A 541,885-nucleotide genomic window follows, 5' to 3' on the forward strand; every position below is an offset into this window, starting at 1 on the left:
TAGGAGTTGGAGGTATTTTGTAGATGTGATTAAAGCCCATAATCAGCTGACTTTAAGTAAGGGAGATTATCTTAGATACTTAGATACTGATTGAATCAGTCAAAAGGCCTTAAGAGCAGAACCAAGTCTTCCTTGGGTATTGTAGCTGCAGCTTGTACCTGAAGGTTCCAGCCTGCCCTTCCTGACAGCCTGCCCTACAGATTAGTGATGCTGGGTACCTTTTCATGTATGCTGATCTTCTTTATCTCATTGAATGGTATCACTATCCACCTAATTGCTGAATCTAGAAATCTGATCCTTGACGATTCCTCACTGGCTTCACAGCCAGTCAATGATTAACTTCTTTTGAAACCAGCTCCTAATTCAGGCCAGCTAGGCTTCCCTTTTCCCAGCCCCAGTGCCATCTCTCTCGTTCAGGTCACCACCAATCTCTATTCCATATTGCTGCACAAATCTTCTAATTATGCTTCCTCACTCTGTGTTTGCTTCTCTTCTATCTGTTCTCCATTCTGCAACTTAACTGGCTTTTCTAAAAATAGCAAACAAATTAAGAATAGAACTACCATATGATCCAGCAGTTCCCCTTCTGGGCATTTATCTGAAGGAAACAAAAACGCTAACTCAAAAAGATATATGCCCCCTATATAAAAGATGCAACATTTCGCATCTCTTCTTTGCTGAAAATTCTTCAATGGTTCCTTTTCCCTTCAGTATAATAAAGACTGGACGCTTGACAGTGTGGACAAAACTTTCCTATCTCTCTAGCCTCATTTCTTCTAATTTTCCCTGGGCATTCAGTACTCCGCTATTCTAATTTTACATTATTTGACTCACCAGGTCTCTCCTGACACTGATGCTACCCTCATATGATTTGCTCTGCCTTCTTTCCTCTTTTCTCCTCCTTCAACTCATATTCTAGGTTTCAGCTTAGATATTGTCCCCTTGAAAGCCTTTCCCAACTCAAACCCAGCTTTGTGGCTTCCTAGCACCCTCTCTTTATCTCAGTTTGTGTCACACAATTTCATAGCAATTACGGTAATAGCATTTACTTTCCTGCAGAACAGTGGTTGTCCTCTGTAAGCTCTATGTGGGCAGAGAGTATTCCTTACTTGGGATGTATCCCAAACACACTGACTGAATTTCACCATATTTTCCTTTTCAAAGGGAAGAGAAAGGATGATCTAGCTAATTATCTACTGGGTAGATTGTTTTATGCCAGACCACCTCACTGATTAGGAATCAGCCAATAGATTGGCCAACCTTGGACCAGGTGCCTATTTCTGGTTCAATTAAAGGCTATCCCTTGCTCAAGGAACATCTTCCATCATTTGAGGACTATGGATAGTCTCCTTAAAAATTGCTGTTGGTCTTGTTAAGCATTCTGAATGACATATCGAGTAGAAATAGCAGCTTTGGAACAAGGAGCTTAGCTGGATTAGCACACTTTTTATTTATTTCATAGCATTTACTCATCCCCAAAGAGAGTGTTGGTTGGATCAAGTTGCTACCACTCAAGTGAGAGCACTTCCACTGAGCAGTGTTTACCTATCAATCCTTCCCAGAGGTCCTTGACTCTCCTCAAGCCTAGAGAATGGGTTGGTTGCCTGTTGTTTGCATTGATCTCTGGTTCCATGTGGCCCATGTGGGTTAACTGAGAACACACATGCAAGAGTAAGGCAACATATGTAGGAGGAAAAACCCTCTTGGGGCTTACTTCTCCCCACTCAAAAGGAGTTAGTATAAATGGCAGAATTCTTAAAATTCTGGAGCTCTCTGGTACACTTATTTATCCGGCATCATTAGAAAATGGGGATTCTGCATCAGTGAATCTTCCAGACAGCTAAATGTATTCTACTTTAAATGTAAACTTAGGGGGAAAATTTAAAGCATCTTATGAGAATATAGTCGTACTTCAGTATCTGGGGGTTTTGGTTCCAGTGGGCCCCCAGCCCCCCAGTCTTCAGATGCTTAAGTCCCTTATATAAAATGGCACAGTATTTGCATATAGCCTACCACATCCTCCTGTATACTTAATTTTTTTAAAATTTATTTTACTGAAGTATAGTTGATTTACTGTGTTGTGTTAATTTCTGCTGTATAGCAAAATGATTCAGTTATACATATATATATATATACATTCTTTTTCGTATTCTTTTCCATTATGGTTTATCACAGGATATTGAATATAGTCCCTGTGCTATAAAGTAGGACCTTGTTGTTTATCCATTCTCTATATAATAGTTTGCATCTGCTAATCCCAAACTCCCAATCTATTCTTCCCCAACCCCCCCACCCCCTTGGCAACCACAAATCTGTTCTCTATGTCTCTGAGTCTGTTTCTGCCTCATAGATAGGTTCATTCGTGTCATAATTTAGATTCCACATATAAGTGATATCATATGATATTTGTCTTTCTCTGTCTGACTTACTTCACTTACTATGATAATATCTAGGTCCATCCATGTTGCTGCAAATGGCATTATCGCATGATATTTATGGGTGAGTAGTATTCCATTGTATATATGTACCACATCTTCTTTATCCATTCATCTGTCGATGGACATTTAGGTTGCTTCCATGTCTTGGCAATTGTAAACAGTGCTGCAATAAACACTGGGGTGCATGTATCCGCCTGTATACTTTAAGTCATCTCTAGATTACTTTTAATACCTCATACAATGTAAATGCTATGTAAATAGTTGCTGGGTATGCAGCAAACTCAAGTTTTGCTTTTTGGAACTTTCTGGAATTTTTTTTCTGAATATTTTCCATCTGCAGTTGGTTGAATGCATGATGTAGAATACGCAGATATGGAGGGCCGACTATATTTCTAAAGTGTATTTGATACTTTTCTTCTTTCATTAATTAAGAACACTGAATGTTATTTAACTGTTATAATGATGTCTTGATGTCTTTACTATGTGCATCAGTCACTGTTCTAGGCCCTCAGGGCCTACTGAGCTGTGAAGAGCTGTTTGCTCCAACACTAAATGGCCTCAGTCTGTTGACTTTTATTAGTTTTGTATATGCTCTTAATCATTATTCAATATCTTTTCTAGACTCAGTGTCTTTCCCTAATATCTCTTCCCTGACACATCGTCCTCTCTTCGGATGTGCTACTCAGAATCTATTGTTGGCTGAGAATCCAGAACACCAAGGCTTCAGTGTTGGTAAATTTCTGAGTGAGGACATTCTCTTGTCCATGAGAACTATGACTTTCCAGCTTAGATGTATTTCTCACCTACTTTGGCATCATGTCTCAGATTCCTGTAGCCTGTTACCATATTATCTATGTGCTGATTCTTAGACATTCTCATTGAAAATCACAGAGTCATATCTATTTGAAAAAAATCTTTTCCCATTTTTTTTTCTTGTGCTAAAATACACTTAACATAAAATTTACTATGGTAACCATTTTAAAGTGTACAGTTCAGTGTTATTAAATACACTCACATTCTTGTACAGCTGTCATCCCATCCATCTGCAGAACTCTTCATCTTCTCAATCTGAAACTCTATACCCATTAAACAATAACTCCCCATGACTCCATACCCCTGGCAATCACTACCATTCTTCTTCGTCCCTCCCTTCTCCTTCCTCCCTCCTCCTCCCTTGCTCCTTCCCCTTTATTTTTCTTTCTTTCTTTCTTTCTTTCTTTCTTTCTTTCTTTCTTTCTTTCTTTCTTTCTTTCTTTCTTTCTTTCTTTCTTTCTTTCTTCTTTCTTTCTTTCTTTTTCTTTCTTTCTTTCTTTCTTTCTTTTTCTTTCTTTCTTTCTTTCTCTCCAATTAGATTTGAAAAGATATCTTATTGTCACCTCGTTTCACTTCCCATCCACATGTTTTAGGTTCCATCTACAGCATGCTCTGAGACTAGTCAATTATTCAATATTCTTTATCTTGGCTTGTTTCATTATCTGTTAAAGGAAGTACCTTCCAGCATTGACATCGTAAGTTTTCAGGAAATAGAGATGATAACAATAACACTTAAAATAATTATACCTTCCCTGTCTGAAGGCAACTGAGCCAGATCTTCCTCTTCCATGTGAAAGATGTGTGGGTTTGGACAGAGACTGGTAGTGATGCAGACAGGACACTCATCTGGGAAGGGTGGTCCAGAGGCATGGGAGAGAGTTGGGGAGTCACCTTGAGGCTGTTTAGCTGGAGAAACAGGTCCAGGATGGAAAGAGTCCCAGAAATGGAATGGCCGTGGGCTGACACAGGAAAATGGATGAGCCTACTCAGCTTCTTCTACATTATCACTCCCTCCTTTCTCTGTTCCCTTTCTTATCATGGGATGAGAAGGAGCCAATCAGGTCATTGTGTGGGTTTCAATGACTGAGTAAGCAAGGCCCCCTCCACCAGGCTTGGCCACAGTGTCCTGGAATGGTTCCCATCTGTGACAAGGAAAGCTTGGGAGGGAAACTGACCTGCTGTCCAGAGTCTGATAACAGGATGGGATTGAAGTCATATTTCAAAGGACCCAAGGGAGCTAGGGTGGGGGCAAGGATTGTCACAAATGGTGAGGAGAATTTTGGAGACCAGATATTTACCAGCTGTATCTTCAAAGAAGGATTAATCTTGGTCTTCCCCAATTTCCCTCTGCCTGGCCTTGCAAACTTAAAAAAAGAGGCCATATATCTTCTCTATAATATATTCTTGGAATAGTAGACAAGGAAAATTAGGAAAAAATAGCCCAAGTTAAAATCAGATATATAGTTATAAAATCATAGACCTAGGGTGTAAAGGGCTTTGAATATTTTCTAGTTAACTACATACGAGATCATGCATTTTGACTGCAACAATACCGTCTCTTTTTGAGCACTTCTAGCAACAGGGAACTCAAAACTTCCGAAAATAGCCTGGGCCAGTCTTGGACAGTTCTAGTTGTTAGAGATTGTTGTAAGAAATCTGATTTTCTGTAGTTTTTACCCATCATGCTTGCTTTGTCTGGTAGAATAACTCCAATCCTTCTTCACTTGCCAGACCCAAAACTTGGCTTCTATTATGGTCTTTTCAAAGTTAACATCCAAAGTTTTCAACTTTTGTCTTATTTAGTCAGTTTCAAGCCTCTTAACTCTGCTAGATATTCTTCTCCAAGGAAGTTTCCATTTGTTAATGTTTCTCCATGTGGTACCCATCATGGTCTAATTAGCACAAGGGGGAGAAAGATGTTCACTTCTCTTATGATGGACTCATTATCTCTGATAGCAGAGCTTGGAATCACACTGGCTTTTGGGCTCATCATCAACTGAGCACAAGCTACTGTGCCCCTTGTAAAACTGGTTTTTGAACACAACCAACTTCAATTGTCCATCATATGTCACAGTGGCTGTAGTCCCAAAGTGTTAGGGGGCAAAGCAGTGTTGGCTGGAGCTTTTAGATGACATCAGAGATCAAGCAGAACCTTCTGGACAGAGAATAGTGCAGCTTTGCACAACAAGCCCAGGATGGTCACTCTCTGGACAGAAGTCCCATCACAAGGCAAATTGCAAGAGTTGGCTTTGCAAGTTCCTCACCAGGAAGAGAAACCAAGCACCGGGGGCCATAACTGTTGGTTGAAACTTGGAAATTTCTTCCTGGAGAGCAAGGCGCCAAGACAAGAGACTGAGGAGTCATTCCAGGGATCAGTCCTAACAAGAGCCAAGGGATGAGATAAGAGATGTTGTGCCTGTTATACTGACCACAAAACAAAACAGACCAAAAGACTGGAAGGCAAATTGTTTCCGGTGGTCTGATCATGGAAGATGGTGGAAGCTGAGTTCTTAATCACTCAGGCAAGGTTTTCATGGCTTCACCCCTTCTGGTCTTTCAAGAAGCCAGAGGGGGTGTTTGTCAGTGTGAATGAACTAGGGCAGGTCCTCACACTGGAAATTTATTAAAGTTGGCCCATTGTCTGTCTCAGACCGAGAAGATTTGGGGCCTGAAATCTGTTCTCTCTCCCTCCTAGTTTCCTGTCATCTGCTGATTTAATAAACATACCATCACTGTCCTCATCTAAGTCATGCAAATGTTTAGCAGAGCAGGCCAAGGACAAATAGTTCTATGGCACAGTATAAAGACCTCCCTTCAGGTGACAACCATCTATTAAACACAACTCTGTGAGGCTAACCATCCAAGTGCTTATTAATCTATCTAACAATTCCAATATTTAGCTGACATTTCTCCATCGTGTCCATAAGGTTCTAATGAGAGACACTGTCAAATGCCTTGCTGAAGTGTGATTGATATGTCTTGCAGTTCTCTGTGGCAAAAGCAGAATGAAGGTTAGACTGGCATGATTTATTCTGAGTGAACCTGTACTGACTCTTGGTGGTCACTGCTGTCCTTTCAAAGTATGTCCACAAAGCATTTCTGTTAAAACCCACTTTGAAATTGCTCTCGAGATGATCATCAAGTCTATTTGGTCTTGAGTTTATAGAACCTTTTTTCTTCCCTTTCTTGAAAACTGGGAAAACATTCAATCCTCTCCAGCCTACCGAGACTTCTCTCATTCTTCATAGTTGTTCAGAAAGTATCCATAGCATTTCAGCTTTCACTATTTCTACAAGACCCTGGTGGTATAATTTGTGCAGATCTGGAGACCTGAACTTGCTGAGAGCAATGGGGTGTATTATAACCAACTCTGGTTTCCCTCTTGAAATGTTTGCATTACCTCTTCTAATATGAAGATCAATCTTCTTGAGATAAGCTAGTAGGAAAAAAATAAACTGGACCCAAGTAGTTCTATTTCTATCCATGATCAATTAATAGCAACCTCTGTCCCAAGCATGAAGACTTACTTATCTTTCTTGTTCTTGATATACTCTTTAAAAGGCTTTTTTGTTGTTATTATCATTGGCACTTAACAGAGCTAAAACCCAGAAATGTGCTTATACAGTATTTATAGGTGTCTGACATCATGCTATTTTTTTTTTTCATAATGGTTGAAATTCCAGAGCCACCCAATCATCATGAGACCTAGCTCTATTTAGCTCCTGATTTTGGAGGTCTGAAAGATCCTAACCCCTGTGTAGAACAAGTACAGTTTTTCTACAGTTATTGCCATCATTTGCTTAAGCTAATGTGGGTGAGTCTCCTTTCTTTATAATAACCAAACAAGCCTGACCAGAACCATTCATCCATCCAATGAAGTTTTGGAGAGCTACTATGTACCAGGGACACCTGAAACTGCCCAAGAGTAAGAGCCCTCTCTTCTCCTTGTTTTGGCATTTTTCCTCCTAACAATCCCATGATTCAGGATTTGATTACCCTTAATCTCCTCATCATCTTATACAATATTACCTGACTTCCATTTTACATAGTTTGCTGTATCCTGTCTAGGAGACCTATGTCCTTTCATATGTGTCTAATGTTCTATATCTGAGCTGCCCCGTGTGGTCACCACTAGTCACATGTGGCTATCTCAATTTAAATACTTAAAATAGAACAAAATTTAAAATCTAGTTCCTCAGTCACACTAGTGACATTTCCAGTGCTCAATTACCATGTGGCTAGTGGCTTCCATATCAGACAGTGCAGATACAGAATATTTCCCTGATCATAAAAGCTCTCTTGGACAATGCTGGTCTAGCTATTCCTCAAGCCCTTTGAAGTTCTTCTCAAGCAGCAAGGCTGGATGCATTCGACAGAGTTGGCACTTACTGACTGTCCTTGTCCGGAGGGCTTTATGGCAGTGGACTCCTGAGGCTGCCCCTTTAACGTAGTCTAGGTGCTTGGTTTAGACACTCCTGTAAAGACAAGTGATTACAATGCACATCAGTTCCTTTGCTCTTCAAGGAACCACAGTTTGCAAATGAATGTGAGTGAATATTTCCCAGATCCCATTGAGGGTCATTGTAATATCATGCCCCACAAAATGCTGGCACTTGCAGACACTCAAAATGTTTGCTTGAATGAGGAAATGAACGAAGAGTGGTCTCTTTAGTCCCTGAAACATTTTCTTGAAAAGTCAAAGAAAGGTACCATGGCATCAGGAAGGAAGGAAAGAAAGAAAAGAAAGAGAGCGAGAGAGAAAGAAAGAAGAGAGGAAAGAAAGAAAAAGAAAGGAAGAAAGATTCCAGACATACCTACCGAATCTCTCTCCTCCATCTTTATTTCTCTGCTTCCGGGTCAGAGAGAGACTTAGAGGTGGGCTGGAATGCAGGTACCAGAGGAAGGAAGTAGGAAGGGAAGGAAGGAAGTAAAAAAAGGAGCATCACGTAAGAGGGAGAGAGTCACAGCATTTTAAAATGCGAAAGGATCTAGGGTCCATTTAGCCTAGCTCCTCATGTCACCAATGAAATATGGACATTTCACTTGGCATTTAATACAAATCTGCTGAAAAAAAAAATGAAGCAATTGAGGTCAAAAGACATAGGTTAAGCGAAGTGTCTAGAGTTACAGAGCTAGTGAGTGTCGGAGCAGGGGCTAGAAGCCAGCCCACCTATCCCGTGATTTCCCACCGCAGGCTCGGACCACCCCTCCCCCAGCCCCAGGGAGAAGAGCAAGGAGGGGAATGCAGGGTGGGAAGCAAGCCAGGGGGAAGGAGAGAAAGTAAATTTGTGTATCAGCTGTCAGCCTCCCTTGTGATTTTCTTTCTTTAAGCAGAAAAAGGTTTCCTGGCCGCGTCACCTACTCAGTCTGAACCTCGTGTTTTCCCCATCCCCAGGGCGAGCTCTAATCAGCAGGGACCTTGCCTAGACTGTACAATGCCACAACTAGCTGGTGACCCCGAGCGAGGTACTGGTTGACTAACTTACTCAGGTTGCACTTAGTTTAGTTAATCGCTTGTCCCTCATAATCTTGGTCCAGATCCAAAATGATTTCTGAAGCAGCTTGGCGTTCCTAAAATTTCACCTACACTAGAGCAGAAACACACTTTGAAACAGAATTTGATGAGGATTTTAAATAGAATATTCGAGTGACTTTATCAAAGCACCTCCCCTGTTGATCCTAGATAATTAAGACCTGGAGTAGGTTTTTGAAATTGTTTCACATTCCCTTTATTCTCATCTCTAGAAAACTCTCCAGGTCAAGAACTTTGGCATCTTGAGTATAGAGTTGGAGGTCATACAGATCTGATTTCAAGTGAAAGCTGTCACACAGTTGTTACCACGCGGAGGGAACTTATTCTCTCTGTTCCAACTTAGATCATAATAGGAGTGTATGAGCACTGGGAAGAAGGTCCTTATTATTCTGTGGGACCACACTGCCTGGGAAACATCACATGGTCAATGCATGTTGATTACATGTTGATTACATGTGTGGCTCTGGGTGACAAGACCCAGGTTTGAACCCTGGCACCCTTGCTTTGCAGTAGTATGACCTTGAGGCAAGTCCCTTGATTTCTTTCTATCTTAGTTTTCTTATCTGTGTCATAGGGTTCTCATTGTGTCCCCAGAGAAATGAGGACAAATTGAGGTCATGTGTGTAGAAGGCTTAGCAGAGAAACCTGGCACTTGATCAACATTAGCTATCATTATTATTTCCTACTGTCGTACAATCTCTTTATGTACATTTCATTGTCCTTGGGGGCACCAAGCAAGCTGGTTGCAAGTTCTCAGTCAGAAACATCTGCCAAGTGGCAGCATTCACACCACACTTGCGATAAATGTCCTAACTCCCCCACAGCTTGAGCTGGGCCAAGTGAGGTGAGCGTCGGGTTTTATGGGTCTGACGAAGACGTTTGAAATATTGTAGGAGACTGTCAAAGAATACTTAGACCCACTCCAAAAGAGGGCCGTTCTTAATTTTCATCTTTCCTGCAAGTCAGAAAGATATATACTCTCCAAATAATGGCAGTTTCCTCGTCCTGAAGTTATGGCAGCTTGGTGATACAATAAACAGCACCCTGTCATAAGGACCGCATAAAACATGGTCTGACATTTCTTTAAAAGTAGAAAGAAACATGACTGCAGCAGATGACCTTTCCTCCGAGGGCACAGCTGTTTTGTGTGGTTAGAGGGACCCGTGGTTTCATACTTAGGGGCTACGATATATGACTGGCTTTTCACAAAGTGTCTCCATGAGAAATTACAGTACGTTCTAAAGGAGAGTGCCAATTCTGCTGCATTCACATTAGGTAGGAGGACTTTTTCCTCCTCTCTTGATGTTTTCCAAATGATACTGTGCTGAATACTTGTGACTAGAAACTTCTTTAGTGTTTGAAGCATAAGTGGTATCAAGATTACTGAGGCATCTTCTATTTCCTGGGAAATTTAAACGATGGGCCTTTTGTGGGGTTGGTGGGTCGGCATCTTTGAGGACTCAGCATTTAGGAGAAGTCACTCCAAACACAGTGCTTCTGTGGGTGAGCACTGAGCATCTACGGGAAAATTTTCAACAGTCACCTTGTTAACAGATAGTAGGTAATTTCCATTTTCTCGAAAAATGTTTGTTCCTCCTATAAAGTGTTATTTGTGTAATGCCTTAAAATGGTGATGAAAAAGTAAAACAATGGGTCTAAAGTTTCTAATTGTATATGTGTTATGTTGGCGAGACTGGATGTTTTCCTCCCTTGCTTGTTTTCCAAATTATCTTTAACATGTTTTACTTACTTCCTAATGAAATTAAAAAGAAAGGTTATATCTTCATTTAGTTTTCGACTGAGTTTCCCCTAGGCATCCACGGTTACTGCAAACAATCCCATTAAAGCGCCGGACTCACCGCCACCTCCCCAAACTCTATTCTCTAAATTAGAATAGTAAGTCCTTGGAGAGGGGAGTTTGGCAGCCTTTCTGCAGGATGGGGCGGGGTGGATTAGATGCCAATCACTGACGGCTGTGGTGCCAATAGAAAAATGCGCTCCAATTGCTTGTCTCCAAAACCCTGCTACTGACCTGCCAACAGCAGGGCATCGAGTGCACGTCCCAGTATGATGGGAGATTTGTTCTGATTTATCTCTGCTCTCTCACCTTGTCCCCTGTATGTCCAAACCTGGGACTATGCAGAAGTGGCTGGCTTGGTTTAGAAGTACAAGCTGAGACGCTGAAACAGTTGACTTACTGGTAATTAGACCACACTGGTATTGAACCCGTGACCTCAGCCTCATTAGAGCTGCGTTCGGGCCAACTGAATTGACCAGAAACAGATTCAAAACAGTGAGTGATAGAGGTCTCTGGTGCAGGGTCAAAGGCCTATTTACACTACCCAGTATCATAAGTGGCTTCTTACTGTAGCATGTTAAAGGGGCAGCGGCTGAGGAGAACGGCCATGTGGATGGGCCACAGCTCTCTGCTTCATATATGTGGACTGTAAAGCACGGCTACTCTGGCCAACTCCTACCTGACTTTAACTGGATCCCCATGTAATTCAAGGGTTAATAAAGGGAGCAACAAGTGTTTTAACAGGACTTTTTTTTTTTTTTGGTCTCTTTCACTTGCTAATGGCTAATAGTAACAAAAACACTAGGAGTAAAGCCCATTACTTTAGGAATGATTTCCTTCCAATGACACTCTTTGATTTAAAGCTATCCATGGCTAATCATTATTTTCCCTCTTTGCTTTTCAAGGAAGTCTAAAAACAGATGCCTAGTGTTCATTCTGTGTAGAAAAGGAATCAGTTTCTCAGTGGTAGAGCAGGATACATGGAAAAGGCAGGACACAGAATGAGGAGAGTCACTCTGGGCTAAATCAATGAAATGGAACGGAAATCGACTCAAAATAACAGAATTTTTTTTTTAATGTGATAAGACTGGCATTTCAACTCAGAAGAGAAAGGATTACCTAATAATGGCTAGCCATTTAATAAAGGTAGATTTCTCCTTCAGACCACACCCAAAGTAAAGACTTCCCTGTGAAAACAAAACTTTATAGTTCTAAAAGATAATGAAGTAATTAAAAAATAACAATCTTGGAAAGCCTTTCTAACAATGCATGAAAATATAAAAACTATAAAGAAAAAGATGAAATAATTTGACTCCATAAAAATTTATCATGAAAACTTAGGTATACCAAATACTAAATATATTAAAAGGCAAACTGGGAGACATTATTTTTGGTCCTTATGGAAGAGTTAATCACAAGATATTTATCGTGCTTATGGAATACTTAATAATAAAGCATTTAGAAATCGACACAAAAAAGAGGAATAAATTCAAAGACACAGAAGAAATGAACATCACTTTACATAAGAAGAAGTGTAAATGGCCAGTAAACCCATGAAAAATATATTTAGCCTCCCTGGTAAATGTCAAGAATTGCACATTTTAAACAAATGAAAGTTAATTTTTCTTCCAAAAAATCAGCAAAGATAAAAGTAAAAATGCTGGCAGTGCTGCAGGGGAATTAGTACTTTTTTATACTACTTGTGGCCGTTAAAGTGCTCTAACTTACTTAGAGGGACATTTGGTACAACAGAAGCAAACCTTTAAAATTTGACATGCGCTATGACCCCAAAATTCTACTTGTAAGAACCAATCCAAAAGAAATAATCATGGTTACGTGCAAAGATTTTGCTACTAGAATGTTGATCAAAGCATTTTTATGATAACTAAAAATTGGAAACAGCTTAAATCTCCCACAACAGGGAATCCATTAAATATATCATGGTGTGTGGTGTATGATGGAAATTTATGTAACTTTAACATGTTGTAGAAAAAAATTACATTTCATGTCATGGAATAAAATTCACTATTATCTTGTTCAGAAAAAATGTAAAAATTGTAATATTATAAATTATATGTTATATATGCACAGGGAAAGATGGTAGAATAATATATATCATACATGTCAAAATGTTAAAATACTTTTCTTTAGGCATGGGAATTACGGATGATTTTAAAATGTCCCTTTTTATCAGATTTTTTTCTTTTAGAGTGAACATGTGTTACTTGGAGAACAAAAGATAAAGTACATATATTTTTTCAAATATCATAGCTAGCACAGTTTCATCGTGGAGATTAAGTGGGATAATACATAAGAAAGTCCCTAACACAGGATTAGAAAGACGAGGGGGCCTTGGTACCTAGGGTTTGAATTTGAATCTAAAAAGTTACCACGTGGTCTGGAACCTTGTAGCACTCTGGATTAAAGAAGACCGACTCACCTAGTTGGTGGGTTGTCTGAGTCCCAACTCACTCTCTCTTTCTTTTGTTTTGTAGTTTGACTTTCGATTTTAATGGCTCATACATCTCTCCATAAGATGTCAGGCAAGGTATGGTCAACTAATCTATGACAAAGGAGGCAAGGGTATACAATGGAGAAAAGACAGTCTCTCCAAAAGTGGTGCTGGGAAAACTGGACAGCTACATGTAAAAGAATGAAATTAGAACACTCCCTAACACCATACACAAAAATAAACTCAAAATGGATTAAAGACCTAAATGTAAGACCGGACACTATAAAACTCTTAGAGGAAAACATAGGAAGAACACTCTTTGACATAAATCACAGCAAGATCTTTTTTGACCCACCTCCTAGAGTAATGGAAATAAAAACAAAAATAAACAAATGGGCCCTAATGAAACTTGAAAGCTTTTGCACAGCAAAGGAAACTATAAACAAGACGAAAAGACAACCCTCAGAATGGGAGAAAATATTTGCAAAAGAATCAACAGACAAAGGATTAATCTCCAAAATATACAAACTGCTCATGCAGCTCAATATTAAAAAAACAAACAACCCAATCAAAAAATGGGCAGAAGACCTAAATAGACATTTTTCCAAGACATACAGATGGCCAAGAGGCACATGAAAAGCTGCTCAACATCACTATTAGAGAAATGCAAATCAAAACTACAATGAGGTATCACCTCACACAGGTTAGAATGGGCATCATCAGAAAATCTACAAACAACAAATGCTGGAAAGGGTGTGGAGAAAAGGGAACCCTCTTGCACTGTTGGTGGAATGTAAACTGATACAGACACTATGGAGAACAGTATGGAGGTTCCTTAAAAAACTAAAAATAGAATTACCATAGGACCCAGCAATCCCACTACTGGGCATATACCCAGAGAAAACCATAATTCAAGAAGACACATGTACCCCAATGTTCACTGCAGCACTATTTACATAGCTAGGTCATGGAAGCAACCTAAATGCCCATCGACAGATGGATGGATAAAGAAGTTGTGGTACATATATACAATGGAATATTACTCAGCCATAAAAAGGAACGAAATTGGGTCATTTGTAGAGACGTGGATGGACCTAGAGACTGTCATACAGAGTGAAGTAAGTCAGAAAGAGAAAAACACATATCGTATATTAACGCATATATGTGGAATCTAGAAAAATGGTACAGATGAACTGGTTTGCAAGGCAGAAATAGAGTCACAGATGTAAAGAACAAACGTATGGACACCAAGGGGGGAAAGCGGGGGTGGGGGGATGGTGAGATGAATTGGGAGATTGGGATTGACATATATACACTAATATGTGTAAAATAGATAACTAATAAGAACCTGCTATATAAAATAAATTAAAAAAAGAAAAAAAAGATGTCAGGCAAGGAACAGAGAGAAAAATAAATCCCGGCCTGTCATTTTCAGATGATCCTGGTCACATTCGTCTTCTTCACTATACCGTGAAGCACACTACAGCGAGACGCCCCTTCTTTGAGGCGAAGCTGGGGGGCGAGCCTTCCTTCTCAGGATTCCTGGATTCAACAGCAACCGCTGTATGATCTATTACGTGACACAGAAGTAGAAATTATGCACGTGCAACAAAACATCCAAGTGAAGCACAAGGATTGGTTATGGAACCCCAGGATGCTTTGGATGACAGGAATAAGTGCTTGGGCACTGGGAAGCTCTGGCTGGAGGATAGCTTTGGAGTTGCCTTGGAGGCTGGCTCCCTGTCGGCATCCTGGATTCACATCTGGGGCCATGGGAAATGAAAAGAAAAGAATGGGAATGGAAAAGGGTGCTTTGTACAACACATCCTTTTAAGATTTGGGGTATAACACACCATTTCTTTGGGATCATTGTGGTAGACCTTGTCACTAAGGGTTTTGTGTGTGTGTGTGTGTGTGTGTGTGTGTGTGTGTGTGCGCGCGCTCACAGGGTGCAATGCTTGTGGGTGGTGGTTCTTATAGGTGGGCATTAAGAATTAGAAGAGAATTTTTCCTTATGTCAGTGCAATATGGTGTTGGTGCATTGCTGGTATCTGAAGGACACAATGGCAGTCCTTTTTCGGTGACAGTAAAGGGGCAGAGAAAGAGAGGATGGTAAAAAGAGTATGGAAGTGGAGACCATACTGTGATTGTCAGGGCTTTTTGTGTGTGTGCATTGTAGACTCCCCACCTAACCCCGAGGTTGCAAGACGTAATTTGGGCGAACTTGTTAGGGGGGTTGGCTATTCCATGACAGCAAGCAGGGTGGAAAAACTCAGCAAAATATGGATTGCTACCATAAATGTAACTTCCCTTTAAACCCAGAGCTTAATTGCCCTGGGAATACATGTGCTACATAGACAAGTGTTCGTTTCTATGATTAATTCAGCTGGCTACAGCTTGGTACTAATGAGACCAAGGCCAAGGCTATTGGCTCTATCCCCAAAGGAGCTGTTAGCATCTCATGGCTCCAAAACCGAGGTGACACCCTTCACCCTTGCACACAGTGGGATTGGGTGAGAGAGTATGATGTCTGACTCCACTTTCAATGCTTTTCCAACACCCCTGCTTTCCCCTCTAACACAATGCCTCTGCTCTGAGGGCACTGGCAGTTGGAATTTTGTAAGATGACAATCTAATCAATGACATTGTCTCCAGAGCCACACTGTACTTAAAAAGTAGAGGCCCCCTGCATTAGAGACAGCATAGGCTGCTCTGTTAGTCCTTTCAATGGGTACAGGTTGTGCCACCAATTGACTTTCACAGACAAATACAGCTTGAAAGAAAGCATGCCCAGGATACCCTGTTGCCTAAGAGTCTGACTAGGATCTTGCAAAAAACAAGCCTCTGTTCTTTCTCCACTTTCTAAGGAGTAGTTGGCAATCTCCAGCATGTACATTTGGAAAGGAATCGAGTTGGATGTTCTACCTGCGTCCCCTGGATTCTCTGCCTTGAAGAGTCCCATCACCTTAGCCCAAAGCCCTTTGTTCTGTGCCCCGTCGTGTAGGGCTTGTTTTCATTACCTCCACACCGTCCCTGTATTTATCAGGATTGTTCGAGTTGCACGTAATTGAAACTCAACTCAAAGCCGCTCTTTTCGCGCATTCACATACCTGGGAAGGGTACTAGGTTTGCTCACAGAATGTAAATAGCTGCAGGGATCAGAGTCTGAGAAACTGGAACGGGAACATGGCCCTCCCAGAGACCTCGCCCTCTCTCCCTTCCCCCTCTCCTTGTCTTGGCTTCATCCTGCATAAAGCTTTTCTCCACGTGGTGGCCAGAATTCCCCAACGCACATCCTCCTAGCTGAGCAAAACCCGAGGACCACTACCTTCTCCAGAATCTTTACGATAATTGAAGAGAAGGGCTCTCTTATGTCTCAAAGATTGTTTTCGGAGGATTAAAGCACTGAGATCGGCCAGGTCTAGCTCACGTGTCCACTCTTGCAGTTGGTGTGTCAGGGAAGCAGGAGGCAGAGGCCGGGGGGGGGGGCGACGCCCGCTGCGTGGTGCTGAGCGCCGAGCTGGCTCAGGTGCCGCTGGCCGACGTAGACACGCTGCTGGCCGACGGCGACGGCGCGCTCGGGCGCAGCGAGACTGCGGTGTCCTGCGCCGCCGAGCCTCCTGACGGCGCTGCAGGCGGGCGAGCGTCTCGGCTTCATCACCAACAACAGCAGCGAGACCCGCGAGGCCTGCGCCGCGGAGCTGCGGCGCCTGGGCTTCGGCCTCCCTGCGGGCCTGGCACCAGCCGCAAGGTCCTCGGCCCGGCCTACTGCACCGCGCTCCACCCGCTCCAGCGCCGGGCCGGCGCGCCGGGACGAAGGCCTGCATGCTGGGCAGCGCGGCCCTGGGCTCGGAGCTGGAGGCCGAGGGCGTGGGGCCCGAGCCGCTGCAGGGTGAACCGCCCCGCTGCCTGGCTGTACGCGCCGCCCGAGCCCAAGGTGTGTGCCGTCGAGATGGGCTTCGACCAGCCCTTCAGCTCCATGAAGCTCCCCAAGGCCGTACGCTTCCTGCAGCAGCCCGGCCGCCTGCTCGTGAGCACCGACATGGACCACCGGCTCCCACTTGAGAACGGCCGCTTCCTCGCGGGTACCGGCTGGGCTGCCTCGTCCGAGCCGTGGAGACGCCGCCCAGCACCAAGCCCGGCCTCTTCTTCCGCCACTACGGGTCCCAGGAGTACGGCATCCACCGGCAGCGCACCGTCATGGTAGGTGGTCGCCTGGACACACACATCCTCCTGGGCGTCACTTGTGGTCTGAAGACCATCCTGACCCTCATCGGGAAGTCTCCACTCTAGGGGATGTGATAAAAGATTAAAAAAAAAAAAAAAAAAAAAGGGAAACGTGCTAAGAATAATAGTTACTGCAGTTCTCCTTAACCTTCCCTAAAGCTTAATTGGCTTGCTTAGAGCCCAACATAACAGTGGGCTCTTCTGACGAAGCCCAGAGTAATACAAATGCACATCAGAGAAAAGAAGTCTCTCTCTGATCATTTGGAATTTCATTTTTATATTGTCGTAAGAATATCATTTAGATTCTTCTTTAATAGATAAGAAAACGGATTCACAGATAACTGAAGTGAATTGCCCAACACAGATTGTCCAGTTGGTGAATAACTGGACAAAAAGCTCAAATCTCGAACACCCAGGTTTACTGGTTTTTCCTGTGTTAGTCTACCTTCAACAGATTTGTTATCAAACTCATCACTGGTTTTGATGGTGGGAAGTTCAAGCAATGAATGAAGGTCCTCCCTGATGGTCTTCAAATCCCATTGCTAGGGCAGCCTCTTCTCTTGCCTCCAGGTCAGTAGGCATATCTGCTCTTAGGGGGTTAATGGAATAGGTGGGTCCAGTCAGCTGCAGACCTGGGACTCAAAGAATAAATCCAGGCCTCCTTGTCTTGGTCATGTGGGCTTTCTGGAGCCTGTGTCACAGTATCTGATCAGAAGGAAAGGAAGAGAGAGATCAAAATTCAAACCCAGTCTGGGATTCCACTTCTACTCAAGACGTAGAAAACCACAAGAGAACACTGCTTCTGCCCTAACAATGGGAAAAAGCTGGGTAACCTCTAAAGTCATAACTTTTTTTTTCAGCCCATGAGAGAGCTAAGGTCACAAGGCAACCCAAATGGAATTCCAGGGTAGGAAGGGTAGTAAGGCCCTTCCAGGAAGGAAGGGCACAGAGGAACTGCTGTGCTTTTTGCAGAGCATGGGAAGAAGAGGTAACGGCCAGAAGCAACTGCCATTTTAGCAAATTTTTAGAGGTCAAGTGTGGGCTGATGTTAATTGTTAGTTACTTGGCCATTGACAGTGTGTTGGGCACTGAGCAGAGGAGGGGCTTTTCCGAAGTGGTCAGCCTGATCTTGGCTCTCTTTCTTCTGGAGTACTGGAAGATGGGTGTATTGGTTATCTATTGCTGCATAACACATTATCCCTGTAAGCAGCTTAAAACATCAAACATTTATCATCTCGAAGTTTCTGTGAGTCAGGAATCCTGGTGCAGCTTAGCTGGGGACCTCTGACTCGGGGTCTGTCAGAAGGCTGCAGTGAATCTATTGGTCATGGCTGTGGTCATCAAGGCTTGCCTGGGGAAGGGTCTGCGTCCAAGCTCGTGTCCATGGCTGTTGGCAGGGCTCGGGTCCCCACTGTCTGCTGCCAGAGGCACAAGTTCCTTGTCACATGGTCTCTATTCGGCAATTCTCAACATGGCAGCTCACCTCCCTCAGAATGAGTGGGTAAATGAGAGAGCCAGAGCGGATGCCACAGGCTTTTTGTCATGTCATCTCAGAAGTGACATCCCATCGTTTCTGCTGTATTCCGTTCATTAGGAGTGAGTCACTAGGGCCATTAAAACTCAAGGGGAGGAAACTGCACAAGGACGTGAATACCAGGAGGCGGGGATCATTGGTGGCCATCTTAGTGCCAGCCTACCACACAGGGGAAGACTATATTTAGGGACCCAAAGTTAACTATTATACCCATAGGGTAGGAGGTAGTAAGTAAGTGTGAGGGGTGTTATGTGCCAAGTTTTGCAAGTCCTGGAGCCTTGACAAGAAAGTTGGGGCCGGCAGGCAACAAGGATTTGAGACTCAGTTGGGTTAGGGTGGAAGGGCACCAAGTCTTAAGAATGATCAAAGAAGGAAGAAAACAAACACACGTGCCCAATGTTTTTGTTGTGTCATTAAATTCTTGAAACACAGCCATGCAAAAGGTATTAGCCCCATTTTACAGATGAAGAAATTAAGGCCCAGAGAGGTTAGCTCTCTTTCTCATGATTACACACGTATTGTGGTGATGGTTGCACAACTCTGTAAATATACTAAACGGTCATTGAATTGTATACTTAGACACATTCTAGGATGTGAAAATTATATTTCTATAAGTTTTTTTTTTTTTTTTTAAAGACCACACAGGTAGTATGTGGTAGAATGGGAAATTTCAGACCTAATTGTTTTAGACTCTGTATTAGTTTGCTGGGGCTGCCATAACAAAATACCACAGACTGGGTATTAAACAATAGGTGTTTATCTTCTCACGGATGTGGAGGTTAGAAGTCTGAGATCAAGGTGTTGGCAGGTTTGGTTTCTTCTGAGGCCTCTCTCCTTGGCATGTAGATGGCTGCTTTCTCTTGTGGCTGTTTTAACACCGACTCTCCTCTGTCCATACACATCCCTGGTGTCTCCTTGTGTGTCCAAATCCCCTCTTCTTAGAGAGTCACAGGTTCGATTGGATTAAGACCTACCTTAATCATCTCATTTTAATTTAATCACTCCTTTAGAGACTTTATCTCCAGATATGGTTATAGCCTAAGCTACTGGGTATTATGACTTCAACATGTAAATTTTGGGGAATATAATTCAGCCCATAACAGACTCCAAAGCTTATGTTCTTTTGTATACACTTTTTAGACAATAGAAGTCTACTGTTGTATTTGTTAATGAAATCTGCTGATAAATGTTATCCTGGCTTTATTAATATAATATTTGTTTTATTCGGGTAGAACAGTAATGGGAAAATTCTAATTCATACAGATAAGTATTTGCAAATGGTAACAGTTTTAAATGATATCATACTGCAGTCTCTAGATACTCTTCAAACAAATTGATTCAAAGCCCAAAAGAGGAATAGTTGGATTCTTTAAAAAAAAAAAAAAAAAAAAAAAAAAAGGTTGAATGACTACCAATATTTAACATCTGTTAATATCATTTATCACAAAGAGATGTTAAGTAAAAAGCATCCAAAATGTAGGATAAATGCTGAAACTGTTTGTAATGTGCTGTTATCACGTCTCGTCATCTCTTTACTGGTTACTATACAACTGACCACACACTGGGAAAGCTCATCCTCCCAGCAGATGTGCGTGAGCCCGGCCCGACTTGGCCTGAGCCCGGCCCGACTTGGCCTGAGCCGGCCAACGCATGCAAAAGGAACATTTGTGCACAATCGTACATGAGGAGATGCGCATGGGCCTAGGTTTTGTAAAAAGTCCAGACACACAAGTTAACTTATTGGTGTCCTGATGTGTTAACATTTAATATTGAGGCATTTGACAGTGTATTTTACTGTTTTTTTTAGGTAAAAGTAATTTTTAAAGATACTTGAATCAAACATTTGTGGGACCCCAGTGAAACCTAGCGTTCAGGTATGCAGTTTGAAACTACCTGAAATATATACTGAGGCTCTCACGCCTCCAGGGGACCCGTCGGTTTAGAAAGACAGACCCCTGCCCCCTGGGCTTGTACCAGCTGTATCAGAGCATAAACTGGAGGATGGGAGACCCACTGAGGGAAAAACCAGGTATGTGTTTGAAACAAAAATTCCAGCACAATTTGAACTAAACACTTCATTCCGGGTTTAAAGAGTGACTTGAGAATCCCTATTATCTTCTCTCCAGATCAATGACAAACCTTAGCATTCCTCAGGAAGAATCGAATGTCACTTAAAACTGCCTTTTTGTCTGCTTCCTCCCTCAATTAGAAGCCTTTGTAGGGCTGAGACCAAATGAGTCCATAAAAGGGCTTATTTACCATTTGGCGCTCAGCTGAAGCCAGTCTCACACTTTCTCCCTGGTTCTCGTTTATTCTCTCTCCACACTCCTCTTTCCCATCTTTTAAACCAATTAGGGGAACTGCAGATTTGGTTCAAGTGCCACAAAAGCTGTTTTTTTTTTTTTTTTTTTTGAGTATTGAGTTTTTCAGTCAACAAGGAGAGGCCAGCCAAGATCCCTTTATCTCAAAGATAAACAAAGGCAGCTAATGAGGGAGGTGGGAGGACTGGAGGAAGGAGAGCGACATTCTGGAAGCTTTAGTAATTTTTTGGAGGAGATAACATGATCTCACGCAGGCTGAAGTTTCTGCACTGGTTCAGCGGAGTCTCCAGATCACGCAGGGCTTATCCACTGGATGGCAACAGAGAGCTGTCTATGCCTTTGTCCCGGCTCCTGGCTGAACTTCACCTCCATGCTGCTGAAGTTTAAAATCCCCTCTCTTTATTGCATGGAACAACACCAAGAACTTTGCTTAAGAGCTGTCTGATTGTTGGCTGTTTAGACCGTACCTTCTCACCCTTTGCCCTTATCCTATATCTTCAAGTCCAACTGTATTTTTCCTTATAAGGAGCAGAGATTTGGATATATACTGTCACTCATGTTTTAGCCTCTGGGGAAAACTGCCAAGCAACATTTTCCCCTTTCTCTTTTATGTGAGAGGGTTTGCTGCTCTTTGAAAGTCTTTTTTTGTTGGTTTGCTTCAAATTGAGAAGAACTAAGTAGCCAGCCTTGCTGGGTATGAAATTGTTCACCACCTACTTGCAAACAACAGTTTGACCTGGTCCCCTAGCCTTGGCAAAGTCACTGCCTCCTGGCTTGGTTTGACCAGCAAGGGGGCCGTGTGAGGTTTTGTGGGAGGTGTGAGAGAAGAGTGAGGAAGGTCAAGGGGCTTCCTGCTCATGGGAGACGGAGCCTCGGTTATACAGGGCCAGCACCAAGGCCTGTGGGGGTTGATGCGCTCCTGGGACTTAATCGATGGCGGTGTTGTAAGAACAAAAAAATTGCCGAGGAGGAGTTGTAATGGGGTGTGGGGAAGAGAGAAAACAGCAGCTTCTTGCTGTAGCCATATAGCAAGTTTGAAATAGTCAGAAAGCTCTTTGGCTGTGAGTGCAATGGGTATGTGTAGATGCCACTGGCTTGCCTGTCACTTAGGGAAAGGAAAGAAGGGAAAAGAGAATTAAGTTAGAAGAAGAAGACAAGAAAGAAGAGGGAGAAAGACTGAGTGGAAGAATGATGGAACATTCTCATGATGTAGGTCGCCGTTTAAGACAACCCCGGCTGGAACCCCCAGAGCCTTGCTGCTTTGGGGTCAGCAGCCACTCACCCGGCTCTCTGTCCAGGTCGTGTGTAGGGGGCACACCAGGATCCAGATTCCGACCCCTGGGAAATCAAGGTGGCCACAGGCTGGGTGGCCGATGGATGCACAGCTGGCAAATCCCCTGGGCTGTGGCTCAGAGTGGGAGTCAGAGAAAGCACGCCCCAGGGCAGTGTCTGTTTAGCGGAGAACTTGAGCAGGATAGTGCAAGTTCCCAAGGGGCTGGGCCAGCAGGAGAAGGCAGCGTGGCCAAAGAGGCCTGTGTGAAGGACAGAGAAAAGGAGAAAGAAGACGCTAAGGGAGGCTGCCTGACCACCGGAGTGTGAATATTCAGGAGACCCTTAGGTGGGGATGCCCAGATTCTTCAAGGCTGGGACTTGTCTGTGACATCTGTTGAATCACATTGAATATAATCTCCTACTGAATCAAACAACACTACGTTGTACTGATACAGCCTTATATAGTATACAAAAGAGGATGGTTCTTGGCTAACAGGACATTGGAGAGAGGGGAGAGGGACCTTCTCTTGAGAGGTGACAGCATTTGGTTCTGCTCTTGTCTAAACCAAGAAACCATTTTTCTACTTCAGAGCCTGTGTACGCCCATCTATCATGTTTGCAGCATTTTAGATTTCCTGAATGTTTAGCTGCCAAACATCTTCATTTCATGTCTAGCAACATTGAGGTCAGGGTATGGATGTACACTGAGTTTCTCAGACCAATTGAAAGTTCTGACTTGATTGTTGAATTATTTTTGTTGGCTTCAACCCCTGGGAAAAATAAAACTATATATACATACAAGACGTCACATATTTCAAAGCACGGTCATGTCCACTACCTGCTTTGCTCCACGTAGCAATTGTGAGGTAGGGAGGGCATGATTAGTAGTCCTAACCTACCAGGTGCAGATATTTTAGCCCAGAAAGAATTAAGTGACTTATCTATGGCCACCTGTAAGGTGCTAAAAGCATGGGGTGCAAGTCAGGTTTCTGGTCTCCCAATCTAGTGTTTGTTTTACTTTTTCGCTTGACAGTTATTTTTCTTTTAAAATATTTTACAAGATATCATAGTTACATTTATAGGATGCTCTATTAAGTATATCTTTATTTTTAGTTTCTTTGTTAGCTTCATCGTTATTCTCAACTTTCTTTATAAAGCGACAACAGAACATATGACATCAGAAGAAGCATCATAATGTCTCATTACCTTCCTTGGCTGTGTGCGTGGCAGGGGATAGGTAGAGAGTGGGAGAGATTTTAGGGCTGGAGTTTGGCAAAGGGAAACTGTAGGGTGACTCCATCCTCTCAGTTCCGGAACAAGCCCTTTAACATTTACAGTCCTTGCCAGTGTGTATTTGCTATTTTCCTTCTACTAGGACAATTGTTTATTTCTCTTGGATACAGCTTTTGTGTATCTTAAAATGACTCAAGAACTCAAAGAACTTCTGCTCAAGCGAAGGAATCTGATTTCTCCTAGTAAGAGGTTTTTACCTGATGGTTAGAAGAGGGAATACTTTTTTAAGGGGAAAATATATAAGGTATTATCATTCTGAAGGATTCTTTGATTACGTCTTGATAATTTTCAGTGTAATGAGTTTGGGAAATCTCCCAAGCCATAGAACTACACTGGCAGACAGTGAAATGGTTTTAAAACTCTTCTTCAAGTTCGCCACTTTTGGTTGCTCTCTGTATTCTAAATCACCCAGACATCCAGCGGGATTTGGAACTGGCCGTAATGGAACCTCCAGCAGTAAGACTTCATTACACTATCCGTCATTTAATCTTCTCCTGTAAGATATTCCTAACACTGGGTCCCTTGGCAAACACCCTAAGGAAGTTTCATTTCAATATTGGCTTTGTATTTATATAACGTCTATATCTGAGGAGCTTAAAAACACTTATGGCCCATGCTTCATTACTTAGTTTAACCAAAAAGAAAGTCAACCCACTTCATATTAACAAATTTAAGTGCTCCCTTTGAGATAGGTAATAAGAATAGCACTTTGTCTGCATGACACATTTCTGTTCCAAGAAGCTTGAAGTAATTTGAGCAACTGAACTACCAGAGAAAATAAAGAACAGGGAAGGCAAGTGCTTGGTCTTAAGTAACCCAGTAAAATGGGGGCAGAGTGGGAATCAGAGATAGAATATCTGACTCGCCTGTTACCCTTCCGTTAACGCTGGTGACAAGTATGGTGACGGTAAATCTTTAAAAAGTGGAAGGGGACTTTCTTTTGTTATTCCTTGTTACAAATCTTGGGCCGTTTCGTTTTTTTCTTGACTAAAAATCCGTATCTACTTGGAAGAATCTCCCACTCTTGCCTCTGCCTCTGGGTGTGAGGTTGAAATCTTTATGTCCTGGCTGATTCTCCTAAGATGTTGGCAGACAGGGCAAAACATGATATGTGGTGAAGTCCCAGTTAACGCAGTACTTGGGGCGGCGGCAGTGGTGGGGAGTGAGGCGTCTTAGTTCTTTGAATCAAGTAGCTAAGTGAATGTTACGTTGTAAACCCTTCCCTTTTCAATGCTTGTTATCCCTTCTTCTAAAGCCGGGAGCCCCTGGTTGAGTCTCCCCTTGACGACACAGGCTCTCAGGGTTCTCCGTCCAGACGGTGGCTCTTCATTGGCAGACTTGCTGATACATCAAACCTGAGAAGCAGGAACAACCGTGTTCTGATCTCCATCATGCACCCCTGGGCTGTATCGTCACCAAATGTTGGAGAACCGTTGTGCGTTTGATATTTACCTGTCCCTTGACCCCTCTTCTCTCTTCCCCTGAATCCAGTTCTTCCAGAGGCTTGGCTGGGTGACTCCTCATCCCACAAGGGTTCAGCATAGTGAAGAGGCACATGGGGGGTGGGGACTGTGTCTGAGAGTGTGGTGGGTGCTGCAGAAATCTGGGATTTCTGTCCTTCCTGTATCCCCCTCTGTTCTCCTCTTGCGAAAACTCAGAATGCAGTTCGGGAAAGGTAGAACTTTGCCTTGCTCTTTCTCCATTTCTTTTTTAATTGAAATATATTTGACATATAACATTGCGTAAGCTTAGGGCATACAACATGTTGATTTGACACATTCACGTATTGCAGCGTGATTGCCGTTGGAGCGTTAGCTAACACCTCTATCACATCACATAATTATCAGTTCTTTTTTGTGGTGGGAAGAATTAAGATCTAGTCTCTTAGCAAGTTGGATGTTTATATCCATATTTTATTTTTTAAACTGATTCTGATGCCTGATCTCATAGCCTGTGCCCTGCACTATTCCTTTATTTGTCATTGAAGTTGGGGGGGAAAATAATAACATTTTCAGTCTCCTAAAAAGAACACTCTGGTGCCTCCTAAGAGAAATCTGACTTCCCAGTTCCCTTCAACAGCATGAGCTGGTTCCTCAAACACAGCCCAACAGGGAGCTCCTCAGGGAAAGCACGGCGTAACTGGCCGTTCCTGTGCTCTTAGGGTAGGTTTCCTTGCTCCAAAGAAGTCTGATTTAAGCTAAAGGGATATAGAAGCTGAGGGATCAATTGTCCAGAGACTCCAGGCTTCTTAGAGCACATTTTCCATAGCAGAGACCTCTGGGCTGCTTGGTGCAGACTTGGCAACCTGAACTTGGCCCCCATCTCAGAGCACATATGGCGTTCCACGTCAGGATCACACACAGCAATATACCATACTGCGCATGGGGAGAATATTTATGGGATAATAAATGTGAGCAAACCACGTTTGTGCTCGGTGCATAATTGCCAGTAGAATATGTAGATGAACTGATTTCTTATTTTCCCGTTTAAGGAGCTGTGGCCAGATGCCCCTTGAGACACACCTAGGAGCACAAACAGTTTTCAGCTCCGGGGCAAGGGATGAGGCTGGGGGAATAGGACAGCGTTAACTGGCTTAGGACTAATGCTTGTAAAGGACACCGGGACTTGCATGTGTGGTCTGGCTGAACAATGAACGCAGATTTTTTTTTTCCTTTAAAAATGGATTATATATTTTTTATATATATGGAGTGTGGATCAACCCTGTGAAACAGACTTTATGTAGACCCTTGCAAGCACCAAGAAGAAAGCTAAGGTGATAGACCATTGTTTTGGCAAACATGACAAAAATCCAGGGGAAGTTACCTAATTCAGATAAACTTGTCTGTTTGCGGTGCAGATCTCACTGTTCAGGGATTTTGAGTCAATTCAGAAAGTACGTTTTCAACCACAAACTGCATTGGACACCATGTGAACATCCGAACATCACTGCAATGTTACCGAGTAATTATTGTGCCTTGATTTGTAAAGAGCCCAGAGAAGAATTTAAAAATCTCAAAAAATAAATTCCAAAGGTTAGATTATTTTAAATTCCACGTTTAGTAACTGTTGTACAAGTATCTTAGCAGAGGGGCAGATTCATTGAATAAAGGAAATAATTAGTGTTCAAGTATCATTTGCACAGTCGTGTAAATTTTTAAACAACGTTGAAAACTGAGGTTGCGTTTCTTTTTGTGGAAGAAATCTCTTGTAGTTTTCCTGCATGCCTGCCATTGTTATGCAGTGGGTAGATTTTCCTTCACATTCTTTCTCCATTATTGTAACAGACAAGTCTAAGACACTGTCTAATGTTAATGCTACACACTGCTGCCAATTATAATCAGAGCTAGTCAAAATAAACAAATTAAACAAATAAACATGTCAAAACAGCTCTGAGTTAGCGAAAATAAGCCAAGTCTGAACTCTCCCAGCGTTTCGGCATAAATGATGGGCTGTGGGTTGTAAAACGCTCCATAACATTTTTTCACCTTTGCTAGGGGGAAGGTGGGTCAGTTTAGAATTACAGTGCCGCTCGACTTTGAGAAAGGGGTCTGCGGCTGAAACCAAATCAAACCCAAATGTTGCTGGCTTCACTGAGGGTAGTAATGATCTGCCGCATGCTCTAAATGCCTTAAAAAAGAAAGAAGGGAAGAAAGGAAAAGCAGTTGATTCTTTGCTGACGTGATGCCAGAACCCCTAAATCACTGGAGAGGTTGAACACAACGCAGGTGAAACTATACCAAAGGCGGATGTACATTTCAATGCGAAACATACTGTCACTGTGACATTTCCCAATCAGCACATTTAAAATACTAGGCAATTAAGTTAGAAAGCTCTCTTGGCTTCAAGAAGGAATATAAAAGATGACTTTGCTACCCAAGTAGGATATCTTGGCCAGAGCTTGTAATAAAGTGAGGGGTATGAGGTAGAAGTTGCGTGTGTGTGTGTTTAGTGGTATGTTAACCTATAAAAATATGGAGAGAGGTTAGGGGAGAAGGCTGTCTCTCTGGCAGGTGGTTCTCGTAAAAAGGTGATCTCTGGAAGTTCAAGAAATTTAAAAATAGCTACACCCACTCCTAGGAAGCTTGCCACAAAGCAGGTGATTCGTGCAGCCCCCTGAGTATTCTTCATTCAACAAATACCGACCTAGCACCAACCCCTTGCCAGGCACAGGGCAGCCAAGGTGAGCAGGGCTCAGTCCATGCCTTAGAGGAATCTCCCTGGGTCCCCACTGGGAGGTTGAGATGCCGGGTGTCAGAGGGAAGTGGGTGATGGGCAGCAAGGAAGACCAAGGGAGGCTGACATCCCTTCCTATTCCAGTTTCACCTTTCACTTGTCAGGGAAGAGGCTTTGGGTGCAGTTATACTCCAAGGAGAGGGGCTTTGCAAACTCCAGAAGACGGAGCGCTTGATTACTTCTCTAGTCTCCCATGGCTTTTATTTTTAATGTGCACTGCGTTTGGAAGGAAAGGGGCTGGGGGTGGAAATCATTGTGCCTTTGAAATGTTGTTTTCTGAGGACAGTATATAGAATCTTGGTTATTAACAACCTCTCACAAGACAGTTATTTTTGGAGTGGCCTCTTAGGAGGCAACCTCTTGGAAGTGAACTCATTTATTTTGCGTCTCACTGTCCTGCCATTTCCTGCAGAGAGAGGGGAAAAGTGAAACCACATGTTTTGAGGAGCGAACGGAGGAAATCCCTCCGAAGACAAATGACGACTCCTCTCCCCTGGCAATTAGTCAAACCTGGGCTTCAGGCCAGCCCAGGTGTTCCCGACTGTGTATAAATTTGCCAAAGAACAATGAAAATAGCAGCTGATTGTGCTGACAGATTCTTCTGGTAATTTCCTGTTGTTTGGCATCTTCGGGTTACTTTCCCACAATTATGGCTGCTGATGAAGTCGGGGGCCCTTCGAAGTCATTTTCTAACTCTCTCCTTGCCCTTTTCTGCCATCCCACCAGCAAGCAGCCTCTTAGCCACAACCTAAAAGAAACGAGACAATCAAAATCTAAAAAAAAAAGTAAAAAAAGTATTTCAAGAGTTGTGGATATTCTTTTCCCCCTTTCCCAGATGTTTGAATTTAATCCCCTTGCAAAATACATATTTTAATGAGTCTGAATTTAAAAGAGGGGGAAAAATGATTTGCACCTGCATCATATAGAGTTTCTTGGCAACCATGAGCTAGGATTCTGGTTCCTTCTGATTCTCCAACGTGCAAGTTGGAAGGTTTCCTTGTGTTGTCCAGATATATCTAATCTCAATGAAGCTGGGTCAGCTGGTGTTCCTGCTGAGCGAGATCGGACTGCAGTTGAGCAGTGACCAAGAGAGGCAGCCCCAAAAAAGATTGGGCGTCACTGTGATGTCCCCTGCCTTAAAGAAAGTGCCCCTGGTCGACTACTGCTCCCTGACCCCACTTGTCAGTTTAAGAAAATGAAACTACTATTATGTGTGGATGGAAGTTGTACTTGCACCCAAAGCATTTAGGGGTGAAATGAAAATAAGGGGAATTGCACAATTTTCTCAAATCTCCACATTATCCAATCTGTCAGGAAGCTGTGCATATTTTCTTGGTTAGAGCAACTATGTAAAAGATTTTTTTTTGGAGGGGATGGGGAGCTGGAGCTATTGTTGAGAAACTGCCAAGAAACTGGTTTCTTTCTCTTCACGTCCCCCGCCTCCTGGCCCCTCAAACCCTCAGAGGAGAGAGTCAATGTGAACACTACAATGTGGGTTTGCAAAAGAGTTGCTCAGGAGGTATTAGACTAGAGCATAATGTATTGAATTTTTCTAAACAGGGCTTCATGTTCCCTATTAATCAGGACTTGCAGTCAGGAGAACTGCAAACCAAATAAAAAATTCCAGGATAATCCACAGCATTTGAGAAGAGGGTAGAGCTCAGAACCTATCACATCTGACAAATGTTCTTGAGATTGGCTTTGAAGTAACTGTCAGTGTAGTCTGTGCTGGATATACTTTTGCTAGAAAGACTGCATTTCTTTTTGTTTTAAGGCGAGAGTTGTGGAAAAAAACTCATCGAACGTATGCAGTTAAAGTCCAAAGGCAACTGGAAGACATTTTTCTAGATTCCTGGACCTCTTAAAAATAATAACAAAACATCCAGGTGGAGTAGGGTTGGAGGATGTCAAAAATGACTTGGGACATGGCAAGTGCTGGTTATTTGTGACCTCTTGATAACTCTTCCACCTCCATTCACATACTCTGTTACTGTATGTTTGGAGATGTTGATAAGGGGCACTAGTTTCATGTTTTCAGAAAAACACTTTAATTCATGTTATTTTTTGTTCCGTTCATCAAGACAGCCATTTGTTTACTCATTTTTTTAACTCATTAGTTGACAATTAGTTGAACACCCTCCAGGTGTTGGATATAGTTCAAAGTAGTTCACCTATACTATTGACCATAATTTAATCTCCTTTCTCCCTGTCCAAAATCCTATGCACCCATAAGGTCCAAGTTAAGCAGTACCTTTTCCGTGCCATCTTCCTTTCTTTGCATTCTGGTCCTTATTAATTTTCATTTTCTCTAACTATCAATGGCACACGTTCATTCGTTCAAACATACTGAATGAACACTTAAAATGTGCATTCTTTCTTTTTTATTTATTTTTTGGCCGTGCCACGCGGCATGCGGGATCTTAGTTCCCCGACCAGCGATTGAACCCGCACCCCCTGCAGTAGAAGCGCGGAGTCTTAACCACTGGACCGCCAGGGACGTCCTAAAATGTGCATTGTGCTAAGAGGAGGGATTACCGTGTTGATTAAGACAATCATGGTTCCTGGCCTTGTAGATCTTAAAGCAGAATGGTGGCAATAGCCAGTTTAACAAATACAATATGGCACACTAAATCCTGTGCTGTAGGAAGATCGGAGGCTGTGGGAACAGTGGGAGGGACCCCAATGGGTAAGTGACGTTTGAGCTAAGACTTGCAGGACGGGCAGTGGTCAGCAAGATGGGGGTGTGTGTACATATTCCAGGCAGAGGGAGCAGCGTGAGCGGAGAGGCGTGCTGGGAAAGGAACAAAGGATGGGGAGTGACGTCTAATCCCCGAATGTTTTGGGAGCCGTGCAAACTTCCAGGCACGGATGGAGGACCAGGGAGGAAGGGGAGTGGTGAGAAACGAGACCTCAAGGGTAGGCAGAGGCCCAATCCTGAATGGCCTCTAAAACCAAGGTGAGGAATATGGACTTCATCTGGAGGAGGTGCTGTTGAAATGCTTTAAACAGGAAGTAACACGGTTAGACTTAGGATTTGGAACAGTGACTGTGCCCGAGATGTGGAGAATAGATGAGGGGGCAGGCGGTGAAAGCGAAGGTTGTCTTCGATGGAAGTCACCTAATTTTGTGCTCAATCGTGTACCATTTCTCTCTTCCATTGTTCTGTATTCATTAGCCTTTACTCTTCGGCCCAGTTACAAGCATCTTGATTCCAGGAACTGTATTTTTTCCCTCTGTGCACAGTTGATAGTAGATGCCCAGTAATAAATGCTTGTGGTCGTTTGATTTTATTTTTATGCTGCTTCCTTTTTAGTTTGCCATTTCAACACCTTATGGCAGTGCAATAGCCCTGCAGTGGGCAATAAACAGAGGGAGAATTTTTCTGGTTGGGTCTCATGAAAGCAATATCGAAACCTCAGTTTACCAAGACGAAAGTCCATCCTTTGCCTTCCTGCTTTCTTAATTCCCAAGAGAGAAGCGTTATGATTTTTTTGTGCCTTGTGCACCTCCTAACATTACAAGTCGGAGTACTTTTGCCAAGAGGCTATAGTAAGTGGTAAATTCCAGTTGAAGGAAAGTGGGACTTGTCCAGTCCGGCCAGAAGAGAGTGTTGGTATTGTTTGAAAGGCCACGGAGGTATAGGTGGGTGGGGGATCCTCCTGAACTTCCCTGGAAAAGTGGCTCCCCTCCACCACCCACCAGGCGCATTCCTCAGTGTCCACCAGGGAATCCGACACCGTTAGCACTGAGTATTTATGACCGACATTTGCCAGTGATTATATTAACAGTCAAATGATTATAACTCTAAATGTGATTGTGTGTGTGTGTGTACACGCATCAGGGGGAGGTTGGGGAAGAGAGAGTATTCTCAAAGCCAATATATTGTCTCTTTTAAATGGTGTCCCCTGATACCAGATTGGAAATGTTGGTCGTGTACTTATGGAAGGACACAGAGACAGAGGATGGAGACACTGGCGGGGGTGGGAATATTTCACAGGTGAAGATACTGAGGCCCAGAAAGGGGGTCTGCCTTGGCCACACAGTTAGAGACAGCATGGTTGGAACTAAAACGAGTCCTCTTGGTTCCCAGTTTAGTGGTCTTGCGATGGTGCCCTGGGGCTTTTCTTCCTCTGTGTGTTTATTACCTTCACACCGCGCTTGTCTGAAACTGAGCCCCCGGGTTTTTATACTTCTCGAGACATTTGATCTCTCCCCCACTTCCCTGCCATCTCTTGGGGCACCTGAAGCTCTTGTCTCCCCCGAGGATTGCAGGTAATGCTCACACTCTGTAGTTGTCCCTCCTTGTAATCACTTGACCCAGGAGCCCAGATTTCACCTGCAGGAGGTTAGGGCAATTGTTTATGTCACTAATCCTCCAAGCTTGGGCGCTGGCTTCCCCATCTCTTCCTCCACGCTCCATAGCTCCTTGGGTCGCCTGGATTAACATCTTCTGTCTTCACAAGCTGTTGGCTGTGATTCCCCATCTTCATTCATTAATTTGCCACTTTCACATTTTTTCCCCATAGCTATATACAGCTATATTTTCTTTAAATCAACTAATTTTTTAAACTTAAGTACATTTATTTAAAACCTGTATAGCACTACCATATATTGGTAACCAGTATCATTGGCCAACATAGAAGGTAACTATTAACAAAAAGAACAATGTTATTAAATTCTTGCCAGATTCACTTGAGTGCTGAAAGCTCTAAAGTTGAGCCCTGCTGTTTTTCTATTTTATTTATTTTTTAAAAAAAAAGTTGATTAACAAGTGGTGGAGAAGTTGTAAAAGCAGATTTCCCACTTGATTTAATCAGAATTATTAAAAGGCAACCAAGGAGATGAGAATTTTCCTATCATGTGCATCTGTGTTTTTATTTTTTTTATTTTTTATTTTTTATTTTTTTAAAGGAAAACGGAGCCGTGGGTTTTTTTGGTTTTTTTTTAATAGTAATCTTTTTATTTATTTATTTATTTTTGGCTGTGTTGGGTCTTCGTTTCTGTGCGAGGGCTTTCTCTAGTTGCGGCAAGTGGGGGCCACTCTTCATCGCGGTGCGCGGACCTCTCACCATCGCGGCCTCTCTTGTTGCGGAGCACAGGCTCCGGACGCGCAGGCTCAGTAGTTGTGGCTCACGGGCCCAGTTGTTCCGCGGCATGTGGGATCCTCCCAGACCAGGGCTCGAACCCGTGTCCCCTGCATTGGCAGGCGGATTCTCAACCACTGCGCCACCAGGGAAGTCCCGTTTTTTGTTTTCTGCAGTACATCTTCATCAAGTGTCTTCTGCGTGCAAAGCATTGAGATATAAAAGATATACACAACACCACTGCTTACTTCCAGAAATCTAAATGTTCCTGTTTGGTAGCGGGGATGAGTCTGGGCCAGAGTGCACTGAAGAGGGCTTGGGAAATGGTTCCGGCTTGAAATGGCGAGAGACAAATGGCTCCTGGTTCTAGCAGGCTCCTTTGTATTGCAGTCTTTGTGAAGGGCACCGCCTGGGGTTGTGCAGGGCGCGGCCAGTGTAGTTGTATGCAGTGGTCCTAGATGGTGATTTGTGCATGCGAAGTCTTTTAGTGGAGGCCTCCGAATGTGCTTTTGGAATTCGATTTTCCAGTCACCTACTCAGCACCTTTTAATTCTCAGAGCTATTGTAGGAAGTATGGGGAAGCAAATTTGGTGGAAGGTGCACCCTTGGTCCTCGAGATGCTTGTACCCTGGGAATATGCACCAGACAAGGGTGAAGAGTCTGTGCCCTGGAATCAGACTGTCTGGATTCAAATCTTCGCTGTGCCACTGTTAGCCGTGTGACGCTGGACAAGCTGCTTAACCTTTCTGGGTCTCGGTCCTTACCCTTGAAATGAGCATAATGATAGCACTGATTTAGAGGATTGCTGTGACAATGAAATGATACAGTGATGCCTGGCACAGAGTAAGTGCTCAATAAATGGTAACCATTATAATTGTTAAGAGAACGATTTCAAGGTAGAGAGAGAATCGTTCCAAGGCGTTTGATAATTCATTCAGTAATGATGTTGTGCAGATTGTAAACCCAACGCTAAAGGAATTCAAATCAAGGAAAAGATCACCAAAGACTGATGTTAGGAAAAGAAGTGTCATACGTCCTTGCATTTCCAGCATGCTTTATTTCCCCCTCAGTTTGTGAGATTATATTCTATTTACTGTTTGGGGAAATATGAGCAGAATTCGTCACCAGCAGAAGAAACATTGGAAGACTCCTAGCATCTCCATCTTGTTGAATTATTTATCGTTTCTTGCTGGGGAGCAGACTCATTGCTTCTTGCCCTGCTGTAGGTGGATTGGATTTGATTCTGTCCCCATGCAGTCTGGTGAGCTTATTTTAATAAGAACAACTTAACATTGTAACTATACAGTGAGGCTTTCATGTCCCTCTAGGATATTCTGCACTACACACTCTGAGCTAGCACGGCTCTTCTGATTATTTCGGGTGAGGAAACTGAGTTATCTTCCCTAGGAGGGCTTATGCGAATAATCTTAGAATTGACATTTAAATTCAATCAGCACTTTTTTTTTTTTAATGCATTTGTCAAGTGCCAGACACTGTGCTAGATGCCTTCGTGTTCATTATTACACTGAATGCTCAAAATAATCTTATGAGGTAGGCATTATTATTATAAACCTATTTTAAAGAGAAGAAAGACAAAGAGAAGGTAAGTACCTTGCCCAAGGTCACCAAGGTATTGTGTGTTAGGAAACAAGATTTCCAGCTCTGTTTTTGTACTCCACACCCAGTCCTAGCATGCTTTGCTGCTCCAGGCTGTACTGGTTGGCAGCTTTCTCCCTCCTTCCCTCCCTCCATTCTTTCCTTCTTCCCTTCCTCACTCCTTCCCTCCCTTCTTTCCTTACCCTTTCCTCCCTCCTTCCCTCCCTCCCTCCCTCCTCCCCTCCTTCCCTCCTTCCTTCCTTCCATTCTTCCTCCCTTCCTTCCTTCTTTCCTTCCTTCCATCCTTCCGTCCTTTTCTGTAATTTTGTTTCTGTAGAATACTGTTTCTTAGCTGTTAACAAGATAAAGTATCAGGGACATTGGATAAAATTAATCATGTTTGATTTTTCAATGCAAGCTAGAAAATAAAAAGGAACTCTGAGTCCCTGGACTGTGCCAGGCATGGGTAGCCCCTGTACACACGCCGTTCAGCCTTTCTTCTGTAGGGCGGTTTTCTGTGCTAGGCATCGCTATCCCCACGTGGCAGACAGGGAAGGGAGTCTTTGAGAGTTCCCGTGACTTGCCCTCTAGTTGTATAGCTACAGTGAGTGGTGGAATCAGAATTTGCAGACAGGTCTGCCTGACTCCAAATCCTATCTTTTCTTGGTTGCATTCTTCCCCCCCCCCCCCCAATTAAGCATTAGCTTTGGCCAGAATTTGGAATATAGGAGATAGGTATTTAAGAGGAGGCATAGGGGAGTTTGCCCGATGGCAAAAATGAGGAACAGTTAAAGACTTGGGATCTGAGCAACACCTCCCTCGTTGGTACCAGGAGATGACCTGGAGAATGGAGATAATGTAAAGATCAGTCAGAGCATCTCAGACCAGAGCCCTAGACTGTGTCCTGCAGCCCCATCGGCGAGAGCCCCTGCATTCAGCCCGCCTCACGCTGGCCGGTTCACGACAGCGGTTTCCCTCTCCGCTGACCTCCCGTCTCCCCTTCTGAGGATAAGATGCTGTTTACTTTCCATCGTAAATGATCGTGGTTCTGCAAGCCGTTACGAAGTCAGCATGTTCCAGGCTCCCATGTTAATGGCGTGGGGATTAAAACTAAAAGCCAGTGAGCGTTTGACAATAAATGAGTCGATTGGAAGGGAGTAGTGAGTGCAGAAGGGTGTGTGCGTCTCTCGATTGTTTATTGACTCCGATATTTTGGGCAAGTCTTTAAACTGTGGTTTGCCTCTGTTGTGCCTGCTATAAAATGGGAGATAACGGTAGCACGTGTCTCTAAACACTCAAAGGTGCTGAGAGGTTAATGATTTAATGCCTCAAAAATTCTTCAGGCTCCATGGCCAGGACCAGACATTGGAAAGGTTTTCTTCCCAAACCTTATCAGACTTCCCTCCTGGCTCTGAGGCTCAAATCTTAGAGGGGAATTGGGAGAAGAGTAGAAGAAAAACTGAAAAAGGAGAGGGAAAAAGAAAAAGAATCGTGAAGAGAGGAGGTAAGCAGCAGGCTGCCTTCAGGAGTGCTTGGCATTGCCTTGGATAAAGAGAAGTTGCCAAGAGAAGAAGCCAGGAGCCTGTTCACGCTTATTTTGCAAACCTCTGTGCGTGCATTACTGCTGTTTGGTGAGAAGTAGCTAAATTGCATCAGTTTTCTAACTGAGAGCCCTTGCACGATCTGGGGTGGACAGTGGATTTATTTTTGGAAATCTGTGAGTCCTCAGATTAGACCCTGGTGCTTTCCATGTGTCTCGTTGCCTCCCTCTTCTCTCATGTCATTTTTGGCCAGAGCGATGCTTTAGGGTCACACCTGAGGGTAGAACATTATCCGTCCAGGGGACAGATGTCTAAGGACGACAGGGAGAATTTGACCTTGTTCTGTGGGACAGTTTTTCCCTTTAAGACAAAGTCAGATCTCCTTCCACAGACTCCTGAAGCCCAGGTCCAGCTCTGCCTGGCCCCCGCTTTGTCCCCAGATCCCCACCCTGCCTGGAGGCTATAGGGTGAGGCAGAAGAGGGAGCTGGACGCATTATCTTTTCTAATCAGAGGGAAACATTTTCGGCTCTTAAGTTTAACAGTTTTTCAGACAGAATCAACGGCATTTTTATCACAGGACCCTGGGAAGTCCCTTTTATTTTGTTTTATTTTTCCCCCCATGTTAATCTCTTTCACACAAAGGACTCTATAATCAATCTTTGCTTTCTAATGGAATACCAGACAGCACAGTAAGGACACTTAGAGACCTTCCCTCCCTGCCATTTTGCCAAGATGCCGAATATCTTAACGGATTAAGGACATTTCGGCACCATAATTTTGTCTCAGTTATTTGTATCGTATGAAAACTGGGTTCTCCTGTGCCAGATTTTTCCCTCATGACCGAGAGCATTTCTTACACGTCCCTCTGTGCTCCACGGGCCGTGCACGATTGGGGTGAATGAGTATGATGTGTGGGCACCGTGGGAACGTGGGAGTCCCTGGGGCCGACCCAGCATCACCTTCCTGGGTCCCCACCGTACGCTTGAAATAGGGCTTCTCTCTGACTGCTATGGAGCAGAAGGTTTTTCTCCCCGACAGAAGGGTAAATAGATTTATGAAGCTGTTTTTTTTTTTTTTTAGTTTTATTTTAGGTAACAGAGAAACCTTCTTAAACCACCCCCTTGTGCAGAGTCAAAGATGGCTGCTCACAGGGTCCACCGCAGAAGTCTCCCGCGCATCCAAAGCCTTGCGGGTAAGTGCCGGCCAAGAGAGTCTGTGTGCTGAGGTCGCCAGAGGAAGAAGCAGTTGACCTCTGGCGTTTGCTTTGCAACTAACAAAGAACCAGAGGGAACTTTTCTGAAATGTTTGCTTCAGGGTACCGCTTTTGGGTTCTCTTAGAACATCTGTTCAACCTGAGAGCAGAAAAATACCTCCTTTAGATTATTACAAAAAAAAAAAAAGGAAGACTTTCATAATGTCACATGTAGGCAAGGTCATGTCCTTCTGCTTCCTCACCTGCAGGAGGTGGCAGCTCCCCTGGCAGGAAGGGCAGGGCCCATCCTGACTCCCAGGCAAAACTGACTTTCTCCAACAGCTGAGCGGGTAGTGGGGGGACCGTGGGTGAGGCAGAGAACACCTCGAACAGTAGCCACCATGCACCACATAGGGCTTTGGTGCCAAATAGCTTGATACATTCCTTTCCTAGAAATGGTTTCATTAGAAGAGGACATTTTATGGTGAGACAGGAAATAAGCGTTTTAATGGAAACGGAAGATAAATTAAGGTTAGATTAAATCACCAAGAATGCTTAAGGAAGTGTGAAAAGGAGCCAAATTATACCTGGGTGGTTATCACTTTATGCATTTAAGTCCTTTTACAGCAAATTATTCCTCAGCGTGGCTACACTGGAGAGCTCTAGTAACAGCTGGAAAGTGGGACCATTGAGTGGACCTGTATGTTCATATTTTCATGTCGGGTGTAACATGCTTAAAGTAAGTCTGCTATTCAGATTGCGGGGTAACAAAAGGAATCCCCACTCACTTGGTGGCACACAGCCTAACTGCAGGCAGTACATCAAGGAGGAAATACATAGCTTCTTTAATTCCAAATCCAAAGTGGTGATTCGGAAGCAATGTCATAGACCCAGGACTTGAGCTTATTGCCGTGCTGAAGACCAGCAACACGACATCTAAAATTAGAGTGATAAGGTGGCAATAAAGTACTTGGGCATTTTCTCAAGGCTGCAGCTGGGGCCTGCCTCTAACCTGGGGAGACGAGGGTGTCGGGGCCTGCTCTGTAGAGCTGTCCCAGCCTGGGTAGGTGTAGGACGTGGGGCCTGCTCTGTAGAACTGTCCCAGCCTGGGTAGGTGTAGGACGTGGGGTAGGCAGAAGTAGCCATGCCTCGCTGGAAATGCTTCGTAAGTCGGTGTGTGGTATGAGTATCCCCACCAAGGAAGGAAGGGTGAAATCATTGGATATGCGGCTTTTTCCCAGATGCTTCCAGGAAGCTTTGCTGTTTTCACCTTGGGACACAGGTTAATGCAGTTTCCAACCAGCTGCTCAGTGCAACCCAAACCCCGGCTTTTTTTTAAGTACTCAGTACTCACATAGGCAATAGATATTGGCACCTCGGGAAATACCTCGAGGTAATAGACCTCATTTAGGAAAAAATTGAGAGAACGTCTAACTATCTCTGAAGTGTTGATATGGAAATCCCAGCGTAATGCTCTATTACCTTTTTTTTTTTTCCTCTTGATTCTTATTTGGAGAGACTCCAATGACAGGCAGCAGGAGTGCAGTCCTACTTGATACTCATTAGAGACGTTAGGAGCTCAAAAGACAAATAGTCCCTACTTAGGGACCACGTCTTTTGGGTGGCCCATTGGATTGAGGTCAGCTGTCGTGAAGGGGGCCAGGGAGGTAGAGTGGGCTGCTTTGCTGCTTGAAAGTAAAGTGAATCACTCTGTTGCATTGAATGACATGTGTTCTTGTTTCTGGGTCTGTGTGTGTGTATTTATACATATCTCTTTAACATAGGAAAATAGCGACTGCAACTTGAGCTAGGAAGTCCCCACATCTTGGGTTCTGTTTCCAGCTCTTTTTGACTTTATAGAAGGACCTCGGGCTGGACATTGACACATGCTGTTCGCCGGCTGTTTCAGCCTGTTATGAGGAAAGCTAATAAACTATAATCACAGCGTCCTAAAAATGTCAAGCTGTTGTCCCTCGGGCCTCCCGTAACTATTCTCATCTGCAAAATGGAGCTGGTAACTCTGCACCCTGCCTTCCTTACACAGATGTTGGGAAGCTAGGCAAAGAACATCTGTAAAGCAGTTTTAGATTTTGGAACATGGGAACAATAAATGATCATAACAGCTATTTATCATGAGAGAGGAGATGACGATCTATTCTATATTTCAAGCCCCGCTTCTCTCGTCTACCTGAAAATAGTTTTGAGCCATGATTTAAGGAGGAAGAGGGTATGCAGTGCAGAGTGAGGGAGGGGATTGTGACCTAAAAGGATGCCATCCTGGGTGAAAAGTAACTGAAAGAATGTGGACGTGTGTACCAGTGTAAGTATCGATGTAGCTTATAAAGAAAAAGGGAGTGCTGTTGAGTCTGACACAGTATATGTGAGGGATGGCAGGTGCCAGAAATCCAGGGACTTGTCTTGCCTGTGACCTGAGGCAGTCTGAGTGGGTTCTGCTTTGATACCTTTACTAGGTCAGGGATGACTTTGCAGGGAAGGTTTTAAAAAAATGAAAATTATGTCCTGGGTAAGCACCAGAGAATTCTATGAAGGTTAAATCCTAGAGGATCATGGAAAATATCAGTGTAGACCAACTAGCTAATATTTTGATTAAACACTTTTTCTTTTGGTGCTCATCCAAGGAGATGCCCAACAGTCACTTTCAAGCAAGTGGACAAGTTTTGGGAGAGCCCATGCTAAAAATGGTTAAGTAAGTCAGTTGTTTCATCTCTCTGGGGTTCACGGTCTCATTTATTTGGTCTTCAAATATATGCAAAGTAAACATATTTTTATTTAATGTACTCAACTCAGTGCCTTGTGGTACCCAGAGCACTGAGATGAAAATGGTGTCTGTCCTCAAGGAGCTTGCAGTTTAGTAGGGGACTTAAGACTCTCCCATCATCTGTTAATGTCTCCAATTATATTAAAATTGTCTCTTGCCCTTTCCCTCCATTCCCCACTGACATTCTCCAGTATCATCCTCTGAAGGGTCCCACTGTCCCCTGAAAGCATCGAAAACTACTCCAACGAAGGAGGCCCTCCTGACAACCTGCTGCACATAGTAGCTAAGACCCCCGGGTCTGTTTGTGGTCTGCCACTGTTCCTGCCCCTGCCATGGCTCCTCGCTGCCACATGGTGCCACTGTTGAATGCTGGCAGAGGCCAGAGTGGCTTTTTTCAGGAGGGTCATTCCCAGATGATTCCACTTCTCAAGCGTTATGTCTTGTGGCCTCTTCTCCTCATTGGGTTTCTAGCTGACAGGCCTCACTGCCCAGGCCTTTGGGTTTCTTACACGGTCCTCCTCCCCACCTGAGAGGACCTTTGCCAGGAAAGTTCAGGACTCAGATACTGCTGGGCTCATAGACCCTTCCTTTTTCCAGTCCTGGGGACTCACTCCACTTGCTTTTCTTTTCAACCCCCAAAACACGAGAGGTTCTTAATCTCTCCATCCACTCCCCATTGCCCTTTAATCGATGACTTGCCTCTCAGATGTTCCTAGACCTCAGAACCACAAAGCCACTGCTCCCCTTCACTTGAGGGAAATGCCTTCCCTATCCCAGGATGAGTCACTCTCCAAAGAATGAGCAGGAATAATCTCTAGGTCCCCTCTTGCTAAAGTAGTGAAAAGCAAAACATAGGTTATATCTTCAGCAGGACGCTCTGCTACACATATTAAAAAATAATTAAAACTAGGCAGAATGCAATAACTGATGAGAGAATTACAGAGAAAGCGTGATGGGAACACAGATTAGGGCATGTAATCTGGAGTAATCTGGGAAGACCAGATGGGGGAGGCGATATTTGTGCTGGCCCTTGACGTGCAACAGGATTTTGACAGGTGAATGTGGCGGAGAATGGTGTTACAAGCAGAGAGGGTAGAATGAGCCAATGCACAGGGGTAGAGAAAACGTCTGCCATATTTGCTGACCAGTGGTGGGTTGGTGCTGATGGTGGGGTTTGTATGGGGGCCACGACGGAGAGATACGGGGGATTGACGATTGATGTTTGGGGCTTAGAATGTCCTGCTAAGGAATACAAACCTTAAAAAGACCTGGTCAAAGCCCTATTTTCCTTTCACGTTGCCATATCTCTTCTTGATCAGCTCAAGTCACATGCTAATCAAGTCATAAACAAGGAAACCAGAACAGCCAAAAACAAAAGTTGAAATTGGGTTGTCTTGATGTAGCCCAATCCTACATTTTTATTAAAAACAACCACAAAGTTCCCAAAGAAAAAAGTTAAACTTGTAGATTTCGGTAAGGTGAAATAGAATGTTTGAGGAATTTCAATAAGCCACTGAATTAATAAGTCTACTTTTCTCCATCTTCAAACAATTTTTGAATTGTGTAAACAGTCAATACTTCACTGTTATGTCCTTGAACTGAGTCCTTTCAGTTTCAGAAAGAGACATTTAGAAGAAACTGACACAAAAATTTCTTCCTTAAATCACCTTGTTGAAGTTTCTCCAGGGACCAAAGTCGATGATTTGTTAATTCCTTTACTCTTAAAAGAAAAGGCATTTTCATAAAAGAGAAGGTGATGGACACACCTACACCTACTCAGGAGGTAAAATAGTCACAGGTAAAATGTCATTTATTCTCTTCTTCACGGTGCGACACAGTCTTACATTCAAAAGCATCCTGAGAGGAAGATGACGTCCACAGGGATAAAAATAAGAGCCCTTTTACAACATTTTTTAAGAGTGGGAGGTATCAAGAATCTCACAGTGATAATGTTACCGTCTTCTATTTGTATAGCTCTGTAAGCTTTTTTCAGGTGACTCAGAATCTCATTTGCACCCCTGTCAGAGTCCCATGAAAGGAGGTAGGGTATAGATTCTCAGTTCTGTTTTACAGCTGACAAAACCAAGGCCTTGAGTGGTAACAGAACTGGACCAGTGTGAGTGGGAGGGGAGGCAGATGTGGAGATGGGGGTCTCTGCAAGCTCACGGAGCCACACTCTTCCCTCTACGCCCCAGTGGTCCTACCAGACTGTTGCCCTACTGGACAGCAAAATTCCTGGAGGGTGGGGATTGTGTCTTAACCATCTTTTGATCCTTCCACAGTGCCCTCTGCCTAATAGGTGTCCAATAAATGTTAATTAAATAAGTGCTATAAAGCCTGAAGTCTAAATGGCTTTAAATTAGATTTTCAAAGCTTTCTGTGCCCTCACAGATTTTTATTAAAAAAAAAAAAGAAAACCCTTCGATTTCTTAATCTGGCAATGAAGAAAGAGACTATTAGTTCATTTTGTTCCCTGGGATATTCAGAAACAAATACTGAGAGCTACAAGGAGGCTGAGGGTTACTCTTAAGATAAACAGCAATAATGAATGAATCTAGAATACAATTCAGTCTCTTGTTTACATACGCCTGTTCCTTCTGGCTCATGGGTTTTCAAATGACCTTTCCTAGCAAAATCTGGAAATGAATAGTCTTTTCTTCTTTTCAACCAGTTCCTGTATTTCCTGAAGTCAGTTACCATGTGTCCTTTGACAAATGAGTTGCAGGAGTGTTGACCTTACCTTGAAGAACACTTTCTCCTGTATTTTTACTCTCGCCCATATGACCACTTTTTCGTCTTTGCCAAGTTGGATGTAGATAAGACCCATCCCCTCAATAACTGTGAAGCGGACAGTTTTTTTTGTGGGATAGATGTATATTTTTTCTTTAAGTGTTTGTGGGGAAGGGGGAGGGGAAGGGGGGATTTGGTGAGGAAGGAGCTTGTCCCAGTGGATGAGATAAGCTGTGTCTGAGCTGCAAGACACCAGGAGGCTGGTTTTGGGGGAACAACAGTTGAGGGACATTGCAAGGCTGTCACTGTTGAGACTCTCATTAGCTGTACCCTTTTATAGCTGCCCTGGACATCCATCTACTGCTATAGCCTAAAACCAAGCATCAACAGCGATTCTACAATTTTCATGTTCCTTCATGTATTCTTTAAAAATAGAATCTATCATGCATATTATCAATAATTTGAGAAAAGCATAAAGAAGAAAACATCTATGCCAGCCTCACCACCCCAAACAACCATCTGTAAACACTTTCTGTTCTCATTTTTCCCCCTAGGCATAGATATTGAAGGGTTTCATCCAAGGTTGTTATCATACTGTGTAAATAATTTAGTTAACTGCTAATAGATACCTGCATCTGGAGATAGAGTCCCAAACAAAATAAAGTCTTTGCTCTCTCTGCCTCTCTTGGAATAGATTCATAGGAAGCAAGCGAGGAGGTCAAAGGGTATGTTTTAAAGGAGATGGAAATTTAAGCTGGGGTGTGGAGGGGAAGATTCTTCTTTGTACCCACCTACCCTCCATATTAGTTTATCAATTCATTCATTCCTTTGTGGTGCGGGCAACCACCATGCAACGAACTCCTATGGAAAGCCTGGGTGTGTAGCCTGGAGCGGCTGTGGGGAGCAGGGTCGACTCGGACCAGAGGAGCCCCAGGCTTGCAGAGCTGGATTGCAGTCAATTCACCTGGAATCTCTGCTCACCCTGATGAGAGCCACCCAGGAGCCCAGATGGGATGAGAGGCACATGGGCAGCCCTGGGGTTCATGGTCTCATTTACTGATTTGGAGATTGTACATATCTGACCTTGGGAACTCTTCCCCATAAAGAAGCCCAGCGTGATTCCTTTCGTTACTTTGGCTTGGGCAGACGTGGGTCAGCAAGAGAATCGGATTCCTCCAACTGCCTATACCATAGTCGACCAAGGGCTTACTCTTTTTGTCCCTGTTCTTGAGAGCTTATTGTCTGGAGGGGAAGCCATACGTGAAACAATCACAAACAAATCAATTGATTTCTCTAAGCTGTTATTACAGTTTAGGTGTTAGGGAGGAAAAGTACAGGGAAGTCCTGAAAACATATCGTAAGGAAAATCATTCCGCCGGGGGTGGAGTGGGCTGGAAAAGTTACTTCAAGGAAGTTATCACTGAATTGTATTCCAAAGAATGTGGAGGAACTAGTAGGTGAAAGTAGTGTGGGAAGGAGGGTGTGGAGATGTCCCTGGCAGGTCCAGCAGCAGGTGTGAGCGCCAGACCACAAAGAAGCAGGTCTTTACCTCTGCTGGTCACTCAGGCACGACTGGCTTCGTCAGTGGACAGAGTGTCGGTCAGGAAAGTGGGGGGACCAACTCGTCCCGGTTTCAGTGTTGAAAGCCCCGTGTGCTGGGAATCTCCTCAGTCCCATGTAAATTCGGATGGCTGGTCGCCCTGAAGGTACCCTCTGCCTCAAACTAACAAAGCCTTTGAGTGTCGAAGGTTGTTTGTTCAGCACTGTCCTGGTCTGCATTCCTTTATTAGGATGCAGATACTTCTGGAAAACGGCAATGCAGTTAGCCACTCACCTTTTAGTATAAACTGGCATATTTCAATTCTAAATTCTTTCCCAGTTAGTCTGTGGCCAGGGAAGTGACGGTGATACCTGGAAGGGAATGGGAACGTGGAAGAAGAAGTTTTTAACACCCAGAGAAAAAAAATAGGGGCTTGATGAAGACATGCTTGACCTGCATCATTAGTTTACCTGTGACTAGGTTACCTTAGGCCTATATTCTCTGTGTCTTGACTTTTATCTAAGAAATGGGAATAGCAGTAATTCTTGTTCAGGTAAGAAATCACAAAGATGGTGGGCCCGTGGTACTTTTGGTTGATGGCATATGGCAGCAGGGACCTTCATTTTCTGTTCTCAATTCCAGGGAACTCTCTCTCAAAGTTGTCTTGGTATCCACTTGTGAGAAGCAAGTCACAGGTGAAACAGTGACAATAAGGGTCTTCCTGCGTTTTCAAGAACCTGAGGACCAATCACGTGTTAAGGGCCTACATCTGTGCAGTGCTCACAAGGCACTTTCACACATATTATCTTCTTAGAGCTCTACAAAATTTCGAGGAAAAATCACAATAAATCACAACATGTGTTTAGCACTTCCTCTGTGACAGGTTCTACCCTAAGTACTTTCATTGAACCTTGTCATTTAATCCTCACAGTAACCCAGCGAGGCAGGTATTATCATCGTGCACTTTACATATGGCAAAGATAAGGCTGGAAAGCTTGAGCAACTTGTCCAAGGTCAGACACCTAGTCCGTGTTGCAGCCAGGAGTTGAATCCAGTCACAGTGGTGCTGGAAGCAGCTCCAGTGCGGGGACGGTGTTGTTGCCACTCCCATCTTACAGCAAAGGGATCTGAGGCTCAGGGTACTTGGGTCCTGTGGAAACCCTGGTGTTATAGAGAGGCCAGACCTCAGGAAACTCAGAGGCCCTTATATTAAAAGGGAACTCTGATTCCCCCCACCCCCCCACCCCTGGGCCCCAGCCTTTTGTGCAGGATGACATGTGCATTTTGTTTTATATCAAGCAGCCAGCTGCCTTGTGTAGGGGAAATCAATCCAAAGTTCATTAGAAGAGGAAGTGGGGAGGGGACAGAACAGCTCTTGCATTTGTAGTCAGGACACCATCCACCCAAGAGAGGGTGGGCAAAGTGAGGCTGGTCCACAGCTGCATAGCGGAGGGGACGTGCCCTGGGATGGGGGACGATGAACTTGAGGAAAAGTGCCGAGGCACGCTGTTTAATCAGTGGTTTCACTCCATAGCTTGGGTTTAGTTTGGACGGACATAGCTCCCTTTCCTCCCCTTGGTGGATCAGTTGACGAGGGAAAGATCGTGGTAGAACGTTGAGTTAGAAAGGAGCTGGATTCTGGAACACTGGAGTCCACGAGCACACCTGAGTGACTCTTTTCCTGAGCTTGGCAGGGCTGTAACCTGCAGATCTGGTAGGTCAGTTGCAGGGGACCCCCCCCCACCACCACCACCCAGTGAAGTCTCCCTGTTAATTCACAATCCAGACACAGCCTCCCTGTTACAGTAAAGCTCTCAGTTACCCTTCCTAGCCTCCTGGCCTGAGCATTTGGCGGCGGGTTAGATTTGACAGTGTTTAATATTAGCCGACCTAAATTTTATTAAGGAGATAAACCTTGAGAAAGAGAAGGAGAAGCTGCTTTGGGATAAATTCTATAATATGCCAGGTATAATTTGGAGGCTAGCTACTGTCATGAATCATCCGGACCATTTCCATGGAAGATTGACAGTTGGGTGTGTAGCCCTTTAGAGAATCCTGATGGATAAATATTTGGTTCGCTTTCTATGGCTATCTTCTGGTTTCCGACTTCTGTTAATAACGGATATGTGAGTGAAGGAATGCCTGACCTCTGCTCAGTTTAGTCATGTGTAGACTGGATACTACAACACTGTGTTTTTCAGGTGAATTCAACCCCCCTCCCCCCATGGAGTTAACTTGTCCAAAGTAAACTCTCAGAAGCATAATAAAAGGCTGTGTTCCAGGTTTACAGACTCTAGGTCCTAAGGACTTCAGAGAGCGTTTGATTACTGCCGGGAGACGCCTACTAAGAGTCCCCCAAGTGTCCTCTAGGAAGAGATGCCTCATCATTCAGGGAGATGCCCCATTAGACCCTTTGCCCTTTGCTCCTTTCATTAGTTTTTCTTTCTCTCTTTTCTGAAAAGAAGCTAAGTGAAGTTTTTCACATTCCTCCCCAGTGTTGGGTACCTGCATGCGAGTGGAGCAAGGGTAAGGGGGTAGGTTAAGTGGAAACAAATGTGAAGGTGACTGTTTGCCGGTTCCATGGAATGAAATTCCCAGGAGGCAGGCAGGCAGGCAGCCCGTCCAGGGACAGTGGAATCCGCTGAGAAAGAGCATCAGCTTGGATGTCTGGATAAAGAATTGTCAGGATGTGATCTTCTATTTTTTACCCCTCTGCCAGAATTGTGTTCGTACTTTTATTCTCCAGTAAGCCCTTAATTTCTAAACACCTACTGTGTACATCACAGGGCAGTGTTCTGGGCCCTGTGGGGGGCACCTTGGTTCTACCCCACAGAAGCTTTAATAGAGTTCAGGGTTTTATTTTCGCTTTTAAAAATAGTGTTGTGTGGTCTTGAGACGGAGTGAATAGTTCAGCTAATAAATTCCTGAGACCCTTCAGCACAGAGGTGAGGGCCCCATCTCTCACACGTGTCTCCGACTCTTGACCTGTGTAGCCCTTTGCCACACTGTAGCAGAGCCTCTTCATATTAATACCAATTTATCATTATTCCATTTAAATGTTCTTTTTTTTCGTCCAAGAGAAAGAGACAGAAAGCATCTGCATATCGAGTAATATTAGCTACAGTTGGTGTCTCAAGTGAGAATCAGTCTGACAGCCCCATTTATTATATCTGGGTAGGTTTTATTATGGAGACTCTCACATTTGAACTTTCCCTCTGTAAGATATGAAAGAGTCTCTCATGTATTCCTATCTTGCTTTAAAAACAACATTTTGAAATACAGGGGAGATAGCAGCTATAGATAACATTTCAGTTATAATAAGAGAGGCCAAATGTTAGCCAGATTTAAAACAATAACAACAATAAAGACACTTGGAAGTGTTATTCGTTATTAAGCCATATGGTCCACGTTACAGCGCTGTTCTTTGTTCCCTGCCTGTGTTGTCAGCATTCATGAGATTGTTGTGATGTGTCGTGTCTAGTGCATCACACTTTTCAATACATTAGGCTGATAACTCTGGTCCTTTTAAGAGGAGTGTCATGATCCGTTTCCCTCTGGGTGGGGCTGGCCATCGATGTTAAAACGGGTCACTGTTTAAACAAACCAAATTAATACTGCCACTGAAACCACACCCCCGACACGCACTCCTCTCCGTCGATTTACAAGTCAGCCATGTGAGGCTAAGTAATACATTGGGGTAATAACTACATCGGGGTAGTTATGGGAAACAGTCAAAGAATTGACCTATCAGTTAGCTTTGTTCACTGTAAGTGAATGAAGACTTACATGTAGCACATGTTAGTGTGCGTGTTGCACGTGTCTCAAACAGCAGTGATGCTTAGTAACTATTGTTTCTCCATCTCTAGTTCTTTGACGAATAAGAGAATGACTCTGTTCCCTCCTAACTTCACTGGATCTGGGGGCTCAGCAGGTGCTGTCTGTCATCCCGAATCCCGGGACACAAGCCCTCAGCTGAGGCCTGGCAGCCAAGCAAGGGTCACACTGGGTATTTTCTCCTTGCCTTCCCTCCTTACTTGCCCTATTTTTTAAATGAGTCCCAGTACTCAACACCAGGAAACAGGAGCTAAAACAGGGCTCCCGTTCAGCAGACTGGTGGTCAGCATGCAATTGTTTATGTAAATCTGGGCAAATCCAGTATGTTTATTTTTTTATGTCAATGTGTCTTAACATTTCCTGTGTGAGAATTTTTTTTAAAGCAAACCATTTGCATGCTATAAACTTGATTTTTAAGACATTCTAAAACTGCAGGCCTCATATTTCTATGTAAATTAAAATAAAAATGTGTAGAGAACATTTATGAGCATTCCAATACTCATGGGCCTCTGTTAGTTGCAAATTAAGGTGGTATTCTTTTCCTGCTCCTTTATGGGTCTCTGTCAGATTTCTCTGGGTCTTCAGTCACCTTCACCTAGCTCCCTCTGACTTACACATTCCTGATCACCATCTCCTTTATTCTTTGGTTTATGGTCTTTGTGTGCCTGGAGTACCTACTTTTCCCCAATCCACTACTGTCCTTGACTTTTATTATTTGAAGACCTTTCACATTGTTAATTTCAATTTTTTTTTTTTTTTGCCCCCTCAGTTAAAACATACTTACAACACACACACACACACACACACACACACACACACAGAGAGTTCAGGATACCCCTTAGCCTAGAGGAGAGATTCAACATATGTTGAGTCAAAGATAATTATAAAGTAAAATGTGATAAACATTGTGGGAAAGATCAAAGCCCAGTGCATGTAAAGGTGGAGAGATTTAATGGAGAAAGGCTTCTTTTAGAAAATGTATTTTATTCTTCCTATAAAAATAACACACGTTTAGAGTGATGTCAGCAAGAGGGCTGATAAGGAAGCATCAGAGCCGTGTTCTTCCACAGAGACACATAGTTAACAATGATATACAGACCAGAATATGTTTGCAAGAACTCTAAAGACCAGTTGAGAAGTTTCAACACCTAGACCACCATAAAACCAAGAAGGGATCCCAGTGAAAGAGTTAGGAAAGTTCACTGCGTTTTACAAACTTGTTCATGCCCCTCCCTCTGTCTGGCCTGGTGTGGTGTCTCACGTACCAGGGATCATTCCTTGGGACAGAAACAAAAGAGGGGAATGTGCAGCCAAATTTTGACTAGTCTGGGGGCTGTCTGAGGGACTGGTATCTGTCTCTCCTGAGTCAGAGTGCTGATGGCACCAGCATCCTCGTTTGGAAAACAAATAGAATCACAGCAACACATTAGTGCTGCAGTTCTGCAGGCAGGTGCCAGGGGGAGCAAGAGATTACAGCCTTCTGAGAAGAACCAGGGACAAGCTGTCTAGGGAGTTTGAGAGGACTCTGCACATGCCCAGAGAAGATACATCCTCAGAAAAGGTTTGAGAGATCCTAGAATCTCTAGCTGAGCTGATTGGTGAAAGTCTTCCCCTACATGAAGCCAATCCATGAAGTTTGGAAGCGGAGGTTGTTTCTGCAAATGCCTAAGCCTCAACAACAACAACAACAGAAAATAAGGCACACAAAGATAAAAGGAAACACGGCCAAATCAAAGAAACAAAACTCCAGAAACTGACCCTAAAGAAACACAGATCTATGAGCTACCTAACAAAGAACTTAAAATAACTGCGCTAAAGATGCTCAGTGAACCAAAAGAGAACACAGACAATTAAATAAAATCGGGTAAACAATACATGAACAAAATGAGAATACCAACAAAAATAGAGACACTATTAAAAAGAACCAAACAGATTCTGGAACTGAAAAATAAAATAACAGCTAAAAGAATTCATTAGAGGGATTCAACAATTGACTTGATGAGGCAGAAGAAAGAAATTGAAGACAAGCCATTTAAAGTCATTGAGTCAGAGGAGCAAAAAGAAAAAAGAATGAAGAAAAGTTAACAGAACCTAAGCAACTTATGGGACACTACCAAGAAGCCCAATATATACATTATGCAAGAAACTCAAAGTCTCCAACCAGGATAGATCCAAAGAGGCCCACACGAAGACCCACACAAGATGGGAAGTTCAGCACAGACAGCATTGGCTCTTTATCTCTTGGTGAAGAAGTGTTCCATTCTTATGAACCTCAGTGGGAATTGAAAGATGGCATGCATGACACTGCCTTTCCCAACAATATATAAAGATGTAATTTGTGACATCAATAATATAAAGTGAAGGAAGGACTTTACAAGAATAGAGTTTTTGTATACTATTGAAATTAAGTTGTGATCAGATTAGAATAATATAACTTTAATATGTTTTATCAAATTGGAATGGCATCTACAAAGAAAATATCTATAGAATATACACAAAAGGAAGTCAGAAGTATGTCACACCACACACACACAATCAATGGATCACAAAGGAAACTAGTAAGAGACGAAAGGAGGGACAAAAAGGTACAAGACATACAGAAAACAATTAAGAAAATGGCAATAGTAAGTCCTTCCAAATAAGTAATTGCCTTAAATGTAAATGGAATAAACTCCCCAATGAAAAGACATAGATTGGCTAAATCAGTTTTTTAAAAAGGATTCAACTATATGTTGTCTACAAGAAATTCACTTTACATTTCAGGACGCACATAGTTGGAAAGTGAAATGATGGGAAAAAACGTTGCATGCAAGTGGTAACCAAGAGAGGTCAGAAGTAAAGGATACTTCACAATACTAATATCAGACAAAATAGACTTTAAGTCTATTACAAGAGAAAAAGGAAGACTTTATATAATGATAAAAGGGTCAATTCACCAAGACATTACAATTATAAACATATATGCATCAAACATCAGAACTCCTAAATATATGAAGAAAACATTGACAGATGAAGGAAGAGATATGTAGACCTAGAGTAATACTAGGAAACTTAAATATCTCACTATCACTAATGGGTAGAACAACCAGACCGAAGATCAATATAGAAATAGAGGACTTAAACAAACTTATAGACCAATTGGACATAACAGACATGTAAAGTACACTCTAGACAAAACTAGCAGAATACATAATTTTTTCAAGTGCAAATGGAACAATTTCCAGGATAGACCATATGTTAGGCCACAAAACAAGTCTTAATAAATTGTAAAATACTGAAATCATACAGGGTATCTTTTCCAATCACAATGGAATGAAACAAGAAATTAATAGGAGAAGGAAAACTGAAAAATCCACAAATATGTGGATATTAAATAACCAGTGGTTCAAAGAAGAAATCACATGGGAAGTTAGAAATTATCTTGAGATGAACACATGTAAAAACAAAATACAGCAACATTTATGGAATGCAATGAAAGTAGTGCTAAGAGGAAAATTTATAGCTGTAAATGCTTACATTAAAAAAGAAAAAAGAGACACACAGTGGTGTGTGCATTGGGACCCAGGGGAAGGAGCAGTGACCCCATAGGAGACTGAACCAAACCTACCTGCTGGTGTTGGAGGGTCTCCTGCAGAGGCAGGGGGTGGCTCTGTCTCACCGTGAGGACAGGGACACTGGCAGCAGAAGTTCTGGGAGGTACTCCATGGCGTGAGCCCTCCTGGAGTCTGCCATTAGCCCCACCAAAGAGCCCGGGGTAGGCTCCAGTGTTGGGTCGCCTCAGGCCAAACAACCAACAGGGAGGGAACCCAGCCCCACCCATCAACAGTCAAGCGGATTAAAGTTTTACTGAGCTCTGCCCACCAGAGCAACACCCAGCTCTACCCACCACCAGTCCATCCCATCAGGAAACTTGCACAAGTCTCTTAGATAGCCTCATCCACCAGAGGGCAGACAGCAGAAGCAAGAAGAACTACAATCCTGCAGCCTGTGGAACAGAAACCACATTCACAGAAAGATAGACAAGATGAAAAGGCAGAGGGCTATGTATCAGATGAAGGAACAAGATGAAACCCCAGAAAAAGAACTAAATGAAGTGGAGCTAGGCAACCTTCCAGAAAAAGAATTCAGAATAATGAGAGTGAAGATGATCCAGGACCTCGGAGAAAGAATGGAGCCAAAGATCGAGAAGATGCAAAAATGTTTAACAAAGACCTAGCAAAATTAAAGAACAAACAAACAGAGATGAACAATACAATAACTGAAATGGAAAATACACTAGGAGGAATCAATAGCAGCATAACTGAGGCAGAAGAACGGGTAACTGACCTGGAAGACAGAATGGTGGAGTTCACTGCTGCAGAACAGAATAAAGAAAAAAAGAATGAAAAGAAATGAAAACAGCCTAAGAGACCTCTGGGACAACATTAAATGCGACAACATTCGCATTACAGGGGTCCCAGAAGGAGAAGAGAGAGAGAAAGAACCCGAGAAAATATTTGAAGAGATTATAGTAGTAAACTTCCCTAACATGGGAAAGGAAATAGCCACCCAAGTCCAGGAAGTGCAGAGAGTCCCATACAAGATAAACCCAAGGAGAAACACACCGAGACACATAGTAGTCAAATTGGCAAAAATTAAAGACAAAGAAAAATTATTGAAAGCAACAAGGGAAAAACAACAAATAACATACAAGGGAACTCCCATAAGGTTAACAACTGATTTCTCAGCAGAAACTGTACAAGCCAGAAGGGAGTGGCATGATATACTTAAAGTGATGAAAAGGAAGAACCTACAACCAAGATTACTCTACCTGGCAAGGATCTCATTCAGATTCGATGGAAAAATCAAAAGCTTTACAGACAAGCAAAAGCTAAGAGAATTCAGCACCACCAAACCAGCTCTACAACAAATGCTAAAGGAACTTCTCTAAGTGGGAAACACGAGAAGAGAAGGATCTACAAAAACAAACCAAAAACAATTAACAAAATGGTAATAGGAACATACATATCGATCATTACCTTAAACGTGAATGGATTAAATGCTCCAAGCAAAAGACACAGGCTTGCTGAATGGATACAAAAACAAGACCCATATATATGCTGTCTACAAGAGACCCACTTCAGACCTAGGGACACATTCAGACTGAAAGTGAGGGGATGGAAAAAGATATTCTATGCAAATGGAAATCAAAAGAAAGCTGGAGTAGTAATACTCATATCAGATAAAATAGACTTTAAAATAAAGAATGTTACAAGAGACAAAGAAGGACACTACATAATGATCAAGGAGTCAATCCAAGAAGAAGATATAACAATTATAAATATATATGCACCCAACATAGGAGGACCTCAATACGTAAGGCAACTGCTAACAGCTATAAAAGAGGAAATCGAGAGTAACACAATAATAGTGGGGGACTTTAACACCTCACTTACACCAATGGACAGATCATCCAAGCAGAAAATTAATAAGGAAACACAAACTTTAAATGACACAATACAACAGATAGATTTAATTGATATTTATAGGACATTCCATCCAAAAACAGCAGATTACACTTTCTTCTCAAGTGTGCACGGAACATTCTCCAGGATAGATCACATCTTGGGTCACAAATCAAGCCTCAGTAAATTTAAGAAAACTGAAATCATATCAAGCATCTTTTCTGACCACAATGCTATGAGATTAGAAATCAACTACAGAGAAAAAAACGTAAAAAACACAAACACATGGAGGCTAAACAACACGTTACTAAATAACGAAGCGATCACTGAAGAAATCAAAGAGGAAATCAAAAAGTACCTAGAGACAAATGACAATGAAAACACGATGATCCAAAGCCTATGGGATGCAGCAAAGGCAGTTTTAAGCGGGAAGTTTATAGCTATACAAGCCTACCTCAAGAAATAAGAAAAATCTCAAATAAACAATCTAACCTTACACCTAAAGGAACCAGAGAAAGAAGAACAAACAAAACCCAAAGTTAGCAGAAGGAAAGAAATCATAAAGATCAGAGCAGAAATAAATGAAACAGAAACAAAGAATACAATAGCAAAGATCAATAAAACTAAAAGCTGGTTCTTTGAGAAGATAAAGTGATAAACAATTAGCCCCTCTCATCAAGAAAAAGAGGGAGAGGACTCAAATCAATAAAATTAGAAATGCAAAAGGAGAAGTTACAACAGACACCACAGAAATACAGAGCAACCTAAGAGACTACTACAAGCAACTCTATGCCAATGAAATGGACAACCTGAAAGAAAAGGACAAATTCTTAGAAAGGTATAACCTCCCAAGATTGAACCAGGAAGAAACAGAAAATATGAAGAGACCAATCACAAGTAATGAAGTTGAAACTGTGATTAAAAATCTTCAAACAAACAAAAGTCCAGGATCAGATGGCTTCACAGGTGAATTCTATCAAACATTTAGAGAAGAGCTAACACCCATCCTCCTCAAGCTCTTCCAAAAAATTGCAGAGGAGGGAACACTCCCAAACTCATTCTATGAGGCCACCATCAGCCTGATATCAAAACCAGAGAAAGATACTTCAAAAAAAGAAAATTACAGACCAATATCACTGATGAATATAGATGGAAAAATCCTCAACAAAATACTAGCAGACAGAATCCAACAACACATTAAAAGGATCATACACCATGACCAAGTGTGATTTATCCCAGAGATGCAAGGATTCTTCAATATATGCAAATCAATCAATGTGATACACCATATTAACAAATGGAAGAATAAAAACCATATGATCATCTCAATAGATGCAGAAAAACTTTTGACAAAATTCAACACCCATTTATGATAAAAACTCTCCAGAAAGTGGGCATAGAGCGAACCTACCTCAACATAATAAAGGCCATATATGACAAACCCACAGCAAACATCATTCTCAACAGTGAAAAACTGAAAGCATATCCTCTAAGATCAGGAACAAGACAAGGATGTCCACTGTCACCACTATTATTCAGCATAGTTTTGGAAGTCCTAGCCATGGCAATCAGAGAAGAAAAAGAAATAAAAGAAATACAAATTGGAAAAGAAGAAGTAAAACTTTCACTGTTTGCAGCTGACATGATACTATGCCTAGAGAATCCTAAAGATGCCACCAGAAAACTACTAGAGGTAATTAATGAATTTGGTAAATTTGTAGGATACAAAATTAATGCACAGAAATCTCTTGCATTCCTATACACTAATGATGAAATATCTGAAAGAGAAATTAAGGAAACACCCCCATTTACCATTGCAACAAAAAGAATAAAATACCTAGGAATAAACCTACCTAAGGAGACAAAAGACCTGTATACAGAAAACTGTAAGACACAGATGAAAGAAATTAAAGATGATACCAACAGATGGAGAGATACACCATGTTCTTGGATTGGAAAAATCAATATTGTGAAAATGATATACTACCCAAAGCAATCTACAGATTCAATGCAACCCCTATCGAATTACCAATGGCATTTTTTTATAGAACTAGAACAAAAAATCTTAAAATTTGTGTGGAGACGCAAAAGACCCCGAATAGCCAAAGCAGTCTTGAGGGAAAAAAACGGAGCTGGAGGAATCAGACTCCCTGACTTCAGACTATACTACAAAGGTACAGTAATCAAGACAATATGGTACTGGCACAAAAACAGAAATATAGATCAATGGAACAGGATAGAAAGGCCAGAGATAAACCCACGGACCTATGGTCAACTAAGCTATGACAAAGGAGGCAGGGATATACAATGGAGAAAAGACAGCCTCTTCAATAAGTGGTGCTGGGAAAACTGGACAGCTACATGTAGAAGAATGAAATTAGAACACTGCCTAACACCATACACAAAAATAAACTCAAAATGGATTAAAGACCTAAATGTAAGACCAGACACTATAAAACTCTTATAGGAAAACATAGGAAGAACACTCTTTGACATAAATCACAGTAAGATCTTTTTTGATCCACCTCCTAGAGTAATGGAAATAAAAACAAAAATAAACAAATGGGACCTAATGAAACTTAAAAGCTTTTGCACAGCAAAGGAAACCATAAACAAGACGAAAAGACAACCCTCAGAATGGGAGAAAATATTTGCAAACGAATCAGCAGACAAAGGATTGATCTCCACAATATATAAACAGCTCATGCAGCTCAATATTAAAAAAACAAACAACCCAATCCAAAAATGGGCAGAAAACCTAAATGGACATTTCTCCAAAGAAGACATATGGATGGCCAAGAAGCACATAAAAAGCTGCTCCACATCACTAATTATTAGAGAAATGCAAATCAAAACTGCAATGAGGTATCACCTCACCCTGGTCAGGCTGGCCATCATCAAAAAATCTACAAACAATACATGCTGGAGAGGGTGTGGAGAAAAGGGAACCCTCTTGCACTGTTGGTAGGAATGTAAATTGATATGGAGAACAGTATGGAGGTTCCTTAAAAACTAAAAATAGAATTACCATATGACCCAGCAATCCCACTACTGGGCATATACCCAGAGAAAACCATAATTCATAAAGACACATGCACCCCAATGTTCATCGCAGCACTATTTACAATAGCCAGGTCATGGAAGCAACCTAAATGCCCATGGACAGATGAATGGATAAAGAAGATGTGGTACATATATACAATGGAATATTACCCAGCCATGAAAAGGAACAAAATTGGGTCATTCGTAGAGACGTGGATGCATCTAGAGACTGTCATATAGAGTGAAGTAAGTCAGAAAGAGAAAAACAAATATCGTATATTAACGCATATATGTGGATCCTAGGAAAATGGTACAGATGAACCGGTTTGCAGGACAGAAATTGAGACACAGATGTAGAGAAGAAACGTATGGACACCAAGGGGGGAAAGCGGCGGGGAGGTGGTGGTGGTGGTGTAATGAATTGGGAGATTGGCATTGACTTGTATACAGTGATGTGTATAAAATGGATGACTAACAAGAACCTGCTGTATAAAAAAATAAATAAAATAAAAATAAAAAATTCAAAAAAAATAAGAAAAATCTCAAACTACAACCTCTCTTTACGCCTCAAAGAACTAGAAAAAGAAGAACAAATTAAATCTAAAACTAACAGAATTAGGGAAGTAACAACGATTAGAGCAGTGATTAATTAAACAGAAAGTAGAGAAACAATAAAAACAACAAACCTAAGAGTTAGTTTTTAAAAAAGGCAAACAAAATTGACAAATCCTTTGGTAGATTAACTAAGAAAAAAAAAAGAGAAAATTCAAATAACTGAAATCATAAATGAAAGAGGGTTTATTACAACAAATGCCACAGAAATGAAAAGGATTATAAGAGGATACTATGAACAATGTGTGCCAACAAATTGGATAACCTAGAGGAATGGATAAATTCCTAGAAACACACAACTTATCAAGACTAAGTCATGAAGAAATAGAAAATCTGAACGAATCAATAACTAGTAAGGAGATTGAATCGGTAATCAAAATCCTCCCAACACCGAAAAAGCCTACGGCCAGATGATTACACTGGGGAGTTCCACCAAACATTTAGAGAACTAAGATCAGTCTTCCTCAAACTATTCCAAAAAGTTGAAAAAGAAGGAACATGTCCTAGCTCATTCTATGAGGCCAGGATTATCTTGATACCAAAGCCAGACAAAGATGCTGCAAAAAAGAAAATTACAGACCAATATCCCTGATGAATATTGATGAAAAATCCTCAACAAAATACTAGCTAACTGAATTCAACAACACATTAAAAGGATTATATACCACGACCAAATGAAATTTACTCCTGGAATGCAAGGATGGTTCAACACACAAAAATCAATGTGATACACCACGTTAACACAATAAGGGGCAAAAATCACACAGTCATCTCAACTGATGAAGAAAAAGCACTTGACAAGATTCAACAATATTTCATGATAAAAATACTTCACAAACCAAGAATAGAAGGAAACCACTTCAACCTAATAAGGCCGTATACAAAAAGTCCCCAGCTAACATCATACAAAATGGTAAAAGACTGAAAGCTTTTCCTTTAAGATCAGGAACAAGGCAAGGAGGTCTGCTCTTTCACTTCTATTCAACATAATATTAGGAGTTCTAGCCAGAGCAGTTAGGCAAGGAAAATAAATAAAAAGCATCTAAATTGGAAAGGAAGAAATAAAGTTTTCTGTTTGCAGGTGACATGATATTATATGTAGAAAACCCCAAAGATTCCACACGCAAGCAAAACCTGTTAGAACTAATTCAACAAAGTTGCAGGATACAGAATCAATGCAAAAAATTAGTTGTGTTTGTATACACGAAAAGTGAACTATCTGAAAAGGAAATCAAGAAGACATCCTGTCTATTTAAAAGGGACTTGATGATACTGACTTTCTTTAGCATGAGCAAAAGCACTGTTACTAATGCAAAGCTGTATGCAAAGAATGATGGCCTAGTGGGCTAACACGGTGGGTATATTAGTTTTCTGCACTGCTGTAGCAAATTGCCACAAATATAGTGGTTCAAAAAATACAAATTTAGGGACTTTCCTGGTGGTGCAGTGGTTAAGCATCTGCCTGCCAATGCAGGGGACACAGGTTCGATCCCTTGTCCCAGAAGATCCCACATGCTGCAGAGCAACTAAGCCCGTGCACCACAACTACTGAGCCTGTGCTCTAGAGCCCGGGAGCCACAACTACTGAAGCGCGTGTGCCTAGAGCCCATGCTCCAGAACAAGAGAAGCCACAGCAATGAGAAGCCCGTGCACCACAACAAAGAGTAGCCCCTGCTTGCTGCAACTAGAGAAAGCCCATGAGCAGCAACGAAGATCCAATGCAGCCAAAAATAAATAAATAAATAAATAAATTTATTTTAAAAATACAAATTTATTATCTTACCGTTCTGTTGTTTGGAAGTCTGACATGTGTCTCACTGTCAGGGCTAAAACTAAAGTGTCATCAAGGCTGTGTTCCTTTCTGGAGGCTCTGAGGGAGAATACATCCCCTTGACTCCTGCAGGTTCTAGACGCCACTTGTCTTCTTTGGCTTGTGACCGTTTTCTCCATGTGCACACTAGCAGTGGAAGGTTGTGTCCTCACTTTGCATCACACTGACCTGTTCTGCAGTCACATCTCCCTCTCTGACCCTCTCCTCTGCTTCCCTCTTCCACTTTTATTTATTAAGAGAAAAAATGTTCCACTTTATAAATAATGCAAGTAAAAACAATGGCATTATTTTCACCTATCAAACTGTCAAGGATCTTTTTAAAAAATAATACCCAAGTTGACATGAAATCTTTTATGAACTAGATAGGCCTTCTCACACATTGAGTAGATAATAAATTAGTATTTGTAGAATAGTTTGACAATATGTGTTCAAGTCACTAAAAATGTTGATACATTTTTATCCTTTTATTGTTTATTGAGGTACAAATAACATACAATATTATATGTGTACAACATAGTGATTCAACATTTATATGCATTATGAATTGATTGGCATGATAAGTCTAGTAAACATCTGTCCACCATACAAAATTACTGTTATATTTTTGACTATATTTCCTATAGTGTACATTACATGCCTGTGACTTACTTATTTTGTAACTGCAAGTTTGTACCTCTTGATGTCCTTCATTTGCTTCGCCCAATCCCCCATCCCCATCCCTTAGGCAACCAGCAATTTGTTCTCTGTACCTATGCATCTGTTTTTGTTTTGTTTGTTTGTTTGTTTTAGATGCCATAGGTAGCTGAAATCATGGAATTTGTCTTTCTTTGTCTGACTTATTTCACTTAGCATAATCCCTTCCATCCATGTTTTGGCAAATGGCAATATTTCATTCTTTTTTTATGGCTGAGCAATATTCCATTGTACATGTATACCACATCTTCTTTATCCATTCATCTGTCAATGGATACTTAGGTTGCCTCTGTAACTTAAATTGTAAATAATGTTGCATTGAACATAGGGGTGCATAAAGCTTTTCAAATTAGTTTTTCATTTTCTTCAGATAAATACCCAGAAGTGGAATTGTTGGATTGTATGGTAGTTCTTTTTTTTTTTTTTTGAATTTTATTTTATTTTTTAATACAGCAGGTTCTTATTTGTTATCTATTTTATACGTATGCATATTGACGTATATATGTCAATCCCAATCTCCCAAGTCATCCCACTACCACCACCCCATCCCCCACTTTCCCCACTTGGTGTCCATACATTTCTTCTCCACATCTGTGTCTCTATTTCTGCCTTACAAACTGGTTCATCTGTACCAGTTTTCTAGATTCCACATACATGCATTAATATATATTTTTCTCTTTCTGACTTACTTCACTCTGTATGACAGTCTCTAGGTCCATCCACGTCTCTACAAATGACCCAGTTTCATTCCTTTTTATGGCTGAGTAATATTCCATTGTATATATGTACAACATCTTCTTTATCCATTCATCTGTCGATGGGCATTTAGGTTGCTTCCATGACCTGGCTATTGTAAATAGTGCTGCAATGAACATTGGGGTGCATGTGTCTTTTTGAATTATGGTTTTCTCTGGGTATACGCCCAGTAGTATGATTGCTGGGTCATATGGTAGTTCCATTTTTAATTTTTTGAGGTACCTCTGTACTGTTTTCCATAGTGGCTGTACTAATTTACATTCTCACTAACACATTGTGCTATTTTCTGTATCATCACCAATGCTTGTTATTTCTTGTCTTTTTGAAAACAGCCATTCTGACAGGTGTGAGGTAGTATCTCATTGTGGTTTTGATTTGCATTTCCCTGATTTTTCGTGGTGTTCCACATCTTTTCATGCCTTTGTTAGCCATCTGATGTCTTCCTTGGGAAAATGTCTATTCACGTTCTCTGCCCATTTTTTAACTGGATTTTTAAAAGTATTGAGTTGTGTGAGTTCTTCATATTTTTGGATATTAACCTCTTATCAGATATATCATTTGCAAATATCCTCTCCCATTCAATAGGTTGCCTTTTTGTTTTGTTGATGGTTTCTTTTGCTGTGCAAAAGCTTTTTAGTTTGATGTAGTCTCATTTTTTAATTTTTGCTTTTGTTGCCCTTGCCTGAGGAGACAAAAAATTTGCTAAGGACAATGTTTTCTTCCAGGAGTTTTATGCTTTCAGGTTTTACAGTTAAGACTTTAATCAGTTTGTGGGTTTTTTTACATCTTTATTGGAGTATAATTGCTTTACATTGTTAGTTTCTGCTGTATAACAAAGTGAATCAGCTATATGTATGCATATATCCCCATATCCCCTCCCTCTTGTGCCTCGCTCCCACCCTCCCTATCCCACCCCTCTAGGTGGTCACAAAGCACCGAGCTGATCTCTCTGTGCTACGCAGCTGCTTCCCACTAGCCATCCATTTTACATTTGGTAATGTATATATGTCAATGCTACTCTCTCACTTTGTCCCAACTTCCCATTCCCACCCTGTGTCCTCAAGTCCATTCTCTACATCTGCATCTTTATTCCTACCCTGCCACTAGGTTCATCAGTACCGTTTTTATAGATTCCATATATGTGCATTAGCATATGGTATTTGTTTTTCTCTTTCTGACTTACTTCACTCTGTATGACAGACTCTATGTCCATCCACCTCATTACAAATAACACAATTTCATTCCTTTTTATGGCTGAGTAATATTCCATTGTATACATGTGCCATATCTTCTTTATCCATTCAAATGTCGATAGACATTTAGATTGCTTCCATGTCCTGGCTGTTGTAAATAGTGCTGCAATGAACATTGTGGTACATGTCTCTTTTTGAATTATGGTTTTCTCAGGGTATATGCCCAGTAGTGGGATTGCTGGGTCGTATGGTAGTTCTGTTTTTAGTTTTTTAAGGAACCTCCATACTGTTCTCCATAGGGGCTGTATCAGTTTACATTCCCACCAACAGTACAAGAGGGTTCCCTTTTCTCCACACCCTCTCCAGCATGTATTGTTTGTAGATTTTTTGATGATGGCCAGCCTGACCAGTGTGAGGTGATACCTCATTGTAGTTTTGAGTTGCGTTTCTCTAATGATTAGTGATGTTGAGCATCTTTTCATATGTTTGTTGGCAATCTGTATATCTTCTTTGGAGAAATGTCTGTTTAGGTCTTCTGCCCATTTTTGGGTTGGGTTCTTTGTTTTTTTTGATATTGAGCTGCATGAGCTGCTTGTATATTTTGGAGATTAATCCTTTGTCAGTTGCTTCATTTGCAAATATTTTCTGCCATCCTGAGGGTTGTCTTTTCATCTTGTTTATGGTTTCCTTTGTTGTGCAAAAGCTTTTAAGTTTCATTAGGTCCCATTTGTTTCTTTTTGTTTTTATTTGCATTACTCTAGGAGGTGAGTCAAAAAGGATCTTGCTGTGATTTATGTCATAGAATGTTCTGCCTATGTTTTCCCCTAAGAGTTTGATAGTGTCTGGCCTTACATTTAGGTCTTTAATCCATTTTGAGTTTATTTTTGTGTATGGTGTTAGGAAGTGTTATAATTTCATTCTTTTACAGGTAGCTGCCCAGTTTTCCCAACAGCACGTATTGAAGAGACTGTTTTTCTTCATTGTATGTTCTTGCCTCCTTTGTCAAAGATAAGGTGACCATAGGTGCATGGGTTTATCTCTGGGCTTTCTCTCTATAGTTCCATCGATCTATATTTCTGTTTTTGTGCCAGTACCATACTGTCTTGATTACTGTAGCTGTGTAGTATAGTATGAAGTCAGGGAGCCTGATTCCTCCAACTCCGTTTTTCTTTCTGAAGATTGCTTTGGCTATTTAGGGTCTTTTGTGTTTCCATACAAATTGTAAAAATTTTTCTTCTAGTTATGTGAAAAATGCCATTGGTAGTTTGATAGGGGTTGCATTGATTCTGTAGATTGCTTTGGGTAGTATAGTCATTTTCACAATATTGATTCTTCCAATCCAAGAACATGGTATATCTCTCCATCTGTTTATATCGTCTTTGATTTCTTTCACCAGTGTCTTACAGTTTTCTGCATACAGGTCTTTTGTCTCCTTAGGTAGGTTATTCCTAGATATTGTATTCTTTTTGTTGCAGTGGTAAATGAGAGTGTTTCCTTAATTTCTCTTTCAGATTTTTCATCATTAGTGTATAGGAATGCAAGAGATTTCTGTGCATTAATTTTGTATCCTGCTACTTTACCAAATTCATTGATTAGCTCTAGTAGTTTTATGGTAGCATCTTTAGGATTCTCTTTGTGTGGTATCGTGTCATCTGCAAACAGTGACAGTTTTACTTCTTCTTTTCTGATTTGGATTCCTTTTATTTCTTTTTCTTCTCTGATTGCCATGGCTAGGACTTCCAAAACTATGTTGAATAATATTGGTGAGAGTGGGCACCCTTGTCTTGTTCCTGATCTTAGAGGGATTGGTTTCAGTTTTTTGCCATTGAGAATGATGTTTGCTGTGGGTTTGTCATACATGGCATTTATTATGTTGAGGTAGGTTCCCTCGATGTCCACTTTCTGGAGAGTTTTTAAAGTAAATGGGTGTTGAATTTTGTTGAAAGCTTTTTCTGCATCTATTGAGATTATCATATGGTTTTTATCCTTCAGTTTGTTAATATGGTGTATCAGATTGATTTGCGTTTATTGAAGAATCCTTGCATTCCTGGATTAAACTCCACTTGATCATGGTGTATGATCCTTTGAATGTGCTGTTGGATTCTGTTTGCTAGTATTTTGTTGAGGATTTTTGCATCTATGTTCATCAGTGATATTGGCCTGTAGTTTTCTTTTTTTGTGACGTGTTTGTTTGGTTTTTGTATCAGGGTGATGGTGGCCTTGTAGAATGAGTTTAGGAGTGTTCCTCCCTCTGCTATATTTTGGAAGATTTTGAGAAAGATAGGTGTTAGCTCTTCTCTAAATGTTTGATAGAATTCACCTGTGAAGCCATCTGATCCTGGACCTTTGTTTGTTGGAAGATTTTTAGTCACAGTTTTAATTTTTTTTTTTTTTTTAATTTTTTTATAGACTTTTACTTTTTTTTTTTAAGTATTTATTTATGGCTGTGTTGGGTCTTCGTTTCTGTGCGAGGGCTTTCTCTAGTTGTGGCAAGCGGGGGCCACTCTTCATCGCGGTGCGCGGGCCTCTCACTATCGCTGCCCCTCTTGTTGCGGAGCACAGGCTCCAGACGCGCAGGCTCAGTAGTTGTGGTTCACGGGCCCAGCTGCTCCACGGCACGTGGGATCTTCCCAGACCAGGGCTCGAACCCGTGTCCCCTGCATTGGCAGGCAAACTCTCAACCACTGCGCCACCAGGGAAGCCCCACAGTTTTAATTTTAGTGCTTGTGATTGGTCTGTTCATATTTTCTCTTTTTTCCTGGTTCAGTCTTGGAAGGTTGTACTTGTCTGAGAAATGGAAATTTCTTCCAGGTTGTCCATTTTATTCGCACATAGTTGCTTGTAGTAATCTCTCATGATCCTTTGTATTCTGCAGTGTCAGTTGTTACTTCTCCTTTTTCATTTCTAGTTCTGTTGATTTGAGTCTTCTCTCTTTTTTTCTTGATGAGTGTGGCTAATGCTTTACCAATTTTGTTTATGTTCTCAAAGAACTAGCTTTTAGTTTTATTGGTCTTTGCTATTGTTTCCTTCATTTCTTTTTCATTTATTTCTGATCTGATTTTATGATTTCTTTCCTTCTGCTAACTTTGGGGTTTTTTTGTTCTTCTTTCTCTAATTGCTTTAGGTGTAAGGTTAGGCTGTTTATTTGAGATTTTTCTTGTTTCTTGAGGTAGGATTGTGTTGCTATAAACTTCCCTTTATACCCAGTTTTTTGAGAGTTTTTATAATGAATGGATGTTGAATTTTTCAAATGCCTTTTTTCTGCATTTATTGAGGTGATCATTTGATTTTTACCCTTCAGTTTTTAAATGTGATGTATTACATTGATTTGTAGATATTGAACCATCCTTTCATCCCTTGAATAAATCCCACTTGATCATGGTGTGTGATACTTTAGGTATTGTTGAATATGGTTTGGTAATATTTTTTTGACGAACTTTGCATCTATGTTCATCAGTGATATTGGCCTGTAATTTTCTTTTTTGTAGTGTCTTTTTCTGGTTTTGGTATCAGGGTGATGGTGGCCTCATAGAATGAGTTTGGAAGTGTTCCTTTTCTGCAGTTTTTAGAATAGTGTTAGAAGAATAGGCATTAACTCTTTCTCTAAATGTTTGATAGAATTCAGCTGTGAAGACTTCTGTTTGTTGGGAGATTTTTGATTATTGATTCAATTTCATTACTAGTGATCATTCTGCTCAGATTTTTCTATTTATTCCTGATCAGTGTTGGAAGATTGTATGTTTCTAGGAATTTATCCATTTCTTCTTGGTTGTCCAATTTGTTGATGTATAATTAGTCATAGTAATCTCTTATGATTCTTTGTATTTCTGTGGTGTTAGTTGTAACTCCTCTTCTTTAATTTCTGATTTTATATGTTGGGCCCTTTCTCTTTTTTTCTTGATGAGCGTGGCTAAAGTTTTTTCAGTTTTGTTTATCTTTTCAAAGAACCAGCTCTTAGTTTTATTGATTTTTTTCTGTTGTCTTTTTAGTCTCTATTTCATTTATTTCTACTCTGATCTTTATTATTTCCTTCCTTTTACTAACTTTGGGCTTTTTTTGTTCTTATTTTTCTAGTTCCTTTAGGTGTAACGTTAGATTGTTTATTTCACATGGTTCTTGTTTCCTGAGGTAGGCCTGTATTCCTATAAACTTACCTCTTAAAACCAATTTTGCTGCATCCTATACATTTTGTAGTGTCTTGTTTCCATTTTTTGTCTTAAAGTATTTTTTGATTTCCTCTTTGATTTCTTCAGAAATCCATTGGTTGTTTGGTAGCATGCTGTTTAGCCTCCATGTGTTTGTGTTTTTTGCCAGTTTTTTTTAGTTGATTTCTATTCTTACACCATTGTGGTTTAAAAGATGCTTGATATGATTCCAATCTTAAATTTACTGAGACTTGTTTTGAGATCACCTAACATTTGATGTACCTTGAAGAATATTCCATTGCTCTTGAAAAGAATATGTACTCTGCTGTTTTATGGAACGGATGTTCTGTATATACCTATTAAGTCCATGGATGGCATAATGCATTGTGCAAAAGGCCAGTGTTTCCTTCTTGATTTTCTGTCTGATGATCTGTCCATTGATGTAAGTGGGGTATTGAAGTCCCCTACTATTATTGTATTACTGTCAATATCTCCCTTTATGTCTCTTAATATTTACTTAATGTACTCCTATTTACTTATAGGTGCTCCTATTTTGGGTACATAAATATTTACAAGTGTTATATCCTCTTGTTGGATTGATTCCTTTATCACTATGTAATCCTTTTTTTGTGTTTTTATTATTATAGTCTTTGTTTTAAAGCCTGTTTTGTATGACATAAGTATTGCTATCCCAGCTTTCTTTTTCTTGCCATTTGCATGGAATATCTTTTTCCATCCTTTTACTTTCAGTCTGTGTGTGTCTTTAGGTCTGAAGCGAGTCTTTTGTAGGCAACGTATATATGGGTTTTTTCTTTTTTAATCCATTCAGCCCTCTATGTCTTTTCATTGGATCATTTAGTCTATTTACATTTAAAGTAATTTTGATAGTTATGTGCTTCTTGCCATTTTAAAACTGTTTTATGGTTTATTTTGTAGTTCTTCTTTGTTTCTTCTTCTCTTGTTCTTTTGTCTTGTAATTTGATGTCTTTCTTTAGTGTTACGTTTGTATTCCTTTCTCTTAATTTTTTTGTATCTGTTACAGGTTCTGGTTTGTGTTTCCCGTGAGGTTCATATATGAAAGCCTATGTATATAGTCTACTTTAAATTCATGGTCACTTAAGTTCGAGTGTATTCTAAAATCACTGCATTTTTATTTCCCCCTCCCTATGTTTTATGTTTTTGACATTATATTTTACATCATTTAATTTTGTGTATCGCTTAACTAATTATTTTAGATATAGATGATTTTACTACTTTTGCCTTTTAACTTTCATACTAACTGTTTCTATTTATGGCTTTTTGTTTCTATTTAAAGAAGTCCCTTTAACATTTCTTGTAAGGATGCTTTAGTAGTGATGAACTCCTTTAGCATTTGTTTGTCTGGGAAACTTTTTATCTCTCCTCCAATTCTGAATGATAACCTTGCCAGTTTGAGTATTTTGGTTGAAAGTTTTTTTCCTTTTAGCCCTTTGAATATATTGTGCTAGTGACTTCTGGCGTGAAAATCTCTGCTGAAAGATCAGCTGATAGTCTTATGGGGTCTTCCTTGTTTTTCTCTTGCCGCTTTTAAGATTCTCTTTTTATGTTTAACTTTTGACATTTTAATTATGTTTCTTAGTGTGGATCTTATTTGGTTCATCTTATTTGGGACTCTGTGCTTCCTGAAATTGGATGTCTGTGTCCTTCACCAGTTTAGTGAAGTTCAGGCATTTTTTCCTCAGATAGGTTTTCTGTTCCTTTTTCTGTCTTCTTCCCTTCTGGGACCCCTATAACGTTAATGTTAGTACACTCGATGTTGTCTTAGAGGTCCTTTAATCTATCCTCATTAAAAAAATTTTTTTTCTTCTTTTTGTTGTTCCAGTTGGGTGATTTCCACTACCCTATCTTCCAATTTGCTGGCCTGTTCTTCTGCATTCTTCAATCTGCTATTCCCTCTAGTACGTTTTTTATTTAAGTGATTGTATTCTTCATTTCTGATTGGTTCTTTCTAATATTGTCTGTCTCTTTTTTGAAGTTCTCACTGTGTTCATCCATTATCCTCCTGAGTTTGGTGAGCATTTTTATGACTATTACTTTGAACTCTTTATCTGGTAAATTGCTTATCTCCATTTTCGTTTAGTTCTTTTCCTGAGGCTTTGTCTTGTTCTTTCATTTAGAATATACTCCCTTGCCTCATTTTGCTTAATTCTCTGTGTTTGTTTCTATTGTTAGGTATATCAACTATATGTAGATATATATAGTGGCTTTATGTAGAAAGTGTCCTGTGGGGCCCAGTCTCCCAGTTTCCCAGAGCCAGGTGGTTCAGGAGTATCCCCTGTGTGGGCTGTGTGCACCCTCCGGTTGTGCTTGGGCTACAATTGCTGCAAGTGTATTGGTGGGTGGGGTTGGCCCCAGGCCATCTGTGAACGTACTCATGAAGGGGGCTGGCCCTCCGGAGTGGGAGCCATTTTGGAGATGCACTGGTGCTGGCCAGGGCTGCCTGCTAGGTGATGTGGGGTTAGAGTTGCTTTGGAGGAACCAGCTGGGGTGGGTCCTCAGGAAAATGACAAGGTGGGGTGCACAGTGTTAGCTAGGTTGACTCAGAGTGACAGAAATGGTGCCCACCAGTGCCAGCCCAGCTAGGTGGAAGGAGAGTAAAAAAAAAAAAATGGTGTACACCAGCACTTCCATCCCTGGAGAAAGTTCTACCAGATCTCTGCCCCTCCAACACACACCCTAATGTTAGTCAATGAATGTCCTTTTTGTATGCCCCAGGTGCTTTTCAGGCTGCTACCTCTGCCCTGGGGCTCAGAACAAGTGAGTTTGTATGTGAGCCCTTCAAGAACAGAGTCATGGGGGTGGGGGAGGGTGGTAATTAGGGAGTTTGGGATTGACATGTATACACTGCTATATTTAAAATAGATAACCAGGGCTTCCCCGGTGGTGCAGTGGTTAAGAATCCGCCTGCCAATGCAGGGGACACGGGTTCGAGCCCTGGGCTGGGAAGATCCCATGTGCCATGGAGCAACTAAGCCCGTGCGCTACAACTACTGAGCCTGCACTCTAGAGCCGGTGAGCCACAACTAATGAAGCCCGCCTAGAGCCCACGCTCTGCAACAAGAGAAGCCACTGCAATGAAAAGCCTGCACACTGCAGTGAAGAGTAACCCCCGCTCGCCACAACTAGAGAAAGCCCGTGTGCAGCAACAAAGACCCAATGCAGCCAAAAATAAATAAATAAAATAAATAAGTTTATTAAAAGATAAAAATAAAATAGATAACCAACAGAGACCTACTGTATAGTACAAGGAAGTCTGCTCAATTTTATGTAACAACCTAAATGGGAAAAGAATTTGAAAAAGAGCAGATACATGTATATGTATAACTGAATCACTTTGCTGTACACCTGAAACTAACACAGCATTGTTAATCACCTATACTCCAATATAAATAAAAAGTTAAAAAAAAAAGAATAAAATGGCTATACAAAAAAAAAAAAAAAGAGTAGAGTCATGGTTTCTCATACCAGAATGACTTCCACCTCTCCTGAATGTAAGCGGAGTTGGTTTTCAAAGTGGCTCAGTATCAGAAAGATTATGGTTATGTTACACAGGGGCAATATAATGTGAAGGTTGAGAGTATGGGCTTTAGGCCCAGGGTACCTGAGTTTGAATCCGTATGCCCCTGCTTGCTATGCAGAATCTTAAGTAAGCTCCTTACCCTCTCTGTGTCTCAGTTTCCTTATCTGCAAAATGGAAATGATAAAGATAGTACCCAAATTGCTATGAGGAACAAACAAGTTAATTCTGGGCATATATTATTAGCACTCAGTAAGTCTAGCTGCTATTACAGAGGTATGCCTGGTTATTAGCAAAAAGAATTAGTGGTTGAAATTCAAGGGTTGGCATTTGTTTAAAATGAAGAATTAAGTATGGCAAAATGATAATTGCAGAAAGGCATCACCTATACAGAAGGTGATGTCTGGGCTTGAATTGTGTCAAAGTGGCTGTGGGTTGGAGGGCTTCATGGTAAACACTGGGCTCCTTGGCGGCACTCGTGGGCCACCTCCACCTGGCTTTCCATTTGTCTCTGTCTTCTCCATCTTGTAGGAACTCCTCCCCTTGAACCCACCCTGGAAACAAAGGCCGTAACAGACGTGAAGGAGGGGAAATGATTTAGTATCCCTCAGCCTGTGTTTTGGACATCAAGAGGAATGGTAGCCTGTTAGGAAGTCAGCCTGCATCTGCGTGAAACAGAGCCAGGAAAGCCATTGGCTCACACTTACAAATGTTAAAACTCTAAGAAATGGGGTGAGCAGAAGATACTCACCTGCACGCATTAAGGAAACAGGGTTGCGATATAGAATCTTGGAACATTTGGGCTAGAAAGAACCTCGGAAGTCATTTAATCTAATTCCTTTATTTTACACGTCTAGAAACTCAATCCAAAAGATCACTAAGCTCATGAGGAGTGGGCCCAGATCTTGCCCTTAAAAGTGCTCTCCTGAGCTGCCACCATATTTGGCTTTGAAGAGCATCATAGGATTATTTTTCAGAAGTTGATTTATCTGTTTAATTCTGTTTAATATGGGCTGATGTGATGTTGTGACTTATAATGAGAAATCTATATTTGGTCTTTATCCCTGTTCCTGACACAGAGCTCCTGAAACTCTTGGAATTTCCTAAGTGATGAGAACAGCAAAGGTGTTTTTTGTTACGTTAATGAGATGACTTTTGGACCCCACCTAAGGATGGGAGCTGATTTTCGGGGGAGCCACCCATGTGATTACAAGGTTGGAACTTTCCCAACCCCCTGATCCCCAGGGAGAAGAGAGGGGCTGGAGGTTGAATCAATTGCTGATGGGTAGTGACTTAATCAGTCATGCCTATGTGATGAAGCCTCCATAAAAACCCAAAAGGACAGGTTTCAGAGAGCTTCCAATTTGGCGAACACATGGGGATTTGGGCACATTCAGGAAACTCTGTTCCCTTCCCCCACTTCTTGCCCTGTGCATCTCTCCCATCTGGCTGTTCTGAGTTATATCCTTTTATAATAAACCAGTGAGCTAGTGAGTCAGTAAGTTTCCTGAGTTATTGAACCCAAGGAGGAGGTCATGGGAACGTCTGATTTACAGCCAGTCAGTCCAAAGTACAGGTAGCTACGTGGTCTTGCAACTGGAGTCTGAAGTTCAAGGAGGGGGTAGTCCATAGCCAGTTTGTCAGAAGCACAGAGATAACTTGGGCTTGCAATTGGCCTCTGAAGTGTGTGGGACAGTCTTGTAGGACTGAACCCTTGATCTGTGGAATCTGATGCTATCTTTGGGTAGACACTGTCAGAACGGAGTTGAATTCTTGGACATCCTGCTAGTGTTTAAGAACGCTTGTTGCTGTGGGGAAGGCCCTCCCTGCTCCGTGGAATTTGATCAGGACACCAAAAGAGCCGGTATTAAAATTTCTTTGTGCTTCTGTACACCAACATTCACAGCAGCATTATTCACAATAGCCAAAGGGCAGAAATAACCTAAATGTCCATCAACAGGTAAATGGATAAGTGAAATGTGGATTATACATACAATGTGATATTACTCAGCCTTAAAAAGGAATGAGATTCTGACACATGCTACATGGATGAACCTTGAAATCGTCATGCCAAGTGAAATAAGACAGACATAAAAGGTCAAATATTGTATGATTCTACTTATATGAGGTACCTAGAAGAGGTAAACTTATAGAGACAGAAAATAGAATAGAGTTTTCTATGGGCTGGAGGCGGGGGTAGTTATTGTTTAATAGGTATAGAGTTTCTGTTTGGGTTTATGAAAAAGTTCTAGAGATGGATGATGGTGATGGTTACACAACATTGTGAATGTTGTTAATGCCTCTGAAATATACACTTAAAAATGGCTAAAATGGTAACTTTTTTCAATGAATATTTTACTGCAATTAAAAAAACTGTCTTTCTTCATCACAAACCAGTTGAGGCTGCAGTAAGCAAAAGTATGGGAATGTAGGATAGTGAGCTAGCCGGAGCTGAATGTCATATCATGTCATTTCACCACACAACAAACAGATGCACTTGATTTTCTCTTTCAAACACTGTCTACAAGAAGGTTATCCCAAAGATGAAACAATCAAGGATCCCAAGTGTGCTAAGCTCCTACTGTAGGCCTCCTGCATATACACAAAAGAGGGTGGGAAGATACAGAAGGTAGATGGGCAGACTGTGCAGCCAGTTATCCAAGGTCGAATCCTTAATCCATCACAGACTAGCTTTTTGACTCTGTGTGAGTTGCTGCCTTTCTCCTTTCCTCATTTATAAAACTTAGATAATATTAAAACGCATCTCATAATTTGTGTAGAGCATTTGTTATAGTGCTGGCAGTGTGATTACATGCTGAGCGATGTGGAAATATGAGTGGCCTCTGCCTGAATCAAGGAGCTTATTTCCTTTTTGTTAATAAATTTATTTATTTTATTTATTTATTTTTTGACTGCTTTGGGTCTTTGTTGCTGCACGCGGGCTTTCTCTAGTTGCGGCGAGCGGGGGCTACTCTTCGTTGCGGTGAGGGGGCTTCCCATTGTGGTGGCTTCTCTTGTTGTGGAGCATGGGCTCTAGGCACGCGGGCTTCAGTAGTTGTGGCACGCGGGCTCAGTAGTTGTGGCTCACGGGCTCTAGAGCGCAGGCTGAGTAGTTGTGGCGCGTGGGCTTAGTTGCTTCGCGGCATGTGGGATCCTCCTGGACCAGGGCTCAAACCCGTGTCCCCTGCCTTGGCAGGCGGATTCTTAACAACTGCGCCACCAGGGAAGCCCAAGGAACTTATTTCTTACGGGGAAGACCAGACTTAGACTGAGCAACAATTAGCAAACACCATAAAAGAGTATTTAATTTGCTGGGGTGGCGATAACAAGTATCCCAGAGCACTTTATGCTTCATTGAGTTCCTCCATGTGCATGGGTTTGTTTGATCCTCCCCACATCTCCACTGTTTTTACATGTTCGAAAGCAGAGACTTTACATATTCCTGTAGAAAGCAGAGACTCAGAATGATTACCTTGCTGAAGGATTCACAGCTTGTAAGTAGTACAAAGAATAAGAATCTTAGGAACTCAGAGAAAGGAGAAAACTGTGTGTTCTAAACCCAACAAGGAAGGCTTTGTGAAAGTGTGACTTGAAAATAACCTTGACTAAGAAGAGAATAATGAGAAGACCATCTGGGGCTGACACGTGGATTAAAGTGTGAACACGTTTTTTCAGAGTTGTGCAGTGCACAACCTGTGTGGCCAGACAAGGCAGCCCTGCCTGTAAGGGGAATCACAGGAGCAGGAATGAGCAAATTGTCTTTGTGGTACAGGAAGGAGTCCACGTTTGACTACCGTAGGAGAAACATTTGGTGGAGTGAGAAGTCCAGTGTGATAATAGTCTGATTGTTTTAATGTTCGGATTATGTTTCTTTTTTAAAAAAAATTTATTTTGTATTGGACTAGAGTTGATTAACAATGTTGTGTTAGTTTCAGGTGTACAGCAAAGTGATTCAGTTATACATATGTTTCTAGATGCTGAGAATTCCTACAGTGGAAGGAGCTTCGGAACAAGAGACCTGTGGCTTCACTCCTGACTTGCCCCCAGTCAACTGTGTGACCCTGGGTAAGTCATTCAAACTCTCTGGGCTTCAAAGTGCCCATCTGTACACTGAAAGGAGTTGACATGTTTCCTCCAACATTCTGTATTTATGTCTGTTAAGAAACCAAAAATATTTTGTCACATGGCTCTCCTGTTTCTCTTACTGAAAGAAGGAGGGGCGTAGGAAGGGCTCCTTTCCCAATTTTCTTCTACTCTAAATACAAGCACTCATTAACAGGGAGGGAAGCCCTAATCTCTGAAGTGTTTTAGAGGAGTTAGTGTAAAAATGACATCCTTCTGGCATTTTTATTTTTTAGAAAACAGGATGGGATAGACTCATGCTTTTCTTCTCCGGCTAATCAGCCTCTCTCCTTTCTTTCCCCTGTATGGGGGCAGCAGCCCCCAAAAACTCAGACCTTCAGAGCTGAGTTTTCTACTGACATTGTTACCCAGCCTCTCTTTGGAATCAATCTGAAATGATAGGAGCTCTTCCGTGCTTATTCTGCAGCCCCCAACCATTTGACAGCCCAAAGTAGGTGCGAAACAGTGTATCCTTGAATTGGATTCAGTCAAATATGTAAAGAGCCAAGGTACTTTTCATCATTTTACAGTTGGAGGAACCAAGGCAAAGAATGAGAGAGTGACTTAACTGATGTGTAGACTAAAGGTCAGGTATGCTAGGAATGAAAGCCTTCCACGGTAGTACAGCCTGCTCTGCTAACCAGGTGAGGATGACGAGAGTCCCTTGTGCAGGGAGTGAGGCTCAGGCTTTGCCAGGGCCACCAGATGGGTTTGGAAGCCAAGGAGAAGAGAAGCATTTTACTCTGCACACGTAATCAGCATTTACCACCACTCGCTTACAACAAGAAGCATTAAACAATTTTCCACATTTCCTCTAAATGAATGGGACTCCAAAGGAAAACCCTAAAGGGAAGTGTTGAGAAATCGGTGGCAGAGGAATTCAACTATGAGGAGAATGAGCCAGTTTGTTGTGTTTGCTTATTAATAGGTTCTGTGTCGCCAGCTCCAGGGGGAGTGGGCTCTTGAATAGCTGGCAGGGAAACGCATTCAAGGGCTCTGCTTGATGGAAATAGGGAATAACGGGAAGGGAAAGGAAGGGAAATAACTTCAGAAAAGATTGGAGAGCTTGTCCTCTGGAATGAAAACAAGCGGCTGCTAATTTGACTGCCTTTCTGCTGAGGCTGGTGAGAGCTGAGCGCAGGGCTGAGTCACGCAGAAAGTTGGAGCCTTGCTTCTCACGCGCTGCATTTGCAACTTACACGTAGCATAGATTCCGTCTCATTCTTTGAGATAAGGCTGCATTTAAAATCTAGCAGATTTCGAAAGACGGTCTGCTAAGGCTGGGGTGTGTATACAACCCAATCAGTTGTTGTGGATTAATAAATACACGAGAAGGCTGTTTCTCTTAGTGAGGCGTTATCCAGATGCAATATAGAGCAATGTCATCTTCCTGCAGGAGCGTTCATTTGATCACCTAGTCAACAAATGTTTATTTATGTCTGAATTAGGCTTTGCTCTGTGCTGAGGATATGAAGCCAATTGAGTGGTGCACCCTATTCTCAAAGATGCTTGTGGGAAAGAGAGAAAACAGACAATCACCATACAAAGTGATATAGCATCAGGGTACGGATTTGTATAGGGTCTTAAGGAAGGGGTACCTATACCAGGCTGGGTAGGATGGAGAGGTCAGGGCACAGCAAAAGCTGCCTGGAGGAAGAGGCATTTGGAGGAGAATTAGGAATTAGTTGGCAGGTTTTTCTTCCCTAATAAAACATCTGTATCTTAAGTACTCCGGGACCTGTTGGCATTGTCTGCAAATTATTTTCTGTATTATGTGCATCTGCCTTTCTTCAGAGGGTACATAATTTTCATCGGGTTCTTAGGGGCCTAAGACCATCTCTTTCTCCAGTGAATTATTTAGATTAACTGCACAATACTTTTGAATATTATGTTCAACTAATAGACATTCTATTTCACCGTGAATATTTATGTATGTGTATATATTATATTTGCGCGTGTATGTAAGGAACTATAGCAAACATCAGTGTACTTAAATCTTTGTGCACACACAAGTATTTTCCCAGAAGAGTTATTGCTTCACCAAAAAATGTGAATGTTTTAAAACTTTTGCTACATATTGTCAAAATTCCCTCTTCAAATTTGTACAGGTTTACATGCTTATCAGCAGAGGGCTAGGGCCATTTTCCTGAACTCTTGGCAACACTATTTTTATTGCCTTTTAATTAAGAAAAATTTTAAACGTAAAATGGTATGAAGTATAGACACCTAAAAACTTCTTTGCTCAGATTTAATAGATGTTAACAATTTGCCGTGGCGTTTCTGATCATCTAATGAAGAAATAGTGCAATAGATACAGCAGAAACCAACTCTCCCACTTCAGCCTCCCGTTCAGCTCCTTCCTGCCCCCAGTATTTTTTTGTTTTGTTTTGTTTTGTTTTTTTAAGGAACTTCTTTATTTATTTATTTATGGCTGTGTTGGGTCTTCGTTTCTGTGCGAGGGCTTTCTCTAGTTGCGGCAAGCGGGGGCCACTCCTCATCGCGGTGCGCGGGCCTCTCACTATCGTGGCCTCTCTTGTTGCGGCGCACAGGCTCCAGACGCGCAGGCTCAGTAGTTGTGGCTCACGGGCCCAGTTGCTCCGCGGCATGTGGGATCTTCCCAGACCAGGGCTCGAACCCGTGTCCCCTGCATTGGCAGGCAGATTCTCAACCGCTGCGCCACCAGGGAAGCCCCCCTCCAGTATTTTTTAAGTGCGTGTTTTTATACTTTTACTTCTCACAGATAACTCCAACGATAAATGATAATGTTTGTGCCTTAAAAATACATATTCATCGTATCATGCCGAACATAGTTATTTTAATTTCTTTAAAAAATTTATTTATGCCCTCTGTACCTCTTCACTTTTCATTCACTTCTTTCCCCTCCTTTCCCGCCATCCCTTGACTTGAACAGTTTTTTTTTAGTCCCCACCTTACCTCTACTGGCCTAGAAATTATATGGATATTCTACTCTCGTAGGGGTCACCCTTAACAATGTTTTAAACAGCATTAGTGAGATATAATTCACAAGCTATACAATTCATTCATTTAACACATGCAATTCAGTGGTTTCTAATATATTCACAGAGTGGTGCAACCATCGCCACAACCTAACTTTACAACATTTTTATCAACCCAGAAAGAAATCCCATACCTGCTGTCAGTCACGGTATCAGTCATTCTCCCTTCCCCTCTGCCTTTGGCAACCACTAATCTATTTACAGTCTCTATGGATTTGTCTATTCTGGATGTTTTATATAAATGGAGTCATACAATATGTGGTCTTTTGTAACTGGCTTCTTGCACTTAAAATAATGTTTTTAAGGTTCATCCATGCTGTTCTATGTATCAGTACTTCATTCCTTTTTTTTTTTTTTTCTTCATTCCTTTTTATGGCTGAATAATAATCCATTGTATGTGTCACCTATATTTATTTTTCCATCCATCAGTTGGTGAACATTTGGGTTGTTTCCACTTTCTGGTGATTATAAATAATGGTGAAATGAACATTCATGTACAAGTTTTTGTGTAGACATATGTTTTCAACTGCACCATTTTACATTCCCACTGACAATGTATGAGGGTTCCAATTTCTCCACTTCCTCACTAACACTTGGGATGACATTTTTTTTTTATAACCATCCTAGTGGATGTGAAGTGGTACTTCATTGTGGTTTTAATTTGCATGTCCCTAATGGCTAATAATGTGGAGCATTTTTCATGTGCTTTTCAGTCATTTCTATATCTTTTTTGGAGAAACGTGTATTCAGTCCTTTGCCCATTGTTAAAGTGGGTGGGTTATTTATCTTTTTGTTATTGACTTGTAAGAGTTCTTTATATATTTTGGATATCATAGATCACGTATATGATTGCAAATATTTTTCCCATTCTGTGGATTGTCTCTTACTCTCTTGATGGTATCATTTATGGCACAAAAGCTTTTAATTTTGGTGAAGTCCAATTTATCTAATTTTCTTTTGTCACTTGTATATTTGGTATTGTGTCTAAGAAGACTTTGCCTAACCCACATTCAATATGATTTATTTTTGTGTTTTTTTCTGTGTTTCATTGTTTCAGCTCTTACATTTATACCTATCATCGATTTTTGAGTGAATTTTTGTGCCTTGTCTAAGGAAGGGGTCCAAACTCACTCTTCTCCATGTAGATATTCAGTTGTACCAGCACTGATTCTTAAATTTGTAACATGCATATTTGACTTAAGAAAACCTTAGGTTTACCATTATGCCTACTCTCCTTCCAAAATAAATCAGGATTTATACCACTTTCATCCTGATTGTTCCTCCCTCTTATGTGGTATTGAGACCTAGCATTTTATGTCTACCTTGTTTTTAAAGCTCCAAGAATTCTTACTATTAATGCTTATTTAATGTCCTTGCTCACTGTTGTTTTTGTCTTCCACTTCTTCCTCCCTGGTTCTTTTTCGTTCTTAAGAGAAGTCAGCCATTGGTGGCTATTACAGCCTAGGTGAGTCTTTACCTAAAAATGTCAGTAGTTGGCCCTTATTCAGGATGACAGTTTAATTGGGTATCTCACTTTGAGGATACCTCATTGTCATCTGGCTTCTAACGTTGCTGCTGAAAGTTGAATAACAAGAAATGGTCTTTTCTTTTTATATTGCTTTTTAAGAAGATTTTTTTTTTTTTACTTTGCATTTTCACTGTAAAATATCTCAGGTGGATTTCTTTTCATTGTCCTGCTTAAGGAGTCATTGTTTTGTGAAAATAGAAACAAACAATCAGAAGCAGCCTTCTCCAAATTCTCATGACCACATCTACCTGCTTACCTGCATCTCTGTCCACACACACTACCTTCTCTTTTGTTACTTTGGAAGAACTGGCTGAGAGCCACCCCTCCACTTATACACTTGATGTAATCTCTTCCTGTCTACTCAAAGGCACCATTCCAGGAACCCTACCCTCTGTCTCCTACATATCCATTTTCGTCTCTCTACTGGACTTTCCCATCAGCACACAAATATGATTTTATTTATCCCATCTTAAAAGTAGACTCTTTCTTGATTTCGCTTCCCCTCTGGCTTCACCCCATTCTCTTTTCTCCCTTCCAAATAAAACTCCTTGAAAGACGTGTCTATATTTGCTGGCATCGGTAACTCTTTTCCCATTTCTCCATGTGCGCATGCTAATCAGGAGGTCCCGAATGACTCCCATGTTGTTAAGTCAAATGGTCAGTTCTTAGTCCCCAACTGACTTGAACCCTTAGTGGCATTTGACACAGCTGTTCCTGATTGAAAGCCATCCTTCGCCAGCCTTTCAGGCCACCACGCCCTCCTGGCTTTCCCCCGCTTCGCTGCTCGCCCCTTCTCGGTCCATTTGTTGGCTCCTCACCGTCTCCTTAACCCTCTAGCTTTGGAGTGTTCCTGATTCAGTACACGGACACTTTCTCTTTTCTGTTTGCACTCACCCCCTTAGCGATCTCATCCATACTCATGGTCTTACAAGTCCTCTGTAGCAAGGTCTGCAGATCTGCAGTCCGGGGGCCAAATCCAGCTTGCTGCCATGAGCTAAAGATGCCTTTTACATAAGAGCATGCAAGGGAGATCACACGTGGCTTGCCAAACCAAAGATATCTACTGTCTGGCCTTCTATAGAAAAAGTTTGTCATCTCTTGATCTATATAGCATGATGATGACTTCCAAATTTATATCTGTGGGCTGAACCTCTCCCCCAAATTCCAGGTGAGTTTATTCAGCCGCTCACTGGATATCTCCACATGAATGTCTTCAGCGTACCTCAATATTGACTCATACAGAGCTTTCGTGTTCTGCCCATCTCTTCATGGCTACAGGCTTCCTTCTCATAGTCAGTAGCGACACAATCCTTCCAGTTGCCCAGGCCAAGCCCCCGAGCATCACTGTTGACTCTTCTCTTTCACTTGTGCCTCATGTCCAATCATGTTGAAGACGTGTTCAGATTCTAACCGCTTTTACTACCTTCACCCGGACCCCATTCTCCCTTACCTAGGTATTACCACAGTCTACTGACTGGTCTCGCTGGCTCCCCATCAGCCCATTCCCTACACACTGGTCCAGGTAAAAGAGAAGCCAGATGATGTCATTCCTCTGCTCAAAGCCCTCCAATGGCTTTCCATCTCAGGCCAAGTGAAAACCAAGCCCTGCCGTGGCCTCTGTTACCTTTCTGACCCCTTCCCCTACCACTGTCCCTCCCCTTCACTTTATGACAGTCACAGCGGCCTCCTTGCTGCTCCCCAAACACATCAGGCTCGCTTCTGACTCAGAGCCTTTGCATTTGCCGTTCCTCTGCCTGAAACATTCTTCCCCAGGGTATCTGCATGGTCCATTCCCTGACAGCCTTCAGATCAAAATCAGATATTACATCTTTTGTGCCCTCTGCAACCTTTCTATTTAAAATTGCAACCTCCGTAATCATTCCTGTCCCCATTCCCTGTTTTAGTTTGCTCCCTACCAGTCCCCACCATTGAACATGTATGGTAGCTTATGTTTTTGCTCACGATTATTTATTTCCTCCCCTGTCAGAGGATTACACACACCTTCCCTTGCCATGCTTGTCTCTAGTGCAGAAAACGTCCTCATTCCTGCCTTCAGTTTGGGTAGGTGACTTGCTTTTACCAGTAGAATGTGAGCGAACATGCCACATGCCACTTGTAAGCAGAAGGTTTACATACGACAGCGTGATGAGCTTGGTGTTTTATGTTTTTGTCCTCTGCCACTATAATTGAGTGTCCCAGATAGGGGCTCCTCCTTCAGTGTGTGTCCTGGAATGAAAGGACACATTGGATTCGACCTACAGTCAACCCACAGCCTGGAGCCGAGCCACAGGCAATATGCAGTGCCCATAACCTTAATGATATACACGTGTCATTGCAAACCACTGAGGTTATGGGATTGTTTGTTACTCTGGCAAAAGCTTAGTCATACACATACTCCACATTGTACTCAAGAAAAATGATTTCTCTTTTCCTCTTGAAAGTATATGCCGTGAAAGCAAGGATTTTGGGGTTTTGTTCTCTGTTCTCTCCCTAGTATCTAAGAGCCCCTGGCACATGGTAGAGTTTCATGAATATATATGATTTGAATTAATAAATGCTGGAAGATTCTTTTAAATATCGCTTCTTCCCATTCTCCCTAGTTTATTTTCCTGGAACTCCTATGAAATGTATGTTGGACATTCTCATTTCATCTTCCACATCTCTTAACCACTCTTTTATTTTCCATTTCTTTACATCTCCATGCTTCATCATGGGTAATTACCTCAGAACTCTCCTCCAACTCTTTAATACTCTTTTTATCTGGTACTCACCTGCTGCTTAATTTATTCTTTGAAGTTTTAGCCTAATGAAAATGTTTTTTATTTCTTTAAGTTCTGTTTTATTCTTTTTTCAAATGTACCTATTCTGTTTTCATAACACCCTTGTCTTTCGATATGGTTTTTATACTTTCTTGAATCATTTTGATAATTTAAAACATATTAACTTTATGTTCTTCAGTTGAAAAAACTCCTATAATCTGAAGTTTTAAAGGATGGTAAATATCCACCTTTTTTGAGTTTGTGATTTTGCTCATGGAAGATTATTTCCTCTTGTGGTTTGTAATATTTTGGAAGCTCATAACCAGTGAGCAGTTAAAAACATTCTTGTCAGATCCACATATGTTCTTTAGAAAAATCACTGGCTTGGGATTTCTTTTACCAAGAAGATAGTACTAATTTGTACTCCATACCTGCATATAGCATAGACTTGGGTTTATACCTTCTTTCAGGAGGTTTTTTTTTCCCCCCCAGAAACCTAGCCAGATGCTTTTTCTTCCCTTAGCTACTGGATGGAGTTTTTTAGTCCCCTCTTTACGGAGGGGGCAGCCTTTTCAGGGTCTATCTCTGGTATGTTCAGGGGTCTTCATCAGTGTGAAGCCCCCCTTAACTCTTAGGTCTATATCCTTGTTTGAGACTCCCTGACCCTTTACCCCAGCGCCATCCCCAGCTCTGAGGAATCAGCTTTCAAGCTTCCTTTTCTAGCTTTAATTTTTCTGTTCTCCAGAGAATATGTAAAAAGGTCTTTCTTGCCATGAGATCCCTTAAAATATCCACCTGTATTTTTTCTATATTTTTATTACTTCAGTTCCTTTACATAAAATATTTTACTCACATGAAATTTATTTTGGTATGTGTTGTAAGGTAGATAGCTAATTTTACTTCTCTCCCAAATGGTTAACCAATTGTCTAAACATAACTTATTGAATAATTCGTTCTTACTCTGCTTTTACCTTTATCATAAATTCTTATGTGAGCTTCAAGGCTTTCTGTTTCACTTTAATGATCTGTCTGTCATTACCTGTGCTATTATCATATTCTTTCAAGTAGTGTGTCTTTCTAATACATTTTAATACCGGGTAACTCAAGACAATTTGTAGTCCTGTTTTTTCTTTACTAGTGACAGGTGTTTATTCTTTTCAGTGAACTGGAGAACTATTTTATTCAGTCACAAAATATATATTTAAGATTTGATTGGAATGAATCACATTTATAAATTAATTTAAAGATAATGGCATCTTTATGATATTGAGCCATCTCATGAAGGAACAGTTCATCTTTTTTCATTCCAGAAGATTTTCTCTTATGTAATTCAATACAGATTTCAATAGTTCCTCATATAACATTTCCTGTAAAATGTATTATGAGTATTTTTTGTTTTTCTTTCAAATGGCTTTAAAATTTTTAATTGTGGTAAAATATACATAACATAAAATTGACAATCTTAACCACTTTTTAAGTGTACAGTTCAGTAGCATTAAGTGTATTCACATTGCTGTACAATCAATATCCAGAACTCTTTTCATCTTGCAAAATGGAAACTCTTTACCTGTTAAACAACAACTCTCTGCTCCCCCATCCCCTGACAACCATCCCTCCACTTTCTATGTCTAGTTTTCCTACTCCAGGTACCTCATGTAAGTGGAATCGTATGGTATTTGTATTTTTGTGACTGATTTATTTCACTTAGCATAATGTCTTCAAGTTTCATCCATGTGGTAGCATACATCATAATTTCCTTCTTTTTAAAGGCTGAATAATATTCCATTGTACATCCATACGACATTTTGTTCATCTCTTAATGGACACTTACATTGCTTCCACCTTTTGGCTATTGTGAATAATGCTGCTATGAACATGGGTGTGCAAATATCTCTTTAGACCTCACTTTCAATTCTTTTTTATTTATCTTTATTTCTATTAGAGTATAGTTGATTTACAATATTGTGTTACTTTCAGGTGTACAGCGTAGTGATTCAGTATTTTTGCAGATTATATTCCATTATAGGTTATTACAAGATAATGGGTATAATTACCTGTGCTATACAGTATATCCTTGTTTATCTGTTTTATATTAAGTAGTTTATATCTGTTAATCTCATCTGAGTAATATTCCATTTTATATATATATGTATACGTATATTTATATTAAAATCTTCTTAATCCAGTCATATGTTGATGAGCACTTGGGTTCCTTCCACAGCTTGGCTATGGTAAATAGTGCTACTGTGAACATTGGGGTGTATGTGTCTTTTTGAATTAGTGTTTCCATTTTTTCTAGATATATACCCAGGAGTGGAATTGCTGGATCATATTGTAGCTCTATTTTTATTTTTTTAGGGACTCTCCATACTGTTTTCCATAGTGGCTGCACCAATTTACATTCCCACCAACAGTGCACAAGGGTTCCTTTTTCTTTACATCCTCTCTAGCATTTGTTATTTGTAGACTTTTTGATGATAGCCATTCTGACAGGTGTGAGGTGATATCTCAGTGTGGTTTTAATTTGCATTTCACTAATAATTAGCGATATTGAGCATTTTTTCATGTGTGTGTTAGCAATCTGTGTGTCTTCTTTGGAAAAATGTCTATTTTAGTGCCCATTTTTGGTTGCATTTTTTTTGATATTGAGTTGTATGAGCTTTTTGTATATTTGGGTTATTAATCCCTTGTTGATTGCATCATTTGCAAATATTTTCTCCCATTCCATAGGTTGTCTTTTCATTTTGTCGATGATTTCCTTTGCTGTGCAAAATTTTTTAAGTTTAATTAGGTCCCATTTGTTTATATTTGCTTTTATTTCTTTTGCCATGGGAGACTGATTGAAGAAAATATTGCTATGATTTATGTGAAAGAGTGTTTCACTTATGTTCTCTTCTAAGAGTTTTATGGTTTCAGGTTTTACATTTAGGTCTTTAAACGATTTTGAGTTTATTTTTGTATATGGTACGAGGGAATGTTCCAATCTCATTGTTTTATATGTGGCTGTCCAGTTTTCCCAGCACTACTTGTTGAAGAGATTGTCTTTTCTGCATTGTACATTCTTGCCTCCTTTGTTGTAGATTAATTGACCATAGGTGCGTGGGATTATTTCCGGGCTCTCTATTCTGTTCCATTGATCTATGTGTCTATTTTTCTGCCAAGACCATGCTGTTTTAATTACTGTAGCTTTGTACTATAGTCTGAAGTCTGACAGGGTTATACCTCCAGCTTTCTTCCTTTTTCTCAACATTGCTTTGGCAATTCTGGGTCTTTTGTGGTTTCATATAAATTTTAGGATTATTTGTTCTAGTTTTGTGAAAAATGGCCATTTTAATAACGTAAATTCTTCCAACCCAACGGCCCAGATGTCTTTCCATTTCCTTGAATCATCTTCAGTTTCCTTCATTAATGTTTTATAATTTTCAGAGTATAGGTCTTTCACCTCCTTGGTTAAGTTTATCCCTAGGTATTTTATTTTTTTAATGTGATTTTAAATGGGATTGATTTTATTTCTTTTTCTGATATTTCATTTTTAGTGTATCAAAATGCAACAGATTTCTGTATATTAATCTTGTATCCTACAACCTTGCTGAATTCATTTATTAGTTCTAATAGTTTTTGGGTGAAGACTTCGGGTTCTCTATATAGAGTATCACGCCATCTACAAATAGTGACAGTTTTACCTCTTCCCTTTCAATTTGGATACCTTTTACTTCTTTTTCTTATCTGATTGCTGTGGCTAGGACTTCCAATACTGTGTTAAGTAGAAATGGTGAGAGTGAGCATCCAGGCCTTGTTCCTAAATTTAGTGGGAAGGCTTTCAGTTTTTCGCTGTTGAGTGTTATGTTGGCTGTGGGTTTGCTGTAAATGGCCTTTATTATGTTGAGATAGGTTCCCTCTATACCTACTTTGATAAGACTTTTTTATCATGAATGGATATTGAATTTTGTCAAATTCTTTTTCTGTATCTTTTGAGATGGTCACGTGGTTTTTGTTTTTCCTTTTGTTAGTGTGGTGTATTCAGTTCTTTTGATTATATGCCCAGAAGTGGAATTACTGGGTCATATTGTAATCCTATTACTATGAATATTTTATATTCTTGTTGTTATTAGTAAGATTTTCTTTGCATCCTATTCTGTGATTGGTTCTTGAGGGCATGAAGCGAAATCTATTGAGTTTTGTGTATTTCTGATATCTATATCAGTGATTCTCAAGCGTACATGCACATTAGAATCATCTGGGGAGCTTTTATTTTTTTATTATTTTTTTAAAGATTTTTTGATGTGGACCATTTTTTAAGTCTTTATTGAATGTTACAGTATTGCTTCTGTTTTATGTTTTGGTCCTTTGGCCCCGAGGCATATGGGATCCTAGCTCCCCAACCAGGGATTGAACCCGCACCCCCTGCATTGGAAGGCGAAGTCCCAACCAGTGGAATGCCAGGGAAGTCCCCGGGGAGCTTTTAAAACATACACAGAGCCAGGCCTCCCTCAAGAACAACTAAATCAGAATTTCTGGAATGAGCCTCTAGTATTGGTAGTTTTTAAAAGCTTTCTAGGTGTTTCTAAAGTGAAACAAAGTTGAGAAACACTGGTCTAAACTAACTTATTGAAGTCTTATTAGATCTAATCATTGTTTAGTTGATTCACATGGATATTTTAGTAGACAATAATGTCACCTGCAAAGAATGACAATTTTCTAGTCTTCCCTATGTTTATACCTCTCATTAAAGTGTTTTTTGACTTACTGAATTGACCAAAACTTCCTCAACAATGCTTAATGAACCTTGTTTTTATTCCTTATTATAAAAGAATAATATAGCTTTCTTTGCTTTAAGTATGATATTAGATGCTGTTTCAAAGAGGTATTCTTTTTCTTATGAGCATTTCTGGAGTAAGATATAAAAGTAGAGAGGATTTGAAGAGTTTACATATTATCCATACCTGCATCTTTTGATATTTTAGTATATATTTTCCTGAAGCAAGCACAGACAATTTTTTTAAAAAGAAGTCAAATTATGAACTTGTTTTCTATTCACTTTACTAATAAATTTAGCAAAAATAGATGTTGACTTATCAATGTATATTGAATTTTCCTTCATTTCCTCTCCCTCCCTCTCTCCCTCCCTCCCTTCCTTCCTTCTTTCCTTCCTTTTATGATGTTTATCACATGGTTCATCTTATTGGCCCAATTGATTTTTTGAAGCATATTAATGGATGTGCTAATATTGAAGCCATGGGTTAGGGCTACTTTATAAAGATGCTGTTTTCTTCCCCTTCACTTGGATCTGTAACCCTCTGAACTGATGGTGTACACAGCTGCTTTGCTCCTGAAAGTCTCGGCCACCTTGTTTCTCTTTACCTCTGCCCCTGCCTACAGGGCCTTGTTTGCTGGGACTTGCCCTTCTAAGGTGTAATGTGTTACCACCTTTCTCCATATTTTGTTTCCAGATGTTTTTCTGGGAGTTGCTATATCTGAATGATTGTAAAACAAATATTGGGTGAGAGTGTGTGACAGGAGAATGGTATTCTGCCAAGACTAAAAAGCAGCACCCTCCTGATAGAGGGCTAGCCCCCAGTTTTCTGGGTCTCTGAGTCAGGAGGCGATGGTGAGGGAGGAATGACTTATCTTCCTTGCCCTTCCCTCCTTCCCTCCTTCCTTCCTTCCCTCCTTCCTTCATCCCTCCCTTCCTTTCTTCCTTCCTCCCTCCCTCCCTCTCTTCCTTCCTTTCTTCCTTCCTCTCTTTTTCTTTCTCTCTTTCTTTCGTCCAAATAATTGCCTTTTTATGAGGCAAAGACTGATATTCATGAGGCAATAATTGGGCAGATTATACTCAATAAAACTCCATTTGTCTGTAGGTCTGAGGATTCCTTCCAATTTTGACATTATTTTGTCTGGCAGATTTTCTTTTCTTTCTGTCTTGTTGTGAATTTTCATCTCTTTTCCCCTCCAGAAGAGACTGGGAAACAAAGATCCAGATTCAGATACTACTTTAAACCAGAAATCTAATTATCATTTTATCTTCATTGTGCATTTTAATCAGGAGAGTGATGTGCAGATTTGGATTAAAGGGGAGACAGGAGAGGAAGCACAGAGACTCGCAAGGAAGTTATGCTGGCATATTAAACTCTTTGAGCACACTTTAATGCAGCATAAAGTAAGGTACCAATGTGAATGTAATTTGGATATAACCAACCCCATGTAGTAAAGAGATCACTGGATATGCTATCAGGAGCTCTGAGCTTTAATCATAGTTCTAACTAACCCTAACTACCTGTACAAACTGGAAGAACTCTCTGAACTTCTTTAAGTCTCAGTTTCCTCATGTGAGAAGATCAAAGTAAGATTCCTGGCACTGTCACAACATTCTAGGTTTTGCTATTCCACGCGTAGAAATGAATGGGGGTAGACTCTGAGTACAAAGATTGCCTGGAGATTGGCTGGAAGCAGGTGGGACTTGTGATGGGGAGAGCAGCGCAGCCCCCGAGGGATTCCTGTAGGGTATTGGTGTGTGCCATTTCTGGCTCACATGCCAAGGTTGACAAAATAGTTTGTTTCCAGAGGAAGGAGTAAAGGAGGAGACATTATTAGAATGGATTTTAAATTTGGATCTGGTATATTATTATGTGTATGTGGACTATCTTTGCAGTAATTCATTGGTCTTTTCTACATAAAACATGATCTTCTCAGTGGGGTGGTGCCAGCACTTTACATACATTAAGTCATACAGTTTTCACAGTAACTCAACTGGGTAGACACCACGGTGACTTGGTGAGGTTATGTAATGCGGACAAACCTGCCCAGATTGTGAATGGACAGACTTCGGATTCTGCATGAGTCCAGAGCTTGTGGTTTCCCCACTAAGCCGAGCCGCCCTAACCCTCGGGTCCTGTAGGCGTAGTCGTGTTGTTGATAGCAGAACCAAAGAAATGTGATCCGTTCTGTGGGCTGGTAAGACGCTATGCAATCCTTGAGGTCAGCGGCTGTGTTTTATCAACTTTCCGAACCCAGTGACTAGCACAATTACCATAGCCTATAGTAGACACGTAATAAATATACTTGAGTGGAATTGAGTTACACACAATACCAAACGGGGATCCGAGGATGCTCACTCTGTCTTTCTGGATTCTCTGTCTGAATTTGCCCGGGAGTCTTGGCCTGAATTCCTCTGTCCAGGTGCTTGTCAGGAAGGGAAGGGCACGGACTTGAAGGATTTGCTTACAAGTTAATTTGGAGATCAGCAAGACCGAGCCTCAGCACTGAGGGGAAGGAGAGTGATGCCTTTAGGCTGGCGTTTTGGAACCGAACAATGAAGTTCATTAACAGTAATGGAACGTGGAACGGGCGCAGCAGGAAAAAGCACAAGTGTACAATGAGTGATAGCTCCTCCTTCCCCTTCTCCCTCCCTCCTCTCTCTCCCCCTCTCCTCCGCTCAGAGTGAAAGTCGCTGACCCGCTGGGCTTTGTTTACCCCTGTGAACTGTGAAACTACTGCGTTCCTGAATAATAGCAACTATTCATGGGAAAAAGACCTTTAAAAAAAGGCCTAATTTAAAGCAGCTTGGTACAAAAGGGCAGATCTTGCATTTTGAAAATGTAACTGGATCAATGCAGACTCTTAAGATCTCTGAGGACCAGGAGCAAATCATATTTTGTGTGTGTGTGTGTGTGTGTGTGTGTGTATTTCTAGTGCAGTGCAGTGCTTGGCACAGAACAGGTGGCCAAATTATGTGTGTGGAGTCGCATTGGAGACACAAGTCTTGAGCTGCAGTGTGAACTGACCTCTGTGTTGAAGCTCCCATTCTGATCGCTGTTGTCAGCTGGGGTTGGCTTGGCAGAATGGAGGGGCTGGACAGAAAGCACCCCACCTCTCTCAACCAAAACAGATTCATGGAAGATTCACCAGCAACGCAAATGCAGAGCCAGGGACGGGACCGGAGAGTGGGAGGGAGGGGCCAAGAGGAAGGTAAGCCAGTCCTGTATGACTGGTGTGCACGGGGACATGCTTCTAATAGGCGAAATAAAATTGTAGTCACCCCTGTAAAAGATTTCTGCTGCAATTTATTAATCAGGGTCTGGGGAGATCGATGACACTGAATGATTATGTAGCATTAGGCTAACCCCCTGGTCCTTTGGCAGAGCGGCTCTCTGGATGGGGTACAGATGCTCACATCTGCTTTTGTTAGAGACCCAAACTCCTGCGTCCTGGTGTGAAGTTAATGAAGTCCCCTGCCTTATTCTCCACATTCCTTCAGCAAAGTAAATCCTATCTGGCCAACCTGGAAATCCAATGAGTTAATTAAGGGAGAATAGTCTATGATTTCCTTTTGCGTTATAACTGCCCCCTCAACCCTTACCCCCCCCCACGTGGACCTGGTCCCCCTCCTCTCTGCAAACCTAAGCAGTGAAACTGCCTCTTGCCCCATGTGCCAGAATGATTAATGGAGGGACTACAATGAGGTCAATTAGCCAGGGTCGGCTTGAAGCTGAAAGGTGGAACGTGTTTCTTTATTGAACACTGCATTCACACTCTAAACAGTGACCCGCGCTGCAGTGATTTATTACGAGGGCAGTCCTCTGATCACTTACCTTCAGTGCTTATACCTTGGCTTTGAAAACCGGGCTTTCACTGTCAATTAACGCCAGGCAAGGAGATCCATTCAAAATCTGAAATGCATACCTAATAACAGGGTGGGGGAGGGCGGTGCAGGGGAGGGCATGGAGGGAGGTGGCCGGGATGTCGGCTCTACTGCTTGCAGGACACCCAGCCTGCGGAGGGTGTGGGCACGTCCAGTTGGGCTTTCCTATGGGGACAGAAATGCTTGGGTTTGAAAGCAGGTTACCCTGCTTAGCAACGGAGTCCCAGAGGGTAGCTTACGCCCCAAAGGGCACACTCTTCCACTCGATTTTGTAGACATCACAGCGCTGCCGGAAAAACTTGGCAGTTCCTGGGTATTATTAAAGCAATGTTTGTTTCTTGTATGAGCCTTTGAAATGGGATTCCAACCGGAGTCATTTGCATTTGGGGGTTTTTCAGACAAAGACTATTAGCCTCTCTGGGTAACATGATGGGTTGATATCTGTATTAAGAATGCTAGGGCAAGAAAAAAACCCCAGATTTTTCAGGTGTGGTCCACGCTTTTTAGGGGACAAACTGTGTTTCTTCCCACTACCACACTCAGCATCCTCAGAACATGCCAGCAGTGTGGTCACCCTCGGGACTGTCCCAGGACATTAAGTGAACTGGGAAGAGTCGGGTCCTCATCCTTAGGTCTGAAGCGTCCCCAGAAGGCTCTCCCCCAGTGTCAGCACAGATCACACCTTGTCTCCTCCAAGGTGACAGAGTGTGACACCTTCTTAGTGAGACCTTCCCTGACCGCGTATTCAGTTTGCAATTCCCCTCTCCCCTTTCCCACTGTGTTTTTCTCCTTAGCTTTTGTCATCCTCTGACATACTCTGTTTTTCACTAATGTATTTGTTCATTGTCTGTGTCTACCCCAGGAATGTAAGCTCCATACGGGCAGAGAGTTTGGGGCCTGTTTTGTTCATTATCGTGTCCCAGTGCCAAGAATAAAAGAACAAATTCAGGAAACCTCCCTTAACTCTGCAGTATTTCCCCAAAGACCATGTGTTTTATTGGTTCCCCAGACTGGTTTAATTTATGTTTTAAAACTACGTTTTATTCTAGATTTAATTTGTATTTTTCAGACCCATCTAGAATCGACAGAGCTAATGATAATAATAATAATAATAATAGTGTTATATTTGATTACAGTTCCTTATACCTGTCAAAGCACTTTGGCATGCCTTAATAATAGTGTTATATTTGATTACAGTTCCTTATACCTATCAAAGCACTTTGGCATGCCTGTTTTTCTCTCCAAGCCTCAGTTTCCTTCTGTAGGATGGGGATAATAACTCCTTCCCGGTAGCACCTTTGTGTGGATTAACTGAGTTGATGTATGTTTTGCATTAACTAGTCGCAGGGGCCTAATAACACTAGCTCTTGTTACTTTGCATCTGAAAATCAGAGCAATCCTCCCCATAACATACACAGAGGTGGATAATAAATGATCCACACCTTGGATGTGAAATACCTACAGTCAGAGGCAGTAAATGACTTGCCCAGAGTCACCCCATGAATCCATGTGGGAAGTGAGTCGAAACTATTGCCTTTAAGCCTTTATGTTTCTTGGTCATAAGTGGAAACTCCTACTCTTGGTTTTTATTTATTTAGAAATAAAGAAGTTACATTAAAAAGTAAATTATATTCAGCCTCAGAGAACTAAAGAGAGGCCGCTGATGGCATTGAGGAAAGAGGCGGTTTTAAGGATATGTAGGAACTCAAATGTTTTCCCATCTGGATAGAAGTGATACATTCACAGTCCCAACACAGGGCCATGGGCAGCTCCCACGTCACTGACCTTGACGTCACTCCTTTCTGTCCTTCCCGTGAAGGCATATTGGAATGAGAATGACAGAAAAATTTTGAGTTCCCGGATTTACAGGAAAAATTGTTTGCAAACCTGTGTATACATTAACAGAAACAAATTGCCCTTCCCATCCACCAAGGGGGACTAACCCTCTTTCCCTTCTCTGGGCTTGAAAGTCATCCTCACCTTGAATTTCCTCTCCAAATTTGACTTGTGGAAGGGGCAGCACAGCAGTGAACAAGTTCCTCTCTTGGCAATTAACAGTGGTGTCTCTCCACTGATTTAGAACTAGACAGCTTCTATAATGAGGAAATAAAAAGGATTAGACCGACCTTTCCCCAAATCTGTCCTGGTTTCTCTGCCCCCTTCCCCCAGGAGAAACTTAACAACAGACGTGTGAGTTTGGAAAGACCATTTTGGTTGTTCCTTTCTTTCCCAGTTACAGATTTGTTCCTGTGGAATGTTTCTGGAAGCTTCATCGGCACTGCATCCCCACTCCCATACGAGTGGGGTCCCAGGGATCCTGAGAGTGAGGAGGGAGGGTTGGCCTTTGCCTACTGGGTATCATCCGAGAAGAAATGGAATATGCATCCTAAATCGATCAGGATAGAACAGAGAGGTCTAGAGCATCACGTCGCAGCAAGGAGGCTGGGATTCAGGGGAACCCATAAAAGGTCCACGAGAAGGAATGGGACCACGAAGGCCATTGGTTGGCTCACAGGACTGATGCCGAAAGCTCGGCCTCTGTGCACCAGTGCTGAATCAGATCTTGGAGACAAAGTTTTGGGTGAAGTAGAAAAGAATAGCTATATTGCTTTGCCAGGCAAAGGGGGACACACAGTGAGCTCCAGCCCCGAAAAAGTATGTGTCCCAACCCAGGAGGATTTGATGAGGAGTTTTATAGCAACAGTTCAAGGGTGGGGTTGCTGATAAGATTAGGGTGTGTGCAGGGCCTGCACTCCTCTAATCTGGTCTCAGGTAATCTTCTTGATGAGCTTTTCTGGTTCCTCTAATGTAGCCTCAGGTGGTCTTTCTCTGGTGTGAAGAATGCTGACCTCTTAAAGAGCTTAAAGACATTGTTCTGTGTATCCCTTGAGGTGGAACCAGGACCCTCCCCCAAGACTGCACTGTTGTTTCCTGGCTGCTCCTCCCTTGTCTTTACATCCCTTCCCTTCCCGGATTAGCAACTGTTGAAATCTGCCCTGTGGAACTCAGGGTATGTCATGGAGGCTGGAGTCAAGAAACGGGAATAGAAAGGCTTCTGTGCCCAGGAGCCCCACTGGGTCCTGCTCAATTTCAGGACTAATGGGATTAGAAGTAGAGCTGGACAGGGCATTTCTGCTCTTTGATTCCTCCACCCCCACTACTCTCTTCTTCCATCCTGCAGTTGCAGCAATTTAGGTCTAGGGGCAACTTCTGTTGGCAAAATGTCCCTGTTCTTAGAAAGCCAAGTGACAACATAGATGGAGTATAGGGCAGCTTTTCTCCATTTATGTGCCTAAAATATTCAGTAAAAAAGGTTCTGTGTTCAAATAATTTGGAGAAATGTTGGGTTCCACAAAGTTAGGTACATTTCTTTATGGGCAGATTTCTCAGGCTCTTGTAGGTGCTGCATTGAAGGCTATCATATCTCTTAGACCTTTCCTGAGTTCCAAAGAGTGGATTCAAGCAGTTACTAATTAGGGAAGTAAGGGAATACAGTAACAAAGGAAAAGCAGTCAAGAAACAATAGTTCAATGATAAAACAGAGTCCTAGTTCCTCTTGAAGGGGATATACATAACAACCTGATACATATCTCTGAGTTCTGCAGGAACTAAGGCCCCCATCCAGGTGGAGGGCAGTAACTACATGCTGAGACCCAGACTGGTCCGAACCAGAGGCTGATGATTGAGATTCCTGGAACACCTTGTTACTTTACCACCAACCAATCACAAGAAGTCATACACCATGCAGCCTTCCCCCCAAGTTTTGCCTTTAAACCGAAAACCATTGGGGAGTTCAGGTCTTCTAAGAATGAGTCACCTATTCTTCTTACTTGGCTCTGCAGTAAAACTTTCTGCGCTCCAAACTCCAATGTTCTGGATTGTTTGGCCTCACTGTGTGTTGGACACACAAACTTGAGTTCAACAACATATACACAGCTGTGTCTTCACCCAGGTACACAAGGTGACTATGCACGTGCACACATAGACGTCTGCATCCCAACTTCCTAAAGTCACGGAGACGTGAAACATTAACACGTGGTCGTAGATATAGAATAGCCTATAATGAGAGTTAAAAGCAATCCTACCGACAATTGGAACATATTCTCTACCCAGTTGTATAAAATGAAGTGGAATGATCACAGACAAAAAGTGATCTAGTCTCAGAATCAAAGTCTATGTCAGCGAGAGGAGAAAAATCTACCACTCATCATGGGATTGGTCGTAGATTGCTTCTTTCCTAATTTAAACCTAACTCTTAAAAGTTAAAAATGAGAAGTATGTGGAGGGAAGAGAAGTGGATTAAGAGTCAAGAGACCTGGGTTTTCATCCCAGCTCTGTGGCTAATTAGCTGTGTGACCTTGTCAAGTGATTTCATGTCTCTGGATCACCGTTTGTAAAAAGAAGGGAGACGCGGCAGATAATCTCTAAGGTCCTTTTCAGTTCTGAAAGGCTGCAAGTTTAATAACTAAATGAGCTCTTTAAGAGAACTTGATGGCTTCTAGAAATCTACAGTTTTATCTTTACTGTTATCACAAGCACCTATCAAGAGTCTGTTTGCATATGCCATCATACACATTAGCACATGCACCTCCTGGGGGCAGGCTTGCTGGCCTCTTCCAGGTTCCGGCCTCTCCTTGCTTTTGCTAACTCCTTCCTCTCTCAGGACTGGAGTCCCGCCTGGAACCTCAGGCCTGAAGCTAGGGGGTCCACACCCTCCTGGAACTCCACCTCCGGTTACTCCCAGATGCCCCGTGGCCATGTTTTTCCCTGGCTAAGGGCCTCTTGGTCACATATTCTCAGCTCTTGCCTGATTAGATATCCCTCCATTGGTAGCACCTGCTCTGTGCTCTTCTTGGCCTTGGCCTTCCCACCTAACCAGCTTCCTGAGCACCTAGTTTCTATTTTGACAACAGTTGCAGTTGTTCTGGGCGGCATATATAAGTCAGGGTGGCGAGAAGCATTAGATAACAGAGAGGAAACCCCTTGTCTTGCTGTTGTCAGGAAATAGGACTTGTCCAGTCGTCATGGGATACTAGTAAATGATTACGCTTTAGCAGGACTTGGCTTTACTGCCTCTGTACCCGACTGACACAATGCTTCCATCACCCATTCTTTTCTACATCCACCCATCCTCCAAGATCTGCCTTGAATCTCATCTCAGACTTCCAGGACTACAGGATGAAGTCATCCCCCCTCCTCTGATGGTGTATCCCACCTATTATCCAGCCTCCCCACTTTCAGCAGAGCTGACTTAACTCCTGCTTCTTCAGATCTCAGCTGAAGGGTCATTTTTCCTCCAGAAAGCCCTCCCTGACCACCCAGACCGATCAGATCCCCCTGCCATATATGCGCAGGGCTGCCTGGACTTTTCTCTCATCTTCCTTAGCAGGCTGATAATTACATATTTACTTGAGTGAAGATTTGATTCACGATGCTCTCTCCCACAAGGACAGGCTCTGGCCCTTCCTACTCACCACTCTTCCCCAGGGTCCAGCGGAGTACACCTGGATACGCACTGTGACCTTGCTCACTCCCTCACACTTCTCTATAAATCCCAGCTACTTAAGGTCTTTTCTCTTCAGCTAGTCTGCAGCCAAGCAGATGATTGGTCAGAGACAACCTGGAAAGCTAACCACATTACCATAAGGCTTGAGACTGTGAGCCGCATGGCAGAGCAGTTCTCCTGGGTTCCCTTACCCTGCTGCTCTCTGCCCGGGCGCCCCTTCCCAATAAAGTCTCTTGCTTTGTCAGCACATGTGTCTCCTCAGACAATTCGTTTCCGAGTGTTAGACAAGAGCCCACTCTCGGGCCCTGGAAGGGGTCCCCCTTCCTGCAACAGGTAGAAGAAGGTTTGGTCTTGGGCCCGATTCCACACAGTCTGCATTCCAAGGAGGGTCGCTCAACTTCCCCGAGCTTTAAGTCCTTTACCAACTATTTAATATTTATTTCTTTAAAATTTAAGATTTATTTTTGTTACTTTTAATTGTAGTAAAATAACAAAATTTACTGTCTCTCCATTTTTAAGCATTCAGTTCAGTGGCATTAAAGTACATTCACATTGTTGGGTAACCATCACCCCCATCCATCTGCAGAGGTCTTTCATCTTCCCAAACGAAAACTCTGTACCCACTAAACACTAACTCTCCATTCCCTCCTCCTCCAAGCCCTGGGCAATCATCCTTCTACTTTGTGTCTGTATGAATTTGACTGTTCTAGGTACCTTATGTAAGTGGAATTACACAGTATTTGTCTTTTTTTGTGACTGGCTTATTTCACTTAGCGTGATGTCCTCAAGGTTCATCCATGTTGTAGCATGTATCAGAATTTCCTTCCTCTTTTAAGGCTGAGTAATATTCCATTGTATATAGACACCATATTTTATTCGTTCATCTGTCCACGGACACTTGGGTTGCCTGTTCTTCGTTAACTGTGAGTAATGCTGCTATGAACACAGGTGTACATATATCTCTTCCAGATTCTCCCTCCGGTTCTTTTGGGTATGTACACCCAGAAGTGGAATTGTTGGATCATACGGTGGTTCTGTTTTTCATTTTTTGAGGAACAGCATAATATTTTCCACAGCAGCCGTGCCGTCTTACATTCCTACTAATAAACAGTGCACAAGGGTTCCTGTTTTCCGCACCCTCGCCAACGCTTTTTAGTTCCTGGCGTTTTTTTGACGGCAGCCATCCTAGTGAGTGCGAGGCGGTGGTCCTTTTCCTTTAACATAATGCAGTGGCTGTAGCAGTGCCTGGTAAACAGGAGAACAGTAGACACAGGTAGAAGGTGATCGTTTCGGAGGACTCACAGGATATTCAGTCCTTTCCAGGACCCTGGACCCAGGCTTCCATTCCTTTCTGGATTTTGACCAAATAGCAAAATCTCTTTTTGTCTCTGTTTTCTCTGAAAAAGATGGTGGTGGGGCGGGAGTAGAGGCGAATAAAAATAGCTGCCTTCTCTCCGCAGGGTTGATGAAACATCAACTGGGATAATATATGTGAAAACACTATGAAATGAAAACATCTATTTAAATCCAAGAGGTTGTTATTTAGTGTCTTAGACTCTTATTTGCCCTGCTCTAGCTGCCTGCCTTTAGCACACTCCACAGGAACCATGGGGGCTAGAAGAACCACAGAATGTGATGATTAAATTCAGAAACCCAATCTGACCCGACCTGTTTTGGTTGGCAATCTCCTGGTGCCGTTGTCTCCTTTTGGGCTGAAGAAGCTTTATGGATGGGCTGTGAGGAGGAAGTCTGTTAGAGGCTGGTGGCAGGCTGTGCCTTCAGAGAGGGAAGCCTAGCTTTTGTTAAATCTGCTGACTGATTCCTTGTCAGTTTCAGATGATTTAATGGCCATGCACTTGAACTGCCCCCAACCAAACATCGATCTGGGACTGTGTAGGAGAGAAACAGTGAACTGTATATGGCCAGATGGAAGGGAGCAGGGCAGACAGCAAAGAAATGTCTACCAAAGGCCATGGACTCATTCTTAAGCATCAGTGCAACCTATCTATTGATGTATCTTATGGGAAGCCCTAAGCGTAGGAGTTAAACATGTGGACTCTGTAGTCAAGCAGACTTGAGTTCAAATCCCAGCTCTTCTCAGGAGCCAGGGGAAGTTCCTTTTCCTCTCTGTGACTCACTTTCCTCATCTGTGCAGGGATAATAAAGTACCTACCTCCAGTGATTATTGTGAGGATCAAATGAAACGTACATTAGTGTTCAGTAAATGTAGGTTATTATTATTAGTAGTAGTAGATACATAGCATCTCCTGAATCCGTTCAGCTCTTTTAGTTGTTTGATATTATAGGCACTTGTAATCTCCGTGTTCTCTGAAGCAGCATGGTGAAATGGCAGTAGGTCATGAAGGTAGGTAGGGGTACTGGATTCTGGTGGATCTGTCCCTAAACAGCGCTGGGACCTTAGGCAGAGTCACTTCTCTGGCCTTGCTTTGCTGGTCTGTAAAGTGAGGGTTGTGTGTGTGTTCGTGACATGTAGATGGTACAAAGAAGTGGCAGCTGTGGGAGAGCCAGAGTCGGGGAGGGCTGGTGGGAGGGCTGGCAGAGGCAGGGGACTTCGCGTGTGTCAAACCCTAGTGACGGGCAGTATGGCGGTGGGGCGGGGTGAGAGCTGTGGGCAGCCTCCTTGGGCGTGCAGGAGGAAACGGGAGACGCAGGGCAATAGCACTTGGTAAAGGTCGTTGAAAAAATGAACCCCTGAATGACTGAGTCGATTATAAAATAGATGTTGCGAGCCAGGGTCTGGACCAGGTGGGTTCTGCAGATGGTTCCGGGCACAAGGTGGACACAAGGGTTACTCCTCTTCAATCCTTGGGCCTCCCGGCACCTCCAGCTCGGGGAAGAAGAGGAGAGAGGGAGAGAAGACCAGGCAGCAGCTCTGCAGTGACGGGGGTGGGGGGGGGAGCCCCAGGACACCCAAATCAAGTAGGTTGGGGGCACCACCCCACCCGCTAGGGGGATGCCAGGCCCAGGTTGGAAGGGCGTCCGTGGTACTCGCTGATTGACCGGTGGCGGGCCAGGGGTGCGACTCCGGGTCCCGTCGCCAGGGCGCTAGTTCCAGCTCAGGCTAATTTCCTTAGCGGAGAGCTGATTTTGATGGGCCCCAAACCTCACACTGAGGCGGACTCCAGCTCTTGAATTTCTGGCTGGGAGTCAGCGATTAGACAAACGCTTCCCATAAACTCGTTTTCTGGATGGGCCGTTGCTGGGTATGCTGTCACCACCCCACTCCCCCGACCCCCTATGCCTCCCCCTTCTCCCTTTCCTGCTTTACACCCTGGCCCCCCTCCCCTCCCCTCCCCCCCTCCCCCCTTGGCCATCCTTTCCCCTCTCATTTTGCCCCGTTCCCTCCCTGCCAGCTCCACCCTGGTTTTGAAAGAGGCGTCCTCTTAGGTTGAAATCCTGGCATGAAGAGGCAGCGTGTGACCTTCCCTGATTACCACGCTGTCAGTGCTGCTGGGGGCGGCGGGAAGGCTCTCTCACACTCTCTCCTCCTTCTGTCTCTTAAAATAAAAAAAAAAAAGAATTGCCCACCTCCCCTTCCAAATTAAAAAAAAAAACAGACGAAGAGAGAGAGAGAGAGAGAAAGAGACAGAGTGAGAGGAATTTGACATTATTGTATAATTTAAAATTGCACAGCCTAGAGCCCACAAAACCGAGCATGTAATTACACACTTACTAGAGGTAACAGCAGTGCTGATAATTATTCTTTACACAGGAGAGACCCTGCTGATATCCCACAGTCAGAAAGTGGGAACTACAATATCTTTAATACCATCCTCAGAGACCCTCATAAGCAGAAGAGAAGTATGAGAAGGCTCACAGGGTCCAGAGCAATATCTTCATCGCGCCAGAATGTCAGGGGCTTTAGCACAACAGAAATCAATAGTTTCTAGTACATTTTTTGGTACAATTTTTTTTTTCTTTTTTTTATGACCCAACCTGAGAAAGTACAAGGAAGGCAGAGGTACCGAACAGTAGGAAACAAAACCTTGGTAAGGGAAGGCCTGTCTGTTTAGATAGGTCACGCCACGTCAGTTTCTGAGACACATATTCTTTATCAGACCAACAGAACAGTGCAGCTGGCGCAGGGCCTTCCTCCTGGAATGCATTTGGTCATCTTTTCATTTAAATCATAAACTATTCGCCTCTCCCCCTGTCCCCCGATTAAGGCAGCATCTTTGCTTATTATTGCTATAAACTTACACCGTCTTACATCTCAAAAGAGAAGAGATAAATATTTGGGTACTTGTTTCTGGGCACTCGACCCTTTTCTTCCCCTTTCTCCCTCTATACAGGAAAGGAGTTGGTTACATTTTAAAAACAAGGAAAGACCAAGCATTAGTGGAAACATTAAGACGATTTAAAGCAATAGTCCGTGAACTCAGCACAGTGGGGTGAAAGGTTTTCGGGTGGAGAAATCAAAGTGCAAGTCTAACACTGTACGTGCTTTCACAAGGAGACTACTTTGATTTTAGCATCTCTGTACTAACCACAGAAGCTGTGACACGTGGCTACCTATTTCTACTCTACGACCACCACCAAGTCTCTAAGTATGTTGTTTGCTCTTTAGAACATGTTGCTTTGATTGCTTGCACGTTGTGCTGACATTCTGACTTGACAATGTGCATGATTTCAGTTGGGCTAATAAACCGTTTTAATTGAGTCCATTGCTCAGTAGGAATGACAGCCAATTTTTGCTGGAGGCTTAGGGGAAGAGCCGTCTTGATTACTCACTGTGTGCCAGACATTGGGTTAGATGCACTTATGTACATTAATCATTTAAGACACACTCACTCTGTGGGCTATGTAGTGGCCTCCCATTTTACAGGTGAAAAGACTGAGACTCAAGCAAGTGAACTTGACCAAGGTCACACAACTAATAAAGACTGAAGAGCTAAGACTCAAATCTATTCAGAGGTGTGGTATGCCATTTCATTTTGTAGTTCAGGTGATAATGGCCAGTGAGTCTGAAAGGGTGTGCAGCTCAGAGCAGGGAGCCCCTTGGAGATGACTTTATAAAATGTCTTTTAGTGAGGACAACACAACAACAAACAAAGAAACACAGTGGCAGAGGACCCTTTGGTAACTACCCAGGGGTACAGTTACAGATTCTAGGGGAGGTCAACTCCAGGATGGTCTGCACCTGGTGCCCAAAGAAAGCAGCAGGTAAGTGTTGGGTGACCTGAAGATGGGGAGTTAGAGAACAGGCTAGATGTTTGCAGTGACTGAGCAGAAAGAAAGATATTGGTGGAAGTCCAAGAATCTGCAGCGATGAACTGAGCTCCATCCACTGGAGGTCTTTAGGTTTTGGATATGCAAGACCATTCGGGCCATTTCAGGTGAACAGTTGGCAAGCCAGCCAGCTGTGTTTCCTGGCTTTTCTGTAAGATCGGAATGAGGGTAGGGTGTGGTTAAAGGGCCCGAGGTAGGTTCCTGACACTGCTGATTAAAGGGGCTGTACTGGCGGAGGCAGGGAAGAGGTGTGTGAAGGCCTTGCCAGTGGCGACCACAGACCACTGGCTTTGTGCTTCCCACAGTGACTGGCTCTGGATCCTCCGAGATGCCTGCTGGTAGGCAAAGGGCATGGGATACCAATTAGGGCTTGTGCCAGAACCTCAGGACTGCCTCTGAACACGCCTGTGAGGAAATCAGAATTTGTCTTCTGGTTGGAATCTCTGCTTTCAGCTACTTCAGGAACCCCAGCTCGATCCTGGCGAACCAAGAGCCTGGATGAAAACTACAGCTGTGATCCGTCTCACAGCTGTAGTTTTCCTGGGATAAAGGGACCGTGGATGCTACTGAAGGCTTCTAGTCTCAAACCAATGGCATGATGAGGGGGACGTGATAGTGTGATCGTTGTTTCGGGACAGGGACAGGGGCCTTGTCCAGCGTCCTCTCCACTCAAATGATTGGTGTGCATTATGCAGCTGGCCCTCGGTAAATCCATCCCTATCTGTACTTTGAGGGCACAGTTTTCTGGGGAAGAAATGCAAGAGGGTTGCATGGTTGGTAAGGGAGGGAGCGTATGTTAGGGTCTGGTACCTGCTAAAGATCTGGGGCCCAGAAGCTCAGCAGAGCAGGAAGGTTGACCCTTCCAAGGAGAACAGTTCTGGATGTGGCTGCTCTAGAAGCCCTGGCCATTTGGGTCTTAACTCTTGTATGTTCTGCCCAGATAGGCAGTGGCCTTGGGAGCCAGGACAGCGGCAGGAGTTAAAGAAACGGGGCAAGATGAGTTCCTCTTGGGGACCTGTGCTAGGAATGTCTTCAGGTCTCCGTGGGAGAGCGCTATTTGGAGACAAGGCCTTTTAGGATCCCCAACTTAGGCCACTGGCTCATAGACCAAATCCTTTCTCTTAAACCATATTCATGGATATCTATGAGAATTATCAGAGCAGAAGCACAGTCTTAGGAGTCAGACAGCTCTGGCTCTGAGTTCCAGCTGGGTGATTTATCAGCTGTGTGACTTTGGGTAAGTTATCCTTTCTGAGCCTGTTTCTTTATTTGTAAAATGAGAATAAAACTCTTTCCTTTGGAGTTGCTATGGGGAATAAACAATAAGTGCCACTGCCCCCAGCACAGTCACTTGTACACCGTAGAGACTCAATAATGGTTAGTTCCTTTCCCCTCTTCTTCCTCCACCCAAATTCTGAAGCGGCAAAAATTCGGGGAAAAGAATAGTGAAATCACACATCCTATGAAACCCCACTTGGGGATGAGTCTCAACTTCCCAGAGCATCCAGGACGACTGCTCACCTCACGGGCAGGATCTTTCAATCCCACAGGGGTCCCTGTTGCCATGCTTGTTTCATTTCCAAACCCGCTGGCAAATGAAAGCCATCACGAATGTGAGAAAACAGTGTGGAACGGTAACATGCATTCAAAGAAATCAAACTGCTAAAATATCTCTTTGCCTACCTCCAAGATAGAGAAGGCATATGGGGAGGAGTTATCTTAGAATCCCTCATTGTTTCTGTCGTTGTTATTGGGTGTTGGTGCCCAAGTCTTTAGATTGTCTGAAGCTGCAAGCCACTCATTCATCATAAAGTGGAGGAAGTGAAGGTTATTCATAAGCAGAACTACCCTGGGTGAAGGGCTCCTTTCTCCATTCATCGTTCAAAAAAGGTGGCGCTTCTCCCAGCCCCCTTGCAGCCTCCTTTTGCTTCCCTATGGCAGTGGGCAGATTAGAGAACATTGTAAAACACTTGACTTTGCTACGTCTCAGGTCTTTTTATCCTCTGTCCATCTCCTGCCCCCGCCTACCCCCAAACCCTCTCTCCTTTGTGCAAATCTGTCTTCACCACAGGAGCACATGCTGTGTCTTCTAGCTACAACACTACTTGCTAATTCAACGATTCATCTTTAATGAGGCCCCCTGCCAATGTTTAAATAGCATTCAGAACAAAGAGAAGGCAATATTTCCAAAACAGCTGCTTCTATTGCGTCCTTGTAGCTCATCTCTTCAGGAAATCAAGAAAGGTACGTTGACAGAGATAGATGATGGAAAAATAGTTATTAAAGATAGAGCTATATATGTATCTACAGATGGATATAGATATAGATAAAATACTTGCCTCTGTGATGCTGGAAATTTTAAATATAAGCACTCTAAAAAAGTTTTGTTGGCCTCAGATAGTACTGCTCTAGGCAGGTTTTTCTTATATGGCTTTATTGTTTGTTTGTTTTTTCCACAACTATTTGGAAAATATATGCAATAGTGGAAAGAGGATGGAATTTGGAGTTAAATACAGGCCCATCTTTTTCCTTTGTCACTTCCTAGCTGTGTAAGTGGGCAGATCCCTTAAGCTCTCTGCCCATGTATTGTTTTACTGATAAAATGGAGATAATATTATCTTCCTTTCAGGATATATATCAAAGTGAGTAGTTCAATGTTTGGCAAATAGAAGCCACGAGATAAATACTAGTGTCATTTTCTTGTTTAAATTTAGGCCCTTCTAGAACCGTAAGGAGGGGTCAGAGTCTGAAGGCTCTGTCTGTGTTTACAGACACTGCTTCGGTGGCCCCTCACCAATAAGTCTTCACATTCGCCACCCCTCAGATGCACCTCTTCCATCCCATGTCAGAGTCATCCTTTGAGTAAGGAAGTGGAGGGTGGAACATCATCTAAAGAAAGTGCCTGGTAAAAAGTTCACATGTGCCTTTCACTTTTTTTAAAACAAAGATTGAAAACAACTGAGAATAGAAAACAAATAACCAAATGGACTCAAGGAAACCAGAAGGAAGGAATGAATAAATTCTAATAAATGAACTCTAAAACAGGGAAATAGTAGAATTTATTTAAAACAATCCGAGAAATGGTTCTCTGAATGGGGGAAAAGGGCAAAGTTTGAAAAAAAAAAAAAAACCTGAGTCAAGAAAATAGAACTACTCGACCTTAGGCCTGAGATAGGAGATATAAACACAAATAAAGAAACTTTTTAATTATTAGCAAAGGGTGGAGCAGGTATTCACAGAGAAGTGTGGAAAGGTCCCAAGAAGGCAAAGAAAGGGATGTCTCCCATACTGGCCGCCCTGCTGTTAAAATCTTCCAGTTTTCCATCTGATGCTTTATCTTCCCTTTTTCCTTTAGCGGTTTTGAAGCTGATTTCTACTACTTGCAATTAAAAGAGCATTACTAACATAACTATGAAAATAGCAAGTTACAAAGTAGTTTGTGTAGCATGATCCTGTTTTTGTTAAGTAAAATATGTGTAAATATCTACAAAATAGAGCCTGGAAGTACATACCCTAAAAATGGTAACAATGGATAAATTTGGGTAATGGGATGATGGGTGCATTTTATTGTCTGCTTTTTGCGTGTATAATTAATGACCTGTGGGCTGCTCCGTTCAGCCTTCAGTAGCAGATTAGTATGGTCCAGCCAATCAGATTAGCTGGATATCAATGATCTCCTTGGGAGTTCAGAGCCTGGCCCTTGAGGGAGGGGACACAGGGCAATGATGTTTCAACAGCAGGAGGACAGTGTGGCTGCAGAAAGGACCCGGAGTGAGGTTGGACAGAGACCAGTGGGTGATGTAAACAGACAAGAGGTTAAGGGGCAAGAGGGAGGAGCTAAGCAGGTGAATCCAGTGTTCACTGAGAAATCTCGAGAGAACAGAGTCTGATTGCCAAGAAAAAGGCAATGCCGCCACAGCTGTTGTGATCAAGAATCATTTAGTTGCAAGGAACAGAAATTCCTTTATGCTTAAACTTTAAAAAGAAGGTTTCCTAAAAGGATATAGGGACATCTCATTGACCTCCAGTACACGAATACAGCCTGCTATCCTCTCCATGTCTGTCCGTCTGCCTGTCTCTCTCTGTTTGTTGACCTCTCCTCACTTCCCTCTGCTCTTCTGTCTATCATAGCCCAGATGTCTCTGCAAGCTTTAAAACCACCTCTAACAGAAAGCAGAGCGAGCCGGCCTCTCCCATTCTGAGCTTCCAGAGCGCATTCCACTGTGTGGCTGCTTTCTGTTTTTGTTTTTTCCTACCCTGTGAGTTCATTGATGGTAGGAAGAAACTTTTTTCCTTTCTCTTTTGTCCATCACCAGGAAGCTGCTCGATGGATAAACATTTGTTTTGAGTAACAAATATGACGGTGTAAGTCTTATATAAACTGAAGTGCCACCTAATTGTAAGATATTTTGTTATGTTCATTTAAGGCAGCCTTTATTGTATTCATTCATTCATTCATTCATTCATTTATTTATTTATGGCTGTGTTGGGTCTTCGTTTCTGTGCGAGGGCTTTCTCTAGTTGCGGCAAGCGGGGGCCACTCTTCATCGCGGTGCGCGGGCCTCTCACTGTCGCGGCCTCTCTTGTTGCGGAGCACAGGCTCCAGATGCGCAGTCTCAGTAATTGTGGCTAACGGGTCTAGCTGCTCTGTGGCATGTGGGATCTTCCCAGACCAGGGCTCGAACCCGTGTCCCCTGCATTGGCAGGCAGATTCTCAACCACTGTGCCACCAGGGAAGCCCCCTGTATTCTTATTTTAGGCCTGTTCCTAGTAGAATGTTCAGGCAGGCCAGTAGCAGAACTAAAATTAGTTTTACCCACTGATCTCCTGAGAAATGTGAAAGTGCCTATCAACATTCCTGGCACATAGTAGCCTCTTAAATTTTGTTAAATCCCTGAAGAGGGTCTGCTGTCCCAAGAGAGGCAGGGGGAGGGTGCACCAAAGAGAAGCAGTGCTCACAGTGTTTCTCCACGGCCCCAGGGTCTCCAATGAAGAGACTCTCCCAGTAGCTTGACCTTAATGACCACATCAGCCTCCATCACATGGCTTCGTTGTACTTATTGGACCTTTCTCATCTTCTTCCATGATCACAACCCTTTATGCCCAAAAACTACAGCTCTAAGTACCCCTCTTTGATGCCTGACCTTCCACTTGGCAGGGCTCATACTCAGAATTTTCTACACTAGCTTGTAACATGATTGCTCTTCTCCCATGCTGTTCTTAGATGATTCTACCTTGTTTTTATCCGGAGTTGCTTTATTTTGGATTGTTTTAATTATGTAATACGACCTCAGTCCTTTTAGAAGTCAGGTTAGGTGAAAATAAATCCCCATTTAAATAGCTATCCCACTACAGCCTTGCTCAGTGGCTTTTAGGAACATTTCCTGTTGAGCAGGACTCATCCTGGCTATCACCTCTCACCTTTAAGGCCCTATTCCCCATCATTTTCTTCAGTGAGACATTAATTCAACACATATTGATATTTGTTCCATAGTAACATATGCCAGGTCTCTGGTGTTGCTTGTTTGTTTGGAGATTATTAAACCAGTGCTTTCAGGGAGCTCAGAATGTAGATGAAAGACAGAGTAAAATGTTTCAGTTCAGCTGTGGCAGGTATGGAAACTCATGTCCAGCCCCTTTTCCTTTGCCTTTCTCTGATAGGGAGTTTGGAACACTGCAGATGAATCGTCCACGTTCCCTTGCAGCCAGGAGTGACCATGTTCTGGCTACAGTTGTGGCCAATGAAACATGAACAGAAGTGAGGCGTCCTCACCGTCCTTCCCCTGCCTGGAACGAGCGTGGGGCCCGAGGCGTCTCTAAGGCTGGCGGAAAGGGAGAGGGGAGAGCTTGGTTCCTTGATGGCACAGAGTAGCCCTGGACTGCCTATGCCGATGTGTTGTTTTGTGAAAGAGATCAACTCCTTACCGTTTAAGCCATTGTTTGTTGGTTTATGGGAGCTTGCAGGCAAGAGCAATCCCAGCGCACACATCTACCTTCTCACAAGAGCTTGGTTCCGGATATCTCCCTCCCTGGAGGGAGTCTGGACTGTCCACTTTAACGCAGATCGTGCCAGATGGGCTAATCCTAAATGAAGTGAGATATCTGGAACCTAGACTCCTTACTGTCCTAGACCATTCAGAGTCCCTCAGACACACCACCCACATGTATTTGGATGCATTACCTCCTCCACTTGGAACTTACTTCTTCTCTACTTTGTCTGGGAAAACAATCCTCTCTCTACCCTCCACATTTCAATGTAAACATTAAATTCAATTTGTTCTAAAGCTTTTTCCAACCCAACACCCTCACCCCCAGGGACAAGTCATTACTCCTTAATTCTGTTTTCCTGCACTTGATCCACATTTCTGCACAAGTGTAGCATCTTGCATCTTATTTTTAGTTAACTATGTGATCCAGGTAGTATAAGTAGAGCCACAGGACCACCACCAGGGAGACAGTTCACTAAGACCTGTGCTTCAGGACTAGTAAAGGGTTTCTTCCAGAAGCAGGCGAGGAGGCCCGGAAGAGGAAGCACAGGAAATGGTGAGAGGGCACCTGAGCACGAGGCTGGAAAGGGATGTTTGGACCAGAGTCTGGAGAAATGGAGAAGTTTTGAATATTTTTAGAGGTGAATAGTAGCCAATCAAGGACAGAGAAAGAAAACTAGACAGTATATTAAGCAGGGAAGAGGATCTATATTTAGTAAATACCAGCAGCTTGGCAGTACTACCCTCTTTAAGTTAGTAAATTTTTTTCTTACGATCAACCTAGGCAGTAGGTATTATAGTCCCCATTTTATAGCTAAATGAAGAAAGACCAGTCAGGTAGCTAAGGCAATAACCTACGCAGAGATAACTGGGAGCCTGAACCAGGGCAGGAACAAAGAGAATGGAGAAGAAGAGACAGATGTGAGAGATGTTTCAGGAACAGAGCCAATAACAGAGGGTCAATAGGTATACAAGTGGAGTAGAAAAGAAAGTTAGGAGAACACGAGAAATGTTTCAGTGATAGAATCAATAGGACAGAGATGTTTTATAGATAGAACTAGTAGGACCTGGAGAGAACCAACAGGGCATGGAATCAGTCACATTAGATAGAGTGGTTCCTGTTGTCAAATGTTGTCTAGGTCAAGGAGAAGCCAAATTGATAGAAATTGAGTGAAGAGGTCACGGGACCTGGAAGAGACACTTTTCTCTAATAGTGGCGGCAGAAGCTAAATAAAAGTGTTATGATGAGTGAATGGAAGATAAGAATGGGGACCAGGAAGACATGCAGCCTTGTTTCCAGGAAATCTGGTGGTCAACAAAGAAGAGGCTGTGTGGAAAATTAAGTGGGAGGTGGGCGTTAAAGTTGAAGAAACATCCTTTGAAGGATGAGAGACTTGAGCTTGTTCAGAAGGGAAAGGGAAGGAGAGGGAGAGACCCTTGGGATAAGAGGGAAGGGAGAATAATAATCCCTCCCATTTGTAGAGAATTTTATAATTTTATACAGTGCTTTGCATTCAGTATCTCATATGGGGCAGATAGAAACGACATCACCATCTATTAGAGGCTCAGAGACATCAAGGGACTTTATCAAGAGAAAAGAATGAGGATGTGAGATCAGGACACGTGAAACTGGTTCAGCTTTTGTTTTTTTGTTTCTGTTTTTATTCGTTGCTTTCCACATGAGGGGGAAGATGACTTTAAAAGTACTATTGAGTAACAAGGAAATGTTTTGTGGAGAAACACATTCATTGCCTAATTTAACCACCAGAATAATCATGTGAGGCTCATCAAACCAGCATTCTCCTCATTACGTTGTTGAGCAAACTGAGGGTTGAGGAGGCCAGGTGACTTCCATAAGGCCACACAGCTAAGAAATGGTCCAGAAGAGCCTCAAACCCCTTGACTTCTGACCCCTAGTCCAGTGCTCTTTGCCCTGAGCCTTCTCGTTGACAGTGCAACTTCCTCCTGCACTTGTGGATAAGAAAGCCTATGTGGGAGATCAACAGTGCTTCTCCCCCGTGTTTCTGATTCTCCTCTCCTTCTTGGGACATTGGACGAGTGTACATCTGCATCCCCTTGGATTAGCCATGCCCACGTGACTTGTTTGGGACAGTGTGGTATGAACGAGTGTGTAGTTCTCCACACTAGCTACCTTGGCAACCTTGGAAGAGAGAGGACTGTAAGACGGAAGCTGCCTGAATGTTGAGTCGACCCTTGGAGGAGAATTGTCTAGAGAATCGCCTGAACCCAGAGCAGACTTACAGTGACTGAGAAATCAACTTAAGTGCCTGATATTTGGGGATTGTTACAGCAGCATAATCTAGTCTATACAACTGAAGACCAACAAAATCTTCCCAGTGGAAAAAGAATACCCTGGTGTCTCATAGGTAGTCCAGTCCCAAAGAGGCAAGAGGCAAGCATCTTCCCCGAATAACTAGGAAATAAACATCACTAAGTCCCTCTAGTAGTTAAAATGCCGCCAGAACTTTTTTAAATAAAGGCTATATTGGATGGCGAGTTTTTATTATGAGGTTCAGTTGTAGGCTTGAGGAGAAATTGTTTTTACAGATGTTCAGGGTGTGTTATAAGGAAATGGCCTTTTACAGTGGTTCAGATTGATGGGATCTCTAGGGATCTCCTCTGACTACACGCACAGAGGAAGTAGGGAGGGGTCTGGATAGGCACAAAAGGACACAATGGAGTTTGAGGAAAACCGTGAAAGGGAGGCAGCTGAGTCCACGGAACAGAACAAGATTTGGAGTCACACAGACTTGGGCTTGAGTCTTGGCCCTGCCGCTCATGAGCCAAATTACTTACCCTGCCTGTCAGAACGGTGCTGTATAAAATGAGACTAATGTTACTTGCCTCACAGAGCTATAATGAAGCTTGATAGATTCAGTTAGTCACAATCGTTATCATTACTTCTGTTATTATTGTTACTACCTTACAGTGGGGACCCACTGGTTCAGTTGTTTACTTTTTCTTCAGAGGCTTCACAGGCTCTGGGCAAAGGATGGATGGAGCTGGGAGAGAGGATTAGAAACTTCTACATCCCGTCTACTTTTATTTCTTCCTTTGTGACAATACTTTGGGGTGGTGAGATCTTGGGAAGTGCATTTTGGGGCTGGAGATGCCTTTTTATAGAAGTTGCTTTTGGGTCTTAAAAGCTAAGAAGAGCTGGGTGAGGCTGAGGGGAAAGGAGCCGAGGGCTGGCTGCTTAGAACTGGCGCCACGATAATGGTTCTAAGTGGGATGACAAAGAGCCCTTGCAACAGACTGGCCTCCTGCATTGGTCCAGCCTAGTTGGCAGGAGAACCCATCCAGGGTAGGATCCTGGTCAGTATTAAATAGGACTCAATGACTGAGGGTCCTGTCTGACCCAGCTCTCGGGAACCTCAGCCAAGTGCTGGGCTGGGCATTGGATACCATCAAAGAGACACGAAGGAAACCCCCAATGCACTGACTGGCCAAAATGGAGAATTGGTCTGGTGGGTCCCTATCTTGTACTCCATCACGTCAAGAATTTTTTTTTTCCTCCTGCTTGGAAAGTTCTCCAGTCTTGAGAGAGAACATTGGAATCCTTCCTTTAACTCGGATTTCCCAAACTTTATTTACTGACATACAGTTTTCATGGTTGTGTGTGTGTGTGTCATGCAATAGCTATCCTATTATTTACTTGATCATTCCTTAAAATCGACTCACATTTTTTGTAAACACCTACTTTCATTTGATGCTGAGCAATCATATCCATGAAATCACAGCTTTCGCATGTTTTCTTTTCTAACACACATGACAGTAAACGTGTGACACATTTTTTCAAGAATATTCATTCAGGCCATACCTCCAATCATCTGGCAGACCTCTAGGAGTGCCCAGGCCACGTTCTGGGGTCCCCGCTCTCGAAGGCGAGGGGAGCAAGGGTGGGGAGGGCTCCCCGCGGGGGTGGCTGGAAGGGGGACCCGCACGGGGCGCCGATGTCCCGGAGGTTCGCCGCCCTGGGGCGGCCTCCGTCTTGGTTCCTGCTCCGAGCGAGCAGCCTTTTGTGAAAAGCTGTGGGAGGATCAGCGTGGCTGATTGGCTGGAGCCGTGCCCAGAGTGCCCAGATGTACACGCGCCCCTGAAGAGGGGGCACAGCTGGGGTTCGCTGCCTCCCCGGAGGCCGGGCTTTGCTGGGGAGGCCGGGCTGTGCCTCCCGCTCGGCTGCGGGGCCTCGTGCCGGGCGGGCAGGCGGCGCGGGGCAGGCCCACCCCATGCGCTGCGGCTCCCGCGCCGCCGCCTGCCTGCCCTGTGCTGCCCCTGGGGACCCGCGAGTGCTTCCATGGCAACAGAACCGTGGACTGTGCTTCCAGAAAACGTCTCAGGCTCTTTTGCGTGGAGTTGGGCTGCGGGTGTGGAGCGTGTCACAGAGGAGGGGCGAGAAGAGGGAAAGGGAGGATTTGCATGGAACCCCCCATTTTCCTCGAATCCCAGGGACTTCATTATTTCAGGCTCGTGAAGGGCATCTTGGAGACTGGGTCTCACTGAGGGGCAGTGTAAGGAAGGGGTTCCCATTACATCTGACGAGGGTTCGCGCAAAGAGCTGAATTCCGTTTGGTCTGGGCGGTTCTCCTTCTCGGAGGTCTCCCTCAAAGCAGGGAGGTGCACCAGGGACGCAAAGAAAGGTAATGGAAGGGTGTGTGTGCGTGTAGCGTTTCCCCCAGGCCTCCGTGTAGGACCCGTCACTAGGCTCAATCTCCCTCACAGCCCTTTATCCTCTATCAGGCGGGGCAACGTAGCCTCCAGGATAAATACATTTTGTGAACTCCTCTATGTTTCTTTCAACATCCAGACATGAATCTTGGATTCTCTGTCTGCAGTGGAACAACACGTTGGACTCCCAGCCAAAAGGAGCCAAAGAGCCAGGGTAGGTGCCTCAGTGGGGAGAGTGGAGTTGGCATATGTTGCCCTTCCAACGCCTAGCTGGTGACATGGTGACAGACAGAGAGGGAGAGAGAGAAACATCCAATGGGGAGAGAAAATAGGAGGTTAGAGCTGCTCAAAGCAGCTCAGGGATTCTTACTACCCTGGCTTAGTGGAAGGAAGTGAGAAAAGAAGAAAAGATGTCAGGACCCTGAACCCGGGACACCTCACATAAGTGTTGCACTGGGATTAAGATACAACGTTTACGTGCCCTGTGACCTTTTGTTCCATTAGGTGTTCCACCCAGTAGAATGGTGGTCCAAAAGGATGTTCTGGGATTTAAGCAATCTAGGCCATGACTTCTCCTCCTTGGGGATGGACTGTCTTGCCTCCTCCAAAGAGAAGAGAGAGGTCTTATCCAGCCTACCCCTCTTCCGCTTAAGGAAGGGAGATGCAAAACTTCTACCATAGAGTTGTTTGGCTTCCTTCTAGTATGTCTTTCTTCTTTCCTCTTTGGACAATGACTTTGGGTTTGCCCGGTATATAAAGGTTAGTCATGGTGCATCTGGGGATCCGTGGGTACTAATAAAAATAACTTCAGTTGACTAGTATGCGATGCCTGGAACCTTGCCCGTGGCTCTTGCTGTTCATTTAGAAGAACCGTGCCAGCACACATCTGTGCTCTAAAGTAGTTATAGTTGGGTAGGTGTCTCAGACTCCGGTTCTATGTCACCTCTTACGAAACTAGAATGTGTCACCATGTGGCAGGAGGCTGAGCTCTTAGCAGTGTGCCAGGCCTTGGGGTGCTTGGCCCAAAGCAAGCTAAGCAAATAATTGTTGAATGACCAAATAGCTATTTTTCCTTATTATATTCTAGGATTAGAATTCCTCTAGGAGTAAAAAGGATTTGGACAACAACTTTACAATACCAACTTTTAAAATTTGGGATTATCACAATATCTTCAAAGAAAACTAAATAATGAGTGGTCGGCATACCATCTAACAGATCCAGGCCACCCTTTCTCATTTTGTACCTTGTTCCAGCAGCCCTCTTCACTTGGAAAGTTCTTCTTCCTCTTCACCCTTCAAATCATGTTTTCTTTCAAGACATTCTCAACACTAACTTTTGTATATCTTCCCGTCCCCTGAAGTCCTGATTGATCCCTCTCTCTATATTCACACAGCTCTGCCTTTCTGCACTACCCATTTGACACTTACCATTTGCTGGATTATGTCATCTTTGACTTTGTGAAGTTTGCTTTCCCGACTAGATTATAAATCAAGACTGTAATCTTACAATTCTTTGTACCTTTCTTCGTGTTTTAGATGAATGTTTTGCATAGAGTAGGGCTCAATTCATATTTTGGCATTAAAAATCAACTGTAGGAAATTTCCTCCCCAGTAAGGTGAGGATCATATCTGCTTCCAAATGATACTGTGAGGACCAGATGAGATGCTGTTGTGAAGCACCTAGACCCTGGCACATAGTAGCTCCTCAATCAATGTTCTTCTTTCCCCTGTCCTTACAGGCAAGGAGTCTAGCTTTGACTTACTAATGACTTGTAAACAAGTCATTTATTAACCCTTGTGAAAGAAAAAAATGGTATTCCCTTCCTCATTTTACTGTGTTTTTGGGGAAACTCAAAAGACCTGTGTTTTGCTTTCCATTCTCTATGCACTGAATTTCCTGTCTTTTCAGAGCTGTGGTTCTTTATTCTCTCCTTTTGCCTCCTCCACCCTCCCCCTCCCCTCCAATGCTGCATGGCATGCATTTACTTCCGAAATGAAGCACATTTCAATTCTGTTTCAAGACTTTCAGCATATCCCTGCACGTCTCTGGAGAGCCATAGGATGGCTCCTAGCCCCAGATTGCAGCTATCACAGTGTAACATCAACCATCATTCAAGCCCGGCTCCATGGAGCTGCCTGCTTCTATCACGTCTGTGCTCCCATTGGCATTGCCCGCTTGGCACTCACCCAATCCGGTCTGACACTTGCTGCTGAGGGTGGGGAGGGGACCCAGGCAGGCTTCCAGTTCTTTCATGAGCTGGGTGCTGCCTGTAGCCAGCAAACTGTTCAGCCCTGTTCTGAAGGCATCAGAGGTCCCCAGCATGGTGGACGGGGGTGCTGAGCCACGGGAAGTGTATAAGCAGAGAGTGACGTGGAAAGTAAATTAGCTCCTGGCATTGAGTCCTGCTGATAGAAGCTCTTGATTTTTTTCACCCCTCGAGTACCACTTACGTCCCTGAGCTTGCTTCCTCACAAACAATGGAGACGATTGTTCATTTGTTTGCTTGGGCTTTTCCCCCCTCTCAGTTCCAAAGGCTAGAAGTGCTCAGCTGTCCTCTCTCCAGAAGCCTGCCCCCCTTGGCTTTAGTGTCTTCTGTGTTTAATTGCAAATTATTGATTTGAAGGGAATTAATTTTTAGCTCTTGCCAGATTCAGTTGCTCCTGGGTTGGACTCCCCGGCAGGACACCCTAGGGATCCCAGCTGGGGAGGGGGGAGGACGGAGGCTCATCAAGGAGCTGTGCTGGGCGGGAGACCACACGCCTCTACTTACAGACTGATCGGATGCCAGGGCTGACGTTGTCTAGCCCAACATTTTCCTCTATTTTACCGGAGAGGAAACCGAGGCCCAGTGATTGGCAAAGCTTTTATAGCCAAAGAGAGTGGAGCTCCTGATTCCTAGGTTGGCACTTCCACAGCAGTCTGTGACATGTATGGGTTCATTTACTCCTCACAAAAAAACACAAGTGGTGGGGATCTTGTCCTAATGCAGATTCTGATTCAGTAGATCTGGGGTGACACCCAGGAGTTTGCATTTCTAACAAACACCTTCCAGGAGATGCTGACGTTACCTGCCCCAGAAGCAAGGATCTAAACCACATCATCGGGTCCTAACCTTGTCAGTGGAATCACCTGGGAGTTTAAAAAATTCCTAATGTTTGTATCCCACCCCCAGGAATTCTGATTTACTTGTGGAGTGCCCCGGACAGTGGGACTTTAAGAACCTCCCCAGGTGCTTCTCCTGTTTAGCACATCAGCTTCATCAGGGAATAACGAACCCCCTGAGCCTTCCTAGATTGTGTACAAATATGCATTCATTTGCAGAGGTGTCCTCATACATAAACGTGTGCCTGATTTTCACAACATCAGTGATCTTAGAACCGAAGGAATAAAATAATAATTACAAGAATATAATGAGTTTTCCCTGAACACCTATTCTGCACCTGGCACTTTACATGCATTACCTCAATTAGTATATCACAAAAACCCTACAAGAAGGTGACGCTCTAACCCCTAGGAAAGGTCAGCTGTCTCCAGTCCCCATTCTCCTGTCAGGTTTGGCATAAACATGCCCACTCTATTCATGAGGCATCTGAGACTTAAAGGTCATCATTCCCGTGTGTCATGTGGGGCGACTGCCCACCCAGGTGGGTGAGGAGGTGCTGGGTTCATTTTGTGATTGTCAAGATGGGGCTTCTTTCTGAGAAGCGGTGGCAGCAGGAGCCAAAACATCGACGACCAGAGGAAGCAGCTGCAGAAACACAGAGCGGGAAAGCATTAGGCAAGTCAGGGCCCGATTTCATTGAGCTGGTTCATGGGTGTGAACTTCACAGTTGTGCAAAGTAGAACCTTTTTCTCCGTAGTCATTTGGACATCGTGTGCGCGCACGTGTGCGGGCGCCTGCGTACCTTGGTCCTGTGCTGTGTCCCCTGCAACTCCTCCCACCCCTGCAGGTTCCTGCAGGTGTCATCCTTCTCTCATCTGTGAGGTTCTGTAAGTCCCCCCACCACTCGGAAGCAAATATTGCTAGAGGAAGCATTTCCTGTGTACTGGGCTCCATTATGAGCACTTCACATATGTGAACTTACTTACTTCTCATAAAATCTTAAAAGGCAGACATTATTATCACCCCTCATTTTACCGAGACAGAGAGAGGTTAAGTTACTTGCCCAAAGTCACGTGGTAGGAGCGGTGATTCAGTGTCACTCTGGCTCCAGAACCCACACTTTTACTGATCTCACTAATTTGAGATCCTGAGTGTCAAGGAGGACTACTGCACTCATGAAGGGATTTGATTAGATGATTTATTAACACTTTTCAACTCTGACTTTGTCTCCTCCCATCGTGTGGACCAGTAGCATCGTGAATAAATCTTCCACTATCCGTGGTCTGTACTTCCTCATTTCTTGCACCACTGGGGCCATGGATCTGTTCATACCTGTGACACGTGCCTGTTTTTCCCTTACTACATCCTCTATGAGGACAGAATACTGTCTTCCCCTGTGTAGATCTCCAGTGCCTCACATATCGTAGCTGCTCAGCCAGTCTTAAGAAACTTGAATGTCACTGAAGTGAATAGTAGCCCAAAGACTAAGTTTTCTTGATGAAAGGAAAGGGAGGAGGAAAAATGGGAGGGAGGCGACAGGCTGCATGGAAGACAATTCCAGGATCAAGTTCAGCGTTTTCCTTAAATTTGATTCATGTTAACCTTCTGATCTGTAGTGCTTTGGAAGCAGATCTCCAAAAGGGCATACTTTAAATTTCTCCATCATCATAACGGCTAAGGCTCTCTAAGCCAAGCTGCCACCCTGTATCCTTCTCCTTCTCTTTCAATTTCCCAAAGCAGTGGAAGGGGCTATGGACTCAGCATGTCCTGAGCAACAGAACGACTCCTTTTACATGGGGCTCTGTCTCCAGTCCCTCTCTGCCACAATTAACACCTCAGGGAGGGAATTTAAAATCAAGTGCTTCTTTTTTCAATTACCAGTTAGAAAACTGTGTAATAAAACACCACGCCAAACCTGCTTGCTCTTTTAGAAAGTCTAATTAATTCATTCACAGAGGTTGCATCTTGCCTGGCACTGTGTCACTGGCTCATTTAAAAAGGTGCTAAGGCTTGGAATCTGTGGGTTACCACTTGAACAAAATCCATTTTCATGTCCCATTTTTGGAGGCTGACAGAAGAGCAGTGGAGGCTGAGATAGCCTGGGGACAACACAAATGTCCTACGATCCAACAAGAGAGTCTGCTTTTGGCTTCTCAAAGAATCCACCATCCACCATTCTGTCTTCCATATTAATGCATATATGTGGAATATAGAAAAATAGTACAGATGCACCTATTTCCAAAGCAGAAATAAAGACACAGTTGTAGAGAACTAACGTATGGACACCAAGGGAGGAAAGGGGGAGTGGGATGAATTGGGAGATTGGGACTGACATATATACACTATTGATACTATGTATAGGGTAGATAGCTAATGAGAACCTACTGTATAGCACAGGGAACTCTACTCAGTGCTCTGTGGTCACCTAAATGGGGAGGAAATCCAAAAAAGAGGGGATATAAGTATATGTATAGCTGATTCACTTTGCTGTACAGTAGAAACTAACACAGCATTGAGGAGCAACTATACTCCAATAAAAACTAATAAAAAAGAAAAAAAAAAAGAATCCATCATCAACCTCCCCCTCTACCCTGGGAAGCAGGAGGCCTGGGTCTAGGCCCGTCTTGGCCAGTGAATGGTTGTGTGACTTTCAGCAGTCACCACCCTTCCCTTTTTAAAAATTAAATCATAATTGACATGTAATATTATATTAGTTGCAGGTGTACAATGTAATGATGCGATATTTGTATATATTGTGAAATTATCACCACAGTAAGTCTGGTTGACATCCGTCACCACACACAGTTAAATTTTTTCTCTTGTGGTGAGAAATTTTAAGATCTACTCTCTTAGCAGCTTTTTAAAAAAATAATTTTTATTGGAGTATAGTTGATTTACAGTGTTCTTAGCAACTTTCAAATGCAGTTGTCCCTCGGTATCTGTGGGGCATTGGTTCCAGGACCCACCAAGGATACTGAAATCTGGGGATGCCCAAGTCCCATAGTCAGCCCTCTGTGTCCCCTGTATCCGTGGATTCTGTGGGAACCATGGATCGTAAACATAGTATAGGATCTGAGGTTGGTTGAATCCACAAATGTGGAACCCATGGATGTGGAGGGCCGACTGTACTTACTGAAAAAGATCTGCATACGAGTGGGCCTGCGCAGTTCAAACCTTGTTGTTCAAGGGTTAACTGTATACAATACAGTATTATTAGCCACCATGCTTACCCTTTGGTTTTTTGAGCCTTCAGTTTCTTGAGTCTTTCCCCCTAAACTCTAATATTCTAAGTTAGACCCATCTCCAGCTATCACTTTGCTCACCAAATGTGCTGTTATCTCTAGCTGATTAACCTAAAACTAATTGGTTTCATGGCATTTCATTTATAATGTACCTCCTTGACAAATTTTTGGTGAAAGAATTTGTAGGGAGGACAAAGATTAAAACAAGTCAGTTGGTTCGCAAAATTTGGCATCTCCTTGCTTCCCCAAATAGTTTATGTGTATTGAGAGAATTCTAGCCCACAAGGTGTTAATCTGGACGGGTTTCCTCTAGGGCTTTGATTTCTCTAACCTGGCCCTCATATTGCAATAAGAAACTAATGTGTATATTGTTTAATTGTTTAATTCCCTGTAATATCTTCTCATTAAAAATCTTCCCACATTGCCAATCAAGTGCTTCTAAGTAGTTTTTTCCTACTCAAGGGCACAGGATATTATAGTCACGTGCTGGGACTCACTGAGCCCCTGGAGTGGGGGCATGGCTGGCCCATGCCTGAGCACGTGAGTCCGCACGTGAGGAAGAGAAAGCAAAAGCCTGAGGGAGTCCATGTGAGCTGGAAAAAGCACATGTGCAAGGCAAGTCTAGAGCCTGGCGAGAGGCAGTGAAGGTGAAACAAATTGCTGTGAGCCCAGATAAGCATGGGGATCAGGAAGCTGGGAACCAGAGTCAAGGCCAAGTGTGGATCTGAACAATAGAAATAAGGAGAGTGCAGGGTTTATAAGGGGCTAAACAGCTGCCAAACAGGTGCCTTCTGTTTCAGGATGGATACTTGTTCCTTTGTCTCCTTTTGCTCTCGGCACAGTAAGTGTGGCTTTGGACATCTACACCTTTTTCTCTCCATCCCTTGAGAAGAACAATTGATCTGAGGCTTTCAGTGTCTAAATCACATCAAAACAGGACTTGAGGCAAAGCTTATGTGGTCATGCCTTATTGAGCAAGGGGGAGTAGGGTGTGCAACCGAAGGGCTGGGAGGGTGAGGGAAGTAGAGAGGTGAGGCAGGAAAAGAGAGGAAGAATCCAAACCAGTCATGCAGTCACGTGGCTGTCTTTGAACCGTCTGTCCCAAATGCTGTGCCTTGGAACCTTTTGTTAGAGGGAGGTAAGGAGAGAAATTTATCTGCCAGATATATTCTCATTCTGTCTCTTGTTGGTGAAAGTTCATCGCCTACACTTCAGGGCTTTTGCTATTTGGCCTCATCGAGTGACAGCTGAGGAAGAGAATCCCATGCCCAGTGGTACAGCACTTTCTCTGAATCTGGACGTGGTGGGAGGAGGCAAAGTCTCTGTAGGTATAGGCAGGCCCCAGCTGGGCACTTGGAGCTTCTGTGGCCCCTACCACGCAGGCATGATGGCGGCCACGCTAGAGCCCAACACTCACCTGGGGAGGTCTAGGCAGTGGGTGGTACCATGTGAAGAGGCAACAGTGACCGGATCTGGGCTTTTACATTGGCAAGTGTCAAAGGACTGGGGTCAGAAGAGGCTGAGTGAATATGAAGAAGAAATAAATTAGGTACCATGTTCTTAGATAGTTAGGAATTTGGGGACCATGGTGGTGGGTTGGCAGTGGAAGGAAGAGATATGTCTTTGACTAGGAGAACTGACCTGATCTTACAGGTGGCCCTAAGGGTATTCAGTCTCCCAAATGACAGTGTTCAAGGAGTGGTGGAATTCTGAGTACTGACTAGTTTCACTTCATTGTCCATGGGGTCCTACAGACCCTCTGCTGGCACTGGCCCAATTCGCTGCCAGGAGGCTGGGAGTGGTTTGGTCTCAGTGAAGCTCATTTCGACGGAAGCAATATCATCTGGAAAAATCTATTGTACACTCATGAGAAAACGAGAATGAAGAAGGCAAATGTCATCTTTGTATTATTCTAAAAATAGTTTTGACATTATGGACCTCCTGGGAGAGTCTCAGGAACCCCCCAGAGGTCCCTGGGCTATACTTTGAGAACTGTTGACTTATAAATAGGGTGAACGCATGTCCCGGTTTGCCTAGGATATTCCCAGTTTATGTTTGTTTTCCTGTTAATATAATTATTACAAGCATCCCTCTTTACTCTTAAAAGTTTGGATAAAAACTATACAGACACTATCTACAAGTGACAGGTGTAGAATATCTGTTTAGGCAGTTTTCCTATGCAGATCATAAGGAGGATGTTTTTCGAGAAGAACAGAGTCTAGACTGAATCACTGATGTGTTTTCTAGGGACAAAAACCCAATAGCCTTGCTCTGAGTTGAGCTCCATTGGGATGGATAAAAAAATTCACATTTTTTGATGGGTACAGAGTTTCATTTTGGGGTGACAAAAAAGTTCTGGAGATGGATGAAGGTGATGGTTGTACAGCAATGTGAATGTACTTAATGCCAATGAACTGTACACTTAAAAATAGTTAAAATGGTAAACTTTATTTGGTGTGTATATTACCACAATAAAAAGTGCAATAAATTTGGGGGTGTTGCTCAAGGAGACTGTCAACCTTATCCAACTTTATCCTGAGTCCAACACAGTAAGAGAACAATGGACCATCAATTGCTGAGAAAGGCAGAGGGACCTGAGATGGATAGAGGACAAGCAGAGGCCTCTCAGTATCATTGAGAGGATTTGTCAGTGTCCAGACATGGGCTGTATCAGCCATTAAGTCTTGTTGGGAGTACTGACCTCAGCTGGATGCAGCGGGTCTAGAGGCTGCCCAAGAAAGACCACGTGGGATGATGGCCATCTGCATGAATGCTTGAGGAGAACAGAGGACAGCTGTACCAGATGAGCCCCTTACTCTGAATGTTGTGCACACTTAGCCCACCTGGAGCTGGCCCCTAGGGAAGGGGAAGAGCAGACTCTTGAATAGCCTGGCAAAATCCTGACTTGACCAGGGCAATGCTATCCAATAGAAATACAAGGCAAGGCACATAAGGACTTTTACATTTTCTAATAGTTTCATTAAATAAAGTAAAAAGAAACAGGTGAAATTAATTTTAGTAATATGTTTTATGTATCCAATATATCTAATATATTATCATTTCAACATGAAACCAATATTAAAAATGATTGAGATAGTTTACATTCTTATTTGTACTGAGTCTAGGAAACCCAGTGTGTTTGTACTTCTGGCATATCTGAATTTGGACCAGCACATTTCAAGAGCTCCTTAGCCACATGTGGTTAGTGATTGATATATTGGACAGTGCAGGAGTAGAGGTTAAGCCAGAAATAGCCAAACAAACAAACAAACAAAATCACTAATATGACAGGATTTACTTGGATGTGGTTACATTATGTTTTTATTTTTCGGCTGCACTGCACGACTTGTGAGATCTTAGTTCCCCGACCAGGGGTCAAACCTGGGCCCACGGCAGTGAAAGCACCGAGTCTTAACCACTGGAGTGCCAGGGAATTCCCTACTTACTTTATGTTCTTTATCAATGAAATGGAAGTGGAAGTGATGTGTGTTTTTGCTAAGGGGAGAAGCATTTAGTTGCCAGTGATTATAGTGCAGCTCTCTACAATCGCCCATGTGGTGAGTGTGAAAACATTTACCTCCATCAGATTGAGTCCCTGAGTAATTAAATGGTAGAGCCACCTAACTACTCATGTTGGACAGGTAATAGGAGAAAGCAATAAACTGTCTAAGATTCAGGAGATGTTTGTTACTGTAGCATACTTTAGCTTGTCCTGACTGATACATGTGCTTCCATACTGTTTTGACTGATTAAAATTCTAAATATAAGCTTATAGTAAAAGGGCATGTCTTCTATTTTAAATATTTACAGCATTTCTAGTTAAAAGGTAGGGGAAATATGCCACTTATGAATGCTGTGAACTTATTTACCTAGGTATTTTAATGAAGAATGTATGAAGGGAGATATTACACAAACAAGTAGAATAAGTGTAATTGTTAAAGACAGCTCCAAAAGAGAATTTTATCTGTCAGTGTCTGTTGAGAGATATAGGCAGGCAAACTAAAAATTTAATCCTGGAGTAGCAATGCCAAAAAATTATTTCTCTTTCCAACAATAATCATGATCTATGAAAGAAAAAAACCTGGCATTGGTGAGTGCTTTTCTCTACAGAGTTTGAAACATTTTCTACTTATTTAGAAACTGATGCTTTAAACATAAGAGGTTGTAGAGTCATGGACAATCTGAATGTTCTACCCATTCTTAAATAAATGGAAATAATAAAGCCCAATTTTTACCAACTTCCTCAGAATTTGTACTTGTCAGCATTACTCATTTATGGAACATGTATGAGCTCATGTAAATCTGTTTAAAGTGTTTTAAAACTATATATAGAATCTTAACATTGCAAAGACTTGTCATTATAAAACACAATTAGAATTTTTCATAATGAGTACTAAAAGAGTTCTCAATTCCTAAACCTTCTTTCCACGGGTCAAACTTTTAAATTATCTATCTCATTTTCTTTGAAACTCCCTCTGCATGAGTACACTTCTTTTAGGGCAAAGAATTACCTTCAATTCTTTCTTAGTATTCAGATAGATACAAAGAAATTAGCTCATTCCTGAAAACTTTACTTTCTCTATACTGAGAACCGTTTTTCAGTTGGCTTTGGGGTAAATTCCATTTTGTTGAGTATTTTTCAAATACTCACTATGTATATAGTGTGCTTGGGTGCTGTGAAGAAATGATGGATATATTTAGGATGCCATAGGATGTTACGGAAAAACATGAATGAACTTTTTGGCCAACCCAATAGAAGATGTATTACCTACCTCGAAGAAACTTACAGTCTTGCCGAGACTCAGACACACAGACAGGGAGTGACCAAATGACTAATAAGGTAGCAAAAGAATGAAGGGACAGAAGGAATGGAAGACAGGAGAGTGTAGAAAGCAAGAACTGGCAGGGAGCCTGGGCACTTGAGTTTTAGCCCTCATTCTCCATATGTAATAATAGTACATTTGTATGAAATAATACACTTCATAAAGTGTTTTCACATATTGCCTCATTTAATCCTCAGAACAAGACTGAGAAGCTGATATTATTATGACCCTCATTTACCACATGAGGGAACACCGATGACCTCAGACTTTCCTTAATAACTGAAGGAAGTGGCCAGCATCCCCAGAACTGAGGGAACAGAAGGGAAAAGGTGGTGTTAGGTTAAAATGGTGACTAGGTAGCAATAATAACAGTAAGGAAATTTCATTCAGCCCAATAATCAGTCATGGGCAGGAATCTTTGACATAAAGTGTGATATAGCAAATCCTGAAAACTCAGGACCCACACTGGCGTTGTTTGGAATTAGTGAACAGATGAAATGGCAAAAGATGTCTTCTAAAGGCTCTAGACCTGAGAGCCTTTAGAATGCTCAGGCAGCAAGTGGCTGGGGCATGCTATGCTGCTCTACCAGGAATACTTACTAATTCATAATAGAGGTTAGTTGTATGGTTTATTATTTGTGCAAGATCTTATGCTTTGATTTCTGTAGTTATCATATATGGATTATAAACTCCTGCTTATAAACCCCACCCCATATCCACCCTTACAGAAGTGACTTTGTGACTTGTAGTGAAACATATGTTGAGAGGTGAAGTATAATAGCTCATTACTGAACTCTGTGAGAAAATGGGCTTGCCTAGGAACTGATGATAAATGCCCAAGTCTAATTTCAGGTTCAGTTGCTGATGTGTCTGTTGAACAAAAGCAAATTGTTATTAGCACATCTCAAGATTTCAGAGGTGGAATGTTAGGATTTTAAGGAATAAGTGGAAGACTCCTGAGTATTGATATTTTGCATCTAGAGCTATGTATGTTTTCACAGTAAAGAAATACCACCAGAGTTTATGTGAGATATTTCTGACATAGTATAAATACCCACTGCTGTAGAGGAACATGTGTTGTTTCAGTTCATGCTGTGCTAAGGGCTCTTGACTGACAACTCATGTTGCAGTATACTCCTCACAGTGGAACAGGGGATGCAGAAGTACCTGTGGATGCTGATGGGCATATCTTGCCTGTTCCTTGCTAAATTACTAACCTGGTTACTCTCCGCTAGTGAATGAGTCCACATTTAATTCTAGTTGTCTGACCTAATAGTTTTTGTACCAAGAGTGAGGGTCAAGTGTTAGAGGGTTATATGGTTAAATAACAGCAAGATCAAAGAAATCTCTCCATTTGGAACCATGAAGTATGTAGCCCATAGTTGCTGATGCCCTGCAATTCATGAGATGATCATTGCACCGCTGTGGGAGGTTAAGGATTGCCTCTGTCAATGGCAGCTCCTTAGAGAGATGTGAAAACGTTAAGGAGTTAATGCATTAAGGCCAGGACAGCATCTCCTCATTGACTTAGATAAGACAGTGAAGAAAGAGGTGGTTCTAATAGAGGGAATCAACAACTTTGAGCTTAAAAGAAAGCTAAATTGGTGAATGTGATCCTTCAGCAAGAAAGTGTTCTTAGGTAAATGAGCTAAACTGAGAGGACTCCAGGTACAGCAACTTGATGAGTTGGTCCAGCAGGTTAATATGTAGCCAATAAAGTCTCATGGTCAAGACCAAGTAATCTATAACACTAACCACAAGGGAGAAAATGGATAGAACTACTCAGCTGCTACTATGCTCTCATTTTCTCCGTCAAGGAGAAAATGGAATGGACAATATCCACAAAAGCAAAGTAAAGACAAAGAGAGAAGAAAACTAGCCAAGTCAACTTCTACATTTTGGAGCTTTCATGCAGAAATGATTTTCAATGTCTGTCAGGGGAAAAACCATCCCTGGAATCTTATTCCTTGGATGGAAGGAAGGAAGGAAGGAAGGAAAGAAAGAAAGAAAGAAAGCAGGGAGGGAAGATAGAAAGAGTGCTTTGATATAGTATATACCAGGAACTGATACCAGATAGATTCACGTAGGTTAACTCACATTTACATTTCACAAAAACCTGAAGAGTTAGCTTTTGTTTTTTCCATTTTTAAGATGAACAATGACATATATTGTTATGCTTAAAGTAAACCAGCTAATAAGTTACAGAGCTGGGATTTAACCTGAGTCTATGTGACTTCAAAACCTATGTTTATTCTACCTAATTTTGATAGAGAGCTGTAAAACTGAACGTATGGCCGTGGACTAGCATGGGAAGGTTCATAAAGGAATGGAATAAAACTTCATAAAGGAAGGAAATTTTGACCTGAGGCTTCAAAGGTGTTGGATATGATTAGGCTAAACAAAAAGGGAATTCATCAAAAGTGGTGCTTCAAGAGAACTGTATAGCCTTACATAATTTCATGGAAATAAAGATAGCTTCAAAATTAATGACCTAAGTATCCATCTTCAGAAGCTATATAAATGAACAACAAGAATAAACTCAAAGTAGAAAGTAATAAAGTAAGAGTAGAAATGAATGCAATAGACATCAATAACAAAAAGTCAAAGATAGTTAACAAAGCCAAAAGTTGATCCTTTAAAACTAAAAAACTAGACAAATCTTTGGAAAAACTTTTCAAGAGAGTAAGAGAGAATACAAATAAATAACGTTATCAATTGCAAAAGAGTACATAACCACATATATAGTAAAATTCCTGTAAACACCTATGTGGCAACATTTTGAAACTTACCAAGACCGTATGAAGAACTCCTACAAATCAATAAGAAAAACACAAACAATCCAGTATAAAAATGGGCAAAAGACATGAAGGAGCATTTGAGGATAGGAAGCCCATGTAAGCAGTAAACACTTGAAGGTATGTTCAACACCATTAGCAATCTAGGAAATGTGAATCAAGGCCACAATGAGATACCATTTTACCCCTATTTAATTGTCTACAAATGACAATGCCAAGTGCTGTGAAGGATGTGAGCCCATAGGGTCTCCCCTGCATTGCCTGCTCGAGTGAAATGGCAAAGCCACTTTGGAAGAGTTTGTCGTCATCTTCTGAAGTCAAACATTCACATATCTTACGACCAGTAATTCTACTCTCTGGTATATACCCAAGAGAAACGCCTGCACATTTACAGCAGGAAATATGTATGAGAATGTTCATAGGAGCAGTCTTCACAATAGCAAAAGCCTGGAGTAATGCAAAAACCCATCAACAGGAGAGTGAATAAAAAACCTGTGGTATAGTCACCCAATGCATAGCATATTACGTATCAGAAAAAACAAATGATTACACCATCTACAATGTTATGCTAAATTTTAAAAAGTCTTCCAAAATTACATTTAACCTATTTTTCTAAAAGCTAAAACCACAAAATCATACACATACAAATATGAAAAGGAAATACATGAAGGATAGGAAAAGGAAAAGCAAGGTCATGAATCCACATAGGAATCCCAACGATGGTAATTTCAGGTGGGAGGAGACAGCAGAATGGTATGTGGAGGGGGACACATGATTATACATAAGTTATTTTCGAGCTCCTGACTTTAATTTTGAATTGTGGTTTCATGTATAGTTACTACAGAATTAAAACAAACAAACAAATGTTGGGTCATGCATAGATCAACGATGAAAATGTGTTATGAAATAAGATTCTGATTGGTCCATTTAATCATAATTAGGGAAGAGCAAGGAACACTTCATAGGTGTCCGGAGGAGTTCCATCCATAGAACTCTCTGAGATGTTGGAAATGTTCTTTGTCTATATTGTCTAACACAGTAGCCACTAGCCTACATTGAATACTTGAAACGTGGCTAACGCAGCTAAGGAACTCAGTTTTCAGTATTAATTTGAATTAATTTATATTTCAATTTAAGTGGCCACACAGTACAGTTTTCAGTGGTGGGAAAAAATAAGCTCAAATATCAATGAGCAAGATGGCGTGCCTTAAGAAAATGGTTCTCAATAGAAAGTAGCCCAGAATAAGGTTGACCAAAGACTTTAAGTTACCTGCCTTGTGGAAAATCCAGTTCAACATCTCCAAAGGGTAGATTATGTACTTTTCTTTCCTCTTCTTGTCTTTTCTACTTAGAGTAGTGTGAAAAGCCTTTTTTAATACCACAAAACTCAGCTACCTGTTACGGTATTCATTTTTCATTCATCAATTTTTCTTTCTCCCTTCTCAAGCCTCCTGTTTCAGTAAACAAACAAGACTCCTGAAGACATAAACCAGTTATTATTTGAGTAAAGTCTAAGGCTGCGTGTTTAAATGTATTTACCTCTTTCTTGTTAATGGCATCATTCAATCACAGTTTAGTAGCTTCCAAGTGAGAGGATTAGAAGTGTCATGGGAATTGCTCACTCAAACCAGGAAATGTGAGGTTTTTAGTTCAAACAGTATCTGAAGGAAGCTGGTAAGCAACAGCTGAGAAGATGAAAGATCAGATCAACGCCTCCCTTTGAAGTAAAGACTGCTCAGACTGTGGGTATAATATAATGTTCATTACTGCCAGAACTCCAAGTGGTTGTTCCTGACGCATGCTTTAGAATGTATCATAAAATCTATAAAAATATCAACAAGATGCTTTCAAGTGACACGAAACAGCTAGAGTGCCCTATTTGCAGGGACACTGCTGTTTAAAGGCAATTTGCTGGATTGCTTTCCATCTGGGACCAAGGCAAGTGCCTTCCAATCTCTCATTCTCCCCACTCCCCCCTTCCTTCCTTGCTCCCTCCTCCCATCCCCAGTTAGAAGCTAAGATTCTTAAAGTTTCAATTCGGCTTCCTTTGAGGGCCAGGGGGAGAAAATGAAGCTTTTCTTGGCTGGCTTCTCAACTCTCCTAAGAGATTCAGAGACAAAAAGATTGCTTTGGGAAAATAATAATGCCAAATGAGCATTAAAATAATAAATGGGTTTTCTGGAAATTAGGTTCTCAGAGGTCATGCAATTAAAAGTTAGGAGGAAAACACACCTCAGGCTTGATTGGAGGAGACAGCTGAGAGCCAGGGCAAATACTTCCTCCATACTTAAAGTTCCATTCAAGGTTTTAAGCACGGGGAGCTGGTTGATTAATCTATTTGCATACTTCCAGGACTTGATAACAAGCCAGAGTGTAGTATACTTTCGTAGGCACTGATTATTAATAATAATGAGGAGTGTGATCAGGGCCCTGAATATCGAGAGGTCACAGCAGGGCACAAGGCAAACATGAGTCAGCAGCGCAGCATTTTTTGAAAAACAACAAACAAAGGCCCTGAACTGCCTGAGGAGATGCATGGATGCCTTTCCTTTTATGAATGTTGATATATTAGACTCTGTCACGGCTCAACTAAAATCAAGGAACTTATTTCACATGTACTGTCCTCAGAAAAGCTTTATGGAAATCCAGGAACTCTTGGCAACTTGGGTTTATTCAATACATGTGCTTCCCTTGTGACTAGTGGGTCTCTCAGTAAGCAGGATCTGTTGTGATCTGTCACCTCCTCCCAGCAACCTGGTTGATACAGCCTGTAAGTACAGGAACGGGTCACCAACCCAAATCTGACTTCACTTTTGCTCTGTGTCGCGTCTCTGCATCTTGTCGTTCTTGAAGATTCATCCTCTATGGCTTTATCACCTGTCTGAAAACGATGCCTACGTTTGTTCTGACAGTTCTGACTTCTCAGAAACTCCCATCACATCTCTGTAAGAGCATAGGTAAATGTCTCCTTGGATCCTCCACCTCTGTGCTACCTCTAAACCTTGCAGTTCTTACCTGCAATGCGTTTGTTTGCCACTCCCTCCCTTCTGGGCTATGAGGGTCCCACCGGAAATGGACTAGGTCTTACTCGTCTCAATATCTTTAGTGTCTGGCATGTAGTCAACTGCATACGAGTGTGTTTAACTGCATTCTTTTCCTGCTTCCACCTCAAACTCATTATGTCCCAAACCAAGCCATCATCATTTCCATCTTAGCTGACTAGCTTCTCCTTTTCTCTTCTGTGTTCCATTAAAGACTTCACCATTCTCACAGTCCTGCAAACTTTGTAGCACTTGACACCTGCTTCTCTTTCAGGCACTGAGTCCTGTCTCTCACCTGTTCATTATATTCCCTAGTCCTCACTCCCATTACACTATATGTGGACTATTGTACTTTTCCTAGAACTGGTATTCTTGCTTCCTCCTCTTCTCTTCCAATCCATTTTGAACATTTCTTCACAATTGCCAGTTGTGTCTTTTTAATACATTGCCTTTATTTCATCACTGCCGTCTCAAAATTCTTCAGTGGCTGGTAACCCCAGGATCACTTCTCACTATTTAGTTTTGTGAATCGGGTGGGGTGCTTTCAACAGCAAGTAAAACGACCCTTGTCCTGGTTTAAAGGGTCTGGAAAGCCCTCCTGGAAATCTGGAGTTCAGAAGTAGGATCCAGTGGCTCAGGATATTAAGGATCTAGTTTTTTTTCCATCTCTCCAGCATTGGTTTCATGCCAGGCCTGATCTCTCTCATGATTTAGGTTGCCTGGTGATGGCATCAGGGGCCACATGTGCCCTCAGTAACTCCCAATAGGAGATTTACTCCTTGTGACTCTTTTTTAAGGGTAAAGAAAAACGTTTTCCAAAAGCATCCAGCAGATCTTCCCTTTCATCTCCTTGTCATGTGAAATTGGCCGTGGCTTACAGCAAGGGTTTATTTCTTGCTCGTGTCCGATGCGGTTTGAGTGCAGCTCTGCTTCCGATCATCCTCGCTTTGGGATCCAGATTGAGGAGCAGCCCTCATCTGGGACGTTGCCAGAACCACACCTGGGCTCACTTTTATTCGTCAAAATGAGCCTCATGACCAAGCATAACATCAGTGGAGCCAGGGAGTCAGTGGGGTCCACAGAGAAGGGAGTATTACAAGTAATAATAGATCTACCACAAGTTCTCTAACCTAAACTGGGTCACATACTGCTTCTTGAGCCTGTCAACAGCAAATGGGTGGAGACTGATTATCCTTATGCCAAGGCACACCCCTTGCACTGAGGTCTAGTCCCCGAGAAGTTTTAGTGCAGCCCAACTGGGGAAAAGAAGTGTGGGACTTACCGTTATATGTATATATATTCAAGTCTTTAATCCACTTTGTCTTGATTTTTGTGTATGATGTAAGATAGTGGTCCAGTTTTATTCTTTGACATGTGGCTGTCCAGTTTTCCCAACACCATTTATTGAAGACACTGTCTTTTCCCCATTGTTTATTCTTGGCTCCTCTGTCTTAATTAATTGACGTACAAGTGTGGGTTTCTATCTTGGCTCTCTATTCTGTTCCATTGACCTCTGTGTCTGTTTTTATGCCAATACTCTTTACATTTCTTTTTAAGTTTATTCCTTAAATGTTTTACATTTCTGTTACTAGTCTGGATAGAATCTACTCTTTAAAGTTTAAAAAAAAATCTTTTTCTATTAATTAAAAAAGTCATACATATTCATCATCAAAAATACAAAACCGTGCTAAATTAAAGAAAAATAAAACATTCGTAATCTCAGCACTCAGAGATAATTCCTGAGAGTTTCTGTGTGTGTTTCTTTCTAGATAATTTCTTCTATGTGCATATTTCTACACGCTTTTATGCCCCACACAGTGGTTTCATGCTCTGTGTAAATTTTTGTGATTCTGTTGGTTTTACTTAACAATCTATAGCCAATATTTCTCCATGGGAAAACAATACTCAACTACAACATTATTCTTTTTTTTTTTTTTGAATTTCCTATTTTTTTTAACATCTTTATTGGAGTATAATTGCTTTAAACTGGTGTGTTAGTTTCTGCTGTACAACAAAGTGAATCAGCTATACATATACATATATCCCCATATCTCCTCCCTCTTGCGTTTCCCTCCCACCCTCCCTATCCCACCCCTCTAGGTGGACGCAAAGCACTGAGCTGATCTCCCTGTGCTATGCGGCTGCTTCCCACTAGCTATCTATTTTACATTTGGTAGTATATATATGTCCATGCCACTCTCTCACTTCGTCCCAGCTTACCACTCCCCCTCCCCATGTCCTCAAGTCCATTCTCTACGTCTGTGTCTTTATTCCTGTCCTGCCCCTAAGTTCTTCAGAAGCATTTTGTTTTTTTTTAGATTCCATATATATGTGTTAGCATACGGTATTTGTTTTTCTCTTTCTGACTTACTTCACTCTGAATGACAGTCTCTAGGTCCATCCACCTCACTGCAAATAACTCAATTTCGTTTCTTTTTATGGCTGAGTAATATTCCATTGTATATATGTGCCACATCTTTTTTATCCATTCATCTGTCGATGGACACTTAGGTTGCTTCCATGTCCTGGCTATTGTAAATAGAGCTGCAATAAACATTGTGGTACATGACTCTTTTTGAATTATGGTTTTCTCAGGGCATAACCCAGTAGTGCGATTGCTGGGTTGTATGGTAGTTCTATTTTTAGTTTTTTAAGGAACTCCATACTGTTCTCCATAGTGGCTGTATCAATTTACATTCCCACCAACAGTGCAAGAGGGTTCCCTTTTCTCCACACCCTCTCCAGCATTTATTGTTTGTAGATTTTTTGATAATGGCCATTCTGACTGATATGAAGTGATGCCTCATTGTAGTTTTGATTTGCATTTCTCTAATGATTAGTGATGTTGAACATCCTTTCATGTGTTTGTTGGCCATCTGTATATCTTCTTTGGAGAAATGTCTATTAAGGTCTTCTGCCCATTTTTGGATTGGGTTCTTTGTTTTTTTTGATATTGAGCTGCATGAGCTGCTTGTATATTTTGGAGATTAATCCTTTGTCAGTTGCTTCGTTTGCAAATATTTTCTCCCATTCTGAGGGTTGTCTTTTCGTCTTGTTTATGGTTTCCTTTGCTGTACAAAAGCTTTTAAGTTTCATTAGGTCCCATTTGTTTATTTTTATTTCCATTTCTCTAGTAGGTGAGTCAAAAAGGATCTTGCTGTGATTTATGTCATAGAGTGTTCTACCTATGTTTTCCTCTAAAAGTTTTATAGTGTCTGGCCTTACATGTAGGTCTTTAATCCATTTTGAGTTTATTTTTGTGTATGATGTTAGGGAGTGTTCTAATTTCATTCTTTTACATGTAGCTGTCCAGTTTTCCCAGCACCACTTATTGAAGAGGCTGTCTTTTCTCCACTGTATATTCTTGCCTCCTTTATCAAAGGTAAGGTGACCATAGGTGCATGGGTTTATCTCTGGGCTTTCTATCCTGTTCCATTGATCTATGTTTCTGTTTTTGTGCCAGTACCATACTGTCTTGATTACTGTAGCTTTGTAGTATAGTCTGAAATCAGGGAGCCTGATTCCTCCAGCTTTGTTTTTCTTTCTCAAGATTGCTTTGGCTATTCGGGGTGTTTTGTGTCTCCATACAAATTTTAAGATTTTTTGTTCTAGTTCCGTAAAAAATGCCATTGGTAATTTGATAGGGATTGCATTGAATCTGTAGATTGCTTTGGGTGGTATAGTCATTTTCACAATATTGATTCTTCCAATCCAAGAACATGGTATATCTCTCCATCTGTTGGTATCATCTTTAATTTCTTTCATCAGTGTCTTATAGTTTTCTGCATACAGGTCTTTTGTCTCCCTAGGTAGGTTTATTCCTAGGTATTTTATTCTTTTTATTGCAATGGTAAATGGGAGTGTTTCCTTAATTTCTCTTTCAGATTTTTCATCATTAGTGTATAGGAATGCAAGAGATTTCTGTGCATTAATTTTGTATCCTGCTACTTTACCAAATTCATTGATTAGCTCTAGTAGTTTTCTGGTAGCATCTTTAGGATTCTCTATGTATAGTATCATGTCATCTGCAAACAGTGACAGTTTTACTTCTTCTTTTCTGATTTGGATTCCTTTTATTTCTTTTTCTTCTCTGATTGCCATGGCTAAAACTTCCAAAACTATGTTGAATAATAGTGGTGAGAGTGGACAACCTTGTCTTCTTCCTGATCTTAGTGGAAATGGTTTCAGTTTTCACCATTGAGAATGATGTTGGCTGTGGGTTTGTCATATATGGCCATTATTATGTTGAGGTAAGTTCCCTCTGTGCCTACTTTCTGGAGGGTTTTTTATCATAAATGGGTGTTGAATTTTGTTGAAAGCTTTTTCTGCATCTATTGAGATGATCATATGGTTTTTCTCTTTCAATTTGTTAATATGGTTTATCACTTTGATTGATTTGCATATATAGAAGAATCCTTGCATTCCTGGATTAAACCCCACTTGATCATGGTGTATGATCCTTTGAATGTGCTGTTGGATTCTGTTTGCTAGTATTTTGTTGAGGATTTTTGCATCTATGTTCATCAGTGATATTGGCTTGAAGTTTTCTTTTTTGTGACGTCTTTGGTTTTGGTATCAGGACGATGGTGGCCTTGTAGAATGAGTTTGGGAGTGTTCCTTCCTCTGCTATATTTTGGAAGAGTTTGAGAAGGATAGATGTTATCTTTTCTGTAGATGTTTGATAGAATTTGCCTGTGAAGCCGTCTGGTCCTGGGCTTTTGTTTGTTGGAAGATTTTTAATCACAGCTTCAATTTCAGTGCTTGTGATTGGTCTGTTCATATTTTCTATTTCTTCCTGGTTCAGTCTCGGAAGGTTGTTCATTTCTAAGAATTTGTCCATTTCTTCCAGGTTGTCCATTTTATTGGCATAGAGTTGCTTGTAGTAATCTCTCATGATCCTTTGTATTTCTGCAGTGTCGGTTGTTACTTCTCCTTTTTCATTTCTAATTCTATTGATTTGAGTCTTCTCCCTTTTTTTCTTGATGAGTCTGGCTAATGGTTTATCAATTTTGTTTATCTTGTCAAAGAACCAGCTTTTAGTTTTATTGATCTTTGCTATCGTTTCCTTCATTTCTTTTTCATTTATTTCTGATCTGATCTTTATGATTTCTTTTCTTCTGCTAACTTTGGGGTTTTTTTGTTCTTCTTTCTCTAATTGCTTTAGGTGTAAGGTTAGGTTGTTTATTTGAGATGCTTCTTGTTTCTTAAGGTAGGATTGTATTGCTATAAACTTCCCTCTTAGAACAGCTTTTGCTGCATCCCATAGGTTTTGGGTCATCGTTTTTTTGTTGTCATTTGTCTCTAGGTATTTTTTGATTTCCTCTTTGATTTCTTCAGTGATCTCTTGGTTATTTAGTAGTGTATTGTTTAGCCTCCATGTGTTTATATTTTTTACAGATTTTTTCCTGTAATTGATATCTAGTCTCATAGCATTGTGGTCAGAAAAGATACTTGATACGATTTCAATGTTCTTAAATTTACTGAGGCTTGATTTGTGACTGAAGATATGATCTATCCTGGAGAATGTTCCATGAGCACTTTAGAAGAAAATGTATTCTGTTGTTTTTGGATGGAATGTCCTATAAATATCAATTAAGTCCATCTTGTTTAATGTATCTTTGAAAGCTTGTGTTTCCTTATTTATTTTCATTTTGGGTGATCTGTCCATTGGTGAAAGTGAGATGTTAAATTCCCCTACAACATTATTCTTAAAAGGCTGTATTTTATCAACTTGCAATTGCTCACATTTTTTCTTTTACTATCATAAACAATATTGTGATTAATATTCTTGTAACAAAAATCTTTGTACACATTTTTAATACTTTTCTTAGGAAAGATTCCCAGAAATTGAATTGCCGGTTATAGGGTATATTATGCATTTAAGGTTTAATATACAGTCTTGCTAAATTGTCATTTATATACAGATTGTTAAATTGCCCTAAGGAAAGTTGAACCAAATTTACATTTGCATGAGAATAGCCAGTTGCCTTCACCATTATCGGTCATTGGGTATTGTTCTTAAAGAAAAGAAAATTAGCCAGTTTATAGAACAAAGGTATATAGGTTTATTTAGGATTTATTACTTACAAAAAAGGTCAAAGATTTACAATAATTTTATTTACCATCCATGTTCCTTTCTGTGAACCACTCTTTCATGTCCTTTGACTTTGAAAATTAGGTTCTTATCTTTTTTTCCCTCTTATTCATAGAAGTATTTTGTGCTTTAAGGACATTAATCTGCATGTATCATGTATATTAGAAATATATTTCTAGTATTTTTTGTTATTTTATTTGTCTTAATTTTGTAATTCAGAAATTTCACACTTTATTCCTAGCTTTATTGAGATATCATTGACAAATCACATTGTGTAAGGTTAAGGTGTGTAACATGATGATTTGTTATATATACGTATTATGAAATGATTACCATCATAAGGTTAGTTAACACATCCATCACCTCAGATAGTTACCTTTTGCATGTGTGTGTTGACACACACAACATATAAGATCTCCTCTCCACTTACCAAGTAATCTAGCCTTTCTCACTGATTTGAAATACCACTTCTGAACTTTTGATTAAACATGGCAAATTGAACACACATGGTTATCTCCTCTTTCTCCTAAAAGCCCAATTAAAATGGCAGTAAAAGAATACAAAGGCTTAAACCCACAAAAATTAGGAGGGGAAATTTATAGGAGTTGAGACATGTCAACCAGAGAAGCTCACAATTTACACATGCACATGGAGCTTCCAGTTAGCATTTCTGAAAAATCAGGTTCATTGAAGTATAATTTACACACAATAAAATACACTCTTTTAAATATACAGTTCTGTGCATTTTGAAAATACACTTGTGTAACTACCCTCACAGTCAAAATATATGAACAATTTAATCAAGCATGAAAATTATTTTTTGACTCTTGGATAGCCAACCTCCCAGGCCCTGGCAGCCACTGATCTGTTTTTTTGTCTCTAAAGTTTTGCCTTTAGATGTAATGTCATGTAAATGTAATTAATGTCATGTAAATGTAGATTTTTGATCTGGCTTCTTTGAGACTCATGCATGTTGTTGGGTACGTCATTATCCATTCTTACCTTCTTATTGCAGAGTAGAGTTCCAATATTTGGATGCACTACAGTTAATTTTATCCATTTATTAGTTGATGAATATTTGGGTTGTTTCCCATTTCCTCTCAATCTGTTGCTTTTGTTTTCATTTTCTTAACAGTGCCTTTCAAAGAGCAAAGGTTTTTATTTTCTATGAAGTCCAGTTTATCAATATGTAATTTTGGGATCATACTTTTGGTATCATAACTGAGAAATCCTTGTCTAATCCCAAATCACAAAGACTTTCTTCCATATTTTGTTCTAGAAGTTTTATATCTGTATGTTTTACATTTAAGTCTATAGTTTTTAAACATTAATATTTGTGTATGAGGCAGGGTATGGGTTGAGGTTCCTTTTTTTCCATGTAAATTTCCAGTTGTTCCAGCATTATTTGTTGAAAAGACTATCCATTCTTCATTGGCTTGTGTTTGCACCTTTGTTGAAAATGGACTACATTTACGTTGATTGGGAGGGGAGCTGTTTTAGGACTCTATTCTGTTCCATTCTATTTACCTACCTATCTGCTTTTTCATTAATAACATGCCGTGCTAGTTTTTATAGCTTTATAGTAAGTCTTAAAGTAGTGTGAGTCCTCTAACTTTATTCTTTTTTTTCAAAATTATTTTGGCTATCTTAGTTCATTGTCTTTCCATATAAGTTTTGGAACTAGCTTGTTGTTTTCTACAAAAAAAAAAATTCGTCCTGGGATTTTGACTGAGACTGCATTGTGTCCACAGATCAATTTGGAGAGAAATAACATCTTAACAATAGTGAGTCTTCCAATCCATGAATGATGGTATATCTATTAGGTTAGGTCTTCTTTGATTTCTTTCATTAGTTCAAGAGTAAACCTGTTGTTAATGCTATTCACGTCTTCTATATCCTTACCAATTTTCTATCTACATATTCTATCTGTTACTTATAGAACAATGTGGAAGTCTCTACCAACAATCATGGATTTGTCGATTTTTTCCTTTCAGTTCTATCGATTTTTGTTTCAGGTATTATGAAGCTCTGTGTTTTTGGTGCATACACAATTATCTTATATGTTCTTGGTGAATTTACCCCTTTATCTTTATGTAATGTCTTTCTTTATTCTAAGTAATATTCCTTGTTATGAAGTCTATTTTGTCTGATATTAATATAGCTATTTTAGCATTTTTCAAAATTAAAATTTTTTATGATATATCCTTTTTCTTCCTTTTAATGTCTATATGTATAAAGTGTGTTTCCTGTAGAAAAAGTATAGCTGGATCTTGCCTTTTTAAAAATTCCAATTTGACAAGCTCTATGTTTTAATTTATGTGCTTAGACCATTTGCATTTAATGTAATTATTTATATGTTTGAATTAAAATCTAGCATCTTGCTAATTTTTTTCCTGTGGATAGTCAATTTTCTTTAGAGCAATTAAAATAAGAAAATGTCTTTTCTGAAGATTGTCCTTTCTTTGCTCAGAAGCAAGTTTTTTTTCTCTTTTTTTCTTTGTTCAGCTATAAGTTCTCTCTGAATAATTTCCTTTAACATTTTTTTGTTGGACAAGTCTGCTTGTAATTTATTCTCTCAATTTTTGTTTGTTGGAAAAGTCTTTACTTCACTTTTATTTCCACTAGGTATAGAGTTCTGGGTTGACAGTTGTTTTGTTTTGTTTTTTCTTGTAGCACTTTAAATATGCTACTCTTGTTTTCTGGCTTGTATATTTTCTAACAAGAAGTTTGCTGTGATTCTAACCTTTGTGTAAGTATGTAATATGTCTTTTTTTTCACTGCTGCTCTCATGATTTTCTTTTTAAATTTGGTTTTTAGCAGTTTGAATATAATCTGTCTTTGGGAAATGAGGAGGGAGAATTTACCCTGCTTGAGGTTCTCTGAGCTTCTTGGATCTGTGAAGATGTCATTTATTATTCTTGGATAATTCTTGTTTATTATCTTTTAAAATATTTTTTCTTTCTTTTCTCCTTCTGGGATTAAAATTTTAAATCTTTGGATATTGTCCCATAGTTACTTGATAGTCTTTTTTGTTTTGTTTTGTTTTTTTTCACTTCCTTTCACTCTGATTTTTCTTTTGTATTTCAGTTTGGGTAATTCCTTTTGACCTGCTTTCAAGTTCACTTATTTTTTACTCACCTGTATTGAGTCTACTGATGAGTCTGTCAAAGACATTGTTCATCTCTAGTACTCTGTGTGTTTGTGTGTGTTATTTCTAGCATTTATATTTGACTCTTATGGTTCCTATCTCTCTGCTAAAATTCCTCATCTGTTCATTCATGTCGTTCATCTTTTCCATGGGAATCTTTAACATATTAATCATAGTTATTTTTAATTCTTTATCTTATGGTTCTGATATCTGTTCATATTTGAACCTGATTCTCTTGATTGCTTTGTCTCTTTTCAGTGGGTTGTTTTTTCTTGTTTTATTGTGTCTAGAACAGTAAAGTCTCAGGTAAACAGTATTTGTGTCTGGAAATAGGCACACTGTTTTACAAGGTCAATATACAGGGAGCTGTGTCAATCTAAACAGTAACTGAGCTAGTTCTGCATTTTATTGTTGTTGTCATCTTCAGTGAATCAAGCCTTCAAATTTTTCTAGTATTACCTTATGTTTAGGGTGGAGGCTCATTTGTCGTTTCTTTTTTTTTTCTCTCTCTCAATATTTCTGCTGTATCCTCAGCTTTAAGCCTTCTTTATGTGTCTGTGCCTCTGAGAAGATCTCTCATCTTTCTTCTTTCCAGGTGTATTAGTTTCCTAGGGCTATAATAAAGAATCACATGACTTAAAACTACAGAAATTTATTTTCTCACAGTTCCAGAGGCTATAAATGTGAAATCAGTGTGTCAGCTGGTTTGGCTCCTTCTGAGGGCTCTGAGGGAGAATCTGTTCCATGCCTCTTTTCTAATTTCTGATAGTTTTCTGGCAATCCTTGGTGTTCCTTGGCTTTTAGATGCATCGTTCATTCCAATCTCTGTCTTCATTTTCACATGGTGTTCTCCCAGTGTCTCTGTCTGTGTCCATATTTCAGTCTTTTTATAAGGACACCAGTTATACTGGATTAAGTTCCCACCATACTTCAGTACTCATGTTAACTAATACTAATATATAATATTGCTGCTAGTATTATAATACCAGTATAATATAGTACTATATTAGTATATAGTACCATATAATATACACTATAATACACTGATATAATACTAAGAACTAATACATCTTAACATAATTAGTTACACCTACAGTGACCTTATTTCCAAACAAGGTCACATTCTGAGTTACTTGAGGGGGGCGCCTAGGGTTTCAACATATCTTTTGGGGGACACAATTCTCAGTGATCATTGCCCTTCTCCAGTGGTTGACCTCTTATGGAGCCCAGGATAGCCTCCTGCCTCATCCTAGGGATAGACTTTTTTTATTTTATTTTTCTCCCAGTGCAGTGGGTTTTCTACTGGATCCTGGGGTAACAGGGTTTCCTGCCCTGCCTCCAAAGACTTAAGGCTCTTCTTCCTTGGAGAGAAGTGTCTGGAAAGGGCTTTGTACTTTTTCTGCAGTGCACCCACTACCCTACTCCAGTCTTCCATCACCAAGGGAGGTTTTCTCCAATCTCCACCTTTCCTCCAATCTTTTCCAGATAAGCCATGAGCAAGTCCATGGAGAAGAATGTGGGACTGAGTGCAGACTCCTGTTTTATCTATAGCATCCAGGGGTTCTAGTCTCTCTTGCTAGCCTTTAGCATTTCATTAAAAAATTTTAGCTGAATTCTTCTTACTCACTTGTATGGTAGTGCTCTTTGCCCCCTGTGCTCTGCTATAGGTGAATCAGTACTCATGTCCCACCTCTCCTTGGAAGTGCTTGCATTTCCTTCAATTTCAGGCCAGTTAGTTGCTATGTGATCTCAGAACTCTGATGCCTTCAAGACTAGTTGCAATTTTTGAGGATTATCCTGGGTTTTTTTTCTTGTGTTTAAGGCTTTAAATGCCACACTTTCAAATAAGAACACAGGCCAAGTTTCAACAAACATATGAAAAATGTCTTTAACATGAAAAAGAGACATCAATAGACAAACAGAAAAAGGGAACTCAGAGGAAGCCAAGACAAACAGAAGAAAACTTCAAAACAAAATAAAAGCAATATCTTTAAAAAGAATATATTGTATTAACAAAATGGGAATATAATAAGTATATATGTATGTATAGATAGAATATATGTATACATATGTATATATAAAACATTTAGAGAACAAAACATAACTCTATTATAAACATCATATTAAAATGTGATAGTAGAAATAAATCATGTTGGTAGAAAACAAGGAAGGTAACATTGAGGAAATCTCTCAGAAAGACATCAAAATACAAAAAAGGAAGGAGAGGATATTAGATGACCGACACAGAATGCCCAACATCTGACTAACAGAAGTTCTAAGAAGGGAGAATAAAGAAAATATAACCAGGAAATCATCAAAGAAATAGTATAAGAAAATTACTCAAACCTGAGGACATGAATTCCCTGTTTGAAACTTCTCATCAAATGCCCGGAAATGGAATAAAAAATAGCCACACCAAAATACAGAACTGTGAAATTTCAAAACACTATAGTTAAAAAGAAGAACCTAAAAGTTTCCATTGAGGAAAAAACAAACAAGTCACATATAAAAGATCAGGAATCAGAATTCATTTGGGCATCTCCACAGCAACACTGGAAGCTAGAAGCAATGTCCTCAAATTTCTTAGGTAAAATTATTTGCAACCTGGAATTTCATACTCATCCAAACTATCCTTTACTTAATTGTGAGAGTAGAATAAGGACATTTCAGAGGAAGCAAGTTTTTAAACTTGTACATCCCTTATACACTTTCTCAGGAAGCCACTTGAGGATATGTGTCACCAACATGAGGGGGTTATTTTAAAAAAAAGAAAAGAAAGAAAGAAAAACACAAGATCCAGGAAGAAGAAACTCAACACAAGAGAGAATTGGAATTACGGTGGTTTAGCCAGATGGCATCTGTGAAGGTTATCTAGAGACCATTCTTTCTGGATAGAAGCAGGAAGGTGGCACACATCAAGATATTTCCAAGGAAAAAACAAAATGAAACTAATAGAATTGATTGATGTGTTTGATTTATATCAAGAGGACATTTATAATTATAGAGGAGATTTGGGGGATTTAATTAGTGATAGGTACATGGAAGACAAAACAACTAAGAAAATGGGACAACAGTTAAATCCAAGAAGTGGTGGGGCATTGTTACAAGAAGGAAAATATGATCATGGTCCACACCTGACTTTGTGAATAATATTTATATTATTATAATGTAACAGTAAATATTGTTTTAACCAACTATTGTTTAATTACCATAAGGTGAGGATAGGAAACTATTGTGCCAAAGAGAGATAAATTCTCATCTTTCTGACCTGGAAGTCAATAGATAAGGTCTAAAATTGAAAATATCAAGAAATAGCAATGTAAGCTTTACACTTAGAAATATAAGGTTAGATAGTAATAGCAACACTAAAATAATTGAAAGTGGCAGCCCCTGGGGTGTGGGAATTTGGTGTATGAGTGAGACATTGGGTTTCATTTGAAGCTTTGAGGTATTATTTGACATTTTAAGTTATATACATGATTAAAACTTTATCATATATTAAGTTCTAAAACATCTTTTACAAGCTCTGGGGATGGGAAGCCTAGATTTGAATATAGTCCTACATTTACCAGCTGTGTGAATGGGGATGGTTGTTACTTAAGCTGACTGCTCTGCTTTCTTCTTGGGTGGAGATAAAAATAGTACCTACCTCACAGCAATGTTATGTATGAGATAAAATTAGTTAATGCATGTAAAGCACTTAACAGTTGTGCCTTGTATTCCAGTTAGTACAGCTTTATATTTTATTTAATACAGGTTGGGCAAATTAACTCTCATTGCTCTTCTATTTTTTTGTGTGTGTGCTAAATTTCATGAGGTTTTTTTCTTCTAAATAAATTTAAGAATCATTTTATCTTCCCCACAAGAAATATATTTTATTTCTGAACTTACTTAAGCCTTTTGTCCAAGAGCAAAGACTATGACTTTCTTTATCAAAGTCTACACACTTCTTATTTAGTTTATTCCTTAGATATCATGAGTGTATCAGTATATCTACATCTTTCTCTCTCACTCTTATTCTTGCTCTAAATCTAGTTTTATTTTATACACTATTGTGTATGAGATTTTATTTCTTTACATGTTGTTTATATCTCTTTGTATAGAGAAACAATCTTGATTTTTGACATCTTATTTTTCAACTTATGTTTCTGAACTTTCTTATCAGTTTTAATAATATCTCAGTTGATACTCTCGTGTTTTCCTATCATAGAATCATAGTATCAGCAAATTATATTTTCTCCCCATTTCTAACATGATATTATTTTCTTTCCTTGTTTCACTTTCTGTTTTTAGTTTGTGATATATAGCTATATTGTATGAAAGTTGAACTTTTGTCTAACTTAACGTTACTTTGATCTTGTTTTGTGCTTTCCCATTGTCTCCTTGTTTTCTGTCTTTTCATTTATGGTATGTTTTCTTCATTAATGTTTTAGTTAGGTTTATGTCCCATTTTTATTCAAATAGTAATAACAGTAGTAACAATAACTCTATTATTGTCATAATAGTCATTTATTAAAAACTTACATGCATCTGGCAATGTTCGGCACTTTACACACTTTTCAATAATACTAATATTATTACTAACAACATCAACAACAATGACAATGATTGCTAACAATATTCAACGTTTTCTATGTGCTGGACATGCTTTTAGCACTTTACATGCATTAACTCACTTAATTCTGTCAACACTTTATGAAATAATTGATATTATTAATCTGACAAAACCATGAAAGGATTGTGTACATTTACCTTCATTTTATAAATGAGAAAATGTGATTCTCAGGTATGACACCAACGCCTAACAATAATCCATGGTCTCTCATACTTACCTTTAAGGTTTTCAAAAATATTTTTCTGTTTTTACCTTTTTTTCTGAATCCTGTTGCTGCTTCTCCTTCTTCCTCCCCCTCTTCCTCTTTCTCTTCTTCTTCTTTTTCTTCTCCTCCTCCTCCATATTTCTCATCTACGGTCACTTTTCTCATCTTCTTTCCCCTCTATCACAGGCAGTTCCACTCTGCATTTCCTTTTCCTTTTCCTTCTTTGAAGAACAGTAGTACAACATCTATTACTCTTACACCATTTAAAAAAGAAAAGAAGAAAAAGAAGAGACAAGGAAAAGAAAAGAAAGCACTCGTTAGAGAAGAGAACCTTTCCAAGACAGTGACTTCAGGTTATTCCCAGTAATAATCTTCCTTATTCCAAGATCAGGGCTCCTTACTCTTGCAAGGGGTCTGCCCAGGCAGTGAAGACAGCACACACTCAATAGCCAGTGTGTGATGGTTCCTACAGAGGGTGGATCCTCCTGGGTTCAGGTGCCTGAAAACAGCCACAGATGGTGCAGGCCATTACTCACTACCCTGAGGCAGCACAGCCCAACCCTCGTTGTTCATGGATATAACAAATTACTTAGATCAAGCCGGTGACAAAGGCATTCTCTCTGAGCACTAATTAGCCTCTGAGTAATTTCTAATCTAACTCCAATTTCAACCATATGTATATACAGATGCAGTTTACTTTACACTTCTTGTCTTCTTTTTTCCATCATTCTTAGATCCTCTTGCCATCTTCCTCCCCCAATTCCTGCATCCTTTTAATTCTGTTCACCAATTTCCTTCCATAAGATATTTTAACATTTAACTTGGGACTCGAAGGCCGGTGACTTTGGGGATCCTACATAGTCTCCCACACAACTGTGTGGGGCTCTTAGGAACCAATCACTAGAGAATCCTTTTTTTTCCCAGAATGACAATACAGCTGTAAATGCAACTAAGGCAGGTGTTGTGTCTGCTGACTGTTACCTTATTATTATTTATTTTTTATACTTCATATTCTTTATATTTTATTTTTTTAATGTTTACCCAAAGTTAACTACAAAAGGATCATTTTGTTATTTTGAGTATCTTTTTTTTTAATCAGTGAAAACATGCCCTAGGTTCTCAGAGAGACTTTCCCCTCATTTGTTCCTATTCTTTTAATATCAGAGACCTTCCTGGGTTATGGATTTCTTTAGATTATTGAACTTATATTTCTATCTGACATTAGGTATGACTGTATTGTCACAACTTTACTTTAGAAACTTGTAGTTCTTCTTTTTCTCTGTCCCATGGGTTGACTCCTTTTTTCCCTTCTTTTTTTTTTTTTTTCATTTTCAAAAATCTGTTCCTCAAATTGCATGGCACATACCATGCCTATCATTTGCTTCCTAATTGGCATGAATTCCAAGAATACAGTGGCATTCTCCTGTGGGTTCTTCTTGCTTCCACATCCACTACCAATTTGTCTTAATTAAGGTCAGCGTGGTCATTAACTCTGCCAGGAGATTGCATGGTGCTATGAAAAGAGATGGCTTTGGAAACAGGTAAGCCAAGGTTAAAATCTTGGCTCTCTACCTCTTCCTAGCCATGTGGACTTGAGAAAGTTTCTTGGCCTACCTAAACCTCAGTCTCCTGATGTTTAAAAATGAAGAGAACAACACCTACCTTGTAATATTGTTGTGAGCATTAGAGATCATTATGTAAATTACCTGGCATGTGATAGGGATACAATAAATGAAAATTACTTTTATTTTGAGTCAGTCAAATATGGGATTCAGATCCCAGTTCTTCCACTTCCTAGGACTTTTTAAAATGAAGCTTACTTAACCAATTTTGAGCCTAAATTTTCTTATCTGTAAAATGGGGACAAAGGTCCCTATCTTGTAAGGTCATGGGAAGACTACAGCCTCAGACAGGGTATAAGACAGTTGCACATGCTCTCAACAAACGTTCTTTCTTTTCTGCCTTCTGGACAAAGACATACTCTGCTGGACATGTCTGAATTTTACCTGATGTGTTGCTTTTTCACAGAACAAACTTCCAATCGGTATTACCCTAGTGTGAAGGGCTCACTTTAGCTCAAAAGAATGCTTGTTTTGGTCTCAGAAGGGGAGAGCATCCATTTTCCCCTTCTGATCAATGGAAGTGTTTTCATAAAAGTATTACTTTTGATTTTCTGTCTTTACAAGTAGGTACATCTTTTAACCCCCAGGTACCCTTCGAATAAAAAGAAAGAAAGAAATGAGAGAGAGAAGAACCACCACTTAGTGAAGGTGATAGGTTCAGATAATATGTAAAACAAAAGACTTAGCGAAAATGCCATTGTAATCAAGAAACATTCGTGCATTTTGATGAACTCATTTTTCACAGTCAACTAGAAGAAACATTCTTATCCTTATTCATTTTTTCAAGGATTTGGAAAATGCTAAATAAAAGGGAACCAATAAATTGGGGAAAATATTCCTCTCATTAGAGTACACACAGAGATTCTTTGCTTCTCACAGGATTCTGAAAAAGAAATGCTCTTAAAATGCAGGTTGCTTCCCATCCTTTATAATCCCTAAGGAATACCTCCATCTCTGATGAACTGGAGGATGTGGGCTTTGAAATCTGACATGCCCTGATTTTAATCCACGCTCTGCTACTTACCATTGGCAATGCATTTAACTTCTGCAAGCCTCAGTTGCCTTAGGTGTTAATAAAATGGGCAGCCTAGTTCTTCCTTCATACAGTTTTTAGTAGGAACAAATAACATAATTGATGTGTGCTAAAGCATGTAGCCCAATGCCTTGTATAGAGTAGAAAATAAATGTTAAGGCCCCTTCTCTTTTTCCCTTAGATCTATCCAAGAGTGTGAACTTGATGATCATAGATGATCAATATAAGTAAATAATGGAACCTGTTGGAAGAATGTATCTGTGGAATTAATCTCATTTTCAGTAGTATAAATCAATTTGAAGAAACTATCATTTGTTGACTTAGTATGAACCAGGTGCATGTCCCTTAAGGAAGGCAATATACATCTTACATATGAGGAAACTCTGGCTCAGATTTGAGAGGATATTTCCTTAAGGTTACACAACTAATGAGTAGAAGAGGCAGCATTTGAACCCAGTTCCTCCCTCGCCACAAATATTTGTCATTTTCGTATCTTATGGTGACAGAAATAGACTATTGCTGCAAATAGGCATATTATTTGGTTCACAATATAACTGAATCCATGATCAAATTTTAAAAATTCTTATTTTCATATATTCTCTGGAAAAACTTCAACACCCTTGGGGTGTAATTTCATTTTTGTCCAGTTTTGGCATCTAAATCTATTTTATTGAGTTTATCTATGTAAATGATTGGAATGTTCTACCATTAGATATAAGATATCGTCTTATTAGCAAATGAGGCCAGCCCATGGCTGAGGCATCAATACAACATATTTACCAACAGGTCAGGGAGGTAAGAGATATATATTTTTTCCTTTGGAGTTTCGACACTTTCAGAGTTTAGGGAAGTGAACTAACATTCAAAGTGTATTTACAATGTGGCAGGAACTATAGGTAGTGGCATTGCATGTATTGTTTCATTTAATACTCAAAACAATGGGTGAGACAAACGTTATTATCTCCATCTTATAGCTGAGGAATGGAGGTTTTGTGAGCTTAAGTAACTTATGTAAAGTAGGAAATATAGCTAGGTTTTGAGCCCTGGAAAATGCACTTGTATTGAGGATCTCATTCCATGATGATGCTAGTAAATGAAGTGTTAGAGTTCTTTGCCCTAATTCTCTGTTGACCTTGACAAGAAAAGCATCCATTACTTTCCCTGTGGTGCCCTGGCTCATGCCAGGGTCAGGCTGTCTTTCAACTAAATGATGTACAATTTGAGAAGCACACATGACTGGAACATCTTCTGCAGAACCCTCAGTCTGCAAGCTCGGAGGGGTGGGGGCGGGGAGGAGAGAAGATGGATGGAAATAACGGAAAATGATGTGATGTTGTGGAAATTTAGATTTGGAAATGATTTTTAATCAAGTTCAGCCAGGAGAGCCTCTCTCCAGGTGTAACCTAGAGGTAATCAATAACTGACATTCCCAGCCCTCTTGCCTCCCATGTGATTTTACTGAACACAGGTTTAATTGACCTGAGAAAGAACTTACTTGTTTGAAAAGCTGTGTGCACTGCCAGCAAAATAAACTTTCCTCAGTTCTTGCCATGTGGGGAACGTTGCTGGACTGTTTTACATGGTCATTTCTGAGTAGAAAACTGTCAGGTCACCAGGCTTTAAATGCTTGGGAAACAAGTCTATGAGGTCACTTTGATAATGAGAGACACTATAAAATGTGGTAAGGATTTACTTTCGCTGGGCTTGCTCATTCCAGAAATTGAATTGGATCAGTTACCGTGGAAGGATTCCATTGCAGCCGTGCTCAAGAGGGGCAAAGTGACACAGGACCAGATTCATACAGAAAAAACCTAACCTCCCTTATAGTGTATAATCCATGAGGACCCTACCTTGAAGGAGTAGACTAGGAGTGATTGCTCAAAGAAATATTCCATTTCTTTGTAGAATCAGACTATGCACTTTGTCTCGATGAGCCCCAGTTTCCTCATCTGTAAGATAAAACTAAGTCCTACCTTGTCAGAATGATACAAAGACTTCTGGACCTTAGCAACTGAAGAAAATTTAAGCTATGCTTTCTACTGATCAAATTCTTCTGCCATACACTTAATATTTTGGTGGCCTGAAAAATCTTTTTTGAGTCTCACATTTCTTATATGTACAATGAGAGGGTTGAGCTAAATTATCTCCAAAGTCCTTCGCATCTGTAACGCCAAATTACTGCACTTCCACAAATATCCTGGGAATAAGGCAGCCTTGCATTTACAAAATATCCCAGGCTCAGAGAGCTGCTTTAGAAAGCAGCCATGGCACAGAGGAAGGACCTAGAGTCAGAAGACCTGCAGTCCAGTCTCACTTCGGCCACATCCTTGCTGTGTGGACTTTGGCAAGGCATTTAACATCCCTAAACTTGAAGTTCTTCATCTATAAAAGGATGAAAATAATAACGTACCACAGAGAAAGGTTGGTAGAATTTTATTAGATTGTGAATGTGGAAGTAAAACTTTTTACACTGTGAAACCCTGTATACATTTAAATATTTTGACTATCATCTAGTAAAGCCCATTCACTTATTTTTTCCCCCAAATAAGAGCTTTTTAAAAAATCCAGATTTTTAAAAAATGTCGTTTTAATCAAAGTTATGTACGTTCATAGTTTAAAGCATCAACTACCTATACAGAACTTGTTATGTAGCACATGGTTCTATGCCCCTTCTCCCTACTATCACTGATGTCCTGTCCCCAGAGGCAACCACTTTCAACTCTAAGTTTTTGTTTTTTAAATATTTACCTCCATGTATCTAAATAGTCTGTGCATAGTGTCATTTTTTTGATTTGTCAGTTTTAGGCATTTATAATGACCTACCAATCATGGGAGATGAGGATTTTCATCCCTATCACTCTATCACCAGAAAATACATGCACAGTATTAATATTTCCGTTCTCTCAATACAAACATATCGTAATATAATTTTGGTTAGCTCTATCATCAGTCCTTAAGTTAAAGTGAGTACATAAATCCTATTCATAGCTGAGCCACATAGAGTACTATAATTTTTTTCTTTCCTCTCACAAGTATTTTTTCCCCCAAGATTTAACAGTTGTTTTGTTTTGTTTATCTGCTGCATTTTCTGTGGTCTTATTACTAACTCAGCCCCAAATTCTCTCTCACTATGTCTCAATGTAGTAAATATTTTTTACCAATTTTATCTTTTTGGAGACATCACTGAGAGAACCTTCTGATCAAAAGATCTGGTTTTGTGGGTCGCTAAGTCCTACTGCCTGATACCATCCTGGGATTACTCTGTCATCATTCTGGGGGATTTCCTTGACCTCTCTCTTATTGAATTCCCTATTACTTGGGCCCTACGTCTACATCCATATAGGCTTATTCGCTTGTTTTTAAAATGGAGCACCTTCTCCAGTAACTTTCTCTGAAATATGTATATCTTAAGAATGTACCTGTCTGGAAATATATTTAGTCTCTCCTTATACTATGTTAATAGTTTGACCAGTTTTGGAATTTAAGTTGAAAATAATTTTTCATAACTTTATAATTTTGATGACATTGCTCTAGTATTACATTAAAATGATTGGGGCTATTCTGATCCTCTGTATCTTCCTGATTTTTCTTTTGAGATACTTTTATAATCTTCTCTTTCCTTTTGTGTTCCAGAATTTCATGGTGATGTGCCTGGGTCTATTTTCATTTGTTGTGCTAGTGCTGGGCAGTAGACTAGATGGTCCTTACGTTTCTCCAGTCCTGAGGTTTAGTGAGCCTCTTCTTCTTGGCTGTTTTTAACTGAGTACTTTAATGTTCCTCTTTTACAGCTCTACAGACATATTTCTGTGACAGCTCTTACTATATTGTTTTATAGTTAGTTGTGTATATCCCTAGCATAAGCATAATATGTCCCATTATGGAAGCTCAACTGATTTTTGTTGTATGAATGAAAACAAAATTTACTTGTGATCTTCTGGCAGCATGGACATAGAAACATAGTATGTAATATGGATCTGAAAAATTAATGGCAGCTAGAATTGTACTAGATTTCTGAAAATATACCTCTACTTTAGAGATTTTACAATTTTCCATACATTTTTTAACTCTTTGTAGTGAATGATTTTGCTATTAACCTGAACAAATTCTAGACTGCTATCCACACCACTTGAAACTTAAAAGGAGAGAAACAAAAATAGTTTGAGGTTCTTGAGGTTTCTAAAGACCTTTAAACATCCATTGTTATTTATAGCCAGCATGTTTATAATCAAGGAAAAGGAAATGTTGTGGAGACAGGCCCTCCTTTAACATTTGTGGGGCCCAAAACAAGCATATAAATGGTGACCCACATACATATGTCTAAATATTTAAAATTTATAACTCAACCTTTAAAAATGTTGAATAAAATATGCTCTAGCCACATACCTTAACAAGTGTACTTTCATCGGGACCTGGAAAGCTAGACTGCATTTGAATTCTGGGATTCCTTAGCAGCTCAGGAGGAGTCAGTCTTCAGCTTTTCTCTCATCTTCTTACCTTTAACCAGATCTGTTTCGTCTTTGAGACATTCAGCTGGCACACATGTAGGTACATAGACACCACAGCCCCATGACCAAGCTCCGCTCATGTGCTCTGAATGCAGGTGCCCTTTGGCCAGTGGTTGGGAAAATGGTAAGCATATTTGTGGCCCAGTCAACATTTTGGAGGACAGTCTTGGAACAGAACTCTGTGTAAGACCTGAAAGTGGTCTAAGGGGGCATTTGTGCAAGGAATTCCAGGGTTCCATGGAGAAATGTCTAGAGGGCAGGCATGGGTTCCAGGTGGGCATATCCCCTTGACCCTGTGTCCTCCTCCACAGGAGGAGAGCCAGAACATGTCCCTCTAAGTGCAGAGGCCAGGGCAGAGTTTCCTCCTGACTGGGGCTGAAGGTTGGACTCCCAGAGAGTAAGAGGAATCTGGCTGTGATCATTTGATCAAATGATGGCAAATCTGAGAAGGAACACAAGTTGGTCTGTTCTATTCCTTTGACCTGTAACTATCTCTGCCAACTCCCCAATCAATTCCATTAACCAAGCAGGAAGGAACTGAGCAAGTTCAGTCCTTTTACTTCTACTTTACATTAAAAAAAATAACGGTGGAACATGAGATTTCTTGATAGCTTGTGCTGGTCCAGCCTAAATCATAAATCAGAATTTAAATGTCTCGTGGTTTGTGGTAAGTCCTAAGCTGACGTTATCCTCCAATTTTATGAAGCCTTGGAGGCTTACAAACCCAGATTCAGACTTGGTGGTTTGGATATTAAAAACTGGTTCCTTTCCCTGGGTTTTATGTTACTACTTCAAATTCCACTAGACAAGGAATAAGGGATACAGTAGGAAAGCTCAGAGGACAAAGAATGCCCACCGAGGGCTCCGGGAATGACCCTCAATGAGAATTTGGAAACTCAAAATATCTTTGTTCCTAATTAGACTGACTAAGGAAAATGGAAGAAGCTACATCTTGAATTTCAAATCTTTATAAGTAACTGATGTCTTAAAAACAAGTCTTTTCCACCTCACCCCATCCCCACCTCCCACCAGCTGCCTTTGTTGTGCTCCAATATTTATAAAGCACCTGTAATCGTTTTCATTTCTTCTACTCTTTTTGCCAGGCTACAGGAATGCAAAGGAAAGATAACCCAAAATAGCTAAGCCATGGGGTAATTTTCAAACAGGAATTAAAATTTTAAATTCCTTAAAATTTAGGAAAGAAATATATATATTTTTAAAGGAAATATAATAATAACATTATGGATTTGTAAAGTATCAAAAGAGAAAAATATATTACAACACTATTAAAAAGGAGGATGGTATACATTTAAAATTATATTGTATAATTCTTGTATTATAAGGGAAGTAGAATGTCATTAATTCAAAATAGATTGTGACAAGTTAAGGATGCATAGTATAATCTTTAAAACAGCAACTCTAAAAAAAATACAAAGGAGTATAGCTGAAAAGCCAGTAGAAATGATAGAATGGAATACTAACTGATTGGGCTAACACTCGTTAGCCCAAAAGAAGACAGGAAAGGAGGAGAAAAGGAACAAAGAACAGAAGGGACAAATAAAACAAATTAGAATAATTGTAGAATTAAACCTAGCCACATTCATAAATACATTAAATGAAACACTCCAATTAAAAGGAAAATATTTTCAGACTGCTTGAAGAAGTAAGGCCCAACTATATTGTTTACATAAGAGGTACTTTAAATGTAAAGACACAGAGAGGCTGAAAGGAAAGGTTGAGAAAAGATATACCATGCAAATACTAAGAAAGTCGGTTTGGCTATATGAATATCAGATAAATAGACTTAAACACAAGGAGTATTACCAGAGATAGAGAGGGCAATTTTATAGAGAGAAAAACCCCACAATCCTGGCACAACTATGTGAATATACTAAAACCCATTAAATTGTATACTTTAAATGTGAGAGTTATATGGTAGATAAATTATATCTCAATAAAGCTATTAAAAAGAAGTTTATTGAAATGATTTTCATTGATTAATATATTATATCACAGTCCCATTGGTTCAGCCATTTTTTTCTGTTAGTCATGGAATGTGTTGAATTAAATTAGTCAAAAGCTCATATATATAGTCAAATGTTTATTTCTAGAGGCATCAGTCTTTAAGAGATGACCATGCTGATGTTATGTGTCTATTCATCTATTCATTTTTTTATTCATCTCTTTATCTAAGTTATACTATGTATGGTATTTTAAATAGTTTTGTTCATATAATATCATTTTCATCTTTATAATATGTTTGAAAAGTAACAAAATATGCTCACCTTTATATTTTGTCATATTATTATCTTGATTAAATGAAAAGTTCTTACCATAGGAGAAAAAAATGACATAACAATCCTAGCATGTACACACTTAATAACAAAGTTTCAAAATATAAGAAACAAAAATTGACAGAACTAAAAGAAAAAATACAAAACGTTACAATTACGTGTAAATATTTTAATATCCCTCTATTTAGTAATTGCTAGAACAAGTAGAAACAATCAGTGAGGGTATGGGAAATTTGAACAACATCATCAACCATGTTGACCTAATTGAAATTTATAGATCATTATATCCAATAACCACATAATACACATTCTTTTCAAGTGCAGATGGAATTTTCAATAGTATAACGTATACAGGGCCATAAAATGTCCAATACATTTTAAAGGATTAAAATCATGCAGAGTATGTTTCTAGAACATGACATAATTAAACTAGAACTCCATAACAATAAACTACCTAGAAAATTCATCAAAATTTTGAAATGAAACATTTCATTTCATAAATTCTTAAAACCCATTTTTAAAAGAAAAAATTAAAAGAGAATTTGGAAAATATTTTGAACCAAATAATAATGAAAACGTATCAAAATGTGTGACTGCAACGAAAATAATTCTTAAGGGAAATAAATAGCTTGAATACATACTCATATTAGAAATGAATGAGATAAAATCAATTACCTAAGCCTCTCCATGAGTAATTGGATAAAAAAGAACAAATTAAATCCAAAATGAGTTAGAAAAAAGTAATTAAGATGAAAACAGATATAAATATAATGGGAAAAAATAATAGAGTAAATAAACAAAACCAAAGTTGTGGTTTTGAAAAAATTGATAAAATTGATAAACTTTTAGCTACACTGATGAAGAAAAAATACCAGGAATTTTAAAAATGGGATAGCTTTACAGACCCTCAGATTTCAAAATAAAGGGATACTATATACAACTGTGTGTCAAAAACTGTGATGACTTAGATGAAATTTATAAATTCCTTAGAACCAGAATTTTACACAAAGATGCTTCAGGGACAGATGGTTTCATTGGTAAATTCTAGGAACATTTGAGAAAACTAGTATCAATCCTATTCAAACTCTTTCCAAAAATAGAGATGGAGAGAACAATTTTCAACTTATTTATTGAGTCCAGGATTATCTTAATATCAAATCCAAACAAGACGCAAGAGAGAAAATTGCAGGCCAGTGTGCCCCATGACCATTGACGGACAAGTCCTAAAAAAAAAAGTTAGCAAATCTAATCCGTCAATATATAAAAATGATAAGGCCATATGTAACAGTGGGAATTACCTCACAAATGTTACTTTGGTTCAGTTTTTTAAAAATCGATTGATGTACAATTTACATTAGCAGAATATGGGAGAAAATTCTGTAATAATTTAAGTTGACGCAGAAGAGCACCCATTCATGATAAATACTATCAGAAAGCTGGAGAGGGAGAGAAATTTTCTCAACCTGATCAAGGGCACCTATGACATCTATGAAAAGCCTATAGCTATCACATACTTGATGCTGTATTGAAGGTTTTTTCCCCTCAGACGGGAAACATAGCCAGGATGTATGGTCTCACTACTTCTATTCAAAATTGTTCTGGAGGTCATAGCCAATGCACTAAGATATGAAGTAGAAATAAATAGCATGCACATTAGAACAGAAGAGACAAAACTGTATGTATTTGTCTATGAAGAAAATAAACCGTATTTGTGTAGGAAATTCTAAAAAAGCTACATAAATTGAATATAATTAATAAGTGAGCTTATTAGCACATTCTCAGGATACAAATGAATATGCAAAAATTAATTGTCTTTTTCATATATGAGCAACAAACAATTAGAAGATGAAATATTTTAAAAGTCACTTTCAATAGCATGGAAGAAAACATAAAATACTTAGGAATAAATTTAATGCAGAGGGTGCAAGACCTCCTTGCTGAAAATAAAACAAAACAAAAAATTTGCAGAGAGAAACAAAAAGAAATCTAAATTAATGGGGAGATATACTACATTTGTAAACTGGAAGATTCAGTTTTGGTACAATTTCAGTTCTTTCAAAATTGATCATACAGATTTATTAGCACACTTCCAATGAAGTCTTAATGGTATTTTTATGTAGAACTAGGCAATATAAATCTAAATTTTATATGGACATGTAAAGGATCTAAATATGCCAAAAAAAAAACTAAAAAAAAACAGAAGTTGGAAGATTTACTCTACCTGATTTTAAGACCTACTATAAAGCTACACAAATGAAGACAGTGTGGTATTGGCAGGAGGACAGATAAATAGATCAATGGAAATAAATAGAGAGTCCAGAAATAGGTCCATACATGTACAGGCAATTGATTTCTGACAAAGTTGCCAGGTTAATTGAACGAGGAAAGGATAGTCTTTTCAACAAATTGTGTTGGATCAATTGGATACCCACATGAAAAAATTGAACTCTGATCTCTTCTTCACACAGTACACAAAAATTAATTCAAGGTAGTTCATAGACCTGAACATAAAACTGAAACCTACAAAACTTTTATTAAAAAAAATCTTTTGGCCTGGGGACAGGTGGAGTATTTTTGACATAACACAAAAAGCATTCACCAGGGATAAAAATAAATAAATCGGACTTTATCCAAATTCAAAATTTTTGTTTTTCAAAAATGTGGTTGACTGTTTTCCTCTCATCCTAATATGCCTACCCCTTTGCAGTGTGATTTTGCCATTCCTCACATCCAGAGCCAGAGCCTTTTTCTCAGTCCCTTGAATAAAGCCTGGTCTTGTGACTTGCTCAGACCAAGAGAATGTGGCAGAAGTGATGTTTGCAAGTACCAGAGCCAACTTCCACACATGTGCGTGAGGACATTTTGAACCTCCCAGCCCAGTCAACCCTCCAGCTGAATCAAGCCTTATGAATAATCCCGGACTAAACCAAAGAGGAGATGCTCAGACAAACCATGCAGTTGTGAGAAGGAATAAATCATCATTGTTTTACTCCATGAACTTCTGGGGTGCTTTGTAATACAGCAAAGGCTAAATGAAAGACAAGTTGCTACCTGCAGGTGGGTGCTGTATAACAAAAACCTTAAACACGTGCCAGTAGCTTAGGGACCAGATGGCAGATGGAGGCAGGAAGGATGTAGAAAGGAACAGATAATGGAGACAGAACGATCACAGGGAAGTTCTGTCGGAGGCTGCAGAAAGACTCACGTTAGGTAGTGGTGGAAAGACTGGCAAATTTCATACCTGTAGCAATTTAGAAGCTAGGAATATATTTAATTAACTTGTGGGTGTGAACAAGGAGATTTCCAGACAGAATGTTGAAAGTATCAATGCCAGTGTTTAGCTATGCATAAGATACATGGAGTGATAAATGAACTGAGGAAGGAACTGCTTGGCTTTCAAGGAGAAATTAGGACATGTAATGGAAAATTAGGCTCAGTAATGGAAAAGAAAACTAACTTGGAAAAAAACTAACTTAGAAAATAAAAGTATTTCTTATTCTCTGTCTTTCCCAGCAAGGAGTCTTGAAATAGGAAATTGGGTAAAGATCAAACCATTGGTGTGGCTATAAGATAGTTTTTTAAGAGCTCAGGACAATTTAAAGTGGTGCCTAGAAGACCCTCTCACCTTGACAAAGGATGTTTAAGAACCGTGAGAGCCTTGTCCCCAAAGCAACCCAGCAATGGCCCAAAATACAGAGAGGACTCTCAAAATTACAGATGTAGCTTTGGGAGCATTGAATGAATTCCAGTCAAATTCATAGGAAAGCCATAATTTTTTTAAAGAGTTGTATTAGAAAGAACACAACCAGCTTCACAGACATGTGGCTCTTCTGCTTCCTCATATTCATCATTTTGTCCCCTCCAACATGACTTCTGCAGCTGTTGCTGTCGAGAAACTGCTGTCTTGGTGGGTGACAGTCAATGCCCTCCTAATCGCACATTGAATGAACTTTTTTTTATTATTTCCTTGTTCTCGTTAACTTCTTGGGAGTATTTCACACTGTTGCTTGTTTCTCTTTTCTTGATGCTCTTCTCTCAGTCCAGCACTACACAACCTAGTTCTTTTGTTTCTCCAGTTAGTTCTTCTCTGACCCCCTTATGATTTCGCTTCCTCTTGCTCACTAAGTAAATCCAGTTCTTGGCCATCTTCTCTTCTTTCCGTATATTCATTTCCAGGCTAATATCATATATAATCCCCTAACCTAAACTATCATTTCTTTTTTTTTTTTTTTTTTTTAAATTTTATTTATTTATTTTATTTATGGCTGTGTTGGGTCTTCGTTTCTGTGCGAGGGCTTTCTCCAGTTGTGGCAAGTGGGGGCCACTCTTCATCGCAGTGCGCAGGCCTCTCACCATCGCGGCCTCTCTTGTTGCGGAGCAGAGGCTCCAGACGCGCAGGCTCAGTAATTGTGGCTCACGGGCTGAGTTGCTCCGCGGCATGTGGGATCTTCCCAGACCAGGGCTCGAACCCGTGTCCCCTGCATTGGCAGGCGGATTCTTAACCACTGCGCCACCAGGGAAGCCCCTAAACTATCATTTCTATATGGAAAGTTAAATCTACATCTTCACACCTTACCCTCATTCTAGAACTCTAATCCTGCCATTTCAACTGCTTTTAGATCAGTAAGTCTGCCCTTGAAGCCCAACTCATTTAAAGGCAATAAACTTTACCATTGTATCTCCAAGAGCCTAGCACAGTGCCAAGCATGGTGTCTGATATATGATGGGTGTGAAATTTGGTGATTTATTGGATGTTATTGGTGGGTAGGTGATAAGTACAAGGATGACCCGTAACATTATTTTGGCTGCTGCAGAGATGATGGTTGTTAACTGAGATAGGGAATGGAGAAAGAAGAGGATGTACAAGAGGAGGAAGAAGAAAAAGAATACTACATACAATTTTAAGCATGTTGAGTTTGAAATCCCAGCTGTATACAGATACCGGAGTAAACTTCCTAAAACACACTTTGATCATGACATGACTTCCTTGTTCAAAAACCTTCAAGAGTTCATCACTGTTGACCAAATCTGTATCAGTCTATCCTGGAATTTAAGATCCTCCACAATCTGGCCACTACTAGCTTTCCAAAATGATCTCACATCCTTCCCTTTTACCAAACATCTGCTATTCATCTCCTGGGCATGCGTCAGACAGCCCCACCTATTGAGCCATTCCTTCCATCTGGAGTGTACTCCTTCTCCAGTCTACAGGTGAAAATCCCATCCATGCTTTAAGACTCAACTCAAATAGCATTTTATACAATTAGAATTGTTTTTCCGATTACCCAGACAGAAAGACCTATACCTCTGAGGACAGATCAATCTCATTATATGTACTGATCATATAACATTCCTTCTTAACTCGTGTTGTAGCTATTCACATATATGTTTTATTACACCTATGAGAGTTAAAGTGTTAAGAGGGTAGAGATTGTGTTTCACTTATATTTTCAATCCTTCCATGTTCCAAGCCCATCATATGACATATAATAATGCTTAATAAATTATTATAAAATGAAACAATAGAATAGAGATGAATGAATAACTGAAGGCAAGAATGAATGAATGGATGAAGTAGTTGAGAATAACTCTTCTCCAGTTGCTTTTACATAATACCCTTCAGTAAATCCTTAATAACTATACCGAATGTGCCAACACTGAATGAAGCATGTGTTGAAGGAAGAGGCCAAGAAATCGGCTTGTCCAGAGGACTTTCAAAGTTTGGGTTAATTAATCCATAGCTTGGAGTTTGTGGCTGTTGGTCCCATGTGGAACTTCTGTGCCAATTAGTAGAATAGACAATAAAAATAGCCAAGTAAAATGTTTATACTTCTCCAGGTTCACTACATAATAAATTATTAATGCTTCCTGATACTACATTTTCCCTGAATCTATTTAAATGTGAATACATTGATGGAAGCAGAAAATACATTTATATTTCCATTGCTCCACTGTTATTTATAAAACTAACATTTATTACATATTTCTGATTGCAAAACAAATACGTGTTCATGCTAGAAAATTTGCACAAGAGAAGCACAGAGGTGAAGCACAAAGAGAAGCCCAAAGGTGAAATTAAAAGCACCTATAAGCTTCCTTCCATAGTATAAATCTGTTAATATATTGGTATATATTCTTATGGGTTCTTTTTCCTAACTGTGGGATAATACCATCTTTAATCTGGTTTCTTTCGCTTAATATGCTTAGAGTATTTTCTATGTAATTAAGCATTCTTAACAGAACATAACTTTTGATGGTGGTACATCTTCTATCATATCGACATATCATGTCAGTTTGTTATTGTTGGACATTTAGCTTGTTTTGAACATTTCATAATTACACATGACTCTGTGATAAACAGCCCTGTAGCCAAAGCTTTAGCATCTCTCTCATTATATCAATAGTTTGGTAAATTCTAGCCATGGAATTACTGGGTCAAAGAGTGTGTACAGTCTTATGATTTTTAAACACATATTACCAGAAGGTTTTTTGTTCTGTTTTTTAAGAAATTTATACCCTCATCAACACTGTGAAAATTTCTGTTTACCCCTACTCTTTTCACCAGTTCTATAGGTAAAAAGTTACACTTCATTGTTTAATTTACATTTATCTGAGAATGTTTGTTCAATTTTCTTCTATCTTATAAAAGCCACCCCCCCCCCCAGCCTGTGCCCTTCCTGCTGAGAAAATGCTTCAGCTCTGTGTTGTCTCTATCTCTGCCCCGCTCAGCTTTTTCAGGAACTGTAATCACCTAGCTGCTGAGATGGGGATGAGTATGGGGCAAGAACACTCAGGGACAAACCTTAGTTGTTTCTGGTTTTCAGCTTTATTGAGGTGTAATTGACAAATACAGATTGTATATATTTAAGGTATACAACGTGATGTTTTGATATATATATACAGTGTGAGATGATTACCACAATCAAGTTAATTAACACATCCATCACCTCACATAGTTTGGATTTTGGGCTCTGGGTGTGTGGGGAGAACACTTAGGATCAACCCTCTTAGCAGATTTCAACGGAATATTATTCAGCCGTAGAAAAGAAGGAAATCCTTCCATTTGCTACAACATGGATGAACCTGGAGGACATTATGTTAAACAAAGTAAGCCAGATGCAGAAGGACAAATACTGCATGATCGCACTTATATGTGGAATCTACAAAAGTCAAATTCAAAAGCAGAGAGTAGAATGGTGTTTGGCAGCGACTGGGAAGCAGGGAAACAGGGAAATGTTGGTTAAAGAGTACAAAAGTTCAGTCATTCAGGATGAATCAGTTTTGGAGATCTAATTCTAATGTACAACAAGCCCTAGTTGTTAGCTGCACTCCACTCCTGACAGGTAGATGCACTACCTTGATTTTAATCTCTCCCCTTTGCTGGAGCTGGTGCTTGACTGATGCTGCTGTATTTGTTGTTAAATATGACATCATATATGACATTCTGCCTTGAAGAAGTTAAGAGACTAATGCTGGAGAGAAAAAAATAGAGAGAGAGAAGCTAAAAAAACCCTTTCCCTAATCCTACCTGTGGTCCCCAGCTCTCTTTTCATGTTAATTGCTTATTCTCATACTACCACGACCCAATTACATACTGTTGCCCAGAAGGGTTTTTTGGTTTGCTTTGTTTCTGTCCTTGTTTGTTTGTTTTTAATGTTAACTACATTGATTCATGAATCTCCTCCTAGCTTCTATGGCATATGCATTCACAAGGGGAGGCCAGAAACACTTCCTAGTGCTGTTATCCTGTCTGCTGTGATTTTTATATGTTGGTCTTTTACCTAGTGTTCATGGCGAATCTTGATTATTTGTAGATTAGATGTTCTATGTGGAGAATTATGTCTATGTAGAAATAACGTCAGTGATGTATCTCCCTTTGCAATTATTAAACTCTTTTTTTCTTGTCCTATTGTATTTTTTAGATTCTCTAATAGAATATTAAGAGTAAAACTGATATTGAGAATTATTGTCTTGCTCTTGACGTTAATATAAATAATATTTGCTTTAGGTTTGGGATAGATGTCTTTTATCAGCTTAAGAAAGTTTCCTTCTATCCTTAGTTTTAAAACTTGGAGAGTTTTTAGTTTTTGTTTAAATCATAAATGTTGTTGAGTGCTTTTTCTGCATTTATTGCTAAGATCATATGGTTTGCCTTCTTTTTTCTCCTTCTTTCCTTTTGTTTTTCTCATTTCCTTTTTTTGGTTTTCTTTCTTTAATCTGTTGATTTATGTGGCAGGAATACATAAGTGGATTTTCTAATATTGAATCATCCTTATGTTCTTGGAATAATATATACTTGGATTTGACTTGCTAATAGTTCAGAATTTTTGTATCTGTGCTCATAAATGAGATTGTGTTATATGTTCTTTTCTTCTTTTATTTTTGCCCAGTTTGGGTCAATTTTATATTAATCTTAAAAAATGAGTTGGATTACCTTCCCCGATGAAACTATTTATTGGGTTTTTGGCCAACCCAATATGTAAGATAGGGAATACCTATTCCTTCAAACTAGAAAAACTAGGCAGTAAAACTATTAAGACTGGTAATATTTTGTGAGGTGGAAGAAATAGTTTACTGGTTAAATTACTTTAAAAGATATTAACAGGTTTTTAAAAAATTTCTTCTTGAGATAATTTTGAGAATTTAGATTTTTCTAGAAAATTTTCATTTCATCTGTTTCACCATTTATTGGTTAAAGTCGTTCATAATGTTCTCATGATTTTTTAAATCTCTATTATATATGTAGTTATGCCCTGTTTATACATTACTAACCTTTCTTTTTTTTTTTTTAAGGATTTTGTATTTTATTTTATTTATGTATTTATTCATTTATTTATTTGGCTGCGTTGGGTCTTCATTGCTGCACACGGACTTTCTCTAGTTCTGGCGAGCAGGGGCCACTCTTCGTTGCGATGCGCGGGCCCCCCATTGCGGTGCCCTCTCTTGCTGTGGAGCACGGGCTCTAGGCGTGCGGGCCTCAGCAGCTGTGGCACACGGGCTCAGCAGTTGTGGCTCGTGGGCTACAGAGCACAGGCTCAGCAGTTGTGGCGCACGGGCCCAGCCACTCCGTGGCATGTGGGATCCTCCCGGACCAGGGCCCGAACCTGTGTCTCCTGCACCGGCAGGCGGACTCCCAACCACTGCGCCACCAGCGAAGTCCCTAACCTTTCTTTATAACTTTTTTCTTGGCCATTATATATTCTCTTCCTCTAGCCCCAACTCCTTTCTGACTCAGAGTTATAATTTTTATATATAACCTTTTAGTACTTATTCTTTTAAATATGTATACCTATTCATCTTCTAATAAAAACTCTTCAGGAATCCTTAGCCAAAAGTTTTTAGATTGCTGGAGTTATCCACTCTGCACACCTTCCCCACTCTCTCCTTTATTATTGACTGTCTGCGATTTTAGTTTCACCTTTAAAAAATACTAAAAATTAATTACGTTAAGTCAACTGTTTTATTAAATTTATAAACATACTTCATCAATTTCTGGGCTCACCACTGTTCTTTATAACTCACTTCATTTCTCTAGGGTCACTTGTCACTCTTTGGTGGTTCCTTCAACATGGGTTGAGAGATGAGGACAGTTTGAGTGTCTGTATGACTGGAAATGTCTTATTTCCTCCTCACTTTTCTCTGGAAGCTTTCTACTCTTTTTTTTTTTTCTCCTTTTGGATCTCTGGGATAGAGATTTGGAGTGATCGTCATTCATGGTTCATGACCACTAAGTACTGTATATTTTTGTCTGTCTATCTATCTATCTATCTATCTATCTATCTATCTATCTATCTATCTATCTGTTTTTTCCATCTCTATAAAGATAAATATCAGTATATATCAATATAAGTTCAGAAACAGATATATAGATATAGTTGATATAGATATATAGTATTTAATATCTAACATTTGAGGAATCTTTAAGAATGAAAAACTAAATTATTACAAAAAACATACATCTTTTAATGGGCTCTTTCCCTATCCCATCCCTCCGTCTCCCTCCCTCCCAGAAATAATCCCTAATATGAATTTTGTGTTTACTTTTCCCTTGCTTTAATACATGTTTTGTCATCTGTTTATCTAGGCCTTTACAACATATTATTTGATGTAGCTTGATTTTAAATTTTATAAAAAGGGTATCTTACTAGATACAGTTCTCTGGAACTTGTTTTTTTCATGTAATATTTTAAGATTCATCCAGGCCATTGTATGTGGTTGTAGTTTTTTCATTTTCTTTGCTATGAAATATTCCATGGTATAAATTTACACAGTTTAACTTTCCCTTGTCAATGGACATTTAGGATGCTTTAATTTTTTGATATTATGAATAGTGCTGCTATGACATTTTTGTACAAATTCTTGAGACACATATACTAAAGTTTTTTCTTGGATATATATCTGGGGGTAGAATTGCTGAGTTGCAGAGTATAAGGATGTTCAATTTTACACGATAATGTCAAATTGATTTTTAAAATAACTATCAATTTACACTCCCCAAAATTACACATGGGGATGCCATTGATACTCTTGCCAAAACTCAATATAATCAGATTTCTTTAATTTTTAAAGATCAGATTAGTAAAAAATGGCATCTCAGTTTGTCTTAATTTGCATTTCCCTGATTACTAGTGGGGTTGGACATCTCTTTACTTTTTTTACTAGCCATATGATTTCCTTTTTGATGGAATTCAGAAAATCTTTTTCCCCCTAGTGAGTTGTTTGTTTGTTTCTTATTAACTTGTAGAACTTTAAAAATATATTCTCAGTTGGAATATTTTGTTGGTTGTATTTTCTACCAGTTCATAGTTTGATTTTTCACTTTTTTGAAGTCTCTTTTTCTGAGCAGAAGTTTTAACAATCTTAATATAGTTGAATCTATCAATCTTTTCTTTTTAAAGTTGATGCTTTTAGTGTATTATTTAAGAAATCCTACGCTACCACAAGGCCAGAAAGACATTCATCTACACTTTTTTTCTAGAAGTTTTAAAGGTTCACTTTTGACATTTATATTCTTAGAAATTTTATTTTTGGACTCTCCAGTTTTGCTGGTTTTATTTTCTTTATTTTGCTCAGTATTGGTGCATACTTATAATCCAGGGACCCATGTCTTTCTTCATTGCTGGAAAACTCTCAGCGATTGTTTTTTTGAATATTGCTTCTCCATCTATACCTCTAATTTCTCCTTACAGAGCTCCTAGTTAATGGAAGTTGAGAATTCTCAATATATTATCTATCTTTCAACAGTTCTTTCTTTCTTAAAATTTCTCTATTTCTCTATGTGTATTTGGAGAAAACATTTTTGTACTTTATTCTAATTCACTGAGTCTTCATTTAACTATATCTAGTCAAGAGATTATCCCATTATTGAATTTATTTGACAACTGTATTTTTCAACTTAATGATTTCATTTTTAAAAAATATACACTTACATTTCATAATTTTATTCTTATTTGTAGATATTATTTCTTCATTTATCTCTTTGAAAACCCTAAACATACTTACTTTGAAGTCTATTTCAGATTTTTCTGTTATTTATTTCTATCTGTTGTGAATTCATATTCTGATAGTTAATTTTGTTGACTTTTTTCCTATATTTTGTGGACTTTTTTGGAATTTATATATTTAGGCTCATCTTGAATGGGTGGATATTTCGCTCATTCTTTTTCTTTGGGCTTATTCTCCATTTAGTGGCCTTGAAATAATTGTCCCTAGGCCATCCAGAACCATGTCTTATATTGGAGGCCTAGAACTCCTGCTCTGCAATGAAATTGGAGATGTCAGCCTGGCTTGGTTCTTTTCTTTGTCTTAAAGCTCTGCTTTATCTTACCTTCCTTAGCCCAGGAAACATTTGGCAACAGCAGTTAGGAGGCATGAAAGTCAACCCAAAAGTATATTTTATTTTATATTTCCTTAATTGTTAAAGTCAGAAGTGAAATATTATCACTTGTCTTCTCCCACTTTAGATGAGGAATTTAGCATATAAATTCCTCCTTCTCTTTTACTTCTTGGTTTTGCTGATATGATTTGGGAATTTAGATCAGGATTATTGCTCTCAATTTATTATTTTTAAATAGCCAGTTCCCTCTTAAATGGGAATGCTCCAATGTAATACAATAGGAACACCCATGATTTTCTATACCTCCGTAAGTGGAGCATTGGTAATCATGAAGAAAATAATTTTTGGGACGACTGCCAATTTTCTTCTATCTAAGTGACAATTTCAAAAGAAATGAAAACAAAAGTAGCATAACAAAAATAGGCATTCTTTGTAGGTCATTCTAACAGTTAACTTCTTTTTTCAGAGCAGCTTTTAGCTTATATCCTTACTGTAAATAGATTACCCAGTAAGGATTGGAAAAACTCCATTAGCCTTTCACCATATTTTACTTGGCAACATTCAAGAGAGTTAACTACCTATCTTTCTAAAAATCACTGTTCTCTCTTAGTCTTTTTTTAAAAAATTTTATTTATTTTTTTATACAGCAGGTTCTTATTAGTTATCTATTTTGTACATATTAGTGTATATATGTCAATCCCAATCTTCCAATTCATCACACCACCACCAACCCCATCACTTTCCTCCCTTGGTGTCCATACGTTTGTTCTCTATGTCTGTGTCTCTATTTCTGCCTTGCAAACAGGTCCTCTGTACCATTTTTCTAGATTCCACATATATGTGTTAATATATGATATTTGTTTTTCTCTTTCTGACTTACTTCACTCTGTATGACAGTCTCTCAGTCCATCCACGTCTCTACAAATGACCCAATTTTGTTCCTTTTTATGGCTGAGTAATATTCCATTGTATATATGTACCATGTCCTCTTTATCCATTCGTCTGTTGATGGGTATTTAGGTTGCTTCCATGACCTGGCTATTGTAAATACTGCTGCAATGAACATTGGGGTGCATGTGTCTTTTTGAATTATGGTTTTCTCAGGGTACATGCCCCATAGTGGGATTGCTGGGTCATATGGTAATTCTATTTTTAGTTTTTTAAGGAACCTCCATACTGTTCTCCATATTGGTTGTATCAATTTACATTCCCACCAGCAGTGCAAGAGGGTTCCCTTTTCTCCACACCCTCTCCAGCATTTGTTGTTTGTAGATTTTCTGATGACGCCCATTCTAACTGATGTGAGGTGATACCTCATTGTAGTTTTGATTTGCATTTCTCTAATAATTAGTGATGTTGAGCAGCTCTTCATGTGCCTCTGGGCCATCTGTATGTCTTCTTTGGAGAAATGTCTATTTAGGTCTTCTGTCCATTTCTTGATTGGGTTGTTTGTTTTTTTAATATTGAGCTGCATGAGCTGTTTATATATTTTGGAGATTAATTCTTTGTCCGTTGATTCCTTTGCAAATGTTTTCTCCCATTCTGAGGGCTGTCTTTTCATCTTGTTTATAGTTTCCTTTGCTGTGCAAAAGCTTTTAAGTTTCATTAGGTCCCATTTGTTTATTTTTGTTTTTATTTCCATTACTCTAGGAGGTGGGTCAAAAAAAATCTTACTGTGATTTATGTCAAAGAGTGTTCTTCCTATGTTTTCCTCTGAGTTTTATAGTACCCGGTCTTACATTTAGGTCTTTAATCCATTTTGAGTTTATTTTTGTGTATGGTGTTAGGGAGTGTTCTAATTGCATTCTTTTACATGTAGCTGTCCAGTTTTCCCAACACCACATATTGAAGAGACTGTCTTTTCTCCATTGTGTGTTCTTGCCTCCTTTGTCATAGATTAGTTGCCCACAGTTGCGTGGGTTTATCTCTGGGCTTTCTGTCCTGTTCCATTGATCTATATTTCTGTTTTTGTGCCAGTACCATATTGTCTTGATTACTGTAGCTTTCTTTCCATACGAATTGTAAAAATTTTTGTTCTAATTCTGTGGAGAATGCCATTGGTAGTTTGATAGGGATTGCATTGAATCTGTAGATTGCTTCAAGTAGTACAGTCATTTTCACAATATTGATTTTTCCAATCCAAGAACATGGTATGTCTCTCCATCTGTTTGTGTCATCTTTGATTTCTTTCATCAGTGTCTTATAGTTTTCTGAGTACAGGTCTTTTACCTCCTTAGGTAGGTTTATTCTTAGGTATTTTATTCTTTTTGTTGCAATGCTGAATGGGATTGTTTCATTAATTTCTCTTTCTAATCTTTTGTTGTTAGTGTATAGGAATGCAAGAGATTTCTGTTCATTAATTTTGTATCCTGCAACTTTACCAAATTCATTGATTAGCTCTAGTAGTTTTATGGGGGCATCTTTAAGATTATCTATGTATAGTATCATGTCATCTGCAAACAGTGAAAGTTTTACTTCTTCTTTTCCAATTTGTATTCTTTTTATTTCTTTTTCTTCTCTGATTGCTATGGCTAGGACTTCCAAAACTGTGTTGAATAATAGTGGTCAGAGTGGACATCCTTGTCTTGTTCCTGATCTTAGAGGAAATGCTTTCAGTTTTTCACCATTGAGAATGATGTTTGCTGTGGGTTTGTCATATATGGCCTTTATTATGTTGAGGTAGGTTCCTTCTATGCCCACTTTCTGGAGAGTTTTTATCATAAATGGGTATTGAATTTTGTCAAAAGCTTTTTCTGCATCTATTGAGATGATCACATGGTTTTTATTCTTCAATTTATTGATATGATGTATCACATTGATTGATTTGTGTATACTGAAGAATCCTTGAATCCCTGGGATAAATCCCACTTGATCATGGTGTATGATCCTTTTAATGTGTTGTTGGATTCTGTTTGCTAGTATTTTATTGGGGACTTTTGCATCTATATTCATCAGTGATATTGGTCTGTAATTTTCTTTTTTGTAGTATCTTTGTCTGGTTTTGGTATCAGGGTGATGGTGGCCTCATAGAATGAGTTTGGGAGTGTTCCTTCCTTGGCAATTTTTTGGAAGAGTTTGAGAAGGATGGGTGTTAGCTCTTCTCTAAATGTTTGATAGAATTCACCTGTGAAGCCGTCTGATCCTGGACTTTTGTTTGTTGGAAGATGTGTAATCACAGTTTCAGTTTCATTACTTGTGATTGGTCTGTTCATATTTTCTATTTCTTCCTGGTTCAGTCTTGGAAGGTTATACCTTTCTAAGAATTTGTTCTTTTTCTTCCAGGTTGTCCATTTTATTGGCATAGAGTTGCTTGTAGTAGTCTCTTATGATGCTTTGTATTTCTGCGGTGTCTGTTGTAACTTCTCCTTTTTTTTTTTTTTTTTTAACTTTGGGTTTATTTTATTTATTTATTTATTTATTTATTTATGGCTGTGTTGGGTCTTCGTTTCTGTGCGAGGGCTTTCTCTAGTTGTGGCAAATGGGGGCCACTCTTCATCGTGGTGTGCGGGCCTCTCACCGTCGCGGCCTCTCTTGTTGCGGAGCACAGGCTCCAGACGCGCAGGCTCAGTAATTGTGGCTCACGGGCCTAGTTGCTCCGCGGCATGTGGGATCTTCCCAGACCAGGGCTCGAACCCGTGTCCCCTGCATTGGCAGGCAGATTCTCAACCACTGCGCCACCCGGGAAGCCCCCTGTAACTTCTCCTTTTGCATTTCTAATTTTATTGATTTGAGTCCTCTCCCTCTTTTTCTTGATAAGTCTGGCTAAAGGTTTATCAATTTTGTTTATCTTCTCAAAGAACCAGCTTTTAGTTGAATTGATCTTTGCTATTGTTTTCTTTGTTTCTATTTCATTTATTTCTGCTCTGATCTTTATGATTTCTTTCCTTCTGCTAACTTTGGGATTTGTTTGTTCTTCTTTCTCTAGTTCCTTTAGGTGTAAGGTTAGATTGCTTATTTGAGATTTTTCTTGTTTCTTAAGGTGGGATTGTATTCCTGCAAACTTCCCTCTTAGAACTGCTTCTGCTGCCTCCCATAGGTTTTGGATTGTCGTGTTCTCATTGTTATTTGTCTCTTGGTATTTTTTTATTTCCTCTTTGATTTCTTCAGTGATCTCTTGGTTATTTAGTAAGTATTGTTTAGCCTCCATGTGTCTGTGTTTTTTTCGCTTTGTCCCCTGTAATTGATTTCTAATCTCATAGCATTGTGGTCGGAAAAGATGCTTGATATGATTTCAATTTTCTTAAATTTACCAAGGCTTGATTTGTAATGCAAGATGTGATCTGTCTTGGAGAATGTTCTGTGTGCACTTGAGAAGAAAGTGTAATCTGCTGTTTTCGAATGGAATGTCCTATAAATTTAATATCAATTAAATCTGTCTGGTCTATTGTGTCATATAAAGCTTGTGTTTCCTTAGTAATTTTCTGTCTGGATGATCTGTCCATTGGTGTAAGTGAGGTGTTAAAGTCCCCCTCTATTATTGTGTTATTGTTGATTTCCTCTTTTACGGCTGTGAGAATTTGCCTTATGTATTGAGGTGCTCCTATGTTGGGTGCATATATATTTATAATTGTTATATCTTCTTCTTGGATTGATCCCTTGATCATTATGTAGTGTCCTTCCTTGTCTCTTGTAATATTCTTTATTTTAAAGTCTATTTTATCTGAAATGAGTATTGCTACTCCAGCTTTCTTTTGATTTCCATTTGCATGGAATATCTTCTTCTATCCCCTCACCTTCAGTCTGTTTGTGTCCGTAGCTCTGAAGTGGGTCTCTTGTAGACAACATATATATGGGTCTCATTTTTGTATACATTCAGCAAGCCTGTGTCTTTTGGTTGGAGCATTTAATCCATTCACATTTAAGGTAATTATCGATATGTATGTTCCTATTACCATTTTCTTAATTGTTTTGTGTTTGTTTTTGTAGGTCCTTTTCTTCTCTTGTGTTTCCCACTTAGAGGAGTTCCTTTAGCATTTGTTGTAGAGCTGGCATGGTGGTGCTGAATTTTCTTAGCTTTTGCTTGTCTGTAAAGCTTTTGATTTCTCTGTCAAATCTGAATGAGATCCTTGCTGGGTAGAGTAATATTGGTTGTAGGTTCTTCCCTTTCATGACTTTAAATATATCATGCCACTCCCTTCTGGCTTGTAGAGTTTCTGCTGAGAAATCAGCTGTTAACCTTATGGGAGTTCCCTTGTATGTTATTTGTCATTTTTCCCTTGTTGCTTTTAGTAATTTTTCTTTGTCTTTAATTTTTGTCAGTTTGATTGCTGTGTGTCTCAACGTGTTTCTCCTTGCATTTATTCTGCCTGGGACTCTCTGCACTTCCTGGACTTGGGTGGCTATTTCCTTTCCCATGTTAGGGAAGTTTTCGACTATAATCTCTTCAAATATTTTCTCGGGTTCTTTCTCTCTCTCTTCTCCTTCTGGGGCCCCTATAATGCAAATGTTGGTGCATTTAATGTTGTCCCAGAGGTCCCTTAGGCTGTCTTCATTTCTTTTCATTCTTTTTCCCTTATTCTGTTCCGCGGCAGTGAATTCCACCATTTTGTCTTCCAGGTCACTTGTCCGTTCTGCCTCAGTTATTCTGCTGTTGATTCCTTCTAGTGTATTTTTCATTTCAGTTATTGTATTGTTCATCTCTTGTTTGTTTCTTCTTTAATTCTTCTTGGTGTTTGTTCTTTAATTCTTCTAGGTCATTGTTAAACATTTCTTGCACCTTCTCGATCTTTGCCTCCATTCTTTTTCCGAGGTCCTGGATCATCTTACCTATCATTATTCTGAATTCTTTTTCTGGAAGGTTGCCTAGCTCCACTTCATTTAGTTCTTTTTCTGGGGTTTCATCTTGTTCCCTCATCTGGTACATAGCCCTCTGCCTTTTCATCTTGTCTATCTTTCTGTGAATGTGGTTTTTGTTCCACAGGCTGCAGGATTGTAGTTCTTCTTGCTTCTGCTGTCTGCCCTCTGGTGGATGAGGCTATCTAAGAGGCTTGTGCAAGTTTCCTGATGGGAGGGACTGGTGGTGGGTAGAGCTGGGTGTTGCTCTGGTGGGCAGAGCTCTGTAAAACTTTAATCTGCTTGTCTGCTGATGGGTGGGGCTGAGTTCCCTCCCTGTTGGTTGTTTGGCCTGAGGCAGCCCAGCACTGGAGCATAGGGGCTCTTTGTTGGGGGTAATGGTGGAGTCTGGGAGGGCTCATGCCAAGGAGTACTTCCCAGAACTTCTGCTGCCAGTGTCCTTGTCCCTGTGGTGAGCCACAGCTGCCCCCCGCCTCTGCAGGAGACCCTCCAACACTAGCAGGTAGTTCTGGTTTAGTCTACTATGGGGTCACTGCTCCTTACCCCTGGGTCCTGATGGGCACACCACTTTATGTGTGCCCTCCAAGAGTGGAGTCTCTTTTTCCCCCAGTCCTGTCAAAGTCCTGCAATCAAATCCCACTAGCCTTCAAAGTCTGATTCTCTAAGAATTCCTCCTCCTGTTTCCGGACCCCCAGGTTGGGAAGCCTGACGTGGGGCTCAGAACCTTCACTCCAGCGGGTGGACTTCTGTGGTATAAGTGTTCTCCAATTTGTGAGTCACCCACCCAGCAGTTATAGGATTTGATTTTATTGTGATTACGCCCGTCCTACCATCTCATTGCAGCTTCTCCTTTGTCTTTGGATGTGGGGTGTCTTTTTTCGTGAGTTCCAGTGTCTTCCTGTCAATGATTGTTCAGCAGTTAGTTGTGATTCCAATGCTCTTGCAGGAGGGAGTGAGCGCATGTCCTGCTACTCTGCCATCTTGAAGCAATTTCTCCTCTCTCTTCGGTTTGATGAAACCAAACTCCTGGTTTTCCTCCTGTTTTCCTGGCTGCTCCTCTGTAGTCTGACTAATAAATATTGGAGTTCCCAGGGCTTGTTCCTGAATCTCCATTTCTTCTAGTACTCTCTCCTTATGAAATCTTATTCAGTCCCATAGCTTTAAATAATGTACAGTGAGGATTCTCAAAGCTAATCCTCAGCTCTGAATCCTCTTTTAAGCTCCAAACTCATAGGTCTAATTGCCTACTTGACATCATATCCACTTGATATGGACATGTAATAGACAACTCAAACAAACCATGAACTGTTGCCCACCAAACTGTCCCTTCTCAATTATTCCCTTACCTTACCTCAGTAAATGATTCTACCAGCCAGTTGCTAAGCTACAAGTCTACGAATATTTCCTCCCTTTTCCTTAACTCCAATGTCCAATCCATCCACTTTTCTCCATTCCCACTGCCACCACTGAAGTCTCAGCCACCATCACCTCTTGCCTTTACCACAGCATATTCTCACTGGTTTTCAGGATTTCGTGCCTGCTTCACTCCAGTCTCTTCTTCACATGGCAGACAAAGTGATCTTTTAGAATATGAATCACATCATGTGGCTTAAGACCCATCATCACTTCCCAGTGCCTTTAGAAAAAAGCACGTAACATAGCTCCTCTTAAAATGGCTTATTTCACCAACTTCATCGTATTCCATTCTCCCCCAGTTTTTTTCTAGTCCTTAAACGTGGCAGGTTTTTTCTGCCTGAGATCCTTTGTATTTGCTGTTCCCTCTGCCTGGGAGGTTCTTTCCCTGGCTCTTTGCAAGGTCTTGACTCAACTATACCATTGTCAAAGATGTTTTCTCTGACCACACTATGTAAAGTATCCCCCAGATTGTTCTGTAAATATTTTCCTTTTTCCCTTCATAATATTGTATGACATTATCTTATTTATTTACTGTTTGTCTCCACCCGTTAGAATATAAGTTCCTCAGGGTGGAGAGTTTGTGTTGTTCATTGACATATTCTCATAACCTAGAACTAGGGTGACAATTAATTTATTTTCCAACCTGGGACACTTGTTTTGCGCTAAAATACTAAGATGGATTGGATACAGGGATAACAGGTGTAAACATGGATTACCCGAGGCGAACTATGAATGTGTGGTCAGTCTGGCAAGAGCATTAGCTGATACCTAGATGGCCCTCAATGATGAACAAACGATTATAGAATAACATAGTGCTAAGTGAAAGAAGCTGGTATGAAAAGGTTCACTACTGTATTATTTCACTGATATGATAGTCTAGAAAAAACAAAAGTAGAGAGAGGGTAAGCACATCAGTGGTTGCCAGTGACTTGGGGAAGGGGGAAGGTTGAATAGGCAAAGCACGGGGGGAGATTCTTTAGGATGTGAAACTGTGCGACGTGATACTGTAATGGTGAACATGTGGCAGTATGCATTTGTTAAAACCCATAGAGCTTTACAGAACAAACAGTGAACCTTAATGTATGCAAATTTAGAAAAATTACTTAGGAGGTCAAGGTGTCCTAGGATCGAATGCAAGTTCGAACAGAAGGGTCTAACTGTATTATAAATGTATAAAATAACCTCACTGAGGGAAGTTGGATGGGGAGGTGCTGACCTAAGTAACTTTGGAAGAGAGTAGGGACCGTAAGACTAAGGAACAGCACATAAGCACCGTCATCTGTTTGGTAAAGTTGTTTCCCACAAGGGTATGGGTTAGTAATTCTGAAACCACTATGCATTGTACACTAGAATTGAACAGTTAAGTGAATGAACGGCAGGTAGTGTGATCCAGGTTCTCATTGTTGGAAGGTTCAGATAAGCGAGGAAGGAGAAGAGACTAGAATGAGCCATGTGGTACTGAATTCGAGTTGGAGACATCAGTGCAAACTCATGTTAGTTCATATAGGTAGGAGTGGGTGTCTGTAAAGATAGAAATATTTATAGCTATATGTATATCCATGGGTTAGTGTGCACATGTATATTTCCTTGCTCTATAAGCAATGAACACATTCGGCACACAGACCATGGGATCTAATACCTTCTCAAACAAGAAGAATCAGAGCTCTTTGGAGAAACGGCTGATTCTAGGACTTAGGCGGGGAATATGTAGCCTAAAGTATGTAGTAGTGCCAGTAAATAATGAAATACACACACACACACACACACACAAAAGGATAAGGACATGTCAGAGGAACACAGCAGCCAACCTGAAAGGGTTCTCTTGGGCCAAAACTGGAACAATCTGAGCAACAAAATAAATAACATAGTATTAGATTATAACGTAAAGCATAAGATAAATATTCATGAGTTCATACGGATATAAATAAATGATTGAATAAATTAATAAATGGAGTAGAAGAGACAATTCTCTCGTGCAAAAGATTTCCAAATAATTTATGTAGAAATTCACCTCTCGAGGAGGTAGAACATAGCTCCTCAGTCCTTAAGTGTGGGCTGCACATGGTGACTTCGTTCCAAAGAGTGAAGTCTGGAAAGGGGGGAAACAGCTTTACACTGGAAAAATCTGACAGAGACTACTGCAGCCAGGTGATCAGGGTCAACCTCAAGAGTGATAAGTCATATTGGGCTTCCCTGGTGGCGCATTGGTTGAGAATCTGCCTGCCAATGCAGGGGACACGGGTTCGAGCCCTGGTCTGGGAAGATCCCACATGCCGCGGAGCAACTAGGCCCGTGAGCCACAACTACTGAGCCTGCGCGTCTGGAGCCTGTGCTCCGCAACAAGAGAGGCCGCGACAGTGAGAGGCCCGCGCACCGCGATGAAGAGTGGCCCCCGCTTGCCGCAGCTAGAGAAAGCCCTCGCACAGAAACGAAGACCCAACACAGCCATAAATAAATAAATAATAAAAATAAAGGAATTCCTTTAAAAAAAAAAAGAGTGATAAGTAATATTGATAGCATGTACCCTTGAGAAGATGTGATGAGAATTCCTCCCCAAACCCATAACCCCAGTCTAGCCATGATTAAAACATCAGGCACACTCAGATTAAAGAAAAGTTTTAAAAATAGCTAACCAGTACTCCTCAAAGCTGTCAAGGTCATGAATAGCAAGGAAAGTCTGAGAAACCATCACAGTCCAGAGAAGCCTAAGGAAATATGACGACCAAATGTAATATGGTTTCCCAGATGGGATTCTGGGACAGAAAAAGGGCATAAGGTGAAAACTAAGGAAATCTGAATAAAATACAGAATATGTAGATTACTCTAGGAATAGAACAGGAGATACCTGACTTAGTCTGGTGAGTGGGGGAGAAGAGGCTTCTTTGAAAAAGCAATATATAAACTGAAGCCTGAAAGGTGACTAAAAGTCAGCACAAGAGTGGGTTCTGAGTTGGGAGCAAGCTGAGAACATTCTAGACAAAGGGGTAGCATATGAGATGATCCACATGCTACCAGAGAAAAGCATGTTACATTGAAGAATAGTAAACAGGCCCAATATCGTACGTCTTATCATCCCACTCTTTCTCCAGAGCAGCTCTTGAGGAGGCTGTGATTAATCCCACTTTACGGATGAGGAAATGAAGACCATGTTGCCAATGGCACATGGATGAGGAAATAGGAATCATGCTCCCAGTGGCACACAACTGATTGGTGATTAAAGCAGAATTGGGATCCCAGCCCAACAGACTCTAAAAGCTAAATCCTTTCCTCTTGTGCTACTTTCCATTTGCCTATAAAAGTGGCTGGGATCAGGCAGTTTCTCACTTCTGAAAAGGAGAACACATGGAGTTAACACGCAGATCAGCAGGAATTCTGGGAATGGTCCGCCACAACACCACGCATTCTCACTCAGTTGCTCTCACAAGAAGCGTTCTCGTACTTGCCAGGAACCAGAGCCCTCTGAATCCAGAGGTCAAATTCCAACCTATGAACCCAAGGGGAATTATGTATCATGAAAATATGGCCTGAGAGCTGGAACCAAAAAAAAAAAAAAGCCTGTTATGGGAACAAGAATTAGAGCAGTGGAAAGAAGGATGGGGCTGGAGGCAGGCTGTACTTGGGTGGAGGGGAGGTGCACAAGGTGAAGTGTTCAGTCTTGACTTGGAAGGCGCCACCCAGAAGGGTCACGAGTCAGCCCAGTGTCATTAATTTAAAGGGCTCTGCCTCCACTTTCACCTCCAGCTTTGTCCCTCCCCCACCCTTTAACCATCTGTTGAACAGCTAGGAGGAACCGTCCAAACCTAGCACCCACGTGAAAACCATCACGGGCGTCCTCACTGGCAGAGCCTGGGAACAGGGCGCCTTCTCTGGGGCAGGGTAGGGAAAGGGAGATACCCTGCACAGAAAACAAACTCAAGTGCTGGACTGAAGCTTTACAGCACTGGTAACAAATGGAGTGATATAAAGTCCTTAAAATGCCAAAAAGAAAAGATGGCCAAAAAATTTTCTGGAACATCCGTACCAATGTAAAAAACACTCAGAGGGGGTGGACTAATAAGCAAGCTGGTTATAATGGATCATTAGATCAACTGCTTTTAAGTTAAAGGTCTGGGGATACGTTTACTAATGAAAAAGGATGGAAATATAACGCTGTTCAATATTATTTGGCCAAACGAAAGTGGGGCTGGGAAGAGAACAGGGAAAAGCTGGTATTCTTTTTTTTTGTCTTTGTCACAGTTCCTAGGTAAAGCCCTTATGTGAGCAACCCCTAAGTTCAGCAGAGTGGCATCTTTTGTGTGCCTTGGAGCCCACCTAGTCAGACCCCGGGACTAAGTCTGATCTGTCCTGGGTCCTGCCCACCTAGAGGATGGCCTTTTCAGAGGCTGACCTGTTGTTTGTGTGGTCATTTGATAGATGGCCAAAATTTTCTCTAGGGTGCATTATATGGCAGGGATCCAGGTTTGGGGCACGCCTAGTACCTCCTAACAACTTAGCTAGAGAGACTCAGTTTTGCCACACAGATGGAGTCAGGCATGTTGTTCACTTTCCAAGCAGGCTTGAATCAAAGGGAGGTGTGGTAGAAATTCAGAACTTTGAAGCTGGAAGCAATTGACATTTGGATCCTGGAGGAGGAAGGGGAAGTATTTGTGGCTGGGTGTTTACATTGGCTCAGATAACAGGGCTCAAACAGTTGTGGTCTTACGTTCTCATCATCACGCCCTTCTGCATCAGTGCACTGAGCTGGCTAAGTGGGGTCCTAGGGACATTCTTCACTCGCTGACCTTTGTCCTGGCTGTTTCTAACACAAGCACCATTAGCTATCCTGTAGCTCAGGATATTAAATGTCGAGGAGCTGGGGGAGGGTGGGAGTTCACCAGGTCAGCCTGAGGCTCTGACTCTGAGTATAGCATACTGTTGATCGTTTGCCAAGAAGTTTGGTACAAGAAGGTGGCACGACTCTGAATTACTAACGGGGCTATGTGGGGACGTATGTGAGGTGTGTATGTTAAGTACTATGAATTCTTTTCACAAAATGAAATAACAGAAGATTTTGGATGACTACCACTGACTTCAATGTACTTACTCACTGAAGCCAGCTGTATGCTGGCGCCATCTTGATCTTAACAGTGTCCGTGCTTCTGTTGGAACTCATCTTTGGCAATGGTCTTGGGGAATTTGTCACATTCCTTTGCATATCATCAATGGTGAGTCTTCATTCTTGGAGGATGTATTGGGTTTGAGGAAAGAGCCAAAAGTCATAATGACCTCAATCTTGAATGGTAGGTGATTTGGCAGATAATTATAGTTTTTGGAGAAAATAATTATAAAACCTCCCCCCACCCCCACCATAGCATGATCTCTCTGACTTACATCATAGAATCTAAGAATTTTAGTTTTGGAAGGGTAAGGAGAAATAATGTAAGGCATTCCAAAAGAACTTATGCTAAATGATATTTGGACAATCTAAACTCAGTTCTGAATTTGGAGTATCAATATCATCTTATTCAGGGACTATTAAAAAAGAATGGTATTTCAAGCCAATAAAATTAGTAATACTAACATTTGTGCAATGCTTTTAACTTTTCAGAGAGCCTTTGGAACCCACATGTAGTGGTTACCAAGTTCCAATGAGGCGATATTTGATTGCAGTGATTTTTTTTTTTTAATTTTTATTTATTTATTTACTTATTTATGGCTGTGTTGGGTCTTCGTTGCTGTGCGAGGGCTTTCTCTAGTTGCAGCAAGTGGGGGCCACTCTTCATCGCGGTGCGCGGGCCTCTCACTATCGCGGCCTCTCTTGTTGCGGAGCACAGGCTCCAGACGCGCAGGCTCAGTAGTTGTGGCTCACGGGCCCAGTCGCTCCGCGGCATGTGGGATCCTCCCAGACCAGGGCTCGAACCCGTGTCCCCCGCACTGGCAGGCAGACTCTCAACCACTGCGCCACCAGGGAAGCCCGATTGCAGTGATTTTTAACCCTGTCAGGTAGAGTTAAAGAGAGGGACTTAAACTAATATTTGAGATATTTTCTTGGTGCCTTGATTGCCTGAGAACTGGTCAAGAAACTCTTGATTTTTTAAAAATATACTATCATATTTTATGGTTAATAGTTAAGAACCTGGGCTTGGCAACCAACCTGCCTGCATTCAAATGTCTCCATTGCTTACTTAGCTCAAGTTATCTTCTTAGAATCTGCTTTCTTTATTTGTAAAATGGGGATAATAATACCCATATTATTATGACGTATGTACCTACGTCATAGGATTTTTTTTGAGTATCAAATGAATTTAAGATATATACATTGCACATAGCAAGCACTCAACAAATGTTCATTGTAACCATTATTAGTATTATTATTTCCCAAACCACACTATAAAATAGGTAGGGCAGGTATTCTGAATTTTAATTTTATTTAATTGGCACAAAAATCTTGATTGTGGGCTTCCCTGGTGGTGCAGTGGTTGAGAATCTGCCTGCTAATGCAGGGGACATGGGTTCGAGCCCGTGGTCTGGGAAGATCCCACATGCCACAGAGCAACTGGGCCCGTGAGCCACAATTACTAAGCCTGCACGTCTGGAACCTGTTCTCCGCAACAAGAGAGGCCACGATAGTGAGAGGCCCGCGCACCGCGATGAAGAGTGGCCCCCACTTGCCGCAACTAGAGAAAGCCCTCGCACAGAAATGAAGACCCAACACAGACAAAAAAAAAAAAAAAAAAAAAACTAAATTAAAAAAAAAAGGATAGCATCATGTAATGGCAATTCTATAAAAAAAATCTTGATTGTGAGATATGAAAATGCCCAAAGAACAAAGTGTAAGAGTGTGAAACTTTTAAAACTCCCTATACACAAGCTAGATTATAACAATAATGCCTGTTTTTCTTTTCAGTGATACCAGTTCTCAGTTTTAGAACATCATGATTAAATGATGGAATTTGTAAAGTCCATTTTTGTCTGTTAGCTTTTTCCTAGTCAGAGCATTTCTGAAAAAGTAAAAGGTTTAATATTTATCAATGCTTTAAAAATTATCATAGAGGTAATGCATAAGGTTCATATTGCATGGACCTTCCCCTGTAAGTGCATTCGAAACTGAGCAAATGGTGGCAAATTCCTTTTCCAGAGAACATTCTAGAAAACTTTGTAGGATTTTTGGTCTTGCAGATAAGTGAAAATGTCTTCCTCAACCAATGTTGTTAATTTGGGGTTTACGTGGTAGAATTTAAATATTTGGTTATAAATGACTTCCTCCTTTCAGCCAAAATACTATGATACATTAATGTCTTGTGATCAAGGACAAGTCACTTCTTTTATCTGAGTAACGTTTCGTCAAGTTATTCAATCACTCTAAATTCAAGTGTCTTCATCAATAAAAAGAGGTTAATAAAATACTTAACATTAGGCTGGGAAAGAGGATCTGTGGGTGTTGTGTATAAATAATCTGCAGTTATTTGTCTACCTGTCTCTATTAGGGAGCTAATTATTCTGAGAAATAAGAAATGCTATATTGAAAATACTTAGCACCATGCCTGGCACATTGAAGCTCTCCATAAAGGTGAGCTACTAAGATTAATATTATTATCATTTCTACTACTGTGACAACAACTCCTATGTTGACTACTGTCCTTCAAGATCTCATTCAAATAAGAGCTCTCTCTCCCTCCCCAGCTGCAGCAAGTGCTTTGTTCACGTATCACATGATGCTATACTTTTCTGTATGTGTGCATAACCCAGGAGCTTGACAGGATGCACACCTTTAAGAGGGCTCCTTCTACGCCTCTAAGCATTAAGAGTTGTGCATACTTGTGAGTATAACTAAGAAAGGCTGCTTGAGCTGGAAAAGGGAGTGTGGAGGGGTTACCATGTCTGTGTGACATGGGACATGGCCAGGAGCCATAGAGAAAATTCAAGAGACGGGGGTAATACTGCTGGCAGAGTGCTTAAGATTAAGGTGCTATGAGTAGTGTGGTTGGTGTGGGCAGCCTAACCCCTGCGCTAGGGGTAGTAAAGGCTCTTGCAGAGAGAATGAGGGGTGCACCCCTTTTGTCGAGGGGACCCAAAGCACAGGCGCCAGGTGTTGGAAAAGAAGAGGGGCTCTGACAGACCCATGCAGACTGCCCTGCGCCAGACACCTCAGGGTCTGAGCACTGGCCCTTCTACAGTGCCTCTCTTGCCACCCCAAGCATCCTAAGTAACCCTCGTTTGCAACCTACAGCACGCTGTGCATTACACTATCTTAGTATAATTGGTCAACGAAGTAAATTCTTCCCTTGAGGGGAGACATAACATGATGTTACCTCTTCCCCACTTGTTGCTCTCAAATATTCTGTATTGAATGTCCATGCCTCTTCTCACTGGGAAATGGGTCCTTTAGTGGCATTTTGTCTAAAAATCTCACAATAATCTAGTCATTTTTAGTTATGAAGACGTAGTCTGGTTCCACTTAAAACTTCAGCCTCCTCATATATGGTCCAAAGCTCCTCCCCTCCCTGCCCCACCCCCAACACACAGAGCTGAGGCTTGTGGCTCAGGGACCAAGGGCGGGAACGGGGTTGCACTGCTCTTTACTCGCCCCCTCTGCACTCATCAGCGTGTGTTTTCTCTGACGTCAGGGACAAGGGAGGAGGCGAGAGGGAGCAGACTGAGAGCCTGCTGTCGGCCGCGGTGCAGATGTGTCCCTCGCCTTGGTCTGCTTTGATCTGCTTCAGTCTCCTGCTGCATGCCTCTGCCGAAGTTGTGCTCTTGGAATAGGTGGATGGCAGCATTTCTTGTCTGGGGGATGCTGACCCCAGCCCCCCTCCATGGCTGAAGACTTCCCTGGTGGGGCACCCGTGTTGGCTGTCAGCCCTGCTAGCATTGCACACCTCACCTGTCCTCTGGGTTGGCTCAGTAGAGCCTGGGCTGCCCATCACTTCTGCCTCTCTGCTAAGCTCTCAGCTTCTTCACCTGGAGCTACAGGTACCACTGCGCCCTTTTCCTCACCTTCCAAGTCTCTATGAGAACTGGGAGGAGGAAGAATTTTCTCCATGTTCTTTCTGGGCACATGACATCACATTGCCTTCAAACTCTGATGGCTCAGGTGTCTTGAAGGGACCTCCTTCAAAATTTCAGGATGAGAAGCAGACAGCCCTTCATACATTTCCATATGCTCTACACTTTAGAGACCGCAGATACAGCTCTCTCCATGTTCTGCCCATGTGGCAGCTCCAGAGAGGACGTGCAGGTCCCAAATACCCAGCTGGGATGCAAGAGGCAGGACCCCTTTGCTTTGCAAGCTCTCTCAGCATACACACCTGATACTCTTCAGGATCAGGTAGGTCTAGCCTACAGGAGGGCAAGCACCTCTTTCTTCTCCAAAGGGGAGGGAAGAGCTTCTCTCCACAAGCCCCACCCTCCTCACAAGGCTGACCACTGCTCCCTCCCTCTCCTCAACAGAAGTGGGGTGGGAGGTGATCCACGGGAGTTGTTCTGACACTTCTTTTTTTTTTTTTCTTGTTTGCATGTATTTTTTTTTTCTGACACCTCTTGATTAGCTCCATGGGGTAGTGTCTGGTCCCAGCCACGGGCATCTCCTTGTGGATCTCTTTAGGGTCTGAGATTCCTGGTACCTTTGACTTTGTCTAGGGGGCCTAGTCCACAATCCTAGGACATTAGGAAAAATCCCCTCTTAACAACTTGTTACTCCATTTTATTGGAATTTTCTGTTTTTTCATCTGTCTCCTCTATCATAAGCTTCTCAAGGACACAGCGTATTATATCTTACTTATTGTATTTTTATGAGTATAGCCTTCTTAAAACTTTGTAATTTTGGTAAAATACGCATTACATAAAATTTACCATTTTAAGTGTACATTTCAGTGGCATTAAGTATATTCACATTGTTGTGCAACCTTCACCACCATCCATCTCCAGAACTCTTTTCACCTTCTGAACTGAAACGCTGTACTGTTAAACAACTTTAATTTCCTCTCCCTACAGCCCCTGGCAACCACCATTCTACTTTCTGTCTCTATGAATTTGAGTACTCTAGGGACCTCATATAAGTGGAATCATGCAGTGTTTGTCATTTTGTTATGGGCTTAATTCATTTAGCATAATATCCTCAAGGCTCATCCATGTTGTAGCATGTGTAAGAATTTCCTTCTTTTTAAAGGCAGAATAATATTCCACTGTTTGTATATAGCTCATATTGTTGAACTATTCATCCAGTGATGGATACCTGGGTTGCTTCTACCTTTTGGCTTTTGTTAATAATGCTAATATGAACATAGGTATACAGATATTTCTTCAAGACCCTGCTTTCTATTCTTTTCAATTCTGGTATATACCAGAAGTTGAATTGCTGGATCATATGGTAATTCTATGTTTAATGAATTGAAGAATTGCCGTAGCATTTTCAATAGCAACTGTACCTTTTTACATTTCCACCATCAGTGCGCAAAGATTCCAATTTTTCCAAATCCATTCCAACACTTATTTTCTGTTTGTTTTTTTTTTTTCTGTAGTAGCCATCTTAATGGGTGAGAGGTGGTATCTCATTGTGCTTTTGATTTGCATTTCACTATTAATTAGTGATGTTGAGCATCTTTTCATTTTGCTTATTGGCTATTTGTGTATCTTCTATGGAGAAATGTGTATTCGAGTTCTTTGTCCATTTTTAATCAAATTATTTAAGTTTTCATTGCTGAGTTATATATATATTCTAAATATATATATATTTTATCAAATATATGGTTTGCAAATATTTTCTCCCATTCTAGGTTGCATTTCCATTTGATTGATTGTGTCCATTGTTGCACAAAAGTTTTTGGAGTTTAATATTGTCCCATTTGTCTAGTTTTCTTTGGCTGCCTGTGCTTTTGGTGTTATATCCAAGAAATCATTGCCAAATCCGATGTTATGAAGTTTTCACCTTTGTTTTCTTCCAGGAGTTTTATAGTACTGGGTCTTACAATTAGGTCTGTAACCCATTTTGATTAATTTTGGTGTATGGTGTAGGATAAGCTTCCAACTTCATTCTTTTGCATGTAAATATACTGTGTTCCCAATATCATTTGTTGAAGAGACTGGCCTTTCCCCAGTGAATGGTCTTGGCATCCTTAAAAACACTTGACCATATATGCAAGGGTTTATTTCTGGACTCTCTGCTCTATTCCATTGGTCCATATGTCTGTCTTTATGCCAGTAACATACTGTTTTGATTACTGTAGCTTTGTAATAAGTTTTGAAATCAGGAAGTGTGTGATGTCCAACTTTGCTCTTCTTTTTTCAAGACTGTTTGGGCTATTCAGGGTTCCTTGAAATCCTATGTGAATTTTAGGAAGGATTTTTCTATTTCTGCAAAAACTGCCACTGTGGTTTTGATAGGGATTGCATTAAATCTAGAGATCAGTTTGGGTAGTAGTGACATCTTAACCACACTAATTCTTCCAGTCCATGAATATGTGAGGTCTTTCCATTTATTTGTGTCTTCTTTAATTTTTTTTAACTTTTTATTTTATATTGGAGTATAGTTGATTAACAATGTTGTGTTGGTTTCAGTTGTACAACAAAATGATTCAGTTATACATATACACGTATCTATTCTTTTTCAAATTCTTTTCCCAATTAGGTTGTTACATAATATTGAGCAGAGTTCCCTGTGCTGTACAGTAGTCCTTGTTGGTTATCCATTTTAAATATTTAAAATGTCTTCTTTAATTTTTTAAGCAATGTTTTTTAGTTTTCAGTATATAAGTATTTTGCCTCCTTGGTTAAGTTTATTCCTAAGCACTTTATTCTTTTAATGTTATTGGAAATTTAATTTTCTTTTTGAATTATTCATTGTGAGTGTATAGAAACTGATTTTTGTATGTTGATTTTGTATCCTGCAACTTTGGTGAATTTATTAGTTATAACTGTGTGTGTGTGTATGTATAATGTTTAGAGTTTTCTACATATAAAATTCTGTCATCTGAAAACAGAGATAATTTTATTACTTCCTTTCCAATTTAGATGCTTTTAATTTCTTTTTCTTGTCTAATTGCTCTGGCTAAGACTTATAGTACTATGTGAATAGAAGTGGCAAAAGTAGGCATCCTTGTCTTGTTTCTTATCTTAAAGGGAAAGATTTGAGAATTTCACCACTGAGTATGATATTAGCTGTGGGGTTCTCATATATGATCTTTATTATGTTGACATAATTTGCTTGTGTTCTTCGTGTGTCGAGTATTTTTATCATAAAGGGTGTTGAATTTTGTCAGTTTTTTTTCTGCATTAATTGTGGTGATCAAGTCATTTTTTTCCTTCAGTCTGTTAATTTGGTTGGTATGTTACATTGATTGATTTTCATATGTTGAACCATCCTTGCATCCCAGGAATAAATCTCACTCGGTTCTGGTTATGTTCCTTTTAAGGTGCTATTGAATTCTCTTTTCTAGTATTTTGTTGAATATTTTTGTATCAGTATTCATCTATGGGGATATTGGTCTATAGTTTTCTTGTAGTGCCTTTGTTTGACTTTTGTATGAGGGTAATGCTGACCTCATGGGATGAATGTAGATGTTGATTCTTGCTCTTCAAATTTTTGGAGGAGTTTGGGGAAGATTGATGTTAATTCTTCTTTTAATGATTATTAGGATTCACCAGTGAAGCCATCTGGTACTGGGCTTTTCTTTGTTAGAAGGTTTTTTATTATTGATTCAATCTTACTGATTATTGGTTTGTTTAAATTTTCTAGTTCTTCATGATTCAGTCTTGGTAGGTTGTGCATATCTAGGAATTTGTTCATTTCATCTAGGTGATCCAATTTGTGTGTACTTTTTTTTTTTTAATTTTTATTTATTTATTTATTTTTGGCTGTGTTGGGTCTTCGTTTCTGTGCGAGGGCTTTCTCTAGTTGCGGCAAACGGGGGCCACTCTTCATCGCGGTGCGCGGGCCTCTCAGTATCGCGGCCTCTCTTGTTGCGGAGCACAGGCTCCAGACGCGCAGGCTCACTAGTTATGGCTCACGGACCTAGTTGCTCCGCGGCATGTGGGATCTTCCCAGACCAGGGCTCGAACCTGTGTCCCCTGCATTGGCAGGCGGACTCTCAACCACTGCGCCACCAGGGAAGCCCTGTGTGTACTTTTTAATAGTACTCTCTGATAACCCTTTTTATTTCTGTAAAATTGGTTGTAATGTCCATTACTCATCATATTTTTATATTTAGCCTATCTAGTGCTTGTCCATGTTGAGATAGCCAGAAATTATTTATTGAGCTGAATATAAAAGACAAAAACACTGGACCCTTCCAACCATGTGGAGAACCCATCGTGGGTAAGTTCACTGAGAAGGGATGGACCTGGAGAAGGAGGCAGCCATAGCCAGGCCTTCAGGTCAGAACGTGGGTTACCTGGATGCTAGGTAGTGTGACACCTTGTGAGATGTGGTGGGGTCTTCAGGCATGGTGTGGGTCAGAGAGACACAGTGGTCTTGCCCACTATGCAGCCCAGGACATGCAGAGTGAGTTTAACCTGGCCTAGGGAGCCAGCATACTTCCAGATCCCACCTTGGACAGCTCTTTCCACACTGCTGTGGAGACCAGTGGAGGTGCAGTGTCTTAATCCACATGGGAGGTTGTCTGGCAAAGACAATTGCTCTTGAAAAAGCAGAGTCCAGGCTAGGAGTCATTCAGTGAGCTTCTTCAGGACAGACTGGAGTACCCCCATTTCTTCACTTTTGTAGTTATGACCAGAAAGAGGCTATAGAGAACCATAGGTAGTCCACATATGTGGGTAGGGCGATGGCCAGCTTCCATCTCGCAGTGCGTCCCCTCCCCAGCTTTGATCTGCTCTCACAGAAGCAACCTTATAATCTGAAGGGGCGTGCCTCATCCCCACTCTGGACAGCCAAATTGGGCAGACTGTTGTTTTCACGTAAAGAGCTTTCCTTCTGTTTGCCCAGCATGGTTTCAGACTTTTATTTGCAACTCTGCCATTCCCACCTACCCCCGACCCTACCAAGAATCTCTCTGCACCGGCCAACTTTTGCACAGTTTCCACCATTAGCACAGCGCCTGGCACTTAGGTAGGTGCTGGATTCTTTCTGTTACTCTCGCCTTTCCCGAGTGTCCTAGTTGAGAGATGGAAGAGAGGTGTGTTCTCTGCTGTGACCACAGAGACCAAAGGGAAATGCGTGTGTCAATGTTTTTCCTCTATTTCATTCTCCTCATTTTTATTCAGCTACCAAGAGACCAGCATTCTCATCTGAGGCCTTTCGAGAAGGAAGCAAACACAGCAGATGACAGGCAATGCTGGCTAGCAACTTTTCCCCCTTCAAAGCAGGTTAGCAGGTTCAAATAAAACAGTGAAGAGGAATTACATGAAACCAAAACGGAAACTGTGAAGTGCAAGCTGATATTTTTAGAAGTTTGTATAATGACAGGTCAGATTCCTGAGGATTAGCCAAAGTGGCAAATCTAACACCACTTATTCAAAAAGGGGGCAAAAGATACAGCAGGCAATTATAGTTTAGCAGCAGTAGGGGGGGGTGGAAATCAACTCTACTTGAACTTGCTGAGGGGACAGCTTGAAAAGTGTAATTTGAATATAGATGGCCAACCAGAGGGCTTCTACAAGGAGGCGGGTGGGAAGCTGGTGGAGGGGGAAGAGAAAAGGAGGGAGGTTGCCAGGAGTTTATTATTTTCATATTTTAAAGCCCTGAACAGTTTGAAAAGATGATTGCCAGAGGGGACCAGGAAAATTAGTGGTAGTTTGATTCAGGATCAATTTTCAAATCTGCCCAGTTTATAATTGTGCGACTCTCACTGTCATCACTCATGTGATTCAAGTGCCAGATGTTCAGGTTTGAAATGTCCCCAGGGCTCACCCCCTCCCTGGTATGCCTCCAAGCCTCTTTCTTCCCCCACCAAACAATTTTCCCCGGTACTTATTTATTGATATTCAAAATGCCTGCACAGGGGCTTAAAAATAAAAGAGGTGAAAAAGAAACCCTGAAAATGCAGACTCGGGCTTAATGTGTGTCACCTTTGGAAGAAGTGATGTGGATTAAATCCACACTCAGACATGAAGGAAGGGCCAAGATCCTTCTGTTTTTCAGGAGCAGGTTTTAGTGAGGACAGAGTTCTGAGATCCCTGGGAGTGAGGAAGATACGGGCATTAAGGCGAGGAGGGGAGCAAAGAAGACAAATTTGGATAACCTGAGGGTGAAGGGCTCACCCTAGTTGTCTAGGTTGGTGTTTATCATTCCTGACTTTTAGAATAATGGGGGAGCGTCAGAGTTGGAAAGGATCTTCAAGATCATCTGGTCCAGCTTTACTCAAACTGGGTTCAGCAGACTCCTGGGGGCCACAAACATATAATAGTCTATAAGTTTTTTAGATTTAAAATTTTGTCTTCTCATTTTGATGATGTTATAGATATATTAGCAAAATATTCAGGGCATCTGAATGCAAACCTGGAGCCAGGTGGTCCTAGGACTGTGTTTATGTTTGCAGGATAGGGGCTGAAGGGACAACCCAAAGGGAACTTGCACTTGGTCTTATCTGGCTGGGAGTAGGTTAAGTCCTAGTGTCACAGTGACAGCAACCAAGCCAGGTCCTCTCTGTACTCACACTAAATCCTTTACCAGTAATAAACACAAGGCTTATTTTCCAATGATATCTTACAACTGAATGACACTTTGGTAGACTATGATTTTTGTTCTAAAGTTTTTTAATAAATTAAGACTTTGATTTGACATCGTGGAAATGACATACTAAAATAGATGGCTAATGAAAAAGAACAGAGTCAGGTTTAATAGGTGAATTTATGCATTTCATAAAGTTAAGATGATATACTATCATGGCACACTGAATGAGTAAAAGTTTCCAGTAAATTAAAAAGGGAAAAGTGATATGAGACTTTCATCATCACATAACACACAGAAGTATAGACATCTCAAACTCCAAAGTAAGTGGGTTGTAGCCTTCAACACTCTCTTTGTGTTGGAGATAGCAATTTAGTTTCGGCCAAAGAACATTACTTATTATTTTAAATTAGTGAATTTTATTGCCTTTTGAGTTGTGTGTCTATTCACTTGGTGAATATGACTTTATAGTCGTTTAATATTTATAAGAAGTTATACCTAATTTTATATTCATATAAAACATAATAAAAATATGTTGTCAACACTGTGGGTCTGCAGAAAAACTTTTCCCATTGCAAGGAGTCTGTATACGTAACCCTTGTGTAACACAAATCTAGTCCATTGCCCATTGCCCTTATTTACAGAGGTGATTCTTCAGTGTTTATGGGTCTGTCTCAGTGCTGAAACCTCCACAGTCTTTTCCAAGAAAACGTGACCATCTTGTTCACCTAAATATAGGTTGTAATATCATCTGCTTGGTGTCATTACACTTTCTCATTTCCTACGTTTGCCTCTCCACTCCTCAACTTCCCTCAGTGTTCCTGCATCCACCAGAGCAAATTCCTGCTCCTGTTTCAAGCCCAGCTCGTTGAAGGTTGCCTCTTCTGTGAAGCTCTGATGTGGTTTTCTTTTTTCCCACACCACCAAGCAATTCTCCAATCAGCAGACACTGACTGGGTGTCCCACACATTTAACTCAATTCTGATACTGTTTACCTGGAGACAGAGTCAGATCCCACAGGTGAAGAGCTCAAGTCCAAGACTGTCCTCACTCCAGATGTCATCACAAGTCCAGGATTTCACCTGAGCTTCTGACTGACTGGCTATAGATCTGAGGTTCCCAGACCCTCTCCTCGGGTTTGATTAATTAACCACAGTGATGCACAGAACTCAGAAATCCAGTTTACTTGGTAGATTACCAGTTTATTACGAAGAGTGTTAAAGGATATGAATGGACAGCCAGATGAAGGAGGTACACAGGGTGAGATCTGGAAGGGTCCCCAACACAGGAGTTTTTGTCCACGTGGAGTCTGGGGTACCTCACCCTCCTGGCACATGGATGTGTTCTGGTTCACCAACCTGACAGCTCTCTGAACCAGTCTCTCTGGGTTTTTATGGAGACTTCATTACATAGTCATAATTGATTAAACCTTTGGCTGTTAGTGATTGAACTCAATCTCCAGGGCTTCTTCCCTGCCTAGAGGTCAAGGATGGGGCTGAAAGTTCCAACTCTTGAATCAGTGTTGGCTCCCCTGGCAAGCAGCCCCCATCCTTAGTGACTTTCCAAGAGTCACCTCATCACCATGAACTCAGGTGTGGTTGAAGGGGATTTGTTATCAATAACGACACACTCCTTTCACCTTTATGGCTCTGGAGCTATTTCGAGAACCAAAGACAAAAGACTAAAGCAAGAGATGCTTCCATTGTTCTTATCGCTTAGGCAATCCCAAGGGTGTTAGGAGCTGCGAGGCAGAAAGGGGGGGAAGACCAAATATATATTTCTTATTCTACATCACAACGTCACAGAAGCTTTCCTTCTTTTCCTGATGCAGTGAGTGGCTCTCTCCTTTGTCTCCTACAGCTTGCAGTTTCTACCTCTCATGCAGCTCTCTCCAGGGGACATTGAACATGTCTACTTACTCCCTAGACTTTTGATTTGAGCTTCTCAAAGGCATGGACCTAGCCTAACTCATCTTCTATCTAGTCTGTGGCTCTTTGTTGGTTCTTAATAAAAGTTGATTAAGTAAGTTAGATCTCTCTATATCAAAATAATGCATCCTAATAAAATTAATCATCACACCATGCTTTCTCAGGCATGACCTCTAATGTTATCCTTGCAAGATTCTCAAGAGACATTTATGAAGCTGCTAGAATTTTTTTTTTTTTAACCAAATTAGAGCATGAGAGGAATAACACAGAAACAGAGGGAAAATTCACCAGCAAGACATTATAAAAAATCCCTGGAATTTAGATGCCTAAGTGGGCAGGAGGGCTGTCTCTGGGGTTGGCTTTTGACCTTCCCATTTACGTTTTAGGAGTAAGGGTTGCAAGTTAATTCTTGTGTGAATCCAGCCTTGTGATTGGTTGCAAATGGAAAGACTTCTCTCTGCAGGAAATGAGGCCATCACATTGAGAATTGTTTTGCGGACTGGCAAATGGAAAATGTTCTTAATGAAAACACAGAATAATCAGTCTGAGTGTTGGGGAGAAGCACTGGGAGGCAAAAAGGGAAAGAATACTACATATTAAATAGATGTGTCTACCCGCATGCTGATGAGGAGAGGGATTTAGAGGTTATTGTAGGAGAAAAAAAAAAAACTCTACAAGTTATTATCCTAATGCTTTTCTGTAGCTTAAAAAGTGAATATATGGTATGGGCCACAAGTGGAGGGAAAATGCCAATCCATGGTCCCTAAAACCGGAGGTATGGTTATCATTTTCTGGACCATGATGGAGTCTAATATTCTGGCCTGTCACCCTGTCCAACCCCTCAATTCATCTTTACTTGTCAGGCTGTTTGTCCAAAGCTTTGTTTGGAAAATGTGGTCACTAAGTTATCAGACATACGTCACAATCACCACAGTGGCTCCCATTTATGAGGCCCTGACAGGGCGTTCTAAGGGCTTTAGATGTATTAATGTAATCGTCCCTATAGTACTTTGAGGTAAATACTAATATTTCCCCCATTTTACTCAGGAAATGGAGTCACCAAGCAGGTCCGAAGTATGGCCAAGTCTGCATACGTGGTGGGTCTCACAGCTTAACCCCAGAGCCCTGGATGCCTAGCATTATGCCGTTCTGCCCTCATGGGCTTTGGCATCACACTGGTCTCCGTGCAAATCCTGGTCATTGGCCCTTGGCACAGGACAAATTCTTTAATGTTTAAGAGCCTCCATTTTATCATCTGCAAAATGGGCATTAGCTCACAGAGTTTTGTAGGGATTAAGTAAACTAATGTGCCTAAAGTTCTTGATACAGCAAACAAAGGAGGTAAATAATTTCCCCACACCTACATCATCCTTGCTTTAGGAATCCTTAGAAGCCAGAGGCTTAAGGTCTTTGGAATGAGACATGATGCAAGGGGCTGGCTTTATGGGCTAGAATCACCAAGAATGTGCATCCCACCAGCTTGAGGCCCCAGTGAGATCATGGAAGGGAGCATGGGGGATGCTCAGAATCAGGGACTAATGGGATTGTTCCTCTGTCCGTGTATGTTCTCTTCAAGGGGGATGTGACCTAGGAAAATGAGACTTAAATTGCTTCCACTAATCCTTTATGCTTTCTGCAAACAGAGTAAATAACTCCATACCATGCGCAAGTTTAGCTCTTATGGGATTGGTGATTAGCTCCTGTCCTCTGACCCACTCATAGTCTCCAGTGGAGCTGAAGTTCTGACCCTGGAGTGTGACACAGACGGATGGTATGGAAGCAGGGGGATAAGGCAGCACTAGAAACGGTATGGAACCCCATCTTGGGGTTGGGGGTGGGTGCTTACGTCCTCAGTATTCTCCCAGCCCACACTACCCATATATTGGACAACAGTGCAGACTCTTAACTGGGAGTTCCTGGAATCCTTTCCACTGTCCTAGAAATTCTAGTCTGCAGACCCAGAATCGTCTCCATCAGTAATTAAGCCAGACTGCAGAACAATCATCAAACCACAGCCCACCAGAAAGGACGTGGATTGCATAGCCAGACCCCTGGAATGCCTTTAGAACTTCAGACTGGTCCCATGTACAAAGTCCACATGGTCATTTCATTAACTTTGGACTAAGGAGGGACTATACTTTACACGATAGGATTTTTTAGACATCACTTAGCATGTTATTGTGGGTTTTCTCATAGAGGCTGAATATCAATTATTTGGGGGCATATGTTACGTGCTTGGGATTCAGAAAGAAAAAAGTACGGTTCCTACCTTCTAGGAGCACGTGATTCAGTGGGGAGACAGTCAGATACACAAGCAATTACAATCTAGGGTGACAAGTGCTGCCACAGTGGGAAGCAAAGGGTGCCTTGGGACTGCAGGGGAGAGGCAGGAGAGACATTCTGAACTGTTCCCTGGAGGAGGAACTGGAGGATGGGAAGGGCGTTCAGGCAGAGGCAGCAGCTCATACATCAGCCTGGAGGACTCATGGTTTGTTCCCGGAAGTGAAGAGGAGGGGCACGAGAATGTGATATGAGGCAAGACAAGAAAAGGTAGAGTCATGAAGGACCCTAAATGCCATGACAAGGAGCTTGAACTTTGTGCTTATATGAATAATTCTTAACCTTTCCTGAGATGCAAACTACAGTGGAATTTATGGTCATTTTTTTTTTCTGGGGAAAAAAAAGTACAGTGACACACACAGATACACACACATTTTTATATTTTACATTCAACTTCAAGGATGGTCCTGGGCCCCCTGGTACCCAGTTAAAAACCCCCACCTAAAAGAAGTAGAGATCAGTGAAAGATTTTAGGTTGAGCAGGGCTGTGTCCATCGGGAACACAGAGGATGGATCGGAAGAAATACAGACTGAAGACAGGGAAAACGGGACCACAGTGAGGAGCCTAGCATCAGAGTTTAGAAGACACGGTGGTTTCGTTCAGCCTCCTCTCACTTGTGGAGTGATGGGCAAGATGCAAAGTCTAGTTGTTGGACTCAGCATTGTCTGCCCCTCCCCATCCTTTCTGAGGAAGGTGCCAATGGCCTTACAGCCGGTACGGGAAGGCAAGGGGAGGGTAAGAAGAGAAGTTGTAATCTACAGGTGGTGTCACCAGCCCCTCGGGTACAGATCACATGGGATCGCACCCCGGAAGTTCATCTCTGAGAACGTGTTCCTGGAGCAAACTGTCTACTTCTAAAAGCCACAGTGGTACCGCACCGGGAGCCTCTAGGTAGCAGGACCCTCCTGGTTCTTCTGTGTTTTGGGAGAGGGGCAGGGTCGTGGAGAGGGAAGAACACATTGGTTTAGCAGTGGAGGAGGGATTTAGGGATCTGAACTTAATCCTGACTCTTCCTGTGAGAGCCTGGGAAAGTGTCTCTGTACCCTCTTCCTTCATCTGTTAAATGGGAATAACAGTAAAAATGCTAATGTGCTCTGGGAGGAGTACGGAGGAGGAGATGATAAAGCATTTTGTAAATACCAGAGGAAGGTGATGCCACAGTGATGGGTAACTGCGTTCGGTGGAAAAAACAGCAGGAGGATAGCCATCCTTGACTTGCCGGCAGACTTCTGATTTCTCCCCTCAGAAAAGGCCCTCCCAGAAGCTCTGAGAAGGGAAGGAGCTCCGCAGCCCTTTCTTTTTCTTACTGTGGGAGTCAGAGAAGGGAGAGTGTGAGGAGGCTGGGGGAAGGTTGGAAGGTCCAGTCTGCTTCATCTCTGAAATAGCTGCCTGGGGAAGCCAGGGCTGGCTACATTGTAGATGTTTTTAACAAGCTTGGGTTTGAATTTCATCAAAGCCAAGAGGGCTCATAGAGCTTGCTGTCCCCCCTAAACTGGGCACGAACTGCTCAGAATGGCTTAGGTTCCCCAAAGTCACATTGTGGCAGACCCACATGCCCATCCATCCCATTCCATGCCTGCTGATTTTTCCTTTGGACCAGCCTTACACCTGAAAAATGTGGGAATGACGATCCCGGTCAGAATCCGACATTCCCTTCAGGTCCCCAAATGCTTGCTCCACAGCGTGACGTCGTGTTGGAGTTGAGCTTTTTTTCCCCCCAAGAGCCGGGTTTTGGCACCATCTCCATAGGTTGCACTGGAGTGTAAGAGGAGGGTAAGCTACAGGTAACAGATTATTTTTAATTCTGCCTTGTTATTTGGAACTGATTTCCCATATGTTGTTGTTGTTAAATTCCTTGCATGAATTTTCTCAAATATTTGTAACATATGTCATATCTATATGCAGATTTTAAATTATGGATGCCTTCATCCAATCATTTTTGAAGGGGGAAAAATCCAAGTCTAATACTCTCAAGCAGGGCCACAGTCTCCTGGGCATCAGATATCGTTCAGGTAGACACATCTGGTGAAATGCATCACATCAAATTAGTATCAAGGGTATTGAGACTCTGAGACTACAGGCAGACAGCCCCCTTCTAATGTACTGCTTTTTAGATTGTTGGGGAAACTTGAATCCCAATTCTCTTGTGAAATGAGTGATGCTAACACGCCTGTTCAAATGCTCAAAGTGAAGATCAAAGCAGCAGTGTCCAAACTGCCTTTGCAAACAAAGCAGCCCCTTGCATCCCCCCCGGGGATACCGTGCTAATTTTATCAACTCTCCCTGGCTCTTCTGCTATTAAATAGCAATAAATAAATGTTTTTTTCTGGGTTTGCCAGTGGCTTATTTGTCTGACAAACAAGCTCATTTCCTTTTAAGTATGAGGTTTTAGTCGGACTAATAGAATTAATCTATTTTTAATGAAAATGCGAATGGCTTTTACTTAGAAATCTACCTATCCATCTCCCTCTCTCTGCACCAGCCCCCTCCCCCCGTGCCTCCTCTGAACACATACATCCAGTCATGAATATTTCAATACATCTCAGGCTTCCAGATCAATACAGGCAACTCTCAAGCCCTATTGATTTTCAGAGGTTTGACTCACAAGGGTGATCAAATATTTCTCGACTTATGAAACCTGAGTTAAAGAGGCTTTGCTGGCCCTTCAACTTTTACCAGCCATCTTTGTCTTCTTTTCTTTCCTCCTCCCATGTTCCTTGTGCTGGTTCTCTCTTCCTCCCTCTCCCCATGCCCCACCCGGTTAGTTTCCCGCTCCCACCCCACACTCACAGCCCTGAGATGGAGATTTATGACTAAGCAATAAGTCCTGGAGAAGCAGGCACTATTTTCCCACTGGGTCCACTTGAGGTCAGAGGGAGAAGAGGCCGAGGGAACAGAGCAGCCGTGAGCACGATTCAGCCCCCACCCGTCTCGCCTGCAGGGACTCTGCCAGCTTTCCTCCTGTCTCCCTGATTCATTTATCAGCACAGCTCACTCCTCCTCCTGCACACCTCTGAAGACGTAATCCCAGAAGGCGCCCCTAGCAACATACGAGGAATTCCCCACTGAGACACAGGAGCTGAGTTGCTCCATATGGGTAGGAAATAAGCTAATTATACAGTCAGCCATGTCCAATGCCAGGATGTATGTTATTATAAGTTTATCCACCCTGGTTACAAAGCAGTGAGCCCAAGATTCTTGGACAGTTTTACCGAACCTTTGGTAGTTAATCCACTGTGACGTGCATTGGATTAGGAGTTTGGAGACCTGGGTATGGTTTTTCTCCAGCTAGCCCTGGGATGTTAGTCAAATCACATCACTTCCCTTCTTGGGCCTCTCTTTCCTCATTTGTAAAACATATTTGTTCATTGATTCATTCCTTCATTCATTTAAGAAATCTTTATTGAGTTCCTCCTATGTGCCAGGGACAGAAGATAGAATGGCAAACAAGATAGATACAGGTCCCTGCTCTCTTGAAGCTTAATGTCTAGCCAGGACTAGCCAGGGACATACTAATGTTTTATCCTCCTCTGAACTCCCATAACACGAGCCTCTAGGTTTCACAGTGTACATTGTATATAAATGTATTATTATCATGTTTATAATCTGATCCCTTGCTAAACTGTGCGCTGTTTGTTGGTGTGGATGGTGGCTCGAATTTGGAGTTCTTGTTCCCTGGGCATCAGTTGAATAAATTGGTTCTTTATCGTTTGTGTCCTGCCCGACATCAAGTAGAACTGAGGTAGCAATCCTATGTGTGGAGACTGAGGGGACGCACACTCCGTAGTCATAGATCCTGCCCCAGTGGTTCTTCTTCCCAAGTCTTTGGTAAGGAAAAGCATGCAGAAGGACTTCCAGAAAGCAAGGTATAAAATGTCAGTAAATTGTAGGTGCCCTTGTAATGGAAAGTTAGAGATGACCAAAATGATCCCGTGACCAAAACAGACAGACAGAAAGACAAAAATCTCTCTTGAAGCACCATCACGTTTTGAGTAAAAGTATGGTAGGATATGTTGGTGAGGAGGTAGCTCATTTCTATTTTCTCATGGCAGTGTGATGTATTTTTGCATTTGAACCTTTAAAAAGTTTTAAATTTATTCTTATTTTTAAATTAAAATTTTTCCCAGCTTTATTGAGATAGAATTAACATATAACATTGTGTAAGTTGAAGGTGTACACTGTAATGATTTGATATACATGTATATTGCAAAATGATTACAATAAGTGTCTGTCGGGTGAATGGCTAAAGAAAAGTGGTATATATACATATATACATATATATAGCGGAATATTATTGAGCCATAAAAAAGAAGGAAATCCGGGGGCTTACCTGGTGGTGCAGTGGTTAAGAATCTGCCTACCAATGCAGGGGACACTGGTTCGATCCCTGGTCCAGGAAGATCCCACATGCCACGGAGCAACTAAGCCTGTGCACCACAGCTACTGAGCCCGCGTGTCACAGCTACTGAAGCCTGTGCACCTAGAGCCTGTGCTCCACAACAAAGAGAAGCCACCACAATGAGAAGCCCGCACACCACAATGAAGAGTAGCCGCCACTCTCTGCAACTAGAGAAAGTCCACACGCAGCAATGAACACCCAATGCAGCCAAAAATAAATTTAAAAAAGAAGGAAATCCTGCTGTTTGTGACAACATGGATGAAACTTGAGGGTGTTATGCTAAGTGAAATAAGTCAAACAGAGAAAGGTGAATACATTATGATCTCACTTATATTGGAATCTAAAAATGTAGAACTCATAGAAACAGTGAGTAGATTGGTGGTTACCAGGGGTGGGGGTGGAGGGAGGGAGGGAGGGGGAGAAATGGGTCAAATTGGTCAAAGGGTACAAACTTTGAATCTTTTAATTGAAGTCAAGTTTGCTGCCATGTGACCTTGAGCAACACACAAGCAGGCTCAGTGTCTTGATTTAGAAAAGATGCACAAGGCTCCTTCCAGCATTGACATCGCTTGATCCTACACGGCATTGTCTATCATTTATGTGAGCTCAGAAGTAAGCCCCCTCCCTTTTCTCTCCTGCTCCCCTGTAAGTCACACAGTGTGAGCATCCCTTTCTCCAGGAAGCCCTCCCTGGGAGTTTCCCTCAGCCAAGGCCAAGTGAAGTGCTTCTCCCACACTTACCTCTGTTGCAATGATGCATTTTCTTAATTGTCTCCTCCACAAAACTTGGAGCTTTCTGAGGGCAGAAATTATGTTTCATTCTTTGCTACCTTCCTAACACCTTCCTAGCACATTGCTGGCACAAAATAGACACCAATAAATGTTTATTTACTTTGAATAAAATTGAGGCTCCTAGAAGAAATACTGTACTTAATGTGCTTCATAAATAAATATTAATCACAGGTCTGGAAATGTATAGGGCAGGGAGAGGGGGGGATGTCAGTGTTATTCCTCCTTGCTCTTGAGCCCTCAACAAGCATGGAGGAAAGGAATCAGGAACCATTACCTTCTGTTTCACTGGAAGCAGATGATGACCACTGTGGTATAACAGAAAGATATTTGGTGTTTGTCCTCAGTTCCTGGCACCAACACCCTAAAATCCTTGGAATTTCCTGAGTGATAGGATTGATAAGAGCCTCTTTTGTTCCAATGAGGCAACTCTTTCAGGCCCCTAGATAGCTTCAGGTGGGAGCTGGTCATCAGAAAGAACAAGCCTTGATTAGAAGATTTAAGCTTTCAGCCCCACATCCAACCTCCAGGGAGGGGAGAGGGACTGGAGATTGTGTTAATAACCAGTGGTCAATGATTTCATCAATCGTGCCTACGTTACGAGACCTCCATTAAATGTCTAAACTATGGGGCTCAGAGAGGTTCTGAGTTGGTGAACACATTGAGGTGCTGGGAGGGTGGTGCACCTGGAGAGGCCATGGAACCTCCACACATCCCAGCCCCAATACCTTTCCCTTTGCATCTCTTCCATTTGGCTGTTCCTGAGTTGTATCCTTTATAATAAACTGATAATAGTAGGTGAAGTGCCTTTCTGAGTTCTGTGAGTCATTCTAGCAAATTATCAAACCTGAGGGGGGTCATGGGAACCCCAAATTTGTTTCCAAGTCAGACAGAAGTGTGGATCATCTGGGCACCCCATTTGAGACTGGCAACTGAAGTGAGGGCAGTCTTGTGGGACTGAGCCCTTAAACCTGTGGAGTCTGGTGCTAACACCAGGTAGTTCATGTGAGAATTGAATTGTAGGCTACCCTGTTGGTGTCAGAATTGGTTGATGTTGGGGCAGGGGGGTGGCAGGCAGGGAGGAAGCGACACATTTGGTGTCAGAAGTGTGAGTAAAAATAGTTCAACCATGAAGATTGCCTTTGCTGTTGGCTTTGGTGATGAAGCCACCTTCCTTTATGGGAGAAGGCCCAATCTCCCACCATGTAGACATAAGCTTGCACCTGGGTGGTTATTTCCCGAGGGGTTTTCAGGGAGTGGTGCACAGAGGAGGAGATGTGGTAAAAGAGTTCTTATGAGCAGGAGCTGGTTTTGGGAGACGATGGAATTCTAGAGCCTCTCTTTCGGAGCTCTGAAAGCTCCGAAAGATCTCCAAGACTTTCCCGGGGAACAATCCTGGTACCTCCCACTAGATATAGAAATGCAAACCACATTCGAGAGCACAAAGCTGCTGTCCAGCTTTGAAAACCAACACTGTGATGGGTAGCAGGGCTAGCAGTGGACGTGGAGGTGAGAAAGTGGGACGGTGTGGATGACAGCAGCTACACCTCAGTGTGCCAGGTGCTTTGCTTACATCAGTTGTCTCATTTTATACCTCCCAAAATCCTTTTATAGAATAAGTACAATAAACCTCAATATACCAATCAAAAGTTAATTCTGAAATTCTGAAAAAATTCTGATTTGTCAAACTACAAGTCACAATGAAATTGTGTGTGAGGTTAGGACATGATAAGGTCATGATAAGCAGAGCACTTATGTTGCCTCAATTTTATTCAGAGTGGTTTGGGGGGGGATTTTAATACTTTTAAAAAACGAATGCAAATTTTACTTAAATATGTAAAGATTAAAATCACACCTGCAAAAAAAGCATGCATGTTGACAGGTGTTCAGACCATACTCTCAATACCCCAGTCATGTTGGAGTTCTTTGACAGAAAAATTTGAAACAGAGGTGCATGATTCCCAAGGACTTGCAGCTTGTTATAATGGAGCTACAGCTTTCTAAAGTAGTTGCGAAGAATGTTTCAAAATGTTTTCACGCGTTAACCCTGGACTTTAATTTCTTTATCTTGGAGAAGGAGAGAGGGGGCAGATTGCTTTATTATTAAGTTTGCAAACAACATTTGTTCTTCAGCTTCCCATGCAATGGCATGCCCTCCATTGCCCCCACCTACCTCAGCATCAGTTGGGAGAATCATAGAGTCTCATAAACTGTCATATAAACAAAACCTGGGCCTCACAAAATAGAGTTGCCCATGCAGAAAGTAGCTCACAGTGTATCAATCCAGAGCATCTGCCTTGGAGGCTTCTAACTCGGGACTCATTACTTGAAACTTCCTTTTCTCTTTCCATGGAATCACAACATGTAGATCAGAAGTTACAGAGACGTCTCAAGTGAACTCAGTTTCAGGTGCTCTGGAGGACAGCTGCCCCTCCCTTTGAGGTGCCTCCAAAGGCCCCACACACACAAAGTAAATGTCACAAACTTTACATGGTTTAGATTTCAAACCAGACCATCCTACACATACCCTCAAGATTCAGCAAAAAATTCATCCACGTGTTTATATGTGATGTATTTAGATGCTAACAGACAGCAACTTGATGTTTTATTTTAGATTGACTGTGCTTCCAGACCACACCTTCTTTGGGTGCTGTCCTCCGGTTCACGGCTGTCCTTCAGTGAACTCTGAAACTGAGCTCACTTGAGACATCTCTGTAACTTCTGATCTACATGTTATGATTCCATGGAAAGAGAAAAGGAAGTTTCAAGTAATGAGTCCCGAGTTAGACGCCTCCAAGGCAGATGCTCTGGATTGATACACTGTGAGCTACTTTCTGCATGGGCAACTCTATCTTGAGAGGCCCCGGCTTTACTTATATGACAGTTAATGAGACTGTGATTCTCCCAACTGATGCTGGGGTAGGTGTGGTGACAGCTGGTAACATATACATTTCTCCAGCAGAGCAGTCTCCCTTTTACATCTGCCTCCTTTACACTGAGCTGTTCTCTAATAAACAAGTATTAGTTGACTGTCGCTCTATACCTCAAATAGTGCCAGATATCTACCCTAAAAGGTAAGACACTAGAGATTAGGATTTTAGGGCTCAAAGGCAATTTAAACATCACCTTGTCAAGATCTCTTACTTTAATAGTGAAGAAACCGAGGCCCAGAGTTATGAAGTGATTTGCCGAAAGTCATAATTAGCTAATAGTAAAACTGAAATAGGACAGAGGTCCCTTGACTCCTAGCTTAGTGCTCTGTCTGTTGTTCCAAATACCATCCCATCTTGTCCAGACAATCGTGGTGGAATTTTTTTTTTTGATGTTTTTTAAATGATTAGCATAATAGCACCCCTCGGCTCAGATACGGTCAGTTGCTCACTTTTCCCTGAAAACAGGGAACTCATGACTTATGATACAAACCGAGAAATGGAAAATGATTTCTCATTGGATGTTATTGTTGAACAAATATTCCCTCTCCTCTTCCATTTCCCATGAAAAAAGTAGATGTCCTCACACCATTGGTGGGCTTAGGCATACGATTCGTTTGTCCAGGGAAACATGACCAGATACAAAAATTCCACATCTGAACAGAGGTGTGCTATTGTGGTCTGGGTCCTGTGTGCCTCTCCTTAACATAAGAAGAACACGCTCCAGCTTCCTACTGTTCCTTCATACTGGGTCCTAAAATAGAAAGACATGAGACAGCCCTGAACCCAGCCTGGAGCGGGGCTGTTGAAGTGCTGACCCACCAACCCACAGGCAAGGATATAGGTTTGCTTTTGGAAACCATGGAGATTTGCGGGGGGGGGACTGTTGATCATCGAGCACAAGCTAATGCTCTCAAACAGACCTTTCCTTAGGTATTCACATCTTGCCCTCACTTTTCACGTTGCAGTGCAGAAGTTCAGAGAGTTACTCCATGTTTCAAGATGAGAAAATTGCCTTCCAGTCAGATTAAATGCTTTCTATAAGGGTGCACTGGGAAAACATAGAGGCGTAGCCCAAGTTAAAATCCATGTATCCTTCCTGACTTTCAGAATTCAGTTTCCTGTGGTATTATAGCATGAATCTCTTATTGCTCTTGAGGATGAAAAAAACAAGGCAATTTGGTTTTGTCAATTTAGTATCTCTCTCTCTCTCTCTCTCATTATCGTCTATCTCTATCCATCCATCCGTCTATCGATCCAACTGTATATTTGTTCGAACTGGAAAAAGATGGTCTGAAAGTTCCATTGTGCTTACTGTTGTGAGGTTGACATTTTAGTGACTAAAAAATCAGCTGAGTTGATAATGTTTAGGTTGATCTGTCTGCATCTGATTATGCTTGTTTCCAGATCCAAGCGGTTGTTAATGAAACAGTTGCTGTTTTGTTGACAGAACATTAATTACTTGATCTTAGGACTCAGTAATTGCACCAGCCCCCTCTGTATACATTACTAATTACATTAGCAATTATATGGCATTTTAAGGACAAAGAAATGACTGAAGCAATTGCAGTGTCACAGGTAACCTGCTGTTAGATTTCAATCACATTTCTAATGTGTCCATGATGTGCTGAAACAAGTTCTAGGGCGTTTTGTGACAGCAACTTGAAGAAATGACCTAAGACTTACCCATGAACCCACTGCCCAGTGGTTAGCTCATCATGTAGGCAGAGATAATGTGGGTCAAGTCTTTTTACCTCTCAGAGCCTCATTTTCTTTCTCCAGAATAATTAGAGCGAGAAAGGTTTGGATAAAAAAAAAAATTAATTCACTTGTTCAACAAATATTTATTGAATATTATTATGTTAAATGCTAAGTTACAGACCTCATCCATGACTTTGTGAAGTTTATTATCTCATAGAGGAGACAGATGGTAAGCAATAAACACTAAAATAAATCTGTAATGGTCAGGGTAATGCTTGTTAGCTGCTGTAACAAACAATCCCCAAAGTCTCAGAGACTTAATACAGTAAAATTGTATTTCTTGTTCACATCCTGGTCATCTCTTTCCAACGGGTTACTCAGGGGTCCAGTCTCTTCTGTGGTGTGGCCCCATCATTCCGGATGTCTCAGTTCCCAGCTGTGTGGACAGAAAAGAGAGTTGAGGATCTTGTGGGAGATTTTAGAGAACAGGCCTGGCAGGGTAGCATTATTTTTCCTACATCCTCCAAGGAAGAAATGAGCCCTTACCCAGTGTCTGCTGCAGTTGATAATTACAAATGGTGACTAGCGTTATAAAGGAAAAGCACGTAGAGCAATGGGGACATGTAATGGGAGCAGTCACTGATTCTGCATTCAGTATCCCTTCCTCCTCCTCCTGATAAGAGTGCCCTTATTGCCGAATAAGGGAATTACTCTCCTTCACTGTGCGTAGTTTTTGTGGAGCTGTCAATAAAGTTTCCCTGCCGCCACACCCCATCCCTAGCGGGCTTGTGCACATGGTATGACAGTCAGATTCTCTCCCTGGACCGTAAGCTCATCCACGTGTCCATCACATGCAAGGGGCACACAGACAAGGAAAGATAGGATCTGATTCCCTGCCATGAAAGCACCATAAACTGATAGACCCACTATCAGTTCTTGTCACTTGTAGCCCTGGATCCCTGGCCCCTGTCCTTCTGGAGCCATTTTTTCAGCTTTCCCTTTGAATCTCTGTGTGACCTCATGTTGCAATTAGTTTCCTTTCTTCCTAGATTAACCTGTTGGTTTCTGTGCTTGCACCAAAGAACCCTAATTGATATAGGGGTATAATTTAGATTGTGAGGTTTAGTGAAGGCTTCTCTGAGGAAGCAGCAATTTTGCTGATGAAGTATAAGTTGGAGTTCACCAGGCAATGAGCGGGAACATTGTTTTTAAGGCACTGGAGGAAATCATGTGTGCAAAGGCCCTGAGGTAGAAAAAGCTTGTGGTATTTGAGAATCATAAGTAAGCCTGTCAAGATGGAGGTTGTGGAGTGAAGGAGAAAATGACATAAGATGAAGCTGGAGATGGGGGAAACTAACAGATTTCCAATGCTTTGTAAGCAACGTTAAGGATTTTGGATTTGATCCTAAATGCAATGGGAAGCCACTGAAGGTTTTAAGAAGGAAAGAGATATGGTCTTATTTACACTTGGAAAAACCCACCCAAGCTGATCTATGGGAGATAGATAGGAAGGAGTCAGAGGAGAAGCAGCAGTGTTCTCAAGAGTTCATGGAGTAGACAGATGGGAGGGATGACAGTGGTTTGTCTTGGTGACTGGCAGGGAAAATGAAAAGAGGGAGACAGGCTCCAGACGTGTATTGAGGTAACATTGACATGGCTTGATGATGAGTAATTTTCTGGAGGCAGAGAAAGAGAGGCATCAAGGATGACTTTCAGTTTCTAGAAATTACAATTACTGAAATTAAAAAAAAAAAAGGAGAGCAGGACCAGGTGAGAGTGGCAGAGCTAAGAATTCCTTTTTGGCATGTAAATCTGAATTGCCTTGGAGACTTCAAGCCATCCTGTCAAATGTCAACACATAGGTCTGGCATTCAGGAGAGAAGTCTTGCTTAGAGATATACATTTAGATAGTACAGACTTGGACAGGGTGTTTGCAGCCCTGGAGAGGAGGAGACAAGACGTCTGTAAGGTCTTTCCAATGCTGATAATGCCTAAATCTATTAACCTGGGGGATAGACCTCCAAATTGCACCATCTAAAAACTGTACACCTAACCAGGTTTGGACTGTGTTGTATCCCCCCCAAGCCCTGTGCTTATAAGCGTGCCAGCCCCTCCTGCCCTACTCAGCTAGGACACATTAGAATGGCTCCCTCGGTTCCCTAAACTTGGTCCAAACTCACTCCCAAGTTATTTCCACTCACCCTTCAAATTTCTCCCCTCTTTTCTGTATAAAGCAGCCGTACTCCCGCCTCCCAAGCCTGAAGCCCATTGTGTTTCTCTAGTGGTGACTCTGGTTCTCTCCCTCAGTGGCTCCCACTCGTTCTGTTACTTATTTCTGTGCTTTATTTCTGCTTCCCTACCTGATCCAGGCTGGCCCCTGGATGCTCCCCTGGTTTAGTTCCAACCTCCAAGAAATAACACCAGGTCCCTATACAACTTCATGGCGTCCTGGCCGTTGGCCTGACCACAGCTTTCTGGAGAGCTGAGGCAATGGGTAAAGCAAGGAGAGAGCAGCCGATGCTCGATCCTGGGAAACCAGCCTGGCGACCTGAAACTGGAGAAGTTCCCCAGACGGTGTGAGGGGGATTGTCCCCCTGATCTTTCACCTCCCCCCGCCCCCCCCCGCCATGGCCCTGGGTCACCCTCCTCTGTTTACTGAGAACACGCACATGAGAAAAACAGGGCCTGTCTGGGCCAGCAAGTTGTGTAGGAGAGAATTTGAACTTTATCAGTCCTGACATTTCTGCCTTGGTATGTGCAACTGTTCTTACACATATGGATTGGATCAAATGAAATAATTTATGCGAAAGCACTTTGAAATTTTCAGAGGGCTACCCAAGGTATTGCTTGTTGTTATTATTACCGTTACACAGGAAAGGTTTTCCTCTTTAACTCACCCAAGTATTTGGTTAAAATTAGGTGGCAAATTGGCAAGCCTATAACATGCTTTCTTGGGTAGCTCGTCACCTATACCTAAGGTGACCATACGGTGTATGTTTTCCAAGATGGCCTGGATTTTCACGTAATTTTATTCTTTACAACAGAAGTGATTTGTTAAATTCTTAACTGTCATTTGATTATTAAGCGTCTGTCGGACTTTTCTCAAAAATAAATTCCCTGGAATAAAAACTTTGGTCAGAACATGCGTTGTAACTTCTGGAGAGGTACACACCTCCATCTTAATTAGTCATCCATGTAGAATGGGGGTACTCTGAGAACTCAGAGCACCCCTTTTCTCGTGGGCATCCCACCTGGCAGAAGAGGGAAGTGAGAGGGCAATTAATTCTCGCTCTTTTACAAGTGAGTAGGCTCGAGCCGCAGTGGTCATGAGGACAGCGCCCCAGCATTTAGCTGGATCTCAATGGAAGGTGAGGAGAAGAGCAGGAAGAGCCAACAAGACCTTTGACCCCTGCTAGTTCTCCCTGTTTCCTCTCCCTCTTTGGTCATTCAGTGCTGCCCATCCTGAAGGGTTGGCTCCATCCTGCAGGGCTGGCTGAAGATGCCTGTTCTCAGTCATGTCAAGCTTGACCCCTGCTAGTTCTCCCTCTTTCCTCTCCCTCTTTGGTCATTCAGCGCTGCCCATCCTGAAGGGCTGGCTGAAGATGCCTGTTCTCAGTCATGTCAAGCTGCCGGCTCAGGGCTCCCTTTCACCTGGTGGAGGTGAAGGGGAGGAGGGAGGAAGTAGCTTGTTGCCATGGTGAGGGCAGGAGGCTTGGTGGGGATTCTGCATCAGCGGCGGCAGCCCTTCCGGTTCGCATCGTCCACACATTTTCCATTTCCATAGTTTGGGGAATAAGTCGTGAACAGAAACTAAGAGAGTGCAATGGACAATAGGCAGCCTGCTTGTTGTCTCTAGGTCAAGTCCTTAGGGAAGACAAAGGAGGTTTGTGGGTCCCTTCCCTGAGACGTCGCTTCTTGATCTAGTCTGAAGTAGCTGGCCTCCCGGGCACCCGAGAGATGTTTCACAAATGGTAGCCCCCCCTCACTACTTCCTCTTCCTCTTCGCCATCCAGAACACACTCTCTTTGGACAACCTTCTCCTAAAACCCTACCATGGGGGCTTGGTTGGTATTATCCCACAAGGGATTCAGTGGAAACGGCACTTTTTATCTTCAAGTCAAGAGAATTTCCATGAATAAGAGGCCTAGTTCTAGAAGATTATGTGGCAGGATTTTTATTTGAGCTTCAATTAACTCCAGTCCTGATTCCACCACCACCAAGCCCTGTAAGCCAGGGCAGGTCAATGAACTCATCAGGCCTTCCTTTCCTAAACTGTACTAGGAAGGAATGGGCCTTCCAGTGCCATGGAACAGTTCAAGAACAGATCACCTTTTGTCCAGATAGTCTTCACTGAGTTTCACAGTGTAAGCTTCTGTACTCAGCTCTTCCATCAGGACACACAGCTACCATTTTCCTGCTTGTATGAATCAGGTTTGATAAACGTTGGAACAAATACCTGCTAGGTGGTTGGCACTTTCACATACCTTTTTCTCCTGGAAGCTGCTCTTCCAGACAACAGTATGGAGATGAGATGACATGGACCAAAGCATCCAAGAGACAACGAGGACTCTGCATCTCACAGAGCTCACACTCCTTGCCTGAGGTCACCCAGATGAGAAGCGGCCAAACCGGGATTTCAGCCCTGGTGTTACGGCTCCAAGACCAGTGCTCTTCCCAGTACATCACAGCAGTTGCTTCAAAAATGGATGTTCTTAGGGACTTCCCTGGTTGCGCAGTGGTTGAGAATCCGCCTGCCAATGCAGTGGACACGGGTTCGATCCCTGGTCTGGGAAGATCCCACATGCCGTGGAGCAACTAGGTCCGTGGACCACAGCTACTGAGCCTGTGCTCTAGAGCCTGTGAGCCACAACTACTGAGCCTGTGAGCCACAACTACTGAAGCCCGCGTGCCTAGAGCCTGTGCTCTGCAACAAGAGAAGCCACCGCAATGAGAAGCCCGTGCACTGCAACGAAGAGTAGCCCCCACTCGCCACAACTAGAGAAAGCCCACATGCAGCAGCGAAGACCCAATGTAGCCAGAAATAAATAAATTAATTAATTAATTTTAAAAATTGATGTTCTTTAAAAGGACTCAAAAATTCAAATTCTATAACCTAATACACACCGAATCTCCTAAAATTAAAGAAGGTTAGAGAAAAGTATAAGTCAATTTCAAAAGTAAGTCAACACAGCATTGCCTGGCCAGGAAAACATTTGAAAGGAAACAAATAACCAAGAAATAACTTACCATTCTGACTTTTGATAGTACTATATAGATTATTTTACTTCAAACAAGTGTGCAGTTTATTCTTCAACATTCCATCTGGCTTTGGGGACTCTTCTGGGGTAAACTTACAGAAATTAACTCTGGATTTTTACAAAGGGCCTTAAGTAGGACATTTGGAACAACTCATTCTGGGCCAAAAGTCATATTTCTACTACATGGATCAAAATACAGGAAGGGTCATTGGGATACACAGGGCAGTATTTTGAAGGGTAGAAGGAGAGGGAACTACTATTTTTGATCCTCTGACATATGCCAGAAAGTAAGAGGTGTGCTTTCACCTAAGGTACCTCATTTAATCACCACAGCGCCACTATGAGGCAGGTAATGTGATCCTAGCTTTGCTAGTGAGGAAACTGAGGCTAGTGACTTGCTTATGGTTTATTCAGCTAATGAAGAAAATGGAAGCATCAAGTATGGAGCCCAGCTTTCTGGCTTGAACAAATGGGTGCATGTTATTGCCATTTGCTGATGTGAAAAACTTGGATTGGAGGATAGTTTTGGGGGGAATTCAAAAGTTTATTTTCGACATGGTGAATTGAGCTTTCTGTGAAATATCCAAGTAGGCATCTCTCTGAACCTCAAAAGAGAAAATACAGATGTGAGCGATGTCAACATAGAAGCAGGTACTACAAGCCAGGCTTGGGGTGAGAGTATAAATTGACACAACCTCTACAGATGGGGGAACCGTGTCATTTATCATTCTAAACCCAATACTTAAGAGCAACAGGTATTATTACTAATAAGTACATTCAGGCAATGCCCTTGGCAAACTAGAGCAATCGGACCTTCTCTCTATAGGAGGTAATCTGGCAATTACAAAAGCATATGTTCATTCACCCACTTCTGGGAATTTATCCTTCAGACATACTACAAATATTCTCACATATGTGCAAAACAACAAATTTATTAAATATTAATTACATTATTAATAATAGCAAAAAATAAAAATGTCAATATCAAGAATAGGGAAGTGGTCAAATAAAATATTTGCATTAAAAAATGGAATATGATACAGTGATTAAAAATAGGCTTCTCTTTGTGTGTTATGGTAATCTTCAAACTGTGTAATTATATATTTTTAAAAAACCCACAAGGTCCAAAACATTGTGTAGCATGTGTTACTGTTTGTAGGAAATTTTGGTGTGGGATTTTATATATATATGATTCTATATATATAATATATAGAAAGAGAGAGAAAAAGAGAAATTATAGACAGATAAATAGATAGATAGACTGCCTCTGGGAAAATGCACAAGAAATTGGTAATATTGGTATCCTCCAAAGAAGGAAATTGGGTGGCTATGAGACAGTTGTCTGAGGGAAATTTTTCACTGTACCTTTTGACTATCTTGAATTTTAAACCATGTTAAGATACTACCTCTTCAAGAAAAAAAAAAAAATACACACATTAACTTAAAATTAAAAATAATTCAATAAAATAAAGACAGACTTAACTGTAACCCATAGAAGAAATGTAATGTGAGGCTTGCAGTGTTTTATGCATTGTTTCATACAAGGTAAGAACTACAGATACATTAGATTATGCAGGGAAAAGTATTCTTCTCATGTATGGCAACCAAGACATCTGCTCTCAGACCAATAGACTGACACTAAGCAAAAGATGGCAAAATACCGTGAACTGGTATTCCAGATGAATACCTGGAAAGGAACAGTAATAGCATCCAGATGGATACTGAAGATTAGTAAAGATGCTCTATGCACACTTCTACCCAGCAGACACAGACTAGGAAGGATCCCTTCCTGCTCATGAATGAGTGAATAGAAAATGACCACATGGATCTGTTCTGTGAATGTATAGATAAAGAGTGGAGAGCCCAAGAGTCAGAGAAACAGCATATAGTTTTGAAAAAAGGTTTTTCAAAAGAAATAAAAACAAATTTTATACATCTTCATTATAATCTTAAAACGTAATGAAAACTTGGAGTCAACAAAGCAATATATAAATAAGTTAGAGGAAAAAGAAACCGACTAAAATGTTAGGCTGAAATTTTTTAAATAACAAGAAAAAATGTATATATATAATTGCAGATTGAAAATCAAAATGAAAAGTTCTAAAAAGTTTCAACCTCAATGGATAACTAGTACCAGGTTAATCCTTCCTCCTTAAACAAGAAAACTGGACACAATGTATGAAATAACTCCTTTCAGACATTAGAAGCAAGCAGAGCAGAACTGTGACAATGAGAGAAAGAAAACAAAAATAGTGAACCCTACAGTTGCTGTGGCTTCCTGCCTGGAGGCACTTTCTGGACCTCAGCACCAGGAGGAGGAACCCAAGCAGGGCATGGCAGTCCTGCTGAGTTGAGGAAACAGATTGAAGTTTATGGGGCAAACTACTGGAGACAAAGAAGCAATAGGAAGGGGTGGGGGGAGAGAGAGAGAGAGAATGAGAGAGAAAGAGATGTCCAGAAGTCTGCATAAGAGCCTCCTAGAGTCTGATACTGAATAGTAAGCCATACATATATAGGACGCAATTCCATGAGGCCTTACAGAATCTACTGATGGGAACTGTAAAGCTGAACAATTGTCAGAGTTCCCCAAGAACTGAGAGATGTGCAAGTTCCAACCAGCCAAAGTGGAGAGACATCGTTGAACACTTAAGGCATTCAGGAGACCCCAGAAAGGTCATGTCTTAATGGGAGGACGAAATTAACTCTGGAGTAAAGGCTACTCTAGATTTTCTCCTAATATTTTTTTGGATCTGTCTCCTAAAGCAAAGGAAATAAAAGCAAAAATAAACAAGGGACCTAATTAAACTTAAAAGCTTTGCACAGTAAAGGAAACCATCAACAAAATGAAAAGACAGCCCACTGAATGGGAGAAAATATTTGCAAATGTTATGACCGTTAAGGGATTAATACCCAATATATATAAACAGCTCATACAACTTAACATCAAAAAACCATACAACCCAGTTGAAAAACGGGCAGAAGCACTGAACAGACATTTTTCCAAAGAGGACATGCAGATGGCCAACAAGCACATGAAAAGATGTTTAACATCACTAATCATCAGGGAAATGCAAATCAAAACCACAATGAGATATCACCTCACATTGGTAAGAATGGGTATTATCAAAAATCACACAAATAACAAATTGTTGGTGAGGATGTAGAAAAAAGGGAACCCTCATACGCTGTTGGTGGGAATGTAAATTGGTGCAGTCACTGTGGAAAACAGTATGGAGGTTTCTTTAAAAACTAAAAGTAGAACTGCCATGTGATCCAGCAATCCCAAGATGGGTGGATCTAGAGGGTATTATGCTAAGTGAAATAAATCAGACAGAGAGAGACATATACCATATGATCTCACTTATATGCAGAACCTAAAAAAAAAAAAACAAATGAACAAACAAAGCAAACAGACACAGACTCATAGATACAGAGAACAAATGGGTGATTGCCAGAGGGGACGGGGAGCAAAATAAGTGAAGGGGATTAAGAGGTACAAGCCTCCAGTTATAAAATAAATAAACCACAGTGATGTAATGTACAGCATATGAAATATGGTTAATAATATTTTAATAACTTTGTATGGGAACAGATGGTTACTGGACTTATTGTGGTGATCATTTCATAATATATACAAATGTCAAATCACTATGTAGTACACCTGAAACTAGCATAATATTGTATGTCAATTATATTTCAATTTAAAATAAATAAATGAGAAAATAAGAAATTAATGACTAGGTTATGTAGTAAAAATCCCCATTGCTTAGAAATTAGAAAAGTACACATGAAATAATACTTGGGTCAAAAATGCAAAACCAAAATTAAGAATATTGTCAGCTCCATGGTTAAGCAAAAAAAACCAGAAAACAAAATTGATCACATTAAGCAAAATAGAAAGATGTACTGAAAGGATCCTGATGTAACACAAAGAATTGAACGGCAATATGGGCAAAGAAATCTCAGGAAAGTCCAACCACGGTTGTTCCGGACCTCTCACAGTGGGAGCTAATGGTGCCTCACCTAGGCTGCTGCTAAAACTGGGAGAAATAGGTTCAGTAGATGAAGACAATAGTTATTATGATTCCACAGATGAGAAAAATGACAATTTAAAAAGAGTGGGTTGGGGGCTTCCCTGGTGGCGCAGTGGTTAGGAATCCACCTGCCAAGGCAGGGGACACGGGTTCGTGCCCCGGTCTGGGAAGATCCCACATGCCGCGGAGCAGCTGGGCCCGTGAGCCACAACTACTGAGCCTGCGCGTCTGGAGCCTGTGCTCCGCAACGGGAGAGGCCGCGATAGTGAGAGGCCCGCGCACCGCGATGAAGAGTGGCCCCCGCTTGCCGCAACTGGAGAAAGCCCTTGCACAGAAACGAAGACCCAACACAGCCAAAAATAAATAAATAGATAAATAAATTAAAAAAAAAAAAAAAGAGTGGGTTGGAGTCAAATCTGTATTCAGAGAGAATTTAAATAACATTAAATCGTATTTCTAATAAATAAAAAGGTAAATAAACTTCACTGAAGTTAAAAAAGAAAACATATCACCACACTATTCCCCCAAAGGAAAGAGATAAGAAAAAAAATGATAAAAGTAAACTTTGAAATTTTAATGGAGAATTAGTAATAAATGCAAGAATTGGTTCTTTGAAAAAAAAATAAAGTACCAAATTACTAAAAGTTTAACCCCCCCCAAAAAATAGGCCACAAAAAAATAGGAATTATGCATAATTCTATGCTAATCAATTTGAAATTCTTAATAGTCATCATGTAGAAAAATTTAAAGTAATAAAATTGACACAAGATGAAATAAAAATCCTTAATTATCAGTAATTATGAGTAACACAGAAAAAGCTGTCAGAGAATTATCTCCAACAAAAGCTCCAAGCCCAGAAGTTTTTATGAGCGAGTTCTAAATTTTTTTCAAGAGAAATAATTCTCTCCTGTTATGTAAGCTAAAAAATAATGAAAGTATTCCAATTTATTTTATGATTCTCCATATTACTCAAGAACACAAGCTTGGTACTGCTAAAAATGAAAAATATAAACCAGTCTTACTTTTGACTTGACTACAAATCAAATCCAGCTGCTTATTTAAATGAAGAACACAGCAGAATGTAGAATGCAAAAATGGTTTAATGATAGGAGATCTATTGATATAATTCATCATCTTTATAAATCAAAGGAGTCACATGATTATCTTACTAGATGCCCAAAATACATTTGATAATTTTCAATATCATTCTTGATTTTTATTAAAAAAAATTTAAAAAGAAACTTCTTAGCAACAAAGAATAGAAGACTTCCTTAACCAGATAAAGAATATTTATGTCAAATTGGCCAATATCATATTTAATGAGGAAACCTGGATATTAAAGTCAGACCTAGACATGTGAGCTTGCTATCATCACGACTTTTTAATATTTTCTGGAACTCTTAGTCAACAGTACGTCAACAGAAGGAAATATGAAGTATAAATATTGGATAGGAGAGAAAAATTGTTATTTGCCTCAGAGGTGACTAGAATAATATCCTTCATAGGCTTGGGCTTTTGGAAACCAGATTCTCCTTATTTTCTGCTTTTTGCCCTGTCTCGTTTCTCCCCTGAGGCAATAAGCACGTTGCCTTCCATCTGCTTGAAGTAGGGAGAGAAGGAAAAGGGAAGTATAGTGGGAAGAAAGAACAGAAAAACTGGGAATACCTCAGAAATATTACACATGCACACAATACACACACACACACAGAGAAAACAAATTTGGAGAAAATTATAACAGGGCTTATTTCTCAATGGCAAAATGACAATTGGGTTTTTTTCTTTATGCTTTCCAACCACTTCCAAATTTTCTACAGTGAACATTATTACCCATGTACTAGAAAAAATATCATTATTTTTTCAAAGCAGAAGGCAAATTAGGGGAGGAAAGGTTTGCAAATTGCAACAGAGATGTGACTGGCAGGAAATTGGCAGAACCAAAGGGGTATGAGGCATTGGGATATATTGGAAGAACCATGACTTTGCAACCAGAAGACCTGGATGCATTTCTGGTTGTGTCACTTCTAAGCATGTTAACTCCGGGCAAATCCCTTAACTCTCTGAGCCTTAGTTTCCTTTGGCGGAGACTACTATTCTCCCCTCCTCACGTTCCCACATGGAGGGGCTTCCCTGGAGAAATAGGGCTTTCACCTTGCGTGACATTGGACCTCATGGCTCAAGTAACCATCCGTAACAATTTGCCCGGGACAGTTAATGCTTTTTCTCATAGGATTTATTCATCTCTTGCTTTTCACTCTCAAAACTGTCCTAGTTTAAACAATAAATTGATGTGGTCAGCCCACTCCTGGCGGCTTTGTCCATGGGAAAGTGGCTATTTTTATACCGTTTTAAGTAAAAGTGGACTTTAGCAGACTCTAGCTGCCAGACTTGAACGAGCAGGCTGCTGGGGTCTTAGTGAAGCCCAGTTTCACGTGTGGCGGCTGCAGCTTCCCCTGGAACCACCCAGGCACAGCAGGGCATTGACAAGTATTAGGCACTGGCAGGCAGCACTGTGCTTGCAGCTTTGACTGTGGCTCGTAGTCAAGTCTGCAGGCGAAAAGTTTAAATCATGTAGACAGCACATGATCTGCAGAGCCCGAAGGGGTCTTGTGCTAGGCATAGGTAAGGCAGGGCTAGATCGAGGTTCCAGATGTCTTTGTGTTGCTTTGATCTCTTTTGGCACTGAGGGAGGGAACCATGGAGGAATTCAAAATCCAGTTGGATTCACGTGGCTTGTTCACACATTCCAAAATTCACCCGAATTTGGCTCTGAGTTTCTTTAAACACATAAGCACTGACCATGATTTTAGATTTCAGGACCCAAATTGTGGCTTAACCCACAGATTTTCTCCGTTCCCCCAAATATTACTGGGCCTCTGGTAACACTAAACACTAAATAATTGTGCTCAGATAAGTTCTCTGGTGACTGGAGATTTCTTGTGGTTCCATCTTATGTGTTCTGTTAACTCCTTGAACATGGGGCTCCTGAGAGGATATGAAGGAGCCACACCCATTCCCATGGAAGGCAGCCCGGTCTGCAGCTGCTAAAGGCCAAGACCCTCTGGTTGAGACTGGGCAGGACTGGAAATTGGAAAATGAAATCTGGACATGAATTTCTTTGCATATCAAATCACAGGAAAAACTAAAAATTTGAATTAAATTTCTTGGACTTTTAACTCCACAAGTTGAGGAAATTTAATTTTGGACTTTAATTCTTTTGGACTGAAACGTCTTTGGACTTGCCTTAGACGAGGATTATTTAATTTTTGGATTTCAGTATCTTCCTTGGAATTTCCGAATGGGATGGAGTTTATATTCAAACTCGGTCCCCTCTATGTTGCTTGTTTATATAATTGAGCATCTTTATATTGTTATTTAACCATATTGTCAAACCTCTGAAAAGCATTATATTAGAGAATGTGGCTGAACGGTTTTGGTCTGGGGCCGGGGGAGGAAAACAGAGTGAATTTGTACTTAGTTAAAGTAATGTATTCTTCGCATCCATTCAAGTCTTCTGAGGGCAAATTCTAAACTGTCCACGCGCGATCCCAGAAGGATTCGCTGAAGGAGCTGTGGCTAAGGTTGGGGGGCTGGCCTCCCAAAGTGGGAGCAGCACTGCTAAGAGAAAAAGTTCCCTCAGGAAAAAGACTCCCCTGGGATGACCGTCACGTTGATGGTTAAACCCAATGTGCCAGGAGAACAAAGGAGCGGGGTGCATTGGCAGAAATCGCTTCCCCTCCTCTCCTGATGTTCCCGTGGGTAACACTCCTGGCTCTCCTGACCCCTCATCCACTTGTACCCCACAAGAGGAGGGAGTTCCCTGATCACTAAGTGGCAGCTGTCTGTAGATACTTCTCAGTGGGATGGGGCACATTTTCCAAAAGCCAGTAAGCACGAGAGACGCGTGCTCGTCCCCCTCACCCCAGGTGCTTAGTAAGTGAGTCTCCTGTCAAGACTCAAACCTGTACTTGAATGGGCTGCCTCAAGGTCTGTCCTGACGTGTGCTGTGTGTGCCTGTGGGAATATTAACAGACTTATCGCATGTCTCAGTCACGCTGCCGGATAACTTCTATCGGTAACAAAGCTGACATTTTCCTCTTCACTTGCCTGGCTCCCCTAGGTTCTGAACTTGGGCAAGAAGAGGAGTATTACTTGTTTACTCTCTGGAGCCCCCAAGAAACGTCATCTTTAAAGGGTGAGTAATAAGCACCTCTTCCAGCCAATCTCCAATGCAAAGTCTAAGTAGATAATGGATGTGAAAATATTTTGTAAATTGCTAATCATTACGTACTTGAGCCAGTGATCGTTGTTACTTTCATTAGTTCTCAGATAACCGTCACCTGTTCTGCAACTCAGAATTTAAAAGGGCACCGCTCGCTGTAGTGTATTAAGAGTGAACAGTCACCACTTACCGGCTGTGCTAGGCGCTCAAGACAATTTCCCACGCTGAGCATTTCTTGCTTAACGGACATCACAACTTTCCTCCAAATGTTGGGGAAAAGATGAAGTTCCTGCCGTAGGGGCGGTGGGAGTGGGGACTACAATGTAGAGAAGGATGAATGTGTGCCAACAGGAGGTGCTGGATGTCATTTCTCATAAATACAGAAAAGAGGTGATATTTGATATGGTCACAGCCTTATGCAGGAAGAGTTGTGAACACTCTGTGTTCTTCTTCAAGGTTGGAAAGGGGCATAGGTTACCCACTTCCTCTCGTTTAAGTTGATATCTCTGTGTCAACTTCCCATTAGCTATTCTGTCGACACCCCGTATAGCTCCAGCTGCCCGGGGAACCCTATCCCCCAAGCAGAGATAATGAGACAGTGCTACTTATATAACCTGGTCTGATTAGAGTCTCAGATCTTTGCACCTCAACAGCTGTGTGTTGTCACCAATGGAAATTTTTAACTCGTCTGCCAATTCCCTGGTTGCCCAAATAAGTGGCTGAAAGAGTGGCTGCTGTTTCATCGTTTATTAGAACGGAATTTAGGTTCTGATAAACCCTAATGCTGAAAATTAGCTTCGAGGAGACCGCTGCTGCAGTTCTTGGTCTCTGGCTGATAGGAACAAGTAGAATTTATTCAGGTGGGGTTTTTTTTTATCCTGTAGACAGTTCAGCACACAAATTACTTCAGAGCTGTTCTTAAAAACGTAATAGGACCAATACTTCGGAGAGCCAGACGCGGTGTGAGGAGGGTCAGAAAGCATCTATTATAGGCTTGACATTTGCTCTCCTGCAAAGCCTCGAAAGATATTGAAAAATCTCTTCCCGATCTTCCTGGAGGCTGAGCCAATGTTGCTGGAATTCTCTGGGTGTTGGCAAGACCATGGGTGAAGAAGCCATGTTAGCCTGCAAAGTCATGTTGGAATTAGCCTTTTCTTATGGGAAAAGTCAGGGGCATCCTTCTTTATTCAGACTGTGAGTCACACGGAGAGGTCACCCCACGACTACATTCATTCAAAACTTGGGCAATTGAACATCTTTTCGAGGTCTGCAAAGCAAGAGGTTTTACATCCTTGGCTGGTGTGTTCAAGTGTCTCACACCTATTTCAGATGGAAAAAGATAGTTATTTTTCCAAAGCATTCTAGAACTTTCTTGTTCTGCTGTCATGGAGCATAAACCCTCTGTTCATTACCACTCCCCTCTGATTCTTTTACACATGGTTCTTGGTGGTTGTAATGAGTTCCACCCCCTTGGCTTGTCCTTTTTCAGACTGAAATGATCAATAGATCAACCAGAAAATGCTACGTTCCCAAGTGGGAACCTCAGCGGGACAGGAGGAGGTCACTGAGCGAAGTTATAAGATACAGTTCCTGGTCTCATTAGAACTTAGCATCTCGTGAACAAATTCTTTAATTTTTTTCCCTGTCAGGAAAAGTTTTCTTGTTTCTCTCCCAAGCTTTTGTCCATTTTGGCCATGTCCTTCCCAAACCTTTCCAAGTTCTCCCAATTCCTTCTTTGTTTCCAAGGCCCAGCTTGAATCTTGTACAGGGAAACAATAATCTTATTTTAAAAGATTTTTAAATTCAAAAAAAATGACATCTTGCTTATATTATCTTAAAATTCAGATGGGAAATCAGGGGAATTAGAGGCAGGGTTGGATTCTGGCTCTGCCTGGCTGTCAGACTTCTGGCGAGGGTCCCTAACTTTTCTCAGCCTCCTTTAAGTCACTTCTAAAATGAGGGATGCAATAGTTGATTTCAGGCTTGGTGGGAGTATTAGATACTAGATATAGAACCTTGTACTGATTTCTTAAAGTGAAAAATTAAAAATATCTGAATCCTTTTGCCTTTTAATGAATTCAAACAGGTCCGTGGGTCTCAAAAACAGGAGCAGTTCTCACTGTGATACCTTTCCTTAGACAGAGCTGGACCTTCCTGGCCAGTTCCCACAGCCCATGGTTCATGCTCTCCTACCTAATAGACCATTCTGGAGCTGTGTGTCTATAAACCTGCCCCTTTGTGGGTAGTGAGGTCCTCCGGGAAATGTGGAGCGTCATTTCACCTATGCATCCCCAGCACATTGGTACTTGCCTCCCAGTTTATAAATCACTTTCACATGTATTTTCATCTCATCTCATTTAAATCCTTTCAACAATCCCAAGAGCTAGTTGTTTGGGCCCATTTTACAGTTGATAAAATGTGCTCAGAAAAACCACGTAATTTTTCTACCATCAAAATGCTCAAGAACTGGGAAATTTTTGTTTGATGGGTATAGAGTTTCTGTTTGAAATGATGACAAAGTTCTGGAAATGGAGAGTGGTGATGGTTGCACAATATTGTGAATATACTTAATGCCAGTGAATCGTACATTTGGAAATGGTTAAAATGGTAAAGTTTATGTTATCTATAATGATACATCACATTAAAAAGGGGGGGAAGAGCTGAAAATTATATACATTATATATATGAAATTCATGCTTCTTATAAAAAGTTAAAATATAAAAAAAAATGCTCTTGAACCAAATAACTTGAGCATGAATCTCAGTCTTTTGACAGTTTATTTTGTGTCTCTGCCGCCTCTCTGTCCTATTGCCCTGGCAGTCTCTGTTTCCTGCTTTCCCTGCTGTCCCTTTTACACACATACACTCAACGTGCTTCTCTGGGCCTGGAGGTTAAACCACCCCCAGGTGGGCTGAAGGCTGAGATAATCCCCAGGCTCGTGAATTCCAGGAGCGTACTCAAGTTCCCGGGTACCTCTGATGGAGGGGCGGGCTTTGACGGGGACCCGCCCAAAGAACACCAGGCTGTCCTGGGAGCTTGCTCAGCTCACTCTGTGCACCAGAATCTTGCTTGGAATAGTTCTGTAGTATCTACAAAGACACCCTGAGTGGTTTTAAACTCCAGGCATCATATGGACAAAAAAGGTGTAGCTGAGAATGGTCAAAACCACACAGTTGAGCAGATTCATAGGCAATGGCTATAAATATCTCACTGCGGCTTCTGATCTTAAGTCCAATTAAGTCCTACTTCCTCTTCGCCAAAATGATTAGCAAGTGTACATCAGGTTGGCGGGGGGTGGGGTGGGGTGGTCCTCTGTGCCGATCCTGACCAGATTTCTTTTCCTGGGTTACTGTGTTCACTGTTCCTGTCTTGTCTATCCTGGGATATACGCGATGCTCTTCCTCAGCCTCTGCCAGCGTACTTGCTCAAGGGTCTGTCTGAGCAGAAGCTTGGTCCACTCCCATGTGCTGATCAGAATGCTTGTTGCTTCTTCCTTTCAGGGAGAAGGAAACAGCTCTTTCTGTTTCCTCAACCCTGTAGTTTTACATCTCCGTTGATTCTGGAAGCTCTGCGTCCTCTGACCAGTTGTGCTTGTGCTATAGTGAAGGGAATGGGCGCTCTGTGTTCCTTTTGGACAAACCATGGGTTCCAAGATAAAAATTGATTCCCTAGTGGACAAAAACAAGGACACCAGGACATGTTGTCAACATTCTTTCCGATCAAAACAGACGGAACTTTTACAGTTTTTGTATTTTATCTCCAATCATGGATGGGCTCACCGTGTGTCCAAGGAGCAGATCTTGGCTGTCATCTTCACCTGAATTGGAAGAGGAATGGGATGCCTCTAGAATCCTCGAGGGTGGGGGTGGGGTGTTCCTTGTCATCCCCTGTGTTCTTTGTACAGCCTGAGGCCACCAAGGTGGGGGCAGGATGAAGCTAAACAAAAGAGGCAACATAGACCCCCTCTGCTGTAAGCCTTAGACTTTTTTTTCTCTTGGATTTATCTTTGTGTCTTTTTGTCTCTCTCTTTTTTAAAACCACTTTGCGGAGGCATAATTGACATACAGTAAACTGCACGTATTTAAAGCATAGTCTTTCTAAAAAACTCTTAGAGGAAAACATAGGAAGAACACTCTTTGACATAAATCACAGCAAGATCTTTTTTGACCCACCTCCTAGAGTAATGGAAATAAAAACAAAAATAAACAAATGGGACCTAATGAAACTTAAAAGCTTTTGCATAGCAAAGGAAACCATAAACAAGATGAAAAGACAACCCTCAGAATGGGAGAAAACATTTGCAAATGAATCAACAGACAAAGGGTTAATCTCCAAAATTTACAAGCAGCTCATGCAGCTCAATATCAAAAAAGACAAACAACCCAATCCAAAAATGGGCAGAAGACCTAAACAGACATTTCTCCAAAGAAGACATACAGACGGCCAAGAGGCACATGAAAAGATGCTCAACATCACTAATTATTAGAGAAATGCAAATCAAAACTGCAATGAGGTATCACCTCACACCGGTCAGAATGGCCATCATCAAAAAATCTACAAACAATAGATGCTGGAGAGGGTGTGGAGAAATGGGAACCCTCTTGCACTGCTGGTAGGAATGTAAATTGATATGGAGAACAGTATGAAGGTTCCTTAAAAACTAAAAATAGAATTACCATATGACCCAGCAATCCCACTACTGGGCATATACCCTGAGAAAACCACAATTCAAAAAGACACATGCACCCCAATGTTCATTGCAGCACTATTTACAATAGCCAGGTCATGGAAGCAACCTAAATACCCACTGACAGACAAATGGATAAAGAAGATGTGGTACATATATACAATGGAATATTACTCAGGCATAATTGGAATGAAATTGGGTCATTTGTAGAGAAGTGGATGGACCTAGAGACTGTCATACAGAGTGAAGTAAATCAGAAAGAGAAAAACAAATACCGTATGCTAACACATACATGTGGAATCTAGAAAAATGGTACAGAGGAACCTGTTTGCAAGGCAGAAATAGAGACACAGACAGAGAACAAACGTATGGACACCAAGGCAGGGGAAGGGGGGTGGGATGAATTGGGAGGTTGGGATTGACATGTATACACTAATCTGTATAAAGTAGATAACTAATGAGAACCTGCTGTATAGCACAGGGAACTCCACTTTGCTGTACAGTAGAAACTAACACAACATTGTAAAACAACTATACCCCAATTTAAAAGAAAAAAAAGAAGACAAAGGAAAGCATAGTTTTTGAAAGTTTTGACATATGTAAACCCCCATGAAACCATCGCTAATCAAGCAAGTGAATACACCTAGCCCCCTCCAAAGTTCTCCTATGCCCTTTATAATCTCCTGAGATCCCCAGCAATCACTGATCTGCTTGCTGTCACTGTTAGGTGAGTTTGCAGTTTCTAGAATTTTATAAAAAGGGGATCATAAAAGAATGTCGTTTTAAAAGAAAAACAATTTATTGAGATATCATTTACATACAGTGAAATTCACTGGTTTTAAGTGTAATGTTAGTCAGCGTTCTCCAGAGAAAAAGAATATATACATACATGTCAGAGAGAGAAATTTGTTTTAAGAAATTGGCTCATGTAATTGTGGGACTGGCCAGTCTGAAATCTGTAGGGTAGACCAGTAGACTGGAAACAGGCAGAAGTCGATGTGACAGTCTTAAAGCAGAATTTCTTTTCCTGAAAACCTGCTTTTGCTCTTAAGGCCTTTCAACTGATTGCGTGAGGTCCACTCACATTATCGAGGGTAATCCTCTTTACTTCAAATCAACTGACTGTAGGTGTTAACCACATTTACAGAATACCTTCACAGCAACAGCAGACTAGTGTTTGATTCAATAAATAGATATTTTCACCCAAAACTAACCATCACAGGCTACAACTCGATAGTTTTAGTCTCTTTATTTACTAAAGTTCTGCTCCATCATCAAACCTAATTTTAGAACAGTTCCATCACCCAAGGTCTTCAACACTTTTTCCCTTGGATTTAATCTTTCTATGTCTCTTTTTTGTCATCAAGGTCATCAGTGGAAAAGGGACCAAAGCTACCTCTAGTCTAATTCTTCAGATCTTCTGACCTAACAAAGTTTAGCAAGGCTTTTCCATAATTGCCTACTGATTATCTATGACTTACCAATATATTAGAATTGTAAAACAGTCACTCTCTAATAAGGGCCAATTCCTTGATTCACACTCAAGAGCACTGAATCCCACTGATGGGTATGGACTTCTGCTCTGTGCTGGGAGCATTCACAGGAGTCGTCACGCTTGATTCTAACCACAACCTCACGAGGTAATCAGGGTTCAGCCCATTTGGCAGAACAGAGAATGGAGTCTCATAGAGGCCAAGAGCTGGCACAATGAATCAACAGACACACTGAGATTTGAAGAGGCCTTCTGATTCTGTGTCCTCCCATTGCAGGCCAGCGGCCCACATTAGACATCGCCTGCTCTGTGTTCTTTAAAGAGCCCGATATAGCATCACATGCACATGACTAGACTTCGTCAGGATAAAGAAATACCTTGTGAAGGTCCTGAAGGCAGGAAGCTTGATTAGAACCTGAGAATACAGCTTCACCTGGTATTTCCACGCACGCCCGCAAAGGCCACCACAAAAGGGCACTAGCATATTTACCTAGCTTTCTTTGTTACAACTGTTGAAATTCTTGGTTTTTAGAAAACTAGTTTAGAGCGCGTTGGAGAAAGCATCCTTCCCAGACTGATTCCCTCCGGCCTTTCTATTACCAACGGCGTCCTCTATTAGACAGCAAGGACCAGTGCTCACAGGAGGGACCTGGAGCCTTCTGCCTAAGGCTTTGCGTCTCCTTGCTTCTTCCTTGCCTCCTCCAGCTGCGGCCTCTGCCTCAGGCTCCTTCTCCTTTGTCACTCTGAGGAATGTCAAGGTGAGGCTCCATGTTCTGCTGTCGTTTCCCAGGAATGGATGCCGTCAATCACATCTCCTATGTTCTCACAAAGAAACAGCCCCCTCTTCACTCCCACATCAAAATATGTCCTACAGGACAGAATTCGGGTGTTACTTCCTGTTTCTCTTCTCTTACTTGTGCCTAAGACCTCTGAGAATGTACTGAGCTGAACTTTTCTTCAGCGTGGTGCTCAGTTCCTTGCCAGTATACACCGCCATGCTAGAAAATTCTTCTGTTCTTTGTTTTAAGATCAAATCCATATCCTATTACATATTTGAAAGTTGCTGAGAGAGGAAATCTTAAAAGTTCCCATCACAAGAAAAAGAAATTTTCATAACTATGTAGGTGACGGATGTTAACTAGACTTACCGTTGTGGTGGTCATTTCACAATATATACAAATATTGAATCATTCTGTTGTACACCTGAAACTCACATAATGTTATGTGTCAATTATACCTCCACTTAAAACAAAAAAGATCAAATACATATCATGTCCTCTCTTTGCTTTATCTCTTCCTCTGCTTCCTGACATTCCAACTTAAACAAAACAGAACAGTCAAACAATTAAAAAGGAAAGAGAGGGTAATTAGACTGGAAACTATACACCATGCAAATTAGTGTAGGCTCACAAACTTGGGACCCTTAGCGAGCACGGTATGATTCAACATAGAAGAGAAATCTAGCCTCATACATGAACATTTACCCAGGCTTCCAGGCACACCATTTTCTCTACTCTGTATGCCTACCCTGTGAAGCCTGCAGAAAGGGTCGATTTTTAGAAGGCTTATTATACAGGATGAAATTTCTTTTTCGTTTTCCTGCAAAGCCAGGGTAAGTTTCCCAGAAGAGCTGGTTCAGTTTCTGTTCTCACCTCTTGCACACTCAGTCAACTCCAGAAAGTGATGTATTCTTGGGTCTCAGCCCACACATACATAAAGACTGTGGAGACAAGAACCAGTTGCTTTAAGTTATCAAAAATAAGACAATGAAAGCACCAGGGCATCACTTAGTAGTTGATTTTGTGGCTTATGCCATAGAACTCTGTACATCCTGGATTTTCTAGGACAACCCAGTTTTAGACACATTTATAGCTGTCAAGTCATGCATTCTGATTTTTGGCTTACAAAATATGATCGCTTTGGTTATAGGTGAGCCTGTGCTATGTGAGGTCATTTGGGGAACTAATTTTTCTTGGGTGGTGTCAAAGATGACTCTGAGTTCTACCAAACTATATGCTAAATGAGTCATATTATTGAGAGGATACAGTGCAGTTACCAGGTGGTTCTGCTAATAATTAGAAACACATTTCTATATTTCATAGAACCAAGGAAAGGAAAACATCACCAGGAAAATGTTACATGTGGGGACAATTATTCAATAGGTCCTTGGCTGGGATTTGTGGATATGAACATAATTCAGAAGCAAAAATGAAATACTGGAATAATACATGGAGATTTCTGTTATCAATGCTGAGTTGCAGAAAACAGGAATTAACATTCAGCCAAGTCTTGATTATTCAAGGAATGATGACCCAATCTGTAGTTTACCAAGCCCTTCCCTCCTCTTTCTCGTTGCTATAGTACAGTACTTCTCAAATTCAAGTAATGTATTTAGAAGAAAATCTTTCAAAGGTCACAGTGTTTCTTAAATGATTTATATGATAATTGTATTAAGATTTACACAGAACTGTAAGATCTAATATTACCTTTCTTATGCTAAACTAAAATTTAAGATTAAATTTGTAGATGCTGTTTTAAATAAGAGTAATTCATAAAGTAAAAACAACCAAAATTGTGAAATCAATAAATGGAGTATTAACTCCATTAATTCCCAGTAATGGGTGATGTTGTTCAGCCGAATTCTTTCCTTGTGACCAGAAGCAGACATGCACCAAATATTAGGGATTAGTTTTAGAGATCTGCAACTCCTGCCTCGTCCCATAGGCCATCACACTCCTCCCCCAGGGATTTATAAATCCTAGCTTGAGGAGTACTTCTTTTATCCATGTAGAATTGAGTTTCTTTTTCCATTCCTATTTCCCAAGATCTGCAAGGGCAAAGAAACGATGTGAAACCAAAATGGCTCAGATATCCTTCTTGTTGGTAAAAATTGTCACTAAAGGGAGCATAGAGTGATTTGTAAATTTCAATTAAATAAACTTTTGACCTCTTTTCATTGGTTTCTCATCACCCAGGCTATTAGAGGATCATCTATAATATTGCATCTCCAGAAATGCCTGCCAATTTCACAGAACTGGCTGTAGCATGGCAGGCAGACACACGTCTTTTTCCAAAGACTTCCACATTGATTTTTGAATGACGGGAACACATTTATTAGGACTCACTTACATTGTAAGTAGATCCACTTGAAGGAGCAGCCAACTCATGTATTGTGATGTAAATGGTGCTGTTCCACACCCAGCACTTTCATCTTCTAAGTGTTTCACAAACACTGACTAATTAATAATCCCACTTTCAGGGCTGCCAGGGAGGAGTTGTACAGAAAGAGTGATGGTGGTTTTCCAGATAAACACATGTTAATTTCTACCCCAGGCTAAGGAGAAAGAAGCAAAAATGTATAGAGCTGACACTTTTATATTCATTTTTAAATTTAAACCTCAACCTTGGTGGGAAAATAATCTTGGTGTAAAGGTCTTCTTGTTTTTACAGAGAAAGAAGCTGTAGCTCCTTAAGATAATTTTCTGATAGTTATACAGGTACAGTAAGGGATGGAAGTGGGATTTAAACTCAGGTCTGCTCATTTCCAGCACTCCCACTCTTTTTGCCACTCCACAGTGTCTAGAATGGAAGTTTAGCATTTTCACTGTATAAGTCATTATCATTATTATTGCTAACAACAAGTGTTATTAACATTTGATGACTAATATTTCAAATTTATGTAGTCACAATCTTTGAAGCACTAAAAGCTTTATGCAACTCTTCTGCCCTTGCTCAGTGCAGAAATGGTAGATATTTGGATTTGATATTATAAGTCATTCTGGTCTCCTTCCCGTCTTAAAAGCAATTTTTCCTGGGTTCAAACTCTTGGACTTGCGAAAATCTGGAATTGAAAACAATGCTTGCTTTGTCTTCAAAAGTCAGATTCATGACACACCAGATGTTCTGGTCTATGATAAAAAATTCTTCTTAACTTTTAATGGACGAAAACGTAGACTGGTGATTGGGACACACATCCTTTACTTCTTTTTTTATTATCACTTAAAAAGAACTGGGACTGTGGCTTCTCTTGGGTGTACCACTCCCAAGGATGCAGAGTGCTGGAGAACTATTTCCTGGGCATGGGGCCTATTGTTCTACCCTAATTTTTACTGTTGGCTCAAAGGGTATCCATGACCAAGTAATGGTCTCATTGCTCTTCACTCTTTTATCCCCAAAACGGACTGGAGTGAGCCTTATGCTCTGACTGCTTCCCTTCTTAGCTCCTGTCTGAGAAGCAGCCGGAACCGTGTGAGAGGAAGATGTTAAGTGATTCCAAGGCAGGACCAGGCAGGATAGTTTGGCTCTTTCAAAGGTGATGACCCAGAGAGTGCTGTGTTCCCGTGCGTATTCCATCCTTTTACTGGCAAACGGGAGAACTAGGATGCAAACCTGAGTCTGTGGAACTCGAAAGCCCGTGCTGAAGCTGTGGTTTTGAATTCACTGAGCCTCTACCACATGTAGGCATTTTACATATTCATTTAATTGTTAATTTTTTATTGAGGGCTGCCTGCTCAGTACTAAGTACTATTTTAAGTGCTGGGAATAGAGTAGTAAACAGACCCAAAAACAGAAAATTATCACTCATGGAGCTTACATCCTTTAATGTACATATATGTTTTCTTTTAATCATAATAACAATGATACATATATACATACATAATGATATCGATCCTTAGCTGTGTACGTCCTTAGTTATGTAATCTTGAATAAATTGCTGCATTGGGTCTTAGTCTTCTCAAATGCAAAACAAGGAAAAGAACAACTCTGTGTGTATATATGGGTGTGTGTATAATATACATATGATATCCATGTGTATATACATATACACATATACATATAGATGTATAGTTGTTCTTGATTTATATTTGAAAAGAATAAGACTTAATGTAGTGATTTACTCAAGATTACATAGGTAAGGATAGTAGAATTTGAATTTGAATCAAGATCTCTGAATTCTAGCCATTCCCATTTTATCATACTGCCTTCTATGCATACGATTTATGGAAAATAGAGTTTTACTTTTTAAAGTGGGATCATCTTTGGGGGAATAACCAAGAGCACTGATGGCATGACAGAGTATGTGCCATTTCATCATATTTCCAAGAGTCAAGCTATGGGTCCCTTTTTGTGTTTTATTCATTGTGACAGATTTCAGCTGGACAGTCATTTTAGTAGTTGTTTGGGGAATTACGTGTATCTTATTATTTGTGTTTGGCAGAGTCCAATGGAGAAAGTGAAGAATGTAGCCAGTGAGCTGGGCCCCAAGAGCTAGTTATCAAGGGTAATCTACAAGGTCAAAGGTAGAATGGTGGTAGAATGAAGGAGTTCATAGCCCTGTGCAGCAGTCCCTTTTTTGTGAATTACCAAGATGCAAGGCAGAGAATATGAAGACATCAGATGAAAATGCTATCATAAGACCTTTTCCATCAATTCCCACTCAGAATCACTCAAAAGAAAACAAGGAAAGGAGAAGGAGAGGCATGAATTTCATCTTTGATGAAACTAGGAAAATTGGTTACCCCAAAACACAATTAATGAGGAAGGGATGGCAATGGCAGTGAAAGTCAAACAGGAATGGGTAGAGACTGAGAAAGGATGCTTCAGATGCTAATGTCAGACAAAGCTGGTGGGATAAATGTGGCTATCCTAAGGGTCAAAACCAACAGTCTCTTGTTGAAACAATTGGAACAGACAGAATCTGACTGTAGACATATCTCTGGACCCCATTTGACAGAGGCAGGAAGCACAGAAGGCAAGACTGATGAGGGAATTGCCCAAACAAGCCAGATGTGTAAGAAGCAGCCAGTTGTTGAGGAAGAGTAGTATGTATTGCGAGCAGTTGTGGAAATGCTGACTTATTTTGCCCAAGAAGAAGTAAAAGCTAAAAAACGTCTCCCCAACCCCCCACCCTGCCACTATTCTTGTATACAAACACATGCACATCTCTGAAATAAGAATTCCTGCTGGCCTGGTACATGGTCCTAGACCCTCTGCCCTCAAACTTCTGGCAAATAGCTGATCCAGGAAAAACTCACCTCAATCAAAGACGAATATTCTCAAAGAGGTATCTAAATATGATTTATATACATAGACGATGAAGGGAAAAAAGAAAAAGTAAACAAATGATAGGTAAAGACACTTACCTGAAAAAAATCAATTTTCATGGAGCAGATGGTAATTCTGATCAAGTTCTTTATGATGATGATAATAATAAAATAACAAAATAATTTCTCTAATAAACAATAGCTCAGAGCAGAGATGCAATAGCTCAAAGAAAATAAGCAACACAATAGAAAATGATAGGATATAAGGTGGCACAGCTTATGAAAAAGTGAAAGAGAAAAATAAAACTATCTGAGAAATTAAGGCCACATGAGAAGGAATACAGAGGAGGACAAGAGTGAGAAAAGCAAGCATACAAATGACCTAAGAGTCAAGAGTGGCTGGAGAGAATGTGATAGAGATGAATGGTGGACCCTAGAGATCCAGCAAATGCATAATTTGTGTCTCTAGCAAGAACAGCGGAAATAAAAGGAACAGAGAAAATATTTTAATATTGTATTTAAAGAAAAACTTCCAGAAATAAAAGAAGACTTGAATCTACACATTGAGAGGGAATGCTGCATCCCAGGGGGGAAAAAATTACACAGAACAATCAACACTAAGACATATCCCAATAAAGTTACTGGACTTCAAATACGAAGAAAGACTCCTTTGGGCAGGCAGACAAAAATAAGAAGTCATTTATAAGTAGAGTGACCAAGTGCCAGTTTACTTCTGTTTTCCAGGCATAATTATTGTGGCCTTTTCACTCTCAAAAGTGTCCTGACTTAGAAAACAAATTATAGTATTGCCTTGCTTATATGAGGGCAATAAAAGAAGAGAATGAGAAAAAGAGGCATAAAAAAAAAAAAAAAGAAAAAGAGGCATGCTTCAGACATCATCACAGAAACATTCAACACTAGAAGATAGTTTTTAAAAACTCCTATGAAGTCCTCAAAGAAAGAGAGTGTAACTCAGGAAAATTTTATACCCAACTGAACAGCCAATCAAATAGAAGTAGAGTAGCCATTTGTTTTTGTATGTGTGAACCAGGGAGTATAATTCTCCTGAGTCCTTCCTGAATAAACTGTAGAAAGCAATCATCAAGTAACCATGAAAGAAAAGGAGGAACTGCAACAGATGTGCCCCAAGTTAAAATCATCATATCTTTCAATTCTCTGCAACAGGTTTCTCTCTTTATACCCTACTTCAGCTAATGTTACCACAAAATCCAATAGTCTAACTAGCAAACTGGGAGTTACCCTAGTCACCCCATCTCCTTCATTCTCACATCTAACCAGTTATAAAGTCCCGTCAAACTGCAAAGCTTTCTCTCAAATCTTTCCTCTACTTTCCATCTCTGTCGCCCAGCCGTAGTTCAGGTGTGACTCTCTCTTGTCTGGATTATTGCTAGTCTCCTAACTGCAGAGTAATCTTAAAACATTTATCAACTGGCATGGCACAGACACTGACCAACCAGAATGACACCGGTCGTAGCGATGGCCCAGCACACTGGTCCTTGTCAGCTGTCTTTTATCCCTAGCCTAATTGGTCTCCTCGCCTCCAATATCCACTTGCTCCAATCCATAATCCACACTGTAATTTTTCTATGGCATAAAGTGGATCGTGTCACTCCTTGACTCAAGTTCTTTTAATAGTTTTCCATTACCTACAGCATAGTCCTGTGGATGAAGACTAAACTCTCTGGCATGATGAACAGGGTCCTTTAGGACCTAGTCCCCACTGAGTTCTTAAAGTTTTCAATCTCATCACAGTCTCACATTCAGTGCCCTACAGCCACTCTGAACTTCTTGCAGTTCAGTGAATGCACCGTAAGCTCTTTGAGATTCAGGTCTGCAGTGGACAAGTCAAGTGGCATATCTGGAATAGGAATGGAATGTACATTCCCCCAAAGGACCCCATTTCTGGTTCTGGAATGACATCTGAGCATCAGGAGAATCCACAGAAGTTCCAGGGCCAAGGGACAAAGTGACCTACCCAGCAGGATACCAGCCACAGATCTTTCTTTATTCCTCACTTCCTTCTCATTTTGAGTTTCCTATGTTTATTAAACAGCTAGTCACTTTATATTATAGTCACACTCCATCATTTTTTTTGGATTAGCTGACTGACAAGATAGTCCCTAAAGAGTGGATTCTCAAAGTGATACTGTTTCCTATCATTTGTGACAGATCAGCTACCTCTCCCACATGCCAAGGCAGGGCTGCCTCTAGGGATCCGAATTCAGTCTCTCATTTGCTCATTTAACAAGTATTCGTGGGGCATCTCAGGCACTGCGCTCTGAGCTCCACATCCAGGATTGTGACAGATGTGGGCCCTGTTCTTATGAGCCTTCAATTTAAAGTGGACCGCAAATGAATACAAATTACAAGGACACAAACAGGGTCCAGCTAAAGAGAATAGGTGGGAAATCTGCATGGTCGGAGGTCAGCAAAGTCCTCCGTGAGTAGATGCTACTTAAACTGTGGTCTGGAGGCTGAGAAGGCACCAGACAAAGACCCCGGGGAAGCACAGTCTAGGCAGAGAGCCGGTCAACACGGAAAAAAGCAAAACCACAGTGGCTTTCTCAGAATAGTGCTTAGAAATAGCATCTCATCCACCTATGCAAGGGGCACAATTTATGTGTTCCTTGCAGATCTCTATACCCTTGTAAAAGAAATCAGATAGTCCTATTATGAGTGTGCTTGTGAATAGTCTGGTGGAAAAACCGTGCTCAGAATCACATTCTCCTAAATGTGCTTTGTGAATTTCCCTTTACTTGCCTTTTTCATGATGGCCTTCCCCTCTGCAGTGCTCACTGCCAACCTCTACTGCAACATTTCTACCATCCTTTGAAGGCCCTGTCAAGCCCTGCCTCCCCCACGGAACCTTCTCTGACCACTCCAGCTCTCTGTGATCGCCATCTTCTCTGAGCTCCTACAGTGCTTCCATCTTCCTGTATGAGCTATCTTCTATAGATTATTTCCTTCCAGAGGCATGTGTCTTGTTCTCTTCCTATGATCTAAAAATAAGCATCACGTCTGTGTCCAGCCTCAGTGTCTGATGGATCAGCCTATAACATTTGTTCAATTTTGCAGTTTCAAGTCTAAGTAGACTACCACCTACCCTAAAAAGTCCAACACTGGACGTAGGATCATTGAGTTTTTATGAAGGGATTTGACCAGATGGATACATAAATAAATACATACAGAAAAATGGCCTAAAGTCATACATATTCTCTCCTCCAGGTAAGAACCTCAGAACACTTTCCATGTAAGCAAAAGATATAGTAAGATTTCCTCAACCAGAGTTCAGGGACTCGAAGCTGTGAGAAAATCCCCAAACTTAAGAATAAGTCCCAAACTCAATTTTTTCCACTTCAAAAAAAAAAAAAAGGCCGGGCTTCCCTGGTGGCGCAGTGGTTAAGAATCCGCCTGCCAATGCAGGGGACACGGGTTCGAGCCCTGGTCCAGGAAGATCCCACATGCCACAGAGCAACCAAACCCATGCACCACAACTACTGCGCCTCTGCTCTAGAGCCAGCGAGCCACAACTACTAAGCCTGTGAGCCACAACTACTGAAGCCCACGCCTAGAGCCCATGCTCCGCAACAAGAGAAGCCACCGCAATGAGAAGCCCGCACACCGCAACGAAGAGTAGCCCCGCTCGCCGCAACTAGAGAAAGCCCATGTGCAGCAACAAAGACCCAATGCAGCCAAAAGTAAAATAATTTTTTTTAAAAAAGGCCAAGTTCCAATTATTTTTACAGTACAAAAATTTTATTTTTTGTTAGGATAATTTAAAGTTTAAAACTGAAGTAGACATATTCATTTTACAAACAAGATATTCTTTCATAAGTAAGACCATTAAAAACAGTAAACAAAAAAGCTGTCTTTACAAAAAGCTCTGTGCATAGCAACTTTATACTGTATATAACTGACAAAGCAAAACGATAAAATGAAACTATACAGTTTGAAAATGAGACCTTACTGTACAAAAGGTAGAGAAGGGGATGGTTTTTAAACCATGCATATTGAAATGTGCAAAGAAAAACTGGGGGAAAATACGATGCTATAACAAAAAATGAGATAAATAATGAAGTAAATTGTCCCTTTAAGTGAAAAATCTTAACACAGCTCCTTTTACAAAGATAGGATAGAATTTGTAGTTACCTATAGAAATACTTATTCCAAGTGGCACAAAAATAACCTGGGACCGGAATGATTTAACAGCAATGACTAAAGAGGACAGAGTAGCTTTGTTTTTATTAGTACACTAAAAATCATCCTTACACACATTTGTACACTTAAATAGATCTGTCACTGCTGAGGTTCTAGCTGAATGGTCAAGGATGTCTGGTATTTAGTTATTACACACATTTTTCGGTGTAAAGCTACCAAGAAATTCTACAATCATTTTGAAGACAGTACTGCACTCATCTTCATGCAAGAGCAAACTTCACAGATTCTAAAAGCAATGCTACTTTAAAAAAAACATTTCCTTATGTTGGATTGGCTCAAATCCAGGTCTAAACATGCTTAATTTTGTTCTGCTTTCACTTTTGGATGGTGATGTTTGTCATCCACACTCTTCCTCTCCCATCAGATTTTTCACTGGGGAACGTTCTCTTGTGTGTTTCCCTGTTTTTTTGGTGCTTTAAGCCCTGACTAGGAGGGACTGGGATGGTCAGCAGGAATTACAAGTATGCCAGGTTTCCAAACCCTTGGATTATCATGTGCGTAGAAATAATATTTGGGTCATATTGGGTAGTTCTAGAATAGATTAAAGGCAAATAAGACCATTGGGGGTCGAATAGGTGTGAGCAAACGGAAGGGAGGCTGAATTTATGAAGTTGTCCAAAATTGGCTCAGATGCACTAAACATGTTTTTCCAGCAGAGCTGCATCAATTTCTAATAGAACCCCAACCAAGAAGCCCAAACTGAAGTCTGTATACAGACTATACTGTGGTGCCAATGAGTCAGCAAGGAGAACCCTGGTCTGGAAAAAAATGACATCCTTGTTGGCAGTCCAGATAATTCTGGATACATCTCCAGGATCACACAGGCTTTCAAGACTTTACTTCATGTTAGCAGTTCCTGCAAGGTTTCTCCCCCTAAGAGCTAGTCCCAGAACTTACGAGTGCCTGTCGCAGGCCTGGGGAAATGCGTTTTTGGAACATAGATGCCCCTACTCTCTGACCCTGCTAAGAATCTAGGTTTCCATTTCTTTGAAGATCAGAAGAGAGATTAGGGCTTTTAACAGCATGCCTCTTCTGCACCCCATCACATTCTTGCCTGGAAACTGTGTCAAGTTGAATACGTATTTTTTTCAAGTGAGTTTAATGCCATGAAAGGGGAAACCTGCAGCGAGAAGAAAGGATGTGAACATCCTAAGATTGACGATGAAGAGTCCAAGAAACAGAGTCACCATCTTCAAATCCAGTTTCTGAAGTTCTGTGGGGCTTAAATCTCTGTGCTGAACCAGGTAACCAAAGAGGAGGGAGGGAGGGACTCTGAAAGGGAGATTCCACAGAGGCCACTTGGTTGGGAAAGTCACATGGCTTTGGCTGTCTTTAAGGTGAGACCCGTCTTTCCCTGGGATGCAAAGCCGGGGACACACTAAAACATGGGCATTCTCTGCACTGCTCAAGGGTGAATGTTGAACGCTACTATAAATTTTAAAAATTATGTATTCACAAAGAGTGAATACCTAAAGGGACATGTAGACTATTTAGAAAGCAGACGGAGCTGGGAATGGATTGATGGGTTTGAGCATTTGTGTACGTGCATGGACTTGCATCCTCGTTTCTGCATCGGGTTGTTCTACATAAGATACATGTTCTTGCCTGTGGGTCAGTAAAATGATGGAAAAAGAGGGGGAGGCGGGATGGGGGATAAGAGTCTAGTAAGTAACTGCAGTAATAATCACACACCTTTTAAACTTGTTACTACATGTTTGCATCACTTCCATTTTACATCAGGAAGAGAAATTCCTCTCTCTTCCAAAAAGGTCTTAATTTCTACCTCTACTTACAATAAGTTACACGTTTATTTATTTAAATAATTGTAAAACATTTTAAAATTTTTCCCTTTTTTTGTTTTTTTTTTTGTTTGTTTGTTTTTTAAAGAGATTAAACTATAAGCAAACACACATACAACAACATTTCATCATTCAATTCAGGTTTCATTTTAAGAAAGTCTTCCATGCTGGTACCCTGTTTTGTTCAATTTTTTTTTCTGCATAAACTAAATTGGTATCTGAAAGGCTTCATAGAAAATAGAAACTTTCAACTTTTTTTTCCTACAAAGAAAAACAAATAGTATCCAAAATATTAAGCATGAATCGTTTGCCAATTTTTTTTCTTAAATATTTTACAAACATAGGAAGGTGGTTCTCATAATGTTCATAACAAAGAATTGCATTTCTGCTCTTAGCACTGACTACGTCAATGACATCTTTTGTCCTTGTTCCCGAGAGGGTCAGTTTGTGTAGTTACCATCAGAGCTACACAAGAAACGTGAGACCAGGTAAGAGGCAGCTCCTTGCAAACCCAGATCCGTCCATCATGTTCACTCGGGGCACAACTTTCCCCAGAGAGCTCCTAGTGCTTTCTTCATTATTGGTCCATCAGAGTAAGCAGTTTTGTGCTATAAGAAAGCATTTCTTCCTCTTCTTTACATCGGGGGCACGACAAGTCCGGTCATGGCTGCAAGGGAAGAGTGGCACAGGCATGAGACTTAGAGATTCTTTACATTAAGGTCTAGAAACCAGAGAGAGGGGCGGGGCCTGGGACGGACAGTCTGGTACCATCCAGGGCGATGGTGCCCTCAGCTGATATGGGGACCCATTTTCTCCAGGTCTGGTCTAGCAGACAGCCAATGAGAGGCACCAAAGCCTTACTGAATCACTGAAACATAAACAAAGCTTGTTGAAGTTTTGCTTGGGAGGCCAAAAATTATGTTCTGCTTTACATTAATGGGTTGTATACACGACATAAGAGACATAAACATGTAAACTAAATTGTAATATATGTCTAATATATTTTTCACTATTGGACTGAAATAATTTCTAGATTATATGGTTGGAAGAGGAAAATAAATTCCAGGTGCCAAGCCTATTGAGTTACTTACTAGGTATCATTTGTAACAAATCAGACTTTCTATCCATCCTAGGTTTCTATCCATCCTAGCTGAAATTGGATGAGTTGGTTTTTTTCCTAACTAACTCGTCTTCCTTTGGGGCTCACTGCCGTATGTGATGTCCATTCACTAAGGGGTGCTGATCCGCTTGAACAAAAGACGTAATTTAGTTCCTAATTTGGGAGTCACCCCAATCTCTACTCTTCACCCCCAATCCAAATGCAGTGTCCAGCACCCCTCTATCTGTCAAGAGGATATGGGAAATGCCTGTCTGGGTGGCATCAGGTCCAAGGTTTCCCCTCGATATGAGAAATAAAGCAGCATCAGCACAATGTGGAAAAATCACACAGCAAAATGCAACCCTCTGGCCTTGGCTTTCGGGTGATGAACCCACCGAATTTTCACATTCTTGGAAACTGGCAGAATAGTTTCCTTGTGTCCAAACTTCACACTGCATCTGAAATTTGATCCTTTGAGTTTTATTGTCTAAGCCTCATCTAGAGGGCTTATCAAATATCACAGAAGCATTTTGCTGAATGGTGTTCACTAACCTGATAAGCAAATGGACAGAATTCTTCCTGCTTCTTCCAGCACCTCTCTCTCTCTCTCCCTCCCTCCTTCCCTCCTCTCCCCCCCCACCCCTCTCTTCCCCTATCCCTCTCCTCTTCCCTTCCCTCCCTCTACCTCTTCTCTCCTTGCCAGCCAGTCTTCTCAGGCAAAATTGTCAGCCATCTATCTCCCTGACCATACAGCCTTTATTGAATGTTTGTGAGATCCGGATTAAGGTCTTACACAGCGAGCAAACCCTTAATTATTTTTGCCTGTATTACTATATATTGAATCGATGTAACTTTTCAATAAAGGCAGTTCAATTCTGGACACTCCCCAATGATTTGGAGATACAGCAACCCTGGTAATTATCCCAGAGTGTAGGAGGTATTTTATTTTATTCTATTTTTTTTTTTCCTGGAGGGAGCTGGAAAACGAATCTGGCACATAGTGCATACTATTATCTCGACGATCTATACTCATCAACTGTGAATGCCTGATAAATGAGGTAGAAGGTGGGGAAATTGAACACTGCACGTATAGCTCCCCAGCAGTAGGTTTCGGGCTCACGTTTTCAACTTTAACTTGTCTATTACACTTCAGACTCATCAGCCCCTTCCTTTTCCTGCGTCCTCAGAGTTATCTAAGGAGCTTATTAAAAGGACAGAGCCTCTCCAAGAACAAGATCCACTGCGTGACTGAAGAACAGCAGATTTCATGGATTTTCCTTCTTCCTGGTCTCACACCAGGCACCGCGTGGGCTGCACTCTGCTCCGTGGTGACCCTGACTTTTTGCTTGTAGAAACCGTAGCCAACAGACAGAAAGCAGCAGTTACTTGGGAGAATCCTACACTGCACGTTGTCCAATTTCTTTTTACCTTTGACATTTCATGAGAATGTAATAATCCCTCTTCAGTCCAGGTGGAAAGTTGGTACGGGCGAACGGTGAAGAGAGGACCTATACTACTTCTGTCCCCGGAGAGACAGCGGGCTGTCAGAGCGCAGGCTCTGGGGTCAAAATGTCTGAGTTCAAGTCATCAGTCACTGGCTGTGTGGCCCTGGGCAAGCTCAACTAAAAATGGTGATACCAGTAAGATCGTCACCTTTGGGTCACACGAGAGGCTGGAACAAGATCATTCCTATGAGGCACTCGGTTCAGCATCTTGCACGTGGGATCCAGGCACAGTCAGCGAGTCTCGGAGAGTGTTGGCTGCACAGTCCCTCTGCAGGTGACTAAGACCGCCTCACCTTAGAGCAAGTGGAGAGAAGAAACTCCCTCTCAGCCTGTGGTCAGCCTCCGCCTCAGGCCACATTTACACTCTCCCACTGTCCCTAAAGAGAGGGGGCGTCCTGCCACTCAGCCCCCGTCACCCCAGGATCCCTTCATTCAGTGACTGCAGGCCGTGTATTCAAGCTCAGCATGGCTCTCTCCCTCTCTGCACCAACGGGACACCCGGTGATGCTGGACCTTGAACTGCTAGTCACTGGTCCAAAATGAGGAAGAACCAGAGTGAAGGCTTCTGGAAGGCATCCTTTGTCAGCTCCAGCCTCTCTCTGCTGTATGAAATGTCCTTCACCTTTCCTACTTCTTCGCACACGTTGCTTCTCAAACACCTTGGGGTAGAGCGATCAGTTCTCCTGTTTAACAGGCTAGGAGACCGAGGCTCTCAGATGATGGTGACTGGTACGGGTGCACTGGTACAGCCTGCAATGTCTGCTGAAGTCAAGTTCCATGTTCTTCCCACGGTTGGTAGTCTTCGAGGTTCTCCTCGGAATTCTCTCCTATTTCTCCACACACTACTTTGTATTTTCATAGTTCTTTGTTTTTTAGTCTCCAGCTCCTAATTTCAGTGTTGTTGTCTCCTTCCCCTCCACCTTTTCCTCCTCCATCCCGCCCCCCATCCTCCTCCTCCTCCTTAAGGTTCAAATCACCAGGGAAATTTGGAGGGAGTTGTAGGACCTCAAAGAGGCTCAGGACGTCTCAGTGATTCTATAGAAATGAACTAGAGCCCAGGACCTGTGTCTGTGTGTAACCAACTCAATTGTCACTCCTGCACACGCAGTTACGAATGTGCTGCTCAGACACTGTGTCACTGGTAGTGACAGAAGCTCGCATGGCTGAGGACCCTAGAGGGGGTCTGCTGGCTATTTCAGCTGCTGCTGCCTCCACCAGGAGACCTTGCTGTGACCACACAGACCGTTCCAGCTCTTTGGGACAACTGCACCCTGACCAGGTGACACCACAGGGGCCCTTGGGCATGCAGCCACTAGCAGGGTGGGGATTCCAGGCCATGGCTGCCAGGGAAAACTTTGTCCTGGCCTCCCTGAGGGCTGCAAGCTGGACAGGCCCCACAGATGGGTCTCCCCGGACAGCACAGACCCAGAGGGATCTAAGTCAACCAGCTCTGCTCCCCTGATTCAGTCCCTGCATGAGAGAGGGGGGCTGGGGGAGGGGAGGCAAGTGGCAGTCAAGTTGCACTTTTCTTCCTTAAAGTGAAGCTGAAAATATTTGCAAGAGTTGCCTGGAATGAAGGAAGGGCTGTACCCCTCCTGTCCTCCTGCACCTGCGCTTGCCCTCGCCCTTAAGTCTTTCTTGGGCCTCTCACTCTGCATTTCCCCAACGAAACCTTTGTGGCCCCTGCCAGGTTTGTTTGTGTTTTTTAAAATTTTTCTTGGAGTCTAGTCGATTTACAATGCTGTGTTAGTTTCTGCTGTACAGCAGAGTGAATCAGTTATACATATACATATATCTACTCTTTTTGAGGTTCTTTTCCCATATAGGCCATTACAGAGTATTGAGTAGAGTGCCCTGGGCTATACAATAGGTCCTTATTAGTTATCTATTGTATATATAGTAGTGTGTATATGTCAATCCCAATCCCCCAATTTATCCCTCCTCCCCTTACCCCCTGGTAACCATAAGTTTGTTTTCTACATCTGTAACTCTATTTCTGTTTTGTAGATAGGTACGAGTTCCTTTGTACCCTTTTTTTAGATTCCACATATAAGCCATATCATACGATATTTGTCTTTCTCTTTCTGACTTACTTCACTCAATATGACAATCTCTAGGTCCATCCATGTTGCTGCAGCCCTGCCAGGTTTAAGGGACATGACTAAAACCGTAGTACTTGGAAAGGGGAGTCATATTGCTGAAGGGGAGATAGATAGGGAAGGGGAATATGCAGCAAAAATTCAGCAATTGTTTTCCTTTCCCAGTCTGGAGGTGAAGCCATCGTGGGAAAAGTTCTGAGCATGTCCCCTAATGACAGGCTAGAAACCACTGGTCTTTGTTGGGAGGTGCGGCAGGTGGAGACGCTTAGCTACAGGCGGAGCCTGTTTCTCTCTGGATCTGACATCTGGATAAAAAGCAAATACATATATTTTTTTTTTCCTTCAAATATACAGATGTTTCCAACTACTCCCATGCTGGGCGGCATGTAGACCCAGCTGCTTTGTCTAGTTAGAAGCAAAAGAATTTTTAGGGGCTCTTCTGAGGGCTGGGCTTTCAACTCTTATTTCACAGTTTGTCTGTCAAGTCACTTGACTTCAAGGAGGTACCATCGCTCCAATGGTAGAATGTGTCAGGAACCTGACGTACCTCCCAGAGCTGTGCTTGGCCACAACGGGTGACTGCACCCTCACGGGTGTCCCCAAAGCCTTGGGAACCCCTGCGCCATCAATAAAGCCACTAGGCAGATGCCATTCCAGGGACAGCACAGCCCATTCGAGGCTCTGCTGACCTCAGAGTCTTTGATCCACGAGGGGTTAACCAAACCTCTGCCCTCTTTGGTTTCATCCAACACTGCTTGTCGTGAATGTTTTCATGTCAAGACGCAGGGAGCAGCCTAAAAATAATGTGGGTCGTTAAGCTCCCTGGCGTTCAGCAGTTTCCAATTTGCTCTTTTGCCATCAGCTGCCTCCCATTCACAATGAGATGATTAGATTCTCATGTACTCATCACATTCGTGCTATGTCATGTCATATTATATTTTAGGACATTGCTCAAAAATGGGTTTGACGGGGGATATTAATGTTTGTTCTTAGACCCAGTATGTCTTTTTTTCCTTTCTTCCCTACCCCACCCCTGATCAGGCACCTGCTATCAATTTGACCAGCACGTAACCAGAATTCTCAGAACTTGCTCGTTTCTCCTGATGGATCTCGTCCATTCGTGCCATGGGACTGGGAACGCACTGCAGATGGCAAGCCGATTCGGTAAGCAGTAGTCACCGTGTGGCATCTGCTGTGGTGGCCAGGCACCTTCTGGGCAATAGTGACATGGCCTTGTGAAAAGCAGAGGTCTGGGGAGTCCGATGCTCCTAGAGGGTACATATGACCCCACCACAGTTAATTTGTGTCCTTGCAGAGTGGTCCGACTTCTCTGTTATTCCCCCATCTTGCTCTTGGAGAGAGAACTAGCCCAGGTGTACAAGTCGTTCGGGTCTCATGATGCAAACACCAAAGCATCTCCTTGGAGGTAAATGGCTAGAGATACAGAAGGACGCTGAGCTGTTTGCTCTTACTTTGCTGACCCTGTGGCACATGTATCACGCTGATGCCCAAGGCGCTACTTTGCTTACCTCTGAATCCATTTCCATTGCCACTGGAGCAAGCGGGCGAAGGGGAGCCTTGGGGCCTGATGACAGGGGCAAAGGCACTCTTCTGTTTGACAGCAGGAAAAACTGAAGAGGAAAATGGGAGGATGGAGGACGTGCTGGAAGATCCAACAGTGGGACTTGATGACATGACTGGAAAGCAAATGCACAATCCTTTTTTAGAAAGAGAAAGATCTAGGAGTTAAGTTCTTTCTTCAGTACATACAACCTCTACACATTGATTGAGAAATTACGAATTTATTCCAGGCATTGTTCCTGATTCCAGGGATTCAAAAAGCAGTTGAATGTGACCATGTCCCTGCCCTGTCCCGTGGGAGGAGTAAACAAATAAAACAACTAATAGGGTCATTGTCCTATTGGAGGAATGTACAGGACACTGAGATACAGCGGGCAGAGTGCTTTTCCGCCTGGAAGAGTCAGGAAAGTGTCAGCAGGAGATGAAATTGTGACAGGTCTTAATCCACGAGTAGAAGCTCAACAAGAGAAGGCTAAGACCAACGACTGAAAAATTATCAAGTCTACTAAAAAACAGAAACCTCTTTCTTTACCCTAAAAAGTAGTCCTGTCTGGGAGCCATGTGCTTCGCTGGCAATTCTCAGGGCACCAGAGGTTTGATCTGTAGGGCTGGCATCTTCTGTGAGTGCACCATCTCTATGGGCCACTTCCTCATTAAATGTAAAAGTTTATTAACATTTAAGAGATTACCTCCTTCTTCCTCTACTTTCAGAGCTCCTGGGAAATAAAGCTGCAAGTCAGCCTCCTCTGATGTGATGTGTAGAAAAAAATACCAATATTAACATTAAAGCGACTTAAAGGAAGCCAAAAACTAAGTGTTGTGGATTTCCAGGAAAAATAAAGGCAATTTACACAACGAAGGGCCCCACGTCTTAATGTCAGACTCTCCACCAAGTCACATCATACAAGAAGATAATCTTCTCCTAGGTTCAACTTGCTCGAGAAAGGGGTAAACTTGAGTTCACAAGGGTAGAATTGTTCGAGATAGCATTTTATAGTATAAGGTCAAGTTTCAGGGGCTCATTTTAGCATAATGTCCAGAATTCTGAACCATCCAAGTCACATGACTTGGTAAAAGAATTACTGGAATGTAATGGCAAAGGCCATGACAAAGGCTAAGAGTGCTGACTTCTACTTCATACCATCAGTGGTCCAGATACTCCACAAAGTAAATCTGAAAGTGAGAACATGAGTGCGAGTTATGGTTCAAAGACCAAGTACAAGGTGAATTGAAGGTCCAGTGTTTTGATGTCCTGCGGAAGACTCCATCCCCATTTCCCCCCTCTCCATATAAAGATGATAGACTTTGGGCTGTGTTCACAAATTGCCTATATAAAGCAATCATACAGCGTACCTCCAGTATGATGTCTTTTACAGCCGTACGACAAACCAAAGACTTCAAAAAAAAAAAAAAGAGCTTTATCTAAAAACTTCTTATCCTGAAGTGGTCCTGATTTAAAGGGCAGTGCAGAAGGAAGCATCCAAATACATCTCGGTCTTTCCAAAAGTAATATGAATCAAAAGAAAAAAATGGTGGTATCAATATATACAGAATGAATAAACAAGGTCCTACTGTGTAGCACAGGGAACTACATTCAATATCCTGCGATAAACCATAATGGAAAAGAATATGAAAAAGAATGTATATATATGTATAACTGAGTCACTTTGCTATACAGCAGTAATTAACACAACATTGTAATTCAACTATACGTCAATAAAAAATTAAAAAAGAAAAAATTGGAAAGGAGGAAAAAATCCTTAAAGAGTCTCATGTAATACTTGAAGATGCAAATGAAGAAGAAATCTGGCTAATTCACTATTGTTATGGGAGAGGATACAGGTGTAAGCACTGAGAATGGATCTTATTCATAGTTCTAAGTCAGTCTCCTCTTCTAGCCTTGGTTTTAGCATCAGTGAAATGTGTGTGTGAGAGCAGGGTGGGTGGGCGAGTCCTCTCCTCTCTCTGTAAGGCACAGAATCGGAGGCCAAAGGAAAGCTGAGACTCAGGAGCCCCTGATTCTGACCACCGTCCAATCTCTGCCATACTACGTGATCCATGCGAGCTCCAGAATGGCACCTTGGTCTCTGATTTTGCAATAGCAGAATCCCCCCTCATACACCATGATAGAGGAGGGTTTTTCTAATGTGAATTAGACACACACACACACACTCAGTTCCGTTTATATTCAGCATATGACTCACTTTTACAAATACTTCTTTTCTAGTAACAGATCCAAAAGTAGGCTCATTAGCACGGCCGCCTCTCAGTGGGAAAGGAGTCACTTCAAGCTTCACCAAGTGGCGTAAAAGAATTGTTACAATTCTCTGAATAAGCACAGAGCTGTAACATGCCCATTTAAAATATTTTTAACAGAATTTTTGTAAAATGTCAAATTACATCCAAACTTAAAATTTAATGTGGCTATAATAAAAAGCCTAAAGGAAATTTTAATCTGTGTGTGTCAACAAACATAACTTCTATATTTATCTATTTAAAACAACAACAACACTGTTAGAGCCAGAAAGTTTTGTTAAAAAAATTTTTTTTTAAGGAGGCATTTGTCTTAACAGATATTAAAACTTATGATAAGCCTACACAAATGAAATCAGTGTTATACTAGCATAGAAATAGGCAGACAAGTCCTTGGCGAAAAGGGAGTCCAGAAACAGACCCGAGTATACGTGAGAATTAGAACTTAATAAAGGTGACATTTCAAATTAGTGGGGAAATAAACACATGGGAACAATACGCTAGCCATTTGGAGACAAAATTTAGAGTGCTTCCTCGTGTTAAACACGAAAGTAAATCGAAGTGGATTAAACAGTTATTTGTAAAAACAAAATTATAAAGGAGCTAGTAGAAAAATTAGGAAGTTATGTAATTTACCTAATCCTTTCAACCCCAAAACCTAAACAGAACATCATAAGACATGACAAAAATATTTCTGTAACACATACAGAAAAGGCAAATGACAAATTAGGAAAAATATCTGTCATAATTATTTAGATATATTCAGATTCTCAATAGCTAATAAGTTTTTATAAATTAATCAGAGAACATCCCACTAGAAAAGTGGGCAAGGGAAGTGAAAAGGAATGTCACAGAAGGAAAAATGAAAATGACCAAAAGGCCTTTATAGACCTATAAATGGTCAAACCGATTAGTAATCATATGCAAATTAAAACAGTAATGAGATGTTATTTTTCACTTGCCAAATTGATAAAGATTAAGAAAAAATTAAGAGGGCAGGGAAACAGATACTATTCCTTTTCTAAGGGGAGTACTAACCTCTCTGGAGGGACTTCAATAATATGTATCAAAGTATTTGAAAATGTACATATTTTTAACCCAGTAATTTAATTTCTAGAAATTAATCCCAAGGAGATAATCATAAATGTGCAAAAAATTTAAAAAAATCCAAGGGCTTTTTTATAGTCTTGAAAAACTGGGAAATAAGTGAAGTGACCAGCAATAGGGTAAACTATATTAGGTCCATAAAATGGAACACTATGCAAACATTAAAACTAATATTGGAGAAGAATATTTAATGGCATGGAAAGATACGCCTCCTCAGATGACTAAAGCAGATTACATAATAACGTAGACAATGAGCCCACTTATTTTTTAAAAAATACACAAAGCAAAAGTCTAGCAGGATGTGATACACATCCAAATTTTTAATGACGATATCTGGCTGACAGAATTGTGAAGATTCTTAAATTTCTTTCTCTTACTTGTCTGTATTTTCAAAATTTCCTACAATGAACATGTATTACTTTTGATGTAGCAGAAAGCAGCAAAAGCTGTTAAAAGAAACAAACGGAAAATCTCTATTTCTTTGGGAAAAAATAATATAATCCTGAGCAATAGGCATAATAGCTTTCCTGGATGTTAATGTGCCTCTTTGATCTAAGGCTTAACTGCCTGTAAACAAGGTTGTCTGTTAACTGTTCTGCTAGGAAAAAGCAAAGAGACTGATAAATTTCACAAATTCCTGGGAGAAGCTTGTTGACTGTAGTTAACTTTGCAATGCAAACGCCACTCCTAATATCTGTTCTCCATTCTTAGGACACAGGTCTGCACTGCTGGATTTTATGGAGCCTAGCTTCATATCTGTGACTGAGAATTTTGCCATTTTTCTTCTGCTGTCTTTTTCATTGATCTTATGGCTGAAACCCATTAGCTGTGCATCAGAGCAGATGCCGTAATTTTCAAAATGTATCTATCCATAACTGCAAGGCTATACTTTAAAAGTTAACCATGGTTATCTCTGCATAGAAATAAGGTGTGTCATTTTTCTTTTCTTTTTTACATAGGCGTGCTTTTCAATGCGTCTACAGTGAGAATGTTACAATTGTCATAGGATATTGCTTTTCAAATGCGTCTACAGTGAGAATGTTACAATTGTCATAGGATACTTTTTTTTCCTTTCTGAAGAAAAAGACAATAGAAATACACCAAAATATTAACAAGGTGGTTTTTTACGATGGGAGTGTACTTTCTTTTAAAAACTATTTCCACATGTTCTAAATGTTCTACCATAATCATTTAACACTCTACGACAGAAAATGTCTTGATATTTATTTTTGAAAACATGAAAATACTGAGGCCTGGGACAGACTCTAAGACTATATAACTGAAGTAGGAATCCCTGAAGCCAGGTTGGATTCTGTCTGTGTGCATCTTGTTCCAAACTTTGCATGTGCTTGGTGGCTATTCTACTTTGGAAGAAGTGGTCCCTTGGGTGTTGCAGGCTTGTTGAGTAGAACATCTCTGGGGACACCAGAGTGTACTGTTTTAGGAAAGTTGATCACACATACTTGAAATTGAAAATTTCTCCAGACACCTCTCTCTATGGATAGAGGCCAAAGTAAAGGCAAGCACTTCTAGCCCAGAAATCTCTGTGAACATGGGGAGTTAAGGAAAAACCACTTTTCTTCTTCTAAGGATTGATTGGCTTGCACCGTCCCAGCTGGAACTCACCAGGCACACATCCTCCTTTGCATCAAGCCATTGCATTTGTTGGCACTAAGGGGTCTGTCAGCGTTTCATTATAACCTCCTATTGTCAGGGGTTTAGAATTCAGCCATAAAAACTTGCACTGAGCTGGAACTTGGCACATACTGCTACCGCCAGGAAGTGAAGTTTGTATGTGAAATTGAAAAAACATCTGTTTGGCCATTTTTGAAATGGTGTGAGAGCAAAAACAGTAAAGATGCAGGGTTTTGATACTCTGCACTGGCCGTCATGCAAGTCAACTTGACCGAGAGGTTTGGCTTTATTTCTTTTTAACGTCTCTGGCAAGTGATTGCTCCATGGCATGGCCCGGCCACATCAGACTAGTTTAAAAAATAAAATGAAAAATCAGAGAAGGGTGTTTTCAGACACAAGCAACTGAACTGACGAAATGGTATCCCCCTGAGCTTTTTAATTTTTTTTCATTTTTAAAAATTTTTTGTATTTCCCAGAAAATTTGAGACTTAGCTGGGTAGAAATACAGGTCACGTGCTATTGTAATGAACTCCATGGGGTATTCAGTATTTTTGCAGTAGGGGATTTTATTGTAATAAATGCACTGTTTGGAATTCCATTCCCAGTTTGCAATTCCTTCAGACCATTCCTCAGAAAAGGAAGGTGCAAGGGGTCTCACAGACCCAGTAGGAAACAAGAGGACATTCTCTGCTGTGTTTCCCACTCCCTCTGGGCAGGGCACCTTCCTCTTTCTATTTTGTGTATGCTCTCTTGTTTTAATGGGTGACTTGAAGACAGGGTGTTACTATTTTTCTTGTGGCAGTGAGATTGATCAAGAAAGGATAGTAGTGGAAGGAAGTTGTCACTTGCTGGAGTGGGAAGGGTCCCTTTCTACCGAATGAATTATCTAGTAAGAAACATCAAGCCATCCACACCAGATGGGCAATTTCGTTCATCCATTCACTCTCTCTCTCTCTCTCTTTCTGTCTCTTCACCCACACCCCACCCACCCCTTCCTGTCTTTTTTTCTCTCTCCCTCCCCCATCACCACACTAAACACTATATTGTTATATTAACCATTTTTGATCTACAAAAATGAGAATTTCACATGGTTCAACCATGTATGTATGATTGAACATATGAAATTACACATTTTTGGAAATAAAAAAGAGGTGTTTCATACGGCTCAGCCTAATAATGTGTTATAAAGACACGAAATATTTTTAATATTATTGAATAATTTAAAAACATGATATCCTGAATCTGATGACATATGATCTAGCCACATTTTTACTGTTTATTGGCAATGAACCCTTGAGTAAGTCATTTAATAACCCTTCATGTCTTAGAAGGGAAAATGATGATACTAGTATAATAAATTATATTAATAAATATATAAACATGTAAATTGTATACATGATAAATTATTATGATTATTATATCCATATTATATGGTTGTGAGGATCTGATTGGACTCTATGTGTGAACACGCTTTTTAAGCTCTAAGGTGGAATGTGATTGTAAATTACTCTTACTGTTGTGACCGTTATCATGTGACATTATTTACACAATGGCTCTTTTGCCCTTGTATCACTTGCAGGGGCTATTGAAGATGTGGTCCCTTCTGCACATAGGGTACCCTCTCCACAAGGATGCATGGGAGAAATCTCTCCAAGGTCTCAGCCGCAGAAAAATCAGGTTTCTCTTGAGCGGCTGCTACTACTACTACTACTATTGCTACTAATAATAATGTGTGGACATAAAATTTTATAACAAATAGTGTTTGTCTCTTTGCTTTACCATCTTGTAAGCCTCCGAACCAAATTAATGACTCCCTTGAATAGACCAAACGGCATCCGTACTAACCCTTGGATTCATCTAATTTTCCGATACATATATTTTTCTTTTATCTGTTTCTTATAGTTTCTATTTTACACTTTCATCCTACCCATCTGACTATTAACATTCCCCCAGAACATTTTTGGAACAAGAGAAGGTAAAAACAAGTAAGTAAGTAAATAAATAAATGAAGCAAGCAACAGTTTGTTTTCCTCGGTCCCTCTGATCTCATTGATCTAATTGGCCATCTGACAGGACACCATGAAGGACTCGTGTCTTTGCAGCAACGAGATTTTAGTTGTCCTGGGAGAACCAACCTCTGCTGCTTGGCTACTATATCTTCACCACACTTAGTAGAGCGTTGAGTGTAATGAATTGAACAGATAACCCAGAAGTAACTCCTGGATGTGTGTCCCCAGGGAACCACAGGCCCAGAGGCTGAGAGCAGTGGCCTCCAGACCCTTGGCACCACTTCCCGAGCTGCGGTAGAAATGGCCTTGACTCGCCCTTGTTCCTGGCACGAGGGAACCGCTCTGGGCAGCAGAGCCTTGCAACAAGGTACAGCATTTCAAGGACACTCCACTCAATCACTCAGACTCTCCACGGTGGCTTCTCCCCCAGCCTGGAATATTCCCTAAGTGGCCTCATCTTCTCTGAGGCTCCTGGGCTCACTGTGCAAGGTCCCAGCTTAGCCCCCAAAGCCACCCGAATGAGTTTTCAGAACTTCCTAGAACATCTAGCTTGCTGCTAGCCCACAGATGAGGACTAAGAGCTTCTGTCCCCATATCTTACACTGTCACCGGCAGTCAAGTTCCGTCTCTCTGGAGGTACATAGGGGAGGGGAGAGCCATGTAACAAAGTGAAGAGGGAGATGGTGTGTTACACAGAATAACCCGAAGTCATTAACTCTGCGCCCAGATTCTTGGCCTGCTCCATTCCAGCTGTGTGATCTTGCACAAGTCAGTTAACTGCTGGGTACCTAAACCTCCTTGCCTATACTGACCTCAGAGAATTCCTGTGAAGACCAAATAAAACACTACACCTGAAAGTGCCTAATGAAGAGTATACAGAATGTCAACTGAATTGGAATCTTAATTCCTCGCTCTCATCCACACGAGCCACATCTATTGTTTCCCTGTAAAAAGGGAATCGTTTCACTCCTCTTCTCTCCCTTGAAAGGCTTTGAGTAACCAGATGAGCCCAAGTCCAGTAAAGGAAAAGTACAAAAGGCAGGAAGGACCACTCCTCCGTGAGTCAGTAAGATGTTGGAATGCTACTCTCCCTCAAAAGACTGAAGAGTAAAACCCAGGGATAGAGAGACAGGGAGAGCTGGAGGAATGGACAGGGCACTTACTTCCATAAGGGGAGCCTGTGGGGGAGCCGTTTAGGAATCCTGGAGATCCCGGGACACCCAGGTTGGCCATAGGGACGTTGCTGTAGCCGTTCATACTGTTACTGGAGGTGCTGTAGTTAGACTGCTGAGGGGTGGAGCTGGAAGAGTAGCCCCGCGGAGAGATGCTGCTTGTGTTGCGGATGTATCCTGGATGACAGAGAGAAAGCCCAGGTAAGTGAACCTGTACACACACACACACACACACACGCACACACACGCACACAGCACACACGCACACACACACAGCACACACACACACACACAGAGAAAGCCCAGGTAAGTGAACCTGTATACACACACGCGCACGCACACGCACGCACACACACATGCACACACACACACACACAGAGAAAGCCCAGATAGATGAGCCTGTACACACACACACAGCACACACACACACACAGAGCACACACACGCACACACAGCACACACGCACACATGCACATGCACACACGCACACACACACAGCACACACAGGGAAAGCCCAGGTAAGTGAACCTGTACACACACACACACGCGTGCACACGCACACACAGCACACACATGCATACACACACCCACAAAGCCCAGATAGATGAACCTGTACACACACAGCGCACACACACACACAGCACACACACAGAGAGAAAGCCCAGATAGATGAACCTGTACACACACAGCACACACACACACACAGAGCACACACACGCACACACACAGAGCACACACACACACACCACACACACAGGGAGAAAGCCCAGGTAAATGAACCTGTACACACACACACACACACACACACACGCACACAGCACAGACCAAATATGGTAGCATAGGTCCACATGGCCCCCGGTCTATAGAATTCCAAGTTGACTGTGGGCTCTAGTGGAAAAGTCTGCAGTTTGTCTTCAAACTTTTTATACCTTCCCGTCTCTTCCCCATCTCACACAAAACCATATCCCTGTAATTCCCCCCTTCCTCCTCTTTCCCGTTGGCAGTCAACATCTCCAACTCACACCAAGGAGTGAATGACTAACGGCAGTGTGCCAGTGACATCTCCCAAATCCTATTTCATGTAACGCTAGAGCCCTCTGAGACACTGATGGGTATCACTGAGAAAAGCATTCTGTGGTCAAATAAAGCTTGGCAGATGGTGCGTACCGTAACATATTGAAGATTCGTATATGAAGGGCCCGGAGAATAAATAAACCGGTTTAACTTTGCTAACCTAGTGTTTCCCAAATTTAACATAATATAGCATCTTTTCTGGGTGTGACGGGGAAAAGGCATCCTAATAACATTTGAAGAGGCACTAGCACTCTGAAGATCACAGCTATAGATGTTGGAAGTTGTTACCATGCCCTGCTGTGTGGGGTGGGCAACATTTTCATTTAAAATGCATTGATAAGTTCATCTAAATGGGCTGTTCTTTCGAAATAATGCCATTTGCAGCAACATGGATAAAACCAGAGCTTATCATACTAAGTGAAGTAAGTTGGAAAGAGAAAGACAAATACCATATGATATCACTTACATGTGGAATCTAAAATATGGCACAAATGAACCAATCTGGGAAACAGAAAGAGACTCACAGACATAGAGAACAGACTTGTGGTTACCAAGGTGGAGGGGAGGTAGGGGAAAGGATGGATTGGGAGTTTGGGGATAATAGGCGCAAACTGTTACATTTAGAATGGATAAACAACAAGGTCCTACTGTATAGCACAGGGAACTATGTCCAATCTCCTGGGATAAACCATAATGGAAAAGAATATAAAAAAGAATGTACATATGTGTATAACGGAGTCATTTTTCTGTACAGCAGAAATCAATGCAACATTGTAAATTTTAAAAAATAAGTTAAAAAAATAAATAAATGGGCTGTTCTTTGACCAAAGACTTGGGAGCATCAGCAATCGAATGCACGGAGATCCAATCCAGAGGGATGAGTCCTCCCCATACTGCTGAAACCCCAGCACAGAGACCTCGCCTAATCTATCCTGAAATAACCCACATAGGATAACTGTCTCTAAAGCTATTTAAGAAATGACCCACATTTAGGGGAAAAAAAAAAAGGTAATAATATGTCCCACCCATATTTCTGTAAGAAGAACTCACCCTGAGCGTGAGACTGAGGAATTCCCTTGCAGTGGATGAGAAAATTAGAAATAAAACTATCCCAAGGTTAGGTACATCAGCAGAAACATTTACTCCTTTTTAAAAATGATTTGTGATAAATTTAGCACCTTAATGAAAACCTCAATGACAAAAACCTTTACTCAATATGCTTTACATGTAAAAGCACAGTTAACTGTGTTGCTGTATTTATATATTTGTATACATTTGCATATATATATATATATATATATATATGAGATAATCCACAAATAGAAGTTACCAAACAAATCTAAGCCATTCACCCTTGGCACTAGGAATTTGGGAGTAAGTAACAATAATGGCAATAACTCAGCTTCTTTCCCTTATTCAGTTTGATGATCACAATAGCAGAAGTGTAGATTTTATTCAAATAATACCTGTAAATCTAGTTTTAGTAAGCCTAAACTCTTCTAAATTCACAATACTTAATCTTATTCTTAAATGCTTCCAGTTAAAGGATTCTGCCAGGTAGCTAAAGAGCTCAAAGTCTTAACAATACACCTAATGTTGAGATAATCCAATGATTGCATTGCTTATCTGGGACACACTCTTTTGATGGCATAAGAATCAAGCTTTAACTCCTTCCACTCCAGCAGAACCAACCTTTTAAATGTATAAGATGTTTGACTTTTGACTCTGAGAAAGGTAGTACCTTGATTATTTCCCTGTGTTGACTCTGAGATGCTGACCCCAAGCTGGCCGCCGTAAGAATTGATGCCCATCATGCCACTGTGAGCTGGAGAGCTGGAGAGAGCTGGGATCTGGCTGGGATTCCTGGGGACACTGTACAGGGCTTCAGCAATGTCTGCGGCGCGCTTCAAAATGATGTCCTACAAAGTGGCAGTTTGAGGTGAATGTTTTTATCGAGCAATAAAAGTTAAACTCAAGAGAGTGCAAAATGCGAGCACCTAACCTGGTTATTGTGTGGTGTCCCATAGAGCGCCTCCACCAGATCTGCAGCTCTTTTCAACAGCATTTCCTAGAAAAAGAAAAGAAAGGGTGGAATATATGCAAAGGTAAAACCCAAAATGGCCAACACAAATGAAAATTACGTATAAAAATCGAAAGTCCAGGCATCCCCCTAAAGTGTAAGTAACTAGCCAAGAGGTCCTATATTTGGTTTGACAGGTAGAATATAATCACACATATGAATCCCCCTATAAATGCGTATCTATGTGAAATACTTCTCGATAAAAGGGCTCCATAAATAGCTTGGCTACCAAAACAAAACACAACCAAATTAAGGGTAGAGTTGGCTAAAATTAATAACATCATGGGAGTTCCATTAAAAACTACTTACAGACCATTCCATTAAAAAAATCCGTTATTCTAATTAACCAAATAGTCTCAAAATGATTGATTGACCTGAGTTTAGCTGCTTGCCAAGGAGTTGTCCAGAGTACTGAAATTATCTTGGCAATGCCTTCTGCAAAATTTTACTCTAATAAAGATGAATTCTTTCAGTAATATTTCCCCCTGTTCACTTTAACCAGAAAGAATTAGTAATCAGTAATCCCTTTCCTCTCATTTTGTCTTTTCCACCTTCTGTTTTTAACAGCCTTTTAAATTGCTATTAACCTACTTTCCAGATATCATCTAATTTAATGGTGGGGCTGGGGATTTTTCCAAGAGGAAAATAAAGGTGCGATGCAGAAGCAACTGCAGTACTTGAATTTCACTCACACTACAGAAAAGAGAACATGGCATTTTATAATGTATGTGCTTAAAATGTAAATAAAAATGTTAAAATTTCATAATTTCTCATTAATTAATACCTAATAAATTGATGTATTTTTAAATAAAGCTAAAATAATGGGCCAGATTCGCTATATAATTTTTGTGAGCAAGTTCATTTGAAAGGGATACATTTCATAGAAATTATATATGGATGTGTTTTTCACTTCCTTAAATATCTGTGTACATACTAGGCCTTCAGTGAATACTTGATTGTGGATTAGTATGTCCCTGTAATTACGGGTAAACAAAATTACGTTTAAATACAAAGGAATGGGAACTTATACTTTTAAGCAATTATACAATTATTTATTTTCATAAAGTTGGCAATGTTTTATAAGCTGAATAATTGTAGGGTGTTTGTTTTATAGGCCCAAATTTTCAGATTTCATATTTCCTCAGAGATTGATCATAACATATTTCACAGTTAGTAGATATTTTATGCGCATCTTGTGTCTCCAGCTTAGCCAAATTTCAATGCGTAATTTAATTGTAAAGAGACTTAAGTCGCTAGATTTATCTAAGTTTGCTGAAATTCTCCAAGAAGGTTTTCACATGTCATTTTCCAAAGCATTTTACCTTAGCTAATCTCTCAGGATCTCCAGGATGCCTTGGGATGACTTTCTGTAGTCTCTGAAAGCCATAGTCTATGGTGGGTTCATTTAATGCTGAAAAACAAAAGTCTTCTTTTTGAGTATATAAACTGGCCATAAAGCAAAGCTTCTAATTAAGTCTGCCATGGGTAATAGAAAGGTCTCCAAATTTCAGGATTATTATAATTATTTTATCATTTCTGCCTTAAGTACACACACTTACCATTCTCTGCTCACTCTCAAATAAGCAGAAACATTACACAATCAACCATATCCCATCCCAGTTTCTTACGCAGACGACAAAGTACCTTTACATGCTTTTCCCTTCTTCCTTCTCTGCCTTCTTCCCCAATATACCTTCATCATCTAGTAATTCTTCTCCTAAACATCACTTTTTCTTAATTATGCTCTTAAATATTTACGTTCATACATACATAAACCTTCTGTGAGTTTATTCTCATAAAACCCTCTTCTTATGCATAATACACTTTCAGAATTTTCAATTATGTTTTGTTACACATACGTTCACTTCATGTCAGTCTCCACCAGATACTGCCAAGTTCCATAGGAGCAGAATTCACACCTATTTTGTCTTGCCACTGTGTTCTCATTGTTGGAGACAGAGCCTGGCACATAATAGGCACTTAGTGTCAGCAATTGTAAAATGAATGAGTGGGGGAATGAATGAATGAAGGAAGGACCTATTTTGGCATTTCTACTGTGCTAAAGAGTTTTGGGGGTTGATTCCTTTATCCTTTGTCCTTCTTTCCTCTCCTCCTTTACTTTTTAAAAAATGTGTTGCTTATATTTTATGGTTTTAAAATTAATACACGATCAAAGTAAAGAAAAAAGATATAAAGGATAAAATAATAATCAACTGCACTCCCATTAGGCAGCAGTAAACACAGGAGGGTGTATTTCCTTTTTAATCTTACTTTTTGCATATGTTTTATGAATATTTGTTTCTTTTATTTGAACTCTCAAAGCAACACCTTTTATTTAAAGAAATTATTAAAATTTTTAAATATAGAAGCAAAAATATAATCATCCATAATCTCACCATTTTAGAGATGATCTGGGTTAACATTTTTGCTTATATCCTCCAAGATTTAAACACACACACATACTTAAAATTATTCAGAGCATACTATTCACACCATTACATAACCTACTTTTTATCCACTTAACAATATATCAAATTTTTCCCCAGGTTATTAAATATTCTTTTATAACATTATTTAAAATTCCTGCATATTTTTCCATGACATGGTCTATAATTTATTTAAATGGCTTCCTAATGTTTGGCATTTAACGTGGTCCTAATTTCTCACTATTATGAAAATCAGAGCAAAAATTATCCTTTGTGCATAACTTTAATTATTTCAATTGGAAAATTCTAAGAATTAGAATTACCGGAGCAAAAATTATGATTTATATTTAAGGCCTTTCACACATACTGTCAAACCACTCCTCAGAAGAACATATAAATTTATATTCCCTCCAGCAAGGCATGTGGTCATTTTAACTTACATTTCTTTATTCATCAGCGAGGTTGATGTCTTTTTCTTATACTTGCTGATCATTTTAATTTTTTCTTTTATGAACTGCTTATAGTACTTTCTGCACTCTTTTCTATTGAGAATTAGGCCTTCTTTTTTTACTTGTAAAAACACTTTACATATTAATACTTTTAACACTCTGTCACCATGTTACAACATTATGTCCAAATTTGTCCTTAGGTATTACAGGTAGAAAGACCATCCCAACTCCAAGATCTGGCAAGTACACATTCACACACACACACACACACACACACACACACACGGTGGGGGCGTGTGGCATATACATACATATACATATACGAATTCTTTACGTCCACCAGTAAAATGTGTACTGTTCATCGTACAGGTAATAAGTTTTTTGGTTTTCATTTTTTGCTATGCATGTCACTTTTTGTTGATTTTATTGTGAATATGATTACTCCCTCATCACATTTTCTAAGAGTTTTACTAGCGCCTAGAAACACTTTGGTTTTTATGTGTCTGCACAGACAATGTGTGTGAGGGTAGTGTGTGATAGTGTATGCTATAGTCATTAAGAGAATCAGCTTTAGAGTCAAGTAGATCTTGGGTTTAAATTCCAGCTCCGCCATTAACTTCTGTGAGCTTCTGTTTAAAATCCATCTCATGGGTTTGCTGTCAAAATTAAATGAAACAATGTCTAGCATGCCCCCAGCACAGTTCTTTGCAGGTAAAAGATCTTAACCAATAGCAGTTGTCTCTTATTTTGTAACCAAACCCCTGACAGATGTACTTATTTTTTCTGTTCATTCTTAGGCTTCTACATTCAGAGCATCCATATGTGATGATCATTTTGTCTGCTTTTGATAAGTATTTTAATTCCATTTAGTTCTCTGAATCCCATTCTTGTATTGGCTAAAACTTCCCAAAAAGTGTCTGGAAAGAGGATGATAGTGGATATTCTTGCTTTTTTTTCCTTTAAAGTGGGAATAACACTAACACTTCAGCACCAACTGTGATGTTGGCTATTTGAGATAGATATTAGTTATCATGCTTTGATAAGGGCTTTTATCAGGACTTCTTAGAATTTTAGGAAATTATAGTCATATGAATTTTCTCCCTGGACCAATTTAAATTGTATTTTAGAGTAGATTTCTCAATATTTCACAATTAAACCTTGACTCATGGATGTGGTATATCATTTGCTTAGTATATTTCTGAATACAATTTGTTAATGTTTTCTTATGATTGCTGGTGGGAGGATGAAATCAATTACATTACTGAGACTAGTGCCTGGCACATTTTGAGCCCTCAACAAGCGTCTGTTACTATTATTGTTGCTGGGGATCTGTGTGCCCATGTTAATAACTGGGACAGTGTGCATGGTGTTGTCGGCTTCTGAATTTTTATTTTATACCAGCTTTGAAAAAATAAATTGAGAAGCTTTCTATATTTTATCCTACATACTATAAAACTTATATTGCATGGATAGTATCTCTTGACTCAAAGTTTGAAAGAACCCCAGTGAAACTGCTCTTGTCAAAGTCACCAATAACATCTTAGCCAAACCAAGAGGAAAATTTCCATTCTTATCTTAAACTCAAGTTAGCATTTGACACTGGAAAAACTCTCCTGCTGGAAATACTCCCACTCACTGGCTTTCTTGAATGCACACTACCCTGTTTCACCCCTGCCGCTCCACTCGGGCAACCTCAACCTACTTTGAGGACTGCTCTTCCTCTGTCCATCTGATGCTTCTTGTTGCCAAGGCGGTCTTCTGCTTGCCTATACGTTCTTCCTCAACAGCCTCCTCAGTGCCCCCAGGATTCCCATGTCAGGCTACATACTATCACAAAGCTTTATTTCCAGCTCAGATAGCTTGCCCAAGATTCAGCCTTATTTATCCAAGAATTGGCTGGAAATGTCCACCTGGATGGCCCGTAGACTCCTCCCATTCAAGATTCCCCAACCTCGTGCTACTCACACTGAATAGCCATGAGCCATCAAGAAATCATGCATTTCATTAAGATTTTAAATGTTTTAGCATAGAGTCTAATATAGTATTTGTTTAAAATTTCTAACCTCCTATTTATGACTCTCCACACAGTCCCTCACCCCGCACCAACTTTGTTACAACATTCTGAATAGTTCTGTTTCTAATTTCGTCTTCCTTTAGTTCCAAAGAGAATATCCTAAAATTTCTAGGTGATTGACTATTAAACTCTTAATTATTTATTCTAATTAATTGCACTGGATTCAAATAGGTGGCCTGCAGAATATCTGCCTTTTGAAATTTATTAAGTTTTTTGTGAATTCATATTAGTCTTGTCTGTGTTCCACGGGAAATGCTTTCAATGTATTATTTAATCTATCTTTTTGATCATGTTATTTAACATCTTTTATACATAATTGCTACTATAAATTTATCCTTCCACATGTTCCTTGTACGTCTAATAGGTTTTTAATGTATATGTTTTTCTCTAGTGATTAGGAAGATGCACATCCTATTTTAATTTAAAATAGTCCCTCTGGCTTTCTATAAAAGTATTTTATTTTTCCTAATTGTTTGAGTCTATGGAGCCCCTCCACATATAAAAAAAACTGTTGCTTACCCTTCATTTCCCCACCTCATTCTCTGTACTTCTACATTTTTGGTGATGGTTCATCCTCTTCAGCTAATATTCCTATTATTAGATTTTCTATGATCTGTCCCTTTAAGACATTAATTTTCATGTTTATGTTAAGCTCTGTCATCGTATTAACAATAATTCAGATACTATATGTTTAACCGCTTTTTCTGCTGACCAGTGGTCCTGGGGTACCATCACTTTTCCATTCTTGCATTCCTCACTGATTCAGTTCTCCAGCAGTCAGGTTACCTCAGTAGGAATAAGAACTGATTTCTGTCGGGGCCCTTGAAATAAGAGAATGTCTTTCTGTTTTCCTCACATATTAATGACAACTTCTCTGGACATGGAATTGTTGAGTGTACTCTTTCCATTCAAGATCTAGTTTCTGCTGTGTCACTTGTTCTCACTCTGGGGGAGGGATCTGGGAGGTTTTGTCAGGGTTTCCACCATTATTTCCTGGCCCGGCTCTTCTTTTCCCACGAGCGGAATGTCACACATCCTCCAACACAACCCCTTCTGCACACATCAGCACAATGGCACAAAATTTCTGGCATATTGATGAGACCAGCCTAGCTTCACGCACGAATACCACATTTCCCTTATTTTTATGTTTTCTTGAAAATATTCTCCAGTATATCCTGGGGATGGGGGCCGATTAAACACTTGTACTCAGATTACCATCTTACCCAGAAACACATGTAAGAATAGCTGTGTGTATAATTGGAATCATTCCGTAAACTGTTTTTTTTTTTTCTCCACTTAGCACTATAATGTCAGCAATTTCTGAAGACTTTTTCTTTAATAGTAGGATTTTTAGTGGCTATAATACTCAATAATGAAAATTGTTACGATCTCTGTTAGAATGAAGGTTTTACTATGTTACAGGCATTATGCTAACGCCTTTTACATATATTAGCTCATTCAATCCTCATTACAACCCTAAGACATGGATTTTATCCCCATTTTAAATGAAGCTCCAGGCAGTAAAGGTGGGATCTGTACCCTGGACTCTATAATTTCAAGGCCTGTGCTACCTTCACCTTTTCTGCTGTAGAACCAGATATGTCATTCCAAGCCCCCGCTAGATATGCCAGCAGCCCCCGGGGCCAAAGGCTACCCCTCTGTCCTTCGCTACTGGACTGGAGTTGGCCAAGGGCAGAGTGTTGAAAGTAGCCATGCTACCCTCTGCTTCCACTCACCCACTCCCTGCACCCCCTTCCACCCCTCCCCAGGCTCCCTCTGCAGCTTCTAGCAAAGGGCAGATCAGAGAGTGCAGCCCTGTCCAGAACACTGAGGGTGAGAGAAGCCCCATTTGGTATCCATCAGCAAACACAGACAGCGTCCCAGCGCTGCGGGGTGAGCAGACTTAGTGACAAAATGGTCTAAATCAATCATAGCCTCGTCTTTTTTCAAATATGCACCATTTCATTACCTAAGATGCTGATTTTCTTACATGGAGAAAACGGAAATTTTAAATACGGGTATACTCCCACTGTGCTGAGCCCAAAGTAAGGGGATATCCCATAAGGCAGAGAATCTAGCCACCCTCCCCAAGGTCCCCGCTGTCTCCATGACTGTTCTTGTCCCTTCTCTTCCGTCTGCATGGGTAACAGGTTCTCGCTCCCTCTCACTAGAGCTCTGGCGGTCCACCCTCAGCCGCCACTAACCTTACTCCCGGGGCCTTCCTGCTGCCCACAAAGGAGTCTGCTAAAGCTGTGCTCCCATCGGCACACCTGATGCTTTCTCTCTCATAGACTTTATCACACGGTTGTACCCACTGTTGTCCCTGTGAGGTGAAAACCCCCAGGACACAAGGGTGATGTCTGGTTCATCTTGTCTGCCCTCCCCTCCTCGCTCCCCGCCTAAGTCAGAAACAGCAGACTCTCCTGACCACACTGGGTTAGCAATTCACGTTTTAAACTGAATAAGCAAAGCAGACATAATCATCTATTTCTCATGTTGAGTGTCTTCTGGAGGCCCCTGCCAAACTTCACAGGCATAACCTGTGGGTGGGTTCTGTGTGTATCCAAGATGAGAAAGACAGTGACACACACCGTCGTGTATATCCGTATGGACAGGGAATAATCACACGGATGTGCTTGTGAACACACACACACACACACACCATGCCACTTAAATGCAATTGTGAAGTAAAAATCATGAAGTCCAAACCGTTTACTCAACACCAAACTGTAAGAGGAAAACTCAGTCAGTCCCTCAAGGGTTCAGCCTTCACAACATCAGGATTGCATTGGACAGCTTTTACTCTGGTTCCAAACTCACGTCGCATCAGACCAGTTGTTTGGCCTCCTATCGCTTCAGCCTCACCTTGAGTCCCAACTTCCCCCCTCCCCCCTCCCTGGGTGTTCTCTGACTTTTGAGGCCTGGTGTGAGCCAAGTAAACCTCAATTAGCTAATGAGGTGCCCGAGACCAGCACCAAGACTGTCTCTAAGGGCCAACCAGATCATTAACTGCCATCATCAGTGTGAATTTACAGCCTCTGCTACCACATGGAGTGCGGGGATGGTGTGAAGTCCTGCCAACCCCTTGGCTGACGGGGACATAAGAGAAATGCTGGCAAGGCAAAAACACAGTAAATTAAAAATATGCTTCAGTGTATAGGCTCTATTTATCTATGTCTTTCTTTAGTAACATAACATTAAGGTAAAAGGTCATATCCCCACTGAAATATAATTTATATTTACCTTTTATTAAATAATTATGGCATGGCATGAAGTTAAATATTACAGAAGCTAATCAAGGGGGAATTCAATAGAGAAAACTCAGACATGAGAATTTCGCCTTTGCTATACATAGAATGTCTTAATCCTCCACTGGGAGTCATTCGGGTTTGCTTAAGGAGTTTAATAATACACATTTCAACTGCCACAGAATCTAAATCCCATTTGGATCAGCCTTGGAAAAACTTTCATCAATACCTTGAGATTTCATAATATTTCTCCTGAGAGCTTGGATCTTACGTGTCATTTCTTATTTTGATTGCAGGGATAATATATGAGGTTACTTAACATATCTCGGACCCAACGACTAGATATAAACCATAAGTGATGTGTGAAGGGTTCCTTTTGTAAGTAAATAGTATTTAACTAAAAATATCTACTGGGAACCACTCATTTAAAAAAAAGCTGGCTGTTGCTCAATATTAATTTTCCCAAAGGGTTGGTGAGATGGATAAATTCTATATGATTGTTTTTCCTTAAGTGGAGTCACAGAGAGAAGATCATGCTTCCTCCAGCTTATGCCTCTACTTCTGTTTCCCAGAAATAGAGGGGACACTGGCTAACATGGAAAGGGCACTCCCGGTGAGAGTTCTGGTCAACCCTCAACAAAGACAGTGTTGACTTTGCAGGTAGGTGGTCATTTCTGCCACTGACCAACAGAAGTACTTATCACAAAGGTGGCAATATCAAGGGCGGATTGAGCTCCTTTACAGAAATTTGAGAGGAGACCAAGAAGATGATGGGGTGAGGGAGATCTGAGTGTTCTGTCAGGCTGCCACTCTGGGATGTTGGCCTGGGTTGCAGCTTTCCTCACTAGTAAGTCTTCAGTTGGAGCCTAGGACATTGCGGAGTCTATGGATGGCCATCAAGAGGCCGACAGAAGTCTAGAAAGTCTGAGCCTAGTTGTGTGTCTGCAGCTATGTGCGTTTATCCGCAGCAAAGGATCTTCACGTCTATCACAGAGACCACGCGCCACTAAGTGGTCCAGGCCACAGAACTAGAGGATCTCGCCAGTCCTAACTCTAAATTCCAACCTTCTCCAAGAATAAAGAAAGCAATGGAAAAAGAATCCTGCTCAAGAAAACTAAAATCTATGTAATGCGACCGCCAGATCAGAAGATGGACTTTGACATGCAGGCAGAGGAGAAAACATGCATGAGGGACATCTCTCCACACAGCTCTGGTCAAAGACAGCTACTCTCTATTGACAGGACGGGAAGGAGTACAACAGCCTGGTTTGCCTGGGGAGGAATTTGCATGCACACAGACTAGCTCCTGCCCTCATGCCACCTTTAGGATGTCTCCATTCTGCTCTTCCCTCAGTGTCTATGTCTTCACAGTGCTTTGATCTTAACGTATTGATCCCTGTGAGGTCTGCCTTCTTTGTGCTATGATTTTGGTTCCTCTCTCTCTCTCCCAAACCTTCCAATTTTCTCATCTATTCATCTGCCTTCTGCCATACTCCTCAGGTGTCCAAGATTCAAGGCTATGTTCGATTGGCATTATAATGCTCCCAAGTTAAATAGTTTCATAGCATTTGATGGTGTGGTGGAGATAAAGCTGGCCTTTTCCTGGGATGCCTTAATTCCTAACCCTGACCAACCACACCACCTTCAAGGGCAGGTGGACTTTGGTTTATGTCTCTGCAAAAACAAAAGGTTGAGCTAAATAGCCTCTAAGACCCCTTGTAAGCGCTTGCATTATACAATTCTAAGACTATTACTTATTTGGTGCAGTGAAATTCTTCCTTGAGAAGTGGAGATGGGTGGAGTTGAGACCATGGGCTGTTGAATTAAGTTGTCTTTAACCTTTGCTACACTGAAATCTCTCCCTACATCCATTTGTTTCAATGTAGCAAAGGTTCAGTGTCACCAACGTAAAAAAAAAAAAAGAACAAAGATAATATAGGAACACATTATTAAGAGGTGGTACCTGCCTTTGTGGATACAGGAATGAGAACACGAGGTGAGAAATAGCAATGCACAAGTGAAAGATTAGACGGAAGCCTTGGATATTTAATTTTAAATGAAATATTAATTTAATATTTAATTACGCTTTGGTTTCAAGAAAAACTGCAGCAGCAAGACAGATTGTTTGAAGAAGGGAGTAATATACATGGTTAAGGAGACAACTGTAAAAATTAAAGATAAATTTCAAGGGTAAATCTAAATGCCACCACGGAGCAGTTATGAATATGCTCTGCTCTCTGTAATGTGTATTTAGAATATTATAGCTGAGACCACCAGGCCATTAAGAGGCTGTGATATCTCTAGTGAAACAACAGCCCCCTATTCTGGTGTCTCCCCAACAGAGACATCATTCCTCAGACTCAGCCAAGTGATGGATCCGAATTTTACAGGCAGTGGGAGTTTTAACTTCAGTAAAACTACAGGCTACCAGGAGGGCTCTTCATGCAACCTGTTTCTAGTGCAAACCGGGAACAACTGGTACTTGGGCCCCTTTCTGATATCCGAATTGGGTATTTTTAACTACAAATCAGATTCATTTCTTAAATGAGATTTTTTTTCCAGGATAATGCTATAAGAAAAAAAAAGAAGAGATGTGAAGTGGGTGAGCTATTAACAGTTGCCATCCAGCGTGCACATCTGTGCAGTGCGCCTCAGTGGAAGCAGGGCCCCACGCCCCGTGCCCAGCCTCGGGGAGGAGGCCGTGCAGGGTATGATGTGGGCGGCAGGGCTGTGGAAACATATGGGCCTCCCATTCCTCCTCCCAGCTGCTGCCTGGTTTGGGCCGTTTTCTTGTTGATTAATGCTTTCGCCCAAATAATGAACAGGGAAATCAAATGCATGTGTTTGTGCTAAAGGACTTGAGGACATGGGGAGGGGGAAGGGGAAGCTGGGACGAAGTGAGAGAGTGGCATGGACATATATACTCTACCAAATGTAAAATAGATAGCTAGTGGGAAGCAGCCACATAGCACAGGGAGATCAGCTCAGTGCTTTGTGACCACCTAGAGGAATGTGATAGGGAGGGTGGGAGGGAGGGAGACGCAAGAGGGAGGGGATATGGGGATATATGTATACGTATAGCTGATTGACCTTGTTATACAGCAGAAACTAACACACCGTTGTAAAGCAATTATACTCCAATAAAGATGTTAAAAAAAAAAAAAAAGTAAAACATAAGAATTGTTCTGGGAAGGAGGTGAGTTGATGTGGATTCTTTGGCTTCTACTCGTGTCTCCATAGCCAGGGTGTTTTGTCAGCTTCTAAGTTCACTGCACACCTTGGGAAGCAGCTCCTGAGCCTGCACCTGGGCCAGCTGGGCCCTGTCGGCCTCTCCTTGGAAAACCTGTTTCCCCTTCAACCCACTTGCAAACAGCCCCCATGCTCTCGGGCTGCCTTGGCCTTCTCTGTCACCTAAAAACCCTGATTTCTAATCTCGACCCAGATATGAAAGGCGTGATATGGTGGGTCTTTCAAGAAGAAGCCATCTTTTACAGAAGAGAAGACATGCAAAAAAAAGTCCATCCTTGATCAAACAGCAGTGAGGAAGGACGCTACTGAGAACTCATCCCAGGAACTCTGTACCCCACGGCCAAACACTTAGAATAGTAAATTGTGCTCATATTTGTATATTCCTATACAAAATACATTTGCATATCTACATAATTTCATCCTCCCAGTAAGATAGGTATCTTCCTATTTTTTAGGTTAGAAAACTAAGGTGAACAATAGTTAGGTGATTTGCTGGAAAGTTCAGACTCAAATTCAGACCTCTAAACTCTGTGTCACTGACTGTCTTCCATTCCAATGCTAAGTTTTCTCAAGTTTAATAACAAAGTGGGGTTCATACTTTTTTGCCTTCTGCAATGTCAGTTATTCATGAAGAGGATAATTTCTCTGACTTCTAGGGAATTCAAAGCCCTTCATGGGCTCTAAGCCTACATATCACACTGAAATAGAAATATCCATTTAGCGATCTGGAACACCAGGGCACGGGTGAGGCATCCTCGGAGCCCCCTCCATGCTCACTGGCCAGGCCTGTCTCCCGTGCACTTCCTCAGAGTAACAGCCAGAGAGCCAAGGCCACTGGCATTTGCCAAGTAAAACTCCGGATGAAGCCAAATAATGGCCTTAGCGTAATTTCTTCGAAGAAGCTATTACACTATTGGTAAGTAGCACAGGTCAATGGTTAAGAGCACAACTTTGGGATAAGGCTGCTAGGTTTGGACCTAGCTTGGTGACCTTAGGCAGCAGGATTCTCATCTATAAAGTTGAGATACGAATGGAACCATTAACATGGGAAAAGGTGGTGATTATATGAGCTCAAAAGACAGAGCCTGGCCCTACGTGCTCAATAGATGACAGACGTCATCACTGAAGTACTAGCATCATTTTTTTTTCTCATAAGTTCTGTCCGAACTTAACCAGCAATCAAATGTGAAACCCAGACTCTGCAAAAGATCATAGGAAGATACTGAAAAGCTGTGCACATCTACCCCCATACCCTCAGTGACCTGCCATCCACTCATGCATCATGATTTTTCACTGGTTTCTGTGGATGGTACAGATTTTACAATTGTAGACGGTGGAAATTCTACCCCCAAAAGCCTTGTTCTGGACTTTCTCTCCCTGCATCCTCAAGACAGACAAGAAGTACACTGAACAACCAATAACCATGGTCCCATTGGGTGCCCCTACCAGGATTATATTTCTGCACTGCCAGTTTTTTGTAGAAAAGTCTGCAAGGGGTGTAGGGGATCTCTTCCCCGCTAAGCCTCGGCTGGTACCATCTCTAGGTCTCAGACCAGACAGAGGAAATGGGACCTTTGCTGATGAGCTAGATTCTGGTGTGGATCTCTTGACTCTGCAGCAGCAGGCTGCACTTTAGCAACTCGTGGTTGGAGGAAAATAGACCTGCAAAGTCACAAGTGTGAAGAAAACGTGTTGCTTTTCAGAGCCCTGATGTTGTTTATGCTGTCCTTGGCAGCAACAACTGTGGGAAGCTGATTACTGCATTTTGTCTAATTAAACCAGGTAAGTTCCATCTAACAGGCTTGGGTTTATTGTGGCGGTGCATCCTTGGATACAGGAACCACCAACAGTTGGACCATGAACCATAAGATGTGTGTGGTGGGGCGGCGGCTGAGGGAGGGGAGGTCTTCTGGAGGCTGCCTTCCTACCTCCCGCTTTTTGAGTCTCTTTCTAGAAGATTCCACCTAAGAGTAAATACTATTGTGTGCGTGGTGTAATGACTCAGTCTCAAAAGAACTGCCCCGTGTTGTCGAATACTTTACAAGCCAGGAAGTCACTGCAGCAGCCTGATGAGCAGGACTCAGGTTTCCCAAACTCATTTCTTTGTTTAAAACACAGATTCTCAGACCCTCCCAGAAGAGTACCATTCGATATGTCTGGAGCAGGGCCCAGCATGATTCTTATCCTCAGCCAAATTCGGGAAACATCTATGGGTCATAGTATAATTAGCGCCAGAGCTTTACAGATGAAGAAAATGAGGCTCAGAGAGGTTAGGTGACTTGACGAAAGGACAAACAAGACATGGATGACACAGCCCACATCCAAAAGCAGGTCTGAGTCCGCTGCCCCTCCTCTTAGATTCCATCCCATCCCGGAATCTCATGCTGTCCCCACTAAGACCCTCTAGGTTCAGGGTTTCCCTTTCCTCTGGAATCAATGTGGTATTTTCCACCTCACCACAGAGCTGACTGTTGTCTCAGCCTTCGGTGGTCTCAGAAGCACCTTCCTGCAGTAGCCCTGGTTGGGACTGGAGGGGCTGATTCCCAAGGGGCTCACAACGTGTGGCTCTGAGGCCAGGCTGGCTGGAACGCCTCGCAGGGAGAAGGCCACCACGATCCTGCAGGCTCCCTGGAGGAGGTCCCAGCCCCATCTTCATTCACCTGGGGGAGCCACTGCCTTTCCAGCTGTTGGTCTAAGATTCCCAATGGGTTGTAAATTAGCTTTACATGTTAGTGGCTGCTAGATGGGGTGACCAGAAAAGAGACCACCCATCCATTTCCTGTGGTGTCTGGTCCCCTCTTTGGATAACATCAGCCGCTTGTCTCCACCAACCCGAGTTGCATTTGGCCCAGGAACCTCAAAGTGGAAGTTTGTAGGGAGAGTGACCAGGCTTCTGAGCTATCCTGGACCGTGTTTGTATTTCTGTTTTCTTCTCTGACTGCGAAAGCGTATACTCCTGCATCCCTACTCTTCTCACCCCTAACTGCCTCCCAAGGTCCTTCCTTCTCAAAGGCGAGAAGGATGAAGTTTCACTGCTTCATCTGGAAATACGTTCTTTGTACCTAAAGAATCAAGATTGCCGATGTGTGCTGTTTCAGTATTTAAACGTGTGATGCAAATTTCTTATATATTTTCTTCATTTAACTTTTAGTTTAAAATTACTTCATTTTGTTAGAAAATAATAAATGTAAGTAAAGAAAATGAAAAAAATTAAATAATAATATCAACATCCAGAAGCCACCATTGTTAACACCTTGGTATGCAGGCTTTCATACCTTGGGTTTTTTAATGCAACTACTCTTTTTCATATATATATATATAATTGGACCATACTGTACATAGAGTTTTTAAGCTTTTTTTAAAAAAAATCACCAACATCTTTCATGTAATTAAATATCCATCCACAGCATTACTTTTAATATCTAAAATGTGTTTCAGTGTAAGGATGTTTTATTATTTATTTAATGAGTTCCCTAATGGACACTAAGAATGCTTTTAATTTTTCACGATTATAAACAGTGCTCCAATGAACGACCTTCAGGCAAACTCAATTATTTCCCAAGTATACATTCCTAAAAGTAGAATTGTTGGGTTAAAGGGTACATACACTTTTTTAAGGCTAGTACCATTAGGGTACTCTGCTGGAGCCATCTACCTTCCTATAGTAGGATGTTAGAAAGTCCCCACTTTCTTCTAATTTTGCCATCCTAGGCATTTTCGTTTGTTTAAAAATAATCTTTGCCAACTTGATAAGAAAAAAAAATGTTATCCTGTAGTTGCCTTAATTTGCTTTTATTTGATTATTAATGTGGTTGGGATTTTTAAAAACATGTTTATTGCTTGATTATTTTCCTTCTTGAATTAACTCCTGATGTTCCTTGCTAGCTTTTTAAAATTAATCTTTACTGGCATATAGTTGCTTCACAACGTTGTGTTAGTTTCTGCTGTACAGCAAAGTGAATCAGCTATACGTATACATAGATCCCCTCTTTTTTGGATTTCCTTCCCATTTAGGTCACCACAGAGCACTGAGAAGTGTTACCTGTGCTATACGGTAGGTTCTCATTAGTTACCTATTTTATACATAACAGTGTATATATGTCAATCCCAATCTCCCAGTTCATCCCACCCTCCCTTCCCCCCCCCCACCCCGGTACATTGCTAGCTTTTAATTTGGGATTTTTTTTTCTGCTTAATTTATAAGACATCTAATGTTCACCTGGTTATCCACAATGTATAACATAATGGCTGACAAAGAGTAGGCATAAAATGAAGTTTGCTGAACAAATGAATGAATCTTTTTATATGTAAGATAATATGTCATATGTAACAAATACGTTCCCAGTTTGTCCTTTTCCTTTTGATTTAATGAGGGAAACTTAGACATGCAAAAATTTTCTTTTTATGTAATCACATATTTATGCTTGGTGGTTTCTGTCTTTGGGATCAAGATTAGCAAGGCTCAATTATAATAATTTTTTGAAATGCCTACATTTTTAATTAAAAATATTTAATTCAAATATGTTTCAGTTTATGATATGAAATTAGATATCTAACCTTTTTTTTTTAACGCTTAACTAGTTGGCCCAACACCGTTTGTTAAACATTCCATATTTTCCACATTGACTTGAGATGTCTCCTCACCCATACAAATACTTCTGTATTTATACTATTCGTGTGTACAAAAACTATTTTTAAGTGTTCTCTTCTGTTGCATGACATTTCTATATGTTCCTGCAAAACCCCATATTATTCTAATTATTGAAACTTAAAATAGGTTTTAAAGTCTGGTAGGGCAAGGCCCCTCATTTTTCAAAATGCGGGGTCCTATTTTAGCATCTTTACTTTTACAGGTGAACTTCTGTAAAGTTTCCCCAAACATTTTGTTGGTACTTTGATTGGCATTGTGTTAAATTTATTCATTAATCGACATCTTTACAATATTAAATCTTCCCACCTCTCCGCCAGCTGGAAGTATTTTGTCCTTCCTCTGAACTCCCTTAGCACTTTATACCTTTTTAAAAATCACTTTTCTAAGCTATACCCACCCAATTTTTCAAACCTGAAACCTGAGAGTCGTCCCCTCCCCTTCCTTCCCCAACCTTCACCCCATCCAATCAATCATCAAGTCCCGTCAATGTTACCTCCTAAATTTCATCCACTTCTGCCTGTCCCCACCACCAGCACTCTAGCCCAAGCTGCCATCGTTTCTGGCCAGGGCCACCACACTGGCCTCCAACTGACCTCCCTAGCTTCCAAGCCATTCTCACTGCTGCAGCCAGAATGCTCTTTTAAAAGGCAAATCTGATCATGGCACTCCCAGCTTTAACTATTCCAACAGCTCCCCATGGCACTTGGGATAGAGCCACACAAGCAGGCTCAACCCTCTCTTCCAGCTTGAACCCAACCTCTCTTTAACATTCTTTCTTCCCTGTTCATAGTTGCCATCAAATATATCCCATGTTCTTTCCTACCACAGGGCCTTTGCACATACTGTTTCATGAGTTTGAACTGTCCTTAACCTTCCCTATCGTTTTAAGATTCCTCTGACATATATCCCCAGCATCCTATACAACTCGTCACATTTGTAATTCCTTGTTCAAGTCAGCCTCCGTGATAACACTAATAGCAATAATAGTATTAATAATATACACCTTTTGAATAATAAGATACAGTTGCTCTCTACTGCAAATGCTTTACATGCAGAGGTGCTCTAGACCTGGTGTGTACCAGCTCATGAGAGCAGGTTGTTAAATTTTCAGGAATGCTGTGAGCTAGCTGATGTCGTACTGGTAGCTTGAAATCAGCCATGGTGAGAGTACCTGCACCATGGAAATCAGCAAATGCTGCAAACCAATGCTGACCCGCCCCTTTTCCCTGGAGAGCTGGCTGTTAAACCTTTACCGGCGCACCACTGTTGCCATGCACTGTATTAGTTAGTCCTCATCACAGGTCTGGAAGGTAGGTAGCCCATTTTCTAGATGGGGAAACTAAGAGGTTAAGTCACTCCTGCAAGATTTAAAACTATGTAGAGGCCAGCCAAGCTGTGCGTCCGGCCAGTCTGACCCCAGAGCATGAGCAGTTCACGTTTATTTCGCTATATCATAACGTCGAGGAAGGAAGGTTCCCCCTGGTCTGACTGGTCTGCAGTGTCCCCAGCACAGAGCACAGGGCTGGGCAGAATGGGCACGTTCAACTGATATTTGCTTCAGAAATAAGTCAACGATGTCTCAGCACATCAGGAAAACAGAACTATTTGCCGACACTGCATTGCTAAACAGAAGTCACCAGACAGGATGGCCAGAGCCCTGAGTCCTTGTTCTGACTCCACATTGAATTCAACGGGCAAGTCATTTCTCCCTGGGTCTCAGTTATCTCACCTGCAACAGAGGGAGTTTGACCAGATGCTCTTCGATGTCTCATTATCTCTAAAATTTTTGGATTTACATGTAACATAACATCTATTATTTTTACTGTTATGTGGGCTCCTTTTTTTTTCTTTTTTTTTAAATCTGGCTTATACCCACCTCTCAGGCTGTCATCTGTTCTCTACCTGAGACACTTGCCCCCAATTCATTGACTGCCAGGTGCTATTCTAGCTAACACTGGTGAACCAAACAGAAAACACAGCCCCGAGGAGGTCCAGGGACAGAGGAAATGTGAATGGAGAAGACAGGAGGTCAAAAAGATAAGGACGGAGGCAGACGGATTTCCACACCTGCGATACATGTCTCTGCTCAATGCCCCTTCCTCAGAGAGACCCTCCCTCATTCTCTATCCCGTCCTTGTCACTATCTGAAATTATATCATGTATGTTCTTGTTCTCTGTCTCCCCCTCTAGAATGCAAGCTTTATTAAGATGGGGGGCTTTATCTTGCCCACTTCTATATCCCAGAGCCCAGAGCTGTGCCAGCCCATGGTAGGCATGTAATAAATGCTCATTTAAATGACTCAAAAACTATGTCCCTTTGGAGCTAGAATGGTAAATATTTTATTGCAACTGCAATAGAGTCTTCCATAGATCCACAAAAACAGGTAACCCAACCAAGATGTGCCTATCACAGAGAGAAAACCTCAAAGGCAAAATGTTAAATATATACCTAAAAATCACCCTCTTCCACCTACTCCTAATTGATATCTAACCCGACATTTACGCTTAAACAAGAACAGGAGGTTAAGTCCAAATGAGAAAGAATACACTATAAAATAATATTGTTAGAAATTCATAATATGTCTGATATAGTTTCTTGATTTCTATATTTCTTTCTTTCCCCTTATCTTCTCTTCAAAGTAACAATATTCTAGTTTATCTCCCTGCCCTCAGCTGTTCCCCTGACTAACTCAGTCTTTATATATCAACAGCATTCATTTTTCCTAAGATAACAGTTTTGAGTAACTCTCTCACATAGGAACCTTCAATGTCATCTTAGATCTTGCCAAATTAAGTCCTAGCTCCCATACAAGGCCTTTTTTTCATTTTTTAAAACTGCGGTGAAATATACACAACAAAATTTACCCTTTTAACCCACTTCTAAATGTGCAGTTCAGTAGTGTTAAGTACATTCACTTTGTTGTGCAGCCAACCTCCAGAACTTCTGCATCTTGCAAAACTAAAACTCTGTACCCATTACACAACAATTGCCCCCATCCCCCCAGCCCTGGTAACCACCATGCGACTTTCTGTCTCTATGAACATGAACTTTACATCAGTTCCCCAGGCTTTACTTCATGTGACCCTGCTTTACATCACTCCCGCAGGCTTTTTTTTACGTCTGTTCCCCAGGCTTTTCGTCATGTGACCCTATTTAATGTCACGTGACCCTGTTTTAGGCACCATGCAGAACTTTTGAGCTGTTTTATGGTTTCCTTCCCTGCCATGCCTAGCTCATCTCAGCTAAGTTCTGGCATAAGTTCTACCTAAATGGATCCCCACAGCTGTTGAACCAGCCTTCTCTCCTCCAGATACAAGCACACGTCACCCTTTGCGCCTTTGCACGCAAGAGTCCCATAGTGGAAACTCTCTTCCTTTTTCTCTTTACCGATCCAGATCCTCCCCATCCTTAAAAATGGTCTTCAATTTCATCTCCTCCTTGAAGCCTCATCCCACTGCTGTAGCCCCCATTAAAGTCACTCTTCCTGAAACTCGTATTCCCTTCACTGGAAATACTAAACATTTTGAACACTCTAATTCTCCTGCTGTTCTGTGCAATATACCATTGCCTCTTCCAATAGTTTCTAAATTTCCAAATAGGGACCATGTCTCCTATGTCGTTGTCCCTTTAACCTGGGAAAAAGTAGTAGATACAATGTAGGCATTCAACAAATATTGAACCAATTAGATCATTTCTACTTTCATAAAACTGTAAAATAATTTGAATCACTCTGCAGCACCATTAGGCAACTTTCTTGAATCCTTTTCAAGAAAGTTGAGTTATAGCCAGCAACTTTGTTGAATTTTTTTAATCTGATTTGCTTGGAGAAAAATCTCTTCTAGCGTGGTTCCAGCTGAATTAGATTCGTAAGGACAGACTCCTGAAATGAGGTGCCAAGACCGTCTCCCAGGCTGCAGAAATTGCTTACACAAGATACAAATTTAGAATCAGGTTCACGTGTCCCCGTTCAGCGCCTATCGCCCATTCCACCCTTCCCACACCAGTAGGAAGACCTAGAAGAGTCAGCATGATTCTAAAGCGTAAAGAGTAGGAACCAGAGCAAAGGTGAACCAGGAGCCAGTCTCCCTTGGAATCGTTTTCTCACCCACCTGTGTAAATGAACCTCCCTGGAGCTCCTTTGCAGAACTGTTTGGATTTATAAGATAACGTCACTTCTACTACTCCAGGAATGTGCCGAGGAGGAGTCTGCACTCTGATGGCATGAGGAGTTATCAGCTGAGGAATAAAATACCTGTTATACGAGTTATCGTGCAGATACTGAGCACACGAGCATCTCCTGCTGCTGCCCCCTCCCCCACCCGGGGCAAAGTGGTGCGCTCATGACACCCCAGATGCTTTGAACGCCCTGTCCCTGTGTCTCATGTGTTTCTCTCTCTCACCCTGGAATTTCCTTTCAACCCAACCTGTCTACGCTTCCCTTCCTATCAGCCCAGCTCAAGTCCCTCTCACCTCCCGTGCCCACCCAACCCCCATCCCTGCAATCATTCCCTTCCCTCACTCCTACACTGCCGTGACCTCACAAATTGATTTGGCAATTTCCATTACAAACGTAGCACTGTTACATATCTTTTTGTAACTTGTTTTGCTGTTTTTCTCATTATCACAGTAGAAAAATTGGAAATTACAGAAAAATAAAGAGAAAAATGTTAACATTGCATAACCCAGAGACAACCGTTATTAATCTTTGGCATGTTTCCAGTACTTTTCTATGGTTGTGTGTTATATAACTAGATTTTACATCCATAGATACTGTTGTCCTGGTTTTTTTTTTTTCCACTTAGCATTATAGCATGTGTTCCCTTTTCCTGTGTCATTAAAAATATTTCAAATAAAATTTTTAAATAAATGATGACACTTCATCATTGAACCATTCTCCTATTATCCAACATCTAGCCAGTTTCTAATTTTTCACAATTATAAACAGTACTGCAGTGAATATTTATCTTTTTAAGGGATCCATGCCTGCAGTAAATTGTGGCTTACATGTCTTTTAATCCTGGTGCCCCACTTATAATAGGTACTCAGTAGTGTGTGTTCATGCCGCTGACATTGCAGAATTACTAGTTTCCCCAGATCAAAACAATCTTTGGGGCAAAGAAAGTCAGGGAAGCGAGTTGCCTTTGCCTACCTCGCTCCATACAAGCATAGTCCCAAACACCACTTGGAGGCCATCAAAGAAGTTGTCCCCAATGATGATGACCATGGCTCCTCCGGTGGTCCAGCCTTCACTCGGGCTAATGGCTTTGATGCATGGAGTAGCTAAGAAGATAGGGAAGAAAAAGTCAGGTTTGCCCTTTGGTGGGTGAAGCTTGGAGTTTGGGGGCTGGCTGCGCTTGAAAGCTCTTGGTCATCTAAGAAGTTCAAGTTGAGCTTTGCTGACTTGCCATCATTCCCTAATTGGTTGTTGGTTTTCACCAGGTCATCAAAGCCTAATGAGTTGACCACTATATATGAAAACGGCTAATTGTGCAAAAGGTGCTTTTAAAACTCTGTTGTTTTTCCCCATACTTTTATAAGTTGTTCACACTACAAATGTGTAAATCCCTTTGCTCTCCCCACCTCCTCTGTCCCAAGATGTTAAGATCTACAGGGTCTGTTAATGTGCTAGAGAGAGAAGGAGAAAGCAAAATCTATCATAGTTGAAGGTTTTTTTCAGCTCTATCAAGAGACAATTTCTAATCACTTTCCTAACTTTGTAGGAAGGATTTTCCCTCCTTCTTCCATATGTTCAAGGCCTCTGGACTTTACATCCCAACAGGAACCCAATATGGTTTTCAGGCCATAACTAAAGTCAATCCATCACTCCATTTCCAAAGTTGACAGGGTCAAAGGTGGAGGAGAACTTTGGCAGGACTCCAAAAACACGAGCCCCCTTTGAACAGCCAGTCAATCACATCCAATCAGTCAAAAGAAACTGGATGGGTTCCTAGTTCTGAACCCTGGGATTTTCTTCTCCCCTTTCAGTGCCCACTGTGGGAGAATTAACACCACTCTAAATTCTTTACTGATTCAATCATTTTCTTTCAGTTCATTAATTCCTGTTTGAAATGATACAAGACACATTTTAAGGGCCAAGATGGGGTGGGGTCTGGTGGGCAGTATACAGCAAGACATCACACTAAAATAGGAGCCCCATTTAGCCATTCATTCTATATTACAAGAGTTGAGTTGTACACTAATGAGTTGAGGAGTGGGGAAAAAAGAATGTAGATGGGATTTACTTAGGTTTGTCAGTTATCTTCCTGGATATACTTTATTTTTTTGGACAACTTGAAGTTTAACAGTTACCAGTATTTCTAATTACTTTAACGCACTTGGAAAACTACCCAGAGCAGACCATGATTTCTTCTTGTCCAAGCAAACAAAAATCAATTAGTGTCAGTTTCATTCTGCACATTGTTTTGTTTTGCCCACAATCTGTTTAAGGGCACATCTGACACTTATTCATACATGTCTGGCACGGTAATGTTCCTGTTTAACTAAGATGTCATAGGCCTACATTTGCCTGAAATGCCCCTCTAGCAAGAAAAGAAAAAAAAAGAAAACCCCACAGAACTGAATGAAAGAGCCGGTGAGGCACGGGGGCCTGAACATTGGCTGGGAGATGTGTGGGGCTTACATGAAAGGAGGCAGAAGTCACTGTTTACAGCTTCATTTTTAAATCCACATGGCCTTGCGTACTTTCTCCACTCCTACTCAGAGACATCAGTTTGAAATTCAAACGAGGAAATTTGTGGAGAACATCATTTGTCTGCCAGGCTCAGCCTGGACAGCAGAGAGCCCTACCTTCCGACGGGTCCAGCCTTCTCGCTCTCCGCCCGTGCTTCGAGTTGTTGTGAACAAACATGTTGTCGGAAACAGCCAGCACGTGTCCATCCACGTTCACCGTTGTTGACAACACGACCTGCAGATTTCAAGGATAAAGGCGGGGGGGGGGGCGGGGGTTGAGTTAGTTTCCCAGAAAGTCGTAAAAGGTGCAAAACTCTTTTGCCAGACTTCCCTGTGGCTAACAAGGGACGGACCAGAACTTTGGGATCAGCCATGCTCCCGGCATCTCGACGGGTTAGCCGCCTCCTGTAACAATAGCAGAGCGTCACGGAAAAAGAGGCCGCCTTTCGCCCACGTGCTGTCATGTATTTGTGCTCCAGCTATGCCCAGGTGATGAAGTGTGGCAGCTGGCGATCTGACTGGCTGGTTCTAGGAAACTCATCTCTATCAAAGGACTTGGACGATCATTCCCAGGTGACCCTTCGGGCTGCAGTCGCAACAAGGAGCAGATTGTGTGTGATCAGGAAGCTAAGACGGAAACACCAGCTGGGAGGTCATTTCTCATCTCTCGGGAATGGGTTCTTGAACATCTGACGTGTGCCAGAGTAACGCTGGGGTATGGACATGCTGCCTGATGAACTGTACCTGGTGTCCCGCATGCTGGAGAGCAGCGGCGGAGATGCTCAGACCTTGGGTGAGAAGGTAAGGTTTCGGAATTCGGTGCTGACAATGTAGGACATTTAGCATCTAACCAGACGAAAGGGAAGAGATGGGTGTGGAGTAGTGGAAGGGCATGATTTAAAGTCCAACAAAACGGAACTCAAATCCCATGCCTGCTACTTCCTAACTTAGAACCTTTGAAGAATTATGCTTAACCTTTTCGGATGTCCACTTTTCTTATCTGTAAAACATACACAACAATGCCTATCTTGAGGACTGAATGAGATAAAATGAGGATAAAATGAGAAAATAAATGTAAAGCATTTATGGATGAGCTCCCATCCTAGTTGCCTCGCCCCTGCCTTGTTTGGCCAGTCGATAGGACAGAGGATATTACTCATTGAGCCCCTCCCAGAGTCTAAGCTCTGGAGGGGAGGCTCCAGCAAGGGGGACTCAGGGGCTAGGTAACCACAAAAGTTACAAGGCATAGTCCCTACCCTCAAAGAGCTTACTTTCAGGTTGGAGAAACATGGCAAACAAGCAAAACAAGTAGCACAGAGAATGAGGTCAGATTGAGTTCTATGTGTGTACTGCAGATCAGGGTGCAGGAGCAGTTCAAAGAGGTGGCAATCAGCCAAGGAACAGTGGGAAAGCACAGCAGAAATGCATTGACTTGGGCATATCCACCACCTACTTACTGACCCAGGAAGGTGAGCCATCCTAGATACCAGTCTACCTGTTAGTTACGCATGGCATTTTTTTTTTGAGAAAGGAACTTGTTACGTACATATCCATGTATATGTGTAGACCTGAGGAAAGGCATTGAATAGATACGTAATGAAGAGCTGTATTTAAAAATGGCTCTTCCTGTCCACTCCCAAATTAAATTCACTGATACTCTACTTGGAATTTTTCTGCCATCCCTTCCTTACTTATTAAACGAAGTGGGGACAAACCTTGACCCTGCCTTACCTCTTAATATGAAAGAAGATTCACTCGACAGCACTTAAAGGGTTTTTTTTACTATGAATTATTTCAAGCAAACAAAATAAATATAAGGAACCCCCTTTTTTTTAAAGTGAAATTTACATGCATTGAAATGTACAAATCTTAGCTGCACAATTTTGACAAATGGATACAACTAGGTAATCCACACCATATCGCAACATAGAACGTTTCTATCTCCCCAGAAAGTTATCTGGTGCCCCTTTTCAATCCACCCTACCCTCTACCCCTTGCCAAGGCGACACTCTCCTGCATTTTTTTAACCTTAAATAGGATTTCAGATGGTATCTCTAAAAAAAATTTTTATATATATTGTAATATAATAGGGGTTTGGAGAATCCCTAAAATCATGAGTCCACAAAGTATTTCACCTAGCCTGGCGCCAGGGCATAACAGCGGCACACGGGAATTTTTACATGGACATAAATGGCTGTAGTTATCAACTCAAAAGCATTCACTGAGCTCCTGGTATGTATTGGGTATTATTATGTCAGGCCCTGGAGACTCTAAGACCACAGAACAATGTGTTCCTGGTTGGCTAGTGTCTCTCCCACACTTCAGCTCCTCACTTGTGAAGGCACTACCGATTCGGTGTCCCTGCCTCGCTGTGACACCGGAATGAACTTAAAGGAAACTCCGTTGTCATTCAGAAAATTATATCAGTGTAATTGCTCACAATTCAGGGATGCAGCCTGTCTAGCTCCAGGTCTGTTTTCAATTGTGTCCATGTTAACATGGTAAGAGTCTGGGGAAAGGCTTTCTAGAAAGTTCCTATCGTGCGGTGGCAACCATAAGACAGAGACATCCATCACTCCCTGAAAGGGCACGAGGCACAAGCTCTTATCAGGGCCTCTCAGCAGAGCTCAGGATGGAATCATAGTCAAAGGGAGAGAGGGGCTGAGTCTCCTGGTCCTGGGGTTAAGACGAACACGAAGGCTGAAAGCAATCACCTCTGTTTCTGCTTACCCGCAGAAAATAATAGGACAAAGCGGAGTAAAAAAAAGAGGAATCGGATCACTTTTATAAATTGTGTGCGTGAATGGATTTTCAAAGACATAGCTGTTAAGATGCAGGGGTGGCAAAGAAGGTAGGCTCCAAAATCACTCTTAGTCTTTGGCTTTGTAACTGAAAGGATGCTGATTTCATCACATTATTCAGGGAAGACCAAAGAAAGAGTATGTCTTAGTTTATATGCATAAAATACCACACCCACTCCTCAGCTTAATACTTGCTGTTCCCTTGATCAGGAACACTGTTCCCATCCTTCAACACACAAGTTAAAAAAAAAAAAAAAAAAAAAGACATAGCTGTCATCCCTGGAAAAAAACCAAAAACGAGAGGGTGGTTCAGGCTTTAACTGCTAACGAGCTGTGCTAGGCACAAGGAGGGGAACCTCAACCTGTGTGAAGATTATGGTGGATGTGAAGAGCATTCTCTCCGAGACCACGTTAATTCATTCCACAAGCTCCTTGTTACACTGTACTTGAACGCTCCTCGTGCATTCCTGCCACAAAATATGGGGCTTTCTTGAGCCAGCTGATTTCATCATTGTCCATTTGGGTGGAGTGAGACTTGGTTCCAAAGAGAACATTTCCCGAATGACATACCCTGATGGTTCAGATGCACTTCATTATTTTCTATTAACAATGGAAATAAATTTTAATCTCTTGCTGGCTAGCGCTGGCCTCTCATGACAGCAAGGGAATTAACCTGAATTATTTCAGTGTCTGCAAAATTTATTACAAGATTTTAAATTATGTCCAAATGTATGTGCGTGTGCCTGTATATATATAGATATGAGGCAAGTTCCCGTTTTTAATATTCCAAATATCTTAGACTTTGAGGGATCTAAGAGAGCCTGCCAATTTAACTGAATTTACAAAACGTAAAGGATTTGATACACAAACTCCACCACGTGAAACCAGACATGTTTGGTGGTGGTTCTTTTTTTTAGGAATGGTTGTTTTTCTTATACATGGAGACACACACAAATATTGACTTTTCCATACACTCACTCTCCTTCTGGAAGAGTGAACGACATGATGGAGGTGAAGATACATTTGGTACATTCAAAGCTTCGAATTTAACTTCCTTCACTGTTTTCTGATGAACGATGACAACACTGATATTATTCTATTCGGAGAAGTTAAAGTTTCTGAATGTTTGAAGACTGAAGGAAGTGGATTGTGCATTCCAGCATCGTCTCCCTCCCAGGCCTTCCCCTTCCACAAGCCAACTTCTTTCCCCCAGTGAGTATTTCCTGGGTCACGAAGGCTGACCTTTTCCATCTGGAATCAATCAGTCAACCCCTGACAACTTCCTGAAACACCTCACTCCATTTCCTGTTCTCTCCCCCTTCTCTCTTTCCCCCTGGTTTGCTTCACTCTTCAAAACTGCAGGCCACAGCAGCTTAATGTTAGAGGGTCAGACACAGTTAGACTCCAAAACACTACACAAGGACACCTTTGACCTTCAAAAATCTTTACATCTTAGCTAAACAAATCAAGGTCAACATTTCTTACCATTACCTTGTTAACTATTTGTAGGCATCTTTGCCAACGACCTTCTGATCACAGATTCATCAATACCGCTTGTTCTCCTAAGATCATAAACTGATCTGTTTTAGAAGTAGCAAATTTAGTATTGACAAAATACCATTAGTATTTTAGTTTGAGGTACCTGAAACTAAAAATCTCGAGTGTTATAGTAAACATATGGAGAGGATTCCATCCAAAAGGACTTCTCTGTCTCATCAGTGTCTCCTATCACCTAAACCTGATACCTACTCTTTTATACAGCTGTCAGACTCTCTTGGCACTGCCATTCTGCTGGCACAGCCCGAAAGGATGCCAATTAGGAATACAGATGTCCATAATTTGTGTGGGATGGACCCCCAGCTTTTGCTGTTGACACTGGTGACAGCTTTCATTTGTTTCTCAAAGTTGGTGTATCTGTATTTCAGCTCAAAGCTCCAGTAGGAGAGTCTGCAGATCTGAAAACTAAGCCATTGCAAACTAGAGCTCTCCTCAACTGGTACGCTTCAACTCAACACAAAAGCAACAACCAATTATATTCACGCAAATATCATTTATGACACGGTAGCTTTCATTCAGAGTGTCAAGAAAGAGAAGTAAGGATCTATTGAAATTGCTTGCATTTTTTTAAGCAAAAGTAGTTTTTCACGTTCTGCCATTCCTCATTTTGTTTAGCGCGATCTCTAATTTTGGGTGAGGCCAGATCAATAAACGCAGACCAATTGGTACGTGACAGTGTAGGTTCCATTTTGAATCATCCAGTTAAATGTCAGTTTTAGCTGATTATACAGAAGTAGAAACGCGAATAAAAAGTTTGTATCTCCCCTTGAAAAATACAAGAAAGTTTTAAGAACAAAAGCTACAACTGTGCGAGCCGTCCACTCAAAGTACTCAAGAAAACGGATTGGCTTTCTCAAATTATATTTTCCTTCTCATTACCCAAAAGCACTCCCATGTCCCCCACTCTTAATAATTTACACAAAGCAGGAGCTGAGTTGTAAAGCGCTCTTTCCTGCCTATAAAAGGCCACAGTGGGAGTTACCCTTTAGGTGGACACATCCGTTAACCTGCCTGTACAGCTAATTTTCCAATAGAGAAGCTGTTTCTTTGGCATCAGAATGACAGCATGTGGCAGGAGGACTTCTACCACCCTGATTTATTCCCAGCATTGGGTTATTTTTACGCCTCACTCCAAAATGTCTATGGCTCTTTGGAACATCACGCTTAAAAAAAAAAAATCTATCCTTCTCAGAGCTCTAACTGTATGACTTAGTTGAATCAGAGGAATGACCAGCTTCGATACTACTCCCAGCCAGGCTTTCTCAGCTCATACCCAGGTGTTCCTACAAAGACCCTAAGTCTCATACAGGAGGGTAAAAGAAAAAGAGAAGTCAAAATGAAAAAGGTGTGGAATGACTAAATGATCTGCTCCTTGAAACAGGCAAGAATCCCAGTGTCTGTACTTGCTAGAGAATCATCACATTGGTTGGAAACCTCCCTGTATGAATCAGAGTTCTTGCTTTGAAAACACACCCAATTCTACCATTAGTCAGACACATTTCCCCTCCATTTCAATGAGGATCATGTACCTTCTAACTGAAGATGGGACGTTTGGTAGTTTAATCTCAGTAAAGTTACAATAGGTAGCATTTAGAGCCCACTCGACGTGGAAAACTCTGATACCTACTTACAAACATGCGTACACCAAGCTAAATAAAACGGCCTCGAAAATCCCTGTTATTTTGCCAAGTACAGAAAAAAATTCTTTATGACATTTTACATCTGGAAATGGAATTAAATTCATGATGTGCTTTTCCCTTATAACTGTTCAGTTGCTATATATGTTATTTCAGCTTTCCCAAAGCATAACTATTATGTGGGATTTTATTTTCCACCTGTGGAAGGAGGAAAGAAACACAGAGACCACTAAAGGGACAGAGGAAAATCAAGACAGACTTCTGGTTGTGGTGGGCAATCAGGTTTGGAGTCCATATCGTGAGAAGAAATACTCCACTGATGTTTTTAAACACTGGCGAGTTCTCACATTCGACAAGGGGAATCTGATGAAACAATTTGTCTAAGCCTCCGTAATTCAACCCAGGCAAAGAACAAACAAATTGGCTACTGCAAATTGTTTCTCCCTACCTCTTTATTCTTGGCACACATTACATTTTCAAGCCAGATTTAAAGCCCGGGTTTTTCTTTGTTACTAGACTTCAGAGTCTCCAAAATTACCTTTAAACACCTACCTACCCCTTAAGTATGGATTTTGTCATCCTTTTTTTTTTTTTTAAGGAATTCCCAGCATTCTTAGCAATCGCTGGTGTTTCATATTCCCCAAGGTTACATTTTCTGTTCAGTTGAGTATCAAGTAGCAAACGAGAGAACGCAAAGTTGATTGCTGCTGAGACAGATGTGGGGCGTTCTGGAGTTGCTCACAGCAAGGGAGGGGGCTGTGGCATTAATGACATAAGTCCCGAGAAGATACGTTCATAAGTCACCAGACAGCGCTGTGTTTCAGTGAGTCAGAGGTATTTTGTGATCTTCCGGCCACCGTGCCACATGCAATGGAAGCCTCCAGAAAACACTGTCACTACCTCAAGGCGTTTACCGTGCAACTGATAAAGCAGAACAAACACTACACATAATCAGGAGATATTACTATGTGGTAATACATAATTGAGGGCTGAATTATGTGGCCACTGTATCCTCTAGGAGTCCAAAGGTAAGAAAATTAACCCTAACTGAAGGCAGTAACAAACAGTTTCATCAGGGAAATGAGATTTGAGATAGGGCCTTGAAGAGTTGAAAAACTTTTATTATACAACTCAAGGGTACCAAAACGATTATTCTGGCAATAAAAAAAAAAAAATTCTAACTGGCGTAAGTGGCGCAGTATGCCAAAGGGCATGTCTGCTGGCATATTTTGGCAAGTTTGGCTTAGGATGGACACCTTTTAGAGCTTGTTTTTAAAAAACTACTTGAATAGGTACAGAAATCAAGTGGCAATTTTTTTATCCTGCATTTTAGGTCATCAGGAGGCCCAAAGGTCATTAACCTGCTTTACAACCAAATTTCTCTTCATCTCAAAGGCCAGGCTACATCTACCCTGCATTATTTTATTCCATTGAGGGCGATGCTTGTCCCATCTGAAACGTATGCCAAGAGGGATGGCTATGGTCCAGGGCAGTATTTTACTAGCAAACATTTTGAGGCTCACAGGGGAGCCTTAACACATTCGATGCCATTCTTGATTTGGCTGGGCCATTCTCTTTCACCAAACTCTGTCCCTAGGGACCTCGTGAATCACCTGTCATGCATCAAAACCCAGGAGCACGTAGGACCCATAAGCAGCTTAAGAATCTATGCACTCTTACTGTGAAACTAAGAAAGCTCTGCTTTCCAGGAAGTTCTGCATCTGATGGTCCTGGGAAATGTTCAAGGGTAGGTTTTAGTGCCCAAATTTGAGTCTCTTAAAATGTTGGAGCATTTAGGGTTTGTTTCCACCTAACTGAAATCTGACATATCCTTTCCCAAGGGTTATATAGGCAACTACCTGCTTTTGTGTCTCTCCTTTTCTCCCACAAATAATTCAAAACACAGTTCCTGTGTGAGTTGGTCAAAATTCTTAAACCCTAATTCTTGTCCCCATGTGAGATACCAAAAGTACGGGGTGATGGGGGTGGGCAGAGGGTATACTGTCCAACAGGCAAGAGCTTGAAGTTACCCACAGAAAGCTTTTCCCAAGCTTACAGCATTAGACTGGGCAGAAGATCCTCAGACCTTCAGAGGTTTTTTTTCTGACTCCAAATAGATAATTACTATTTCTTAACTTGGACTTGCTGGCTTGTGCTATCACCAGATAATGGACCCACCTGTTGATCAGAGAAGCCATAAGTCAAGTGCTTTTCATTCTGTGCTTTAAATGCGTGGCTCAGTAGCCCAGCAACCTTCACACGGTGGGTGACATCACAGAGCAGCTGGGGTGGCTCTTGAACTGAGAGACTTGAACTGAAGAAACCTGCAGGCAGCTGGAGCTGTATTAAATTTTTACCATTTGGAGTTAATTTAAACTCTTGTTTCCCTCTTCACGGGTGTGAGAGAAATATTCACCATTTTTTTTATTTAAGGAAAATAGATGGTGATGCCATTAAAACGTTTTATATAAGAGCTGGGGTTTAAGAAGTCATACGGGTTTGTTGGATGGAGCTTGGCCCTGTTCCAAGGCATGAGTAGCCCTGCCCTTTGCTCTCGCATCGTTTAGTCAAATAGATGAATGGCCGCCACCCTGTTGTGTGGACTAAAGGGCCCTGCCATCCACGTGAACTTCCCCGTTGTTTCTGTGCAGTGGTTGCATCCAGCACGTTGCAGTAACAGGCTGTAGGCCTCCCACATTATCCAACTACCCTGATGACGTCAGTCCGTCCTCACACGCCTCACGTCGTTTCTCCATTCTGATGGAGGAGATCTTGGTGTCTTCCCACCAGCGTGCATGTCTGCTTTCTTCCTCAGAGGTCTGCGAGACCTGCTAGGTGTGTCCTTGCAAAGCACCAACCCCTCCCTCACCTCCTCCGGGACCCCCTCAAAAGGCCCTTCTAGCAGGCCCCTCCTGGGGTTGTACACAGATCCCTGTAATCAAACAGGAATCAATTCAGCACTGACGTCTCTCCCAACCTGACCCTGGAAATGACTTTTCTTTCACCTGAAATGTATGTACCCCTCCACACCTCTTGAATTCTTATCTTTTGAAGCAAAGGACGGCAAGAACTGTTGAGGTATCTCCATTCCCTCCCTGACATAGCTATATAACAAAATGATTACTTTGGTGGACCTCATCTAAAAAGGGAATCATTTAGGGGTGAACTTGAGACACCCGAGAGTCACTCAGAAAAGTTCAGCAAACGCTAGGAGGAATCTTTATCCCAATAACAAGAAAGCTACACGCTGGAATGAAGGAATTCGTTTTAAATGATTCTAGGGTTGGAGATTCAAGGCACCTGCTACCAACTCCAGAAAGAGTAATGTAGCAGTTGGTGCTGCCCATGTGATGGGAAATACTGCAGTCTTCTACAGTGGTCAGGTCTGTTTCAAACAGAGTCCTTTTGAGGCAGGGCGGGGTGGGGGAATTGGTAAGGCCTCTAAGCTTCCCAGTGTCAAGTACGTGACCTGCTGACATGTGTCCTATTATAGCTGATGCTGTGGAAAACTCTGGAAGCTATTGGGAAGAGCATCCACACTTGCTATTATGACAATGGCAGGTAGCACTGAGCTCCCATACCATCTGAACTTGACCACACCACTGAGTCCCGGCAGGCGATACAAGGACAGCTGGCACCAGGGCCCCTGTGCTTAGTCAGTTCACTGGAAGACCTCAGAGAAGCAGAGCTAAGCTACGTAAACCACTCATTTATCTCACTTTCCTTATCTCCCCACTAGGATGTAAGTCCCACAAGGGTGAGGAATTTTCTCTGTTTTGCTTGCTGATATATCTGCAGCACCTAGGATAGTGCCTGGCTCACAGAATTTCCTCAGTAGTATTGGTGGGTGAATGAATCAATGAATGAGGGCATCTGTGTTTTCACTCTGACTTGGAGCAGACCCAGCCAGCCTGTCTATGAGAATGAACTGGCAACAAAAGCCCTGATTGTTGTCAACTTCTACTGTGTTTCAGGACTTGAATGTGGGTAATGACAACATGCCTGACTCTTCCAAGAAAGTGGCTTGATTTTCTTCTGGATTTTCCAACTGCCTGCTCTCCACCCACGATGCAGAGAAATAAAGAATGGGGTACATTATGTCTTAACAGGCCTGTCAGCTTAAACTAGACATAAATTTCTTTTCCTTTCCTTCACCGAGCTGTTAATCTGCGTGTTTCAACTAACTGTTCCATTTCAAGGAGGGCAGAAGTGATTTTCTGCCTTAATGGTCCATGGATTCAGATACTTTGGGGGCCCTTTTCTTATTTTCCTTCCTTCATTTCTCCCTCCCTTTCTCCCTCCCTACCTCCCTTTCTTCCTTCCTTCCTATCTTTTTTCTTTCTTTCTCTTAAAAATTCATTTAATAGGGCTTCCCTGGTGGCACAGTGGTTAAGAGTCCACCTGCCAATGCAGGGGACACGGGTTCGAGCCCTGGTCCGGGAAGATCCCACATGCCACGGAGCAACTAAGCCTGCGAGCCACGACTACTGAGCATGCGAGCCACAACTACCGAAGACCGCGCACCTAGAGCCCGTGCTCGGCAACAAGAGAAGCCACCGCAATGGGAAGCCCGCGCACCGCAACGAAGAGTATCCCCTGCTCGCTGCAACTAGAGAAAGCCCACGCGCAGCAACGAAGACCCAACGCAGCCATGAATAAATAAATAAATAAATAAATAAATTCAATAAAAAAAATTCATTTAATAACAATTTTTTGAGCTCCACAGAGTGACTGGCATTGGGGAGAAACACAAAAATAAATAAAACATAGAGATTATCCTCAAGCAGCACACAGGCTATTAGACAAATAATAATTGGAAGACAGTGTGATCAGTGGCATAGTAGAAGCCTGCAGAGAAGTACGTTGGCCAATAGGTCTGCCAGAAAATGCCTCACTAAAGAGGTGACACTCAGCTGTAGGCTTGAAGCATGAGCTGGAGTCACAGGTTGGTGAGCAGTGAAGGGTTCCCAGGCAGAGGGGCGAACATGTGAGAAGGTTCCAAGCAATAGTCCACGGAATAGAAATCAGTGAGGTGTGCCTGGTGTGTGGGGGAACGTATGGGAGCATCAGGAGGGGCGCATGGCAGAAGCCCTGCCTGGTATGAAGCTACTTCTCAGCCATGCCTTGTAAAATCTGAGCTTTTGTCCATGGACAGGAGATATTTATAAGCTACTTTAAGCAGAGGAGTGACATGTTTTAAAAGATCACTTTGGCAGCCGTGCGAGGATGCATTAGACGAGGAAGGAGGAGAGGCAAAGGGCCTATTGCAGTTTTTCGGGAGAGAGAGGTGGATCTCACACATACTTAGGAGGAAGGCGCGGATCAGGGAGGAAGCACTGAGTTCTGCCGTGAGCATGCGCTCACTAGTCATCCACGGGAAGATGCCCAGGAGGAAGGCAGGGCTGGGGGTCTGCAGCTCCAGAGAAGGGGGAGGTCTGAGGCTGTGCAGCCGGGAGTCACCGGGAACAGGTGGTCTTTACAGCCAAGAGAATGGGAAGATCATCAGGATGAGTCCTAAGTGGACAGGTCCCCATCGTAAGGGTTAAATTACATGGAGGGTGCCCATTGGGTGTTAGATGAATTTCATTTCTTTAGATCAAGGGTCCGTGGAATTCTCGGAGATGTCTTAAGAGGTCTCGGGACCCCTGAAATTTTAAGCAAAACTTTGTTGGAATGTAGCTTTTTACTGGGACAAAACTACAGCTTATACCAAATTCTCAAAGGGGTCTGAGCGCCCACCCCCCCGAAAAAGGGTTAAAACCCTTGTGTTTCGATAAATATTTTATATGCCCATGATACTTAGGACTTGAACTGAATGAAAGAGAGGTTTGGTTCAGATTGGAAAATAAGTTTGATATAATGATTTTGTTCTCATTTGATCATTTTTGGAAAAAGAATTTAGGTTCCACCAATGTTTGGGGGATAGTGGAAAGAGAAGGGGTGAGAGAGGAGAGAGAGTTTGGCTGGATTCATGATTTGGTTAGAAATATTTTGTATTTTTATCCTGCTCAGATCAAATCTCCACAAAAAAACAAAACAAAACAAAAAAAACACTTCAGATTAAATCTACGTTTGATCATATAACAAAAGTAGAGAATTGAAGTTATTTGTCCATATGGTTTAAAATTATTACATTTGTAATTCTGAATGATATATATGTATATTCTAGGAATTCCTAAGCTACCATTCCTTTAGATCACTCTCATGATTATCTACCATCTCTGGTTTTGTTTCATATTTTGAACTTGATCCAAGCTCTTCACTTGACCATTACAGCACATAGTCAAGCCTTTCTCCATGTACAAGATCTTTCATGGAAAGCTATACTTGTCATAGAATCTGAGTACAGTATAAAAATTGTCAGTTCTTTTGTGAATCAAAGGATACTGTCAAGAAAGTGAAAAAAGCCAGTGATAGAATGAGAAAAATATTTGCAAATCACTTATCTGATAAGAGCCTAGTATTCCGAATATATAAAGAACTCTTACAACTCAACAATAAAAAGGTAAACCAATTTGAAAATAGGCAAAAGATTTGAATAGAGATTTCTCCAGAGAAGATCCACAAATGGCCAAAAAGTACATGAAAAGATGCTCAAATCGTTAGTCATTAGGGAAAGACAAATCAAAGCCATAATGAGATACCACTTCACACTTACAGGATGGCTAGGATTTTTTCTTTTTAAACAGGAAATAACAAGTAGTGGAAAAGATATGGAGAAATTGGGACCTTCATACATTAGTGATGGGAATGTAAAATGGTGCAGCCACTGTGGAAAATAGCTTGGCATTTCCTCAAAAAGTTAAAGCTGGAGTTAGCATATGACCCAGAAATTCTCCTCTTAGGTATATACTCAAGATATCAAAAACATGTTCACAAAATAACTTGTACATAAATGTTCATAACAGCATTATTTATAAAAGCCAGAAAGTAGAAACAACCCAAATGTCCATCAACTGATGTACAGATAAACAAAATGTGGTATATTCTTACAATGGAATATTATTCAGCCATAAAAAGAAATGAAATACTGACACATGCTACAATATGGATGGACCTTGAAAACATTATGCTAAGTGAAAGAAACCAGACACAAAAGGCCACATATTGTATCATTCCATTTACAGGAAATGTCCAGAATAGACAAATCTGTAGAGACGGAAAGTAGATTAGTGGTTGTCAGTGGGTGGAGAGAAAAGGGAATTGGGAAGTATGGGGTTTCTTTCTGGGATGATGGAATGTTCTGGAATGATATGGTGGTAATTGTTGCACAACACTATGAATATACTAAAAGCCACTGGATCATACACTTTAAAATGGTCTAAATGATGAATATATGTTATATGAATTTTATCTCAATAAAAAAAATGCAAAAAAAATTTTTTCCAGTTGACTTTAGCTCTACCCCAGAAATAAGACAGTCCTAGAATCCACAGACTTAAAAAAAAATCTTTTCCCTTGTCTTTGCAAAAGTCAAGTACATTCACATAGGATGAGAATTCCTCGTATTTTGAGATGAACAATATTTATTCTAACCCTGTTAAAAAATTCAGGCACATTAAAAATTTCACTTAGTAAATAACTGGAGAAGTAGAGGAAATATTAGGTGCATCTGCTTAGTGAGTACATTTCTAAAATTTGGGATAAATAAAATAAATAAAATGACAAGGCATTCGATTTAAAGCCTCCTAGAAGTGTCTTCTCAAATTTAAAACTCTTTGGAAGGGATGATAGAGAATAAGGGGGGATAGGAATCTAAGCTGCTAGCTTCTTTCCCTGCCTCTGTTTCTTCCAGACGTGAAAGCTAAGCTTTGGTCATCTGGGCACTTTGGAATTCTTTTGAATTTCGCTCTTTTTTGGACTGAAATTATTTACGTTTCCATTTGGAACACTGAGTACCATAAACTTCCACTATGCACAATGTACTCCCCCAAGAAAATCAGTTCATTTCTATTTGTCTTCTTATCATGCAGCAGGGGAAGAGTCTGCAGGATGCAGAGCTGAGGTTTAACTTGTTTAGGCGAGGCTCGTATTAGTGCTACACAACGAACAAAAAAAAATGTCCCAGTCACAGCAAGATTGTTTGATACCCATGATGCGGTGAAGAAACATTACAGGAATTTTTGTGTTTCAAGGTCGTGCTCACTGGCCTTGCACGTACCCATCTCTCCTATTAACTCTTTAATGACTCTGCTGCTAAACCACAGAAGCTCTTTGAGCAACAGGCAGGAGCAGCTACATCATTTGTGGGATCCAGTGTAAAATGAATATGTGCGGCCCCTTGTTCAGAAATTATTCAGAATTTAGAAAAAGGCAACAGCAAAGCATAAACCTAGCAGCTGCACACGCTGCAAACCCGGGGTCCGGTGGAAAGAGTTTGATCAGACACATCCGCCTGGCTCTGGGTTCCACCACCTCCTTCCCGTGATTAGAGGCGAGTTACTTAAACTCCCAGAACCTCACTTTCCCCACCTGAAACGTGAGGCTAATAATCCCCATCTCTCATCTCTCACGTTGCTACCAGGATCTTTTTTTTAAGTCTCAAGCCTGAATAATATTGTTTAACATGTTTTCCATTCTTCTATGGGGAAAGGAGCAGGAGGTATTTCAATTGGGCGTGAGTGGCAGGAAAGCCATTTGATGGATTAAATGTGGGTCCTTCAGAGATGAAGGAAGGGGGCCAAGAGGGGCTGCTTTCCTCGCATCTCCAGCCTGACACACTTTGCCTCGCTCTGTGTTTTTATTAGCTTGTATCCCCGGTACATCGGTGGCAGGGGTGATGAAACCGGTGGCAGCTTTAACTGCCAGGCAGCTGGGATACCGTCCCGTGGGTCTCGTTGTCATGCTGAGATCTTAAAGTGACCACGGCTGCTTGATCTGCTGCTCTCCCAGACACTCTGAGAGAGACCACTGAATAGTTAATCGGTGGCAAAGGCAAGGAGAGGCTGTTGCTTGCAGAAAGCACAGAGAAGCTGCTTTGAAAAATCCCAAGGTGGCCGAGTATCAGGAACACTGTTCCTGCTTGTGGGCAGCTGTGTGTGCGAAGGGCAGCCTGAGGGCTTAAAGTCACATCTCCAGCCTGGGTCGGTGCCCCTCCCCTGGGGCTCCCGGCAATGCAGGCAGAAGGCCTTAAACACTACAAAATGAAGAAACCCTTGGTACTGTCTGAAGAGGGCGGTCATTTACAGTTATCTTTTTTGATGTTAGCAGCGTGACATAATGTTTCCGTGAATAATGTTTTCTAAGGGGGAAAAAAAAAAAAAAGAAAGGAAAAGAAGAAAAAGAGTGCTAAGGAGAAAGAAAACAGGATGACTTATTTACCAGGAAAGCACGGCATGGCCCCTTACCTGAAACCTTCTCATGTCCCTTGGGTTTCCTGCTGTTTTCAAACAATTCTGATTGCACTTGAGGAAAAATTTTAAAAAGAATCTGTGAAGAGAAAGCAAGGTGTTACCTTTTTAAGTAAACATGTTTTAGGAGAGAATATATCTGCATTATATTAGATTTGATTGGAAAGTGATTGGATTTCAGGTCTGGGGAATTTCAGCCAGCCCTGCCTGTGGAGGGACGTAGCTGACCCACTGCAGTTCGCAAATTTGGATGTTTTGGGTCCCAAGTTGGCTCCATCACTGTGGAGGGTTGTGAAGTGGTTCACAAGCTGGGTTCTGGTTTGTACATCCGCCCCCGAGTGGCTAGGGCGTGCTCTCTCCAAAAAAGAGAGACAGAGAGAGAGAGAGAGAAAAGAAGAAAAAAAAGCTTCACAAGCAGCAGTGACTCCTGCTGTACAAAATTATCTTGCTCCAGAGGGTTAAAAATGGCATGACTTAGCCCAGAATCCCAGGGTTCGTCATGTATGTGGCTTTCCGCTGGCCACACACATCTTCATGCACACATACCTCACACGTAAACCCTCACACACAAAGGGGGCCTGATATGTTCAACTGATGGATATAAAATCAGAAAATAATGTTACTATCCAGTCAGTCTGTGCAGGTATATGCTGGAGTTTTTATGATTAATAACAAGTGTGAATGTCCTTTCAGACCTTTCTATAGATTATCCAGAAATATACAAAGGCACAGAATAATGGTCTGAGGTTATCATTTGTAACACATATTTTTAAGCCAATATTCTCCCAGATAACCTTTTTGTGCACTTTTAAAATTGGGCTTCTTTGATCAGATGAGTACAGAAACCAAGAAAAATGGCAGAAGTGGTCTTTTCAGCCATTTACCTATTTAATGTTTGGAATGCTGTTTCGAAATACAATAAGTTTTTCATTTATTTCACTTGCAGAGTCCTTTTCCTTAAAAAAAAAAAAAAAAGAAAAAAAATCCAGCTTTTGCAGTGTTAAAGTCCCAGGTGAGCAAGGCCTATTTCCCTTTCTGTTACTATGACAACGAAATTTTACCGCAGTCCCAAAGTCCCTTCAGAACTCTACCACCCATGCCTTGAATTAGAACTTTAAAGGAAAAGAGATACATTTTTTCCCCAGGATTTACCAACAAAAATAAGTAGAAATCAACAATGCTTCCAAAAATTCTATTTTAAAGCAACGGTTGGTGAGATGCTGTCGTGGTGACCTTCTGTTTATTTTTATTTCTTTAACAATCACACGAAAGAATTAGAGAGCGCTCCAATTAATTGTATTTAGCACTTAAAAAAAAAAGAAAACCTGATGGGGAGATAAACAGTAAATGATGAAAGAGGAGAGAAGAGGAATTGCCCTTTCAGAGCATTTTCTCTAGATTTGCTAAAAATATTTGGCCAAGTGTTCCTGACCCCTATCTATAAATAAGGTTGGGTGTGAATTTGGAAAGAATAGCTAAATTTTTTTTTTCATAATTTTATAGCATCTGCTTTTCACTTCTCTCTTTGCATTCTTTCTGGGGCGGGGGCTAAGCATTGCTTTCTGGGCCATGAAGGTGTCCAGGGCCTTTATCCGAGGTACCAGGCAGAGACTAACAAGGCAGAGGAAGCACTCCTTGCTGCTTTATGCGGTGTTCACATTCACAGCCTGCCTCTGCTTTCGAAAGGGCAGTGGGGCGTCTGTCCAGAGCAGCCAGAGTGCGTTAGAAGGGAGAGCTGCTTGTATTTAAAAACAGATTGGTCAAAATTCAAACATTTTCTTTCTTAAGGCAAAGCATTCTTTCACTTGTGCCTTCCTAGCGGGGTCACCTACAGCAACTTAAAATGCCAGGAGATGCTCTCACAAAAGACTTAAAACTGGCCTTTTCCTCACTTGAGTCTCTTTCCAAACAATAACCCCTGCCCTCACACCACCTTTGCCCTCCAACACCCGCCCCTCCCCCATGAGTGATTTACATCTTTTCCCCTACTAAAACCAAATTTTCTTTTTCTCACAAATTCCTTGGTTTTTGGCAAGTTTTAGCACAGCTGGACTCCTTATAATACATTCTGTGTGTTATACTTCCCCTCACCTACCCACCCCCTTCACCTTCTCGAAAATGTATCTGTTGAAAACATTAATGTTCATGAAGGCATTATTATATGAATGGTATGAAAGCGCAAAGGAGATAAATGTTTACATAAAATCAAACTGATTTAGGGAAAGAAGGGGCCCGCTGAAAGGCTTTATTCATTTTAAATTACGACCCTTAACAGTTCTTTGGCTAGAAAACACCCAGTTTTGACTCTTTTGCTGGCCTGGGGTCTGAGTTTGGAACCTACCCAGCCCCCTGCACACTAAGGATATAACATCCTGTTCACAAAGGGGAAGCGAGGGGTGGAGGAGGGAGGGAGGAGGGGGAGAGAGAGAAAATTCTCTTACATTGTATAGTACTTTCTAAAAGAAGGCGTAGCTACTTCTAAATGGCTAGCACCAGAAATTATGACCTGCGTATTTTAGATGTGGACCTAGAAATCAATTTAAAGGAATTCTGGGGCTTACTGACATCTCCATTTTTTTTCTCTTCCTTTTACTGATGTCTCCCACTTTCCTCCCCTTCACCCCCTCCACCCGCTATGCTCAGGGGCTTGGTACAGAACCCTCTACTAGCCATCCCATCCATTAACCATAGGGTAACTTGCAGGGAATAAATCTCCTGGGTCTAGATCCCTCTGAAGCCTGGAAAATGTCAGCTCTCTCCACTCAGCAACGGGAAACCAAAATGAATTACAAGATTCAGACCAAATGTGCAGAGACTCATCAGGATGGAAGTTGTAATTTTCACTTTCTCCAAACAATGTTGACTCCAGAAATATTCTAACCACTTAGCATGGTACACTCTACAAGGCTTCTGATCTCATTCCTTAACAGTGAATGCTAACGGCGACAGGTTTATCCTTGTTTTATTAGAGAAAGAGGAATAGAGAGTGGGATCTAAATCTGAACTCAAGCCCTCAGCTTTCAATCTGGTTCCTGGGTCAAGTGAGGCAATAGAACAGACCCAAAGGCAGTCCTTCACTGCACTGATATCTATTAAATGCTGACAGTGTACTAGTCTTGAACTGCTACCAACTAACTATGTAACCAAGTTACTTTGCTCCTCTAGGCCTCAGTTTCTTTGACTGTTAAAAGGAGGGTTTAACTGGATTATCTCTAGGGTTTCTTCCAACCTTATTATTCTATGATTGCAAAGAAAAATGTGTAGAGTTGACAGCCCTCCAGAAATGGCGACATTGGAAGAAGAAACCACTGGAAACAAAAGTCTGTGACTTATTGAGGTCCAAGTGGGGGTGTGTGCGGGGGTTTTCTGAAAGAGAGAACAAACCCGCTGATCGGAGACTGTGAAAGAAGAATAAGCAAGGACAGCTGCCGGGTGGAAAGTGGGGCATCTTGGCTGATGCCTTGGCCAGAGCTGGTGGGACCCAGAGGTTGATGGGCCGGTTGTTGAGTGAGAGGCACCATTCTCTTAGGATCCTTTCTTTGTGCTTCAGCAGCAGGCGAAGGTAGCTCAGGAATATCACAGATCAGAGCCATCTCTGTCCCTGCTCGCCATCCTGTGTGGTCCAGAAGCTGAAGGGTACAGGGGTCACAGAGGGGGGGAAAGAAGGTTTGCCAAATGTCAGCTCCATGCCACACTCTGAGCTATGTGCTTGATATCCAACGCCTCATTTATTTCTCACAACAACTGTATGAGTGACGAATCATCTCACAGCTAGGAAAAACAAAGGCGCCAAGAATTTAAGAAATTTGGCCCAAGATCACACCGCTTGTCAGTGGCAGAAACAAGGATTTGAACCTGGGTCTTTCCGGCAGCAAGCTCCACCGGGCGTTCTATGTTTCCTGCACCAATTATATTGTGGTGATGGTTGCACAACTCTGTCAGTATAGTAAAAGCCATTGAATGATACGCTTTGAATGGGTGAACTTTATAGTATGTAAACTATATCTCAATATAACTGTTTAAAAAGAAACTTCAGAAAACATAGTCTGAAAAAAATCAAAAACAACCACCAAAAAACCCATGAAGGATTCTGGTTTCTTGGCGAGAGAGAGAGAGGACTATAGTATCCCAAAAGGAAAACATGAGGTCAAAGATAGTTGCGTGGAAGTAAATGCTTACGACTGAAACCCCCTGATGAATTCATTCATTTACTCATTTGGCTGATTATTAAGTGTGGAGTACGCCATAAAGGTTCAGCAGAATGGCAAAGAAGATGGACAAAATCTTGTCCTCATGGAGCACACAACCAAACTATGTGAAAAATTCTTCTTCAGTTTCTGAGATGAGCCTGGAGACCCCTGAATACGGGTCTGAATAAGATCCCAGAGGATTACCTGGTACCCAAGAAATCTCTTCTCCTCCTAATCTCTGGAATATTAGAACACTCGGCATTGTTCAAGAACACAATAAAAGCTCCTAGGTGGCTCTAGACATGTCCTGAGCCCACCCCAAATAAAAACTGAGACTCAGACTAGATGTACAAATAAGGTGCAGAGTTCAGGTCCAGTGGTGGGGTCAGTGGGGAATCTCTAAATCACAGGAAGGGTAACTACTTAATATTCATGCCAGACTTCGAGATTATAGCCAATGATCTAGTACAAAACGCAGCATACTATTTCTCCAGAATTGTGGAAGAGGCCATTCAATTGACCTCCAATTAGAAGCCCAAGATCTAGCGCCTTCTAAAAAATTATAATACAAAAAATCTTTCGGAAAGCACTGTGGAAGGCACAAAGTCTTCTTTCAAGAGAAAAATTAGATAGGAGTGTATATCAAAAGAATGTGAACTTGGCACTAGTAACAGCTACCATTATGCAGAGCCTTACTCTATGCAAAATAACATGTAAAGTACCTTTCACTTTGAAATTTCATTCCTTATTCCCTTAAAAAAAATTCTAATTCCATCTACCCTGGAAACAGCTTCTGTGATGACATGGCCACATCTTATACACCATGGAGATGGGAACATCCCCACACTCTCCAAGGGCCAAGAACGGGGATGCTGTATCTGGTTCTCTCCCTGCCACAATGGCCACATATGCAGGTTGGATCACTAAAGGCTGAGCCATATATACAGTTGATAAACCATGTAGGTGCTTAAAGGTCTATGTCTACTGATTTTTGAGGAAGACACATTTCATCTGGATTAACTGCTAAACCTCCTTTTCCAGAGTCCAATAAATTAAAATATCATTGCCTTCCACTGTTTGTGCACACTTCTGAAAAGAAGATAATCCCTTTCTCTTAGAACACTCTCTCATATCATTCGTGAGAACTACCAAATGTTGGGATGGGCTGAATCATAAAATCATATTTGAAAGAAATGGGCAGTTACCTCTCTTCTCCCAGGATTCTTTCAAGCTTACAGTCTTTACAAGCAGAGGGAGAAGTCGTGTTGGATGGTCACATCCATGGGGCCATTTTCTTACTCTAAGGATAGCCTGCATGGCAGCTCACTCTGCTTTAGATGGTAGGAAAACCCCTAAGTGATTGGTTTCCACTTGAGACCAGTGTAAAACACAAAGATAATGTTCTAGCTTTAATCTAGGTCTAAATTGTAACATCCTCTTTGAACCTTCTGACAATAGAGAGAACACGTTTCCCTCCCCCCAAAGCCTCCAACAGAATCCAAACTCAGGCAGCCCAAATAAGGAGAAGGACAGCAGTGGGCCCCAGCCTTGGCCGGAAGATGACGTGCCCTTGATCAATCTGTTGATTGTTGAGGTGTCAGCCCAAGATTAGAAAGGGCCCTGAAGCTATTAAGGCCTTGTGAAGACTCTCGCTCAAGTCCACAAAAAAGAAGAGACTGTGGGAGGTCAAACTTCCAGTTGGCTCTTGCTACACCCCAAAAAAAAATGTGACAATGGGACATCTGAGAATGCTTGCTACTTACAATCTGCTTGGTAAGATGGCAGTTGGTACAAAGACCCAAGAAGATCATAGAAAGAGGAGATAATTTAAAATTTTTGACTGACTGGCTTATTTAAGCTTAAATCAAATACGCATTTTTATAAGCTGATTTTCCATGCAATCCATTTATTTAAATGACTCCTTAAAATGTAAATATAAGTACACAAACAGAGTAAGTACAGCATCGTTACTCTCCACAGACATTCCTAAAGGGTTGTATTACCACAAAAGCTTATTCACCTGCATGATTCCAGTGAAAGCCCATTTCAGATCTGAAAGATTTAAGTTTACAGAAAATTTTTAAGGAATATATTTTCTTACTTCTGATTACATTCAATCCCTCTAACTTCCCTTGGCTCAAAGTCTAATTATGATAATGATTATGATAATAATAAATAAATAGCCCCTATTCATTGACTTCATATTATTAGCCATGTATGGTTTCATTTAATCGCCCCAACTCTGAGAGTATGAGAAATAACATCCCCATTTTACAGAGGAGATAATCAAGACTCATAAAGGTTAGATTACTTGCCCAAAGTCAAACAGCTAGTAAGTGGAAGAGCCCGGAGTGGACCTCAGGTTTGTCTGACTCAGGAAAACATTGTTAAGGTGGGAGCTTGGCCAAGTTTCTTCTGAAGGAAAAGATGGAACATGTTGCCAAGCAGCTCTTTTTTTCAGGGTACCAGTGAGTGCCTCATGGATCTACACAGGGGATCATGTCGCTGTCTACATCTTACTCTCTGTAAATAAGAATGGGGTCACTCCTCATGTTACAAAACGAAACAAGCAAACCAACAACCATGTCTATCATTCCTATCAGGGACTGTGTTCTCTAGAAATTCTGTGGCTGTATTGGATTCTGCAGAGGAAGATAAGCAAGTCTATCAGATATTAGGAAAACAAGACACCTCAAGAACCCACATGGTCTCCAGAGGGCATGGCCCACATAGCTGTAGTCTCTACAAGAAGAGTGTAAAAGGTTGCTTGAGCGGATGAGGAAGATGCAAGGTCATTCGTCCATCAAGACTATGGAGGAAAAAAAGCTGGAAGTCAAATGTGTAACATAAGAAGTTAAGTCTTGGAAAATTTTTTTGAGAATAAGTCACCAAAGCTAAAATTTGAAAGCATTACCCAGGGGACAGAGGGGAGTCTTCTACATTGGAGATTTTTAAATAGACCAGCAAGCGAATTCCTTTGAAGGCAGATAATTTCAGTCCATGTGGCACCTCACTGGGGTGTCCCTATCAAGCCATTTCCAGATGATGTCAAGGCTTTTGCAGTTATTATTATTGTTGTTGTTGTTGCTTAATATTTCAACAGGGACCTGCAGTTTCATCCTCTGTAACATGACCTCGTAGGCTGATAGTGAGGATTAGTTATCCATGCAAAGTCTTTGGGTAAATGCCTGGTAACGTCACCACTCGCTACGCCCCCCTCCCCCGAATTGCCCCTTCTCCCCCCACCACACTTTAAAATGGCCCATTTTCCAAACAGAACTATACCAGAGGGGAGTTGCCACAAATTCAAACCTGGTTCTCTCTGCACTGTTTATCTCTCCAGTACTGGTATATACTCCACTTGAAGAACTTCCCTTAATTTTTAGGGAGAGGTACTTTTAAAAAAAAAAAAAAAAAAAGAAGGAAAGAAAAAAAACATGTAATTAATCCATTACAACAGATTGTAGGAAAAGCACAACAACAACAAAAAGATGGTAGGTCAAAAATCCTCATCACGGTTTCCAGTAAACTATGGTCAGGCAAAAGAATTCAGAGTCGCGTACACCCGCTAACTGGCAGCGGGCCCCATCGAATCATTTTCTGTTCAGCATTCACTCCAATTACAAGCTCCTGGAAGTGGCATTTCAGTTTGGCAATAGACCCTTCGTTACCAAACACCGACTCCTGAGTGGGATCTGCTGTGCTCATTTAGGTAGCAGAAGGGAGCGACTTCCCCCACTGTGTAATTCTGATTCCATAGCCACAGATTTCATTTCCAAGCCATTTCATGATTTTTTCTGAAGTGAGGGTCTCCCAAGCTCAAGTGGCAAGGACTGTAAACAGCCACCGAGGTGCAAAAACAGGGGCTACTTTGATTCTCCACTTATTTACTTATTTCTGACTAGCGACACACTACAGTTTCTGAGGACCTGGTGTTATATGTTGGGATTTTTTTTCTTCTGTATTCAGACATGTCTTCACTCTCCTGAATTCCATCACTTGGCACCAGGAAGCTTGCAGGGAAAAAAATCTCTAAGGAAAAGTCCTTGTTTTTGCACTCAGATGAAAATCTGACACCACTAAGGAAAATAATAATTGAACTCTTTGGGCTTGAATTGGAATGAAACACAACACTAAGAGCATGTTTGTAATTCCAATTGTTCTCATAAAATGTCTTTGAAGGGCTCTTTGCAACGCACACAGTTCCATCTTTTCCTCTTTTTGTTGTTGTTTTTAACCCGAATCCTCTTCTTTGCCCTATCCTTTCCTCTCCCTTCTCACCAAGAAAGAAAAAAGACTGAGCAAAACTGAACATGCTACAGACTGACTTCAGAAAACATCTTGCAGTTAGACTTCAGAATTAGTTTACGAATCTATTTCCCTTTCTGATTCCATGACTACTCGGGTGAAGGAGAGAAATGAAGTTATTAGCCAGCCATCAGCTTAATGGGTCCTTACTATCCTATTTCCTTAGTGCCCCTTCTCCCCTTCTGCAGCCTTCCCCTCCCCCTCCCGTCTTTCTGCCCTCCCCGTGAAGCTCATCTATGCTAGGCTGAGCAGTGAACACCAATTACACCAAGAGCCCTTTGCTGCTGCCTGGTCCGCTGGTTTTACTGTTTTGCCAGATGGTTGAGGCCAATGTGTAAAACTCTCTACCCTACCATTAATTCATAACTCGGTAATAACTTTCCCACGGCTCTAGGAAATTGAAATGAAGTGCAAATGTGAATATTTGGAAAGGGAATCAGGGTTGGACAACTATTTTACACCTGACAGAATAGATACCAGTCAGACAAAAAGATGCCCCTCTTTACACAGGCTGGAACGTTACTTTCCCGAAACTAAGGCCAACTGACTCCATATGCGATATTGGATAATGTAGCAAACCAAGCTCAGAGTTGGGGTTCCTCCTATTCTCGCCTTCTTTCTGCAGTTTCCAGCTTTATACCTATTGCACCTATGGGTCCATTCACTAATGACCTTGAGTTTGAGCGTCTATGTAATGTTATATTCTGATGACAGAATTATAGATTAGCAGATATGAGTGCATTCTCTTGCTAAGACAGGACACCATCCAATGTTTGTTAGCATCATTAAACTAAAACTGACTTTTCACCTGCTCCCATACCATATGCAGCTGCAAATTTTTAAATTAAACTATGAAGCCATGCATAAATTTACATATATTACAGACTAGCCTCTCCATTTAACATGCAAATGTACTCCAATGTTTCAGAACACCTTCTGTCGCTAATTAATTTGCTGAATTATAATTAGACTAATCCTGCATAATTAATAAGCACAGATTTTTTTTTTAATTTGTAAGCAGCTTGAGGAGATCATTCACTTCCTTCTATAAACTGCTAAGTAAGTGTTAAAAAAAATCTGGAAAGAACATGTGTGAAAAGGTATGTTTGATGTCGCATACAAACTCAAACTAGCATGGAAGATGCAGAAGTCAGTACTGATAAAGGTACATATTTGAAGCCAACATTCAAACAATCAAAAAAAATCACATTCAGAGGATGGGGACTAATTCTCCCTTTGTCTCCTTGTATATAGTGTTTTATTCTTTGCCTTCTATCCATCGGCTCTTCCAAGATCACAGAGGCGGGAGAGGATTAAAGTAACCGTATGTTGTATTAGGAGAGATAATGATATTAACACTCCACTGTATATCAAAACACTCTGTGCATGCTGGGTGCTTATAAGCCCCTTTGATGGTATTTGGAATCATTTTCATTTTGGCTGCCAAAAACACCCGAGATCCATCTAGTGGAAACAATTAAGTTCCATTAGTACTGTATCCATTTGGTAATGATTACAATGAAGGGTCCCTCTTTAATGCTGAAGAGTAGAGTCTCAAAGAAACGTATGCATCTGTGCACTTGAAAACGTGAAACTATACAGTTTTACAACCAAGCATGAAGCTTAATTTTGACCCCTAAAATAAACCAGGATCAGGAGAGCTCAAGGTATGGGTAGATGACCAGTTAGAAAATTCGAAGCAAGGTGGGAATCTAGAAGGCCAAGGTATGCTTAATAGATAGCCACACAAATTGAGATTCTAGAAAGACAAAGTGGGAAATGTGTGTTCTGGCAGGGAAGTTATTAAACCTTCAAAGAGAAATAGAATTTTAGAGAAAATAGAGAGCTCCTTGGCACTTCCACTCAGCGAAATCACTAATATCAGCGGCCAAAAGATTCTTAGGCCAAAAGGATGGAACCATCTGAAATGAGCTTGGCTTTCTATCATTGCAATTTCATTTTTTATAGTGACTCTATAAACAATAGAAATGTCTTCTGAAGAATGGGAAACAATATACACTAATGATGAAAAATGTGGAAGAGAAGTTAAGGAAACACTCCCATTTACCATTGCAACAAATAGCATAAAATACCTAGGAATACACTGACCTAAGGAGACAAAAAACCTGTATGCAGGAAACTATAAGACACTGATGACAGAAATTAAAGACGATACAAACAGATGGAGAAATATACCATGTTCTTGGATTGGAAGAATCAACATTGTGAAAAGGACTATACTACCCAAAGCAAACTACAGAATCAATGCAATCCCTATCAAACTACCAACGGCATTTTTCACAGAACTAGAACAAAAAATTTCACAGTTTGTATGGAAACACAAAAGACCCCGAATAGCCAAAGCAATCTTGAGAAAGAAAAATGGAGCTGGAGGAATCAGGCTCCTGGACTTCAGACTATACTACAAAGCTACAGTAATCAAGACAGTATGGCACTGGCGCAAAAAACAGAAATATAGATCAACGAAACAGGATGGAAAGCCCAGAGATAAACTCACGCACATCTGGTCGCCTTATTTTTGATAAAGGAGGCAAGAATATACAATGGAGAAAAGACAGCCTCTTCAATAAGTGGTGCTGGGAAAACTGGACAGCTACATGGAAAAGAATGAAATTAGAACACTCCCTAACACCATACACAAAAATAAACTCAAAATGGATTAAAGACCTAAATGTAAGGCCAGACACTATCAAACTCTTAGAGGAAAACATAGGCAGAATACTCTATGACATAAAACACAGCAAGATCCTTTTTGACCCACCTCCTAGAGAAATGGAAATAAAAACAAAAAGAAACAAATGGGACCTAATGAAACTTAAAAGCGTTTGCACAGCAAAGGAAAACATAAACAAGATGAAATGACAACCCTTAGAATTGGAGAAAATATTTGCAAATGAAGCAACTGACAAAGGATTAATCTCCAAAATTTACAAGCAGCTCATGCAGCTCAATATCAAAAAAACAAAGAACCGAATCCAAAAATGGGCAGAAGACCTAAACAGACATTTCTCCAAAGAAGATATACAGATTGCCAACAAACACATGAAAGGATGCTCAACATCACTAATCATTAGAGAAATGCAAATCAAAACTACAATGAGGTATCACCTCACACCAGTCAGAATGGCCATCATCAAAAAATCTACAAACAACAAATGCTGGAGAGGGTGTGGAGAAAAGGGAACCCTCTTGCACTGTTGGTGGGAATGTAAACTGATACAGCCACTATGGAGAACAGCATGGAGGTTCCTTAAAAAACTTAAAATAGAACTACCATATGACCCAGCAATCCCACTACTGGGCGTATACCCTGAGAAAAGCATAATTCAAAAAGAGACATGTACCACATTGTTCATGGCAGCATTATTTACAATAGCCAAGACTTGGAACCAACCTAAATGTCCGTTGACAGATGAATGGATAAAGAAGATGTGGCACATATATACAATGGAATATTACTCAGCCATAAAAAGAAACAAAATTGAGTTATTTGTAGTGAGGTGGATGGACCTAGAGTCTGTCATACAGAGTGAAGTAAGTCAGAAAGAGAAAAACAAATACCGTATGCTAACACATATATATGGAATCTGAAAAAAAAAAAAAAAGGTTCTGAAGAACCTAGGGGCAGGACAGGAATAAAGATGCAGATGTAGAGAATGGACTCGAGGACACGGGGAGGGGGAAGGGTAAGCTGGGATGAAGTGAGAGAGTGGCATGGACATATATATATTACCAAATGTAAAATAGATATCTAGTGGGAAGCAGCTGCATAGCACAGAGAGATCAGCTCAGTGCTTTGTGACCACCTAGAGGGGTGGGATAGGGAGGGTGGGAGGGAGACGCAAGAGGGAGTAGATATGGGGATATATGTATATGTATAGCTGATTCACTTTGTTATACAGCAGAAACTAACACACTAGTGTAAAGCAATTATACTCCGATAAAGATGTTTAAAAAAAAAGAAAAAGAATGGGAAACAATTTTCCCAGGTTCATTACCAAACCAAATATATCTTCTCCCTTACTAGCCAGCCAACTTTTTTTTTTTTTTTTTTTTTTTTGACAAAGCTAAGACATAAGCTAGCTTGAGACTTGAGAAGAAAGTTAAAAAGTGTGCTGATCCCTCAGAGGCCTGTGGCCACATCCAGGAGCAGATGCCAGGGGCTAAATGGAGGGGCTGCTTCTGCTTCTGCCCTGAGAGGCATTTATTAGACTCCTCTCCTCCTTATCCGGAAGGAGGACCCAGAACAGCTACCTCCTGGGGCTAGTGCCATGACTAACCAGAGTGAGAAGAATATTTTGAAAGCACCTGGAAAAAGCTGCTGCAATTTTTCTGAGCGAAGCAATGTTATTACTTGGATAGTTTGGACGCATAAGACATTTGGACCGTTCTTCTGATCCAAACCATAGCCTTTGCCGTTGGTCCCCATCTAAAGAGATTAAATGGTTCAGGAAGATTTTTAAAAGCCTAAAAGAAAGGGAGCTTTCTGTGCCTTTCTGAGTTACTCAGAAGGAACATAACAACAGCTTGAATAATAATATTAATAAGAGGCTAAAATTATTTCCTTTCCAAAAAATATACAAATGGCAGTGGAAATCTTTAACAATCTCTTCACCTTTCAAGAAAAATCATTTTAATGTATTGTGCTTGTCTTTCAGACTCCCCATACCCCATTCTGAGTGGTTATAAGAGGAAATCTGATTGCTCGGTAGTCGGGAACGTGTGCAGGTCTATTTTTCTAAAGCCAAAAAGTGTTTAATGGTTAAACTCAGAGTGAAAGGGAGGGTCTCCCCACTTCCTACCATAATGTGTTGGACCGAGCAGCCTACCGACTCTCTGGGGAGCATCTTAGAGATGGAAAGAGCCAGACAGGTCGCCCGGTCAAAATCCCTGTATTGACAGGAAAGTGGTTTGGTTTTGGCGTTTGGGGGGTATTTTCTTCAGCTTTGCCCAGTCAGTTTATAACTATGTACCAGTGGGAGAGAGCAAAGGGGAAACAATTGTGACCCACGTGTAGTTCGCTGTTGAGAAACTCCTGACAAATTCTTAGGGGGAAAGAGAAACGACTTAGGGGCATTTAAACACAAAGGTGTAAAACAGTTAGCTCACAAATCCACATCTCCGGCTGGTGGGTTTTTCCCCTCACAGATATATTCCAGGAAATTTCTCTAAATTAATTTTTTTGGCAGGAGGATTTTCCTCCACGAACATCATTCTGGTTTATGCTTGTGATTCATTCTCTCTCTTTCCCTTTCTCTTCTCTCTCTTCCCAGTTTCCAGATTCAGGATAGTGTGTTATGGTTTTCAAGGGCTTAATCAAAGTTTACGGTGGGGTGGGGGGACAGTTGAGTTGGGAAGAAGGGGTGACTGCAGAAAAGAAACCAAGATGAGAATTACAACAAAGCTCCATTTCATCTGGAAAGTATGAAGGCTCGCCTCCACTCCAGCCATGAAGACCCACGTTCACAGCTAATGTAACCTTCATGCCAAAAAAAGGGGAAAAGAAAGAACGTGTAACCTGACAGGTAGCAGGTGGTACATATGGAATTATCATTGGCTATTAACACCAGGTCGGATATCATATTAGCCACTTTCAGACTGCATTTGCCAAACCCACATAAAAATATAAAACCAGGTATTTCAATATTCTGTCTCTCCCTTAGCAAAACAGATTTCCTTATATTACTCATAGTGGAGTCAGCCGGCTTTCATTAGAATTTTTTTAACTTTTTTTTTCTTAAAGGAAGAACTGAACCTAGTTGACAGAAAAGAGAAACTGGGACAAAAATCAGGTCAAGAATTTGATACAAAAGGCATTCAGATAAAGCTAATAATATTCCAGAGTGTTGTTAGTTGAGCAGACTATGATTACATTCGTCTAATCTCAACCCAACCCCTATATAATCTACGTGAGGTTCCAGGAATCAGACAATATTTCCATTTTTTTTTCATTCAAACTTTGTTGATTCTAAGTCCTCTATTCACTCTGTGGGATGTGACTAACTTTTTGGAGGTTTCCAAATCTTAGTACCAAAAAATGAAACCTTTCTTTTAGCTGCCTTTAAGAGATTTTTACGTGTTCCCCTTTTCTTCATTGTCTGGAATACAATTGCATTTTGTATTAACTCTGGTCATCTCAGAAAGACCACTAACTAATCAGTTTTCATTTTGCCCATGAGTAGAGAACCAGAATCTCTCCTTTCATTTTCTCTTTTAAAAAACTAAGGCTCTGACGAAAAGTCTCATGATGGAACCAGAAACCATCTAGACCCCAGCCTCTCCACGGGGAACAGAAGCAGTCCCTGGGCACTTTTCCTGGGCCATCCCACATTTCTAACCTTTCTCTTCCATACCATAGGATCAGTACGCTGGATTACCAAAACAGGACATGAAACTAAACCACTTTATTTCAAAAATGGAGGCTAGGCATAAAGCCCCATTTGAGCTATTGGGATTTCTCACCCCAGGTTCAGAAGGAGGCTAGATGTGAATGGGGCAGATTCATGTGATGCCCATAAGTCAGCCCCAGTTTGCTTAAAACAAGACCCTGAGTTCATTTTCAGGGTTCAAAAGTCCTTGACTGAGCCTCGCCAAACTCCAGCTGTCCAAAGAAGTCCCAACTGATGAGATTTTATCTTTTTTCTAAACCTGGTTTTATGTTACTTGGTGTTGTACAAGTCCAGACCATTTCTAAAGATTGAAGTTGATTTTTGATACTTATTCCTACCCTTCATTAAATGAGATCTATTCTTAAAGGCTGCTGCACTACATAGTGTATTCACTTGAGACCATATAATCAGGATGACTCGAATAAAGAAAACTGTTCTTGAGAAACCGAGTGTAGGGTATTTGATATCTACAAAGATCCTAAACTTTAAAATAGTTCAACTGCTCATTTCCTCTGTCAGAACAGATAGCATTATTGCGTCAACACTCACACCCATGCGCACAAGAGACAGGGTAGCACAGAAAAATATAAACGTTGCATCTAGTCCCCAAAACTCAGTTGCAACTTTCAGTGCTATTGGCTTTCTCTCCCTCTAAAATGCCTTTGAAAGAAGTGCTCATAAGCTAAAAGAACCACCACAAGTTCTTTTCAGGATGCGGCAGAGAATTAAATAAATGCATAAAATTTTAACATCGTGAGTGGAAAGGAAGACCTGGAAAACAACATGTGCACTATCAAATTATCTGCAAAAACCTGAGACTGGGTTTTACCCAAATGAGCCTTCCCTGCCCTGGACTTTGGAGTTGGGTTCATGGTCTCTCCCCACTCGGTGGATAACGGAACACAGCCATTAACGAAAAAAAAAAAAAAAAGACTTCCCCTGGGGAGTCAAACAGCTGACCTGGAAGTAAAACATCTCAGCCCTTCACTCAGAGGCCACAGAGCCTGTTCAGCTTTCTCAGCGCGCAGCGGGACTGGGTCCAGGAGCATGGGAAAGCGATGGCCACAGCTCCCTGGGGAAGGCGCACAGAAGGTCGCGCGGCCAGGCTGGGAGAAAGGCAGCTCTTGCAGCCCAGTAGTGGCTGACTCGGACACCAGCAATACAATGCCAGCTTCTCCCTGTCGAACCCATGGGCAGGACGGCCACCCCCAGAAACGGTCCAGAAAAGCCTCTGGCCCAGCACAATCCCAGGGAAGTCATCTTGTCCTATGCATGAGTCAGAATGTATTGGCTGTTCATTTGACCTGAATTGAAGTTAAAAGTCCTCCACTCCTCCCGTTAGAATCCTGCCTTGAAATACAGCAGAACCAGAAGAATCAGGCCCATTTCTTTCACCAGCCCTCAGCTTGCCAAGGTGATTACAACAAAGCCACGCTGAACAAACAGCGAGGCATCTAGTCCGCGTCTAAAGTTCTTTACTTTTTAAGAAAAAAAAAAAGAAAAAAGGAGATTTCACCACCCTTGGTGTGACATGCCTGCTTCAAATATTTTTTTAATAATACAGGTTTTGAGCTGATCAGAATGTGTTCCCATCTCTCTGCTTTGTTATCCAAGGTCTTGAGTTGGAGGTGAGGGGGGGCATTTTTAGTTCAAGTTCCATATAAGTCAGAATGAAAGGCCCAGTGAAGTCTAACTCATGGTCCTTCACAGTTTGTCCTCATCTTTTACGATTTTGTTAGGAATATATTCTATCTTGGGGCTGGCCAAGATTATAATAATGCCTTTTTTGGTGAACAAAACTAGGCAGATTGACTTTTATATTACAATTTAGAAAAACAACAACAGCAAAAAAAACAAGAGATAAAGTAGTTCGTGGACCAATTTTGTTCATAACTCTTTTAACCTGGGCTTCACCCTTCTCCGAATGAGATGACTCACTGAAAAGTGAAGATAAATGTCATCTCCGTTCCATGTGATCTATAAAATTAATCCCCCATGCTTATGTTAATACCGATCACGTAACGTAGGATGCAGTCTGACCTACAGGATAAAACGGAAGAGGGAGGAGAACATGTTCAATCACTGTCTATACTGCCGACAATATTTTCACCTCTCTGTGTTTCAGTTGCCTATCTCGCCCCTCGTACACGTTCCCTCACATCTTCCCTGTAAATTGGGCAATACCTCTGAGAGATGCTGGGAGAATTACTGAGGTGCTTTGGGAAACAACTTAAAACACCTTTTAGAACTTTCCTATAAAACAGCAGATATCGTTTCTACCATAGCATCGGTCTTCTGGTGAAGAACCACAACACATTTAGCAAACTGTCCTTTTCCTCAGTAAAAAAAAACGATCCTACGCAGGTGACCCTCCCCCCAAAGTGTTCCGTTTATTTCCTGCGAATAAATTACACGGAAGGAGGGCACGACGTCTAGTAATTAAGTCGCCAAGTGAAGAAGGGATCAACACTTACACTTCAGGGGTTAAACCCAGAGCCGATGACTTCGGGAAGGAATTCATGTTCTGTATTCAGCTGTAAAATAAACTGGGAGTTCTGTGTTTGGTGTCTGAAACATCTTTCGAAACACGAAATCAATTTAATATCAATAATTGCCAGATAGATGCTCGATTAACTGAACCAACGCAGACAGCTTTGTTCACAGAGAAAACAGGGCCAAATGGCTTTCATTAGCATGACTAATCCTGAAGTTGAGTGGTTCGATAATCAGACGTCTAAGCATGAATTTCGACTCTTACAATATAGAGTTTGGCACAAGACATTATAAATCCAGCTATCCTATGCCTTTAACATACAGGCTGGATGTCAGAAAAGCAAGGTGACATTTAAAGCACCCGTGTCAACTACAACGGTGCCCACTGGAGCTCGGTAAAATACCAGATGCATGGAAAATAAGGAACTTGCCCTTCAATGCGGGGCTGAGGCTTTTCCCAGACCTGTTTCTGAGGTGCTCTGGAAACACCTGCTTTGCCCTTGGGGGGACAATCTTAACAGTGGTTTCAAAAACCAGGCCTGTTTTCATAGCTCTCCAGCAGCCCTGTAATGCCGGCATTTTCCTGTTGTGATTACAGGACCCAATGGGGCCCCGTCACGTGGAGAGTTGGTAGTATTTTCACCTCAGCCCCTGAGAATATTTCCGTTTTTTGGAAATTCGGACATATCTCTTCTCCTTGTAACGCTCTCGATTGTGAAAAGTTATGACAAATTTTATCCCTAAACCACCTTGTGAATTTCAGAATCTCTCTCAGGCTTAACTGGAAAAGAATGGGTTTTGCAGGAAAGCAGGGGTGTATAAAATGAGCCAAGGAAGGTCAGCAGAGTGAGTGGTGAGGGTGGAAGCTGGGGGATTGTCAGGGCCTGGGCTCCACCACGGACTCTGGGCCCTGGTACAGGGTGTCATGTGGACATGTGCAGTGTTGGCAGAGCACTTGGGACCTTGCAGAAGGTACCCTGTGCAGGTTGTCATTTGTCTCTAATCCCCAGGTCCACCCACTTGCCCTTGACCCACCATGACATCACTCCAGCTACTCCTTGTGACTACACTTCATCAGTTGTCTTTTGAAGTGTGTGTGTGTGTGTGTGTGTGTGTGTGTGTGTGTGTGTGTGTGTGTGTGGACTGCCAGAAACACAGAATAGCTCTTTGGGGCCTAATCACGGGGCGGCCAAACCTCTGCTCAAGTCTCCTTTGGAGGTCTGTGGGAGCCTTGGGTCTGAGCAGCTGCCTCTGAGTCACGATGGGCCTTGGGGCCCCAAATCCCTTCATAGGCCATCTGGGGAAAGGGAGAGAGAACTCAGCTTTTCATTTCCATGATACAAAAGAAGATTTTTTTTTTTTAAAGCCCTTATAACCTATGCGGGGAATGCACTTAAAAGTCAAGCATGATTATCTCTATATTTTGGGTTGAAATTCACAGACACTGATTAGAAATGTTTCTGAAGCACAACTGATTTCTGCAAGTATCAGCCAGTTTCTTCCGGGCTCTACTCTCTGTTGTTATGTGTGTGCGTGTGTGTGTGCGTTGTTGATCATAATGGTTCTCTTACTTTCCCAGTTTACAGGGCTTCAAACTGTTCCTCAACCCTCCCTAACCCAACAGGAGTTCTCAGGAGTCTGGACTCAGACGTGCCGTCAGCTCAGAGGAGTGAAGAGGTGTCAGGCCCTCTGCTGTGAGGCAGGACCACCAGGTGAGGGCTGCCTGTCCCCAGGTACCGACAGACCACACCACGACGTGTGAAGAGGACCTCTTCGTCCTCTCCCCGTGGTGGCCTGGTTGAGAAATGAAGGGTTTCTGTGAATTCTCTGGGACTGAATCAAAGGCAGGCTGGCTCACCCACTGGAGATGCCGTTGCAAAAGGAAGGTACTTAGGAAACATCCTGTCTGGCCCATGAACTCTCTCCTCCCACCCCCACCTTTCCTGTCTTTCTAATGTTCTTCCCAAGTCTCGCTAAGAAATAATACACGACTGCTTGGATTGGATGGTGATCAAGTCTCTTAGGAAATAGTCTGGAGAGGTGGAGAGGACTCCTGCCTCTGCGAGCTGAGCCTCAGTCTTTATCCCTCGACTTGGACTTTTTCTCCAGCATCACCTTCTCTGATTCAGAGTGCACCCTACTGAGGGTTTTCATTCCGTCAGAAAATCTGCGTGGGTCCCAGTTTCCATAAGGCTCATTGATTCCCTCCCACGTGTTTTACTTTGTAAAGAAGTGAAGGCCAACTCCCAGAGGCCCGAGTCCTGTCCACATTTCCAGGCTATTTCCTATGAGATTTTATCACCCTTCAACCCAGGCAATAGTTTATTATTTCGCAGCAAGACTTGAGAGGTACCCTAGAAAGTTCTATGCGTCACCTTTGAAGCAATCTAAATTCACTAAACTACCTGAAAGGTATGAGAAGAGGATCTCCAACAGTTCAGGTAATCTCTTGGGATCAAGAAGAAAGTCCCTATGATCTCTTGGGGCCAGCAAGAGGATTTTGAAGTCCCAGGATTCAGGAAACAGAAGAGAGTTTCAGGACTCTGATGGTTAGTTTTGAATGTCAACTTGGCTGGGCTAGAGTACCCAGTTATTCAATCAAACACTAATCCAGGTGTTACTGTGAGGGTATTTTGTGCATGTGGTTCACATCTATAATCGGTCGACTTTCAGTAAAGAAGAAGATCCTCATAATGTGGGCGGGCCTCATCCAATCGGTTGGAGGCCTCTAAAGAGCTAAGATGGACATTTAACAGAAATTCTGCCCCAAGATTACAGCATCAATTCCTGCCTGAGTCTCTAGGCTGCCAGGCTGCCCTATGGGGTTTGGACTTGCCAACCCAACTGCGTGAGCCAATTCCTTAAAATAAATAAATTAATATATACACTTTATTTATTTTAAGGCACTTTTTATATATATATAATTCGTTTAATTATATATATTATTTATTTAAAGAATTATATATATGTACACACACACACACACACACACACACACATATATATATATATAATCTCCTATTGGTTCCTCTCCAGAGAGAACTTCCATCATAGACACTTAAAGTCACAAAAGAACCTGACAGTACCAAATAGGGGGCACTTTTTCGCCTGGGTGGATAGCTCCTGGGTGAGCTGCCCTCTTCTTGATGCGCATTTAACCTTCCTTCTGAGTGTTAGAAGATGGGACAGGGGAGAAGAAGAGGGAACATCTCTGTGATTTGTGCTGCCATGGCCTTACAACACTTATTTTTACATCTCAGTTGGAACTTAACTCTGAAACAGAGTGAGTTTACATGATCTTGTTATTATTATGGTCCAGCTATAATTAAAGTGTGTCAAGTATTGTGGTTTTTTTTTTTCTTCTTCTCTGAGAAATCCCCTACGTCTCCAGAAGGGTTACATAACTAATAAGAAAATCTTGTCAGGAATAAAACCTGGCCTGTATGGCCTCAGGAAATGTATTTACTCCATTCAGTGAAAACAGAAATACAAGGAATCAGGCCCATTGTATAAAGAAATAAGGCTTGTCCCCTTTCCTCCACACAACTGTGGCCAAGCTTTCAGAAACGGTCAAAATGGGTTTCCCCTAATTAGTAGGGAAAAGAAACGGTTGAGAATCCGGTAGATGACATGTTTTTCTTTAGGGTGAATTCAGTCGGGGAGGTGGGGCGGGCGGTGGGGAAGGCACAGCTAGCATGGATTCCTAAAACATTTACCCTGCTTTCTTGGGGCTGTTTGGCATTTACAATGCACATGCCAAATTTCCACGTGCTTCAGGAGGAGGAGAACCTCTTAGAAACCTGGTCTTCATGAGCTCAAGTCTTACATGTGTCGACTGCAAAAGAGAGCAAGAAACCCACAGAAACCTTTCATTTGTTCCAGTCCGTGGAGATGGGAATCTATTCCACCATGGAGACGGAGGGTGGAAATGAACCAGAGGACATCCCTTTTCCACCAGGAAGTGGATCAGACTTGGCAAAGCTACAAACCGAGCAGGAAATATTCCCTACCTTCCAAGATGAACCTTCTACGTGGGAGGCCCCTGCCCTACAGGGTTCTTATTGAGATGCCTCCACATCAACACTCCATAAGTGGTAGTTGTTGTTATTATTGTTATCAGTTCAAAAAGAACTGAGCAGAGTCCTACTGCAAATAATGCAACTACCTAATGCTCACTGAGCGCTGACCAACGATCTGCTTGTATGAATTCATTTGCATGCTCACAATGCATTAACTGTATTATATTCATGCGTTGCATTAATTGTAACGTATGAATGCACTGAATGCTTGTGAGATGAGTACCATTCACATCCTCCTTTTACACAGATGGGGAAACTGAGATGTAAAGAGGTAAGGCACTTGCACGAGGTCACACAGCTATTGGACGATGCAGAAGGGATACGAGCCCAGGAATTCTGGCTCCAGAGTTGACGTGTTTAACCACGGCACTCATCCAACTCCCATGAGGGGGAGAAGTGATCACTGCAATTTCTTTTTTCCTCTGAAGCATTTTTATCGGGTGATTTAAAGCACTGAATTCAATGTTTATTGAGAGCAGACACTCAATAAGGCTGTTTATTGTGTGATCATTCTGTTTTGAAGGCAGAGAACGTTTCTGTTTTAAAATTTATTCCCTTTGTTCCTTCATTCCCTTCTATCGGGTACCTTTTTATTTTCTGCTTTTGAAACCTAAGTTCTACCTATCTTTTGGGGCACACACAAAGGTCATCTCCTTTATAAATCTTGATCCTTCGGTCCACAGGGTTGCTCCCTCCTTGGCATACATGCACACATGCATGAGGAAGGTCATACTGGTCCTGGGGGAGCCTTTACAACTCCTTTCTCCACCCCCGCCCCCGCTACCCTATCACTAAGTTGCAGGCCTTAACCAGATGCAGATAACTAGTGGGAAGACGAGTGATGTGGAATTGTGTTAGAAAGGGCTAAGGTTTGCAAGAGACAGACAGACACGGAGAGAGAAGGGCAAAAAGTGAGAGGGTGAGAACTTAAGGATGAGAATGAGGAGAGGGGATACAGATTTCGTGGCAGCTGAGGATGGGAGAAGGATGGAGAACAAAATAACAGTCCAAAATCTTATGAATTGCATTCCCCTCACTTACTTTACTGCTCCTTGAAAGATGCCTAGAAGAAAACTAGAATTATTTTCAATTACTTCTGAAATGCTTGGATGTGACACACGCTGAGACAGGCACACATGGACTTTTGGTTTTGCTCAGCTCACATCCCCAAAGATCATCCAAGATCATGTATACTTCTTGACCGTACTGCTGACTTGGTCCTTAATCTTCCACTGACTTGAGTTGTCCCAAGTAGTATAGAAGAAAAGTTCTGGGAGAGCTGGTTTAGAGCCCATTACTTCACAGCTGTGTGACCTTAGGGAAGTCACTGAACTGCTCTGAGCTTCACTAATATCCACCTATAAGAAGCAAGTAAGACAATCTATGCAGAAGTGTGCTGGGAACCATGAAGTGCTACATAAATGTTACCGCGGCTCACTGCCCGGAAGGGACTCATTGAAATCTTGTTGATTGATTGACTGATTGATTAAATCTGGCCAGCTTCCTTCAAACTTCCCTCATTGAGCTGAGAAGTGGGACAGCTCTGTAAGTCAAGCGACATCCAAGAAAATCCACTTGGCTTTAGAGCTGCCTAGTCCAAGGGGTTTTTAAGTTTATAAATTTACTTACAAACAAACCACTTTCTGTTGTTCAATGAACTGCACTTTGGTTGGGATGATGAGATTCGTCAGAAGAAACGAGAATGTCATTTTGGCTAAAGGCACATTGGAAGTTGGAAGGACCTGGCTTCCCAGAAGCTAATTGGAGAAGACAGAGACGCCAACGCCCTGGACCAGCTCTGGACACACAGTAGGCGTTTCTGGAAACACCAGGGCTTTGATTGGGTCCATCCATTTCTGAGTACGCTAGCCTGCCTGGTAAGGTTATTGTGAAACACCTTAGCACTTCCGTGACCTCATGCAAACAAAAACGACTTGAAGTTGAATAGCGTTGAAGCGAAGGAAACTTCAAACTAAATTTTTATTGAAATTCTCCCCATTGTCAGCCGACATTTTCAATTTTCATTTCCCTGCCTCAGCCCGTTTTGCCATAGAAACTTGGATGTTTTCATTGAACAGCAGCCAGTGAACATTGGACTGAAGGGGTACACTATAAATTTGGAAAAATAAATAAATGCTTCAGAACTTCCACTTGAAAACCACAGCTAAAAATGAAATCAAATCTGACCCACCCCTTTTCTTTTAAATTGTGGGAACAGACTCAGTCTGCCTCAATTTTTAAGCCCATATTAAATTTTATATAAGCACCTTGGAGACCCATGCCTGGCCTGGTCTAAAGCAACTGTGGACCCTTTGACTCATACACAAGGTTTGAACAGCTTGAACGAGAAGGTATCATCCCTCCTACACCATGTTCCTTAATAAACATGTGTGCTTAAAAAATAAAAAGGGAAGAAAAATCGGTTTATGGGCATAGAGAAAATAATTTACTCCAAATTGCTCCTTTGATGAATGTGGACAAAAGAATAAAATTTGTCACCCAGCTAATATTACCATCAATATTTTGTCCAGCTACATTCCTTCCAATTTAAAAACAGTTCAATATCCCTTTTACCTTCAAGTAGCAGCACTTAATAAACAGTGATGGATGGTTTTTATTTTTGTTCGCATTTCAGTCTTCCCTGCTTCTGTTACGAGGGCACTGTCTTGCTTGGGGGAAATGTAGATCTTCCGTCTTTCTTGCATTGACATACATCCCTCAAGGAAAGACGGCCATATTTAATTCATAACCCCCATCGGCTACACAAACATACAACTTCCCATCAATTAGGCAACACAGAGATGCTGTGAAAAATCAATGAGCTTATTATTAAATATATTTTTTTCATGTAGCAATAATAGTTATTGCCGCACTACTGTTGTTACTGCAATGTCAGCTGTTTAGGCAGCTTTTCAGAGAGTTTGATTGGTTTTGATGTTGCTAGCAAGGCATTCTATGACACGAGGGATCCGGGTGAGGCTTTCCTGTTCTGTCTCCTGCCACATTTAGAAGCCGTCAAGAGAAGGGGGAAAATGAATGCTGTAGAGGAAGGAACCTTGGGCTGGAAGCAAAAGACCTGGGTTCTAGACCCAGCTCTGCACATAACTAGCTGTGTGACCTTGGGTAAGTCTCTTCTCCATTCTGAGCCTCAGCTTTCCTCATTTCTAAAAATGAGAGGGTTAGCCCACATAATTGCTGGGGTCCCCTCCATTCTGCAATGTGGGTTTTTCTAATAACTGTTGTTTTACTGGCAACGGAAACAGAGAGAAATTGGTTCAGTTCAGCAACCCTCAATTGTTCTTTTCAAAAGACTCTTGTTTTAAAAAAAAGGAGTGGGTAGAGCAGGGGAAATGCTACCAAATCTGGAACAGACGTTCAATTGATCCGAAAACCAAATACGGCCATATTTGTGTTTTCATCCTCGTTGTGTGTTTATTAAAAATAATTTTGATATTTTGACACATGCCACTACTGTGGGAGCCTCCTGCCTACAAACAGAGATGTTAAAACTGTGCCAGCACATGCAAAGGTTAAAAACAACATTGCACAGATTTTGGCAACTACATCATACGCTGTCTGGCCGCAGCTGATCTGAACTGAGTCCCCTATAATTACAGGAGAAGGTGGAACAGGTTTGCTGCTAATTGGAAAATTCTGCAAATGGCAGCACTGAAGTAAATTGACAGTCGTTAGAATATTAGCAAAATGAGAGTACTGATTAGTAAAAAGCTCAGATGCAGACTTTTTTTTTTTTTACTGCCGGATTCTACTGGCAAATTGATAATAAAAGCTGAACTTAATAATAACAGCTGTTATTTGACCTGGTAATATTTTTTTTAATCTGTTGCTGTTCCCAGACCAAGAACACATAAAGAAGGTCTGTATCCACTGTTGCAAAATTATTTTGAATCCCAAAAGGTATGTTCAGAGTCAGTGAAGGAAAACGGTGCTTAAAGGGGCAGCCCATCAATAACCACGTTCTAATGAAAGCGCATTCACTGCATAGCTGTGAGTTGTCCTGTTCTCACCTGCCACCTTCCAGCCGGCCTGGGTGGACGTGCTGGGTGTTAAGGGGTCCTTTTCGGAACAGGGCCTGAATTTTATTTCCAGTCCACTTTAAATCCGTGACTGGTAACAATGTCAAAGTTAACTTATTTTTCACTCTAAAGTGGATAGGAAGGAAAGTTGGACTTTGCCAGATTCTGAGCCTTCTATCAACACTTAGCTGTTTGTACTTATTATTTTTCAGCCGGAGGGGAGGAGATTTGGGAATGGACATATTCATTAGAAATGCTGCCGTGAATCTATGGAAGAGAGACATAGTTCTCCACATAGTTCTGCACGCATAGTTCTACATTATGCGGACACACACGAATATGCCCAGAAGACTTGCATTTTGGGGTGCCCTGATCCACTATTGGTGGGAGTACAAGTTGGTCCGATCTTTCTAGCTATATGGCGGTATGGATCAAAAAACCTTAAAAATGCATATAGCCTTTGACCCAGCAATTCTTTGTTAAGGGTTTGTCCCAGAGAAAGAGTCACGGATACACCTAAAGCTTTACCTACAAAAGTTGTTCCTTGCAGCATTGTTTATAATAAATATAAGTGCAGAAACCACGTTTGTCCTGAAATGAATAATTGAATATGACATACAAAAGAATACTACATACTTATGTAAAATCTGCTGTAGAATATTTAATGATATGGGAAGATAGTCTAATAAGTGAAAAAAAAAAGACTACAAAGGAATAAACAGGATATTCACTCTTTTTTAACTATACAGACAGAGACAAGACTGGAAGAGGGGTAACCAAGGAGATTAATGGTTCTTCCTGAGTGGTGGGCTAATTAATGGGTAGTTTTCATTTTATTCTCTTTTGCTGATCCATATTTTCTAAATTTCTCAAGTTAGCATGCATTGTTTCAGTCAGAAGAAAATACACAAATTATGTTTAGAATTAAAAAAATCTCTAGAGGGTTCCTATTGTTGTTTTAAATAAAAATTCAATCTATAGCAGCGGGCACAACCATATTCCCAGATAGCAAGTTGGTTCCTTGACTAAAAATCCACATTTGTTCTAGGGAAGGAAAAGGACCAGCTGAAAGCAAATCCTAAAACTCTAGGTGAAGAGCCAGCCTGCTGATTACGGTTAATTTACACACACCCACACACGCGCACGCGCACACACACAGTAACCCTCTTTTTGATATCTCTTCTCTGAAAAGACAGGTCAGCAACCACTTTAGGCCCTTGCAGAAAGGGATTTCCTTTTCTGACTTGGGACCTCATACTCTGGTAATTTTGTCGTTTCCTTTTGCCCTTACTATGATAACACAGACCCTCGTTTGTTTTGAAGCCGTGCAGGAGGGGGTCACTGCAATTTTCAGGGTTTGTCTATCCACTAGTCGACTGGAGGGGAGTGGGGGGTGGGGGGTGCCGCGTGACTCAGACAAATCCAGATCCAACCCACGGCCTCACAGAACACACTCCAAACGTGTATTATCACAAGTAAAGTTCACTCCTAACCAGGCGCAGCCATGCTGCCTAGGCCCCATTGACGGATCTCTGCATATTTAACCTCAGCCACAAAATGTTAGTACTTGAGCTCTCAACACACCCCCTGTACTTGAATATCAGCCAAGAAGTTGAGCCAGGCTGCAGCATTGCAGAGCTGGCCTTAGACTGCGTGTACATCTGCCGGGGCGAAGATGGATGCATTGTCTTTCTTAACAGGTCTGCTTTTAAAAAACCGTGTATTAACATCCTACGGCACCATTGCCAGAAACATAAAATTCCAAAGGCAAATCCCCTCAGTTCCAGCACGGCCAGGACTGGGCTGGCTAGGCTCCGCCCAGGGACTGTAAACGGCCACAGTTGCTCCTAGCAAGGAGCACAAAGCCCACCCCATTAGTTTCAGTCACAGGACCAAGCGACTCTCAAGCTGCTTCTCGCCAGGAGTGTGGGTGGGCAGTGGGCAGGTTCCCAACGCGACAACTAGACTCAATTGACTGTAACCCAGAATTTTTTTTAAGTGGCTTTTTTGGATGATGGTACCCAGCTCCCCCACCCCCCCCACCCCATCCTTCATCCTTTCTAATGGGTCCTGCAGCATCAGGACAACAAAGCGATGGGGAGGGGGAGGGGGGCGTTGCTGCAGTCCGTGTGTGCCAAATACAGTTAAGGGTGGAGAGGGAGGTAGGATTGGAAAGGGGGTAAAAAATCAAGTCACTTTCAATCAAGTGTCACACCTTTAAATAGTGGTTAAATCTTTGCATTATGCAGCTCATCCCTTTACAACATGGGGTTCCCTTAGAGAATTCCCTGTTTACACTGGGAATTCCTCCAGGGCCGCATCAATAAAGCTGAACAGATGTCAGGGTGGAATGCCAGCGGCAATGGCTGTTGTCAGGGGTACTGGGGAGGGAGGTACAGAACAATGAGAGCGGCATCTGCTGCACAAAGCCTCACGCGTGGGTCAGGCTCTGCCAGCGTGTAGAGATTCCACCCTACCCTTTGTCTGGGCACATTGCCTTTCTTGTTTCTCGATGACAAGGGTTGACACATGTCACCCGGCCCTATCAGGAGCGTTATTTGTTTGCCACTTGCATATGCACCAGTGTTCCTGACCTCCCCTGCCTGCCTCTCCACCGAATGCACTGAGCAACACGGAAACTCTCCAGCGCTACCCCAATCCAGGATTTCATTATGCACTTTGAGTCGAAAGTGGGATGTAGATGTCCTTCTTTTTAATTAAAAACATGATTGATGAGACTTAACTGACAGTAGGAAATGCAATTTAAATATCCCTTAAAGAGGCACTAACCCTGTTTGCGTGGCGAGGGTTGCGTCTGTCTCCAAAGTTGCAACCAGCGGGAGGAAGGAAATTAAAATAAAAGCCCGTCAAAAGTCCGCTGGCTGTGGAAGGGTGGTAACATTACACAGCATCTGGAGCCGTGTAACCAGAAACTTACGCGCATTAGGAGCTAATGTGAGGTGTTCCTCGGTAATGGGGCTTTTCACTGTGATGAAAGGCGGCAGATGAGCGGGGAAGAATACGACAGGGGAGCGTGTCCAAGCAAAAACCAACGAACTCACCTTCTTTTTAAGGGACGATTGGCTTCGGAAGACCTTATCCCCACACTCCCCATTTGTCAGCTCTACGGAAGTGGCTTTTCCCCTCGTTGCTGTGTTGCCGGATTTCTCCTTCCTCGGCCCCTCTCTCGAGCTGCTTTCCCTACACCGTCCTTTTAAAGTCCTCAGTATAAGAAAAGTCCTCTGCGCCTGGGACAGTCCATCTGCAGCCTGGTCTGAGGCTGCAGGTCTAAGGCAAACAGGAAAGCGTTCACAATTTTGTTTTAAAGGCCTTCTCAGATTTATTCCCTCGGTGACTGCTAAGGTATCAGGAAAAATTATGCGGACCACGGGATACAGTAACGGGAAGCCTGAAACGCACCAGTCGGAGGCAGGAGCAAGTTTTCCTAATTACGGGACCTTGGCCTGGGTGTTTTCAATCTAGAAATAATAGATGGAGAATCTTGGTCTGTATTAAAGTAGCATAACTTAAATACCAACAATAATAGCAGCTTGAAATTTATTTTCGAAACAAATCTCCCTTTCTCTTTCTCGGTATCATTTACAAAGGGATATTTTTGGTTGTTGTTTCGGGCTGCTTTGTTTTGTTTTCCATGGAAATAGTTATTTTCTGAGAAACTGCAACTTTGAATTAAAAAGAGGATAATACTCTCCTAAAAGTACACACAAGAATAGTCGAGTCCACCCTCTGGAAGCCTACTGACAGCATAATCTTCATATGCTTTTCAGACCTAAAGATTTTATTCTAGGTTTGCAAAATCCCCTAAAGAGCAATAGATACTACACAGTCTTTTCCATTTAAGTCCTAGTTAAAGGCTGAGAAAAAGAAAAGCTTTCATTGAAATGCTTGGATTAAAAGGAAAGGGGGTTACAACTGGAGTTGATTTTTGGTGAGTATTTAACTAGCAAAGGTTAATTAGAATTGTAGCAATGAGATGTAAAATAACAGATTCTGATCAATTGATTAATGAGATGTCAGAAGGTACAAGAATTCACCTTTGGGAGAAACATATTAAAAATGAAATATATTTGCAAAGCCGTAATGGCTTCCCTTTTATTTCGTTTATTAACGCTAGCAGCAGCTGTAGATGGTTTTTCCATCTATGACAATCTGCAGAAAATGATGGCCCCCAAATCCACCAAAAGTACCACCGAAACGTTACCCAATGTGCCCTAACACCCATAAAAGTTCACAAAGTCTCTAGGAAGAGGCCAAAATCTTCAGCAGTTCCTCTCGGTCCTGTCTCTCCGCATTCCTTCTGCATTATAGATTCAGATTCATTTAAAAGATAAGTGGTTTTGAAATTCTGAAACTATTTAAATGGGGCACGTTATGCCCATTCTGGATTTATCGATTCATTAGCCCCATATCGATTTCACAGTTGACGTGGGGATGGGGTAGGGGAAAGAATGTGACAAAACATTTTTCCTTTCTCATGCAGTGGTCCTGGTGGACAAACAGATCCCCCTGTTTGTGGCATAGATGTTCTTTGTCACAATAACCTACAGTATATTATGTTTATATATGTCCTTCAGGCATGTCACAACAGTTTGGCATTCTGAGCTGCTCTACCACAGTGTACATTAAATAGTCATGTAGTTACATTAAACAGTGGGGAGTTCACACTTCACAACCACTCAGTGTTTTAAAACAGATGTGGGCTGTCTGTTGTCAGACTCTAGTGCAAAAGCTCAGAAGGATCTGGGTGGGAACACAATCTCCAAATGACTGAGGGCTCCCTAAATTTTCCACACAAGTGTCTTCATCCCCCCCATACTAGAGGTTGAGCGTGAGAGAGATTTGGGGGAAAGGGAGAGAAAAAATGACGGGGTGGCAGGAAGCAACAACTTTTATGTCTTATAGAACAGAGATCTGAAAAAAAGAATTCAGAATTCAGAATAGTTTGTGGCATGGAATATTTTGAGCGGGGTGGGCTTGCTAGGGTATCGTGGGATTTACTGACAGGAGAATTTTTGACAGTTGATGGACAGATGAATTCCGTCATGGAAGCGTTAGTCGAAAGCGGCAAGGCCAGATGGAAACTCACAGCTTGTCTTTAATATTAATTTTCTTTTTTTTTTCAGGAGATCAGAATTCCCTAATTCCCTAAAATGTTTCAATGCATCTTGAGGTATTATTTTTCAGATGCCTTTCTCCACCTACTCTTAGTAAGAGTGTTCCTTTGTGTTAATGTTTCCTCCCTTACTTTGAAAAAAAAAAGCCTAGTTTGTTCTTTTCCTTCCTTCCTTCCTCTCTCTTTTTCTTTCTTTCCTTTTTTCCTCTAGTTGTACAGCTGTTAACATTTTTCCTTCATTTCCAGCAAACATAGAAAGATAAATATAGTAACCTTGTAAGATACTAAATCTAAATATGAGAAATTCATCGGAAGCAATTGTGACTTAGAGCTCTGATAAAGGAATTAATGATGAGACTATCTTTGTGGCTGAATGAAAGGCATAACTCTTCCTGCTTGCCGAAAGATGGAAGGGGCAATTGTTTTCAGGGTGTCCATCTTCTGGACAGGGAGAATTAAGTCATCTCCTCTGCTCAGTGATGCACTGGGGAGAACTCTGAGCTCAGAATCAAGGGCCAGACCTCCGGTCTTGGCTCTGCATACTTCTCTGCGTGATGTTACCTGAGTCACGACAATTGCCTGGGCCTCAGTTTCCTTATCTGCAAAATACGGTTGGTATTGCAAGAAGGCAGTGAGTCCCCAGTGATCTCCATGGCTCCTTTGAGGGTACCTCGAGACCTCTAAGAGAAAAGCTGACTGTGAGTATCAATAAGTCACGACCACTCCGTTCCTCACCTCACTGCCGAGCTTCTTAGGGACCAGGCAACCCCTCCACGGCAGTTTAGGAACGATGCCCCACCTTTATTCTCAGTCTTTTTTCTGCTGTTCCACACAAAACATAACTACTGTGCCTCCTGTCGTGGTGACTTCATTCCTAAGACAAATATCTAAAAATAAAAAAATGAGTGACCAAGGGTGATAGTCCATATTCCAACAAAACAAAGGTCAAATGCGCCTCACTTTTCAGTTCTGTGATCTTTTTTCCCTAGTTCCTTTATTTTACGTCCCTGGATCCACTCAAGTTGAGAGCAGTACTTTAAAACTAAGAGATCTTTCTTCTGTGTCTGTGTGTTATCTATTTTCCTGATAGCCTTTCAAGTTTAATGTAAAAACATTAACGTGGGACAGCTTTCTCCAGTTTCCTGATGCATCACTTTGGTTATATGTTGATTCCCTGTGTATGTGTGTGTGTGTGTGTTAGTGAGTTTGTCTTGGTTGACCAGAAAAATCTTTTGCAATTAATGTAATGAAAACATTTAGCTAAACCAAGGAATCCAAAACAAAGGAATGGATTGTGGTTTGTTGGAAAAATGACACAGGGGCTTCCCTACATCAGTTGCAAGACCATTTCTCTGTGGCTCAGGGACGGTAAGCGGCAGTGATGAACAGCCCCGGCAACAAGTTCTCATTGTCCTCTGACATGTCCCAGGGATGTGACCAGGGACAAGTCACTTTGTCCTTTATCTATGAAGCAGAGAGAAGATTATTAAGCTAGACAAGAGAAGAGTTTGAGATAGAACTAATATGAATAACTTCAGATCAATTAGGGTTCCAGAAGATGGGAAGCAGGACTAGTGGGTAGGATTTACCAAGGAGCAGATCTGGCTCAATGTGAGAAACACTTGATAAAGTATAACACAGCTCAAAATCAAAATCAGCTCCCAGGCTGGGCAAGATTTCCCCATCATGATAACTGACCCATTGTCAAGGATACTATAAAAAGAATTGCTGTGTGACTTAGCAGGTTTGGATTAGATGACACCTAAGCCCCTTGGAATCAAAAATATATGTATCTTTGATGATTTCAGATGCACAGCTGGTCCATAGGGTGCTTCACAAAATACTTGGAAATATCGTCACAGAATAATAGACTATTAAAACTGGAGAAGACCTTGGGGGGGTGGAAACTTGGGGCAGCCCCTACATTCCTCTGAAGCTGGTGGCAGAGCCAGGGTTAGCAATGACATGTCTGAAGAGTGTTTTGTGAACTAGTTTTTCATATACCTCTATTGAGCCTCACAGCAACCTTCTGAGGTGGGACCTACCAACTGTACATTTTACGTGACTTGCGTTAAGTCTGGGCAGTCAGCAAGCAGAAGAGTCAGGGCTGGGACTGCAGGTGCCATCCCCGAGCTGCTCCCTTGTCTCCTGGGCACTTTTCTTTCCAAGATCTCTGAGCATTTCACTCTGAGTCTCCTTATTCCTGCAGCATCCACGCAGATACGCATGAGTATTATCAGCTGCAGAGACTCATCAGTTACCAGGGATGGAAAGGAAACTCTACAGTCATTTCCCTCCATTCTTTTGTTTTCCAAAAAAGAAAACTGAGGCTTGCAGAAGTCATCATTTAGTGAGCCCTCTGAAATGAAAACCTTGATTTCTGCTTGGTTTCTCAAAGACCCTAAAATAGGCACCCGCCCCCTCAACCAGGCAAGTGATGATTTAAACCAGGTGAGTGCAAGAATGATTTCATTCATTGCGTTTTTCCATGTGCCTCTTGAGGGAAGGCATGTGGAACATGTGTACGTAGAGAGAGACCCCCGACCACCGTCGCCTCCCCCTCCTCCTGCACATGGTAGACTAGTAAATGTTCCAACTATTTGCAAGGCTGACAGTGGGGATTATTTTTCCCATGTGCCAAGCAACTTCATCCTAAAGGAAAGATTTCACTCTGGCAAGATTGAATAACAATTATAATGATACTTTGTACAGCACTCTAGTTCTAAAATATTTTTTCCAAGCATTATTTCATTGGTTAGTTGATAGGGTGCGACACCAAACCTCAAGGGTGTGAAGAGTGAGGTGGCAGTAATAGTAGGGGTAGCGGCCACTCCTCGCTGGTCCTGGGGCCTCCCCACCCCCATGCTTCCACTGCTACTGAGCTGGATGACAACTGGTGTCCCCGAAGTCATTGCTGCTCCCCATCCTTTATGTTCACCTTTCCCGTCTGCCATTTTTTGGGTGGCGGGGATGGGACAAGAGCACTACAGAAGAAGAAAAGGAACCTGGGAAAGGAAGGGGCCTCAGAAACCATGACTCCTCCACCATATGACCCCTTAGTCTGTGCTTTATGCCATGCAGAAGCATTACAGACACCCAGGTTGACCAGAAGGATCCAACTACAGACCTGGACCACTGGCTGTTGTCAGAAGGGCCAGACCCATGTCCACATTGCCCACTGGCCCTGCCCTCTTCCTCCCCTTCTTTACAAAACTTCCCACTGTCACCAAACTATGTTTTGCAACACTGCAATAAGCTTGTTAAAATGTTGTGAGAGTCTCCAAAGTGAACCATGTCCAATCATAAGATGGCCTGGGGTTTTAGACCATTTTAGGCCACACCATGGCTAGATTATGGATGACTTGTTCATTCAACAAATGTTTATTGATTATTTGATAAGTACTGTGCTGGAGGCTGGAAAGAGAAAAGCATGTTCCTGCCCTCAGGGAGCTCGTGATCCAGTGGAAGAGATGGACGCTGGAGAGAAAATTGTGAGATGATGTGTCGGGACGCAGGACAGAGATGAGCCCAGGATGGAAAGTCAGGAAGAACAATGAACCCCATCAGGGGACACAGAATGAGTCTCAAGCATAGTTGCCAGTCTGAAAACTAAACATGTAAAAGCCACCTCCAGCAACCTGTATTCTAATATAACCTTTTCCCAGCTGACTTTGGTGTGTGTCTTAGAGGATGGAGGTGTGGTTGGATGGTAGCCAAAAATCAGGCGCCTTTTTTTTTGAAGAATGTACAATTCAGTCACCCTCAGTATAATATTGCTCCATGTCAGTCCTCAATTTGTGGAGTAAATGAGTCTTCCAAGGAAAGGGGGTGTTTCCAGGGGGTCTGGAAATAGACGGACTGAGCATAAATCCTATTATGTTGTCAAGCATTCAATTTCTTTAACCTTTTTAAGATGTTGTATAATTTATGTTTGGTTCATTTGTAGGATATTTTTTTGGAGGCGTTCATATTTTGCAGTTCTGAAAACTGGTAACAAAGAACATTTTCATTCTGGAAAACAGATAACTGAAAAGCCTTCTGCATGGGCCCAGGGAGTGACCACCAGGTCCTGGAAGGGTGTCTGTTTGTGGATTCACTGCTTTGCAGTCACTCTGGGCCCTCACTCGGGTGTATGTACACGATGCAATCTGACACTACGAATGGCTATCATCGTGTATCTGTCGGTGTGCACTCACTTCGATCATGGGAAATGTTGAGGATTCTTCTGAGGGATTTACTGTGTCCTAGTACTTGATATGAGAAAAAAAATATGTAGACATATTATATATATAAATAAATATTATATAGAACATATGTCATATATAATGAATATTATGTAAGATGTATACATATATTAACCTCCATAAATGTCTGTTGGATTAATATATTTATCAATATATTCATTAATTACAGCAACTCCCTTTCCAACGCCCTGGGATTTGGGCAGCACCTCTGACTTGATAGAAGGATTTTAGAACTGTCTCCTCCCTTTCCTTTCTTTCTTGTATTCTCAATGCTCCCCAAAACCCCTGATCTGAATTCTTCTCCCCCTTCCAGGACCGAGCTCTTTGTTACCCAGAAGTTCCTGCATCCTCAGATGGTCTGAAAATCGGTCCACCTAAGTCTGGTTCAGGATTGAGAGAAGCTGCAAATTCCTCCACCCAGCAAAGAGAAAGTCTTTAGGCTGCAGTGTCCTGGAAATACAGTTTTTCTTTGCTGGGAGCAGCATTCCTCCAGTACTTGGGGGTTTCCGAAGCCTTTTACAGTCATTAGTAAACTGACACACCATCCCTGTGGGGCTTAGCCCCCCTTTTAGAGAGGCTCCAGAGAGATTAACTGCTGTCTAGGGTCACCCAGAGCAGAGTCGAAGCCCAAGCCCCCTGCCCAGGCGCCTGCAGAGATACATATATGGCAAAATCGCTCTGCAGCTGGAAACTGAAAGCCTTCTCTAACTTGACCTAAGCCTAAATTGGAGATTCTACACATATCTCCTTTCCTCGATAATTAAATGAGGAGGTTGGGTCTTTGAGGCCCAGAGCGGCTGTGAAAGCTGGACCGCCCCTCTGTCCCTGCCCCGCCTACCACTTCCAGCCTAGGGGTTGCTTCCTTTTGGGGCCACAGAACGTAATGACTACTGTATATGCTCTTCTATTGGTCAAGGTTGCTTTGTGGACTTGGCACAGATGGGTTGGAGGACGTGTTGTAGATGTGTACGTGGTGCGCTGTATGAGTTCTACCTCAGGGAAGGGGTAAGTTCCTTGAGCACGGGAATTTTCTCCGTGAAACTTGTCTGAAAACTAGAGTTGATCTTCACGAGGAACTTCACAGGGCTCTTTTCTCTTCAAGCTTGAGCACCTTGTCTCAACTGGGTAGGGGCTGAATTGTACTACTAGCCAAATATTTGTTTCTTCTATGGAATAAAATTGTTAAACTAGACTCCAGAGGCCACCTGGTGGAAACATCTTATTTAAAAGTGAGTTTTCCCAACTCCTAGCTCTCTGTTCCTGCCTGTTTCCCATCTTGCTAGTGCAGCATCTTGTACCTGGTTGCCTTCAAAAAACTAGATGGTGACTGCATTAGTCCTGGACACCTGGCTTGTAGATTAGCTGACAACCCTCCACCTATTAAAACAGGACCCTTTGGGTTGAGCTGGAAAGCTGGACAGCCCCAGAAAAATGCAGTCTTCCCAGTATAATTCCCAGCCAAAACACCAAAACACTATGAAAGAGGCCTATTTTGATCTAGAACATTCTTCCCTTCCTCCCCCATTCTTTGTTGGGACTAGAGCGGAGTAAGATACCAGAGAATTCCCACGACTGTCTTGATATCCTGAAGGATCACAAATGTCCTTATCAGCTTTCAGCCAGAGGAAAAAAAAATCCTGGAGGAGAATGGGGCCCCAGTGTGCTCCAGACTCGTGGCCCCCAGCCACACCCCAAACACGCTCTTGTTCGCCCTTGGAAAACACCTGTCTGAACACATGAGCTTAAAAAAGAGGACATTGGGCTTCCCTGGTGGCGCAGTGGTTGAGAATCTGCCTGCCAACGCAGGGGACACGGGTTCGAGCCCTGGTCTGGGAAGATCCCACATGCCGCGGAGCAACTAGGCCCGTGAGCCACAACTACTGAGCCTGCGCGTCTGGAGCCTGTGCTCCGCAACAAGAGAGGCCGCGATAGTGAGAGGCCCGCGCACCGCGATGAAGAGTGGCCCCCGCTTGCCACAACTAGAGAAAGCCCTCGCACAGAAACGAAGACCCAACACAGCCATAAATAAATAAATAAATTAATTAATTAATTAATTAATTTTTAAAAAGGCGGACATCTCCATAAAAAATTCATCTCCTTAAAATTTTTTATTCAAGTTATGTTAATCACTATTGTTTGCTCGGCTTCTATTGGGTACTCTATGGGGATAAGAGAAAAGCATAAGCAGGGTTCCAGCTCTCCAAGGAGCCACAGCTAATATGAGGAAAAGACGTAGATGACAGAACTAGCAAGAAACTTAACAACCTAACGTTTATAGACAACTTTGTAACTCAGATGAAGTAATCTTCCTCATCTCTAAACTCCTAAGTACACCTACGACCCCATCTCTCTTTAGACCTCTAGTATTGCCTGCTTGGCTAGTGCATTCCTTATGGGTGTCAGTCTTCTGTCCCCTGATGAGACTAGGAATTTTTGCAGGCAGAGGTCCAAGTAGGCTGTTTGAATCCCCCTTAGCATCTAGTACAGAACTTTGTACATGGTTAGCCTTCAAAAACTATAGATGGAGGCTCAGTGATTAAGCGCAGTGGCATATCCAGCTAAGGAGCCGGGGCCTTAGAGGTATTCTGACTCAAGGCCTCCGTTTGGTAGGAAAGGATGCAGGTATTCAGCCCTGCTCTTAAGAAAGTTGTTAACTCTTTGGGCTTCAGGTGTCTCAAATGCAAAACAAAATATTGGATTCGATTTTAAGACCCAAGGGTTTGATACATGCCCTTATTCCATGTGATAATCCTTCAAGCGTGTGAAGATTGCTTTGTTGCCCCCCCACCTCCTGCCCCAGACTCTTCTGTTCCAAGCTTCTCCAGCCTCATGACCCGGACTATGGGTCCCATGACCCAGTTTCAGGGCCTGCATGATTCTGATTCTCTCTTTGTCACAGGCCCAGTTTATCAGCGTTGTTCTGCTGTGGCCCCAAAGCTGAACCCAATAACTTTCTATGTCTTATTTCACATGAGTTTCTTTGGGGCCATAACTCCCTCAGTCTATATTTACGTGGTGGTCCAGACCAGGGAATTTCTAACATTTCTTCCCCTCTATAATTCTGTGTGTTGCTAACTTCAGGGCCAGCTAGACTAAGGGAACCCTGCCACCCTCTTCTGTGCTTTTCTTGCATTTTATTCTCATTTTATTCAAGCTCTTGGCCTGAATGAATCTTCTTGCATCCCCTGGTTAGAGGAGCAAAGAGAATCTGCCCAGGTTCACCCAACTCTGAGGGTCTCCTGTCCCAAAAATCAAGATATGGGGAGAGTGGTATAATTTATAAAGAATCGACTATTTCTTTCTTCCCCTACTTTATGTCTTTTCTCAACTTAAGCTGTGTTTAGCTTCAGGGGTACAGTGAAAGCCGGTGGAGTTCGTTTCTGATAATGCATTCCTTTGAGGGCCCCTGAATAATGGGTCTATAACTGAGATTATAGGGAAAAAAATACAGAGAGTTGGAAGGAAGGTGGTTCTGATTCCAGCTCTGTTAAATTTTTAATGCTGCTAGAGGGTAACTAAATTGACTGGGGGAAAGGGAATTTATATTCCTGGTGTTATATAAGAATTCAGGACTCCTAAACCTCCTAAAATGATCTTTCTTTCATACCAAATGCAGGAGAGCTTTTTACTATTAATAAAGAATGCTGAAGTGTGGTCTCAGAATGAACAAGGGGTTGGAACTGGAAGGCTGGTCCAAGGTGAAAGCAGAGCAGCCGCCATCTTTGTGGTTTGCCTGCCGAGGCACCAGGAAGTCCTCGCAGACCAAAAGCTTCTCTTCCACTGTCTGGTATGATGGGGAAATGCCACCATAAGATTAAATCATTTCTGATAAGGAGTTCTTCAACTTCCAGAATCTCCTATCAAAGTGTACCCATTTAGAACAGCCAAATCCCCTAAGCCTTTATCAGCAGTGTATTTGGAATGAGGCAATAGCTAACTAAGAACAAATTCCCTTCGGGAGTGAGACACAGCGAATGTGAGCATTGGATGGTGGGCAGGCCAAAAAGAGTGTATACGAACGAGACCAGTATGTAAACACCTTGGGAATGGGGCCTGTACCTTATTCTCCAAGGCCTAGCATGGTATCTTATATCATATACAAATATGCCTGCTAAGAGAAAAGTGAATGAAAGGAAAATGGAAAAGTACCAAAGACCTCCCAGTTTTCCAAACGGTCATCTGGATGGTGGAGAGGGGACCACAGTCATTAATGGGAAAGATTTATTCTTCTGGATTCTACAGAGATGGAATCCTTTTCACCCTTCTGTGCCCTCCACCCACCCCATCTCCATAACCTAAACCAGGAACTACTCCCAAACTATCCTCAGGTCGACACCCACCTCTATATCCAATCTGTCAACCGAGGTCAAAACACAGAAGGCAGCCCAGACTTCTCCCTCTGACTCACTTTCACATCCAATCAAATCCTGCTGCTTCTGCATCCACCAATAGCTTTCAGGATTGTCCCCTACTCTCTGTACCTACTGCTACGCCTTCGTTCAAGCCTCCATCACTTCTTGCTTAAATTAGCCGATAGTCCCCTAGTTGGTTGCACAGCCTCTGGGCTCTCTCCCCCACGCGCAATCCTGGCTCCACACTCCACCTCTAGTCAAAGGCAAATTCAATCAGATCACACCCCCCCCCCCCAATTTTTTAATTCTTCTCCAACCACCCCCAACACCACCACTGCATTTAGACCAGAGTCCATACTCGGCCTAAGAATGTCTTGATAACTGACACCTCCCTCCCTCCCCAGCCTCACCGTGAGCCCTGCTGGAAGTTTTGCAATGTGCACATACGCCTTCTCTTTTGCACATGCTGCTGTTCCTTCTCCCTGGATGCTGTTCCCTCCTTCCCTACCCTAGTAACCCTGCTTCACTCCTCACCCAGCCTGGGCATCACCCACTCTGGGAAATTATCCATGATTCTGCTTTTTTCCAAGGCAGTAGTGGGTGCCCTTCCTATAAATTTGGCACAGACCTTTGATAAACACTTACATGTTCTGCTGTCATTTTTGGCTTCCTTGTCTTTTCCTCTAGCTGAACTAAGACCCTCTGGAGAACAGGGACCGTGACACTCAACACAGCCCATAGAGCAGAAAGTCTGTTCCACGGAAGATGCATGATAAATGTCTCTTCAGGGCATGAATGATGCCAGAAAGTTCTTCCAAAGAGCGTAGTTGGCCAAGCATTCATTCATTCTTTCATTCATTCATAGAGTCATTCTACGAGCCTCCTCTACTTTGGAGGTAGAATCTGACTAGAGGTTAATCCTAAGGGAACTGGTTCTCTCAGTGATTCGATTTCTCCTTGCCCTGTCTTGAAGAAACCAAAATGACAACGAGTGCAGTGTCTCTCCCGCCGCACACACAGTCGCCCCAGCTCAGGGGTTCTGTGGACGAGTGAAAACTCTTAACGTGTTACTTCTCTGGAGAGCAGGCACTGTTACTCTGGGGAAACAAGCCAATTCTATGACTTTGAACAAGCAACCACACAGAAGAGCCTAGAAGACGATTGGTGAAAAGTCGCTCCTTTTCCGGATACCCCTCTGATCCAGAGGAAGCAAACCAGCTCATTGCTTTACCTTCCCCAGTTACAACGTCTTGTGAGGGATGGGCCCAGAGTCCCACTCTAATTATACCCTGTTTGACTAGGAAACGAAGCTCCTGATCGCACTCCTAAATCTCAAACAGAAGCGACATTTATAACTACATTAAGAAGGAAATGCTCTTTGCTGTGTGCCTTCACTCCAGATAATTGTACAGCAGTAACACTATCGAGGGCCTAAGGCCCTTCCCAAAATGACAGAACAGAACCATGACTCATAAAGTGAAGGAAATAGTAGTTCCCTCCTTGAGCCCTGAACACAAGGGAAATACACAGAGCCTTAACTGAAAGACGAACGCATCTCATGGAACTCCTGAGTCTGGGAACTCGGGAAGTTCCAAAATCTAATCCTGCATTGGTGCTCACTGCTTCGGCCTCTTCTTACCTCTGCAAAAGGAGGCCAGCCAGGGTGTGCCTTAACCCAGACTCCAACTATGGTTGCAGACCCCTGGGCAGCTGGCAGGTTACTGCAAGTGATCTCAGAATCCTAATGCACACCAGATATCATGGCTAAATAAAAAGTAGGTCTTGCACAGATACACTTTCTTGCACAGATATACCTTCTACTTTCAAAAGTTTTCAGTCATCATTATCATCATCATCATCGTTATCATATATTGAGGGCTTACAACATGCCCAGTACCTTCCAACACTATCTATACATGAATTGATTTAATCCTCACAACCACCCAGGGGGGTACGTTACCATTATTGTTCCTACTTCATAGATGAGAAAACAGAGGTACAGAGAGCTCAAGTAACTTTCCCATGGTCACACAGCTAGAAAGAAGTGGAGCTGTAATTCAAACCAGACAATCTGGTTCCAGCATGCCGTACAATTACTATATTATGCTGCCTCCGCCATTTCTCAATTAATAGTTGTTAAAATTACCCCCATAAGCATGTTGGGAATCTGATGATTTCCTTTTATTTTTTTCTGTTTAACAAGGATCCTCACATAGTTTGGAACCATACTGATTGGGCTAAATAAAAATATTGTAAGAGCTTCTCCCTGATAAAAATTCCTCCTGCTAATGTCTAAAGTTGGTTATCAGAGATCTCTTCCGTGGGTTTAAAGGTGACCTTCTTCATGTCCTTTTAAGATGCAAGTACCCTAACAAGGGTAATAAAAGAAGTCACTAGTACTCACGCTAAGGCGTGAGTGAGGTTTCTGGATCATTCCTTCATTAGCAGAAAAGAAAAAAATCAAGGACATTAAAAGGATATTATGGGAAGTAGGGGAAGCGGAGCTTGGGAGTGTTGGAAAAGGAGAAAAGGGAGATGGTCCTGAAAAGGATGGAAAGTGACCACATTCGGAAGCAGTCAGGGAAGTTGAAAATAAACCTGGCCTACTTCACAGTTTTGCCTAGAGCTGGCCTAGGGGCATGCATCAGTACCACACAGGATGACATTTTTGGTGACATGTTTTAAAATCAGTGAAGGGCTAAATCATTATTTCTAGAACTATTAACCTCACCACCTTTCGAAATAAAAATGGTATCAATGAGCAAAAGGCCAAGCAAATCTGAGACTTTACTTGAGGAAGACAACAGGGCATAGCTTCTCAGTCTAGAAATGTATTAACGAATAGCGTCTGATGACCAACTTCGATAAAGGGCGCCGTCCTTTATCAGAACATCTGAAATGAGCCACCCCACTAAGCTGGCTGTTTTCCCCTTTTATCACTGATGAATAGTGGAAAGCTAGGTTCCTCTACTTTTGCAAAGACCCCTCTTCCATTAAGCTCATACAATGGCCTCTCAAATTCCACAGTTTGCTAAAACAAGATGGCTGCCATCACCAATACCCACCCCATATCATATTTGCACACTTTTATTAAAAAGAATAATAGAAATGTATTATGATACAATTGGTCTCATTTTTCAATTACAGTGAAAGGCTGGAAAGCTCATGCAGAGTCTTTGCATAAAGATGCATCTGCAACACGTGGGTCCTCAGACTCTACATGCTCCTGTATTCCAGAAGGCTCCTGAGGGCTGAGGCAGGTAGTCAAGCCACCTTAGACCACTGCCCTGAACATCTCATCTCATTTGGTCAAAGAGGGACAAAAGACACCATTAAGAACACCTTACCAGGGACTTCCCTGGTGGTGCAGTGGTTAAGAATCTGCCTGCCAATGCAGGGGACACGGGTTCGAGCCCTGGTCTGGGAAGATCCCACATGCCGTGGAGCAACTAAGCCCGTGCGCTACAACTACTGAAGCTCGCGTGCCACAACTACTGAAATCCGCACGCCTAGAGCCCGTGCTCCACAACAAGAGAAGCCACCGCCACGAGAAGCCGGCACACCACAACGAAGAGTAGCCCCCGCTCACCACAACTAGAGAAAGCCTGCACGTAGCAACGAAGACCCAACGCAGCCAAAAATAAATAAATAAATTTATTTAAAAAACAAAAAACAAACAAAAAAAACACCTTATCCATTGCTGCATCTTAGTATTAATGCTTGGGAGTAAGAGTTATTACAGCTAAATGAATAATAAAAAGATTGGGTCTTCTTAGGGGTGGAATGGGTTAAAGTCTGTTAAACTGTTGACCCAGGCTCAAAGATGTCACCAGAATTGTTTGTCATCCACCTCAGGCATAGAACCACAATCTTAGGATTTGGGCAACTTTCGGGCAATCATTTTAATGCCTTGGTGCTCCAAATAGTATCAGAAATGCATAAATTGCATAACAGGCCAGTTAACAAAGGAGGTCAATCCTCCACAATTTTAACACAAATAGATATAAAGAATCCAGAATAAAAATAAGTGCAACTCATAAATGAAATGAAAGTAAAAGAGTTTTTTCTTCCTCCCACCACCCCTACCCTGAGCTGATACCCCAACCTAGAACAAAGTAGTTTTTACAGATTTTCAAAAGAAAAAAAATCTCTCTGAGCATGCTGTATATCTTTCTCCCCAAATGAAAACCAAAAATAGATGTTGCTTCCCTAATTTATCTGATTTGGAAATTATTTGTCATTTTTAGAAATTGATTTTTCCAGTCAATTAAATTAGCCAGTAATTTGATATCACCATCTTATTTCATTATATAGAACACATGCTGAAATGGCACACAACCTCATTTTCATTTATTATTTTTGCAAATTTAGTACTCATAAAAAGGTGTTGGATTGACAGTGCCAGCAGCTAGACTCTTCCCTGCTGGCTGGGAGAGAGCCTGAGCAGCGGTTACGTGAGCTGGAGCCCAGGCCCGTGCAGGCTGGGATTACCAGCTGTGAGAGCAAGATCAGATCCCACGACATACAGCTCTTTATTCTCTGCTCCAGAATCCATCCAATTGAACATGATAAATGGCGCCACCACTGGATGGAATCCACCCCCTCACTTCTCAATGGCCACCTGGTATTTCTATGATGCCTCCGTCCAAAGAATTTTAAAACACTTTCCAAGTCATCCAACTCAGTTCTCCAACCCTTTTAGACAAAGACAGATCTTTGAAAGCCTGCAAATTCACTTGGGAGGAGAGAGGACACACACACACACACACACACACACACTTTGCTGGAGCAGAAATGAGTGAGTTTTTGCCTCTCTGCAGCTTCTAAGGGTGTACTGCTATGTTCTACTACAGGGAGAATGAGGTTGAAGATTTCTTTTGGCTCCATAGGTTCTTAGGAAGAAATGAAAGTACCAAGCGTTTCCTGGGTGATCAAAGGCACAGAAAGGAGCAATGGCTTCAAGCATGCACCCTAAGACAAAAAGGCAAGGTCAAGATTAATGTTCAGGGTTCGTCAAAAATGATACTTTTGTTTAATCATTTTTAATGTGAACACTTCGAAGAGTGATCAAAGGGGGTTCTGTTAATAATTACACCAGGAAAACAGGCATGTAAACCAGAACCGTCTGGGGCTACCTGGGGCATATGCTCACCCTGTGCAAGCTGGAATTTACAAACCACCTGGGCAATCGTTAAGAACTATTACAAATCATTTCAGCCTTTTGACTCTTCCCCAATATGCCAGGTTCACTCCTTGCAGACTTTGTTAATTTTCCCCAACTCCCATGCCTAGAGTATCCTTCCTAACTTGTCCTTCATCTAGGCAAATCCTATACTTTAGTTAAAACCCAAATAAATGCCCACCGCTCTTTTTGCCTACTCCAACTCATTCTATTCTTTTCCTTTTCTGATTTTTTTTTTTTTTTTTTTTTTTTTTTTTTTAGTATTTATTATGAATGTCATATAACACAGCTCTGACCTACAGAATGCTTTGGAATTTTTCCTATTTGTTGTGTTGAGTATGAAGTTCTTTTCCCAATTAGGCTGTAAGCCCCTGGAGGGCTGGGATCTGTCTTATTGCTTCTCTTGCATCCTCCACAGGACAGCCTCACACCTTATTCAAGATGTTCAGACAGCTAGGGGCAGGACAGGAATAAAGACGCAGACGTAGAGAATGGACTTGAGGACACGGGGAGGGGGAAGGGTAAGCTGGGATGAAGTGAGAGCGTAGCATTGACATATATACACTACCAAATGTAAAAGAGATAGCTAGTGGGAAGCAGCCACATAGCACAGGGAGATCAGCTTGGTGCTTTGTGACCACCTAGAGGGGTGGGATAGGAAGGGTGGGAGGGAGGCTCAAGAGGGAGGAGATATGGGGATATATGCATATGTATAGCTGATTCACTTTGTATAAAGCAGAAACTAACACACCATTGTAAAGCAATTATACTCCAATAAAGATGTTAAAAAAAAAAAAAAAGATGTTCAGACGGGAAAACAAACAAGCAAACAAACTTCACAGAGTCCACCTAATTGAGCTGCAGATCAAGAACCTGAAGCCCAGTGCCGCCTTCCCAGAGACCCCCCAGCTCTAACACAGCCTGGGGTACGGTCCCCTGCTCTGTGTCTCCACGGGACTTAGTGCACTTCACTGCCTGGCACACACCACTGTGGTATTTCTTTACCGTAATAACTGGACCATAATGACTTGTTTACTTGGTTGTCCATCCACCATATCGGAAAGCCTTGGAGGGCAGGAATTCTATTGGATTGATTATTGCATCTTCTATATATACATAATAGACCTTCATCGAAGGAATGATTGAAGGAATGAATGAACACATAGTTTTCCTTAAGGTACTAATACAGGCACTAATTGGATTTAATCAGATTACTAAAATTTAGTCAGGAGATAAGAGACATCTTCCCTTCCCTAGACAAGTCAAAGGAAGCAGACTGGGGTAGCTGATTCCTGGCTTCTGCTTGCTTTCTAGACTGGCTGGGAGAACCCCTTTCCATTGGCTTTCAGCATCCTGCCATGGAGCAGGAAAGGCACTGAATTCAAAGTCAGAGCAAGTGATCTGGGAGCTGCCCTCCACTGGGTCTGTGGCACCACCAGCAAGACACTGCTTTGGGCCTCAGCTTTTCCATCAGAAATAGAAGAAGCCTGACCCCAAGGACTGGAGAGGCCCCTCCAATGCCAGTGCTTACTGCCCCAAACCCCAACTCAGTGAGCACGCCTCCAGGTGAGTGAGGGTTCCCGGGCAGGGCGACACAGCCCCACAGGGCTGGATGCACCAGGGCTCCCGCTCTCTTCAGTCAGGGATTGACAGCTGAGCAGACAGAGCCTCTGACTCTCCCTTCAGCTGCTTCCCGGCGGGAAAGTGAGCTTCACAGTAGCACATTAGGTTACATATTAAACAGATGGGATGCAGATTTGAGACCTCTTAAAGGCTGGGGTTTTTCCTTTTTTTTTTTTTTTTTTTTCATAAGCTGCTGTCAAGGTGTGTTCGTATCTCTTTATTTAAACAGCCTCCTTAAGTCTTGGTACCCAGAGCTGGGACTCAAAAAAAAAATTGAGTAGAATAAATAACCTATCATGCTAGCAACATAATTATAAGAACATATGTTAGCTCGAACTAGCTATATCCTAGTCATATTAAGGGTATGTGTGGAAGAGAGAAGGATGGCAGGAGTGTCTCAAAATAGTTCAGGCGGAGGAAGAGTGATATCAGGCTACATGGGAATCCAAACTGCTTTCCTGGCACCTCCATTCTCGCATCCCTAGTGTCCCGCCTAGAGGGCCACCTTAGGTGGTTGCCTGCTGTGAAACGCAGCCACCTGGGTCTGGAACTCCAGCGGCATCTCGGCTGCCCCATCTGAGGGCACAGGCCAAGAAGGCAGGGTTCCTGTTTCACCCAGTCGCTCTCTGCCAGGTGCAGAGATAGCACAGGTCCAGGGAGAAGGAGCCCAAGAGGCAAGGGCAACCAACGGGTCTTGGTTCTCACAAATGCCCCGTGCTCAGAGGCACTAAAGAAAAAATATCCACATAGTTTTTGACAGCCTTCATCAAGGGAGTCAATTGGAAATATATACATATATGCATAGTTTCAGCTGCCTCTTCCTCTCTGCCCATCTAGATGTCACCCACACCGTTCAAGGCCCTGCTCAAATCTCCCTTCTGTCCCCACCCACCGCCAGCTTCACCCACCTCACCTGCTGGGGAACTCCCACACATCTTCAGGCCTCCCGTCCCCATCTCTCCCAACAGGAAGCTTTTCCCGCTTTCTACACGGGTTTGGCTCCCCTGGTTATTTGCTGCCATAGCATCCTGCAGTTCTGGATGATACTGATATTCATTGCACTTTTAATTATACCACGTCTGTCTTCCCCATACGGATTGCTGCCTCTGCAAAGGTAGAAGCTGTGCCTAATTTGTTCATCACGGTGACGGCTGCGCAGGCTTTGGGACCCGGGGTCTCCGCTCTGAGGATGCAGACACAGCGTGGCAGCTTGTGACACAGCTGTAAACTAGGTGCCCTAAGAACTGCCCTACGCTGGGAGGATCAGAGAAGGGGGTCCAGTGCACATCCTCGAGAACAACTTGAGGCTGCAGCAGAGTGGAGAAACCACGTGCATCACTGTGATCAGAAAGCCTCGGCTCCGTCCTAGCCTGGCCGAGCTGGAGACCAAGGGCTGATGCATGGTCTTCCCTTGCAGGTACCAGAAGCTGCTGCCGGGTCCTTAAGCAGAGGTGCAGATGCCGTCGAGTTTGCGCTCTAGGAAGTTAAAAATTCTGGGGCAGAAGAAGCGCCTGGAGACAGGAAACCAGCTGTGAGGCCACTATATTTGCCATGGTGAGAGATAAGGGGCTAAATTAGGGTGGAGGCCATGGGAATAGAGAGGAGGAAAAAGTTCCAGAGACATTTTATGGGGAGGATTATTATTTATATTATGAGATGCTAAGCATTTGGGGGGGCTTAAAAAGTTAAGGGCATAATAGAGATTTAATAAATACTTGCCAACCTGTAAAATACATACACTCATGTGTTTAGGAACATATATAAAAGTGAAAATGGATTTTTATAAAAATATTTTAAAATATTGTTATTTTTAATACATTTTCTATATTTTTACATAGTCTATTGATGTTTTTAAAAGGAGAAGAAATAAAGGACATGAAGGAAGGAAAAAGGAGAGCGCTTGGGAGAGTCGACTGCTTATACTCTCAAAAATGCATTCACAAGCCATGTTCAAGGGCACTTTCACCTAACTGTTCCCATCTAGGTTACAGCCCTTTAAAAGGTCTCATTTTGGCTACAGTTAAGTGCTACCTTCTGTATAGATAAGTGAGAATAGATAGGAAATTGAAATCTTGATGTACATTTTCTCCTCCCAAAAAGCAAGGTACAAGATGGTAGGATGTACAGGTAGGTCTGCAGATGGATGGGGAAGGGAGACCATGACTTCCGATCCGGGAACATCAGAGGAAGTTGGAAAGGCAAGGATGGAGCCCTACGGGGGGGTGCAGGTGGCACTGCTGAGACAAGGAAGTTTTCATGGTCACCCGCTCTCCAATTCTTACCCAATTTTCACTTTTAAATGCTAACATTTAAACAGTATTCTTTCCCAAGATGACACACAGTCAGAATTGAATGTAATCCAGACTATTATGTCAACAGCATTGATATAAAACACATGACATTGGTGCATATCCCCAAGGAAACACTGCTCATCAAGTGGAAGAAAGCGGGAAGTCCAGATTGATATATTACCCACTGCTGTGCATTTGCCAATATCCATATTGATAGATTGGAAATCTTGGCCAGGACCACATTTATTGCTACATCTTCTACTGCTCTTAAAACACAAACCAGAGGGGCCACAGGGCACATCAAAAAGCATTCACTTTCACTCTTTGAAAGAAAGATGACTGTGGGATGTTTGTGTCCAGACTGTCTTCTGCCTCGTGACACCTTACCTCTTTGCTAAAACGGCGATTTCACCTCTAAGAGCAGACCTTGCCGCCCACAGATGATGAAGATGATGGTACTTTGCGTAAGAAAACAGAGGATATTCTGCAAGACCCTTTCATACGTATTTCCTCACAAGTATCCACCAAACAAACAAATGCTCTAAAAGACATTGGGTAGTTACAGTTAGTCCTGTTGGGAAAATGAGAAATTGACATTTAAGGGTGGCAAAGTGACTTTGGCCCGTGTCCCCCTCCTAGTTCAGTATCGAAGCCGTTTCCACACCCCCGCAGGTTGCCTCCACCACGCCCACTGCCTCCCAGCCCCACTGTCTATGGATCTAGTGTTTGGCTGGGTCCTTCACATTATTTACTTCTGCCCAAGGATGGACAAGAAAGAGAGAGGGTACAGTACAGAGGCCAATGGCCAATGTCAACCTTCCTGTTCGTTAAGCCAAATAAGACAATGTTTAAACTCAAGGATTGTCCTGTAACTCAGCCAAAGAGGTTCAACCTAGCACCTCCAGATGGGGGTGAGATGGGGAGGGGGGCAGAACCGAAATGATCAGCCTCCCCTCCACAGCCAACCGAGAGGGTGACTGCTAGAGAGGGTCAGACCTCCTGTGAGCTCCCCAGACAGACAACTAACCCGCACAATGATCCGAGCTCTCCGGAGATGTCCCACTCATTTCTAACTAAAGAGCAACTGATAGATGGAGTTCCTGAGCAGACCCCAAAGAGCAACTCACACCTGGATTCAGCCTGCCCAGCCCCACCGGGAGCCTCCCGACAGAAACAGCCCAGTCGGTCCAGAGCAGGAAAAGGTAAAAGTAAATAAACGCCGCCTTAATCTCTCCCGTAGATTGGAACAATCTGAACCAACCTGTAATTTCAACCAGACATGCGGGGAGAATAATTTTTAAAACTTTGCGAAACAGAAATGTACCTCTACTCATTATGATTTCCTGGGCATATTTTTTTCCTTCCTAGCCCTTCTCCATCTGCACTTTATTCAATGAACACATCTGCATTCCTTCTCTCTCTCTCTCTCTTTTTTTTTTTTTTTTGGCCAGAAACTCTATACAACCTTATCACTGACACCTCTCTGCAGTTTCAAATTCCAACTTTGTGCCAAATCCCCATTTCCTGCTGCTTAATTTCCATTCATTTACTCTTGTTTTTGCTTCTTCTGCCATTCCCAGCATGGACCAGCTCCAGCCCAGCTTCTTCTAATTTTTTAAGGAAGGCTCCCCATCGAGTGCTATTGGAATCTGAGCCTGCGCTCCATGCCAGTGACTGGCCATTGTTTATACTACCTAACAACAGTTGCCAGTAGGACTGCTCCTTTCCTTTTCTTTGTTTCACTCCCTGAGTGTGTACACTAAGGCCCAAGAGAACTTCCCCCATCCCCCCGCATATGGTGACCCAGTGGGTCTGGTTTTATTATGACTTCAGTAGAATCTGAAGTAGCCTCTTTCCATCTCTTTTTCGAGAGGAAAAATAAAAGAAAATCGAGCTGGATGCTTTGTTTACCCTGCTCTCAGCGGCATGATCGGCCTCAGCCCCTGCGAAACTGCTCTGAGGACTGGGTCCTTGCGAGCCTCGTCAAGTCAGGGCAGTAAAAGGGCAAGGAGAGGGCGTCCCTGGTGGCGCAGTGGTTGAGAATCCGCCTGCCAATGCAGGGGACACGGGTTCGAGCCCTGGTCTGGGAGGATCCCACATGCCGCGGAGCAACTAAGCCCGTGTGCCACAACTACTGAGCCTGCGCGTCTGGAGCCTGTGCTCCGCAACAGGAGAGGCCGCGATAGTGAGAGGCCCGCGCACCGCAATGAAGAGTGGCCCCCGCTTGCCGCAACTAGAGAAAGCCCTCGCAGAGAACCGAAGACCCAACACAGCCAAAAATAAAATAACTAAATAAATAAATTAAAAAAAAAGACTACTACAAACACAGGAATTAAAAAAAAAAAAAAAGGCAAGGAGGAAGGCACTGGGGGAGGATAGGCTGAGGCCGAGCTTTACAGAGAGGTGGAGGAATGACCACTCAGGAGTTCCTGGGCTCAAGGAGGTCTTAGATTTGTTAAGATTGTTCTGCAAAGAAACAGAGTCACAGATGTAGGGAACAGACTTGTGGTAGCAAGGGGGGAAGGGGGCGTGGGATGAATTGGGAGGTTGGGACTGACATACATACAGTACTACGTATAAAATAGATAACTAATGAGAACCTACTGTATAGCACAGGGCACTCTACTCAGTGCTCTGTGGTGACCGAAATGGGAAGGAAACCTAAAAAAGAATGGATATATGTATACGTATGGCTAATTAACTTTGCTCACAGCAGAAACTAACACAACATTGTAAAGCAACTATACTCCAATAAAAATCAACTAAAAATTAAAGCAAGATTGTTCTGCAAAGACGGGAGCAACGTAGGGTTGGTTTTCTGGCTTCCAGGGCTTGGGGGATGGGGGCGGGGGGGAGGGGCCGACTCATTCTTAAAATATGTTCTTATAAGCAAATGACTTGTGGTATGAAAAGGTAACCAACATTTTTCTTCCCACAGAGGGACGGATTCTAATCTGTTGTTTGGGGAGGGGGTTTTTTTGTTTGTTTTTCATTTTTTCTTCCTAAACCCATAGCTCAGCTGCCAGCTCTGTCCTCCACATCACAGCCATTTCACCATCACTCCAAATATCTCTGTCTGCAACTTCTGCCCCCTTCCTCTCCCTCTGGGTTTCATTACCTAAATTTACATCTCTGCAGCCCCATCTAAAACATGGCATCCAAAATAGAAGCGTTAAAAGTCAGACGCCTCAGAAGCAAATGTCATCAAGGAGTGAGGGAAGAAAATCGTCCGTCGTCACAAGCGCTCCTGATCATCTCTCCTCCCATCTGTTCCCACTGCAGCCCCTAAATTGCAGAGCAGCCTCCCTGAAATCCCGCTACACCCAGGTTTCTTTGTCCATCTGGCCTCTGGTCTCCTGATATCAGGTTCTCCTATGCTGCATTCCTTCTCTGAAGTTGCAGTTAAAACATGTTGTGTCCAAGAGGAGAAAGTTCCATCCCACAAAGTCTGAAATGTTCTCAGACACTTTCTTTCCCTAGCTTGCATAGCAATAACATCACTTCTCAGGAGGGCAAAGGGAAGGCGCCTTCTGACACAGTTTTATGGTGTAGATGTGCCTCCAAAACCTAACATTTTGTGGATTTACTTCATCCACATTTTAAGAGCAAAGTCATTTTTCCAGGAGAGCAGAGTTGGGTTATCCCCCTGATCCAACCCAGGCCAGCAGTCCCTCAAATAGTGTAACTTAAATAACACCAAAGACCTGAAAGCATTTCTCCGATTTTTAAAAATTATTTGTGTGTCTGGTTATTCCATCTCAAGAACAGGAACAATAACTAGGTGATAAAGCTCCATTCTGCAGATAAGAAACCAATAGTTCAGGGCTGTACCCAAGGGCAAGTGTAAGGCAGAGTAAACATGAATGATCCAAATCCCAGCCTACTTGTGTTTCCTGGTTTCTGGCAGGGCTACCCTTGAACCCATCTGTTACCCTGAAGCAATGATCTTCAAGCATCTAAGGTAGGAGAATCGGAACTTCACTGGCAACTCAAAGATTATGACCATCCACCCTCACTTTGTTCCTCCAGCCCATGAGGGGCAGATTCAGCCCTTGCTCCGTGATGTAGGAATACTCAGTATCATGACCTCATTTGCATTCCTGAGTGAAGGAAAGTCTGTCATCAGATGGACAGCCTACTTTAAAAGAGGTGTGAGTCCAGCTGGAAGGACCAATTCCACACCCCGGGCCATCTGTGGTTCTCTTCGCCCAGCTTGGCATAGGGTCCCTAAAGCTAGCTTGTAAAGTAGGCAGTAATGCCCATTGTTCCAACAATGGAAGGCAAAGCAAAATTACTGCCTCTGAAAACAAGCTTCACATACAAATAAACAAATAGATGGCCAGAATAAATAGTCATCAAATTACACTGGTGCAATAAATGAACGAGGGATTAAAATTGTGGGGCTATCATTTGTCACAATAACAGTCAAGATGAACCCCACTGGAAAGGTTCAATTTACTGTAAATTTTCTGCTTTGCTGGAGGATACCTGTAGATGTTTCTCACACTAGATGACTCAGTAAAAGAAGAAATGGTCCACTGAAAATATTTTGCATATTCAAGAGCCTTTACTCCTTTGACATGTTCTTTCTCAAAAGCATCATCAAAAGATCTCCTGGGAGCTGGAGTTGTTGGGTTGGTCAGGATTCTTTATACCAGTGAGGAGTCACTGGTAGATTCTTCAGAAAGCCAGAGTATAATATGTAATTAATTAAATCCACTTAAAGGTATCTTTCCCCACCTCTTTCAATTTCTCGACTTTAGACTCTTAAAACTATGGATGAGGATAACGTTATTGGAATATAAATATACATGTGTCTATACATCCACATATGTTTTTTAAATGTTATATGTGTATTCATAAATATCTATATCAATCAATATAAAAACCCAAAGACTCATTTCATTATATGCATGGCACATGGTGGGAAAAGAGGCAAAAAATGTATACTATGTTGTGTTGTACAGACGAAAAAGAGAAATGGCAGAAAGTTACAATTAGAATTCAAAAAGAAAGTTGAAACGAGCTTGGGTGATAGGATACATGAAAATTCACTATATTATTCTCTCCACTTTTATGTGTGTTTAAAGTTTTCCAAAAGAGAAAGTTTAAAATGTAGACTTAAAAGATAGGAATTCAACTTCCCTGCAGTAATTTAAATGAATTTTATAATTTGTTATTTATGGGACATTTTGTGTAAACAACAACATGGAGACACTTCCTCATTTTGCTGGTTTTCCTAAACTGCTCTAAATTCTGAACAGAAAAGAATGAGTCTTTTTGGAAGGGCTCCGCGCACCAGGGGAGCCCACAGTTGAGAATGGGTAAACCAAATGGTAGTGTGTGTTCTCCCCGAGATGGAAAACACATGTGTCATTATTCCTATCAAGTTAAAAGCTCACTTTTTGTTATCTTTCTGTGGATTACAGTCTATCTAAACTGTCTTTAGAAAGTTTACAAGCCAACCATATTTTACATAATTCTAAAATGTCCTTCCAGGGAATTCCCTGGCTTCCACTGCAGGGGGCACGGGTTCGATCCCTGGTCGGGGAACTAAGATCCCGTATGCCGCGCAGCGCAGCCAAAAAAAAATACTTCCACCCATTTCCCAGCTGACCTGGGCATAAGGAATAGTCATATCTAAACACAAATAATAAACGAGGGTGGGGAGGGATGTGCATTTTGAATACCAAATACAAATCCTATTTGTTTCCTGCTCCATTCAAACATGTATTGTGAGTTAGTATATCCCCACACATGAAGGGTAAAACAAAGAAACGAGAGGGTGGTCGAATTTTTGATTCCAAATCCTATCCAAGACTCACTTTCTTGAGGCTTATGAGCAATATGAGTACAGGGTGTCGGGGGTGGTACCCTCTGATGCACCTGGTTTCCTGGTACCCAGTTTCAAGAGGTCTGCCTCGGATATCAAGTTAGTCCCAGGATAACAGCCCCCTCCAGAAGCAAGAAGTATTGGCCCTGATGTAAATATGCCGGTCCCAAGAGACGGCAATCCCTTTGGATCCGCTTCTGTTATCCAGACATATCCGAACCCAAAGCCACCATCCATCACGGGAAATACCACATACTTTCTTGGATCCACACAGCCTGACCTCAAGAAAAAAATCTGCAAGTGTGTGACATCAACATGTTTTCTTCAGCTAACAAGCTTCTCTATTCTCCAGCAGCCAAAAACTTTAAGTGCCTCTTAAACAAAGACAGCCCCACGAAGAATAATGATGTCAAGCCCAAGCCCTAGTTCCATGGTGTGAACACAACATCTACAGAACCCAAGTTAAAAATGATTTACAGACAGTTTGATCAGAGTCAGATGTAAAATGGTATCTCACTGGAGACAGGCCAGGGGCTATCAATCCGAATCCCCTACAATAAGTGATGTCATTAGTCAGAACCGATACATTATGGAGACGATTTTCTCTTTTGTCTCTTGGCCCCGGGAGTTTTTTGTTGCGTTTCATCACTAGATTGCAAGGCACTCGTGTTACAAAGTGGCTGACAGGAATCCCAACCAGGACTCCGTCACACGGCTCTTTGGAGGAGCAGGGGAAAAGTTCAAGGATTAAATCCAATTAGACACGGGAGACTCGGAATAACTAGTCCAAGGTCTTTGTTGGCAGGTCGATGTTGAACTTGTCTAACCCATTCCTGTTGTTTATATAACTTTGAAGGGCATGACTTTGGACTCTCAGGTGTAAGAACAGTATGGGGGAAAATGCTTAGTTCCACGTTCCCCCCATGGGAGAAATCACCTGGTCACCTTGGCTTAGCCAAGACTTAGGGAAATGACTCTCCCTGACATCAGACAGCCCCATTTACCTATAAGATCTTCATGTCCCTACAGTCTTCCTAAATCCCTAAAGAATGGCCAGAGTGTGGCCATTTAATATGAGGGCAGTTCTGTAAGATCCTCCCCAAGTACCAACATGTAGACAATACTTCTTCTCTCGTTAATGTTATCAAGGATATTTTGCATCATACACAGCCTCGTGTTGTCTTTTAGGATCTTCCAAAGCTCTCTTAAGGGGTATGGTAGAGAATAGGAATGAAAACAGGAAAATTAAAGAAACTTAGACTCTAATTTTCTTATTGCCTTCAAGCTCTTCTTAGAGAAAAATCCTCTCTTCAGTCCCATGTGCGTCTCCAATACAGGGTATTTTTCCAGCTCACTGGTATTTCATAAACACCATTTGTTGTCATGTGGTTAAATTAAAACTGAGGATATCAAACATCAAACAGTATGTTAATGTCAAGTATGCTTGAATAAATAGTAAGAGTTCAACTGAATGGAATATGTGGATTGCTAGCTAATTAAGCAAGAAGCAGGTGTGAAAAAAATCTAATTTAGGCAATTTTTTATAATTAATAATGTTTACTTGTAGTACCCTTCTAATGGGGCTCTAGTTTAGCCTCTTGTGAATTGCTAGGAGTTTACTCCAGTATTTTAAAATTATAATTGAATGGAGAATTTTACGAGATATCAGGTTTCCTTGCTGATGATGAAGCAAGTGCTACGTGCATGGAAAAAGACCTGACAGTACTTTGTATCAATAGGATCAATTAGCAAATCACTCCCAGCAATTAAAACTTAAAGCACACACAGGCAGACCTCCACACCCAAAAGTTCTCCTGTAAACCCCAGCACCTGTGAAGGTAGAAGTGAACTTGGATGAACCAACTTGAATGAGAATATTGTGTTCAAACCAGTCGCTGGACATGGATGATGAAGGCTTTGGTGAGTGTCTGCAAAGAGCAGTGACAGAGAACATTCTGTTGCAATTAGGAACAAAAAAAATTAAGATCCTATCTAAACCGTCCTGGCAAATTGCATACCACCCATCAATTAATCCAAGTATACATTTAAATTTGGTTTTCTTTCCAAGAAGCCAAATGGAAGTAAAGGAGGAGAAAATGTCCGCAGATGTGAAAACAGACCTGGATTATTTCATGGACGTGACATATCTACTGCATTTAATTAAAAGAAGAATGTACGAGAACAATGTATCCTTCTCAATTGGGTTGAGGGAACAAAACAGGACTGGATTAGATAGGACAACTGTAATCTCCAGAGACAGGCCCGTGTTTAATGGGAGCAGCACATGTTTGATATGCAGGGAAGTAAGTGGGTGTCCTGGACACAATCCACTATTCATCATAATACCACAGCCTTGTTCATTCCCAGAGAAGAGACTGGAAACCATGAAGCCATATGTAGAATATTAAAAATCATTTAACGTTAAAATGCACATTAGGAAAGCATGCACTTTGGGCAAGGCTGCAGTCCAAGAGAGCTCTGAGAAATCTCCAGTTCAGTAGATAATGGTTGTAAAGGTAGACTGAGTTGTCCACACACACACGCACACGGAGTCTTACAGAAACTTGGTCCTTAGCTCTATGATGCTGCCTTTTCTCACTCTGTTTTCCTTACTGATTTCTGTAGTGAGGTCAGCGGTCAGTATTAATAATTGATTGAGATATGATACCTAGAGCATCAGTACATTAATTTATAATTAAAGATGAGAAACACCGGTTCCTCTCCCATCACCCATCATTTGGAATTAAATTTTGTATATATATATATGTAAAATATATGTGTGTGTGTTTGTGTGTGTGTGTGTGTGTGTGTGTGGCAGATATTACATTGTTTCACAGACGGAGTCAATAACCTTACTATATTTCCACGGTCTTTTCATTGTCACTGAATTAATCACAGCCCTGCCCCTAACCACATGGAATTTTATTTCCCATAAGAGCGATGTTTACTTTGGTTTACTTTGTTGGAACTCAAAGTACGTATTCAGTCTATAAAGATTTAGTGTAACATATTTTGTTCAGCAACATTAAAAGCACGCACTAACAGACCTTGTCTTCCATTGCTTTGCGTCTATGCAGAGTCTATGTGCCTTCCATCTCATAACACTCCCCAGCAAAGGCAATGCTGAGTCCCGCCCCAGGTTGCGTGGAAATGCTAATGCCTTCGGAGACCGAGAGTCCTATTTATTTTCCTCAGTTGCCAAAAATAATATATGGAGTGAAAAGTGAATGCCTCGAAGCTGAGCCTGCACCTGGGGAGAAATCCTATTCGTCAACTTTTAGCAGGAGATGACAGACATCAGAGATGGTACCAACTCAAACTGTCGGTAGTTTGAGTCTTACCATTATAACTAAAAACATAGGACAGATGACTGCTATAAGGCTACAGGGGACATTACAAGTCCCCTGCCGAAGGGGACCCACCTCCTTCCCCATCCCACCCACAAACTCATTGTAGGGCTCTAAAGTCACCTCTTCCACCCGTTGTCCCCGCTCTGCAGGTGGCAGATGGGAGGACATTTACTTGAATGGCAAACATCAGATCAAATGAGAGGGAAACCCAGAGCTCTGTCCCTGACCAAGAGCAGCATGGCTGTGAGAGTGCCGTTGACAGGGCTTTAGCAAAGTGTTTCCTGCCCTCAGCTACACTGACTGCAGCTGACACAGCACGACTCATTGAAGAGTGACTAATTGTGGAGGAGGTGTGTTACCTCCCTAACTGATCCTTTGGGGAGGAGGCTGAAACAGTGCAAGGAAGGGGAAGCCAAAGGGAACTAAGGGTGGGGAACTCCTAGCAACCCAGGTGTGGGTACCTATTCCAGCATACTCCAGGTCGGGCTGGCTCCTTCTCAAAGGAGAAGAGGGCTTTTGCTCAAAGCCTGAGGCCTGAGGAACAGCAACATCTTTCTAATGGGCGGAGGGGGGCACATGCTTTCTGGAGAGTTTGATGAGAAGCCTGGCAAGACAAGAACAGGCAGATTTGACGTAAGGGACTGACAACCGCCCCTGGCCCCAAGCAGATGGAGAAAGCAAAGCACAGCACTGCGGTGGAGGCACTGTTTTCCCTCCGCTCTCTGCCCAACCCAAGCCTGTTTCTAGGAGACCCTGGGACCCCGAGGGAAACACTTCCTGGACTTTGCCCTCACCCGCCCATTTACCCAACAACAGAACATCAGTCTAGGCAAAAAGAAAGGGAACAGTAGTTGCAAGAAGGTAACTGCAGTCTGAGAGTTTTGCTGCAAACTACAGGAGGGCTGTATTCCATTACATAAAGTATGAGGTGGAGGTTTCAGAACTGTCTTTGTGAAAAAACCAGAGTTCTTTCTCAGCATCCTGATGAGAAGTTGCCTTGGCCCATCTCCTACCTGTGTGCCTGAGAAAAGACCCAGCCTTTTACACTCCTTCCTGCGGCTTCAACCTTCTTGCCTTTTGGGTGATGAGGGCCTTGATAAAGCAAGGCAAACCTAGACAATCAGCGTGCTGCAGTGCACGAGAAGACAAAAAGGAGTTTTCCAGACCAAGATGGTGCTACAAAGAGCCTGGCAGACCCTTCTTGGCACATCGTTGGCCAGAGATCTTTTTCTGTGGTCTGGCAGTAGATGACCTGCCCTGACATCATACCAGAATATATATAATTTCTTAAGTCAATATCATCAGCATATGGGAGAAGTGATCATGGATAAGCTGCAGTGAATTTAGCTTCAATAGATGGTGGGGAGGCGAATCAATGAATTCATCTTCAGTGATGATGCAGGAAAATGCAGATGAGTCTAATATATATTTGGGAAAACAAACCTCTAATGAATGGTGCACCCAGCTTGTTTACTGGGTGGGAGCTGACTTTGGGTGGAGGCTGGAAAGGAAAAGGTAATAGATGTTTATTAAATCATGGCTAAGGACAGAGGCTAGAGGTAAGAGCTTGGGAATCTGTTGTTAAGTCTTGAAAGTGAAAACAGAAAAATAGAGCTCTTTCTTGGGTAGAGAATCGGGATGTACGTGTATGCGTGTTGGGGGTGGGCGGATACATTTAATGCATCATTACCCACTCTCCATGAGAGGTGGCAAAGGGTTCAGATTGCAGCTCTGGCCTCAGACTGCCTGGGTTCGAGTCCTACTCCCCTATTTACTAACTTGGGCCGATTTCTTAATCTAAGTCTTATACACTCGTACGTAAAATATGGGTCATAATAGGACCTCCCACATAGGAGTGTAATTGTGAAGCTAAAATGAGGTAGCTAGGTAAAACACCTCTCACAGTGCCTCACCCACACTGTATGTACTCACCGTGTGTACGCACATACTTACGTACTTACGATATGCAGCTTAACTGAAAAAATCAGGACAAAAGCTTTGAAATATATATATAGGCTGCAGCTGGTAATTTTTCTGGACACTGGTGGGCTATTTAGTGAGACAGGGTGCCTGAGAGCTACTTAAGAATGTCAGCGAATCACATGATCAAAAAGTCCTTTTCCAATGGAGATGATGGTCACTGGTCCCTGGATTCTCCCTGTATCAGAGACTCCTTCTCTGAAGACATTCCAAAGTCAAATCTTGGAGAATAAGGAATTGTCTAAGAAGATGTAGGTTCAAGTCTCATTAACAACACAATCCATCCCTGAAAGTTGACAAATTCCTCCCTGTTCCATATTTAAATGGCTTCCCTGGTGTCTAGAACTGGCTCCGTTTCTGGTGGGCAGCCTAGGAATCAGAGATTTTAAAAAAATACATCAAACAGTGTGAGCTAGGAAGGAGGCTCTGAAACCAATCACCTGTTTCAGAAAATGGAAGACAGTTGAGACTCTTGTCCCTGGTGGTCTCCCCGTACCTCTGAGGGGCAGGGGATGAGCTTAAGGACCCCTCTGAGCCCCCCCGGGCCTGGGGCTCTTTTACGGCTGGCAGGAAATACAGTATCAACACGTGTGGAGCACCTATCCTGGGAAGACACTTTCTAAACTGAGGCTGTAAAGGGCAAAGGACATTTTAGATGAGAACCCGAGAACACCTCAGGACATAGTAAATGTGTGTCACCGCCATATTATTTGGAAGGTCTTTCTCACCCATGAATCTCATTCGAAGCAGGTTAGTTAAAAGCTCAGGCTTCAGAGTCAGACAAATCTGGGTTGCTGAGTAACCATGGGCAAGGAATTTCAGCTCTCCTGGAACCGGTTTCCTCACCTATAAAACGCGGATGACGACATTACCTATTTCTTAAGGTTGCAGTAAAAATCCAATGGGGTGACGTGTAAAACAGGCTTAGTCCAGTGCCTAATATGTAGCAAATGCTCAACGAATGTGAGCCATTTTATTTATTATTCTCACAACAGGCCTTTGAAACAGATTTTATTCTCTTCCCATTATCAAGAAGGAAGTGGCCATACAGAGGTGAGTGACGTGGGTAAGGGGATGCTGTCCCATCTACATCACTCCCTCTTCTGGTTCCGTCCTTTCTGGTCTGCTTTCGAAAGACAAGAGCCCTTTGGATCCCTGGACAGGACAGGCCAAGGGTCCCGGATTCCAGATAAAGCAGGAAGCTGCTTCCGGGTTGGTCCCTGACTTTCCCATCCTGAGCTGGTGCTAATGCGTAAGTGAAATGCTCTGCCGGCACTTCCATCCCGCCCGACAGGAGCCTTCATTTGCTCCGCCTCTGGGAGCACGTGTGGGTCTCCGAGCCTGGCGCTGAAGCAGGTGCGGGCATATTTTAAGCTCCAGCAAATAACTTTAATTGAGCTCTCCTTAGACATATGAACCCACAGAGCGATTTTTTTTCTCCCTTCTAATAAAAAAAGACCCACAACAAACCAGATGGGTCTCGGTCCCTCCCCGACACCTCCTCCCCACTCTTCAGGCTCCCCTAATAAATCTTTTAACTCTAACGAAATTACCTTGCTTGAAGTGGGTATTTTATGTGGTTGCATGTGTGGACCCGAGCTGCCTCTGTGGGCCGGAACGGGGGGTCACAAGTTACGCACGCAGGCCGCAGAAGTGAGGCCTGCTGGTTCAGGCCAGGTTGGTACTCATCCAGAAACTTCCATTGCAAATTGTTTCCCTATGTCTCCTGACCACCTCTGTGGCTCCCCTCACCTCTCATCAGATTCCAAGCCTTCACCTTTCACTGTCCTCACCTAAAGTAAAACCTCCACCTTGGTGTGGACCTTCTGTGCTGCTGGCTAATGTGGAAGGATCTAGAGAGAATCCCCTCCACTAGAAGCCAGCTTGACTCCTGGGCCATGTGTCCAGAAAGAGTGATGAAAAAGGAAGCCGGACGCCTCCTGTCACCAGAACAAGGCAGCGCTGGGGCACGGGGTTCTGTCTCATTTTGCAGACGTGAGCTCCCTTCTAAGGCCCCATGAGAAGATGGCAGCAGGAGAAGGAGGGAAATGCGATGTGAATGGATTCCAGATCCCCACTAGAAAAAAAGACTTCAAGAATCGCCCAGGGCAAGAGAGAGTGGGAGAAACACGCTCTGGGTTCTGATTTATGAGCCCTGAATTAGTGGTAGGAGGGCCCAGGAGGAGCCATTTACAACAGAAATTATTGCAGGCCAATGTTGGTTGGTATTTTAAATCACTCACTAATATTGATAGGTTAATGCCTGTCACACTTGCTTAAGGGTCACAGGGAAAAAAAAAAAAAAAAAAAAACCACCAAACTTTATCTTCGACTTGTTACCGGCTAAGTACAATGTAGATACACCTTTTCTGGTTTTGTGGGTTTGTTTTGCTTTGTTTTTTTCCTTGAGCAAAGCCTGCTGTATTATTTATGGTCTTCTGAGTCACTGGCTGTAGCCTGTATCTGGATTCTAAAAGGTTGATTTGCAAAAAAAACAAAAACAAGGCACCCGTCTAGCGAGGCTGGTGGGAGTGCAGCCACTGCACACGGCGGGCCCCTCCGAGGGCCCTCGGCTGTTCAGGGAGCCTCGGGCAGCCAGGGCCAGATGGCGAGGGCATATTGTTCTCTTTTCGGTGATAGTCCTGCTGTGGCAAATAAAGTTAAATCAAAAGGTTAGCGCTCTGCAAGGGGGTGGCCGAGCTGGCTGCAGCTGACAGGGGCCAAGGATACTGAACAGCGAGGACGCAGCGGTTGTTCCCTCGGAAGGGAACACAAGGAAGGGAGTGCAGAGGAAAAACCTTGGCTGCACAAATGAAGTGGGGAGAGTCATGGGTCTCGGGGCCCTTCCTTCACGGGGCCTGAGGACAAGCCGAAAAATACACCCTTGGTCCACCCACGACCAAGGCTGGAGCGAGGGACAGTCGCTCTCCATCAGTCTGAGGTGTCAAAAGAGCTCCCCCGCACACACACCGCACCCCGACTTGACTTTCCCCAATAAACAGTGCATTCCTTTGGGGGTGATTAGGTGGTATTTGCAGGGTCGGGGGAGCACAGCCTGGGAGGGTCAGATGCCCACATCTGTCATAAGTGGAATAAAACTTTGGAATCCAGGCAGGCAGCTCAGGATCATTTCTAATGGGTGCATAAGACTTTCAACCCGGACACAGAATTCACAGATTACTTCCTAGGATGTCAGAGCCGGAAAAGATTGAAGAAACTATGGAAACCACCCCTTCCCCCCCACCCCCACCCCTGCAACTCACCCCGCAGTTTACAGATGGACCAAAAGAAGGCCAGGGCGGAAAAGTGATTTGCTCAAGGCTCAAGGTCACACGAGGGAGGACGTGGATCCAGCACCGAGGGCCAGCCTTCTGCTGCACCACCTGGGCGGCCACCAGCAGGACGCGTGGCGTGGCAGGGGTCCGAGTGTGCCGGGGATGTGCAGAATCCCAGGATCTATAAGGTGTGCGAGTTTTAAACAACCACTGGGAGAGGATGTGTCCATAAAAATAAACGGATCCAGTACGCAATAGAATGCCGTTTGGGTGTTGTTTGTTAAATCACCTTTTTCATAAATCATGTCTGAGCTTGGCTTGTGCTTCAAAATCCGCCCCCCGACCCCCAACTCCAAGGGTGGGAGTTTCTGCTTTCCTCTCCTCTGCTGGGCTCCACCCTGCGCTCTAACTCGAAGACACGTCTTCACGTTCCTTTTTTCTTTGAGTTTTCAAAGCACACCATTTACCCAGCCAGAGACCTGCCGTTTCCAGAGTGTAGAACACAAGTAGGCGGTCTGCAGAGTGTCTGTTATTTACATGTGAGACCCAGGCCGCCCTTCGGTGCCAATGGGTCTCTCAGGTAAATATGAACTTGGGCAGACTCAAAAAGGAAAGAAAAAAAAAAAAAGGTAAACATTAAAAGAGGTATTTAGGGAGTTTTAAATGCTGATTCCATTCTTTTTCGTTAAGTGCCTTTCTTTCCCCTGCCCCACTTCAGTCCTCTAAACAGAATATAATTTATGCGATTTCAGTGCTTCTGACGCTGTTCTAATTTAGACCATATTTACGGGCTGAACCTTGTTTTCTTACCACATTTGACTGGCTTGACTGCATAGCAACCCGTTTCTGTTAAGCAGTGTTTTGACTTCCCTTTGAAAATTTACTTAGGAGAAGGTGGTATTTCCAACAGTGTGTAAAATCATTGATGAAACCAGTTTAACTTTAAAAAAAAAGAAATGGGAGGTCTATTTCCATTCAGGCAGACTTTAAAAAAAAAAACAAAACTCTCAAATCCCTCCATTTCCATCCTCACATCTGTCCGCAAGGTTAGATTGTTTTACCCCCTTGAAGCTTGTCAAAGTTTCTCAACTGCATTAGGAAACGCACAGGAATCTGTTCCTTTCCAAAGAGGGCGAGGTCTGAGCGCCATATCTGTCTATTGATTAGAGTTCCAAATGGACACTATTTGAGAGATTCTAAATTCTTGCTGAAGATAAGAACTTAACAGCGGGGAGAGGCAGGTGAGATCATGCTGTCCGGCTCTGATTTTACAGGTGAGCTCACTGAACACCCAGGTAAACTGGCACAGGTCCCAGACAGAGTGGGCAGGACCGAGGCCAGGACCCGGTCCCCAGAATCCTCGCCAAGTGCTCTTGCCATCACCTCCCACTGACTGTCTAGCACCCGACTCGTGGTTTGAGCAACCAGTGACTTCATTCTGCAGGCCTGACGATCACCAGAAAACACGAGTACATAAGAAATTTGATCAAAGCCTAGTGCATCCAATTATACTTAATACAAGCTGAGAACACTGCTGGAGAAATATCCTAGTTATCAAAGTGAAAACCTCCACCCTTATGCCGGTTTGGGAAGATCTCTGATTTGGAGAATAACTAGTGACGAGAGCCAGAAACTGAGTAAGATCTTAGTTTGAACTTTGAATGTCGTGGGAACTAAACAAACAACTGAGTTAAAAATTTGCTATTCAACTGAGCATCTTTAAATATGCAGTTTCATTAATATTTCTAAAATATGTATCTGACAGTACACAAATATATTAACAGTAAAGTAAGTAGGACTTGAAGTGTAAAATATTATGAGCTCCCACTCTCCCTCTCCGCCCCTCCACTCTCTGCTCCCACCCCAGCCAAAAAATACAGTTTTCCAAGAACTGCATTTTTCTGACATCTTGTGCCTTTTGAGGTCCAGGGAGACTTCCCATTTTCCACACTCAGCACTTTGAGGGCCAGCAGGGTCAAGGCACCAGTATTCCCCAAGGATCCCTGAGAGTTCATCCAGAACAATCACGCTACTGGGCGCTCCGCCCCTCTCGTTACTAGCTGACATCAATTTCTCAAGGAAGCGTTACCTTTCTGTTGTTGTTTTCTACCAGACACATAAAGCAAAAAGATTAATCAGAGACATGACGCAGTGATAGCAGTCCCAGACTCAGCTCTAAGTCCTGTTCCTTAAACACCATGTGCCCAGGTTAGAAAAAATACAATGAAACTTTACGTCATGGTCTCAGAAGCTTCTATTACCACTGAACTGAAATTCACATCTTCTGCTCAACTCTGAGAGCAGGGACTACAGGGGAAAATGAAAGAAATGATACATGTTTCAAAACTTACAGCAGTTTACATCATGCAATACTGAAAGGGCCTTAGAGGTTTCATTCTCACTGAAGTAGAGTTGGTACAGAATCAGTGAGGTCCCAAGAAAACAGGCCACAGGCACATAATGTAGGCAAACATGGAAGCAATAGCAGATACCTTTCCCACTGCTTCGTTATGATAAAATTCAGATGCAAATTTTTTACTGGTTAAATAATGTGACAAGGTTATAATAGACATCCAAGCATTCATAAGTTAAGTAATACGCTCTGCAGATTATTAATATGTTGATCATACACACTGGCTTTATTAAACGAAATATCTGAAATACACAGTCTGCTTTTTATTTCATTTTTTAAATTGTGCTCTATATTTTTATGTAAACAAGACATATATTTTGTGTGTGTTATATATAGTTCTTATATAAACAAGATTCTAAGATTCTTTCATCTTTTTCTTGCCTAACCCAAAACTGCAGGATTAGGTTAAATGAGTAGTTTATATTTCCAAGCATCATTTAAAGAAAAAAAAAAAAGTTTTCTTTTCATTTCTACAGTAACTCAAACTTATCCTGAGTTGTGAAAACTGGCATTGTGTACACAATTACCGAAGAGGATTAATAGGTGGAAAGTCATCACAGAATCTGAAAATTCTGTTTAGGGAGAGCTGATGACTGGTGATTTCAGATCTGACTTTGCACAGCTGCCAAAGGAAAGTTAAAATTACATCTAAAGGATGAACAGCTGTGGTCAAAATTATGCTGCAATGTTAATCTTTATGAGCTTCTTCGATAGGATTCAAACCAATGCCAAAATTATCCAGAGATTCCTTCCACAGAATGAGTCAGAGTTACCATGTTCTAAGGTTTGGGTCTTCTTGCAAATAAAATAATAGTAAATTTGATTACATTAAAACTCTCCTCAGATGAAAATTAAAAATGCAACTCTGTTGCATCATGCTTTTTTATAAAGATGAATTAAAATGTCTTCATTGCTTTTAAAGCATGTGGTTAAAATTATTAAATTATTATTAAATCTAGTTCTCAAAAACCACTTGCAGCTTTTTTTCCATGTTCTTCCACATGTTACAATGGAGATCCCTAAAATTTTGCCAATTTGGCAACAGGTCCCATAGATGGTTATGAAGCAATGCTCAACTGTTAAGCTTTCTAACTTTCATAATATTTTGTAGTCCCCTACAGAACGCAAACTACCATTTGCCATCTTTAGAATAATTCGTAATGTTCTGGGCAAAACCTTAGGAAAATGACACAGAGTTAGAGTTAGCTGCCAAGATACAATATATTTCTACTGAAGACTAATAATATTTGGAAATGATTTCCTGTATTTCTTCTCTACTTATTTGTTAACCTGATATAGTTTCCAGGGTTTGGAATGTTCATGCCTTTTGTATTCTAAAAAGAGATTAGGGGCTTCCTGAAAAAGACCAAAAAATCAACTTACTTTCCCTAGTTTGAGTCTCACTTCATGCTGAAGGTCTTTTAAGCCTTCCAAGTAAACATAACTGTGCATATATTAGTGGTGCCTGCTTTGAAAAAAACAAAAAGAGAAAAAAAGAAAGGAAGATTGGCCTTTCCCTGTAAATATGGACGCGTAAGCCTCTAAATGATTTGCCAGGCCGAATCAGATAATAAAGGGTTTAAACTTTGCCACTTTGGGGTTAATGTGAAAGGCTTGTCAACATCAGATTGTTTAGACATTAAAAGGAACGCGCTGTGTGCCTCCTTTTAAACCCCATGTTCACTTGAGTTGCAGCTCCCAGTGAATTTACCCAGCTGTAAGTGATTCCAGATGCTCTGCAGTGACAAGCTTCAGTCTCAGGGTACTTATTCATTTCACATTAAAATCTCATGTTCCCAGGTCTGAGCTGTTATCTGCCTGAGATCTGATTAGGGAATACAGCAAAGAGGCATTTCCAAACCCAGAGCCTGCCCTGACTCCCTGGCACCGATCTCTGACCATCAGGCATCTCAGCGCGAGGGAGAGGCACTCGGAGGTGACAGCAAAGGGGAGGGTGCGGGCTCAGAGCTATTATTCTTATACACATCACCTATGCCAAGGACTTCCACGAGGCTATCTCATTGACTCCTGGATGGAGCCCTGGCATCTCAGCCTGGCTAATTCCGCAATCCCACACAAGCTTCCCCCCCTCCGATTAAAAGGGGCAGGGCATGTGATTTTGTGCATTGTCTGGCACAGCACCCGAGCATGAAGAAGGGCACTCAATCAATGCAGTATGAGTGATGATTGATTTGCCAGGTCCACAAGCCTTCAATTCTCTCTCTAGCCCCCAGCTATGTTCGGACCACGACAGAAGAAGGAAAGTAGAAGGGCGAGGGAAGAGAAGGAAACAGAAAGGAGGTCAGGGCCAGAGAGAGAGCACCTAATTCCACCAAGCTGGCTGTGCCTTTGTTCCCACGCAAAGGAGTGACGGTCCTTCCTGACCTCTGGCACGAACAGGGTACTTCGATCTGAGTCCGTTTTTACTTCTTTACCCAAAGTGCAGCAGTACAAACGCTACTGGCTGACAGTTTCTTCCACGACACACGTCAAAGACATTTTTCAGGTTACAGAAATATAAGGTGAGATGAAGACTGTGGACAGAGATTAACGATAATGGAGGCCATGTGCGGAAGATGCCACCTCCGTGATGCCCGAGTTAGGGGAAAAAAATTAGGATCATTATTATTATTTTTTTTAACTTTCCCCTCCAGCTAGGTTTTGGGTTTGGTTTGGGCTTTCCTGTCCTGTTTTGTTTTGTCTTACCCCGTTGTCACTTTGAAGAGGTAGAGAGAGAGCACCAGAAGCCCCCAGCTGATCAACTGTGGTCACAGGCTGCTGGGCAGCCCCAGAGCCCGTCAGGAGCTCCTGTCACTGGACTCTCGTCACACTGGAAGCTCCAGAAAACATGCATTGAATACTGTAACCACCACCCCACACACACTCAGCCTCCCCCAGGAGGAGTGGAAAAGAATCACTCAAACCCCCAGGTTCAGAAGGGAGAGGATTTAAAAAGTCAGGGTAGCCCCCGACCCGCCTTGGGGGGCTCGCATGAGGAAGGCGAGACGGCCACATGCAAGGGGAGCGGCGGCATTTGGTCTGGTGGAAGGCAGCTTTCCTTTTATGACTGCTCAACGCCGGCCTTTCTCCCTGAGCAATTACAGTGCTGTTTCCCATCAAGATGGCTGTTAGCAGGGATCTCCAAGTTGCTGCAAATAAATCAAAAATGCTATTGGCAGCTGTCGTGGAGAGTGGCCTGAATGGTCATTCTGGTCATTCCATGATGGCGGTAAAGGGCATCGCAGCAATGGTCCGAGGCGAGCTGTAGCCTGTAGCTAAAGGAAAGAGGGCAGCAGCCCCCTGAGGCCCAGATGGGTCAAAGGGAAAGGTACACTGCAGGTTCAGAACCGGAGGGCACCTATGAACTTGAACTCCCCCTGCCCCTTGGCAATGTTTTGCCCAAAGACACACAACCAAGGCACCTCCCTTCTGCGCATGGGGTGGCATCGAGTGCTGTCATTACAGTTAATTAGAAGCAGCACAAAGGGGCGATTCGGTGCACGGTGGGCACAATTCATGGAGTAATGAAAGCTTTTAGAAGATGATGCCGAGGATGCTTGTTAGGCACTGAGGGCAAATAACAGGTCTGACGCCAGGGGGGATTTCACTCTACAGCTTGCGGTGGCTTCTGGCTGGAAAACAGGCTGCTCAAACCTGGTGGCACCTTTGATCTTCTTGTGCCGTGGCGGGTTCTCAGAATATCAGTCCTGAACCTGCCTTTGTGTGGATGTACACACACCCCCCGACCCATGAAGGATCCACCGAGAGAGCGATGGTGAGTTTCCCATGGCATGGCACAGCCCTCTCCGCTCACTCTGTCATTTTCACACCCGTATCCCACAGAACCATGACCAGTGACTTGCCGTCTATCCCACAGATGCAGAAGGCATGTCCTCCATGACAGTGGAGTGAAATGAGAGTAAATGATTTGGGGAAAGCTGCCAGGGGCGTTTGGAGGCCAGGTGGGCTGTGTCCTCGGAGGGAAATGCGTGCTGGGCGAAGGAGCAGTCCCCGCGCCGGACAGGCTCCACGTGCCAGCTGCAGACCCAAGCCCTGCCCCCGGCCCCCGAGTCACTTTGTGTCGTGCCACACAGCATTTGGATCCGGAGACGGCTGTGGCATGCTGCGTAATATTTTTAAAAGCCCATTTCCCTGTTCAAGGGGGAAGCAGGTGGAAAGCAGAACCCCTGAAGGGCAGATACTTTGAAAGGCCCCACAGGCAATTCTCCAATAAAAGAGCGAGCAAAGCTGGCATATATCCCAAACTTTCAAATTGACCTTCTCTCTTGATCTGGGACTTAATGCCTCCAAACCAAACTAATTCCAAAAGTCACCTTCTCAACTTCTCTGCACAATTTTTTTTTTTTAAAACAAATGAAAGCTCAGGTAGAGGCTCCCCTCGCAGCCCTTCTGACGTCCTTAGCTGCTTAAATTAAATCTGAATGGTTCGTCTCTTTTTATTATACGATGGGCCATATGTCACCAAAATAAAAACCCAGCTGAAATCCCAGTACAGATAAAGGGCATGAAAGGCTGTTCCGGCCACAAAATAGAGACCCTGTTTAAATCTTATTAAACAATAACACCCACCCAAGCAACCCCTCCCACTCTGGAAAAAAAAAATTCAGGAAGGAAATTGTGGTTAAATCATCTCATAGTTTGGCAAAAACTTCTACCTCTGAAAAATGAAAAGGGAAAAAAAAAACCTTCATTCTGTGCTGGACTCACACAGGCTAATAAAAAGCAGGACTGTATTGCTTTGCACTGTAGCTGTCAAATTCTCAGCAATGAAATACAGATCCTGGCTCTCCCTGCCCCTGGAGTCCTACCCCCTCAGACCACCAAAAAAGGAACAACGGGGCCAGGGGTGGGGTGGTGGGTGGGACATCATTTATCCTCTCCCACTCCAGAGTGAATCTTGTTTGTTGCTTTGTTTTATTTTTAATTTTTGTTTCTTTGGCCTGCACATCTCTTTCCCTGAATCAAGTTTCCATGGTTCTTATGAACAGAGTTAGATAGATATGTAAGGGGGTGTTTGGGGCTGTGGCTTTAAAGAGCTGTGATTCTGCCTTCTTACAAAGATACTACACACTTACATTCAGGGAAGTTCAGGCATTGCCACAACGGTATGTGTGTCTTTAAATTAAGAAAAGAAAGAGAGTGAGAGAGAGAGAGTGAGGAGAGAGATCAAAAAGAAAAAACATTTCCATTTCACAAGGTCCCCTAGTGGCCTCAAACGCTCCTCCTCCACCATCAAAAATTCATAAAGGGGATCAGCATTCTTTACCGAATGGATCCCAGTGGCACCATAGACCTTGTTGGGGAGAGAGGTAATAAATATCGAATTATACACCTCATGGGAAGAAAGGACTGAAGACGCGGCTTCAAGCCCTCCACATGGTCCCTGGGGGAGCAGGGTCCAGACTCAAGGTCCAGCGCAGAAAGGAAATGGGTCAAGTGGGTCAATTTCTAGACCAATGACCTTTGACTTGTTTAATGACACTGGGAGGCCACCACTAAAAAAAAAAACAAGAAAAAGATGCCAAATGTCTTGGAGGAAAGATGTGGGAGGAAGGGTGCGTTGGGGGCCACAAGAAAACTGCAACCACAGCATTGCCTGGGGGGGGACGATCTGTGGACCCCCTTGTTAACTGTGATTTGTCCTTGGGAGGATTTGTCCAGCTGAGTGGTAGAATGTCCCGGAGTGGAGAACTTCATTTATATATCAACTATGTGGGGTTCCCAGCCCCCCGGAATGGCTCATCTTCTGCCGGAAACTCCAAGAGCATTTCTTGCTCATTCCATCTCTTGCCCATGGCAGAGCCCACCCTTCTCCCTATGATGCCCCCCAAAGCCTTCTCCCTCATCCCCGCTGCTGACCCTCACTTCCGGCTGCCACTGTCCTGAGAGCAGCCACACACGTGGCCTCAGCGCTCGGCTGTCCTGCGCCACTCCCTCTGCACATGCATTTTGCCATCTCCCTATTGTTGTCTCCCAACCAGCAGGAGCTCCCAGCCCCCATGCCACCCTCCCGCACGTCACGCTGTCACGGATGCCCAGTCGATGCTCTGTCATCCATGTCGACTGTTGCAAAGCAAGAGGAAGAGTCTGGGTTCCAAGATGAAATGTACAGGGCAACGGAAGTGGGGGGGAAACGCACAAACAAGTGTGTCCAGAGAGCACCTATCTGCATCTTCCTGGTTTGAAAATGTGCACAGTTATGCATTCAATAAACAGTATACAGAATAGGTACCCAGTACTCCTTTCCTTAAATCAAAGGATCTGGATTTCCAAAATAATCTCGCAACCAAATGCAAGTTAGGAGTCTCACAATTGGCTGATACAATTTTCTATGGACCAGAACACTTTCAGGTAGTCTCATAGTGCTCCTGGGCTAAGCTTGAAAAATAAATAAATAAAAAGCACTTGGCTGCACTGGTCCCAGAGGGAGGTCCCAGGAGCTCCAGCCCCTCATATTAATATATCAAGCTGACCCAATTAGAGTTGGGATTCGGATGGGCATTTTTAGCTCCTGCTCTCAGAGACCTGGGCTGAAGTTGCCGTTTCTGCTTCAAAAAGAGTTAAAGCTCTTCTTCATCCTCTACGCTTTCTGAACTCTACTGCCAACTCCATGAGCTAGTCCTTCAGACATCTGCTAAATGGTAAGTGGCGAGGAAACTGCCCGGAACACCCACACTGAACTGTTCTTTCTCCCCGTTCCCAGAACATGGGCTGGGCGGCCGCGAGCCTGAGCCCGCTTCAGCTGGACTCCGTAGCAAAAGCCCCCGCCCAGTTAGCGGGTGACTCCACATCTTCACCCTCCTCCTCCTCCTCCTCCTCACTCCTGGCCCCTTCCGCAGTGCCTCTGACCCTCCACCAGAAAGTAGGTATGAGAAGTACAAGGTGAAACTCAGATCACTCCCAGGGGAAGAGTTTTAGTGCCAGGCTCCGTGGGGGAGAAGCCTGAAACTACCACCTAAAAGGAGGCTGGGGGATTGTGTGTGGATTTCTCTGATCTGTGTTTACACTGCCCTCCAAGACCATCAGGGGGCCCGTTCGGTGGCTCCCAACCTTTTGAGAATGGTAACGCCTTAGTCCTGTCAGATTTCACCAGCCACTCCCCTTCCGCCTCCACCTCTATGGAGGGAAAAGTGTTCTGTTCCTTTTTTTTTAAGTTAACATTGGTTTAAATTATTTCCGTTTTCAGAATATGGAACAGGTCCTTAAATTCAACAGAAACATACAAGGGTGACATACGCACCAAATTTTTTGTGTTTCTATTATATCATGTTATTATAATGTATATAAACATTGTATATAAATGTATTGTTATATATCCATATATTATATTTATATATTATTAATATGTTATATTTATACATTTCTATTTATAACATTTATATTTATAGGTAAGATAGGTCTAATAATCTTGATTCTATGGTGAAAAAATGAGACTCAAAGTAGTTCAACGGCTCTCTACAAATCACCCAGCTAATACGTAGCAGAACAAGGACTCACATCCTCATCTTCTCTACAGGCATGAATATGTTCATCCCAGCGTTTTTGGAAGTAAAAAATTTAGAACTTCTAGATCTCAGAAATAACACTGAAATGGTTAAGTATATGATGTCACCTTCCACCTCAATGGAAGAGTATCTAATCATTAGAAAAAGCACAAAGAATATATATCAGAGCCTGGAAAATGCTTTTCACTCAATGTGAAAGTTGAAATAACAGGATACAAAAATCACTCGCACTCTAACAGGCATAAAAATACACCCATAAAAAAGACTGAAGGGAACACACAAAAGTGAAAATCATTATGCTCAAGTGCGGAGAGTTGGAGTGATTTTTTTTTTCCTTCTATTTTCCAGACTTTTATTTTGCTTTGCTATTTCATTTCATAACTGCAAAGAAAACTGATCAAACACATGTCCCCAGATCCCAGCTCAGTGCTGCCTCCAATGGGAAGATGTCTTTCACTCCCCTATCTTCTCCCCTGGCCGCTCACTGGCACCCCTTTTGGGGACTGGGCTTTGAGGTTCCCAGCACTACCTAAGTAGCTGGCAGCAAGGAAACATCAGGACTCCCAAGTTCCAGTCTCCAAGGTCAGCCCCTCAGCCCCAGCTTCCCGAGCCCCGTGCTCGGCTCTTGGCTGTGTGTAGTCCTTGGTCATCAGGGGCCTCTGGGCTTATGAATTATGAAAGCTCTCTGGGTGTGCCCACTGGTGCATATGGGTCAGCTGAGACCCGAGGGCTGGAGACATAACAAAGGATTTCCCCCCTTGGTATCAATGTCAATTTAAAAACCAAAAACTTTGCTTTGTGAACTTTATCCTTCCACGGCGGTGGGGTGTTGTTTAAAAGATACCTTAGGATAACTGCTCAATGATTGCTTTAAAAATACAGAGTCAAATCTAAGCACTTTTTTCAATGGTGGATTTTTTTTCCCCTCCACGTTTGCCACGCTGCCATATGCTGGGTTTTCTCCTCCGAGAGCGCGTGGTGATGGGTACCAGGGTCAAGGAGAGGTGTGGGACTAACCAAAAGGTGTGGGTTTACTTTGCGGGTTTATGTAGGTACTTGGATGTAAACTGGAATCCCCCCAAAAATATTTCTGGAATGTGAAATCGAGGAGGAGCTAGGTCTTCAAATTTATGAAGACTATAACAACTAGAGCATTTCACAGAGCAGCGCAAAAAAAAAAAAAAAAAAAAAAAAAAAGTCTGTTTCGCTGGAACAGTCTTGGCCGACTAAATTTGAGTGTCAGATTCACACACAGTTGCATTAACCGTATAATTAAAAGCGTATGTAAATAGACTCCAAAATCCAGGTTTGCTGACATTTACAAGCAAGCAAGGCACAGAGCCTGGGAAAACTCAATGAGCTCCATCAAGCCTGCTAGCACCTCAGAACACCCACTACCCCACACGCCCAGTTTCCAGGCGATGACATTTGCCCAATGTTCCCTGATGCCTAGATTTGGGGAACAGCCCAGGGTTCTTTCTTTGGGTAGAGGCTGTCAGATTTTTACAGAATGAGATCTGCAAAGCTCAGATCTGTAGCTACCCGTCCTGGGTGTTCTCAAAGACTATCCACCCACTCCCTGAAACTGAGAAACATCTCAAAACACGAGACTTCTGCCAAGACAAAACAAAACAAAAAACCCACGCCTCTACAATAAGCAAAGGAAAAGGTATCTTTCTTCTGCCTTCAGATCTCAGGGACATTAGATTCTGCTCTTAAGGGGGAGAACTGTTTGATATTTGAAAAGCGATAAAACAGAACTGAGCAAAGCATGGGCTGCCATGGAGAGGAAAGTTACCAAGATGGGAATTCACCAGTACAATTCAAGCCGCCAATGAGTTCTCAGCGTTCCCCGGGGCTCCATGTGGCAGGCCCCCTCTCTTCTGCCAACACTGTATGAGACGTACCCTTTAAATTGGCTGGGAATTTAGCCGCCATCTTATGTGAAATACCCAGTGGCTGCATATAAAATATATGGTGCCACTGCAGATTTCTTCACACATGATATACACATCAAATTTCAGCCTACTCTATCAGTAAACCCAGGTGGTAGGTCCCCGGAGAGCAAGGCAGGATACATGGTCCAGGGGACTGGAGAAGTTTCCTGAGTCAGCGTGGCCCTAATGAGAAAGCCAGGCACTCACTGGAGAAGCCAGATTTCTGAACAGAAGACGACACTGTAGTGCTACCACTAACTAGCTGTGTGACCCTGGGTAAGTCACTTAACCTCTCTGGGTTTTGGTTTCCTCCTCTGTAAAGGTATACACTAAAGGTCATTCTCAAGTCCCTGACATTCACAGAAAGGCTATTCTTGGTTCAGCAGGAGAGCAGTTAATTGCTAAGCAACTACTGGCTGCTGGGTACACAGACTGGAGTGTAAAACACCATGGTTCTTGCCCTCCTGAAGCTTACGCTTCAGCGTGGCAGTTGTCTCTGAATCTTTCAAGCATCCTCTTGGTACGTACCAGCTCATACGTACCAGGCTGGGTCCAGCTCCTTTGCCTTGGTCGTGCTGCAGCCCCCCACCGGCAATGCCCTCCATCTATTTAAATCCCACATGTATTTCAACTCCCAGTTCCTTCGTGAAGCCTTCCTCTATTACTGCAGTCTACGCTGACCTCGCTTTTCTCTGGGTTACAGTACTTAAAGGAACACTGTTGAATGTGAAATCGTATCACTCGTGAATTAGTGTTAAGTGCCCCAAAATTATTACCCTAACTAGATTATAAACTCCCCAAAGACAGGGACAGTGCCTCCCTTTTTGTCACATCCCCCATGGTGCCAAACTTAGTAGTTTCTCAATACCTATGCCTTGATTGATGCTTACCAGTGTGAAAATCTCAATTAAGGGGGCTGTCTTCTGGTTATCTGAGAGTTAATTTTTATTTCAACCTTTACTGTTTAATCCTTTTAAGTAGGATTAGCAGTCTACTTTCTTAAGGTGGCACATCAATAAAAACAAATTTTTTTAAAACTAGCTTTTTTGGTTTTTGGCAGGCACGTCACTTTGTGGTTCATCAGTATCACCAACACTGCTCCGTGATCTGTAATAGACACGGATGGAGAAAGTTCCTGAGACGGGAGCTGAATCTGTGTTGACTCTAAGCCAGTGGGTCTCAAACTATTTAAAGCAGCTGAATTCTTCTGTCAAATAAAATTTTACAGAGAAGCCCAATGTGGATAAAGGCTCTGCCAAAGCCAAAATGGGGAGCCCAGGCCCTTGCCTGGCCATTCTGTCCTCACCCCCATCAGCTCTGTGGCACTTCTCTCGGACCCTCAACCCAAAAACCCCTGCTCTAGACTTTACCCCCAAATTTTTAAAAATCCATAATAATTTTCATCTTTCTCATTAAAGTAGAAGAGGAGAAGGCTAAAGAGGTGGGAAGGGGGCAAGGAGAGAGAAATCAATGATGTGGTCACATTCACTGGATAATAATCTAAATTATATAAGATATGATATGTATATGTACATCATATATAAGTGTTTTATATTAAGTAAAACATTGATCGAGACCTTAATTGTGTGTTCAACTGTGTGTATTATTTGCCCCCACTTTACAGATGAGGAAACTGAGGCACAGAGAGCTTCAGTAGCTGGCCCAAGGTCATACAGTCGGCAGTTAGTAAAGCTGGGAGTTGATCCCACTTTAAGTCCCAAGAGTCCTTCTCTTAATCACTCCACCACAGCTGTCTCCATAGGTCATTCAAGCCTTCAAAAACCAACAATCAAACCACCTTTTATTTGCTCTACACTTCACAGTTCTCTAAGAACTTTTATGCCTGGTGTCCCGTCTGAGCCATTCAACTATCGTGTATGAGGATCATTGCTTCAGTTCTTCAGCCTGAGCCAGCTGAGGCTCACAGAGGTTCAGTTCTATCCAGATAACACAGCCAAACCAAAGCCCAGATCTCCTGACCCCTAAGTTCAGTGCTTCTACATCAGACAACTCTTCCCTAAACCAAGCTTCACAAGAATCCCACACCCATTTAATGCCCCTCCAGAAAGCTTCTGCTACACTCCTAGAAGCCCCTCCTTCCAGGGGGTTCCAAGCACTAACTTGGGATCCAGGTAGTAGCTGGGTGTCTACAGACACATCATCAACCACTTAAGTATATGTTACAGTAATACACAAAAAATAATAATTAAAAAAAAATCTCTTGAGGACACCAACTTACTAGGGTGTTCACTTTACAGGGAATCTTACAGTTCACTGACTTCTTTCACAGGTACATTCCATGAACAACTCAGTCATGTTCAAGGGTTGTTCCTACTACCTCGGCACTGCCTGCCCCTCCCAGCCTGGCACTTCTTGTCTGTAGATCCATTTGGTCAGCCATTGGATGGAAGGTTGGGAGTGTGGGTAGGTGGGAAAATAGGGGGTGGGGACACACACTGCCACCCTGGGGTCTTTGCCACGCTCCGAGAGCCCTGGACACATCAAAGAGGTGCCCTCAGAGCCTCAACAACCAGAGACCAGCAGACAAGCTTCGATCTTGCAAAGGCTCCATTAGCCTCTGTGAATCAGCTGTTAGTGACCACCTCGCAGCTCCCCCGTCACTAATGGTGAACTCCCCACACATGTGCAGAAATATTCTACATGATCATACATGCACGCATGTAAATGAATTTTACAAGCCCCTGTACACACATATGAATGTTGACATATATATGTATTAAGAAACATTTTTCAATCTGGCAAAAATTAACTCTTGCGTGTCGCCATTTGAATGGAGACATATAACGCAGTGGGGAAAAGAAACAAAAGAATGGAAAGCATGATCTCGGCTTTCAATCAATCAATGAATCAGTCAGCTTATATATACTGAGTAACTTCTATGTAGCTGGCACTATGCTAAGTTCTAGAAATAGAAAAGTAGTGTGACATAGTCCAGCAAGGAATGTACAATCTAGTTGGAGAGAGAATCAGAATAATAACATTTTGTATTTTGCAAAATAGCCCCTGTTTTACAGAATGCTTTCTCAAACACCATCCCCCATGCTTCACACGACACCTACTACCATCCCCATTTTGCAGATGGGGAAATGGAGGCTCAAAATTGATTTGTCCCAAATTGCATAACTAAAGAGTGAAAGAGCAAGAACTTCACCTCAGTTCTTCAAACTCCAAATCCACAGATCTTTCCAAGAAACCACGCTGGTTCTGCAAAGCAAGACCAATCCAGGAAAACTAAAATAACAGTATCACATGATCCAATTATATTAAATTAATGGGTGAGACCCGACTATGAGCGACAGGTGGGATGAAGCGGAAGCAACACTGGACTTAGATGCAGACAACCTGCTCTGTCACTTGCTGGTGAATCTATGATGACATCACGCAAATTCCTTAGCCAATTCGAGCCTCAGTTTTCTACAGAATGGTGATAACGGCAGCCACCCCAGGGGGCTCGTGTCGGGCGTAAGAGAAATAATGTCTGTGAAGATGCTCTACAGACAGAATAGGAACAAAGGAGTGTGACTTGTTGGGTATGGGTGGTGGCGTGGCAGGAAGGGGCTGCCCTCAGCTGGGGATGTCGGCAGAGAAAACGATGCCTATGCAATCTAGAAGAATGGTAGAGATGAACTTATTCGCAGAGCCGAAATAGAGACACAGATATCGAGAACAAACTTATGGATACCAAAGGGGGAAGGGGGGGGGGATGAACTTGGAGAATGGGACTGACATATATACACTACTATGTATAAAATAGATAACTAATGAGAACCTACTGTATAGCACAGGGAACTCTACTCAGTGCTCTGCGGTGACCTAAATGGGAAGGAAATCTACAAAAGAGGGGATATACGTATACCTGATTCACTTTGCCACACGGCAGAAACTAACACTCTAATAAAAATTAATTTAAAAAAAAAATGCCTGGGCCAGCGCCACCTTCAAGCACATTTCACTGCCTCCCAAGTGACACGAAGAGCCCCGTTTGGCTCACAGCGCATTCAAATCTGGCTTCTAAAGATCTGTGTTGTAGCAAGGTCGTGGAAGAGCAAGACCTCATCCGATCCGCTCAAGAAGATGAACAAACAACACGATTTGCAAAGCACATTATTTGGCATACGAAACTCCGATTCTTTAAAGAAATGTCCATCCAACCAGGGGGTTTCAGAGAGCACGGGCGCTAGCCCACTCAGCCCCGTATCTCTCAGGCACTTGGGAGTAAAAGTGATTCCGACCTATGACGATGCAGGTGTTTGCAGAGAACTCTCCCTGTATTTCTGGTCCAGTCTGCAACAGAAAGACCAGGTGTATTCCGTATAAATAATGAGAAGAAGGGCCTGGGAGGCTCCTTTCCACAAGCTCGGTTGACTTGGCTTCAGGATAAAAGGGCGGGTGGGTTGCCCAGTTCCTGCACTTACCAGTAAGTCCACGTGATCAGCAGGGGCGCACTTGCCAGGAAGCCTTCCACTGAGGGTTAATGGTTTCCCTCTCTGCCAATTCACTTGGCCTAGGGGTCAGCTGCTAGAGCCTGAAGCTGCATTAGGATTAGCCTGGGAATTTAGCCCCTGAGGACTCTCTCCTGTCATCTCCTCTTCCCAGCCCCCAGTGCAGATAGAAAAGGAAGCCCAAGGTCAAGAAGCAAGATCTCCGTTCGTCTGCACACAGTAGGTATACGATGACATCTCACCCAAACCAGTTTTACATAATCAGTCACATTGTGGAAATAAGTATCCTGATACACACGCGTACATAGAGTACAGTGCTCCGGGTGTCCACACACTCACACTCTCTCACACACACACACACATCTATACACGTATAATCATTAGACCCATTCCTACAACAGCACATCTTTCCTCTGAGGTTAAAAGATCCTGTTTAAATATGCATTGAATCACTTTGCTGTACACCAGAAACTAACACCACATTGTAAATCAGCTATACTGCATTTTTTTTTCTTTTAAAGTAAGGAAAGGGGGCTTCCCTGGTGGCGCAGTGGTTGAGAATCTGCCTGCCAATGCAGGGGACACGGGTTCGAGCCCTGGTCTGGGAAGATCCCACATGCCGCGGAGCAACTAGGCCCGTGAGCCACAACTACTGAGCCTGCGCGTCTGGAGCTTGTGCTCCGCAACGAGAGGCCGCGACAGTGAGAGGCCCGCGCACCGCGATGAAGAGTGGCCCCCGCTTGCCGCAACTCGAGAAAGCCCTCACACAGAAACGAAGACCCAACACAGCCAAAAATAAATAAATAATTTTTAAAAAATAAATAAATAAAGTAAGGGAAAAAAAATAATACAATCAAGGGAAAAATAAAATAAATATGCATTATGAGATTAATAACAAAAAGGTCTATAAGTAGAAACTTTACAAGATCATATACAGTTTTAAACAGAAAGCTTAAGATATACAGTGCTGAGAATAATCTGAGAACCCTCCTCCATGTCAACCTGTAACGAAGGAGAGAAAGCTCAATTCAGTCAGCTTGGGGCCAAGGCCTCCGGTCCAGGTTCTTGAAGACCATGTTAGAACAAAATAGCCAGTCCCTCTTATCTCAACAAAATCTGCCATCCCCAGAACTGAATTCAAATATTCTGCATGTTTAAGCCAAGAAAAGGGAAAGGGCTGTCTTTACCACATCAGTAGACTCGCCTGGAAATATTAAATTGACTCAACCCATGTTTTATTAGACACAGCTTAACAACTCCGAGTTTACAAAACTCAGCCAAACAGCATCAGGCTTCAGCATAAACTTCTGCTAACTAGCCCACATAGTTCCCATATGCTATGAGATGTTGCTTGAGCCGACTGGGTATCTTATAATTATAAACACACGTCTTTCAGCTCTTCTGTGTATTCTTCCCAGGCAGAACGGAAATATGTCACTTAAATTAGCACTTGGAGTACAGCGTGGCTGCCAAATTTGGGTTAGCACAAACAGGGTAAATAAAGCAGCACCAAATCAAAACGGTAAAATAAACTTCTTTATGCTCCAGTGGAAACTAAGTCCTAGCTGAATGGCAGCTAATGGGTCTGGGAAAAGGATATCCCTCAAACTGTAGCTCTTGGCTTTTGAATAAGGTTTCCTCATCCAAGGATCTCGAAGCAATTTCTTACAAAACTCGAGTAGTGTGAAGAAAAAAAAAAAAAAAAAGTAGATGCTATTTCTCTTGAAAACTCTTTTGCCGTCATTTTTCTCCATCATCCCCTTTCTATAATACTGGGAAGGTTTATATTTTTATCCTTATGTAACTCATGGGGAAAGGGAAAGATGTGAGAGAAATAAATGAAAGCAGATAGATGTGACATAAGTTGGCAAAGTAGTAGAGCTAGAAAATGATGTAGAAATCTAATCGTAAAAAGTCTTCCAAAGAGAAGCCTTTGTGGCTACCCCGTATAATCATAACTAGCACTTACTGAGTGCCTACGGTGTGCCTGGGACAGATCTCAGAGATTTTTTTTATACGTTATCTCACTTTGTCCTCCCATAACCCCATGAGACAGGAATTATTCTCTCCATTTTGCCCACACATCCTGAATGTACTCTGGAACCCAAAAGGGGGGAGGAGGTAACCGGGTGGGAGGGCAGCAAAAACAAAAGGGAGGGTTCATAACAGCTTTATTCATGATGGTGAGGACTGACCATCAGGAGGAAAAGAGCCAAAACAGACTAGTGGTGCCTTCATACAATGGAATGCTACTTGGCAATAAAGAAGGAACAACTATTGATAGTTGGACAAATCTTAGAAATATTTTGCTGAGTGAGAGAAGCCTTCCAGAAAACAGTACATTTTTTTATGAAGTTCTAGAATAGGCTCATCCATAGTGGTAAATTATCGCACCAGAAGTTGTCTCTCGAGGGAGGAGCGGGGACAAGAATTGACTGAGAAGGGACATCAAGGAACTGTCTGAGGTGATTGGAAGATTCTCTGTCTTGATAGGGCTTTGGATTACCCAGGTGTACTCATCTGTCAAAACTCATCCAATGGTACACTTAAGATGTGTGAAGTTTATTTTGTGTACATTTTCCCTTAAGAGAAAAACAGGAACAGTAAACAAATATTGAATTCTAGTTAGTGAGAGGCTTATTGAAGTACCTGGAAAGAATCTACTGTTGACTGATAACCTCAAATTTACTTTGAGATCATCCAAAAATATACAGATTGCTGGATGGATAGAGAGATAAACAAATATGTGATAAGGCAAGTTTTACAAAATGTTTAATAATGAACTCTGGATGGCGAGTATAGAGGTATCAGTGTAAAATTCTTTCAACTCTGTGTATTTTAGTATTTTTATAATAAAATGGAAAATAGCGGGAGGACAGGGAGAAAAGACAGACTATGAAGGAAAGTGAAGGAAAGGCTTGGAAAAGAGAAGGATGGGAGAGGAAGATCATGAAGAGAAGTCTGGGAAAGGAAAAGTGGAAGGAAGTCAAGTTGGAGGATGCCAGAAAATACCAACAGAAATCATGGGAGGAAAATATACAAGAAAGGGAAGAAAAAATAAGAAGAAAGGGGGCCACATATGTAGTAAGAAATGAAGGGCAGATGAGGTGAAAGAAACAGACAAGAATGGAGAAAGACAGCGTATAGACTGGTGGTAAGCGAAGCCCAGGTCTTTTCCAAACCACCCAGCTCAATGAAGCTGAACTGTGACTTGTACAACCGGTCTCATAGCTGCCATGCCACTGCCACGTGGGGATACACTTGGTCAGAATCTAGATTAAGAGTGTGGAGAGGATGTGAGCATCTTCTGTATTAAAGCCACTGACCCATCAAGCCCAAAGACTAGAGGCAACATGGTATCCTGAAATGCTTTCCAAACTCGATTGTTTAGCAATAGAATTTCTTTAGATAAAAATTTCATGCTTATAAATTACAAGAATATGATAGGCAAAAGGGGTGGTGCTCTGGTCATTGCGGCAGCGTGGGGGCCAGGTCCTGGGTGCTGAGTTGACCCACTACCTCTCACTGCCCCTCACCCCACCCCAGTGACAATTCCAGAGTCTCTTCAGATCTCCAAGGCCATGAATATACTAGCTAAGTAGAAAGTCCATGGCATTAAAAAACAGAACATGAGGTCATGATTCTATCGCAAAGTGGTGACTTCAAGCAAGTCATTGAATGACCCAGCATCTTAGTTTTACTGTCTCCATCTGCACTGTCAACCACTCTCGGGTAAGAGGCTCAATTAAGGCATTACTATATAAATTTTAAAGGCTTTCATAGATGCTCGACAATTAGGACTCCTCTTCCCTATAAATTTGCCGCATATGCACATCAAGAGTCTGTGAGCCAACCTCTGGTTCCAAATGGCCTCCAGCTAACAAGTTCCTATGTCATCTCTGCTATCCTCTTACTACAAGAGCCAGAGAGACAACAAAACAAAAGAAAGCTGACAGCAACATGGAAATTTCCTTCTAAAATGTATCTCAAATTCATTTGCTTCTTTCTAACTCTACTGCCACCTCCGTGAGCTGAGTCAGAAGAGCCACATTAATTGCTCTCCCAACTGCTTCCAGCCCCAACTACCTTCCATTCCATTCTTCGTACAGCAGCCAAGGAGAAAACTGAAACCACGATGTGGACCACAAGCTTGAGATGCTCTCCCAGAAAACAGAGGGAAAGGACAAAGAAATGCAATGGAAGAAACATAAAAAAACATAATAGAGGAATGTTTTTTCTGAGTTGAAGAAATGTATGTAGATCTTGAAAGCTCATTATGTTCCAGGAATAATCAATGAAAATCAAGGCATTACCCGACTTTCCCATTTCAACATTAAATGCTAGAATCACTAGGCAATGTCTAAGTAGTTTTAAGTGGAAAAGGGTATGACCCAAGAGTTTTACAGCCAATATTTTAAAAGTGAAAACCTCAGAAAAAGACTCTTAGATATGCAAAGTGTCAAAAAATATAGCACCTATGCACCCTTCATGAGAAGTTTATTGAGGACGTAATGCAACTTCTGAAAACTGAAGCAAAATTAAAAGTTCAAAAGTGTAGATATTATAATATGAAGGAATTAGTGGAAATGCTGAGATCAATTAAAATAGAGGTGAGCCTAATAATCAATACAAATATTGCTACAAAACTTAAATATAAGTGCTAAAAATAGTTATTCAAAGGGAAGCTATGTAATTTAAAAATTTGATATAATTACATTAATCTGGTTATAAAAGCCAAATTTATCATTTTAAAAGACTAAGAAGTAGCATAAAGAGAAAGAGGATGAAAGGAATGATGTAAAGGCAAAATTCGGCTAAATTACTTGTATTAAATAGAAAGATGCATTTCACTCATGGCTGATAGTAAGAAAAATATAGGCTAAGAAGGTTTTTGAAAAGAATTTAACCAATAGTAAAATTTTAAAGGATACACTTATTCAGAAATATTCAAGATTAAAAGCAAAGAAAACAAATTCTGGGTACAAAAAGAGAACAGACAAAGGAAAGAGCAAGGAAATAGAAAAGGAACAAGATGACAGATTATGGCCAAAATTATCAGCTATAACAGTAACTGAATCACTTTGCTACACCTGAAACTAACACAACATTGTTAATCAACTATACTCCAATATAAAATAAAAAATTTTTTAATTAAAAAAATAAATGTAAATAAGTTAAACTCTCCTATTAAAGGGGGATTGAATAATGAAAAGATACATGCACCCCAGTGTTCATGGCAGCATTATTTACAATTGCCAAGACATGGAAGCAACCTAAGGGTTCATCCAGACGAATGGATAAAGAAGATGTGGTATCATATATATATATATATATATATATATATATATATATATATATATACACACATATATATGTATATACACACACACACAGACACACACACACACAATGGAATACTACTCAGCCATAAAAAAGAATGAAGTTTTGCATTTGCAACAACATTGATGGACTTGGAGGGTATTACGCTAAGTGAAATAAGCCAGATAGAGAAAGACAAATACTGTATGATATCACTTATATGTGGAGTCTACAAATACAATAAAGTAGTGAACATAACAAAAAAGAAACAAACTCACAGATATAGAGAACAAACTAGTGGTTACCAGTGGGGAGAGGGAAGGGGGGAGGGGCAATATAGGGGTAGGGAATTAAAAGGCACAAACTATGTATAAAATAAGCTACAAGGATATATTGTATAACACAGGGAATATAGCCAATATTTTATAATAACTATAAAATTCTTGCCAACAAGCACATGAAAAGATGCTCAACATCGCTAGTGATTAGAGAAATGCAAATCAAAACTACAATGAGGCATCACCTCACACCGGTCAGAATGGCCATCATTAAAAAGTCTACAAATAATAAATGTTGGAGAGGGTGTGGAAAAATGGGAACCCTCTTATGCTGTTGGTGGGAATGTAAATCGGTGCAGCAATTATGAAAAACAGTATGGAGGTTCCTCAAAAAACTAAAAATAGAGTTGCCATATGATCCAGCAATCCCACTCCTGGGCATATACCTAGGCAAAACTATAATTTGAAAAGATACATGCACCCCTATGTTCATAGCAGCACTATTTACAATAGCCAAGACATGGAAACAACCTAAATGTCCATCGACAGATGAATGGATAAAGAAGATGTGGTACATATATTAAAATGAAGGGGACTTCCCTGGTGGTCCAGTGATTAAGAATCTGCCTTCCAATGCAGGGGACACGGGTTTGATCCCTGGTTGGGGAACTAAGATCCCACATGCTGAGAGGCAACTAAGCCTGCATGCTGCAACTACTGAGCCCACGTGCCACAACTATTGAGTCTGTGCACCACAACTAGAGAGAAGCCCACGCACCACAACGAAAGATCCTGCTTGCCACAACTAAGACCCAACATAGCCAATAAATAAATAAATAAATAAATATTTTTTAAAAGAATAGTATTGCTTACAAATAAATGGAATACTACTCAGACATTTTTTTAAAAATGAAATAATGCCATTTGCAGCAACATGGATGGGCCTAGAGATTATGATACTAAGCAAAGTAAGCCAGAAAGGGAAAGATAAATACCATATGATATCACTTATATGTGGAATCTAAAATACGACACAAACTTATCTACGAAACAGACTCACAGATATCGAGAACAGACTTGTGGTTGCCAAGAGGGAAGGAGGGTGCAGGAGGGAAGGATTGGGAGTTTGGGATAAGCAGATGCAAACTAGTATATATAAGATGGATAAACAACAAGGTCCTACCGTATAGCATAGGGAACTATATTCAATATCCTGTGATAAACCATAATGGAAAAGAATATGAAAAAGAATATATATATGTATAACTGAGTCACTTTGCTGTACAGCAGAAGTTAACACAACATTGTAAATCAACTATACTTCAATAAACTTTTTAAAAAATTATTTTAATTTAACAGACCAATTGTAACCATCTCCATGAAACCTAGAGTATAGTAGAAAGAGCATTCAAACTGGGAGCCAGAAGCCTGAGGCCCAATCCTGTTTTACCACTAACCACAGTTTTAAAACTATTTTGGAGAAGGCTGCTTCTCTCTCTCTGGCCCTCAGCTGACACATAAGCTTCGGTATGAATGTGCTGTGATTCCATGGATCTAGTTTACAAACAAATCTAAAAGGAAGAACAGCAATGCCAGTTCCAAAAGCACCTCCCTCGGCACACGTATTTATACTGTCTTCCCCATCCCTTCCTCACCCTCCTCATCCTCCATCACCATCACTGGAAATACTGGACAGAAGCTAGAAACTTCCATCTGGAAGACCACGGGACACCTACCACGCAAAATCAGGCGAGACCTAATTCTACTTGCCAGAGCCTCACAGTGTCACGAGGGAGACACGACTGCCAATGTCAAACAGTATCAGAAAAAAGGGAGGATTCAGGGACCAAATGGGAGGTTCGGGGAAGTGAGTGAGGCTGAGTCCACAGCAGAAGCAGAACTCGAGCCTCCTTGCACTGTTTCAAGCAATACACGAGGAAGGAATTGTCCAGTCTTGAAGGAGACATAGGCAAGATGAAGAAAGATGAAAAAAGTATATTTTAAGTGGTCATGTCAGAGCATAACTGCCATAATTTGAAGAATTTCTGCATCGTGATACTGAGGGATCATCCCACATACTCTCCTCTTGGTGACGTTCTGCTTTCTTCCCATTTATTCATAGTACTTTCTGGGTTGTGTTTCAGAGTGTCATTTAATGTCATTTTATGACTCCCTGGTTGTAAGTGTCTGAGTATTACCAGGGCTTCGAGATTTACAGCCTATTTTAAACTCAGATAATGATGTTTAATTTGTTATTGGCTGTGTAAAGGTTAACAAAGAAATAACTCAAATTATCATCTCAGGGATAACGCATTACAAGAGGGCAATTAAGCGCAGTACCTGGCATTACACAAAAGATTGATATCTCGTTACAAGAGTGCAGATGAGTTCCGATTTCACAATACAGGAAATACACTCGTCACCGCCATCTCTTTGCATAAACAAATAGCTGGTCTGCTCAGCACCACTGAGTAACCAGAAGGGGAAGAAAACACTTTTCAAGAAAAGGAAAGATTGATATGCAGCCAATTTCTTGTAGAAGAGCTGGAGAAGAAAGAAAGAAACTCGGTCTCCTGGAGAAAATGAGGTTGATGTTACTCAAGTCAAAGATTAGGTTCCCTCTTAGACGTAAACAAACGATGCTAACGAGCAAGCAAAAGAGACAGGGGTCCAATAGGCCCTTGAGAAGAGAAAGCAAAACAAATAAAAGCGTCAAAGCCAAATCGTTATTAAATTGTCTCTGAAATGGAAAATGAAAAACAATCTATTCCAACCATCACTTTTGTCTCTCTTCTTCTGCCCAAAACACCTTTCCATGATGACTTGGTATCTGCATTCCCCTGGTTCTGGTGCCAGTAAAAATATAAATAAATAATAGGTTTAAAAATTCATCAGAGGGTTTCCCTGGTGGCGCAGTGGTTAGGAGTCCGCCTGCCAATGCAGGGGACACGAGTTCGAGCCCTGGTCCTGGAAGATCTCACATGCGGCGGAGCAACTAAGCCCGTGCGCCACAGCTACTGAGCCTGCGCTGTAGAGCCCACGAGCCACAACTACTGAGCCCATGTGCCACAACTACTGAAGCCCACGCACCTAGAGTCCGTGCTCGGCAACAAGAGAAGCCACCACAATGAGAAGCCCGTGCACTGCAACGAAGAGTAGACCCCGCTCACCTCAAGTAGAGAAAGCCTGTGTGCAGCAACAAAGACCCAATGCAGCCAAAAATAAATAACATTATTAAAAAAAAAAAAAAACTCATTAGAGATGTATTTGTATTTCTCAGCCCTCTCCTTCTGGAGTCGGCTAACAAATGCAGCGTGTCTCATCTGACTAATGCCCTATTTATCTCCCTCAAAGAGGACTCCCAATTTTTTTTTTCTAGATTCATGTTCCATCTCTTTCTTCCTCTTCCCTCTGCAGTCTTGGTCTCTCTCCAACTGGGTTTTTAATTTCCTCTTTCATTTCTCCCTGCATCTTCTGCTTTCTCTCGTGTTCTCACTCTAGAGTTCATCTCTCCTTTTTGGTTCTTTGCCTCTCATTTCCCAAACGTTCTCCCGTGAGCCTGCATTTTCTCTTCCGTGAGAGTTCCTGCTCTCTCTCCCCTCCTCCTACGTGTCATGTTCAGTCTTTTCACCCAGTTCTTCTCTGTCTAGTTTATCCACCATCCCATTCTTCAGCAATTCTCAATTCTCTCACCTTTTTTGTCACTTCCCACCTCTCACCAAATTTATCCATCCCCCACTGTGCAGCTCAAACCCTTCTCTATTTGGGCAAAGACGTCTAAACAAAGTCTTCGAAGTGGACATTCCCCCTGCGCTCTTGACCTCAAAACTTTCAGCAATAGCAGACGGTCTGTCCACCCTGGCCAAAAACTCCTGAGTAGCCAGAAACTCATAACCAGAACCATGAAAATTGCAGAAATCACAATGGCATTGTCCCAGTATATTTTTGGAGTCCTGGAGCCTCCTAAATTACAGTCTAGTGAGAGCCTGGCATTTTTTGAGTCCTTATCCCTGATCACGCTACCACTGGGGCGTTGATATGGGCCCAGTCTTCTGTTTGGCTTTATGTCATCAAGGGAAAGAAACAAGGGGTGGTGTGTGTAATTTGCCACCAGGCTTCACATTTTTGGCTCGCCCCGTTGACAAAGCAACACAAATGCTACCTATGCCACCGTCATCGACATCAAGTAGCATTTATGAAGCACAGACATATTTTGCATCGAGTGCCAAGCCTTGGGGAAGATGGAGAGTCGTGGTTGCTATTGTGTCAGCAGTTCCAGCCTGCAAACCGGCACCACCAGCAATGCTCACCAGTGCTGAGGCCATATTGCATGAGAAAAATCAGACGGTCCAATTCAATAACTAGCCTCTGTTGACACATAAATAAATGCACTATTCATGTGTTCCTTTAATCAACTGGCTGTACCTTGGTTCCATAATCCCTAATAAGTGGAATTGTTAGTATTTCATCAGGATGTGTACATTCTAGCAGGCTTGAATGTCACACCAGGGAGTCAAGCTCAGACAACACTGTCATATGGAAACACCTGGGATCAGGGGATAACACATTAGTTAAGCAAACTAACCTTGAGCTTTTGGAACTGAAATATCAACAAAAGGATAAAATAAATGTGCAAATTGTTCGTCCCTGTGGACATTAGCCAGGCGTTTGTTCTTTAGCCAACAACAATCAACAGGCGCAACATACCATAAAAATGCCAGCGGAGGAGCTAATCCAATAAATAAAGAAAAACCCGTGTACTATGGATAGGCCGCCAATGGTCATGCCGCTGTGCGAAGTGAGCAGTGAATTCAAATAAAAGCGGGCAGGTGGGAGTCAAAGTGAGACCCACCTCAGGGAGGGGCCCTGACCGCTAACATAAATTTCAGATTTAACGCTTTCTTTGGCATATGATTTCTGGCCTGCAAAGCAACCATATGGCAATTTGGGCACCTAAAAAATTGTAATAAAACGCAACTCAGTGAGCACTAAGTGCATGCAAAGTGCCAGGCACTGGGCCTGACAATGGCTTGTTGCCTCTCAAAGGGAAATCCTGCCAAGCTGTTCACCCAAGACCGGAAGGGAAGGGAAGGGAGATGGGTCGGGGTCTTCTAACACTGGCTCCTACCTTTCAAAAAATGTTCATATATTGAGAAGAAAAGAGGGAGGAAGGAGGGAAGAAGGAAAATAGGTTGATGGAAAGAGATCTGACTAGATATCTGAAAGCATATTTACCCAATGTTATTAGTGGTCAGTTCTCACCTGTGGACTTTTTTTTCTCTTACAGTATCTATACTTTCAAATAATCTTTCTCCATTACACATGGAATGTGTACAAAAGAAAGTAAACTTGTTTAAATTTTTAAAGAGAACATCTCTACCTGTTTTCCCTCCCCATCCCTGTTCCCCACGCAGCCTCCAGATCCTAATGATGCCGGTTCACATAAGGGCCCCAGAAATAGCAAGGATGACAGAGAAAAGTGACCTGAAATAAACTGAACTCACTACATGACTATGAAAAAGAAGAGAGCTTCCCTTCCCAAGGCATAATAGCCAGAAGAACCTTGGTACCACCCAACTTTAGCACAGATGAGGTGAGAGAGGTGATCAGGAAAAGGAAATTCGGGATTCAGGTCCTCCTTGCGTGAAAGCTGGCTGGGACCCCACTTCCAAGCCTATGGCCTCCTTGCCTGAAGCTACATCAAGAAGTCTGCTGGGGGCGGGGGGTGGGCTTGATGGGAGATGGATTTTATTTTGTTGTTTGGTTCCTGGATAAGGGTGTTTGGGAAAAAATTATTGATGAACTACTTTGTCATCGTTAAGAGTATTGCTGACACACTCCCAGCAGGCCCACTGCGAGGCAGACAGGGCCCGTCTACCCAACGCCTTTTGTAGCCGAGACATGTGCTGTGCATTAGGCAAGGTGTGTAAATTATAACAGCCCAAGTTCTCCGGCGAAGGCCCGGGTCTGAGCACTCCTCCGCCCCCTTTTCCCTTCTGTGCTCTATTTCCCCACGACACTTGCCTCAAAGCCAGTGGGGCTCCTCAGAGAGCACATTAACAGGCAGAGGCTCCAGCTTGGAGTAAATATTGCAGGATTGAAATGCAGAGGGAATTATACTTCTTTCCCTTGCAGACTTCGGAGCGCTGAGTGAGAAATAAATAATGAGGGTAATAATGGGCCCAATTCTTCCTGGCTCCACCTCTCCCCCTGGGTGTGGAGTCTTCTAAAGTTGGAGGGTGGCTGCTTGTGGCTCTGGATTCCATCTCGAAGCCGACAGGAGGGCCAGCCTTGGGCAGGAGAGCAGGTGGTTAGAAGAAGCCCTGCCCGGGCCAGTTCCCCAGACAGCTTTCATCTGGGGAGGGTCTCTTCCTGGGTCCGGCCTCATTTTGCCCAGAGAACAAAGGAAACGGCTGATTGTTTTGGGGGGTAGGAATCTGATCCTAGTCTGTACGCAAAAGGCTCTCCTGGGTTGCTCCTTTACACCCACTCTGGGCGTCTCTCAGAACTTTGAAGAAAAATGGAGCTGGGAGGTTTGGAGTGCTGAGTGATCGATACGTAAGTGGTATGGCTTATCCTCGGGCACTGAGCCTGTGGGCAAACGTGCTCAAAAGTGGCCAGAAACTTCCAGGCTCTTTTAGAAAGGCGCTGAAAGTCCTGCTACCTCTTCTTCCCCACCCCTATTCAATCACTGCTGCCAATGTATTTTCTGTGGGTGAGAATTTTCATAATTTCCCTGATAGCTCTGTCTTTTCCCTCTACTCCCAATCCTTTCCCCAAAAGAGGGCGATGAATGTCATTTACAATTAGTATTTGTACAGTCATCCCTCAGTATCCAAGGGGGATTGGTTCCAGGACCGCCACAGATACCAAAATCCCCATAGGCTCAAGTGCTTTCTATAAAATGGTGTAGTATTTGCATATAACCTACAGCGCACCTCTAGATTACCTGTAATACCTAATACAATGTAAATGCTATGTAAATAGTTGCTGGTGTGCCACAAATTCAAGTTTGGCTTTTTGGAACTTTCTAGAATTTTTTTTCTTTGGATAGTTTTGCTCTGTGTTTGGTGGAACCTGAGGATGTGGAACCTGCAGATATGGAGGGCCTGGAGGGCCAACTGTATGTGGTTAAAGCAACAGGGAGGTCAATCTCCTGCACTTGAACTTCTGGAATCAGATCCAGCCTCAGGAGGGTGGAGCCTGTGGGGTCATTTCTATGGGGTGCACAGTGGTACAGGCGGGGGCGGTTGGGGACCTCTTCCTGACCCTGGGCAAGTTCAGGCTGAAGTCTGAAGCACTCTTAGAAGCAACAATAGGTGGTGTTCAGAGAGGCAGCTCTCACTGCAAGAAGCCTGCAGGTGAATAACAGGCAAGTTTTAGGGCCCTGGGCCATCAGTACAGGTGCGTGAGTGATTCCCTGGCCTCTACCCCAGACTTGACCCCCTAGGAGAAGGTGATGGACAGCTTGCTTCCAGCCCTGTCCTGAGAAGGCAAACATTGGCCCTCCCACCACCAAATTCTTGAAACCTCTGATCTGAACCCTTATATCTTCTCCTGAAAAAATCATCTCTCTGGCAAAGCACCAAGAGAACAATTAGGGATTAACCAAAGTGTTCTCTCTTGCCAGCAAGAGTTTGAACTCACAGGGGACCAGGGGCAGTTTGTACTGAAGCTCTTTGTCTCTGCAACTCCCTCCTCTTTGTTTTCCATCTCGTTAGGCGTTTTCCTTCCACTATGCAGAGGACTTTTGCTTCTAGGTGGCATTTAATTGTTGAATTAATATTTTCCCCATGTTCAAAGGCATTAGGACAATAGGGACATGTGGGGGGAAAGGGGGGATTAAAACTACTCAAGATAAAAAAAAAACCAACATGTGGAGTTTGTTGTTACTATTGGCTTTGATATTTATAAATCCTTTACACATGGCTTTTTTTTTAACCCCAATGTCTCTAAACCGGCATACATTTGGTAAAATTATTGCAAGAAAAATGAATAAGGTAGAATTTTTCTCATGATTTGTATTGATACCTAACTTCCAAATTGTACTCCAAGTGCAAATTACTTCAACTCTTAAGATAGAGCTAAAATCAAAGTGGTCCCTTATATAATGTTACCTATAAAAACTACTCCACCAAAATAAAAATCATTTTTTTAAGCACAACTGTCCCCTAAAAGGCACTTGAGCCCCTCAAATTTCCAAATGGGATCTTCATAACCAGGACTGACAGATAGCTGTCATAGCTCAAACTGAGCCCACCTCAACCAGAATATAGAGCCTGGTTATAAAGAGGAAAACGAAATTTGTCTTTAATTTCCTCATTTACCTAGAACAACGGGATCATACACAACCATCCCATGGGGCTGCTGGTATTCCTTCAAGGCAGACAAGAGACATGAGGAAAATAATTGAGGCACAGAGAGGAAGACCCACCTGCCCAGAAAACACAACCTTAATGGCAAAAATCAAATTAAAGTGCGGGGTTTCCTTATCTATCATGTTTTCTACCAGGTCATGAAAAGCCTACAGACTGTTGCTAAGGAGTTACTTAGACAACAGCTGGGCTATTTTTTGTAAGAGGTGTTTTCTATATTGATGTCTACAGGAACAACTCTATTATGAGAGAGAGCATCCTATGTGTGTTTTTAACGGGAAGAGTTTAATAGTTACTAGGAACAGGAGCGTTGGCTAAGCAGTGACATCAAAGCATGAGTCTTTCCCCAAAGTAGCCACAACTTAATTTGCCACTTTAAAATGGTCAGGGCCTCCAAGTAGCATGTCTCCGTTGGCATCCTGATTCCTCCTCAGCACCAGGGAAAAAAGTCCTCCCTGCAGGATAAAGACTCATTTTTACAAACAGCTAAGCGTCCTTGAACCCAGAAGCGTCCTTGAACCCAGAAGAATCCCGAGCGGGAACCAAAAGTTAAAACATACTCTGAGTCAAGTCATCAAAGGGCTGGTCTAGGCGACCCTTCTTAGGAATGTTGTAATTACATTAGGAAGGAGAATCAAAGCAGAACATAAAAAACAGATCCAGAGCCATCATCACACCACCTTAACCACTGACTCTTTTACTTTCCTTGATTTCTGCAGGCACACTTTACAGAGCACCAGGGTACCTACAATATACATTCTATATTTTTCACTGAACATTCTCCCACACGGCTAGACAGATAATTCTTTGCAATGGCTGTATACTAGTGCATCAAACTGCTGTGCCATCCTCTGCTTAGTCATTCTCCTCCTTGTGAAACAAGTTAGGTTGCCCAGGTCTTCGCAATTCTAGATAATAAATGATGTAGTGAACATCTTCGTGGATAGAGCGTTTTTCTTTCTGTTATGTGATCTCCAATGATTCTATTTTTAAATCAACAATCTCGAATATACTTCCTGGTGAGAAAACTACATTGCCCGGTTACTTACCTTTTCTTGACACCATCTCTTTGCCAAGTGCCCAGGAGGGGTGTTCTCAGAACAAAACTCAGAAACCCCAAGCAAGGCTGATGTTGGCTTTAGTAGGACATGGCATCCCGCCAAGGCCTCGTCCCTCTGCTTCTAAGAGACTGGAAATAGTATTTTAACTTCTGAGTTGTGTCTCTTCAGAACCAGAGTAATTTCTTTTTCCCTTTAGAGGTCGTGGGACTTAGCAATATGAACACAGCAGTACCCACTCAGCACATACTTTGCGGCCCACAATCTGATGTAATTACCATCAGAAAGCACTCCTCTGACCATCTTCGTGTTGTCACCTTCATGTGGCCCAAGATGAGAGCGTAGTCTTTCTCACCAGAAGGGCTAAATAAATTTTTTTCTGTTACTGAAGGAGCAGGCCTTTCAAGGAAGCCATAGTAGAAGCAAAGAAATTGATCGAGTTAACATACAGAAGCCTTAAGAAATATTCTCAGTATTACCATGTTTTAATTGACTGGATTAACAGGGAGAGAGGCTGGCCTTTGGGTGAGCTGTCAGGATGCCATGCTTTGTGACCTGCCTTCCACACTGGCTCAGTCCATGACCTTGAGTGAGTTCCTGATCGTCCCTGTGGCCTCTGGCATTCTCCATTCACAAAATGTGAAATCACTTTGGTATCAGTTCCCTTTGGGAAACTCGAGATGCAATTTGCCCCATCATGTTTTCCTGCCAATATTGTCATTTACTATTTGTTCTCCTGTACTTCACTTGAGCTGTTTATCGAAGATCATCTAATCCAGGGTCAATTTGTAAAAACAAACAACAAAACAGATACGCAAAGAAATAAATACCAAGTTAGTCCCTTTTAGAAAACAAAAGCACAAGTAGAGGCTGCTAGGAAGGGTCATGCTGAGAGTATGGAGAAGACATTGAGACTTTTTAAATCCCAGCATGGAGGTCCCAGGCTCACACTGAGCCTCCAAACCATAGAGCAGAGGCTGGGCTGCAAGATTGGGATTGTCCTGCATTCCTGGATCAAACTCAGATCTCGACCCCCTAAAGAACCATCACTTTCCCACATGCTTGCAACTTTTTGCATGCGCACGCACACACATATACACACACACACACACCACGGAGAAGGAGCTCCCAATTCCACACCTCAGCCCAGCCTGGTATAACTTGAAAAGTATCACACACAGGTTTCCCTTAAAAATAATTTTACCAGATATCTCAGTGTTTTTCCCTGAAAAAAGAAAGATATTGCTGCATAGTTTCCAAGTGAAATAGTTTTAAATGTCCTACATTTGGGCTAATATTTGAATCCACTTGGGAGACCGTGTCCCCAATTCCAATGCAATCATCATGACCAGCAGGGCCTGGGACATCTTCGAGGTCAATATTCGTTTTCACAAATTGCGTACAAGATGGACTTGAGTGAAACACGGGTGTGGGTCTATTTTTACAAAGCAGTATTTACAGCACACGGCATGGACGCTTTTCTAAGGCCCTGTCCTCAGGAAGAATACGGAAAACCACAATGTGCATGACGGCTGTATTCATACATTTTCTCCTTCGTTTACTGCACTTCCCTCCACACGCTTCCTATTCTGTATCTGACCAATAACACTGCAAAACACGCTCTGCATTTATCACCCTGAGAAGCCTTGGTTGAGGAGGACCCAGTGGGGTCACATTCCAGGTCCATTAAATTGATGTTCAAGCCACTGTTCAAGCCCAAAAAGGCAGCCTGCTGGTGCCACAGAGAGACAGACTGGGGTGGTGCCCAAGATATTCAGTGCATCAATCTACTCAGTTAACCACCCAAATACTCGCTGAGATAACTAATTAATGGAGAGTTGCGGGGGGAAGGGAATCCTCTATTGAAAAGTGCAGTGAGGGATATTTCCTGGCCGTCCAGTGGTTAGGAGTCGGCGCTTTCATTGCCGAGGATGTGGGTTCGATCCCTGGTCGGGGAACTAAGATCCCACAAGCCATGCAGTGCAGCCAAAAAAAAAAAGAAAAACTAAAAAAAAAGTGCAGTGAGGATAAGAATTACGCTTCACGTTTTATATTTTCCTTTTGCCTGAAATTCTAATGTTGAAATTAAATTAGCAGCATTTTATCACCTTTGCTTTTCATATCCTAGGCATCTGTTCCCTTAGAAACTAAACAGGAAAAAAAAAAAAAAAAGCTACTCTATATAGAAATACATAGTTAACTGTCCATCCCAGAATAAACAAACTACTCTCAACCCCATTTATCAACCTCTCAAAGACAAAACTAAACTAAAACAAAAATAAAAACAACACACAGTGTGTGTGTAAAATCGCAGGCAAAGGTAGTTAAGCTGAAGAGTTTGTGATATTCTATTTAGCATGCTCAAACTAAAAACAAATTTTGGATTGCTTATATATTCTGAAGTGTTTCCTGCCTACATATCCTCAGAACTCCCAGGAGCTTTCCTGGACACATGGAAAATTTCAAGTTGAGCCATTTTTAAGTTATCCATGAGTGAAAAGGGGAAAAAAAAAAAAAAACAGCACATGGAGTGGGAGTTTGAATTTGTCCTCAAAGAAGAAAAAAGTTATTTTGTTCTTTCTTTCCCTTCCCTTGAGTTACTTGACAATGGCTGAACATACTTCACCCAAGATTTTTATTTTTCAGAAAGAAGAGAATCGCCTTTGTGCTAAAGCCAAGTATGAACATATTCAGCGTGTTCTACACGAGCGCGGCACCAGGGAATTCTGAAGGCAGATCTACGTGTAACCGTAAAACGAGCATTACCAGACACAAATCAGATCGCACATCATCATGATAAATAACTGCAGGAGTAGTAAGGCAAGCATGGATTCAGTATCCATCACCCAAAAAAGAATTCTACTTTTCAAATTATTTTAAAGCGCTTAACGCAGAAATAATCGTCCACAAGGAGGAGATCATTTATTGAAACACAAACACGGCAAAAGCCTGGCAGCTGGATGTTGACTGGATTTCGGGTCCTCCAGCTGTGACTCTCTAAGAAATACTGCCCCCAAATTAAAGGCTTCCGAGAGTCTTTGCAAACGGCCTCCGTGTGGTATCTCGCAGAGCCTAGCAATTGTGTGCCAATAACAGGCGGGGCAGAGAGGTATAGCAATGCTGGAATGTTTATTGGAGAAGAGTTGAACAGCTCAGGAGAGGATAGGGCCAAAACTGTTTTGCAGGGAAACACCCCACTCAGAAATGTCGTTCCTGGCTTCGTGTCATGAATCTCACATAAATATCTGAGGAGATTGCTGACATCCTAGAGCCAAGAGGAAAAACATGCACGGAAAGGACGAGCCAGAGAACATGGAATAATCATTTCCCTGGCCGCCCTCCACTTCAGATACCAATGCCTGCGACTCCTGTTAAGAAGGAACGAGAAAATGGATGAGAGATGCTACCCAGCCAGGAAGGGAAGAAACTTTGATAAATAAACTTGTCACGGAGATAGGCCACACATCAGAAAGGAAAGGCGGGGTGGTGGGAGGGGGGGCGGCAGAAGGGGGAACCTTCACGGCCGGGGGGTGGGGGGTGGGGGGGGAGGGGTGGTGTGCCCAAGGTGATGGAGCCCTTCCATCTCCCATCTCGGCTGGTCCAGGAGGCAGGGGAAACCGAGTATTAGCATTGTCTGGTGGCCCGGGCGATTTTTCCCCTTCTCATAATATAACTTTGTGAATATGTTGAAGAGAGTGTCGGCTGTTATTGGTCTAATGAGCTAACTCTGAAATCTGAGCTAAAGACAGCTCCCTAGTGGCTGCTCACTGTTCCACAGACAGAAAGGAAACTCCTTTCAGGGGCCCATCAGGGTGAACCACCGCTGACAGCTTGGAACGGCACAACACACAGATTTATTTCACAGACAGCCACAGACAGGAATTTAGCACCCTGTGCTGGCCTCCTGCTTCGTGGAGAAGGTGTTAAAATGCAATCATGCAGAGCTCTCCCTTGAACAAAACCCAGTAGCGACTAATCAAGCGGTCACCCGTCCTCCCCAGCAGAAAATTCTGGGCGCGGAGCAGCTGAGCGCCGAGCTGGGCGCCCCATCCTGACAGCTGCTGCTCGGGCGTCCGCTGCAGCTTGAGAGCTGCCTCGGAAATCGCGAAATATTTTGCCTGACCTTTCAACTTACAAATTAATTGATTTCTAAACAACGGCAAATGTTATTTATTTATTTATGACATCTCGGAATGCCTGCTCGCAGGAAGGGCGAGGCGCCCGGGAGAATATTCCCTGAGGCCTGCTGAGGCATCAGGCTCTGAGGGTGCTGGTTCTCACTGTCTCTCCTCAACATGCCTTCCCAGGATGCAGAGCTCAGAGGCACTGATGTGTAGACATTTACCTGCCCACACTCAGCAAGTCCATAACATTGTACTACCTGCGTAAAATAAGCACGTTGACTTTGTTTTATGCATCTATGTGTGCGCGTATATATGTATTTATGTATGTATATATATGTGCATGTGTGTATATATAAAATATAAAAAATATATATACACACACACGCATATATGTCTCCAAGGTAGGCTTCACCTTCAAATTTGTAGCAAAAGTTACTAACCCTCTCCCCACCGCTGCCCGCCCTAAACAAGTACTCAACAGTTGATCAGCTGAGCTATTTAGGGATAAAGGCAAACTACATTTATTAAAGCAACTGAAATTGCATCCTGGTAACCAGGGGTTGTTCCCAAGGAAATTGCATACCGTTGGTGATATTGTTTATATTGATTATTTTGCTAATCTCGCTCTCACACACGCTACAGTTTCTCCTCTTTAGGTTGTGTTTCTGAAACAACCAACTTGCTGTGGTAAGAGGAGGAGAAAAAGGAGAGAAGAAGGAGGAGGAACAGGAGAAGAAATATTTTCCTTGCTTATTTTCTGTGCTGCGAGCAAGCTCCTTGTTTTCTCATTTTAAATTCCATTTTGAACAGCTCTGAATGCCGTCCACACCCACTGTATTCCCAATAAACCTATGTCTTCAGGTCACTTCTCTTTCTCCCCACCTCAACTCTTAAAGTTTGCCAATGGATAAATAATAATGACCAGATACTCTCTCAGTCTGATTTTGTCCCCATGCACGATGCCAAAGGCAGACACACATCAGTCCAAACAGCAATCCACATCCCAGAAGGTCATTAATCAACGACGCAGAAGTGACCATGGGATGGCACCATCAACTGAAAGGACTCTGCCCAAGAACCCTAACTGCACCTTTGCAGAATCAAGTCCACAAATAGCTACTACTCTGCAGCACCCTCCCAGGTGTGTTTTGCCATTCTGTCAGTATTCTTAGGGGAGTATAACATTTATTTGGACTTTTTTTTTTAACCAACGTGTTATCAAATTTCTGGGACAATTGCGTAGCCAAAAGGGGCATAATATCAATAAAAAACTGATACCTAGGCAAGCGCCCCCTCTCGGAGCTCCTTCTCCAGAGCAGGTAACCTTTTCCCACCTCACTGTGGTAACTTACAAAGGGAGCCTTGAAAGAAGTAAAGTCTCAGAAAACCAAAGCAAGGAAAGAAACCTCATCACCTCGGGGAGCCAAACCCGTCTGCTCCCATTCCAAGACAGAGAAGAAAAAATGATGCCCTGTTTATTTTTCTACTTCTCCCACTTCTTTGCAGGCATATCATTTTCCTAGAGTTCTTGTGTCGTAGGTCCTGGTTAAAGGAACGAGATTTTATTTTTGTTTTTAAAGTCAAAGGGGGTGTGTGTGTAGGGTGGGGCACAGGGGAAGGAGGGAAGGAAGCCACGGGGAGGATGCGTCCAAGGGACTCTCTAGGGAAGGTGGCCTCTGCCAGTTTTATGTAAGGGCGTGTATGTAAATTTCATATCCTACTTACTAGGATAGGAAACATTAGGATAAGTGTATTTCTATTCATATAAAAATAATGGTCTGTAGGAACACTACGCAAAGAAAAATGCAATAAAAAATAAATAACTTGCAATAGACTGAGAAATGTGCCTTAATCCCAAATTGAGAATCACCTAAGCGATTCCTGATACATACTAAGCTTGTCCCCTTGCCCTCATTCTCCCTCTCGTTCTCTTCCAAGAGTGGGAAATATATATCTAGTATATTCAACAGGCCCTTTCATTTCTGTGTTTGCCTTCTGAGATGAAATCAATTCAGGCGAAGATGAAGTGTGAACCCACATGGGCAGCTGCGGATCTGAACTTTTCCACTAATGGACATAGTGACAGTTTTTATTCTGGACTTGGATGCATATATTCTGCCTTTGAGACATTTTCCCTACTTGTAGTATTTGCAGATTTCAAACAGGTACTACAAGCGAGGCACCCAGGTAAAAGGAATGGCCCTGTCTCTTGCTTAGTATGTGGTGTATATACTCAAAGTGACCCCAATACCTCTGACCTTCTCTGTGAAAGATTAAGCAAAGTTTTCCAAGATGCAGGTCTTCTGTTGTTTACTCCTGAAACAAACAGTCATGATACCAACTGTGTGCTAGGCATTATTCCAGATGTTAGGGATAAACCACTAAACAGAAAGACAAAAAGCTCTGCCTTTCTATGACTTAGTAGTGGGAGTCAGGGAGGGCAATATGGACAACTGACAAACAAACGAGCAAAATATATAGCATGTTAATTGGTAAAAAGTGCAGTGAGAAAAATCAAACAGGAAAGAGGGCCAGGAACTGCAGGATTGGGAAGGAAGTGTCCACTGAGATGACATTTAGGCCACGACCCAAAGGACAGCTGACCAAAACTTCACACTGAAACCTACAGCTCCAGTTAAAAAGTAGATGTGAATTAACTGACGACAGCAGTTTCTCCATCCGTTTTTATCATTCCAATCACAGCCAATGGTAAAACAGCTGTATTCCTCCCTATTTTTCTTCCAGAGGCCAGATTGCGATTTCCCACACTCTGCTTTTCCCACTGAACTTGCACCATTTGGTTCCTGCTGTCTTAAGAGTAGGTTCCCTCATTCCTTTAAGTAATATTTACTGAGCGCCTACTCTGTGTCAACATTTTGAGGAAGAAATATCAAGATGGCGAGAGGCAGCGTCTATCATGTCACGCACGACTCTCTCCCGGAGACTAATCGTCATCTACCCACTCCACCAGCTCCCACCCATGCTACTTGCTCTTTTTTCCTTCTTAAGGCAAAAAAAATCAGGGATCTCCATTCAGTACTTGGAATTTTTAAATTCTAGATGCTCCCCCGCCCAGATTATAAATAGATGTGCTCTGGTTACAACAATTCAGATTCCCTGGTTTTCTGATACACAGGACTTTAAATCGCATTTCTACCCACTATTAAAAAATCAAGGCAAGCCACAACAAGATGACTCCGTGCAATTTTGTATCACAGGTAAAAGAAAACCTTGTCGATATGAAATCAGACAGTGTAAAATTCTCTCCCAGAGGAACCTGGCATTATTACATCCCCCATCAATCATGGTATTGTTTCTCCAACAACTGTATCAGACTCGGCATCTGGATATTGCTATGTCATCCTACCAATTCAGCAGGGAAGTCAGATACCATTACAAACAAGTCCAGGCCCACCAAAATCTAAACTCTTTCAGGAGATTTCAAAGTCTTCATTGGTTTCCAGCCATAATCAACTCTCCAAATTCCAGGACTTTAGTATTGGGTGTAATGGAATTTGACCTAAACATTAACGTATGACCTATAGATATACATTTATGAGAAAACTCTATGAATTTGACCTAGGCATATATGAAGAAATGCTATATATACATTATAATATAATAATATATAATATGATCATATATTATTAGATGGCATATACTTTAAATCTTAACTTATCAAAGATTAGTTCCTATTCTGGACATTCCATTTAATGACAGGTAATAATTCCCTCCAGCCCATATTATGGATAACTTATAGATCACCTGCAGACAGTATCTAGGCAATGTTCCAAGTGTCAAGGATACAACAGATAGATACACTAATGGATCCAGCAAAGCCTCGCCTTCTAAAATGACTTTTTTTTTCAGTAGAAATTTGGGGGTTTTGGTTCATCAGATACTCCCAATGTGGGTTAAAAATTACAACACCAAGCTTAAGTTTAGTATAGATACTGGCTGAACTTCGAAACTGCCTTTTCTTTATCCCCTTGTGCCATTAGGAAGAAAACACTCCCCCTCCCCTCTCTTCGCCAGCCCCCCACCAGACTAAAAAGTTGACTTGGAAGGTTTCAGTTTCCCTTAACTTTCCCTTTGTCCCTGCCACTGATAAACCAAAGCAAGTGAAGTGACGGTCTTGCCTTGGCCCCTGCACAGAAAACGGCCACAATACATCCACCTTATGTACCTTATTTATAACCCTCTGTAAATTCACCCAAAAGTCATGAACTACATAATACTAATTCTTATAGGTTGACATATTTCCCTGATCTTTCATGAGCCACATGGGGAAACAGTTTTCTCCTGATCTGAATGAAGAAGAAAAACAGTGATCCTAATCAACCATTTGCCCTTAGTGGCTTCCCTAAACAAATCTGGGAAAGCGCTTAAAGGCTTGGGAATAACCATGACCCTGCTTGATGCACTATAATAACCCTGCCTAATTATACTGATATAAAAACTAATTGGAAAGATAGCAAATGTCAGGGTAAGATGCAAATCGTAGGGTGTTAATTGCTGAACAGGTGCTGGAATAGAATTAAATGAGCATTCTGATTAAAAGAGTGGAGGAAACAAATGTGGACCCCTGATACAAACTTGGCCATGTGATTTCTTCAGAGGTCCATTCCACTAGGAAAAGGTCACGGTGCTGTGACCTCTGTCCCATGATGGGTAGACCAAGGAAATAAGAGTGACCACAGAAGAAAAAAAAAAACAATATAGCAACAATATCAACATGACTTTTAGAACCCACTGCTAAGTTTGAGCCCTGGAGATACCCAGCGTATTTTAGGAGTTCTTTGGTGCGTGGATAAGCTGAGAGAATCAGGAACGTATAAATGCTCACCTTTCCCCAGCTACAAGCCTGTGCCCTTCCACCTTGAACCAGAAGTCCTCCTAATCCCCCATGGCATAACCACAGTGCTGAGTGCTACTAAGGGCTCACTACACATCTGTGGGCCGACCAAGTGCTTGATTAATCAGCTGAATCAATAGCATGGCTTGGCTTCCTTAAGTTGAGACAGTATGAGAGCCATGGCAGTGGGGTGGGGTGGCTTGACATGGAGAACACAGCAGAGGCTCCAATTGCTAGAAGCTACTCATTCCTTTTTTTTTAGTTTGTTACTGTGGTAAGAAACACTTAACCTGAGATCTACCCTCTTAACAAACTTTTTTTTTTTTGGCTATGCAACACAGCCTGTGGGATCTTAGTTCCCCGACCAGGGATGGAACCCAGGCCCTCGGCAGTGAAAGCTCCAAGTCCTAACCACTGGACCGTCAGGGAATTCCCGAAGCCGCTCATTCTTATTACCAGTGGTACTTACTGATGCTCTAGTAATCCAAATTTTAAACTACAGCTATAAAGGAGATTTCCTCCCTAGCCCAGTGTGTCAATGAAGGTTTCTTCACAAACTCCTGGTGCCTTGGTCAAGCTCTTGGACAACCGTCATGAAATTCCTGATGTGTGGCAAAGGCTGGACCAACGGCACCTGCATGCTGAGTCCTTCAAGAGAGAAGAACCCCTGGGGGCAGTGACTATAGGTGGATGCTGGTGAGAGCAGACAGCAGCTCCTAAGCGATAGGGGACTTGATTAGACCCCTTCCCAACACCACAATGGCCTCCATGGCTCTACCACCTCAAGAAGCCGTTTTCTTCCCACCGGAAGGAATGCTCTACTTCAAAGCCCTAATATTTTCCCCAATCGACGGCCATAAATAACCTAGAAGGGAATTGTTCCATTTCCAGGTAGGATGCTACAGCGTAAATGTTCTTTTCTCCCAGTAGTTTGCAGGCCTTTGAGATTTCTGATGCCAGAAACCTACATAGGCTCTTTGGTGCTGGGCGGGTGAAGCAGCCGGTCTTGCTCTATTCTGATATTTCTCACGCTACCCTGCCCCCAGGATAAGAGCAATTCATTTACTGTGCTCATTCCACTTGGGGACCTCTTTACCATTCTGCCTACATAGATTTGGCTTTGGTGATATAGGCTAAGGGCAGCAGGGGACAGATGGCAGCAAAGTTAACTCTTCTCACTCAGACCTATGTCTACTAAAGTTAGAGCAGAGAACTGATCAACCCAGTTTGCTTCCTTTTATTTTATTTCATTTTGTTTCATTTTATTTTTCTTTGTATTTAATCCATTTGGCCTCTACTTATATCGGTCAAAAGAAAATCATATGATGGTTACATCAGACAATGCTTCAACTTCAGCAACCCAATTTCCAAATGCAAATAGAAGAGATTCCCAAATGCTTTAAGAAGGAAACGTGGGTGCAGGAGGCATGGGTGAGATTCCCCCTTGTTTATTTATGCTTTTATAAGGACACTGAGAATAATAATAAAACAGGATAGGAAAGAGAAAAACTTTGCTCCAGCACAGAGATGGGTGGGTATAACCTCCTCACTCTTTCCTTGTCTTTGATCTTAGGAAAAGCTCACTCTCTCTTGTTCACTCTCTCTTTAAGGAACAAAAATAAACTGTCTCCTGAGTAATAAAGTCAAGACAGTTGCCAGTAAAAATTGGTTAAGGTCATCACTTCTGAAGGTCAAACAAGTTTGAGACAAGCTGTCATGTGGGATCACCATTCAGCACATTTAGTTAAATGGGTAAAAATAATAAAAATAATGACAGTAGTAGAGTTATCTTAAAAAAAAAAAAAAGCACAGAAGGCAGAGCAAATGAGAGAACCAGATGTCTTGAAGGAATGCTGGGAAATGCTTAAGAGAAAGATTTCTCCCACCCCAAACAAAAGCTTCCCCAAGGATCTTTTGAGACTTGCTGTCAGTATCTGATGTCGATGCAACATCGTATATCTTTTTGGTGTTTTCTTGTGCAGTTTTCTTATTTATTTATTTTATTTGAACAAAGAAGACACAATAGGGAAAACTTTTCTTTTAAAGGATGGCAATTCGAGTTGACCCCAAAGTGAGCATTTCCCCAGGTCCCTTGTGCTTCTGCCTTGTCTAAAGATCCAAAAGACACTCGAAGTTATATTGCTCTGATGTTGGACTGGAACAGAAAGAGGCCAGCTTCACATTCAGCTTTTCTAAAAAATGATGCCATGGATTGAAGGGAGGAGAAGATACCACCATTTATCCAGGTTCCAAAGGAAGATCTCCACTCTTTATAAAACAGAGCATGAACAGGTCGAAGCTAAGAGACTGTTAGGAGATGCAAATGAGCTCTCATGGGAGATCTCCACGGCTCCAAAAACAAACTTGGAATCCACACTGTCAGTGCAGCCGGGATTCTAGGTTATGCCACATCCTCTCACAGGGCGAAGTGGGCAGCCAGGCCTGGGGCTTTTATGATCCGTTTGCGTTTTACAGGCTACAAGCTCAACCACGGAACCAAAAAGTCTCTGTGCCAAGGGATGCTTTAAAACTCCAGTGAGGCCCCCGGCAAGACGCAAGTTCCAAGGATTGCTCGTTGCCAGTGACAATTAGAACAATCTGAAAATGTTCCTCCCAGAAAAATACACTCTTTTCTGTTGTAACAGAGGTGTAAACGCCAGCCAATCTCTTTTGGCACCCAGTACTGTAAGAAGTGCTTTCACTGTGCCACCTCCCGAGAAAAACGCCCTCAATGAGCGTCCTCCAAGGACCAGCTTTGAAAAGGGGTTTCGCGTATCAGGTTAATGCATGCACTTGGCACGGCCCAACTTTTGCACCAAAGGCTCTGGGGTATGGGGTGATAAGAGCCAGGTTCTGTTTGTTAACGATAAGGCAATTATTTCTTTGGTACTTCATAGGAAAAAAAAAAAAATCTTACAGCAAAGATTCAAACAAGGATCCCTAGGGAGACAACGGAACTCGTAGGTTGGAAAAGTTTTTTTTTTTTTCTTCTTCTTCTTCACAGGAGCAAACAAATGGGCCATTGAGAGCAACAGACCGGCTAAGACGAAGTTACCGACAAACACGCTGGCAGCCAGCTCCCACCGAAATCCTCGGTAACTTAGGGAGGGATACAGGCGATGAGAGGAAGGAGGGACACAAAAAAGACAGACACAAAATGAGAGGAAAGGAAAAAGAGAAAATGAGGAAAGAACAAGGGTGAGGTGAAAGTGAAGAGGCAAGAAAGAGAGCAGAGAGGGTGGAGATGAGATAAAAGAAAGGACAGACTGTGCCATTGGCGGCACTTCCCACGTGTCTAGAGATGGAAGAGGCCCATGAACTTGGATGGGTAAACATTAGATCTTTATTTTCACTGCCCCCAACCTAAATTTATCAGTTCCTTCCATTTTAAATGTAGACAATAAGCCCCAACGGTATTATAGATCCATGGGATTCCCTGGACCATCAATGGGATCCATGGTTAAAAAACAAAGTGGTGGAGGGGGGCGCAGTTTAGAACTCCAAAATTCTGGGAAGGTATTAGGCATCTTCCCCCTTTGCAGGCATAATAGCTCAGAGGAGAGGTGGGCAAAATTTTCAGTTTGGAAAGGAGATTCTTTCATTTACTCCCTGGGTCGGGTTTTCTGCCTTTAGGCCAAGGTTTCCGAACCTTCCTTGGAACTCTCTAATGTGCAACAAGTTTAGGCTTCACATGCCAGGGAGCTTTCAGGAAGTTTTTCTCAAGGTCATCACATCTGAGTAACAGCTGAGAGTTAGTTCCACAGTTTTGCAGGTCAGATCCAACATGACAATTTTTTTTTTCTGACACAGTTTTGCCCAGCTGGTTCCCGCTAAGCTCTGTAAAACTTGAAAAAATGGTAGGCTGTGACGTCCCAAAGAAGCATGTCACTGACGCCTCATTTTTAGTTTCCTACTAGGGGAAAAAAAAAAATGCTGAAGAGATCAAGATAGTCTACAGATGGAATGGGTCTCAAAACAACTGGCCTTCTGTTCAACCCTTGACATCACAGAATCCTGCTGTCAGGGTAGGCTAGCATCCAGAAGTCAGTGGACCACTGGCCCCATGACCTATGGGGTAACTACTAGTTAAGGCCTCTGTAGATGCCGGTGGGGAGCAGTTGAGCCCGTGCCCTTGGAAATTCCCACCTGGTAGCCCAGTATCACAGGTCGGACTGTCCCAAGTGATAGAAATCATGCACACTCACCAAATTGCTCTCTCTGCTCTAGTCTGCCGGTACTTAGGTTTACTGCAGAACCTGGGCTCTGCGGTAGAAGTTTCTAAGCTAAAGCACCCCCATCCTCACGAAGCAAGGAGACCTTACACCTTGACTGGCTTCCTTGGTGCTGGATTAGGTTGGAAATTCTCAGAATGGGCGTCACACTCAAAGCACCTACCTGATCGGGGTTAAGAGAGGAGGAGAAAGTTTTCAGCGAAGAGCCAATTTTGAAAAATTTCAAGCACTTTTCTCATCTAAAGAGGGGATTGTTTTAAAGGACAGGGGAGGGCTTCTCAAAGAGAAGTCCGCAGCTCCCCTTCCTCTTTAGCGAAAGAATGTTTCTACCTGACAAGGAAGAGCTCGGGGGCCTCCAGGTGAGTCACGCCCATGTGTAGGTGGTGGGGGCCATCAGGGGTCGCGAAGGTCAGGCAGAGGGAGGAGAAAGGTGCTAAAGGAGATGGGCCCCAACCCAAACCATATACAGGATAGGCTTACGTCAATGTCTCGTTTATTTGCTTCCAGTCGCAATGATGGGAATTAGACAATTGCTTTAAAAACTCAGAAGCCACTGTAAAAATAGAAAATTATTGCTTCCTGTCATGACCAAATATTAAACAGTGCACACCTAATGACTCTATCCCTCCCCAGGGAAGGAGCTTTACAAACAATAAAATCCCAGTAGACTGGCCCTGTTTGGGTTTGGAGGTCTCATTATGGGCTCACTGATCCAATACAGTTTAAAAGCTCAGTGGACTCCACTCGAAGTGAAAACCACCAAGCCACAGTTATAAACGGAACACCTACAGTAAAACCAGCATTTCACTCTTCATCAGGGAAGGAAAAGGGGGAAGGAAGGATCAGGAAGAAAGGCATTAGGGACAAGTTGCTCATGGCAATGGTTCTGACCACCTGCGTTGGAATCAAGTTCAGACCCACCACTAGAGAGCAAGGCAGGGACTTCCCTGGCGGTCCAGTGGTTAGGACTCCACGCTTTCACTGCTGAGGGCTCGGGTTTGATCCCTGGTCATGGAAATAAGATCCCACAAGCGGCGCGGCTCAGCCAAAAAAAAAAGAAAGCGCAAGGCAGGCAGGGATAAAGCAAGGGAGACCCTAAAGGTGAAGGCAGGAAGGAAAAAGAACGGTGAACAAAGGTGAAAGAGGTAGATGGGGACAAGGGTGGGGCACGAGAGAAGCAGAAGAGGAATTTTAAAATCTGCTGCCCCTTTTTCTACACAGGCTGAGTCGACATGACATCAAATTTTCAGTTAGATTTTTTTTTTTTTTTTAAGTTCACTAAATTACCCAGATAGATGTCTACATGATGGTTATCCTTCATCTCGTGACTCAACATCTGGATGATAAAATGCATAAGCCAGTCTATGCTGACTTGGGCAAGCACCAAGTGGACCGCTCGCGTTAAATCGAAGGAAAGTCTGGCTCTTGTTCAAACGTCAGCCCAGACCAAGTCGGGAGAGAGGAGCTTCCCCTTTACCTTTAACTTCATGCAATTTATCACTTGAGCCTAAACAATCCCACATGTGTGAAGCATTGAAGACAGAGACTCGGGGAAGGCCGAACAAAGGCTTTCAGGAAAGGCAGAAAGTGAACAGGAGACGGACGGTAGACTCGAAGCAAAAGCAATGCCGGGGAGGCGACAAGTCCATAAAACAGGGACTAGACAGAACATGAGCCCAAGGCACCGAGAGGTGACAAAAGAGAGAGAAGAGACAGAACACGGGGCTGCGGGGGAGTGCTGGGTGGAGAAACTGGCAAAGACCAGGGGCCCCCAAAATGCTGCTGGTTCCCAGTAAAGCTTCCCACTCACCTCTCAGCCTCCAAACTGAATCTCCTAAGTGTGAATCAACTTCCACACGGACATGTAGGGCAAAGGTGATAAGCCCCAGGTGAAGACAGAAAAAACACTACCGGGAGGAACCGTACACGTGCTGGTTGGCCCTGGGGCCAGTTGGGGCTCAGAGCTCCTTCACGCATTTCTCTCCCCTTCCCAGCACCGTAAGGCAGCCCTGCCTTCCCTACTCTTCAGATGAGAAACTGGGATTCAGGTAGCGTTGCCAGGTAAAATACAGGATGCCCAACTGATTTTGAATTTCAGACAAACAAAGAATACTTTTTCACTGTAAGTATATTGCATGAGAAAGGCTCATACTTTTCAGTATTTGTTGTTTTTCTGAAATTCAAATTTAACTGGGACTTATTTATACTAAAAAAAAATCATTCGTGTTTATCCGATATTTAAATTTAACTGGGCATTTTATATTTTTATGCGCTAAATCTGGCAACTCCAGATTCAGTGAGAGGGAGGAATGAGTGAATGGGTGAATGCATGAATGGCAAAAGAGTAGTCAAACCCAGATCTGAGATTATTCTACAGTCATTATCATACGACGGGAATAATAGTCACTTCAAGCACTCAGCCCACAGGTCATAAATCTATGTCCTCCGTACAACCTCACCCCTTCTGGAGTAAGAAAAAGCCTTTTGCACGGAAGAAACTGGCTACATACGAACTGACTACTATAGTCAACTAAAATGCCATCAGTCCGACCCCTGGCTTGGAAGGTGATGAGTCCCCCGAAGCTCAGTCTGGTTAGAAGCTTTGCAGAACAGCAGCAGTGTAGCGACATGAATGCCACAGCTTTTCCTGCCCGCTCCCTCAGCTTTCATAGACCATCCCAGCTTTGTCTTGGGAGCTAGAGATCTTGTCTCTAATCCCAATTGAGTCTTTGACCTGCTTGTTACACAGCCCCTGGAGTAGTTGCTCTTCATTTGGGCTTTCTCATCTGAAATGGGATGACAGAGCCAGTACCTAGCCATAATGAGTCATGTGCTTAGCTTTAAATCAATCATGAAAACATCCTGTGCAATCGTGCACATTGGACCCAAAGTCAAAAAAAAAAAAGGCTCATTCTTGGTCTCCATAGCGACCCACCTCAGAGGTTTTATTGAAGGGGCTATGTATAACAGCATTCAGAGGGGCAGTGACCCTAAGCGTTCCACCATTTTGCAAGTTCTCTTTTTTAAAAGTCTCAGCATCTTATGGGCCTTAAAAAAAAATGGAGGTGTTAACCCCAAAGTGTTGGCCTGAATCCAATGGTTCCATCCCTCCAAATTCTTCCATTCCTGCCATTATTTCAGTGGGACTAGGAATTTCTCCCTTACTTCCTTCTCGAAAGCTCCTGTTAAACGGGAGCAGCTGCAGTGTTTCTCACCAGCTCTGGCTCCTTGGTGGTCTTGAGGGGGCTGAAAGGTTAAGATTAGAGCAGGACTTTTCTGGAGGACAATCATTTAATTAATTACCTGGTCCAGACTGATGAGATGCTGACTGCCTATAGACTTGGGTCTTGGCTGCCTGACATGCTTTGGGCATCTTGTCACTCAACAACCTTCCTTTCTGATCAAATACCTCCTCCAATGCAACTCTAGGTCACTGTGCAGCACAGAACAGAGCCACAGAAAGAACAACTTTTACAAGATTTCAATCAACAAATAATCTAGTCAAGCCCTAGTGGGTAGAACCCTAAATCTGCAAATCATCTGTGGATAATGACCTTTTCATCTCCTTAGGATATGTGTCCTATTTTCCAGCCATTTGGTCTGGTAGCCTCTTGGCTGGGTCAAAATTAGATCCAGAAGAACTTATCCAGCCCTGTTTGCTCAAACAGAAAGGGAGAGAAAAATAACTGGAAGTTCTAGAAAGTTCTCTCTGGGTGAGCATGTAGTCTTATCAATCTTTCCTAAGTTCCGGGGCCTTTGTTCCCCTGAGAGCCAGACAGACAACTTTGGAAAAAAGATACCTTTCTTACAGACAAATATCTATTTCTTATTTCCAGCACAGCACCATTTCAGAGTACTCTTCTTCCACTTGTGGACTCATCTACTTCCTGGCAAATCTGCCATTTAATCACATCACACAATTTTATGAGGAAGAAGCTGGAAGTTGCAGTGTACCGTTATCTGTTCTGAACAACCCCATACATCCAGCTGGTCCTCTGACTTTCAATGGGAGTTGATCCAGGGGACCTGCACAAGTACTTTGAACAAGAGGATGTTAGTAAAGGTGAACTGGTTTTGGTCCTTCTCCCTCTTTTCTAAAGAATTACTTATAAATGGTTCCGGTCTGGCCTCCGAGTTTCTGCTTTCTCACAAACATCCAGGCTACTAAAAAATTCACAGATTGCCAGATGGTACAACAGCAGTTCTTTGCAAAGGATCTGAGCTTTCCAGTGAACAAAGGACGCATACTCATGGGGGCAAGTGGTAATATCAGCAAAAGCTTTGGGGCGGTGGGTGCCTTGGGGGAGGGGAAGTGGGGTGTGGAGAGGTGAGAAAATGGGCCTTTCACCTCCGTGACTGGTATCTGGCAAGGAAAAAACGGATTCCCAGCTGCTGCTGGTGGAAGAAGGCACACGTGTCCAGAAGAAGTTGAAAGAAACAAAAATCAGAAACTGAAACATTTCATTTCACAAAATTTGAAGCCTGTGCCCATCTTCCCAATCCCTGATGGTATAGGGTGATGGAAACAATGCCCAGGCTTTGGCAGGTAAACCTATATATTCCCAGAGAGCCACGAAAAGAAACGCATTTGTGAACTATTGTAACGTCTTCCTAATAGGTTACCCTACATTCATTCTCCATTTTCTAACTGTACTACTCAGATTCCTTTGATATCTTCCCACTGCCAACACAACAATGTCAACACACTTTTGTAAAGGCATATAAAGTCTTTGGAAATCTGGGCCCAAATAATCTTTCCAACCTCTCCTACTGTCCCCCTTTACACATATCCGTGCACCTCTAAAATAAAGAGCAGATTTAAGGAATTCTTTCCCTTCCACATGCCTTTTCCTGCATGCTTTTCTTCTCCTAGAATGCCCTTTGACCTCACTTGCCTATGTCCACGTTACAGCTCTCACCCCATACACCACTGCCTAGATGAAATTCATCTTCCCACTTTCAGTTCTTCCAGAGTTTTTATCTCTACCTCTTTTGTGGCACTTTTCACATTCTACATTCCATCACAGTTATTTCTGCACATCTTTTGTTTTTTCCATTTGAACTGTAAGCTCCTGATGGGAAAGCTTTGTGTCTACTCAATCTTATTATCCCTAAGAGCACCTTGCAACGTCCATGACACGACAGGCCCTAGATAAATATTTCCTGAATGATTCATTCTGCCTTACAACCCTAGCTCTCTCTTCTTGGCATTGTTTTGTACCACTCTGCCCTTGGGGGGTAAGATTGCTAAGCAGTTGTCAAATACAGGTACTTACAAGAAAGGTCCTACATAAACTGGCAAAAGACTCCGTCATCCAAACTCTCTGATGCTTGGCAGTCAGAGATTAATCTGCCAACTAATATTTACTGAGTGTCTGTAGTATCCAAGCCACTGGTTAGACGCTGAGAGACACAGGCTAATAATTGCTAGGACTTTTTTAAAAGTATCTATTCTGTCATGCACTGTATGGGCACCATACACACGTTCATGATTTAACACAACAACTCAATGGAAGAGGTAGTACTATTAACACCATCAAGAGCTAATGATATTAGAGTCAAGACTTAAGTGACATATGTTGTCTGACATCCAAGAATTACAATGTAGTTGGAAATGTAAGGCAAGCCCACATAGGGAAAAAGATAACAATACCCATACATCCTAACAAGAGCGAGTATACGTGACAGTGTCAATGAAAAGACTTTGGCTACAAGAATTGATTTCTTTCAAAGGGTAGAATCTAAACGAGGTCTTGAAAAGGGGATCAGATTTATATTGGCAGAGAGTTGGCGGTGGGGATTCCAGGCTGCACTGATGTGTGCAAAGGGAGACGGGGGGGCATATTCGAGGTCTGTTTGACGGAACAAACATTTTGATTCCATGTTGATTCTTAGAGAAAGAAATGATGGGACTAGAAAGTTGAAACCTGTCTACCATTCACTCACCTAGTCTTCAAAGCACTTTCACAGTTTGCAAATGTATTTTTCTCTGTGTGATTATTTAAACTGTCAGCTCCATGAGAGCAGAACCATGCCTGTCTTATTCCCTGACGGCCTCTCAGTGCCAGGGATTCACGAATATTAGCTTAATAACTGAACAACAGAAAAAATTACTAAATGAATGAATGATGGAGTGAATCGATGTATAGACAACTAGGCTAGCTTGTGTCAGATGCTAAAGTTCTGAAGTCTAGGAAGACTGGTCAGTCTGGTGGAGACAGTATAATTCTTAAAAATTAACCCAATTACAGAAATGAAGATCATAACTTTTCAGTTCTTTAATTAGGAGGAGGAGAATGATTTTCTCAAAGGAAATTTTGTTTCTTGTTTCCCACTTGTCTCAGGTTGTCATCCAATGAAGAGTCTCAACCCAAAGGGACATTCTTCTGCACCAGAAATTAGAAGAGTCCCTTCTCCTACCTGTATCTCCCCCAAATGGCCAAGAAACTAGCAAAGCTTTTACTAGAAAACGAAGGAAGGAGAACATGAAAGAATGATGCTTTCACTTTGGTTAAATAATCTGTGGTTTTTAGTGAGAACATCTAAACCTCTCCGAGGGAATGGAATTTTCACTAAAAAAACAAAAATAGCCCAAGGCCAGGATTTTGTAGACTCTTCACAGCACTGGGCCCCCCTATGCCCAGGAGGGAGATGGGGAATCTGTGCAGAGAAGGCACATATGAATAGCTCCCGTAAATTATTGATGAGCAAGGATGATGAATTAGCATGCCTGACACCCAAACCTGGGCCTCGGCTAGAAGCAGAGAATTTAGAGCTGGAAGGTAATGTAAAGCTCACCCATTAATCCAAAGCACTTCATTTTATAGATAGGGAAACTGAGGCTCAGAGAGGCGGCTCATGACCTCCATGACATTAGACAGCTAGTTAGTGAACGATCTGGGGTCAGAAGCAGGTGTCCTGATCCTAGTCTAGGACCATTCCCGCTACATCATGTTGTCTCTCTGGGGACCGATATTCCATCAAACCTGTCACACCGTTGCCTGTGACTTGTACAATCTCAGAGTTAAATGATACTTCAGAGGCCAGAGATGCCCATCACTTCCCAGAGAACCGATCCTCTCTCTAGTGTTCCCATCAGGAGTTCTTCAAGCCATGCTCACCAGGTTTTCCTGTTCCTCAACAGCTCTAAATTCTGGGAAGCTTCTCCTTCTATTACACCAAACCCTTTTTCTCCATAACTTCCACCCGCTGATGACACTCCAATTTCACCACGGAAGCTGGCTTTGTGACCTACCTCCTTAAGACTCATTTCTTCCTCTGTAAAATTAAGACTTTTCTCAACTGTTGAAGATTAGTTAAGATTAGTTAGTGAACACAAATTGCTTAGCACTATGCCCAGCACACCATAAGTGCCAGTTAAATGTTAGATGAATGTTGAGTATTGTTCTTATCCATCCTTCTCAGAGACAGAATTCTTCGTTCAGGAGGAGTCACTACTGATATATCTGATTTGTCCACTTCTAGGGAGAGGGAGGGAGTGGTCACAGACCGAAAACCAGCCTGAGTGGCCTAGGATGGTAAGAATCCACTGGGTTTTGTGGACATAAATCTGACCTACAGTTCACTACTATCCAAATACTGCTTCTATGCTGAAAGGGACAGTGGGGTTAAAAGCAGAATCTACACCACAAATCAAGAAGAGATCAATACGGAGTTCATTTGATAAATTAACCAAAAGAAAAACTCTAGTGTTCAGGATTAATGTCACACCCTCTAGCATGCACGGAAGGTCCATAAGGGCTTTACTACCCACAGTTATTCTCTGAAAGCTTCCATTCCACCAATAACACTTTCTGGAATTAAGCGATACACGGAGAGAGGAATAGTCAGTATGGCCCAGAGGAAAGAGGAACCAATCACTTCTCTGGTAGAACAAGGTAGCTGGTGAGGCAGAGAGAAGCAGGAAGAGGATGTGCCAGATGGCAGGGGGAGGGCGAACGAGAAGCCTGGACCAGAGGGGGGGAAAGCAGCCGGTGAGGATGCCTTCCAAGATGGTAGCAGGAGAAAGCTTCACTAAAAAAAAGAAAAAACTCATACTCATTAGGATGGCAACTACAAAAAAAAAAAACAACTAAACTAAACAAGAAAATACAAGTAATTTGGGATGTGGCGAAAATGGAACCTTTGTGCACTGCTGGTGGGAATGTAAAATGGCATAACTGCTATGGACATGGCATGATGGTTCTCTGAACTACCACGTGATCCAGCAGTTCCACTTCTGGGTGTATACCCAAAAGAATTAATAACAGAGACTCGCAGAGATATTTGTACATCCATATTCATAGCAATATTTTTCACAGTAGCCAAAAGGTTGAAGCAACCCATGTGTCCATTGACAGACGAATAGAACAAAATGTAGTACAACAGACAAGGGAATATTACTCTGCCTTAAAAAGGAAGGAAATCTTGATACATATTGCAACATTAAGGAAACTTAAGGATATCATGCTGTGAAATAAACCAGTCAAAGAAGGACAAATACAGTATCCTATGAGGTACCTACAGGAGTCAAATTCATAGAGAAAGTATCAATAGCATGGTGGTTGCCAGGAACTGGGGAGAGGGGGAAATGGGGAGAGAGTTTCAATTTGGGAAGATGAAAAGAGTTCTGTAAACGGATGCTGGTGATGGTTGCACAACAAGGTGAATGTACTTAATACCTCTAAACTGTATGCTTAAAAATGGTTAAGATAGTCAATTTATGTTATATATATATTACCACAATTTAAAAAAAATTTTTTTTTAAAAAGGAAGATAATATCAGGAAAACCCCTCATGGGCAAATAAATACCAGGTATTTCTGTGTAAACCTTCTGAATGAAGATCATTCTGATGTTTGTTTGGCTTCTTGAAAAATAAAATAAACAAAAAATACGGAAACTTAAAACAGTCCTTCTGGAAGCAGAGCTCATAAATATAGGCGTCCAGGATCCGAAGACAAAAGTCTGGAATATTTTGCATGTGAGAAACAGGTTGGAGCTGCCCTTTAACAGAAAATATCATACTCGTGTACACATGGGCAGGGGCAGCCTACAAAGATTCAGAAAGAACTCTTGGCCCCTCCTCCCATCTGACTTTTCATGGGGCTGCAAGAACACGAACGGTGAAGACTGGTTTTCCTTCTCCCAAGTCTGTGAGATTGTCCCTAAAATCCTCTTCCCACGGACCACCAAACTCTCCTGAGCCCCGAGATGCGGTAGCTGTTCAGAAGAAGCTTCCAGAGAGAAAACAGAGTCTAAAGAAAGCACAGCCCATGAAAAACAAGGTTGAATTAGCGCTTCCTTCTGAAACCACAAACGTAAATGCGTTTGAGCCCTTTTATTTTTATTTACCACACAGAGGTCTTTATGGACAAGGTGTAGGCTGAAGACCTCGGTATGGATTATGTTTTCATTGTTGGTTTTGTTTTGTTCTGTTTTGTTGAGTTTTCTTCAGATAGGAACTTTGAATTTTTACACTCAAAATGAACAAACCCTACTGCCACTCCGGGCGCGCATTTCTACACAGAAGGAAGGCTCTGCTGGAGGCCCGTGATTCAGCAGCAAGTCCTGCTGGGCTGTGTGTTGGCCTGGCTTTTTGGAGAGGGGTGTGGCTGCCCAAGAATTCACAAAAGCATGCCGAAAAGACAATTAAAAATAAAAAATTAAATTTATGTTTCTAGAGAGATGAAGGCAGGGAGTCATTTAGACGGGGAAAAAATATTCCCAGTCTGGGGCTAAGTCTTAGGAAATGGAGAACTCAGTCTCTGATGGGGACGCCCTATTGTACAATCCAGTGATTTTCAATTAAGGGGCCACGAGGTTGTAAAAGCTATTTTTCATATTTCAAACAGCCTATTGGCAATGGAATGTCTGCCCAAGACATGGTCACGTGGGCTAAATGAAAAGCCAAGTTGTTTCGTGTTTGAGCTGGCAGTCTATCAAGTTAATGTGGTAACACTGGGGATTCTAGTCCAGACCAGAAACTCTGATTGGCCACTGGTGAGGTCAAGGGCATTTCTTTTTTTAAATTTTCAATTATTTATTTATTTATTTTGGCTGCGCCATGTGGTATGCGGGGATCTTAGTTCAGTTCCCCGACCAGGAATCGAACTCCTGTCCCCCTGCAGTGGAAGCACAGAGTCTTAACCTTCCTGACCGCCAGGGAAGTCCTGAGATCAAGGGCATTTCTGGAATGAGATTTTTCCTTCCCGTTCTGTTGTACGTCTTCAGTTAATAAAAATGAAATTACAGCTGGATTATCACTTGTTAATTGCAGCTTGGCAGGCAAAATCTTGCAGAACCTGGTTCACCAAAGGAAAAAATAAGAGGGGTCCCTGGCGGTGACAATTTGGGAACCACTTTTGAGCCGCCCCTTCCCCTCCCCCGGACATACACAATTCCAAGGGAATAAACAGGCTTCCCTGGAGCCAGAGTGGAACATGCCTATTGTGTGAGAAAACTCAAAGAGAGACAGTGTAAATTAACTGCATCTGGTTAGATGGAGCGAGCAGGGGGAGGAGATAATTAGTTGGCGTTATAGGAACAAGGGCAAAGAAGAGAGTTATATATTTACTCAGAGGAAATCCAAAATAGACTACTTAGCACCCGTTTGGTGCTCATGGGTCATCTCAGCATCTCTAAGCTGGCAGGTGTTGAACGCAGGGACCAGAGGCACCGCTCAAGCCCTGGATGACACAAGCCACCCATCCCACCTCCGGCAAATGGAACCCTGCCTTTATCCCCTTTCCCTTCCACAAATGAAGGGAAGAAGGCAAAGGAATGCCCAAAAGACAGTCAGGAGCAAGAAGCAAGATTCCGGTGAAGGAACAAGCAGCGTCTTCAAACAAAATCCCTACAATGAGGAAGCCGAACCGACGCATCTGTTTATAATAAGATGAGTTCTCTAAAAATCTGATCCGGGTCAATTTATAGCACCCTTTGGTATGTATGTTTCCATGTGTAGATGCACAACATTTCGGAAGTAACACATATTTCAAGTGATGCAGAGACATCGCTGGGCTGTTTTATTGTGCACAGGCTAGTAAAAATAAATGCCACAGTCACATAAAGCTCCTTAAGAAGCAGCTAAAATACAATTTCCACCTTCTCAGAAGAATTTAAAGCATTCTAGCACAAACAATGAAGGCACACAACCTGAAAATCTTTTGTCTCCATAGATGCCAAAAGCCTACGTACATTAACATGTGTATTATGTATAGCATGTTCGGCTCTCTCCCTGAGTTCAGGTTCTACATAGTTTCTTAGAGAAAGAACTGCTACTAAGTGCAGAGCCTTTAGGATGTGTGCTTATGAGATGTAAGGTGCAGGTTAGCATTTACGGGTTTGTAAACATTTCTAAAGCCGGTTTATGGGTTGTTTATTACAAGAAAAGATGTAACAACCATGAGGTTAGAGTACCCTCTTGAAAGAGGAGCTAAAGTTAGTTAAAAAAAAAAAAAGAGAGACTAGATGAAGATTAGTGAGCTCAGTGGACACGCTGGAAAGGACTGGATCCGTGTCTAGGCTGCCCTCGTGGGCTTCATGTTCCCCAGAGGATCCAAGCACATCCTAGGAAGTTGGGAAATCATGACAAGTATGATCACATAAATTGGGACAGAGAGTGCTGGGAGGAAAAGTTTGTGGCAGTGAGAGAATCACAGGCCAGAAGTAAGGACAGCTGTGTTCTAGGGCCAGCTCTGCTCCAACCAGCTGTGCAACCGCGGGCAAGTCGTGTCACCGTTCCCGAGTTCAGTCTTTTCACCGATCAAATGAGAAAGACAGCTGGCCCCCAAGAGTTCTTACAACTCATTAATTTTAAGCTTCTGTGCACTTTCAGAAAAACTAAAAAAATTCCAGATCTCCCTAAATTGATCTCACCTGAACCTCCTAAGACCGGCAGCATGTACATCCAGCAAACATTCTCTATTTGTCTATCATCCTCCTCCAAGTATCTCCGAGAATACTGCAAAACTGCCATGGATATTTTAGCTACCTTCTGAAACCTACAGCAACAGGCCATACCCTCCAGGTATACCCTTCATGATACTATTGAACAGAGGTGTTGAGTGCTTTGTCCAAGGTCAGAAGCTAGGACAGGATCAGAATTCCAGCCTCTTCATTCCTAGGGCTATGCTATACTTTCCACGAAGAAAGCAAGCTGGCTTTCTGGGAAGAATGCCAGAGGTTCCATTCTCCCAACTGAGAATTCGTTGGAATATTGGAATAACAACTTTGGAGACTGTGGTCTCTCCAATCCATTTCAGGACCTGTCTAGAAACACAAAAACCCAGAGAAAGAAGCAAGAGGGAATTATTCCGTTTTTTAACGAAAGAGAAAAAAATTAGGGGTGGGAATATGGGATTTCTTAAAAATTACATGATTGCTGGAAGTTAAATTGGTATTCCTTCATTGGTTTGTAAGTTCTGTTTCCAATCACAAAAACATACAGCTGAGGATGCCGAAATCACATTTCAATGAATTAGCATCTTGTCCCAAAGAATCTTTCCCACTCTGAACAAAACATAGAACCCAGAATGCAACCCTCTATGGTAGAAAGGAATCTCCCTCGGTGCACCAGAGAGCTTGTCATCATCTTCTAAACCACAATCTAATTTGACAGTCTTCAAGCCCAACAGCACAATCACGGAGAATGATAAGAAAGTTACTGCGTAACTTGGGATACACTGCCTCTTCTAGGAAACTGATTGAGAGCCTATCCTGCCAGATGGGAGAGATTCATCCTTTACCATCTTCTACCATCCACACATGCCTTATTAGGCTGAAGTCAGTGCACCTGGAAAATAATCCCATCATAGATTTAGAGACATATGTTCAAAAAGGAAGGTTCTGACTTCTTCCAAGAAAGGCCAACCAAAACAAGAAAACACATGTTGGACCAGCTCCAAGCCTTGAAGATAAAATGAAACCAACCTTATGGCAAAGCCCAGTGATCCATACTCAGAGTTGAGATTCTAAAGGAAAGAAACCAGAAATAGTTTTTTTTAAATCACTTTTTCCCCCTACCTGTCGATGATGACAGGGTCTGAAGGAGTCTCATTTCGGTTGCCACAACTTTTCTTTTCGCAACATCGACTGTAGATTGGGAAGGAGCCAAAAGAGTAAGAGAAATGCGTTAAAATCAAGAAAATACAATGAGCATACAGTGCAAGAACATTCACAAAAACGGGTACGTCCTAGGTAACTGCTTAACTATCAGCTGCTTGAGCATGAATGTATGGCCATGTTCAAAAGCAACACTAAACTTGAAACCCAGACTCTTCATTCATATTCTCCCTCTATGACTTATAAACTGGGTCATTCTCAGCAAATCACAACTTTTCTGAGAGCTATATTTATAATCTGAATGATGGACAATTGGATGTTAAGATCTAGAATGTCACCTCCAGCTCCGTGATGAATGATTTTATTATTGTATTTATTATCATATATTTTTAGATCTTTGTGTCTCAACAAATACTTGAAGGAAGAGGGGAAAGGAAAATGTATGAAAAAGACCCCAAGGAGCTGCCTGGATTACTATAAACCTTAGTTATATAACATCTTTCTTCAGAGAACTCAGTGTACTTTGTAACCATTTATTCATTCATTCATTTCCATTATTTTCTAAAGATGAAGAAAGACAGGAACTATGGTGTGTCTTGTCAAATAGGGGGAAAAAATGAGGCAGGGAGCTGTAAAATGATATCTCCAATCATTTTCAACAAGTCCAGAACAGAAATGGGACTCGGCATGTAAGCCCCATCCTGCAAACTCTGCGTCCCAAGACTTCCACTGGCAAAGTGCTGGGTTTCAGGTAGATACCCACGAAATGCTTACGGAATCATCTGAGAGGAAAAGAGAAAGAAGGGGCCCTAGAGCGAATACAACAGATGGGAAGGACTCCGTAGGACCTAAAGAGAACAAAACACTCCCCTCCAAAGGTACCTGTGTGAAAGACCTAAACAAATATGAAAAGGGCAAGGGAGGCTGGGTGGCTGGAAGCCACCAGGGATGGAAAATCACATCCTTGTGTTGCCTGTCTGCTGCTTGTCAGGACCACAGGCTTCTAAATACCTCTCGGCTCATCCAAGCATGTGGTCCATCATCAAGAGGAGCTGGTGAAGGATGTAGCCTTGACATGGCTTATAAGAAAAGTCTTATCATCCACACCAGTTGGAGAATATGTGTCATAAATGTTAGCAGTAACCAAATTTATGTAAGTGTTGCCCTTCCCATGATAGTTTCTGTATAGTTTAAGATCGATGCAGCATAATAGAAGGACCGGTAAAGTGGGAATCGGGGCTCTGGCGTCTAACCCAACTTTGTCACTAACCAGTTGCATGGATTTAGTCAAATCTCTTTCGCCCCTCTGGGATTTGCCTTTGCCTTGCTTAGCTATAAAATTAAAGTGTTGGACTAGATTATCTCCAGAGTCTCTTTTAGGTTTGAGAAGGGCACAGAGTCTCTTTTAGGCTATGAGATTCCCTGAGCATCCATCGATTTGAAAGTGGTGACAGATTAAGGAAAAGACGAAGTCACTGTGGCAGCAGGGGCCCAAAGGCCTAACACCATCCCAGTCTTAGATTTGCTTTCTGGTTCTGCGCAGTGCACTTGCCCTCTCTGATCCTCTACAGAATTACCAACAAACAGACAGATATTTTTAAAAAATTTTAAGTCCATCTCTCTCATGCAGGGATGTGTGGATTATTCGGTGAACAATTCTACCATTCTCAAAAAGTTAAAAATATTTGAGAGATGCTAAAAAAACTTTCAGCCAATGGGCACAATGAGGTTGTAAGAAATTTAATCAAGTTAGTAAGAAGTAAAAGAAAAATTGTCTCAAGTTTTTTAAATACCAGAGTTTGCCACTGGGACACGGAAATAATAGTTTGCCTTTGAAATTATATTAGGTCTTAACTTTTAAAATTTCCATCCCAAGATTAACACCAATAAAAATTCTGACCGGCTGCTCTCCCAGAACCTTTGTCTCTCTTCCCAACTCCCTACCCCACCCGTTGCTCCTGCCGCCACCATCCCTGTCTCCCCCCTCTCCTGTTTCTATTGCTTAAGTCAGCAGAATAATACCTTTGCAACTCAGGCAAACCTTTTTTCTTAGCAAGACAATTTCAAAAAGCCCTATACGTGCTAGTTATCTGAAGACCTTCTAACTAGACTCGTCTTTGACATCACCAGCATGTCAACCTAACCCAAATCTGTGTGCGATTCTAAGTACAATTTAATTACAAGAGAACACTCTCAGGATATGCCAATCTGTTTAGCTTGAGAAGGAATGATTCTAAGGAGGCCGAGTAAGTTTGCAAAATTGCTCAGCTGAATTCAGCTGCTTTCCATGGGGACTTTCTCTGGAGGAAAAGAAAAACAGATAAAAATGTAAGCCTGGTGCCAGTGTAATACAATGTGGGGAATCAACTCAGGGAAAGAAATGATACTCCAAGAAAAATGCAGAGAAACTTTAGGACCCAATCTTCCATTTTCCAACAGTAACATATTTAAGTATAATCTCTAACTTTAACACCCAGAAAAGATGTAGCAGACACTTGGCTGTCGGACTATAATAGTGAAGGACTAAAAATTATAGGAGTGGACTGTATTCACCCCATCTGAGCCCTTCGTAAAATTTCTCTTGGTTAGCCAAAGCTAGTTCTTTTTTTCTTTCTTTCTTTCTATTTTAAAAAGAAAAAGTCTCATCAAGATGTCCTAGTTATTCTTTATTTCATTTCTTAAATGACATTCCGTCCTCAAGCCAGCAATAGTAACATAAGCAAGGGGAAATGGAGAGTAGGAGACATTCATGAACCCACATTCCCCAAACAATCGCTCTGGGATCAGGATGTGGGGAGTTGACATGAAGAACCGGGTCCCTGAATTACTCAGATAATAAGCTCAAATCTCCCTTCCTTTGCTCTAGAGACAAAGCCTGAGTGACCAACTTCAGATTCATCTACTTTCATGAAAAGGCTTTTTAGGGTTATTTTCTAACAAGCCATTTTCGAAGTCTGAAAGTACTTTTAAAAACTGAACAAGACTAAAAAATAGGAAAAGATGGGAAACAAAGAGAAGAGGCAACTGAATTTGGCACTAGGTTAAGGTTGTGTCCCTAACTACCGCGGGGAGGCTCAGAAGTACTCTTTTTTTTCCTAATGAATGAAAATGAAAGCTCTTCCTCTGCTCCTCGTTTGGCTTGGTTTGGCTTATTTTATTCTGGTCCTTATTTGGAGAACCTTTTACCTGAAATACTCTCAGTTTGCTTACAGGCCTCTTCCACCCTCCCTGCCTCCTTGTGGTGGTCTTTGGAGAGGAAAAGAGAAAAAAAGCAAACCAGTTGGGGATGGGGGGTGGGAAATATGAGAAATTTTCTCCCAGTCCTGAATCTTACCTGCATTTTTCAGAAAGGGATCAAGATGGGGGATATGCAAAGGAAGAAAGCCCCAGCCCTGGACACAGGGTGTCCAGTCAGCCAAACTCCTGCTCGAGACCAGCCAGTGTGCCCTTTCCCCTCCAAAATCGTTTTTAAAATTCAACCCTCAACTTTCAAAAATCTGTCTCTAATTTCAAACTCAAATAAGCGCACAGCATGGTGGCTTTTGTTTTGTTTTCTTCTCCCCAACTCCTCCCTGCGATTGCATAACAAAAGTGTCTAAATTCACACCATCTGGCCGATAAAGACACTGGCCTCACTGCCCGGCTGGCCCATCTGATTAGGGCCCCGTCTAGCCTGCGCCTTGTGGCGAAAAGTCACAGCTGTGGGGTTTGCTCACGCTCAATACAACTCTGTTATTAGCCAGCTGTAGGCCTTGAGACGACTTCTGTTCAAATTATAATATCTTTTAACCCTCTGAGCATTGAGGGCACAGGGGTGGCTGCCAGCGACATAACAACTAGACTTCTCCTTGCTAATAATTGGCAAAATGAACTAAAGCAGGGAAGAGGGGAGAGGAGACAATTGGGGAAGGGAGAGAAAAGTTATACCTAAAACAGATTTATTTTGTTGCCGCCTAAAAGCTAAACACCAGTTTATGAGCTTTTTTTTTTTTTTTTTTTTTTTTTTACTAAAGATTACAGAACACAAAACCATTCAAGAAAATTCCCAGGTATGCCCAAGAACACCATGCAAATGAAAGTAAGTGTGTGCGGTACCCACTGAGAAACAGGGCATCTGATTCATCCCTTAATCACTGACTGTGATAACTGACTCTTAAAATGTGAGAGAAGGAAATTTTTTCCCTGAAAAAAGTCAACCAGCTCTGACTGACAGATTGAATGGGAACTTCCCTTTTAGATGCATCCAATATTTGCCATCACCCCAGCTCATCCCCCAAAACACACACACACACACACACACACACACACGCACACACACACACACACACACACACTACAGACACAGTACCCATCCCATGGATCATTTATTTACCCACAGTTAATATTTGTTTTAAATTCTAGTTTGGGAAGGAAATAGCAGAGCGTCTTCCCAGGTCTCAAATGCAGAAAAGTTACAGTACATTAAATTTTTATATTGTGTTACTAATGCAGACTAAACTAGAGGCTTTAAAAATTGATGCTGCTACTTAAACAGCATAAAATGAGGTGGATTTGATTGGGCTTAAAAAATAAAAATGTCAGCCTTAACTACAGCTGGATAGGGCATGCAAGTATTATTTAAAGTGATAGGTATAATTCGTCAGACAATGGGCCAGATTTAGGTTTTGTTTTCTTTCCTTTTAAGAAGATAATCTCTCCAAACAAAGACATTTAAAAGTAGAAAGAAGAATTTAAAAAAAACAAAACACCTGCCTTTCACTTAGCCAACCAAATAAAAGTGTTCTGACTATTTAATCTAGGTACTACATGCAAGTTCATCTTGGAATTGTATTTTCTTTCTGAATGTACCTATCAAGGGGCCCCCAGATAACGGAGTAGCTGTCTGCTTACCCCACTGTCCCACACCTCACCCAGCTACTCAGGAGAGGAAGCCTTGAGTCCCCTCAGCCGAGGCCACTGGCAGAGTTGAACTTTGCAGTTGGCAAAGTTTGTTTTTCTAATACTTGGTCAAAACCAAAACAAACATGTCTGATTGTTATGGTTTCTTCCTGACTCCGTGGGGAGGGAGACGGGGCTGCCGGGAGCTGCCCATAAAACAGTCCAAACTAAATCAGACTGCCTGCAATTACCCAAAGTCTGGAGTTGGAAGACATTCACTGAAGCAACAGCGGAGTAAGGAAGAATTGAGGCTTTCTCTCCAATCAGAGATTTTGGAGGAAGAAAAATGTGCATGGAATAGCATTTAAATTTTTATAATAAAATAACCACCTCTTCCCAGAGTTTCCTTTCTATAGCTTTTCTCCTTTGCTGTGGGATTCCCCCATAACCAGCACATATTAGACACTCAATAAACATTTATTGAAAGAATGAATAAATGTAGGGGTTAATTTTTTTTTTTTTAATTTTCTTCTGGTCCAGCAGAAGAAAGGACTCGAAATGGATTGCTCTCAAAAAGAAGATGGGAAAAGGTGTAGGAATTCGACTTAGACTGCACCTTTCACAACTTGGCCCTCAGAATCCAGCTGTTGCTCTAGACCTCATACCTCCCCAGTTGGGGTCCTCTCCCCCACTTCCTCCCATCCACAGGTGGTGAACCCGACTGGTCTTTCTAGCCGGTAGTTCCTCCTGACCTAAGAAACTCCCGTGGCTCGGGAAATCTAGGAAAAGCAACTTCCCTGGAGGAAGAAAACGCTTCTGCATCACAGACAGGTGCCTCAGCTGGGGGGCAAGGGGTAGCGCCCCCAAAGCGGGCCGTTCCATCCCCTGCGGTGGTCACCCGCCCAGACTGCCAGCCGTTCCAGGACCTTGACTCGGTAACTCCACAAGTGGCCCCTCCTGGGCATCTACCCCTAGCGGGTCGGACCGGCGGGCCTTGGACCGCGATCGACTCAGGGAAAGCCCGGGATCGCAAACTTGACCCGCGGCTGCCCAGCCCCTCCCCGCGCTGCCGCCGACCGCTGGACAGCGGACCTTCCACGGAGCACAGGAAACTCCTGAGACGCCTGGGGGTGGAATCCTGAGGGGACCTGGGTTTCCTTTTCGACTCCCAACCGATTTGCTCTTAGAATCTGTCTTTTAAGGAGGCAAGCCCGGGCGAGGCCGCCCTCCCCGCGCGCCAGCGCTCGCGAAGGTCAGCGCCCGAGACGCACGCGAGCCAGCGCGCCGGGCGCAGCTCACCTGCCCCGCGCCCCGGCAAAGCCTGCAGGAAAACACGGCTCTTACCTGCACATCACTTCGTGTGTCAGGAGAACTCGGCACATTTCCGGATTCTTATTTTGTCCCTCGTAAGCTATGGGCTGCGAAGGAGGCGGGGGCAGGGTGGGGAGATACGAGGGAGTGGAGGGACAAAGAAAAGAGGACTTAGGAGCGAGCACAAAATCGGGTTTCCTCTCTCTGCCCGCTACTTCCTCGGGAGCGCCCGCTGGCAGCACAGAACCTGAGCTGTGGCCTGGTTAACTCGAGCGAAATACTAAGAGAAAAGTTTGCCCTGGTGAGGACATATTTCTTGCAAAAGGGAATGCTTGGGGGGGACTGAATCTCCCAATAATTGTTTCCCCTCTTCATCCCTTTGCTCACCTACTCCCATCTCCAGCGTCTCCCCAGCCAGAAAGACAGGACAATTGGGGAGTGAGAGGGAACATTTATTTTTCCAGAGCAGACAAAGTGTGGGTTTCTGTGGAGGAGCTGTGAAGACTGACCCAGGAAATCGCGGAGGGTCCGGGGAGGTCAGGGACAGGCCAGAGGGGGGAGGGGGCAGGACGGAGGGCCCACCCCCCACCCCCGCGAGAGGAGGAACCGAGTGGACAGCCGGGCTCACCTGCTTGGTGACCGAGTCGATGAGCCTTACGTACAGGTCCTGCTCCGTGCGGACACCTGCCGGGGAGGCAGGAGGGCGCAAGGTGAGGGCCGTGGAACCCCGCCCGGGCATCCCAAACCTGTCCCGCCGTGGGGCCCGGGCCCGAGCGCAGGCGGAGCCGTCCTGGGGGCAGACACCACCCGCCCGCCCCCCCTCCCCGGCCCTGAGTGAGCCTTCCGCAGCCCTGCTCTCCCCAGGCCTGGAGCCCGCCTGCCAGTGACCGCGACAAGGTCAACAGCCTTCCTTGAAAAGAGGAACAAGCGGGCGCCGCGGGCACTCAGGGCGCTCACCGTTGCTGTAGAGGAGCTGTAACTTGTAGTGGGTGCCATTGTTGGTCTTCTCGTTGCCTTGTTCCTGAAAAGACAGAGTCCCTTGCTTTCCAGCCCCCGAAAATGAGAGAAAGGAGAGAGAGCGGGCTTCCCTAACCCACTTCCCACTGCCTTTCTCCCTGTCACCGGGCAGCTTTGAACAGCCCCCTGCCCAGGTCCGGGTCAAAGGGCAGGAGCATCTGCCGCTGGCCAAGCTCCAAAACTTTCCAAGGCTCGCGGTCACTTGACCCTCTCCAACCGTCTGTCCCTCCCCCTTAAAAATGTCCTCAGAAGCGCGACCCCGGAGCGGGGGCCACCGGGCACTATGTCCAGGCTGCCTTTAAACAGGCCCCACCCAACCTATCGGGTTCTGCCTGTCCTGCAGAAAGGTGAAGGGACCTGTCACTTGGAAGAGCAGCATTTGGCCCTATCCCACCAGGACCGCAGCCTTGGAGCCACTAGCTCAGGGACTCAGGTCCGGGTTCAAGAAGAACCTTGGGAAGAGCCGGCTCCAAAGCTTGAATGGTACAGCTGAAGAGACGGAGGCCCAGAGAGAGCAGGATACTTTCCTTTGCTCCCACATCAGCTTCATTTGAGATCAAATCCAGCGCCCGTACCGGGGCCTGGGCCGGGGCAGGCACTGCCTTGGGAACCAGAGTGGAAGGGAAGGCTGGGGGCGGAGGGGCAAAGCTGGGCTGTGGGTTTCCACCTTGTACCTATCTAACCCACCCTGCCGCGCTGGCAGGTGCAAAATAATAATAATAATAAAAATAACCCGGAGTAGGGCAGTGGCGGCTTTGAGTATACGTTTACACTATGCTCTAGTTGGAAGGACTTTGCTCCGCGGTCAGTCCGTGCCCAGGCTCTGCTAATGATCCAGAAGCCGGTGCGCAGAGCCACAGGCGCCGCTGCAGCGGGAGGTGCGGGCGGAGAGTGCCGGCGGGAGAAGCTGCGGGGAAATCGACTGATTTAAAGGCTAGGGGTGAGAAGTCTCGATTTATCATCCCTGCTGATGTGAGCGGAAAAGTGTCGGGAGTGACAGATGGGATCTTTAGTGCTTTGCAAGGAGGTAGTTATTAGGCCGCGAGGGGAAGAGGGGGACCTCCGCTTACTTTGTCGTTCTCCACAAAGTCTACGAAGGCGGTGCGCTCTATCTCCACCGGCTGCCCCTGCCTGTCGTAGAGCGCCAGGACGAAGTGAAAGAAGTTGGATTTCCTCAAGTTGGAAGGAGGCTGCTTCTCAAAGTGGGCCCGGGACAGGGCTACTCCGCTGCGCACGAAGAGACACGGGGGAGACCAGACACGGGGAAGGAGAGAAAGACACGAAGTTACCAACGCGCCCACGCAACCTCGCAGAGGGTCAAGGGTCCATGTCCCGGTCCAGGCTTCTGGACCCCTCGGGCGCTTTTTTCTATTAGGATTAAGAAGCGGGGACTCTTTAGAAGAGTCACAGTGGCCACGGGGGTCGGGTAGCAGGGCCCACGACTCTGGACTTTGCCACCGCCAGCCGTTCCAGCCTCCGGGCATCTCACGCCCAGTAGCTCAATGTCCGGCCTTTAGTGGAGACCAAGGAATCGCGACCGCAGACCGAAGCCCGGAGGGTCCCCCCGAGATGGCGGCCCAAGTCTTGTCGTTGTGCCGCCCCAATCTTCTTCCTCTTCCCGCCGCCGACCGGGTCAGGATTCGGAGCTGGGCCCGAGGGGTAGGGGACTAAGCGCCTCGTTATTTTTGAACAAGTGACCCTTTTCCTTCATCTTCATTGGAGTGACCCGTCCTGGCACTATTGCCCACAACGCACCATCCCCCAAGCTATCTCGGAGAGGCGGTGGAAGAGAACCCCCTGGGGGCGGATGGGAAGCCCAGAGGCCAAGTCTCGGTCCTACAGGGAGAGGCCTCACCTCCTGCTTCCCTCGCTCTTCCGAAAAGTTGCGCCTGGGACAGTGGCAGGGCAGAATCCCCCTCGACCCGTACTAGGGATCGAGGACCACCGCGGAAGACATAATACTGAGGACCCCGCCCCTAGAACTGCTGAGCTTGGAGAAGCCGAAAAGTTGAGGCAGAGCGCGTCCTCGCCTGGGGCCGAGATTCTCCCCGCTCTAGCCACATCTCTGGGCGGCGCCGGCCAAACCCGCTGACCGCGAAAGCCGTGTTGGAGGACCCGGCAGGCGCCCTGAAGCGTGTTGAGTATGTGCACACACCTCCCTGCCGACCTGTCGGGGCCGGGAACAAACTGGCCGCCAGATCACATTTAACGGGAGACTCGGGGTCCAGGCGAGCAAGCAGATGGACGGAGCTGCCCCGGGGCGCTGGGGTCGCGGGGCGTCTTGCCCCAGGGCGCGAGCACTTTCCCTCTTTTGAAGGGTGTAAAATTTTGACTAGACTCCCCCAGCGGACAGCCGGTTCCAACTTTAACAATTGCTTGATCTGGGAAAGGAGGAAAGTAGGGGAGGTGTCTTGCAGGAGCTCGGCTAGGGAACTGCGCCGTGGAGACCGGTCTGCGGCGCTGCCTGGTCTCCCTCAGCCTGCAGCCCAACAAGTCCCCAGACGGCCGCGGAAAGCCGCCGCCACGGCGTGCCGTCTGCTGAAGGACACTGGCGCCCCCCTGGGCTCGGGCAGGAGGGAGGGAGCCGCCGCCTGCCCCGGTGTCCTGAGCGATGCGACTTTTGCTTCCTCTCCTCCAAGGGTGGCGGCCCGGTTCGCTCTACCCGGGACACCTAGAGTCCTGGCCTGGAAAGGAGTAATTTCTCCGCGTGATGTCGGGACTGCGAGGGGGATGGCCAGGAGAGTGGATAGAGAGGCGTCAGTGGTGGGTAGAAGTCTTGGGGGTAAGGGGGCTGTCTCTCGCAGACAAGGTCGTGGAGATCACAAACCTCAGCTCAATCGTGGTGGTGAGGGAGGGGAAGCAGAATGTCTTCATGGGGTGGCAGCCTAGACGAGGCGTTTACTACGTCAGCAGGAGAATGCTCATAAACAAAGTCAACTTCAGGGACCAGCAAAACTAGAGGCTTGTGATCCCTGCGTTTGCGGTGCGTCTCCTCTCTTCCGTGACTCTTTCTCCTGTTACTCCTTCGTCTTTTCTCTTTAGTCTCTTCTCTTCCCTCACCCCCGCCTCTTTGCATCTAGCCCACTGTTTTCTCCCTGCGCCCGTACCCTCCGGCCTGCCCCCCTCCCAGGGCACCCGGCCGCTCTGCCTTCCCAGGCAGGCGCTCCGGCCTCTCCTGCTCCTCTAGCCGCCATCTGGCCTTGGGCTCTCGGCCTCCAAGAATCGGCCGGCAAGATGCGGGAGGAGAGGCTCTCGTAAGCAGCGGGGCGAAAGCCGGGAGTCGCCGGGAAGCCGGCTCCCCTCCAGCGGCCGCCGCTGCCGGCTCCGGTCCTCACGCTCTGCTCCTGGCTGGGCCCGCCTCGCAGAACTAGGGGCTGAGCTGAGAGGCATCAGATACTACTTTGTTATTTTTTCCTCCCAAAGAGTAGTCTGTGGGGAAGGAGTGGGGGATCCAGGCAGTTCAGAAACTCGAGTGTTGGCTGCGGGGTAAGTGGTCCCCTAACTGCAGCGACCTGCCTGCCGGAGGGCGAGCCCTAGCGCGCGGGGCCAGGGCGACAGATGCGGGGGAGAGAGAGCGAGCGCGAACAAGAGCAGCGAGGGGGGTGACACACACACACAGAGAGAAAGACAGTGAGAGCGAGGGAGCGAACGAGCGAGAGATTGCGAGCATAATAATTGTGCGGCCGTCTCGTTACCTCTGCGCAGCGACGTTGGCGTCCACCACGCCGACATTCCGGACCCAGGACCTGACCGAATCCATCTCGGCGCCCAGCGATTTCTCTTTCAGAGCTGGTCCTCTTCCTAAAGTATCTTGGATCCCAAACATTTAAAAAGTCTGATCTACTGTCGCTTTAAAAATGAGTTACAACGCTGTCCTCACTGTTCCCAACGTTGTCACCAAACCGTCTCCTTCCAAAGCAATCCAGGAAAAGGGATTAAGTGCCGAAGTTCGAGTCTCTCTTGTGAAAAAAAAATTTAAAAAGATAACCCGTCCTTTGCTTCCACGCGTGAGGTGCGGACTGATGTAGTTAAAGTTTGGGTTATATCCTCCTCAAGTTCAGATCTGCCGCCTCAGGCCCTCCGCCCTAGGTCTCTCGCATCCTTCCAGCGGCAGCGCTGCCTCCAGAAAGTGATCACAATTTTGAAGCATCACCTGTTCTGGGAGAAACAGGAGGAGATTGATGGCTGCCTAATCTCTCCCCTTCCTCCTGGTCCCCCACCCCCCCCCTCCCTGCTCCTCCCCACCGCTCCAATTTAGAAAAAAAAAAAAAAAAATCCCCAACAGGATCAGTTGTGAAAGGAAGGGGAAGACCCGGAGCCGAGAGGAGGCGGTGGCTGCGAGCGCTGCGGAGCCGGGCTACAGCCGCTCGCCTGCCCCATGAATGGGTTACTACAGCCCGGGCCGCGGAAGGCGGAGCCGCGGCCCGATAAGGAGCCTCATTTGCATGGACGCTCGGGATTGGCCGGCGCTGGGCAGGCCCGGCCGACGTCCTCTGGCGGCGCGCGCCCCGCTCGGCGTTGCCTGGAGTCCGGGAGGTGAAAGGGGACAGAAAGCTGCGGGCCCCGGGTCCTAGCTCGAACCCTACGTGCGTGCGTGAGATGAGGGCCCGCAAATCCTGCACTGAAGCGGGGTAGCCCGGCCCTGCCGGCTGGTACGCGCCGGCTCAGAGTCTGGTCGCGGGAGCGGGAGGCTTCCATGGATCCTGCCTCTAAATGCAGATTTTTGTAGCCTGCGGGAGGCGTATTCATTCCCGGGGCTTGGGTTCTGTGTGCAGGTTTGTGAAGAAGCGGAGTGTGACCGCATGTACCTATGTTTGGTGCAAACGTTCCCGAGAGCAACCCAGTTTCCCTGGACGGCTCTCCCAAGTCTCCTGGAGTTACTTGGTGACACTCAGATTTTGTGTGCGGTTTACAAGTTGAGAGACAAGGATATATGAATGAAGGCGGGGGTGGGGACGAACAAGGCTCAAGTGCTATTCAAATAAACAGAGTGTCGGGGGAAACGGTCAAAGAGCTAAGGAAAATACCCCCGGGCGGACGCGAGCGGGAGTTGCACCCGTGCAGATGAGAGGTTGCTGACAGATCGTGGCAGGCTGAGTGCTAGAGCTGCCCTGCCTTGTCCCGGGAGCCTCCTCCTGTCCCCCGTTCCCCCACCCAGTTCCCGGAGTCCGGGGGAGCCAGCAGAGGAGCTGCTGGGAGGCAGCGGGGGACTCGCGGAAACTTTGCCCAAGGCGCGCGGTCGCCGCGGTGCTGGCCGCGGGCTGATGGCCGGGAGACGGCTGCAGCTCCGCCAAACAGCTGAAACTCTAGGCGGCTTTTTAACTACGCCGGGCAGCTCGCAGTGCCCATTAAAACTCCTCCTGGCTGGGTGTTATTTTCTTGCTTCTCCTTTTGTATTCTGATCTGCGCATAGATCTGCTACTGAAATCTAGAACACCAGCGCGAAAACAGATTTGAAGACAATGAATGCAAATCTGTGCTCAAAGACCATCTGCCGTGGAGGAGACAAATCAGCTGTTCCGCAGTTCGAGCGACTGTGCCCGAGCCTCCCGGCCTCATTACCGAGAGGGCCTTGGCGAAAGCCTGGATTTCATTCAGGAGACTTTCCCCCCACACTTAGGACTCAAATTTGAGTGTGAATTGACTCCCGATCAGATCCCATAGGTGTGTAGGTGAGCGCTCACAAATGAACTGCGAGAGTTTGCCGCTAGAGGACACAGCGCCTTGCAACTCGTTTGCCTGGGCGGACAGGAAGCTCGCACTTTCAGAAATGCCACTCTCCTGAGAAAGGGACGGATCCGCGCCTCCACTCTGCCCCTGGGGCAAACCACGACCTGACTGCGGGGACGGATAGCGCTCAGGAAGCGCAGGTCTTTACTGCGGAGATTCTCTTGAAAACCGACGGGGAGGAGGAGAGGGTGCCCTGACCCTCTTTACACAAACCCGGATCCTGGGATTGGGGTGGTTGATGGTGGGGGTAGAGGGCGTAGAGACCGTGAAGTCCCCGCCTCTGGGTTGTGTAGACTGTGGCACCCCGACTCCAGGGCTCTGGATTGGCCTCATTGGACAAGAGGGGCAGAGGGAGCCATAAGGGCAACTGGGCATAAGAATATGGAACGGGACTGTTGGAAAAGCCAAGTAAGATAGGAGTTGTCCAAAGAAGGAAGAAGGAGGGTGGGAGAAAAATTGGTAGGACGAAACTTACTACCTTGTTTCAGCTAGGCAATTCTCTATTGTGTGCAGATTTTACGGGTAATTTCAGTCCCTAGAAAAACTAACCACCCGGCGTCTTCTACCCCGGCCCCACTCGCTTTGTAAGTCTTTCTGAACCTCAAGTAACCACCCACCCCCATCCTCATCCTCGGGCTGTGCCCAGCGGAGCCAATGGGCTCCTTGGCGGAGAGTGTTGAACAGCCCGTGAACCCCTCAAGCCGTGTTGAGGAGCCCGGCGATTTTTTTTTTCAGGGGGCCTCTGACCTGCAGCATCTCGTACCAGGAGAGGTACGGAGCGCAGCCCCGAGGGGCCGCGAGGCAGCCATGGGCCCGGGCCTGGCCCGGACCGTCTTCCCCTCGGGCCCGTGTTGGCTGGGGTTAAAGGGCAGACCCGGGGTCGAGGACACTGGCTCTCCTCTCCCGCAACAGCTGCTACCCAAATTTATGCCCCTCAGGAAGCGAATGAATTGGTTCTTTCTCCCGGGTCCCTGCTGCCCGCCCCAGACCAGACCCACCGCACCCCACCTCCCAGAGACGAGTTCAGGGGCTCTGCCGGGTGGCAGTTTAAAGCACCATGGCCCCGGAACTATGACCTGGGTGTAGCGGGGAGCCGCACCGCCCCTCGCGGGCTCGACTACCGCACAGGGCGATCGGGGCGAACGGCCGCCAAGATGCCGCGGGCCCTGTGGGCTCCGAGCCGCGGACGCCGAAGTTCCCTCCAGGCTGGGACGGAGTTGCCTGGCTAGCGCCGGGAGGGGGGTGGAGGGGGCCAGGAATGGGGGAGCAGCCTTGGGCCCGGCAAGGCGGCGCTTCGGCCTTCGCGGAGCAGGGAGCGTCTCTGCCCCCCGAGTTGGGTTTAATTAGCTTCGTGTGGGTATTCGGGAGGGGTGGGTGCAGAGTGGCCACCCGCGCCGAGGAGGAACGCGGGTTAGTGATGGGGTGAGCGGCGGTGGCTGCGCCTGGAGGGGCTCTCGCCTCGCTCTCGCCTCCGGCGACCCCCGGACAAACCTTTCCGAACACGCCACACAAAAGCCGCCCTGAGCCGCACGGGGGCCCGACAGGCGCAGCTGCGGCCCGGGGAAAAGCCCGGCCCGGCGGGGGTGAGGCGCCCGCGCGCGCCTCCCGGGCTCCGGCCCGCCAGCTTCGTTCCGCCCCTGGCCGGGGTCGAGAAAATCCGAGATGAACATTATTAAAATGCTTCCCGACCATCTAGTTACATAAAACCGAGGCGGGGGTGGTGGTATTCCGTCTTTTACCCTGTCCCCTCCTTTGTTCGCTCTTCCCAATGAACCCCCGGGTATTTCCCCCAGTTCATGTTTCACATCTGCATCTCGGTGCGCTATGTTCAATTTCCTCCCGATTGGCTGTAAGGCCCATTTCCCCAGTCTCTCGGTCCAGTCTCCTGGGCGCCGCGTCTCTCCTCCGGGTCAGAGGTTCGAGCTTTTTCTTAGAAAATTGCTCTCTGGGCCTAGTTCTCGTCCAGCATGGCCCTGAGGTGAAATCGGAGGTGTGAGAACGCTTCCCTCCCACAGCCCGACCTCCACCTCCAGCCCCAGACACACACGCGGCGCCTGGGTCTAAGCAACCCGACGGACAGAGCCTGACTTGAACCCAGGGAATGAGATCCACAGGGACAGTCAGTCTGGGTTTGATAAATGAAATAAGTAGCAGTCTCTTCGGACGTGAATTTTCAAATTTGTTTGCTTTAGTTGGCACCTTTGATTTTTATTTGTCCGAGTAGAAATAGTTTTGTCACCATCTCAGAACCCTGACGAATATTTAGCTCACAATGCTTCGTGAAATAATTTTTAAAAATATCCAACTCTCCTCCCTCCCACTTCAAATTTCAACTTTGCATCAGTTAAATATCCAAATCCACTAACTCCATTCCAAATGTCTTACTGAAATTGGACTTGAATGCTCCATAAATGAGAATTCCCGGAGAGGGGGGTGGGGCGGAGAAACTACGGTATTCACAAATGTACTACAAATACTTCACGAGGACTCCACCATCCATACCGAACAGAGCCCTTTTAGGACAATTTGGTAAGAATTTAGATTCTCTTCCTGATTTGCTTTTACATACTGAAGGGGATTTTACATACCGAAGAGCTACAGAAATCCTGAGACGTCGAAAAACACTTTCTAGACACACGATGTGCCACCTAGGCCAGTCAAAATGGACGGAGGGAGCCAGAGTTGGTTCTCTCCTAACAACCGACAGCTCCAGAAAATCTCTTCCTCCTCTCTCTCCTCTTTTTCTTCCTCTTCTTTTCTCTCCCGCTCCCTCTCCCCCCTCAGAAATACCCTTCTCTCCCATCTCCTTGTTCCGGGAGTGCAGAGCGAGCAAGGCAGCCGAGGCAGAGATGCGGAAAGGTCAAGAGAACAAATGTTAGGAGCAGCAGCCGCGTTTGGGCGTTCGGAGCGCGGACATCGGAGCAGAGCCCGCGGTGTGTGTGTGTGTGTGTTGGGGGACAGGTGATCCGTGGAGAGAGCAGTGCCTGGTGCGGCCTCCACGCGCACCTGGGGGCCTGATTTCCTGGGTGCGCTGGGTGGCGAGCTCGTCAAGCCCCGGGTTTGGGCTGTGCTGGGGTAAACCGGCCGGTTGCAATCCCTTCCAGGAACCTGCGCACCAAGGCGGTGGCATCTCCGTCACCGCGGTATTAAGGCGCAGCGACCTAGGGGCGAATTGACCCTCACTAAGAGGCCCAATCGAGCAAGTCTCCGCGCAGAATAGGGCTGAGAGGAAGGCACAAACGAATGGAGGCAGGACGTTTACCCAGCACTGCCTGGGAGCCAGGCGGTGCCACGCACTTTCTCACCCTTAAACCTGAGAGCCACACTTGAAGCGGGACCTATTTGCCCCCATTTTACAGTTGAATGAAATGAGGATGGGAGATGACAAGTAGCATCTCAGCTGATAAGTAGGGAACAAAGACCCCTGCCGGTGTCCCACTTCCAAGGCAACACAGTGGCGAGCAATTTAAGGCCTTTAAACAGAAAAAGTTCAATGTGACTCCTCCCCGCCGTTTTTCGGTTTCTCGGCTCAGTTGAGGGGAAGATAACTGAGGAGTTCCTCCGAAGGGCCCCCCTCTTTTCCTAGTGGTCCCCGCCCCCCAGCCAGCCGGCAAGGGAAAGCCCTCGAGACCCGCCAGCTCCCTCCCCGCTCGCTGCGGAGGTGTGAACGATGTGTTGATTATTCATATCTTTGCCGAGCGTACACTCCGCCGCGGCCGGCGGCGCCACATTTCGCACGTACACGCACGTACGCACTTGTACACGCGCGCTCCGCGGCCCCGCGCTCTGCGCGCAGGGGCATTGCGCCCCCCACCCCAAGGACCCCCTCCTTGGCTAGGGGAGGGGTGACAAAAGGGTCCCACCCTCCCTTGCACAGGTGGCCTCTTCCTCCAAGCCCCAGAAACACAGTCTTGGCTTCCAGATCCAACTTTCTTCTCCAGAATACACTTGTCTTCCCAACTCCCCCTCCTGGATTATGTGGGGGGAGGCGGGAGTGGGTACAGCTACAGATGTGGCACCAGCTAGAATATCATCCCACTGGGCACCAGGCTACCTCCTCCTCCAGCACACAGACTCCACCGTCACCTCCACGCACACCACACACCTTGGCGACAAGAGAGAAAATCGGGAAAAGGCACTTGAGTAAAAGGCATGCTTTCACGTTGTCTTTAACGGTGTAAACTGGACTTCTAGCTCTGGGATCTCCTCAAACACGGCCCAAGGCCTAGAAATCCCATTTCTGACTGATGGGAACCCACCTTCGCACCTCCAGGAAGCCGGACAAGCTTTTCAGGGTGGGAGGGTCCAGGGTCAGGAAACCTCAGAACCGGCTGGGAAAACAGCTAGCTCGCCGGGCTGGGTAGCTCCGTCCCACCCTCGAAGGGGCGACAGAATTTCCACTTACTCTGGCTTCTCGGGGGAGACCAGGCAGGGGTCGCGGTGCTTGAGGTGTCCCCCGCGGGAACAGTCTCGAGGGCCCGGAAGCGCTTGGAACAGTATTTTGGGCAATGCCGGACGCGCCCTATAGGGGGCGCTGGACTAAAGGCCGTAAAACACTCACAACTGCCGCACTTTCTGCAGCTCTGACCCGGGGCAAGTTGGAGCGCACCAGTGGTTCCTACAGGACGAGGCAGCGTGAAGAAGGAGAAACTCTTCCGGCTTTGGTGTCCTCAGACCCAGGTTAGAGCCACGCATTTACTGAGAGGTCTTGGGCATTTGATCTGACTTGTGGGAGCCTCAGTTTCCTAATGGGTAAAATGGGGGTGTTATTCCTTTAAGCCTCAGTTTCCTGATTGGTAAAATGGGGATATTTATTCCCCCAGACCTTCACTTGCCTTATGGACAAGAAGACAGCTTCGGTGAAAATATCCGGCACGTAGTAGGTGTTCGATAAACGCCGGTTTCCCTTGGCCATCTGCATCTGTAAAATGAGCAGGATGATGTTGGCTTATTGTACGTCACTAGGTCCTGTGAGTCCCCTGTGGGGATGGTTTCCTCCCACCACCCCACCCCACGCCACCCCGCCTGTGAGCTCCTTGAGCAGGAATTCTGACTTGCTTGTCTTAGCTCCTTGGCCTGCAAGGGCTGGTTCCCGCAGTGCGCGCTCAGTATTTTTTTTTTTTTAACATGGAATTTCTCCAGGCAAGTGCTTTGGAACCTATCTGGTGCCCACAGAGGGCATGGAAGGCACCCGTGGAGGTGCTTTCCCGGGGAGGGGCTGGGACTTCCTAGGAGTCTGCGATGGGGGCCCAGCGCTGCCTTTTCCCGCCGCAGTGGACTGATCGCGCTCAGAACGCGAGCGCGGTTGGCTCTGGGGCCGCTGCAGGTGGGCAGGCGTGCTGGGATCGCGGAAACCCCCAGAGAACTGAAGAAAATCGCGAGGCGTTCTGGAAAGGTCCTCCCTTTGGTGCGGCAAACACCAGTTGATTGGTGGGTCACAGGGGAACCGGGAGCCCCTCGCCGCGCTGCGCCCTCCGCGGGGGACGCGGCTCTCCAGGCGCTACGTGCGGTCTCCGTGTCCGCGGAGCTAAACTCCCGGAGCAGCGCTTTCCAGAATCGGCGTTCAGCGAAGCTGGGCAGGGAAACCAAGGGGCGAAAGAAACCAGACTCAGTGAGCCTGGAGGTGGCAGAAAAGGAGGCTGGGGGCCCAGGGGAAGAGAGAGGTTCCAAAAATTTATATTCCATAGGACTAAAGCCTCCTAGAAGCTCCTTTTTAATTGCAACTTTTAGGCAAAAGCAATGCATGTTTAATGCAGAAAAAATATGTATGGAAACAAACAAAACAACAACAAAAGAAATAACCACCTCTAATGACACTAACAAAAAACGGTTGTTAATATTTGGGTGGGTTTTCTCTCAACCTTTCTTGCTTATTTCTATATGCTGATTTGTAACTTTTCTGCTCACTTAACATAGCATATTTTTTCCATACCACTGAATAGTTTCCTACAGTAACATTTAATATTGACATTCTATTTCATTATCCAGAGAAGAGACACTATAAATTGTTTAACCAATTGCTATTGCTGAATATTTAAGTTATTTCTAATTTTTCACCATTATAAATAACACTGTGATGAACATCTTTGTAGCTGTTGCTTTTCACAGACTATAATTCCTTCCTTGAGATAAAAGTCTTAGAAGTAAAATTGCAAAATCAAAGGCTATGCAGTTTTCTTAAGCCTTGTTACAGATTGATAAATTGTCCTCTGGAAAGACAATATTTACTCTCTCCCTGCCCCCACCCTCAATTTTCCTCAATCTTGGAAGTTATTTTCTTGTTTTAAAATTTTGTCAATTTGTTGGATTGGAAATATCTTTTGATATTTAAAAATTTATTTATTTATTTATTTATTTTTGGCTGTGTTGGGTCTTCGTTGCTGCATGCGGACTTTCTCTAGTTGCGGCGAGTGGGGCCTACTCTTCACTGGGGTGTGCAGGATTCTCATTGCGGTGACTTCTCTTGTTGTGGAACACAGGCTTCAGTAGTTGTGGCGTGTGAGCTCAGTAGTTTTGGTTTGCGGGCTCTCGACCGCAGCCTCAAGAGTTGTGGCGCATGGGCTTAGTTGCTCCGCAGCATGTGGGATCTTCCCAGACCAACGCTCGAACCAGTGTCCACTGCATTGGCAGGCTGATTCTTAACCACTGCGCCACCAGGGAAGCCCTGATATTTTTATTTGAAACTTATTTGTATTTTATGAATTTCCAGTAAGGAGAAATAGTTTTTCATTCTTTTTTTTTTTTTGGCTATTGTACATTTTGGGGGAGTTGCAAGTTCTTATTTTATTAGGATATTACATTTTAATTTATCATATATGTTGCAAGTATTTTCCCCAATCTTTGTTTACCCTTCATTTTATTTATGGTAATTTTTTGGTGGCAGATATAGATGTATTTAAAATTTTTAAATCTCTAAGTAACAAAATAACAGTGGCTTAAATGATAAAGACACTTAATTATCTGACATAACAAGAAGTCTGGGGGTAGATGGCCCCAAGTTAGGGATACCACTCACTAATGCCATTTACTACCTGGTTCTTTTGCTCTTCATCCCTTTGTCCTTTGCATGTTGAGTTTGTTTTGTTTTGTTTTTTACATCTTGATTGGATTATAATTGCTTTACAATGTCGTGTTAGTTTCTGCTGTACAACAAAGTGAATCCGCTATACGTATACCTATATCCCCTTCCACTTGAGCCTCCCTCTCACCCTCCGCATCCCACCCCTCTAGGTGGTCACAAAGCACCGAGCTGATCTCCCTGTGTTATACAGCAGCTTCCCACTAGCTATCTATTTTACACATGGTAGTGTATATATGTCAACGCTACTCTCTCAGTTCGTCCCACCCTCCCCATCCACCCCTGTGTCCACAAGGCCATTCTCTACATCTGCGTCTCTATTCCTGCCCTGCCTCTAGGTTCATCAGTGTCTCATGGTGGTGAGATTGTTGATGTAGCTGCAGACACCATAGCACAAATTCAAGGCAGGAAGCAAGAGGAACAGAGGTACCAGAAGATTCTGTCCCTTTGTATAGCTAAGTAAAAGCTTTTCCTGAAACATCCCTTATGTCTCCTTTGCTATAATTAAGTTAACGGATATCCATAGTCAGATAGGTAGCTGAGAAAGCAAGTACCCACTTTTCCATCCTCTTTGTGATAGGCCTCAGAGCTGGGGATTGAAAATGGCAGTGGGATTAAGCAATCAATCGAGCCCACCATAAAAAAGTGCCTTTAAATCGTATGTAGTTAAATCCACCCATCTTTTCCATTATAATATCCTCCTTTTGTGTCATTCTCAGGTAATCCTTCCCCATTCTAAAATAATTTAAATATTAACTTATATTTTCTTATGATTTCTTTTTCCATTAAAATTTTTTTCCCTCAATAAGTAGATTTGTTTGTTGTGGTCTTGGTTCCACTTTCAACAGTAAGCACCAAAGTCTTAGAAGACTAATTTAAATAGAAGGTTAGTTATAGATACATTTAAATACTTAATTCACTCATTATTTTATTCAAAACATCTTTGCTATTTATATGTCAACTACATGCCATCTGGAATTTATTTTTGTTATGTTATGAGGTGGAAATCAAAATTCTGTCACCAAATTGTTAGTTGTACCAATAGCACTTATTACATAATCTATCATTTCCCCTAAAATGTGAAATGTCACTATATTTTTTAATAAACATTGAGATTTTTAAACTGAAACTGGAAATGTATGATATATTTAGAAACTAGGAAAACCACATGCTCCTCAGTTTATTGTTTTCCTTTATGTCCTACAGTGCAACTTTATAATATTCTTCATATAGGTCTAGCAAAAAATTTGTTCAAATTATTCCTAGGTAATTTTTGAATATAAATATTTGTATATTTGTAATTCCTAACTGATTAGTGTTGAAATCTAAGGAAGTTGTTTATTTATTATGCAATCAGTCATCTTACTTACTCCTTATAAGTTGTTTAGTTTTTTAACTGATTCAGTAGACTTTCCAAATAGACAATTATATCACCTATTCATGGTCTCTTTCCTTCTGGTAAATATACCTGATTTATTTTACTTGTCTTGTTGCATTGGCTAAGTCCTCAAATACAATGGCAAATGGTAGAAGTATTGGAGAGAAACCTTGTCTTGTACCTGACTATTACAGATATTTTTGTAATATGTCATTATTAAATTAAGTATTGTGTCATATATTATAAAATAAGTATTTCTTTTAGGTTACTAAGAGTTTCAATCACAAATATATGTTGAACTATATCAAATACCTTTTTAGCACTTTTTAGGACTATCATAAAACTTTTCTCTTCTTTCTATTATTGTGACTACTTATATTAGTACATTTACTAATGTTGGCTTGTCCTTGTATTTCTATAATAAACCCAACAGGCTCAATCATTTATTCATTCATTACAAATTTATCAAACACTCGCCTTGCTGGAGGCACCATGGTAAGGAGTGCCAAGTCCATGCCCTTGTGGAATTTATATTCCAATAGGGAAGATAGCAGTTGAAGTGCAATTTTTTCCTTGTTAATTTTATCTTTGCCTGTGTGTGATGTATTTGATTGCTGACACCCATCATTTATTCCCACTTCCTATGCCTTCCTGTCTGGAGGTTAACTGCTTTGGGGTTCTGTGAGACATTCTTAAGGCCCTGCTTAGAGTCTGCCTCTCCAAATCCTCCAGTGATTTTGCAAGCTCCAAAATGTCTTGTATTAAGTCCCCTTCTGCTTATGATGTTTGGAACAGTTTAAAGTTTTTGCACCAAACTCTGACTAGCATGTCAGGTTTTGTAAAACCAAGCTATGTAAAAATAATCTCTGTTCCTTCTTATGTTCAGTATTAGTTTAAATAGCATAGAATCTGTGTATTTCTAAACTAACAGTACTTGCCCATAAGGCATGGAGCTTTTGATAAGTTGTATAATTTATTTGATGGTTATTAATTTATTCAAGTTTCTATCTCTCAGTGAATATACTTGGGTAATTTTAATTTTCATAGAAAATAAAAAATCATTTGTATTTTAAAATGTATAACCATAGAGCTATACCTAGTTTTCTGATAATTTTCATTTTCTATATCTGAAATAATTTCTTTTCTCATTTCCACTTGCATATTTGAATTTTGTATTCTGGTTTGTTTTTATTCCTCATGACTATCCCAGCTTATATCAACGGCACACCAAAAACTTGGTATTATCTGATTTTCTAATTTTGGCTGACCTGATGGACATAAAGTTACATCTCATTGTTGTTTTAATATGCATTTCTTTGATTGCTGGTGGTGGTGAGCATCTCCTCAGATACTTTTTAACCACCTGGGCCCCCTCCAGTTGCTCATTTTCCCACTGGATTCTCAGCCTTGGTGATTGTTGTTGCTAATACTTCTTGCTGCTGCTACTGTTAATGTTGGTGATTTGCAGGAGTGCCTTGTCTGTTGAGATGTTAATCCATCGTCAGTTTTAGATGTTACAAATATTATCTCTGAATCTGTCATTTGTCATTATTGTCACTATTGTCCTTTTTTGAATAGAAATGCTTCATTTTTATAGAGTCCAATCTATCCATTTTGTGCTTTGGGGTCTTATTTAAGGTCTTTCTCTACCTTGAGATCACAAAGAAATACCACTACACTTTTGATTAGAGTTTTAGCTTTCCTATTCATGTGCTTTAATCTCTCTTTTTTTTAAAAAAATAAAACATGTATTATATACATAATAGTTTGTTCTCCATACCTTTTTGTATGTAAACATAATAGTTTACTTTAAAATAATGAGCTTATAATATACATATTGTTTTGCTCTGTACCTTTAACAAATCTTTTATTATTTCACAATATTTTTTTGTATGCATTATCTTTTTTTTTTAATAGATCTTCATTGGAGTATGATTGCTTCACAATACTGTGTTAGTTTCTGTTGTACACCAAAGTGAGTCAGCCATATGCATACATATGTCCCCATATCCCCTCCCTCTTAAGCCTCCCTCCCATCCTCCCTATCCCACCCCTCTAGGTCATCGCAAAGCACCGAGCTGATCTCCCTGTGCTATGCTGCTGCTTCCCACTACCTAACTGTTTTACATTCGGTAGTGTATATATGTCCATGCTACTCTCACTTCACCCCAGCTTCCCCCTCCCACCCCATGTCCTCAAGTCCATTCTCTATGTCTACATCTTTATTCCTGCCCTGCCACTAGGTTCATCAGTACCACTTTTTTTTTAGATTCCATATACATGCGTTAGTATACAGTATTTGTTTTTCTCTTTCTGACTTACCTCACTCTGTCTGACAATCTCTAGGTCCATCCACCTCACTACAAATAACTCAATTTCGTTTCTTCTTATGGCTGAGTAATATTCCATTGTATATATATGCCACATCTTCTTTATCCATTCATCTGTCAATGGACATTTAGGTTGGTTCCAAGTCTTGGCTATTGTAAATAATGCTGCCATGAACAACGTGGTACATGTCTCTTTTTGAATTATGCTTTTCTCAGGGTATATGCCCAGTAGTGGGATTGTTGGGTCATACGGTATATCTATTTTTAGATTTTTAAGGAAGCTCCATACTGTTCTCCATAGGGGCTGTATCAATTTACATTCCCACCAACAGTGCAAGAGGGTTCCCTTTTCTCCACACCCTCTCCAGCATTTGTTGTTTGTAGATTTTCTGATGATGCCCATTCTAACTGGTGTGAGGTGATACCTCATTGTAGTTTTGATTTGCATTTCTCTAATAATGAGTGATGTTGAGCAGCTTTTCATGTGCCTCTTGGCCATCTGTATGTCTTCCTTGGTTAAATGTCTATTTAGGTCTTCTGCCCATTTTTTAACTGGATCGTTTGTTTTTTTGATATTGAGCTGCATGAGCTGTTTGTATATTTTGAAGATTAATCCTTTGTCTGTTGTTTCATTTGCAAATATTTTCTCCCATTCTGAGGGTTGTCTTTGTGTCTTATTTATGGTTTCCTTTGCTGTGCAAAAGCTTTTAAGTCCCATTTGTTTATTTTTGTTTTTATTTCCATTACTCTAGGAGGTGGGTCAAAAAAGATCTTGCTGTGGTTTATGTCTAAGAGTGTTTTTCCTATGTTTTCCTCTAAGAGTTTTATAGTGTCTGGTTTTACATTTAGGTCTTTAATCCATTTGGAGTTTATTTTGTGTATGGTGTTAGGGAGTGTTCTAATTCCATTCTTCTACATGTAGCTGTCCAGTTTTCCCAGCACCACTTATTGAAGAGGCTGTCTTTTCTCCATTGTATGTTCTTGCCTCCTTTGTAGTAAATTAGTGACCATATGTGCCTGGGTTTATCTCTGGGCATTCTCTCCTGTACCATTGATCTATATTTATGTTTTTGTGCCAGTACCATATTGTCTTGATTGCTGTAGCTTTGTGGTATAGTTTAAAGTTGGGGAGCATGATTCCTCCAACTCCGTTTTTCTTTCTCAAGATTGCTTTGGCTATTCGGGGTCTTCTGTGTTTCCATACGAATTGTAAAAATTTTTGTTCTAATTCTGTGAAGAATGCCATTGGTAGTTTGATAGGGATTGCATTGAATCTGTAGATTGCTTTGGGGTAGTATAGTCATTTTCACAATATTGATTCTTCCAATCCAAGAACATGATATATTTCTCCATCTGTTTATGTCATCTTTGATTTCTTTCATCAGTGTTTCATAGTTTTCTGAGTACAAGTCTTCTGCCTCCTTAGGCAGGTTTATTCCTAGGTATCTTATTCTTTTTGTTGCAATGGTAAATGGGGTTGTTTCCTTAATTTCTCTTTCTGATATTTTGTTGTTGGTGTATACGAATGCCAGAGACGTCTGTGCGTTAATTTTGTATCCTGCAACCTTACCAAATTCATTGATTAGTTCTAGTAGTTTTCTGGCATCTTTAGGATTTTCTATGTATAGTATCATGTCATCTGCAAACAGTGACAGTTTTACTTCTTCTTTCCAATTTGTATTCCTTTTATTTCTTTTTCTTCTCTGATTGCTGTGGCTAGGATTTCCAAAACTATGTTGAATAAGAGTGGTGAGAGTGGACATCCTTGTCTTGCTCCTGATCTTAGAGGAAATGCTTTCAGTTTTTCACCATTGAGTATGATGCTTGCTGTGGGTTTGTCATATATGGCTTTTATTATGTTGAGGAAGGCTCCTCTATGCCCATTTTCTGGAGAGTTTTTATCATAAATGGGTGTTGAATTTTGTCAAAAGCTTTTTCTGCATCTATTGAGATGGTCATATCGTTTTTATTCCTTAATTGGTTAATGTGGTGTATCACATTGATTGATTTGCATATATTGAAGAATCCTTGCATCCCTGGGATAAATCCTACTTGATCATGGTGTATGATCCTTTTAATGTGTTGTTGGATTCTGTTTGCTAGTATTTTGTTGAGGATTTTTGCATCTGTGTTCATCAGTGATATTGGTCTATAATTTTCTTTTCTTGTGATATCTTTTTCTGGTTTTGGTATCAGGGTGATGGTCACTTCATAGAATGAATTTGGGAGTGTTTCTCCCTCTGCAATTTTTTTGAAGAGTTTGAGAAGGATCGATGTTAGCTATTCTCTAAATGTTTGATAGAATTCACCTGTGAAGCCATCTGGTCCTGGACTTCTGTTTGTTGGAAGATTTTTAATTATAGTTTCAATTTCATTACTTGTGATAGGTCTGTTTATATTTTCTAATTCTTCCTGGTTCAGTCTTGGAAAATTGTACCTTTCCAAGAATTTGTCCATTTCTTCGTGGTTGTCCATTTTATTGGCATATAGTTGTTTGTAGTAGTCTCATAATCATTTGTATTTCTGTGGTGTCAGTTGTGATTTCTCCTTTTTCATTTCTAATTTTATTGATGTGCGTCCTCTCCCTTTTTTTCTTGATGAGTCTGGCTAAGGGTTTATCAATTTTGTTCATTTTCTCAAAGAACCAGCTTTTAGTTTTATTGATCTTTGCTATTGTTTTCTTCATTTCTATTTCATTTATATCTGCTCTGATCTTTATGATTTCTTTCCTTCTACTGACTTTGGGTTTTCTTTGTTCTTCTTTCTCTAGTTGTTTTAAGTGTAGGGTTAGATTGTTTATTTGAGATTTTTCTTGTTTCGTGAGGTGAGATTGAATTGCTATAAACTTCCCTCTTAGAACTGTTTTTGTTGCATCCCATAGGTTTTGGGTTGTCGTGCTTTCATTGTCATTTGTTTCAATGTATTTTTTTATTTCTTCTTTGATTTCTTCAGTGATCTCTTGGTTATTTAGTAGCACACTGTTTAGCCTCGATGTATTTGTGTTTTTTACAGTTTTTTTCCTGTAATTGATTTCCAATCTCATAGCGTTGTGGTCAGAAAAGATGTTTGATACGACTTCAATTTTCTTAAATTTTCCGAGGCTTAATTTGTGACCCAAGATGTGATCTATCCTGGAGATTGTTCCATGTGCACTTGAGAAGAAAATATATTCTGCCACTTTTGGGTGGAATGTTCTATAAATATCAATTAAATCTATCTGGTCTATTGTGTCATTTAAAGCTTGTGTTTCCTTATTTATTTTCTGTTTGGATGATCTGTCCATTGTGCAAGTGGGGTGTTAAAGTCCCCTACTATTATTGTGTTACTGTTGATATCTCCTTTCATGGTCGTTAGCAATTTGTCTTATGTATCGAGGTGCTCCTATGTTGCATGCGTAAACATTTATAATTGTTATGTCTTCTTCTTGGATTGATCCCTTGATCATTATGTAGTGTCCCTCCTTATCTCTTGTAACAGTCTTTATTTTAAAGTCTATTTTATCTGATATGATTATTGCTACTCCAGCTTCTTTTGAATCCCATTTGCATGGAATATCTTTTTCCAGCCCTTCACTTTCAGTCTGTATGTGTCCCTAGGTCTGAAGTGGGTCTCTTGTAGACAGCATATATATGGGTCTTGTTTTTGTATCCATTCAGCCAGTCTGCATCTTTTGGTTGGGGTGTTTAATCCATTTACATTCAAAGTTATTATCAATATGTATGTTCCTACTACCATTTTCTTAATTGTTTTGGGTTTGTTTTTGTGAATCTTTTTCTTCTCTTGTGTTTCCCGCCTAGAGAAGTTTCTTTAGCATTTGTTGTAAAGCTGGTTTGGTGGTGCTGAATTCTCTTAGCTTTTGCTTGTCTGAAAAGCTTTTGATTTCTCCATCAAATCTGAATGAGATACTTGTTGGGTAGAGTAATCTTGGTTGCAGGTTTTTCTCTTTCATCACTTTAAGTATATCCTGCCACTCCCTTCTTGTCTGCAGAGTTTCTGCTGAAAAATCAGCTGATAACCTTATGAGGATTCCTTTGTATGCTATTTTTTGTTTTTCCCTTGCTGCTTTTAATATTTTTTCTTTGAATTTAATTTTTGTTAGTTTGATTAATATGTGTCTTGGTGTGTTTTTCCTAGGGTTTATCCTGTATGGGACTCTCTGTGCTTCCTGGATTTGGGTGACTATTTCCTTTCCCATGTTATAGAAGTTTTTGACTATAATCTCTTCAAATATTTTCTCAGACCCTTTCTTTTTTTCTTCCTCTTCTGGGACCCCTCTAATTCAAATTTGGTGCATTTAGTGTTGTCCCAGAGGTCTCTGAGATTGTCTTCAATTCTTTTCATTCTTTTTTCTTTATTCTGCTCCTTGGCAGTTATTTCCACCATTTTGTCTTCCAGCTCACTTATTCGTTCTTCTGCCTCAGTTATTCTGTTATTGATTCCTTCTAGTGTATTTTTCATTTCAGTTATTGTGTTGTTCATCTCTGTTTGTTTGTTCTTTAGTTCTTCTAGATCTTTGTTAAACATTTCTTGTATTTTCTCAATCCGTGCCTCCATTCTATAATCTCTTTTGAGTTTAACTTGCAACGTGGTCTAGATTTTGTTTTCTCCCTTAAGTGAGCCACAAAAATGTGATGGTTACACTGTAACATGGTAAGAAAGAAAATTTTCCCAAATCAGGCTGGGACAGAACTTCTTTTATGAATGTGATGTAATTACAATTCCTTCTGGGAAATAATTAGCATTCTTGAGCAACTTTTGGATAGCCTTTACTGAGATCATGAGCACCTTCTGAGAAGCTGTGGGTCTTGAGAGGAATCTGATAATATTAACTGGCACCGCTGTATTATACCACTGTCCATTTTCCCTTGTGGCAAATTTGGTATACAACTTTGACATGGGCTTGTAATAATTTTTTTCAGAAAAGTTGCTTTAACGACAGTCGGTATAGTGTTCACTTTGGCAGCACGTATACTAAAATTGCAATGATACAGAGAAAATTATCATGGCCCCTGCGCAAGGAGAACAGTTGATACAGTCTTCAGCTCTTCATTTAGATACATTTCCCAGTTGACCAAAGTATTTCTTTGAGTAATTTTTCTGGAAATGATATGTGGATATTATCATTTTTACAGTGATATCACTGCCTCCATTACAGTTCTGTTTGATAATAATACCCAAGCGTTGTTTAGAATCATTTCACACAATGTTGACATTAAGTGTTAGCTTCCAGTACATTCTCTACTCTCATTGTGATGACAGTCATTTAAAAGTGTCATTTTTCCAGTGATTGTACACTGGTTCATCAGATTTCTCTCTCTCTCTTCTTTCCCTCTCTCTTTAACTACAAATTCTCTTTAAATGTCTAAAGACTTTACATAGCCAGTGATTGCTCTTCTGACAAAGGGGTGTCAATTTAAGGATCCTGGGCAAGCCGCTTCACATTTCTGAGCTTCAGTTTTCCCATCTGTAAGATGTCATAATGATACATTTCAGCTGTTTTTGTTATGCTTTCAGATAATAGGAGTCGAGATGGTGTCTTGTATGGACTTTGTTCAGCTACTCTAAGACTCAGTGAAGAAGGAAGAGAAACTCTTAGAATGATTGTACATTTTACTTTTCTCAATTTAAGCTCCAGTGGTCTATGGAGAATAGGAAGGCAGCTATAGCTGGAGGCCACTGTACTAAAGAGCCTCATTCTTATGTCTGAGAGTTTTGTTTTCATGTTTGTTATGACGAACCATGTTAACTGGGGCAGCGACCTTTAATTTAGGGGCCCCTCTGCCCTCCTGAGGTGCCCACACCATGTTTAGGATACAGCCCCAAACAGATGACTGTTATGAGTGCTGAAGAGGTCCCCTCCCCTGAGAATCTTGCTATGCCCAGTGCATGGCTCTGGGGCACAGATAGAATTGGGAGGTCCCCCATGTCACCTCCAGTCCCTGCTGCTCTGATTTAGGGCACACTGGTGGGGTGACTTCCACCAGTCCCCAGGTAATTTTTCATCTGAAGAAAATGAGTGAAAGGAATGCAGAGGAAACACCTGTCGAGGCAGACCCTTCCCTCAATCCGGTCTCACCTGTAATACATCTGTAGAAATTCCTTGAAGTTTATTATATGAGAATGGCACCTTTCTCTGGTTTCCAGCTATAATGTGTCTTTTTATTACAATATTCTTTTGGCAATTTCAATAGGAATTTGGAGGCTGGGCTCAGAGGACTGGAATCTCTTACTCAGGTCTGTATTCCCAGCACCTAGTAAAATATAATAAGTGTGAAGAATGTGTGTATGATGAAGAAGAGGTGAATTCAGTGAATTCTGATCATATAATGTAGAGTCTAAATAGGACCCTTTTGAGAATTAAAGGGGACACTGACCAGATGAGTCACCAGATTACCAGGAGTAAAATAGGACTCTTCCCAGCAAACAGAGATATATTGTCACTCTACACATAGGAGAAATGGGGAAGAAAGAGGAGAAAGAAAGAGGAAAAAGAGAAGGCTGGAAGAATGAGAGAGAAAATAATGTGCTGGGAAACCAACTTTGAGATGGAGACTGGGATGTAGGAAAGTGATTGAAGAATGCTCTTGTCAACAGTGAATGAGGTGGAGTGAGAGAAGTAAGGTTGGGCAGAGGGAGAAGTTAACCTTGATGAGCCACAGGGAACTTTGAAGCTGGGATGGCCCTTCAGAGATATCCCAGATCAAGGCAAGGAACCTGTGCCTTTTTACTCCAGCATCATCTGGTCAAGGGATATATGCTGACCATGGGAAGGTGGTATGACCTTGGGAGAGGCAGCTTTCTTCCATAAAGGTCAGTTGCCTCCCAGGGATGTAGCTGTGGATCTTCACCAGCCAACATGCCCAGTAGCTGGAGTGTGCTAGGGCCTAAAGCAGGGTCTGCGTAGCTCACCACAGTGGCCACTGCTGTCTACCCCTGGTGCTACTCAATCGCCTCCTTCAGGGAGTAAGTTCACCCCCATCTGGGAAGCTCAGAGGGGATTCAGTCAAACAAGCTGCAGCTGGACCCACAGCCACAGCTGATACTCATCATCTTCCTCTACTACCCAATTCTAGGTTCCTCTTGCTCTCAAATAGCACTTCCGCTGGTCAGGGTGACTTAGAACCTCATCCAGGAGAAGTTTGAGTCTCCAATGACCGTACCTCTCTCAGGCTATGGCTGTTGGATGTTTCTCTTTGCCATCAGAACTGGGTACCAAGAGATTCCCCCATTGGATCACTTGTGAGCCAAACACATCCCTCCCTGCTCCCCTTGTGTAACAGCAGCCCCCCTTCTCCCAGCGATCAGGGTCAATTACCGCAGGCAGGATGGTGACCCCTTTATTCGGCTACTGGTCTCTTAGCACAAGGAGCCCCAAATGGCCAAGCAATAGCCACAGCTTAAAGTTTAAAGTTCTGTGCTGAAAGTATTCCCTTTCTGGAAACCAGGACCTCTAGGCACTTACAGTGTCAAGGAAAAGAAGCCTAAGTTCCCTAAGTGGGTCACCGAGAATGAAGAAAACGGGGCTACTTCTACTTCCCTCCCGTGTTTCTCAGCCTTCTGTGTTCTGTCTACTGGGAACACAGTACCACATAATAGCATCCGTTAAGGGAGTATGCTAAATCCTGGAAAATGGTACCCCATCTTCATAAGATATCATCTGGAAGCTGGCACATCAATTATTCTATCAGGGCAGCAGTTTCTGGGTGGTGGAATATATGATTGGACCAATGGGTCCCCTGCTTATGTGCCCACTGCGCCCCCTCCCTCGTTAGAAAGTGGGTCCCCTGGTCTGATGGGATGTTTTGCAGGATCCCATGTTGGTGGAGCAATACTGTGTAAACAGAGCTGTGTTGGCTTCAGCACTACAAGCAGGAAAGGCAAACCCACATCCCAATTATGTGTCCCTCTTAGTCAAGATGAATCACAGGTCACTTTACACCAAGTGGTGGGTGTCTATCCAGAGGCTCAGCATTGGTCTATTGCTGGCAGGCTGGACATTGGGCTGTGGCAGTGGTCAATCTTTGTGAGTGGACCCTCATGTGGTTGGGCCCCTGCATTTCTGCCACCATGGCTGTGCTGTTCGTGTGCTCCTTGTCTCAGCATTGTAGTGTCAGAGGTTGGCTGATGACAACTGACTGAGTCATTATGTTTGCTTGGTTGTTAAGTACCTCTTTCCTGGTAGATGCTGTCTGGTGTGTGTTAGCACGTAACAGAGATCTTCACTCTTCATTCCCACTCCAGTGGGTCCAACGACCCAGGACAGAGCTCCGTACATTACCAGGCTCCCTTATGCCCCCTCTCTAACAGGGTGGGGGCATGATGACACTTTGGGTGCCCAGGTATCAATGTCAACTTGGAATATGTGTCCAACAGTCCTCCCTAATGTCTGAGTTGTCACCTTTCCCCAGGGAACAACTACTGAAATAAATGACCCTAGATCCCTTTTGAGAAGGACATTGGCAATGATTACAGACTTGCCACGGTGTTGTAGGGCCCATTCTTCTGAGTTCCCTTCCTCTACTTCATTCAGTGGGTTCCAGGTCTGAAAACTGCTCAGGTCTGGAAACGGGACATGGGATCATGACCTTTATCTGGATGGCTGCCCTCAGCCTCCTGACCACCCTTCCTTGCTTCCTATTTATTCTACAGACTGAGTGATACCCCTGTTGGCTTCTCATCTGTCTTGTCCCTCTGGTTGCCTGTTGAGGGATGTGGGGCTGAGCAAGAAAAAGATATGACCGCAAGGGGACAGTAGCACCCAATGAGCTTGCTTTGGGCTGTGCTTGGATAAGCAGGGGGGTGCCCCTCACAGCAGGAGACCTTCCAGAGCCGGGGGACACCATCCAGAGGGGAGGAAAGCAAGAGAACTCACAGGGAAGAAGGGAACCAGAGGGGGCTTAGGTGTCTGGGAGATGTCACTCAGTAGCACGGCAGGGAGTCTCTGGGTCAGGAGAGCTCCAAAGGGCAGCTGTGGCCCCCAGTGTTGTATAGCCTCAGGATTCATCTTGTCTATGGCTAGCAGATGTGAGGTACATATGTTTTGCAGGGTATGCCAAGCAGTCTCTAAGTAGCTAAAAATCTATTGGGGCTATATTTAAAGCAATTGGATGCTTTAAATTTAAAATTTTGAGCTTGACTCTCGTTGGCTTTTGAGCTAATGGTCTCAGCATGTTATGAAGAAGTGAACAACTTAGTGGCAATATGCAGGGGTCCTCTTTGACTCATTGACATAACTCCATGTTCTCTTTGTTATCTCTATCGCTCCCCCGGGTCAGGTCCCCTGGCTGCCACTGTGATTTTGCTTCCATGTACCTCTGATGGCTAAGTGCCCCATTTGGCCTCTACTACTGAAGGATCTTTTCCTCCCCATTGTTACGGAAGCCCAGTCACCTAACAGCAACTCCTGCCATTTGCCCTGACCAATAGAAAGTCTCAGTGATGCTGGCACCCCTCTCGCCAGCTCAGCCAGCTCATTTCTCATTGCTTTGATGAACAGCATGCCTTCCAGGTCCTTCCAAGTCCTCCCAGGGCACATGGTGGGCTGGTGAGTTTTCCAGCCTTACATGGCATGCCCTCTTCACTGAAGCTTTTGATTCTGTCTTCCACAACTGCCCCAAACCATCCTAAGTGTGTTAGTGGTATCTCCCATGATCCCAGAGTCCCAGGGTCCCTGGGTCCTTGCCAAGGTACTAAATACTGCTGTGTGCCTTCAAATCCACAAACTCTACCCTACTTTGTGTCCCACCCAGCTTGATCCAGGGTCCTCAGAATCCATCCTCATATAAGCTTTCCTGGCTCTTGCTAGCACATGGTACCTGGGTCCTGCAGCTCCTTTGGGGCACGGTCCTTTTCCTCTCTTAGCGGGCCCAGCACTTCCCTGACCGGGTTATGTCGGGACCTGACCTTACCTATTGGCCTGATGGCTAGGAGTGGAGGTGGGGTTAGGTCCTGAGAGGGGTGTATGCTGCCTGGAAGGACTGAGACCTGTTCATTGTCTTCAAGCAGATGGAAGGTGCCAGCCTTTAACAGGAAGGAGTGGCTGCTTCTCTAGGCTCAGGATGTTCAAGGGCCTCTGGGAATTCAGACATTCAAGTGTAGATGGCACCATCCAATCTCTCAGGGTCCCATTCTTCCTGATCAGGACCCTTGACATCTGGAGCTATGGAACTCATAATTCAGTGCCAGGTTGGTCCTTGGCCTTTTCTGTCTTTGATCTACAGAATATGAGTGTCTCTTTACATGCGGCCAGGGAGGCCTCTGGATTCCACACTGTGAGGCATCCATTGCACCCAGCAATAGTGATCCAATTTTGTAAAACTTATAATTACTACTACCCCGGTTGTTATTGGACTGAACGTCTGTGTCCCTCCCCCCTAAATTTATACGTTGAAGCCCCAACCCCCTTCCCTCCCCCCCTCCACCGTGATGGTATTTGAGGATGAGGCCTTTGGGAAATACTTGGGTTTAGATGAGGTCATGAGGGTGGAGCCCCCATGTTGGGATTAGTGCCCTTGTAAGAAGAGACCCAGGAGCACTCTCCCCTGCCGCGTTGAGGACACAGCAAAAGGCAGCCGCCTGCACACCAGGAACAGGGCCTCACCAAGAAACGAATTTGCCAGCACCTTGATCTTGGACATTCCAGCCTCCAGAGCTGTGAGAAATAAATGTCTGCTGTTTAAGTCACCCACTCTATGGTACTGTGTGACAGCAGCCTGAGCAGCTCATCTCAAAGGCCTGAGTTATTTCACCCTCCAGTAAAATTTTCTCCCATCATTTTCTTATATTTCGCTACCAGTAAAAGTTTTAGCAAGTGCACAACTGCAACATGACAGTGCCTCTCCAGACTCACCTGCCACCAATGCTGTGGCCCTCACTGCCAGCCTGCCTGCTGGTGATCTATCTCCACAATCCCATTTTCAAGGACTGCTTCCTGGGACCACTCCCACTGCCAACTGTTACGGGTTGGGTTCTCAGAGAAACAGACCATGAGACTCTAAGATTCGTGAGCAAGAGTTCTACTGGGGAGTGCTCTCAAAACCAAAGCCTGTGAAGGTGCAAAGACAGTAGAACTGGTTGGGAGGGAGAAACTGATCTGTCTCAAGGAGCCCTGAAGCTTGGAGAACCAGGTCCTCAGACAGCCCTGCAGAGTGGAGTCTGCCACACACGCCACATCCCTCCGCTGTCCCGGCAGGAGCTCTGAGTCAGTGGCGTTTGGGGGCAGTGGTTCTATGAAGGTGAGACCCACTGTGAGCCCTTCATCTGGGAGGATGGCAAAGACACCCTGCTCCACCTCAGCGACTTCCCTTTCCACCTTCTCCCAATTTTTTCCCATGTAAAGTGCATAGCCCCGTTCAAGGAGCAGAGCGAACCCCTTCTTAGATTTCTATTTGTTAAATGGCTAAGCAGAATGGGTGATAGTACAAAGCCCAGAAAACTGAGAACAAACTCAAGTTGTATTTGTGTTGCATCTTCTAATGTTTTCAGAGTGACTTCTCATCTATTATTCCCATATTTGACTTTACAACATCCCTATAAGTAACAGGAAGGAGGACTATTCCCTTTCAGCAAATGAAAAACTGGGTCATAATGAGTATGGGTATGTCAAAGCCAAGCATCTAGCAGAACAAGGCTTAGAAAGTTGGACTTTTTTTAGGAGCAGGAATTCTATAGACCAACAATGGGTCAGAAACATATTAGGAAACAGTGGCTGCCAGGATTTATGTTAAAATGTCTATCCTTTCCTGACAGATGTCAGATAGGAAGGTAAGAGGACAATTGGTGGTTTTCCTAAACCGGTTATTCACTAAAGGTATATTTGGTGTTTAAAAGATATACCCAAGTATACCTGGGATTGGGAGTTTGGGATTAGCAGATGCAAACTATTGTGTATGGGATGGATAAACAACAAGGTCCTGCTGTAGAGCACAGGGAACTGTATTCAATATCCTGTGATAAACTATAATGGAAAAAAAAAAAAGATATACCCAATTCAGTTTTTTATTTCTCAACATCTATAAGCCTTTAAAAGCCTTACATGTAGGATCTCTGTCTATAACAAATATTGCTCACACCATGATGTTAGTTACGTGGTTAACTGCACTGAATCAGTTTTGTCCTTGCAACTCCTCTTTGTAAATAAAAGGAAAATGTGGTCATTGGGAGTTCACAGAGTATACCAATCTATTTTGAGCCTTTTCCAAAGGTAACGAAGAAAGCCAACATTTCCTCAAAGTGCCCCAGCTGACTTGACTAAATAATCACCAACAGCCAAAAGAAATACTCTTTTCGTCCAGAAAGGATCAGAGAGAAGATTCCCCTGATGGCAGCCACGCCAATAAACCCTGGCCCACAATTTTACGTCCTAGATGAAATCGAGAAGTGGCATGGATGTAGTAGTTTAACCACAATTGAAACACTACACAGTACTAGTCCTATGTTTTTCACCAACATGTCCTTGTAGCCACAGTAATGGCTCCAGCAGACTCCTGAAATTCACCGGCCAACCACACTGCGTTCAGAACCTTCAGCAAACCCGTTCTCCCCTATGGTTTGAGTAACAGGTACCCAGTTATAGGTGTGGGTAATGGGGTGGCTGTGGCCATGGTTTCAGGCTGCTGCCGCTCGAGGTTTATTTAACAAGTATGAAAGAATCAGAAGGTCCTCCGGAGTGATTTAAATGAAAAGTTCGAGGGGGCGGCGGGGGGGATCAGATGGAGGCAGTCGAAAGATACAAACTTCCAGTTATAAGATAAATAAGTACTAAGGATGTAATGTGCAGCATGATAAATATAATTATCACTGTTGTACGTTATACATTAAAGCTGTTAAGAGGGTAAATCTGAAGAGTCCTCATCACAAGAAAAAAAAAATGTGTCTGTTTCTTTAATTTGGTACCTGTATGAGATGATGGACGTTCACTAAACTTATGACAATAATCACTTTCACAATGTACGTAAATCAGATCATTATACCTTAAACTTATTCAGTGCTGTATGTCAACTATATCTCAAAACTGGGAGAAAAAAATGTAATACAAAAATAATAATTTAAAAATTAACTGATTAAAAGCTTGATGATTACACTTGATAATGATAAAGATCACAGTGGCAGTCAGGATGGTAAGAATAACACACTCTCGAAGACATGTGGATTTAACCCGTGTTGCACCTGTTAGCTCTCTTTCCCTTCATTATTTCTTATAACACCCCAACCCTTCCAGCCATCTGAAAATGCCCAAGGGTCTGTGCAAGAGCCTGCAGAGAGGTCAAGGCAAACCATCAAGGTCCATATCCCATTAGAAATGGTATCTTCCCATACCAAAGAGAGCAGAGCTCAGCATTTTTAATATTTTATACCTATTATGGATTAAGACTCTGTTTTAAAAAACCTAAAATCTTATTTTAAGTTTTAAAAGTTTAAGTTTATTTTAATCTATTTTAAAAAACTTAAAATCTTCCCTACCTGATCCACAGGTGGGAGAAGAAGCAGAAGCAAGAGGGTGAGCATTTGCATTAAGGGGTAACGAGTAGTTTAGCTGTGTGGTCCAACATGGGAGCCACCAGCCACATGTGTAAGTGTTACTAGCATGGCTGAGAAACTGGATTTTCAATGATATTTCATTTTAATTAATTTACATTTAAGTAGCCACTTGTGGTGGGAGAGCACGGAGTTAGAAGAAGAAAAATAACAAGACCAGCAAAACAGTTCCTATTTCTCAGCAATTTTGGATGTTGAGTTTCTCATTTGAGTCCCATAACGTTGCACATTGGGCAGGATGCGCAGGTAATATTATCTGCATTTTAAGCAGACATTAAAAAGATAAACGGACTCATTTAGAGTCATCAGGTAGTTTATAATAGAAGCATGCCTCCGACTCACAATTTTTGATAACTAGCTCAGAGCTTTATCCTTGGTATCTGTATAAGAATGATGACAAGAATACATTAGCGACGTAACTAATATTATGGACTGCTCGCTCTGTGCCAGGAAGCGCTTAACATGTGATGCCTGGTGTTTCCGAACAGTTACACAACGTGGCACTCAAAGAAAATGACTGTGCAGATATGGCACTCGGGGGGGGCGGTACGCCGGGATAAGCTACACCCCTCCAGCAGGCCATCTGAAACAATCCATTACACTCAATTTACATTTTATAATTAAGATAAAAGATAAAATGCAAAGTAGAAGGCCAGAAATTAAGTGTTGATTTTGTATCCAACTTCTAAATGTGTCATGAGAAACTTGAGCCTGTTTCCTTGACCGTATCTTTTTAATATCTCTGCTTGAAATGGCTATGCACAATTCCTGACCCAAACTTTTTAAAGGTGATCTCTTGAATTCTTGATGTTCACCATTGAAGAGAAATTTTGTTCACACAGATGCATCACAAAAACGTTGAACCCTTTTCACAACCATTCAAAAATGTACAACAGTTGAAATTATATTTAAAGAATCTATAGTTCATTGACATATAGAACATTGACATACTTTGAACCCAGTCAAACGTTTTCAGTAGCAAATATTTCCAAATCATGATGAAATTTGACTCTGAAGGAGGTATGTGCGTTGTGAGAGCAATCACTCTGCTTAGATGGCGCTGAATAGGGACACATCAGCCACGGGGATCCAGAAGCATCTCACTTTGGTAAAGACTGAGATTCTGACCCTCACGTGAAGCTGGGCACACCAGGAGTACCTGTGGCCCCTGCCAAGCCACCTCCCCACCATCTCATTGGAACACCGCCACGGCCCTGAGGGCCCTCTGCCAGTGGTGGGTAGAGGAACATTCAGTGGATGTCCGCTGCCATCGACTTGGATCTCAGGGGGTTCGGATCATGTGACTATCCTCGGCACGTTGCAGTGGAGCAGGTGCCGATGTCACTTATGCTCAGTGTCACTCATCATGCTCAATACCTACAGGCAGGACCAGCTTTGAGACCAGGCAGCCAGTGCCACCACCCAGGGCCACGTGCTTGAAGGACTGCACACTTGATTTAATGCTCTGCTATCACAATCTTGAAATTCTTAATAATTTTTTTTTGGTGGAGATGCCGGGACCCTAATAATTTTTTAACAGGAGACCCTTCATTTGCTTTGCACGCTGGGACACATCATTATATTGCCAGCCCTCTAGCACTGCTCATGACCTAATGGGAGACCCTCTGCTCCCCTGGGGGGCTTCAGTATCTCACAGCAAACTGCACACTGGCACAGTACACAGGTTGGAAAGCTTGGCAATATCTCATTTAATTCTTATAGCAATCCTAAGAGGCCATTACTATGAGCATCCCCATTTTATTTTATTTTATTTTATTTTATTTTATTTTATTTTATTTTATTTTATTTTATTTTTTGGCCACGCTGTGCGGCTTGTGGGATCATAGTTCCCCGACCAGGGATTGAACCCGGGCCTTCAGCAGTGAAAGCACGGAGTCCTAACCACTGGACCCCCGGGGAATTCCTTAAGCATCCCCATTTTATTTATTTTTTTCTTGCTTTATTCTCTCTTTTTTTTTTTTTTTTTTGGCTGGGTTGGGTCTTCATTGCTATGCATGGGCTTTTCTCTAGTTGTGGTCAGCGGGAGCTACCCTTCGTTGTGGTGCGCAGGCTTCTCAGTGTGGTGGCTTCTCTTGTTGCAGAGCACAGGCTCTAGGTGTGCGGGCTTCAGTAGTTGCAGCATGCAGGCTCAGTAGTTGTGGCGCGCGGGATTAGTGGGAGCCGTGGCATGTGGGATCTTCCTGGACCAGGGATCGAACCCATGCCCCCTGCATTGGCAGGTGGATTCTTAACCACTGTGACACCAGGGAAGTCCCGGCATCCCCATTTTAAAGATGAGAAAATTAAGACAGAATGACTAAGTAACCTCTCAAAGGCCAAGCAGCTCTAGGGAACCGCTAGATTCACATACAACTGTCTGGCTCAGGGGTTGAATTCCTAAGTCTGCCAACTCTTAGTCCTGAGCTTCATCCATGGAATCTCAATTATTAATACTCAAAAAAGCAGCAAGGAGAACAGTGTAAGAAAAGATTCAGAGGGCTATTCTGACAAATATATTTTTAAAAACCACCTTGATACCGTGGAACTCAAAAGACCATCCCAGTTGTCATAAATACAAAATACAAAATTGGGCCTGATGCATTCATGGCACCTCTGAGGTTTTTTTTTAATACATTTATTTATTTATTTTGTATTTTATTTTTGGCTCTGTTGGGTCTTCATTCCTGGGCACAGGCTTTCTTTAGTTGCAGTGAGCAGGGGCTACTCTTCGTTGCGGTGCTCGGGCTTCTCACTGCGGTGGCTTCTCTTGTTGTGGAGCACGGGCTCTAGGCACGCGGGCTTCAGTAGTTGTGGCACGCAGGCTCAGTAGTTGTGGCTTGCGGGCTCTAGAGCGCAGACTCAGTAGTTGTGGCGCACAGGCTTAATTGCTCCACAGCATGTGGGATCTTCCCGGATCAGGGCTCGAACCCGTGTCCCCTGCACTGGCAGGCAGATTCTTAACCACTGCGCCACCAGGGAAGTCCACATCTCTGAGATTTTAAGCATAAAAAAACTGAGTGACTTGAACAATTTTTGGCTTATGAGCATGAAAAGGCTGGCTCAGTAACCTTCCAGGGAAATGACCACAGGGCTCTGAGCCACATATGACAGCCCCCCTTCACCTCTACCCCAGGGCACACATGCTATCGCCCACCGCCAGCCCTCAACACTGGCAACACGTCTGCTGGACACGAGCATGGTAGCTCGTTTGACCTGGACACAACCTTGTTAAGGCATAAGGCGTGTGGACGTGTACATGCCCTCCAGCCATGCCCAAGCGCACATGCACATATATGGCTATGTGTTAACACCTGTATGCATATGCGTAATGTATATGCACACCTGTACACATAAACTCATCCATGTATATATACACACACGTGTGCACACATACACAGGCACATGCACGCACGCCTGTGCACATCCATATATGCTCACATGCATGTGAGCGCACATATGTGTACACATGTGCTGGAAGCTGTGCATATAGGCATACACACATCCATGTACATGCATGTGCAATACAATGCAACATGCACATACATCTACACATACATGCATGTACACACAGACACATGGGCACATGTACACAATACACATGTGCATGTGTCCGTGCACACACCAGTACACAGAGACACACGTACACACATACACAGTACACCCACGCACGTATATATACACATGCATGCACTTACACGTGCACACACAGTTCTGGGGCAGGCCAGCCCTCCGGGGCAGCTGCGCTCCTCTCCATCTAAACAGTGCATAACACAGCACTCTTTCTCTGACCATTGTTCTCTGTACAAAAACAAACTCCCAGCCAAGTTTGACTTTATTTTGTGACTTGCGTGCAACTTCCATCTGAGCGCTGTTGGAAAGACTCTTGAACTTGACAAAGTGTAAGAAGCTGATGTCACTTCTGTGAGTTGCTGCAGATGGCCTGAGCAGGTCGGGCGGCGAGGGCCAGACCTCAGAGGCCAGAGCCGCCTGGCCCCTCCGCGCGGGGCCTCTGGGCCGGCTGACGTCAGAGGACTCCAATCTCTGTTGTGTCGCCCATAGAGCCAACCTCCGCTCTGCAAGCAGCCCCTGCCTTCCCTGGGCTGCATCCACAGCCTCCAGACCCTCTCCTTCCCGGACCCCTAAACCTTGGAGAAAGAAAGACTTTCATGACAAGTTTTATTAGCGATGCCTCTTGTGCAAACTCTCTGGGTTAGGTCAATGCTATTAACCCCGTTTTACAGAGAGGGAAACAGACCCAGAGAGGGCAAATGCTTCACTCAAGGTCACACAGCATGTTGGGGCAGAAGTAGGACCATCAGCCCCAGACTGTTTATTGGGCTAAGACACAAGGATTTGTGATGCAGGATTCTAGGGAGTTCAAGCTGAAGGTCCTGGAACTCAGACCTCAGGACCTCCAGAGATGGACGCAGGGGCAGCATCCAAAATCTTCATTGCTGTGTGACACCGCCTCACCACCCACCCCCAGCTCCCACCTTCCCTTTGTTCCGCTAGCTGGGTAATGTATTCCAGTCTCCTAAATGTAGCTAGGCTACAGCTTCTAAAGAACTTCAATAGCTACAGGACCTTCTGGCGCCATCAGCTAGATTCCAAAGGCAGAGCAGAAAGCAACTGGATTATAGTCTGTCTTGATTTTTCTTCTAACTGATGCTGAAACGCTCACATCTCGCTGCTGCATCACTGGCCCTCACAGCGAGGGGTGGGGGCAGTGGCATAGGCTGCCCTCCGCCTCTCCTTCAACCCCCCAGCACTTTAGCATGAGGCTGGACATAAACAAGAGCCCGGTACCCACTTGTAAAAAGGAAATGAAAGAGGAAGGCAAGGCGGAGATGACAGACGTGCAAACTGGGAAAACATGAAAACCAAAGGCCACAAACCTCAGCGCAGAAAGTAGGTCCCCTGGGCCAAAGCGTGTGTTTATGCCTGGCTCTCCCAAGGAGCTTTACAGAGGGCAAATCAGCCCACGTGCTGGTAACGGTGCGTCCTGGGACGGAGCCCAGACGCTTGGTGTGCGCTGCTGAGCTTGTGAATTCCGGCTGCCAGAGGCTCGCAGGTTTGACAGATCCAAGTTGGCCCTGCTGGTGTTGGAGGTTCCCTAGAATATACAGACCCCGGACGCCCCAGCTCCTCAATGTGGATGGAAAGGTCATCGGCAGGGAGCCCTCCATGTCCTCCTATGTGAAACTCTGTCCTCATCTTCCCGGGCTTTCTTCCCAAAGATCCCCCCTTCAGCAAATCTTTACCCACTCTTTTTTTTTTTATTGAAGTATAGTTGATTTACAATGTTGTGTTAGTTTCAGGTGTACAGCAAAGTGATTCAGTCATATATATATGTATATTCTTTTTCAGATTCTTTTCCCTTATAGGTCATCACAAAATATTGAGTAGAGTTCTCTGTGCTATACAGTAGGTCCTTGTTGGTTATCTATTTTATATCTAGTCGTGTGTATATGTTAATCCCAAACTCCTAATTTACTCCCCCCTCTTCCCCCTTTGGTAACCATAAATTTGTTTTCTACGTCTGTGGATCTATTTGTATTTTGTCCATAAGTTCATTTGTATCACTTTTTTTAGATTCCACATATAAGCAATATCATATGATATTTGTCTTTCTCTGTCTGGCTTACTTCACTTAGTATGATAATCTCTAGGTCCATCCATGTTGCTGCAAATGGCATTATTTCATTCTTTTTTATGGCTGAGTAATACTCCATTGTATATATGTACCACATCTTCTTTATCCATTCATCTATCGATGGACATTTAGGTTCTTTTCATGTCTTGGCTATTGTAAACTGTGCTGCTATGAACGTTGGGGTGCATGTATCCTTTTGAATTATAGTTTTCTCTGGATGTATGCCCAGGAGTGGGATTGCTGGATCATATGGCAACTCTATTTTTAGATTTTTAAGGGACCTCCATACTTTTCTGCATAGTGGCTGCACCAATTTACATTCCCAACAACAGTGTAGGAGGGTTCCCTTTTCTCCACAAAATCTTTACCCGCTCTTGTGAGTGACACCCACCAGCCTCAGGCAAGTTGGGGCGGGATGAGCGCAGGGCACGTTTGTCATCCGCTTTAGTTCCCCAGCATCCTGTCCCCTTCCCTGTCAGGCCCTTCCCTCTGTGTTAGTTGGCTCAGCCTGCCGAAACGAAATATCATAGGCTGCAGTGGCTTAAACCACAGACATTTATTGTCTCACGGTTCTGGAGGCTGGAAGTCTAAGATTAAGGTGTTGACAGGGTTGGTTTCACTGGAGGTCTCTCTCCCTGGTTTGTAGATGGCCGCCTTCTGTGTCCTCACATGGTCGTCCCCCTGTGCACATGTACCTGGTGTCTCTCTGTATCCAAGTTTTCTCTTCTCATAAGGACACTGGTCAGACTGGATTGGGGCCCATCCCAACAGCCTCATTAAACTTAATCATCTCTCTAAAGGTCCTGTCTGCAAAAACAATCACACTCTGAGGTTCTGGGGGTTAGAGCTTCAACCTAGGAATTGGGGTGGGGGACACGATTCAGCCCATAACACCTTCTTCGGAGTCTGAATGGGAGACAGTCTGATTTCCCCAGTGGAAGCTGCAGAGGTCCTCCTCCCTCCATTCCTGGGCTCCCTTGCTGCTGGGCCGGGCATGGGACTTGGCCAATGGATGCTCGGCCCCTGGACTCTGGGTCTGGAGCAGGTGAGACAGGCGCCGGGGACACAGGGGGACCCTCTTCCTTTGGTGTTGGTGGCAGCACGGCAAGAGCAGCCAGACCATGTTCCTGGAGCGGAAGAGGGGGTGCGGCTGGCAACAGAGGCCACTTCAGCGAGTCTGTGCTCCTGGCCCAGAACACAGCACGAAGCGCACAGCGGTACCCGGCCCTCAGCTCCGCGATGGAGGTTTCCAGTTTCCACAGCATGGTTTTGGGCACGGTTCCTGACTGCTTAGCCTCAAACTCTGGTCCTCCAGTCGTCCCTGTGATTCTGTGAGCTGCCTGATATGCTTTCTAGTAAGTTCCCTTTCTGCTTAAAGCAGTCAGAGCCAGATTCTGTTGCTTGTGATTGAGAATCTGAACTCCTACGGAGGAGAAACTTTTCACTTTTGAGTGAGATCTCCACTGACTTTAAATAAAATAGGGAATAAAATCAACTTTCATGTAATTCGGGAACAAAAAAAGACTTTCAACAGAACTATTCATTGAACTGCATAAACAATAAAAGTTTTACCTCCAGACCAATCTCATAAAACACTCTCCCTCAAGAACTTATGATGGCTCCCTAGTGCCCACGGTTTCAAGTTAAGCTCCTTTGTCTGGCTTTTAAGAACCTCCATAATTACAGCCTGTCTGGCCCCTCTCGTGCCCTTCTGCTGCGGTCTTCTACGGTCAGAACAGCCTCCTGCTTGGCGGTGAAGCACACAGGTTTTCTCGTCAGACTGCTTTTGTTTGAATCCAGCCCAGCCACCTTCTGGGAATGTGAAGTTGGATGCTTGAAATCTCTCAGCCTCAGTTTCCTTGTATGTACGACGGAGATGGTGATGGTCCGTGGAAGGCATTTTGATTGACTTCTTACCATCTCTATCCCGGGAGATGAGTCTGACTCAGCAGGTCTCAGGTATAGTTACAGGACCACCAGCAAGAGAATCACCTGGGAATCTGTTAGGAATGCCATCCCAGACGTGCAGCATCAGGCATTCTGGGGGTGGAGGCCAGCATTCTGTTTTAACAAGCCATCCCGGGGATTCTGATGTAGCTAGTGTGAGGACCACTGCTCTAAGCTAGTACTGGTTCCATCACCACTGCCAGCGACTAATTAAGAAGAGCCAAGACCAATACCAACAAGACTCATGGAAAAAGTTGCTGCGGCTTCTAGAAAAGAAGCTTCTTGGCTCCTAGGAGAAAGCCATGGATCCCCTCCTCCCTCTTCCCCAGGACTGCAGAGGAAATAAGATGCAGTCAGGAGGGAGGTTGAAGCTGATGCATGGTGAGGGCAGTCCTGGGAGGCGCACTGAGAAATGAGAAATGAAGCCAGAGCTGTGATGAAACCCTGCCCACAACCCACCCTACTTCCAAATATCCAGTTACATGAGCCAGGAAAATGCCTTATTTTTCAGCTGATTTGAGTCAGCTTTCTGTGACTTGCAGCCAAAAGAATCCTGACGATTTACCTTCTAAGATTGCTATGAGGTGAGATTATACACAACGTCTGATACCCTGGAAACGCTCAGGACATGTCTATCGTCATTATCGTTAGTATTATTATCACTATGATTATTAAATACATTCCAGATGCATTGAAACAAACTGTATCTTGACCAATTCTATTTTTCCGGCCAGGAACACACACCATCACGTGCTTTAGTTTTCTAAATCCCACCTTCCTATTTCAAGGCCCATCGCAAATGGAATCTCTTCTGAGGCACTTGAGATTTAGAGTTTTTTCATCCTCTCCACTGAATTCCTGTTGTGTCCGTTTCCATGTCTTCGTCTTCCCTGGTTTGGTATATGACTGTGATATAATTGTGTCCACAGGGGCTGTTTATACAGTTGGACAGTTGAATACGACACAGCTTTCCCTGCCATGGGTGGGCGGGGGTGGGGGTTGGGGGGGTAGGCAGGCCTGGGTGTCAAACCTTTGCTTTCTCTTCCCAACGACAACGTAAGCTCCTTGCAAGCAGAGCCCAAGTGTTTTGTTTCTCTGCAAGACCCAGCATGATGCTGAGTGCCTGGGCAAGGGGAACTGATATTCATTAGACCACCCATCAGATACCACTCGAATGCTTTACCTGTCTTATCACATTAAGTTCTTATAACAGTTCTACAGAGTAGTTACAACTGTATTTCTCAGGCCCACCAGCATGGCAGGAAAAATAGTTGCAAAAGGAATCTGTAAAGACTGTGTTCAACCTTACTGGGAATTCCAGACCATGTGAGACCCAAATTGTTCTGAGATTCCCCCAAAAGTGTGGCTCACCTGCGTTCTGTAGACCATCCTCTTGGCTCACCCCTGCATCTGCCATCTTCCCCCTGTCATTCCCCCCCCCCAACTTCACCCCCACGATCACGCTGTTCCTGCCACGGCCAAGGTCCGGGGGTCAGACGTGCTGGCGTCCTGCGCCCCTTTGCCATGTCGGAGCCTGGGATGGAGAATACCATCCAATGATGCTGCGGATATACGTGCTGCAGATGGTCCAGCACAGACACGCGGCCTCTCACCTCCTCTCCTCCGTGAACGTGCCGTCTTCCTTCTTGTAGCTTCTAAAGCATCTCTCATACCGTGAACTCACTCACGCCTTCTTTTTTGATGACTCTCAACCCAGGGAAGCCCAGGCCGATTCACTTCATCTGCTTTCCTGCTGCCAAGTACAGTTGAAGAAAAGCCAGCACCCCGGTGCCTGCCTTTGCTGCCACTGACACTGGTAGTTCTTTAACTCATTTCCCGCCGACTGTTGAACTCTTCCACTCTTCTCTGCTCACATACCATCACGCAGATGGCAACATTAGGGGAAGCTGGGTGAGGGGTATATGGAAACTCTCTACTGTCTTTGCAGCTTTTCTGTAAATCTCAAATGAATGCAAAATTAAAAGTTTATTTTAAAGAAACAGGGTGCAGACATAAATAAATCAATAACACACTAAGTATTATTTTATTTTATGACAATGACACATGTTTCTGATTAATGGTCTTTTTCTTTGGAGGAGACCCTTCTGGAGTCTAAGGGAATTCCCTCCTCCAATATCTGGGCAGTATCATGTGAACAAGATCATCTTGTTTGTGTGTTTTTTATTCTGATGATGATATAAATTCTTGGGGAAATGATAGAGTAGGTCAGAACAAACAGGATAGGGGGGTTTGATCATGGCTAGGGTGTGTTTCTGCAACCTGCTATCAACCTCAGATAAAGAACATTCTGGTTCCTTAAAGCCTGGCTAAACTTTTTAAGAGGCCCAAGGTGCTCATGACCAAGGAGTGTCTGATAGAGAATGATGGCTAGCAACATATTTTAGTGACTCCACCCCTCCGCCGCTGCATGTGCCTTCTGATTTAAAACTTTCTATTCTACATTTTAAAAATTCAGTTCTGGGGGACAAGTCTAACTGACAAAGAGACTTTTCTCTACAAAGTAAATAAGTATAGAGTGAGTTCCTTTGATGTATTTAAAAGTTCATTCTCGGGTGCATTTAGCATGTTTCTTGGTGCTCTATTGTGTGCCAGGCACCGTCCCGCGGAATTTACATCCTGGTTGGGGAGTCAGATTAGAAATGTCGAAATAAACAAGAAAGGTTATTTCTGGTTATATGAGTCTGCTAAGGCTGCTGAAACAAAATACCACAGACTGTGTGGATTAAGCAACAGAAATTTATTTTCTCACAGTTCTGGAGGCTGGAAGTCCAATATCAAGGTGTTGGCAGGTTTGGCTTCTCCTGAGGCCTCTCTTCTTGGCTTGCAGACGGCCACCTTCTTGCTCTGTCCTTACATGGCCTTTCCTCTGTGCACACACATCCCTGGTGTCTCTTCCTCTTTTTATAAGGACATCAGTCCATTGGTCCTATTGGATTAGGGGCAACCCCTCTCGTATGATCTCATTTAACCTTAAGTACTACTGCAAAGGCCCTATCTCCAAATACAGTCACATTGAGGGGTTGGGGCTTCAACATACAAATTGGAGTGGGGTGGGGGGGACAGTCAGCCCAAAACACTGGTGCTGATAAGCACTATGAAAAAAAATGAATATAAGAATGAGAGGGGGACTTCCCTGGTGGTCCAGTGGTTAGGACTCCATGCTTCCACTGCAGGGGGCATGGGTTCGATCCCTGGTTGGGGAACTAAGATCCCACATGCCGTGTGGTACAGCCAAAAAATGAATAAATAAATATAAATTTAAAAAAAATAAAGAATGAGAGTGAGGTCATAGGGCCAGGGTTTAGATGGGGTGGCGAAGGAAGTCCTCTCCTAGGAGCACTGAGACCTGACAGACAAGACATCTGTTCCCAGATGTGCACCACTTACAAACTAGTCTGGCTTTAGACATTCATAAAAATGGATGGTGAAAGGAGTTTTACGGTTCAGCTGCTCCAAACCCCTCATTTCTAGACAATGGAAGTCTAGAAAAGATAAACAGCATTTACAATTGTTTTTCACTTATAGCCTCTCACTCCATCCTTATACCAGCCTGTACTGGAAGACTTTGTTTTAATCCTTTATTATGGAACAGTTTCAACATACACAAGAGTAGGCCCAACAGCATAATGAACCCTCGTTCTTCTTCAAAACTTTGCTAGTCTTTCATCTCTTCCCCTTTCTTTCCCCCAGAATATTTTAAAATAAATTCGACATCTGGATTCACCAGTATATATTTCAGCCTGCATTACCAGCGAATAAAGGAATTCTTTGTTGTCACTGTTGGTTTTTTTATAACTAGTAAGGTAAGTGTTGTCACCCTCAGTGAGGGCACTGAGACCCCATGCTCTGGTGAATGTCACACCTCTGGAAGATCCAGGTCCCCAAACTGAGTCTTCCAACTCCAAATCCAGGCTCTTCTAGTACACAGCTAACGTACTGCCAATAGTGGGAATCACTGCCAATAATTTAAGAATCATTTCCCTAAGTGTGTAATGCAATTAATGAGTTTACACACATCTTTTTAGGAACACAGTTAAGTAAATGAGGGAACATCACTATTTCTTTTTTGCTCCCCGTTTAAAAAAAAAAAAGGCTGAGTGTGGGGTGGCAGAGAGAAGGTAATTCTAGTAGAAACTGCATTATCTAGGTAAAGAATCAATAGGCCTTGTGTTAATGTGCCTCCAGGATATTGCCATTAATATCGAACTCGGACTCCTTCCCCAAATCCGGGGACGATTTGCCTGGACTGGGGCGCCATCTAGTGGACTTTCCCACATTCTCTTCAGTACTGAGTCTAGCCCCGCACTGAACACCAGATGGCCTGCTCAGTCTCTCAAAGTTTCCCTAGGCGTTTGGGGTAAAAACTGATTTTAACAGGAAAAACCTATTCCGGTATTTCTTCTCTTTATTTCGAAGATGCAGCTGCATATCATAGACTACTTGGCTTGCCTTTCCTCAAAACTTCGATTAGGAGTTCTGAATCCTGGATTTTCTATTTGTTTGTTTTTCATAGGAGGTCCCCATGGTTCCTGATACAGCGGTCCCAGGCAAGCCTGGGAGGGTGTGTGTGTGTGTGTACGTGTGTGTGTGTGTGTGTACAGATTAGTAATGCAGAGTGATGGGCTGCAGCATTGTGATGCGGTCGACTTTTCAAGCCAGGCCTGATGTGTACCGCGCTTGATCTTTTCCAGAGGCTCAAGCATCCACTGCAGCAGCTGGGTCACTGCGGGGACTGTTCTCACGGAGGTGTGTGACCTCGGAGGGAAGTTTCCTGGACACATCCAGCCTACAGTGGCAGTTAATACAGCATACTGTTAAGTCACTCGGAACACAGGAGAATAGGTGATGCTTCCAGGTGGTCAATCAATTTGGCGCATTTTATTAGCACTTGTCCTCCCTCTGGGCTTCTTTTTGTACCCATAACCTCTGAAGCACTTGGGAAGGGAGAAGCACTTTCTCAAGGTCCTCAAGCAACCAAGTGATATTTATTTCCCTCTTTAAAAAATATACCCTCTGTCTCCCTGAAATCTAGGTCTTAAGGAATGATTTCATGAATAAAATAAGGATTTTTTTTTTTTTTTTTTTTTTGCAAAATCCTATTCACAAGAGTATATCTTGGTAAGGACAATGTTTCTTGATTGGAAGGGGGCAGTTATAGAATCTTCTCAGAGTTTGATAAAAAAAAAATATGAATTGTCTCTATAAAAATATGCTCCAATATACAACATTGTGATTCACTGCCTCCCAAAAGGGCTTAAAAACTACAAACTAGAGAAAGGGAGTATGTAGTGCTGTGGTTCATGGTCTTTTCAGCATCCAGAATTTCTTTTCAATTCAGCATTATTCAATCAATCACTGGAGCGCTTGCCAGGTGCCAGGCACTGGGCTGGATGCTGAGTATACAAAAATAAATAGACACGATCCATGACTTTAAGAAATGTCGTAACATTTTCTCATTTTATTATTTTCCTCCATAGACCTCACGCTTTGAAAGCATCTATTCATACAACTCCAATTATTGGTTATTTTCTATTTGTCTTTCCATGAGACAGCCAATGTCACTGCCATGAGGAATCCAAGGCCTTGCATAGAACCTGGTACACAGCAGGTGCTCCGTAAATGTTTGCTCAGTTATACTGAATTGAGTTGATAAAATTCGAATCAAAAGTGAAAACACAGAGTTCCCTGGTGGCCTAGTGATTGGGATTCCAGGCTTTCACTGCCGTGGCCCAGGTTCAATCCCTGGCCGCAAACTGAGATCCTGCAAACTGTGCAGTGCGGCCAAAAGAAAAACTGAAAACATAGTTAATGTTTGAGTTTTATCACGGGTAAACTATTTTTCTAAAGGATAAACTGATTTCTCATAGGGCTTTTGAAATACTGAAACTAACCTCTGAATGCTCTGTTTAATCTGAGAAGAGCAGTCGCCAAGAGCCACAGACTAGAAACCCAGAATCTGCCGTCCTTGGAAAAACTCTTCACGTTGTAAGAATTTCAGTTATTCAGTAGAAGTCACTAAGATGTTTGGTTAGCGAAAGGAATGTAAATATAAACTCTTTTCTCATATCATGAACCAAAACCAATTCTAGAAGGATTAAAGAGTTAAAGGTTTTAAAATGAGAGGGGTGGGGGGAGAAGGGAGGGAGACAGGGAGGAAAGAAAAAAGATATAAATGAATACAGATCTCCCTCAACTTACGAGGGGCTTATGTCCTGATAAACCCATTGTCAGTTGAAAATATCATAGGTCAAAAATGCATTTAATACCCCTAACCTACCAAACATCACAGCTTAGCCCAGCCTACCTTAAACCCACTCAGAACACTTACCTTGGCCTACAGTTGGGCAAAATGATCTAACCCAAGGCCTATTTTATAATAAAGTGCTGACTATCTCATGTAATGTATTGAATTTTATACTGAAAGTGCAAAACATAATGTTTGTCTGGGTACAGGATGGTTGTAAGTGTATCAGTTGCTGACCTTCTGATCACGAGGCTGACTGGGAGCCCAGCATCAGAAGAGAGTACTGGTGAAGCAACTATACGCCACTAAAAATTAATTTTTAAAAATTTAAAAATTAAAAAGAAAAAAAGAGAGTACTGTACTGCATGTCACTAGCCTGAGAAAAGATGAAAATTCAAAATTTGAAGTTCGGTTTCTACTGAATACGTATCACTTTTGCACCATCGTAAAGGCGAAAACTCCTAAGTTGAACCATCATAAGTCGGGAACTGTCTGTATCTGATTTCTGAGTGGGAAGGGACGTTCTGCATAAAAATAAGCTAAAAAATTCCAGTAAGAAAACTCAACATTCGACTTTTCAAAAACCCTAAAAGGCAAGTAGCAAACTGGGAAACAAATTTACAACAAATATGGCAAAGGCTGAATGATATTAATCAAAGAATCAAAACATATTATGAGTAGAACAGACAATCAGGCAAAGATGTCTAAATGGGGCAGACACGGAGCCCTCACTCACCCAGCATGGATGTCACCTCCTCTGTGCCCTCCTGTACCAGAGACCAGAACGCTGAAAACTACATTTCCCTGACTCCCTTGCTGGAGGGTGTTCATTTCAGATATATATACAGACGTCAAACGAGACCAGAGAGCTCTCTTAGACTCTAAAAATCTCCCTTTCCTAAAGCCATATTGATTTGGGCACAATTCAGGATGGCATTTTGCAACACTGTGAAGCCTTGATTTGTTGATGTGCTTCTCTTTCAGAGTAATCCTTTCCTAAGCACCTAACACTACTACTTGCAAGGGGTATACCCAGCCATTGAGTGCGATGTGTCCCCGGGTTTCTGGCTAGGAGATCCAGTAAAGAAAAGTATGATGTTGGATACTCTGACCCAAGGCGGTCCTGAAACATGGCGTCTGCTTGGCCCATTTGCCTGAGTCTCTGCCTCAGTTCCCAGTTCCCAGTTCCCATGCCTTTCACCTCTTTTGCCCCCAGGGCCCGTGTCCTGCACTAAACCTAGCCTGGTTGGCTGTGTTCCCATTGCCTCTGTTAGCTCTCAAATTCCCCTGGGTGTCAAAGCTCACTGTCTATTTCTTGTCTTCCCCAGCCCTTGGGGGTGGGGAGGTGGCAGTTAGTATCATGAATGCACATGTATTTCTCTAGCTGAAGCCACATGGTTGCCTGATATCTAGAATCCCTAGCTGTCATACACCACCCACCGGATTGGACAACCAAGTTTTGATTCTTAGCGGAATCAAGCCTGAGCTACCCACGCATCTGGGACATTGTACCTTATACTGCATGTCTGTGTTTGGTGGAAGGGTCTCTACAATTCGGTCGAGGCTCCTACCCAAGCAATAACCTGTACCTGAGGAAACGGAGCATCGTCAATGCCAGCTCACTTCCACCCCTGCTGTCTTGCTACCGTGTTCCAGCATCTTTGTTCTGGATCTCATTGAACTTATGATAGCACAAGGGTTATATCCAAATAAATGGTTTTCCTTAAAACAATCAAGAAGTCTAGATTCTTTCCAATTTCGTAGTTACTTCTGAGGATTAAAAAAATCCTCAGAATAATAAATAAGTGCAATTGATAGAGCTGTGAGTATTTTTCAGATGGATGGCACTCTTCATGACAATTCCGCCCAGTGCATTGGCTAGAGAGCGCCACCTAGTGGGGAAACAAGCTGCCTATTATGGAGGTGCCAGAAAATAAAACGGAGAGAGAATAAAATGATACCTATTATTGACATTAGAGATATATGGAATCCCACAAGGACAAATCACTCTACTAAAAACAGGAAAGAAAGAAAAGTTCTTGAAGATACTAAATCATTCCAGCAAAACTATTTTGGTACCTTTTCAGGATAAATATATAAATTTATTTTCAGGTAGATAACTATGTACTTTTTTAGGATATTATATAATTGAACTTTATACTCCCTGTTTTTAGGCAAATATGCAAATAACAAGTTAAAGTTTACAATAGCTTTTTACTAAAGGAAATTATGTCCAATATATGTCAGAGAATCAAAAGAGTTTAGACTCAGTCTCCTACTTTCTGTAGCTTCCATACAGTAAATGTTAATGTTCATATTGATGGAAGTAAAGCAGTGGTTCTCAAGTAGTGCACATAAAAGCCACGTTTCTAAACATGACGGTGTGTTTTAAAATCCAAATTTCTGGTCTCTAAATGCCAGCGACTCAGACTCACTGGTCTGGATTAGGGCCCAGAAATCTGCATTTTTAACAAGCACACTAGTGATTCTAAAGCACGTGGTCTCTTAACAGGCTTGGAGACATGATTTAAGACACTGTAAGATGCCATGGTTCCTTCTGAATCATTAAAGAACAATGAAATTATGTGCATTCAAATGTTATTTTAATGTTTCAAAAGCTAGTAACCCCATGTGAGTCACAATCAGCGTACTCAATCTGCATACCTGATAATACAAAACAATTCAATGCCTGAGCACGTTGGGTAGCAGGTAACTCACTCCTGAGTGTCAGAAACAGGGTTCTAGGTTCAATATTCCCACTGGGAAACAGGGACATAGGAAGACTTGCTACTTGCCCAATGTCCACCTGTCAACCAACCCCAGACCACATTTCAGAACAAGTGTTATTTCTCCCTAGAGTCTGCCTCTCCCCACAGCTGGAACCACTGCCCTCCTCTGCAGGTTCAGCTCTGAAACCTCCCCAGTGAAGCTCCACTACCCTTGGAGGAGTCCCCTAGGTAATGACAGCGAGAGCAGTGAGTTCTCCTGACTTCTTAAAATATCTCCCTAAGGCTTTTGTAATAAAACTGGATTCTCTCCAAAACAAAATGACCAATTCAGAGAGTACCAGCTCTTGCCTTTTCAGCCCAATTCTATCAGGTCTTCTTCAAATATACATAGATAGGTATCCTCCAGCCCTTCCCCCTCAGCTATTTAGAGCAGTGATTCTCAACCTTGACTGCCATTAGAATCATTACAGATGCTTAAAAAAATTCCAATGCCTGCCCATCAGCATATACAAAACTTAACTCAAAATGGATCAAAGACCTAAATGTAAGCGGCGGGGCGGAGGGGTGGGGGGTGGGGGGACCCAAGAAGAAAACAGGGGTAAGTCATCAAGACCTTGGATTTGGCAATGGATTCTTAGATATGGCACCAAAAGCAAAAGCAATGAAAGAAAAAGTAGGTAAATTGGACTTTATCAAAATTTTAAAATTTTGTACATCAAAGAAAGTGAAAAGACCACCTATGGAATGGGAGAAAATGTTTGCTAAATCATATATCTGAGAAGGGTCTAGTATCTAGGATATATAAAGAACTCTTACAACTCAACAAAAACAACAACAACAATAAAACAGGCCATTCAATTTAAAAAATGGACATAGGACTTGAATGAACATTTCCCCAAAGAGGATACACAAATGGCCAACAAGAACATGAAAAGATGTTCACCAGTGTTAACCATTAGGGCTAATGCAAATCAAAAGCACAAAGAGAAACCAATTTATACCCACTAAGATGCTATAATTTAAAAGGGAGTGGAAATAACAACTTTTGGTAAAGATGTAGAGAAAGTGGAACATTGCTGTTAAGATTGTAATATAGTGCAGCTACTAGAGAAAAACAGTTTGGCAGGGCCTCAAAAAGTTAAAGGTAAATTTACTATATGACCTAGCAATTTCACTCCTAGGTATATGACCAAAAGATTTGAAAACAGATACTAGGAAAAGAATTTGTACACAAATGTTCATAGCAGCATCATTCACAATAGCCAAAAAGTGGCAACAACCCAAATGCCCATCAACTTGGACCTAGAGACTGTCATACAGAGTGAAGTAAGTCAGAAAGAGAAAAACAAATATCGTATATTAACGCATATTTGTGGAATCTGAAAAATTGGTACAGAGGATCTTATTTACAAAGCAGAAATAGAGACACAGACGTAGAGAACAAAGGTATGGATACCATGGGAGGAAGGCAGGAGGTGGGAGGAAGTGGGAGATTGGGATTGACATATATACACTATTGATACTATGTATAAAATAGATAACTAATGAGAACCTACTGTATAGCACAGGGAACTCTACTCAGTGCTCTGTGGTGACCTAAATGGGAAGGAAATCCAAAAAAGAGGGGATATATGTACATGTATAGCTGATTCACTTTGCTGTACAGTAGAAACTAACACAACATCATAAAGCAACTATACTCTAATAAAAAAATTTTTTAAATGCCCATCAACTAATGAATGGATAAACAAAATGTGGTATATTCATACAATGGAGTATTATTCAGCCATAAAAAGGAATGAAGTATTGATACCTGCTACAACACAGATGAATCTCAAAAACATTATGCTACATGAAAGATGACAGACACAAAATGTCACATATTGAATGATTCCATTTATATGAAATATCCAAAATAGGTAAATCCATAGAAACTGAAAGCAGATTGGTGGTTTCCAGGGGCTGGGAAAGCGGGGTGGGGAAAATAGGGAGTGAATGCTTGATGGGTACGGGGTTCCTTTTGAGATGACAAAAATATTCTGGAACTAAATAGAGGTAATGGTTGCATAATGAATGTACTAAACACCACTGAACTGTTCACTTTAAAATGGTGAATACATCACTCCAGACCTATTAAATCTGGATTTCTGGGGTGGGACCTAGGCATCAGTACACAATGAAGCTCTCCAGGTGACTTCAACATGCAAGCAAGGGTAAGAGTCACTGACTAATATAAGTCTCACCCTTCCCAGAGCCCCAGTGGGATCTGGAAATGTCCAGGCAGCATCCTTTTTTGAGCACGCTATGGCCCTTTGTCTTGGCTCTCTGGGGTTCACCAAGCCCCCTTCAAGGGGCTGGTGTCCAGGAGGAATCTTGCCGACATCCCCGTCAGCCATAGCCGGATTTGTTCTATCCAATGGTCTCTTCCACCAAATCCTAACATGGAGTCCAGGCTTGGGTGGTCATGGTCCTGGTACACTTTCCAATGTTCTGGAAGGAATTCTTACAATGACCAGGCTTTGCAGTGGTTTCTTCACACTGTCTTCTGCCATTTCACCATTGATGTGATTGCACAGAGTCTAAACGTTTTCCTTTCAGGAATTCCAACCATACGTGTCAAGGGGAGAGGCAAAGGTCCAGCTGAAAATGCCAAGTACTCCCTTGCAGCGAGGCGTGGGCACGTGACCCGCGTTGGCCAATAGGAGGAACCCATTCCAGACTTCGAAACGAGCGAGAGATGCAGAGAAGCAAGGGCAGCAGGGGCGCCTCCTGGGGGCAGTTGCTGGGCGCTCAGGGGTCGTTGTCCAGGGCAGGAGGGTCAGCAGCCCAATCTCTGGGATCTTTGTGCTCAACAACACCAGTGTCCAACCCGTTCAGCACGCGGTTTGCCGCTGGTTTCTGCCTGCATAGCCTCTGCTATTTTAATATGTTCAATTAATTCTTAAATTAGAGATGATTTCTTAGATTAGTAGTATTATATCCTTTTCCTTTGCATTCAGACATTCCTCCGTTCATCTCCCTAACACCCTTCCCCTTACCTGCCTAACTTTGACCTAGACTGATTGCTTGGACTTGATCTTGGTGGTGTGGGGTGTAGAGAAATCCCTTCCCAACCTCTTTGTAGCTCAGCTCCCGCCAGCTCCGTGTCCCCCTTGCTGTGGCTGTCCCCTTGACCTCGGCAGGGCTCACAGCCGTGGCAGATGAGGGCTCCATCCCTTGCTGGGGGCGACAGTGGGGTGGGGACGCTCGTCTTAATTGAACACCAGAGCTTTGCAGTGCTCTGTGGAAACTGTCGTTGGCCGTACATCCAGATCGACCCATCCCTCTGCCAGGTCTGTAACCATTCATTCATTCAACGGATACTTTCGAGTGCCTACTGTGTGCCAAATCATTGGAGAAGATGGCGAACAAGACAGTCCCAGCTTGCATGCTGCTTAGATTTCAGGGGGGAAAGAGAAATAGGCAAATTAATTTCAAATGGTGACAAGAGCTATGAGGACAATCAAAGAAGGTAAAGGGTAGGTGGGCAGCAGGAGAGGGTGGAGTGGGCACCGTGCTTCACTGACTGTCCACATGGTCAGGGAATGAATGGCATTTGAGCTGAGGTCGGAGTCATGAAAAGCCAAGCAGGTGGCCATTTGGGGAAGAGCTTTGTGGACTGGGGCAAACTAAAGAAGGCCACATATCCTTTGCCTCTGTTCCCATTGAGAGGTGGAATCTGTGGATCCAGCTGAATCCTCTGGATCTGGCTGGGCTCCGTAACTGCCTGGGCCAATAGAAGCTGGCAGGATTGATGCTGGGCCAGTTTCCAGGCCATAAGAGACTGGCAACTTCCATTTCCTGTCTCTTGGGACCCTTGCTTGCGAACCCTGAGCCACCAAGTGAGAAGTCTGGCTGCTGACACTAACCAAGCAGAGAGAGGTCTTCCAGGTCCATCCTTGTTGTAGCAGAACTTCCTTCCTTTATAAGGCTGAATAATGTTCCATTGTATGTATATACCATGCGTTCTTTATCCTTTCTTCGGTCACTGGACATCTGGGTTTCTTGTTTACTCTCAAATCACACGCCCACTTACTCTCACCTCTGGAAGCTCCCCAAGTCTGCATCACCTGATGATGACAGAGGTGGGAACACAGTGCCTGCCCAGGGTCGGGGCACGGCGGGGAGAGTGGGCTGGGAGTCACCCTTTGCAGGGTCACTTTTGGGACTTGGGAGTAGTGTCAGAGGTGCTGGCTGGGCACATCATCTGGGGTTTTGCTTTCCCTGGGACGTTGTGGCCTCAATCAGCGGGTCCACTCTTCTCCTACTGGTCAAGGTCAAAAACCAGAGCCATTGGTGGAAGCTCTGCAGCCTCCATTCGGACCGAAGTTTGAGATGGAAGCTTATCCTCCCTGCCCCCTCCCCCCAGGTGACTTGACAGGCTTTCCTGAGGCAGAATCTGGTTAAGTCGGCCCTGGTGATGCTAGAACTCCTCATCCATCTTTATAGACTATTTCTTCTACGGATAACTAAGCTCCTTTGTTACATTTCTTTAATAATTTTTATTTCATCATAAACATTGAAAAGATTCAAAAAGGCAAAGGGAAGAAAAAAGGTATCCATAATTTCACCACCGGGAAACAATTTCCCATCAGGTCCTTGTCTCTCCCTTCTTTTTTTTTTTTTAATAAATTTATTTATTTATTTATATTTATGGCTGTGTTGGGTCTTCGTTGCTGCGCTCGGGCTTTCTCTAGTTGCAGCGAGCGGGGGCTACTCTTTGTTGCGATGTGCGAGCTTCTCATTGCAGTGGCTTCTCTTGTTGCGGAGCATGGGCTCTAGGCGCATGGGCTTCAGTAGTTGTGGCACGCGGGCTCAGCAGTTGTGGCTCATGGGCTCTAGAACGCAGATCTATTAGCGCAGGCTAATATCAGCTGGATATTAGCATGACGTACATGGCTCCTGACCCAATTTCTATTATCTTGGAAGTCATCGTCTACTCTGTCTTTGCTGGACTTAAATGGAATCCTTTCCCACCTCCACTGCCTATTACTTTGATTTAATTATCCATTGAAATACCTGAAAGGATATAATCCTGGAGACCTGCCTCCAGGACTTCCTGTTCCTGACTCTGCCGATGGTATTTCCTTGAGGGGACTGATTGACTGTTCTTTCTAGGTTGCACCAGGATGCAAGGCATGTTCTTCCCAGCATCATCTCTCTGTCTCTCTGCCTCTGTCTCCTCTGTCTCTGTCTGTCTGTCTCTCTCTTTTCCCATTCGTCTCTGGGAGTGGCAGTCACAGTATGGATGTGTTCTGAACTGTAGTGATACCCGGTGAAGATCAAGCAATTGGAATGGCCCTCGTGCTGCAGGAACAGGCTACTTCCAGGAACAGCCTTAGAGAGATGGCTTCACCATTCCCTGGTTGGTTCGCGTCTTGAGTTTTTGATCCAGGATGAGGACTAAAGAGGCACATGCCCTAATTCCAAGCTGGCAGCAGGTCGAGCAGCCTGTTCATTAATTTACTTGCAACATGATTCCCTCGGCCCTGATCTTAGTAGACCCTCCTTCCAAATTCAGATATTGGGTTGATTGTCAGTATGAATTGACGATGATTGGCAAGTTTGGGTCTTTTTCTGTGTCTATGTAGATACAGATATCTTTATCTGAACTTGCACTAATCAAAAAATATGCTACTTTTTGAAAAAACAGTCACCCAAAATCCACTATCAAAATCTGAACTCTACTGCAAGAAATTGGCGTGCCTGGACCGGTGAGTACACCCAGTAACCCTGAGCCCAGGTTACAGGGTATAGAGAGCTATCACCTTCCCCACCCTGTCCTAGGGATGAAGCCCTACATGATTTCCACGTTAGGGTCCCCAGGGCACCTGGGGGCACTAACAATCTGGGTCCAGTGTAGACAAAAACTTTAATGCTGTTGACTTGTTATTTCATTACAGACTCACATTGCTGTACATGTCCACTGCATGGTGTAGAGGGAAAACAAAATTGTAACTGATATGGCTCAGAGATATTGTAAATATATGTTCCACAAAGAGACCTAATAATGAATTCATTAACTGTTATGTAATTGAGGCTTTAAAATGCTTTATTGTTATTTCAAAAATTCTTAGTGGGTTTTTATGCTTAAGAGTATCATGGTGGGTTTTTTTGTGTTTCTTTTTTCTTTTCAGAAAAAAAGTAGTTGAGGTTTTAGGTGACCAGGGAAGCATTATTATTTTTCCCACTTAAAAAAATAAGGCTATCACTCTCTAAAAAATTGTCATGCAACACATTTTCAGGAAAGAGTGAGTTTTAGATTTCAAGGGATGACTGTATTTCAGCGGGAAGTTAGAACTGGGTCAACGTTCCTAGCCAGTGTCATTTTCCTGTCCCTTCTTGATCTGCTCTGCTCCCCTCTCCCTTCCTGGTGGTTGCAGGTGGATGGGCCCCAGTTGTTGTCTCTGTAATATCTTGGAACTCTGGAGCTATATTACTGTCAACCTTGTCTCTAATGACTGACCCCAGCAGCCAGTGTTACTTCTGGGGGAGGCGTCTACAGGCCAAGCATGAGTAATAACTAATGGTGGTCGGCAGATTGCAGGGAGGACCTGATGCAAAGCAAAGATTGGATCAGTGCCTGTAGGAAAGGAAAGACTCCCCTACCCTCCCCCTCACCTCTTCTTCCCTCCCTCTCTCCCTCTCCCATCTCTCTCTCTCCCTCTCTTACACACACACACACACACACACACACACACACACAGGCACACACACGTACTGTTCATGCTACAAACAGCCGCATAAGGAGTTAAATAACATTAAAGAAACGAATCCATTTTCCTCTTTTCACATCCTCCAGACCTGGCAGCTGGTAAAGATTGCTCTCACGGACATCATGTGTCAGTGATAACTCAAATGATCTCATTATTTCCTCATCAAAATAGCATTTTCTAACATCACTATTGGCAGAAACCGACTTTAAAGAAAAAAGAAAAAACGAATCCAACAACATCTGATTTATTTCTTTTAATCAAATACCCTGGCTTAGACCAAAGTGATAACAGATTTTTGCATCCCCTCCCCACCCCAAAAAAACAACCATCTTATTTTTGAAAAATTAGAGATGTAGTAAAGTGCATTTGTTTGTATAGTAAGTATTTGCAATTATTTATTAACCCAGGGATTGGCAAACTACAGGCCAAATCTAGCCCACTGACTGTTTTTGTACAACCTGTAGGCTAAAAATAGTTTTTATACATTTAGATGGCTGGGAGAAAGAAACTAAAAGAAGATGGATATTTTGTGACATGTGCAAATTATATAAAATTCAGATTTTGAAAAATCTTCAGATTTTGATGTCTATAAATAACATTTTATTGGAACTCAGCCATGCTCATGCATTACATATTGTCTATGGCTGTCAACTCAGCTACCTTCTACATCCTCCGCTAGGAGCACACAGGACAATCTGGACCCTTCTCCACCACACAGGAGCCTAGAAATCCTTGCAGGGTGGACCTTTCTCTGTCCTCTCTGTCTAGACCTTTCACTCAGCCCTTTCTGACTCACCACGTGGATGGCATCATGTTAGAGGTAGCAGTTCTCTGGGACTTGACATTTCCCCCATCTGTACCTGGAAAGTGAGGAACAAAGCCACTGCTCTGAGATTTCCCAAGCTACCTGGACATGCAGAACGTGGTCCCCTTCAGGGGAAGAAGCCAGGACACAAGTGTCTGATTATTTTCTCTCCTGACTTCCTGTCTGGTCAGCATCTCCCTTATGAAATAACCTGAGTTCTCTACCTAAGGCGTATGTGTCAAAATGCCAGCTCTAACCCCCCAAACATAAAGAGAGCTTTTAAAATTCAGAAAATAAACATTTTCTCTCTCCATAAAGCCTGGCTTTCAAAACTATAATTTCAATATGGAATCAACAAAGTCAGCTTTTGAAAGTCAAAGTTCATCAATGGCCTTTTTATTCCAGGCACTACCCACCCTCACCTGTCCTGCAGTTTACAGCTTAACATCCATGGTGGAAGGCCGTGGGGAGACATGATTTACAGGGGTATGAAAAACATGTCAGTTTAATATTTCAAAATATTATTCCTATTACCTTTGCTAAGTTAAAATCATTTGTAAACATTTTTAGTCTTTTAAAAAAAATTATATCATACCCTAGCAGAACACTTTGAACTCAGCTGTTATATTAGTTTGCTCAGGCTGCCATAACAAAATTCCCCAGTCTGGATGGCTTAAAGAACACACATTTCTTTTCTCACGATTCTGGAAGCTGGAAGTCTAAGATGTGAGCAGGGTTGGTTTTTCCTGGGTCCTCTCTCCTTGGCTTGCAGATGGCAACCTTCTCCCTGTGCCCTCACATGGTCTTCTCTCTGTGTGCACTTAGGCCTGTCTCAACCTCCTCTTCTTATAAAAGCACCAGTCCTATTGGATTAGGGCCCAACCTAATGACTTCATTTTAACTTAATCACATATTTAAATGCCCTGTCGGGACTTCGCTGGTGGCACAGTGGTTAAGAATCCGCCTGCCAATGCAGGGGACACGGGTTCGAGCCCTTGTCCGGGAAGATCCTACATGCCGGGGAGCAACTAAGCCCGTGCGCCACAACTACTGAAGCCCGCATGCCTAGAGCCCGTGCTCCGCAACAAGAGAAGCCACCGCAGTGAGAAGCCCGTGCAGCTCAACGAAGAGTAGCCCCCGCTCGCCACAACTAGAGAAAGCCCTCACGCAGCAACAAAGACCCAACACAGGCAAAAATAAATAAATAAATAAATTTATAAAAATAAAAAAATAAAGGCCCCCATCTCTAAACACAGTCACATTGGGGGTCAAGGCTTCAACTTATGAATGGGGGGGGGGCACAATTCCACCTGTAACAGTTGTCAAGGCAGTATCAAATGAAGATTTTATATTGTTACTGCTGGTATGTTTCCTACAAAAGGATTACAGGAATACAAACTTCAGCCGACAAATGTGGGTTGATCACATGAATTTTCACTCACATGACAGGTTCTGGATGTCGTATAAGCTCAGGGTTCTCCCGGCAACAGTGACACAATTCATTCTGGAGCAATGCTTTTCAACCCTGACTGTACATCAGAATCACCTAGAGAGCTTTAAAAGCAATGATTTGTAGCAGGTAAAAAAGCCACTATCTTGACAACTGCCACCAAAGTTCCTCTTAGGGAAGGGAACCTTTCTGTTCAGGAGAGCATGTTGAATACAAAGGATGAGAAGGGGACAGCCTCTGAGAGCTGAGGTTAGAAGATGGAGCAAAGAAACAGGTCATTGCTTTGCATAAGCAATAAGCTGGAATTGGAGGCACAGGGGAAAGAACAAAAGAGAAGGGAGGAGGAGGGAAAAGAGAAAGGTGAGATGACAGGAGAGGAGAGTGGAGCCTGAGGACAAAGCTGGCCAAAGGAGGAAAATCCCAGGGGTAAGTGGATGTATTCTGCTAGGGCTGCCATAACACAGGCCACACGCTGCATGGCTTAAACAACAGAAATTTATTTCTCACTCTTCTGGAGACTAGAAGTCCAAGACCAAGGTGTCGGGAGGGTTGGTTCCTTCTGAAGGCTGTGAGGGAGAATCTGTTCCAGGCCCCTCTCCTTGGCTGGTAGATGACCATCATCATGTTCACATGGCATTCTCCCTGTATGCCTGCCTGTGTCCAAATTTCCTCTTAAGGATACCAGTCATATCAGATTAGAGCCCACCCTGATGACCTTATTTTAAATGATTACCTCTGTAAAGACTGTATAAAGTCACATTCGAAAGGGGTTAGGACTCGAGAATATCTTTTGGTGGGGACCACAATTTAACCCATAATAGTGGGCCAAAGAGGACACAGTGATGTCAAATATTCAAGGCAGAGTTATTTGTGTTCTGGGGGTAAACCTCTATTTCCTCAGAGTAAAAACACAGGGGATTTAGACATCTGGCAGCCAAAAGCATCCTGCCCATGGCCGTCCTCCACGGCCAGCCAGAAGGTGAGGGACGGTGACCAGAGGCAGAGTGAAGCTTCCCACAGTTTAGCTGAGAGCCGCCCAAGAAGCGGCTGTGGTGAGGCCCCAAACATTTTCCCCAAATATATAATCTCAGAAGGAGGAGAGATTGCCATCCGACCTACTTATAGACACACGGTCAGGCCCCACCAGACCTACAGAATCCAAGGACTCCAAGAGTTTCTAACCCAACCCCCAAGACAAGTCTGATGCCCTGTTTTAGAACCACTGCAGTCACCTAAAGCAGAAAAGGGTCCAGGTCACGTCTGTTCTCTCTGGAATTGTTTAGCCCTAATCTTAGTTAAATTCTTCACCCTTGTTACCTCCGAAGATACAGAATCTCCCAGGAGTGACTAATAATATAGTTAACCACATTTTCAAAATAGCTCCCTGACTCTCCAAAATTATGGCTGAATTATTTGGGGGAGAGGGTTCCTGTCTTCTGAAATCACACCAGTTTTTTTCTGATTGAGTATTTTCTCATAAAGTCTTTCCAGAGGATTTAAGTAGGTTTTAGACACAACTCTTCCATGCTGACAGTTTTCACAATGTTTCATGTGACTGAGAGGTAACCAAGATCTGCGTAACTCACTTTGCTGCAGTCACTGATTTTTTTTTAAGGAGGTAGTGCTTGAAAAGAAGTGGGTAAAGCAATACTATAGTGTCAAGATTAACAAAGCTGGACCGTAGTGGTCAGAAAAGATTTTAATCAGTAATATACTATTGTAGTGGGGGAAAAAAGTGCAGCGGGAACTGAACTCAACTTCGATTCATACAGAGGTGAACTGGGTAATGGGAGAGTGAGGGGATAGGGAGGGGGTGAGAGGGGGTTCAGTAGAGTCAGGGACGTGAAAAATTATTGGGTTGGCCAAAAAGTTTGTTCGGGTTTTTCTGTAAGATGTTAAGGTGAAAATCCGAATGGACTTTTTGGCCAACCCAATACTAAAAGCAGGAGGGGGTTGGTCCCTGTGAAACCCATCTGGGTTTCTAACTGGGACTGGTTCAAGTTAAGCCCCTCCCCTCCCACAGAGGCGGGGAGACAGCGCGCTGTCTTCAGGTGGCGGCTGGAACAAACAGTAAATTCTTTTAGCAGCCTTGAGTGTTCTCAGGCAGGCACTTTAAGGGGGGGGCTAGGGTCATCCTAGGGATGCAGCTTGGAGCTGTTAGAAACTGAGTTAGTGTTTGTTCATATCTTTATAGGCCAAGGTGGAGGGCTCAGAGGAACCTGGCTGGGCTGTGGTCAAGGAGAGAACCTTGGTCAGTCTGCAGCCCTGAGAACTTGCTCAAAGTTTCATGCCTGCCACCATCAGACCCAACAAGACTCTTTTTTTTAACTGACCAAATTGGCAGACAAGTTCTAAAGGGTAATAGGACTTGGTCTTAACCTGTTTGGGTTTTCGGGTTTACATTAAAGAACAAGGCACAGTCAGTCAGGTGAACCATGTGCATGGCCGCAGCCATAGGCCGTGGGATGTGACCAGCAGACTCCTGTTGTGCTGATAGCACAGGTTCATGGTCACCATGAATCAGAAGCAGCCTTGACAACAACTGGACATGCTCCCCAAGCCAGGACATTGTCTTGATTATTATAATTAAAGTGTGAGATAAAAATCTGTCTGTTCTACCGTATGATTCCCTGGCTATAACATTCTCAAAATGAAAAAAATCGTAGGGATGGAAAAGAGATTGGCTGCCAAAGGTTAGGGACGGTGTGGAGGGTATGAGTATAAAAAGGTGGCATGAGAGGTACTTCCTCTTATCTCATCCCTTTACAGAGGTGATGGACGAGTCCTATATCTTGATTGTGGTACTGTTTACAGGCATCTCCACATGTGATGAAATGGCACAGAACTATACACACACATTGTCCCAATGGTAACTTCCTGATTTCCATATTGTACTATACTGATGTCAGATGTCACCACTGGAGTCACAAAAAGACAAATACTGTACGACTCCACCTGCGTAAGGTACCTAAAGTAGATAAATTCATAGAGACAGAAAGCACAATGGTGGTTGCCAGGGAGGGGAAGTGGGTAGCTGTTGTTTAAAGGGTACAGAGTTTTGTTTTGCAGGATGAAAAGAATTCTAGAGTTCGGTTGCAAAACTATGGGAATGTACTGAACACTACTGAACTGTACACTTAAAGTGACTAATGTGGTAAATTTTATATTATGTATATTAACCACAATAAAAAAAATTTTTAATTTTTAACTTAAAAAAGGTAACTATTGGAGGAACCTGGGTGAAGTGTACCTGGTTCCTCTCACTACCATCTTTGCCACCTACTGTGAATCTATAATTATTTTAATTTTATTTGTTTATTTATGTATTATGTACATACATATGTATTTTTGCCACACTACGTGGCTTGTGGGATCTTAGTTCCCTGACCAGGGATTGAGCCCACACCCTCGGCAGTGAAAGTGCAGAGTCCTAACTACTGGATCGCCAGGAAATTCCCTATAATTATTTTAAAATAAAAAAAAATCAGTGTATCAATCCATGTGTACCCCACCTTCACAGTAGTTAACTATTACATTGTACAATATATCAACTCTATCAGCTAAATGGAGGTAGGGCTAATTTCTTGTGGATGCATCACAACTTAGTTTACTCTTAATCAGGTATTCTTCAGGAGTTTTAACTAGGCTCTTACATGGTTTGAGAGCTGTTCTACTTTAAAACATTTTAGCATGGAAAGTGTGAGGTGTATTTGTGTTCATTGGTTTTATTCTACATCCTAGGTGAGTAAACATTTGAAGTACCCTAGTCGTGAATATGCCCTCTAGGTGTTGTTAGTGACCATACACAAGAAACAGAAGCCCATACACCCAGGGCAGCTACTACAACTATTTTCTGTTAATTGCACTCAACACCAGACGGTTTATTTTCTAGCATAATGATGTTAAAAATAATCGATAAAGTGTGCAGTATTCAAGATATATGGGTTGGTTAAATATATTGAACAGGCACCTTCACTTTTGCATTAACAGAATATAAGAATTTGGCCAGCCTAGAAGGCTATACCCTTCAGAGTGGTACCCTGGGCTTAGAACTCTGGGACAGGGCATTAGCAGAGGATTCTGTCTCTTCATCCAACTAGAACATTGGTTGAAACATGTCATTCAAATAGCCTTCTATTTGCCTCCAGTAAACTCCATTAAGGTGCTTGCTGTGAGGGAGGAAAGGACAGAGAGCTGGAACTTGGTTAAATTTATGAATTATATACATTATATGACTCCATCTGTGCTCCTTGCTAATAAACATTGAAATATGTTGCAGAATTCAGTCGGATACATCTTTTCCTGGGAGCATACCACTTGACAGCAAGGTTGAAGGGAGAACTTTGGTAGCCCTAACTTACCTATAACTTTTTTTTTTTTTAGAATTTATTGATGTCTCTCTGTAAGTGCATCAACTGGGTGTAGAGCAGCAAGAAACACAGCATTGAAAATCAGCTATACCCCATTATAAAAATAAATTAAAAAAAAAAAAAGACAGTGAGAGAGAGAGGAATTCTTTTTTTCCCCTCAATCTACTATTTATTTATTTATTTTGTAGATTTATTTTTTTTAATTTTTGAATTTTATTTTATTTTTTTATACAGCATGTTCTTATTAGTCATCCATTTTATACACATCAGTGTATACATGTCAATCCCAATCACCCAATTCATCATAGCACCACCACTGCCCCCCGTGGCTTTCCTCCCTTGGCGTCCATATGTTTGTTCTCTACATCTGTGTCTCAATTTCTGCCCTGCAAACCGGTTCATCTGTACCATTTTTCTAGGTTCCACATATATGAGTTAATATACGATATTTGTTTTTCTCTTTCTGGCTTACTTCACTCTGTATGACAGTCTCTAGACTTTTGAGGATTCCAATATCTACAAAAAGACCTCGTCATTGCAGGCAACCAAATTGGCTTAGATCTGTTCACAACAGGGGCTCAGGCCTTGACATTTCTCTGCCTCAAACCATCTCTTTCATGTTTTATGACACAGAGGGGGCTTAATGGGGCGTTTCAACCAGGCACTCACTAAAGAACTTGAGTAGATTGACGGGGTGTGTGTGTGTGTGTGTGTGTGTGTGTGTGTGTGTGTGTGTGTGTGTGTGTGTGAACTGCCCTATGCTCTCTGCTCCCAGACCTCCTTTTCTTTCTTTCTTTCTTTCTCTCTTTCCTTCTTTTTTTTTTGTTTTTTTTTTTTTTTTGCCCACGGGGATCTTAGTTCCCTGACCACGGGTCAAACCCAGGCCCTTGGCAATGAAAACACGGAGTCCTAACCACTGGACCAACAGGGAATTCCCCAGGCCTCATTTTCTGAGTCACTGTGACCACTCCAGGGTCCACAGTTCTGAGAAAACATCCACCACACTGCATTGCCATATTTTGTTTGCTGGTCAGTCATGTGAGACTTCAGATTCCTTGAGGCCAAAGATCTTAGTCATCTGTGCTGGCATCAGCTCCATACACAGAGCTAGAAAGCAGTTGAGCAATGGAATATTGGCATAGGGAGGAAATGTAAGGACTGCATCTTCCATGGGTCACATTATATCCTTTTCATTCGAAGTGCAACAGCAGACAAACTCCAAGGCTGTTTCACATTATATATATATAATGACTCCTTGGGACTCGGCCAAGCCCTCAGGCATATGGGCTCCTGATATTGAGCTCTTTACTTTTCTGACATTTTAAATTATGATTTTTTTCCAAAAATCTTATATGTATATAATACATTATATAAATAATAATATAATATATATATAAGTATATATATTATACATATATATTATACATATATATATATATATATATATGTATATTTCTTAAATTTTGTCTAAGGCATTGCCTGGCAAGTCAGATGAAAACTCTTCTCTCCTGAAAACAGAAGACACACATATATATATTTATAAAAGTATAAATTTTTATAACTGATTTTAGCAACCAAATTTGAGCCCATTTAATATCTTATGAGATTACACACTCTCAAGAAAGACTTTGGGGCTGATCTAAGGAAGTGTGAATAATAAAGGGGCAGTTGGTTAGGAGACAACATCTGTAATACTTCTGGCCACTTTATTGAAACGAAATCTGATATCTGAATGCTCCCAACCAGGTACAGGTCAGTCTGAAACAAGAATATGAATACATTGTGACCCCAAATTCCCATTCATGTGTGGAAGGAAAATCAAAATGGAGTCACTATTGCTAAGAGAGCTCTCTAAAATGGAGCTGGAAGGCTGCTGAGGAAACGTGACTTATGCGCGTCTCAATCTGGATGGAATCTGACCTTTTGGCCACTTATTGTCCTAACGAAGACATCCAGAACATCTGCCAGAAACTCAAGATACTTACTGGGCCCTTACCCTAAAAGAGCTCATGGCATCCTATCCCTTAAGGGCAACCACTGTATTTCCTTTCTTTTGTCAGAGTACAGTCTCATGGCTTTGCCTTTATAAGCCCCTGACTCTTTCTCTTCCTCGGAACACTTTTTCAGTTTTACCCAAATCTGTGTCTCCTGAATTGCAATTCTTTTTTTTTTTTTTTTCTCTTTTCAAAGTTTTGGCCTTGCCGCACAGCTTGTGGGATCCCCCACCAGGGATCGAACCGGGCCGCGGCAGTGACAGCGCCGAATCCCAAACACTAAGCCACCAGGAAACTCCCACAGTTTGCAATTCTTAAGACCCCAAATAAAGCGTTTTGTATTTTACAGCATCAATACTGATTCTCGGTCAACACATGAGATGCCCAGGACTTGTGCTGGAATCAATCATTTTGTTGAATGCTGAAAATACAGCGTCACTTTTAGGTAATTGCTGAGAAATAATCTGATCTCAATTTGTTTAGGCTGCCTATGCCCATCATTAACAGTAATTACAATGGCCGACACTGAGGACAGGAGCAAAAATCCCTATGGTCTGCACTGGCCAGACCTCAACAGTCAGGCAGTGGTGACCAAAGAGACAATCGGTTCAGTGCTTTGAGGATTTCCTGTCTGAGGGGTGGTGCTGGCTGTGTGAGGTTGTAAACACAGGCCAGATTCAAGGTTGGTCAACAGCACCTCACTTCTGGGGATACGTTCCCTCATGCCTGGTCATTTGTCAGGAACTGTAGGGGATAAGTCTCTGATTCTCAGCCCCACTGGGCCCAAAGCCCCATTTTGTAATAAATATTTTATAATGACCCCGTTACCAACCTAAAATGATATTAACAGCTTATTTAAGCTACCTATACATAATTTTTTTAAAAAACCATAATGCTTTAACTTGGGAATAAAAAGTAAAGTAAAATAAAATAAAATAAAATATTTCAATACATGAATGTTTGGACATAATCACACTAGAAAGCATATTAAAGTGTCAAATGCTTGCAGCCATGTTCAATGTTACAAACGCAGACAGATGCATATAAATTTTATTGATGATTCGGATACTATGCATGGCCTCGTCTCCGGTGATGGTAATTTTCCCATGTGGTGAACAACACTTGGCAAAGTTTTTGATGAAAAAAAGAACAGATATTGTATGATTCCACCTATATGAGGTCCCTAGAATAAACAAATTCACAGAGTCAGAAAGTAGATTAGAGGTTATTAAGGACTGGGGGCAGGGAAAAGAGGGAACTATTGCTTAACGTGTAGAGAGCTTCTGTTTGGGTTAATGAAAAAGGTTTGGAATTATATTGCAGTGACGTTGCACAACATTGCAAATGTACTCAATGCCACTTAATTGTGCCCTTAAAGATGGTTAAAATGGTAAAGTTTTATGTTCTGTATTTTTTACCACAATTTAAAAAAAATCTTGCCAAAAAAAAAAGCATTTTGTTTATACATAAACTGGGTTAGATCCCAGCTCAGATAATTAGTAATAAATGGTCTTTCACTTACATGACTTCTGAAGGTCATGCCACACAGTTCTTTGTTATTCAGGACTGTTCCACACTTTGCAGGGTGTCTACCATCACTGGCAACCCCACTAAATGCCATTTTTGTTGCAATAAAAATGCTCCCACCACATCACAATAGCCCCTCTGTGGTCCCAATAGAACCAGTGAGATGCGGGGAGTGAGAGCCAGGTAGGCTGTCCGGGTTGGAGTTCAGCCAGCGCCTGCGGTCCTCGTGGGCACTAGAACGATCGCCAGGAAGCCCGTAGGTGTCTGATGCACCAACCTGGAGCGTGGGGAGCGAGGGGAAGAAGACGCGTGCAAGGTCTGCTCCCGGTTCTGCGCGCGGGCTCCTCGTTGCCTGGGCAGCAGGACGTTCGCAGCTCCCTCCCAGGCCGGGGAGCGAAAGCGCCTGGAAAGAGTCGAGGTCCGGCTCGGGGTCCGGCGGGTCTGACTCAGCCATCCACGGATGACGCGGCAGTGCTGCCGACTGTGACCACGCCGATGACAGCTGCTATTTATTGAATAATTAGCAAGTTCGAGACGATTTTTCATGTCGTTTTAACAGCCTCTTTATTACAGGCGAGAAAAACAAGCTCAGGCTGTGTGGCAAGAAGCTAGGGAAGTCAAGGGCCATTGAAACAAGGCTGGGGCGCTGTCGCAGAGACCCAAATCTGCTCGTTCTGAGTCTCCCCGGGCAGACCACCAAGCGCGGTTGCTGCCAAACTCCATCTCCCCTCCCTGCCGTTGGCTCGGACTTCGGCCACGCAGAGCGCCCCCCACTTCCCCGCCGGGCGGAGGACCACATCGCCAGAGCCCTCTTCTCCCGGATTTCTCCCACCGGGGGATCTGAGTGACGGAGGGGCGCTGAGCCCACCCCGCCTCATGCGTGATGCCATCTCAAGGGCGTAAAGACTTGGCAAGCAGCGCCTTCTCCCAAGATGCTTGGAGACCCTAGAGCCGGGATGATTGTGGTTGATTGACAGCTGCTTATGGAGCTGACTTCTTTCCCGGACTCGAGGCTGGCGTGTTTGCCTGCGGAGGCTCCGCCCCTAGATCTAGTTTGGGATCTGGGGCAGAGAAGCAGGACTGAATGTCCCTATTGTTACCCCTACCACCCCTTTACAGGGAGCCTGAAGAGCCCTCTGATGTCAGTTCCTCCCCCACGGAGGGCACTGATGTGAACTCTTAACTTCAACCCTCTCCCTGCCTCCTCCCCCCACCCCGCGCTTACTGGGTGGGACTCGCCTGTCAGTGAGCACGGGTGGCCACAGTTTTCTGTCTGTGCACAAGACCTTTGCGTGCAGGGCCAGTCTTCCGTGCCCTTTTAACCCTAGCCCATGCTCCATGGTAATTAATAAAATCATTAGGTACATAGATATAATAATTAGGGCAACTGCCTTTTTTTTTTTTTCTTTACACTTTCACTCACCTCATTTGATCCTCACAACAGACCTTTGTAGGAGATGTTATTGTTATTCCCATTCTACAGATGAGGAAGTGTGAGGCCCAAGTCACGTGCCTGGAATGTGGCAGAACCGGGTCTTGAATCCAGGTCTTCTCACCCCAAACCCCAGTGCCCTCAACAAGGGGTTCATGCACCTGCTGGTGAGTCCTCTGAGTGAGTCTCTAGAAAAGTCATTCTTCCTGAGAGCACAGTGTCCAAAGTTCTTTAGCAGGTCCTTTAAAAAGTAGCAAGACTTGTTCTTTCTTTCAAACTATTGAAATAGCTTCACACCCATGAACAAGTTTGAGGCTCCAGAAGACGCACAGAGCAGGAATTATGCTCCCTGTTCCACTGAGGGAGCAGCAGAGGGGACCAGCTTCATCCACGGGCCGGTGATATCGTGATTATAATAGGCAATATATATATTTGGCCTTTGACCCATTCCTGGCACAAAGCTCTTAAAACTCTTGGAATTTCCTGCGATGCAAGCCCTTAAGGTGCCTTTTGTTATGCTAATGAGGTGACTTTTGGAAATCCCTCTGTAAGGGGTGGGGGCTGGTTGCCTGTGGAGCCAACCATGTGACTAGAGGGTTGGAATTTTCAGCCCTACCCTGTGATTTCCAGGGAGAGGAGAGGGGCTGGAGGTTGAGTCAGCTACCAATGACCAGTGATGCAATCAATCATGCCTATGTAATGAAGCCTCCGCAAAACCCCAAAAAGGACAGAGTTCAGAGAGCATACAGGTTGGAGAACACGTGGAGATGCTGGGAGAATGACCTCAGAGGGGTCATGGAAGCTCCACGCCCTTTCCCCCATTTCTTGCCCTATGCATCTCCTCCATCTGGCTGTTGCTGAGTGATACGTTTTCATAATACACCAGTGATCTAGTAGGTCTACAGGTTTCCCAAGTTCTGTGAGCCGCTCTAGCAAATTAATCAAACCCAAGGAGGAAGTCACGGGAACCTCTGATATATAGCGGAACAGTCAAAGCACAGGTGACTGCCTGGACTTGTGACTGGTGTCTGAAGTCCAAGACTGGACTCGGTCCGGTCTTTTGTAAAGAGGAGGTGAACAGGCAGAAGGGGAAAGCGTCTTTTTGATGAAGGGTCTGTGAGACCCAGGGCAAAGCAGTGTCACTTCCTGGTCCAGGTGTGGAAAGGACAGCCGGGCACATTGGCAGAGCTTGCCATATCCATGAAAATGGCCCAGACGCAGCCTTTTCATGTGGGTGGAACAGCGGTGGCAGAAGCAAAGCACCACCCTCTCATGGGCTGCAGGCTGAGGACGTCCACACACAGGCAAGAGCAGAGCAGAAGCAGGTCTGGTCCTTAGCACGTGTGAGACCCTTGCAGGGGACTCTGAGACCTGATTGGCCGGCTCCAAGCAGAGGCTTGAAGTCGTCCAGTTCCGCATGTGGGCCAGGATGCCAAAGACCATGGACATCACTGTTAATGGACCCTTGTCTATACCCCCAGGCCTGACAGGCTGGGAAAAAGTCAAGGGGTTTAGATATTTTTTCTTTTGGATTATTTTCCTAGGAGAGCTTTCTAGAGACTGGGTTAAAGGGCACCAAAGCTTTTTTCCCTGTGGGATTCCCAGAACCGGTTCCCAGGCCCAGCTACCATGTTCTTCTTTTCCGCCCTGCCCCAGTCCCAGGGACTCAATGACTTTCATTTGCTCTTAGTGCTGCCCCTCTTCTCTACCCCATGGGGTTGCTTCTCATCCAAGAGCCCCACCCCCACCCCCGCCCCCCACACACATAGCTTCCTTCTTTCTCACTGCCTCTGAAGACATCTCATTTTCTAGTATCTAACACAAGAATACAATAAGGGAACAACTGAGACATTTAAACGAGACAAAAGGGTGTACATATTGGAAGTCTCATTCTGATAGTCATGAATCCTCACTTATAATTCCTGATTCTTTCTTGAGATAATTACTGGATATCTATTTAAGACATCAGATGCTCTTAACCTGGGGGGGTCCACGCTGAAGATTCAGGGGTCGTCTAAGTCAGCCAAGGTCTGGCCAGGAAAGTGAAACCACACCAGTTATTTTAACAGAGAGAATGTAATGTAAGGAATTGATTAATCAGAGCCTGGAGGGCTGGAAGACAAGAGGGAGACACTAGGTAGCTCAGAAATAATAACTGTAGGAAACAGCTCCCACCTGGGGTTGGGGGGAACTAGAAGCTTGGAGACGGTTTCCATGGAGCTGGGACCCAGACCCCTGAGAAGAGGTGTAATAGGTTAAATTGTGTCCCCTCAAAAAATATATATTGGAGTCCTAACCCCCAGTACCTCTGAATGTGACCTTATTTGGAAAGTGGGTCCTTACAGAGGTAATCAAGTTAAAAGGAGGTCATTAGAATGGGTTCTAATTTAGTATGACAATATCCTTATAGAAAGAAGAGATGAGGACACAGAGATACGTGGAGGGAAGACAATGTGAAGACACAATGAGAAGACAGCACACACGTGACTGGAGCCATGATGTATCTATGAGCTGAGGGACACCGAGATTGCAGGCAGCACCAGAAGCCAGAAGAGGCAGGAAAGCTTCTCCTCTGGAGCTGTCAGAGGGAGCTCGGCTCTGCCCACCCCTTCATCTCAGACTTCCAGCCTCCAGAACCTGAGACAATCCATCTCTGTTGTTTTAAGCCATCCAGCGTTTGGTAGTTTGTTTTGGTAGCCAAGAGGATGGTACCCAGTGGGTGGTGTCTCATGAGGACACCAGGAGACTGATTCTGAGAGCGTGGAAACAACTGGAAACTGGAACCAACCACTGCTAGAATCACCTTCTGCTACTAGGATGGAATACTATTGTTGGCAGGACGCTGGCAGACACGGTGAGCGAAGCGGAAGACCTTCTCTCCTTTCCACCCTTCCAGCGCCCCCCTCCCTTACCGGTTTGCTCCTTAGCCAATGCCCGCATGGTAGGGACCAGCTCTTAGGGGAGCAACTTGGTGTGCTATGTCCCAGCAGACAGACAAGAGCTTAATACCAGCCTGGGACGTGAGAGCTTGGGTGGGAAAAAATATATATCACAGCTTTATTCTCATCATCCTCTCTCTGAGACCTAGTATTTCCTTCCCTTATGAATATGGGCCAAAAATAAATGGATAAAACCACAGTTGTATTCAGTAGACCCTGTAGCTCTGTCACTAATACTTTCATTGCACATCAGAATTACTGAAGATATTTCAAATGATCATGTATGCCCGTCATCACTACTTGAAAATTATAGTAGGTGTTAGACTTGCTGTCAGGTCTAGTAATTTAATGTGCTAATGAAGAAGCAAATATATTACTAACGATTTTGTTTTTAAATGTTTTTATAACTTTAGTATACGACTTCCTTTTGTACTTCAATTATTATTGTATTTTATGCATTAAAAATCTTATGTGGGAGAAAATATCCAAAGACTTCACCAGACTGACAAATGGCACACACACACAAAATGTGTAAAACATTAAGAAGAAGGAGGGAGAATTGTCTGGTGGTCCAGTGGTTAGGGCTCGGTGCTTTCACTGCCGTGGGCGCAGGTCCAATCCCTGGTTGGGGAACTAAGATCCCGCAAGCCACATGTCACAGCCAAAAAAATAAAAGAAAGAGGAAGGAGGAATGAATAGGTGGAGCCCAGATGATTTTTAGGGCAGTGAAACTATTCCGTGTGGTACCATAATAGTGGTTACATGACATTATATATTTCTCCAAACCTACAGAATGTACAACCCCAAGAATAAACCCTAATGTAAACTATAGACTTTGGCTGACGATGATGTGTCCGTGTAGGGTCATCAGTTATAACAGATGTACCACCTGGTGGGGACGTTGGTAATGGGGGAAGCTGTGCATATGTGAGGGCAGAAGGTATATGGGAACTCTCTGTACCTTTTTCTCAATTTTGCTGTGAACCTAACACTAAAAAATAAAGCGTATTTTTTTAAAAAGTAATGTACGTGTAACATGAACTGATTCTCTCCTCTTTATTCCAGAAAGTGGGACGCATCCAACAGTGACACAAATACTGGTTGAATGGGTAGGGGATGAGATTCTTTTTTTTTTTTAATTTATTTTTTATTGAAGTATAGTTGAATTACAATGTTATGTTAATTACTGCTGTACAGCAAAATGACTCATTTATACATGTATATACATTATTTTTCATATTCTTTTCCATTATGGTTTATCACAGGATATTAAATATAGTTCCCTGTGCTATATAGTAGGACCTTGTTGTTTATCCATCCTATATATTCCAGTTTGCATTTGCTAACCCCAAACTCCCATTCCTACCCTCTCACACGCCCCTCCCCTTTGGCTACCACCAGTCTATTCTCTATGTCCCTGATTCTGTTTGTTTCATAGATAGGTTCATTTGTGTCATATTTTACATTCCACATATAAGTGATATCATATGGTATTTGTCTTTGTCTTGGATGGGATTCTTTTTTTTTCTTTTAATGAATTTATTTATTTTATTTTTGGCTGCGTTGGGTCTTCGTTGCTGCGTGTGGGCTTTCTCTAGTTGTGGTGAGAGGGGCTACTCTTCGTTGCGGTGCGCGGGCTTCTCACTGCGGTGGCTTCTCTTGTTGCAGGGCACGGGCTCTAGGCATGCAGGCTTCAGTAGTTGTGGCTCGCGGGCTCTAGAGCGCAGGCTCAGTAGTTGTGGCGCACGGGCTTAGTTGCTCCGCGGCATGTGGGATCTTCCCGGACCAGGGCTCAAACCCGTGTCCCCTTCATTGGCAGGCGGATTCTTAACCACTGCACCACCAGGGAAGCCCTTGGATGGGATTCTTATTCCAACACAAGCTTGAAAGAAGGGGTGATTGGGAGTAGTGGTCTGACTCCAGCCTTCTTGAGTGAGTTGGAGCACACGATTGCTTCTTTCCTGGACCTCCGTTGGTAGAGACGGAGGCTTACCTTTCCCATCCTCCCAGGACTCAGTATGGGTCACTGCACACAGGCAGGTCCAGCTCCAGGGACGTCCACAAAGGGCTCCTCGCCCACACCAACCCTGCACTTAGTCTGAAGCTCTGGTGGTGCCGTCTTAAAGTTCTAAATAATTTTGAGCAAGGGCCCTTCCATTTTCAGCTGGCACCAAGCCCCAGAAATTGTGAAGCCGGTCCTGCTCCCAGGAAATGTGCAGGCTGGGCTCTAGAGTTCCAAATATTTAGGGTATGACAGAGACTGTACTTTCAACCCTCATGTGAATTAATAATTCACTTCTGCTCTTTAATAAAAGCCAAGCCTTCCCTATCGGCTTCTCCCAATAATTCAAATAATAGTTTGTTTTTCTACCCAAGGAAAGAAGAAATAGGTGAAGGAACTGAGCTTTTATACTGTTCAAATATTCTTGGTCTCTTGACATCTTTGAGGACTCCTAATTGAGAAATGGATAAAGTGTTTTTAAAAACAACATTTGACCTCACTCCCAGATGTGTGGCAGATCAGAAGTTTGAGACTTCTATACAACCCACAAGTTGTGCGGGGTTTGCTTGGCTTTTATTTTTAAATTTTTTTATTTTTTGCCAAGCCATGCGGCATGTGGGGTCTGAGTTCCCCGACCAGGGATGGAAGCTGTGGCCCCCGCAGTGGAAGGGCAGAGTCCTAACCACTGGACCGCAAGGAATTTCCTGCTTGGCTTTTATTACTTTTTTTTACATTTCTGATTGGAGGTGCTATCAAAATTTCAGAAACAAAACCTTCCAGATATTGATGGTTCTGTCCCTGAGTGTGTGGTTCAAAGTCCTCAAATTTGCACTGTTCTTGGGAAGACCAGCCCTCAAGCCTGCAGCAGCTTGGGAAGCTCAGTGCTTTCTTCCTGCATCTGGACTGGGGCGAAAGAAGAGTGGAGAGATATCCAGAGCCAAGGTTGTAGCAATTAACCCTACCAATCAGAATTTTAAAAGCTTTAGAAAAAACAGCCTTTGCATCGTTTCATTGGTTACTTCAACACATAACATGTTGCCAGCTGAGGGATAAAATAGCCAAGGAGCAGCGCTTTCCTCCTTCTACGTCAGGGACTGTCTATCTATAACTCAGCTGTCAGACGTGGAAGTTGGGTGGAGTCATCCAGGAGATCCACGGGGCACTGAGGGCTCCTCAGGCTGCATTCTGAGGCTGTGAGTTTTTTCTAACTTCCTGGATTCGAATGCTCCTCACTTATTACTCAAAAGGACATTTGGGGGAACATACAGAGTGCATAAGCCCACAAGCTCTGCAACTAAATTCTCTAGCTACACTAGCGGTGTGATCCTGATTTAAGCACACTGCTTTCGTCCTCTTGTTGGCACAAGGTGGGTAACAAAGACAGTTCCCTCTCCAGGGTTGCTGTAAGGATTAAGTGAACTAACCAATGTAAAACACTTAGAACAGGGCCGGCATGCAGTAAGTGCTCTAGAGATGGTAGCTTGAAAATAAGCCTGCGGTTTACCCACATCTCTCTAGGTGCCCAGGAAATACAAGCTATGCTCTCTCTCTTCTAGGAATGTGGTATTTAAATTGTGATTCTTGGGTCCTCGCAGGTTCCTGTGAAGGGTATCCATATCCACGGTGGCCGTGGGAGGTGACGGTAGAGGATGGTGAGCAGGTAGCCCTTTACCCCACTTAAGACAAGAATCTTTACTTATCTAATGTCTATAGACAGAGTCCCCGAGTTAACAATTTTTCGCGCTTACGATGGTGCAAAAGCAATACGCACTCAGTAGAAACCATACTTAAGATTTTGAATTTTGATCTCTTCCTGGGCTAGGGATGTGTGGCACCATCATTTTCTTTTCTTTCTTTTTTTTTTTAAACATCTTTATTGGAGTATAATTGCTTTACAATGGTGTGTTAGTTTCTGCTTTATCACAAAGGGAATCAGCTATACGTATACACATATCCCCATATCCCCTCCCTCTTGGGTCTCCCTCCCACATTTCCTATCCCACTCCTCTAGGTGGTCACAAAGCACCGAGCTGATCTCCCTGTGCTATGTGGCTGCTTCCCACTAGCTATTTATTTTACGTTTGGTAGTGTATATATGTCCATGCCACTCTCTCACTTCGTCCCAGCTTACCCTTCCCCCTCCTTGTATCCTCAAGTCCATTCTCTACATTTGCGTCTTTATTCCTGTCCTGCCCCTAGGTTCTTCAGAACCTTTTTTTTTTTTTTTAGATTCCATATATATGTGTTAGCATACGGTATTTGTTTTTCTCTTTCTGACTTACTTCACTCTGTATGACAGACTCTAGGTCCATCCACCTCACTACAAATAACTCAATTTCGTTTCTTTTTATGGCTGAGTAATATTCCATTGTATATATGTGGCACCATACTTTTCTGTGATGCTGGGCAGCCAGCAAGCCACAGCTTTTAGTCAGCCATGCGATCATGAGGGTAAACAACTGATACACTTACAACCATCCTATTTTTCACTTTCAGTGCAGTATTCAATAAATTACATGAGATAGCCAACACTTTATTATAAAATAGGCTTTGTGTTAGGTGATTTTGCCCAACTGTAGGCTAAGGTAAGTGTTCTGAGCATGTTTAAGGTAGGCTGGGCTAAGCTAGGATGTCTAGTAAGTTAGGTGTATTAAATGCATTTTTGACCTACTATATTTTCAACTTACCATGTGTTTATCAGGATGTAACCATGTTGTAAGTCAAGGAAGATATGTATGTTGAGTTCTGAGGTAAGATTTCATTTGAAGAAAACATCCCAAGCAAGGCTCTAAAGAGTTTGAAAACCACTGCTCCTGGAAACTGCTATCTAAACGGAGACCCAGGGATGCACCCAGGAAACAAGTAAGCAGTTCTGCACAACAATGTGATTTAGGATCCCTATTAGTCAGGGTCACGGGAGGAACAAGTGACCCACACTCCAATGGGTTATTAGAGGAGAGTATCATAAGGGCACTCGTGGTATATGGAAGCCAGAGAGAGGTGATCCATTACCTGGAGCCAGTACCACTCAGAGACCTGAAGAGGGAAGAAGAAGAAATATCTGGATTCCAGAGAAGGTACATGCATGGAGTGGGTGCCTGACAGCAGCTATCACCTTTGTAAAGGGATGCAACCAATCTGTGGAAACCTGTGAGGGATGGAGCCAGGAGAAAGGATACTCTGACCACGCTCTCTTCTCATCCTTCAATCCCCTGCAGGGGCCTCCCAATTGCCAAACCCAACCAGAAGCCAAAGTGCAAGGGAGTCTATCGTATACTGATATAGCCCCAGTGGTGTGCTGGTCAATAAACATTTAACAACAAACTCTGAACTCTGTGTGTGTGTGTGTGTGTGTGTCTGTGCTTATTGGTAGTGTTTGATGATTTCCATGGTGTAAATACTCCTGCCGTGGTCACCAGACATGGAGCTAGGAACAGATGCGCATAATCAGCTCTTGAGGCTCCAGCACGCCACTGAAGGAGACCACATGGGTCAACTGACTCCCCACCCCCGGCCATAGTGGGGGGTAGAGAGTGGATCTAAAAGGGAGATGGGGATTGACATGTATACACTGATATGTATAAAATGGATAACTAATAAGAACCTGCTGTATACAAAAATAAATAAAATAAAATCCAAAAGTTCAAAAAAAAAGAAACTATACGATACAAAATAAATAAATAAAAATAAAAGGGCAAACAAAAGACATCCTGGGCTAGTGTTCCTGTCCATGCTGCAGATGCCAACATCAGGCCAAGGGTTCTGACATTTGGGAGCAAGGGTACCAGTGCCTCCTTCTTCACCATCAACGTGACTGCCATTTGCAATGCTAATAAAGAGTGGTTAAGTCCAATAAGCATTCAGCAGGTCAGAAATGTAGGTGACAGAGGGAATGAGACAGGAAGAGAGAGAGAGAGATGTGAATTCCATTCTAGGCTGGGGAATGTCTGCATTCCTCACAGATAACCATGTTGTATTATAAAGACACGATGCAGGTGGGGTAGGAAGTTGTACTTCTCCAGCTTCAATTAACTTCATCTGATAGCTCAACGGCATCCTATGACTGGCTGGGGCTGGGTCCTGTGGAGGGAGGAGGGGTGACACACTAGAAATGGGAGTCCCAGGGGTGGAGCCATAATACACCATCTGGCATGAGCTCCAAGTCTTAGAGGTCATAGTATCATCCTGTTGTTTGCTGGCATGGGAGTGGCTGCAGAGCCATTAAACGGACTGTTCTGAAGCTGTGTGGGCCCGTCCTGGCTGAGCCATTGCTGGAGGGAGTGGGATTCTGTGATGCTTAGGACCAGCTGTCTGGGTCCCAGTGCTATTCTTCTGTATGAGGAAGGCGTAGCCCCAATTCTCCGCGTAACAACGTGAAATAGGAGATCAGCTACCACCTACCACAAATGGTCTGTCCTGCCACCCCCATTATCCACGCCAATGGCTCACGCTCTCCTTCCAAGAGAGCAGCATCACAAACTTAGCAGGTAAAACTGCAGGTATTGAGGCTGGCCTAAACAGAGAGCCAGGTCCAAAAGATGACCCTGTGACAAAAGAAATGGCACAAAATCAAATCTTCCCTTCATGTCCCGCACCCACCTCTATATCAACTGTCTTTATTTCCCTCTCAGAATAAGGTACTGCTAAACCAGTAATGTAAATTTATGTTGACAGGATCCTACCATGAGATTTGAGAGGAGTAGTCTAATAGCATCCATTCTGATTATTTACGGGAAACTAAGGGCACTGGGCAGACCTCCCGCCTTTAATGGGCCATTGAAGAGACTACAAGCATCACGCTATCTATGAAAATATCCTGAGACATAAAAGATGGAGAGCACAGTACTCAGAGATGCAGAGGAAGTGCAGACTCTGGGGCACTATATAATACAGAGACAGGAGAAAATGCTAGAAAACAGACTGTAAAACAAGATTTTAGCAAAAATGAAGAGGAATTGAGATGTCAGTGGATCTGGCTGAAAGGCAGAGAAATAGAAAAGGAAATTGATGGGGCGGGAAAAATGAAAAGTTAAATATTCACTTTAAAAGATTAAATCTGCATTAGAATCAGGAAAGAGCAGGCAAAAAGTGAAGAAAACATAATCCAAATATAAATAATGTTTGCCTAAGAGAGTAGGTCCTAAAAGTTAAAAAAAAAAAAAAAGCAGAAAATTTGTAACTCTGGTGATAGATCTTAACTACACTTATTATGGTGATCATTTCACAATATGTATAAATATAGAATCATTATGTTGTACACCTGCAACTAATATGTTGTGTGTTGATTATATCTCAATCTTAAAAAAAGAATCATTTTGCTAAGCTCTATGATAACATAAAAGAAAAGGATGACAAAATGAAAACTAGCAGATATAAAGACTAAACAAGAGAGACCCACTATATGGGCGATTATTATGTCTTATCTCTGAAAAAGAATCAGGAACTGCGGCAACAAAAGCAGAATGTTAGATATTATACAGTAAAAGAGTTTTTTTTCCTTTGAAAGAAATTGCATGGTATAGTGACTAAAACCTCAGATCCTGGAGTGAAGTAGACCTAAGTTCCTATCTCAGTTCTGTTGTTGGACCCCTTACGAGTCCTTGAACCTCAGTTTCATCATCTGCAAATTGGGAGGGGTAATAGCTATCTCGTCATAGGATTGTCATAATGTCATACATACAGAGCACTTAGCAGTGTATCTGGCAAAAGTATCAACATTTCAAAGGGGCTCACTGAGTACCAAGCAAAGTTAATGACAAAAAATCCATCTACAGGTACATGTGATAGAATTGGTAAATATCAAGATGGCAGAATAAAGATCTTATAAAGCATTTGAGGAAGAGGGAAATGTAACCTAAAAGCAAAGAAAGCCCATCTACTTCAAACTTTTCCGATAAAACCACCTTAAATGATAAAAGAACATGTGCCAACTATTACAGTTTTCAGGGAATAAGGTAGTTAATCAAGATTATGGACCCAGTCAAGTCCTGTATCAAAAACAATCAAGACACATTGTCTCAGCTATTCAAGGACTCAGAAAGTGTATCTTCTCTATAGATCTTTCTTAAGTCAAGTACCAAAAGGCTTTTTACAGAAACCAAGACACACAGCAAATAAAGAACTCAACAGGGTTAATTTGTGCTGTGAAAGGATGGCTAGTGAACATTAAAACCTGTTCTGTGTTGAATAAAGCCTAATAATTATTGAAAATGTGATTATAAGATAGAATGCAAATGTCAAAAAAATAATTAATTATAACCTCAATGCAATTCCATACTATACCAACAAAGACAGGTAGGAGTGAAAGTGGATGGAAGTAAAAGCATGGTGAGTTTTTCATCTTACTTAGGAGGGAATCAGTAAGTACTGTTCCATTCTTGTCATTGGTGATAATAGAATTATGAGCGAAGGATATTTTTAGATATATAGGAAGTAGGCACCAGTACTATATTAAAATACCATTTGTAGGGGACTTCCCTAGTGACGCAGTGGTTAAGAATCCATCTGCCAATTCAGGGGACACAGGTTCGAGTCCTGGTCTGGGAAGATCCCACACGTCGCGAAGCAACTAAGCCCGTGAGCCACAACTACTGAGGCCGTGTGCCACAACTATTGAAGCCCGCATGCATAGAGCCTGTGCTCCACAACAAGAGACGCCACCGCAATGAGAAGCCCGCGCACCACAATGAAGAGTAGCCCCTGCTCGCCGCAATTAGAGAAAGGCCCCGTACAGCAACGAAGACCCAACACAGCCAAAAAGTTTGAAAAAAAAAAAACACCATTTGTATTAGAGTAGGCTAACTGCTAAAACAAAGAATCCTTCAATCTGGGAATTCCCTGGTGGTCCAGTGGTTAGGACTTAGTGCTTTCACTGCTGTGGCCTGGGTTCAATCCCTGGCTGGGGAAGTAAGAGCCACATGTTGGGGCCAAAAAAAGAAAATCCCTCCATCTTAGTGATATATCAGAGTAAACTGTATTTCTTGCTTATGGCTCCAGTGCAGGCAGTGGGGAGGGAGTAGGCAAGGGTTCTTCTCACCAGGCCCCACCTAGATGCGAGGAAAGCGAGTAATACCACTTAGCTGTGTGCTCCAGAGAAGGGGGGCATGTGGGTTCTGCTTGGCGCCAGCACTCTGGTCATCAAAATAATTGTGCTTCCTTCTTCCTTCACAGAGAAGGCACACCTTGTCTAGTACCAATACTGTATTAGTCAGGCCTCAGTCAAGAAAACAGAAACTAGTATCTCAAATGAGGAATGCAATACAGGGAACTGGGTGCTTACAGAATGGTTGGAAGATCTAAGGAAGCAGAGGTCAGGGAAAACTGGTTGAGTGTTGGGAAATTCTATGCAGATGTTGCAGGAAGTTGCCATTCAATCAACTCAGCTCCCTGAAGCACCAAAGCAGGCACCATGCGAGATCTCACCGTGAAGCTGCTGCAGCCCTCGTGTGACACAGAAACCAGGACGCCACCATCTGCCCATGTGTCTATCCTGCTGGAGGAGTAGGACGTGCCTTCTCTTCCACCGTCTTAATCTCACACGGGTACTTCTCACTGGCGGAACTTAAACTGGAGGCCTGATGGCAAGGGATTCTGAGAAGCAAGTGTTCAGAAGGGAGTGAAGATGGTGATGAGCTGAAGCAAACCTTCTAAACCACTGAAGGAAAACCACAGAAAACATAGTACAGTCAATTCTCATTATATACAATAGTTATAGTCTACAAAGCCCCCCTGAGCACTGAATTACCAAATGCTGAGCCACTGCTCCTATGGGAAATACAGGGTTATGTTCCTTTGAGCTTCTGGACACAACATTTTCATCAACTGATCAATACACAACTTTATTTTATATGTTTTCTGTTTAAAGACGCTTTACAAGCACACCTAGGAGATATTGTGTGTTCGATTCCAGACCACCGTAATAAAGCAATTATCTCAATAAGGCAAGTCACATGAATTTTTTGGTTTCTCAGTGCATATAAAAGTTATGGATACACTCTCCTGTTGTCTATTAAGTGTACAATAGCATAATCTCTAAAAAACCATGTACCCACCTTGATTGAAAAATGTTTTATTGCTAAAAAATGCTAACCATCATCCAAGCCTTCAACAATATATATTAAATACAGGCCTACCTCATTTTATTGTGCTTCACTTTATTGCACTTTGCAGATACTTCAAAAAGTTATGGTAGTAACATCAAAGATCACTGATTACAGACCCTCATAACAATTACAATTATAGTGGAAAAGTTTGAAATATTTCAAGAATTACCAAAATGTGACATAGAGACACAAAGCGAACAAACGCTGTTGGAAAAATGGTGCCAGTAGACCTGCTCCACTGTGCAAGGTTGCCACAAACCTTCACTTTGTAAAAAACATGGTATCTGCAAAGTGCAATAAAGTGAAGCATAATAAAATCAGGTATACCTATATTTAATATATACTGTTGATTCACTAACATTGAACTCACAGTCAACAACACTATATATAGCTCATGCCTGAACAAAGCTTATCTACTGCACATATTTTCTCCAAAAGACACATTGCAGCTTTATTGTGCTTAGAAGAGCTTCAGCAATAGGCTTGGGGACCATTTGAATGATGAAATCATCAACAAAAGGCACAAAAATGCAAAAACTTGATGGCAGTAATAGACCACACAAAGGATGCTTGTTACAATCAGAGCTGAACCAAGAACGCAGAGCATTCCCTGGATTGACCTCAGCAAGGAACATGTATTTCGAGCAACTGAAATTCTCCACTGCTTTAAACGTGTCTGTATACGATCGCAAAAATACCATGCATGTAGATTTTGAGGTTACAAATAAATTCCAGTTAATGGGTAAATTCACAAATACAGAATCCTCAAATAATGAGTATCAACTGTACGTATAACAGAAGACAGAAAGTAAAGGAAATAAAGCACTAAAATAGAAAACAAAAAATAAATACACATTTAAAAAACTCAGAGTAATCCAAGGCAAATGAAAATGACAGAGGCAGCATTGGTCATCTATCTAATTGTTGGAACAGATTAGAATGTTGGGAAGCGTATAAATGGCTACTAGCTTTCTTGAGGGAGATTTCCTTGTAAATATCAAAAGCCTTAAAATGTTCAGACTCTGACCTAGCATTGCAAACTAGAAATTTTAGCCTACGTTAATAGGCCTAGATGTACACCAAAATTTAAATACAAGAATATTTATCTCAACAAAATTTATAATAGCAAAAGAAAAAGTATAAATAACCTAAATGTCCTATAGTAGAAGTCTAGCTAACTAAATTATGGTACCTCTATAAAATAAAATATTATGCAGCCTTCGATCATAATGTTATGAAATGATATTAAATGCATGGGAAGATGCTCATCATAAAAGCCCACAAAAAATTAGAAAATAGTGTATAGAATTTGATTCCATTTTTATATCCAAAAGGGGAAAAAAAGAAACTTATGTAATTATTTAAATAATTGTAAAGGTAAACTTCTTAACAAAATCTTAGCAAATAAAGACGGAATACAAGTATATGTAAAGAATTAAATGTTCTAATGTAAATATCATCTTTTAATATGAAACTGACTATGTCAGAGTCAAGGAAAAGACAATGATACTACTATTATTTATGTTGTCACCAATGAAATAAGACAAAAAAAAAAAGGAATTGGGACATCATTATTGAAGGAAATAAATATCGTTACTTACATGTGATTTATTTGTGGACCTAGAAAACCCAATTAATTCAATAAAGATATTTTAGAAATAGACAGTTAAGTTGGATATCTGGTAAAAATAAACACAATAAATACATGGGAAGCTGTTCAACATCATTGGCCACTAAGGAAACACAAACTAAAACCACAATAATATACTAATCCATACCTATTAGAATGGCTAAAACTTAAACCACACTGAAGATTGGCAAAGGTTATGGTAGAAGCCATTTGGAGGCTTCTGGAGCTCTCATTTACTGCCAGTGGGAATGTAAAATGAGGGTATCAATCAATCATTTTGAAAATTGTTTGGAAAACAGTTGGACAGTTTGCTAAAAAAGTTAAACACATCCCTCCCACAGGACCCAGCCATTCCATTTGTAGATATTTACTCAGGAGAAAAGAAGTCACATGTCCACACAAAGACTTGTACATAAATATTCATAGCACCTTTATGTGCAATTGCCAAAAACTGAGAACAATAAGCAAATTTCCATCAGCAGGTAAATGGATAAACAGATTGTGGTCTAGCCACATGATAGAATACTAGATAGACATAAGAAGAAACAAACTATTGATACACAAAACAACATGGATGAATTTCCAAATAATTATGCTGAGCAGACAAGCAAAAAAGGGTACATACTGTGGGATTCCATTAATTAAAAATTCTAGAAAATGCAACTATAGTTCCAGAAAGCAGATGAGTGGTTGCCTTGGGCCAGTGGAAGACAGAGGGACATAAGGAAGCTTTTGGGGGTGATAACTGTAGAGGTGTTTTTATAAATGTATACATATGTCAAAACTCATCCAAGCATCACTTTTCTTTTTCTTTTGGCCGTGTAACTTGCGGGATCTTAGTTCCCTGACCAGGGATTGAACTTGGGCCCTAGGCAGTGAATGCGTGGAGTCCTAACCACTGGACCGCCAGTGAATTCCCATATATCACTTTCAATACATGCAATTTATTGTGTATCAATTATGCCTCAATAAAGCTGAAAAATATAAATAAATAAAAAAATAAATACAGTAACCCATATATACTGTTTTTACATAGTAGGAATAACCAGCTAGAGAATACGATGGGAAAATGTCTCATTCAACATTCTAACACAAAATATGAAATAACCTATAATAAATGTAACAAGCAGTGTGGTGGGCAGTGTATGAAAAAAAACTGTCTTTGTGATGGTTGGAATCTTTGAAAATCTTTGGAAAAAAGCAGATTTGAATAAGTGAGGAGACACAGTACGTCCCCGTTTTGTTGTAGCAGATGCCATGATGTACCATCCAGGTTTCCCACTTCGGGAACAAGGCACTTATTCCCTGAGCTGCTGAGAGCATTGGCTGCGGATGGCTCTTAGCTGCGCTGTTCTCCAGGAATTTCCCTCAACTGAAGAAAGCCACCTGCTCTCCCGGGGTAGTTCTCATCTAATGACTGGTCAGTGGTGAGGTAGGAAGTTTTACAAAGGCCTGGTCCACTGGCCTCAATATGGGACAACTATGAAGTTCCATCCTCGCTCCAGAGCTCCCCTGGGCTCAGCGGAGGCCTTTGTCATGACTTCATTACAGTTCAACCCCCTCCTCTGCCCAGTCCCACTTCTTTCATGGCCAATAGGTATTGAGGCTCAGAATACTCCCTAATAAACATACTGCACCTGCATCTCCTTCTTCGAGTTCATCTTCCCAGGAAACTTGACCTACAACAAAAGGTGAGGGTATCACTTATACCCAAAGTATACAGTTAATATAATTTCTCATCAGAATAACAGGGGAATAATTTTACTAAGTGAAAATAGCTGCAAAATTTTGGAGGGAAAAAAGGAACAACAAATTTGGACTTGAAACACCAGAAATTAAATTTTATTATAGAGCTATAATAATTTAAACAATGTATGAATGGTAAATAGTAGAAAAGAGTCCATGAAACAGAAAATACCAAGTGCAATATAAGCAACCTTCAGAATGACATTATCCTTCTATAATGCTCTCTCTATGTCCTTGACTTCTTGAAGCCTGTTTCTTCCCTAAAAATATTCAATTCCTTAGAACCCTTTTTAGGTTCTATATGGACACCAGAGGTAGTACTAGCATTCTCTTAATTCTCTAATAATGTTATCAGGATATTATGTTTACCTCCTTATACCAAATCCCTTTTTTTGAAGTTCGGGCCATTTTCTTAGTCCTCCTTTCACCCTTCTCATTAATAATTACCAAAGTGAGCATCATGCTTCTGCATTCCTTGGGCACTTTGACCCCTGGTTGTCTTCTTCTCCACCTTAGTGCCTGCCATCACCTTAAATGAATTCAATATACACATGGGCAGCACATCTAACACCCTAACCTCTTAATCCCTTAACCTCAATGGCAATAAACTCCCAACTCCCTTCCCCATCAGCAATCTATTCCCATGGCCAGTGGTGGCCCTTGTCATCGTGAGGAACGGTTCTGCCTCTAAAACCTTAAACTCCAGCACTTCAGTCTACAACCACCATCTCCTCGCCTTCCTGCTTTCCACTACCTCTCTTCTTCTAAGTCTCCTCTTTTATTCCACAGAGATCCCAGGAGAGGCGCTGCAACCCTGCAGTTACTTACAGTCTCTCAAGCCACCTGAAACGTCTTCCTTTCCTTTTGAACTTGAACCCGTCATTTTCAGCTCCGGTCCCTTTGTCCTTCCACCACATCCACCCATCAGATCCCCAATCCTGGGCCAATGCTGTAACCTGACTACAGACCATTGCTGAAGAAAGTGGCATTTCCATGGAAACGGGCGCCATGGTTGATGATGGATGGTGTTTCCATTCTCAGCTGTACTCTCGGGGCAGCTGGAAAATGCTTTCCTTTTACTCGTCCTGCTTCTTCTCTCTCTCCAGTTTCTCTTTGTAGCTGTCTCAGGTCATTCTCCTCATTCTCCTTACCTGTCCTTATCCCTTATTAATAACTCTTTCTAGAGACACTTTATTCCTTTAGCTTCCCAGACCTCACACTCCCCAGGTTTTCCTCCTAACTATTAATTTCTCATCACATCTCACCGTTATGAGCTCATTTTCCTCACTTGTCCCTTAATTCCCAGTGCTCCCAGCTCTCGTCACCCTTTGTGCCCTGTTGTCAACCACAGACAAGACATTACTGTTTTTTGAAAATGCCATAACCCGTTACTCTAGCCCAGACCTCCCTCCTGAGCTCCAGAATCCTATTTTTGACTTTGTACTGTACATAACCACCTGGATTTTCTAGAGTCATCTTAGACTCAGCATGTCAAAAATGAAATGATTATCATCTCCCTGTCCCAAGCCTATTTCTCCTTCTATATTTCTTCTCCGGGATACATAGAAAGGAAATTTTTGCTCCTTTTTTTTTTCATTTACCTCGTACTTTTCCATCCACCCCACTCAAAGTGGAAGAGTTGTAAAACAGGTTGATCTCAATCCAAGACATAGACTGAGCCACGTTTACTGGTGGCCTGAAATTACTATAAATTAAAATTCTGTGTATTCTTCCCCTCTCTTGCTTTTCTACCTCACTTGTGCCTATGGCTGGATGGGCAATTTGACTTGGCCAGCTTTCTCCCACATCTATATTGGGACTCCAATATTTGGATTCAGAAGAGGAGGAGAGAGACCCTCATCTACATGCTCCATCCCCAACACTGGTTCCAACAGGAACAAGTTTGCTGCTGCTGCTTCCTTGGCAACTTCAATAGTGAGGCCGAAAGGGGGTGTTTGCCTGGACCGATCTCTAACACTAATTTCTAACACTAGGTAGCAGACCTATCAAGATCCCAATCACCCTACCCAGTAGCTCAAGGTTATCCCCGATTTCCCTCATCCTCCCCTCCATCATCCAATCAATCATTACATTCTATTATGTTATAGTATTTACTTGATTGAGTCCATGGCTTTTTCTCACCATCGATGTCCTGTTTAGGCATTTATCACCCTGCATCTAGACTGTCTTTATCCTCTCTGGGGTCTCCCAAGCTTCACCCTCAACTCCTTCCAACTCATTCTCTGCAATACTGTCAGAGGAACTTACCTAAAAGACAAATTTCATCAACTTATTTCTCTGCTAAGGCATCTCCCCCTCATGATGAAGCCCAGACTTGTTGGGTGGGCCTAGAAAGCCCACCATGATCAAGCCACTCCTCTCCTCACTCCCTGCATTCCAGCCACATAACAATCTTCTCTGCCTTCGTGAGTTTGCACATACTGCTCCCTCCACCTAGAAGGCCCTCCCCACATTCACCTTATTCTTTCCAGACCTCCTTCCCCAGGTGGTATAGATTACTCCCGCCTAAAAAATCTTCATTGTCCTTTATACATACCCAAGGCCCCTGAATGGAAACTACCTCAACATCAGAGTCCCCTACTAGACTGTCAACTCCTCATGTTCAGGCAGATGTGAATGAAGTATTCATCATGACATCACCATGCCTACAGCACGGCATGTGGCACAAAACAGATATTGGACAAACATGAGTCATAGCTGCTCTACAGGATGGTTTTAAGGAGCAAACAAGATAATAGTGTGAGATGCATAAGATGGTTCCTGGTGTACAAAGAGCGCTCAAACAGTTCTGTTTCCTTCTTGTCTCTCTTTCCTCCTTACCTGTTTCCCTTTCTCCTCCCCTGCTTTTGCTCCTCTTGATTCTCATCTCCCCCCCGCCCCTGTCCTCCTCATGCTTTTGAAAACAGCAACAGGGGGAAATAAATCAAATTTACTTGGACCCAACCATCACCAGCTTCAAGGTGCTCCAACTCCCAACCTATGACTCAGCCAGGGCTCACCTCGCTGTTGCTCCACCTTAATAAATAGTTGACCTTTAGCTCACCTGACAAGGAAAGTTTGCCAGAAACAAACAGAATGTACTCATCGGGCTGTGTCCTTGAATCTTCCTAGTGAGGAACCACTGAGAGCCTAAGTGCCTCACCAACTCCATCCTCAATAAAGTCTTGACCATGACTAATACAGTCATTGAAATCTAGATGCTACTTAATATTGTACCAATGACACATATAGGGAGTTTCAAATTATTCTAGTGTTTCAGAAAAGAAAATGGGCTAGAAAGAGAGAAATCACCAGTTTACAGATTTCAGCCAGATCAAAGCCTTCGCCATGATTTTCTTTATTTTTTCTTTTTTTTTTTTAAAGCACCACTTTTTTTTTTTTTTTTAATTTTATTTACTTATTTTTGGCTGTGTTGGGTCTTCGTTTCTGTGCGAGGGCTTTCTCTAGTTGCGGCAAGTGGGGGCCACTCTTCATCACGGTGCGCGGGCCTCTCACTATCGTGGCCTCTCTTGTTGCGGACCATGATTTTCTTGATGCTCATGAAAGAACATGATGTAACAGCCTAGCCCTGTAGATCCTATCCTTATATAGAAATGAGGATGACATTGAAGGCTTAACAAGGAAGATAGAAGAGGTAATATAGTTCCTGTTAGAGGTGAACTAGTAGAGCAGGGCACAAAAGAAATTAAGGAAACAGAGGGAAAGGAAGAGACCTCCTTGCTGTCCTACCCAGCTCCCTCCTATTTTCTAAACTAGAAATAAAAATGATAACAGCTATGCAATTCTATTAATATAAGGAGTACACTCTAATCCCCATTTTACATATTTGAAAACTGAGGCTCAGAGAGATTCAGCAACATGTACAATGTCACACAGGTAGACATGAGTCACATCAAGATTCCAAGCCAGGTCCATCCAACTCCAAAGCCCATGTCATTTCTAATCCTCCAGGCTGTCTCACATAAAGAATACTAAACACATATGAAATTAATCTACCAAGGTGAATGGGGTTTATCTAACTTTATTGGTCATAATGTGGCAGAGAAATATTTTAGAACATCCAAAACCACAGTTATAGAGACTGGAAGTCCAAGATCAAGGTGTCAGCAAGTTTAGCTCCTTCTGAGGGCCATGAAGGAAGGATCTGTTTCAGACCTCTTTCCTTGGCTTGTACATGGTCATTTTCTCCCTGTGTCTTCACATCATCTTCCCTATGTACCGTGTCTGTGTCCAAATTTCCTCTTCCTGTGAGGACACCAGTCATATTGGACCTCATTTTAACTTAATTGCCTCCTTAAGGACCCTATCTCCAAATTCACTCACATTCTGAAGTCCCAGGAATTAGGATTTCAACATATGAATTTTGTTGGGGTGGGGGGGGCAGTGATGGTGTGATGAATTGGGAGATTGAGACTGACATGTATCCACTAATATGTATAAAATGGATAACTAATAAGAACCTGCTGCATAAAAAAATAAATTAAATAAAATTCAAAAATTCAAAAAAATAAATTAATTAAATTAAATTTTTAAAAAATATATGAATTTTGGGAGGACACGATTCAGCCCATAACAAGTATCAAGAGGAATGATGAGGCATTATGTGAGCAATTTACTCTCGGATGGTTCAGGGGAAACAAGTTCTCTGTACAGTATTTCCAACTTTTCTGTAAACTTGTTTTTGTTTAAAACAAAGGGAAAAAATGTACCTGAAGGTTGTTCTTATATTTTTTCTGTAGTATTCTAACACAAAATGAAGGCAAGAGAGTGATCATGTTTCATAAAGATTCTAATTAAAAAAATGTTAATTTTACCCCTGACATGATAACCTTCAGTTATTTTGAAAACGTGCTTCAGTGGAATACTTCATGCCTTGGAGATACCGGATATGTGACATACGGTAAAACAGATCTCTTTAATGCCAAACAACACAATCACAATGGACTCGTCTGTCTCAGGTCTCTGCTGGATTTCCTTTACACAGTTAAGCTCAGGCCTTTTGCAGGATCAATGTGTTTATTCCTGAAGTGGCATCTTACATCATTTTATGGCTCCTTCCACAGGCTACCAGCTGTGTGAGCCTCCCTCAGAACCACAAAGTACATTAACTAGGAACAGAAGGAAAGGGAAGGGAAAGGGCAGTATTAAGGAGACTTTAATTTCACTTTACTTGTTTTTGCCAAATTAGAGCTCATGCCATATGGTGTATGTATGATGGTATTGGATCTGGAAAAAGCCGGTAGAGTTAAAGGAAGAAGATGGGAGAGGAGACACATGGGAGACTGGCACATAAATAAAGCAACCGGGGAGAAATGAAGTTCACTGGGGGGTACCAAGATAAGATGTAGAGCCATCAATCCCTCCACAGGCCTTGGTCCGCAGCCTCCTATACCTGCTCCCCAAACTCACACCCCTAGACAGAGACCCACTTCAGCACTCACTTATCCACTGTGATTATGTGCTCCAACAATGTTCCCTGGTCAAAAGTACGTTCCTTATAGGCCTCTTGCTCAAGGTATAAAATTCCACTGTAAAAGAGCAATTCCAATAAGTGTGTTTTTAAAGTTTTTCTTTTCAGGATGTAGCTACACAGTCGGCCCTCCGGATCTGTGGGTTTCACAACACAGATTCAACCAAACCCATTTTGATCCGCGGTTGGTTGAATCCGCGGACACGGAACCCGCGGATACGGAGAGCTGGCTGTACTACGCCATTTTCTACAAGGGGTTGGAGCATGCTCTGATTTTGGTATCCGAGGGAGATCCTGGAACTAATCTCCCGCGGATACTGAGGGACCACTGTATACAGGAAGAGTAGTGAATTAAGACGTTCTCTCTCAGGTCTGCAGGGCAGCTGCCTGAAATCAGTCAGGTCTGAGAGAAAAGCGAAGGGAAGAGGAATCCCATTTAATAAGAGTGGAGACTGGCTCAGGTGTCCATTCTTTCCCATTCTCTCTCTCAGCGACTATGCTTCTTCTACTCCTCCTCACACCAATGGTCAGGGAGACTGGTTTAGGCACCATTTCTCCAGGATCCTCTGCGTTTTCCAGGTCTTAACTTATTCTCTTCCTTCCATCTGGATTTCCATTCTGCCTACAATCCCCAATTCAGCTAAGATTTTGTCTGCCCTTTAAAATCAAACTAAAATGCCATTTGATCTAACTCTTCTGCCATCCTCCCAGGCTACCTCTTTCCTACACTTCTCTGTTAGAACCTTATTCTGGCATTTATTTGTGTGTTTGTCAATTCTATTATCAGATTGCAAACTCCTTTAGGGGAGGCACCGTGTCTTACTCTGCTTCTATTTCCAGCTCCTACTACACTGCCTGGAACATACAAGTGTTTAATAAATGTCTGCTGGATTAAATAAGATGCAGAGTTAATGAGACCTTTGATTTTCCAGGGGCTTATTTACACATTCTTTTCACACTTCCATGTAGGAAGGCATTAAACCAAAAATGCAAGGGAACAAACCTCTTTGTGCAGTAAAATAAGTTCCAAAAACGCTAATTAAAAAGCATTTCCCATTAAAAGAACAGATTTAAGAACAGTAACTCCATCCTCACATACCTAGTTAGTTAAAACGCATACACTTTTGTGCCATGGATTTGAAAGTCATGAACTTGAAAATCAGTTCCCCTTCGCTTTGTGAGCTCTGAATTGTGTTTCCTTCCCCGTTTGATTAACATCAATGACACCCAGAACAATGGCAGGAAGGGGTCTGGAGGTGCCCGTGATGTTATCAGTGGCTGCTGGAGAACCAGCTTGGGAGCCTGAGCTGGGGCCTGGCCAGAAAAGAAAGTACCTTTCAGAGGATTGAATGTATCATTCTTATTTGTTATTTGAATACAGCTCTGAAAGGTTTGTTTCTGTATTAAAGAGATTTTCAAACCCATACAGTAGAATTTACAAATATAAATGAGTCGTCTCTCCCCTAAAGTCTGTAGGCTTATTCCCTTGACATTGCCGTTGCTGACAACGAATCTGGAATCTCTCCTTGGGAATTGCCTCTGATTTGAGGCATCCAAGACTTTCTTTTGAATCTAAAATGACATTCTCAAGTTGGGTCACTCACCTCCTTTTATCAGACTTCACTCCAAATTATTTGGAGCTGGTTTCAACAATGAAATCTGCTGTGAAATGACACAGAGTTATGACCACTGAGGATATGTAAGGAATGTGCCTCTGACACTGACGGCCACAGCCATAGTCACCTCCGGAACAAGCATGGAGAGTGCCATGCTGGTGCTTCAAGAAAGGATGCTCGGGCTTCCCTGGTGGCGCAGTGGTTGAGAATCTGCCTGCCAATGCAGGGGACACGGGTTCGAGCCCTGGTCTGGGAAGATCCCACATGCCACGGAGCAACTAGGCCCGTGAGCCACAACTACTGAGCCTGCGCATCTGGAGCCTGTGCCCCGCAACAAGAGAGGCCGCTATAGTGAGATGCCCGCGCACCGCGATGAAGAGTGGCCCCTGCTCGCTGCAACTGGAGAAAGCCCTCGCACAGAAACGAAGACCCAACACAGCCATAAGTAAATAAATAAATAAATAAATAATAATAATAATAATTAAAAAAAAAAAAAAAAAAAAGAAAGGATGCTCATTCAGACATACCGAATTCTGGCAGGTTTATTTAAAGGGCAGGTTCCTCGCCTTCATCTGTGACGATGAGCCTATCTGTAGAAGAAGAACAATGATCTGCAGGGGCGAAAAATATTAATTATGTGAGATGATGGAGGTGTAACTAACCTTATTGTGGCGATCATTTCACAGTATATACGCATATCAAATCATCAGGTTGTACACCTTAAGTGTACCCAATGCTATCTACCTATTATAGCTCAATAAAGCTGGAAAAAAATAAAGAGATGTAGGTTATTTTTTCAAAAAAGAAGGAAGGGAGGAAGGAAGGAAATGATCTACAGGGATTAAATAAGGAGAACGTAAAGAAGAGCAGAGCATCATTTGTTCATTCACTCAACTCACATTTATTAAGCACTGACTCTACAAAAGTGCTGCCCCAGGGGCTAAGGCTATAGATGCATGAGGCTTGGTTCTTGCTCTCTCAAAATATTCATACACTGGTTGGGTTGAGAGACACAGATAATTTCCATGTTATTTCAGTGCTTTCAGGAAAGCATGCACAGGCTGTGGAAAAAAGGGAACCCTTGTACACTGTTGGTGGGAATGTAAATTGGTGCAGCTGAAATGGAGCAGGACCCTATGGTCCTTCCCCTCCACGTCCTCCACCTGCCTTTTGTCTGTGGAAAAACTTTAGAATTAGTTTACTTAGAGAAGTGAGAAAATGCAGAAGTGAATAAAGCAGTCCAACAAGACTGAATAATAATAGTGTAGTCATTCAGCAAAGTCAAGGACCTTTAGTTCCTCCTCAAGGGCTATAGATAATATTCTGAGCCACATCCTTTGAGCTGTTTTGTAGATACTGAAGCCCTCACCAGGTAGAAGAAGTTAATTACATGATGACCAGATTGTAGCCATGACATAAGCTGCCACAATTCTGAGAACTGGCCTTAAAGAAATGGGAACAAACTAACCCTGGAACTAAAGACTAACTGTACTTAAAACAAGACGACGCTGAGCAGACCACCACATGACCAATTTCAAAATGATTATCAGAGTTGACTGTGCTGTTTCTGTATGTAACCCCTCCCTCCATCAATAAAAGTTCTTGCCCCTTGATTGTCAGTAGGGGGGAGTCGGCCTTTGGACAGGAGTCCACCCTCCCCCACCCCATTGCTGGTATCCAAAATAAAGCAAACTTTCCTTTCCACCAAACTTGCCTCTTTACTGACTTTTGAGCAGCGAGCATTTTTTGTGCCCAACGTGGGGCTGCGCTCTCACGACACCTAGCTCCCCAGTGTTTCCCTGAGTAGAGCCATGGCCATGATAATGTGCCAAGATGGTTGCAATGAGCTCACCGCTTGTGGCTCTCTGACCCTGAGACAGGGATCTGGGGGGACGTTCTTAGCAGCTGCCAAAACCATTTGTTTTGGGGATCCTCCCTGTTCCTCCACTGCCTGACACTGGCTGCCAACTTACCCTTTTCCTTGGTGGAATGGAAAGATGCATCTGAATGAGCTGATGAGCTCCAAGACTGAGTAAGTCCACATGTGTGCACCCGGGAAAACTTCTCTTTTGAGCACAAAGTGCTATTTGGACATTTTGCCAATTGGTTCTGGCGTGTGTCTGACGTTGAGGACTGTCTGTGAGCACTGGGTGTCATTTGGGCATTTGCCAGTTGGTTCTGACGTGTGTCTGACGTCAAGAACTATTTTGTGGAGGAAGTGTTTGCTTAGGACTCTGTATGGGTAATCCTCTTGGGGGATTTGTGACAGTTCTGTCTTCTGGTGTGTGAGTGTATATTCCACTTGTGTGTTTGGTATCTTTGTTGTCTTTTGTAAAATGGGAAATTCAGGTTCAATTCATTAGAAAAATTTTAGCTCTGAACCTATGACTAAAGAAAAAGAAAGATTTTTTTAAAATAATATGTGACAACAGTATTCTTTAGACTCTGGAAAAAATTGGTTAAGATGAAACTCTTTTGAAACTTCAAAACAGGTTCTTTGTCCATATGCAGTTAGAGAAAGCTAACTTGATAAAATACTGTTTTCAGAATTCTGACCCTGAGAGAACAAAACTATGCCTAGGAGAAAGCTTGAAGTTAACTCGTATCATGTCCTTGAAATACAAACACAGCCCACTTTGCCTGAGACTTCAGCCCTGGCTTAATTTGTAGAACTTTAAAAGATGTTTGGGTTCATTAAACACACATCCTGTACCACATTAAAGAGAAATTGTGCTATGAGAAAAATATATGTTTTCAGAAGTTATGGAATATGTTCTTAAGTTTGCCAATCAGAAAATGCTGATACAACAAATAGTTCAATTACTTGTTTCTTGGTTTTGTTAAGGTCTTTCAAAGGTTAAAAATTGTAATATGTAAAAATGATAAGGGAAGCATTTCAGTGTGGATATGTGTTATCAATGAAAGAAAGTATAAAAGGCAAAAATATGTCCGTTGAGGGATGAAAGAAGAATAATTTTGTCCTAAAGCTAAATATTACTGGATGGGAAAATAAAGGGGTGAGGGGGCAAATTAATATGGATACAGAAAGTGATAAAAGCTTCGTAGAAAAAGGAACTTTGAGAAAAGAATTTTGTACATTGTTAAGACTGATTAAGATTAGATCAAAGTTAATTAGGTAAATGAATTTTATTGTTAATAGTAAACTAATGCAAGACTGATTTTGATTTTCTCTCTGTTAAGAGAACAAAGTTTTTCTAAACAGATTAGGATTATTTAGTATGTTAAATTACATGTAAAACATTGTCAGATAATAAACATTCTTAGGTTATACTGTATGGGTAAACATCATTAATATGTGTTCTAGAAGTTATATGAAGTTTCTAAAATTTGAATGTTCTGGTATTATGTTGTCAGTCATGCTTCTAGTTATAAATTGTCTAGTGAAGTTGTCACAGAGTATAACTACTTATGATGTGTATCACTGCTGGCTTTAAGTGTACTGGTTGAAGCACATGTACAATATTTGTGTGACAAATGTGTATAACTGATCAAATGTATAGTCTATAAAATGTTTCCCGATACCTCTGTACTTGTCAGCATACCTCTGTACTTGTTTGTTATATCTGATTAGTTTTCCCCCAGCATGAATAACTAGGCCAATATATAAATAAAAATATATAGGCCTAGCACTGAGGGACATGAATGGACCCAGAGCAGGAAACTGAGCCACTCTGACAATGTTGGAAAAATATATTAATTATCAATGCTTTCTGTGGAAAGATTTGCAATGAAAAGGGGAAAATGATGGAAGAAATTTTCACATATTGAGGTTTGGGGAAGTCATTCTGGTTTATACATGATTTAATTTGAACCTTAGGGTAACCAAAACAGTTTACAATTGCCAAGATATGGAAGCAATCTAAGTGTTCATCAATAGGTGAATGGATAAAGAAGATGAGAGAGATATATATATAATGGAATACTGCTCAGCCATAAAAAAGAATGAAATTTTGCCATTTGCAACAACACGGATGGACTTGGAGGCTATTATGTTAATTGAAATAAGTCAGACAAAGACAAATATTGTATGATAACACTTATATGTGTAATCTAAAAAATACAACAAACTAGTGAATATAACAAAAAAGTAGACTCACAGATATAGAGAACAAACCTGTAGTTACCAGTGGGGCGAGGGAAGGGAGGAGGGGCAACATAGGGGTAGGGGATCAGGAGGTACAAATTATTATGTATAAAATAAACTACAAGGATATGTTGTACAGCACAGCAAATATAGCCAATATTGTGAATCACTATGTTGTACACCTGTAACTTATATACTATTGTACATCAACTATACTTCAATAAATAAATAAAGTAGAAAAAAGAAGATGCTAAAAGATTATGACCAAGAATACGTATAGGAAAGTTTATTGAAAGATTAGAGGTAGACTAGGATATATATTGGCACAAATGTTTACTATTGAAATTCTGTTTACAATAATCACTAAGACTTTTAATCACCTGTCCAATAGATATTTTTAAGTTTATAAGAAAGAAGTTGCATCCTCATTCTTTAATTTCCAAGCATTGTAAGAAAAGTTCACAAAATACAATTCCGAAAATGTGATATATAAATAATCATTCCCCATTAAAAAAAAAAAAAAAGAAGAAGCATGCACAGAGGAGCCTTGGGACCACATAGGAGGGCCACTGACCCTGGAGGTGGCCTGTTGAGTGAGGGAATGGGCCAGGAGGAGCAGGATGGAGCATCTGGAAAAGGGGAAACTTGCTTCATAAAGATGGGCAGTAGTTTGCTTTAAGGCAGATCACACTGCAACATCCTCATCCCAGGTTAAATATTCCAACATCCCAGAAAGGCCACATATAACTTACCCAAAGCCTCATAGAGCAGGAAACATGGTAATCCAAGCAAATAGCTGCATAATTAATAAAAACACAAGCCACCATTCCATTTAGTGTGAGACACTGTAAAACATCTCAAGGTTTCACCAACATAGCAACAAAGAACAAAGATACATACACAAGGATGGCTTCTCACTGGGGTCTATTGCTGTCAGGTTTGACCGCCCCTCCCCACCTCCCTTCCTCAGTCCAGCTGCTGCCTTTGTAATGTGGGCAGAATGGGTGTGGTGTCCTTTGAAGGTGAGGCCCGGTCTCTACCTTCTAATCATACTTCCTCCTGGGGAACCACCCATTAGCCCAGCCTGGTTCCCAGCTTCGGCCCACCTCTTCCTCCTTCTGAAGTCACGCCCACCATCCCCGCCTCTAGTCCAGAGTCAATCCCACAACTAACCCAGGCCCAAATCTATGGGATTTAAGTCACTTCACAGTGAGTCTGACACTCATCTTGTCCTTGTTCTGGTACCTGGACTCTCAACTTATTCTCTAATCTAACCACCAACTCATAACATTTAACCTGATACCAGTATTATACTGCCTATCTTATAAATTTTAAAAATCAAGGTTCAGAAGAAATTAAAATATTGTCCAAGACCCCATGGTTAGAAAACTATGGGGCAGGGATTTGAACACATCTCTCATTCCAAATGCCCTCCTCCCCCCCCCACCATTTCCCCTGCCTCCCAAAACTCACTCGGTGACTCCTGAATAAATCGCCTCACCCCTCTCTTTCCTGTTTTCCTCCTCTGTAAAAGGAAGGGACCATGCCAACATTTCTAAAATTATTGTTTCTTCATATGCTTGTGTCCATAAGTTAGTAGTGTGGGGCAAGAAGGTGGGAAAAGATTCCACAGTGAAATACATTTGAAAAAATGGACTTGAACAGGGCTTCCCTGATGGCGCAGTGGTTAAGAATCTGCCTGCCAATGCAGGGGCCACGGGTTCGAGCCCTGGTCCGGGAAGATCCCAGGTGCCGCAGAGCAACTAAGCCCATGCGCCACAACTACTGAAGCCTGCGCACCTAGAGCCCGTGCTCCACAAAAAAAGAAGCCACCGCAATGAGAAACCTGCGCACCACAATGAAGAGTAGCCCCCGCTTGCCGCAACTAGAGAAAGCCCGCACGCAGCAAGGAAGACCCGACACAGTCAATACATATATACATAAATAAATAAAAATTTTTTTAAAAAATGGATTTGAACAAAGACCAGCGTATATATCTCCATTAGCATGTGTATCTCAGAGCCTTTAACATGATATGATTTGGCAATCTTTGAGACAAGGATATAGTCTTACCTGTTCATTACACCATGGAACTCCATTTTCCCTGGAATACCAGTGTTTCTTGGAACCAGTGTGAGAAACACTGTCCTGGCTGCTACACAGGTGCCCCCAGTTGCTACATCCAGTGCCTGGACCCCAGAGCCTCTGATTTCTTGCTCTAATACTATACTTTTTCAAAACTGAAGTATAGTTGATTTACAATGTTGTGTCAGTTTCAGATGTACAGCAAAGTGATTCAGCTATATATATACATATATACATATATCAATTCTTTTTCAGATTCTTTTCCATTATAGGGTATTACAAGATATTGAATATAGTTCCCTGTGCTATATAGTAGGTCTTTGTTTTTTTATCTATTTTATTTATAGTAGTGTGTATCTATTAATCCCACTCTCCTAATTTATCCCTGCCCCCCTTTCCCCTTGGTAACCATAAATTTGTTTTCTATGTCTGTGGGTCTATTTCTGTTTTGTAAATAAATTCATTTGTACCATCTTTTTAGATTTCACATATAAGTGATACTGTATGATATTTGTCTTTCTCTGACTTACTTCACTTGGTATGTAATCTCTATTGTATGTATGTGTGTATATATATATATATATACCTCATATTCTTTATCCATTCATCTGTCAATGGACAGTTAGGTTGCTTCCACATCTTGGCTATTGTAAATAATATTATTCTCTAATACTATACATTTTTAAAGGCTTTTCAGGAAGATGAATCCATGATGTTTCTTCGTGGCCTACATTGATGCTGCAGAGAGAACCTATAAAGCTAGTTAATGGAATCACTCGCTCTTTAGTTAGTATAAATTAGGCTAACTTTCCATTTCCTCAGTGAGAACCAAGCAAAATCAAAGCTGGAGCTGCAAAGCATTGTTTGCACAGACCCTTCTTTTTCCCACACGGCTGTTGTGAATTCACATCGCTGTTTATTCCTGGTCATTTATTTCCCCCTAAGCACTTAGACTTGGATTCATTTTCATAAACTTAAATCTGCTATTTGGGGACTTGCTTTTGTTACTCCAAATTGATTTAGTTCACAGTGGACTACACTTGGCTGCATCTTTCTAAAAGGATAGCTGCCCATTTATCTGGACTGAGCCTAAGTGCAGTGCTTTCTGGGTAGAGGGGCTGGGCTGCCAGGTTTAGGGAGGCTCTTCAAAGCCCAGGATTCTGTGATTCCCTAATTTTTCATCTCACGCCTCATGTATTTCCATCTCTTTTAGAGAACCATAGAATAGAATATTAAAGAAAGAAAGGTAGAGAAAGAAAGAAAGAAAGAAAGAAAGAAAGAAAGAAAGAAAGAAAGAAAGAAAGAAAGAAAGAAAGGAAGAAAGGAAGAAAGGAAGGAAGGAAGAAAAAGAAAGGGAAGGAGGGAGAGAGGGAGGGAGGGTGGAAGGAAGGGAAAAGGAAGGAAAAGGGAAAGAAAGTTTAAAAAAAAAAAAAAAAACCTCTGATTTTCCTTCTTTCCCATTGCTTAATACTTCCTATCCCCCATTCATTAAAAAAAGATGGGGCTGGGGGTTGAAGTTGTTGAAGTTAGGGGGCCCTGACAGCAAAATGAGAATCCTGTTTTCATGGTTAGGAGGCTAGATTCTATTCAAACTCGCCCCTAGTTTTCTACAAACTCATGGACAAGTCACAACAATTTGGTCTGTTTCCCCATCTATAAAATGGGATAATAATCTCTCTAAACCCTTTCTTCCATCCTTAGATTGCCCCCAAAGATGAATTTAATCCTATAAAATCACTTTGAACACTAAAGAGAAAGGAAGTGCACAAACAAAAGACATAATTACAGAGCTGCTTAGTAAAACAGCTATTGCCTTCTGACTATAGTGAACCCAGACCAAAAATTTTACTGGCTTTTGCTGCTCTGTTTAACCACCACTTAATATATGATGCATCCTGTTTCCCACTGAAAGGACCCGGGACTCCTTGGAGAAAGGGCTGATGTCGGATCTGAAGCATCCTGTTATCACAAGACGGCAAGGAAATTAACAAAGACAATGAGAGTCATTTCAGAAGGACCACGGCATAACCTAAATAAGCTCCCATTGTCCAAAAATGGGACCGTTTGAGCTTCAAAAAGAATAAATAACTAAAAATAACTAATTATTCAAAAAGAATAATAACTGAAACGGTTGAAAATATCAACATATTTAAATTTATCAGCTTATAAAATACTTTTTCCCTGTTGGTGCAGTGGGTAAGACTCCACGCTCCCAATGCAGGGGGCCCAGGTTCGATCCCTGGCCGGGGAACTAGATCCCACATGCACGCCGCAACTAAGAGTCCGCATGCCGCAACTAAAGATCCCACATGCCGCAAGGAAGATCCCGTGTGCCACAACGAAGACCGGGGGCAGCCAATAAATAAATAAATATTTAAAATACTTTAAAAATCTAATTCATGAGTAGTATGCTCATTTTCATAATTGTGACAGTTTCACAGGTACATACATTTGTCAAAACCCATCAAATTAAATGCTTTGATACATGTAGTTTATGTCAATTATACCTCAATATTAATACTAATATATTAAATAATCAAATTGTTTACTGTTGGATGATGCTAAAAAGCCAACTGACGATTTTGAAAATTAGTCAATAAAGGGAGAAAATCCAGCATTTTTCTTTCCAATGCAAACTGTTCTTAGAATAACCAAATAGTAGATGAAGTTTCTCCTGATAGATATATTCCCATTAATAAACAATGAAGTTGTCCCTAATAAATTAATGTAGACATAAATCATCAACAACTGCTAGCATCACAAAAAAAGACAACCAGACATTATCTGCTTTTTGATGGACAGAAACACCACCACCTATAAACTTGTCAAAAAAAATCAAACCCAATTCTAATGTAGGCTCTAGGTCCAACTACCAATTTACAGGAAGAACAGAAGAAAAAAGAACATGTTAAATGATACATAAACATGTGATCAGAAAAGTCCAGACAATGGAACTCTATGAACCTATACATTTAAAAGAAACATAATCTCACCACAAGAAAAATATTTATAACCATGTGTGGCAATAGGTGTTAACTAGACTTACTGTGGTGATCATTTTGCAATGTATACAAATGTCAAATCATTAAGTTGTACACCTGAAACTAATATAATGTTATAAATCAATTATATCTCGATTAAAAAGATTTGACTGGATTAATAAAACAAAAAAAAGAGACAAACCTTAAATAAAGATCACAGAGAAAGAATGAATAAATAAATAAAAGAGACATAAAAGACATATCAACCAACACAATAGGTGAGTCATTTTTAGATCTTGAGTCAAAGTCACAAAATTTGGGGAATTCCTGGTGGTCCAGTGGTTAGGACTCCACACTTCCACCACAGGGGGCAGGGGTTCGATCCCTGGTCGCAGAACTAAGATCCCCCATGGCACACGGCGCAGCCAAAAAAAAAAAACATAGTCAAAAATTTTTTAAAGTTCATGAAGTTTATAGAACAACTAGAAATTAAAAATGGATTGAATACTTGATATTAGGAAATTATTCTTTACTGTCCATGGTGTGATACAGTTATCATGGATACAGGTTGTTTGTTTGGTTTTTTTTTTTTTGCAGAGTCCTTATCTTTCGGAGATGAAATTTTTATGAATGAAAATGTATGATACCTGAGATTTGCATCAATATAACATGGGAAAGTAGAAGTGGGTAAGATTGGCCATGAATTCATGGTTGAATAGTAGGTACATCCATGTTTATTACAGTATTCTCCTTACTTCTGTGTTTAAAATATTCTATAATAAAAAATATTTTTGAAAAAAATAATAATCTGTACATCCCTTGCCAAGTTAGCTAACTCTCCATCATACATTATCCATCAGAGAAAGGGATCCAGTAACATCAATCCCCTGGGGCTGTTCATGTCTATTAATATTTAGAAAATGCTTTGATGTTTGAAGATGAAACCATATAATTATAAGGTATTATTACTATATTAGAATTAAATAAATTACACTGTAAATTTGGAAATCCAAATATGATCACCACCTAACTTAAAGTTTGGGTCAGGTGGAGAAAGCGCTTCCTGAGAAATGCCCGTAAAGGGCCAATGATCAAATGTTGATTCAAATGACATTCTTTCCCATAGGCGACAACCCCCCAGGCAGAGCAAATCTGAGGCAAAATTGCTAAGAATTAAGTCCCCCCCATCTTACTGTTCAAGATACATCTTCTGCCTCTCCTATTCCCTCCTTGATGCGAGTAATGAACCCATGCCACACCTGAGCCCTCGAAATTACCCTGCCAATCAAGACTTTATTCATTCATTCATTCTATTCAACAAACATTGAGTTTCTACTCTGTGCTGGCAACGCAGATATGAACAAAGTTCACCCTGGCAGAGCTTATAGGCTATTAGGAAAGCAATCTAAATAAATCATTACAAGGCCACCACAGGAGGTATGGACAAAGTGGGAGCAGAAGAGAGGGAGTTACTAAGTCCCTGTGGGAGGATCTGGGAAAGTGTCACCAGGCCAGTGACATTTACCCTGCCTCGTAAAGGATGAGGAGCTTACAGGCGGAGTCAAAGGAGAAAGGCACTCAAGATGTGTTAGTCAGTGTTCTCTAGAGAAACAGAACCAGTAGGATGTGTAGAGATACATGGAAGAGGAAATTTATTCTAGGAATTGGCTCATGTGGTTATGGAGGCCGACAAGTCCCACGATTTGCCCTCTGCAAGCTGGAGACCCAGAAGAGCCAAGGGTGTAATTCAGGCCAAGTCCAAAAGCCCAAGAATCAGGACAGGAGAACACGGAGGTCCCAGCTCAAGCAGGGAGAGCGGATTCGCCTTTCCTCATCTTCATGTTCTATTTGGGCCCTCAGTGGATTAGGTGCTGCCCATCAACCTTGGGGAGGGCACTTGCTTTACTCAGTCTCCTGATTCAAATGCTAGTCTCCTCTGGAAACACCCTCAGAGACACGCCCAGAAATAATGTTTTACCAGCTACCGACGCATCCCTTAGCCCAGTCAAATTGACACCTAAAATTAATCATCACACAAGGCAAAGGGTGTAACACAAAATCGTCAGAGGTCTGTAGAAAACTTACTTGTGGATGGAGGAGATATGAGTTTGGAAAGCTGGGTGGATCGGTTCTCGAAAAGCCCTACAGGGAATTCCCTGGTGGTCCAGTGGTTAGGACTCGGGCTTTCAGTGCCAGGGGTCTGGGTTCAATCCCCAGTCAGGGAACTAAGATTCTGCAAGCTACGCAGTGTGGCCAAAACAAAAATAAAGAAAAGAAAAAAAAAAAAAAAGAAAAAGAAAAGCCCTGTACACTGTGCTAGAAACTTTATCCTGGGGACCCCTGGAAGCTTTCTAAGGAAAAAAAATGCCTTGTTCAAATCTGTGTTAGACTGAACGTTTACTTGTCTTTGGAACCTCTGAGACTATAAATTCTTTGCCTGGGCTTGTTTTCTCTTGTAACCCCAGTTCCCAGGACAGATTTAGACCTTTTGCAAGGGTCAGACTTAAAGTCAGTCATTTCCATTTTTTTTAGACACAATAGCTACAAACAATGCTTTGGAAAGGAGCCTGAGGAAGAAAAAAATAAAAGAGGCCTCTTTCCCTTAAAATAATTCTAGCCTGGCAACAGGAGCTAGTGTGACCTTCATTCCCAGTCCAAAGTCTCTCCTCCAAAGTGTCCCTTGAAAGAAACTGAAAAGGGACTTAGAAGTCAGAGGTCACATCCCTGGCCATAAGTATTAAGGTTCCTATACAAAGGGGAAGAGAAAAATGTAGGCCCCAAGTCCCCTGAAAGGAAGGTAAAGGGAGTTCATCTTAAAAGAAGGACCTGCGTCCTCACTGTGGGACTTGGGTCAGAGGAGGCGCATGATTGGTGGAGCTCAGAGCAGTATTTCCCAAGGCGCTTCCTTCCCAGTTCATGGGAATCTAGTTTCAGTCTGTGGCAAAGGGGGGTGGTTGGATATCTGAAAACTCAGGACAATCACTGGGAATTTGGAAAGAGTTGTAAATTCTCAGAGGGCTCAGGGGCTCAACTGCCCACAGCCAGCAGGGAGAAATCCCAGTTGGAGGGGTCTCCTTTGCTTGGGTGGAGAGAGCTCTGACTCTCGGTCAGTGGGTTTTCAGGGGCCAGAGAACAGCAGAGACTTGGGGTGTAGCAGGGACTCATAAAGGGCAGCCTAGGGACCCTCAGCCTTCTAGCTGGACATTGCTGAGTTGCCCCCAGACTTGGTGGGCAACAGCTATAGAGGATGCCTGTGGATAAGGAAGCAGTTTCTAGAAGAGCTGGTGAAGTCTTAGCAAAATCAGTTGGGGGGACTTCCCTGGCAGTCCAGTGGTTAAGACTTTGTGCTCCCAATGCAGGGGGTATGGGTTTGATCCCTGGTTGGGGAACTAAGATCCCACATGCCCTGCGGCCATAAAAACAAGAATCAGTTGGGAATTCCACCTTGAGGATTGCATTTCCTGCCTCTGAATCACAGTCTCCTGATAGCAGTCCTCTGTGATGTCCCTGATTCTGGTCCCTGGCTAGAACTGGGACCACATAAATGCCAGCTCAGACCTCATTGGGTTATTGACACTTTTTAGCCCTCTGATAATTCGACTTTGTCTTAACTCACTCTTTCTCTAACAGACTGTTCTGCCTTTAGATTCATCCCCAGTGTCCAGCCTTGGCATCTGAAGCTCCTGGGTAAAGCCATACATGTGGCAAGTTTTGTTTTTCCAAGATAATCTACTTAGGTCCTTTGACATAACTTGATTCCTATTTTCTGCCTTTTTCATCCTCCTTCTTATACACAGACATCTTTAAGAATGTGTGTGACCTTATGAATTTATTAGCAATTACTAGCCATGGATAATTCATTTTTTTCTATTGTTCCACCATTGACAGCCTGTCTTCTACAACCACTGTAGCTTAGTTACCATTGTGTGTGCGACCAACTTGGACTTTTTCATTGACTCCATTTGTGGTCCAATTGGTCTAAACATCAATCATGATGCACAATCGGGCGTGGTAATCTCTCATAAGCTAAAGTCACGCTGCACAAAGTCTACGGTATCTTTAAAAATTCCTTTGTAAATATACTGGAGTATTTATTGTATTTGTGTTTATTTTTTAAAATTTTAATTTAAAGGTCAAAAGTATTGCTCAAATATTAAGGCAATGATTTTTTTTTCTCCTCACTTGAGGAAGAGGAGAGTGAAATAGGAGAAGCCTCCACTTGACTGCCAGCACCCCGCCCAACCTTGCCCAGATATCAGCTTTTATCAAGCCTTGGCCCCCATTACAACCGATCCCTGCCTCTCAGACATTCAGGCCACTCTCCTGCCTTTCCTCCCCACACGCCTTGTTTACCCCTGTTTCCATACTGCCCCAGTCACCAGCCTGCTTCCTTGCAGCCCCAGTCCTGCCCCAGCTCCAGAACCCATCCTGACAGAGGCAGAAGGGGCAAAGAAAGACTTTTGTGGCTACAGTCCCTTAGCAAGAAGAATACCTCTTATTGTGCAGGTTTGTAGTGTTTCAGGGCTAAGCAAGGCCCAGCTCACACCCTCTAGTGACGGTTTTCGTCTCACATCTGCGTTCTTAGCATGATGCTGTGATCCCAACCCCGTTCCCGATGCCTGCCTAAGCCCCCAACCCTATTAGACTGGACCATGCCTTGCTTTGGCCAGGCCCCCGGCTAGGATGTGCATCCTGGAGGGAGACAGGCTGGATCCCCCTGTGCTGCCCACCTGCTTAATTTTCAAGTGCCGTCTGCTTCCTGCATCCCCCGGTGCTGCTTGGAACAGCGTGCTTGGGACCTCCTGTGCCCACTCCTAATCCACACTTCTTACTGCTGTCCCTGGACTGACGTCTTCAGATTCCTTAACTAACCCTGCGCCCAGCCCTCCAACAAGTGAAGACTGCTTCCTCCCCTTATGCACTGTTGGTGGGAATGTAAAACAGTACAGCCATTACAGAAAACAGTATGGAGGTTCCTCCAAAAATTAAAAATAAGACTGCCTTATGATCCAACAATCTCACTTCTGGGTATATATACAAAAGAAATGAAATCAGTATCTCAAAGAGATGTCTGAACTCTCATGTTCATGGCAGTGTTGTTTACAATAGCCAAGACATGGAAACAGCCAAAGTGTTCATCAATGGATGAATGGATCAAGAAGATGTTGTCTTGGGAATTCCTTGGCGGTCCAGTGGTTAGGACTCTGCGCTTTCACTGCCCAGGGCAAGGGTTCAATCCCTGGTTGGGAAACTAAGATCGCACAAGCTGCGTGGTGTGGCCAAAAAGAGAAAAGAAAACATGGTCTATATACACAATGGAATATTGTTCAGCCTTTAAAAACATGGAAATCCTGCCATTTGTGACAATGTGGATGAACCTGGGGGACATATGCTAAATGAAATAAGAAAGAAAAATACTGCATGAGCTGGAGGGTAGATATGAAGCGTTCTCATCTCACACACACAAAGATAACTATATGAAGTGATGGATACGTTAATTAGCTTGATTGTGGTGATTATTTCACAATGCAGAGGTATTTCAAAACATCCAGGGAATTCCCTGGTGGTTCAGTGGTTGGGAGTCCGCGTCCTCACTGCCGAGGGCCCGGGGTTCAATCCCTGGTCGGGGAACTAAGACCCCACAAGCCACGCAGCTCGGCCAAAAAAAAAAAAAAAAAAAATCCAGTTGTGCACCTTAAATATATACAATTTTTATTTTTCAACTGTACCTCAATAAAGCTGGGGGAAAAGACTGTTTCCTCTTTCTAAATTGCGTTCCTCCTTTCTAGTCCAAACCTACCCATCTTCCCTTGACTGTCCCCACCCACGAAAATTTCTCCTTCTCTCAACTCCTCCTACACTTAAAAGAAGAACCACAGTTTAGTACATAATTATATCCTTCCTTTATTTGTTCCCTGCCTTGTGTGCATCACGTCTCACCAACTAATCTGTAAACTCATTAAGTGCAGAGACTAAGTCTTTCTACGATGCCGTGTTCTTATTAGGCTGACTCATTCATTAATTCAGCAGATATTTCAGTGACTACTCTGTCTCAGGCTTTGCTGTTCTGGATACGGAGTTGCAGGAGGCAAGGTGGCAAAAATAAACAGGATGCCTGCTCTCAAAGCAGGAAGACAGGCAATCAAATAATCACACAAATCAGTATAAAATTACATCAGAGAGCCACTACGGAAAACAATACGGCTGTTCCTCAAAATACTAATAAGCGAATTATCAGATGATCCAGCAATTGCACTTCTGGGTATTTAGTCACAAGGACTGAAAGCGGGGGTCTCAAAAAGATATTTGTACACCTGTGTTCATAGCAGCATTATTCACAATGACCAAAAGGTGGAAGCAATCCAAGTGTCCATCAACAGAGGAATGCAAAAACAAAACGTGGTCTCTCCGTACAATGCAATATTATTCAACCTCAAAAAGGAAGGAAATTCTGACACATGCTGCAACATGGATGAATTCTGAGGACATTCTGCTAAGTGAAATAAGCTAGTCCCAGAAGGACAAATACTATATGATTCTACTTATATAAGGTACCTAGAGTTGTCACACACATAGAGACAAAGTAGAATGGTGGTTGCCAGGGGGTGAGGGGCAGGGGAGTGGAGATTTGCTATTTGAATGAAAGATGCGAGATGAAAAGAGTTCTGGACATGGATGGGGGTGACGGTTGCACAACAATGTGAATGTACTAACACTACTGAACCGTGCACTTAAAACTGGTTCAGATGGTAAATTTTATGTTATGTGTATCTTGGCACAATTAAAAACAATTTTTAGAATGACAAACCAGGGGACTTCCCTGGTGGTCCAGTGGTTAAGACTCCATGCTCCCAATGCAGGGGGCATGGGTTTGATCCTTGGTTGGGGAACTAAGATCCTGCATGCCAAATGGTGCAGCAAATAAATAAATAAGTAAATAAATAAATAAATAAAACAGTGGCTGTGTAAATCAACCATACTTCAAAAAAAATAAAAATAAAAATAATTTTTTTAAAAAAACGACAAACCAAAAAAAAAAAATTACAACCAGAGATGAGAGCAACAAAGGCAAGACAAGGCTGCTCGGAGGAAGTGAGGCCGAGCTGAGTTGGGGAGGATGAGTGACGGCTCTCAGGGCTAGCGTCTGTCCTTCCCCACCCGTGACATTATCAGCCTGCCTAGAGCTCCGGGGTCTTCAGGAGCAATCTTCACTCAGGTTCAAGAACCAGGTATGGAAGTAGGTGAAGGAGCCTTCCGTACGCTATCCTGTGATAATGTCCTATGATACACGGATTGCCCTTCAGGTTTTGTGTTGTTTTGTTTTCCAAGGACTAAACCAGGGCCTCTCCAGCTCTAGCATACACAAGGTTCATCAGACAAGCTTGTTAAAGACAGATTCAGAGGCCCTAGCTCCCCACATTCTGATTCGGTTAGTTTGGCATGCAACCCAGACGTATGTATGTTAAATGATGTCACCCCACCAGTGTCTCTAAAGACCACCTGGAGACCACACTTTTGTGAGACCCTGATCTGGATCTCTGTGATTTTATAAGCCTAAAACTCCAGACCTAGACCATCCTTATTGTTTTTTTGGGTTTTTTTGGGTTTTTTTGTGTTTTTTTTTAAATCTGTTCCTGGACAGCTTTTTTTTTTTTTTTTTTTTTTTTAATTTTATTTACTTATTTTTGGCTGTGTTGGGTCTTCGTTTCTGTGCGAGGGCTTTCTCCAGTTGCGGCAAGCGGGGGCCACTCTTCATCGCGGTGCGCGGGCCTCTTCACTATCGCGGCCTCTCGTTGCGGAGCACAGGCTCCAGACGCGCAGGCTCAGTAGTTGTGGCTCACGGGCCTAGTTGCTCCGCGGCATGTGGGATCTTCCCAGACCAGGGCTCGAACCCGTGTTCCCTGCATTGGCAGGCAGACTCTCAACCACTGTGCCACCAGGGAAGCCCCCTTATTGTTAATTTGCCACTTAATCGTAGGATTAGGAAGTGAAGCATTTTACTTCAGAATGGCCTCGCCATCTAAAGAAAACAAATAACACAGGGAAATGCATATATTCACATGATGCCTGTATCTCAAGCTACTTTACAGGCAAAATTACACTCACTCTACAACTTTCTGGGAACCAAGGAAAAATACTTACTCCCAATGCCTCAGTCTATAAGTCACTAAATTAAGACAGGCAGAAGGCAGTAGTGTGTCTTATCTAAAAGACAAGAAACTTATCATGAAATATGGCTCTTGAGCCGCCTGTTATGTATCAGAACTGGTCCAGCCAACCAGTTCTGCAGGCCCTTCATTCTCGAGGAGAAAGACTGTCAAAGCCACTTACTTAGAAGCGTGTACAGGTAATGTTTACTGGCTTACTTGCCTAAGCTATTAAAATGTGTTCCCAGGAATTCTTTTTTTTTTTTTTTTTTGGCTGCTGTGTGTAGCATGCGGGATCTTAGTTACCTGACCAGGGATCAAACCTGTGCCCCCTGTAATGGAAGCACAGAGTCCTAACCACTGGACTGCCAGGGAATTCCGCCAGCAATTCTTATTAGGTCAGAGCTGGCGTATTTAGCACGCCTTCACCCTGAAACCATTAGTTTCCAATACTACTATCAAAAACCAAACTCTGCATAGGGAATAAAGTGAAGCAGAAAGATGAGTTAATTGCAAGACTTTTGACCTGCAATTTGGGAAACTCGAGGCTATGGGAGTGACGAGTCCCAAGTTGCTCACAGGCTAAGGGATTTTTATGACATAAATAAGGAATTTATTTGGCTTTTTCAGCTGAACGGTTGCCGGGTGGTCTTCTTTCATATTGGGATCAGGGTAGCTGAGTCAGGGAAACAAGTTAAGTCCAGAGATGGCGTGAACAGACTTGGCATTTGGAGACTGGCTGGTGTCCTCTGCTGACTTCTGAGAAGAGCTGTAAATCCTTGTAACGTTAGGTTAAGTTTCCTTCATGCACTTGCATCGATCATCTCTGTTTGGTCCCTGACATAAATGACTCCATGTTAGTTTGTTCTACACTGCTTGCAATGGTGAGCCCAGTAGACCTTTGACTCTGCACAGTTCTAGGGGAGAAATCCTGCTCAATCATCAAAGGAAGATTACTCTGTTCTGTGTGGTTATACCATGAAGTAAACGTCCCTGAGTCTTATTTCTTTAAAAACTGATAATGAGGTATTATTAAATAACATGTTTCTGTTATAAAGCCATGTACGCCAACCCCCAGTCATGGCAGGTAGTGGTCCATTTGCCCCTCTGTGCTGCCGAATGGCACTGTTCATTTCACTGCGCTCAGATGGGGCTGGCTGTAAAGTGGAACGAGCACTCGGAGTTTGGAAGGAAGAGGTTTCTGTTAATAATCACAGGCCAGGGCTTCCCTGGTGGCACAGTGGTTGAGAATCCGCCTGCCAGTGCAGGGGACATGGGTTCAAGCCCTGGTCTGGGAAGATCCCACATGCCGTGGAGCAACTAAGCCCATGAGCCACAACTAACTGAACCTGCACATCTGGAGCCTGTGTTCTGTAACGAGAGAGGCCGTGATAGTGAGAGGCCCGCGCACCGCGATGAAGAGCGGCCCCCGCTTGCCACAACTAGAGAAAGCCCTCGCACAGAAACGAAGACCCAACACAGCCATAAATTAATTAATTAATTAATTTAATTAAACTTAAAAAAAAAAAAAAAACAAAGACTAGGAACTGACTCAGTGTCAGGAAACTGAAAAAAAAAAAAAAGTCTACCTGGATTTTTTTTTTAGAGGAATTTATTTTTTTTATTTATTTATTTTTATTGCAGAAACAAAATTTTTTTTTAAATTCTAATTGGAAAAAAATAAAAAAGAAAATAGACTGTGGTGATGGTTGCACATACCTCTGAATATACTACAAAAACATTGAATTGTACACTTTAAATGGGAGAATTATATGTTATGTAAATTATATTTCAATAAAACTGTTTAAAAGACTAAATAAAACAAAATAAATTTTTTAAGCTTTTGAGTAAAAAAAGAAAAAAAATCTACGTGGATCCAAAATCTGGCACCACTGCTTGCTAGCTGAGTGACCTTGGACAAATTTACATAACGTTTCCAAGCCTGTTTCCTCACCTGTAGCATGAACATAATAACGTTGAGCCTGGTACCCGAGCAGTGCTCAGTAAATACGAACAGTTTTTACCTTTTGACAGTCAGTGGGACAGCAAAGAGGACTATAGCTTGATGAAGTAAGTTGAGCTCGCTTAAGGGCCCTAAAGATGCATTTGGGACGGAGTCTTGCCAGCACAAACAAGGACCTACTGTGTAGCACAGGGAACTCTTCTCCACACTCTGTAATGGCCAATATGGGAAAAGAATCTAAAAAAGAGTGGATATATGTGTATGTATAACTGAGTCACTTTGCTGTACACCTGAAACTAACACAACATTGTAAAGCAACTATTCTCCAATAAGCATTTTTTAAAAAACCAAAAAACTAACAAACAAAAGTGCAGCGCCTCAGGTGAGAAGGTTAGCTAGATAAGATTGCTAAAGTGAGAACTGGTTTTTAGCGTGTCTTCAGCTGCCCAGGAGAAGATGAAGCCTTTGTTATGGTAATGAATCGGGAGGCCTCTGCAGGAATCCGGACTCCATCCTTAGGCCAGGCGGGTCCAGGGAGGCCAGAGCAGGGCGGGAGGCTGAGTTGCCTCCGGAGCTCTGTAGGTGGCAGTGCGCGTGCAGCCACGAGGTGGGAGGCGGGCGTGGCCACCCCGGCGCCTCTACCGGACTGAGACCGGGTCTACACCCTGCACCCGGGAAAATGGGTCCCTGCAACAATCCCGGAGGCCTTCCAGCCGCCCATCCACCAGGCAACCTGCTGTGCTGGAAACAAAATTTCTAGAGGCTAGTTTGCAATTTAATAAAAAAAAAAAAAAAAAAATTGCAGCGTGGAAAAGCCTCCGCTGAGTTTGTAAAAACACCCTCGCTCTCCGAATGGATTCTTAGATTTGTTTTTAAATACTTTCACTGATTCCAGCCTTTGGTCCTGAGAAAACCACTCTGCCGCTGAGAGATTTAAAGGAAAGGGTATGTGGCTTTAAGGACTCAAGGTCAGGCTAATTCTTCCTCAGCTTGTTTGTCAGGCAAGCCGAAGTCACTGTTTTGCTCACCCCACCCCCGACAAGACGATTCTAGGCTTAGTGGTGACATACCCTCAGGGCACCGCACGAGTTATCTCCCAGCACCTCTGAAAAGCAATTATCCCAGAGACTCAGGGTCCCAGCTGCCCTTGAAGAAGGCAGGGTGTCCTGCTTCTAAATTAGACATCGGTCCCCCAAAACCCAGCAGTTGGCTACATTCTTATGAAAGAAACACGAACAGTGGGGTTCCGAGTTCAAGTTGCCTCTCTACCATTGACCAGAGTAAATGCTGAGCTCTTTGGAATCACAATTTACAACATGGCCCCACCCCAAGGGTATAATGAGAGGATTAGCAGTGCCAGGCCCAGCCATTTAGGAGCTGAGGCCAAAGAAAAAAATCACTAACACGGATATCCTGTCTTTATTTTAAATCTTGATATTTTTTTCATCGTTGATTTTTTTTTGCATTAATTCTTATTTTTAAAAATATTGCATTGAAATATTATTTATCTTGACTCCTGAGTTGGGGTGGGGTCTTTGGCACCCCCTTAAATTTTGCACAAGAGGCAAGTACCTCACTCCCTCACCCTAGTCTGTGACCCTGAGGATTAGATAAAAGTAATGCATGTAAACTTGACAAGAACCCTATAGATTTTCCAAAATATTTGAAGGGATGCATAGAAAATTGGGGGCTGAGTTTGGGGGCTGAGGGCCACATGTACACGCCATGGTGAACTCCACCGGACCCTTTGGCACAAGTCTACTATTTAATACATGTAACTTTCAGTTAAGTGTTCATTTCCCCATCTTCAGGTGAAAACACAATAGAGCGTTTAGTCTTACGCAATAGAGCGACTGTAGGAAAATGATGCTCTTTGGTTCTCCCCCGGCCCCAGTCTGCAGGCCCAATAGCCATGATGCTCTGAGTCATTTGAATTCTTCCTCCTGCAGCCCCTTTTCCACACACCCACTTACAAGGGAGACAGCAGGCAGCCTGGTGGGGCTGGCGGCAGTGTGTTCCTCTGGGTGAGCGCCTGGGAGCAGCCAGAGAACCCCTGCGTGGGAGGGAGCCTTAAATGAATGAAGGCAGGTCCAGATCCCACAGAACCCCCCATTCTTCACCCAGGAGACCCTCGTGTGTAGAGCGGTTACCCTTTCCTTAGAGCTGCCCCTCCTGAACAGGGTGAGATGCCCTGGTACCACTGCTGGCAGTGAGTATGGAGGGCCAGGTACACAATGCCCAGTGATCCATTTCAGGAGAACAAGCATTTGTTTGTAGTTCAGAGGGCAGTTTTTGGTTATTTGTTATTTTATTTTATTTTATTTTAACTGAATGAGAGATTCTTTAAATTTTATAGTGCTTTACAATTTTCAAAAGTTTCACACACATGATTTCACCTAATCCCATAATAACCCTTCTTTTTGCCCCCTACCCCTAGATTAACACTCCCCCTTCCCTCTCCCCACTGGTAACCACTAGTTTGTTCTCTATATCTGTGAGTCTGCTTCTTTTTTGTTATATTCACTAGTTTGTTGTGTTTTTTAGATTCCACATATAAGTGATATCACACAGTATTTGTCTTTCTCTGTCTGACTTATTTCACTTAGCATAATGCCCAGAGGGCAGTTTTAACAGGAGCTCTGTCCATATAAGTGGGGAAAGAGAGAGGGAGAGAATGAAACAACACGTGAGAAGAGCATGAGCGTGTAGGTGGAAGAATGATCCCATTTCTTCTTTCCTTTTGGCCCAGGATGAAACACAGCAGCGTCATCACTTGTTCCCCTCAGTTTCAGACGTCAAGACATTAATGACAGTTTCTGCGTAGGGTGGGAGAAACACAGAAGGGAAAAACAGCTATGTCTCTTCTCCAGAATGGAAGAGATGAGATGGAATGGCAGTTTGCCTCCCTTAAACCTCCAGTCTCCCTTTCCTCCTTTGTGTTAGAATTCCAGTTTTCAGCTGAGCACATTACTGCCCAGATGAAATGCTTCATTTTCCAGTCTTTCTTGCAGAGGTGCAGGCGTGTGCCTAATTTCCCACTGACAAGATGTGGGACTTAGGAAAGTCTTTTTAAAAGGGAGAGGATGTTCTTGTCTTCTCCCCATTCTTCCATCTTGCTGCCTGGAACACTGATGTGATGACTGGAGCATCAGCAGCCACCATGGACCAAGAGGCCACCTTAGCGGTAGAGCTGGAAGGGGCATGGATCTATGATGGCTTTGTGAAGCTGTCACAGGAGTCTAGAATGGCTAACTCTATTCTTTTACATGAAAAAGAAATGTGGTTTTATCTTATCTAAGACTAAATTAGAAGAGGGGTGGTGAGGGGTGTTTACACTTTATGCAGGTGAACCTGATCCTAACTGATAAGAGAATTTATGTCAAAACAACATAATCCTATTTTGCTGGGGACTTTCTTTTCTCGATGTATAGGAAGAGGCCATGGCCAGAACGAGAAGGCTGTGTGATGAACCTCACCTTTACTGCATTATAAAACTGTTACATTCATTCCAGAGGCCAGAACAAATGACTAAATGTATATTTACTCTGCATTATTAATGTGCCAGGCCTAGGAGAGACCCCACCTGGGGAAGTCTTCAGGGCGTCAACATTTGAGAAGCTCCCCCCTCCTTGCCTCCCCAGCACTGCAACAGAGAAGTGAAATAATCAGCTGTCACTGGCCCTGATTGGGGGATGGGGGGTGGGGGGGGGAAGGGGCAGAGCTTAAATGACATTAATACACGCCAAGTTTTCGCGTCCTCGCCCTTTTGTACATTTTGTGCCAGTCTGGAAATAGGTGTTATTGTCCTCATTTTATACATGTGTAAACTGAAACGCACAGAGATGGATTTACTGGCCCTTACCCAGTGAATACTTGGGATACTGCTCCATAAATATATGTTGAAGGGAAGAATAAAAGTCCATGCTTTTTTCACTACCTTGCTGAGCATAAAAGTAAAAGGCATATGTAAAAGGAAAAAAAAAGCTGACAGGACTTCCCTGGCCGTCCAGTAGTTAAGACTCCACGCTTCCACTGCAGGGGGCATGAGTTAGGGGAACTAAGATCCCGTATGCCATAAGGCACAGCCCAAAATAAAAAAAAGTCTGACAAGTAACATCTTTGAATGAATGAATGAGAATGATTGTGGGTGCTTCCCTGGAGCCAGAATTGGATGAGGTGGTTTACCTGCTCCAGACTCCAAACAGCTTTATCTATCAATCCACTGACTACCTTCTAGATCGACTTCCCTGGTGGTCCAGTGGTTAAGAATCCGCTTTCTAATGCCGGGGACACGTGTTCCATCCCTGGTCAGGGAACTAAGATCCCACATGCTGCGGAGCAACTAAGCCCATGCGCTCTAGAACCCATGCACCACAACTAGAGAGAAGCCCGTGTGCTGCAACTAAGACACAGTGCAGCCAAATAAATAAATAAATAAATATTAAAAAAAATATATATATATATATATATATGGCTCTATTGCCAGGTTCTTCCTGTGCTTGACCATGGGCTAACCATGGTACCAAACACTTGGGAAAGCATAAGACACATCCCTTGCCCTCAAGGCTTTGCTGGCAAGAGCAAAGGCTCAACTCATGGACGCTTTGTCTTTTGGATATAATTTATCTATGAGATGTGTGACCTTAAGCAAGTCACTCAATGACTAGGTCTCAAATGCTTAATCAATAAAGAAGGATGTTATTCAACAAATATAGAGGCTCAGCATTAGGCTAAGTGTGGAGGATGCAGAGAGAAAAGATAAGACACTTGTCGTTAAGAATCTGAGTCCGGGGAGGGAATTTACAGATAAACATAGTACATACAAGCGGTGCGGTGAATGCATAACCTGCTATAGTGTCCCTAAAGTCCCTAATTTTTTTTTTCTGGCCACGCCCCGCGGCTTGCAAGGATCTTAGTTCCCCAGTTCCCCGGTCAGGGATCGAACCCAAGCCCCTTACATTGGGAGCGTGGAGTCTTAAGCACTGGACCACCAGGGAAGTCATTGAAGTCCCTAATTTGGGGGCATGAAAGCACTGCAGCCTGGCTCAGAAGCCAGGGTGCAAGTTTCTCTTTGCCCTACCCCACCCACCAGTACTACCTTCCTGCTGGATTTCCGGTCGCGTAGATGCTTATGAATCAATCTCCTGGTGTCACAGGGCGGTGCCTTCCCAAAGTGCCCTCATTCTCTTAGCACTTAGTGGTGTCCCAACAGTGGCTCTTTTCCGGGATGCTGGCACTTCCTAGCCCATGAGAGCCCAGGAATAGGGGCCAAACACCTGGCAGAACTAGAGTCCCCTCTCCTGGTCCAGTTCCTCCAAACCATTGTGGTTTCTATGCATGGCCTAGTCAGTCCTCACTCCCCAAAGGCCTAATTTTACTTCTTTTTTCAAATGACAGGTTTGCATGGCCCATAGCAAAAGACACTAGGACAGAATCCAAACCTTCAGTAACGCGAAATGGAGAATCCAGATTTGAGAAACAGATGGTCTTACTTCCCAATAAGGGAAAGAAAATGATTTTACCCAGGTTGGAGTGGAACCAGTGAAGACTTGCCACGGTAGGTAACATTCCAGCTAAACTTTGAGGCTATGAGTTATTCTCAGACAAGAAGCGATTTCTAACATTTTTTTTTTTTAGCAATTCCAGCACTATGTGCCAGTCACTGAGTTAAATACTTTACAGCTAAGCACTTTAACCCTCCCTCTAACAACCCTACAATAGAACCTAGTATTAACTGCATTTTATAGATTTGAAAGCAAAGCGTCACATGACTTTCCCAAGGTTGAGTTGAGTTGAGTGGGTCCAGCTCTTTTGACTCCAGGGCCCACAGTCCTAACCACCACTGTAGACTAGATTATGAGCCTTTTATCTGTTGCTTTGAGGATCCAACCAAATGCTCTTTCCTCTATTTTTTTTTTTTGTTTCCTCTGTTTAGAACGCGCTCCTGCCACCCCTTGGTCTAACCAGCCCCTACTTACTCCTGGGCCCCAAGTTGCATTAGTTTGCGCTGGCTGATGAAACGAAATACCATAGGCTGGGTGACTTAAACCACAGACATTTATGTTCTCACAGTTCTGGAGGCTGGAAGTTCATGATCAAGGTGCTGGCAGGACTGGCTCTCCTTGGCTTCCAGAAGGCCCTCTTCCCACTGTGTCTTCACATGGTCTTTCCTCTGCGTGCACATCCCTGGTGTTTCTGTGTGATCAAATTTCCTTTTTTTTTTGTTTGTTTTTTGTCTCTTTTTTTGGCTGTGTCTTGTGGCTTGTGGGAACTTAGTTCCCCAACCAGGGATTGAACCTGGGCCCTCGGCAGTGAGAGCACGGAGTCTTAAAGACTGGACCACCAGGGGATTCCCAAATTTCCTCTTCTTATAAAGACACAAGTCAGATTGAATTCGGGTCCACCCTAAAGACTCGTTTTAAGGTAATCGCCTCTGTAAAGAGCTTGCCTCTAAATACAGTCACTTTCTGAAGTGCTGGGGGTTAGGGCTGTAACATATGAATCTGGGGGGAGGGAGGGGTGAGAAATTTAGCCCATAATACGGGTTAAATGTCATTTCCCAAGATAAGTCTTCTGTAATCTCCTGGGTGAGGTTAGTTTCTCCTATAGTGCCTTATATATGTTCCTTATATAGTTCTAGCAGTTAGAACTACTATAAATTAATTACTTAAATGATTATTTGTTCAAGGTCTATCTCCCCCCAATAATCCTGTGGATTATGTTGTTTTCTCATCATAATGAGATTGCCGGAAAAAGATTTTTAGGAAACTTGACACTGGCACATTGTGCTTTGTCTTTTGCTGGTTTGGTTTGGGGGAGCGGGGGGAGTTTCTTAAGCTTTTATTTTCTTTTAAAGCAGTGCTGGAATCAGTTCATACCAGCTCACGAGAGCTGATTTTCAATCTTCAGGAATCTTTCAAGTCAGCTGTTAAGCATAGCCATTATTGCAACCACTATGGAAAACAGTATAGAGGTTCCCCAAAAACTTAAAAATAGAACTGCCATACAATCCAGCAATTCCGCTTCTGGGTATTTTTTCCAAAGAAAACAGAAACGCTAATTGGAAAAGATATGTGCACTCCTGTGCTCATTGCAGCACTGTTTACAATAGCCAAGACAGGGAAGCAACCTAAGTGTTCATCCACAGATGAATGGATAAAAAAGACGTGGTGTATAAATAAAATGATTTTTGACTCAGCCTAAAAAAAGGCATAGCCATTATTAAAACTTAAATTTTATAAACATGTAATTCAATAAATGGTATTAAAAACAAAGAAAATACTCAAAATTCATTGCTTCCTAATTATTTTACTACATTCATTATGGACTGAATTGTGTCCCCTCTCAAAACTCATGTACTGAAGTCCTAACCCCCAGCACCTGAGAATGTGACTGTATTTGGAAATAGGACCTTTAAAGAAGTAATTAAGGTAAAATGAAGCCACTAGGGTGGGCCCTAATCCAATCTGAGTGGTGTCTTCTGCAAGGCAAGGAGAGACCTCAGAGGAAACCAGCCCTGCTGACACCTTGAACTTGGACTTCCAGCCTCCGGGGCTATGAGACAATAAATTTCTGTTGTTGGAGCCTCCCATCTGTGGTATTTTGTTATGGCGGCCCCATCTAACTAACACAGCATTTTCCCACTATCTAGCGTCTTGAGGCTATATTACTCCTGTCCTATCTGTCTGGTGGAAATACCCTGTGATGGTACTATTGCAAATCTCTTCCCATCTTCGTGCTCAATGGCATCACATTGGTAGCTTGAAACCCACTGAGGTGGGAATATTTATACCACAGAAACTGGCAAACATTATAAACGAGAGCTTTTCCCCCCAGATAGCCACATGGGAAACATTTATCAGGACACCACTGCTTTTAAGTTAGCAAGGAAAGAACAGTGGGAAGGAGGGACTGAATAGAGAGAAATGTGAGAATGGTTTTGACTTTTTTTCCTTTATTTATTCACTTCAACAGACTCTGCTAGTTTCCCACCCAATATTCATCTCTGTTTCTTCCTTACCAGCAATACCCTGATTTTGATTAGGATAATATCGACCTCAACTAAAAATACTCACCTTCCCATACTCCCTGGTAGCTGGGAGCTGGGTTCTCTGCCACTGACTACCTAAAGGCATTTCTTTTTTTTTTTTTAAGATTTTTTTTAATGTGGACCATTTTTTTTTTAAGTCTTTATTGAATTTGTTACAATATTGCTTCTGTTTTATGTTTTTTGGTTTTCTGGCCACCAGGCACGTGGGATCTTAGCTCCCCAACCGGGGATTGAACCTGCACAATCGCCTCTGCATTGGAAGGCGAAGTCTTAACCACTGGACCACCGGGGAAGTCCCTAAAGGCATTTCAAAGTGCTTTATCTACACACTCACTACAGGAAACTGAAAACCACTGCCTTTGGGGGTAGTAGATAAGCACTAGGGAAAGAGAAAACATTCAAAAAGAACAAATGAACCATGCTCTGGATGCCCACAGATCATCCTGGCTAAGTGTCAAAATCCCAGTTTTCAAGAATTGGAAAAACTTTAAAAACCCAAAACATCTATAAGAAGGGTGAGATAGAAGTTGGAATTTGCAATATTAACCTAAGGGAGATAAATTCTTTGTGCTTCTTATACCACTATAAGGCCAAGGCAAATGTACACATTGAGTCCAAACCGAACTACAAAACCGATAGTACTTAACACCAGCAGTTTAATATGCTGGATCATGTTTTGCCAAATTAACTCACACATGTTGTGTTTCATAATAAGGCCCCGTAGCCTCAGGTCTAGCTCTGTATTTAAACTGTTATATATTTCATCTTCGGTACGGGAGAGAACATCTGTTTGCATAGTATGCTGTACAAAATGGCATTAGTAATTTCAAAGCTTTGTTTCAAGAGAATCCGACCCCATGCGTACCCAAAACTCTGCCAGTGGGCAGTCTTCAATGCCACTTTAATGTGGTGTCATTTGATCTCTACAAAGCAGTTTTGTTTCCTTGAACATGAAATTAATATTGCGGCTTTATTGAAATCTGCACTAAATAAGTATCTAATCCAATTATGACTGGAATTGGTTACAGAAAATTTCTTCATGGTGCACTTATGACTTACACGTATAGCTAATAAACTCTTGCCAAGCTGGCACGGTCTTGAGTGGCACGGGTGCACACAGAACATCTGAGCGCTCTGCCAATACAGGACTGATGTCAAGCCCGTGGATTTTTGAGGGTGCAGGTGATGGTTTAAGCCTCTCCACTTTCCCTGTTTGAACTCCTAAGTCCTGATTCTATCCAAACGGTTTCAGCTTCCTGCCCTTGGGTGTCATTTATCAATTCCTTTGTTTGGAGGACAGAGATAGCAGTGTGTGGATTTTCTACTGTGTGTGTTGGGTGTTCGAGGGAGGTGTGGGCGCCCCTAACCCCCTCGTTGTCCAAAGGTCAACTGTATATTATCAACGGTTGAGATAATAGCTCTAGAGTCAGAATGCCTTGAGTTCCATCTTGACTCCACACCTTACTAGCCCTTTGGTCTTTAGCAAGTGACTCAATCTCCCTGTGCCTCAATCTTCTCATCTGATAAAAGGGTACGAAGAGTACAATCCTCATGAAGTTGCTGTTAGAATTACACGAGATCATACATGGGTTTAGAAGAACGCCTGGCCCCTAGGATGTGCTCTGTGAAAACTTGCTGCTGCTCTTTTTGTTATCACTGTTTGGCCTTTACTTGACCTGAGTTCAATCTTAAACACAAATTCAAACGTGGACACTTCTGATGATTGAACTCCAGTGCCACCATCTTCCTGAAGCCTTTCCTTATATATTCACTCCCGTATTGCATAGAATTAACTGCTCTCCTCTGCATCCAACTGTGTTCCGTGCGATCTTCTACCACCGAAGAGGTAAACATTTATTGCCTTCCTACGTTCCTCTCCATCAGCTAAACCACAGGTTCCTACTGTCAGAGGTGAAGCCTGACTAGTCTTTGCATCCCAGTGTCTGGCACAATGTCCAGCAGAGTTGTCATGGGCAAATTCTCAAAGAGAGGAAAGTGAGAGGAAGAGGAAGAGGAGGAGGAGGAAGAGGAGGAGGGGGAGGAGAACGCACCCCCAGCTTTTTCAGAGAGACTTCTCTCTTTTTTTTTTTTTTTTTAAGTAGAGGGAAGGATTTTTTTTTTTTATTTATTTTTGGCTGTGTTGGGTCTTCGTTTCTGTGCGAGGGCTTCCTCTAGTTGTGGCAAGCGGGGGCCCCTCTTCATCACGGTGCGCGGGCCTCTCACTATCGTGGCCTCTCTCGTTGCAGAGCACAAGCTCCGGATGCGCAGGCTCAGTAATTGTGGCGCACGGGCCTAGTCGCTCCGCGGCACGTGGGATCTTCCCAGACCAGGGCTCGAACCCGTGTCCCCTGCATTGGCAGGCAGACTCTCATCCCCTGCGCCACCAGGGAAGCCCCGAGACTTCTCTTTTGAAGGGAGTCCAGACCTTATAAATAAGGCACTGCTGGTGGGCTAGTAGCTGCCTCTGGCAGGAAGGGGCATCTGGGGGCGGAGTGGCCCCAGCAGGCGCGTGTGTCCTGGAGCCAGCCACTCTAGCTCCCAAGAGCGCATTGTACACGACTCTTCCCAACTCATTCCCATTTGGGGAGCTTGAAAATCTTCCATGGCGCGGGAGCATTCATACCACTGAAACTTTCTCAAGAGCCAACTTTCCCAGCACACCACCGGCAACAAGGTTTCTCTGTGACTCCGAAAGCAATGAAATTTTACATCCCGAGGGACAGAGGGACTCTGAAAGCAAAGCCACCGTCTCTGCCAGGGCTGAGGCTGGCCCTGGGTGGGTGCCAGCGCTCTGTGCATTCCCAACATCACAGCCCTGGCCCCAGGATGCCTGTGGGGACAACATCTTCATCACCCTTATCAAAGTCATCATGGAAGCAGCCAGGGAGATTTGTGTCTCATTACTGTTGATTGCTTGTAATCTGTTTACAGTAGACTAATAATAAAATTCATCACGTTAATGACTTACTAGTCATAACACCAAACAATTGAATGGACTATTTGCTTAATATTTTCATGAGAGAATGTGCACGTGACCTTGCAGCTTGGTGCCAGTTACATTTCTATTTACATGGAGATTGGGGACAATTAGAACATTTATCTCACTTAGTCACTAGTCACCCTTTCTCCCAACTTTCCCCTCCCTCTTCCCCAAAGAAATGAAAAAACGTTTTCATTATAAACTGCTATCTGTTGGTGAAAGCAGCTATTTTTAAAAAATGATGTCACAGCGGCTAGAATGCTACATTGTTCTAGTTTCAGAAAACACTCAATGGATTCTTTAGTTCTAGCTGTTTCCACATGTTAAGTGAACACGAAGTAACCTCCCTTCCTTATCTCCTATCTTCTTTTATTTATTTTCAGAACTGTCATTTGACACCTAGGGAAACTTCTCTAAGTTTATATTTTTCCTACCCTTAAAATAATGTATGTTTTCATATATTGTATATGGACACAACCATCCCCATTCTTTATAGGACTTCAAATTTCCACCTTTATGACTCCAACTCAGAACTTTCCTGTTACATAAGCATATATTTATACATTTAAGCAGCTTTTACTTGTTCTACAAAACCTGAATAAGTCCCAAACACTGAATTATTTTCTATAGGAAATCTTCAGGAATAGAAAGTGCATTGTTAAATTTTTTACAAAAAGAAATAGAATAACCCCTGCAACCAAAAATAGACACCAACAATGTAGCAACAAATATTTCTTATCTACCTGTATAGAACTGGAAAAATGTCTTTAGAGGTCTGTTTTCTAGCTATATTCTTTCAAACAATGTGAAGAATAAATTGCACTTTTGCAATAACAATATTTTATGTGCAAAAAATAAACTTCAAGTTTAATCTTAGCTGAGAAAATAGCCTCAGTGTCTTGAATGAGTGTGACTCAAATGCCATGTTTAACATGCAGAGCCTCTGCGTTTCTGAGACTCCAGCCATGCGCATATGATAGGCATGAACTACTGATAAATTGAATTAGTGCTGTGACAAGGGCTGGAGGGAGAGCCTAAAAACTCACAAGCCAGGCAATTAACCTTGCCTCAATCCTTCTGAAGGTGCTTCAGCTTTAATTCACACTTCCTCCTCAGTCCTACACGCATGCGCGCACGCACACGCAAACACACACCCTCCCCTACTTTCCTTTCTTCCCAAACCATTTACTGCACCTCTCCGCGTTGCCACGCCGTGGTTAAGGTACTTTCCTACATTTATACTCTTAGCGGCTTGCTTGAGTGGATCCCCAGCTCTTGGCTTTAAGTATAACCTAGCTACTTCCAAGTCTCTCCTAAGTGCAGAGCTCATGCTGCCATACCATGAGGACCTGGAATCCAGAGAGAGACTGGGGTCCTCCTCACTAGCTTGTGTTGCTTTCAAATCGTGAATCCCCCAGTTTTCTGTAAAGATTCTTGCTTGTGCCATCTGCCCCCCGCTCACTGACGTCGTCTTCCCATATCCCCTGCTCATTCAAGACCTAGCCTGTGCTTCACAGTGTTTTCCTTTTTCTTTTTCTTTTTTTTCTTTCTTTCTTTCTTTCTTTCTTTTTTTTTTTTTTTTTTTCATGCGACATGCGGGATCTTAGTTCCCCAACCAAGGATCAAACCCGTGCCCCCTGCAGTGGAAGCGCAGAGTCTTAACCACTGGACCCGCCAGGGAAGTTCCATAGTCTTTTTCTTTAAATTGAGTTCAGCCTTTATTTGGATAATTTCAGTGCATATTCAGATAGCCTGGCCAACATCTCAGTTTCTTGGAATTCTCACCCTCAGTATCCACCCTTCTCATCCCCTTCAGACATCCATTGCCATGAACCCCCAACCGTTCCACCTCTGAAGTCTGACACTTAAACATAGTACTATCCTTTCTCATCCTCCTAGTTTTCAGCGACCATATCTACGGCAGCAAAACTAATTACCCGAAAACTAGCAGCTTAAAACAACACAAATTTATTAATTTACACAGTTTCTAAGAGTCAGGAATCCAGGAGCAGCTTAGTGGGGTGGTCCTGGCTTAAAGTCTCTCTGGAGGTTGCAGTCAAGATACCCAGCAGAGTTGCAGGCATCTATCTACCTCCTCGGGAATTCACTTACTTACCAGGCAGGTTCATGTGCGTGGTTGTCAGGGACCTCCGTTCCTCACCACGTGGCCCTCTCCGTAAGGATTCTTTTTTCTTTTTCTTTTTTTAAATAGCTGTGTGTGTGTGTGTGTGTGTGTGTGTGTGTGTGTGTGTTTTAATCAATTAATTAATTAATTTTTGGTTGTGTTGGGTCTTTGCTGCGCGCGGGGCTTTCTCTAGTTGCGGCGAGTGGGGGCTACTCTTCCGTGCGGTGTGCGGTCTTCTCATTGCGGTGGCTTCTCTTTGTTGCGAGCACAGGCTCTAGGCGCACGGGCTTCAGTAGTTGTGGCACACGGGCTTCAGTAGTTGTGGCTCGTGGGCTCAGTAGTTGTGGCTCGTGGGCTCTAGAGCGCAGGCTCAGTAATTGTGGCTCACGGGCTTAGCTGCTCCACCGCATGTGGGATCTTCCCAGACCAGGGTTCGAACCTGTGTCCCCTACATTGGCAGGTGGATTCTTAACCACTGTGCCACCAGGGAAGTCCCTCTTTTTTTTTCTTTCTTTTTTTTTCTTTTTGTTTCTTGTTTTTGTATTTGTTTTTCAATAGGGATTCTTTTTCTTTCATTCAGTGTTTTATTACAGTCACAACTTTTACTCACACACTATTGTATTTTTTATTACTCATTGTGGCCTTGTTATGAGTGTGTGTGTGTGTGTATATATATATATATATTATGCCTTTGAAAAATTGATCTTTCTTTTAAAATTTTTATTGGAGTATAGTTGATGTAGTGTTGGGTTAGTTTCAGGTGTACAGCAAAGTGAATCAGTTATACATATAGATATATCCACTCTTTTTTAGATTCTTTTCCCATATAGGTCATTACAGAGTATTGAGTAGAGTTCCCTGTGCTATATAGTAAGTCCTTATTAGTTATCTCTTTTTTTTAAAATTAATTTATTTATTTATGGCTGTGTTGGGTCTTCGTTTCTGTGCGAGGGCTTTCTCCAGTTGTGGCAAGCAGGGCCCACTCCTCATCGCGGTGCGCGGGCCTCTCACTATCGCGGCCTCTCTTGTTGCGGAGCACAGGCTCCAGACGTGCAGGCTCAGTAGTTGTGGCTCGCGGGCCCAGCCGCTCCGCGGCATGTGGGATCTTCCCAGACCAGGGCTCGAACCCGTGTCCCCTGCATTGGCAGGCAGACTCTCAACCACTGCACCACCAGGGAAGCCCCAGTTATCTATTTTATATATAGTAGTGTGTATATGTCAATCCCAATCTCCCAGTTTATCCCTCCCCAACCCCACTTATCCCCTGGTAACCATAAGTTTTTTTCTACATCCATGACTCTACTTCTGTTTTGTAAATAAGTTCATTTGTACCCTTCAATAGGGATTCTTGAGTGTCCTTAAGACACGGCAACTTAGTTCCCCAGACCAAGTGAGCCATGAGAGGGCAAGCAGGAAGCCACAGTGCCTTTTGTAACTTAGCACCTTCTCCTTTTTAATTTTTTTTTTCTATGTGTTAGAAGAGACTCATTGGGTCCAGCCCACACTCAAGAAGAGGGAAAATAGGCTCCCCTTTTGAAGGGAGTGCCAAAGAATTTGTAGACATATTTTAAGCTACCACGGTGATCTTCTTTTGTTATTCCCACTACACCTGTTCTCTGATTCACGGGGATTTTTAATCCCTTGACATTTCTAATTTCTCTCTATCAGCCCCCAGTCCATTTTCACTCCTTCCACTTATATTCTAGACCCCATCTAATCCATCACTTCATCTAGTCTTTTGCCAATATCCTCATTCTTTTGTCCTGACATCCTTTTATTGCTCCCACCAAAAGGGGGGAAAATAGCTTTGGTTCAAACCAGCCATCCACCTGACTCCATCACCCAGGCCGTTGGGTGCTGCTGGTGGTCGTCACCATACAGGAGCAACCTGGTGCTTCCAGACGGCCCCCGGCATCCACAGGCCCTCAGCACACCCAGCATTCCTTCTGCTTCCCAGTCACCAGAGTGGCTGTTTCGACCCTTCCCCAATCCCCTCAAACCTCCTTCAACACCGTGGATCACAGTCGTTCTCGGTTCCTCCCTTCCCAGACCCTGCACGGTGCCCCTCGTCCTCCTCCCTGTGCATCTAAAACCTTCACACGCAGTCACAGCGGAAGGGGTGAGAGGTACGTTATCCAAAACCCAACCCTCCACGGAGGAGTCTTTTAAAAAAGGACCTGAGGGACTTCCCTGGCGGTCCAGTGGTTAAGACTACGCGCTGCCACTGCAGGGGGCGCGGGTTCGATCCCGGGTCCAGGAACTAAGATCCTGCAAGCTGTGCTATGCAGCCGGAAAAAAAAAAAGAAAGAAAGAAAAAAAAGGACCTGAACTCTGGATCAGACCTGCCCGCCTCTCAGAAACCTCCCTGCCTCTCCAAGCATCTACCTTCCCTTGTCTTCAGCTTCCCTCTACTGACTCCTTCCCTGGGGGGAGGGGGCTCAAGTCTCCTCTGTCTTCTAGAAAAAGCCGCCCCTTGCAGCCCACATCCTCCTCAGGGGAACATGCCACTGCTCTTCGTACTGAGAATTCCTGCACGAGGGACGGAGGGCTCTGCCCCTCCCCACTGCTCCCTTCCCTTCCCTTCCCTTCCGGTGCCCACTCAGCACCGCACTGACTCGGCTCGTGCAGAGGTCGCTGCCAGGTGCTGACACCATCCGCTCACCTCCTCACCTTCCTCAGGGTCCTCCCAGCACTGACACGGGTGGCCACACACCCCGAAACAAGCCTCCCCTCCTCAGCGTCCCATATCTCCCCGTGTCCAGCCCCTGCTGCAGGCACGCTCCTTGTCCGCGGGCCTGGGGATGGGCTTCCTCGGAGCTCCGCCCACCGTCCTCTTTCCTTCTTAGCCTGCACGGCTTAGTCACCTCCGTGGCTTTAAATATAATCTCCAAGCTGAGAAGTCACAAGCCTGTATTCCCAGCTCATATTTCTCACCTGAGCTTCAGTCTTAGGACTCCAAGTGTATATCTCTGGACACACTGTCTTGGGGAGCCCGGAGGCCCTGAACACTCAACATGGAAGCAATCTGGTCAGCGAATAAAAGCACGGGCCCTGCCACAGACTGGTCCCAGGGTTAACTATGAGCTGTGGGGCTTGGATACATTATTTAATCTCTCTGAAACGCAGTCTCTTCATGGGTAAAATGGGGGATAATCATAACGCAACTCTTCTTTCTTTTTTTTTATTTAGGTATAGTTGTTTTACAATGTTGTGTTAGCTTCTACTGTACAGCGAAGTGGAGTTCCCTGTGCTATACAGCAGGTTCTTATTAGTTATCTATTTTATGCATATTAGTGTATGTATAAATCCCATCTCCCAATTCATCCCCTCCCCCCCACCCCCGCTTTCTCCCCTTGGTGTCCATACGTTTGTTCTCTACATCTGTGTCTCTATTTCTGCCTAGCAAACCAGTTCATCTGTACCATTTTTCTAGATTCCACATATATGCATTAATATACGAAATTTGTTTTTCTCCTTCTGACTTACTTCACTCTGTATGACAGTCTCTAGGTCCATCCACGTCTCTACAAATGACCCAGTTTCGTTTCTTTTTATGGCTGAGTAATATTCCATTGTATATATGTACCACATCATCTTTATCCATTCATCTATCGATGGGCATTTAGATTGCTTCCATGACCTGGCTATTGTAAATAGTGCTGCAGTGAACATTGGGGTACATGTGTCTTTTTGAATTATGATAACCCAACTCTTAAGGTAACCATGAATAAGTCAGTTCATGTAAAGTCCTTGGCATGGTGCCTGGTATATGGTACCAGGGCTCAGGAATGGGAGCTATTATTGTGAGGAATAAATGAGACAATACATGCACAGCATATGGTTCACAGTTAAGTGCTGAAGAAATACTATCTGGTATTATTATATCCCAACCTGAATGTATCTCTCCATCCTTCTCGTCTCACTCTGACAAGTCCGCCCCTCCTCTAGCAAGCATTTCCTCCCTCAGCCAATGGGGCCTTTATCTCCCATTTCCCTCCACTCCATATCCAAGCAACCACCAGTTCTAGCAGTTCCACTATATTACTCCCTAATTGCTCTCTAGTCAGTCCACTTCTTCCACCCTGTTCCATCCCATCAGTGTCTCTTCTCTGGATGACTGCAAAGCCTCCCACCTGGTCTCCCTGCCTCTGGTCCTGCCCCTGGCCAATCCATTCTCCACGCTGCAGCCAGAGCGATCAGTCCAAGATGTGCGTCCAATCATGTAATTTCCCTGAGGGCTTTGCATTGCCCTCAGGCTAAAGTCCAAGGCTCTTAATTGGATGTACAAAGCCATTTAGAGTATGAACTTTGCTTTCCTCTCTGAAGTCAACTCCCAAGCTCACACGACTTTCAGTTTCTCTGCTTTCTCTAGCCTCTGTGTCCTGTACTTTCTTCTAAAGCCTCCTCACCTGGTGGGGCCTCTCGTGCTTGCCCTGTAGCTCTTAACGTGGATGACACTTCTCCAGGAAGTGTATCCAACTGTCCCCAAGCTAGATTAGGTGTTTGCCCCAGTTTACTCTCCCAGAAGCATAGGCTCTTCAAAGTTACAATTATCATACTGTTATAATTGCCTTTTTATCTTCTCCCCACCTTTAGACCACACAGGTCACCAGATAATGGTTGAATGCGTTTATGGGCAACAAACGAACATCTGTCCTTCATCCTGAATGGCCTGTGACACTGTTGATGACTCTCACCACAATGTGGGTGGCCCTTTTCCAACCTCTCCCTGACAACATATGTGCAACACACCTGACAGTACAGGTGGGAAATTGGGAGACCTGAGTGTAAGTCCTGCCTGCCATTGACTAGCTATGCAATCTTGGTAAAGCCACTTAAGCATTTTTGAGTATCAGTTTCCTCATTTAAAAAACTGGGTCAATAATACCTTTCTCTTGTATTGCTGGGTAGCTCAAATAATGTATATGAAAGTGCTGTGTAAACTGTAAATCGCCACATGGTACCAATTCCAACTCTTTTTTTGCCGGGGGGCAGTTCTTGGTTTGCCCTCTTTCCTGCCTGAGGCTCTCCCTTTCCCCCACCTCCCCTTCTTCTCATCCCTGCTAGAGGCACCCAAGACCTGGTGACATGTTTCTCAGAACACCCAGGGTCAGGGGGTCACCAGCCATTGAGGGCAAGTGTAGATCTGGTGAACCAGGCACAGCCGGAGCTGACACCAGCTCCTTGGATCATGTTGCCTCCTCACTTCTTTACTGAGGGCCTCACTTTCCTTTACTGGGCGCCTCACTTTCCCACACCCTTTAGATACTGGGGGAGTTGCACACTGAATTCCTGGAGTGGCATATTGTTTCCCAACTATAAACACAGCGTATCATTATCCTTCAGACACTCCTACAGGTCCTTCCCCTTCTCGGAGTTAAATCCTCCAACAACTAATGAAGAATTTAAGATGAAAAAGTTAGGAATTTGGGGATTCCTATTAAGGTGAATGCAACAGCTTGCAATAAAAGAAACTAAGTGCTTTTCAACATTTAATATGTGCCAGGAGTGTTACATATTTTCATTTCATTTATGCTTTACGACAACTGTGGAGGTGCTAT

At 42.4% G+C, this 541,885-nt stretch overlaps 2 protein-coding genes and 1 pseudogene across 5 annotated transcripts in view; 1 reads left to right on the forward strand and 2 right to left on the reverse strand.

The window, feature by feature from the left end:
- The window catches only part of LOC309665236 (glycerol-3-phosphate phosphatase pseudogene), a 40,115-nt pseudogene extending 22,749 nt beyond the window's left edge, over window positions 1-17,366 (forward strand). The window contains exon 2 of the transcript in view: window positions 16,481-17,366. The product of the transcript in view is annotated as a glycerol-3-phosphate phosphatase pseudogene (transcript). The remainder of the gene's footprint in view (window positions 1-16,480) is intronic.
- Window positions 17,367-230,531: 213,165 nt separating this feature from the next.
- EBF2 (EBF transcription factor 2) lies at window positions 230,532-419,625 on the reverse strand. 2 transcript variants are annotated; one of them, XM_082468915.1, is made up of 16 exons: window positions 419,079-419,621; window positions 416,454-416,610; window positions 415,324-415,387; window positions 414,995-415,050; window positions 414,400-414,473; window positions 408,139-408,207; window positions 287,750-287,831; window positions 272,525-272,642; window positions 270,867-270,997; window positions 269,827-269,953; window positions 250,942-251,030; window positions 249,542-249,607; window positions 249,281-249,458; window positions 246,457-246,642; window positions 238,238-238,405; window positions 230,532-232,672 (listed from the first exon to the last, which is right to left on the reverse strand). In XM_082468915.1, exons 1-16 carry the CDS (start codon window positions 419,207-419,209, stop codon window positions 232,641-232,643), a joined length of 1,728 nt encoding a protein of 575 aa, XP_082325041.1. In that variant the 5' UTR covers window positions 419,210-419,621; the 3' UTR covers window positions 230,532-232,640. The 2 variants fall into 2 exon arrangements, with proteins under 2 accessions (XP_082325041.1, XP_082325042.1); XM_082468916.1 differs by lacking the exon at window positions 238,238-238,405 and having other exon boundaries at window positions 419,079-419,625.
- Window positions 419,626-422,459: 2,834 nt separating this feature from the next.
- On the reverse strand, window positions 422,460-487,257 carry LOC309664057 (uncharacterized protein). 2 transcript variants are annotated; one of them, XR_014265558.1, is made up of 2 exons: window positions 425,519-438,778; window positions 422,460-423,086 (listed from the first exon to the last, which is right to left on the reverse strand). XR_014265558.1 is itself a non-coding variant. In XM_082469027.1 (2 exons), exon 2 carries the CDS (start codon window positions 426,856-426,858, stop codon window positions 425,950-425,952), a length of 909 nt encoding a protein of 302 aa, XP_082325153.1. In that variant the 5' UTR covers window positions 426,859-435,418; window positions 487,139-487,257; the 3' UTR covers window positions 425,247-425,949. The 2 variants fall into 2 exon arrangements, 1 of the variants encoding a protein (XP_082325153.1); XM_082469027.1 differs by lacking the exon at window positions 422,460-423,086 and adding an exon at window positions 487,139-487,257 and having other exon boundaries at window positions 425,247-435,418.
- Window positions 487,258-541,885: the final 54,628 nt, after the last annotated feature.

This window comes from Balaenoptera physalus, assembly GCF_965194825.1.
Source record: "Balaenoptera physalus genome assembly, chromosome: 7".
NCBI lineage: Eukaryota > Metazoa > Chordata > Mammalia > Artiodactyla > Balaenopteridae > Balaenoptera > Balaenoptera physalus.

Excerpts from the sequence above, each read along its gene's own strand:
- EBF2 (XM_082468915.1), bottom strand. The coding sequence starts at position 419,209 with ATGTTTGGGATCCAAGATACTTTAGGAAGAGGACCAGCTCTGAAAGAG. Across the intron at positions 269,954-270,866 it reads CTATGCTTGTATGGAGCGAG|CTGATAACTCCTCATGCCAT; the intron begins GTAGGCAAAGGC and ends TTTATTCCTCAG. Across the intron at positions 249,608-250,941 it reads ATCCTGAGAGATTAGCTAAG|GAAATGCTGTTGAAAAGAGC; the intron begins GTAAAATGCTTT and ends TTCTTTTTCTAG.
- LOC309664057 (XM_082469027.1), bottom strand. The coding sequence starts at position 426,858 with ATGCATTGCTTTTGCCTAAAAGTTGCAATTAAAAAGGAGCTTCTAGGA.